Raw genomic sequence first — 576,716 nt, 5'->3', positions numbered from 1 at the left:
CCGGAGCGACCAGAACCATTATACGCCCGACAGTTATAAACAGCCGTAAGAAACTGTTACCAACGAGGTTGCGACTTCGGACCGCTACAGGTGAAAATGCCAACATTCATGGAGAAATCCAGGTACAATTGGGAATTGGAGCAGAAAAGTTTGTCCCTACTGTTATAGTTGCTGACATCGAAGAGGATGTTATATTAGGAATGGACGTAATGAATATGCATGGATTCCAATTGGATTTTAAGAATAAGGTAATCAAAGTTGGCAACGAGGAGGTATTTCTCCATCCACATAATGACAACACTGTGCAAGCAGCCATTAAAGAAGATACAGTCGTGCCTGTGAAAGCGAAACGATCATAGTAGCGCGGCTACAGGGAATTGTGGACGAAGGGAGACCTGTTATGATGGAGCCTTGGAATCACGACGATGAGGTTGGCCGTGGAATCATAATTGGAAAGGAATTGGTGACTTCGGCTAAGGAAATTCCTGTGAGACTTATCAATGTCAACGACTACCCAGTGACCATAAAGAAAGAGACAAAAGTAGGAACTTGTGTACCTGTGACATCCATAATCCGTCAGGCGACAACATCTGATAATTCCAACGACAAATTCGACCAAATGGTTGCAGTTGCAGGACAGTCTCTGAATCAGATTAAAAAAAGGAAATTAAGGGAATTTCTTCTACAGTATTGTGATATTTTCGTACCGAAAGGAGGAAAGACGGGAAGAACTACCGTTGTTAAGCATAAAATTGATACTGGTAATGCTAAGCCAATTCGTCAAACAGCTCGACGATTACCACAGGCGAAAAGAGAGGAAGCTGAAACGATTGTTCAGGAAATGAAGAAAGACGGGGTGATAGAACCTTCTACGAGCCCATGGGTCTCTCCGGTGGTCCTCGTTAAGAAGAAAGACGGAACGACGAGGTTCTGTGTGGATTACCGTTTGCTGAACAACGTTACCAAGAAAGATAGTTATCCTCTGCCTCGGATCGATGACACATTGGACACATTGGCTGGAAGTAAATTGTTTTCTACTTTTGATTTGAAGTCTGGATACTGGCAGGTAGAAATGGACCCAGTAGATAAAGAAAAGACAGCCTTCACCACAGGATCTGGATTGTGGCAATTCAACGTTATGCCATTTGGACTCTGTAATGCTCCTGCGACATTTGAGAGGCTTATGGAAAATGTGTTGAGAGGGTTATCTTGGAAAACATGCCTGGTTTATTTAGATGACATAATCGTCTTGGGGGAGACATTTGAAGATCATTTGAGGAATATAGAAAACGTTTTTAATCGACTTAAAGCTGCCCAATTGATGCTAAACCCCAAGAAGTGCCAGCTATTTCAAGGTAAAGTCAATTATCTGGGTCATATAGTCAGTAAAGAAGGAGTGTCCGTGGATAAGGGAAAAATCGATTCCATTAAGGAATGGCCAAAACCAACTGACAAACTGAGAAGTGAGAAGTTTTCTTGGACTATGTACTTACTACCGAAGGTTTATTAAGAAGTTTGCAGATATCGCTAAGCCATTAACGCGACTTACGGAGGAAGCAAGAGATTACCGCTAGGATACAGACTGCCAAAATGCCTTTGAGACCTTGAAAAAGCATTTAATAACAGCACCAATTTTAGGCTATCCACTGCCAGAAGGAGAGTTCATCTTAGATACGGATGCAAGTAATGTGGGAATTGGAGGAGTGCTGTCTCAGATTCAAGGAGGACAGGAACGAGTCCTCGGATATTTTAGTAAAGTTCTTTCAAAACCTGAGCGGAATTATTGCGTCACGAGAAGAGAACTTCTAGCAGTAGTTAAATCAGTAGAGCACTTCTATCAATACCTCTATGGCAGAAAGTTTCTAATCCGAACCGACCATGCCGCCCTTAAGTGGTTGATGCAGTTTAAGAATCCAGAGGGTCAGATAGCCAGGTGGATCGAACGACTCCAAGAATACGATTTTAAGATTGAGCACCGGGCCGGAGTTAGCCACAGAAACGCTGATTCTCTTTCCAAAAGGCCATGCCCAGCAGAGTGTTCCCACTGCAACAAAACGGAATCCAAGGAAGCAGCAGTGCTAAGAACGAGATTGTCAACGACGACTGGACGCCTACTAAGATAAGGGAAGAACAAGAGAGAGATCCAGTTATACAGAAAATCCGAAAATGGAAAGAGGAAAACCGTCGACCACCTTGGCAGGAAATATCAAACCTATGCTCAGTAGTTAAGACGTATTGGGCCCAGTGGGACTCATTTATCATCGAAGATGGCTTGCTCAAACGAGTCCTGGAAAATGATGACGGTTCAGAGAAGAGAAGACAGTTGGTGATCCCAAAGAGCAGAATAGCCGAAGTACTTCGTCGGTTACACGACAGTCCATCGGGAGGGCATTTTGGTGTAAAGAAAACCCTTCAGCGAATTCGGGAACGGTTTTATTGGATGAACAGTTCCGACGATGTAAAAGACTGGTGTAAGAAATGTACTATTTGTGCCACGAGTAACGGGCCTTACCGAAAAAGGAGAGCTCCTATGAGACAATATAATGTTGGAAGCCCGTTTGAAAGAATAGCTTTGGACATCGCTGGGCTATTTCCAGAAAGTGAAAATGGAGGCAAGTACATGTTGGTAGTAATGGATTACTTTACTAAGTGGGTCGAGATTTACGCACTTCACGACCAGAAGGCCGCCACCGTTGCAGATAAGTTGATCCAAGAATATATCAGCCGATTTGGAGTGCCTTTGGAGATACATAGTGACCAAGGCAGAAACTTCGAAAGCGATATATTCCAAGGAATATGTGATAGACTAGGCATGAAGAAAACAAGAACTACCGCGTATCATCCGCATTCGGATGGTATGGTAGAACGAATGAATAGGACAGTTGGCAAGTATTTGACAAAGATGGTGTCCGATCATCAGCGAGACTGGGACCAATACCTTCCGTTCTTCACAATGGCCTACAGATCTGCTGTTAACGAATCAACAGACCAGACACCAGCCAGAGTCCTATTCGGACGCGAAATGCGACTACCTTGTGATCTAGAGTTTGGGTGTCGACCTGGAGAAGATGTAGCAGGTGAAGATTATGTGATCGAATTACGAAGAAGATTGGACAATGTACATGAGTTGGTCCGTTCCCACCTTCAGATCGCTAGCGACCGAATGAAGAAACGGTACGATACACAAGCCGAAAAGGGTTGCTTTAAGAAGAACCACAAAGTCTGGCTGTATAATCCCAAGAAGCGAAAAGGTTGTTCTCCCAACTTGCAGCAGTTTTGGGAAGGTCCATACCTCATCATGGAGAAGATCAACGATGTCATCTACCGAATAAGCAAGATTCCGAAGGGAAAGCCGATGATAGTACACCATAACCGGCTGGCGTCTTTCGAAGGTGACCACGACGTAGATGAAGAAGTGGAAGTAAACCAAGTCCAAGATGTGTCTGTCCTCACGTTTGAGGAATTCATGGGTGCCTATGGAGGTACCGGTAAAGCAAGACATGGTGTTACCACTGAAGAAAAGCAAGATCTACTCGCGCTCCCCGATAAATACTCGCTGGCCCTTACCATCCCGGCCAGTATCAAAGACGCACCAGGGTTGGCATCAGTCTTTCGAAGGAAGTTTGGTCGAGTTGCAGAACTTCAATGCCAAGTGCCAGCTCCCGGTAAAACCTTGAAACTCCAAGATGCATCACGTTACCTTTTCTACCTGGTAACAAAAGACACTGCCCGTGACCAACCTACCTACCGAGATGTATGGGAAGCCTTACTTCAATTGAAAGAGCACGTACTAGTGTCCGACGTGCAAAAGTTAGCCATGCCAAAGTTTAAGTGCCGCCAATTAGATTGGAGGGTTATCCGAAATATGGTGGAGGAGATCTTTAAAGACACCGAAGTCCAGGTGTTAGTCTGTTGCAATCCGCATAGTTACTGGTGCGGAGAGAAAACCGTCCCTTGTCATTTTTATACAACTGGAAGTTGTAAAAGAGGGTCCAGTTGCCGATACCAGCATACCGTTCCAGTTCTAGTCCCGACAAGGTTCCAGGAGGAACCATCTTTTGAGAGGGGGGCAATGTTACGTAAAAATATGAGTCATATTAAAACCTGTAAACATGTTTTTATTCACTAATATGTTGTAGATTGTACGAGATTTTTCTAGCAGTTGGCAGAAATTTACCTGAAAGAAAACCGGTCAGACGATGACCCGGATTTACCTTCTAGTATAAATCAGAGGGATTCTCCTGAATTCTATGCCAGTTGTGTTTTCATATATAATAACGGATTTTTCATTGAAGGAGTCAGTTGATTTTGAAGACGCGCTCGCGGTTTTAATTGTTACGTTCGCCTATATAAATTATGTATTATTCGTTAAATAAATTGATATATGTTATCGTGCTTTTTAATAAATTAAAATAAGAACCTTTTAATTAAGACATTATAAATTAAATAAAGACATATCAGTTAAATAAGATTCATTTCATTAGGATTGATCTAACCTTAGGTTACTACAGGCAAGCAAACGTGCCAACCTCCTCTCTGAGCACTACTCTCATTCTCTTGAGCTAAGCCTATTCTATTGTAGTATTTCAAGTAAATTTTATATTTTCTTTTGTATTGGTTACATTCCCTGTTATTTAACCTTATTAAAATAATAATTAATAAAGTTTAAATTTTATTTAACCATAAATCTTACATAATTTCTAATATTGGCTTCACCATCTCAGCCTTTTTTCTTTTAATTTGCAACAATTAGCTTTTCCCTTTTTGATTCGTAACAAGCTGCCATTTAAATCCATTTCGCCCAAATTTGATTATTTTAGAACATTGTTCAAATGCTAAAAAGACAACAGGTCAAATAAAACCAATAAGTTTGGCATCGTTGAATTTCCCCTTTTTTATTATTTCCACTCATGCAAGTTCGGCGATTTAAAGGGCGGACCTAATATACCTCTCTCTTATTAAACAGGTGTTTCTCACTCCATCTCACATAAGGTCCATACCGACCATAAACTTTTACCTATACTGTATATATATATATTGATACGATTAGGGTTTATAGAAAATAATTTATAAGTTATATACTACATAATATTAGATATTTGGTTGTTTTAAATAAGTTATATACTAGAGAATTTTATAAAAATATATTTATGTGAGGGCATTTTTAATAAATTAGCATATAATAATTGTAAAAAGTTGTATTTTAATATTGTAAATATATATAAGTGAGCCATGTGCCTAGGCAACCAACTATACATACTCCAAGTGTCAAATTAAGAATCATAATTACGAATATAAGTGGGTTATAATAATATATTGTTTGAAATGTGTATTTTATTAAATTAGAATGTTAAGTTACTAATTTAATTATATATTCTGATCTGAAAAGCCTAAATGTAAACAAAATTATTAATAGAAAAGAATGGAATTCTCTGGATCTCCGGAGATGGCCATGTTTGCGAAATGGTTTGTTCCAGAAAATTCAGACAAGTAGTTAATAGAACAAAATAGAACATGATATCTTACGAGATGGTTCTAGAAATCCAAAAACATATAAATACCCGTGATTTGGATTCAAGATGGCAGTTTTTGGCAGTTTTTAAGTTTTTAGTCAGAAGTCAAGCAGTTTATTATGAAAGTTAGTTAGAGTCAGTGAATCAAGTACAAATAGTCCAATAGTTTAATATAGTGAGTTAAATGAAGATTAAAAATTATGCATATAATTAATGCACATTTATAATTATACACAAATAATTATTGAAGATTATAAAAGTATATTGGAAGAAATTAAATTATATTATGGTTGGAGATTAGTATAAATCAACTTATAATAATTGGATATTGCTATATTGAAAAGAAGAATAAATATAAATGCTGTTTGCTGGTTTGGTTGGTGGTGTAGAAATGCTGGTGAAGAAAACTATATCTTAAATTGGTAGAAGCTGATAATTGAAAAAAGTAATTTCACAAAAACAAGGATAACCGAAGTACGAAGACTTTCAGTGGTGATTAGAATATATATAGTGGAAAACAGTTAATTTAGGCATTCAGTGAAAGAAAGGTACAAAATTTTGTTAATATAATTTAGTTAATGTCATAACAATTTCAATTTTGAAGATAGTTTGTTTAAATTTTAGATTGTCTATAGAATTTAATTAGTTTTATAAGAATATCAGTTTAAAGATAGTTTATTTTAAATTTACATTGACTAGGTTAGATATATATGTGTGTTTCATAATAGTTATAATAAAGATAATTTAAAAAAGTACTTACAAGCTAATTCTTTGAGAACCGCGATAAAAACCCTATATATTATATTATTAAAAATACTCATTGCTCATCATTCAAACAAAAAACACATCATAACAATTTGGCGCCCAACGTGGGGCTCTCTATTTAAAAGAATTAGTTTGGGAAGATAAGTGCTCTCATATAATTAAATTAATTATCAGTAGAAAGGAAAAATTATAGAATTTATTTTTAATTATATTTGAACAAGTAAAGTCTCAAAATGTCTCAAGGAAAGAAAGGTACAAGAAGCAAAAAGAATGAAGAAGATGTGGAAGTAGAAACACAACCTACACAAGAGGAGAGTTTAGTTCAAGTTCCACAAGATACTGCAGAAATGAATCCAGAAAGAGAGGAAAATGTCAATATGGCAGCTTTGATGTCATTAATGATGCAGATGAACAAGACAATAGAAGAGAATTCAAAAGAAATCAAAGAAGACATAAAAAAATTGGAAGAGAATTCAAAAGAAGTCAAAGAAGACATGAAAAAAATGGAACAGAAATTGGAAGAGAATTATAGAAAATTAGAAAAGAAAATAGAAGATAATAATAATAAAATTGTAAAACAAATGGAAAAACAAATGGATAAAAAACTTGAAGCTGCAGAAAAAAAAGTTGCAAATGAAATAAAAAGTATACGGAATGACTACAAGAAAAGGATAGACAATGAGAGGACAGAAGTAAAGAGGATTATCCAAGATAATAAAATAGATATAGAACAGAAAATAGAGTTACAGAAATGTAACTTAGAAGTAAAAATTAACGAAGACAGGAGAAACACAGAAGAAAAATTAGACAATATACAACAAAATATCCAAATAAATAGTAATCAAATAAGAAATGTGGAACAGAGAATAGATGATATTTCACAAATGAGAGACATAGGGAGACCTTACTTAAATTTAACAAATGAGACTGGGATTAAATTCTCTGGTAATATAAAAAATTTGCATCCTAGAGTATACATAAATAGTTTAAAACATAAATTAAGATTTGTGAATAATATTAATGATATTAAAGATTATATTAGAATGACATTAAATGACAATGCAGCAACTTGGTTTGCTAGTATTGAAAATGATTTAGATAACTTTCAAATATTTGAAAATAAATTTTTAAATTATTATTGGGGTGAATTAGAGCAAGCAAAGTTTAGAGAAATTCTATATTTTGGAAAGTATAATCAAAATTTAAAATCAAATATGGTAGATTATGCATTGAAATTGATAACAGTTGCAAAATATTTAGAACCACCACTTAGAGAGGATGAAACAGTCTTAAATGTATCTAGACATTTTGATGCTGATGTTGTGCAAACCGTAACTGTACAAAATATTCAAACAATAGATAGTTTTATTAATTTTATTCAAAGAATACAAAGAGGCAATATGACAAGTAATAATAACAACAAGAAAAACAATAATAATAGATATGGTGATAGTTTACAAAATTTTAATAATACTAACAGTAATCCAAATAGACAGAACTTTAATAATAATACTAGTTATAATAGACAAAATTTTAATAATAATACTAATTATAATAGACAACATTTTAATAACAGTACTAATAATAATAGACAAGATTTTAACAATAGAAGAAATACAGAACGACCTAACTATAACAGACAGGTAAATTGTGTTCGAAGGAATAGAAGCTGCGAAGGCAGGGAACGATGTAGTACAAGGCAGGAGAATGTGAGTAGAAGTCATAGTAGGGAAAGACATAGGACATCAGATCCAAGTGGTCAGATACAATCTGACAATTCTAATAATCAAAATTTTGTGCAGTAAACTTTCTGAATTACAAGTTAGGCCATTGCTATTATGAAAAACCTTCTGAATTTATTTCTTTAGATGAAGAGAAAATTATTGAATCTATTAATTTAATTTATATAAATGCTTTGGCCAAAAATAAAATGATTAAAATTATGATAGATACTGGTTCAGAAAGTACATTAGTCTCGGAGAATTTTATTTTTAATACATTAAAACTATCAGATATAATAAAGATTCCAAAAATTAAAATTATTGGTGCAAATAATAAGAAGTTGGGTGAAATTGATAAACTAGCCAATTTTAAAATTAATATTCTTAATAAAGAAATTAATATGCAAGGATTTATTGTCAAGGATTTATGTGTTGATATATTAATGGGAAATGATGAATTGGAAAGGAAGAAAGTAAAGATAGATTTTGAAGAAAAAATGGTAACTTTGGAAGGGCAAATAATTAAATTTATGCAGAAAGATGAGGTAGAAGAAGGAATAAGAGTTGATAGGATATTATTAAAAGAAAATAATGATGTTTATGAAGAAGAAATGTATTTTGATGATAGGGAAATGTCCCAAAAGAATGTAAAAAATAATTATTGTAGTGAATATTTAAGGAATGGAAATTTTAAGCAGATGGATGCCTACGAGGCGGAGTGCGGAAAATTGGAAGCAAGGAATAATGAGTACATAATGAAGAATAATTTTATTTGTAAAGAAGAAGATATGATAAAAGTTTTAAATTGCCCTGAAGAATATAAATCAATAGTCATTTCCATATTGCAGCAACACAAGGGACTTGTCAATAAAGAAAATAGAATTGCACAAAATTATATCCATAGTATAAAAGTTAAAGAAGAAAAAGATTTTAAAACAAAATCATACCCAATACCATATAAATACAGAGAAGAAGTAAACAAAACAATTAATAATATGTTAGAAGATGGGATCATTGAGAAGGCAGACACACATTTTATTAACCCCATAGTAGTAGTACGAAAAAGATCAGGTGAAATCAGGTTATGTTTGGATGCAAGGAATATTAACAAGATTACTGAAAAGCAATTTGAAGCACCAATGAATATAGATGGAATATTAGGAAGAATTACAGGAATGTCATTTTTCACTAAAATCGATTTACAGCATAGTTTCTGGTTAATACCTTTAGAAAGAAAAAGTAGACAGTATACAGGATTTCAGATAGATGGAGTAGTATATCAATTCAAAGTAGTACCATTTGGACTTCATTCATCTTGCAGTGCTCTATGTAGATGTCTTCATGATATTTTGGATCAATATGAACATTTTGTAATTCACTACATTGATGATATATTAATTTTTTCTAAAACGGCTGAAGATCATGAGAAACACCTAAAAATTATAATAAATAGATTAGACAAAGTTGGACTAAAAATAAATCAAGAAAAATGTACATTTTTTCAAAAAGAAGTAATATATCTAGGTTATAAACTTAACACTAAGGGAATCGAAATGGATCCAGAACGGACACAAGTCATTCAGGAATATAAAACACCACACAATTTAAGAACTTTAAGAGGATTTATTGGAATAATTAATTATTATAAAAGGATGATACCAGATCTAAGTATAAAAGAAATTCCATTACTTGAACTACTGAGAAAAGGTGTAAAATGGAGATGGGATCAGAGAAGAGAACTAGCATTCCAAGAAATTAAAAACATTTTTCTGTCAAATTTGAAAATATACTATCCTGACTACACACAGCCATTCATATTAAGAACAGATGCATCAATAGAGAGATTATCAGGGGTATTATTACAAATACATGATGGGGTCGAATACCCAATACAATTCATTTCAAGAATCACAAAGCCACATGAAAAGGGTTACTCAGTTTCAGAATTAGAACTAGCAAGTATAATACACTGTGTCACAAAATTAAGATTTTATTTGTTGGGTAATGAATTTACAATAGAAACAGATCACCAAGCTTTAACGTCTATATTAAATAACAAATATGGAAACAGTAGAATACATCGGTGGAGTCTAATACTTAGTGAATACTGCTTTGAAATCAAATACATTTCTGGAAAATCCAATATAGTGGCAGATGCTTTATCAAGGTTAGAAAATACATCACAAAAAGGGCAGCGAACAATAAAAATTGGATTAAATCAATTAGTAGAAAGTACTGGATTATATTCTAAAGAAGAAATCATGAAGAGATTGAATAATGATTTCTATACCTTTAACACAAATATAATAACACTAATAACTTACTGATGTGTCCATTTTGTTCAATAGACTTGATTTGTTAAATGGTAGATGGTAGATTTCATTATTTTGAATCAATTTGACATCGTACTTGTTGAATTTTGTATATATGGAAATTAATTTGTACCCTAAAAATCATAATTTGGGGTTAGACACAAAATTGATACTATAATTGCTATAAAAATGTCTTTCTAATATAATAAAGTGGAAAAACTTACCAATTTATATTGATGAAGTTATTTTGAATGGAAATAATTCCTAGATTTTGTCTATAAATAAACAGAACACCATATCTATTATATTTTTAATTAAGGTTATATTTTATTCTCTGATATCGCATCCATTGCTCCATTTGACATGACAGTTTGACCATAGAATAGCCGAACTGTGCTCCGTTGTTCTCTGTTTTGACATAGACAGCGAACAGGGATGTATTTAACACATTTTAAATAAAAAAAAATTGATTTATTAAATTTAATAAGGTATGAGAAAATTAATATTTAAAAAAATAATAAGTAAATTATTTATTTTAAATATTATTTTGGGGTATTGATACGATTAGGGTTTATAGAAAATAATTTATAAGTTATATACTACATAATATTAGATATTTGGTTGTTTTAAATAAGTTATATACTAGAGAATTTTATAAAAATATATTTATGTGAGGGCATTTTTAATAAATTAGCATATAATAATTGTAAAAAGTTGTATTTTAATATTGTAAATATATATAAGTGAGCCATGTGCCTAGGCAACCAACTATACATACTCCAAGTGTCAAATTAAGAATCATAATTACGAATATAAGTGGGTTATAATAATATATTGTTTGAAATGTGTATTTTATTAAATTAGAATGTTAAGTTACTAATTTAATTATATATTCTGATCTGAAAAGCCTAAATGTAAACAAAATTATTAATAGAAAAGAATGGAATTCTCTGGATCTCCGGAGATGGCCATGTTTGCGAAATGGTTTGTTCCAGAAAATTCAGACAAGTAGTTAATAGAACAAAATAGAACATGATATCTTACGAGATGGTTCTAGAAATCCAAAAACATATAAATACCCGTGATTTGGATTCAAGATGGCAGTTTTTGGCAGTTTTTAAGTTTTTAGTCAGAAGTCAAGCAGTTTATTATGAAAGTTAGTTAGAGTCAGTGAATCAAGTACAAATAGTCCAATAGTTTAATATAGTGAGTTAAATGAAGATTAAAAATTATGCATATAATTAATGCACATTTATAATTATACACAAATAATTATTGAAGATTATAAAAGTATATTGGAAGAAATTAAATTATATTATGGTTGGAGATTAGTATAAATCAACTTATAATAATTGGATATTGCTATATTGAAAAGAAGAATAAATATAAATGCTGTTTGCTGGTTTGGTTGGTGGTGTAGAAATGCTGGTGAAGAAAACTATATCTTAAATTGGTAGAAGCTGATAATTGAAAAAAGTAATTTCACAAAAACAAGGATAACCGAAGTACGAAGACTTTCAGTGGTGATTAGAATATATATAGTGGAAAACAGTTCATTTAGGCATTCAGTGAAAGAAAGGTACAAAATTTTGTTAATATAATTTAGTTAATGTCATAACAATTTCAATTTTGAAGATAGTTTGTTTAAATTTTAGATTGTCTATAGAATTTAATTAGTTTTATAAGAATATCAGTTTAAAGATAGTTTATTTTAAATTTACATTGACTAGGTTAGATATATATGTGTGTTTCATAATAGTTATAATAAAGATAATTTAAAAAAGTACTTACAAGCTAATTCTTTGAGAACCGCGATAAAAACCCTATATATTATATTATTAAAAATACTCATTGCTCATCATTCAAACAAAAAACACATCATAACAATATATATATATATATATATATATATATATATATATATATATATATATATATATATATATATATATATATATATATATATTAATGTGATATTAAAAGTCAGAGGTGCGCCAAGCAATTAATTAGCTAATTAATTAATTAATTAAACTTATTTAAATGGTGCAATTATAATTTTATCACACTAATTCTCTTATCTCAGGGTTATATTCGTGCTTCAACATCTATGCTTTACATATGATAGGGAAGGTCTAAAGAATACCGGAATAATAAAAAAAACATATATGATACAACATTATATATTGAAATAAAATTCACACTCAAATATCTTCAACAAAAAATATCTCATATAATGATTATCAAAATTTTGTTCTACGTACGTGAACCATCAAAAATTAATGTTATATACAATATAAATTAAAATTCCAAATCAAAATTGTTGTTCTAAATCTCCTGATCAAAATATTTCTATCTTTTCTAAAGCAATACAAAAAAACTTTGTTAATAAAGAAAAACTCACGAATGGTAAAAAAAAACTATCTCTCTGATGATGAGTTGTCCAAATCCTTGTTCCTTGTAGCCTACACTATCTATTCTTAGCAGTTCCCTAGGTAATCAGCAATCTTACAACAAATTATTGCGAGCTTCTCGTCTTTAATGATCTCCTTCAAATGCACGTATCGTTCTAAAGATGCTAGCCTCTTCTCCTCTCGATAAACTGAATCTCTCGTTCCGGCCTGAACAGTGACTCTTGGAATATATAAGTAGAAAAGTATAACTTACAATATTTTACTGGATCAGCTTCCGTCAGATACACTTCCTCCAAGAAAACTCACAAACATTCACTTCTAATGCTTACTATCACTTGGGAACCACCAGAGAACAACGACTGTTCGCCTTGCACCCTCGGAAAAAATTTGATTATCTTTTCTCCCTCAAAAATCTAGCTAAACTCTCATTCCTACATACCTATCCCACTTTTTTCAATCTCCTCCAATCAGAGTTCGTCACACTTATTCCCATCTACCATTTAGATAACAAACAACAATTTTACCTGCAATTATAAATTTCCTAAAAACTATTAACATGCTAATCGGTTTCTACAAATTCTTAAGAACTAACGGAGAAATATAATTTCTAAATATTCTATTCTATTGTCTTATTCACTGTCCAAGTCCATTTGGAAAATCCGCTCGCATTGTTCATTTCACTTAAGCTCATTCACGTCTCACAGCGAAAACTGGCCAGAAGATTTCATGTTGGAAAGACTACAGTATATAGGACCCTATCGAGTAACAATATTATCTACCGGAAAGGAAGGAAAGCTCCAAAATAAACAGAGGATCAATTAGAGAGAATTCCGAGATGTTGCCGCACGTTAAGGCGAGTGCATTTCGTCAACAAGTTGATCGTGATGGACGATGAAAAATATTTTACTTTGTCCAACTCTGAGATGAAGAGTAACGATGGGTTTTACACGAACGATTACGAAAATGTACCTGATGAAATAAAATTCAAAAGTAAAAAAAAAAATTGAGGACAAAATTTTGGTATGGTGTGCAATTTCTGAGGCTGGCTTTATCTCACAGCCCTACATTGGTGTTGTTCGAGGCGAAGCCTTAAACGCAAATATTTATATTCAAAGATGTCTCTCTAAATTGCTTCAGTTTGTGAACACACATCATGCAAATGATCAAATAGTCTTTTGGCCAGATCTTGCTTCATGTCATTACGCGAGGATCACAAGGGACTGGTACGAAACTAACAACATTACCTTTGTACCGAAAGCAGACAATCCCTCCAACCTACCTCAGGCTCGTCTAGTTGAAGAGTTCTGGGCAATATTAAGTCGGAAAGTCTATAATAACGGATGGGAAGCACAAAATCAGGAACAGTTCGCCGCATATATATACAAAAATTAGAGAAATTGACGCCGAGGTCGTCCAAACGACCGCAACGTGTCAGGGGAATTATTAAGCAAATCGAAAATAGTGGTCCCTTGTCTGTCATTTGAATTTTGATTTATAATAAGGATAATTAAGTTAAATTGTTGAATAATTTAATAAAAATATAAGATTATTGTGGTCAGAGTTATATGCTTTTGAAATTTTTCCCAAAACTTTAGGACCATACGTTATTAAGAGCAAACCAATATTATTTTCAATTTTACATATCTTAACAACTTTCCAGGATATCTTGAAAATTTATTTAAAGGGTCTATTTAGTAATTTATAATTTTATCTTTGGCTGATAAAATGAATCATAACAATATATATATATATATATATATATATATATATATATATATATATATATATATATATATATATATATATATATATATATATATATATATATATATATCTATATATATATATATATATATATATATATATATATATATATATATATATCTATATATATATATATATATATATATATATATATATATATATATATATATATATATATATATATATATAGCTGAAAAGTCGTATAGAGATAACTTTGTTAATTTAGAATATTATGTAATTATTAGCAGCGCTTAATTAAAAGTTTTTTACACATGAGCACATGTTAATTAATAACGTGCCCATGTGAATGAGATATTCAAACCTATTCTATAACTTTCGCTAAATCGAATAGAAATGGCTTAGTCGAATCGGAATCTTTGAAAATCGTAATGTTCGACATCTACTGCTACTTAAATCGGTATTGTGTAAATCAAATAGAAGTACAGACCGATCATCGAGTTAGAATCTACTAACTCGATGAGACAGATCGGAAACAACAATTCCGATCTCACTCGGTTTAGTATCGATGGCAACCTCGCAATTCGCTCGTGACGAGCAACAATTTGACAGTCTAACGTGGTCTAACTAACCTGAAATATTTGTTTACGTTTTTTCGGTTTGGTTAATTTCATATTTACCAATTTGTTAGTGGTTTTTCACGTGCCCATAGTTATTTACCGTTAGATTTTTCAGTCGAGTACTATTGAAATGGCTACTCCAAGTAAAAAAAGACATCTCCGGAACAATTAAACCACATGGTGGAGTTTGTTACCCAAAATAAAATTTTAGTTCATGGGAAAACAAAACCCTCAGAGGCATCCAACAAAATAGTTGAGAAGTTGTGGGACGAACTCACATTAAATTTAAATAGTATGGGTTGTGGTCCCAGTAAAAATAAACAGCAGTGGAAAAAGGTAATTAGTTAGGTCTGTTTTTATAAATCCCATATTTTAATTTTTTTTTGTTTTTAGACATTTATTGACTGGAAAAGCCACACAAAAAAAAAGGCCCGGGAGGCCATCCGATGACAAAACAAAACAGGTGGGGGTGATGCAGTGCCAAAAAAGTTGACACCTGCCGAAGAAAAATTAATGGCAGCAATTTCTTTCATATCAGTAACAGATGTAGTTGAATTAGGCCTAAGTGAGGATATAATAGTGGAGGATCTTAGCCCAGCAACAAACAGACGTATCATTGTTAGGTGCTGAAGAGGATATTTTGGAAACAACTGCTACCAGCTACCATAAAGATGATACCAGCATTGTAGTACCACAAGTGATTCAAACACAAAAACAAGAACCAATGGGGTATGTGGCTTAACATACTCCATTGGTTCCACCATACTCCAACTACAACATGGAAACTTCTGTTCAAAAAAAGACCATTAAAGGTAAGCTGCACAATAACCATACAGTTTAGTTAAGTAGAAAAGTTGTTACAAAATATTTTTTGCTTTTCAGATAAGTCATCTAATTTACAAAGGGCAGCGGAATACTATATGACAGGTCAAAAGCAGACTGCTGAAATTTTAAATAAACTGTTGGATACAGCAGCTAAGTCTGAGGGTGACAATCAGTTTAGAGAGAAGCAGCTGCATTTAAAAGAATTGGAATTGAATATATGCTTACTAGAAGCGAAAAATAAAGCAAAAGAATTGCAGTTAAAGGAAAGAGAGATCATAATTAAGGAACGAGAATTGAATCTTGAAGGTCTAGATATAGAAAATGATTCTTTCAATAAGCATTTTACAATGCAATTATAGATTAATATAATTTTTAATTAGTATCTATTTTTGTATATATTTAATTTTTTTATGTATAACAATAATTTTAAACTTTAAGGATTTCAATACCCTTAGTGTTTGGTTATAGGTTAATTAAAATAAAAACAACTACATATTTAATTTTTAACTCCCCGGTAATTAACATTTTACTGTTTAACTAGTCTGCAACTTTAGTAGTCTTTGTGTTGTGGCTGTATTGGGTCTTGTTTCTTATGAATATATATGTCATTATTGGTTGTAAACTAGCTTTATAAATTCTTGACTTCATCTAAGTGTTAATATGTAGGTTTCGCTATAGTGTTATTAAAACATCCTGCCAGTCTATTTGCTTTTTGTATTTGATTTCTCACTTCTTTGTCCAGGTCTCCATAGCTTGACACTGTAATTCAAAGGTATTTTGTTTCCATTACTTGTTCAATACTAATATCATCAGTTTCTATTTTACATCTGATTGGATCTTGACTGATTACTATTGCTTTAGTTTTCTGAGATGAAATTGTCATATTGAATTATCTTGCTTTTATGTTGAATCTGTGGACTAATCTTTGCAGACTATCTTCATCATGGACTATCAGTATTGTGTCACCTAGGAGCATTTTTTACTCCTTTGTTTCCTGTTCTCTATACTCTTCCTTTGTTGACGATTTTGAATATTTCATCCATGATTAAATTGAAGAGCATAGGACTCCATGAGTGTTCCTGACTTATTCCGCTGCCTATGTCTAGGATCTGTAAGTTGTTCATTAGTCTTTGCTATTATACAGAAGACGGATTACATTTTTGAGTCTTACTCTGTGAAAGTCAATCAGACATAGAACATAGACATAACATCAGACATAGGTTTATTATACTCTAGTGATTTCTCAGTAATTTGTTTTATGACGAATATTGCATCTGTACACTATCTTCCAGTATGAAAACTCTGTTGTTCATCTACTAAACTTATCCTCTGATTCATTAGTTCTTGTAGAATTCTAGTTGTAAGTTTTAGGGTAAAATTAAACAAGTTGATAACTCTGTAGTTTTTTGGCTGTTTTTTGAATAGTAGAATTAGTTTGCTCGTTCTCCATTCTTCTGGTATTTTATTGTTTTATGATTTTGTTAACTATTGTTTTGTCATTGCTGCTCCACACTATTTCAGTAATTACTTTGCTATTCTGTCCTTACCTGTAGCTTTTCAGGTGTTTTTCAAACTTTCTGTGTACTATATTAACAGCTTCATTTGTTGTAATTTCTGGTGTTTCCGGTTCTAGCGTCATTTGTTCTTTCTCTGCATAGAGCTTTTTTAGATAGTCAATCGATGTATCTTTTGCTATGTGTTTTCATTCCATTAGTTCCTTTTACCCTCTGTTCTTTAACCTCTTATAACGTGCCGTATTTCCTTTTGCAGACCATATAAATCATGTTCCATTTCTTTCGAAAAGCTTTCCCAGTGATCATTTTTTATTCTTCTTACAAGTGAATTTGTTTCATTTCTTATTGCCTTATAATTATTGTATACCTCTTGTGCCTTAGTGGACATGTATTTTAGGTGATCTTTTTTCTTTTCTTTCCATATTTCCTTCACTTCTATACAAAACCTTGGAGTTCTTCGCCTTGGGAGCGATTTAGTTTGAGGTGAGTTTTGCCCTATATCTGGCAGCTAAATGTTTGTTTATTGTGATTTGTAATGTATCAAATGGTTTTCTGTAAATAAAAGAATGTTTAATGTTGTGTTGTTTATTCATTTTTCAATAATATCTAGGATTTAACGTTATATATTAATTAAAATAATTTCTTATTAATTGGTTTCGAATTCTGCGGCCAGCATCCAATCTATCATCTAGTGACACTGTAACAAAAATAAAATTTCAATGTTGTCCACAATTTTTCTATCTATACATTTTGGTAGATTATTTTCAGTGTTTCAAATGATTATTGAAAAAGATATGCAAGACTTTATTATGCTAGGTCACTGCTTACTAGTTTAAATAAAATACAAATAGACTTACAATTATTTTCTGGTACATTTTCCTCCATGTCATTTATAATCTGATCTTCTTCTGGTTCAATATTGTGAGCAACAAGAATATTGTGTAATACACAGCAAGCATTTATTATTTCAGCAGCTTTAACAGGACTGTAGTGTAGAACTCTATGTTTTAACAGACAACGAAATCTCATTTTTAATACTCCATTGCACCGTTCAATACAGTTTCTTACTGAACTATGTGCAACAGTATATCGTCCTTCTGGAGTATTTTGTTCGGCACCTTCTATTGGTGTTACTAACCATGGCTGTAAAGGATAGCCAGAATCACCTAGAAATTTAATGTGTAATATATTTAAGGCAACTGAACCAACCAACCAACCTAATAACCAGAATCCTCATTCTCCATCATCATATGTTTGTTCTATATGATGAAAAATATTAGACATGGTCCATATAGCGGAGTCATGCGTGGATCCAGGATATCTTGAATTACAATTTAAAATTTTTAAATTTGAATCACATATCTAAAAAATAAGTTGCTAGTGAAAGTTTAAAACATACCAGTTGGCAATTTATACTGTGATATCCCTTTCTGTTGAGGTATGCAATACCTGGATGTACAGGGTGATCTAGAGGAGGTGCAACAATTGCAATGTGTGTGCAATCAATGCACCCTACTACTCCTGGGAAGTTAAATTTATTCATAAATCTAAAATTTTAAGCACATTTTAAAAAAGCCATATTAATAGGTTCAAAATTATTTACCCTTGTGTTAAGAAACGTTTTTCTTCTATCGTACTGGGAAACTTTATGTATCGCCGACTAATGTGATTTGACAGTATTTCACTTATACTGTTTATGCACCGACTAACCATTGGCTGGCTCATACCCAACAAAAAGTCTTGGCCAACAGCTTTTTGATAATCTCCTTGGGCATAAAAATGTAAAGCGCATAAAACCTGAAAATACCTTATTTAAAATTATGAAACTATGTATTTTAGTGTGTTTTTAAATTTATTTGAGATTGATTTACCTTCAAATAATTTGGCACAGCTGTTATTCTGATCTGTCCAGCCAAAAAAGGTTCTATTTCATTAATAAGGTCCATGGCTATTTCCTTTGGTAGACGGTACAGACCTTTAAATATTTGTTCAGGGATTTCAAAGGGATTACTTGCATCCCTAAGGGTGCGCCTCTGAAGGTTGAATATTTGACTAAAAAGACAGAAAACAGTTACCTACATAAGAAACTAAGTATAAAAAGAATTTGAACAAAACGATTATATATATCACATTTTGTAGCGCTTTAAATGTGCTACTTACCTTTGCAATTCTTCCCCAATTTCAATTCCAAGATCGATGCCGAAATTTAATTGTAAATCCATAATGAAACTTAGGAACACAATTTTAATTCAAATATAAAAATAAAATTTGAAGTTTTAGCAAATCAAATTTCGATATCGAAAAGTCATTTCGACAGAATAAACGCTGTCGAAATCAATTTCGATTTCGATTGTAGAAATGAAAAAAGTTATGGAATATCATTTAGGATCATTTCTATTTGACAATTTCGATTCGATTTTACTCATTTCTATCATCGAAATGAGTTACGGAATAGGTCTAAAATCTAAACTGATTGTCTAAAATAATACTTTAAGGTCGTGATTAATATTTTAATGTCCAGAAATAAATTACAAATAATTGCAAATACGAAAAAACAACAAAATATATGTGAAATTAAGCAAAAAAACGTTTTTACACATGAGCACATGTTAATTAATAACATGCCCATGTGAATGAGATAACATGTCCATGTGAATGAGATCTTGTCTAGAATATAATAATATTTTAAGGTCGTGATTAATCTTTTAATTTCCAGAAATAAATTACAAATAAATTGAAAATTGTAAATCCGAAAAAACAACAAAATATATCAGATTAAACAAACAAAAACTAAAATTATTTACAAAATGTTGTTTTTTAGAAACTTTTAAGGGAATGGTTAGGTTGGGATGTGATTCTCGAGAAATAAGGGTTCATTTCGTAATAACTTCACTGCAAATAGGTAGCAACGCACAGGTTGATGTAAATGATAGTAAAACACATTGCTTGATGTGGTGTATTCAGATGAAAAATAAAACAATAGACATTATTAAAACTACATTATACAGATACACACATGTTGATTGCTATGTAGACAATATGACAATGCCATTGAATATGGCAGACAACCGTTGACAGCATCCTACGTCACAATGGTTGACAGGGTTGCCAAGTATAATCTTGTTACATCCTCCCCATTTGGATCAGACATACAGTCTGTCCCAAACCCTTCTTTCAGTGCGTCACTAATTTTGACGTCATATAAGATTTTAAGAATGTCGAGAATTATTGCATGACATTTTAGTTAAATCTGACAGTTGCAGGATTGTAATCGGCTAAATGTGAAAAGATTATTTTTTTAAAATGTGAAGTAAAAACTTTAAGAATTCAAATTTTTTTTTACTTTACATATTAGAGGTCCCGTCCTGTATAAAAAATTTTATTGCGCCTTATATTGGAACTTCATTTTGTTATAATTGCTATTCTATACATTCCAAAGAAAGTGCTTAATTAGCTAAGATTTATTTATAAACTATATAACACTATGGAATTGGAATGTTTGTTTATTTAAAATAACGCTTCTTCCTATAGAATCTTTTAAGAGTTAACTGCGAGATAAAAAAATTTACTGGCAATTGCAAGGCATCAAAGCAAACATTCCTGTGATAAAATAGCATCGATTGAAATCAGTCATATTCGGATAAGTAATTTTCGGAAAGTTTCTGTGGCAGCCATTAGTTTAATTTTGTGAAGATTTATCATAAAATCGTGAAAATAGTTTAAATAGTGAGTGATTCTACTAGATTGGGTGTGCAAATGAAAGAGTGTTATGAAGTTTAGGTAAAAAAACAATGGACAGTTTAAATAGTAAAACAGTTGATTTTTGAGTTAATCTATCAGTTTCGGTATGCAGATGAAATAGTGTTAATGGAGTTTAGTTAAAAAATAAGATACCGAATGTAAGTTTATGTAAATAAGTTAAATAGTGAAGCAGTCGATTTTTGAGTTAATCTACCAGTTTCGGTATGCAGATGAAATAGTGTTAATGGAGTTTAGTTAAAAAACAAGATACCGAATGTAAGTTTACCTTCTTTTTTTATGAATAACAAAAATGAATATTATATTTCAAACAATCCACAATCCGATTCAGAACCTGATTCATTAAAATCAATGATTACAGGGGATATGTGGCTGGCATCAATTATATCTTATATTTTAATAAAATGTGGTTCTAAAAAGAACCGTTTTAATACATATGAATATCTTCTAATTGAAAATAATTTAATAATTTTAATATTACTCTTTGTTCTTTCTCGGTATATCTCGGCATATTTAAAATATTATTATGACAATAAATACAAAATTAAATTTTCACTGTAAAATGTCTGAAAATACTAACCTGGAATGATAATTATCATTTTATCAGTTGACATTGTCATAGTACTGTCACTATTGAGACCATCTGCGTCAAATCATATTTATGCGCATCATTGATTGGATATCTATTTAGCGCATTCTAAACTTCAACCAATTATATATCCGTAAGTAGAATTCGCTTTAATATGCAAATACCCGTGAACGATACATACTTTTCTAAGTTCTATGTATAATAATCACAGACTTACGTTTTTTTCTGTCACTTCTAGCTTAATGCGTTAGAGAGAATTCGATCAACTATGACGCACTGAAAGAAGGGTTTGGGATGAACTGTAGAAGATGACTGATACAAAACATGTATGGTTGTTAATTGTTGGCGAGGGCTAGGGACAAACCTCGGGCATCATTCATGGGCGTCTTGGTAACGCTTAGGACGGTGCTTGGAACGCCTGGGTCTCTGCATAGAATCATTACTCTTTGCAGGCAAAGAGGTACTTGGGTCACGGGTTGTGGTTTCAGGTACACCAAAACTTGCGGATTGCTGCGTTGGCTTTAGGCGTCGTTTTGGGATAGCCCCTTTGGCTTCATCTGGAACACCTTTCTGCAACGTGTTTGAAGGTCGTCCTCTACTATGTAACTCATGTAGAGGTGTTATAGGCGAATTGGAATCATCCTCCACAAAAGGATGGAGAGCAGATACATGGTACTTTCCAATTGCTATATCCGGGTGCGTTACAGTTGCTAACTCGTACGAAGTAGGAGAAAGTTGGTTGAGGATAAGGTATAGGCCATCGCGACGCGGCGCAAATTTGGAAGACAGTCCTGCATCACTCTTACTAAGGATGTGAGTCTTTACGAGAACTTTCTGTCCTTTGTTAAACACAACGGTTTCGCGAAAGTGTTTATCTGCGTACAGTTTCGAAGCGTCTTGGCTTAACTCATTATTCTTATGCGCACTTAGTAAAATGTCTGTATGTCTGCGCAAGTACGGCGTTATCTCAGGAATAACCGTTTCACTCGCGATAATAGCTCGTAAGTCTTTATGCACATCTGTGGGCGTACGTAGGTCACGTGCAAAGTTCAAATACGCCGGGGAATAACCGGTAGCAAAATTTGGTACCGTATTCATGGAAAAACGAATACTGGGTAGCACTTCATCCCATTTAGTATGGTCCCTTTGCACTAATATAGAAATCTGAATCTTTAGATCGCAATTTTTACGTTCCTCCGGATTTGCGGATACATGCCGTTTTACTGTCGCATACATTCCACACACACACACACACATATATATATATATATATATATATATATATATATATATATATATATATATATATATATATATATATATATATATATATATATATATATATATATATCGATGTAAGAAAACTACAAATTGCTCTTATTTACCGGCTAGCTTTATGAAGATAAAAATATATTTTTTTTTTTTTTAAGTTGATTAATTTGTAATATTGATAAATTTAGAAATGCTTTTAATAAAATTTATTGAACGCCTGAAAATATAAAAAAAATTAGACAAACATTTATTCTACTCACCTTGTATTCTCTAAATCTCACAGGATACTGCTTTTTTTTATGCAAAGTGAATCTTTTCTATTATTGATAAAAGAAAATTTCGTTTGTTTATCTAAAGTATAGAAAGAAACGTGCTGTATTTTGAATTTGAATTTTTACTTATTTTTCTTAGAACATGCAGACTCTTAACTCAAGCGAGTTCTGTGACCTGTAGTGCTTGATAAAGAAATACAAAATTATATAAAGCAAAAATCACCACACAAGAAGTTTTATTTTTAATGTACTGTGCAATTATTCACAAGTGATCAATTAAATATTACACAACGATATCTTGTATAATATATAAAGAAAATTATTTAAGATTCTTCCAATAAATAAGCCAATACTTAACCGTTTAATACTAATATGAATGGATTTAGATTTATGACGTAAAACAATATTGAAGTAAGTATATGAAATTAGTGTTTTGTGAAGTTGCAACAAGAAATCCTTGATCTAATACGTGTTTGTTTGTCAAAGTATTTATAACCTCACTTACTATCTTTTTAGAGCGAAAACAAAGGTTTATAATCCTTCAATTTTTAGTTTAATATCGATTAACTGTTTTGTTTAATGATTTTAGTAAGCAAAAGAAACGGCGAATTATATTTGGTTAATATTACAAAAGCGATAATAAAATTTTTGTGAACTTGACTTCAAATTAAATTTTTTTTAACACAAAGATGATTTAGAATGATATAGGCTGTTTAAAAAGGTAAGATTATTTCTAAAGAAATTTCAAAACTTGCGTTTAACTTTATTAAAGTTCACTTTCGTCTTTCAGATAATCCCTTCTCTAAAATTTTATGGAAATCTTCAATAACAAAGATTGCATCTTTCAGTGACGTCTTCTAATGGATTAGGGCCGCAAAACTATCAGAATTATTTCTCCAATGGTTGAGAAATATTTATAAGTACCCAAAATGAATTTTAAATGATCTTCAGTCAAAAATAAACACCAAACGGTCTCTTTATTCAGCGAGAATTCAAATGAGTGGAAAAACTCACCTTTCTGGTAGCTGTTGACCTCTTTATGATGACTGCTAACAATTCCCTTATCGGAAAATATACTGTTAATCTGCAGGCTTTGCTAAAATTTAATCAGAAACGATGGTTTCTTATCGGCAAGGTAATTTGAATATACTTTGTTATAATTCAGGACTTTTTTAAGGTTTTAAAATACTTTTGAAAAATTGTGCTTGCTGAAAAATCAAAAAATTTTCTGGACTTCTTCGTAACTATTGATTTTCTATCTTTTATTTTTCATTGCTTACCAGATCTCCAAGCATTTTGACAGTGTTTTTAAAGATCTGACAGGATTTTTGTATATTTTTGACATTTATGATTAAAATAAAAAATATTTTAAATTTTAATAAATTGTTAAATCTTGAGAACTATATTGACTTTTGAAATGAATTGAAACAAATACTAGAGAATTTAAGCTTTCTTTTGACATATAATTTCTACAACAAATGATAATTTAAATATTAAAATTTTTACTAACAAATTTGACATACACCAATTTTAACATGAATTAGTTGCTTTTATTTAATTTTAAAGATATCTGAAAGCACTTTTGATATTGAATCACTGAGAATGGTCTTCAGATTACCTGTCCATTAAAGATTATATCATTCTGAACTCTTATTTATGAGCTATATCCTATTTCACCTCCTAACACGTTTTATTTTCCGAGCTCTATCCATGTTAACTGTATGTTTACTAACAAATTGAAACTTCTTACTTTGTGAATAAATGACTTAAATATTTTATCTGTTTTAGGACTGTTGAAGATTCTATTGACTTGTATATATTAGAATTTGGATTATAATAAAAAAATGAAATTAATTAATAAATACAAATTTATGGTTTTTATTTCCACTCGATCCGAAGTGGTTTGATATTTGCTTTTTGTATCTTTATGTTGTGGCTATATTGGCTTATTCTGTAAGTCTCTCTTACATAAATAATATAATATATATAACGAACAATAACTTAAGTTTAAATCATAATCAATTTCATGATCAACAATTGTTTTTGGTTTAATTTTTTTTTATATATATATTTTTTTTTATAATTGAAAAGTGTTTATCAACCAACTATAACTCAGTGGCTATAATAACTCACGTATTAAAAGAATCTTATTTCTATTATGCTAAATTTGTTTATAATAAACCAACTGGTTTTAATTATAATAATAATAAAATTATTTTGAAAACATTAATTAAATCTGGTGATACAATATAGTCGTTATTGGTTTGTTACATGTCTGTGAATTCTGCTTATTTTTGCTTTTAGTTTCTTTCTTATTGTTGAATCTAGTTTCAACTATTAAATTAACAACAATAATACAATTGTTTGAGTTAAATATATATGTGGTATATTCAATATTGTCATTTTGTTTTATGTTCATACTATTCATATAAAAAAAAAACTGTTTAGGAGCTTTAATTTCATAACAATTCTCCAAAAATTAATATTTCATATTTGACAGATTTCTTGGCAAATATCAAATATTCATTTTTCTTTGACTGGTTTTTTGCAAGTTGTGTGATTGTTTCTCTGAACGTCGACACAAGTGTATGTTTCAGTGATTTTATGAATGTGTGATGGTTGAAAACAATTAAATTTTTGATTCAGTTGCATATATATGGTATACAATTATGCTGCAGATAGTTTGAATGCTCTCTTTAAAAAAAATAATAATTAGTTTTGTTCTTTTAATTTTGCATGTGTAAGCTTAGGTCGCTTTAGTTTGTTTTATTAATGCATGTTTTATTTTGAATATATACAAAAAATATAGAGTTTAAGTTTTATTTAAGCACGTGTGAGCTGAATTTGGTGGTTAGAGTGTAAGCTAGTTTGAATGTGACTTTATTATCATTCGGTTATTTTTAATAAGTTTTCGTTGAGGGTTGAGTTTATATTCTACTTTGGAATCCATTTTATAGTTGTTTTTCTTCCTTGGTTTCTTAGAGTTCTGCCATCTTCGTTTCAAATTTTTCCTCTCCAATCCTTCTTCTGTAATTCCATTCCAAGTTTTATTATTATACTGCATAATTATATCATTATAATCTTTCATAATTCATCATAATTCATATTATATTATATATCATATTCATAATCATAATATCCGCAATAATTCATATTTCATCATATTTCATATTTCATAAATAGCCGCATTATTATTATTATTATTCCATCTTCTGTATCCCATTCATGTCCTTTACTTAATAAAAAAAAATTGTTTCATTTTATAAATATAACTTAAAATTAATAATGTCTTCTTATTTCTTCACTTATTGTTCATATTTGTAAATGTCTTTTATGTTAAAAACTCCTCTAAGATACCCACTCTCAGGATATTTCAATAAATAACTATTTTCTCCATCTTCTGTTTCAACTTCATAAGGTCCCTCCAATGGTGGTAAAAGTTTGTTACAAATGTTATCTCTATAATTGCTTACCCTATGTGCTCTAATTAATACTAGTTCTCCTTTTTGAAATTTTCGGTTTGTTCTCATCTTCCTTTTGTTTTGTCTTTTCAAATATTTCTCTCCATTCTTGATGATTCTTAGTTTTACATCTTGACAAATTTGGTCATATTCAGGTTCTATTTCTATAATCCAAGGTCTTTCTGGTCTTATCCTTTTCATTAGTAATAGTGGTATTTCATTAGTCACAGTGTTTGGTAACTGATTTATGTATTGTTCTATCCTTAATAAATGTTGATCCCATACAGTGTGTTTGTTTTCTATTGATATTCTTAAAAATTTTATCACTTCTTGAATATATCTTTCCGAAGGATTTGATTGAGGATGTCTGATGCTTGTAAAACTTAATTTGGTTCCATTTCTTGTCATAAAATTTTTGAATCGGTCGTTTTGGAAATATGTGGCATTATCCAGTATGCATTGTTTAGGTTTTCCTATCTCTTCAAAATAATTGTTTAAATTATTTATGATAGTGTTGACTTTTGTATTTTTACTGGAATAAAGTTTGATGAATTTTGAAAATAAATCTACGATTACCATGATATGTTTATGTCCATTTCCTTCCGTTTGTATCAAGTCACTCAAAAAATCTATAGCTATTATATCTAAGGGCTCTTGTGCTATTATATTTTTGGGAGTATTCCAATTTGAAAAATTCTTCGATTTTTGTCTTTGACAAGTATGACATCTTCTAGTCAAGTTTTTGATTATGCTTGTATCCTTCTTGGTGATATAGTTTTCTCGAAACATTAGCCATATTTTCTTACTACCCGCGTGTCCATTCTTTTCATGTAAATCTTTCAGTATTTCTTCAGCTAAATTTTTGCTGATGTAATATAACTCTTGCTCTCCAATTCTTTTAATGTAAATTTGATCTTTCAGTATACATCTTTCCTTTTCTTTCTGTGTTAAATTTTGCTGATCTTCTCTAATGGCTTGTTTTGAGTACATTCCCTCCTGTTCTTTTAATATATTTAATCCGATTTGAATTTTTCTCTCTTCTCTTGTTCCTTCCTCTTCGTTCCTTGTCAAGGCATCTGCAATGACATTATCTCTTCCTTTTATATGTCTAATTTCGAAGTTATATTCTTGAAGTAGTAAAGTCCCACGATGTATTCTATTATTAAGCAATTTGTTATTCATGATATTTATTAACGATAAATGGTCAGTTTCAATATAAAATTTTGATCCTAATAAATAATACCGAAGTTTTGTTACACAAAAGAGTATGCTAGCAAATTCCAATTCGGTGACACTATACCTCTTCTCGTAATTTCTGGTTACACGTGACACAAATGAAATAGGAACTTCTTCATTGTCCTGGACTTGTAACAACACTCCTGCAAATTTGTGCATGGAAGCATCTGTCTGTAGAATGAATGGCAAATCGTACCTGGGGTGATAAATTCATAGATTAGTCCGAAATATGTCCTTTAAATTTTGAAAAGCCTGGTTTTGTTCTTCTTTCCATTTCCATTTTTGATCCTTCTTCAATAGTTGAATTAATGGTAATTCTTTCTCACTCAAGTCTGGAATTAATCGTTTAAAGTAGTTGATTAGGCCTATAAATCCTCGTAAATTTTTCAATTTTTTCGGTGCTGGATAGTTCATTATTTTCTCAATTCTTTCTTCGTCCATAGAAATACCACTTCTGTCTAATTTATATCCTAAATACGTGACCTCTTGTTGATAAAACTGGCATTTGTTTAAGTTAATTTTTAATCCTGCTTCATTCACAACAAAATATTTATGTGTGTTAAATGTTCGTGTGATGTGTGAGAATAAATGAGAATATCGTCAATGTAGTGTATAATAAAGTCTTCGTATTGATCCAAAATTTGATGTAAAGCACGTACAAGAGCTGAACATGCACTTTGCAAACCGTATGGAACTACTTTAAATCTATATATTACCCCATCTATCGAAAAGGCTGTAAAATCCCTACTATCTTTATGCAATGGTATCAACCAAAAGCTATGCTTCAGGTCAATTTTTGTAAAATAATTTGATTTAGTTATTTTTCCAAATATTGCATCTACACTTTGTGGTGCTTCATATTGTGGTGTTGAATATTTGTTAATGTTCCTGGCATCGAGGCATAATCTTAACTCACCATTGCTCTTCTTCACTACCACTATCGGGTTTATGTACTTTGAATTGCTGTTTTCAATTATTCCGTTTTGTAACATCTTCTCTATCTCCTTTGAAACTTCTTTCCGGTATTTATAAGGAATTGGATATGTCTTCGATTTAAAATTTTCTATTCCTTTTACCTCAATTTTATGCATGTACTTTTCAGCTACTCGGTTTTCGGATTTTATCAAACCATCATATTTTTGCAACAATCTTCCTACATCTTCTTTCCATTCTTCTGCACATACTAAATTTTCTTCCAATTCCATTTTACTTTCTTCTGGTTCATTATTTATAAAATTGTAGTTTGTATGATTTTGAATATTGTTAATTTCCTTTATCTTTATTTCCTCTTGTTTTGATTCCTCGTCTTCTGTATTTCCAAATTTCAGTACTTCTTCTTGAATTTGTAAAGTTTTGTTTACATAATCGATGACCATTCCATTTCTGTCCATTTCGTCTGTCCCAATCAAAATATCATGTCTCATGTTTTCTACTATTATGAATTGCATACTATATTCGGTTGTATCAAATAATACTTTTCCCATTATTCCCTTCTTTGCTTCATATAGTTTTTTGTTGTTTGCACGCACTAGATTAACCTTTTGGAATTGAATAACAATATTTTTGAAAATTTAATTCATTAATAACTTTATTGTCAATTAGTGAAACTTCAGAACCCGTGTCTATTAAAATTTTAACTTGTTTTTGAAAGAATTTACCCTGAATTAAAATTAACCCTTGCAAATTTTGATTTTTCTTTTCTTCCCCAAATTTTATGAACTCCCTTGGATGCTCATAGTGACATACGGCCGCATTTAGCAGGTGCTTTATTGAAAATTTGGTGATTGTGAATCTGTTGTGTATTGTGTGTCAAAGGGTTGTGATGGTGATGATGTGTTGAGTGTTTCAATTGGTGACTCTTGTTGACTGACGTCGGTATATGATTGATGGTGACTTAGAAAATTCACTTGTCTTTTTTGGTTATTTCTATTTATATCTTCTAGACTTCTAGTGTTATGGTTTCGATTATTTGTGTAGTTTTGATTTGACTGTTGTTGTGAATTGTTTGTCTGATTCTGTTGAATGGCACTGTTTGAAAATGTGTGATTCATATTGCCATTGGAGTTAAAGTTTCTGTTGTTATTATTGTAATTATTTCTGTTAAAATTTCCGTTGTTTTGATTATTGTAATTACCGTTTTGATACCGTCCATTATTTCCATAGTTATTGTTGTTAGTTTGATTGTTACGATTATAGTTTTGGCGATTAAAGTTCTGATTATTTTGGTTGCGGTAGTTATTATTATTATTCCTAAAGTTCGAGTTATTATAGTTGTTGTTACCATTATTTTGTCTATAGTTATTGTTAAAATTACGATGATTATTGAAATTATTGCCGTTCTGATTATTGTTTCTGCTGTAGTTATTGTTCCCATTGAAGTTGTTATTATTATTATTATTTGCTTGGTCATTGTTTTGATACCTGGGGTTTCGTTGCTCATGCATCATCAAAAATTGGCACAGTTTGTCTATTTCTTTAAAGTTGTATAACATCATGATATCTTCCAATGTCCGATCAAAGTGTTGCACGATACAACCCACAATGTATTCTTCGTTAAAACCACAGTCTAAGTATTGAGCTGTGCTGTAAATTTGCATGGCGTACCGGTGGTATGACATGCTACGATTTGGGTTGTATTTGCCACTTAACAGCTCGTTTTTGATTGAACGCTGTTGTGCTTGACCCCAGAAATATTCACTGAATTTGGTCGCAAAGTCTTCCAGATCCACCAACTCATTTTCTTTGTTCGAAAACCATAGTAACGCCTCATCTGTCATCTGGTTTCTGATGAATTCTTTAAAGTCTTCGAAATTTCTGTAAGATGCATATCTGTGCCTAAGGAATTTCATGAAAGGTACTGGATGCTGCTGTTTTATTCTTCCACTAAAATAGATTTTACAATCTCTTTCGACCGTTTGTACAACCGGCCTTGCATCCAATTCCTTCTGTGTCACTTCTTTAAGAGACTCTTGTACTCTCCCAATTTCTTTCTCCATTATCTCTTTGGTCTTATTCATATTTTCATCTATTTCATCTTCTTTTTTCTTCCACTGTTCATTAATGTCTCGTCGAAATATCTCTTCCTTCTGCTCAATGTGATGTTCCAGCTGTACTGCCAACACTCCCATTTGTTCGTCAACATCTTCGAACTTTTTTTGGTTATTTTGTTGTTCTAGCTTTAAATTTTGTTCCATTAATTCAATCTTTTTATTTTGAGTTTCATTATTCTTTTCCAGCTGTGCCGATAACACTTCCATTTGTTCTTTGCACTGCTCTTCCCTCTTGGCCATTTCTAGGGTTAACTCTTCTTTTACATCTTCTATCTTCTTTCCCAACTTATCCTCAACCTGTTGTGCCATCTGTTGTATTTTGTCGTCAAAATTTTGTGTTATTTCCCGTTTTATTTCTTTTTTTGTATCTTCAAGTTCTTTTGTCAACTTCTGAGTCATGTCTTGTTTATTTTCTTCTGCTTTCTGGTTTATATTTTGCTCAGTTTTTTTTTATTTCCTGTAACAAAATTGCCATCATCTTGTGAAAGTCCGATTCATCCTTCTTTACGGGCTGAGCTTGGTCTCCACTTGCCATTTGCCTTTCCATTTGTGCTTCTTCTGGCTGTCTTTTTTCCTCCATCGTCTCCTGTACTTCTTCAGTCTCTTTAATTTGTTCTTCGGTTCTGTCTGTCACTTTCTGTTCTTCTTCTACGTTCTTATGTGATCTAGTCTTTCTTTTGTCCGTGTTTATTTTTATTTAATTTCAATTCACTCAATAAACTTATTATCTTCACAAATTATACTCTTCACACCCTGTATATTATGTTATTAAATGTTGTAAATAATTTTTTTTTTTTTTTTTTAAGGTACACTACTGGTTAATACTTTGTTATAATGCACTACCTAGACACAGCCACACGTTGGGCTCGCCAAATTGCTATGATATGTGAATGCGATGTAAGAAAACTACAAATTGCTCTTATTTACCGGCTAGCTTTATGAAGATAAAAATAATTTTTTTTTTTTTAAGTTGATTAATTTGTAATATTGATAAATTTAGAAATGCTTTTAATAAAATTTATTGAACGCCTGAAAATATAAAAAAAATTAGACAAACATTTATTCTACTCACCTTGTATTCTCTAAATCTCACAGGATACTGCTCTTTTTTTATGCAAAGTGAATCTTTTCTATTATTGATAAAAGAAAATTTCGTTTGTTTATCTAAAGTATAGAAAGAAACGTGCTGTATTTTGAATTTGAATTTTTACTTATTTTTCTTAGAACATGCAGACTCTTAACTCAAGCGAGTTCTGTGACCTGTAGTGCTTGATAAAGAAATACAAAATTATATAAAGCAAAAATCACCACACAAGAAGTTTTATTTTTAATGTACTGTGCAATTATTCACAAGTGATCAATTAAATATTACACAACGATATCTTGTATAATATATAAAGAAAATTATTTAAGATTCTTCCAATAAATAAGCCAATACTTAACCGTTTAATACTAATATGAATGGATTTAGATTTATGACGTAAAACAATATTGAAGTAAGTATATGAAATTAGTGTTTTGTGAAGTTGCAACAAGAAATCCTTGATCTAATACGTGTTTGTTTGTCAAAGTATTTATAACCTCACTTACTATCTTTTTAGAGCGAAAACAAAGGTTTATAATCCTTCAATTTTTAGTTTAATATCGATTAACTGTTTTGTTTAATGATTTTAGTAAGCAAAAGAAACGGCGAATTATATTTGGTTAATATTACAAAAGCGATAATAAAATTTTTGTGAACTTGACTTCAAATTAAATTTTTTTTAACACAAAGATGATTTAGAATGATATAGGCTGTTTAAAAAGGTAAGATTATTTCTAAAGAAATTTCAAAACTTGCGTTTAACTTTATTAAAGTTCACTTTCGTCTTTCAGATAATCCCTTCTCTAAAATTTTATGGAAATCTTCAATAACAAAGATTGCATCTTTCAGTGACGTCTTCTAATGGATTAGGGCCGCAAAACTATCAGAATTATTTCTCCAATGGTTGAGAAATATTTATAAGTACCCAAAATGAATTTTAAATGATCTTCAGTCAAAAATAAACACCAAACGGTCTCTTTATTCAGCGAGAATTCAAATGAGTGGAAAAACTCACCTTTCTGGTAGCTGTTGACCTCTTTATGATGACTGCTAACAATTCCCTTATCGGAAAATATACTGTTAATCTGCAGGCTTTGCTAAAATTTAATCAGAAACGATGGTTTCTTATCGGCAAGGTAATTTGAATATACTTTGTTATAATTCAGGACTTTTTTAAGGTTTTAAAATACTTTTGAAAAATTGTGCTTGCTGAAAAATCAAAAAATTTTCTGGACTTCTTCGTAACTATTGATTTTCTATCTTTTATTTTTCATTGCTTACCAGATCTCCAAGCATTTTGACAGTGTTTTTAAAGATCTGACAGGATTTTTGTATATTTTTGACATTTATGATTAAAATAAAAAATATTTTAAATTTTAATAAATTGTTAAATCTTGAGAACTATATTGACTTTTGAAATGAATTGAAACAAATACTAGAGAATTTAAGCTTTCTTTTGACATATAATTTCTACAACAAATGATAATTTAAATATTAAAATTTTTACTAACAAATTTGACATACACCAATTTTAACATGAATTAGTTGCTTTTATTTAATTTTAAAGATATCTGAATGCACTTTTGATATTGAATCACTGAGAATGGTCTTCAGATTACCTGTCCATTAAAGATTATATCATTCTGAACTCTTATTTATGAGCTATATCCTATTTCACCTCCTAACACGTTTTATTTTCCGAGCTCTATCCATGTTAACTGTATGTTTACTAACAAATTGAAACTTCTTACTTTGTGAATAAATGACTTAAATATTTTATCTGTTTTAGGACTGTTGAAGATTCTATTGACTTGTATATATTAGAATTTGGATTATAATAAAAAAATGAAATTAATTAATAAATACAAATTTATGGTTTTTATTTCCACTCGATCCGAAGTGGTTTGATATTTGCTTTTTGTATCTTTATGTTGTGGCTATATTGGCATATTCTGTAAGTCTCTCTTACATAAATAATATAATATATATAACGAACAATAACTTAAGTTTAAATCATAATCAATTTCATGATCAACAATTGTTTTTGGTTTAATTTTTTTTTATATATATATTTTTTTTTATAATTGAAAAGTGTTTATCAACCAACTATAACTCAGTGGCTATAATAACTCACGTATTAAAAGAATCTTATTTCTATTATGCTAAATTTGTTTATAATAAACCAACTGGTTTTAATTATAATAATAATAAAATTATTTTGAAAACATTAATTAAATCTGGTGATACAATATAGTCGTTATTGGTTTGTTACATGTCTGTGAATTCTGCTTATTTTTGCTTTTAGTTTCTTTCTTATTGTTGAATCTAGTTTCAACTATTAAATTAACAACAATAATACAATTGTTTGAGTTAAATATATATGTGGTATATTCAATATTGTCATTTTGTTTTATGTTCATACTATTCATATAAAAAAAAACTGTTTAGGAGCTTTAATTTCATAACAAAATATATATATATATATATATATATATATATATATATATATATATATATATATATATATATATTGTAACAGCCACACCGCTCCATGGCTGAATACCACCGAAGTTACCATGACAGTGTCCACCGAGAGTGAACGGTGACAAGAGACAGATATATATGTTTTGTTGTTGTAAAATGTAGGTTAAATGGTTTTCCTTTTAATAAAATCGTGTAAATCAATATTCACAGTCATTACCTAACTATTTTAACTAATACCCACATCACAACTGGCACCCAACTTGGGCAAAATAGTTTAAAGTGTAGTTCGTACTGTGAAAATCGTAAAGTTTCATTGTGAACAGAAAAAAGTGTTTTTGCTCCCGCCATTGTAAGGTGATTAGTGGACATTTTCACTTAGTTTAGTGCTTCACAACAATAAATCTACTGTGTATGTGACTGCTGTGGAAACTCCGCACAGACCATCCAAAAACATCGTGTGGGAATATCAATCTTCCACTACAGACCATTCAAAACATCCTGTGGGAATGTCAATCTTCCACTAGGCCATTCAGAAACATCCTGTGGGAATATCAAGCTTCCATTCAAGGGTATTTACAAGAAATAAGCAACAGAAACTGTAAGCCTTTAATTTTTATTACTATTTTTGTGTTAAACTTGCAATCACGGCAACAAACGATAAACACAGTTATTCGCTTAGGTCGACGACGGTTTTTAGTTCAAGCGAATCAACATCAGCAGAAATGTCTTCGGTAAATTTAACAAGCGAACAGTTTCAAGCCCTATTAAATACAATAGCAAGGCCTATTTCGGACTCAGGTAGTTTTGCAAAATGCGCTTCTCGCTTCGATGGATCAAAGGGGGCTGATGTAAAAGCTTTTATAGATGCGGTCGAGATCTATAAAGAGTGCACCCACGTGTCTGACGCGAACGCATTAAAGGGTATACCCATGCTGCTAGACGGTTTCGCCGCCACGTGGTTTCAAGGTGTTAAAAATACGGTAAACACGTGGGCCAGCGCCATTAATTTATTACGATCAACTTTTGGACCTCAAAAACCAGCCTACAGAGTATATCGGGAACTGTTTTCGACGGAACAAGATGCTAAAACTCCGTGTGACATTTTTGTATGCAAAGCGCGCGCGATAATAGCTCAGTTACCGGCAGATACATTAACCGAAGCCACTCAATTAGATATGGTATATGGTTTGTTGCATAGGAGAATACGTGAAAAAGTAGCACGTGATAAGATCAATACATTTAGCGAACTCTTAAAAGAATCGAGGCAAACTGAAGAATCGTATGAAAATCCGGAAATAAACATTAAAAACGAAAACGAATCAAAACGGGTACGGTGTAGCTTTTGCAAAAATCCAGGTCACGTGAAGGATGAATGTCGAAAATTGGCCGCAGCCAGAACCAGGGAAGCAGATTCTCGAAAATCTTCGGTTGAGCCCAAACCTAATCCTCCTTTAGTAACTTCTCGTACTAGCACTAAACCAACCTTTTCCACTTCGAATCAGATTTCGTGTTATGGATGTAAGACTCCTGGATTCATTAAGAGTAATTGTCCAAAATGCAAATCATCCAGTAAATCCTCAGCAGTATCTGAATTTATGCTTGCTGAAACAGTTAATGTCGACCAACAGTTTGCCACAAACCTATCAACTAAACCCATTGTTCAGGTCACTATTGAAGGTCATGTAGGTCATTGTTATCTTGATTCGGGAGCACAGTGCAGTATTGCTGGCTCTCAGCTAAGAGATATCCTCTTGAAGGATGAGGTACCCTTTTCCACAAAAAGTGTAGACATGACCCTAGCGGATGGTAGGACTACTTCTACTACTGTTTTGGTCTTTGATTTAGTTGTTATCTTACAAAACCGCTCTCATAGCATTTCCTTAATTTCTGTGCCCACACACACAAATAGTCGTACCTTACTGGGGGCAGACTTCTTAAGAAAAGCTAACATCATTCTAGACATTCCTAATGACTCATGGTTTTATGGTGATGTCCCTAATATCCCCTACTCATTTGCTCCAGATCCAGCTCAGGTCAGCTCTTCTTGCCAGGTCAATAGCGTTACTCTTGCTCATTTAGAACTACGAGTAGATGAAGGAATTTCTCTATCCTTAGACGAAAGATCCAATCTTAACAACATTGTTAAGGAAAATTCTGATTTATTCGTATATAATATAGACCCTACTCCATATGCTGAACACTCCATTGTATTGGTTGATGATGTACCAATATCTGTTCCACCTTACCGTATGTCAGAGCCCAAAAGGCAATTACTGCGTCAGGAATTAGATAAACTTTTGGCTCAAGGCATAATCGAAGAGTGTGAGTCCCCATATGCTTCACCCGTGGTACTTGTGCCTAAGAGAGATGGAGGTATCAGATTAACAGTAGACTATCGACGCTTAAACGCAATAACACGTGCAGATAAGTACCCTCTGCCACGTATTGAAGATATTTTGCATGCAGCAAAGGAAACCCGATTTATGACTACCCTCGACTTAAAATATGGTTATCATCAAATCTCTGTACGAACAGCTGATCGTGACAAAACAGCCTTCGTGTGTCCATTTGGCACCTTTCGTTACACACGCATGCCCTTTGGTATGTGTAACAGTCCCGCTAGTTTCCAAAGGATGATTGATAAATTTCGTGCTGGTCTTCAAAATCTGAATATCCTAGCTTATTTAGATGATCTGATAATATTATCCCCATCCTTCTCTGATCACATAGACGATTTGAAACAAGTATTCAACCGGATGCGCCTATTTAAATTATGTCTAAATAGAGCAAAATGTTCATTCGCCTGCGAGGAAGTCCTATATCTCGGACACATCCTTTCACCTTTGGGTATCCGGCAAGTGAAAATAAAGTATCTGCCATATTAAACATGACACCACCCCTAAATGTTACTCAACTGCTAAAATTCCTGCAAACATGCGCATGGTTCCGTAGATTCATCGAAAATTTCTCCCATGTTGCTAAACCTTTGTCGAATTTAACCAAGAAAAATGTGAAATGGACCTGGGGAGCAGAACAACAAGAGGCCTTTGAATGTCTGAAACAATTATTGTGTTCCGCCCCAATCCTACGACAAGCTGACTGCATTTTACCTTATATACTTCGTACAGATGCTTGCAATTATGCTTTGGGGGCATGTCTTCTCCAGGGGGAGAAAGAGAATGAACGACCTGTAGAGTATGCTTCGAGACTTCTGACTCCTGCTGAACAAAACTATAGCACTACAGAACGAGAAGCTCTCGCTGTGGTTTGGGCAGTGAAGAAATTTCGAGGATACTTAGAAGGCGCTACTACAATAGTGCAAAGTGATCACCAGGCCTTAAAATGGCTAATGACCTTAAAGTCCCCTACTGGACGGTTAGCTCGATGGGCTTTAGAGCTCATGCCATATGACCTAAAAATAGAATATATCACAGGAAGAAAAAATGTAATCGCAGATACTCTATCAAGGCCTCCCATGACAGAAGTTCCCATCATAGCTGAAGTTCATCTAGTAAGAGTAGATTTTCCAACTCTTAGTGTTGCTGATGTTCGAGAAGAGCAGCTTAATGATCCAGATGTTGCCAAGATTATTAGATGTTTAGAAGATCCCTCTTCTGACACAAGCGTAGATTTCAAGAGGTGGGCAGAAAGAGGATATATCATGAACAATGGGATATTATACCGTTATACTCCTGAAGTAGATGAAGAAGAGCCCCAATTGGTAGCGGCTAGTACACGTATTCCTCACATACTGCATGAGTACCATGATTCCGCTACTGCTGGTCATTATGGAGTGGAGAAGACATATCAAAGAATAATAAAACGCTACTATTGGCCTGGAATGAAGAAAATTATCTCTGACCATGTAAGTAAATGTCTTGAGTGCCAACGCTATAAAGTCTCTAACCTCAAACCCGCTGGTCTCCTACAAACCCCTGTTCAGTCCCAGAGGTTTGAAGTGCTATCTATTGATTTATTTGGGCCTTTGCCCCTCTCTCCTCAAGGTTATACATGGATTCTGGTAGTGGAAGACACTGCTAGTCGTTGGGTAGAATTATTCCCGTTAGAATCTGCTACTGCCGCTGCCTGTGCCAAGTGTTTCATAGACAACATAATCTTAAGATACGGAATCCCTCGTCGAGTCGTCAGTGACAACGGTACTCAGTTCGTGAGTGCGGTAATGCAACAAGTGGCGCATTGTTTTGGGTACCAACAGAACCTTATACCTGTATACCACCCGGAAGCTAACCCCGTCGAACGAAAAAATAGAGACATTAAAACTCAGTTAGCTATTCTAACAAATAATGACCATTCGTCTTGGTCTGAAAAGTTACCCGCTATACGGTTCGCGATGAACACTGTGAAGTGCGACTCAACCGGTTTCACTCCTGCGTACCTCACGTTCGGTCGCGAGTTACGAACTCCTGATGATGCAAATCGTGATTTTCGAAGCATCATAGCTAAGGACAACTTCGTGCCACAAATCACGCCCTATCTAATAACTTTGTGTAAAGCTCTTAGTGAAGCCCGCGAGACACATGAACAATCCCAAGATAGACGTAAGAAGTATAAAGACTGCCACCGCCGCTCGGTTTCGTTCGAAGTAGGTGATATTGTGCTAGTCGATTCGCATACACTAAGTGACGCGTCTAAGTCCATAACTTCGAAGTTCGCGCCGCGTCGTGACGGACCCTACAAGGTGACCAAAATGCTCTCCCCTACAACCTATGAAGTTTCACACATCGACACTCCGGATGTTCCTGCTGGAAAATATCATGTCTCAGCCTTGACGCCTTTCCATGCCGATCCAGAAGATCCGTGCCCTGCTCCAGTTCAACCTCTCCGTAGAAGAGGTCGTCCAGTGAAATCCTCAGAAGCCGACCCTCCTGCTCCACTGGTCTCCTGCCCAGAGTCTTTGACCCTTGGGTTAGACGATGGCGAAATGGGCCCCCCTGTTGGAGATGACCTTGCTCAAATTGAAGCTGAACCTGAACCTGACCCTATTGCCAGACGTAGACAACCCCGACCAAAACGTTGTCATTGCTGTCCTGTAGAGCTCTATTCCTGCTTAGACTCTGTTGCCCCACCCGCGAGTCGCCAGGGTGGTGCAAAGGGGGAGGATGTAACAGCCACACCGCTCCATGGCTGAATACCACCGAAGTTACCATGACAGTGTCCACCGAGAGTGAACGGTGACAAGAGACAGATATATGTTTTGTTGTTGTAAAATGTAGGTTAAATGGTAATACATGGTTTTCCTTTTAATAAAATCGTGTAAATCAATATTCACAGTCATTACCTAACTATTTTAACTAATACCCACATCACAATATATATATATATATATATATATATATATATATATATATATATATATATTGAGATGATATTAAATATAGAAGAAACAAAGATAGTTATATACTAGATAATATTAGTTATAAAAAGCATTTATATGAGGGCATTCTTAAGAAATTAATATAATAATAAGTTTAAAAAGTGTTTAAGTTGCAATGTATTTGGTTATTTAATAATTATAATATTGTAAATATATTTGAGTGAGCCATCTTTGTAGGCAACCAAGTATACACTTAAGTGAATTGGGTAATAGGAACTTTTATATAGAATTATGGATTTAAAATAGTGTCATTTATTAATTTAAAATGTGTAATTTATATATAAATTTGTATTCTGATATGAAAAGCCTAAATTTCCATAAAATTCTAGATAGAATTTTAGTTAGAATAGTAATCTTCTATATAGAATGGGAAGGAACTATCTAAAAATATAGAAACAAGACGTCAATAGACAGAATTTAACCTTTGTTTACGGTAGAACCTTCGCGAACATGGTTATGTCTATGAAATAGAAAACATTCGAACAAATATTTTTTCAAGAACATTCGTGAATAGAAAAAATGATATAAATATGAGGTGATTTGGATTCAAAATGGTCAGTCGGTCAGAATTTCAATATAGTAAAATCAGTCGGTCAGAATTTCAATAAGAGAGTCAGTTGTTCAGTAATTTTAAGATAGTAAGGTCAGAAAGTCAGTCAGTAAGATCAGATTTTCAATGGGGACAGTTGTTCAGTAAGTTCAAGATAGAATACAGTCAGTCAGTGGGTGGGATGTTCAATATAGTAACAAATAGTAAGTTCAATGAAGATTAAGAAACAGAATAAAGATAATATTATTGAAGATTAAAAATTATGTTATAAATTGTATATTGTATATCGATTGGAGATATATTTATTGGAGTTAATGTATATTGGATTGGAGTTAATATATGGTGATTGAAGATTGGAAGAAAAAAAAAAAGATTATTAGAAAAAAGAATAAATAGAAAAGAAGAAGAAAGAACAATATTTTACTGATTTATAAATACTATTAAGAAGAAAAATATTCTAAAATGGTGGAAGCTGATAACATTGTGGTGTATTTGGCAAGGCAAGTTTACAAAAGAAAGATAACTGAGGCTGACAACGAAGACATTGAGTGGTGATTAAAATCTTTATTGTGGAAAACAGTTTCATTTAGGCATTCAGTGACAGAGAAGGTACCAAATTTTGTTAATATAATTTATTTAGTATCATAAGAATTTCAAGTTAAAGAGAGTTTGTTTTAAATTTACATTGTCTATATAATTTAATTAGTGTCATAAGAATTTCAATTTAAAGATAGTTTGTTTTAAATGTACATTGTCTATATTAGATATATATGTGTGTTTCATAATAGAGATAATAAAGATAATTTCAAAAAGTGCTTCCGTCAGGATACACTTAGTCCACAAAAACTCACAAACATTCACTTCTAATGCTTACTATCACTTGGGAACCACCAAAGAACAACTACTGTTCGCCTTGCACCCTTGGAAAACAACTGATTATCTTTTTTCCCTCAAAAATCTAGCTAAACTCTCCTTCTTACATAGCTATCCCACCTTTTTTAAATCTCCTCCAATCAAAGCTCGTCATACGTATCCCCATCTACCATTTAGATAACAAACAATTTTACCTACAATTATAAATTTCCTAAAAACTATTAACATGCTAATCGGTTCTACAAATTCTTAAAAACTAACGGAGAATTATACATTTTAAATATTTCGATTATTTTGTCTCATTCACCGTATCGGCGTACAAGTCTATTTGGAAAATCCACTTTCATTGTTCCATTATTTCACTTAAGCTACCTCACGTCACTCGAATATATATTTTACAAAGAAAATAATTTATGCATATCTTAAATTTTGTTTACTACCGGTAATCCAAAGATAATGGACTTTCATTTCTTCGAAATATCTTTTATAGTTTATCAGTTGAAATATTTTGAATTATTATATTTTATACTTTGAGCATTATTATTATATATTAAGAGCAAACCAATATTATTTTCAATTGTACATAGCATAACAATATATATATATATATATATATATATATATATATATATATATATATATATATATATTATTTAGTTATACCTCTGGTGTTTTGTTTCATGTATCGTTATTACAAGGATTTTGCTGGATACCGAAATAGGGAATCCGGTGGTACGTACATGATGTTTTGATTACAAACATTAGAAAATTTGTCTTACTGTAAAATCGTGATGATTTTACTAGAAAATATAATTTTGTTTAATAATAATAAAGTTGTTTCGCTTTGCATTCTCCATCGAGGTCGCAGTGAGACTGCTACCGTTATACCTTTAATATTTTACCGGTCAAGTAACAATTCCTATAGTTATTAACTTGGTACTGATATCGCTGCTCCCCGATTTCAGCAAGCAGTCACCAAACCATTAAAACTGCTACATTCATGCTTCCTATTATACAACGATTAGCCAATCCAGGACTATATGCATTATTATGGTACTGATATTGCTGCTGCCCCTATAAGTAAATAGAATATGCAAGGAAGGTTTTGTCAATTTAATAGGATTTTTGTGTGTTAGAATATAATTTCTCCGAGAAAGTAAAGAATATCTATCCGCTATCCGGATTTAATCCATAGATTAAATATTAGAATACTATAGAGTATTGCTATTACCAGCAAAAAACGGTATAATAGTCAGTAACGAGAAAAGTAAATAAATGTTCATTAAAAGACAAAAGGGACGATATAGAATAGGGTATATAACGTAACAATAGACCCATATAATTTTGAAAGATTGGAGCGTTTTAGATATCGCAAATAACGTTGTCACATAAGAGATAAAAGGGAAAATTCAGGTAGCAAACTGATATATGTATAACTCTCATAACACTTTTAAATCCAGAAGTGTAATACGAACTACTAATATCAGGATATATAAAACAATGAAAGTAAAACTCAGGTATTAATTAGAAAAGACCCCAGAAGTGTTTACGACCGGGAACTAATGCTAAGGTCAAACAGGTATATAAAGATTGCAACGTCGCGTCGTATAAGAAACTAAATCTCATCTCTAAAGTTATTGTTTTGCACTCTGTATTGATTTGTGATCTTATTCATAACAGATTCATATATCTCTCTAAGAATTCTTCTTTCTGCGACGCTCAATCAGCTCTTATGTTATTTTTTCATTGTCCGTGTTTCACTTACATACGTAGATTCTTATTTTTCTTACTGCGGAATGTATTTTTGGATTTAATTTGTTTTGCTTAAACCTTAGCAATTGCCAGCTTGTATTCTGTTGTTATTCTCTTTTGTAGTGTTTTTGTTAAGAGTGCTCTTAAATCCCAAATATTTAGACCGATGAACCATTTCAAAGTTGTACTGGTCTATTGAAATATTATGTCCTATTCTGTTTCGCAGTGCTCTTCTTATGATAGCCATATATTTTTTATCATCGTTGATTTGGAGGACCCTTTTTTGCGCTTTTCCTATTGAATGGATTAATGTTTTTTTGTTACTAATAATTATACTCGCTACTATATTAAATTCATCGTCGAAAATCCGTATAATGTGAGGACCTTGATTATTAAACTGTGAGATTTTCTGTATTAGCTTTCCGGGCGATGCTCTCCGAAACGATGGTAAACACGATTGGAGACACGACATCTTCCTGTTGGAGGTAACTGTACATTTGAAAGTAAGTTGACAGTTTATTTCCTTAGGTATGCCTAGTTCTTCCATAGCATTTTAGTTACAATCTTATAATTATATCATATGTTTGTTTAAAATCTATAAATAACTAGCTCAATGTTTTTTTTATTCCCAACATTTTTCATTAAGTATATAATAGGGAATATTTGATCAACGATTCATTTGTATCTATATAGGTATAATTTATAATATAATATTATTTGTCTTATATACAAAATCATCCTATTTGCGTTACATTGATATTTATGTGGCAATTAGCTGTAAAGTCATTAGTCTTTCCTGCCGTATCATATTTTCCTAATATTTTTTGTAGAAAAGGTTTAGTTTGGGTAATATATCCCCAATTCGTCTCATAATATTTGGTTTTCAAAACAGCTGTTACGCTAATTCGTTCACCTTTTTTAAAGCACTTTGTCCAGTTTTCCTTGAAATCTTACTTTACTTGTAGATTACTCCTTGCTAAATTAATTAATTTCTTAGGTAAGCCTTGTTCTGCCATAGTATTCTATAGTTTTATTATTATGATTATATCGCGTGTTTGTTTAAAATCTATAAATAACTAGTTTAATGTTTTTTCTGTATTTCCAACATTTCTCATTAACTGCCTAATAGTGAATAATTAATCAACGATTTATTAAGTTGTTCTAATTCCACACTAATAGTTTCCTATTTGATAGTTCACCTATTCACTCAATCGTTCCAGGTTTATTAGAGAAAATACTGTATATCCTAATTATTAATATAGAGCTTGTACCGCTACAGTTTGTGCAGTACATTTTATCATCCCTTTTGTGTATGGGTATGCTTTTCAGCAAGTTGGTACTTGCTCTTACTTCTAAATTGACAGATCAGCTGTTTAACCGCCTGTACTGAACTTTCTTCTCCATTTTGCAAATATATATAAACATTAATGAAAATCACTCTGAAATACCGTTGATTGAAGTATTGGATACCCTATAATATTCAGTCAACGGAAATACTAAGATCACGGGAGAATATCATGGGTTATTTCTTGTTGAAATTATTACATGTTGAAATTGATATATAGTACCAACAGATGCTAGTCATATACCATCAGTACTAATAAAATGAAAACTATTAAATTAATGTCAATTTCATTTAATCAAACGTACTAACCTTAAACAAAGCCATTCAAGGAAACACACCTCAAAAATATTGACAATAAATTAAAAATGGCTTAAGCGTTAAAAAAATTAAAGAATTGTGAATAGAAATAGAGGAGACATCCATAAAAGCAACAGAGTAGCAAAGCTCACAGCATGAGAATATTGCCTCGTACTTTTAGATAGCAATTTGTTGTCACAATTTTATAGTTTTTCGAAAAATGAACTCCGATTCGAAGATTAAAACGATAAACAAAATATAAAAACTTATTGAACCTTATTCCCAGCATTATCCCTTTACAGTGAGATAACGCCACAAGTATATAATTAAAAAGAATTTAAAATTCATACCGGTATCTCAGAAAATAGTAATATTATAGTATAGTATAATAGTATAAAAGTAGATCATATTTTGTATAAGGCACGTAGGGCACAGTCATATTTTGTGATATGAAATCTTAAATTTAGATATTAGACATTCTTATTAAGTGTATAATCTAATATGTAAGTCTGTTTATGTTTTACATACTTGGAAAACACTGAACAGCTAAATATTTATTCTTTTATGTACTAGGTTCTAAAAAAAGTATTTTATTCCAGTTTAACATGAAAGCATCATATATAAGATATGATAAATATTTCATCATAGGTGCAAATTTGAGATAAAAACCAAATGATACGAGAATATAGTGAAATCTAAATATGGTAGAATAGCTGTATCGAGCGAGGATGAGGTTATTGATGAGGATAAAAAGACCTATCGCTGAGGAAGTGAGAAAGCAATTGGCAAAAGCAAAGAGCACTTTAATTATATTAAATGAAATATGCATTACAACCTATCATGATACACATATATTGGTACCGCAGAAACAAGACAATTAATAGGATAAACAACATTAAAATAGCTGCTTAAAGAGAAAATAATGAATCAGTCATATTAATGTAGAGTAATGTAGAACAAAGTGTTTACCATAGCCTTGGACAATTGGACTGCCCAATTGAAAAAAGAACACAGGTCGTTCAAAAAAGACGAAACTCTAGAAAGAAAATAGAATAGATTAAAAAAAATAAAGCTTTGATATCTGTAATAAACCCATCACTTGAACAATGGCGCCGATGTATGTACTTGAAATTTTTTACACTTATTTTAACTGTTTATTTTCTTATTATCTATATATTCTCTTCAGTACCTACAATTATTACTATACAAATCTGATTCGAAATAACGTCAAAAAGTAATACACAGCATGCAAAATTTAAATGTTTAATAAAAAGTAAAAGATTAGGCATTACTTATGGGGTTCAAAGAACGAGCCTTTACGAAGATTGAAGTACTAATAAAACCACCGCAATCGGGCGTACCTCCGGATAATGATTCATTAATTAATCGGCTAATTCTTCAGTCACCCTTTTAATATGATTTTGTCAAATTGGTCCTTTTTAGGACCAACTATTCTTATAACATATGTCTATAACTGTTAAGGGCATATCTAGAGATAAAGAAACTTTACTTTACTTAAACTTATCAAACATAATATGCGTTAGGACAAAACCAGTCAGCTGAGAGAACCTTTCAACGATATTGAGCTTGGATCCACCATCTACATATTAAATGAAAAATAATACAACTACCGACATTGAGGATCTGAGCACAAAGCTAATTATGAAATCTGGAACAAAAACACTACAATGGCTTAACAACTGTATTCAAATTATGCAGATACCCAAAGTCTAGAGACAAGCCAAAGTTGTTATTTTGCTTAAACCTGGCAAAAACTCCAACAACCACAAAAACTATCGGCCAATATACTTATTTTGTCAGCTATTCAAAATACTTTTCCACAAGATCGTTAATATGATTTCGACGATATTATAAAAAAAACTCAAAATAAAAGACGAAAGTGGCTATAGATAGGGAAGATCATGTACATCACAAATACCAAATCTTACCCAACACAGCAAAGATGGGTACGAAAAATATCGGGTATCAGGGGTGGTATTTTTCAATATAAATGCCGCTTACGGCACCTTAAATTACAGGATATTTCTCCAAAAACTATATGATATCCCCTTAGATAACAAACTCATTTGTATTATCTGCGTATGCCTACACAACAGAATATTTTTCTTATCACTCAATGGTAAGAATAGCAGATGAAGAACGGTCTCGTTTGGGGTAGCATTGTAGCATTTGTAAATTTATTGAAATCCCCTCTTATATGTGTTAAATTGAAATCCCCTTATGTATGCATTATAATAACGAAGAATTTTTTTTCAATGTTTCTTAGTTCGTATCTTTCAATTTAAAACCCAAATAATCTTTCGTTCTTTTTACGTCGCCGCCGTCGATAATAAATCATTTTATTGTTTGTTTATGTCACAGGCGCAAATTCTTCATGAAACACTTGGCGCAGGCAGCGGCAGTAGCAGATTCTAACGGGAATAATTCTACCCAACGACTAGCAGTGTCTTCCACTACCAGAATCCATGTATAACCTTGAGGAGAGAGGGGCAAAGGCCCAAATAAATCAATAGATATCACTTCAAACCTCTGGGACTGAACAGGGGTTTGTAGGAGACCAGCGGGTTTGAGGTTAGAGACTTTATAGCGTTGGCACTCAAGACATTTACTTACATGGTCAGAGATAATTTTCTTCATTCCAGGCCACTAGTAGCGTTTTATTATTCTTTGATATGTCTTCTCCACTCCATAATGACCAACAGTAGCGGAATCATGGAATCATGCAGTATGTGAGGAAAACGTGTACTAGCCGCTACCAATTGGGGCTCTTCTTCATCTACTTCAGGAGTATAACGGTATAATATCCCATTGTTCATGATATATCCTCTTTCTGCCCACCTCTTGAAATCTACGCTCGTGTCAGAAGAGGGATCTTCTAAACATCTAATAATCTTGGCAACATCTGGATCATTAAGCTGCTCTTCTCGAACATCAGCAACACTAAGAGTTGGAAAATCTACTCTTACTAGATGAACTTCAGCTATGATGGGAACTTCTGTCATGGGAGGCCTTGATAGAGTATCTGCGATTACATTTTTTCTTCCTGTGATGTATTCTATTTTTAGGTCATATGGCATGAGCTCTAAAGCCATGCCATATGCCATTAGCCATTTTAAGGCTTGGTGATCACTTTGCACTATTGTAGTAGCGCCTTCTAAGTATCCTCGAAATTTCTTCACTGCCCAAACCACAGCGAGAGCTTCTCGTTCTGTAGTGCTATAGTTTTGTTCAGCAGGAGTCAGGAGTCTCGAAGCATACTCTACAGGTCGTTCGTTCTCTTTCTCCCCCTGGAGAAGACATGCCCCCAAAGCATAATTGCTATCATCTGTACGAAGTATATAAGGTAAATTGCAGTCAGCTTGTCGTAGGATTGGGGCGGAACACAATAATTGTTTCAGACATTCAAAGGCCTCTTGTTGTTCTGCTCCCCAGGTCCATTTCACATTTTTCTTGGTTAAATTCGACAAAGGTTTATCAACATGGGAGAAATTTTCGATGAATCTACGGAACCATGAGCATGTTTGCAGGAATTTTAGCAGTTGAGTAAAATTTAGGGGTGGTGTCATGTTGGCAGATACTTTATTTTCACTTGGCCGGATACCCAAAGGTGAAAGAATGTGTCCGAGATATAGGATTCCTCACAGGCGAATGAACATTTTGCTCTATTTAGACATAATTTAAATAGGCGCATCCGGTTGAATACTTGTTTCAAATCGTCTATGGGATCAGAGAAGGATGGGGATAATATCAGATCATCTAAATAAGCTAGGATATTCAGATTTTGAAGACCAGCACGAAATTTATCAATCATCCTTTGGAAACTAGCGGGACTGTTACACATACCAAAGGGCATGCGTGTGTAACGAAAGGTGCCAAATGGACACACGAAGGCTGTTTTGTCACGATCAGCTGTTCGTACAGAGATTTGATGATAACCATATTTTAAGTCGAGGGTAGTCATAAATCGGGTTTCCTTTGCTGCATGCAAAATATCTTCAATACGTGGCAGAGGGTACTTATCTGCACGTGTTATTGCGTTTAAGCGTCGATAGTCTACTGTTAATCTGATACCTCCATCTCTCTTAGGCACAAGTACCACGGGTGAAGCATATGGGGACTCACACTCTTCGATTATGCCTTGAGCCAAAAGTTTATCTAATTCCTGACGCAGTAATTGCCTTTTGGGCTCTGACATACGGTAAGGTGGAACAGATATTGGTACATCATCAACCAATACAATGGAGTGTTCAGCATATGGAGTAGGGTCTATATTATATACGAATAAATCAGAATTTTCCTTAACAATGTTGTTAAGATTGGATCTTTCGTCTAAGGATAGAGAAATTCCTTCATCTACTCGTAGTTCTAAATGAGCAAGAGTAACGCTATTGACCTGGCAAGGAGAGCTGACCTGAGCTGGATCTGGAGCAAATGAGTAGGGGATATTAGGGACATCACCATAAAACCATGAGTCATTAGGAATGTCTAGAATGATGTTAGCTTTTCTTAAGAAGTCTGCCCCCAGTAAGGTACGACTATTTGTGTGTGTGGGCACAGAAATTAAGGAAATGCTATGAGAGCGGTTTTGTAAGATAACAACTAAATCAAAGACCAAAACAGTAGTAGAAGTAGTCCTACCATCCGCTAGGGTCATGTCTACACTTTTTGTGGAAAAGGGTACCTCATCCTTCAAGAGGATATCTCTTAGCTGAGAGCCAGCAATACTGCACTGTGCTCCCGAATCAAGATAACAATGACCTACATGACCTTCAATAGTGACCTGAACAATGGGTTTAGTTGATAGGTTTGTGGCAAACTGTTGGTCGACATTAACTGTTTCAGCAAGCATAAATTCAGATACTGCTGAGGATTTACTGGATGATTTGCATTTTGGACAATTACTCTTAATGAATCAAGGAGTCTTACATCCATAACACGAAATCTGATTCGAAGTGGAAAAGGTTGGTTTAGGGCTAGTACGAGAAGTTACTAGAGGAGGATTAGGTTTGGGCTCAACCGAAGATTTTCGAGAATCTGCTTCCCTGGTTCTGGCTGCGGCCAATTTTCGACATTCATCCTTCACGTGACCTGGTTTTTGGCAAAAGCTACACCGTACCCGTTTTGATTCGTTTTCGTTTTTAATGTTTATTTCCGGATTTTCATACGATTCTTCAGTTTGCCTCGCTTCTTTTAAGAGTTCGCTAAATGTATTGATCTTATCACGTGCTACTTTTTCACGTATTCTCCTATGCAACAAACCGTATACCATATCTAATTGAGTGGCTTCGGTTAATGTATCTGCCGGTAACTCAGCTATTATCGCGCGCGCTTTGCATACAAAAATGTCACACGGAGTTTTAGCATCTTGTTCCGTCGAAAACAGTTCCCGATATACTCTGTAGGCTGGTTTTTGAGGTCCAAAAGTCGATCGTAATAAATTAATGGCGCTGGCCCACATGTTTACCGTATTTTTAACACCTTGAAACCACGTGACGGCGAAACCGTCTAGCAGCATGGGTATACCCTTTAATGCGTTCGCGTCAGACACGTGGGTGCACTCTTTATAGATCTCGACCGCATCTATAAAAGCTTTTACATCAGTCCCCTTTGATCCATCGAAGCGAGAAGCGCATTTTGCTAAACTACCTGAGTCCGAAATAGGCCTTGCTATTGTATTTAATAAGGCTTGAAACTGTTCGCTTGTTAAATTTACCGAAGACATTTCTGTTGATGTTGATTCACTTGAACTAAAAACCGTCGTCGACCTAAGCGAATAACTGTGTTTATCGTTTGTTGCCGTGATTGCAAGTTTAACACAAAAATAGTAATAAAAATTAAAGGCTTACAGTTTCTGTTGCTTATTTCTTGTAAATACCCTTGAATGGAAGCTTGATATTCCCACAGGATGTTTCTGAATGGCCTAGTGGAAGATTGATATTCCCACAGGATGTTTTTGGATGGTCTGTGCGGAGTTTCCACAGCAGTCACATACACAGTAGATTTATTGTTGTGAAGCACTAAACTAAGTGAAAATGTCCACTAATCACCTTACAATGGCAGGAGCAAAAACACTTTTTCCTGTTCACAATGAAACTTTACGATTTTCACAGTACGAAAGTACGAACTACACTTTAAACTATTTTGCCCAAGTTGGGTGCCAGTTGTGATGTGGGTATTAGTTAAAATAGTTAGGTAATGACTGTGAATATTGATGTACACGATTTTATTAAAAGGAAAACCATGTGTTACAATTTAACCTACATCTTACAACAACAAACATATATATATGTCTCTTGTCACCGTTCACTCTCGGTGGACACTGTCATGGTAACTTCGGTGGTATTCAGCCATGGAGCGGTGTGGCTGTTACATTGTCTTATTTTTGTAACTGTTTGTGGTGACACAAAAATAAATGTTAAATTTTGTTTCTTAACATTTGTTTATTTTTTTAACTAATACTTTTTAGTTTTATTTGAAAAATATATGTTTTGCATTTCTGATAATTATTTCCCTAGTTAAAACTTGTTGTAATTTTTATAATTAGGCACCTTGAAGTGGCGCTCTTTATAAATTACTAGAGGTGTTTCCTATTTCTTGTTGTTTTGTTTTGTCCCAAGAGATTTATGACCTTTTGTTTTATATTTCTGTAGTTGCCCCAATCCAAACCACTTATCTTTTACTTATCCACCCCAGCTCTCCTAACGAACCCTGAGTGCCGTTCGCACAAGTAGCGTTTATCTTGCTTACCCTATCTCCACCCCCATAGTTTCTATTCCCCAATCTTCTACCCCCAAAATCTTACCCTATGGTAGGCAAAATATCTTCGTTACAGCAATAAGACACCTACACTGTATAACATTTACACAAACGATCAACCCATACCGGTAGATACTAGGACTTCTATTATATAGATGATACACCTATTATTGCACAATAAAAAATAAACTATGAATCAATTTTCAGCCAAACCCCCTGAAAAACTCATGTGTGCTCCTTCAATTTCCCTAACATAGACGCTTTCACAAAACTGAACATCCAACCATGTCATGAAATCGTTGAACTGTAGACTTCCTATAAATTCCTTGAAAATAGTTTGTATCGCACGTGGTCATTCACAGATCATTGTTTAAAACCAAAAGGTAAATTGAGGACCAGAATTAATATTCTTCGCAAGCTTGTTAGCTAAAAATGAGGCGCACGTCCTTCCGCCCTACAAATTAACCATTCTTTCTTTTTGTGCACACTATTACCCATTTTAACACAAAAATATCTATTGTAGCACTTAACCATATTTATGTTGAGATAACCTTTTATCGAGATATCATATGTACTACACAAATAAGACCAGAATTAAAATAATAAAAAAAACTTTATACAAGATATCGCAGAACATTGGATGAAATAAAAGCAGTTTTTATTAATCGGGTGCTTACATAAAACGTACAATACGTACTTACGTAAACAAAATATATTATGAAATTTCTGCAATTAAAAAAACATCGACTTCGGCATTGAACTAATAAAATTATATTAAATAAAAAAATAACATTTTTAAAAATACAGAGAAAATAAAATTTTCTATGCAAGTGACCATTCCATTAAATAATAAGCCCAAGTTCTTTTGTATTTGTATACCTGTTTTTTAAAGAACCCGGTACCTATTAATACGTAGTAATACCAGGTAATCAGATATCCTCTGTTACACAGTGTAATGCGTAAGGCGACAAAATCTTAATTAAACAAATCAAAACATAAATAAAATATAAATCTCAGGGCTGAATGATCCTGTCGATACTTACTTTTGTGGCTTCAAATATTTCTCAGTGTTTTCCTTATAGGGATAGACAAAAGAGAATCAAAATAATACACATATGGATTTCAATTAGAAATTATAAAAATCGTTTATTTTATCAAAACGGAAATCGATATTCAATATTGCAAATTTTATTTATTCTCCTATCTTTATTTCATATAACAATTATTACAAAAAAAAGGAATCTTATTTCTTTTTGTCTCCAATTTTTTTTAAATCAATAACTGTGAATCTCTCTACTTCTGCTTTACAGAATGTTCTCGATGTTTAATTTTCTTGATATAAAAACAATTTTTATTTATCAATATTATTGTATCATCAAAAAAATCAACTACAATGATTTATAATAAACAAAACTGATTGAAATTTGATGATTTTATAGTAGTGAAATATGTAGTTCCATATACCCTGTGGTATTTAACACGAAAAACAATACATTCATATCATAAGAGAAATCTACTGGCCTTTGCTGATGATTATACACTGTCTTCACCCATACCACGTTTCACACAATACTGGATACTTTAGACTCAAGAATCATCATCTCTCGACTTGGCCTATTACTCGTTTTACGATTTTTTTGATGATGCTTGTAACTTTTCAAACACAAACCGGCCTTTTCCTTTTTTAGTACACTGCACTCAAAACTGGACTTCTCCTTTCAATCGAACAAAACACACTGCCTCACTCTCCCCATTCATTCTCCGACTTCCAAATCGTTCCCCCACAATTAATTTTCCATCCAATCAAAACCAACATTCAATCATGTCTCATCATTTATCCAAAACTACCTCTCTCCTTAATCTAAACAAATTTTCAAATTTACGTATCTTTTTGTCTTTATGGAGTTCCAAGAAAGAAATAAAATTCCGTATCCTTATTCTATTTTCTACAAATAATCAAATTCTTATCTATTTTTGAGAATCTTAATACAAAGGTAGATTTAAACTATCTACCATGTACCGTACGGGCTAATGAGTTTCCTACCCGCATATCTCGAAAACTTAATGGTCTCTCCTTTCTTTAACTAAAACCTATTGTCCGTGGTTTTAATAAACATTTCGACGAACACTTTCTTAAACTATTGTTATATTATTATTAATCTAATTTATTGTTTTTATTTATTATCAAATGTTCTACACTTATAACACTTACAAGTTTATTTAAAGTCTTTATTTGTACAATATAACTAATTTATTTTACACTAATAAATATATAATTTATCTACGTGCGTTACATTTTAAAAACTCGACGCAATGTTCAAAAACTAACTGTTCCTTTAACTAAAATGTCTCATATATATATATATATATATATATATATATATATATATATATATATATATATATATTATATCAATGGTATTCCGGGTTTGACTCCGCGTTAAATGTTGTTGGTTTTGATAAAAACCATTTTGACGACGTTTCGGCAAGATCTCACTTGCCATTTTCAAGCCTCTCTGGATGGTCTGCTTCTTGTCGATGTTCGAGTGGAAGTGACGCTACGGGTGTTAGGCGGTATTAGAAAGTAATCAACAACTACCTTTCCTAGACGTCTTAATAATAAAGAAAGAAAACGGCAACATTGGATATACAGTGTATCGAAAACCAACTCACACTGACAGATACCTACATGCAGATTCACACCACCATCCTGCACAATTGAATTCAGTCATAAAAACTCTGACTGTAAGATCTGAACGACTAACAGACGAAGAACACAAGAAAGAAGAAATGCAGAAAGTTACAAAAGCGTTAAAAAACAACGGCTTTTCCACACACAGAATCGAAAAGGCACGAAGACCACAAAAAACAACAAAAGAAATAAAAGAAGACGAAAAACCGATTGCCAAAACCACTCTACCGTATATTAAAGGCACAACAGAGAAGATAAGCAGGGTCCTGAGAAAACACAAAATAGAGACTGTCTTCAACACCGACAGAAAAATCGCAAACATATTACCATCTGCCAAGACAAAGATTCTCCTAGAAAACCAAGGAGTATACAAAATTCCCTGTGGAGAATGCGATAGAGCCTATATTGGACAGACAAATAGAAGGATCCAAGTAAGACAAGAAGAACATCGCAATGCCATCGAACGAAAAGAAACGACGTCATCCCTAGCCCAGCATTCTTTAGCTACAGGACACAAAATTGACCTCAAACATACGGTAATGTTAGCGAATGTCGAAAACAAGAGAAAACGAATTATCAGAGAAGCCATAGAAATAGAAAAACAAGAAAATAATTTAAATTCTCGAGACGATGCCCAAAGATTGCCAAAAACATGGAAACCAATTATCCCGAAGAATAACGCAAGAACGGAATCGACCAAGACCCTGCCCACTGACCTGCGCACTGGACCAATTACAAGAGCGCGCGCAACGCGCAGTAACTACAAAAACCAGCCGCCTAACACCCGTAGCGTCACTTCCACTCGAACATCGACAAGAAGCAGACCATCCAGAGAGATTTGAAAATGGCAAGTGAGATCTTGCCGAAACGTCGTCAAAATGGTTTTTATCAAAACCAACAACATTTAACGCGGAGTCAAACCCGGAATACCATTGATATAACATACAGCTCCCGCGGAAATATCAAAACTAACATATATATATATATATATATATATATATATATATATATATATATATATATATATATATATATATATATATATATATATATATATATATGCGAAGAATCGATGACCTTCTATCGGGGGAACTCCTACAAAAGCAGGTTTTTTATCGGAGGGGACCCATCGGCCACTACCTGTTGTCTCCGCCGGCCGGTGTATGATCTAGAAAATACTTGAATAGAAAAGATATTAGTAATAAATATGTTTACAGTTCTGAGCCATACGATGCGTCATCATCTATCGTAACATTGCCCCCCTCTTAAAAGATGGTGCCTCCTGGAACCTTGTCGGGACTGGAACTGAAACGGTATGCTGGTATCAGCAACTGGACCCTCTTTTACAACTTCCAGTTGTATAAAAATGACAAGGGACGGTTTTCTCTCCGCACCAGTAACTATGCGGATTGCAACAGACTAACACCTGGACTTCGGTTTCTTTAAAGATCTCCTCCACCATATTTCGGATAACCCTCCAATCTAATTGGCGGCACTCTAACTTTGGCATGGCTAACTTTTGCACGTCGGACTCTAGTACGTGATCTCTCAATTGAAGTCAGGCTTCCCATACATCTCGGTAGGTAGGGTTGGTCACGGGCAGTGTCTTTTGTTACCAGGTAGAAAAGGTAACGTGATGCATCTTGGAGTTTCAAGGCTTTCCCGGTAGCTGGCACTTGGCATTGAAGTTCTGCAACTCGACCGAACTTACTTCGAAATACGGATGCCAACCCTGGTGCATCTTTGATACTGGCCGGGATGGTAAGGGCCAGCGAGTAGTCATCGGGAAGCGCGAGTAGATCTTGATTTTCTTCAGTGGTAACACCATGTCTTGCTTTACCGGTACCTCCATAGGCACCCATGAATTCCTCAAACGTGAGGTCAGACACATCTTGGACTTGGTTTACTTCCACTTCTTCATCTACGTCGTGGTCACCTTCGAAAGACGCCAGCCGGTTATGGTGTACTATCATCGGCTTTCCCCTCGGAATCTTGCTATTCAGTAGATGGCATCGTTGATCTTCTCCATAATGAGTTATGGACCTTCCCAAAACTGCTGCAATTTGGGAGAACAACCTTTTCGCTTCTTGGGATTATACAGCCAGACTTTGTCGTTCTTCTTAAAGCAACCCTTTTCGGCTTGTGTATCGTACCGTTTCTTCATTCGGTCGCTAGCGATCTGAAGGTGGGAACGGACCAACTCATGTACATCGTCCATTCTTCTTCGTAATTCGATCACATAATCTTCACCTGCTACATCTTCTCCAGGTCGACAACCAAACTCTAGATCACAAGGTAGTCGCATTTCGCGTCCGAATAGGACTCTGGCTGGTGTCTGGCCTGTTGATTCGTTAACAGCAGATCTGTAGGCCATTGTGAATGGCATAACGTTGAATTGCCACAATCCAGATCCTATGGTGAAGGCTGTCTTTTGTTTATCTACTGGGTCCATTTCTACCTGCCAGTATCCAGACTTCAGATCCAAAGTAGAAAACAATATACTTCCAGCCAATGTGTCCAACGTGTCGTCGATCCGAGGCAGAGGATAACTATCTTTATTGGTAACGTTGTACAGCAAACGGTAATCCACACAGAACCTCGACGTTCCGTGTTTCTTCTTAACCAGGACCACCGGAAAGACCCATGGGCTCGTCGAACCGAAGGTTCTATCACCCCGTCTTTCTTCATTTTCTGAACAATTGTTTCAGCTTCCTCTCTTTTCGTCTGTGGTAATCGTCGAGCTGTTTGACGAATTGGCTTAGCATTACCAGTATCAATTTTATGCTTAACACCGGTAGTTCTTCCCGTCTTTCCTCCTTTCGGTACGAAAATATCACGATACTGCCGAAGAAATTCCCTTAATTTCCTTTTCTCCATTTGATTTAGAGACTGTCCAGCAACTGCAACCATTTGGTGGAATTTGTCGTTGGAATTATCAGATGTAGTCGCCTGACGGATTAAGGATGTCACAGGTACACAAGTTCCTACTTTTGTCTCTTTCTTGATGGTCACTGGCTAGTCATTGACATTGATAAGTCTCACAAGAATTTCTTTAGTCGAAGTCACCAATTCTTTTCCAATTATGATTCCACGGCCAACCTCGTCGTCATCGTTCCAATGCTCCATCATAACAGGTGTCCCTTCGTCCACAATTCCCTGTAGCCGCGCTACTATGATCGTTTCGCTTCTCGCATGCACGACTGTATCTTCATTAATGACTGCTTGCAGAGTGTTGTCATCATGTGAATGAAGGAATACCTCCTCGTTGCCAATTTTGATTATCTTATTCTTAAAATCCAATTGGAATCCATGCATATTCATTACGTCCATTCCTAATATAACATCCTCTTCGATGTCAGCAACTATAACAGTATGGATGAACTTTTCTGCTCTAATTCCCAATTGTACCTGGATTTCTCCATGAATGTTGGCATTTTCACCTGTAGCGGTCCGAAGTCGCAACCTCGTTGGTAACAGTTTCTTACGGCTGATTATAACTGTCGGGCGTATAATGGTTCTGGTCGGTCCGGTATCCACCAACAACGTATGCCTTTTACCATTTATTTCTCCTTCTACATATACACTATCTTCACGCTATTTCAAAGAAGCTCTTAGTATGAGTGGGTCTTTGGAAAAGTTCCGAGTCGAAGCTGCCCTCCTAAGGCCGACCCGTTCTAGTTTTTCTGATGGTGAGTTTCTTGATTTGCGTCGTACCTAGGGTGCTTACATGAATTTCGTGCGTGTCCTATTTCGCCACAATTCCAGCATCTTATGGTCTTCGTTTTCTTGTATGTCATACTTTTCATCATATTAACAAGCTGGTCAAGTTTATCTTCATCTCCTTCCTCTTTTACAGTTCTAACTTTACTGTACCCGCAAGAGGCCTGAGTAGGTGACTCGTATTCGAGGGCGGCGGAATATATATATATATATATATATATATATATATATATATATATATATATATATATATATATATATATATATATATATATTGTTATGATGTATTTGTTGTTTGAATGATGAGCAATGAGTATTTTTAATAATATAGGGTTTTTATCGCGGTTCTCAAAGAATTAGTTTGTAAGTACTTTTTTAAATTATCTTTATTATAACTATTATGAAACACACATATATATCTAACCTAGCCAATGTAAATTTAAAATAAACTATCTTTAAATTGATATTCTTATAAAACTAATTAAATTCTATAGACAATGTTAAATTTAAACAAACTATCTTCAAAATTGAAATTGTTATTATTACTAAATTATATTAACAAAATTTTGTACCTTTCTTTCACTGAATGCCTAAATGAACTGTTTTCCACTATATGTATTCTAATCACCACTGAATGTCTTCTTACTTCGGTTATCCTTGTTTTTGTGAAATTACTTTTTCCAATTATCAGCTTCTACCAATTTAAGATATATTTTTCTTCACCAGCATTTATACACCACCAAGCAAACCAGCAAAACAGCATTTATATTTATTCTTCTTTTCAATATACCAATATCCAATTATTATAAGTTGATTTATACTAATCTCCAATCATAATATAATTTTAATTTCTTCCAATATACCTTTTTAATCTTCAATAATTATTTGTGTATAATTATAAATGTGCATTAAAATATATGCATAATTTTTAATCTTCATTTAACTCACTATATTAAACAATTGGACTATTTGTAACTGATTCACTGACTCCAACTAACTTTCATATTTCTTACTAAACTTTTCTGACTGACTTCTTGAAAATTCTGAACAATTTACTTCACTAACTAAATGTGTCTACTAACTTTCATAATAAACTGGACTCACAGTAACTGTAACTCATAACTGATCCCTTCTAATCCAAATCATCGGGTATTTATATCTTTTTTTCTGTTCTAGAATCATCTGGCAATAAATCATGTTCCATTTGTTCTATTAAATACATGTCTGAATTTTCTGGAACAAACCATTTCGCAAACATGGCCATCTCCGGTGATCCAGAGAATTCCATTCTTTTCTATTAATAATTTTGTTGACATTTAGGCTTTTCAGATCAGAATAAACATTTAAATCATTAAATATATATAAATTAAACATTTTAAACTAACGTTATTATTATAACCCCACTTTATATTCGTATTATGATTAATTTCTGTCTGTCAATTTACTGTATAGTTGGTTGCCTATGCACATGGCTCACTTAAATATATTTACAACATTAAAATACAACTTTTTACACCTATTATATGCTAATTTATTAAAAATGCCCTCACATAAATATATTTTTATTAAATTCTCTAGTATATAACTTCTTAAAATAACCAAATACTTGTTATATCTAAAATTATCTAGTATATAACTTATAAATTAATTTTTTAAACAATATCTTTCTTTCTCCTATATCATATCAATATATATATATATATATATATATATATATATATATATATATATATATATATATATATATATATACGAAGTAACAAGAAGTCCAGAGACCTCTCTCTGATAGTAAATTAGGTGAACCGCAAATTCAAAGCCTCTTACTAGAGACTTTTAACGACGCTAGAAGTACATTTTTACTTCAACATGCATCTACGATTCACCTTTGAAAATTATTATCTTTTTCGCTCTTTACGTAGAGAAAGACGTTTAAATGAAAGTAAAAGATTGCATTTCATTTCAATCGGAACTCCACCATTGCTCTACACGTGTTTCGAGTTATTCAACTCGTCATCAGGAGCACTTGTGGAAGTTCAACTGAAATGAAATGCAGTCTAGTATTTGGTTATTATAACCAAAAACACGTGTAGAGCAATGGTGGAGTTCCGATTGAAATGAAATGCAATCTTTTACTTTCATTTAAACGTCTTTCTCTACGTAAAGAGCGAAAAAGATAGTAATTTTCAAAGGTGAATCGTAGATGCATGTTGAAGTAAAAATGTACTTCTAGCGTCGTTAAAAGTCTCTAGTAAGAGGCTTTGAATTTGCGGTTCACCTAATTTACTATCAGAGAGAGGTCTCTGGACTTCTTGTTACTTCGTATAGATGTCGCTGCTAGCGTACCTGGCTTATTATTTTGGTTATAATAACCAAATACTAGACTGCATTTCATTTCAGTTGAACTTCCACAAGTGCTCCTGATGACGAGTTGAATAACTCGAAACACGTGTAGAGCAATGGTGGAGTTCCGATTGAAATGAAATGCAATCTTTTACTTTCATTTAAACGTCTTTCTCTACGTAAAGAGCGAAAAAGATAGTAATTTTCAAAGGTGAATCGTAGATGCATGTTGAAGTAAAAATGTACTTCTAGCGTCGTTAAAAGTCTCTAGTAAGAGGCTTTGAATTTGCGGTTCACCTAATTTACTATCAGAGAGAGGTCTCTGGACTTCTTGTTACTTCGTATAGATGTCGCTGCTAGCGTACCTGGCTTATTATTTTGGTTATAATAACCAAATACTAGACTGCATTTCATTTCAGTTGAACTTCCACAAGTGCTCCTGATGACGAGTTGAATAACTCGAAACACGTGTAGAGCAATGGTGGAGTTCCGATTGAAATGAAATGCAATCTTTTACTTTCATTTAAACGTCTTTCTCTACGTAAAGAGCGAAAAAGATAGTAATTTTCAAAGGTGAATCGTAGATGCATGTTGAAGTAAAAATGTACTTCTAGCGTCGTTAAAAGTCTCTAGTAAGAGGCTTTGAATTTGCGGTTCACCTAATTTACTATCAGAGAGAGGTCTCTGGACTTCTTGTTACTTCGTATAGATGTCGCTGCTAGCGTACCTGGCTTATTATTTTGGTTATAATAACCAAATACTAGACTGCATTTCATTTCAGTTGAACTTCCACAAGTGCTCCTGATGACGAGTTGAATAACTCGAAACACGTGTAGAGCAATGGTGGAGTTCCGATTGAAATGAAATGCAATCTTTTACTTTCATTTAAACGTCTTTCTCTACGTAAAGAGCGAAAAAGATAGTAATTTTCAAAGGTGAATCGTAGATGCATGTTGAAGTAAAAATGTACTTCTAGCGTCGTTAAAAGTCTCTAGTAAGAGGCTTTGAATTTGCGGTTCACCTAATTTACTATCAGAGAGAGGTCTCTGGACTTCTTGTTACTTCGTATAGATGTCGCTGCTAGCGTACCTGGCTTATTATTTTGGTTATAATAACCAAATACTAGACTGCATTTCATTTCAGTTGAACTTCCACAAGTGCTCCTGATGACGAGTTGAATAACTCGAAACACGTGTAGAGCAATGGTGGAGTTCCGATTGAAATGAAATGCAATCTTTTACTTTCATTTAAACGTCTTTCTCTACGTAAAGAGCGAAAAAGATAGTAATTTTCAAAGGTGAATCGTAGATGCATGTTGAAGTAAAAATGTACTTCTAGCGTCGTTAAAAGTCTCTAGTAAGAGGCTTTGAATTTGCGGTTCACCTAATTTACTATCAGAGAGAGGTCTCTGGACTTCTTGTTACTTCGTATAGATGTCGCTGCTAGCGTACCTGGCTTATTATTTTGGTTATAATAACCAAATACTAGACTGCATTTCATTTCAGTTGAACTTCCACAAGTGCTCCTGATGACGAGTTGAATAACTCGAAACACGTGTAGAGCAATGGTGGAGTTCCGATTGAAATGAAATGCAATCTTTTACTTTCATTTAAACGTCTTTCTCTACGTAAAGAGCGAAAAAGATAGTAATTTTCAAAGGTGAATCGTAGATGCATGTTGAAGTAAAAATGTACTTCTAGCGTCGTTAAAAGTCTCTAGTAAGAGGCTTTGAATTTGCGGTTCACCTAATTTACTATCAGAGAGAGGTCTCTGGACTTCTTGTTACTTCGTATAGATGTCGCTGCTAGCGTACCTGGCTTATTATTTTGGTTATAATAACCAAATACTAGACTGCATTTCATTTCAGTTGAACTTCCACAAGTGCTCCTGATGACGAGTTGAATAACTCGAAACACGTGTAGAGCAATGGTGGAGTTCCGATTGAAATGAAATGCAATCTTTTACTTTCATTTAAACGTCTTTCTCTACGTAAAGAGCGAAAAAGATAGTAATTTTCAAAGGTGAATCGTAGATGCATGTTGAAGTAAAAATGTACTTCTAGCGTCGTTAAAAGTCTCTAGTAAGAGGCTTTGAATTTGCGGTTCACCTAATTTACTATCAGAGAGAGGTCTCTGGACTTCTTGTTACTTCGTATAGATGTCGCTGCTAGCGTACCTGGCTTATTATTTTGGTTATAATAACCAAATACTAGACTGCATTTCATTTCAGTTGAACTTCCACAAGTGCTCCTGATGACGAGTTGAATAACTCGAAACACGTGTAGAGCAATGGTGGAGTTCCGATTGAAATGAAATGCAATCTTTTACTTTCATATATATATATATATATATATATATATATATATATATATATATATATATATATATATATATATATATATATATATATATATATATAGATCTAGCGGTTAATGTGGGCCCCGTACTAAAACGGTATTATATAACTCCAGGAGAATATACACCGTGTATATTATTATCTGGGTAGCGCTTTATGTAGACTCCGACCAACACGTAGGATTAAATGGACTCCGTAATAGGTTAAAACCATTTTGGGATCCGTATATATTTTTTTGCGTACACAAATAAACTCCTCCGATGTTGCCAATAATTTGATTAGTCATAGATTTTTAAATTTTACAGCAGGTACGTTTTGGAACTTAAAATTTATTTAAATATCAATCATTTTAGTCTTCCCGAAATTTCACAAATACTTGGTTAATGTAGTTAAATATTTTATGGTGGTAATTTATATTACTAGCTTTAATTATTTTTAAACTTAAGTTAGTGTCTGTTATAAGCTTGGAAAAGGCAAGTGTCCATTTTTATTTATTAGTATTTTTTTAATGCATTGACACTGAAAAATTTATTATATAAATGTACGTTCCGATGTTTCGATTGCTACGTTTTAAGATGTACAATATTTGTTCCAGAAAGTAGTAAAATTTAAATTATAATAATTTATAAATCAATCCTAAAAATATAATTTTTTACTGTCCAATTTCAATATTTCGATTTTTAAATTTAGGGAATTCAATATCTTACTATAATACTTTAGATACACATATATTATACATGGATACACTTGTAACAGATACTAAAATAATAAGGAGGCATAACACCTAATTTCGCTTTTAACTATAAATGTATCGTATAACGTAACGTAGCAATCAGTAGTGAGTCATTACTCAGATAAAATATTTCGGTGACTTTATGGTAATTTGATTCTAGCCAACATATCTATTACAATTATTACATAATATAATATGTTCGGTCTTATTGTTTTAAAAAATACTTTGTCGCTTGTATATATAGCTTATACAAGCTATCATTATTTTCAACTTTAAATATTTTGTTTTTGTATCTTTCGTTGTTACGAGTATTTTATTTTTAATTTAGAAGTAAATTATAATATTCTTTTTTCTGTCACTTATTTTAAATATGGTTCACTTATATTCTCCTTGCTTATTTATTTTTATTTGTAATACTTATAACGTACGTAATAACGTACGCGTTGTTGCAAAAAGCAACAACGGGTACGAAAGATATCAGGTATCAGGGGTGGTATTTGTCAATCTAAATGCCGCCTACGACATATTAAATTAGAGGACATTTCTCCAAAAACTGTATGACAAACTGTAAACATCGTTTTATCCGCGTATATCTACAGAACAGAAGATTTTTCGTATCATTCATTCAATGGTAATATGGAGAACGCAGGCAAACGGTCTCGCTTGGGGTAGCGTAATGGTACTTACACTGTATTACATTTACACAAATGATCAACAGGTACCAGTAGATACTAGGATTTTCATGTAGACGATACATTGCACAACCAAAAACTTTTATTGCTGCAGTGGAAAAAAATCTAATAGATGCCTTAAATATAACGATTAATTTTAAGCCAAACCCCGAAAATCTTAGGAGCGCTCCTTCAATTTTCCCAACACAGGCGCTTTCACAAAACTGAACATCCAATAGTGTGATGAAATCCTTGAACTCTGAATTTCCTATAAATACCGTGTAGATAGTTTATATCGCACGTTGTCAATCACAGAATCTTGTTTAAAACTAAAAGGCAAACTAAGGACCAGAAATAGTATGCTCCGCAAGCTTGTCAGCTAAAAATGGGGCGCACATCCTTTCACCATTAAAACGTAAATGCTTGCACTCTTCTTCTTGCTTTACTGTATTTTTCCTTTTATTCCGATATACTCTGTACGAGTACTAAAAACCAATTCGTTAAGGATTTTTGCTTAGTTGAGGAGATATGTTGTGGAATGCAATTTGCAGGATATTTTTGCAAAATACTGAATTTGGTTTCAAAAATGGGTTTACGTTTTTTAACCAAGTTTGACATCTTGGCGTCTATGCACGTGTTCGATCTACCTTAAGCGATTTATTTTCCTAAACAATATATTTATAAGAGCTTTCTTTATTTGCTTTTTACCTTGAGCAATTAATGGATTGCATTTTAAATAGACGTTATTTCTATTTTAGTAAGCTGTTCATTAAATTTTTGAATATTGGAATCGAGAATCTGTATTTTATTCAACTGTTTTATAACACAGAGTTTCTTGGCGCCTATCTTCATCTCCGTTTTTTTTTTGTTTAGCGTATCATTCTTCTTCTTCCTATGCCGTCCCCATTAGCGGAGGTTGGCGACCACATTTCTAAAAGTATCTCTGTCTTTTGCAACGTGGAATAATTCGTCTACAGTCATGTTTGTCCAGTCACGAATATTTCGCAGCAATGACTTCCTCTTTCTACCTATTCCCTTTTTGCCATCGACTCTACCCTGCATGATGGCCTGCAGAAGACTTTATATTCCTTAGTATGTGTCCCAGGTATGCAGTCCTGCGTACTTTTATTGTTCTCAACAATTTTTTGTCTCGACCCATCCTTCTCAGCACTTCCTCATTGGTGACCCTGGCAGTCCATGGAATTCTCAACATTCTCCGGTATCAAAATTCAAAGGCTTGAAGCTTCTTAACTATTTGCGCTTTTACCGTTCATATTTCTACTCCGTACAATAGTTGAGACCAGACGTAACATTCAACAAACCTCAGTCTCAGCGCAGTATTCAGATTTTTGTCACAGAACAATTGCTTGAATTTTAAGAACGCTGTACTTACCATTTCTATTCGTACCCTGATTTCTTAGTCTGAATCTAATTCTTTGTTGATGTAAGCTCCCAGATACTTATATTTTTAGTCCCGTATCATTATTAAAAGGATTTTGCTGAATGTCGATCTAGGGAATCCGGTGGTATGTACATGAAGTTTCCATAACCAACGTTCGAAAATTTGTCTTACTGTAAAGTCATTACGATTTTACTAGGAAATATAGTGCTGTTTAATAATAATAAAGTTCAAGTAATAATTCCTATATGCACTAACTTGGTACCGATATCTCTGCTCCCCGATACCAGGTAGCAGTCCCAAAAATATTAAAACTGCTACACTCATGCTTCCAATTATCCAACGATTAGCCAGTCCAGGACTATACGCCTTATTATGGTACTGATATTGCTGCTGTCCCTCATAAGTAAATATAATATGCAAGAAAGGTTTTGGCAATTTAATAGGATTTTGTATGTTAGAATATTATTTTCCGAGAAAGTGAAAAATATCTATTTGCTATCCGGATTTAATCCATAGATTAAATATTAGAATGCTATAAAAACGGTCTGATAGTAAGTAATGAGAAAACTAAATAAATTTTCTTTAACATACAAGAGAGAGGACGTAGAGTAGGGCATAACGTAACAATAAACCCATATAATTTTGAAAGATTGCAGCGTTTTAGGTATCGTAGATAACGCTGTCACATAAGAAATAAAAAGGAATATTCAGGTAGCTAACTGATGTAAATATAACCCACATAACACTTTTAAATCCAGAAGTCTAATACAAATCCCAAAAATCAGGATGCTGATGGCTGAAAATCACATAATAAATGTGAAAGTGCTATCTATCTCTGCCGGCAAAGAAGCAAAGAAAAACTTAAAATGAGAGAGGACAAAACCAGTCAGCTGAAGGAACCTTTTAACGATGTTGAGCTTGGATCCACTATCTACGTATATAATAAAGAATAGTACGGCACTGACTGAAGATCTGAGCACAAAGCTTATTATAAAATTTGGACCAAAAACACAACAGTTACTGATATCCAAAGTCTGCAGACAAACAAAGCAAAGACAAAGTTGTTGCCTTGCTTAAACCTGACAAAAACTCCAACGACCCCAAAAGCTATCGGTCAATATATTTATTTTGTCAGCTTTACAAAATACTTCTCAAGAGGTAAAAGAGAAGAAAAACTCAAATTAAAAGACAAAAGTTGCTATAGACAGGGAAGATCATGTACGTCACAAATACTAAATCTTGCCCAACACAGCAAAGATGGGTACGAAAGATATCAGGTATGAGGAGTGGTATTTGTCAATCTAAGCAGCAATTTGCAGCTTACGACACCTTAAATAAGACGGCATTTTTTCAAAATCTATATGATATCTCCTTAGGTAATAAACTTACTTGTTTTACTAGCGTATGCCTACACAACAGAAGATTTTTGGTATTTCTCAATGGTAAGAATAGCAGATGGAGAACGCAGAAGAACGGTCTCATTTGGGGTAGCGTAATGGCACCTACACTGTATAACATGTACACAAACCATCAACCCATACCAGTAAATATTTTACTTTTATTATGTATACGACTTTTATTATGTATACGACACATCTATTATTGCACAACCAACAACTTTTGTTGCTGAAGTGGAGAAAAATCTAAGTCATTCCTTAAACACAATAAAAATAGACTATAAATCATTTTTAAGCCAAACCCCGGAAAAACTCAGGTGTGCTATTTTAATGTCCCCAACACAGACGTTTTCACAAATCTGAACATCCAATAGTGTCATGAAATCCTTATACTCTGGACTTGCTATAAATACTTTGAAGATAGTTTGTATTACACTTAGTCATTCACAGAACTTTGCTTGAAACTAAAAGGCACACTGAGGATCAGAAGTAATATTCTCCGCAAACTTGTCAGTTAAAAATGAGAAGCACATCCTTCCACCCTTAAAACGTAAACGCTTGCATTCTATGCTTCTGCTGCCGAATATACCTTGCCAGTATGAATGACACCAACACATACTTAACACGTAGATTTAGCTATAAATTAGTCATCCAAATTTCCGAATATCCAAATATCCGAAGATAAGTAGCTAAAGAACGAAACAAACAAAATCTAGATTCGCAACATGTACTCCACGCTAATCCTCGCCATCTGAACCCTCGGGAGGACTCTTGCCTGCAAACACTGGTTAACTTATGTGAATGTGGGGTGATAAAAGATTCTTCACACCTTCTTAGTTGACTTTGCCATTTAAATTGCTCTTTTCTGAAGGGACAAGGTTTAATTATTTAAACTGAACATGTAAAGTACAGTCAGTAAGCTATTGCTTATAAAGATCATTGCAAATTTGACACTAACTCCACTTATATTGATTACATATTACCCCTAAATTACCTTACCATTCAGAAGTATGTAATATTGGTAAAGTGATATATTATGGCTAGATAAATTAAGCATTCTTCCCTTTTTTGCGGACTACTATCCATTTTTACACAAAAATATCTATTTTAGCACTTAAATATTTATTTTAAAATAACCTATCCAGAATTATATGTATTATACAAACAAAACCAAAAATAAAATAATAAAGAAGCTACAAGATATCGTAAAACAATAGATGGATGAAATAAAACAAGTTTATATTAATCGGATTCTTAAATAAAACGTATAAAGACATACTAACGTTAACAAAATGCATTAGGAAATTTCCGCATATGAAAAAAACATCCAACTTGGTAACGAAATCCTTTTGTATCTATAAAGCTATTTTTAGAAAAGCACGTACCTACCAAAAACAGGTATTTGGTAGTATACATATTTATTACATACTGTAATGCGTATGAATGATAACAAAAATAAGAACTAAGGAGTCCGTATGAACCGTTTAGAATATACGCTAAAAATATACATAATCTTAATAAGCTTAATCGCATAGTTGCCAAACTATCAGAGCTTACTTATACCGATATACTTATGGTTCCAATATAGAGTGAAAAAGATCTGAACGACCCCTATAATATATACACGTGAACTAAGCGATATACATTTATGATACAGGGGTATTTATGGACTCTACAAAATTTTTAAAAATTATGAAACTATACATGTTAACGAATCGACAGAGCCAATATTATGGAATGGTCAAGTGAGCTCCGTATATCGGTGTCCACTTCACCACGGAGCTCACTTGAACCTTAATTTTAACATGGGCGGAGTTTACTTTATGCCGTAGATATATATACATATATATATATATATATATATATATATATATATATATATATATATATATATATATATATATATATATATATATATATATATATATATATCAATAAATAGATAAAGTAGCACAACTCTTGTCTTTTTTATCTCCAAATTAACCAAAAACATCCCATTCACTTACGAGTGCACTTTTTAGATATATATATATATATATATATATATATATATATATATATATATATATATATATATATATATATACATCCCGCTATCGTTTTAAGCTCTTTTCACGTTGCAGTAATTTAGCATCACCAAGAAATGCTATTTTACTTTTCTATTTATAAGTCGTGTATGTTCGTTTAGTGCACCTTTGTAGGCTTGGCACCGTTGTCGATTTTTCAATAATCCGATTTTTTTATAAATTAAATTTTTTACATCAAACCATCATTTTAACATTGGGAGGTAAAATTACTGTATTTGGTATCATTTTAAAGCCAATAGATGTTGCCAGTGTTAATACTTAAATAATATTTGAAAACATAAAAATATCGATCGGATTTGGGCCAAGTTCAAATGAAGACATTGAAACTACCTGCCGGCCGGCTGGGGTCAACCAACAAGTTTTTTTATATCAATGTTCAGTTGTTATTCAATTTAGATATTTTTTTCCCAGAGAGTTGTGTAGGGGAATATTTTACATATTTGAATTTCCAAGCTGTTTAATCGAAGCTATCAGTGAATAGTTTAAGATAAATATTAGGTTTTTATGGGATTAGGTCAAAAATATTGGTTGTGATTGGGATTAGAATCACATTTTTAATTATTTAATGTTTAACATTCTGATTTCCATTCAGGAAATCGTTCTCAAAAAACGTTTTTTGTACAAAATGTGTATACACATTTTTACATAATTTGTACAATAAACAAGGTTAAATATTGGAAATCGTATCGTTAAATATTAGTTAATTAAAAATGTAATTTTCATCTCAATATCGACCAATAATTGTGGCTTAGACACATAAAAAAATAATATTTGACTTTGACCATGCCATAAGAAAGTAGTTCACGAACCTCGCTAAATAGTTTAAAAAAATCTTATACAGAAATTTTAATTCTAAATAGTATGAGGGGTAGCCGACGAAAAATTTGTAAAGACGTACAGTTGATTTTGCTTTGTTTTTTTTTAAACAATCATAAATGGCAAAAAAATTTTTGCTTATAAAACGTTTTGTATACATTCTAAAGAAAAATAATTTAAATAAAAGTTGTAGACAATAAAAAGTTTTCTATGTAGAGAAATACCAAATTTAAATACATAAATAATTGAGATAATTCCAAAAAACCATATAGTCTAAGATATTATGTTTGTAGTAATTTATAAATGTTAATAACTTTGTTTTTTGACTAACGACAGGTAATATAGCTACTTGAAATCATGGCAATTGATGAGTTATTAAAGTGTGCTAAATATCAAGCAGATCAAAAAATATTTTACAATTTATTCAATTTGTTTATCACAGAAAGCGATTATTTAAACAACTGTACTTGTCCAAACTCGTATGACTCTACAAGTATTTTGTAACTTGCAATCGATTCTTTGCGCTTTCAGTTTTAGGGTATATTAAAAAAACTTTTAACATATTATTAAATTTTTTTACTTTTTAGTTTTTAGACCACTTAAGGTTTTTTTAGTTTCTTTGACAAGTGAGGATTCGGTTATTAATTCATATGGGCTATGAACAATTGTGTAGTCAAGTCAACACTATTATAGAAGTTACCCATACTTTTTCAGTAGTCATGCAGACGGTTCATCTTAATTGTTCCCATATGGAACATAAGCCCGAGAAAAGTCTTAAATTCTGTTTGTGTTGTCTCTTTCCAAAACGCAATCCTCGATTTTTCTGAACGACTTTGTGCAAGTATTTCGTCACAGTCACTTCCACAATTCATTTAATCTACATCGTCCTCGCCAGATGCTTCTAACAATGATTGTAATTCAGCAGTGGTCAATCTACGTTTATCTTCACATCTAGCTTTTTTAGATGCCGAAGGCATATTATTTACATCCATTTCTTTATAAATACTATAACTCACTTTTACGGAGGTAATTAACAATAAAAACGTTCTACTGGAAACTATCAACTTACGACTTCCAATACTATAAGGCCACTTGAGGCACAATACGTTTTTACTCAATAATAGTTCCTGTATAAGTAAAATTGTTTTTTAATGTGCTTCATTGAATCACACTAGATATATTTCAGTTTTGTAATCAGATTCTTCAGAGTATGTTTTAACTTTTTAACTTTTCTATCGGCCTTTCTACTAGTCAGGTTTCTTCTTTAAACTTTGTAACATCTTGTACACTTTCTTCTCTTTGTATTATCTACATCGCTTTGCCTTAAATGGTATTTTTGGGTGTAACTGGTCGTGAGGGTTACAACATTTCTTTATTTGTAAATGCCTTCGCGAACTCCAGTCTGAACTCAAGGATAGGTTGTCGCTTTTTTTACGTTTTCTATTATTTACCAACTCAGCATTGACTACTGCGGTATTAAATATTAATTCCATTGCCACTTTCCGGTACTACTTCAGCATTTTGCAGGCTTTGGTAAGAAGCCACTTGATCACTAAAATCAACACTCTTTTTCACCAAGTTATAATCGAGAATAGTTTGTGGTTTTAGTACTTGTGTATAATTTTTCTCTTCATTTGATTAAACCAAGATACAACTATTATCTTTAAATGTTGCAAGGATTAAAACTGGTCTTTTGTCGACCCATTTTATCACTCGTAAAATCAATAATGGGGTTAAGTTTCATCGAGAGTAACTGGTTGCAAATTTTTTAATCGAGATTTTGGTTTTACATGTTTTTATAGTAAAACATCTGCACATGAATAATTCGTTTCTTGAACAATGATTTCAATTCATCGACCAATATTCTAAAATAAGGTGGTATTACGTCGTCCGGAATATTATAAACTGGTTCTATTTCATAAAGCATTGGAAATATGGTTTACACTCTATATTATTATCTCCGTTAAATCCTATCATTTTAGGCTCCATATGTGATGATTAGACCTATAGCACCGGAGATACGCAACTAAGGCTCTTTTGACATAACATATATAGGAGCAAAGATATATACCTAAGGTTCTTTTGACGTGTTGATGTATTTGACTTCTACGTCGTAGTATTCTATTGGTTAAATGTTGCCATTTGAGGTACTGTACGTCACAATTGGACTAATAGGATCGAAGATACATAACTAAGTAATTCATTGATTGTAATCTCAAATGGTCAGAGCAAGTGAATTCAGTGAACATGAAATTGAATAAAGCTTTTTATGCTATATCTAGAATTAAAAACACACTACCCATCTCGGCATTAATGAACGTTTATTATAGCCTTGCTTACAGCCACATGTGCTCCAATGTAATTTTGTGGGGGAACTCAGTAGATTTTTAATTTGGATTATCAACAGTCCTGTAAACCAGTTTTTATTAAACATCAAATTTTAACTTTCTACTGCCTATATATCTATAAATCTTTACTTTATGTCAAAGAGGAAATCAATACATTTCCAGTAAATTCAGACAATCACTACTACAATACAAGAGGTGCTGAATCTTTACGAGTTCCTAAACACAGAACATCCAAATTTCAAAATTGCTTCAGATATATGGGACTGACCTTATACAATCATTTGCCAAAAACTGTGAAAGAAATACCACTTATCTCTAAATTTAAAAAAAATGTTAAAGATTTACTCTTAAGAAAAGCATATTATTCTATAAATGAATATCTTGAGGACAAACTGCAATAGCTTCATATTTTACTTGTAAAAATGTTATTTTATATATTTTATGTTTTGTCAATTTTTTTTTACTGTGAATATTGTATTATACACATTAATGTTTTTTATACCAAATTCTGTAGTGACGTATCCTATACATTTACTTTGAATGTCTTAAAGGATCAATAAAGATGACTATGACTATGACTATGACTAAGGTCCTTTTGCCAGGCTACTCTATTTAATTTTTGTATCTCATTGTATTCTATTAGTTTAATTCTATCATTTGAGGTACGAAACGTCACGATTGGACTAATGGGACCGCAGATACATAACTAAGGCTCTTTTGACAAGCTGATGTATTTTATTTTTCTATCTTATTGTATTCGATTGGTTAAATCCTATCATTTGAGGTACTGTACGTCACGATTGGGCTACTAAAAACGAAGATACGTAACTAAGGCCCTTTTAACATTTTGCTGTATTTGATTTCTATCTCATTGTATTCTATTAGTTAAATTCTATCATTTGAGGTATCGTACGTCACGATTGGACTAATAGGACCGAAGATACATAACTAAGGCCATTTTGACATGCTACTCCATTTAATTTTTATACCTCATTGTATTTTATTTGTTAAATCCTTTCATTAGAGGTACTGCACGTCATGATTGGACTAATAGAACTAAAGATACACAACTAAGGCCCTTTTGACATTGTTCTGCATTTGATTTTTCTATCCCATTGTATTCTTTATATTAAATCCTATCATTAGAGGTACTATACGTCCCGATTGGACTAATAGGACCGAAGATACGTGACTACGGCCCTTTTGACATGGCTGTATTTAATTGTTTTATTTCATTGTTTTCAATTCGTTAAATCCTGTCATTTGAGATACTGTACGTCACGATTGGACTTATAGAAACGAAGATATATAATTAAGGCCTTTTTGACATGCTGCTATATTTGATTTTTCTGTCTTATTGTATTTTATTGGTTAAATCCTATCATTTGAGGGGCTGTACGTCGCGACTGGACCAATTGGAGCGAAGATACAATAGGTAGTTGCAATATATCATAACCCGTTACTTTTAACCAAACATGATGCCAGAATGATTTGTGGATGAAAAAAATATATATGTATTCTTAAATTTACTATTTCGTTGTGGGTAATATTATATTCAACAGCGATGCCAAATTTCTGATGCTAAAATGATTGATAATGAAAGTGGGATATACATTTTCATGTATATAATGGCAGCGAGTAAACGGTAAAACCCTGAACTAAATATATATAATATTTTCACTGTACCATCATTTTAGACTCAAACATTTTCTGGAATAAACTTGTATAACTCAGTAAGGGATAAAAAGAGAAAGCGGATATTTTAAAATATCAACACGGTATCAACACTCTAATCAATGAGATGGTTAAAATTTTTGTAACAAGTACAGGAAAAAAGTTATTATGGTCTTGTAAAGTAGCGTCGATATACAGATGCTACTTTGCAAGACGATGCTAAAGTGATGGTAAAAGCATAATGTATCGATGCGAAAATGATAGTAGGATGTATATATATATATATATATATATATATATATATATATATATATATATATATATATATATATATATGTATATATATGGGCCTGCGTAGCGCAAGCGGTAGGATGCTTGACTCGCAAGCCGGTGGTCCGGGGTTCGAATCCCACCGCCGGCAAGAACATCTAGACATTTTAAAAATGTCTATAGGCCCCAGGTCGACTCAGCCTGAATAAAAATGAGTACCTTGGGTAAAACCAGGGGTAATAATAGACGGTTGAAGCGTAGCACTGGCCATGTTACCTTCCTTGTATACCGTAGGCCCTAGATATAGCAGACTACCCTGCTATACTCCCAAAGCAGCGACAGCGGTATAAAACGGGAGACTATTACTATATATATATATATATATATATATATATATATATATATATATATATATATATATATATATATATATATATATATATATGCTCCAAATGTTCGTGGTCATATCGCATATTTAACCTCTTCTTAAGTTGTTTTGTGACGAGCTAATCGCAGTGTTTTCTGCATTTCATGATCACGAAGACCATCAATAAACGTTTGAACGGCCAATTTTTCCATCATGTCTTTGGGAGCTGTTGGATAAGCATATCGTACTAATCTGACAATATCTACCTCATATTCTTGAACAGCCTCATCTTTCTTTTGTCTTCGATTTTTAAGCTGCGACTGATATACATGCTCCAAATGTTCGTGGCCATATCGCATATTTAACCTCTTCTTAAGTTGTTCGAAATCATCCGTCTCCTCTACGGCTATGGTCTGAAGCACATCTAAGGCATCTCCTCGAAGAGCGATAGTCAGGTTTACAGCCTTTTCTTTTTCAGACCATCCATTCGCTCTTGCAGCTGATTCGAACTGTTTCATGTAGTTGTTCCATGATGATTTTCCGTCGAAAGTTGGGACTTTAACATGAACAGAACCTCCACTTCCTTCAAATTTCGGCCGTGTTTCCAACTTACATTTCGTTCCTGGATCTAAACCATCTTCCTCCAAAGCGTTCTTTAGTCGTTGGACTAAATCAGCCTTTTTTCCGGTAGAAGCAAATTCTCTGTCCTGTGATGTCTTCTTAAATTCGTAACTGCGAGTTCATAAATCGTAGTCATTTTCACAATTTATTTTATATTTCACTTTTGACACCAATGTTATATTATTAATCTAATTTATTGTTTTTATTTATTATCAAAGGTTCTACACTTATAACACTTGACAAGTTTATTTAAAGTCTTTATTTGTACAATATAACTAATTTATTTTACACTAATAATTATATAATTTATCTACGTGCGATACATTTTAAAAACTCGACGCGATGTTCAAAAACTAACTAACTGTTCCTTTAACTGAAATGTCTCATATATATATATATATATATATATATATATATATATATATATATATATATATATATATATATATATATATATATATATATATATATATATATAAATATAATAATAATAATAATATAATAATATAATATATATATATATATATATATAAATAACCGTTAGTTCTGGAATCACGGCGAAGAATCAATGACCTTCTATCGAGGGAATTCCATCAAAAGCAGGTTTTTTATCGGAGGGGACCCTCTGCCACTACCTGGGGTCTCTACCGGCCGGTGTATGATCTAGAAAATACTTGAATAGAAAAGATATTAGTAATAAATATGTTTACAGTTCTGAGCCATACGATGCGTCATCATCTATCGTAACATCATCAACCCTAATCGTCTCTAATTGTTTGCTTGAAATACATTGTTCATGGGGCTAGTAAACAATTCTGCGAAACACTCTCTTAAAAGTAGCTGTAATTCTTTTTACAAATTTGTCATATACAGGGCGTTAAAAATTTATATGCTCGTGGTTGAGAAACATGAAATTTTTTATTTTAATTTAAATTTTAAATAGGAATATAGTTTTTTATTTCTCGTGTCAAATAGGAATATAACAAATCCCCGCCTTTGCGTTCGATAAAAATTATCCGCATCTGCAACTCATTTTTCTCGAGGCAAACCAATCTCCCTCTACATTCATCATCATCATCATCAGTGGTGCTACAGCTCTAGTTGAGCCTTGACCTTCCCCAGTCTATTTCGCCAGTCGTTTCTGTTCATCGCCAACCGTTGCCAATTTGCCGCGCCGATTTTCCTTGCGTCCTCGTCCACACCGTCCCTCCATCTCAGTCGTGGTCTGCCTCTACTCCTATTTCCCACTGGGACCGATAATAGAGTTCGTCTGGGTGGGTAATTTTCATTTGCTCTTGACACATGTCCAGCCCATCTAAGCCTACCTATTTTTATGAAGGATATTACATCTCTACCATTTACTATTTTTTTCTCGTACAATTCGAAATTATATCGCCTTCTCCAAATACCATTTTCACAGAATGCGCCCATTATTCTTCTTAGTATCTTCCTTTCGAAGACGAGCAGAAGATTTGCGTCTGTTTTGGAGATGGTCCATGTTTCTGACCCATATGTCAGCACTGGTAGGATGAGTGTTCTATATATTATTAGTTTGGTTTTCTGGCTTAAATTTCTGTTTTTTAGCTGCTTGCTTAGTCCAAAATAACATTTGTTTGCTAGCAGTACCCTCCGTTTTACTTCTTCAGATGTGTCATTATCGTTTGTTATGAGAGAACCCAAATATGTATACCTATTTACTACCTCAAAATTATATTGGTCTATACTGAAGTTTTCTTCGGCGTTTCTAGCTCTATCTCTGTTATTTGGAATAGATGCTAACATTTTGGTTTTTTCCTCGTTTATTTTAAGGTCCATATTTTGTGCGGCTGTCAAGAAGTTGGAAGTCATCTCTTTAAGTCCTCGTGTAGTACGTGCGATTAAATCCAGATCGTCAGCGTAAGCCATAATCTGCGTTGATTTATTAAAGATTGTTCCCCTATTGTGTAACTCGGCATCTCCCTCTATATTGCCTTCTCTTAATCTATGTCTTATACCCTAGCTTATTATCTACTTTATGCAGTTATGTATGTATACGTCTTTTATTCGTGATATTTGTACACATCGTAAATATTGTAAATTTATCGGATCTTTTCCGAGTCCATATACCTCAATGCATAACTGTTTATCCCATCTTCATTATTCACGATGTATGGGCCTTCAAAAACAGGCATTAACTTTGCGCAAATGTCACAAGGCAGATTTGGTACTTTTTCACCCCTTTGGAAAGTCACTGGTCTTCGTTTTCTATTACGATCCTGTCTTTGGATATACTTCTCATTGCTTCGCCGCAAGCTTCTCTGCTCTGTTTTAATTACCTATATATTCTTTTGGCTCTGGGTCTTCCCATGGACTTATCGGCATTACACCCTTCATGATGTGTTCCGGGGTCTCTTTTGTTACTGTACTCGGAATGGTATTTAGATACATCTATTTCCACCATTTAACTGTCCCATCGTCGATGTTGACCATCCGGTGCAATGCGAAGAAATTTCGTGACTTCCTGTATAAATCGCTCCGAAGGATTACTTTGGTGATGCCTGATGCTGACAAAATTTGTCTCTATTCCCCGTTCTCCAAGTTGTCCCTTGAACCGATCATTCCGGAAATACGTTGCATTGTCTAGTAGAATCTTTCTTGGTATTCCTACTGTGGCTATAAAATTGTCGATTTTTTTTAATATTTCTTCCCCCTTTGTGGTGCGGCAACTGTATAATTTTACGTATTTTGAAAACACATCAACCATCACCAGAATATGTTTGTTTCTTTGAGTGGTCATAATTAGATCGGTTAACATATCTATTGCTACAATGTCCAATTTGTTCGGGATACAATATTTTTTGCAATATTTTCATTTTTGAAATTCCGACTCTTATATTTTTGACATACTTCGCACTTCTGGGTAATTTCCTTTGCAATGCGGTAATCTTGTCAGCTGATGTAATTTTCTCTAAAAACGAGCCACACCTTTCTGCTACCGATATGTCCATTGTCCTCATGTAATTTCTTTATGATCCTTTCTGCCAATGTCTGTGTCACTAAATATAGTTCCTTTCCGTCTATTATCTTAAAAATTTGTCATTTTCTATCTCCGCTCTTTTTTTTACTCTTTCCTCTAGGTCTTCTTGGTTTATCCTTATCTCATTTAACGACAATACACCTTCTTCTTGTGTTAATATATTTAATCCCACGTGTAAAGTAATTGCTTCCTTTTTTCCGGTGTCTTCATCTCGTGTTAGACGTCGGCTATGATGTTGTCTTTTCCTTTGATATACCGGAATTCAAAATCATACTCCTGTAATAATAGAATGCCTCTATATATTCCATTATTCACCAATCGATTCTTCATGATATGTACCAAAGCTGCATGATCCGTCTCGATTGTGAATTTAGCTCCCAATAGGTAAAACCTCAATTTATTTACGCAAAATAGTACACTGGCAAACTCCAATTCTGTTATAGTATTTATAAAGTCAGTTGAAACACCCAAAAAACTGGTTGCCGACAAACATTAAAAGAATAATATCATATTACCAGACATGGGCGCATCATTTATTTTTATATTCAAATATAGATTAATGAAGAGAATAAGGACAATTTTAATTTTCTTAAAACGGTCATAAAGTACATAAGTGTATAAAAAAGATTTTAACATGTCATATTTAGCAACAAAAATAATTTATATATAATGGCAATAGGCCATATTGGCAGTATAATCATTTAAAACAGTTATTATACTTTGTAAAATAATGAACATTTTAGCTGTACAGCACTGGCAAGAATCAACAGCGTTCTTATCTGTACACCATCGCCGCCGGCTGGAAGCGAAACTCCAAGTAGCCTGTTAAATATTGGTGATTCTGAATAACATATCAATGTCCAATATTTATTTGATGGGATGTATCTTTCATTCTCTCTTTCTTCTATCTCTTTCCTACGAAGTACGGGGATTGTTCAAATGCGTTTGAAACATTGACGCGTGTTATTTATACTTTAACTTGATTACCGGTAAATGTAATATTGAACTGCCCTTATAAATCTCGTCGGAGTGAAATGTTTCAACTGACTTTATAAATACTATACACTATATTTTCTCTCTGTGTTTTAGTCACTCGAGATATAAAACACACCGGCACTTCTTGGTCGTTTTGTATTTGTGACAAAATTCCTGCAAATTTTTGTATGAACGCATCAGTTCGGAGTATAAAAGGTAGATTATAAACGGGGTGATATATTTTCGTACCTTTTGTGAATTCTTGTTTTAATATTTTGAAAGCTCCTCCTGTTCTTCTTTCCAATTCCATTTTATCCCTTTCTTCAGCAATTTTATTAAAGGAATTTCCTTTTGGGTTAAATCGGTTATTAGCTTTTTAAATTAATTGATCGTGCCAAGAAAACCTCTTAATGTTTTCAAATTTGTTGGCCTTGGGTATTCATCTATGAGCTTAACTCTGTCTTCGGCTAAGCTTACTGTTTTGGTGTCCAATTTAAAACCCAAATAAATTAATTCTTTTTGAAAAAATTGACATTTTTCAATATTTAATTTTAATCCTGCGGTGTCCAATTCCTCCAGAATTATTTTTAGGTGTTTAGTGTTTAGATGTGTTTAGGTAAATCTTCGTGACGATTTAAAATGGTATGTAGAGCTCGTACGAGTGCTGCACAAGCGCTCTGCAATCCAAATGGCACTACTGTTGTAGACTGATGTGACTGGATTCTATGTAGCAAGGTTGCCACAATAGTGTGAACAGTTGTGTTGTGACATTATTTATGATCAATTTTGGTAATTCATTTGATAATAACTGCCTCAACAGGATGATGTGACTTTATCATTGTTTGTAAAAACCAGACTATTATTACTCATTCTACCTTGACATAGAATGATTTTATTGTTTATTTCAGATTGTGTATTTGGCTTTGACATCGACTTGGTGCTTGCATTCTATTTTTTAAAGATGCATCAGCATAAGCCTATAACCATACTCTGAACTCAAGGGGTGCATTAATGCTTAAACTATCGAGAAAAGACGCAGCTGCTGCCTAGAAATAGTGAAACAGAAAATAGACGAGCCACCACTTTCCCCTTCAAGTAAGTCTGCAAGTAGCTAGTTAATCTACTTAGCCTTTCTTCTAATTGTGAGATTGCTACACGTGAAAATGCTACAGAAATATTTTTTAGACCTAAATGTATAATGTAATCATTAATTATTATTATGTTTTGCTTCTAGGGGTTGAAAGTGATCATCCCGATGAAGCAGGACCTGGATACATCGAGTGTCTAGAAGACGTGGCTGTAACACAGCATGCTGAACCATTATTTCTTCTGCGATCGGAAGGGAGCCTAATTCAAGAGAACGATAAGTACCTAACGAACCGTAACGAGACTGATACCTTAAATAGTTTTTGTGTAAGTTATGCTAATTTGGAGAATGTAGCGCCCTTCCCCTCAGAAAGTGTTATTCTTTCAAAGTGTGTACCCGAGAATTTATAGATGCTGGCAAGAGCTTAGCTGACATTTACCGTGACTATTCTATGAATAAAAAAAAGAAGGGGAAGATGCTGCCTCCTTGGTTACTTTTTCTCGTATATTTCGGAATGAATTTAACATTTCCTTCTTTATCCCAAAAAAATACCAATGTGGTCTGTATGAAGCTCTCAAAAATGATCCAAATGACCAAGAGATTCAAGAAGATTATGAAAACCATCAATACGAAAAAGTGCTGAGCAGGATTGCCAAAGAGTTAGACAAAAACAAAACGAAGGAAAATCCGCTTCACTATGTCTGCTGCTTTGACTACAAAAGGTTATACCATGTCCCATTGGCAATGTTTCTCTTTTTTACTATAAGTCAAAACTTAATTGTTACAATCTCACTGTAACTAATATCATTAATTCAAACACAACTTCTTACTTTTGGCACTAAGGCGAGGGCATGCGAGGGTCTAACGAAATAGCAACTTGTATTTTTAATTATCTCACAAAGTTGTCAAAAGAGGTATATAATGATAGTTTAGAAGTTACTTTGTACTCTGATAATTGTTGTGGCCAAAATAAGAACAGGTACATAATATTGTTACGATAAATTCTGACCCAAAACCGTAAATATATTTATTACTAATATTTTCATTCATTCACGTATTTTTTAGGTAATGCCTACCTGACACACGATGGGTCCCCCTTTGTAATAAAAACAACAATTCGAACCTTCTGGAGACAAGCCGATTTAACCATACCGGTTCTGAGAACAATTCGCCGCTCTGTCTAGAAGGCCGTAGACGTTTCCAGTCTAACAGTAGTGAATATATAACAGGACTTTTTTGGCGAATAAAAAAAAGGGAATTCTGAAGACGCGCTCGCGATAAAATGTTACGTTCGCTTTGTAATAAATTATGTATATTTAGTGATAAATAAATTAATATCAGTTATTGTGCTTTTTAATGAATTAAGATAAGAACAAGACATTATAAATTAAATAGACATTGAAATAAAATCATCACAGTGGTGTAAGAAGTGAGATCGAACATAAATTAGACTTATAATAATAATACAAGTGAATATTTGTAAATTGTGAAAATGACGACGATTTATGAGCTGACAGTGACTAATTTAAGAAGACATCTCGAAGACAGAGAATTAGCTTCTACCGGAAAAAAGGCTGAGTTAGTCCAACGACTAAAGAACGCTTTGCTAGAAGAAGGACTAGATCCAGAGACTTATATATTTGAAGATGCTGTCCTCTCATCGATTTCGAAAGTTTCTGGTGACATCGCATCATTAGAGAACAAAGTTTCCGGCGACATCGCATCATTAGAGAACAAAGTTTCCGGTGACATCGCATCATTGGAGAACAAAGTTTCTGGCGATATTTCGAAAGTTTCCGGCGACATCGACTCACTAGAAAACAAAGTTTCTAACGAGATTTCTTCTCTGGAAAGTAAAGTTTCTGCTAACATCTCTAAAGTAACTTCTGAGATGTCTGCCCTCGACGATAGAATGTCTTCGCTAAAAAACCAAGTTGCTGCCGATATGTCGGCCTTCGAAGAAAAGATTAAAGAGATAGAAAGGAAGATGGAGGAAACCGGGACAGCAGAGAGAGGAAACAATCCAATTACAGTGGAGACAAAAGAAGACGAGACGAAATGTAAGTTGGAAACACGACCGAAATTTGAAGGAAGTGGAGGTTCTGTCCATGTGAAAGTCCCAACTTTCGACGGAAAATCATCATGGAACAATTACATGAAACAGTTCGAATCAGCCGCAAGAGCAAATGGATGGTCTGAAAAAGAAAAGGCTGTAAACCTGACTATCGCTCTTCGAGGAGATGCCTTAGATGTGCTTCAGACCATAGCCGTAGAGGAGACCGATGATTTCGAACAACTGAAGAAGAGGTTAAATATGCGATATGGCCACGAAGTCGCAGCTTAAAAATCGAAGACAAAAGAAAGATGAGGCTCTTCAAGAATATGAGGTAGATATTGCCAGATTAGTACGATATGCTTATCCAACAGCTCCCGAAGACATGATGGAAAAATTGGCCGTTCAAACGTTTATTAATGGTCTTCGTGATCATGAAATGCAGAGAACACTGCGATTAGCTCGTCACAAAACGCTGGTTGATGTCCTATCCGCCGAACTCGAATACGAGTCAGCTACGCAGGCCTCTGGCGGGTACAGTAAAGTTAGGACTGTAAAAGAGGAAGGAGATGAAGATAAACTTGACCAGCTCGTTAATATGATAAAAAGCATGACATACAAGAAAACGAAGACCATCAGATGCTGGAATTGTGGCGAAATAGGACACGTACGAAGCTCCTGTAAGCACCCTAGGTACGACGCAAATCAAGAAACTCACCATCAGGAAAACTAGAACGGGTCAGCCTTAGGGGGGCAGCTTCGACCCAAAACTTTTCCAAAGACCCTCTCATACTAATAGCTTCTTTGAAATGTCGTGAAGATAGTGTATATGTAGATGGAGAAATAAATGGTAAAAGACATACGTTGTTGATGGATACCGGAGCGACCAGAACCATTATACGTCCAACAGTTATAAACAGCCGTAAGAAACTGTTACCAACGAGGTTGCGACTTCGGACCGCTACAGGTGAAAATGCCAACATTCATGGAGAAATCCAGGTACAATTGGGAATTGGAGCAGAAAAGTTCGTCCATACTGTTATAGTTGCTGACATCGAAGAGGATGTTATATTAGGAATGGACGTAATGAATATGCATGGATTCCAATTGGATTTTAAGAATAAGGTAATCAAAGTTGGCAACGAGGAGGTATTTCTTCATCCACATAATGACAACACTGTGCAAGCAGCCATTACAGAAGATACAGTCGTGCCTGCGAGAAGCGAAACGATCATAGTAGCGCGGCTACAGGGATTTGTGGACGAAGGGAGACCTGTTATGATGGAGCCTTGGAACCACGACGATGAGGTTGGCCGTGGAATCATAATTGGAAAGGAATTGGTGACTTCGGCTAAGGAAATTCCTGTGAGACTTATCAATGTCAACGACTACCCAGTGACCATAAAGAAAGAGACAAAAGTAGGAACTTGTGTACCTGTGACATTCATAATCCGTCAGGCGACAACATCTGATAATTCCAACGATAAATTCGACCAAATGGTTGCAGTTGCAGGACAGTCTCTAAATCAGATGGAGAAAAGGAAATTAAGGGAATTTCTTCGGCAGTATCGTGATATTTTCGTACCGAAAGGAGGAAAGACGGGAAGAACTACGGTTGTTAAGCATAAAATTGATACTGGTAATGCTAAGCCAATTCGTCAAACAGCTCGACGATTACCACAGGCGAAAAGAGAGGAAGCTGAAACGATTGTTCAGGAAATGAAGAAAGACGGGGTGATAGAACCTTCTACGAGCCCATGGGTCTCTCCGGTGGTCCTGGTTAAGAAGAAAGACGGAACGACGAGGTTCTGTGTGGATTACCGTTTGCTGAACAACGTTACCAAGAAAGATAGTTATCCTCTGCCTCGGATCGATGACACATTGGACACATTGGCTGGAAGTAAATTGTTTTCTAATTTAGATTTGAAGTCTGGATACTGGCAGGTAGAAATGGACCCAGTCGATAAAGAAAAGACAGCCTTCACCACAGGATCTGGATTGTGGCAATTCAACGTTATGCCATTTGGACTTTGTAATGCTCCTGCGACATTTGAGAGGCTTATGGAAAATGTGTTGAGAGGGTTATCTTGGAAAACATGCCTGGTTTATTTAGATGACATAATCGTCTTGGGGGAGACATTCGAAGATCATTTGAGGAATTTAGAAAACGTTTTTAATCGACTTAAAGCTGCCCAATTGATGCTAAACCCCAAGAAGTGCCAGCTATTTCAAGGTAAAGTCAATTATCTGGGTCATATAGTCAGTAAAGAAGGAGTGGCCGTGGATAAGGGAAAAATCGATTCCATTAAGGAATGGCCAAAACCAACTGACAAACATCAAGTGAGAAGTTTTCTTGGACTATGTACTTACTACCGGAGGTTTATTAAGAAGTTTGCAGATATCGCTAAGCCATTAACGCGACTTACAGAGGAAGCAAGAGAATACCGCTGGGATATAGACTGCCAAAATGCCTTTGAAACGTTGAAAAAGCATTTAATAACAGCACCAATTTTGGGGTATCCACTGCCAGAAGGAGATTTCATCTTAGATACGGATGCAAGTAATGTGGGAATTGGAGGAGTGCTGTCTCAGATTCAAGGAGGACAGGAACGAGTCCTCGGATATTTTAGTAAAGTTCTTTCAAAACCTGAGCGGAATTATTGCGTCACGAGAAGAGAACTTCTAGCAGTAGTTAAATCAGTAGAGCACTTCTATCAATACCTCTATGGCAGAAAGTTTCTAATCCGAACCGACCATGCCGCCCTTAAGTGGTTGATGCAGTTTAAGAATCCAGAGGGTCAGATAGCCAGGTGGATCGAACGACTCCAAGAATACGATTTTAAGATTGAGCACCGGGCCGGAGTTAGCCACAGAAACGCTGATTCTCTTTCCAGAAGGCCATGCCCAGCAGAGTGTTCCCACTGCAACAAAACGGAATCCAAGGAAGCAGCAGTGCTAAGAACGACGATTGTCAACGACGACTGGACGCCTACTAAGATAAGGGCAGAACAAGAGAGAGATCCAGTTATACAGAAAATCCGAAAATGGAAAGAGGAAAACCGTCGACCACCTTGGCAGGAAATATCAAACCTATGCTCAGTAGTTAAGACGTATTGGGCCCAGTGGGACTCATTTATCATCGAAGATGGCTTGCTCAAACGAGTCCTGGAAAATGATGACGGTTCAGAGAAGAGAAGACAGTTGGTGATCCCAAAGAGCAGAATAGCCGAAGTACTTCGTCAGTTACACGACAGTCCATCGGGAGGGCATTTTGGTGTAAGGAAAACCCTTCAGCGAATTCGGGAACGGTTTTATTGGATGAACAGTTCCGACGATGTAAAAGACTGGTGTAAGAAATGTACTATTTGTGCCACGAGTAACGGGCCTTGCCGAAAAAGGAGAGCTCCTATGAGACAATATAATGTTGGAAGCCCGTTTGAAAGAATAGCTTTGGACATCGCTGGGCCATTTCCAGAAAGTGAAAATGGAGGCAAGTACATGCTGGTAGTAATGGATTACCTTACTAAGTGGGTCGAGATTTACGCACTTCCCGACCAGAAGGCCGCCACCGTTGCAGATAAGTTGATCCAAGAATATATCAGCCGATTTGGAGTGCCTTTGGAGATACATAGTGACCAAGGCAGGAACTTCGAAAGCGATCTATTCCAAGGAATATGTGATAGACTAGGCATGAAGAAAACAAGAACTACCGCGTATCATCCGCAATCGGATGGTATGGTAGAACGAATGAATAGGACAGTTGGCAAGTATTTGACAAAGATGGTGTCCGATCATCAGCGAGACTGGGACCAATACCTTCCGTTCTTCACAATGGCCTACAGATCTGCTGTTAACGAATCAACAGGCCAGACACCAGCCAAAGTCCTATTCGGACGCGAAATGCGACTACCTTGTGATCTCGAGTTTGGATGTAAACCTGGAGAAGATGTAGCAGGTGAAGATTATGTGATCGAATTACGAAGAAGAATGGACGATGTACATGAGTTGGTCCGTTCCCACCTTCAGATCGCTAGCGACAGAATGAAGAAACGGTACGATACACAAGCCGAAAAGGGTTGCTTTAAGAAGAACGACTAAGTATGGCTGTATAATCCCAAGAAGCGAAAAGGTTGTTCTCCCAAATTGCAGCAGTTTTGGGAAGGTCCATACCTCATTATGGAGAAAATCAACGATGTCATCTACCGAATAAGCAAGATTCCGAGGGGAAAGCCGATGATAGTACACCATAACCGGTTGGCGTATTTCGAAGGTGACCACGTAGATGAAGAAGTGGAAGTAAACCAAGTCCACGATGTGTCTGACCTCACGTTTGAGGAATTCATGGGTGCCTATGGAGGTACCGGTAAAGCGAGACATGGTGTTACCACTGAAGAAAAGCAAGATCTACTCGCGCTCCCCGATGACTACTCGCTGGCCCTTACCATCCCGGCCAGTATCAAAGACGCACCAGGGTTGGCATCCGTCTTTCGAAGGAAGTTTGGTCGAGTTGCAGAACTTCAATGCCAAGTGCCAGCTCCCGGTAAAACCTTGAAACTCCAAGATGCATCACGTTACTTTTTCTACCTGGTAACAAAAGACACTGCCCGTGACCAACCTACCTACCGAGATGTATGGGAAGCCTTACTTCAATTGAGAGAGCACGTACTGGAGTCGTGCACGTGCAAAAGTTAGCCATGCCAAAGTTGGAGTGCCGCCAATTAGATTGGAGGGTTATCCGAAATATGGTGGAAGAGATCTTTAAAGACACCGAAGTCCAGGTGTTAGTCTGTTGCAATCCGCATAGTTACTGGTGCGGAGAGAAAACCGTCCCTTGTCATTTTTATACAACTGGAAGTTGTAAAAGAGGGTCCAGGTGCCGATACCAGCATACCGTTCCGGTTCCAGTCCCGACAAGGTTCCAGGAGGAACAATCTTTTAAGAGGGGGGCAATGTTACGATAAATTCTGACCCAAAACCGTAAATATATTTATTACTAATATTTTCATTCATTCACGTATTTTTTAGGCAATGCCTACCTGACACACGATGGGTCCCCCTTTGTAATAAAAACAACAATTCGAACCTTCTGGAGACAAGCCGATTTAACCATACCGGTTCTGAGAACAATTCGCCGCTCTGTCTAGAAGGCCGTAGACGTTTCCAGTCTAACAGTAGTGAATATATAGCAGGACTTTTTTGGAGAATAGAAAACAGTGAATTCTGAAGACGCGCTCGCGATAAAATGTTACGTTCGCTTTGTAATAAATTATGTATATTTAGTGATAAATAAATTAATATCAGTTATTGTGCTTTTTAATGAATTAAGATAAGAACAAGACATTATAAATTAAATAGACATTGAAATAAAATCATCACAATATCAATGTATGCTTATGCAGTAAGAACTCTCAAGATTAAGGCAATCAACCATAATTTTTTTATTGTTGGTCACACACAAAATGAAGGGGACGCCGCTCATGCTGTCATTGAAAAGCAAATTAAGAAGACCTTGAGAAGTGGACCCATTTTCATACCACAACAATATGTCACAATTTTAAAGACATCAACAAAACGAGGGAAAGAGTTCACTATTAATGAACTGTCTTACAAAAACAATCTAGATTTCAAAAGTCTTCAGAAGCAGCTGGCATCAAATTTTAAGATTGATCAATCAGGCCAAAATCACAAAATAACTGAAATTAAAATGATGAGGTTTGAGAAGTCCCGACGGAATTCTTTTTTACTTGGACACAAGCTACGAAGACAAAATGCAAGAAGTTACTTTCCGCCAAAGAGCCAATAAGGTCCCCTCGAAAATTCCCAATTTACTGCCAGCCTACAAAAAAAGAATGTCTATTGATGCTAATAAGATAAAAGATATAAAAGATTAAAGGAAATTGTAAAATGGTCGTTTCCTTAAGTCGTTCCTATCTTGTCCTTTGTTCCTTGTAGTTATTAAAAGAATAAATTTCACTATTAAAAGCAAAATATTTTTTATTTGACATTATAAACTTGATATCCTATACCAATTTTTAGGAGAAAATACATTGGACAATAGTGTCATAACCCACAAAAATATATTGTTTAGCAAATTCTTTAATGCCATAGTCCCATTGTCAATATAGCAATGTATAACAGCCTTAAATAAAACCGAAGGCAAAAATTAGCATTGGTAAGTTAGGAGAGCGTGAAATTAACAATTAAAAGAAAATAGCAAACTTTGTTTCGCGTCTCCTGTAAAATTGCGTTTTTCGGGGTTATGACAGTATTTAAGTCGATGAGCGAGATATATATATATATATATATATATATATATATATATATATATATATATATATATATATATATATATATATATATATATATATATATATATATATATATATATATCGAGAAAAGGGGTACGACCGTCAATCCAATATAAACTAAGGAACACTCGAAGAGTGGTGGGTTTTTCGGTCAAAGTGGAGAAATAAAAGACAAAGAAGGTGGCTACTTCATCTATTTATTGAAGACGTTTCGCTTTCTGCTCAGAAAGCATCATCAGTTCATCTAAAAAGAACAATATGAAACCAAACATCCATAGAGAATTTAAAATATGTGTGTTACCAAACAAAGACATGTAGCAGTCAATGATATTAAAAGTGTGAAAAAGCTTACGATACTGGACATTTAGAGATAAAGTTGTATAAACAATTAATTGAAACTAGGTATAGTTTAAAAATTAACAGAATTAGCACAGCAAAAGAACATGTGATAATCATACATGTATATAAAAAAGTTATTATAAAACACTTAAGTAAAAAAAAACATTAAAAATTTGATATGTAGAGAACTAGAAAGATCATGAGATGCACTTCCAACAATTTATTTATAATCAGTTAAATTTTAATTTTGACTTTAGGTAACATTATTGAATTATTTAAGATTAAAATATAGTATTTAAAAGTAAAAAATGAAGTTATACTCGGTTCGCTATCTCCAGTCCGAACTGTCTAGTGAATTTAGTAATTATTTTTTGCGAAGTTAGTTACTTTTTGACAGACTCGAAGTAGCTGGAAATTACTATACAACCAAGCACACGTACTTATAGCCAATATTAATAGTAAACAAACTAAATAGTATATAAAATAGAACTTTACAAATTACCGACAATCAATATTTATTTATTTGCACTATATATAATAAATAGTTATGTTAAATTATAACAACTAAAATATATATTTTAAATATATACTACCCAAAATATTATGGGTTTAGTACCTATACACTTCCACTATTTAGAATAATTCTTCTTTTTTCAAAGAAAGAAGTCTGCAATAGTAGTACACTTGAGCTATTAATACTGAGAAGTAGAAATTGTTGTGTTGTAGGTTTCCGACAATGAATCTTTCAAAATATGCCCGAGCTAAGCGAATGGAGTATAGCATTTTTCATATAAAAATGCTTGCACGTCACAATTTATATAAAGTGCAGTCACTTATATTTAAAATTTCCAGAACGTCAACCTTAGAGTTCAAATTTTCCTAACACAGCTAATAATACGAAACCCATACGGAACTGCTCGATCTTTCATAGGCGTCAATATGGTATAATAATCAGAAAAATGTAATCATTATTATATTGGGAATTTTAGAATTATATTGATTAAATTACCAAAAACATTTGTTATTATTAATAATATAAATTTTATTAAATAACTCTTTAAGTCTAATCTTCCACAAAATAATAATTTTAATTAAATAGATTAGACAATTGTACGCAACTGATACGGGAATAGTTCAAATTTTATTGACAGTTCAGCGTGTGGCAAAATTGTTTGAAGTGTTGCCGCTTTTTTAGAGTAAGAATTTTGTTTATGTTTTGATTTCTTACAGAATTTGATCATAATATAATATATATTAATAAATTGTATTTATAAATACATATTAAATTTAGATTAATAGCTTTAAAAACTAATTATTGTTCTGTATTGTGATTGTGCTATGCCAAAACAAATAAATGTCTGCAGAAAGCTAATAAGCTTTCATATAAGATAGATTATTTTGAACGAGAAATAATGAAGGGACGTTTTTGCTATTAAAGCCCTAAAACTAGTGGTAAGTTTAAAATTTAGAATATATAATTTTGTATTAAAATGTTTTCTTATGTATTTTAGTGTGTTGCAGTAGTCTTAAAACTAAGTGTATTTACTGTTAGTATAATAGTTTGACAAATGTTGACATTTTAAAAATTCCTCACTAACTATTCTTATGTTCTAGCAAAACTGTGGGGTTCTGACGTCGTAAATCTTGAATGACGTGCAAACATTTTTATATGAAAAATGCTATATGTATATTATATTGGTATACCGCAAGGTTGCTACACCCGTCTCGATTTTTACATTTTTACATCCGAACGATAAGAAGTATTCTTTTTAAAAATTTAATTTGAAATAAACAAATTAAATAACTTCTATTTGACTGATCGGTTTGAAACTTTGATCATATTTTAAGCAGTACAAGACCCAATATTACGTCTAATATGAAGGTTATAAGTTAATTTTTAAAAAAGTTATTAAAATTTATAAAAAAAACCAAAATTTACGACTTATTTTGCAACTTTCTAAGCAACAAATAAGGGAACCCCGTAAAGGTTTTTATATGACTTGTAAGATTCTTGCTCTTAAATTTATTTTAAATGCTTGATTTTTGCTTAAGTCAAAGTTACACTGGGCATATGATTTAGCTTATGACAATATCATATGAGATTAGTTATGACTCCTCTTTTCAATGATATGTAAATCATATGACAAATAATGATAAATCATATAGTGTAAAGTCGACTTTAGGTATAGACGAAAAAAGCGAAAATTTGTCGGTTTTTGAACTTAATTTGTTAATAACTAATTAAGTCCAAAATATCGACTGCAGGAAACATATAGGTTTTTTTACAGAGGTCCATACTATTGAAAATAACTCTCGTTTGCCTGGCCGGATCCACAGAATAAATAAAAACCAGAATGCCCACTCTCAGATGCCGCCTTTGAAGTTTGTCAGCACGCGAACGCCATATTTTAAACGGAAACATACTCGAATTGAGAAATTTGTGACAAGCTACGACAGAACTGTAATTTAAATTTTTAGAGATTAATAATTTAGTACATTTGAAATAATTTAATCTATTCTTCAACTAAAGTCTTATGTCTATAGTTGCCGTAAATAAATTAAACCGGGTTAATTTTTCTATGCACACCAGATAAAATGTTTATTTCCCCGGGCTACCTGGGTCTTAGGTAATTCTTTTGCTTATTTTATATTTACGTTACCGGCAGAACGTTTATTTACGCTTTATTTAACCATACAAGAAGCCTTACTATTAAATTTTTGTCGCCTTTGAGATTTTGTTAGAAATTAAATTATTTTAATAATTAAAATAAATTAACGTAACTTTTGTAAAATCTGCATTTTTGCTTAAATAAACACTTATGTTAACATCTATGAAAATATTTAAATCGTTTTTATGTTGTTACATTGCAGTGTAGAATTGCAAGTTTTGAGCTAAAAAACGATAGTCGCTATTTTAGGCATTGACAGAGATTTAAAAATCAGTATATTTGTGTAAATATTCTTGACTGTCGTTGGGTCGTTGTTTATTTATTGACAGTTGAAATTGTTTTTGAACTATTGGTCTTGTGTCGTATCAGTTCTGTTTTCATTTTAACGATTTAAAATGCTTTCTTAAGTATTTTAAAATAAGTAATAATTCATTGAGGTTGGATTTTAACAGCATTTTGGAAACTACATAAGGTAAAAATTTTCGTTATGTTTTAACTAATACTTTCTATAGGGCATTTCAAACATAGTTTAAAATGCACAATGAAACCCCGGAAAACTGGCGTTACGTCATATTTGGCGCTAGTTTCTCATTGGTTGGTTAAGACGCCATTTTATATGGACGATTCGTTTGGTAGTACATAGAGAAATCGTTTTTAGTTTTATAACCTTTTCTGTGTTGGAATATTGAACAAATTCTAATGATTCGTAAAGTAACACTTCTGCTAAAAACCGTAAGTTTAATATTATGATTCATTTTAAGTTGATCATGTTTCTTTATTTATGAGCTACATATTATTGTCCATAGTCACTGGAATATTACTGCAGTATTTTACAGGTAGTTTAGTGTAATCACTTTTACATTATTTTAAATGAGTAAAAAGTACAATTGTCGTATACATACGAAAATATACATCATTAAAGTCAAGTGAGACAGTGAGAGTTTTATGAATTAGAGTTAATTCTTTAATAATAATCTATCCCTTATTTTGCTTTATATTTTAGTTAAAACATAACACTGTACAATAATAATGACATATTTATATTTATTTTACATTCCTGTGTATTAACATAGATTTGAATGAAATTATATGTCTATTTTATTTAATATTAGGACAAAAATAATGAAAGTAGGTCAGTGCCTAGGGGATTTTTAATTGTTATCCTACTAAATATCTAATGTCATTGTGTTTGTCAGGAAAAAATTAGCCTGTTTCTTTGTCAGGAAAAGATTAGCCTAAGTAAGGTACTTCTTCATATTATAATTACAATTAATTTAATGTCTTAGAATGGATATTTAAATTGAAATTTACTTTTATATTTCTTTATTGATAATCCCTAGTAAGGTAATTTACTAGAGTACATATTTTATGAAACTTAAAATACATAAATGGGAAGACTATTTTAAATACAGTTAAATATTGACAAAACAGTAGCCTATACTCCTGTACATTTGCCAGAGATTACTAAAATAAGTTGCTCTGCATAATTTTTTAACAGGGTTCTTAAACTACTTTCTTGTCTAATTGAAATATAATGTTTATTAATCCACAATTATTGATTGTAATGAAAAAATTACATTTTTAATTGTTTTGAGGTTACTTCCACTCTGGAATTTGTTCTCAAAATAGATTATTTTACAGAATTTTGCAAAAAATGTATAACCAAGTTCTTTTCATTACAACCAATAATTGTGGCTAAATCCCATATAAACATATTTTAACATAATTTTTTGTCGATATAGTATGTAGCGACAAATAAAATGTGATACCTGTAGTTGGCTGTATACCATGAATCATAGGATAGGTATATATATATATATATATATATATATATATATATATATATATATATATATATATATACATGTTACGAGCAATGTCCGAAATTGGACAATCCTAGCATTGTACATAAAATCTTGTCCTCTTCTAGCATTGTACCCCTTTACTGTACAATCTCCGAAATATATATAATCGTCGGACTTTGTATAAAAGAATTGCTGTACAATGTTCGAATTTCAATAAGTAGCCATGCGTCACAGTTTGAGATAATATATCAGATATCGATTCATATCGTAGAATTAAATTATTTTAAATTATCATACATATCTCTTGAAAATCTAAGATGTTTTATAAACATCTTCCTTATATTAAGTGATGTATCTAGCTCTTGAAGCTTTGAAATGTTTCACTAACAATATATCTATTGTAGAACAATTTCTTCTTCGATTCGATTTTTCAATTTTTGATTTGGTGTGTCGCTTGTCAATAATAATCGATTCGAACCGATGAGCGTGTCGACAATTATTTTGATTATTTCGGAGATTGTACAGTTTGGGGGTACAATGCTAGAAGTGGACAATAATTTGTGTACAATGTTAGGATTGTCCAATTTCGGGCTTTGCTCGTAATATATATATATATATATATATATATATATATATATATATATATATATATATATATATATATATATATTTTCTCCCAGCATATGAAGTGAACCACATATCAAAAGAAACTGCGGTTGAAGTAAGGTCCAGTGTATGGACCTCACTTAGTCAATCAATGTAAGCAATTTTTCATAGACATTTACTGGTTGCAAAAACTGTTTTTTTACGAAAAAAAAGTAGTACCTCATTTTATATGGTCCACATCAATTTTTAGTTCAGAGATTTTCCGCATAGAGGTGCTGACTTATATTTTCTAACCATGTATATTCTATGCCCTGTTGAATAACTTACGATACACATGACCATACAACTGACAACATCTGTTCAACCCATCTTTAAAACAGTGGATCGTCGCATAAATTCAAAAAGTACAAAAATGTATAATACTTTAATCCTTTTCGAATTCTTTTTAAACACATTTATTTCTTCGAATTCTGAGAGCAGAAAGTCCCTTATAATACACAAAAAGTTTCTTTTGAATGATATATTTAAAATAAAAAAATCAGACTAAATTTTTTTTCACCTCTGTAACTTATTAAAATAAATATAGAAGTTCTCAGGGAGTTTCGACCATAGATAATACAGTAATATTTCATTGTGCATTTAAATTTTTCAAAAATACTTAATAGTTTCCTCAGGATTCGAAAAAAATGGATGCATTTAATAAGCTGTAATATAAGCTGTACATAACAAATTTCCTGAAGTATACTAAATGCTTTTTCGTTACTTTGATCCTGTTGTAATCATCATCATTGGTGCTACAGCCCTATAAAAGAGCCTCGACCTTCCCAAGTCTATTACGCCAGTCAGTTCTATCCATTGTCAACTGTTGCCAGTTTGCTGCGCCTATTTGTCTACCATCCTCATCTACACCATCCCTCCATCTGAGTTTTGGCCTACCCCTACTTCTACTTCCCACAGGTTGCGACATAAGGATTCTTCTAGGAGGGTTGTTCTGTTGTGATCTTGCCAGATGTCCTGCCCATCTTCCTATTTTTATAAAGGATACTACGTTTTTACCACCAAATATATGTTTATATCTGTGATATATCTCGTAGTTGTACCTCCTTCTCCAAACACCATTTTCACAGATGCCACTGAATATTCTTCTCAGGATCCTTCGTTCAAATATAAGCAGGAGATTTTCATCTGCCTTGGAAATGGTCCATGTCTCCGACCCATATGTCAACACTGGTTGTATAAGGGTTTTGTATATGGTTATTTTTGTTTTTTGGCTTAAGTTTCGGCTTCTCATATGTCTACTCAGTCCAAAATAGCATTTTAATAATGTCAGATCTTCAGCTAGAGGAATAAGCGATAGTTTGTTCCATTTTTTTACTGTAGATCTTTATTTGCAAGAGTAGAGATCCCTTCTGCCATTCACTTGAAATTAGTTCTTTCAAAACTTTTAATTTTTTCATATTTTCACTTACTGTGCTACAACTTTTAAGTTGTTTACTATAAGATACATCAACGCATTCTTTTAATTGTGTGCCCATGTTACCAGCTAGTGATGGCGCTCCATAACTTTCATTATCATTATCATATTTAGCTATTATTTTGGTACATTTTACTATAGTATCAATGTTAATGTTAATTATAGTGCACGAAGCAAATTTTTTACATTTATTTTCTTCTTTATTTCGATTAGAAGAGATGCCAGTTGCCTAATTTTCTTGATGCAACTAGTAGGAACTGTTTATCTCGGTGACTTTTCAAATAACGTTCTGTAACAGCACAAATTAAATGATCGGTTTTAGTTGTGAAAGATATCGTATCTGATATCATTTTTGGAAATACTTCTTTCCTCAAAATATCACTTTTGGAATATGTCAAAAATAAAGATTGTCCTTCCGTTTGAGCATTAATGCTTTCTGTGGTGTCTGTTGTATTCTGAGGACATTTCTTAACATGTTTATAAAGAAATTTTCTTCTATAGAAACCTTTACAAAATTTGTAAGGTAAATAGGATGATATTGTTGCTGATTCTAGTTCTCCCAATAAAAATTCACAAAAAACCAAAATTTTGCGATTTTGTTTTTATTTATTTTTGGAGTTAACAGACTAAGAACAAAATTAATAACACTTTTTCATTGTCGCTTTTAATGCTCTATTAACTTAACTTAATCAGTAGACCCATTTGTACCTTTCGGTGTTGGGCCGTTTACAATACAATTAATTAATTTACAATATTTGACAGTCTTCTGAGGTGTCCTAGCTCTTAACGAACTTTCTCCATTCCTTCCTATTGGATGAAATCTGTGTTGCTTCCTGCCAAGTCTTACCCTTACTCTGCAGTATCTGCGAGATGTCATTGTTCCATTCTTTAATGGGTCTTCCTCTTCTGTTCTTCCCTATTGGTTTGGCGTCCCACACTCTTTTTACTTATCTATTATTGTCCATCCGGGTTAGATGTCCGAACCATGCCAATTTTTTCTCTTTGATTGACTCGAGTATCGGTTTGATTTTGAGTCTTTCTCTTATTTCTTCATTTCTGATTCTATCAGTTCTTTTTACTCCTATCGTTCTTCTGAGGTATTTCATCTCTGCTGCCTGAATTCTGCTCTGATGTCTTTTGTCATCTTGGTCTTTGTTGATATTTCTTTGTTATTAAGGAATCCTCTATTTAGTGCTTGGAATAGTTTTCCTGTGTTTTCCATTCTGTTGTTAAGATCATCCTCGATGTCTCCTTTGTTGTTGATTACTGTTCCTAAGTATTTGTATGAATTTGTCTGTATTATTTTTTGTTGGTCTATCATTACTTCTATTTGATCTTTCGACCCTTGTTTCCTTGATATTTTCATTCTTTGAGTCTTCTCTTTGTTTACGTTTAAGTTGTATTTGCTTGCTTCTAGGTTCCATTTCTCTAAGTTGTATTTCAGTTTTTCTGCAGTTTCCGCAATTAATACTATGTCGTCTGCAAATATACACATCTCAGCATTTATCATTTGCATTCTGTTCCAACCGATGCAGTATTTCTTGAATGTTTTCTTACATTCTTTCACTATCTCATCTATTACATTTATGAATAGTACTGGGCTGAGACTTCCCCCTTGTCCAACGCCTTGGGTTGTTTCAAATGGTTCTGACTGTATATTTAACATTCTTACTGTATTTGTTGTTTTCATGTATATACTCTTTGTTGCTTCTATCAGTTCTTCACTTACTTGTTTCTTCTTTAGGCTTTCCCATATATCTTTTGTTTTGACTGAGTCGAATGCTGTTTCCATGTCTATAAAGCTTAGATGTATTTCTTTATTTTTCCTTAAGGCTTTTTCTATTACTTGTTGCATGGTGAATATATGGTCTTGTGTGTTGTGTCCTTTCCTGAATCCACTTTGTACATCCTCTAATTTATGTACTATTTCTTTTCTCTTCCTCTCTTTCTTCTTATTTTAATGCTCTATTAAACCGTTGTAAAAATTGTTATATCCGACGTTTCGTCTTTTTGGAACCATCATCAACTTCATTTTTTCCAATGATACTAAATTCAATTTTCTGCAGATTTCAATTTATCTTTATATTAGAAATTCAACGTTATATAAAACTTTATTATTAGACAACGTTTCGACGCCATAAAATCGTCTTCAGTGAAATTAAATGGAAAAATGAAAATATACACAGTAAGTCAGGTTCTTGTAGTAGGACTTTATAGTAGACCTTATTTAGTGAAAAAAAAGTTTATATAAACATAGGTTGTATTTGCTTTGTTTCTGAGATACAGGGTGATAAAGTATAAATAATTTTTTAGTTTTATGCAAATATCTCAAAAATAGTATTTACAATTGACTTCTAATTTTACAATTATTAAAGCGGCATCCAAACTTATCTAAAACACAAATAAACTCATCGTATTATCAAGCAATGGCGTGCATCGGGGTTACTAGTTGCACAATTTTAAATAGAACTTCTACGCCACTGCATATTTGGCAACATTGGCATTATTACAATTTTATTAAATTTTCAATCAATTTTACAAAAAAATGCCTGTTGTAAAAATGTCGTATCTCTTTTAGTTTTTGAGAAAAACAGCAGTTAATCATTATTTGCAGATATTTTTTTAAATGCACAAATTTATCTTTTTTAATATTTGCTGTTGGTAGAAGTTAATAGTAAAAATAATATTAAAAATATTAAATTTTGTACAAAATGTTTCAAAATTTATTAATAAGAATATTATGATTTTAGTATTAACTTCTATCAACAGCCAATATTAAAAAAGATAAATTTTAGCATTAAAAAAAACACTGCAAATAATGATTAGCTGCTGTTTTTCTCAAAAACTGAAAAGATACGACATTTTTACAACAGGAACTTTTTATGTAAAATTGATGGAGAATTTAAAAAAAAAAAACGGGTGTGGCAGTCCAGTGGGACTGCCGGTAGAAGTTATACTTCTATCCACGCGTTCGCTGTTACAAATTTATATGGGAGTCAATCTGCCATTACATATTTAATGCTATAGGTAAGAGAGAGCAGAAAGAGAAAAAGAATTAGGTATATACATAGGTATATGGTGCATCGTTTGCTGTATATAAACATTTGACCTGTAATAGGAGTATAGTAAATGAAGGATTGTATCAATATTTTAATGAAAATATATATTTTTATTTTCATATATGTATAAAAGGAGTTGATTGCAAAAAAATTTTTTTACACATACTCTGCAGTAAAATTCATTGTTTATTTTGTTATTAATATAAAAATTATAATACAATACACTGTAACATAATTCAATATAATAATACAATACAAATTAAAATGCAATATTCATAAGTATTTAAAACTGCCAATATACATAACTTACTTTACGAAGATAAAAATAAAAAACCAACAACTCGGATTATGTTGTAAATTTTCATTTTATTTTAAAATTTAGCATTTTTGTGTATATTACATATATTTAATAACCTTAACGTGAAGTTTTTAAATATTTCAAAAATAAAAAAGTAAATTCATATTGGGATTCGAACTCACGTACACCAGCGTATGAACCAAACACGTAAAAGATTTGCCAATTAGACATGATACTAACAGATTTTAAAATTGACAGTTGTCTGTCATACAGTGATTATTTTGAAATACAAAAGCCTAAAATAATTATGAACATTTAATAAATAATACAAAACATATCACATAAATAATAATATTAATATATATTATATTATATATATATATAATATTATATATATATATATTATATATAATATAATATATTTATAATATTAAATATATATACAAAAGGAACATTTTTATTCTCGAGAGAGGAAGAGAGAGAAAATATATCTTATTTCTCTCTCTTACTCATTATCTTACATATTTAATGGTTTCACAGATTCACTCCCCTTTAAGTATCATCCTCCCCTTGTTTCTATGTTGTATATATTTGCTATAAGATATTATATATATATATATATATATATATATATATATATATATATATATATATATAATATATATAGTATATATATCTCTCTCTCTATATATATATATATATATATATATATATATATATATATATATATATATATATATATATATATATATATATATATAATATATATAGTATATATATCTCTCTCTCTATATATATATATATATAATATATATAGTATATATATATCTCTCTCTATATATATATATATATAATATATATAGTATATATATCTCTATATATATCTATATATATCTATATATATATATATATATATATATATATCTATATATATATATATATATATATATATATATATATATATATATATATATATATATATATATATATGTTCGGAAAGATTTCCGCGGTTAGTACAATTAAACTTAGAGCTAAGATTAATATTATTATAAAAATTAATATTAAACTCACCAGTCTTCCGGGTTGAACCGCGTCGATATCCATTTTGCCGAGCTTTCGACATCCTCTCTGATGTCTTCTTCAGGGCTTCCGAGGTCTCAGTCTCCCGAGCCCCCAGACACTACTACACTCACTAGTCACTTCTAGTTCACTCACTAGTTCACTACTACGACTGGGACCAGGGGACGGTTCATTTATACCGTCGATGGTGACGTGGCCTAGGTGGGGGTTAGGGTGGGGATTGGCGTGAGAGTTGGCGCGAACATTTCCGACAGTGGGATTTTGATTCGAAGATGGAGGGGACGATATTTTGTTTATGAGAGGTCTCCATGTAGAAGGTAGCCGTATGGCGTCATCTCTTTTATTAAGGCAATTTGGTCTTTTTTCTATTTCTATGGCTTCTCGGATAATTCTTGGTTTATAAAAGCGGATGGGGGCTATGGTTCTGGAGTTTTCGAAATCAATTTTGTGACCTGTATGAAGATGGTGTTGACCGAGAGCTGAAATTGAATCGGAATTGCGAACAGAAATGGAATGTTCATAAATCCTATTTTGAATTCTACGATTTGTTTGGCCTATATAGGATCGGGGACAGTCTGCACAAGGAATTTCATAAACTCCGTGCTGTTCGTTTGGAATATTGTCTTTGATTGATCGAACAAGAGATGAAAGTTTTTGTTGGGGGGTAAATATTGTTTTTATTCCTCTTGGTTTAAGAATTTTGTCGATTTTGTCAGTGACACCTTTGATGTAAGGAAGAAACGCTTTCGTATGATAAGGGTCTGAGTCTTTGGATTGAGATTGAGTGGGAGATTGATGTCTGTGGATGCTCCTATTGATGTGATTTTCGCGGTAGCCATTTTGGATGAGGGCTTGTTTTAAACAAGAAAGCTCAGCGGATCTACTTGCATCATCGGAAAGGCGTATTGATCTGGATACAAGAGTATTAATGACTGAATTAATTTGTGAAGGTGCGTGGTGAGAGTTGGCATGCAAGTAACGATTGGTATGTGTGGGTTTTCGATAGACAGAGTAATGAAAACCTTGGGATTGGTGTTTCTTTATGAAAACATCGAGAAACGGTAGGGATGAATCAGTTTCTACCTCCATCGTGAACTGGATACTAGGATGTATACCATTCAGATGGGTTTGGAAAGACACCAAAGCATCCCTGCCATGGGGCCAAATGACGAATGTATCGTCAACATATCGTAGCCAACATGTGGGTTTGAGCATTGATGTGGATAGTGCTCGGGTCTCGAAGTCTTCCATAAAGATATTGGCAATCACTGGAGATAGAGGGGAGCCCATTGGCCCATTAGAAACTCAAAGCCTCCTGCTCAGAACATTAGCCAATCCGAGAAAAAAGCCCTGAAAGAACTTCGGTCAAATCCAGATCTAGTCATTCTTCCCGCCGATAAAGGAAACGCCACCGTCATCCTAAACACTTCTTCTTACATCAATAAACTTTCAAATCTCGTTAACACTCCAGACTACAAACCAATTCCTAATAATCCAACAACCTATCTGGAGAAAACAACAAAAGCCATTATCAATAAAACCTCTCTTCCTGTTGACATCAAAAAATCTCTAATTCCTCGTGAAAAGTCTTCAAGAACACCTCGAATATATGGCCTCCCCAAAATTCACAAACCCGATATTCCTCTACGTCCCATTGTCAGTGCATACAACTGCCCTACACAACCATTGGCCAAGTATTTGGCCAAAACTCTACAACCTTTCGCCGAAAATGCTTCATCCTTCGTCAAAAACTCTTTTCATTTCATCGAACTTCTTAAACAATACCCTATATCACCGTCAGACATTCTAGTAAGTTTCGATATTGTCTCACTTTTTACAAACATTCCTATAGATGAAACTCTAAACATTCTGAAAACTAAGTACAGTATCCAACAAGACCACTTATCTCTCATTAAACATTGTATGTCCAACACCTATTTCATCTTCCAAAATCAATTCTACAGACAAATAAATGGTGCCCCAATGGGCTCCCCTCTATCTCCAGTGATTGCCAATATCTTTATGGAAGACTTCGAGACCCGAGCACTATCCACATCAATGCTCAAACCCACATGTTGGCTACGATATGTTGACGATACATTCGTCATTTGGCCCCATGGCAGGGATGCTTTGGTGTCTTTCCAAACCCATCTGAATGGTATACATCCTAGTATCCAGTTCACGATGGAGGTAGAAACTGATTCATCCCTACCGTTTCTCGATGTTTTCATAAAGAAACACCAATCCCAAGGTTTTCATTACTCTGTCTATCGAAAACCCACACATACCAATCGTTACTTGCATGCCAACTCTCACCACGCACCTTCACAAATTAATTCAGTCAATAATACTCTTGTATCCAGATCAATACGCCTTTCCGATGATGCAAGTAGATCCGCTGAGCTTTCTTGTTTAAAACAAGCCCTCATCCAAAATGGCTACCGCGAAAATCACATCAATAGGAGCATCCACAGACATCAATCTCCCACTCAATCTCAATCCAAAGACTCAGACCCTTATCATACGAAAGCGTTTCTTCCTTACATCAAAGGTGTCACTGACAAAATCGACAAAATTCTTAAACCAAGAGGAATAAAAACAATATTTACCCCCCAACAAAAACTTTCATCTCTTGTTCGATCAATCAAAGACAATATTCCAAACGAACAGCACGGAGTTTATGAAATTCCTTGTGCAGACTGTCCCCGATCCTATATAGGCCAAACAAATCGTAGAATTCAAAATAGGATTTATGAGCATTCCATTTCTGTTCGCAATTCCGATTCAATTTCAGCTCTCGGTCAACACCATCTTCATACAGGTCACAAAATTGATTTCGAAAACTCCAGAACCATAGCCCCCATCCGCTTTTATAAACCAAGAATTATCCGAGAAGCCATAGAAATAGAAAAAAGACCAAATTGCCTTAATAAAAGAGATGACGCCATACGGCTACCTTCTACATGGAGACCTCTCATAAACAAAATATCGTCCCCTCCATCTTCGAATCAAAATCCCACTGTCGGAAATGTTCGCGCCAACTCTCACGCCAATCCCCACCCTAACCCCCACCTAGGCCACGTCACCATCGACGGTATAAATGAACCGTCCCCTGGTCCCAGTCGTAGTATTGAACTAGTGAGTGAACTAGAAGTGACTAGTGAGTGTAGTAGTGTCTGGGGGCTCGGGAGACTGAGACCTCGGAAGCCCTGAAGAAGACATCAGAGAGGATGTCGAAAGCTCGGCAAAATGGATATCGACGCGGTTCAACCCGGAAGACTGGTGAGTTTAATATTAATTTTTATAATAATATTAATCTTAGCTCTAAGTTTAATATATATATATATATATATATATATATATATATATATATATATATATATATATATATATAAATATATATCATCATCATATAACGGGGGTCCTACGGCGATTGCCGCTTCCCGCATTTCAGCCTCCATCTTTTCCTATCTCTCCAATCTCCCTCTTCTAAGCCTCTAGATTGCATTGTTTTTGTAATTTCTCTTCTCCAGGAATTTGGTGGTCTTCCCCTTTTCCTTCTTTCTGGCGGAACATACATTAAGGCTTTCTTTGGCCACCGCTCCTCCTCCATTCTCATCACGTGACCATACCATTGTAATTGCCTTCCTTGTATTCTATCTAAAAGAGTATCTCTAATTCCTGTACGGTTTCGTATTTCCTCATTCCTGATTCTTTCCATTCTCGATACTCGACATGACCTTCTAAGATAATCCATTTCCACAACGTCTACTTTATCTCGTTCATTCTTTGTCATCGTCCAACATTCAGCACCATATGTGGTAATTGGTTCTACAATTGCTCTGTATACGCGAAGTTTGGTATGCATCTTTATTTTATTAGACCACAGTAATGAATTCAGTATTCGGATGCATTTTTTCCCTTGGGTTATTCGGTTTTGTACATCTATCTTAACTCTGCCATCTGCTGATATGATGCTTCCTAGATATTTATACTGGTTGCAGCCTTTTATAACTGCGTTTTCAAGCCTCAGATCTGTGGTATTTCCTCCAATTTTTAAATATTCTGTTTTGCTTATGTTTACAGTAAGCCCCCATTTGGCATATTCCTCAAATAATTTTCGATTCATATAATTTATATCTTCCTCATCGGTTGCAACCACCACCTGATCATCTGCAAATAACAATGTATACAGAGTTTCTTGTCCCACTTCGATGCCCATAAATCTACATTTATTTCTCCAATTCCTCAATGCTTCTTGGACGTATATTTTAAAGAGTGTCGGTGACAAACAGCATCCTTGCTTTAGGCCTTTAGTGACTTTAAATTCATTTGAGGTTCTGGTTCCAATTTTTACACAACTAACTGCATTTTCGTACAATTTATATATCGCTCGGATATACGTCGAATCCAATCCGGACCTTTCGAGGACCTCAAACATTTTCTTTAACGGGACACTATCATATGCTTTCTCAAGGTCTATAAATACCAAATGGGTCTCTCTACTTCTTTCGACACGCTTTTCAATTATTTGTCGTAGGATAAATATATTATCAAGGCAGGATCTCCCGGTACGAAAGCCGCTTTGTTCTTCAATATCTTGTATCTGTCTTTCAACCCTCTTCTTTAATATTCTGCCGTACAACCGGCCCACAGAGCTCGTCACACTAATACCTCTATAATTGGAACAGTCTCTTTTATTCCCTCTCTTATATATGGAGCTTATATATGATTTATTCCAATCTTTAGGAATTTCCTGGTCTCCACACATACATTTATTGAAAAGGTCTACTATTAATTCTATATATATATATATATATATATATATATATATATATATATATATATATATATATATATATATATATATGAAAATTACTTAGTTCTCGGGAAGAACCGCGTTGAGAATTTATTACTCTAAATATCAAAACCATCTTCACTACTCACTCCAAGTTGTCCAATCTCGTCAGATCCGTAAAAGACCAAATCCCTAATGAAGACCATGGTGTCTACGAGATACCCTGTTCCAGTTGCCCACGTACATACATCGGACAGACAAACCGACGAATCCATAACCGTATTTACGAACATTCTATATCTGTCAAACATTCCGATACTACTTCAGCCCTAGCCCAACACCATATTCAAACAGGCCACAAAATAGATTTCGAAAAAGCAAAAACCATCGCCCCCATCCGCTCCTTAAAATCGAGAATCATTCGTGAAGCTATCGAAATCGAAAAACGGCCTAACAACTTGAACACGCGCGATGACGCGAAACGATTGCCGGCAACATGGCGACCCCTGCTTCAGCGACCTCCCGCCCACACCGCTCAGGCCACGTCAGTTCAGACCACGTCAGCGCATACCGTTCCCGCGCATACAGCGAGTATAAAAGCAGCCACACAGGGTAAGACCGGTTGTCACTCGACACTGAGGAGTAGGCAGATTGAGACCTCAGTGCCGAGAGACAGTTCTTGCAATATAGAACTAGATACTGGTACGTTTCAAGTGAGGGGAGTAGGCAGATTGAGACCCCGAACTCTAACCGAACCGTATCACTCTTGATAATGGCTCCAAAATGGGTGCCGAAACGTCGAGTTTTAAATTCTCAACGCGGTTCTTCCCGAGAACTAAGTAATTTTCATTCATCTGATATATATATATATATATATATATATATATATATATATATATATATATATATATATATATATATATATATATTGTTATGATTGTTTATTTTGACTTTAATCTTAGTTTATTGAGCCAATAAAAAAGAATTATAACTTATTTGTTATCAAAAGTAAAATAATCCTTATATTACCGGTGTTCGATGAATTCAAAAGATTTTCTAGTTGTCTTTTATCGGGATAGAGAAGAAAACATAAGAATACAAATATATTATATTACAAAGATTTACGTTTCTTTATTTTATATGAACGAATAAAACAATTATTAAATTCTGTCGTTATCTTATCAATCAGCATACAAGAAAATAAATCATATTTTTATAATAATATTATAAAGCTACATACATTTATATTAAGTGAAAACCAATTTTACTTAAATTTTTCTTTACTTGAAACAAAAAAAAACAAAACTTTAAACTTTTGATTAGCCTAACAAAACCTCAGTTCTTAAATTTGAATGCTAATGACCATGATGTCAAACCGATCCTTCACAGATATAAAATTCAATTGTACAAACACTTACAGCTTATTTTCTTGTTGAGTTGTATGTTGGAACATACCCAGAAAAGTCCAGTCTCCTCAACGATGTGATCTCTCCTCTTTGGCACCACGGCTCCTTCTTAACGTCTCTGCAAACCTCCTGCAGACTACAATAAAAAACACCTGATTCACTTCTCCAAACTCAGCTACTTATTTATGACACCAGGACCTCCTTTTGTCAACTTGATGCCGTAAGAATACTTTCACATATACTTTATAAATTTCCCACGGTAGATACAAGGACCTCTTTTAATCTACTTGTTATCTCCTTCTGCAAACTATTCACTTCTTTTCGTTACGCCGGTATCCAAACTCACGAACCACACCCTATCTTGAGACAAACGACTGTTTCCTTTCGATGACCAAAATATCACTAACCCCTTCGGTCTCATGATCGGCTCCCAAATTCCCATTTAAAAACGACCGTCCAATCAAAAGCTCAAATTGTGTTTACCATGATTTTGGAAAAGCCTAATTCCGGTTTCAGAGAAAAACTAAATAGCTTACTTTAAAATTGGTTTTGTCAATACATCATTTATACATATTTCAAAAGATTAGAATATGGTCATTTAATACTCGACTATACAAACAATGAAAAGATTAACTTACAGGTAAAATGTCTTCTAATTCTAAACAAAGGTTTTTTGATAATTTTGTTTGAAACGGAAAAAGGTCGTTTGCCAAACAAATTTCTATTCTTATCTACACTAAATCTTATCTTAAATTACTATATACATTTTTGTTTATAATGATATCTTAAAATTTTATTCCGATGGATATTTTTATTTATTTTTCTTTGGTTGGGAAAGAAAAAGTATGACAAATCCCCGCCTTTGCATATGATAAAAATTACTGAATTATGCAGGGATTTTTCTCTATGCAAAAACAATACCAGTATTTTATTCATAATATTTGTAAACATCGTTGATATTATAAATTCCCCTAATCTTGTCTGATTCTATGTGCTTCAACTCATAACTATTTATCCCATTCTCATTGTTTACTATGTACGGACCCTCAAAATCAGGCATTAACTTTCCGCATACGTTGCTAGGAATGTTGGACACGCGCAATGCTCTCACCATAACCTTCTCACCTTTTTTGAAAGTAACTGGTCTTCTTTTCCTATTTTGGTCTTGCCTCTGGATATATTTTTCGTTTGCTCTCCGCAATCTCCTCTGCACATTTTCCATTATCTGTGTGTATTCCTTTTGTTCTCTATCTTCCCATGGCCTTAGTGGCATCATACCCATATATATATATATATATATATATATATATATATATATATATATATATATATATATATATACACTCTGTTCGCTGTATTTTTGCACATCATAATTGTACAAATTAAATCAAAGCGTTTAAATCAAACGTAAATCTTTTCTAGATTCATGAAATAATTAGGAAATGTTTAATATCCCGTTAAACGTATTTATATTGATTGTTTTTGTTTGTTTATTGTACTGGATGTTAAAAACTCATTATAGAATTGTTTTGAACGTAATTTAGAGTTTTCTAAATATTCAACGTTATTATGATTATTGGAAGAAATGCTCTATTTGAAATACTGTAGTCGAGAAAGATGGACTCAAGATCAAACAGCTTAAATTCTCATATTTATTTATTTATTTATACACAAAACATCCAACAGCCGAAGCCAGTTACTGGATGAAAAAAAAAAGGTTTCATTCAAAATACAATATTAAACATTTACATCGTATACATATGACATTTAATTTTTAAGCTTAACATAAGAAAATGCCCTAAAAGATAAAAAACTCTTGTGCATGCTTTTCGAACTTACTAACACAAAACAAATTAATTAAACTTTACATAAAAAACAATGTGGAAAAAGAAAAATTTCGATAATACATTAATTTGTAGAAAATTTAAAGGGTGTTACAAATTAGTGCTCAATCTGTTAAGATAAAATAATACGACTTTCCTTATGTCGTATACCTAGAGACTTAGTATTTATTTTTATACTAGCTGGTTTTTATCAATTTTTTTTTACTTGTTTATCGAACTTCTCTGTATGGGGAGCCTTGTAACTGGCTCCCTACACCCGAGGGTTGGAAATCTTTTGATTCCAAGCCTTACTTCAAAGGACTTGTGAGTGGATGTATCTCCATAGGTTTGGTTCTTCAGCGACCGTTGAAGGATAAGGATTTTTAATATGAGCAAATATAGCTCCAGAGAAATAAAATCACTTTAAGTTTATCGACTTATAACTAACTATTTTTAGAGTAGAGAAGCCTCAACACGGCCGTAGCGTACTGTACAATGTCAAAAAATTCTTTCTTTATCACACGTAAAAGAGAAAACCGTATTTATGAGAAAAATGCCCGATTTCGGCGTAGAGAAATATTTTATACATGGATTGAGAGTTTTTTAAAATGCACATGCCTCAAGGGCGATATGTGAGAATGAACTGATAATACTACTTGATGCGTAAAAGTTAAGATTACTCCTATTCTACTTAGGTGTGAAAAAATATTTAAGAGGTTGCGGCGCCAATGAGTCGGGTGTCCCGAGCAAACTTGATGAAATGACTATTTTAGTTATTCTACACTAAGAAAAGTCTAAAGAAATACATTTTTATTTTATATTTTAAAAACAATATGTTCATTTCTGGAACACTAGTTTCCAAAATAAAGTGTGGAAAGTTATGTGTAAAAGGTTTCATTGTTTTAGCCTAAAGAATGGATCAATTACTTTGTTACAACCTATTTCCACAAATATGACTAAATGACTAATTTATTAAAATAAATTGAGAAAAAAAAAACAAAATATCAAAATTATATATTTCCTCCACTTTCAAAATCCGAGCTATCTCCAGGATTTATTATGATGGGCTGAATATCAATATCAACTATATTTTGCTCTCGGACACATCACTTTTGAATAATTTCATGAGTATCCATTACATTGATTAAGCGCATCTTTCCACATATTTATGCTTATTGTAATATGACTTGCAATTTGCCCAAATTAATTCAATAGCGTTAAATTCGCAATGATAAGGAGGTATTCTCAACACTTCATGACCATGCTCTCTTAGTAACTCATCAATAACATACACATTTTCTTTTTTATTCATTTTTGCAACTTGTAATAATTCAGGTTTTGTAAATTTTGGGTCAAATTGGATGTTATTTAATTGATGGATTCGACCGTTACTTGATGGAAATTCATTTTATGTAACAATAAAACACTGAAAACTTTGTTTTCAAAACTTCCACAAAATTTATTTTAAATTCTTATCACTACAGCTGTTTCGGCTGATTGCCTTTCTCAAGTGATCTGTTTTTGGCATGGGTTTACACTTTATAGTCTCTAATGGAATAGGTTGAGGAGAGGAGAACTGTTTGTCTCAAGCTGGTCATTCAGAATTATATCTGTGTTTTTTAATTTGTTGATTTCCATAGATTCTAACAAAGATAGCTTAAGGCCTTTATTTTGAATGTGGAGAATTTTAAATTCGTCATTAAAAGAATGATTATGATCTGGAATGTGAAGTGCGTATGTAGAATCTGTTTTTCTATTATTGAAAGCCCTTTTATGTTCTGCTATTCGTTTATTAAAATTTCTACCTGTTTGACCAATGTAAGTTTTTCAGCCAGGTAACAATTTCATCTTTCTTTGAAGCAGTGGTAGGTTGCTTTTCTAAAAGAACACTATGATATGGAGCATTATCCATTACAATCAACGATGGTTCTTTTAAATTGGGAATTACTTGTGTCCTTATCCACTTAGTGAAAATGTCGTTATTCATTTCTCCATGGTAATCAATATATTTAGACTTAGAACAAAACAATAAATTTGCTTCAGAAACAATCAGAAACAATCCTTTAGAAGAACCAGCGTGAATAATATGAAACGTTTACCATCAAAACCTTCTGGTTTACGCACACTTTTGCTACTACTGTCTTGCCAGAAAGTTGTTTTATTTCCTTTTGAATAAATCCATGTTTCATCCAAAAAAAACAAGTTCTCTTGGATGCACACTTTCCAAGTTTTCAAAGTACTTACGAAAGAATTTTGCTCTTAAAGCAGCAATATTGGTTCATTCGAATAATGATCTTCGATTGTCATCCTTTTTATATTTAAATTCTATATCTGTCAGTACAATGCTCAAGAAGGATGTTTTTTTCCATAGTAACAACTTCTTTTTCCTCTAATTCACATTTCAAACTTTGTAAACTAACATGCTTTTCTAAAAAAAAAACTAGTAATAATAGTGAAACTATATTTTAGAAGCGTTAATTTTGATGTGAAATCTGTGGTCTATTTCTCCAGCCAATAGGGAAATCATCTATTGGCTGGGGTATAAACCAGATCGTTTTTATTTTGTACAATATCAACTTATACTTACTTTGTAGGTACATATTGTACACAGTGTTTCGTATTGCCATTTTAGTTCCTTCAGGCAGATCAGTTGTCTTGCTTTTACGACGACGTCTACTTTTGCCTTGACTTGAAAGGACAGGATTGCTTTCTTTTCGTTTTTTAATTGTACATACTGTACGCCGTGATATTTGTAAGGCAGCAGCTACCCCCTTAAATTAAAAACAATTTTATGATAGGTAAATTATTAAACAACATACAATTCATTACAATACCTCTTGAACACAAGCCAAAGGTGCCAATAAGGGTCCTCCGTTCCTTTTTCCAACTCAAAATATTCATACAAATTCAGCACGAGTTGCTGGAATTGAGAATTTAATGTATTTCCAGGCATATTCTAAAAATAAAATCCTTGAAAAAATATTCTGTTTGATATTTATGACAACAAATAATGTTTTATATCGATCCGTTAGACAGAGTTTTAGCCAGATTTAAAAATGATACGTCAAATTAAAGGTAAAAAAATTTAACTGCAAAATTTATACTTACATCAAGGAATCCAACACTAAGTGAACAGTTAGTCGTTATAATAACTCTTTTTCAGAAAATTTATAAACTCAAGGCACGAAAATGTAATGGAAAATTAAACAATATGTTCAATGATAAGAATTTATCACAGACTGTTGTTATATTACTGTCTTTGTCTGATGTATTATTAAATGTTGGACAAGCGGCCTAATTTGAACATATTATATTCTGTGAGTAGAAATGAGACAAAATTTAAAAAATAGTTTGTGAATAATTTCATACAATTGCAAAGATACAGCGAACGAACTGTATATATATATATATATATATATATATATATATATATATATATATATATATATATATATATATATATATATATAGCCGGGACCGACGGCTTTACGTGCCCTCCGAAGCACGGTGGCAGCTCAGTTAAATTAGAAATTTTAAATTTTTGTCGGTGCCGGGTTTCGAACCCAGGCCCTCTAGCTTGTTAAGCCAGTAACATAGCCACTGAGCTACGGCTGCCACATAAAAAGAGATGAAAGTAGTAGAGGTGGGAAATTATCGATAGAAACCTCTAATTTACATTAAATTACCTTAGGACTATCGATAGTTTCCCACCTTTAGACGTTAGCTTATGAGCTAGTTGACTTCAGTCATAATATTACAAGTATGACGTCGAATATTTACATTTTTTAAATTTCGCATAAAGTAAAAACTGATTGAAGGCAATAAAGCAAATATAAGTAAACAGTTTAATTAGTAGTAATTCGATAATTAATTCTGTGTTGACGAATACAGAATAACAAGCTATGATAATTCTGTATTGAGAAGAGTGTATGCGACGTCTCAAATCATAGTTTATTATTGATCAATATTTTATATATATATTCGGTTTTTTTTATAACGTCTTACGACGTTGTCCGACTCCCAAACGCCACTGTATTCTATCTTGAGTTAGGTCTTCGTCCAGATTTCGAGCGCTAATCGCTTTCCTAACTCCCAGGTTCCAGCTCTGTGGTGGTCTTCCTCATTTCCTCTTCTCTGGGGGTTGCCACATCATCGTTTTTTTAGGCAATCTTTCATCCTCCATTCGGCTCACATACCCATACCATATGAGCTGTTTTCTCTCAATATCCCCAACTATAGTGCCCTCTATACCCATTTGTTGTTTTATCACTTCATTCCGTATTCTGTCGGCTCTTGATATTCTCATCGATCTTCTGATGGCATCCATTTCCGTGGCTTCGACCTTTTTCTTATATTTTTCGGTTATTCTCCATGTCTCAGCTCCATAAAGTAGGCTAGTTTTAATCATTGTCTCATAGATGTTCCATTTTCTTTTCTTTGATATTTCTTTACTCCATAGAACTCCGTTCAAACATGCTATAGCTCTTCGTGCTTGTACAATTCGATGTTCTATTTCTCGTTCGTCTTTTCCACTACGGTCGAAGATGACGCCCAGGTATTTATATTCGTTGCATGGATTTATTTTTTGATTGTCATCGATATCGAGTTGTTCTGCTTCAGCTCCAATTGAGAGGTATTTTGTCTTTTCTAAATTGATATTTAATCCCCATTTCTGGTATTCTTCAATTAGTTTTCTAAGCATGTATTCCATGTCATCTTTGTCATTTGAGATCACCACCTGATTATCTGCAAACTGTAAAGTATATATGTAATCCTGATCGTTCAATTGTATATCCATTCCTTTGACTTTCCTTTTCCATTGTTTCAGAGCTGCAGAGATATAAATCTTAAATAGAGTCGGAGAGATACAACATCCTTGTCTGAGACCCTTAGTAACTGCAAATTTTTCAGCTAAGAGGTTTCCGAATTTCATTTGGGAGTTTGAACCATAATATAGATCTTTGAGAGCACTAACCAATGTTTGATGTATGTTTGATGTGCCCAGGACTTCCCATAGTTTATTTAGCGGGACTGTGTCATATTCCTTCTCAAGATCTACAAAAGTCATATGTAACTGTCTATTTGTCACAATTTTCTTTTCTATAATTTGTTTAAGACAGAAGATGTTATCTGTACATGAACGACCTGCTCTAAATCCTCCTTGTTCTTCGTCTTCAGACGATTGATAATCTTCCTCTATCAGGTCCCGTAGTATTCGACCGTATAGTCGACTCATTGAGCTTGTGACCGATATTGTGATCAATATTTTAATTTTGGATAAAAAAATACTCCTACTTAAACTGTTTTACTTACATTACGTGATACGTATTACTATGACTGAAGTCAACCAGCTCATAAGCTAACGTCTAAAGGTGGGAAATTTTCGATTATTATAATGTAATGTAAAGTAAATTATAGGTTAATATCGATAATTTCTCACCTCTACTACTTTCATCTCTTTTTATTTCACAACGTATTATCTTTTCTATCTTTTGCGTTATTTTGCCGGTTCTTAAGGCACTCATCCCTGTATATATTATCTGAGTTAAAAGTTCCTCTTTTGACATTGCAATGGCATCTAAGAGATTCATCAGTTTCTCAGCTATTAAGAATATTTTGTTCGTATTTGTCCCTTTCTCTCGTCTTATTGTTTTGTTATGTTCTGCGAACAGAGGTAAATTTTAAGACATTAGAGCAACAATGGTATAAACTCATTTTTTCAAAAAATTAGTTATAGACTCCATTCCACGAATATACGACTTTTAAATTCGGTTTAAGGTATCGATTTAACTGGTCCAATGTGTTGAATTGTACAATAGTAAATTCTCTCCATTTTTAAAATACTGTTATGACAGATATAAACCTTAGATTTCAATATGAAATCATGATATAAATATACAGTTGATAGGTTATAGTAGTTGTAATTCAGATTTTGAAGTATATACTTACTATCATTAAGTTTAGTATTGTATACAAGTTGGTTTTTAAATTATTAAGTGATTTAAACGAAGTGTAACAATACTTAAGTGATTAAATAGTGTAATTTATTTAGTCGAATATTCAATTAGTATTAAAAACACCAAAAAACTTACTTATTCTCTTAATTCTCTCATTTTCGTTCTTTTCGCGCATTTTACATAGTGTCTCACGGATTTCAAATTTGCAACCTTCGGGAAGATCTATAGTCTTTGGTTGTCGGCGAGATTTATATTGTGCGACATTTTGTTCACTTTGTCCACTTTTTTTGCTTTTTGCAAAACCGTTTTTAGTTTTGTTTCACTAATACAGAGTGCATCATACACATTTATGTACGGACTGAACTGGTCGCAAAGAGCCCCCGTTGGTTTTCTCAGCAGTAAAATAAGAAAGTACATTAAATATAAAGTTGTCTACATCTAAAACACGTCTTGGCATTGTTGGCTTCAATAAAAAAATACACTACACTAAACTCTTTCTTAACGGACACCTCTCTTCACCGGACACCTCTATACGGACGGTTTTTAAAACTAAAATCAGTCGGCGATATATGAAACTGTATGTAAATTTTCGTTACATTTTAATATCTGTAACGACTCGGTACTTTAACTATCAATAGCCGGTATGTTATACCCGTTACTTTCGGAAATTTTAAGAGTACATCTACTCAAAGCAAACAAATATTTAAAACTAACAAAGTGAAATATTAGATTCTTTTTCTGGTTTCTGAACCATCGTTCTGCCAATTTCTTTTCATTTATATTAAAAATAGTATATTTATTTTTATTACAGTTGTAGTACCTAATAAAGTAATAAAATAGTGTATGTATAGTGTTATTTTCGGATTAAATTTCAATCTGAACATCTATTAACTGAAATAATTTTAGTTTATATGTCATACTAACAGTAGATCCTTTTTATTGGAATAATAATTAGACCAATTTACTTTCATACTTCTACTTGCACAGTAAAATATTCGTTGTCGCAATAATCCAAAACAATCGTATATTCGTGGAATAACCTTTACACATTTTTCATAAGAATAGCCACCTGCTAAATTACCCTATGAAAACTATTGCTATTGATCTATAAATGATGCCACAAAATAGAATAAACCTTGTTCATTTAAAAATAAAATCTAAGTATTTTAACTGTAAGAATTTGTCACATAATGTACCATTAAAAATGGGATCATCAACCAGTACAACAGTGTCTCAAAATGCAATGTCTTTATAAGCAATTCTGCTTGTTCATTGGCAGATTAATACCTCTATAGAAGGTTGTCACTCCATCTTTGCGGTCATCCGATACTTCTTCTGCCGATTGGTGACTTATCTCTTGCTATTTTGATATCTTTGATATCATGGGTCTCCCTCATTCTGCTTATGTGGTTATTCCATTCTTTCGCTAAAATTGGGGTTATTTGGGGAGATGAGGGTGGCCTGTAGTGTGTTTTTGAAAGCTTCGGCCTTATCTTGTGGATTGTTGAGAATGACGTTGTTTACTATGAGGTGAGATCGTGGCTGACTTTTTTGTTTAGTTAGGACTTTGAGTTTGTTCCAGAATGCAGCACCATCTCGGTAGTCAAGGTCAGAGGTGACACGCATCCACTGTTGTTGTTTCAGCCTGTTCACCTCCAACCTTATAACCGCCCAGAGCCTGTTGTACTCTGTTTTAATGAGTGGGTCTCTGAATCTTTTATACTCTCTGAGCATTTTTGGTTTGGATTTGATTTGTGCGATAATGTGCGGTGGAAGAGTTGGAGTATATGGATTATATTTGGTCCTTGGAATAGCCAGGGCTGAGGCTTCTCGGAGAAGCTCCTCAACTTTGGAAATCCCTGTGTCAACTAAGTTATGTGTTGACATGTTGCCTAACTCTGGGAGGTTCTGATTGATGTGTTGTTGAAATAGTTCCCAATTTGCTTTACGATAATTTATCCTATAGGTTGTAGGTCTTGTTTGTGGGAGGAAATTGAAGTCGGTTTTGACTAGAAGAGGAAGATGATCGGACGTTATCGAATCACCAATGAAACATTCATCATCGATCCTATCAAGCAGGCTATCCGTGCATAAGATATGATCCACGATGGACATTCCGTTGTGATTGAAAAACGTTGCATCATTGTTGGTGATTCTAGAAATGGGCAGCTCTAGAAGAAGGTCTGAGAGCTGTCTGCCTGGGATATTTGTGTGAATATCACCGAATTGAGTATGCCTGCTGTTTAGGTCGCCCATTAATACCGCCTTGTCGAGTGTGGAAAAATACTCGACAAGAGGTAAGGAGAGGGGTATGTTTGGATGCTTGTAGTGGGATATTATCGTAACTTTGGTGTTATTTGGTAGGTGTAGGTCAACTGCCAGGTAATCGACGTCACGGAGCTGGTCTAGGATATGGGGTGGAGGTGTATGTGGTGAGGAGGGTATGGTGTGGTGAATCAAAAGACCATTGTCATGGCTGACCTGGCTTTTGTTAAAGTGGAAGGAGGTATAACCTGTAAAATTAGGTGGTGCCTTCAGGCGGGTATCGGTAAGGGATAGGACTTAAATTTGGTGGGTAAAAAGGAAGTGTTTGATAAGTGCTCTTTTACGACTGACTCCCGCACAGTTGACTGTACCTATTACACAGTTGAACGTGACGGCTTACTGGAGGGGGACAAAGGTCATTTCGACCTTGTTGTTTCTGGCAGTGGGCACTATGGAGTGCCCGAACATTTTGCCCGACAGGTCGGAGGAGTACTTAGCGATGGTCTCTCTCCTGTCTGGCAATACGTTCATCAGCAGCGTGGTCGTGAATTGAATCCACAACCTGACGTCTGCTGTGAGGGACGCAGGAGGAATCCTACGCTCAGCGATAAGAGGTGTTTGGTGTTCCTGCCGTTTGGGGCATCGTGGGACCAAGCCGGATATGTGCCCTTGCAATTTGGGCACTTAGTATTTTTTATTTGTGGGCAGTCGGAGCTTTTATGCTCACCACTACCGCAGTTTGGGCAAGTCGCCTGCCTTTTTTGGCATTCAGAAATCTCGTGGCCGCTCTGACAGCATCTGCTGCAGTATTTGGGGGCCGGGCGGATAATGCTGGGGTTGTGGGGAGCCTCACAGGGCCTGATCAACCCATCTATGCAGATGCCATTGATCAAGGCATCTGTGTAGTACTAGAATCGAGGAATAGTCGGACTAGCCTGGTTGGTTTGTTAAATCGTTTGGATATAATCCTATGGAGTGATTTGAAGGGGAAATCCATTTCACTCAGGCTGATAGCTAAGTCCTCTATGGAAATGGTCGGGTGGACATCAGTGACGACAAGGTGGAAAGGTGACTGCTTCTCAGAGGTGTTTTTGTTAGAACATTGTCGTGAGTTTTTAGGCTCGATGGTTATGGCTGGGTCTCCAGTTCGGTTTTGTAATGTCTTGGACATATCTTGAGTGTTTAACGTCTTTGACGTCTCGAGATATGCCAGATGGTCTTTTGGGACGAACTTCAAGTTGATCATTACACCCTTGAAAAGTTCTTGGGTGTTGACCAACTGGAAGAGTTTACGCTGTGTGTCGTATGCTGTGGGAATATTGAGGACCTTGTAGGTGAAACGCTGAGGCTGTTTCACCTGGTCTTCCGAACTGGAGGTTTTGGCTGGGGCAGCTGGTGCCTCAACAGTTTTTGGAAGTTGTTTGGCGCGTGAGGTCGAAGGAACCTCATTGTTGGCGACGACTGTGACCTTTTTTGCTGAAGTAGCGGTGGCTGGAGCGGCTGTTTGGGCGGATGGCTTGATGGCGGAGGTTTTGGTAGCCTTGGTGGCTACATTGGAGGTTGTTGGTTTTGATGCTGGCTTGGAGGCTTTAGATCTCCTGGTTCACTTCGACCTGGAGCGAGTCCTGGGTCTTGGAGTAGGAGGAGTGGCTGGTGTATCGGTGTTTTCGGAGTCTGAGTTTTCCTCGACGATAGTAGGTAGAGAAGCGATGTCCTCATAGCTACCATCGGAGTCCTCGTCTTCCGTAGTAAGAGAATTAGGGTTCAATAGAGGTTTGATGATGTTTAAATCTTTGATGATTTTAGTAGATGCATCCGGGTACCTTAAGAAGGCTTCCCCGAGAACGAAGCTAATCTAGCGAGGAAGTCACCAGATGTTTCAGGGGTGGGTTCCAAGGAAGGCATGCTTGGCTTAGGAGGGGGAGGCATCTCTCAGGTGCCAAGAATTCTCCGTGGGCCAGGCCCGTTTGTGGGGACAAAGTTTGTAGACGAGCGGATTTTTTGTCCGCGATTGTTACTGGTCGACGGCGGACTCACCGTCAACAACAAGAGAACCTTGTTGGAGTAAGAAGTCCTGCTCCTCGAAGGAATCGCTGCAGTGCTCGCTAAGCACTTACGTTACCTTCGCGAGCTAACTAGGTACGCCTCCGAGGGACGTCCAAATAAGCGGTATCACCGCTTTAAAAGGACCACTACCCACGAAGACGCACCGTGACGTACTCCCGTAAACGTACCTTTCTGTATTCGAAACCCTCCTGGTGTAGAGTGGTTCTTGTTTTACTATTATATTCGTTCACCCTATTATTGGTTGGATATTCGTTGCACTTTTCTGGTTTTATTCCTATATTACTGTTAGGAATCGGTTTCCAACCCACGTTCACACTGCGCGAACTGGTATGTTGCCAGTGACCTGTTCGCTATGAACGTCTCGAGTGGAATGGAGTCTAGAGAAACTATATACATATTTGGCTGAAAGAGCCACTATTGGTTAAAGGGTAACCTAGCTTTCTTTATTAATCTAAGGTATTCGCCATTAGGTGTGGATACACCTGTTTGAGCAAGAGAATCCTTGCCTGGGAGCAATTCGATTACCTTTGTCAGAGGCCAGAGGAGTGGGGAAGTCTCTTTATCTTTGATTACTACCACATCAACTATCTTTAAAAGATCAGTAGCGATGTTCCACTTAATCCTACTTTGTCGTAGTAGCATATCCGATACAAAGCAGTGGAAGCGTCAGGCACCTGGGAAATGGAATTTTAGATATTGATTGGAATGTATCCAATAATGATTTCCAATCCGAGATCAATAGGTCATCCAGTATATCACTGTCCCAGTCTAAGGGCAACGACCAGATACGTTGTAAGAAAGATTTAGAGTGTACTCTAAAAGATAAGAGTTTTCCTAAGGAGTTATACATTCGAGAAACATAGGTACATAATTTACTTTTTGTTAAGGGAGGCGCCTCTTCACAAATAGGCAACTTAAAAGAGAAATCGTCTTGATAAGGTGACCTGTTAATACCTAGGACCTTAGAGAAGCTACTAAGTCAAGATTGACTTCTGAAGTGAAGATCATATTACACTCATTTGAAAAGGAACGAGAATTTGAATATATATTATACAGTTGGAAACCGTGAATGTTCAGAAGCAATCGTAGTTGAGGATAAGGTATGTGTATCCTTTCCAAGTTATTGGCGCTGGTTAAGATATTGTCGATATTTGCAAACCTTTTTAAAGTATGAGAAGCCACTGAGTGCGTGGTTTGGTTAGCAACAGTTTGAACCTGAGAGACAGTAAACAACGGAGTAGGGCACGTTACATTAACGTTCACCATATCAGGAGACGGCAATGCAGACTGGGCCTCCAGTAACAGAATATTGTTGGGCACTGCAGGAACTGTTGTTACTTGGCCCTCTACGAATTGTAGGGCCACGGTGACAGAAGAAAAGGCAGGTTCGACTGAATCTAATAAATTAGATTGTGAGGTGGTATGAGTAAGAACAGTTTGTATTGAGGAACTTTGATGACAGCCGTGTCAATACGAGGCTGTGAGAGGAGTATTTGATTTTCGTGTATTAGTGGAGGAACTATGGATTTATTCCGAGGAGGGATAATTTTCAAAAAATCGACATGTACATCACCTTCTTCACAAGTTGTTGCAATTGATAATAAATCAATAGATTTTTGTGTTGGAATTTTATTGAAATGTAAGAAAGTGGGAGTGAATATATTCTGAGCTTGAATAGAGAGTTTATTAACCTGTCGTATATTTAGAGCATTTAAAGTTTCAGGTTGAGAGATATCTTGAATTTGTATACGAGTTTGGGGATGTATATTTGCCAATTCCGCTTGCACACCGCAAGAAGGCGGTACTTAAGTTAAGTTTTCAATAACCAATGGAGATAAATTGAAAGTTGTAAGAATTGGAGGAGAGACTACAACATTTTGTGTATGTAGATCTTGACTTGAAACCAAAGTATTGGATTCTTGTAATATTTGTGGGGGAGAAATTTTAAGAAGCACGGGAGATGCAGATATTACAGTTTCAGTAATCATATTTTGTTCTGGAGTAGTTTGAAAAGTGACTGTTTGTGCTGGTAACACATTTTTTAAGAGAGTCTGGCCTATTCTCTATGAAGAAAATTCAATGGATCTGAGAGTGGCATGGTCGAGTTTTGAGGAAGTAATATGAATTAAAATCAAATTAAGAAGTTCTTTGGATGACAAGTCGAGATTGTTTAAAGCTCTATAAGCATTTTTTATAGCGAGAGTGAAGTCTTTTAGTTGTGAATATGAGGCGTTATTTTGTAGACTTTTAGTATCTACAATATTAGTTATCAATTGCTTTACTATAAGATTATTGTCTGTATATCTTTTTTCCAAAGTCTCACGTACTAAACTTTAATTTTCACCAGTGAGGGGAATATTATCAACAACCTTTAATGCATCATGTGTCAAAAGGCTTTTGAGATATATAAATTTTTCAATGTCGGTGAGAGAGTCATCAGCGTCTATAATGTTATTAAAAGTTTGAAAAAATGACGGAAACTCATGTAAATTTCCGCTAAATTTATTTATTTTTAGTTCTGGAAGCCTGATTGCTCTTTGTCGAGAGTTAGCGGCAGTGCTAGTGCTATGACTTGATCCTTGCCCCGACAGTGAGTTAGAAGAGAGTGAATCTTCTATACGCTCCAGTTTTTCTTCCAATAACATAAGGCATCCATATATTTTTCATATGTAACATCTTCGTTTTCTAGAGCATTATCGTCGTCAGCTAGATTTTCCATAGCTTCTTAATACGATTGAAAAGCAGCCTTAAGTTGAGTAATATTTTCTCTGATTCTAAATTTAGTGAGATCTCGTTCATTAGAGCTCATAATGTTCGCAATCATTATAATGTTTGTTTTCGCTGAACGCTTTGCGCGTAAATATTTTGCAGTTTCTTCCATTTCTAATCAGACTATGGTATAGTTAAATAAAGTATAATAAGAGTGTACCAGACAGAGATGAATGATAAAGAGAATAAAATCTAGCGACCCTTGGAAAGGGTACAAAGAGAAGAGAAAAAATATGTATATATAAGAGTGTAATGAGATTATCAGTTTCTTGTTTTTTTTTGTGTGAAAATTATATTTGGTATCTTGAATTGAATTTAAATTAACACTGCTAGAGATAATTTTCATTGATTTAATAAAGCAATTAATACGCAAATACTTTCTAATAGCAGAGATTATTGTAAAAATTTTGTTTGTGTCATCAAGCGATTTGAATAAAGCAATTATTATGCTAGGGATTAATGACAATAACAGTGGAGAATTCTTGTAAAAATTTAATATTCAGAACAATAGGACAAAATCCCAAATTATTTACCTAGAAGTTACCTCGAGAAAACGTGCCAGAGAACAATACAATTAGTTGGGATTATAATGGGTATTTTTGGAATGGGTAATTTTACCTGACTTTCTAACGTTGTTGAACAATAGAATCATAAAATTGGAATTTACACAGGTAATAATTATTAAACAATGATCTATCAATATATCGATTTATCAATACATACGTATATACATATATATCAAGGAACATATACACATATATAGAAATACATAACTTCGAAGGACCTAATCTAATGAGATTTACAGCATAGATAAAATTTATCTGAACCGAATTGGATCAAAATATGTTCACTCGAGCATGAGATAAAACAGAGAGAATAAGGATTTACATATGACTCAAAAGTATGCCAAACTATGTAGAATCGATGTGAGACAGAGAGATAGAGAGAGATTATGATTTACATCCGGCTCGAATAGACCACAATATGTACAAAAAGGGTGTGTACATATGTGAAATTATGAATATAATTTCAGTTAATGAGGACTGTATTACATAGGGCTGGTTCAAATAAATTAGGATATGTGGTAAAAGGTTATACAGATTATAGCGAAATAAGTTTATACAAAGTCTTACCAATTCTTCTGCTGCACACACACTCTCATGGTATTTAGAGGCTCTCAGTCGCGGTTGTTTTTTATACGGGGGATCTGTCCGGGTACCGGTTTCTGAACACGTGTTTCGCGGTACTAACACAGATCACGAGATATAGCACATTTGCGTCTGTGCACGATTTAAAATAGTATTTGCGGTATTTTTCGCGTAATTATAAGCGAGAGAGATAATTAGAGTAGAGAAAAAGCGTGGTAAGTCTGTACCAAGCGATAGGTAACAGGCCAAAGAAATTATACGGCTGCCTAGCGAGACTCTGCAGACGAAGAGAGCCAACGACTGTCCCTAGCGACAGTCAACAATCAAGATAGAGTCTTTCTTCTTTGCTATCTTACAACTGTCTGTATTTCTAATGGAGTGGGGTAAAATGTGAGTAGGAAGGGTTAGAGAACGGGAAATAATTGTAAAATTGTGGTAGAATGGTAGTTAGTAATACAGCGAAAAAATGACATGATTTTTCGCATGTGAAAAAAATGAATATACCATTTTAAAAATCCTCCAAATTTACACATTATATAAGACAACAAAAACATATTTATCATTAAAACAAAAATGAAAAATAATTAAAAAAGGCTGCTGCATTTTGCTTGTTTACGCTCTGGAATTACCAAATGGTCTAGTCTGTCGTAACGAACATTAACAGCTAATATCGTTTGGCCATTTTATATAATTTAAATTTTATATAATATATTAAATTTTATTTAAATAATATTAACGGATGATCCTTTGTATGGTTCAAACTAATAAATATAGCCAACGATTTTCCATGTACAAATTATTTGCATGAGTGCCTCCTGAAGTATGGAACCATTGTCTTATATGGTAGAATGCATTTCCGTTAAAACTTATTGCTTCATAAAGTTCTTATTTAAGTTTACAAAGGCCTTACTTTTGCATACTTATCTCCTTGTTCTAAGGTACATATTTAGTTATTAGTAGTTATTTTGTTAGATGGGATTTGGACATGATAAATTTAAATTTATCTCTTTTAAGAGTCACAAGTTGATTGTTAGCATATCTTTCACTATGCCAAAACAAGAGAAAGAATTTGTACACATGTACAGGTCAAAACATGTTTATGTCATACAATTTATTGTATGTCAGGCACATCTGGGTTAATAACGAATACTTGGATTTTGTTTTCTGGACAGATCAGGATGCAGTTGTTGATTTTGACTAATAATTGAAAACTTTACATCATTTATCATATAGTATAATGTTATCACTATTAAACGATTCAGGTATATTTTACAAAGCAAGCAAATCTTAATCTAGCTTATAGGCTGTTAATTATGTTCAAAAAAGTAGGGCTAAAAGGAACTACAACTTTAAAGGGGTTTTATTTTTTTATATGGTCAATGGACCTCCAAATATGAAAAAAAAAAAAAACGCGGAGAAAGGTGTGAATTTGTCTCTATGCACTAGAGTGGATTTGGGTGAATTCTATGCAGTTTTAATACATTAACATCTACAGAGAAGTTAAGTCAAAATTAAATTTCCTATCGATCAAATTAAATTTCTAATCGGTAAAGTCAAAAATAATTTTTTTTGACAAAAATGTATTAAAAAAAACCAAGCAAAAAAACAGGAACACACGCGACTTTTTTTGCTCCATTACTTCTTTCTACGGGGTATAGGTATAGGTATTGTCTTACAAAAGTAATAAGTTTAAAAGATTAAAAGTAATAAGTAATGTTTGGTAAAAGTATTTGGGGTTCGAAGTATCCCAGATACGATTTGTTAAAGTTCGCCACTCACACCATTTTTTGGCCATTTTCTCTATTTTTTCGCAAACATTGTTCTATAATTTTTTTCTATCCAGCTTTAGGTATATGAAGTTTCATTTATTTGAAAGAAAAAATAATTAACTTTAAAATGTTATACAGTAAAAGGTTCTAGGGCAAATTTTAAGCAAGATATGGTACTTAAAAGTTTTTTACTTTTAACGATTTTTGCTTAAGTTTTAAGTTATTATATATATTATATAAACATCTCATAACTTTTTTTGTATATTTAGGTATATGTATTACTAAGTAGAAAAGAAAGTTTATTTTCTGTACTTTAAAATAGTCTGTTGCAAAATATTCTAGGACTAACGGTAACCAAGATATGGTTCGTCAAATTGTGGTGCTTGCAACAATTTATATATATTTAATCAGAGACGAAAATGCCATTGAACCTCTAACAATCATAAGAATAAGTAAGCTAAATTTTACTGAAAATGTCAATTTAGAGACCCCAAAAGAGATGCAAAAAAGTTTTCCACTTCGTTCGCTCCCCCTGGACTTATCCATAAAACCTCCCCTCGAAGAAGATGGGGCAACAGAAATCATCGATTTAAGTACCACAGATCTATACGCCGTAGAAAAAAATATTTCAAACAAAAAATGTAGCTGAGATAATTTTGAACAAAAATGGATATTAGCACTTTTTCTGTAGAATAAACCGTTCACTCAGAATCAACACAAGCGACCAGCTATTTTAAATGTGTTATGCGTGCGAAATCAATTTTTTAAATAAAATTTGTATCAACCCGACGGTAAAAATTCGAAAGCTTTTGATCGAACCGTTCTAGCGACAAACAATTAAAATATGTTTTAAAGATAGAGTGCAGCTTTCGTACGTAATTTTTGCATTTTGCCGTATATAGCAAAAATCGTTTTAAAAGTAGAAAACTTTAAAGAACCATGTCTTACTTAAAATTAGTCCTATAAAGCTAAAAATAAATTTAAAATGGGAGTCTTCTACAGTAGAACCTTTTATAGATCATTATGGTTTTTTCAATTAAATGTACTATTGCATATACCTAAAACTGCGTAGAAAAGAGTTATAAAACAATTTGTGAAAAAATAGGGAAAATTGCCCAAAAATGGTTTGGGTGGCAAACTTTAAAAAATCTTATCGTCGATACTGTGAATCCTAAGGACTAAATCTCATGTTGAAGAAAAAGGATAAAAGTTCTTTTTCTTTAAAGCAATGCCTAACCTATACCATCGAGCAAAAAGACAAAAGAGAGATCATCAACAGATGATCAGATTCTAATCGTTGTGAAAGGGAGAATTTCTATAAAAATTCATAAAAGTGGCCTCTTAATATGGCGGACATATCCGGAAACCCAAAGGCACCAAATTTAAATTTTACACCTCACAATAACCATACAGTGGTGTAGAGGTTCTAATTTATCTAATGGAATTAGTACAAAGTTTGAAAATTTTAATATAATGATTGTTTTAATTAGGAAAATATTTCATGTTTTTTTATAAGATCATAAAACAGTAGCTATAAAATATTTTTCAGAATGTGTCTTAGACGAGAAAGTTTTAATTAAACAATAACGATAATAGTCTAAAATGTGACACAATTGTTAAAAAAACTTCAATATAAATAAGCTTTCATGTGACAGTTGGGATAAACAATAACATAACCCAACTAAATTTGATTTCTTAAACAAGGAAAGAGACCACGGTTCGTAGACTTACTACGATTGCCTACTCCGACTGAGGTGGGGAGAGTTATACGCTTGACTTACGTCACCAGAGTACACACGAATACAAACATACAAACCCATTTATTATCACAGTTTGTTCGTGGTAATGATTTTTGAGTTTATTATTTGCTTTATTATTATCGTTTCTTAAATCTCTTAGTTTACTTTATATTTTTGTATTTGAAATTTTGGGAAATGAAAATACATAAGAATATCTTTTTATAAGGTATGTTAAAACTTTAAAATTTTGTGTATTAACGTAATAATAATGTTGATGAAATTTTAGAATGCCAGGCACAGGTTGTAGTGTGGCCACTTGTAAAAATAATTTTTATAAAAACAAGAAGTCTGCTGATTCTGAACAACAAATAACATTTTTCACGTTTCCCAAAAATATAAAATTAGAAAAAATATGGATTATGCGCTGTTGCAGAAAAGATAAAATAAATATAAAAACTGCAAGAGTATGTAGTAATCATTTCAAGAAGGTTGATTTTGTGGATGAATTGTATGCTCAAATAATGGGAACTAGGCCATTTGAAATCGTTGAAATTAAAGGATGGAGGAAGTTGTTGTTGACTTAATGAAATTCTGTTTATTATCATTACTACTCTGTAGCAATTCCAAATAAAAACGATTCCAAGTTAAAATCTCAAGATGTTTAAAAGCAAACAGAATGTGAACCTACAGCAAGAAGAGATAAAAGAGTAGCAATGAAAACACAAACAGCTATCATTCAAGACTTATTAGAGGTGCATTCACATAAAAGGGAAAAAACTAATCTTGTAACCATTGATTTGTCTTACGTATCCGGTACAAGTAAAGAATCGGAGGTAGATATTTTAAAACAAAAATACGAGGACTTGCTTGAAGAAAACAAAAAACTAAAAGAGAAAATAACAAGATTTGTGTACTACCAGAACGAGGATTGTAGAATTAAATAAAATAATTAAAGAAACAGACATTGATAGTGAGCAGAAGATTTTGAAACACTTTGGTCACATGGTTAGTAAAAACGAAATTGAAATTATACAGACAGAAGAAATTTCAAAAGCTTTCACAATAGGATATTTTAGTAAAAGATGTTACCTATATCTAGGAAATACCCTTAATAAATACCCATTATCTGGAACATCAACTTTACAAAATGGGCTGTACACATTAATCTTAGATTTGGTCTACTACAAGATGTACTTCCGGTGATGTATATTGCTGGAAAGTCAAAAACTGAAGTACAAAGAGTAACCGTCTTGTCATATGATGAAATGAAAGTCTGTGCTCAGTATGAATATAACCAAAAAGAGGATGAAGTGGTTTTTCCCTCGTAGATACATGCAAGTAGTGATAAAGAAAAGCAATTAGTCTACATTGGCTTTGATATAAGTATGACTGACAATATTTTGTCTACCATAATTACTGAGTTGCACAATGCAAAATATAATGTAGTTACATGCGTGTCTGACTGCGGGGAAGGCAATCAAGGCCTTTGGAAAAAATTGACAGAGAGAGGGCGAATATCTATTGTACGGGACAGAAAGAGAGAAAAGAAAGACAGAGGAAGAAAAGAAAAACAGAGGGCGCCAACTACTTTTTAAATAAAAAAATAGTAAAAAGAGAAATGAAGTTAAAGTAATTAATAAATTAATAAAGAAATTAAAATGAAATAATTATTTAAATATAAATTAATAGAGATGTGACGTTTATAACGTTCACAATTATCAAAAAATTAAGAATGTAGGTGGGAAGAAGAATGTATGAGTTCCAAGAATAATTCCATTCGAACCAAAATCTGGTGGTATTTTACCTTTAATCTTTTGCAGGTCTATCAGCTCTCGGCAGTTTGGCGGGGGGCGCAAGCGCAATTGCCAAGACTGTAATTGATTCAAAGAATGCTCGAAAGAAACTAGAAGAGGATAAACGTCACAATAAAGCAATGGAACATCTAGGCAAAGGATTATATCTACGAAAAAACGCTAAAGGTGGCTTTGGATTATATTTAAAAAATTAAAAAAAAAACTCCCGCTAAAGCTACCTAATAGACCTTTAACCAAGGTGGACTTGAATAAATTTGCTAAAGAATTAAAAATACCAAATTTTCGTGGCGTGTTTATGCTAGATAATTTACCACATATCCCTCGTAAACATGAATGTGCTATTACTAATCTTGATATTTCCAAGAACCCCGGTACACATTGGGTAGCTTACCGAAAGATAAACAGCGATATAGAATACTTTGATTCATATGGTTGCTTGAAACCACCGTGAGAACTAGTATCATATTTGAGTGGTTGACGAATTTTCTATAATAACGATCAATATCAAAGTTATAACCAAATTAATTGTGGACATCTTTATTTAAAGTTTCTCTAGAATGGAACTATCTAACGACATCTTGAGAAGTGCCATTTGCATTTTTATGGAAAATATAACCAGCGTTGTTTGGTATGAACTACCTCAAGATATTCGTCGCGCACTAGAAGATCATTTACCCTGCAAAAAAGACTATAATAAACATGAATGGAGTGATGTTTGCGGCATGTGTATGGAAAGTAAATGTGTATTTTGTGAGTTACCATATTATGAGAACAATAAATCAAAAACATGTAACAGTATAAGAAAAATAAAGAAATTTTTAACATATTTTGGTATTTAACTTACTACACCTTTTACCACATATCAGTCATGTCTCGATTGTTGACCCTGACGAGTACTACAAACGAGTTTTCGTTTACTCCTCAAGTGCCTCTTGTGCTTGATCCGTTGCGACAGTATTATGTAGCAGTGTTGGGATTTCATACATTTAATTCAATTCCAAACATCGATGGTGAAAAGTTTTATTTTTATGAGCAAAATGATCGTACAAAGCTGCTTAATATTGAAATTCCATCCGGATGCTATGAGAGGAATGAATTACTGCGTAGATACAATTCGGTTCGGGAGTTTACTTTAAGACCGAACAACAATACGCTTAAATGTGAAATTTTCTGTCTAAAAAAATTACTGGGTTTCTCCTCTAATAGAGTGTTGACACCAGGAAAAATGCATTCTTCAGTTCAACCTGTCAACATTATAAAAGTATCGAGTCTACTTTTTGAATGCAGCATTACCGAAGGAGTCTTCTACGAGGACAGACCTGCGCACATCATTCTACATTTTCCGATAAGTGTTGATCCTGGTTTTTCTATAGACGAACGTGTCCATAATCCCATAAACATACCAGTAAGCAACAGCATACGTGAAATTACCAAAATTGTGTAGTCGATCAAGAATTAAGACCCGTCAACTTTAGAGGGAAGAAAAGTACGCTGCATTTGGATTTTAAGGAAACGATATAGATGGGTTTAATTATAAAACAAAAGTCTACACATCAATATCCATTAGTCTCACGCAAATCTTACAAGCGACGTGACGTGTCTGCTTTCAATAAAGCTTTTCTTGTTTCCATTGGATTAAAGTTGAAGGATGTCAAAACGTCAATACATTCGACGACAGGTTCAGGAACCGCAACCACCTCTTTTCGACATTTACCAAAAACTTTGTTCGACGATACTATTAGAAAAGAAACATTTCGGACATATACACCTTACATCAAATCATTTAATAATAGCGACGTTGTCGAGTTTATCATAAATCAATCAGATGCATTTTTTGCGATACACGAAACACTTTTGGAAATTAAAGGAAGTATAAAGAAAGTGGTTAATGGAACTGTTTCTCTTGCACCGAATGTTGGAGCCTTCTTGTTTGATACATGTACATATATCCAAAGTTCATGCGACATGGAAATAGTTCGAGATCCAGGCGTAGTTAGCACTATTCGCAGTTTGTTATACTCCTGAAGATTCCAAGTTTCTCAGTACTGCAGGATGGAACTATCCGAATAATCCACATTTACCTGGGGACAGCTTTAGTTTAGTGATTCCAATAAAACATATTTTCAACGATTACAATAAACTAACCTATGGTCGTCAAGTGTTTCGATTTGTTCGAGCACGTAATGATAGAGACTGTATTTTAGTGGAAGAACCTAATGCCAAAACAACAACAACAGTATCTCTAACTGTTACTAGCATTAAACTCAAGGTCAAGCATGTCTTTTCCAATGATGATGTAAAAATTGAATTAATGAATTGAATGATAACTATACCTTTCCGTAAATGGGAGCTCAATGAACTACCTTTACTTACGGCAGGGTCTCGACGTGAGATATGGAGTGTAAAGACAACTTCAGCTATTGAACGTCCACGCTATGTCATTGTAGCTTTTCAAACTTCTAAACGAGATGACATTCACGCCAATCCAACGTTATTCGATCACATTAGAATGTCAAACATACGAGTGGTTATTAATGGGGAATATTGGCCTAACGAGAGAATGCAATTAAATTTTAATAAAAATGACTATGCTATAGATCACTACAACTATACCGAATTCTTTCCCAGTTATGCTCATTCGTCAACAAAACATCCCATATTGGATTATCAGGCATTCAAAAAATATGCCTTGTTTGTTTTTGACTGTTCCAAGCAGAATGATACATCATTCAGATCGGGAACCGTTGATGTTAAGTTTGAAATCGAAGCAGATGAAGGTTTTCCGGCAGGCACTCGAGCGTACTGTTTAATTGTCCACGACAGTCTACTCGAATACTTTCCTCTAACTGAAGTTGTCAAAAATATCATTTAAAAAGATTAAATAAGTTAAATGAGGTGTTAATAGCAGACAAGCAGTCATCATGAGAGTAGCATTCGTAGACATACAGGGATTCACCGTAGATGGGTGGTTCGTACCCAAAGAACTAAGTATGGAAATTGGTTTTAAACATTGTCATTATATATTTAAACTCCACAACCGCTTGCTACATTGAGTAATCAAGATAAGAAGACTGCTGCGTACTTGAAGAAAAACGTGCATGGTCTTCGGTATTCTAATGGAGATGTTGAATATTCCAAAATAAATGAAATACTGGAATCTAAGTTGATGTATGCTGCCAACTATATCTACGTTCGCGGAGAACAAAAAGCAGATTTTTTAAAACAGAAGTGTCACATGATTGGCGTATTTCCCATAATTATCGATATTTGCAAGTATGATGGTACACCGTGTGCAACAGGACAATGTGTTGCAGATTCAAATGCTTGTCACACAACTGGATTATTTTCCTGCTCTTCGATAAATGTGGATCGCATGAAAATATATTACCTATGTAAATTGGATTTTTTTAAATAAAAGATTAAAAGTTTTGTTTTCGTTTTATTTTAACACTTTTCCTTTTTTACATATTTATTTTAATGCAAGATGATTCGCATTTGCGATTTACAAACAATTTTATAATTATATTAATCGTCAGAAATACATTCATTACTAATATGATTGTTAACAGTATAATCGATGAACCACATTGAGCGATGACACCATTATTAGTTTTACACCATTTTGAATCACTTTCGGTCTTATTTGGGGATATTAGCCTGATCTTGTAGAATGCTCCTCCTGACTTTGGTATTGCTTTGAAAAATACTGGAAGCTGTCCATAATTCACCACTTCATGATCCATTAGAGTCCATTCAGTTCGATTACAATCAGTTTTTACATCATTAAAACATATCGCCATGTTCTTAACATTGTTTGGAACGTTTGTATAAAGGGCATTGTTAACAACAGCTGTGAGAATGATGAATGATATTGTCAGTTAAAGTTAAGACATCTTGTCGGCTGAATTCTTTTTAATGGGTATTGTGATTTTGGTAGTTTTCTATCAGACAAATGAAATTCTGTGACTAACAAGCTGATTCTTGAAAATTTGTTGCACGTGTTTCCGGCGACCGTGTGAGAAATGTTAAAAGGAAATGCACATCCGCTGGTTGGAATTTTTATAAAGATTCCCAAGTTTAATTATATACGAGGTTACTCGCAAATTACTCGTAAAATATAAATTGAAAAATTTACGAATTTTTGCTATTACGCTATTCGTTGTGGATAAAATATATACGATATTGATTAAAAATGACTCGTAAAATATAAATTGAGAAAATTTAAAAGTTCTTACGCTAATCATCGTCTATAAAATATATACGGTGTTGATTAAAAATTACACACTTCTTCTCTTTGTCTCTCAATGTTAATTCGTCTTCTTCTTTTCGGCTGTCAATTCGTCTTCTTTTCGGCTGTCGCCATTGGTGTTCGTCGAGGCGTATCTTCGTTATTATTGGGGGAATGGGGAGGGGGGCGTTTGGGTGTCTTTTCGTTAATATTGTGGAACGTCTCCACCAGTCGTTCTCATTGGTGTACGTTGAGGCGTATCTTCATTATTATTGGGAAATGGGGGGGGGGAGTTTGTGTCTTTTCGTGATACGCCTCCACCATTGGTCGATGTACGTCGTTCTCATTGAACGTCGATGCACACGTTCCCATTGGAGGCTTTCCCATGTCACCATTGGTCTGTGAGACACGAGGATGAACTCAATTCGATGTCATGATCCTATTAGTCCAATCGTGACTTACAGTACCTTACATGGTAGCATTTAACCAATGGAATACTACGACGTAGAAATTAAATACAGCAACACGTCAAAAGGACCTTAGGTCTATATCTTTGCTCCTATAATGTATGCCATGTCAAAAAAGCCTTAGTTGCATATCTTCGGTCCTATAGGTCTAATCATGGCATACGGAGCCTAACGTGATAGGATTTAACGGAGATAATACGATGGTGTAGACAAATTAAATATGGCACATGTAATAACACCGTATGACGTTCACTGTTAGACATATGCCTCTCGTTCACTGCACACGTTCACTGCACACATTTACTGCTCCTTGACGCTGTAGCGTGAATGAGGTAGCATTTAACAAATAGAATGACGGAAAACTAAACAAGACAGTGTATCAAACGTGGAATGCGTCGTATAATGTAAAATATTGGCGAAAAATTATATGATGGCCATAGACGGTTCTTTAATACCCAGCAAACGACTCCCTTTGTAAAGGTACATAGGCGAGATCTGTGCGGGAAAAAGTCGATCATTCGTTTTATAACCCAAAGGGGACGTGCAAAACCTTGATCGTAACGTTGATCGTAATACATAACTGCAACAACAAGTATAGTACAAGACGTGGGTTAGTATATACAGTGCATTCGGTACGTTTTTTAAACGTGATTAAAAAATTATTGACTGGAGGCTACTAAAGAAGTTCTTAAAATTTTTGCTGGACACCGCCTTTTCTGTAAATGGAGTGAATATTGTTATCCATTTAATTTTTTTCCTCAGTTAAATAATTCCTGCTGGTATTTGGTCTAAGCTTACTTCTTTTCCCCATTCAAGCTGTTTTATACCTAATTCTACTTCCTCATTATAGTGCACTGTTCACCTGTTTTGGTAATTTCCGGCTATTTCATCTCTTATAACATAAAACACTTGTTTCAGATATCTTTATCGCTTTTCCTTTTTTTACGGATGAATATGCTGCCGTTTTCATCTTATAGTATTTCATATGGAGCTACACGATCAACAATTCCAAATCAAGAAAACACAAATAACACTCCGAATTATAATATGCAACTAACAGTCGAAAAATGAAGAGTAAGAGGTAGATGACAAAAAAGCCGAAATCTTAATGACAAACACAAATATAATCGACTAATCAGACAATTAAGATCAGCGCTACATGATGCACACAATGCTACATTTTAACACTACATTAGTACATTGTCTTAAGAAGATCATTCAGTATGGATAGCAAGAAAAACACTTAAAGAGACTTGAAGAACACAAACCACCAATTAAGAAAGGTGACGTTAGTTGAGGAAGATCAGACCAGCAAAAAATGTCAACATTTTCAGAATACTTAGCTAGTATTTTTAAAGAATATAAATCAGATATTGACAACGTCCCACATGAGTTATATAAATTAGGTGGCGATCACCTAGTAGGACAAATGCATGTGCTCAAGAACAAGATTTGGAAGGATGAAAAGATCCCTAATGATTGGAAAACCGGGATTATATGCCCAATTTATAAAAAATGGGATAAACTGAAATGCGAAAATTATCGCGGTATAACCCTCTTGTGCACGGCGTACAAAATTTTTACGTACATACTAAACAAACGACTCCAACAACTAACTGAAAATATTCTCGGGGAATATCAAACCGGTTTCCGACAAGGAACATCTACAACTGACCAACTATTCACAGTGAAACAAATCTTAAGCAAATCGTGGGAATACGACATTGACGTCCACAACATATTTATAGATTTCAAACAAGCCTACGACTCAATTAATAGGAACAAGTTATATCAAATAGTGCAGAGCTTTAATATCCCCCAAAAATACATACGACTGGTAAAAACAACAATGGATTCGTCACTAGCAACTGTCAGAGTCCAAAATGAGCTCACTGAAAACTTTACGATAGCCCAAGGATTAAAGCAAGGAGACGGGCTGGCACCGACACTATTCAACCTGACCTTGGAATATGTGATAAGACAGCTGAATATAGGAAGAGGTAATCTCCTAACAAATAAATCAATACAGATTGCCGCCTATGCCGATGATATCAGCATCATGTCTCGCAGAACAGAAGAGGCGGCAGAAATATATTCACAATTAAAATCAAAGGCAAAAGAGACCGGACTAGAAATAAATATTCAAAAGACAAAAAAGTTAACACAGGCAAGAGCTAGGGGAAACAGACGCACAGTTGAATTAGAGGACGATATTGAAACGGTAGAAAGTTTCACATATTTAGGAGTAACATTAAATACGGATGGAACAGAAGAACCAGAAATCCAAAGAAGAATAGTAAAGGGAAACAAAGCTTATTTTTCACTCGATCATGTGTTTCGCTCCAAAAACACACACTGGAGATCGAAAATCAGGGTCTACAAAACTATTATCAGACCAATAGTATGTTATGGATGCGAGACATGGGTGATGACAGAAGAGACAAAAAGAAAACTGGAAGTCTCCGAAAGAAAAGTCCTAAGAAAGATATTTGGACCTATTAACGAAGACGGAATATGGAGATCCAGATATAACCATTAACTCTACCAACTGTTCAAAGAGACACCGATCTCAGAATTCGTTAAACTTCAGAGACTTCGCTGGGCTGGTCATGTAGTAAGAATGGAGACAGAAAGATTGCCGAGAAGAGCCCTTGATAGTAAAATGCAGGGCGCAAGACCAAAAGGAAGGCCACGAAAAAGATGGGAGGATGAAGTGGCAGCGGACGCGCAAAATTTGATATACGTGAGAACCTGGAGAAGATCGGCACGGGACCGACAAGGTTGGAGGCATAGTTTGGAGGAGGCCAAGGCCCGATGTGGGCTGTAGCGCCATTGGAGAGAGAGATAAATCAGATAATAATAATCAAGCAATAGAACACTGAAAACTTTTGTTTTTAACTGTACGCCCCTGAATGACTTGCCATTTTTTAAATAACACTTAATATTGCACTTTTTTATTGTATTTTCTCATCTTACAAGATAATTCTTATAGGGGTATATTTATTTATAACATAAGGTCTTATCGTCTCATTACGACTTTAAGATTATACGTCCTAAATATATCTTGTACCGCACTGCTAATTGAGAATTATGTTTGTAATGCGATAAGAGGTCGCATCTACGAGACACCAGTGCCTCATGCCGCGCTGATAAAAATCCGACAAGAATCTGCATTTCTATAAAAAAAAATAGATTATTTGTTTTGTGTATTAATTTAGTTTAGGTCTAACAAGAGCTGCAGTAAAAGATTTTTCTAAACATAGAATGTAAACCATATTTTCAATGGTTTGTGAGAGAGAACCAGTTTATAATATTCCGAACGACGTGAAAACACCTTTTTTTAGAATATTGGTCGATGAATTGAAATCATGGTATAATACAAGAAATGAATTTATGTGCAGATTTTCTACTACAAAAAATGTTAAACCAAAATCTCGATTGAAAATGTGGCAACCGGACGTGTAATGAAACTTCACCCCAATATTGATTTCACAAGTGATAAAATGGGTCGACAAAAGACAAGTTTTAATCCTTACAACATTTAAACGTAATAGTTGTATCTTGATTTAATCAGGTGAGAAGAAAAATTATACACAAGTGCTAAAACCACAAACTATTCTCGATTATAACTTGGTGAAAAAGAGTGTTGATTTTAGTGATCAAATGGCTTCTTACCAAACCCCAATACGCAAAACTCTGAAGTGGTACCGGAAAGTGGCAGTGGAATTAATATTTAATACCGCAGTAGTCAATGCTTAGTTGCTAAATAATAGAAAACGTGAAAAAAGTGGCAACCTATCCTTGAGTTCAGACTGGAGTTCGCGAAGGTATTTGCAAATAAAGAAATATTGGAACCCTCACGACCAGTTACACCCAAAAATACCATCTCAGGCAAAGTGATGTAGATAATAAAAAGAGAAGAAAGTGTACAAGATGTTAAAAAATTTTAAGAAGCATGACTAGTAGACAGGCCGATAGAAAAGTTAAAAAAGTTAAAACATACTGTGAAGAATGTGATGGCAAAACTGAAATATATTAAAAAAACAATAATTTTACTTATATAGGAACTATTATTGAGTAAAAACGTATTGTGCCTCAAGTGGCCTTATAGCCCAGTCTGGTTAAAAAAAAAAGGTGGAAAAATGTTTCGCAGATATCTGAAGCTTTTAAGACATAGCTGGGGGATACTAGATGATGAATGGATGAAAAGATACTCCTAGTTTTACCTTGCGTTTTTTTAAGCAATAATTTATGGTAACAATTTGATTTTTGGTCTATAAATTTTTCCCTTATATTTTAAATAAACAATATTTATGTCATTTTTTTATGTCAAGAATATCTTTATTTTCCCGTTTTTTTAATTAAAATTGATAAATAGTTTACAGAGATATTTGCAAAAAACAGTTTTTTTGCACTAATTTATAAATTTTATTAATTTTTTATTAACAAAATAAAATGTTATTAATACATTTGGACATCGAGGAATTACCGTCTTTTAAATTTGTGCGAAATTTCCCATAGTTTAAAAGTTATTTAATTTATTTATCCCTGAGGCTAATTATTTAAACTATGGAACCTGCCCTATGAATGATGCTAGACACATTTAACAAATTTCATAGGATTCTTTAAGACTTAGACTATCTCAGAAGTTAAATGCATATTGAGTTTTCATCGAAATTATTTACAAAATAAACGTTTGAAAAAGGGGTATGTTTTTTACTTATAAACAATTGTAATAACTTCTATATTTTTCAAGCTACAGACTTGTACATACAACCAGTGGATAGCTGGTAAAAAAGCTCACATTAAACAATAAAAAAACCTTCTATGACCAATAGGAACGAAGTTAGCGACTATTTTTAAAAAAATCATATCTCCATTGTTTATAAACATTAAGAAGTAAAATTTGCACAAATTTTGAATGAAAATCTAAACTTTATATTGAAACTTATAGCTATAAAATTTATCTAATTTTTCGAAACGACGGTACTTTCGAAAGATCGACATAGGAAAGTGGAGAGGATATCTGTTTCAGCTCCGTTTTTTTTTTCGGCATCGGAACTTCAAATTGCAACACGTAGGAAAAATTTACATTATCTCGGCTTCCGTTGCAGTTGCAAGCCTTTTTTTTTATTCTGGGGTAGCTCGTCGAAATATGAATAACTACATAGTTTTCACTGGCCGGAAAATATGGGAAAACTCGGAAAAATTGAGTCCATTTGAAATTCACCCTAAATACTTACTTTTTTTTAATTTGCTCGAATAGTCTATCGCAGTATTAATAATGATGACATAATTTTCACTCCCCATAAATCTCGGAAAATCCCGGAAAATCAACATGTTTTTTTCATTTTATATCAATGATGTAATAATACTTATATATTTTATAAATTAAATTTCAGGTAATTTTTTACACATTATATTACATATTATATTCCTTATATTAATTATAATTGTTTGTATTTTTATAATTAACAATATTGATTTTTATTCTATTTTTCGTACAAATATGATATACAATTAATTGATTGGTTGACTTACCTGTTAAGGAAGGACAATCATAATTGTCCTATCTTACATTTCGAACATTTGTACTAATGGTAGTGGTATTTTCTGGAGGTTGACCACAGTTTAAAGAAGAAGAAAAAAGAAGATATCCAGCTTCTTGACAGGTGACTAGGCGCAAATCACTGTTTTTTTTGATCGCACAATAAATGGGTGGGTTCTAAAGAATCAATGGGGGGGAGCGTACAAATGTTCGAAATGTAAGATAGGACAATTATGATTGTCCTTCCTTAACAGGTAAGTCAACAATCAATTAATTGTCCATCACATTACATTTCTAACATTTGTACTAATGGTAGGCTGTTGAAAGATTAGACAATATTGTGCGATATAAATAAACAAAATTATATTGCCATCCCCCAAAAATTAATAATTCACCCATTTTATTTATTTATTTTTTATTAGGCACTACAAAAGTGGATAACATATTACAACAATTAAGGGTAATGTTTATATTTTAAGTACATAATATGTGTACCTTTAACCAGGTACGAAAAAATAATAATAATAAGAAAATTAATGTTATGTCATAACCATAACCTACACATATAATTACAAAATTCATAACAGAATTAAACAAAACCAAAATGTATATACAATTACATGGACTAACCAGATAATATAGTTTTTGCAAAGAGCCCGTAATCTTTTGCTAAAGGCTTATTATAAAAAACATTGAATACTTGAGAATTTTCTGTCCATCCTGCCGTCTCCCTAATAGTTTCTATATTTAATCCAGCCCTAGCCCCTGCTGAGGTAGATGCATGCCGAACACTATACCCTTTAAAAATATTGGTGTCTATATTACATAATTTTAAAATATCTTTTAGCCATCTACTCAATGTCTGTGTAGATGCTGCTTTATATGGTTTTTTTATAGTTATAAACATTTTGTCTTCCAATTGAGGACGAATGTTTTTAGAAATCTCTAAATACTGGCATAAAGTCGATGCTACACACAACTGTGGTTTTTCCTTAAAATATGGAAATCTTAAAACAGGTTGATTTTTATTTTTTGACGAAGTTTTTATCCTATCTGGTATCAGAATCTCAATCTTATCTTGATCAATGAGAATATTTTGAATTTTTATTAGGGATATGGTTTGCAACCTGTGTGCTGAAGTAAGAGCAATTAACATCACAAGTTTGTAAGTAAGTTCCTTCATGGAAAGGCCTGTGAGAGGAAATAATGTTTCTAAATAAACTAATACTGGTTGAGGGTCCCAAGTAAATTGATATTTGGGCAATGAAGGTTTGAGGTTATATATACCTTTGTAAAATTTTTTAAAAATGTTTTTATGATTTTCTGGAATATCTATTATCAACACCAATGCAGCCCTGTGAATGTTTATAGAACTATAAGTGTAATCCTGATCTACTATAGATTTAATAAAATTAATATTTGATAATTCATAAGCAAAAGGGTCTATATTTTTTTCTATACTATACCTCCACCATCTCTTGAAAACAGTATTATACAAATTTAGTGTTTTTGTTGTAATAGATGCAGTCATAATTGGAATGGAATCCTCAGGAATGCCTTTTCTTAAAAAAGCTTGCCTGATAAACATGCAGCAGCCAGGGTAAGATGTTGGTGTCCCGGATATGGAAGCCTAAAAGGGTTCAAGATTAAATTTTTATCAGGTCCTAAAATTATCTTTTTGCCTGATACCAGCTTATTAACCCATTTAAGGCCACCGTCCTTTTAAAAGACCTCGCTACAAAGATGCCTGTAACTTAATTATTTTGCTAGTTATTAAGACATGGTGTGCCGTGTCGTTTAAAAAGAAGCCATTTTATTCAAAAAATTAACAATTGCTTTATGAATCTGGTGTTTACTGCAGAATTTTTGAGGTTACCTGAAAGACTGTTTATAGTTTCCAAACATGACTGATAGACGGTGAGTAAAATATATTGTTTAGATCTCTTAATTTCAAACATATTTTATGTATGTATTTAAAATGCCTTTAATATATGTAAGGAGTTATATAATAGAAAAGCCATTATTATTTTTGTATATTGGTCATCAAAGTTTCGTGTTCTTTATAAAGAACGGTGGCGTTTTTCGTTATACTAAGTACGAATATTTTTTTAGGTATTGGACAAAACTTTTGACTCTAAGTGAGTTGATGGATGAGATAGAAAATCTGTCAGATAATGAACTTCCTGATGAAATAATTATTTGTCCACCCAAAGATGGGGAAGAGACTGACGAGGACAGCGGTGATGAAGATGCTGTGGAAATAAGTAACTTGCCAGGAAATCAACTACGAGTAGAGGCAGAGATAGTCATAAATGATCCAAAAACCCATACCAAATCCAATATAAATAAAGATGAAGACAACATCCCTTTGTCGCACTCTAAAAAGAATACGTCAAAGTTTAAAAAACAAGTAGCTCGATGGACCAAGAGAGATATACATAGCAACATTTTAAGATGGAGTATAATATAAGGTCCAAAAAACATCATTTCCCCGGTAGATACTTTTTTCCTATTTTTTGATGATACAATTATACAGATGCTTGTTGAATTTTCAAATATGTACGTCAATTTACATAACCGTGAAGGCGATATTACAACTAATGAAATTAAATGTTTTATTGGGATTTTATTATAGTGGATATATGAGTGTTCCTAGGCGAGATATGTACTGGGAAAAATCCCCTAATTCTACTCACGACCTTGTGACTAATGCAATGTCTCGAAACCCTTTCAGATTTATCGTACAGAATTCATTGCTGTGACAATGCAAAATTAGATACACATGACAAATTTTAAAGGTTCTACCGCTGATTGATGTAATGAATCAAAAATTTCTCGATTTAGCACCACAAGAAGAACACCACAGCTTGGATGAGTCAATGGTTCCGTATTATGGAAAACATGGATCCAAGCAGTTTATTCGTGGTAAACCTATCAGATGGGGATATAAGTTTTGGATGGGGACTACTAGGCTAGGTTATGTGGAGTGGTATCCATATCAGGGATCTTCATCCACTATTCAAGATAAATATAAACTTCTTGGTTTGGGACCTAGTGTTGTCTTACAATTTGTTGATGCCCTAGAAGTAAAGGCTTCCAAATTACCCTATGATATATATTTTGAGAACTATTTTACCACGCTGCTCCTTTTGTAAGAACTTACATTAAGGGGATGTAAAGGAACAGGTACAATAAGAGAAAATCGCCTAGTGAAAGATTGTGACATTGAGGGTTCAGACTCACTGAAAAAGAAAGAAAGGGGTTCGTTTGACTACTGCACTGCAGAGGAAAGTAAAATAGTAGTTTGAAAATGGAATGACAATAATGTTGTTTCCATAATATCCAATCACAACCAAATATATCCAACAAAGCAAGTACAACGGTATTCTCAAAAAGAAAAAAAGAAGGTGCTTGTTGATCAACCTAATATTATAAAACAGTATAATGAAAACATGGGTGGCGTCGATCGGGCAGATGAAAATATCAGCTACTACAGAGTAGCCATTCGTGGCAAGAAATGGTATTTTCCCATAATAAGCCACATAGTGGATCTAGTAGAACAAAATGCCTGGCAACTCCATAGAGTTAGTGGTGGTAAAATGGACCATTTACAGCATCGTCGCACAATTACAGTAGGCATTCTTGAATCTTTTAAAAAGACAACAAAAAGAGGACCCAGCAAACCTTCAGCCAATTTGCAACTTCACTCAAGATACGATCGGATGGACCACCTTATTGGATAATGTCCTATAAGGACACTCAAACTCGTTGTGCTGCTTGTCACAAAAAATGTAATTTTTGCTGCAATAAATGTAATGTAGCACTACATCCAAAACAATGTTTTTATAAATATCATACAAATTAGATATTTAAGATTTTTTTTATCTTAATTTGTTGAAATAATTAAAATAAAAAACTTTGTTATAAAATTTTGGTACTTTTATTTATTTTTTATTCACCATCAGTGATTTTGCCACCGGGCTTTTAAAAGGACACCCTTTTTTGAAAAATATATTGTATTTTTTCCAAAATTTCTTCCATACTTTATTTCTGTCAACCTAAATAAGACTAAAAATTAAATATCACATCAATATAAGACAATAAAAGTTTCGGCCTTAAATTGGTTAAAGGTTGGGTACCAAGGCTGACTTGGCCATTCTGGTACTACCACAATCCCTATGGCTTTGTCACATATTATTTTTTCTAAAACTCGTGGAATAATAGCAAAAGGTGGAAAAGCATAAAATTTTAATCCCTGCCAATTTAGAGTGAATGCATCAACCTTTTCCGATCCGGGGTCAGGTTTCCAAGACACATACCTTGCACATTTTTTGTTAAGATATGTGGCAAACAAATCTATATCTGGAATATGAAGCTGCTCAAAAATTATATTAACACAATTATCACTTAAAGAATACTCTGTTTCTATTTTTAAAGATCTTGACTCTGAATCAGCAATAATATTTTCTTTTGTACTGATATAAGATGCAAATATTCTTAAATTTCTGTTTTCACAATATTGCCAAATTTCTCTAGAAATGCTATTTAGATTAGAGTACTGCACACTCCCCATCTTGTTTATACAAGACACCGCTGTTGTATTATCTATTCTTAGCAAAATGTTACAATTCCTATATCTAATTTCTGTTTTCACAATATTGCCAAATTTCTCTAGAAATGCTATTTAGATTAGAGTACTGCACACTCCCCATCTTGTTTATACAAGACACCGCTGTTGTATTATCTATTCTTAGCAAAATATTACAATTCCTATATCCATTGGAAAAGGATTTCAAGCCATTATATGCTGCCAGTAACTCAAGTGCATTTATATGTAGTTTCCGCTGTTCATAACTCCAAAAACCATGAGTTTTGTTACCATTACAGCATGCCCCCCAGGCTAAAAGAGATGCATCACAAAATATTTCAAGTACATAATTTGATTCTTTTATATCTTGCTTACTAATTGGTATGTTATTTAACCAGCAATTGAAATCGTTTTCCAAGTATTTAGGTATGGTCATTTTAGTGTTATAACTATTAGTTTTAGAAAGAGCAAGCCACTTTTCTCTTTCTAAATTTTTTAAGTATAATTTACCATATTTAACCGAAGGACAAATCGCTATACATGTACTTTTATTTTTGATTGTCTGAATTCTATTAACAATTTTTTCTTTTTTGTCAGCAGGTGCAAAATATATCATTTCTCTGGAATCAAACGTAAAACCAAGAAAAGTAATACTTTGCATGGGTGAAAGTATGCTTTTTTCTTTATGTATAGTGAAGCCTAAGCGGGAAAACATAGAACATGTTTCAGCAATATTTTCTTTACATTCTAAATATGATTTTGAAATTAGTAAAGTGTCATCTAAAAAAATGACAGAAGTAAAACCTCTTGTTGTAAGATTATTTAGAGCTGGTTTCAAAGTCTTTGTAAATATAAAAGGCGAGATATTCAAACCAAATGGTAAGCAGTTAAAATGATACAGAATATTTTTGTACTCAAATTTTAAATATTTTTTAGAATTTTCATGAACAGGTATAGCAAAATAGGCATCTTTTAAATCTACCTTTGCCATAAAACAACCCTTGAAAATGAGCTTAAGAACTGACCTATAGTCTTCCAGCTTAAAATGTGGGGCTTCTATAAAGCAGTTTAATTGTTTTAAATTCAAAACAAATCTGTGACTCCCATCCTTTTTGGGCACTAGAAAAAATGAAGAAAGAAATTGCCCTTGTGTATATGAAGAGGGAGAAATAGCTCCTTTCTCAAGTAATTGTTTTATAGCTAAGTCATATGACTCATTTGGGTCTATCAAAACTTTTGGTGGTCTCTCTTGAGAGGGCGTTGTTTTAAATAAAATATTAAAACCTTGGACCCAACTTAAAACTTTGTTGTCCGCTGTAATCTTTTTCCAGTTTTCAATATATTTAGCAACATTACCTGCTAATTTCTTATTTACCTTTAATATGACCTCTTGGTTATTCTGCTCTGGTCCTGGTACTGCTGCCTGTTCAACCGCTTGTATCTTGATGTTGGTTGCGGGCGATTTGGGTACTGGCTTTGTCGAAATCTCGGTCTGTTCGAGGCTGGATTGTAGTTTAAACGCTGCTGATTGAAGTTGCTAGATTCTGCAAGAACTCTTGTTGGCTGTTGAGCTAAAATAGCAGCTTGGCGTTGAGGAGCAGTCCTAGGGTAAAAATTTGATGTTTGTGGTTTCATAATAGAGCTGACCTGAAAGGCTGCTGATTTTGTGTCCTTGTTCTCTTTCAACCAAATTCTCTCCATATAAATATTTATCTATAGGTTGCTCATCTAATAATTTCTTAAATTTTGAATTTAATGAAGAACTGAGCAAAAACCTTCTGTGCAAGAACATCTTATAAAACACCTCTATATTGAGGTTTATGGAGTTGGCACTTGTTTCGATACTCCTATTTTCATTTAATCCCAATTCGGCCTCTTTATAAAGAGCCATAATACTTGCCGCTAAAATTGTTTGCATGGATTGCAAGTATTTATCTTCACTAATTTTACTTTTATCTTTTATTGCAGATACAATCTCAGGATTTAACTGAGGTGGGCAAAGTCTCTCGCAGTTTGTAGCAGGTGGGAATTTTTCTGTAAGCTTACCCACAATGCTTTTGTCTAAGCCTTTGGAGAGAGAATGATTTAGCCTCTTTGCTATATCTGGTAACATTTCATAAGCATTAAGGTTAGTTTTTGATGGATCCTCCCCAATTAAGTTGATCATATCTAGAGAAAAATTATCTTTTTGGGTAGATATCTCTCCAATGAAACATTCTTCTGCCTGCTGTTGCGGCTCCTCAATAGGCACTGCCTGTTGAATCTCTTCACTTGCCCCCAAATCTTCGATTATGCTCAAATTGTGTCGCATATCATTTTCTGTATTATTTAGCGAGGCTGGAGGGCTATGCACCTCCACAATGGTTTCTATAATATTATTTTGACCTTCAGTTTGCCTCTCCTCATCTAAAATTCAATGAATAAAAAGGACTTTAATATTTTTGACAATACCAAACAAAAAATTTAGTATTGAAGGTAAAAAAGTATGTAAACTTGTTATGGTTGTAAAGTAAAAACCAGGTAAAATGTACAAAAGAAATTAAATAAAATCTATTTCTTTTCTAAACTTTTAGGCTACTGTAAAGTACCTATGAGAAATGGGAGCAGGTCAAATAATCATAAAGATTTACTGGGCTACTAAAAAGTACCCGCTGCTCTAGTTTTTGTTAAGGCGTTAATTATTTATTCTGCCTTACTTTGGGCTACCTAAAGGCACCCTAATTGAGACAACCAATATAATATCTTTTTTCCAAAAAGCGTGTAGAATGTATAACATAACCTATAAATACCTTGGTCACTTTCTTCCAAATCCTCCCTTAACTTTGCCAATTTCTGTTGTAACTTTTCATATTTACGCCTCTTCCGGGATACACTATCCTTCTCTGATAACCTTTTTGTCATTTTGAACACTTTTTATAACAATATTCGGAAAACACTTGTGATCAACACCGCACAGAAAAAAACAGTGATTTGCGCCTAGTCACCTGTCAAGAAGCTGGATATCTTCTTTTTTCTTCTTCTTTAAACTGTGGTCAACCTCCAGAAAATACCATTACCATTAGTACAAATGTTCGAAATGTAATGTGATGGACAATATTAATCTAATCTGCCTTACTGCTTTGATAAAATAAGTCGATTTTTTCATCACTTGCCTTATTAAATTTTGCAATGTTTATTGAACTTTACTTTTTTTATTTTCTTTACATACATTGGGTTAAAATTTGGTTCATTTATTCGACTTCACTGTCAGGTCTGAACCTTTTTGTTGCAGGTTGTTTGTCTTCACTTATTAAGTCAGTCTTTCCATACATTAACATAATAATGGGCGATCTTAATGCCAAGGTGGGTCAAGGTAAGGTAGGAGAACAAGTAGGAAAATATGGGCTTCGAAACAGAAATGACAGAGGAGATCGATTGATTCAATTTTGCCAAAATGAAGACTTCGTAATAACAAATACCTTTTTTAAATTACTTCCTCGACGGTTATATACATGGACATCTCCACAACATACCAAAGAAAAAATAGTGAGAAAATAAATAGACTACATTATGATAGCAAGGAGGTATCATAATGCTGTTAAATGTACTAAGACGTACCCAGGAGCTGATATAGGTTCAGATCATAACCCGGTAGTTACTGTGATAGAGGCGAGACCAAAAAAGATTAGAAGACCACACAGAAAGGCACTAGATTTAAATAAACTAAGAAACAAAAATATACGACAAGAAACAGGAGAAGAAATAAATGAAAACCTCCGTTCAGTGCAGCAACAAATTAACGATACAAATAACGTTAACCAAAAATTAAAGTACATAAATACAGCTATATAAACAGCAGGCAAGAAACATCTTACAAAAACAACAACAAAGAATAAGGGGTGGATGACACAAGATATACTAGACTTGATGGAACAAAGAAGAAAGATGAAGAATTACCCAGACAAATACAAAGAAATAAATAAACACATAAAAAAGAGAATAAAAGAAGCCAAAGAGGAGTGGATTGAAGAACAATATGAAGAAATGGAAACCTATGAGAAAAAGTACGATGCGTTCAATATGCTGGTCTTAAAATCAATCAGACCAAAACAAAATATATGCAGGTAAGTAAAAACGCAGAAATAAGGCAGCCACAAAATATAACAATAGGAGAATACAACATAGACGGGGTAAAAAACTTTATATACTTGGGATCCCTAGTCACGTCTGATAATAACGTTACGGAGGAAGTGAAGAGGCGAATATTTATTGCAAATAAATGTTACCATGGCTTAATTAGACACCTAAGATCAGATAACGTCGCAAGAAAGACAAAGTGCCAAATATATAAAACCCTAATAAGACCGTTACTCACATATGGCTCAGAAACCTGGACACTCACAAAAAGAGAGGAAACGTTGTTAGCCACCTTCGAAAGAAAAATCTTGCGACACATATATAAGGGCACAAAAGAAAACGGAATATGGCGAAGACGATACAACTCTGAACTATACAAAATATACCAGGATCCGGATATTATAACATTCATTAAAATAGGACGGCTGCGTTGGATAGGACATGTAGAAAGAATGGAAGAAGGCGAAATACCAAACAAAATATTCAAACAGATGCCAGTAGGAAAAAGAACAAGAGGAAGACCGAAACTGAGATACTTAGAACAAATAGAAAATGATATAACAACCTTAAAAATAAAAAACTGGAGAAAAAAAGCACGAAACACATCAGAATGGAGAAGAATCCTGGAACAGGCCAAGACCCATATCGGAACCTCTTGGCCGTTTTGTATTTGCGACAACACTCCTGCAAATTTCTGTATCGACGCATCCGTACGGAGTATAAACGGCAAATTGTAAATAGGGTGATATATTTTTGTTCCTTTAGCAAATTCTTGTTTCAATATTTTGAAAGCTTCCTCCTGTTCTTCTTTCCAATTCCATTTTGTCCCTTTCTTTAACAATTTTATTAAAGGAATTTCTTTTTGGCTTAAATCGGGAATTAATTTCTTGAAATAATTTATCGTACCGAGAAACCCTCGCAATGTTTTTAGATTTGTTGGTCTTGGGTATTCGTCGATGAGCTTTACTCTGTCCTCGGCTAGACTTACAGTTTCGGTGTCGAGTTTGAAACCCAAATAAATCACTTCCTTTTGAAAAAATTGACATTTGTCAATGTTTAGTTTTAATCCCGCTGTGTCCAATTCTTTCAAAATTATTTTGATATGTTCCACATGACTGCATATTTTGTGAAAAAATTAATAAATCGTCTATGTAATGGACGATGAACTCTTCATGGTGATTCAAAATGGTATGCAAAGCTCGTACAAGTGCTGCACAGGCGCTTTGTAATCCAAACGGAACTACCTTAAATCGGTATACTATACCATCAATTGAAAAGGCAGTGTAGTTTCTACACTTTTCAGCCAAAGGTATTAACCAAAAACTATGCTTTAGATCAATTTTTGAGAAAATATGTGATCCCGTGATTCTTCCAAAAATGGCCTCGATATTTAACGGTGATTCATATTGTGATACTGTGTGTTGGTTGATATTTCGGGCATCTAAACAGAGTCTTAACTCTCCACTGCTCTTCTTCACTATCACAATTGGGTTAATATAGGGTGAGTCACATCTCTCAATGATTTGATCTTCCAACATTTTTTTGATTTCTTGCTTTACTTCTTGCCGATACTTATAAGGAATTGGATAAGTCTTCGATCGAAAATTTCCCAAGTTTTTCACCTCAAATGAGTGCTCGTATTTTGTGGCCACTCGGTTTTCCTCATTTATCAGCGTTTCATAGTCTCTTAAAATTATACGCAAATCATTTTCTTTGCCTTCTCCACATATCAATTTTTTGTCTCTCCCATCAAATTTTTCGCACATATTCACCGTGTACTCCGTGTCTTCTTCAAACACCACTGTCTCCATTGTGTCCTCTTCATTTTCCTTTGTTTTTTTTTTTGTTGGGCTCGTCTCTTCTTTTGAGGAATCCCAAGTTTTGCTTTCATTTCTTGTCAAAATTTTTCCATCTTCTTCTCCTGAGCTCGTCTCATCTTTTGAGGAATCCCAGGTTTTTTTTTCTTTGATCTTTTTCAGACCTTTTCCCCTCTTTCTTCCTTTTCCTTTCTTCGTCGCCAGGTTCATTTCCACCGTTTGTTCTTTCTCTGATTCGTCCGTAATTTGTTTCTCTTGTTCCTTATCCTGTTCTTCTTCTTTTTCCTTGGTTATTTTCATCGTATTGGTTTTGAAGTCGATCACTACATGTTTTTCCGTTAATTCGTCAACGCCTACAATCATGTCATGTGACATATTCGGCATTATTACACATTGAAGTGCATACATATTTTTTTTCAATCGTACCATTACTCGTATACCTTCATTTATTGTTGCCAATGTCCGTTTATTTGCGCCCACTAAATTCACCCTAGGTATTTTATAAATTAGACTTGTTAAATTTACTTCTTCGATTAATTTTCTGTTGACCAGTGTTATTTCAGAGCCTGTGTCTATCATAATTTTAATTGGTTTCTCATTTATAAATCCATCCACAAATTTTAAATTAACTCCATTTCTCTTTTCATTGTTTCCTGCCAGTTTAATAAATTCCTTGGGGTGACAAAAAATTCCTGTTTGTTTCTTCGTTTTTAGTGAGCGCCTTCTTGAAAACACGCCTGTTGTTCTTCTGTGTTTTCTCTCCCGTCATCTTCTCTCTCATATTCATTTTCTTCTCTTTGCATATTATTTATTTCTCTTCTGTTCTCTTTTGGTCTATCATTCCCGTATCGATTACCGCGAGATTCCTGTTCATTCCGTGGGTTATTGTATCTGTTTCCTTGGTATGGGCGGTTATTTCTACTCTGATTTTCCCGATCCCTGTTTTCATTCCATCTCTGGGTTCTGGGTTCATAATTCTCTCTTCCGTTCGGTCTATTTTCATATCCCCGTCTAGGTATGAATTCTCGTCTTGTATAATCTCTTCTAAAATTTTGACCTCTATCTCTATATTCTTGGTTTTCTCTTTGTCTATAATTTTCTTGCGGTCTTCTTTCTCTTCTTTCATGCCTACGTGATTCTCTCATTTGCAAAAATTGACATAAGCTGTCAATGTCCTTGTAATTTTGGAGATTTATGTGGTCTTCCAAGGTATCTTCAAAATGTCGCGATATCAACTCTACCAATTGTTCTGATGAATAATTATATTGCAAATGTTTTGCATTATTATAGAGTTGTAATGCGTACATCTTTTCTGATACGCCCATCCTCTCATGGTATTTTCCATTTTGTAACTCTTTATTTACTTGTAGTTGCTGGATTTTTCCCCAGAAATAATTTAAGAATCTTCTCTCAAAATCTTGCCAATTGTCCAATTCTTCTTCCTTGCTGACAAACCAAAGATTTGCCTCTTCTTTGAGATGGTTTCTGATGGTTTCCTTTGCTGTTGCAAACGGTCCTATGTTTTTGACTTTTTCCTTTAGGTTATTTATAAAAGGCACTGGGTGTATTTTCCTTATATCCCCTCCAAATCGTACTTTTACGTCTTCTGTGCTATGTACGATGACTTCCTTTCTTTCTACTCCTCTTATCTCCATCTCTGTAATTTGTTTAAATCTCCTTTCCGTTTCTTTCCGGTCTTCTTGTAGCGCATTTTCAAATTTTATTTCTATCTGTTCTAATTCCCTTTTTTGCATACTCTGAATATCCTTCATTTTAGTTTCGATTTCTTCTCTCTGCAATTCTATTTTCCTCTCTGTTTCTTCCCTACTTCTGTCTAAACAGACTTTTATTTCGTTTTCATATTTGTCCATACGCGTTTCCATTTTTTGTTCCATTTTTCTTTGGTTTTCTTCCAAATTGTCCAATTTTTGTTCCGTTCTTTGTTGTGATTCATCCATCTTCTGTGATTGGAGTTGCATCATCTGTATTAATTTTTCTATTCCCGATTCTTGTTTTTCTGTCTCCATTACTGTTGTGTCTAATACGTCTTCCTGGTCTGAATATTCTTCCTGTTCTGATTTATCTTCTTGTTTTTTGTTCTCTTTGCTCTTGTTTCTTGTGTTTGGCATTTATTATGTTTTTATCCCCGCCAAATATAAAATTCTACTGGTCTGTTGCAACAAACGGGACTTTTCCTGTTCAAATGTAATAACTTTTGAGTACGAGTATCAAATTTCAATATCCCACAAATAAATCCAATGGTAAAATATCAAATGTCAAAATCAATCAAATAAATCAAGTATGGTAAAATTATCACATGTAAATATCACACAAATAAATCAATTATGGTATCCTATAAATTGTCAATATCACGAATAAATCAATTATGGTAAATTGTATCTTAAAAAATATATATAAATCTTTATGTCCTCAAATTTTACATAATATTTCACTTTATCCACGGCATATAAACTTTCAAATATCTGCTCGTCTACTCCTATCCTTTCAAATTTGCCAACTAGAAATATTTTTCAAAGCTTTACACGTTGGGGGCCATTTTGTTATGCTATTTCAATTGTATTATATTGCTTACTTAGGAAAAATCCTGTCTATATTTATTAAATGATCTAATCTCCAATTAATCACAATAAATCAGCATTAATTAATTACATTCTCAGGCTATTTAAATTGTACTATTTACCTTTGATCGTGGATTCAAAATATTTTCCAATTGGCTTCCTAATCGGGATAGGTAATATGACCTGAATAAAATACATAGAATTTCAACTGAACTATATGTGAGATGTCCTTTATTTTAATGAAATTTTATATAACAATCAATCCTGTAATATTTGCAATATACTAACTTTAAATATATGAGAAGTTGTTTTCTATCATGGACCCAAATGTTATTTTACATTGATTTTTAATATGTGTTATAACTAAGCTCTTTTTATAATTCTTTTTTTTTTTTAAGTGATCGCAAAATTAACTGTCTCTATTATTTATTCAATTTATTTAATTAATAAATGAAAATCACACTCCGGCTCTAATGAAAATTGACTGACCTTTCCTTCTCTGCCGTTGCAATTCTATGGCCACGCCACAACAAAAACATCCTTTCTCTGCTTCTGCTCCTATTGTGGTCCAGATGACGTACACCTTTCTCCTATCTGTCACTGTATCTGCAACCTAACAACTCGTGTTAGTCTATGCAGCCTCCCTTTGAGCCAATCTCCGCGCCTGTTTACAACTCCAAATGTTTCCGGCTTCGTCTGCTATTAAAATTCTTATACCCTTTGGTTTTCTATCTCTCTGTACCCCGTTCCTCACACTGGTCAGCTTTTACACAGCAAATAAACACACCCGGTAAATTTCGTCTTCGGAACTTCAAACAAACACAAATCACAAAGCTCCTTCCTTCTTGGACGACTAAAACTGACTAACCAACCTTTTTTTCTCTCTCCTATCTCATAGCCAAAACCAACCTCCTTGCATTCAAAAATTGACCAATAAAAATCATCCACCTCTTGTGACGTATATCGTTACCAACCAACTCTCTCTATAAAACGTCATTCGGGTAATTCCAGAAAACAACCTTCTTTAATTATTCTAACTAAATCTATCTGCTTTACAAATATTTCTTACTAATAGCTACAAACGATACCTGTTTCTCAATTCAATGTCTTTTGTTAATAAACTTTTACCGATATAATCTTTCGGGGAGAAAACCACCGCAAATCCCGGTCTATTGTTCAACACTTTCTATATACACTTTTATTCCGGGTAAATCCATTCCACAATAACCGACTTGTTCCAGAAATGAACATATCATTTTAAAATATAAAATAAAAATATAGTTCTTTACACTTTTCTTAGTGTAGAATAAGTAAAATAGTCACAGCCGACTTATTGGCACCACAGCCTCTTAAATAGTTTTCACACCTAAATACAAGAGGGGTAATCTACACTTTTACGCACCAAGTATTATTTTATCAGTTAGTTCTCACAGATCGCCCTTGAGGCATCGGATTTTAAATTCACTCTCAATTCACGTATAAAATATTTCTCTACGCCGAAATCGGGCATTTTTTCTCATAAATACGGTTTTTCTCTTTTACGTGTGATAAAGAAAGAATTATTTGATATTGTATAGTCAGCTACGTCGTTTTGAACCTCTTTAATCTAAAAATAGTTAATTATAAGTCGATAAACTAAAAGTGATTTTATTTCTCTGGAGTTATATTTGCTCCCATTAACAATCCTTATCCTTCAACGGTCACTGAAGAACCAAACCTATGGAGATACATCCATTCACAAGTCCTTTGAAGTAAGGCTTGGAATCAAAAGATTTCCAACCCTCGAATATAGGGAGCCAGTTACAAGGCCCCACTCATTCGTGGTCCTTCGAGCCGGATTATTTGATGAAACAGGACTGAAGAAAGAAAAGGATTACACACGCCGGAGAGCAACAGGAAGAAAGAATAATGGTTTCTCGTTTCTCGCCCCTAGAAGAAAGATTGCACAAGTTGACCTTCGTTCAAGATTAGACACGTGTGTTTTGTGAAAAGTGCCTTATGTGTTGGTAAGCGACAGCGGTAATTAAATTGGATACTTGAAAAACATTTGGTGAGGTTAAAACTCTTTCTATATATTTCTATAGTCACTGCATGCACATGATTTATTAGATATTTGTCTCGACTTTTATTTGTTTATTAATATTTATATTAACTAATGGCTTTGATTTGACAACAGATCTTTCTTCTCAATATCGCTAAAGATAGCTGACAATTATTTATTATACAGATTGTCTCATAGCCCGCTCTCACGAAAAATATTTATTTATCACTCTAGTAAAAATACTCTATTAAAATTAAAATCGCGTCTTAGTTGAAAAAGACATTTACACTAAACAAAATCATTCACTCTTATTTCTCGTTCAGTATATATTTGCAAATAAATTCACTTTAAATAAAAAATGGAAGCTTTAAAGAAAAAGCGCAAATCACTTAAAGCATCAATTACACGTATCTCAGAATGGTTTATAGCCAATAAAGACACAGAAAACGAAATACTTGATTTTGAAAATAGGAAAGAAAAACTTTTTAATTTTTTCACACAATATGAACAAATTCAATTAGAAATCGAACAGACTGATGACAGTGACCAACAATCAGCTGATCGAGCAAATGTTGAAGAAAAATACTTCAACACACTCAAAGGTTTGCAAAGAAAAATAATAGAATTAAATTTAACAGAAAATAAAGTACCTAGCTCAAATAATAATGCTGTTTCCAGTGCGAGGCTGCCTGAAATTAGCATGAAAACCTTTACCGGAAATTTCTCAGAATTCAATGAATTCTTTCAACTATTTGAAACTCTGATCACAAACAATTCAAGTTTAAATAATGTACAAAAGTTTATATATTTAAAATCCTTCCTCAAAGGAGAACCTTTAAACTTAATTAGCAGTATCGAAGTAGTAGATGCAAATTTTGCTATCGCTATAAAAACCCTAAAAGAAAGATATGATGACAAATCACGAGTGATTAGTACTCTTATAAAAAAGCTGTTAAAATCTCAATCTCTAGTTAAATGCACTCCTCAGGTACTAAGAGATTTTCTTGTACACACGAAGCAAACGCTTCAAGCTCTTAGTAATCTCGAAGTTCCAATTGAACATTGGGACCTCCTTTTAATAGAAATATTTTTAGAAAAAATAGATTTTGCTTCTCACAAGGCTTTTGAATATGAAGTAGGTTCTAAGAATGTTCCAACACTCAAACAATTTTTTGAATTTCTAGAAAAAAGATGTAATGTTTTAGAGAAACTTAATTACACTGAAACTCAGTCAAAGTTTAATAATAATAAAGTCACTCAAAAAACTGCTCATATTTCCACTATAAATAATAATAAATCTAGCTATGAAAATTGCATATTTTGTAAACAAACTGGTCATAAATGTTGCGTTCTGCACATACGATGACCTCAATATAACAATTGGGGTCATCCTGAAGGGGGAGAGAAGATATTTTGTTCAATCTAGAACACGCTGGTTGCCCCCTTTCGGATTGGGTATGTATATTAAAATAAAAGAAATGAAAACAAGTGGACTGTATAAAACTCTATTTTAACACGAAGTAAAAGCAATCATAAATATACATAACCCAATATACCTACAATTATAAATAAAGAAGAATATAAACTTAAAAGAAGAAGAATATATGTAGTACAAACTTACACACAAAAAGAGACCATAAACAAAACAAAACTGTCGATTGTATATATACCACGTTATAGACAGAAATAATATACAAAAAATAAAAAATATGAATATATATGTCATATAAAAACAAATTATTAAACTCAATGCAAAAGTATACTCATAATACACATTATGAGTTAATATTAGGTAATAAAATACACAACACTGTGATATATATACAAAAAGAATAGTGAAATTATTATAATATGAAAAATATACAAATCTACATAAAGGTAATGAAATGTTCTCAATCAAGTTCAATCGCGATCGCGGCACAACAGATAAAAGTTCGAAGCAAATATGACATCTATATACCAAGTAAACGTACTTGATATATGCAGCAACAAAATTATGGTGTATTGTAGCTTACCCCATAAATCACAGCACCAACCGCTGTCCAACGACGTCTTCATCGACGTACACCAGGAACCACAAAATTTCTAATTTCAACTTTTCTGCATCAAACCCGACTTCCTCGGTCAAAGGACCGCTGGCAAGTGTCTTAGGTACCTTTTACCCAAACGCCCATACACATGTGTCGTTTGAGAGATAAAACTCGACTCTTCCTATTCTTATCTCAAATATGTGTCATTTTGCAGATGGCCCGTCTCGTAATATGTAGTTTTTAACACAAATGCACCCTTGTACATGGAATTTTGATATACGGGGAGAATCAAAACTACCACAAAAAGTCTTAATATTTAATAAATGTTAATACACAGTTGCGAAACTGCAACATTCTCCCCGCGTTGGCATACGTGCCAATAAAACATAACTGTACTTTGTACTCGCGACGCACTGTACAAATTCCGAAACTGTAAACACTTCTTCGGTTACGAAACGAACGCCACACTTACAATGCTACAAAGCTATACATTTACAAAAGAGCACAAAGAACAATAACTTATACATACAACAATAAACTTATACAACAAACGATAATAGAATAGAAATACATAACTACATACTAAATATACATCACTACAATTATACAATTATCAGTACTATACATAAAACAATTTCCTCTCTAATAGGAAGTGCATTCCTCTATTATCCTAGCATACAATACATGAACTTGAAGCCATCGAGATGTAGCTATACAAGCGAATCCTTAGGATATCATGGACGGACCAGTTAACCAACGGGACCGTATGAAAAAGAACGAGGAAAGAAAGAAAAGTGATGTATATGATTAGAAGGCAATAATCAGAAAGTCTCGGACACATGATGAGAGACGGCACTCAATACAAATAACCTTCTAATAGTTCTCGAAAAGCGAAGAATTGGGAGAAGACGAATATCCTGATTAACAAACCTAAGAATATGGTTCTCCGCAACTACATCCAAGTTAAGGACAAACAAACAGAATATTTGTAGCCCGAATGGCCACTAAAATATTCGAAACGAATAAGCAGCAAAGGTAAAAGAAATATCGTATGAATTATAACACTGTCCCTAGATATTAGCAATCTACCTGGGCATATATAATTACGACGAAAATGTAAATTGAAAAACGAAGAAACTATATTCTTCCATAAGCTTTATCCATAAAAGATAATTATGATAACTTGAAAAGCAATTAGCAAATTATATCTCAGGTTGAGTAGAGTAGAGTAGTAGACTTAGTCAATTAGAATAAATCAAAATTGCGATAAAGAAATAAAGAGAATAGATAAAATACAAACATTTATACTATTCAATAAGGCTTTCTATACATAATAAGGCAATTTTGAAACGAACGAAAAACAAAAGTGGTGCGACTTCTAAGAATTCTTTGTACTTTAAAGAATTCGTACAATGTCAAAAGAAAATGTCTTAACTCTCCAAACGTTGAAACCGTTATTTTATTATAACGTGGCGCAAATACATAAACAAATAAAGATACGCAAGCTTTAAGCAAAAAGTATATCCCATAATCTATGGCAATAAAAAGAAATCTCGAACAGGTAACACAATGATGGATGGGACTCTCAACATTATAAAATGTGCAACAACTAAGTCCAAAATGATGTCTACAATTGGACATACCTTGGGGTCCTACATGGCCCAACTGTATGTGTGTTTTAAATATCTTTAAAACAACTAGATTGTTCGAAAAAAAGAGAAAATGATGCTTCTTAGCATAAGGAATGGTATCATTCCTCAACGTACCGCTAACTACTGTCGTACGGTGAATAATTTCCTCTGGAAATAAATTCGGAATATCCAACTGATTATCCGGATTGGCAATACCGGATGGCAACGATTCCAATATACGAGGAAACGAAAGACTTTTGAAGTCTTGAACAATAAGCAATTCCGCTTGCTTTTTACGAACGTTTCTGATGAAACAAAATACAAATGCCTTTACTCGGCGTAAACGAGAAAGATAGGAGTACATTTTAAACATATGTACCCCGAATGCTAAATCTAGAGATGGGTGTAATGCCACTCTAGGAACTTTTGACCCAATTATGGTCGCAATATCTAAGTTAATAGATTCTTTAAATTCGTCTCTGTCACGAGACGACAAGAATTTTGGCTCACAATGCCAAGATTTCGATCGAGCAAGTGTATCGGGGTTAGCTCCCCGCGAAGCGGTATCGGCAGCGTCATCGTCAGACACCCCATCATGTAAGTCATGCAAAGAAAAATCCTTGGGCAAGGATGGAATATTAGAATGGACCTGAGGCCCAGAGAGATGAACATCATTAAAGGATAGCCCCGTAGAAGAACTCGCGCTTGTATGAGCGTCACGAGTCTTGTAGGACTCACTATCATTTACCACTGCAACAGGTGGAAGGGAATATGCAATACTGCTAAGGCCAGTAGGTAACGCCTTAGGGACAGTATCTACATGAGCTAAAGTCGAGGATAGCTGACCTGACGAACTAGGCGCCATCACACGAGGTATTTGAGACGTGGATGTCTCGAAAGAAGGTTGAAGTTTTGAAAAAGATGAGTCTTTTGACATATGATTTTGAGAAGATTTAACTACATTGAGTAGATGGCATAAATCTGAAATAAGTGTGGGAGGTCTTTCCCCCACATGTAACCTAGAAGAACAATGGGATGCACTACCTACTTTATAATACGTAAAGGATGAGAGGACGGGCTCCCATATTATAAGTCCCATTGCCTTACAAAACAAATCGTCTACAATGTTTCGATCCTCGCTATCTTCAGCGGAATCTACCAATAAGTTCTCGATTGCATCCTGTGCGCATTCATATTTATCATACTCAACCTGTAAATACTCACGACGAACTTTCAAAAGATAATCAATATCGACCAATGAAACATTTTCTGCAATCCAATTACAGTGACGAATAATTGCATTCTTTGCAGACCGTCTCTTGAATTTGAGGGTTTCCATTATTTAGACAAAAATGGAGCAGCTAATATTTAAAACTGACAAGACAAAAAGAAAAAGATTGTGAATGAGTAAGAGTAATTGTAAATCCCTGGATTTTTTACAGAAACAAACCAAAGAGATACTTATAATAGTCGAAAGCAGGTCTCTATAATAAGACAACTACAAACAAAATAAAAAAAAAGAACAGTCTCCACAGACCAGGTATCTTATCAAGGAAAAGATATATCCCAACATAAAACGATTACAATCTGTTACTAATGTCCCTACAATCAGGAAAAATTAAACAAAAAAATGGTTGTAATAACTGAAAATACTTTTTCCACCCTCACAAACACTAACAAATACAAAAGAAGAAATGTCTCTACAGACTGGGTATCTTTTTTTATAAAATAAATACCCCAATGTAAATGGTTATACTAACCGTAATAAGGTCTCTAGCATAAGAAAACCCTAAACAAGTAAAAGTAAGAATGTCTTTCGGCAGACTGAGTATATGCTTAGACAAAAGAAATACTCCACTAAAAGCACTATCAAAAAATCAGCAAGAAATGGGTATAAAAACCTGAAAAAGGTCTCTGTCATAAGAGCACCTTGAATAATGTATATAAAAAAGAAATAGTCTTTCGGCAGACTGAGTATATGCTTAGACAAACGAAATACTTCACTGTAATAAGTACGAAAAAATCAGCAAAAAATGGGTATAAAAACACCGGAAAAGGTCTCTGTCATAAGAGCACCTTGAATAAAGGATATTAAAAAGAAACAGTCTTTCGGCAGACTAGTTATCTTTCAGTATAAGAGAAGTCTCAATGTAAGATGGTTATAAAAACCTTAAAAAGGTCTCTGTAAAAAGAGCACCTTGACAATTAATGTAAAGTACAAAATCGTCTTTCTGCAGACAACTGGATATCTTTTAGTATAAAAGATATACCCTAATGTAAATGGGTATAACAACCGCAAAAAAGGCCTCTGTCAGAAGAGAACCTCGAGAAAGCAATGTAAAAAAGATATAGTCTTTCGGCAGACTAGGTATCTTTTAGTAGAAAAGAAATATACCATAAATGGTTATAACAACCGCAAAAAGAAGGTCTCTGTCAGAAGAGCACCTTGAACAAAGAGTGTAAAGAAGAAATAGTCTTTCGGCAGACTAGGGATCGTCTTTCGGCAGACGAGTAGGTATCTTTTTACATAAAAGAAATACCTGACTATATAGTTATGATAACCGCAAAAAGGTATACAGTAAATAAACCTTATACAACGTAAAAATTAAAATGTCTTTCGGCAGACTGGGCAACTTTTCAGATAAAAGAAAACCCGACTATACTATGGTTGTGATAACCGCAATAAGGTCTCTAGCATAAGAGAACCTCGACAAAGAAATAGTCTTTCAGCAGACTAGGTATCGTCTTTCGGCAGACGACTGGGTAACTTTTTAGATAAAAGAAATACCCCAACAAATAGTTATCACAACCAACTAGGCTCCTACCATAAGGAACCCGTAAGCAAGTCAAATAAAATGGTTATCATAATTGATAAGGTCCCTACCATAAGGAAACCGTAAACAACGACATATTAACTAGTTATCATAACCGACAAGGCTCCTACCATAAGGAAACCGCAACTACACATGAAAAAGAACATGGAAAAAAGGTATCTACTATCAGAGAACCCTAAACAAACAAAAAAACAGAAAAAGAAGAAGAAAATCCGGCTCGAAGGACCATTATGTTGCGTTCTGCACATACGATGACCTCAATATAACAATTGGGGTCATCCTGAAGGGGGAGAGAAGATATTTTGTTCAATCTAGAACACGCTGGTTGCCCCCTTTCGGATTGGGTATGTATATTAAAATAAAAGAAATGAAAACAAGTGGACTGTATAAAACTCTATTTTAACACGAAGTAAAAGCAATCATAAATATACATAACCCAATATACCTACAATTATAAATAAAGAAGAATATAAACTTAAAAGAAGAAGAATATATGTAGTACAAACTTACACACAAAAAGAGACCATAAACAAAACAAAACTGTCGATTGTATATATACCACGTTATAGACAGAAATAATATACAAAAAATAAAAAATATGAATATATATGTCATATAAAAACAAATTATTAAACTCAATGCAAAAGTATACTCATAATACACATTATGAGTTAATATTAGGTAATAAAATACACAACACTGTGATATATATACAAAAAGAATAGTGAAATTATTATAATATGAAAAATATACAAATCTACATAAAGGTAATGAAATGTTCTCAATCAAGTTCAATCGCGATCGCGGCACAACAGATAAAAGTTCGAAGCAAATATGACATCTATATACCAAGTAAACGTACTTGATATATGCAGCAACAAAATTATGGTGTATTGTAGCTTACCCCATAAATCACAGCACCAACCGCTGTCCAACGACGTCTTCATCGACGTACACCAGGAACCACAAAATTTCTAATTTCAACTTTTCTGCATCAAACCCGACTTCCTCGGTCAAAGGACCGCTGGCAAGTGTCTTAGGTACCTTTTACCCAAACGCCCATACACATGTGTCGTTTGAGAGATAAAACTCGACTCTTCCTATTCTTATCTCAAATATGTGTCATTTTGCAGATGGCCCGTCTCGTAATATGTAGTTTTTAACACAAATGCACCCTTGTACATGGAATTTTGATATACGGGGAGAATCAAAACTACCACAAAAAGTCTTAATATTTAATAAATGTTAATACACAGTTGCGAAACTGCAACAATAAAATATATCAGTGTAACTTATTTAAAGACACAAATTCTCGAGAAAGGTTTAATTTTGTAAAGCAAGCACAGCTTTGCAGAAACTGTTTTGGCACTAAGCATTTTACTGATAAATGCATCTCTAAATACACATGTAAAATTTGCAATAAAAAGCACAATACACTTCTGCATGAAGAAAATAATTTTTCTCACACTCATGAAAATAATTTATTCTCTCCCACTCGAAGCATTCAAAGTGCTTCAAATTCACATGATGGTAATCAAAGTCACGCCAATAGGCAACAATCACGCTTTAATGCACCACAAACCTCTCAATCGTCCGCAAGTATACAAGGTGATTCACAAACTCGCCATAGTGCACCACATATCTCTCAAAGTCATTTTCATGCTCCTCAAAGGGAGTAATAATTCCCAAGTTACTGAAACAATTAATTCTCCACATTCATATAATGAATCACCAAACACTTCTACTCACTTAAGCACTCAGACAAATGAAAATTGTCTACTCACAGACACGCAAAGTCAAAATTCATCTTGCATCTCTTCTCTCTCCACTTTCAATCCAAAAAACGAAGTTTTGCTAGCCACAGCGCTGGTAACAATTTACTCTAAAGTGGACAACCTGTACACGCAAGATGTCTTCTCGATAATGGATCTCAATCGAGCTTTGCAACAAAAGATTTAGTAAATAAACTAAATTACTCTACCACTAATAAAAGATTACAAATTTCCACAATCTCTCAAAATTGTTCCATCTCAAATGAAATGGTAAACATTGAATTTTTCCCATATAAAAACAATGATATGAAATTTGAAGTATCATGTGCAGTTTTGGATAATATTACGTGTAAAATACCTCAGGTACCTCTAGATCGTAGCAAAATAAAAATACCAGCTGGCATAAAGCTCAGTGATCCCTCTTACTCCTCCCCAGGGAGAATCGATCTCTTATTAGGTGCAGAAATTTACTGTGATCTATTAAAGGATGGTTTAATTCATATTGGAGCAGGTCTTCCAGTGCTTCAAAACACTCATTTAGGATATGTCATGTTCGGTAACTTATCTCCACAAGTTTCATCTAAGAAAAAGATGCACTCCCGCTCAAACTGTAACTATTCACACTCGAATCATATTTCTTTATTTGTTCAATCTCACACTGAAGAAGAAAATATAAATAATCTTCTCCAAAGGTTTTGGGACATTGAAGAAGTTCCCGAAATAAAGCGTTTAAGTCCTGATGATGAAAAGGCTGAGAAAATATTTAAAGCCACAACACAAATCCTACCGAATGGACAGTTCCAAGTAGATTTACCCCTATGCACGCCTAATGAAAATAATAAATTGGGCAACTCTTTCCAAATGGCGCGAAGGCGATTTCTAAATTTGGAGAACAAATTCTCAAAACATGATTCTCTTTACAAACAATATAAATCTTTTATAGATGAGTATGTTGAATTAGGACATGCAAAATATGTTCCGTTGTCTCTGCAGAATGTACACTCAGAAAACAAATATTTCTTGCCTCACCACAGTGTAGAAAAAGACACTTCTCTCACAACTCGTTTGCGCGTAGTTTTTGACGCATCCATGAAAACCACTTCTGGTTTTAGCCTTAATGATATTATGTTAAAGGGTTATACCACACAACCAGAACTATTTGACACTTTAGTCAACTTTAGACTCTTCAAGTATGTATTCACATCTGATATAAAAAAGATGTTGAGACAAATCAGAATAAACCCCAACCAAACTTTCTTATTAAATATTTTGTGGCGCAACTCTCCCTCGGAGCCGTTAAAATGTATACAATTGGAAACGGTTACCTATGGAACGAAACCAGCTACCTTCCTTAGCACACGATGTTTAATTGAACTCGCAAACATGCATAAGGAAGAATATCCTCTCGCTCATGATATGCTCATTAATTTTTGCTATATTGATGACATATTATATGGTACAAATAGTATTGAAACACTCACACTTGCGCATGAGCAAATCACTGCACTGCTACAAAAGGCAGGCATATCTCTTCACAAATGGTGTTCAAATTCACCACAATTTTTAGAAAATATTTCACAATTTTCAACTGACTCTACGTATGTTATATCTTCAGAAAATCATTCCAATAAAATATTAGGTCTTTGTTGGGACTCTAAATTAGATAGTTTCTCTATTTCAGTGCCAGAAATCGAAATAAAAGATTCCTACACTAAGAGACAAGTGCTCTCGATAATCGCAAGTTTTTTCGACCCCAAGGGATTAATTAATACTGTAATAGTAACTGCAAAAATAATAATGCAAAAAATTTGGCTTTCAAAAATTCAGTGGAATGAAAGTTTAGACTCTACACTCTTAAATGAATGGTTAAATTTTCTCAAACATATCTCAGCACTAAAACATTTAAAAATTCACAGACCTTTTTTTATTGAAAATTATATATGTAGTATACAAATACACGCATTTTACTTAAGCTCAAGAAGCTACTTTAATATAGCTCAAGAAATGTCTCTTCCACACTCATCACCTCTAAAAGTAGGGTAGCTCCAATAAAAACATTAACTTTACCTAAGTTAGAACTTATGGGTGCTGTTTTATGCAGCAAACTCACTAAAAGAATAGTTGAAATTCTAAATAATAAATTAACTCAAATAGACTCAATAAACTGCTGGACGGACTCAGAAATCGTACTTGCTTGGTTAGGCTCACATAGCTCGAGATGGTCACAGTTTGTTGCAAATAGAGTTTCTGAAATACAAGGAAACCCACAATTTAAGTGGCGATATATAAAGTCAAAACAAAACCCCGCAGATATTGCGTCAAGAGGCATGTCTGCTCCTGAACTTCTAAACTCAAAATTTTGGTTTTAAGGTCCCTCATTTCTACTTAATTATGAATTAGATTTAACTTCTTATGATTCAAAACCAAATGTAAGTAAAATACCCGAGGAAAAGAAAATAGTTCATCTAGCACAAGAAAGCCCAATAAGTTTCATTGAAAATTTATCCCTCAAATTTTCAAACTTCTCAAAACTACAACGCAGTATCACACTTATTCTCAGGTACATTCACAATTTCAAGTTTCCAAATGAAAAATATGTTGGACCCTTCTCTGTTTCAGAATTAAAAAATGCTGAAAATTTAATAATAAAACTTTTGCAAAGGGCACACTTTTTTCGAGAATTTTCTTGTCTTGAAAATAAGGAGATAATTTCAAATAGAACAATTTTAAAACTCAACCCATTCATAGATAATCAGCAAATGATTCGTGTAGGTGGTCGTCTAAGGTACTCAGACGTCCCATATGAACAGAAGTACCCATTACTTCTACCCTCTCATAATCACATAGTAAAATTAATGCTGCATAGAGAACATATAAGATTATGTCATGCAGGCCCTCAAAATACTCTTTCCAATTTTCGTTTAAGATATTGGTGTCTAAATGGTCTCAAAGAAACTAAAAGAATAATTAATAAATATCACGATTGTTTTAAATTTAAAGCAAAGACAGCCACACAGTTAATGGCTGATTTACCACGGGAACGTTCATGTTTCTCCCCTCCATTTACCAATGTTGGTCTAGACTTTGGTGGTCCATTTCTTATAAAAAGCTCCAATTTAAGAAAGGCTCCAAAAATAAAATCCTACATAGCGTTGTTCGTATGTATGGTTACTCGTGCAGTGCACATCGAATTAGTCACAGGTCTCTCCACCGAAAGTTTCTTACTTGCTTTAAAAAGATTCATCAGTAGGAGAGGCTGTCCACAAATTATCTACTCAGATAACGCCACTAATTTTCTAGGAGCTAGAAATCAGTTGAGGGAAGTTGCACTATTTCTTAAACAAAAGGAAACCTCTGAGTCCATATTCTCTCCTCTTCTGAAATCCAATGGAAATTTATTGTAGCCCATTCTCCGCATCATGGTGGAATTTGGGAGGCAGCCATAAAAAGTGCCAAATATCACATTTTAAGGCTTTTAGGCAATACCACTTTAACTTTTGAAGCCTTTAGCACAGTTCTCGCACAGATAGAAGCAGTACTAAACTCACGCCCTCTTTGTGCTATGTCAAATGATCCAAATGACTTTAACACATTGTCTCCAGGACATTTCCTAATAGGAAAACCAATTACGTCATTTCCTGAAGAGATAGTGACGGAAATACCTGACAATAAATTAACAATTTGGCAAAACTACATGAAGATTCAGCAATCATTTGCCAAACGCTGGAAAATTGATTACCTTAATCAACTTCAGAATCGCCCCAAGTGGTTAACACCACAGAAGAATCTTGAAGTCAACGACTTAGTTCTATTAAAGGAAGATAAAGTTCCACCCCTACACTGGCCATTGGCAAGAATTGTTGAATTGTTTACTGGTAAGGACGATAAGGTCCGTAGTGTTAAAATAAAGACTAGAGATGGATATTTTAACAGACCCATTACAAAACTCTGTCCTCTTCCTGTGGACAAAGTAGAAAATTAAAATTTTAAATTTTGTCACATTTATATGTATTACTCTAGTTTAGGAATAGTTATTTCTTAAATTACATTTAAGTTAAGTTTGCTTACTTTCTCAAATCACTCTTTCTTTCGTTTTGAAGTAAATACTTCAACGCGGGCAGTCTATGTTCCAGAAATGAACATATCATTTTAAAATATAAAATAAAAATATAGTTCTTTACACTTTTCTTAGTGTAGAATAAGTAAAATAGTCACAGCCGACTTATTGGCACCACAGCCTCTTAAATAGTTTTCACACCTAAATACAAGAGGGGTAATCTACACTTTTACGCACCAAGTATTATTTTATCAGTTAGTTCTCACAGATCGCCCTTGAGGCATCGGATTTTAAATTCACTCTCAATTCACGTATAAAATATTTCTCTACGCCGAAATCGGGCATTTTTTCTCATAAATACGGTTTTTCTCTTTTACGTGTGATAAAGAAAGAATTATTTGATATTGTATAGTCAGCTACGTCGTTTTGAACCTCTTTAATCTAAAAATAGTTAATTATAAGTCGATAAACTAAAAGTGATTTTATTTCTCTGGAGTTATATTTGCTCCCATTAACAATCCTTATCCTTCAACGGTCACTGAAGAACCAAACCTATGGAGATACATCCATTCACAAGTCCTTTGAAGTAAGGCTTGGAATCAAAAGATTTCCAACCCTCGAATATAGGGAGCCAGTTACAAGGCCCCACTCACGACTTATTTAAATTTCTTATCGATAATATTTGAAAGTCTTGTCTCTGAGGCCTAATGAACAATTCTTCGAACAACTTAAAATACATATTTTGTCTTATACAGGATGTTTGAAAATTTATATGCCCGTGTCTTTATGAAATATCAATAATTTTAATTTTTATTTAAGTAATAAAATTTGTATATCGGTTTTTTATTGCTTATGGACATTCAAAAGTACAACAATATATATATATATATATATATATATATATATATATATATATATATATATATATATTTTGTTATGATGTATTGTTTGTGAATGATGAGCAATGAGTGTTTTTTAATAATATAGGGTTTTTATCGCGATTCTCAAAGAATTAGTTTGTAAGTACTTTTTTAAATTATCTTTATTATATCTATTATGAAACACACATATGTATCTAACCTAGCCAATGTAAATTTAAAATAAACTATCTTTAAATTGAAATTCTTATGAAACTAATTAAATTCTATAGACAATGTAAAATTTAAACAAACTATCTTCAAAATTGAAATTGTTATGACACTAACTAAATTATATTAACAAAATTTTGTACCTTTCTGTCACTGAATGCCTAAATGAACTGTTTTCCACTGTATAGATTCTAATCACCACTCAATGTCTTCGTGCTTCGGTTATCCTTGTTTTTGTGAAATTACTTTTTCCAATTATCAGCTTCCACCAATTTAAAATATATTTCTTCTTAATCATTAATAAACCACCAAGCAAACCAGCAAACAGCATTTATATTTATTCTTCTTTTCAGTATACCAATATCCAATCACCAAATATATTATATAATTTTAATTTTCAATTAATACTTCTTGCATTATCCAATCACCATTTATACATTACATAATTTTTAATCTTCAATAATATTTTCTTTATACTGTTTCTTAATCTTCATTTAACTCACTATATTGAACAATTGGACCTTCTGTCTGACTATAATTGATCTGACTTCTATTTCATGCTAACTCTAATTAACTTTCATACTAAACTGGACATCTTGAATCCAAATCACCGAGTATTTATACCTTTTCAATGTTCCAGAACCATCTGGCAATAAATCATATTCGATTTTGTTCTATATATGAATGTTTGAATTTTCTGGAACAATCCATTTCGCAACAAGGCCATCTTTGGTGATCTAGAGAATTCCTTACTTTTTTATCGAGAATTTTGTCGACATTTAGGCTTTTCAGATCAGAATATACATTTAAATCAGTAACTTAACACTCTAATTTAATAAACTACACATTTTAAACAACACATTATTATAACCCCACTTTATATTCGTAATCATTACTTAAACGTCACTTCAGAGTATGTATATCTGGTTGCCTACGCACATGGCTCACTTAAATATATCTACAACATCATAATTACTAAAACAAAACTTCTTACACTTATTACATGCTAATTTCTTAAAAATGCCCTCACATAAATAATTTTTATTAAATTCTCTAGTATATAACTTCTTAAAATAACCAAATACTTTTTATATCTAATATTATCTAGTATATAATTTATAAATTATTTTCTTTAAACACCAATCATCTCAATACCCCAAAATTAAATTTAAAATAAATAATTTACTTATTTCTTTTAAATATTAATTTTCTTATCCACATACCTTAGTAAATATAATAATTCAATTTTTTTTTTATTTAAAATGTGTTCTATTAAGTACGCCTATGTTTCCATGTCTACGTCAAACTGTCATGTCAAATGGAAGTTTGTATAGACAAAATCTAGAAATTATTTCCATTCAAAAGCTTTCATCCATATGAATTGGTAAGTTTTACACTTTATCATATTATTTTTAGAAAGACAATTATAGAATCCATTTTGTATCTAACCCCAAATTATGATTTTTAGGGTACAAAATAATTTCCATATGTACAAGACAACAAGTATGATGTCAAATTGATTCACAATAATGAAATCTACCATCTATCTATGAAATGGATCTATCAATAAGCTGTTGGTGTTGTTATTATTAGTGTTAAGTTTATAACCTAAATATATTACTTCTTTTTGAAAAAATATACATTTTTCTTGCTTTATTTTTAGTCCAACTTTGTCTAATCTGCTGATTATACTTTTTAGGTGTTTCTCATGATCTTCAGCAGTTTTAAAAAAAATTAATATATCATCAATGTAGTGAATTACAAAATGTTCATATTTGTCTAAATTATCATGAAGACATCTACATAGAGCACTGCAAGATGATTGAAGTCCAAATGGTACTACTTTGAATTGATATACTACTCCATCTATCTGAAATCCTGTATACTGTCTACTTTTTCTTTCTAGAGGTATTAACCAGAAACTATGCTGTAAATCGATTTTAGTGAAAAATGACATTCCTGTAATTCTTCCTAGTATTCCATCTATACTCATTGGTGCTTCAAATTGCTTTTCAGTGATCTTGTTAATATTCCTTGCATCCAAACATAACCTGATTTCACCTGATCTTTTACGTACTACTACTATAGGGTTTATGAAACGTGTATCTGCCTTCTCAACGATTCCATCTTCTAACATATTATTAATCGTTCTGTTTATTTCTTCTCTGTATTTATATGGTATTGGGTATGATTTTGTTTTAAAATCTTTTTCTTCTTTAACTTTTATACTATGGATATAATTTTGTGCAATTCTATTTTCTTTATTGACAAGTCCCTTGTGTTGCTGCAATATGGAAACGACTATTGATTTATATTCTTCAGGGCAATTAACTTTTATCACATCTTCTTTGCAAATAAAATTATTCTTCATTATGTACTCATTATTCCTTGCTTCCAATTTTACGCACTCCACCTCGTAGGCATTATTGTTATTATTATTGATTATTGTTATTATTATTAAAATTTTGTAAACTATCACCATACCTAGTATTATTGTTATATGATTGTCTATATTGTTGATTATCATTCTTATTATATTGAAAGTTATTATTGCCTTTTCTATTGTTGTTATTATTACTTGTCATATTACCTCTTTGTATTCTTTGAATAAAATTAATAAAACTCTCTATTGTTTGAATATTTTGTACAGTTACTGTTACTGTACAGAGTGGAAGACTAAAATTCACCTTCAAATACCTGGTGAAACCAATATCGAAACTGAAGATATCCCAATAAACCGGGGTCTTTTCCAGGGGGACTCGTTGAGTCCACTTTGGTTCTGTTTAGCGATGAACCCACTATCTCAGCTACTGAACTCCACTGACTCAGGATTTAGCATCAAAAATAATAATACTGTTGTGGCGAAGCTTAATCATCTGTTGTACATGCATGATTTGAAATTAATAGCTTCCACTCGAAACCACCTAGATCAGATGCTAAAAACTGTAGAAACTTTCTCAAATGATATCAGTATGAATTTTGGACTAGACAAGTGCCGTATACTAAATATAGTCAGAAGAAAGGTTTCAGCCCGGAGGTTTGGCCAAAACCTCCGGGCAGAACAACCAGTGGCGCATAATAGACAGGATCTCATACTAGTTAATAAACTTACTAGGCAAACAACACTTATTGATGTGGCGATACTCAACACCAATAATTTACGTGTTAAATACAACGAAAAGATCGCCAAGTACAGAGATCTAGAAATACAAATCAGGAGACAATGGAGAAGTACCCAGACAGTACCTATTATTTTATCTACTACTGGCGTTATTCCCAAAAACCTCCTAGCGAACATAAAACAGCTGGGTCTAAATGAACATCTTTATAAGGCCATGCAGAAAGCTGTACTCCTCGCGACGTCCAGATGTGTGCGAAAATTTTTGGGAGATACTCCAGCAAACCAAGTCACCTAGTGCTCGATTACACGGAAAGAGTCCCACCAGAGCTGAATCCTTTTGATACCGGAGGTATCTGGGATGAGTGAATTTTCCCCTTAGAGGGAGTGTGAGCCGTATGGCTAAATCTGGATAATAATAATATAATATGGGATAATGAACATAGGGTTCATAAGTTGATTTCATGTAATCGAATGAACTATCTTAAGTAAAGTCGTCCCAGGAACGCAACTCAACAATATAGGCAATATTATTTTAAAGTCGTCTACTTTAAAATGTATAATGTATGTCTGAATTGTCAATACGGATGAGTCAGATAAAATTAAATTAGAAGAATTTTTCACTAAGTAACAAAAAAACAAAATTTGTTTAATTTACTGTTTGTATTTTGAGAACGATTTCCGAAGTGGAAATTGAAACGTCAATCATCATCATCAATTAGCCTATATTTGTCCACTGCTGAACGTAGGCCTCCCGTAAAATTTTCTACCTATTCCTATCTTGTGCTTCTTGCATCCAGTTCGTGGTGATGCGTTTGATATCATCCGTCCATCTAGTCGGTGGTCGTCCTCTGCTTCGATATGCCTCTTGCCTTGGTCGCCATTCCAGAATATTTCTGGTCCATCTATCATCCGTTAATCTGGCAACATGTCCGGCCCAAGCCCATTTAGCCATGGCTATTTTTTCCACTGCATCTGTGACTCCTGTTCTTCTTATTTCTAGGTTTGGTACTTTATCTCTGATGGTAATACCTAATATTGATCTTTCCAAAGCGCGTTGTGTAACTCTTATTTTTTCTATTGTTCTTTTTGTCAGAGTCAGTGTTTCTGCACCATATGTAAGAACTTTTAAAACGCACTGGTTAAAAACTTTTCTTTTTAAACAAACTAGGATAACAGACTTGAAAATGTTATTCAATCTACCAAAGGCAGCCCATGTGAGACCTATCCTTCTTTGTATTTCAGTTGTCTGATTTTCTCGGCCTAAGCGAATCTCATGCCCTAGATACTTGTAAGCTATTACTTGATCGATGCTATGGCTCTCAATCAGAATTTTACCGCTGACTACAAGGTTGGTCATAAATTTTGTCTTTGAGGTGTTAATTTTCAGACCAATTGTTTTTGACACTTTATAGAGCGTGTGCAGCATTTTTGTAGCTTTATCAACTCTATCAGATATTAAAACGATGTCATCGGCAAATCTTAGGTGGTTTAGATCTTCCCCATTTATATTAATTCCCATGTTATCCTCTCGTTTCATTTGCTTGAACATATATTCAAGAACAGCTGTAAACAATTTAGGGGAGATAGTATCACCCTGTCTAATTCCACGTTCTATTCGAAATTTCTTGGTATCTTCATGAAGGCGGACACAAGCTGTACCAGTTTCGTAAATACTTTTAATCAATGCGATATATCGGTAGTCAATGCGGCAGTCAGACAATGCTCGAAGCATTTTATGATGATCTATAGTATCAAACGCCTTTTCATAATCTACGAATATAAGAAAGATAGGCTTGTTATACTCTGTACACTTTTCTATTAGCGTTTTTATAACTTGTAGATGATCATTTGTTCCGTATCTGGAGCGGAACCCAGCCTGTTCACAAGGTTGCTAACTATCCAGTTTGTTCACAAGCCGTTTTGTTATTATCTTCATGAACAGTTTGTATGTATGGGAGAGCAAACTAATAGGTCTGTAGTTCTTTAGGTCTGAAATGTCACCTTTTTTGTGCATTATGGTTATTATTGCATTATGCCACTGGGAGGGGGTTACGCCTCTCGTCAGTCAAACAAGTATTGAACATCTTTTTCAACATATTTACTAACGTTTCTCCTCCTTCTTTGATTTGTTCAATGACTATCCCATCTTCTCCAGGTGATTTATTGTTTTTCATCTCCGAGAGAGCTGATTTTAATTCCTCTGTTGTGATATCGCGGATGTCTTCTGAGCCTACATTTTGAACTTTTGGTATTTGATTTTGATCAGGATCTGGAAGTTCTTCTTGCTTATAAAATTCTGAGTAAAAATCTTGAGCAATTTTTAAAATATCTTCTTTATTTGTTGTAGTTTCTCCTTTTTTATTTACAAGTTTACAAATATTTTTCGATCCTTCAGTCATTTGTCGGCGCAGAACTTTTAAACTTTTATTTTATCAATGGCTTGATCCCCGGTCACATTCGCCGTAAATTGCAAGAAAATAATACAACAGTCAGAAAGCTAGAACAGATCGAACACTGGACTGGAAAAAGTAATTCAAATGCTGATGCTCAGTCAAGACTGCCATACGTATCACTATCTTAAATTAGAAGAACGACTTTGCCCCGTGAAACGAACCACCGTCATTAATTATCAATGGCAGCCACAACAGCTACAAGACGCTCAAGCAGATGATCCATGTATAAAAAGAGTATTGAATTGGATGCGTCGAAGTGAACGACCTTCTTGGCAAGACATTAGTAGACAGTAGTCCAGAAGTCAAGTGTTACTGGAACCAATGGAATTGCCTAGTGCTAAAAGATGATCTTCTGTATAGAACCTTTGAGAACTATGATGGTACAGAATCTAAGCTTCAGTTGATTGTACCTAAAAGTAAAGTGTCAGAAGTATTGCGTCAGTTGCATGACGGTGCATCAGGTGGACACTTTGGTATTACGAAGACTTTGCAAAAGGTTCGAGAACGGTTCTATTGGGTGAACTGTAAAGATGATGTAAGAAGATTGTGCCGGAAATGTGAACTGTGTGCAACCAGTAATCCAGTTGGTAAAAAGAGGGCACCCGTGAAACAGTACAATGTTGGTAGTCGTATGGAAAGAGTAGCAATCGACATTGCAGGTCTACTTCCAGAGACGAATGATGGAAATAAATATACCCTGGTAGCCATGGATTATTTTACGAAATGGACTGAGGCCTACGCTATACCAAATCAAGAAGCTGCTACCGTTGCAGAGTTACTTGTTAAAGAATTATTTAGCCGATTTGGTGTTCCCTTGGAGATTCACTCTGACCAAGGGCGAAACTTCGAGTCAATTCTTTCCGATACGTTTGTAAATTGATTGGTGTCAATAAGACCAGAACGACACCCCTGCATCCTCAATCAGATGGAATGGTCGAGAGGATGAACCGAACGATGGGTAAACATCTGTCCAAAGTTGTATCAGAACATCAAAGAGATTGGGACCAGCACATTCATTTATCCCTAATGGCCTATCGCTCGGCCGTGAATGAAACTACAGGCCAGACTCCAACCTGCCTGATGTTAGGTCGTGAAATTCGTTTGCCCTGCGACCTAGAGTTTGGCTGCAGACCTTCCGAAGAACATATTGCAAGCGAAGATTATGTCGACCGCTTGAAGTTAAGAATCAACAACATTCATGAACTTGCCCGACAACTCATCCAGTTAGCCAGTGACAAGAATGAAAGATCAATATGATTCTCGATGTAAGAATAAAAGCTATAAAGTAGGTGATCTTGTTTGGCTTTATAATCCACAACGTCGTCGTGGCTTGTCTCCTAAACTGCAAAGACAATGGGAGGGTCCGTATGCAATTAAAAAGAGAATAAATGACGTAATATACCGAATTATGAAGTTGCCGAAAGGTAAACCAAAAGTAGTTCACATAAATCGTCTTGCACCTTATGCTGGCTCAAATGAAACGGAAGCCCGAACCCTTCAACATGAGATCAAAGATGGCTGGCGACCAAGCTTTAATGAATTTATGTCAAATTACGCAGAGAGAAAGAGTGCTAGATTCGGCGTAACCACAGAAGTTCAGCAGGATCTTTTTAGTGTTTCGCATAACGTCTCTCTGGCCCACTGTGTTGCCCAAGATCTTGAGACGACTAAAGGAATCTCATCCGTATTGCATAAGTTTGGTCGTTTGAACGAGTTAAAAAATCAGCAGCCTAAAGTTGGGAAAGTACTGAGATTAGAAGATAATCATCGATCTTTGCTGTATATGGTGACCAGGAAGTCGTATACAGACAGGACAACCTAGGAGGATATATGGCGTGCTCTAACTAATTTGAAGAAAATCGTCTGCAATTATGACATCAAGAATTGGGCCTTACCCAAGATAGGCCATGCACTAGATAATCTGGATTGGAAGATTATTAGAAGCATCCTTGAAGTGATCTTCTGAGAAACCGGCGTAAAAATTACTGTGTGTTGCATTAATCCGAAGAGATGGTGTCCTTCAAAAACAGTAGACTGTTATTTCTTTCTGAGCGGTTCATGCAGAGCTGGAGAGTCCTGTAGATTCCGCCATCCTGGGCCTACATATAGAGTTGCTGATCGGGACGCTCAGATCTAAGAGGGGAGCCGTGTTACGAACATGCATTCAGCGTGGCCCGTGTAACGGCTGCATCTCGCAAGCGACTAGAACTTTCCAGCGATATCGAGTGCGAGAGAGAACAACCCGTCACGTGGGCGAATTAGAGGTGGGAATGTTCTAGAACATAGTAACTTTGGTATATATATATATATATATATATATATATATATATGTAGCGATGTTATGAGTTGAGTTTAGTTGTTAAGATATTACCGAACTGTAAACTTATAAATAAATATATTTATATAACTTCGAACCGCTCGTTTTATTTAAAAACTCTACAATATATATATATATATATATATATATATATATAGGTAACGCTTTTATGAATGGAGTTTAGTTGATAAGATAAACTTATAAATAACTATATTTATATAAATTAGAACCACTCGTTTTATTTAAAAACGGTACAATATAATATATATATATATATATATATATATATATATACAGATTGAACGAATTTAAAACGGAACATACAATTTAATATATGTCTGTTTGAACTGCATTTGAAATAGTGGACCAATATAAAACTTGGACAAAAATAAATCTATACCCGGTAGACATTTTATAAAATATCGTTCAACTATCTGTCTCCTTTTAGGACGCACCATAGCGTCGCCCAAAGTTAATGTTGCCAATCGCCGTGTAATAATCCGATTTGCGGATCTTTTTGAGAGTTATATCTCCTTCGTATCTTTAAATAAATCGGATATTTGCCTATATTTTTCATTGTATTTACCAATCTACTACAACAGACTAATAACAAAAATAAACTTAATGGTTTGTAGTTATTTCCTTTCTTTCCTGTAATTACACTCGCGATCATAAAATCCGGGTCACCTTGAAAATCACCGATATTTCATTTTTAACGAGCTTTATCGTAAATAATAATAACACAAATACAAACACTAATGCATGTTTCTGAGAATTGTAGTCTTAGCGGTTTCCTTTGCAACAAAGAATTTCAATTGTGCCGATTTCGCGGGAAAGCGCACACTTCCCAAAAGGAACGGTACCTGTAACTGCCGCTTGTTTTAAATGTCTCATTTGTGCTTCGAGTTTCTGTTCAAACGCAACGAACAAACGTTTATTATTGCCACCATTAGTGTTTATTAGTGCCATTATTAGTGTTTATTATTGTTTATTTTTTGCCAAAAATACCCTTGACTGCTGTTGAAACGGCACAAACTGTTGCTCTTGTGAAAGACGGTCACACTCAACGGCAAGTCGCAAGAACTGTTGGCGCAAGCCTTTCTACGGTTCAACGAGTGCTTCAACGCTTTCAGGAGAAGGGTTTGCTATCAAGACGACCTGGCTCTGGACGAAGAAGAATGACCACGGTACGAGATGACCGTTTTCTTGTGTTTCAGGCTTTACGAAACCGGACCTCAACTGCGATTATGCATCGAAATCGTCTACAGGAAGTACGAAATGGCAATGTTAGCGTTGCAACAGTCAGGAGAAGACTTTGTTCTTTTGGACTATCTTCTTGGGTAATGGCTACAGGACCGCCACTTCGCCTGGCGCATCGAGTTGCACGACTAGCTTTTGCTCGACAATACGCGCATTGGAGAATTAACGATTGGAGCAAAGAGTTATTCTTAGATGAATTCCGTTTCTGCCTAACTGGATCCGATGGACGTGTAAGAGTTTGGAGGAGAACCGGTGAATGATTTTCACAAGCTTGCATTGCTCCAAGAATGCCATTTGGTGGAGGCTCAGTCATGGCTTGGGGAGGTGTATCTTCCGACTTCCGCACAGAATTACCCTTCATCGAAAATGGGTTCTTAACTGCACGAAGGGATATTACGAAGATTCTGGAAGAACATGTTATGCATACCATGGTAAGGCTTGGAGAAAACGTCGTTTTTATGCAGAACAACGCGCGAAAGCACGTTGCCACGATCAGTATGCAATACTTGGACGAGGTTGGAATTACGAGGTTACCCTATCCAGCTAGGTCTCCGGACCTGAATCCCATCGAACATATTTGGGACGATTTGAAAAAACGTATTCAACCCCTAACATCTCCTCCTAACAACGGACAGGAGCTTAAGGATCTGTTAGTGAGAGAGTAGAATAACATACCACAACATGTAATCCGGAGAAAAATTGAGAGTATGCCCCGTCATCTGCAAGAGGTCATTAGAGCAAGTGGAGGCAATACACGATATTAGTCATTGAAATTTCACTGACATTTTACCACGTTCTGCATTTTCCATTTTTTTCGTATGCCTGTTTTATCAACAATTTGGTTTGTTTTCAGCTTTTTCAATAAAAACAATAAAAAACCGTTTTTTTTTTCTTTCAAAACAAACATTGATGACAAATAAAAAATACGTTAACCTAAAAAAAAGGTTATTACTCCACCAGAGGCAAAAATATTCCAGAAACTTGAAATTTTCCAGGTGACCCGGATTTTATGATCGCGAGTGTATTTTATGGTTAACACCTTATTTGAAAAACATCTAGAGGAATGAGATTGGCAACACCGCTCAAAATATCCATCTAACTGCTTACATAAAGGAAAGAGGAGCTTGCCTAATAGTCGGAGAGATAGAGCAGAAATTTTGAACTGATCAGTAATATGACATTTCTCTATTGGAATATATTCATTGTAACTGGGTTAAGACTTTGCCTTACAGGCGGACGCCCCTCGTGGTACTCTTTTCTCGTGGCTTCTCTTATCGGAAAAATCGTTTGAAAATTTTTGGAAAAAAATTATGGTATAACTTACAAAAAATCGAAAGCATTCTACAAATTAGATTTTACCTCAAAAAATTACGAAAATTTTCATTTACGGAAAATTTTAAGGAAAACTACTTGACGCTTTTCAGAATAGTAACAGAAGTGAGCATACAAATTTTCAAATTAATCGGTATAAAAATATCATAATAAAATCAGTTTGAAAATTGTTACCGAGACCTAAAATGCGCAGGCAAGTGGTACATTTGACCCCGTTTTATGGCTCTCTGTACCAACCCAGCTGTCCGCCCTTTTGGATTTAGAGTTTTTAGGGGCTAAATAATGAGCCATGAAAATGGAGGACATGTTACTTATCGTTAATTTTTCCTCAACAAATTGCAACTTCACCCCTGTCCGCCACCCCTTATGTATCCACTCTCGCGTCCGCCCTTTGAGATTTCGTCTAGTTATACCAAGATCTTACTCTGGGCAAATGTTCAGCCATATTATCGATCGTTAATTTTTCCGAAAAAAATGACAACTTCATCCCTGTATAGCCACCCCCTGTACCACGAGGGCCGTCCGCCTGAAAGGCAAAGTCTTAACCCAGTTACAATGAATATATTCCAATAGAGAAATGTCATATTACTGATCAGTTCAAAATTTCGGCTCTATCTCTTGGACTATAAGGAAGCGATAAGTGGTTTGACAGCATAATAACTGCTTGTTTAGTCTAGTTTTCACAGTGATTCTAGGCAACCTATTTGGGTGGAGTTTTGACTTGTTCTTGAATGAGTTCAGAATCCAGCAGCCCGCTGAAGTATTGGATTTTTATAATATAATTATTTGACAACCTTTTGTTGGCCAACCACCTTGAGCGGAGTTGAGCCGAAATACATTGATTTCGTATGTTCCGTTTTAAATTCGTTCAATCTGTATATATGTATATATATATATATATATATATATATATATATATATATATATATATATATATATATATATTCGGTAGGTCTGGGAATAGATCGTAATATATTTTTCATACCCCTGTGGGGTAAGAGTGCTTTACCCCAAACATTTACTTTTATTTTTTAAACAAAGTTTTTATGATGTGGCATTACACAATATATACTATCCCCTAATTTTCACCCTTCTATCAGCAACCCCTATTGTTTAATAGACATTAGTGTCAAAGAGAAATAGCGTGACTGATTTTTATGAAATTTTCCATGTAAATTAGGTAGGTCTGATAATTGGTCGTAATATATTTTTCATGTCGAAAGTGGTAAGGAAGGTGGTCAACTAGGTAGTTGACATACTGCTTCGAAACGGCTTGACCGGTTTTTGTGAAATTTTCTATGTATATTCAGTAGGTTTGTCTAGATCGGTCGTAATCTATTTTTCATGTCCGTAATGGCTAAGAGTGGTGCACAATAAACATTTTTTTTATTTTGTTTAAAAATTTTTTATTTTTATTTTTTTATGATGTGGCATTAAGAAATACAATAGCCCTTAATTTTCACCCTTCTGTTACTAATCCCTATTTTTTAATATCCATATTAGTGTCACAGAGTTAGTTGCTACACTCCTCTGAAATCGCTTCACCGATTTTGAAATTTTACGTTTTTATTCGGTGGGTATGAGAATCGGTCGTGATCTATTTTTCATACCCCTAAGGCTATCCCAAGCATTTTTTTTTTATCTTTTGGACAAAATTTTTTTTTTTTTATGATGTGGCACTAAACAATACATATGTTCCCTTAATTTTTTCCTTCTATCACCAACTCCTATTTTGTAATAGGGAAATTAGTGTGACAGAATTATTGGTGTTACAGAGTTACTTGTCACACTCCTTCCAAACGGCTTGCCATTCCATCTGCCATTTGACCATGCCAAATATCTTTGCCAGAAGAATATTAGTTTCATACTTTTAAGAATGATGTTTAAACATGCCAACCTGACTATACTCTGTAGAAATTAAAAACAGTGTAGTATTTTTTATTATATTGTTCTTTCTTGAATCTTAATTATTTTATATTTTGCAATTATCAGTATAAGTTCTTTTTCATTAACATTTTATTAATTTGAAAATGTTTTATTTGCAGAAAACTGATAGTTTTTTTCAAAAAAAGTACAATTTTTCTGGGCTTGCTACTGAAATAATGTGCCATACTCTAATTGTGGAAAAAATTGTAGGTATATGTTGAAAGTTAACAAATAACTAATGCTTACAATAATGTCGACATCAAGTCAAAATAATGGTAAAAAGAGTTCAGCCAGCTCTATTGTTAACACCCCTTCCAGCACTCCCATTACTAATCTTGCAAATGGTAGTAGTACCCAAGGAACAGCACATAGTTCACCTCCACCTAATAGCAATGCTCCAAAGTATGGTACGTATGTTTTTATAGCAATTTAAAAGGATATAATTTTTTGGCATTTTATTATCAGGTACCCTAGTGCCTAACAGAATATTCGTGGGAGGAATATCAGCTAACACAACGGAAGGAGAATTAATGCAACTTTTTAGCAACTATGGTACTGTTAAAGCTGCTAAAATTATTCAGGACAGGGCTGGTGTATCGAAAGGATATGGTTTCATTACCTTTGAGAGTGAGGATGATGCTAAAAGACCTCTTAGAGAAGCTGAAAACATAGTGCTAAGAGAAAGAAAACTTAATATAGCACCTGCTATTAAAAAACAGGTAGAAATGTTTATAGATTACAATATACTAGAAATTATGGGTTTGTTTTTAGCCTTTTAGTCGAGCATTTGATGCATCCAGTCCACCTGCTGTTGCTGCAAATAATGCCAGTCAATTCTTTTTTCCTCCGGGTGCTGCCGTGCCATATTTTCAGAGTGGAGTTACATATTATACTCAGCCAGCCCCTGCTGCACCTGGAGATCCCACTCCTCAACAACCTGTTTATCAACGTAAGTTTATTTTCCTTTTTGGTATTTAAGGTCAATAGAAGTATGTTTTCTTACTATTAGTGCTATTCTAAATCGTATGAAATTGTTTAGCTCCTCCAATGTATCCCACACAAACTGGTCCTCCACAGCCAGCTACATACCCTTCTATGATGTTTCCCGCTCAAACTATATATATGCCACAACAGTATCCCATGCCTATTCCGGTAAGTTATTAACAACTAAACCTAAACTTAATATTTACCATTCAACATATTTAAAATTTGCTTTATTATATTTATATTTTAAGATTATTCATCGTCTTTAGGAAAAAGCCTTGCTATTTAACAATATCTTGCTTATTCTAATTTTTCTAACAAGATACAAATGTAAGTGTTTGAATTATTTTTATATATAAAATATTTTACCCTAATTTTATGGAGCGCACACGATAGGGATGTTTATCTTGGAGCTACAATAAACAATAAGGGCGGTGATATCAGCAAATAAAAAATAATAATATTCCTTAATATGCAGATGTTTATATTGGAACGGCGAGTTGAGAAAAGCTTGACAGTCAAGCAATGATAAGATCGGCGATAATTGATGTATCTATTTTCTTTCCTTTTATTTTTAATTAAAAGTCTTTAGTTCATCATGGATATCTAAATCTTAATAATCTGAAATATTTGATCGATTATGGAATCGGAAAATAAAAACCAAAAACCATCATAACACATCAGTACTTGACAATTATGAGACGAAATAACTGTAAAATTAAATACAACTCATACAAGGTTCTGAAACTACTTTCGTGTGGCATGTGTAATTTAAATATATATATATATATATATATATATATATATATATATATATATATATATATATATATATATATATATATATATATATATATATATATATATATATCGGGTATGCGGTCTATTAAATAAAAATAAATAAAAAATCTTTGTTTTTTCTAAAGCTCAATATTTCGCCATTTATTTGATGGCTTCATCGGGAGTAACTGTAAAAACAAACATTTCAAAACACTGATGTCGAGACCAAAGAGGATGTTCAAACATCCCGGTTAAACCCGGAAGACTGTTGGGTTTAATATTAATTCTTGTAATGTATATGTGGTTTCAGTTGTTTTCCGGGTTTGACTCCGCGTTAAATAGTTTTAGTTTTTAGAAAAACCATTGTTTTGCGACGTTTCGGCAAGATCACACTTGACATTGTCAAGTCAGATTAGTTCTGCTTCTTCTTGATGTTCCAGGCGAACTGATCTCTCGGTCGCTGCACGCTGAGTTTAAATATCTTGTAGCGCTTCTTGAGATTGGTCCTGTGCGCAGAGTGGGCGTGGTCTTCTTCGCTATTTTAATTACTACGTTTTTCTCCAGAATTGGTTTCCACGTATTTGGGAGTCTTTGGGCATCATCTCTGGTGTTTAAATTTTTCGGATGTTTTTCGATCTCTATGGCTTCTCTGATTACACGTTTTGCCTTATTTTCTATGTTGGCTAGCATTGTTGTTCCATTTAAGTTTATTTTGTGTCCTGTGTTTATAACATGTGCTAGGGATGAAGTTTTCTCTTGTCTTTCGATGGCGTTTCGATGTTCTTCGCGTCTAACGTGTATCCTTCGATTTGTTTGTCCGATGTACGATTTATCGCAGTCTTCACACGGGATTCTGTATACGCCTTGATTTTCCAATACACTTTTTTTTTTACTGATGGTAATATGGTTGCGATTTTTCTGTCGGTGTTAAAAATAGTTTCTATTTTGTTTTTTCTTAGAACTCTGCTGATTTTGTCTGTCGTACCCTTTATTTAGGGCAGGATAGTTTTTCCGACTGGTTTTTCTTCTTTTTCTGGATCTTCACTGTTGTTTCGGGATTTCAGTGCTTTTTCAATCGTGGACATGGAGAAACATTTTTTCTTAGAGCTGTTTTGACTTTGTGCATTTCTTCGTTCTTATGGTCCTCATCTGCCAGGTTCTCAGATCTTGTTATTAACGTTTTTTATTACCGAATTTAATCGTGCAGGATGATGGTGTGAGTCTGCGTGTAAATACCTGTCAGTATAGGTTGGTTTTCGGTATATTGTATGTCCTATGCTTCCGTCTTCTTTCTTAATAACTAACACATCTAGGAATGGAAGTTGTGGTAAACTGTATTTTTGGATGGATATTGTTAATGTGTTGTAGAAATTCATTAAGTTTCTCTTCTCCATGCGTCCCGATAATAAATGTGTCGTCAACATACCTAAGCCGCAGTTTGGGTTTATGCTCTGCTGTTTCTATTGCTTTTGATTCCATATCTTGCATAAAAAGGTTGGGCTATTACGGGTGACAGTGGTGAACCCATCGGTGCTCCTTCGACTTGTTTGTACCTCTGGTCCCTGTAGATAAAGTAGGTGTTGTTTAAGCAATGCCTCGTCAAGTTTAGTGTATCCTGTGGTATTGGATATTTTCTACGTATACTTTCTAATGATTCTTCTACTGGGACATTGGTCATCTCTCATAAGATGCTATGTATTTTCTACGTTATTATACGGAAGAGGCCTGGACACTTTCCAAAGCTTCTTTAAGAAAACTCGAGGCATGTGAGATGTGGTGTTACAGACGTATTTTAAGAATTTCATGGGTGGATCGTGTGACTAATGTTGAGGTCCTACGTAGAATAGGCAAGGAATGCGAGATTATTAACCCCATCAAAGAGCGCAAACTAGAATATCTTGGCCATGTTATGAGGAATGAACAGAGATACGGCTTGTTGCAACTCATTCTTCAGGGCAAGGTATTTGGAAAGAGAGGACCAGGGAGAAGAAGAACATCTTAGCTTCAAAACCTGAGAAAGTGGTTTAATACATCGACAACCGGACTATTCAGAATAGCAGCAAGCAAAGTTAGGATAGCCATGTTGATCGCCAACATACGGAACGGATAGGCATCGTAAGAAGAAGAAGGACATTGGTGAATAATGAGATTACATCAAAGCTCACTAATAAGTGTTCAGATTCCAGAATAACGTCCTTGATAAAGTGGCTTGCGTTCTTGACGTAAGAATCCGCTTCCTCCGCATATGGTTGTAGCTGGTCAGCCAGAAATTTTGCCAGTGATTGTAACGGTGATCCGATAGAGCTAACTATTGGTCGTAATGGTAGCTCTGCCTTATGTACTTTAGGTAAACCGTACAGTTTTGGACATGAAGACTTTTCTCGTGGAATGAGCTGGAACTGTTGTTCTTTCTTGATGTTTGGCGCTTGTATTTTGGCTTTCGTTGTTTTCTCCAGATACGTTGTTGGGTCTGTAGTGATTTTTTGATATGCACTATCGTTTAGAATGTTTTTTATTTTTGTGTCGTAGTCTTCAATGTTCATTATGACAGTAGCGTTGCCCTTGTCAGCTGGAAGAACGATGTCTTTGTTTTGTTGTATATTCTTCACGGCTTTCTTTTCTTCGTAAGTTAGATTCTTTTTCGGAGGCTTGGCTGTTCTTAATATTTGTGATACGTCTTGTCTAATAATCTCGGCTGTTTCTAATGGTAATTTAGTGATAGTCGTTTCCACTTCGCTAATGATGTTTTCGATGGGAATCCGTGTCGGTGCAATAGCAAAATTAAACCCTTTGGAAAGGACACTATTTGTAGCTTTATCCAAAGTAATTTGGATATATATTGTCTATATATATATTGTCTATATATATATTGTCTATATATATATATTGTCTATATATATATATATATATATATATATATATACAGATTGAACGAATTTAAAACGGAACATACGAAATCAATGTATTTCGGCTCAACTCCGCTCTAGGTGGTTGGCCAACAAAAGGTTGTCAAATAATTATATTATAAAAATCCAATACTTCAGCGGGGGCTGCTGGATTCTGAACTCATTCAAGAATAAGTCAAAACTCCACCCAAATAGGTTGCCTAGAATCACTGAAAACTATTAGACTAAACAAGCAGTTATTATGCTGTCAAACCACCTATGGCTTCCTTATAGTCCAAGAGATAGAGCCGAAATTTTGAACTGATCAGTAATATGACATTTCTCTATTGGAATATATTCATTGTAACTGGGTTAAGACTTTGCCTTACAGGCGGACGGCCCTCGTGGTACAGGGGGTGGCTATACAGGGATGAAGTTGTCATTTTTTTCGGAAAAATTAACGATCGATAATATGGCTGAACATTTGCCCAGAGTAAGATCTTGGTATAACTAGACGAAATCTCAAAGGGCGGACGCGAGAGTGGATACATAAGGGGTGGCGGACAGGGGTGAAGTTGCAATTTTTTGGGGAAAAATTAACGATAAGTAATATGTCCGCCATTTTCATGGCTCATTATTTAGCCCCTAAAAACTCTAAATCCAAAAGGGCGGACAGCTGGGTTGGTACAGAAAGCCATCAAACGGGGTCAAATGTACCACTTGCCTGCGCATTTTCAAAACTCTACGTCATCGTCTGAATCTTTTATAGAATATTTTGTAGTTTTAAAATGATATTATGATAATGTTTTTTTTTTCAAACTAAAGTCATATTTACTTTACAAATCACATTTTTTTCTTAAATATAAATATTTTACGAATTAATTTTTAATTGAATAAATGTTTGATATTAGAATAAAAAAAAAAATATTTTCAATATAATAATCAATTGAAATTATCTGATGATTGATAAAAATTAATTATGAAACCGGTTAAGTAATTTTATTAAATTAAAGTAATTTTATAATGTTAACTATTGAATATTTTCGGTATAACAAATAGTAATTTTACTTATTTTTTATTACAATAAAAAGGTTTTTAAATTTATATTGCATAAATAATGGTTGTTCAGATATAAGAAAAATGTGATTTATTATTACATTAATAATCAAATACAAAATATATTATTTCTATTTATCAATCGGTAAAATTCAATTTGTAGAATTCCTTTAACATTTTACAAATAATTATTAATAAAAATCAATTTAATAGTGGAATTATCAATTTTTTAAGTTTTGAAATTTACTTTGTAGATATTTTCAATATTTTTTTTTAATTTTCAAATTGATTGAATTTTTTTTTCATTAGTTAATTATAATTTTACAAATTCTGATTGGACATTAATTTTGCATCATTATTATTTTAAAATATTAAATTAATAATGATGCGCGTTCCATTTAGATCAGTAATTCTAGACGCATGCGCTAAATGTAATAAGTATCAAGATGCTTTTATCCAACTTGGTGAAACTGACTTCGATTGTAATGAAGTTTTTGAAACCTTAGAAACTTTCATATGTCACTTATATGGAACAGGATTGACGAGAACAATTCCAAAAAGAAAAGTAAACGATGTCAGATTTTCACTATTTAACCGGCAGTATAAGTTGCATAATGTGAGAGAGCCTTTAAAAAAAAACTAAAAAATTTCGATGCTTCAAGCTTACCACCATGTCAAGATGAATTACACCAACATCTACTGCGAGCTCATTATATTTCAAATATTTGGACAAATGCTCATAAAAAGTACCAACAGAATTGATTGTTGAAGAACATGGTTGGGAGCTTGAAGATGAAACATATAAATTCAAATGGTTTAGTAGACCTCAGATGCCAGAATCAGTTCGAGAAGTAGTGATTGAAGTGAAAGTGACGAAGATGATGAATGTGATAACATCAATGAGAGTGAGAAAAATGACGAAATTTTTAAAGTTTTTCTAAATTTTTTTTTCTTATCGGAAAAATCGTTTGAAAATTTTTGAAAAAAAATCATGGTATAACTGACAGAAAATCGATAGGATTCTACAAATTAGATTTTACCTCAAAAAATTACGAAAATTTTCATTTACGGAAATTTTTTGGAAAATTTTGAGGAAAACTCTACTTGACGCTTTTCAGAATAGTAACAGAAGTGAGCATACAAATTTTCAAATCAATCGGTATAAAAATATCATAATAAAATCAGTTTGAAAATTGTTACCGAGACCTAAAATGCGCAGGCAAGTGGTACATTTGACCCCGTTTGATGGCTTTCTGTACCAACCCAGCTGTCCGCCCTTTTGGATTTAGAGTTCTTAGGGGCTAAATAATGAGCCATGAAAATCGCTGACATATTACTTATCGTTAATTTTTCCCCAAAAAATTGCAACTTCACCCCTGTCCGCCACCCCTTATGTATCCACTCTCGCGTCCGCCCTTTGGGATTTCGTCTAGTTATACCAAGATCTTACTCTGGGCAAATTTTCAGCCATATTATCGATCGTTAATTTTTCCGAAAAAAATGACAACTTCATCCCTGTATAGCCACCTACTGTACTACGAGGGGCGTCCGCCTGTAAGGCAAAGTCTTAACCCAGTTACAATGAATATATTCCAATAGAGAAATATCATATTACTGATCAGTTCAAAATTTCGGCTCTATCTCTCCGACTATTAGGCAAACTCCTCTTTCCTTTATCTAAGCAGTCAGATGGATATTTTGAGCGGTGTTGCCAATCTCATTCCTCTAGATGTTTTTCAAATAAGGTGTTAACCATAAAATATTTACAGGAAAGAAAGGCAATAACTACAAACCGTTAAGTTTATTTTTGTTATTAGTCTGTTGTAGTAGATTGGTAAATACAATGAAAAATATAGGCAAATATCCGATTTATTTAAAGATACGAAGACGATATAACTCTCAAAAAGATCCGCAAATCGGATTATTACACGGCCATTGGCAACATTGACTTTGGGCGGCGCTATAGGTGCGTCCTAAAAGGAGACAGATAGTTGAACGATATTTTATACAATGTCTATCACCGGGTATGGATTTATTTTTGTTTAAGTTTTATATTGGTCTACTATTTCAAATGCAGTTCAAACAGACATATATTAAATTGTATGTTCCGTTTTAAATTCGTTCAATCTGTATATATATATATATATATATATATATATATATATATATATATATATACACAGTAGACTCCCTCTATAACGAGAACTGAAATGACAGACTAATCACCTCGTTATAAGCCGATCTGGTTATATCAGACAACAATAATACTGTGCATACATATGAATATGTAGTTTTCTAAAACATTAACTTCCTATAGTGAAGCTATTCGGAGCAATATAAGATGCTAATAAATATTGTTTGAAAGACGTTTTTGAAAAAAAGTTGTTTACTTTTATTGTCAACGAAATACATTAAAACAAAAAAGAGTTTTTTTTATTGTCAATGATATAGGTTAAAACAAAAAATCTGTACTTGCATTTTTCCCAACTACATAATCTACATAAGTATAAAGCCCATTTTCAAGGATATCATAAACTATTGCTTCTGCAATTGGAAGAATTCTCTCATTTTTGACTGCTTTAAATTGTTCAGTATTATTCTATCTATCATATTTTCTAAATATGTGAAACAGTTGTATTTATTGTAAAGAAGTCTATTGCGGGCGGCAGTTATATTTATTGCGGGGCCGTTTAAAAAGGTATTTATTTATAGCCACGTCCGGGCCAAAAACGTAAAAAAACACGTTTTTCAATTTTATTTTCTCTCGTTATAACCAAATTTGCCTCGCTATAGAGGGTTATAGTTCAATAGAAATTTTACGGGACATCTAATGTACCTCGTTATAAGCGAAACCTCGTAATAACCGTGTTCGTTATAGAGGAAGTATACTATATATATATATATATATATATATATATATATATATATATATATATATATATATGATCCTCTAAAATAACAGCTGATCTGGTAGATGAAAAAGGGGTTTAAGGTTAATTGGATATACAGCTGATTGAAAGCCAAGTGTACTCTGTTCAACATCACACTGCCGTTACCTCAATCAAGTAAGTATATAAACAACAAACAATTACTAAATTGTAATTTACCATGTTTTAAATAATTGTCGCTCTCATCTGATGATGCCAATGAAAATTGGCACGATTGGCACGAATTGGCAAAAAAACGGAACATACAATTTAATATATGTCTGTTTGAACTGCATTTGAAATAGTAGACCAATATAAAACTTAAACAAAAATAAATCCATACCCGGTGATAGACATTGTATAAAATATCGTTCAACTATCTGTCTCCTTTTAGGACGCACCTATAGCGCCGCCCAAAGTCAATGTTGCCAATGGCCGTGTAATAATCCGATTTGCGGATCTTTTTGAGAGTTATATCGTCTTCGTATCTTTAAATAAATCGGATATTTGCCTATATTTTTCATTGTATTTACCAATCTACAACAGACTAATAACAAAAATAAACTTAACGGTTTGTAGTTATTGCCTTTCTTTCCTGTAAATATTTTATGGTTAACACCTTATTTGAAAAACATCTAGAGGAATGAGATTGGCAACACCGCTCAAAATATCCATCTGACTGCTTAGATAAAGGAAAGAGGAGTTTGCCTAATAGTCGGAGAGATAGAGCCGAAATTTTGAACTGATCAGTAATATGATATTTCCCTATTGGAATATATTCATTGTAACTGGGTTAAGACTTTGCCTTACAGGCGGACGCCCCTCGTAGTACAGTAGGTGGCTATACAGGGATGAAGTTGTCATTTTTTTCGGAAAAATTAACGATCGATAATATGGCTGAAAATTTGCCCAGAGTAAGATCTTGGTATAACTAGACGAAATCCCAAAGGGCGGACGCGAGAGTGGATACATAAGGGGTGGCGGACAGGGGTGAAGTTGCAATTTTTTGGGGAAAAATTAACGATAAGTAATATGTCAACCATTTTCATGGCTCATTATTTAGCCCCTAAGAACTCTAAATCCAAAAGGGCGGACAGCTGGGTTGGTACAGAAAGCCATCAAACGGGGTCAAATGTACCACTTGCCTGCGCATTTTCAAAACTCTACGTCATCGTCTGAATCTTTTATAGAATATTTTGTAGTTTTAAAATGATATTATGATAATGTTTTTTTTTTTTCAAACTAAAGTCATATTTACTTTACAAATCACATTTTTTTCTTAAATATAAATATTTTACGAATTAATTTTTAATTGAATAAATGTTTGATATTAGAATATATATATATATATATATATATATATATATATATATATATATATAATATAGATATATATATATATATATATATATATATATATATATATATATAATATATATATATATATATATATATATAATATAGATATATATATATATATATATATATATATATATAATATATATATATATATATATATATATATATATTTATATATAATATATATATATATATAATATATATATATATATATATAATATATATATATATATATAATATATATATATATATATATATATATATATAATATATATATATATATAATATAGATGTAGATATATATATATATATATATATATATATATATATATATATATACAGATTGAACGAATTTAAAACGGAACATACGAAATCAATGTATTTCGGCTCAACTCCGCTCTAGGTGGTTGGCCAACAAAAGGTTGTCAAATAATTATATTATAAAAATCCAATACTTCAGCGGGCTGCTGGATTCTGAATTCATTCAAGAACAAGTCAAAACTCCACCCAACTAGGTTGCCTAGAATCACTGAAAAAACTAGACTACACAAGCAGTTATTATGCTGTCAAACCACTTATCGCTTCCTTATAGTCCAAGAGATAGAGCCGAAATTTTGTACTGATCAGTAATATGACATTTCTCTATTGGAATATATTCATTGTAACTGGGTTAAAACTTTGCCTTACAGGCGGACGCCCCTCGTGGTACAGGGGGTGGCTATACAGGGATGAAGTTAAAAATTAGAAAAACTTTAAAAATTTCGTCATTTTTCTTACTCTCATTAATGTCATCACATTCATCATCTTTGTCACTTTCACTTTCAATAATATCACGTTCATTATCTGCTTCATTTTCAATCACTACTTCTCGAACTGATTCTGGCATCTGAGGTATCTGAACAACCATTATTTATGCAATATAAATGTAAAAACCTTTTTATTGTAATAAAAAATAAGTAAAATTACTATTTGTTATACCAAAAATATTTAATAGGTATCATTATAAAATTACTTTAATTTAATAAAATATCAAATATCAAACATTTATTCAATTAAAAATTAATTCGTAAAATATTTATATTTTAGAAAAAAATGTGATTTGTAAAGTAAATATGACTTTAGTTTGAAAAAAAAAACATTATCATAATATCATTTTAAAACTACAAAATATTTTATAAAAGATTCAGACGATGACGTAGAGTTTTATCAAATGTTTTAGAAAAGTTTTTCTAATTTTTTTTTTCTTATCGGAAAAATCGTTTGAAAATTTTTGGAAAAAAATCATGGTATAACTGACAGAAAATCGAAAGGATTCTACAAATTAGATTTTACCTCAAAAAATTACGAAAATTTTTATTTACGGAAATTTTTTGGAAAATTTTGAAGAAAACTCTACTTGACGCTTTTCAGAATAGTAACAGAAGTGAGCATACAAATTTTATATATATATATATATATATATATATATATATATATATATATATATATATATATATATATATATATATATATATATATATATATATATATATATATATATATATATATTGAATTGATGATAAAAACCTACAAGAGTTGGGATTGGACGACAATGATATAAGAATTATCGCCAATATGTATTGGAACCAGACAGCAACAGTACGTCTTCAAAATTTCAACGAAACAGAAGATTTCTCCATTAATAAAGGAGTAAGGCAAGCTTGTATACTGTCTCCAATGCTGTTCAATTTATACGTAGAAAAAGCCTTCGCAGAAGCAGTGGCAGACTCTAGTAAGGGTATTAAAGTTAACGGCATATTTATTAATAACATCAGGTATGCCGATGATACAGCCATAGTGACAGATAACATCGAAGATCTTCAATGTCTTTTAAATGATCTAACTCTTGCAAGTGAAGCTCGGAGTTTGAAAATAAATATCAAGAAGACAAAAACAATGATTAGAGTAGAAATGAACAAGTAGAAATGATTACCCCAACGCAAAGATATATGTCTCTGGAGAAGAAATCGAACAGGTCAGGCAATTTAAATATTTGGGTTGTTTGCTGAACGAGGGTTGGGACCCCGAGAATGAAATAAAGAGCTGAGTTGAACAAGCCAGAAATGCTTTTTTGAGGCTTCGTAAGTTTCTGACTGATCGCAAATTGGACTTCAACCTCCGATACAAGATGCTTAAGTGTTACGTGTGCCTGTTCTCTTGTACGGAATGGAAGCATGGACGTTAAAGGCCAGTTCCATTAACAAACTTGAAGTGTTTGAAATGTGGTGCCTGCGTCGAATGCTTAGAATATCATGGACGGACAGGGTCAGAAATGAGGAAGTACTCAGAAGAGCGGGCTTACAGGATAGGGAACTTTTTAGTTATGTAAAAAGTAAGAAGACTGCATACTTGGGACACATATTACGAGAAGAAAGATATACTTTTCAGCAACTGATACTCGAGTGGAAGATAGAGGGTAAGAGGTCTGGGACTCTATTCGGAAAACTACTTAATATCCACAAATTTATTCTTCATAGAAATACAGGGCCATTAACACTACAATTTAAAAATATTCTGAATTATACAGGGTGCTCAAAAAAGTGATATATCAAAGTTATATTTTTTCTTATGGCACACCCTATATTTGATGACATTTTTGAATTTTCCGTAAACAACAAGTTATACTTTTATAAGGGTTCCCTATACCTAAATACAGGGTGTTTTGATTTATTTAGATTGTTCTAAAATTCTAAGATTTTTAGAAAAAATTAGAATCGGAGACAATTTTTTTCGTGAGAATTAATAGACTATTATTTGTCATATTTAAATAGATGTTTGTTATAACAAACTTTGTTCAGGGTGGTCAAAATATTAAATTGTTCTATTATCAAATTTATGCTGTAATAACGTACTTGTTTTAAATGAAAGAACTATATTTTATTATCTGTCGTGTGGAAAATTTACTTAGCTTTCAATCTATAATACCTACCTTCCTTCATTTTTGAAATATTTAAAGATTTCCTAATTTGTAAGCTTTTACAATTCAATATTTTATTATTTTAGTTGAATTACATGTGACATAAAAATAAATAGTAATAAAAATAAATTTAAATCTTATTATGCTAAAAGGCTAAAAAAGGCAAACCCTATATTTTATTCTGAAAGACATTTAAATTATCTTCATTCCCTATGAGTATATTATATACCTAAATTTAATGATTGACAAGCAAATTTAAAAACACCCATTTTTTGTTTGAATCTTTGTGGCTTTTGGTCAAGAGGCAAACTAGGCTGAAACTTACAAAAATGAATAATATCCCAATCAAAATACTTAGTTTACCAAAATACTTTATTCACATTCACAATTTTTTTAATCGTAAGTAAATTTTTAATTTCAAAATAAGGCTATTTTTTTTTTAAATATTTAATAAAAAAGTAGACAAATGAAAAAAGCAATCAAGAAATAAAATTCATTAATAAAGAAATAAAGTACAGAATATTGTTTAAAATCATCTAAGTGAGTTAGTTGAATTTGACCTACATGTGACATTGAATAATACTCTTATTTTAAATAGCACATCCGGTATTCTATACTTTATAATAAAAGACATTTAAATTATCTTTCATGTATATGTTCCCTATACCTAAATTCATCGGTTATTCGGTAAATATCTATTTTTTACATTAAAAATAGTTTTGTACAAAACAGTCGTTCCCATCATAGCCATTGAATTTAATTATTGTATTCATAATTGTAACTGACATTCAGTTTGACATTTCTATCTAGTAAGTTACAGTAAATGCAAAAATAAAACGATTTTTAAATATGAAAACTTGTTCTAAAGAAGAAAGTATTGATATGATTTCTATTCTTAGTCAATGCAATGAAGACTGGTTATTGGCGTCTATAGTTTATGGCCAAAATACCCAAATCGAGAGAAGCTGAATAGACGCTTTTTTGAAAAATTACTACAACAGTTTAGATCTAACGGAAACGTATAATATAAAAAGTTATCTTGTTACAGGCGGTTATAATAATGAATTTAGGGTTATTGGCTCATTAATAAAAAACCCACACACGTAATTGTGCTATTAGCACATAAACTGTAATACATTTTCAACTTCGGGTACGGCAGTACTTAAACCGGTATTTTGGTAATATATCGGAAGAGGTGGTTCACATAAATGGCCTCCAAGATCTACTAGCTTGATGCCGATGGACTTTTTTTCTGGGGACACCTATAAAGTATAGTTTATAACACTCCACCGTCTACTATAGTAGATATGAAAGCTAGAATAAGAGCTGATTGAAAGTTTTTTTTTTCAAAATCGGCTCATTTTAAAAGAAATATTTCCATGTAATTTTGATGAAACATAATAAATTGTCATCACCTAAGCAGCAGAGGCCGTCGCTATTATCAAACCTCCACTATAAACTGCGTATTATAGAAATGAATTTAGCTCTGCTCTCATCACTTCTATTATCATTTATCGCGGCTCAAAAATAAACATACCTTTAGAAATTGTTGGTAGTATTTCCAGATTAGCCATGTGTAATTTTTAATAATATCACAAAGTGTTGTATAACGTCAACAAACCTAAAATACGGTAAATGAGCAATTATGTATTGTATTTCATAAAAAAACAAACAAAATGCCAAAACAACTCAGAACATATGAATTTCTAAACTGTATTCACTGAACAATTTGGTTTAAAAATCAACATAGATAAAACGAAGCTAATGGTGGTTAGCAGAACACCGAATATACATTTGAGTATACATGATCTAGTATAGTAAATGATGTGTGCTACATCTCAATAGCACTTTCAAATACATCATTTATAATTTCACTCCTCAATAATAAAGTTTAAAGAACCCAACTTCCACATATGTCTATTTTTTCATTTTCTAGGTACAAATGTTGCAAAACATAAAGGGCCTTTTGTTAAAATCTTTAGTTTACAACCACTTAATGTATAGTTGGTTGCCTATCAGTACCCACAAAATTTCACCACACTTCAGTCCACCTACATTAATTAATAAAACAATTTTTTTTCAATGTTCTCAATATAAATTTAGGACAAATTCACGTTTCAAATTACAACATTGATGGTTGCTACTGTTGCTATTATTATAATTTTAACTTATTCAATTTTTAAATATTGCTGGTTTCTGTCATATTTAGACGTATACCTTAAGTTACACTGACTGCTTTGTTCCGACTTCCGTCCTAACATGTCAATATTGTCATTTCAATCAATCGCTATCAACAAATCCTCGTAGACACTTTGTCTCAGGACCAGCAACCTCATGTAGAGTCGTACTTTGCCATGTTATTAATTCCACTGGTAACTTTAACATCTTAACATTAAAGATCAAATAATGTAATCTAAATTTAAACTAATAACATTTAACAGGTTTTTACTAAAATATTTAGTGGCTCAAAACATGTACACCTAGTAAGTAATAACCACATTTTGTATTAACCTTGGTCAAAATTTCAATTTCACGTTCTCTTTAATTAAAGTGGTTATATACTTTTAGGAAACACTGATGATGGAATGCAGATTCCGAAAACGTTTTGTGATATAGCCCGATTGGGTATTTTAATTATATACCTTTTATAAAGGATTTTAGATAAAAAAATTTTGTGATACATGGTATACAGCCAGCTACAGTAACTTAGTTTAATTGTGGACAATATGCATCTATTGTAGAAAAAAGAATTGCGCTACTGATAAAAAAATTGTTCAGAATTTAGTAGACAAAAGAGTATAAAAAAACTATGGTATATATATATATATATATATATATATATATATATATATATATATATATATATATGTCGAAAAAAGGAGTACGACCGTTAATCCAATATATAAATTAAGGATCACTCGAGGAGTGGTGGGTTTTTCGGTCAAAAGGTGGAGAAAAAAGACAAAGAAGTTGGCTACTTCATCTATTTATTTGAAGACGTTTCGCTCTCTAATCAGAAAGCATCATCAGTTCATCTAAAAAGCACAGTATGAAAAATCATTTCTATGGATTTTGGTTTTTCATATTGTGCTTTTTAGCTTTTTTGATGAACTGATGATGCTTTCTGATTAGAGGGCGATACGTCTTCAAATAAATAGATGAAGTAGCCAACTTCTTTGTCTTTTTTCTCCACCTTTTGACCGAAAAACTCACCACTCTTCGAGTGGTCCTTAATTTATATATATATATATATATATATATATATATATATATATATATATATATATATATATATATATATATATATATATATATATATATATATATATATCTGCGGCATAAAGTGGACTCCGCCCATGTTAAAATTCAGGTTCAAGTGAGCTCCATGGTCAAGTGGCCACCGATATACGGAGCTCACTTGACCATTCCATAATATTGGCTCTGTCGATTCGTCAACATGTATAGTTTCATAATTTTTAAAAATTTTATGGAGCCCCTAATTACCCCTGTATCATGAATGTATATCGCTTAGTTCACGTGTATATATTATAGGGGTCGTTCAGATCTTTTTCCGTGTATATTGGAACCATAAGTATATCGGTTTAAGTAAGCTCTGATAGTTTGGCAACTATGGGATTAAGCCGTTTATTTCCAGCGGATATTCTAAACGGTTCATATGGACTCCTTACTTTTGTTATCATTCATACGCATTACAGTATGTAACAGATATGTGTACTACCAAATACCTGTTTTTAGTAGGTACGTGCTTTTCTAAAAATAGATTTATAGATACAAAAGGATTTCATTACCAAGTTGGATGTGTTTTTTCATATGCGAAAATTATCTAATGTATTTTGTTAACGTGAGTATGTCTTTATACGTTTTATTTAAGAATCCGGTTAATAAGAACTTCTTTTATTTCATCCATTGTTTCATGATATCTTATATACAACTTTTTATTATTTTATTTCTTTTATTTTATTATTTTATTTTTTTATCTGTGTACTACATATAATTCTGGATAGAAGGTTATCTCAAAATAAATATTTAAGTGCTAAAATAGATATTTTTTGTTAAAATGGGTAGTAGTGCACAAAAAAGGGAAGACTGATTAATTTATCTAACACGAATTATACAACTTCACCAATAGTACATATTTCTGAATATTTTATCTCCTATTTAGGGGTAATATGTAATCAATATAAGTGGAGTTAGTGTCAAATTTGCAATGATCTTTATAAGTAATAGCTTACTGACTGTACTTTACATGTTCAGTTCACATAAATAAACCTTGTCCCTTCAGAAAAGAGCGATTCGAATGGTAAAGTTTACTAAGAAAGTGTAATAAGTCTTGTACCACCCCACATGCACACAAGTTAACCGGTGTTTGCAGGCCAGAGTCCTCCTGGCAGATTTAAGAAAGATAACTACCATAAGGAAGTTCCTTTCGAGGGATCAGATGGCGAGGAGCAGTTTATTTTTGTTTGTATATCTTGCAGATTTGTTGATATAGCCATTTTTTTCTTGATTTTAGTCATAAAATGGGCTGATATTCGTGGAGTGGATGTTACGAATCTGGACTTTGTTTCTTTTGCTCTCTAGCTAATTATCTTCGGATATTAGGTGGATTGATAGCTACGATATTATAGAGCTTATGTATGGATGTGAGTCTTAATATTTGCTGAATTTGGCTGACTAATTTATAACTAAATCTACGTGTTAAGTATGTGTTGGTGTCACTTATACTATCAAGGTATATTCGGCAGCAGAAGCATAGACTTCAAGCGTCTACGTTTTAAGGGTGAAAGGATGTGCTTCACATTTTTAGCTGACAAGTTTGCAGAGAATATTATTTTCTGGTTCTAGTTTGGCATTTGATTTTAAAAAAAGTACTGTGAATGACAAAGTGTGATAGAAACTATCTTCAAGCTATTTATAGCAAGTCCAGAGTTTAAGGATTTCATGACACTATTGGTTCAGGTATATATTCAGATTTGTGAAAGTGTCTCTGTTAGGGACATTGAAGGAGCACACCTGACTTTTTTCGGGGTTTGGCTTAAAATTGAGTTATAATCTATTTTTAGGTATGATTTAGATTTTTCTCCACTTCACCAACAAAAGTTTTTGGCTGTGCAACAATAGATAATGTATCGTCTACATAATAAAAGTCCTAGTATTTACTGGTATAAGTTGTGTAAATGTTATACAGAGTAGGTGCCATTACAGGACCCCAAAGAGACAGTTATTCTACGTTCTCCATCTGCTATTCTTACCATTGAGTGATACGAAAAATTTTCTGTTGTGTAGGCATACGCGGATAATACAAGTGAGTTTATTACCTCAGGGGATATTACATAGATTTTGGAGAAATACCCTATGATTTAAGGTGTCGTAAGCGGCATTAAGATTAACAAATACCATTCATCATACCTGATATTTTTCGTACTTCTCTTTGCTGTGTTGGGCAAGATTTAGTATTTGTGACGTATATGATTTAACCTGTCATATATAGCCATCTTTTTTTTAATTTGAGTTTTTCTTCTATTATCGATTTATATTAAGGATCATGTGCAGAAGTATTTTGTATAGCTGACAAAATAAATAGATATATTGGCCGATAGCTTTTGTGGTCGTTGGAGTTTTTGCCAGGTTTAAGCAAGGCAACAACTTTGTCTTTGCTTTGCTTGTCTAAAGACTTTGTTGTATTTTTGGTTCAAATTTTAGAGTTAGTTTTGTGCTCAGATCCTCAGCCAGGAGCCGTAATATTGTTCATTATATACGTGGATAGCGGATCCAAGCTCAACATCGTTGAAAGGTTCTCTCAGCTGACTGGTTTTGTTTTCTTTCATTATAAGTTTTTCTTTGCTTCTTTGCCTGCATTTAATATGTAATTTTCAGCGATCAGCTTAATACCAAATACCATAGGATTGGCCATCTATGTGCTTCCTGCATTTTGTTAAGTGCGTATGTAAAGTGGAGTGTCTTTATCTCTAGATATACTCTTAATATTTATACACATAATTAGAATAGTTATAGACCAAAAATATCCTGGCTTAAAAACCTAAGGGAATGGTTTGAAAGCAGTAGTGCAGAACTTTTTAGAGCGGCAGTCAACAGAGTCCGTATAGCCATGGTGATTTCCAACCTTCGATAGAAGATGGAACTTAAAGAAAAAGGTGGAAAATAGCATAAACTATCTACGTAATAAATCCCATTAACCTGTTAGTAATGGATAACCAGATATATTTAAAAAGATTAAGTGCCTTTCTTTTTATTTTGGATTTTGAATTTTGCATAACTAGAGCAAGTGACTAATTTTTGTGTATTAGTTTTGCATCAGTAGACCAAGCGCCTCTTGCGAGCGTTTTAATGATTGTAAATCGAATATTTGGCAACATATTATGTACATAAACGTTGTTAACAATGGTGACGTTGGCAACTTGTTGAGGCGTTTAGATTAAGAAGTAGTGGCAGTTATTGCTTAAATTTTTCTATAATAGTCACATTACAGAAGAGCTAACACAGAAAGAGAATACCTAACAAAAGACATAACACTAAGTAAATTGTATGAATTGTATATTAAAGAAGCAGATAATGACCTTGTTAAATTTTCGTTTTACAAAAAAATGTTTTTAACACGATTTAATCTTCAAAGAAAAAAGTTGAAAAAAGTTACTTGTAGTAGATGTGATTGTTTCGAATTAGAAATTAAAAATTTGTGCAGATAACGAACAATTAAACAAGTTAAAAAAAGAAAAAATGTGCAATTAGAAGCTGAAAATGCACAATCTAGAAGAAAACTAGACATGAAGATAAGCAACTATCAACCAGAAGTGGAAACCTTTTGATTTGATTTAAAGAAAAACTCTTCCCCTTCCGAGAATTCTAATAAATATTGTATATTATAAGCGTCAATTATGTATTTACAATCTTGGTATCCATAGCGCCAAGGATAACAAAGGTCATTGTTATATTTTGATAGAAGGTGAAGCTGGTCGGGGAGCCCAGGACGTAGGCATTTGTCTTAAGAAACATATTGAAGAAAATGTTACTTCTGCAAGACATGTAATTTTTTGGTCAGACTCTTGTGGCGGCCAAAACCGCAACATCAAAATTGTTTTGATTATGAAAACGATTTTGGAAACTCATCCTACCATTGAAAAAATTACATTACGCTATTTCCTTCCTAGTCATAGCTTTTACCCAATGGTAGTGATTTTGGAGATTTTGAAAATGCCCTAAAATTTCAACAACGTTTATATATCGTTGATGATTAAATAAACGTGATGAAAAAATCCCGTAAAAAGAAACCACTAGTAGTTCACAGAATAAAAAAAAAAAGAATTCGTTGGAACAAAGAAGTTAGAAACGATGATTACAAACCGTAAGTCAGACATAGAAAAGAGTAAGGCTGGTTTAAAACAAGAGAAATTTAAATAAGAAAGGATATACCGAGTTGATTTCGAATCTTTCAACAGTGAACACGTTATCGCTTTAAATCAATTATATTGTTAATTGATATTTAATGTTGGTGTTTAATACAGTTGATAAAATGTGAAATAATATTTGTATGTTTGCATATGAAGTGATTAACAGTCAGTAAGTTTTTTATTCTACATATTGAATAAATAATTATAAATTTTGGACTATCTATCGTCTATAAAAAATTTCAACTAGTAGTGTTTTAAAAAAACTATCAACAACTACAAAATAGTTTATTAGTTTTTCGTTTTAAATCCAGTTTCACCGGCCAGCTGTAAAGCTGGCCACAGACGTATTAAATCCTTCAATAATTTTAATACGTTGGAGGAAAATTAAATATGGCTACTAACAGCAGCATCTCACCTACCTCACTACTAATGTCTGAAACAAACTCTAATAGCTCAACGTACTCATCAGCAGTAGCAAATATGCAGTTCCCATCGAAAGAACAAGCGATTGTCTTCAGTGCCTTGGATAACACTAAGTTGCAGGACTATTTAATTCCATTGGGCAAGATAATTCAACCTAAGAATATAATATTTTCATCCAGATTATCAAATAACCGTATTTGTATGTATCTAGCAAATAAAAAAGTTGTTGATGACTTCATGACAAACCACGGTCATATAAAAATTCAAAATGTAACTGTACAGGCTAGAAGATTAATCACCCCTGCGGAACGTATTGTTCTTTCAAATGTGTGTCACACCATACCGCATAGTTTCTTAATCAACTACCTACAAAATATCGGACTTAACATGGTATCTCCAATAACATTTTTAAAAATCAGCGCTACATCACCTGAGTATAGTCATATTCTCAGCTTCAGAAGACAGGTCTATGTAAGTCCTCATAGTATAGAACTGATTCGTTTACTATAAATCATGACGAAACAACATATCGAATCTTTCTGTCTCAAGATAGTATGGTATGTTACAACTGCAAAAAGACCGGACATACTGCCCATCGCTGCAATGAAAACTCACAAGTTCATGTTGAAGAATGTTCTATGGATTCCTTTGCCAGTGAAATAAGCCAACCTTCAACGTCGCCGTCTAACCAAACTCTACCTCTATTATCACACCAAAGTACCATTTTACAACATACCGAGTCAGAATTACCCAATGTAAATACAGAAGAAACAGGAAATAAAGAAACGCATTCAAAATGATCTATAAATGAAGTCATCTCTCCAGAAACTGACACTGCACCTCAAGAAAGCCCATTTGTTACACCAAAATCTACAGGAACTCGAAAAAAGCCAAAGAAAACTAAACTTGTAGAAACGCATTCGGATTTATCCTTTTCATCCAAGATAGAACCAGCCAAAACCTTCATCAATAATCACGAACCACCATTTCCACTGAACAGTGAACAATTAGCCCTCCTACTAGACAACACTGCCGGCTTATCTAATCCTATAATCTCGATCAAGGAGTTCACTCCTGATTTGCTAGGTGTCTCTCACATGTTAAAACAAATCCGTCCCTATTTAAAAGAAAGGTCAATAAAATCGAGACTAACTAACTTAAACAAAAAAATATTTGCTTATCTTGGAGAGGTGGGCTCTGAAGTAGAAAGTGATGCATCACAAACCAGCACTTATTAGCAGCTACCGTTTAGTTTTTATTTTTTTTTTATTTAATTTTTTTTATTTCTTACATTCAACTCGATCATACAATGGAATATCGATGGATTCTTCCATCGCTTGGCTATGCTACAGATTATCGTTGCTGAAAACTGTCCAGACATAATCTGTCTCCAAGAGACCAATTTAAAACCTCAACAGAAATACAGTCCTAAACAATACATATGCTTTTGTAAAGACAGGATGCTTGTTAGCCATGCTAGTGGTGGTGTTATGACATTAGTAAAAAAATCTTTCGATGCAAATTTATTTCCCGTAGTAAGCAATTTAGAAGCTATAGCCATCAAAATTGATTCCTTGATGTCATTTTATCTATGTAATATCTACATTCCTCCCAACTCACAGGTAAATTATGCAGATATACTGCACCTTATACACCAAATTCCAACACCACGTATAGTCGTCGGTGACTTTAATGGACACAATATAATATGGGGATCTTCTAACACAAATAAGATGGGAAGAATAATAGAAAACCTAATACATAACGTTAATTTAAATTTTCTTAATGATGGAACCCCCACGAGGTTCAACTCAGCATCAGGAGAATCCTCGGCAATTGACTTAAGTCTCTGTGATCCAATTTTAACTCCTTGCTTATCGTGGGAAGTTTTGTCGTTCAACTACGGCAGCGACCATCACCCTATAAAAATCTGCAATACTAACGCCCTACCGGAACCAAAAGACACCTTTGTCTTAAAATGGAAAACAGAAAAGGCTGATTGGGTGAGTTTTTCAACATATATTGATAATTCCGTAGAAAGCTGTGAAATAAATTACTGTGATATCCATAGAACAATCACCAATTTTAATGACTTAATACTAAAAAGTGCAGAACTCTATATTCAAAAAACAAAAAAAATTCACAATCATCATCCAGTACCATGGTGGAATAAGGATTGCAAAGAAGCAATACAGCAAAGTAAAAAAGCTTTCAATAGGTTTAAACGGCACAAAACCCAAGAAAGTAAAATAGAATTCAAACGATTAAAAGCTAGAGCCCAATTAATCATAAAAAATTCAAAAAAAGCCTCATGGTCAAAATACGTCTCAGAAATAAATAGTTTTATTATTATCAGAAATAAATAGTTTTATTTAGTACTTAGTCCTACCCTATTCCTAGTTGCCATAAACAACATATTAAACAAATTACAGAAACCTCTCAAAGCTCGCCTCTATGCCGACGATTTAGTGGTATACATTAAAGGAGCACAAAAAGAATCTATGTGCAGAATAGTACAGACATTTTTAACCCAACTAGATGAATGGACAGCTAGTACAGGCTTCGAATTCTCCGTTACAAAGACAACTGGTATGGTGTTTACGAAAAAATCATGCATTACACCAGTCCTTTATCTTCACAACAGCATAATTCCCTTCCAAAACTCCGTAAAATTCCTTGGTATGTGGCTGGATCAAAAACTTTCCTGGAAAAAGCACATACAACATTTGGCGCTAACATGCAACAAAAGACTCAATTTGCTTAAAACCGTATCAAATCGTTTCTGGGGTTAGGACTTCTCTACACTACTCCTTCTGTATAAAACACTAATTAGATCCAAGCTCGATTACGGTTCAATCGTTTATGCCTCCGCAACCAAGAGTACCCTAAAACCATTAGATACAATCCACAATGCCGCACTTCGGATCGTTCTCGGAGCTTTTCACACTTCTCCCATAGAAAGCTTACATTCCGAAACTGGAGAACCATCATTGCAGTATAGGCGGGCACTTTTAACACTTTCACATGCTTCTTCTGTAGCTGCTAATAAGGATCATCCACTCTTCGAAAATACTTTTTCTAAAAACAATCTTGACTTTCTCTTTAATAAACCTCGTACTGGAAAACCTTATTACACACGAGTAAGATCAATTCTAAATAATTTTGACACAACAATCCCAGATGTATTTCACTGTAACATCCAACATCCGACTCCATGGCTGATAAGCATCCCAAATTGCAACACCTCTTTAATAGAGTTGTCCAAAAAATGCAATAACAACATAATAATCAAAAACAAACTAAATGAGATTCTTGAACGAGACTACCTTAACTGCACAAACATCTTTACCGATTCATCTAAATCTACTGATGGCATTGGTTGTGCTTTTGTTACTCCAACGTCTACTTTCAAATTTAAGCTACCGCCTAGCTCAAGTGTTTTCACCGCTGAACTGTTTGCTTTGTACCGTGCCCTAAAACATGCAAACCTCTCAAGAATTCCAAAACCTCTGTTTCTCACTGACTCGCTCAGCTCTCTTCTTGCAATACAGCATCTGTATCCTAAACAGCCATTGGAGCAACTAATAAAAACTGAACTACAAATCGCCCAAGAGAACCACATAACTCCTAAATTTATATGGATCCCATCGCATATAGGAATTATCGGCAATGAAGAGGCAGACAGTAGTGCTCGTGATGCAGCAACCAGTGCGGAATCTGAATTAGTGCGTGAGAGTGTGTGTAAAGATCTCAAATCGTTTTTTAAACAAAAAGTGATGGGTCAGTGGCAGCGCGAATGGTTTCTATCGCAATCTAAATTAAGATCGCTAAAACCAGATACACGACAGTGGAAAACTAGTGCTAGCACACGGTTTATTCAAACGGTTCTAACGCGCCTACGTATAGGACACACTAAGATAACACACTCGTATTTACTTTCGGCCAGTGAACGCCCGCTGTGCGACCTATGTGTTACGCCTCTTACCGTCGTCCATTTGTTAATCGAGTGTCCAAAATACCATAGAGAACGTTCCATAAACAATATACCAAATACTCTACCAGATTTATTAGGAGAAAACTGCCACGTAAAAAACTTATTAAATTACCTAAGGTCAATTAATATCTTGTATCAGATTTAAAGTTTTGTTTACTGTGTAATGCCGCTAATAACCTTTTGGTGGATGCGGCAAAGGATATACCACTCATTATTTTTATGAAAACTTAACACTAGTGAAGTTGAAGTAAATCTTTACAAGGATTTTTAAAAAAAAGGACGGCCTGTTGCAATGCAATCCGTAAGTAACCACTTGATTCCTCTTTGGCCCACAGGCAAGCCACTTTTTGTGCCTAAGCTTAACGACAATCTTTAACGCACCTAATACCAAATGATGCAAAACCTTTGTATTGCTCTCTTTTCAGAAACAATACAATAGAAGACGACATTAAAAGATTTTATATTTTTGATTAATTTCTTAAGTAATATAAAATATTCAAAAACAACGACTATTTTTGTCATACCCAAAAAGAAATAATAGCTTGTGGCCTACCAATAATTCACTAAAAGTGATATTTTAGTTACTCATCACTAGACCAAACGACCTCCATGTCGCTTGGTCTACTGATGTATAACACAATTACACAATGTGGCGAAAATCGTAAGTCGACCAAAAGACTTTTTTTTTTGTTTTTCTTTAATATTGGACAAGTTACTATTTCGCACTTATAAGAAACATAAAAAACTGTATTCGAAAACAAAAAATTACGACAATTGTAACATATAGTGAATTTTAATAGAGTGAAAACTTTAAAGTCAAATATCTCAAAATCATATTTTGGCGCTTGGTCAAGTAATGAATTACGCCGTCCACATAAAATTACGAGACAATATTCATATGCTGTGGACAAATCGTCATATTTGCGTTATATTGATATGTATACGCCAATCAGCTGTAAAAGTCATTGCCTTTTTTTGCCGTATCATATTTTAGCATAGTCTTCTGATTTATTTTGTAGTATGTTAACTAAACCGGTTCAGTTTGCGTGAAATGAATCCACAATTCGTCTAATAATATTATGTTTTTAAAACAGTTGTGTTTTTATGCTCATCCGTTCACTTTTTGTAAAGCAGTCTGTGTAAATATTAGGGATTTACTTATATAATCTTTTTGTATATATAATTTATTTATTGATTTTACTTTTTAGATAAAGTTTCATAATTATAGTCCTCTTGCTTTTATTATCTATGGTAATACATATACATACCCAATTCGAAAGGGAGAAAACCAGCGGTTTCTAGATTAAACATAGACATTCTTCTCTCTATCTCCCTCTATGTTATATAAAGATCATCGTCATCGCATAGTCAAAACACAGCAAGATTCTATTGCCTTTTCTTCTTTTTGTCTCCTCATTTCTATTGTAAACTAAGCCACGTAAATGACGTTTTAAAAATTTATGTCAATATTTCTGAAGTGCCTTTCCTGGGATAATTTTTTTAAGCCTAGTTCGTTTGATTACAAGTAATTGATTTGATAGCTTCCAACAGAGAAGTATTGATTGTAGGTAGAATAGCAAGTGTTGATAAATATGATGGGTCGGTAGGTAGTCTCATTATTCCTAAATCTGATCATATGTTACCTCCACCCTTCATTTGTAGACATCGTCTCGTGGCATTCTCCCAATTTAACTTGGTAATGCAGTTATTGATAGAGCCTTTGGATATAGCTAGCTGAACGTTGGAGTTGAGATTGAGTTTCTTGTATGACATTGGTATCCTTATATATGTGTTTGACATTGGCATTAGTTCCGTTCGTATTGGTTAGTACTCGGACCTTTGTAAGTCGGAAAATACCTCTGATGGCTTTTCTAGCAATCCTGATCCCTGATCTAATTAATACGTTCTTGTCACATATCCACACATTAGCACTGGTTTAATCACTGTTTTATATATCCTGCTTTTAGAGATTCGTATTAGACTTCTGGATTTAAAAGTGTTATAAGGGTTATATATACATCAATTAGCTACCTGGATATTCCCTTTTATTTCTTATGTGACAACGTTTTTTACGATATCTAAAACGCTGCAATGTTTCAAAATGATATGGCTTTATCGTATGGCGTTACGTTATGTCCCACTCTACATCCTCTCTTTTGTATGTTAAAGAACATTTATTTGATTTTTTTATTAGTGACTATTAGACCGTTTTTTTGCTGCTAATAGCATTATTTTATAGCATTCTAATATTTAATTTATGGATTAAATCCAGATAGCAAATAGATATTCTTCACTTTCTCGAAGAAATATTATTCTAACACACAAAATTAATAAATTGCCAAAACCTTCCTTGCATATTCTGTTCACTTATGAGGGGCAGCAATATCAGTACCAAAATAAGGCGTATAGTCCTGGACTGGCTAATTGTTGGATAATAGGAAGCATGAGTCTAGCAGTTTTATTGCTTTCGGGACTGCACCAGGTATCGGGGAGCAGAAATATCATTACCAAGTTAATGCATATAGGAATTTTTGCTCGAACTTTATTAATATTAACATCATTTAATCTTCGCTTATCCACTGCTGGGCATAGATCTCCCTCATAATTTTCCATCTATTTCGATCTTGTGCCTCTTGCATCCAATTCCTATGACAACGTTTTAGATCGTCAGTCCAACGTGTTGGTGGACGACCTCTGCTTCGGTAGGCATCATCTCTTGGTCTCCATTCCAGTATCCGCTTGTCCATCTATTATCTGTCATTCGAGCCACGTGACCTGCCCAGTTCCATTTCAGTGTTGCTGCTCTCTCTACTGCATCAGCCACTCCGGTTCTTTGTCGTAGCTGGCGATTTGGGATCTTGTCTCGTAGTGAAATGCCCAACATAGCACGCTCCATCGCCCTTTGACACACACGGATCTTTTGAACTGTTCTCCTTGTCATGGTCAACGTTTCCGCACCGTAAGTTAACACTGGCAAAACACACTGATTAAACGTTTTTCTTTTAAGGCATATTGGTATATCAGACGATTTGAAAATATGGTTCAGCTTGCCGAAGGCTGCCCAAGTCAGTCTTATATGACGGAGAAGCTCAACGGTTTGGTTATCTTTTCCTATGCGAATCTCATGACCTAGGTATTTATAGGCCATTACCTGGTCTATGGATCTTGTTCCTACGCATATATCTTCGCTGACTACAAGATTTGTCATCATCTGGGTTTTAGATATATTTATTTTCAATCCCCCTTCTAGCGAGGAAAGGTAGAGCTGATTTAAAAGTTCTTTGGCCTCATCTATCCTATCAGCTATTAGTACAATATCATCTGCAAACCTTAGATGGCTAAGCTTTTCTCCGTTTATATTTATGCCCTTGTCGGTCAGTTTTGCCCTTTTACATATATATTCCAAAAGCGTAGTGAACAGTTTCGGTGATATGGTGTCCCTCTGGCGTACTCCACGTTGTATCGGGAATTTCTGGGTTTGACGATCACCCACTCTAACACTGGCTATTGCGTTTTGGTATATGTGTTTAATTAAACACATTATTAAATAACACTATATTTCCTAGTAAAATCATCATGACTTTACAATAAGACAAATTTTCGATTGTTGGTTATGGAAATATCATCTACATACCACCGGGTTCCCTATGTGGATATCCAGCAAAATCCTTATACTCATGATACGGGAAACAAAAAACCAAAGATGAAAATATGCACCAAGAAACACTGAGTTATAAAACAGTCGAATAAAATATAAATTCTCGATTCAAATATTCAAAAAATTAATGAACATCTTACTAAAATAGAAATGAGGCCTATTTAAGATGTAATCCATTAACGGGCCAACGTACAAAGCACTCCTAGCATGTGCTAATGATATAGATCTCATAAGAAACTCTCCCGTCCGCAAAAATCTTCAATAAAGTGAAGAGAGCACGAAAAACGTTTTACTTAAAATCAACGAAATGAAAACCAAATACAAGCGAATCAACAGAAGAGACCAATTTAATAAATCTTGATAAAATATTAAAGTTTTTTTTTTTTTTTTTTTTTTTTTTTTTTTTATGGCTTCGGCAGTTTGCCATACAGCCAGTTACATGATCTTTTAATCTCATTAGGTACAGTAAAAAGTTTTTGAGTTATTTGCAATCGAATAGACTAAAATAGATAAATTTACAACATTTAACAAAAAGAAGAGAAAAAATATAAATAATACATACACATATATATCCATAAACATATACAATTAACATGGGTCACTCGTTTCACGTCCAGGGGACCATCAGGACATTATAATATATAACATACACAGAACTAGGCCACGGTAAATAGGATTAAACATATAAATTAGAGAAAACAAAGGTAAAAAGTAAAAACCAATTTTTTTTTTTTTAACTAAAGAAAAATATTACATTTGGTCAAAAAATCGATTATGCAATCGTAAATTAATCTATTTTGAGTCGCTAGGGCAGATAAAACGTTAAACGGAGATTTACCGGTAATACGAACTATATTATTATATAATAAGGTGGATTCCAAATTATATTTGGCACAACCAAAAATTACATGATCTAGGTCACCTTCTACTCCACATTCCACACAGTTTTTACTCTCGATCACATGAATCCTTGCAAGATGAGCAGGAAAACAAGCATGTCCAAATTTAAGCCTAGATATGGTTGTTATATAACGCCTAGGGACATTATAAGTTCTGTGCCAATGTGCAACAGGGACAGTTGTGTGTAAAGAAGTGTATCTATTTGGGTTGGTAAAACAAAACTCAGACCATAGGTCACTCCATTTATATTTTAAAACTGCCTTGCGTGAAGCAACCAAATCAGAAATACTGGGTAGAAATTCTGTGGTATCCACTGAATAAATACTTAATTTGGCTAGTTGGTCCACATGTTCATTATGTTTAATTCCACTGTGTGCTTTGGCCCATATAAATATCACATTTTTTTTATTTTCCTTAAAGTGTTTAACTAATTTTTTAATTAATATTATGTAGGGATTGGAGTATGTGGTTGGAACAAAAGGTTGGTTAATGGCTGTGAGAACTGACATGGAATCTGAAACAATAATAACGGAGGAATCTCTGTTAGAAACAAAAAGTAGGGCTTGATATATGGCAATTGCTTCCGCACTAAATATGGAAATATTTGCTTTTAATTTGAACATTTTTTCTACCTTCTCCATGGGGATGTAAAAGGCACATCCTGTACCGTCTTCTGATTTGGAGGCATCCGTGTAGATAGTACTGTAGTAATCCCAATTGGATAAGATGCTTGTTATAATGTTGTTATTTGCTCTTCCAGTGTTAACATAATTTGGTTTAATAAATTTAACGCTATAAAAAAGAGCTTCAAAATCATTTATATCTGTGTGTGATTTTAAATTAATAGCTTCATCAGCACAAACTGTGTTTTCTCTAAGAGCTTCACATAGGGTTGGAGAATTTTTCTTAATCCAATATTTATTCGTTAAATCATAATTGTTTAAATTTGTTAATTCGGTATAAAGGAAAGTGTTCTGGTGTTTAATTTTCAGTAAAAATTTTTCGGCCAAGAAATGTCTTCTAAGAGAAATTGGAGGCTCACGTGCTTCAACATAAAGGGGCTCAATAGGAGTTGTCTTCATGGCACCAATACAGATACGCAAACACTGGTTTATAAATATGTTTAATTTGTTTAGTAAGTTCTTGCTGGCAGATCCATATAACCAACATCCATAATCTATGATAGAGCGAATGTAAGTTCTATAAAAAAGTAAGGAAGTCTGAACATCTGTTCCCCACCAAGTTTTAGTTGTCATTTTCAGAAAGTTTAGGCCTTTTTCACATCTATTTAACATATATTCTATGTGAAATTTCCATGTGAGCTTGTGATCCAGTATAATGCCCAAATATTTAATTACCTTTTTAAAAGGAATTTCTCGCTGTTTTACTATAAATGTTTCGATATTGGGAATATTATGTCTACTGAAAATGGTCACTGCTGATTTTGTGGCCGACAGCTGAAGGTGATTTTCTTCCAACCATATTTCTACAACGTTGTAGGTATCCATTAAAAATCCAAAAGCTTCATCTCTCTTCTTTGTTTCACAGTAAATGCAGAAGTCATCTGCATATTGGATGATCTTAAAAGGATATTTTTCCAACTTTAATTTATGTAGGTCAGCTGTGTATAAATTGAAAAGAAAAGGACTTAAGACAGCTCCTTGTGGAATTCCTGTGAAAACATATCTTGGGCCTAATAAATGGTTGTTAAAATCCCTGACATAAACATGTCTTTCTGAATATAATCCGATAATAGCATACACTATTGCCTTAGGAATGTTAAAATCAATAATCATTTTTTTACTCAAAATATTTAAGTTTAAGGTGTCATATGCTTTCTCAATATCAATAAAAATTGTTGGAAGAAAGTTATTTCTAGAGAAATTATTTTGAATATTTGTTACTAAGGTTGTAAGTGCATCTAGCGTACCCACTCCTCTTTTGTATGCAAATTGACAGGGCGTAAGCAGGTCTTTTTTATGTAGCCACCATTCCAGCCTATGTTTTATCATACGTTCGAAAGTTTTTTGCACACATGATAGCAGAGAAATTGGTCTATAAGAATGGGCCAAGTTAGGGTCTTTACCTTGTTTAGGAATCGGTGTGATTATAATTTTCCTAAAATCTTCAATGCACTCACCTGCAAGCATCTCATCAAAAATTTGTAGAAGAAAACTTTTTGCTATAATTGGTAGGTTCTCTAACATCGGATACTTTATTTGATCAAAACCCGGGGCAGTACTTTTTTTATTTCTTAAAGCATAATTTAGTTCATTAATGTGAAAATTATTTGCCAAAAAATGTTTTTTATCTAAGATCGTATGTTCGATATTTACAGTGAAAGGAACAGTCTGGGGAGCTACATGATTAAAAAACTCATCTATTAAATCATCATTATGTGGCTTACCAATGTTTATTGTTTTACGATTCATTTTTTTTGCTTGTTTCCATATCATGCTAGTTGGAGTATTTTTGTTCAGATTGGAACACCATTCAATCCAACTTTTTTTAGCTTTTTCTTTTAATGTTCGTTTAGTAAGTGCCATGCATTTTTGGTATGCAAGAAAATTATCTTTTGTGGGGTTTTCTTTGTATACTTGCAGTACATGTTTCCTTTCAGAAATTATGTTGTCACATTCTGCATCCCACCAAGGTGAAGGTGTTCGATTTTTGCACTTAAACGGTCTGTATTCTTTTAAAGTTCTTTGTGCCGCATTATTTATACAATTGATTAAGAATGCATATTTTTCTTTGGTGGTTGGATATTCTGCATCAGTAAAGTTATAAAAGTAGTCTTCCACAAACTCTTTATATTGTTCCCAATTGGCTCCTTTTAGGTTCCATCTATATCGCGGAATTGTGATGTCCTGCAGAATTTGCTGCATTGCAAGAGTTATTTTTATCATAAAATGATTCGATCCAAGTGTGTCAGAGTAAACTGCCCAATCTATATCACTAGCTACGTCCGAGGAGCAAAAGGTAACATCTATCATAGAATCATTGCATCCTGGCCGGGTAATACACGTGGGTTCGCCAGTATTCATAACTACAAAATCACAATTATTGCTTGCTTCAATGAGTTGTTTACCAATAGAATCGTTTTTATGGGATCCCCAAGTAGCATGATGCGCGTTAAAATCCCCACCAATAATACATGGAGTTGAAAACTGCGAAAAAATATTTACCCAATCAGTTGTGTTGGTTTTAATATCCGGTGACCTATAAACGGAAATTATACTTAAAGTTTTATTGTTGAATTTGATATTAATACCACAAACAAGAAGATCGACATTAAAATTGGAAACTATGCTTAATTCTAGGTGTGAAATCGACTTTTTGACCAAAATGCAAATTCCTGAAAAACCATCTTGTCTATCTTTACGAATTACATTATAACCTACGAAACTATATACTTTTTTGGGTTTAAACCATGTTTCACTTATTATTGCTACATCAATATTATTATTTACAAGATAATGCATTAGACTATTTTTATTCGAAACAGCAGAACGTGCATTCCACTGACAAATATTTAATGTCTTTGGTAATGGAGTGAAGGTTACTTTTTACATGTGTCCTCCAACACTTTATTTATCCCTGTTTGAATTAAATCATTATTCAAATTTTTGATATCTTCAATGGTATGAATACCTTTTAAAAATTCAACTATAAAATCTGCAATTGACTTTACAATGTTTTTGTTATTTAAATTTTGATAATTTGGTGGATTATTATTTCGAGGCAGTGGTTGATTAGGGCCAAACTGAAACGGAAACATCGGTTGTGGAGGAGGAGTGTCATTAGAAATTCGACGTTTTTTATTGCTATGGCCGGTAGGACTTCGTGTAGGATGGGTGGGCAAAACGTAATTGCTATTATTCTTAAAATTTGAGTGTAAAAGGGAGTTAGAATTTCCAGACTTAGATTCAATCGCTGGTAAAGGCGGAAAATTGGAGTTGGATAAAATAGAAAAACTATTGTTTACAGATATACCAGAATAAGACATTTCACAATATTCTTTTGCCTCAATAAAGGAAATATTTTGTTCAACCATAACATTCTTAATTTTACGTTGTTTTTCATAATGAGGACATTTTCTTGAAATAGAAACGTGGTCATTTGTTTTACAATATAAACAGCGAATTTCTGAATCGTGACAAACATGATTTTCAGCTTTTACATTACTACACTTAATACATAACTCTTCAATATTTTTACATTGCCTAGAAATGTGACCATAGCGTAGACATCTGAAGCACTGTGTAACTCTGCTAAAAAACCGCTCCACCGAAAAATATACACTATTTATTGAAATATAACTAGGTAAAGTGTTCCCTTCAAAAGTTACAATAATGGTTTTTTTGGGGACATACTGTATATCACCATCCTTTTCTATTCTACGATGTGTACGTTTAACATCAACTACTGTTGAAGGAGATTTTATGTTATCTAAAATATATTTCGTATCGAATTGAGTATCAATATCTTTTATCAAACCCTTAATTTCTAATAAATGATTTGGTATAAACGCTACAAGATCATTTTCTGATAAAAGAGGATTGTTTACTAAAGCATTGGCATCAGAACATGTTTTTAGACTAACTTTTATTCTATTTTTTCCAACAGATCTAATTTGGTTAATATTGTTAACATTTAGTTTTTTGTGTAAGATATCTCCCACAAATAAGGGATGAAGACGGCCGGCATTTTCAATATTTTTTCGTTCGATAAAAACACAAATATTACTCAAATTATACTTATCTCCATTTCTTAGATTAAAAACTTTAGGTGTTTTATTTTGTTTATAAATATCCTTTTCTTTATCACTAATGACCTGACGACTGGTTTCAGCTGTTGTCTCAGAACTTAAAGTGGTATCCATGTCTTGTACGGGGACCGATAAATAATTTTCTGATTCCGCATCACTTTTAGAGTTATTTGCACTCATTGTCTGGTTAATAGTTACACCTAACGGCGTCTTTCTTTTTAAAGCTTCCCCCATTTAGGGGGGAGCTATTTACACTCCGTACACGTTAACCACCGTACCACTCCGTTGGCTACCTGAATGGGAATCTTGAATACTTATTAATTGTAATATAACTATTAAATACTGTTTAATATACACACAATTATTAAAAACTAATAGGAGAACTTTTAATTATCAAGTTTAACTTTGACAGTTATTTGACGTATGCGAATATTAAAGTTAACAACTACAATTTCATTAATATGGAACACTTTAAATATTTTAGATAAATAATCACGGTTAATAATAATGCCACTAAAGAAATACAGATCATAATTTAAACTTTTTACCTATTTTAATACATAGATGCGAATCATGGACAATGACTAAAACAGATAAAGAATTGTAAAACTGGTATGGAAGGAAGTTAGCACAGAAGAATGCCACTTGGGCGTCTCAGTATGCAATGAAGAGAAAACATCCAATCATATCTCAAAAAATTAACATCGTGAAGGTTCTTCTTTGAACCCCATAACAAATGGCTAATCTTTTACTTTTCATTAAAAATTTAAATTATAATAAGCCACGTAAATAACGTTTTAAAAATTTATGTCAATATTTCTGAAGTGCCTTTCCTGGGATAACTTTTTTTATTCTGGTTTGTTTAATTACATGTAATTGATTTGATAGTCCCCAACAGATGAGTATTGACTATAGGTAGGATAGCAGGTAGTTGAACAGGCATGTGTTGATAAATATGATGGGTCGGTAGATAGTCTCATGATTCCTAAATGTGACCTCATGTTACCTTCCCCCTTCATTTGTGGAAGTCCTAAGGACATTTTTTCTCTTGGGGCATCCTCCCAATTTAACTTGGCAATGCAGTTATTATAAAGCCTTTGGATATAGCCAGCGCAACTTTAGCATTGAGATTTAGCTTCTTGTACGACGTTGCTGTCTTTATATACGTGTTTGACCTTGGCATTATTTCCGTTCGTTAATGATTAGTACGCGGACCTTTGTCAGTCGGAAAATACTTCTGATAGCTTTTCTAGCAATCCTGATCTAATTAATACCTGAGTTTCACGTACATTGTTTTGTCAGCGTTCTCGTCACATATCCACACATTAGCACTGGTTTAATCACTGTTTTATATATCCTGATTTAAGAGAGTCGTATTAGACTTCTGAATTTAAAAGTATTATAAGAGTTATGTATACATCAGTTAGCTACCTGAATATTCCCTTTTATTTCTTATGTTACAAAGTTATCTACGATATCTAAAACGTTTCAATTCTTTAAAATTATATGGGTTTATTGTTACGTTATGCCCTTCTCTACGTCATCTCTTTTGTATGTTAAAGAACATTTATATGCTTTATTACTGACTATTAGACCGTTTTTTTTTTAGCTAATATCATTATTTTATAGCATCCCATTATTTAATTTATGGATTAAATCCGGATAGCAAATTGATATTCTTCACTTATGACATTCTGCAATTATTGTTGGATAGCCCAAAATTGACGAAGTAAGTCTAAAACGTTAATCACAAAAAACTTTTATTATCCAATAACTTCGAGTCTTTATCGCGGTTAATCAATTTCTTCCTTTAAAAAAACGTTTTTTGGCTTATTTCAGATACCCCTGAAGATGCTCTAGGGAGCGAAAGTACTTGGGCAAGATTTAATTAATAAAACTGTGCTCGATATCTGCCTTTATTTTATCAAAGTTCATTTATTCGAGCATTCAACCTTGTATCTATTTTTTTTTATTGTGTTTAAGATATGATTTAGATTTTTTTCCACTTCAGCAACAAAAGTTTTTGGTTGTGCAACAGGAGATGTATTGCCTACGTAATAAAAGTCCTAGTATTTACTGGTACGGGGTGTGTTAATGTTCTATTATCGGTAAAATTATATTAAGGATTATGTGCAGAAGTATTTTATATAGCTGACAAAATAAATATATTGACCGATAGCCTTTGTGGTCGTTGGAGTTTTTGAAGGTTTAAGCAAGGTAACAACTTTGTCTTTGCTTTGCTTGTCTGCAGACTTTGGATATCAGTAATTGTTGTGTTTTTGGTACAAATTTTATAAGCTTTGTGCTCAGATCTTCAGTCAGTAACCGTAATATTGTTCATTATATAGGTAGATAGTGGATCCAAGCTCAACATAGTTGAAAGGTTCCCTCAGCTGACTGGTTTTGTCCTCTCTCATTTAAGTTTTTCTTTACTTATTTGCCAGCAGAGATAGCACTTTTACATTTATTATGTGTTTTTCAGGAATCATATTAATACCAAATACCCTAGGTTTGGCCCTCTATATGTTTCCTGCACTAGAAATACGTCACATTTGTGCTAAGCACCCTTAATATTTATATACCTAATTAGAATAGTTGGTCCTAAAAAGGCCGATTTGACAAAAATCATATTGAACGGGTGATTAGCCGATTAATTAATTGTTCATTACCCAGGGTACGTCCGATTGCGGTGGTCTTATTAGTACTTAAATTTTCGTAAAGGCTTCTCTTTTGAACTCCATAATAAATGGCTAATATTTAACTTTTCATTAAAAATTTAAATTTTACATACTGTTGATGTATGTTTTACATACATACAAGAGGTATCTTGTGGACAACATGTGCTTAATTAGGAACGAATTGAGATACATAATCAGAAGATGACAAAGGAAAATCTATATAATATATAATAATCTATATAAATGTATACCATTTTTAACAATGCATATTTATAGCGCATTTCCAGAGCCAACGTGCTAATTGTATGTAAAATGAAACTTTTTAAGGTTTTTAATTTTTGTACGAAAGATGAAACCGTATGACACATAACCGTGAAATTTATATACCAACCTATAAATCTCTTTTAAAAGAATACTGACACCTACACATTATCAGAATACTACATATCATAATACTAAGAAATTTGTTATTTAATCTAAGAATAGGCTTTATAATTTACGAGAGATTTAATTTAATGTATTTAAAATTTTACAGGATCCGGTATAGATATATTAGATATTCTTTTAGATTTTTTAGATATATTATTTCTTCAACACTGAAGTTAGTCCAATCTCTGATATTTCTCTGCCAGATTTTGTCTTTCTTCCCAAGACTTTTCTTCCCTCTACTCTTCCTTGCATGATGACGCATAGAATAGAGTATTTATCGTTTCGAACTGTAGCCCAGATACGATGTCCAGATAGACAATTCGTCTTAACGCTTCTTCGTTTGAGACTTTTACAGTCCAAGGAATTTTAAGAATACGCCTATATAGCCACATTTCGAATGCCTTTAATTTTTTTACAGATTTGGCTGTCAGGGTCCAAGCTTCTACCCCATATAGCAGTTGCCACCATACATAACATTCGACGATCTCAGTCTAATAACCACACTCAATTTCTTATTTGTAAACATTGACTTTTATCTGTTTAGTTTAGTCCTATCATTTTGCTTTATCTGTTAATGATTTCTATAAGAATTTGTAAATCCTCTATATTTTCTGTCATAATTGGGGTTTAGTCTGCAAATTTTATGTTATTAATGATGCTCACTCCATTCCTTACTTCTTTCCCATAGTGTCTCCTAAAATATTAGTTGACAACACACATCTCTGGCTGACTCCTTTTTGAATTTCTGCTTGATTCTCCCAAGCAGAAGCAGGCTGTCTCTCTATCTTTCACCCGCATGACCGCTGTTTGATTTTAGTAGATTTTTTAGTAAATTAATATCTTGGTATCTAGGTGTATGTATTTTAATGCATGTATGGGCTTACCAGGTTGAACTATGTCAAATACTTTTGAAAATCTATATTAGATATGAATACGTTTTCATTATAATCTCTGCATTTTTGTAATAGTACCACCATTGCGCACAATTCCTCTTTTGTTCCCAATCCACTTCTAAATCCAAACTATGTGTTGTCCAATTGTTCGTCACATGTTTTATTGACAGACGATTTAATGTTGTTACTAATCGGATGACATTTGTGACTTGTATTAAATTTTGATAATCGTCGACAAATCAAGTCTTTTAGTGACATAATATTATTCTTTTAATTTTTACTTCTCATTTAATGTCTATCTTTTGTTAGTTATTTTTAAAGTAAATATATGATGACTGACATTATTCCCACTTGATTCTTTTATTTCAGTTATTGCTCTAGCCTAATTTGACATTTTCTTTCTTCAAATCATCAAATTTTCATGGTTTGTTTATATTTCGTTATAGTAAAATTCATATTTTCCACTAAGCCTGCTGCCATAAGAAGCAGCAGTGTCATCAAACCAAAATAATCCAGTTGTGCATTACGTTTTTGCTGATCGATTTACAAGTAAATTTTAACAAACACATCAAATTGATCATCCTTTTTACTTTCGTATACGATCATACTTATCCAAATTAAATTTTCAATTTTCAAAAACTTATGATACCTCCTCAATCCACAACCCTGCGCCATGGACAATATCTGTTCCGGCTATCGACATCAAAAAAACCTAAGAAATCAGAGATATCGTCAACCGTCATTAAACAAAAGTTTCGTACACTATTAAACAGATATGGCAATACCTACAGCGTATACACCGATGCATCAAAAAATGAAGACAGAGTTGGAGCAGCAATTTATTCGGAAGACATCTCAGTTAGTTTACAATTAACGTCAATTACAACCATCTTTTCGGCTGAATTATTTGCAATTCTAAAAGCACTATCGTTAATACAAAACAAAAACCAAGAAATATGTATAATAATCACAGATTCTCTAAATTCATTTTCCTCACTGACTCAATTATACTGTGACAACCCCCTTCTACTTCTTAGTAAAAAAGAACATAAAAACATTTCAAATAAGAAAATCCAAGTTCATTTTTTATGGGTACCTTCTCATGTCAGAATTGAAGGTAACGAAGTTGTAGATAAACTAGCTAAAAACGCACCAAATAACCTAATGTCCGAAGAAAGTAACATATTGGTACAAAACGATTTAAACTATAAACTTATACTACAAAAAATAATTCAAAATGGCAACAAACTTGGAACAACACTCCATCAAGGCTATATGAAGTCAACAAACATCCGCATCTTTGGAAACCAAAAATAAAAGACAGAAGACTGCCCTAGAAGAAAATACAGATACTAAAAGAATAATTTCTTATCTTAAAGACTGTCAACTTCTTCATATAATTTAAAACATACATTGTAATACACATACATATTATTATTATTAATTATGAACCAATGTATATACACTATTTGTATCAACTGTAACATTAATCTAAATACGCTAATGCCTCTGCGCGGTAGATGCGTTTAAAAAAAAGGTATTTATATTAGACTATAGATTATATTAGATTTATATTAGATTAGATATTCAGTTTTGTGAAAGCGCCTGTCTTAGATAAATTGAAGGAGCGCTCCTAAGATTTTTCGGGGTTTGGCTTAAAATTAATTCGTAGTTTATTTTATTATACTTAAGGCAATCATGTATCGTCTACATGAAAGTCCTAGTATCTACTGTTATCGGTTAATCATTTGTGTAAATGTAATACAGTGTAGGTGCCATTACGCTACCCCAAGCGAGACCATTCATCTGCGTTCTTCATCTTACCATTGAATGATACGAAAAATCTTCTATTCTGTAGATATACGCGGATAAAACAAGTAATGTTTTTATCCAAGGCGATGTCATGCAGCTTTGGAGAAATGTTCTCTTATTTAATAAATATGTCGTAAGTGGCATTTAGATTGACAAATACCACCCCTGATACCCGATATCTTTTGTACTCGTTGTTGCTTTTTGCAAAAACAGGTACGTTATTACGTACGTTAATCAGTATTACGAATAAAAATAAATAAGCAAGAAGAATATAAGTGATCTATATTTAAACTAAGTGACAGAAAAAAGAATATTATATATACATTTACTTCTAAATTAGAAATTAAATTTTGATATGCCTGACAACGAAAGATACAAAAACACAATTATATAAAGTTGAAAATAATAATAGCTTGTACAAGCGACAAAGCATTTAAAACAATAAGACCGAACATATTATATGTAATTGTAGTAGATATGTTTCCGAGAATCAAGATACCCTAAGGAACCCAAATATTTCTTCTTTTAGTATCTGCTATAAGTGTATCCATGTGTTTATGTGTATCTAAAATATAGTATATAGGATATTGAATTCCCTACATTTAAAAATCGAAATATTGAAATAAGACTCTAAAAATTGGAATTTTAAGAATGATTTATAAATTGTTATAATTTAGATTTTACTACTCCATGAAACATATATTTTATACGTCATAAACTGTAGCAATCGAAACATCGGAACGTTCATTTATATAATAAATATTTCAGTGCCAACGCATTTAAAAAAAATACTAATAAATAAAAATGAACTCTTGCCTTTTCCAAGTTTATAATAGACACTACTTAAGTTTAAAAATAATTAAAGCAAGTAATATAAATTACCACTCTAAAATATTTAACTGCATTAACCAAGTATTTGTGAAATTTCTCGATGACTAAATTGATTGATATTTAAATAAATTTGAAGTACCAAAATGTACCTGCTGTAAAATTTGAAAGTCTACGACTAATCAAATTATTGGCAGCATCGCAAGAGTTTAGTTGTGTACGCGAAGGTATACATACGGATCCCAAAAGTGTTTTAACCTATTACAGAGTTCACTTAATCCTACGTGTTGCTCGGAGTCTACATAAAGCGCTACGCAGATAATAATATACACGGTGTATATTCTACTGGAGTTAGTATAATACCGTTTTAGAACGGAGCTTACATTAACCGCTAGATGTATATATATATATATATATATATATATATATATACATATATATATATATATATATATATATATATATATATATATATATACATATACATATATAGTCAGAGGAGTGTTACACCCAGAAAGAATAATTTCTTGAACTTAATTTTTTGCCAACATGGTAGATTTACATCAAGAATGAAACGATAACGTTGTCAAGAATTTTTATTAACAAGTAATAAAAAAAAAATTATAATTTGTTTGGCGACCCCGTAGCTGAATACACTCCTGTATACGTCTAGGCATTGACAAAATAAGATGTTCGATGTCTGCTTGTGGCACCTCGTTCCAAGCAACTTAAACTTCATGTATTAACTGTGCCAGAGTCTGTGGAGGATGGTGCAAAGTGGACAGTCTTCTTCCCATCATATCCCATATAACCAGATAATTGAAGATACTATAATTACTTAGTAGTAGATCTTGATGACTGCTACACTACACTGAAGCTATTACTATACTTGTATCAAGCACTGAAGTTATTTAAATTAAAAGGTTTACTATATCAATATTTAATCTGATATTAGATTAAAAGAACTCAAATATAGAAGTGTATACACACTTAGAAAGAAAATGCACAGAGAACAGAGACGATTAGATATCGAGAACGTCCTTACGCAAAGACTGTCCCGCCAGAAGTAATGTTCCACTCAAAATTTCACAAGCTTCCCCCAAAAATAAGGTGTGATATCCCCCACTTAAAAATGACAGGCCAGTCTGGATGGATTTCTAAGAATGTAAAAAGATTCTAACGATATCGAAAATAACGATACCCTTCAAGCTAGGAACATGATGAAAAATAGGTCCTTTCGGATTTAGTTCTCTCAGAAAATTCTTATAACGTGCCTTCGACGATATTTACCAAATCTATCAAAAAGAAATCGCCTGAAACCGGAAAGAATTAACCGAGGATTAACGAGGATAATAAGTACTTTATCTGTCTTTTGAGATGGTCGGTAAATTTCCATAAAATTTCCTAATGATCAACACGAGCAACCGCGTATATATTATTTGCAAATACGACCATCGGCGTCTCAGCAACGTACGTTAATCAGTATTACGAATAAAAATAAATAAGCAAGAAGAATATAAGTGATCTATATTTAAACTAAGTGACAGAAAAAAGAATATTATATATACATTTACTTCTAAATTAGAAATTAAATTTTGATATGCCTGACAACGAAAGATACAAAAACACAATTATATAAAGTTGAAAATAATAATAGCTTGTACAAGCGACAAAGCATTTAAAACAATAAGACCGAACATATTATATGTAATTGTAGTAGATATGTTTCCGAGAATCAAGATACCCTAAGGAACCCAAATATTTCTTCTTTTAGTATCTGCTATAAGTGTATCCATGTGTTTATGTGTATCTAAAATATAGTATATAGGATATTGAATTCCCTACATTTAAAAATCGAAATATTGAAATAAGACTCTAAAAATTGGAATTTTAAGAATGATTTATAAATTGTTATAATTTAGATTTTACTACTCCATGAAACATATATTTTATACGTCATAAACTGTAGCAATCGAAACATCGGAACGTTCATTTATATAATAAATATTTCAGTGCCAACGCATTTAAAAAAAAATACTAATAAATAAAAATGAACTCTTGCCTTTTCCAAGTTTATAATAGACACTACTTAAGTTTAAAAATAATTAAAGCAAGTAATATAAATTACCACTCTAAAATATTTAACTGCATTAACCAAGTATTTGTGAAATTTCTCGATGACTAAATTGATTGATATTTAAATAAATTTGAAGTACCAAAATGTACCTGCTGTAAAATTTGAAAGTCTACGACTAATCAAATTATTGGCAGCATCGCAAGAGTTTAGTTGTGTACGCGAAGGTATACATACGGATCCCAAAAGTGTTTTAACCTATTACAGAGTTCACTTAATCCTACGTGTTGCTCGGAGTCTACATAAAGCGCTACGCAGATAATAATATACACGGTGTATATTCTACTGGAGTTAGTATAATACCGTTTTAGAACGGAGCTTACATTAACCGCTAGATGTATATATATATATATATATATATATATATATATATATATATATATATATATATACATATACATATATAGTCAGAGGAGTGTTACACCCAGAAAGAATAATTTCTTGAACTTAATTTTTTGCCAACATGGTAGATTTACATCAAGAATGAAACGATAACGTTGTCAAGAATTTTTATTAACAAGTAATAAAAAAAAAATTATAATTTGTTTGGCGACCCCGTAGCTGAATACACTCCTGTATACGTCTAGGCATTGACAAAATAAGATGTTCGATGTCTGCTTGTGGCACCTCGTTCCAAGCAACTTAAACTTCATGTATTAACTGTGCCAGAGTCTGTGGAGGATGGTGCAAAGTGGACAGTCTTCTTCCCATCATATCCCATATAACCAGATAATTGAAGATACTATAATTACTTAGTAGTAGATCTTGATGACTGCTACACTACACTGAAGCTATTACTATACTTGTATCAAGCACTGAAGTTATTTAAATTAAAAGGTTTACTATATCAATATTTAATCTGATATTAGATTAAAAGAACTCAAATATAGAAGTGTATACACACTTAGAAAGAAAATGCACAGAGAACAGAGACGATTAGATATCGAGAACGTCCTTACGCAAAGACTGTCCCGCTAGAAGTAATGTTCCACTCAAAATTTCACAAGCTTCCCCCAAAAATAAGGTGTGATATCCCCCACTTAAAAATGACAGGCCAGTCTGGATGGATTTCTAAGAATGTAAAAAGATTCTAACGATATCGAAAATAACGATACCCTTCAAGCTAGGAACATGATGAAAAATAGGTCCTTTCGGATTTAGTTCTCTCAGAAAATTCTTATAACGTGCCTTCGACGATATTTACCAAATCTATCAAAAAGAAATCGCCTGAAACCGGAAAGAATTAACCGAGGATTAACGAGGATAATAAGTACTTTATCTGTCTTTTGAGATGGTCGGTAAATTTCCATAAAATTTCCTAATGATCAACACGAGCAACCGCGTATATATTATTTGCAAATACGACCATCGGCGTCTCAGCAACAGGGGTAATTTTAATTATAAAAAAAATGTTACACAGCCCCCTCCCAGCAGAGGAAACTAGTGAAGAAGAAGAAAAAAAAAAGGTTTCCGATCAAAACCTAAGGATACATTTTTTTATATACCCTTCAAACGATTCGAGGAACGTGCCTCGAAAAGAAGTACAAGATATAAAAGATGTTAACATCATTAAGAAATGATGTAACCCAACGTCAAGATAATAAAATTATTTAAGGTAAACCTCGATACAAAAGAAATGCCTATCGAAGAGATAGCATCGAGATCGGTACTCATGAGTAATTCGTTAAGATAAATTAGAGAACGGGATATTTTTAGGAAATCTCTAATTAAAAACACGGTATCGAAATGGCTTGAATAACAACACTGGATAAAATCTTAATCACAATGAAAAGCATATGCCAAAATGGAAGTCAAAAAGAATTAAATAAAACTCAACTAGCATTATTAAGAGTAGAAAAAGAAGAAAACAAATTAAGTACCTGGTTGTCAGTTGATAGCTTCGCGTATCATACTCCTAAATTTAATTTAGGGTCACAATCGGTAAAGTCACAATCGTGTTGAAGTTGACATAACCGAAACTTCTAAGTCATATCAGGGAAAGGGGTCTGTAGACAACATCAGTACCAGAAGAATGAAAGGGTAAGAAGAATTAAGAGGAATGTGTCTGTCTTCCTTAAAAGCTCAACAGGTCCCTAGCGGACGAATCCCAGATCATCATCCTAGCCGTTCCTCTCGTGACAACTAGTAAGGTCAAAACAGATTCCGAAATATAGAAGAAAAAGAAGAAAAAAAAAAAAAGATTTGCGTCGAGAATTTCATTCTCATGATTCACACATGGTAGCTCGATTCATCACTGGCTATATGACAGAGCAAAAATAATTTATCGCCATTCGGGGTTGATAAATCCATAAAGGACTGAGTATCAGTTTTTTGTACAAATGAAAAAAAACTTATACTAGATAATATAGGATACTACTATAACTACTATATCGATAATAAAAGTATAATAACGTAATTTAAGTTATTACAACTTTAACGGTGCAGTAAGCAAATGATTTTTCGCTTACTGACCAGGTAATGAGCTTTCGCACAGATATTTTAAGTGGTTTTCCACCTAAATAAGATAGATAAGAAAATAAGATAAGATAGCGAGCAAAGCTAAATTAAACTTTACTCAAAGGTAATTTAAGTGATTTTTCACTTATCGGTAAGATACTAGAGATTGGCGAGTAATTAGTTCACTAGCCGATCTAATAGGTAACGGTATGGTGATGTTTTTCACCTAACCGTACTGAAAGATATGTGACTTCTGGTGGACAATCAAAGAGGTAGACGAGAGAAAATAGAACAGAATAATATTGATATATGAATATATAGATAGGACTGTAGATAATATTATGCGATAAACAAAACAAACTAATCCTGATCGGATTCATCATCTCTTGAAGAATTATCAGGATCGTCGAGATATGGTTTCAAATCTTTAATATGCCAGTTCCCAGCATTTGAACCATCGGGATTTCTCAGTGTATATACGAGGAAAGATAGCTTTTTGACTACCGTACATAAGATATATTTGGGTGCTAATTTAGCCATAAACTTATCGACGGCTTTTGATAGCACCTTATTTCTTCGCCAAACTGTGTCTCCGACGTGAAATTGTACATCGCGTCGCCGTAAGTTATACGTCTTAGCATTCCGTTGATACGCATTATTCAGGTTAAGTTGTATTTCATCAAATACTTCACTTAACCCTCGTATTTCAGAAATATATTGGTCATGTTGCTCTGAAGTAACGGTAGATAGCGAATTATCGGGAGATGAAGAATAATAGTTACCGGCAATAGGGGCATACCTAGCAAAATTAAGGAAAGATGGGGTATATTTAGTGACTTCATGTCTAGCGGTATTTATAGCTTGACGGATTTTTGGAATTTCTTTATCTCAATCGGAATAATCTTTAATATAACACCTGATAGCAGTGTCTATGGTTTTATTGCTACGTTCAACAAAGTTGTACTGAGGCGAATAGACAGCATTAAACTATATTTTTTGGACTTTATACTTACTACATAAATTCTTTAACGAAGAATTATTAAGATTTCGGGCGTATCACATATAAGAAATTGAGGGACTCCGAACATAAGAAAAACGTCATTTTCAAGATAATTAATGATATTTTGCGTTGTAGCTTTCCGCAAAGGATGAATCAAAGTCAATTTCGAAAACTAGTCAGTAACGACAAGAAGAATAGTGTATCCTCTTTTTGAGCGAGGAAGCTGACCAATAAGATCTACGGCAATTATTTGCCAAGGAAACCTAGCGGATTTTTCTCGTCCCATTAAACCCATGGGAGCCAAAGTCGACATCTTTTGAGCTCCACAGATTTTACAAGACCTAACATAACGAAGTACATCTTTCCGCATTTTAGGCCAATAATATAACTCTTGAATCCGATTTAGTTTTGAAATGGCCGAAATGGGCACAGGTAGGGGAATCGTGACAAGAAGTGATATCATTTCTTTGGGGTTTCGGTACTAAAATTTTCCACTCTTTATTGTTAGTGGAAACAGGTAATTCGGAAGGAATTAATTTAAAAACAAAATCATCCTCTACTTTCCACTGAGGATATTTATTGGGCTCCGATAAAATTTTAGAACGAAAATCATCAAACCAAGGATCAATTCGGTCCTTGTCGACTTCCAGATAGAAAATTTGTGTTTTTTCAGAGATAGACTCATTCGTAAACATGCGACTTGGTGCATCCGGGACGATATGAGAAGTTCCTTTCCGATGGATACAGGTAATTTATAGGAGAGACAAGGGTCGAGAAATTATTTATAAATCGTCTATACCAAGATCACATTCCAACAAACCTTTTAACTTCCGTAAAAGTTTTTGGACGGGGATAATTAATTATGGCGGAGACTTTTTCCGGATCAGTCCTTAAAAGATTATCACCTACTATATAACCCAGAAATTTTAATTCAGACTTGAAAAATTCACACTTATCGAGATTGATAGTTAAATTGGCCTCTTTTAACTTATCTTTAACCTCAGATAATAATTTAATATGTTCTTCGAAATTATCGGAACAAATGATGATGTCAAGATAACAAAATATGTTCGATTCATATTTATGACCGAAAATTGCATCGACTAATCTCTGTTGAGTTTGAGCCGAATTGCATAAACCAAAAGGCATGACAGTAAATTGAAAGGAACCTCTACGGATGACACTGAAAGCAGTTTTTTCTCTCCAGGAGGGATCTAAAGGTATTTGCCAGAAAGCTTTTCTCAAGTCAACGGAACTTATAAATTTGGTACCTTTCAGTAATGAAAGGATCCTATCAATATTAGGCAAAGGGTACGAGTCTCGTTTAGTTGCCTCATTGAGAGCTCTACCATGGAAACAAAAGCGATACTCGCCGTTATTTTTCTTGACTAATAGCACCATGGACTATTAGAAGGTTCAATAACACCTAAGCTAAGCATTTCATCCAATTCTTCGTTGAGAATTTTGGACATATAGGGAGACATGGGAAACGGGCGTTTTTTGAAAGGTTTCGCGTTTCCAGTATCAATATTCATTTGGATTTTATCCGTGTGGCCTAATCCATTTGGGAGAAAGATTAGATAGTACTAGTCGCAACATATCTTTGAGTGGGGTTTAAATGATCGATAGTACATAAAGATATTTCATCGAGCTCATTATCGATATCTGTAAAAGTTTGTGGATCATTATCGTCGGTACGCTAAGTATTTTTAGAAAAATCTATTATAAGAGAGAAAGTCATAAAGAAATTGCTACCTAGGATAAAGGTATAAGGTAACGTAGGTACGATTAGTGATGACAAACATCGTTAGCTAAGATAGGGAGATCGACTACCCCGGCAACAGCGCGATTAGAGCCGTTAGCTAATGAAACATTTTGATGTTGAGATGGATCTACAGATAAGTTGTTGGATTCAAGGAATTTAATGCCTTTTGCGTCAACAATAGTTATAGAACAACCAGTATGTAGAAGGAATGTAAAATTTTTCGAGAAAATTGAATTCTGAATTTTCACATAGGATTTATTAGGATGGAAAGGTAACGAGATTGCACCGACAGAACAAACTCGACGAACTAGTTTTTTGAGGGCAAGGGGCATTTTTTACAGGTATGGACAGTCACATTAGGATGACCACACTTGTAACAGAATTTGTGCTGTTCTTCCTTTTTACAAACGGGATAGGTATGACCTGTTTTTCGACAATTCCATTCGACAACAGGTAGCTACTTTCGAAGTGTGATAGAGTTACAGCCCTATCAAATCTTGGATGTAAGAGCAATAACATCAGCAGAAATAGGAAGCGATCATAAATTGGTATTGTGCAAAAATCGAATGAAAACACATATATGTGATAACAAAACACCAGAATACACCACAAAGTCGAAAGCTTACAGGATGACACCACAACATACCTATTCCAAAAAAGAATATCGGAAAAGAAGCAGAAATACATACCATACCAAAGCTGGGCAAAAATTAAGTCTAATATCTCAGCCTCAGCCAAGGAAGTTCTTGGTGGAAGAAATATAAATAAAAATAAATCGTTCCCAAGGCGAAGAACTCCATGGTTTTGTACAAAAGTGAAGGAAAAATGTAAAGAAAAGAAAAAAAGCTTACCTGAAATACGTGTCAACCAAAATACAAGAGGCATACCATAATTACAAGACAATTAGAAATGAAACACATGCACTTATAAGAGGATGTTCAATCATTGAAAATATAGGTAACCTAATAAGTGATATAAATATCGCTTTTAGTAACAACAAATCACTTTCGACAATTTTTGGAGATATAGAAGCAGCATATGATAATGTAATAGACATTCTCTATGAAAAAAATGGGATTCAAATCTCAAATTTAAAACAAATCTCAAGCTTTGACCTCACGTATCAGATTACAATATTCCGATAGAACAGTGTCAATAAATATAAATGATGAAACATTGGGCCTTAAAACAATCAATATTGGGTTACCACAAGGAAGTATACTAAGCCCTGTACTATTCTTAATATACATAGTAGATCTGGAATGTAAAATTAAATGTAGTGAGACTATTTCTATACCATAATTTGCCGATGATATTTGTATATGTTCACCATGCCAATATATTGAAGAAGGGTGCAAAAATTAAATATAGCTTATAATAACCTTAGTAAATGGTGTAATGAAAATTGTCTAAAAGTTTTCAGGAAAAAACAGAACTCTGCATTTTCCTTTCTGCATCCGTAAAATACCTACGAATGTGTCTGTATAAAAAAATGATCTGGAAAAATCACATAGATTACATAATAAACAGAAAAATGGATTATCATCTTACGGTCAGTATGTGGGACAAAATGTGGATCAGAGATCCGAATGTAGCAATCTACAAAAGTCAACTAGAAAAAATAGATCACGTAGTAAATAAGTGCCTAAGACTATGCCTAGGGGCTTTAAAAAATACACCAATTGATTATTTATTTGCAGAAGTAGCGGAAACTCCACTAAAATATCGCCGAATGATTTTAGCTTCCAATTTTATAGCTAAATTAAGTTCCAAAAAAGCGACTTGGTCCAAAAAATCAATATTCTGTTGACATCGGCTCTTAGCCATAGTTATTGGAAGTCGAAAAAAAGTTCAACTATTACTGAGTCATACTATTTAATACATAACGTAATAGAAGTAATACACTCTTCAGATATAGATCCATTATATAGTGTAAATATTTACAACATCCATCCATTTAACTGTATTTTTCTCCAAGACTATTCAAAGTTTTACCCAAGGATTAGACAATACATATTTAAGGAAGTTATAGAAAAGTATCTTCCTAGATGTCGATATAAATATATTCACAGATGCACAAAGAGCAACAAGAAAGTAGGTTGCGCTATATTTGATTCACATAATAAAAAATCTTTTAAATTAAATGAAAAACTTACAATATATTCTGCAGAATTAATCTCATACTAGCAGCCCTTCTATATATAATTAATATGAAAGTTACAGCCGAATAATTTTAATTGTGACGTTTCGCCCAAAAAATGGTTTTTTCGTATAAATTATGTAGAAATGTGTATAACCAAAGATTATGTTATTGGTTATGTTATGTTAAAGTTGACATGCCATCTTGTAGGCCAATAACCCCTAGTAGCTTTTTTTTGAGGGTGGTGTCATTACCCTAGGACTATCAAATTCTGACTGTTTTGTTATACATTTGTATAAAAATTATCATAGCTGTGGTTGTGTAACGTAAATTGAGCAAAAATTTATTTATGTGTGTAATGTGTGTTAGATTGTAGATGGTGTGCTTAACCTCCTATTACTCAGCTATTGTTGGTATAATCTTGTTGTTTAGTTCTTCTTTTAGTATTGGCAACCAAAAACGGCTACATTATGCTGATGTTCTGTCTGTGCTCGTTGTCATAGGCATGTTTGCATATCTGGGATTTCTCGAAGTCTCTGTTCTTTATGTATGTTTCATGCTCGTTGATCCTGACGTTAAGTGGTCTTGCTGTTGCTCCCACGTAGAAATTGTTGCATTCACATGTTTTTTTACCTTTCTTGTGTGTTGTTAGGTTTGGTTTTGGACAGGATGGTCCTCAGTGTGTTGGTTGTTTTGAATATTGTTGTGATGTACTTGTTTCCTATCCTCTTCAGTTTTTCTGATAAGCCCTTTACATATATTTTTGTCATCTAGTCCCTCCTTGTGAGTGTTGTTTCTGTATTGTTTGGTCCCACGGACCAGAAGCATTGGATAAATTTCTGATAGTTATCAACAATAAAGAAGAATTAATCAAATGCACCATGGAACAAGAAGACAATAACACACTTCCTTTTTTGGACGTTCTAATCACAAAAGAAGATACAGGGTATCACACCAAAGTCGACAGAAATCCAATCCACACCAACATATATTTAAATTACCACTCCAACCACAACGTAAACATCAAAAAAAGAATTATCAAATACCTATATGATAGGGCCCGAAGCACCTGCTCTAATAAAAATGCATTTCAGGAAGGGAAAAACCGGCCAACGAAAGGTTCTGACTAAAAATTACTACCCACGGTCATTTATAAACAAGGAATTCATGATCGAAGATAAAAAAACAACACCACAAATAATCCAGAAACACTCACAAGAAGGGAGTCAAAGATGACAACAATACAATATATGTAACGGGCTTATCATAAAAACTGAAGAGGATAGGAAACAAGTACAACATCAAAACAACCAACATACTGAGGTCCATCCTGTCCAAAACCAAACCTAACAACACATAAGAAAGGTCAAAAAACTGCATCTATAAAATACCCTGTGAATGCAACAATTTTTACGTGGGAGAAACAACAAGACCACTTCAAGAAATTCCAGATATGCAAACGTGCCTGGGACAACAAGCACAGATAGAACATCAGCAGAATGTAGCCCGTCTTTGGTTGCCAATACTAAAAAAAGTCAACAACACGAATATTCCAATAATAGCTGAGTGATAGGTCAGACACACCATCTAGAATTTAACACACCACACATATGCAACACACAATACACGCATAAATAAATCAATTTTTGCTCAATTTATGTTACATAACCACAACTATGATAATTTTTACACAAACGTATAACATTAAACACACAAAAGCAGTCAGAATTTGAAATTTCTAGGGTAATAACACCACCCTCAAAATGTGTTGTAGCCACTAGGGGCTATTGGCCTACAAGATCTAGATCAGGCATGTCAACTTTGAAATGACATAACCGATAAAAAAATCTTTGGTTATACACATTTGTACATAATTTGTAAAAAAAAACCTTTTTTTGAGAACGATTTCATAAAAATGTGATTTTCATCAGAATCACAACCAATAATAATCCCATAAAAAACATAATATTTAACTGAACCATGCCACAAGAAAGTAGTTTCAGAACCTTAGTAAAAGTACTGTTATGAAAATAAAAAATATTCACCAGGTCAATAGTAATTATATTTTAACCAATATAATTACTAAACTTCATGAACTGCAAGCTCAAAAATCAATGCATCATTATTTTGGATTAAAGGGCATTGTGGAATAAAAGAAAATGAAGAAGTGGACGAAGAAGCTAAAAAAGGAAGTAGAACAGGAGAATATTTAAAGTATAAATGTCCTCACAATAAAATTGCTTGGCATGTAAAGCGCATACTCCTAACAGAATGGAGAGAAATGTATAGAACCAGTCCAAAAGTAAAATTTTATAAAAACATATTTACCCAGCCTCCTCGCCAATCTTGGTTCTCAAGACTGTCGGAATATAAACTGTTTTTCTCTATATTATGCAGATTAAGATTAAACCATGTTTTAACTCCTCTGTATAAATATAAAATTAAATTAAGTGATTCTCCTAATTATCCAATGTATCCAAAGTACATAATTTTAGTTAGCCCGATAGAAATAAATATCCGAATACATTGTTGCAAAGGCGATTAGTCGACTACGTCATTACGCCAAGAAATTTTTTTAAAGTCATCTGTTTATAATAACATAAATATAACGACATACTTTGCACACAAATGACTCTTTAGCTGCAGTTATTATTTACTTGTATACAGAATTTATCACATTTTTTTTAATAAAATTGATTTAATAAGCTTTTCTTCAAGATTTTTTGAGTTACATTTAGTCCATAATTTACTTAAAAATAATTCTAAATAGATTTATTATTTTTTAAAGTTGTAATGAACAATAAAATAACTTCACTGCCCATGATTCAAAGAACTTATATGTATCTAATACGTAAGTTACGATCCTGTATTCTACCAGATCTGCACTTTTGATGACGATGCAGTAGGAACTTGTAAATCTCTGTTTTGTTAATAGGAAAGACACTTCTCTTTTTATTCTCAAATAGTTTGTATAATTATTATTGTTACTTTTCCGTATATTTTATATTTTCAAAATAGTTGTTTTTTAAAAACTGTTTTTCGTGAACGAAAGGTATAATTGGCGCAGTCAGTAGGATACGTGCGGATCGAAAAGACATTTTCACATCGAGTGTTAAAGACTTTTTCGGTTTTGGTGTTTCTACATCGAAGTGCGTATCTACAAGGAATCGACACCCTTCAGTGGCACTCTATACGAGAAACATCAGCGTTCCTGAGACAACAGAAGTCAGAAAAAAGAACGAGGTGCTCCAGATTAAACTGTATGTGTCAAAACTTCCTTTTTGCCTTTCCTTCCTTTTATTTAGTGAGGAGAGATAGATTTTTTTTATTTTTCAATTATATTATTGCGAATCTATTAATTTATTTCACTATTTTTTTATGTATTGCTATTTAATTATTTTATGAGTGATTTTGAAGATTTATTAAATCAATTTGATAAACTTACTCTAAATAGTGTTGACAGTGAAAATATAAATTTTTCTGAAAATATGGCTACCTCAAACTCAAGTATTAACTGGGATTTCCTTAAATCTAAAATTACAAATATTAGACCCTATGATGGTGATTCTAATATATTAAATAAATTTATTACAAGTTGTATTACGCTTAATACTTTTATTGCAGGTTGTACAGGTACTCTTAAAAACGATATGCATTTGAAAAAACCAAGTCCTCTTGAAGATGCTATAGCATATGTAAATGAATTTTATAATTTTGAACGTTTATATGGACAATCCAGTAATAGCTTTCCAAGAAATAACTATAATTTTAAATCGCAAAATTGTTTTTATCGATCAAACAATTAAATCCCGGCCGCATAATCAATATGTAAATACGAATCCTAACTTCAATCGTCAGTATCAAACAAATCCGTCCTACATGAATCAAAATCAAAATGGCCTCAATTTTAACCAAAATACAGGTTATCAAAAACCCAATTTATTTAACTCTAGACTCACATTTCCTAGTCAACCAATCAACGTAAGATCACAACCCCAACCATCTCAAAATCTTCCCATAAATTCTCAAGCTGTTAGAGCACAAAGCAATGTGTTCAGACCTAATCGAATTCCTAGTAATAGATTACTTAGGCCCCAACCAATGTCAGTAATAACCAGAAATACAGTTAATCCAAATGCCCGACCCAATTCAAATAGATTTAATAACAATATAAGAAATTTGACGATCGCATAAAACGCGTGAAAACTTTTAAATACCTTGTCACCACAATCAATGACCAATCGGGTCCACAACAAGAGATAAAAACCCGAATACAAATGGCAAGACAAGCTTTCGTGAAATTCAGACCGCTCCTATGTAATCAAAACCTAAATTTCGAAATACGCTATAGAATGGTAAAGTGCTACATATGGTCCATCTTGCTTTATGGCATGGAAACGTGGACTTTGAAAAAAAACATCTATCAACAAACTTGAAGCATTTGAAATGTGGTTATTGAGAAGAATGATGCGCATACCTTGGGTGGATAGAGTTCGAAACGATGACGTCCTTAAGAGAGCCGGCGTGGAAAGAGAACTCTTTGAATTAATTAAAAAACGCAAGATTGGTTACCTTGGGCACATATTGGGAGGAACAAAATATGAAATACCACAGTTAATCCTACAAGGGAAGATCGAAGGTAGGAGAGGAGCCGGCCGCAAACAATTATATCCTGGTTAAGGAATATTAAAGAATGGACAGGAATACACAATACAGGCGAGCTGTGTCACGCCGCCAAGAACAGAATTCTAGTAATGAGATAGTCGCCTACGCACTTTGGTGTATGGCATGTTAAGAAGATAAGAAATTTCTTTACTAATAACGGTCAAAACTCAGAGTTGATAGTTGAAGAATTATACTCAAATAATTATCAAAATGGAAATCATGAACTAAAAGAAAGGGATAAAGAATATTTTGAAAATTTCTCTCATGAATTACAACAAAATGAAGCTAAGGTAGACCAAAGTTTTCGGATACTTGTCTCGGAAGAGAAACAGTTAACATAGAAATAAATTTTAATAATCCTTTACCGTATATAGAAATAGAAAATCCAAAATTAAAGTTGTTGGTCGATACCGGTAGCGCTAGGTACTACGACCAACGATTGTAGAAAAATATTTTCCAAACTGCATCTACCAGTCAACTATTGACATAACTACTGCACTTGTAACCAAAACTATTAATTACCAAGCCGAAATACCGGCATTTCCAGAATTTAAAAGTGGTTATTACATTAATTATATCTTGTATGATTTCCACGATTATTTTGATGGAATCTTAGGATTACACGACATGATGAGAATGAACTTGATATATAGATTTTACTAATAAGATATTAATTAATAACATTGTAATAATACCAATTAAATTTAGAGGACCTATTACCGAAATATATTACCGAAATTGTTGATAAATTAGGAAGAGCACAATATTTTAGTACTTTGGATTTAGCCAGTGGATTCCACCAAATTGAGATGGATCCAAACTCAAAAGACAGCATTTAGCGTGGACAATGGACATTACGAGTTTCTAAGAATGCCATTTGGTCTCAAAAACTGACCATCTACATTTCAGCGAGCAATGGATGAAATTTTAAAAGACCTACAACACAAGATATGTATGGTTTATATGGAAGACATTATAATATTTAGCACTAGTTTACAGGATCATATTCAAAATTTAAAATTAGTATTCTTTAAATTAAGGGAAGTATGTTTAAAGATTCAACTTGACAATTGTGAATTTCTGCAAAAAGAAGTTGAATTTGTTGGTGATGTTGTTACACCTGAAGGCATTAAACCCAACAAAAACAAAATACTAGCTATAAAAAATGTTCCAATTCCTCGAACACAAAAACATATTAAATCCTTCCTTGGATTTCTTGGCTATTATCGCAAATTTATAAAAACAATTTCCTAAACTAACTTAGCCCTTAACCGTTTGTCTTAAGAAAGGTAATAAAGTTGAACACACAAAGGAATTCGTTGATTGTTTTAATATATGCAAAACATTGAAATAATGACGGATGCATCCCAATATGCTATTGGAGCTGTTTTATCACAGGATGGACATCTCATTTCATATGCCTCACGAACTTTAAACTCCTCAGAAATAAATTATTCTACCATTGAAAAAGAATTATTAGTGATTGTATTGCGTTGCAAATACTTCAGACCCTACCTATTTGGAAGGGAGTTTACAATTTTAACGAACCATAAACCATTACAATGGCTTTTTTCACTGAAAGAACCAAATTCACGACTAGTGAGATGGCGATTACAACTCGAAGAATTCGACTATAAAGTTAAGTATCACAAAGGAACTCTTAACAAAGTAGCCGATTGTCTTTCACGAATAAATACAGATAATGAACTAAATGCTTTAGAATCAGAATCTTTATGTGTAAATCTTGACGATCTAGACGATACAATTCAAAGAGAAATGGAAACCCAATCAAACATTCCAAATCAAGAGATAATTGATCAAATATTTGATCCCAATGATTTTCTTTTACTAGAGTTAGGCAAACTTCCGATACATTACCAAATAATGAAAAGATAAATATTATATCTGACATTCAAATCGCACCTGCAGCAGACATGAATCAATAAGAAAATGAAGATGATGCAGATACAGTACATACGTCTGCCAAAGATCCTATCCTTAATATACCTATCGACCACTGAACTTGTACAAAAACCGAATTTTACTAACTACCGAAGAAATAAACGAAATAAGGACAAAGAAAGAAAAGATATTTAAAAATTCGAGACTGCAGTTCTGCCTCAAAGAAATCTGCAACAAGGAATTGTAGATTTCGTTAAAAACTATAAAGACCCGAAGAAACTGTATGGTTTATATTTTAGACCACCACTTATACCTGAAACATCTGTTGTTTCACTCCAAAATGACTTTAAAAACTCCGCCTTTAAATTTGTACACTGTACAAAGATTTTGGGCGACGTCCTGATTAGCGACGAACAAAGAGAAAAACTGAATTAGTATCATATTTATAAAAAGAGACATCGTGGTATAAATGAATTAAATATGTCATTAAGTAGTGGAAAAAGGAAAAGATGGCCCATTATGCCAACGGACCCTAGCGATGAACAGGAAAATGAGTTTGAACATAAATAGCAAAATAAAAAATAAGAATATGTACCTAAATATTGCGACATGGAATGTTCGAGGAGTATACGAGGAGGGAGCATTAATTAACCTAATAGAAGAACTAAAAAAATATAAAATACACATCTTAGCAATACAGGAAACACATTTAACTGGAAACAACGTCGAAAAGATTGGCCCATACACGTTTTATACAAGTGGAGGCAATAATAGAAATTTTGGAGTGGGTTTTCTGGTGCATGAAGACGTGGAGCAGGTAAAACGATTCGTAGTAAAATCTGACAGAATGTGTGCAATTAGAATTAAAGGAAAACAGAACATGATATCGTTGATAAATATACATGCTCCAACAGAAGAAAAAGAAGAAGTGAAAGATGAATTCTATGAAGAATTAGAGTCATTGTGTGAAGAAATGCCCAGACAAGACACTAAAATTATTATAGGCGACGCCAATGCAAAGGTCGGAAGAGAAGATATATATAAAAACATAACAGGGGGTGAAAGTAAACATTTGAATACAAATGATAATGGACAGATTAATCACATTCGTAATTGAAAACAGGATGAAGATAATAAGTACCCATTTTAGGAGAAAAAATATATATAAAGGAACGTGGAAAATTCCGGGGTCAAATGGAACTAATCAAATAGACCACATCTTAATACAAAAGAAGTTTGCGAATTTAATAACAAATGTGAAAACGTGCAGAGGGGCTGACGTAGACTCAGATCATTTTTTGATTAGAATTAATATGAGAGAAGCAATAATTAAAAAGCATAAACGGAAAAAGAAAGTGCAACGTAAATTTAACTTTGAAAACTGCGAAAATTTGAGGTAAAGCAGGACTATCAAAAGGATATACAAGAAACCTACGCCAAACAAGATAGTACTACTGTGAGTAACATACAACAAAAGTTCTTGAAAATGACAAACACTATAAAGGAAGCTACGTCGAAGAACATACCAAGAGCAAAAAGATTTAGAAAAAACCACTGGTTCAATGACGAATGCAGAACAGAGTTAAAAAAAAGATCAGATTTGAGATTAAAAAGTTTACGTTCGCAAAAACAAGACGACCTAGAAAGGTATGCCGTACAACGAAAAAAAGTAAAGAGAATCCTAAGGGAGCGGAAACGAAAGTATATGGAGAGTAAAATTAAGCGCATTGAAGAAAATTACAAGAAAAATGAAATAAAATTTTTTTATAAAGAAGTAAAATACATTAAAACTGGGTACCAGGGAAGAACGATGAATGTAAAAGATAAGCAAGGAAACCTGATAGTGGATGAAGACCAAATATGTGAAAGGTGGAAAGAATATTTCGAAGAGATACTAAATGACGAAGTGAAAATTCTTGTTTTTAAAATCTTTATTTTACGACTATTAAAAATACAATTATAAAGTTAGGTTGTTTCTTGTCGAGTGTATTGATGTCACTTGTCATAAAAAAATGGGTCGGCGCACGCCTCCTCGGTCATGGCACCAGCAGCACACGCGCATAGGATTAACACAGCGTCGTTCAAGGTTGAAAAAGAAAGTTTGAATATATGGCGGGACGCAACATAGCCGCCTCCATTGAAAGTCTAGTGGACTTTAAATAATTGGTAGAACACAAAGTTTTGTCACTGGGCGTTGATAACTTCCATTCAAAGTCTTTACGGTAGCAGTTCGAATAACACCATCAACACCAGGGAACACTTCGGAAATACGACCGGTTAACCATTTTTGTGGGGGCAAGTTATCTTCTTTAACGATTACCAATGTTCCAGGTTGAAGTAGGTTAGGTGAATTATTTTTCCATTTTTCTCGAGCCTGAAGTTGACTAATATAGTTGGCTAGTATAGACCATCGAGACCAAAAATCTTGAGTGATTACTTGAGTAAGCTGGAATTGCTTCAATCTGTTAGTCGGTGTATTTAAATAATTTGGTTCTGGAATGCTTGTGATAGCTTCTCCAATGAGAAAATGCGATGGAGAGAGTGGTGTGGTATCATTGGGATCGGACGACAACGGATGCAAAGGTCTGGAATTTAAGATTCCCTCTATTTGAACCAAGACTGTTAGAAACTGTTCATAGGATAAAACATTGGTTCCGACTACTCTTTTCAAATGAAACTTGACAGATCTTATTCCCCGTTCCCACAATCCCCCAAAATGAGGCGCTTTCGCAGGTATGAATTTCCAAGATATACCTTCAAGTGATAAATTAATATGTATTGTTTTACTTGCTTGTTTAAGAAATAAACCAAGCTCCTTATAGGCACCTACAAAATTAGTGCCATTATCCGAAAAAATTACAGAAGGTTTGCCTCGTCTAGAAGAAAATCTTCTCAATGCTGATAAAAATGAGTGTGTAGTAAGGTCTCCAACAAGTTCGAGATGAACTGCCTTCGTGGCCATGCAGATAAAAAGACAGATATACGCCTTTATCGTTTTATAGGGTTTGGTAAATCGATCTCTTATCATAAAAGGACCAGCATAATCTACTCCTGTATTATAGAATGGTCTACTTGGGGTTACTCTTTCTGGTGGGAGTTCACCCATTAAGGGTTGCAGTGGAACACAACTGTATTTAAAACAAACAATACAATTATGTATGACTTTTCTAACTAAATTTCGAGCATCGAGTATCCAATACCTTTCTCTTAGCGTGTACAAAGTTAATTGAGGCCCTGCATGCATCGATTGATTATGTTGATCTAAAATAATTAGCTTAGACAGAATGGGATCTTTGGGTAAAAGTATAGGATGTTTTTTAGGAAAATCATATCCTGATCTTTTAAGTCTACCTCCAACTCTTAAAATGCCAGATTCATCAAGAAAAGGGGTTAATTTTAGCAACTTACTATTAGAAGGAATATTCTTATGTATTTTGATAGCTTAAATCTCTAATGTAAATTTATCAGACTGAACCAGTTTCACGAGTTGTATCATAGAACTATTTATCTCTTCTACAGTTAAGTGATCTGTACACTTAAAGGGTGTATGTCTAGTGTTATTCACAAATCTCAGTACATAAGCAAAAACCCTAGTGAGTCTAGTGAGGTTAAAAAATTTGTTTAAATAGGGTATTCCTTTAAAGTCTTGAATTTGATTTGTATTTAACACAATAGTTTTAATGGACTTTAATTCAGGAAGTTCTGAACAAGGAACAAGTGGAGTGCCATTGATAGGCCATAATGAAGAAGGTAATAAAAGCTCTTCTGGACCATGCCACCACAAATCAGAATTACATAACTCTAGAGCTGGAATACCGCGAGACAATAGGTCTGCAGGATTTTTCTTAGTAGGAATATGAAACCACTGTTGAGAATTAGAAAGTGATTGAATGCTTTGTATACGATTAGCAATAAAAACCTTATAAAGATGTGGTGAGGATTTGATCCATGAAAGAACAATAGTAGAATCAGAATAATAATAAATTTTTGACACATGCAGTTGTAGAGAATCTTTTATTTTATTCATGAGCTCGGCCAATAATAATGCTGCGCATAGCTCTAATCTAGGAATAATTAAAATTTTCAAAGGTGCTACTCTGTTTTTAGCGCAAAGTAGGTGAACCGAAATAGTTCCTGAGTTATCTATGGACTTCACATAAATGACTGCCCCATAAGCTGATTCTGAAGAGTCAGCAAATCCATGAAGTTCTATAACTTCAGCCGAGATGCATAATGCATGCCTTGGTATTTGTAACTTCTGAAGCAAGTGGATTTGATCTTTGAATTGTTGCCATTGATATGTTAAGTTCAAATGAATTGATTCATCCCATGTGATACACAGCTGCCACAATCTTTGTACTATTAACTTGGCTGTTACTGTATACGGAAGTAACAGTCCAAGAGGGTCAAATATCTGAGAAATAATGCTTAAAATAGACCTTTTTGTGACAGGATCGGAAAATTGATCTCTGATTGTATACATTAAAACATCATTTTTTGGATGCCATAAAAGTCCAAGGGTTTTTGTAGGTTCGTCTATGCCTAAATTGACAAATGATTCAGGGTCAGTGGATGAGTTTGCAATTTCGATAGAATTAGAAACGAATTTTCTAAGTGGAAATCCAAAAGTATTTAAAATGGTTGACAAAATGGACCTTATATGTTGAACCTCTTCAATTGTTGATCCACCAGTGAGCAGGTCGTCAACATAGAAATCCTTTAGTATGATTTTACTAATGAAAGGATGTTTCTCGGAAATATTGTAAGCTACTTCATGGAGGCAACGGATGGCAAGGAACGAAGCAGACGCTGTCCCATATGTGACAGTGTTTAGTTCGTACACAGATATAGGATTAGAAGGATCACTTCGCCAAAGAATGCGTTGCAGTGAACGCAATTTAGGATCAACTAGTACCTGCCGGTACATTTTCTCAATATCAGCTCCCAATACAAAGTTGTGCTTTCTAAAATGAATCAGTATTGAAAATAAATCATCCTGCACCACAGGGCCGACCATCATAAGATCATTTAAGGAAGGACCAGAAGAAGTCTTTGCAGACCAATCAAATACAACTCTGAGTTTGGTAGTGGTGCTATCAGATTTAAAGACGCAATAATGAGGTAAAAAATAACCTAAAGATAGACTTGAATCAGAAACCAATGTCATATGTTCCATAGCTATATATTCATCAATAAATTTCGAATATTGAATCTTTAAATCAAGATTTTTAGCAAATTTTCTCTCTAACGAATAAAGACGGTTTTCAGCAATATCTCGAGACTCTCCCAACTTATTGATAGGTTCCTTCAAAGGAAATTTAACAACAAAACGACCAGTTGGGTGAAAAATAGTATTTTCTACTAAATGCTTTTCACAATAGGATTCCTCTAGAGAAAAATGTTTTCTTGAAGGATACTCATTAATATCCCAAAATTTTTCCAATTGATAGTTTAATGAAGACTCTATAGAAGTTTTATTATTCATACTAAAATTGCAATGAGTTGTGGTGAATTTTGATTCATCCAATCGAATCGGACCAGAAATTATCCACCCGAATAAAGTTTTTTGCAATATAGGTGAATTCGTTCCAAGTTTTATCTGCCCAGAGCAAAGTAGTTCCCAAAAAGATCCTGCTCCTATTAGAAGATCAATAGGTGTGCTTTCATTAAAATCAGGATCAGCTAGCAATATATTAGACGGTAAGTCAAGTAAATCTTTATCAAAGGATATACACGGAATGTAAGATGTAATCTTGTCAACTACCAAACACGATAAAGATGCATTGTATGCAGTAGTACGAGAATAAACTGTAACTAATGTTTTCGAATTGACCTTGGAAGTACTTTGATTTATTCCTGCAACGGACATATTTATTTTGTCTACACACAGATTAAGTTTTTTGCAACAAGCATTTGTAATAAAATTACTTTGCGAGCCACTATCTAGCAAGATTCTACAATTATGAGAATTGCCTTGATGAGAACAGTCACTTGAGCTGTAGAAAGTAAAATACAATCCTTGTTTTCCACTGAACATAAAGTATTTGAAAACGATGCGACAGTGTTGGAAGTGCTAGGCTGCTCTTGCGAGCCAAAATGATCAGACTGAGATTCAGAAGTTTGAGATTTAGAAGGTACTGATTGTTTATCGAAATGAAGAAGAGTGTTATGTAAGTTACTGCATTTTCTACATTTACTAGAGGTGCAATTTTTAGTAAAATGATTATTACATAAACAATTAATGCATAGTTTAAGTTGCTTAACACGCTCGTATCTTAATTTAGGACTGAGTTGTAAAAACTTTGGAGCAATTCTGAATGATGTGATTTTGTTTACAAAATGTGCATGTTGCAGCATTAGTGGAAATCAAAGCCTTTGGCTTATGACTGAAAGTATTAGATTTGCCAATGAATTTTGAATCAGGATGTTGAGCTTTAAGGAGGTTACATCTATCTTTTAAAAATTCAATAAAATCATTAAGATTGGGTTCAAAATATCAAAAATCACAAAGCTTAAAAAAGCTTTGTGATTTTTGATACCTTAGAATCCCATTTTTGCTTAGTTTTATTATCTAACTTAAGATAAATTGTGTTTATTAATAAGGTATCCCAATAATCGGTAGGCTCACCACGAGTTTTTAGCACCCGAAGATTTTGAATTAGTTTATCTTGAATATGCTTAAGATCATAATGTGATTCTTTAGAGATTGGTTCTAGTTTTAATATTTGTCTAACATGAAAATTTATGAGGGCATTGGTGTCTTCATATTGCTCCAATAAACTTTGCCAGGCTACATCATAACTGTCTTCCGAAATTTGTAAATTCCGTACAGTTTCAGCTGCTTCACCTTTCAAGGCAAGTCTTAAGTAATGAAACTTTTGAACCTTTGACAAATTAGGTTTATTGTGAATGACAGAGATAAAAGTATCCCTAAAAAATAGCCAGTCTCCAAAAGAACCATCAAAACAAGGCAAATTGATATCAGGCAGTTTAAGACCAATATCATAAACAGGAAATGGTGTGTGAACCGAAGGCAATGGAAGTGTTTTAGAGTCAACAAAATCATTAGATACCATGTTTATGCCATTATTATTTGGCAAAGAGAAGTTAATGTTCGATGCTGTATTTACATTGGTAGCTTGTAATGTGTTGGCAATGTTGCACTCAATACTACTAGGTACAACTGGAATATTTTCTTCAGCATTTACAACTTTGAGAGGCTTTTGACTATTGTCAGAAATAACTGATTTAGAGGAGCTTGACTTACTTCTTATTTCTTCAAGTTCTTTTTTAGCAAGAGAAATTAATTTAAAATAAGTTTCTTCAAACTGTTCCCGTTCAAAATCATCAGTTAAAAAATCTCCGTCAACAAGTGGTGAAGCCACCTCTATACTATATTGAATGTTATTGAAGTCATCTAAAATTCCTAGAATATTGTTATAGCGCAAATCGAGTTGATTAAAATCTTTATTAGAAGACGAGATATATTTATTTAAAAATGAATGAAAACGAGTGAGAGTTGATTTAATAATTTTACGTTTACCTTTTAAAAGATCTAAATCATCGGCCATTTTGTGAGAGAAAGCAAATAAAAGCTTGACTAAATGTTTATTTTATGAAAGAAAACACAGCGATAATTATTACGAGGCATACTCTTAGTTCTATAGAATGAACTTTATGTTTATTTATTGCAAATTTAAATCGATTAGATAATTCTAATGATTTATAACTAAGTGTGTCGACTTACTATATAACAACCACATATAATATTACCAAAAACAACGCACATAATGTGGGTTGGAGGTTATAATAACAATATTACGACAAGTGTTAGGAATTAATTACTGTAACCAAAGAAGTATAGTAACAAAATTATGCAAGGTTATGTTGTTATTGACTAAAATATGGTCAAGTATCATTTAATTTTGACCAATCGAAACCAACATTTCATCCAACGACAACTTATACTGATTCAGATTCAAATAAAGAAAAGCGAAAAACTCATACCTTGCAAAATGTCCAAGTCTCCATTTTAAAACCAACTCCTTCAAGGTTATGACGAAAACGATGTTTTAATTATTGGCACTATTAATTCCAATCCGGCTCGAAGGACCATGAAAAAAGGTTTTCGTAATTTTGATTATAACAAATATACGTTCTTCTGCGATAATCAGAAGGAAAATTCTTGTTTTTAAAATCTTTATTTTACGACTATTAAAAATACAATTATAAAGTAAGGTTGTTTCTTGTCGAGTGTATTGATGTCACTTGTCATAAAAAAAATGGGTCGGCGCACGCCTCCTCGGTCATGGCACCAGCAGCACACGCGCATAGTATTAACACAGCGTTGTTCAAGGTTCAAAAAGAAAGTTTGAATATATGGCGGGACGCAACAGACATTGATATTCAGATAACGCCAATCGAGAATCCCTTACTCCCCATTAAATTAGGTACATGTAGATTAATTTATACTAAACACACATTTATTCATTATATAAATTTAAATGAAATAGACAAGTAGAAACTCTTAAAAGTAATTTCCTAATAATAAAAAATAATGTAATAACAATAAACGCTTCGAATCCAATTTCATATCACGGTTTAGCAGAAAGTGTGTTAGAAAGAATATCTGTTCTAATTAATACCCTAGAGAAAAAGTTGGAAAATATCTATCCTCATATCTGTTCAAAAAGAGATCTTTAAATGGAATCGGTAAAGCTAATAAATGGCTATTTGGAAATTTAGACTCCGATGACGGAGAAAGATACCATAATGCAATAGCAATCTTAAAAAATACGCAGAAGAAAATTATTCAGGAGACAAATTTGCAAATATCATTGTACAAAAAAATTAATAAATCACTTCAATAAATCTCTAGACACACTTTGGCAAAACCAGAAAAAGTTACGAAATAATTTACAAAAGTTTCAACTAGAAATTCAAAATACCATTAATAGTTTAGGGAATTATATAACCTTTCAGGGTACCATAAGTTAGATAAATTTAGATTGTATTAAACTCATTACATAGTTCAATAATTTCAAGTCAGGAAATTCAAGAAATGATTAAGTAATTGCATAATATTTATAAATTTTCTGAAATTCCAAAATTCACAAATATCTTAACATACTATATGCTATTAGGAACACAAGTAACTTTTTCAAATTCAAAATTAATTTTCGCTACTCACGTCCCAATCCTAAAACCAAATCCTCTCGCCTTTTATCACATTTGTTCTATAATTCAAAATAGAAAAATATATACACCCACTTGCAAAAGAACCCTACTTGCAAAAACAAGAATGTCCTACTTTAGAAGAAGTATACTACTGCAAAGAAGAATTTATCCAAGAATACAACTGTACCTTGCGTCTCCTCGATGTTCATAGTTCACCCCAATGTTTCACCACTGAAGCCACCCTACAATAATCCATTATTGAACAAGTCACCAATAATGAAATATTGATAATGCCATCTACAATTGAACGAGTCCAATCGAAATGTAAGAAAGACAACATTTTTGAACTAAACACACCCTCATCACAATACCCGAAGACTGTGAAGTAATAATTAATCAATTAACATTCAGTAACAATATAGAAATTCATCAAGGAAAAGCTCTCATTCTACCAAAATTGTAATATTTGTCTACAGAAAATCAAAGACAATTTCAAAATCAAAATATTACCAAAATTAACTAAAAATCTTTAGAACTCAATAACATTGCCAAACAACTGGTACCAATCCAAGAACCGAAGAGCACATCATACACAACTCCACTTGTGACAACCTTTACCATATCAGCTATAGCAGTCATTCTGATGTTGATCATTATAATATATGGTCTCATAAAACGAAGATGATCAAAACGAAAATATAGCAGAAGAAATTGAATTAGTTGAAGAAGACCCCAGAAACCAATGTCCCAAAAATAATTTCATTATTTTTCTGACTCGATGAGGGAGTTTTGCTAAGTTTTTACGAATTTATTACCAACTTAGTAATTTTTTATCCCTCGACTAACCCTTAGTGGAAGTCAATAGTTCTGCTTCGTTTAAATTAAAGGTGAAAAAGTTTTGTTTTATAATTTTACCAAATACTATTTATAAATAAAATAAGAAACTGCACTGGTTAGTTTTTACTAAATGTTAACAAACTTCACCAATTCCACCATCTATACATTTACGCTAGTTGAATGCAAAGCAAATCTTTTCGGAAATATGAGATACTACAGTATTATGCTAGATTTGTACTAATACATTACCATCCTACTAATTTTTCACCCTTCAACTACCCTCTATGAGTAGTCAATAATTCTACTACGTTAAAATTTAAGGTGATAAAAAATCTATTTTTATAATTTTACTGTATTCTACTTGTGACTGAAAATATAAATTGCTTGCCAGGTTTTTACTGAATTTGATCCACCATTATAATTTTTGACCCCCTAAGCCTCAGTTAATGGGAAACATTCAACAAGATACACATTGACGCTAGGTGAATAAAAAATCTTTTTGGAAACACAAGAGTGCTTTGCTAGATTTTTACTATATTTTTACCAGCCTAGTCATGTTTTTCTCAACTACCCTAATTGAAAAACATTTTCAAATGCTATTCTATACTAACTAATATTTATTTTTTTAATGTTTAAATATTAAAAATATGAAAACACGTTATTCCAAAAACTATAAATTTTACCTGTTTTAGAAAATTGACTCTGATTCGAGTCGTATTACATGGCTAAGCGAAATCGAATCGTTAGTCCCTTTTATGAATATAAAATAACTGAAATCAAGTTGAGTTTTAGTAAATACAATGGAATTTTTATATTTCACAAAATAAATTACCAGGTAAGAAATATTCAAATTGAAATAATTTTATTACGTCTATTACATTATTTAACTAATTGTAAAGGAGGGTCGGGACCGTGCGCACCTATTGTTAAAAGATTAAAATATTCATTAGGTACATAAAAATTTGAAAAATAATTTAGGTATTTAATATTTTAATATTATTTAAATAAGAAGAGTATTAACGATTGGTCAAAGCATAATTTTAAGATTAGGTGTATAGCATAAAGAATTTATATTGGAAAACATTTTAGGATATAAATATTTTAAGTAGATATATTCAAATGAGACGGAAATTACCGGTTGGTCAGTAGGGTGTATCATAATAAATACTCAAATAATGAATTTTCGAAATTCAAACTTTCAAGTTAATAAAAGGTTGCCTCTTACATTACTCTTTCAAGAAAAAAACGTTTTGTTTTAATTAAACATATTTAGGTCTCCCGGAATCGACTTAAACCTCAGAATTTTTTCTCAAAAACACGATTTTTCATCTTTTTTTTTTATTGAAAATTAAATTTTATATTTTTATTGTCAACTTAAAAAATATTAAGTACGTGATAACAGTGAACAATAAAAATTAGGATAATATCTGTAACTAAGCATAAAGTCACACTGAATCTTTATGAAAATCTCAATTGTAACAACGAAAAATCAATATCTTCTCTTTATTATGATTAGGTATTAAACCTGTTTGTTGCTTCTACTTAGGTTAGTAGGATTATTAGTATTCTATAACATAATTAATGAACAATAAATTACATATTTACTTATTTAAACTTTAGGATATTTTATGTTAAAACAATAAAATACTGTTTTTGAGGTACGAAATTTATTAAAGAAATACAAAAGTTTACTTAAAGATTACAGATAAAAAGTTGACAAAGAAAAATCTTTAAAATTGTTCTTTATTTCATCTTGAAGGATGTTGGCTAAACAAATCCAGTTAGCCTTCAAAGCCACAGGTATTGTAATGCTTCTTCGATCTGGAACCAAGGGAATTTGTTAGGGCGAGTGTCAGATTGTAATTATAGTACTAATACTAAGTTAATATTCAAACTAGAATGCTGTGATGTAATCCTAAATAAGTATGAAATTAATCTTACCTGTAATTTATTTTTGCAATACAGCTGTAGCAGATGTGTACTGTCGCTTAGTTTCAAACTTAGGAAGATACTTTCTGTCCAATAATCTTGATCTTATAAAGCCTTCTCGTTCTTGAACGCCACAAACGTGCTAAGAAGCTGCAGTAACTTCCTTTACAACTCGTTCTACCGCTTAAGTGTGAAGTGGTATTTTAAACTCTTTTCTATCACTGCTTCCTGAATTAACAATCATGTCAATCTCTTCTTTGCTGAAGTCAGCTATAAGTAGTGGTTCTGTAACTATGGTGGATTGCCAGTCAATAAGATCGATGTAGTCTTCTGCCTCAAAATTAACTTGTGGTGGTTTAAAGACTCGATGTGCCCTTGTTTCTGTCTGTCGAGCTTTTTCTACTCGTCGAACCTGCCAAAGCTCTTACGAGAGCTTTGGGAGAAGTTTTCGAGAGTCAAACAACATCCCTAAAAGGATGTGTTCAGGATGAGCCATAAAGGCGTTTCTTTGCAAGAAAGACTGAGCCACAGCCTTCAGTTCACTGTCTAAAAACTTGGTGCACTGTACGATGAAGAAAAAGTGTTGTGATGCGTGGATAATTTTAGGACGACATTTTATGGTAAACCATAAGGTAGCATAGCCTGACATATATCCCAAAGGTATTTCTGGTCGGTACTTAAGTCTTTACTATCGACTTCTGGGAAGGTGCTATCTATTTTGTCATAATTAACAACCGGGAAGTCTTGGCAGTTGGTCAAACCTTTGCCTATTGGCCCACTGAATGATGTTGGTCCTGTGGTTGGACCGTCAAGAGCAACAAAAACTTTCCTCAGAAGCAATTCGTTTAAGTGCAACATACATATTACTACTTGGACCGGATGTTTCAATGCGCGTTCAAACAACAAAACTGCTCCTTGCGATGTTCCAGTATTCGTTGCCGTACCATCACATCCAAGCGCTTTGATATTTGAGTTATCAATGAAGTTATCACTAATGTAACTTAATATTGATGATACTATATCTTTCCCAGATCCACTGTTTGGAGTTACATGACCAAAATATGCTGAACCTGGTTCCTCGACCAAAGATATGTGTTCTTCTTGTATGGTTTTACGGACAGATTTCCCACGTACAATTTCTTTGATTATGGTTTCATCCTTTCTACCATCGAAGTAAAGAGCAATTATTTCGTTTGTGCGAGTTGAATTAATACTTCGGCGGTACTTTAACCTTTCACGAAAAATCTTGGACTTTCAATAACTGCGGCTTGGTTTTCTGGTGATATGACATTCAAATCTTGTAGAAGAGCACTTACTAGTTAAGAACCTGCTCTGTTTGAAATGCCTCTGCGATCACATGCCCTAGAAAACAATGACAGATTCACTGGCAGGCCTTGTTTTACTTTCACGCTTGGACTTTCAATTTTGTTTCTTAGAGGAGTTATTTTAGAACCTTGAACTTTTTCATCAGGCCTACTTGATTCTTCTTCCATGGATTCATCATCAGAGTCACTACTAAGAATATCCACATTTATTAAATCAGGTGGAGTAGTTATTTCCACATTCCTACTTAATTTAGATTTAGAAGGGACTTTTCCTTCCATTGGTTTCGTTTTTCAATTTTTTTAGTCTCTGCTTGGTCAATACCTCCGATAATCATCACCCTCAAGTTCCGTTGGTGTGTCAAGAATGCATGTTCTAATTTTAGTACTTTTCTTGGAGCTGGGCACAAACATTTGTCTAGTTCACTACATTTGCATGAACAAATGAAACTTTTCAACTGCAAGTTTAAAACTCTTGGCATTTTTTTGTATTACAACCTGAAGTTTTTTAATCTTTTCACACCTCTCATGCAATTGTAGAATCATAAAAACAATATTGTTAGTAGATGAAACAGGTATTGATGATTTTTTCCAAATTTGCTCCAACTTATGTGTCACTCGCAATGAAATTAACTTTTTCTGTGGTTGGTAGCATCCTTCAGATTTCAACTGATTTCTGACCCATTCAAAATACCTCAGCACGTCACTTTTAGTAGGTAAAACATTAATATCACTAATGTCAAGAGGCTGTCGGACTATAGGAGCTTTAGTGCATTTCCTCGTTGTTATAGTGTTTGTCTTTTTACTCATGATAGAAAAACAACAAAACCACACGGAATTCACAAGTCATAAACCACACACACTAAACAAAACACACTGAAATACATGTAATAACGCGCAAACCACGTGCTGTCAGATTGAACGGTGGAGTCAGACTAACAGAAACAAAGGGTGTGAGTGAGTGGTGGAGGGGAGCCAGACGCCAGAAATCCGGTGACTCACAAGTCAGTGCCAGCTGCCCGTCTCCAAGATCAACTTTTGCTTAGCTGACGGACTTAAGTTTTGACCCATTGCATTAAAATACAGCACTGTAATGATTGTATTTTTTTAGAATTTTTTTTTACTGTTTCTGATTCATGTCAAACTTGAATTAAATATGAAAATTGTGATATATTTAGGGTAATTCCGGGTTACCTAAATAATTTAACTCAGAACCAAAATGTTTACTATGGATAAATTAAATGTAAAAATACACATTTTTTAACTTGATTACATCATTTGTAATTTATAAACTGTGTAAATAATTTTTTCAAAAACGTATTTTTTCACAAAGAAATTATAAACTTTTTGTACATTCCGGGAGACTTGAATATTGTTGGAATTTAAAAAGATTTTTTTTGGTAGATCTACGATGGTAGAAACAACTTTTTATCAACTTGAAAAATTAAATAATAAAAAAAAAATTTGTGATACACCCTATTGGTCAGAGCAGCTGATATAGATTATTTGCGTAGTAAAATAAATTTATATTAGCAGCATTTTAAACATTTAAACATATTGTAACGAAGTATTTTGCCTACCATAGGATATTACTAATAGGGGTAGAAGATTGGGGATAGGAAGATAGGGCAAGCAAAACAATCGTTACTTGTGCAAACGGCACTCAGGGGGTTGTTGGAGAGCTGGGGTCGTGGATAAGTAAATGACAAGGGGGTTGGATAGGGGCAGCTACAAAATAAAATGAAATAAAGGGGTACTTACATAAATCTCCTGGACAAAATGAAACAAGATATGGCAGACAAGGTTACCTCTAGCTATTTTAATTTGGACGCCGCTTCTAAGAAAACTTCCTGCTGGAAAAAGAAAGAAAATTTCTTCTTCCCTAAAATCAAAAATACATGCAAGGGTTAGGAGATTTTCTAAAATAAAATAAACAAAATGGTTGGAGCAATAAATTAAACATTTATTTGTGTCTCTAACAAACAGTTATCAAAAATACAGATTGCACCAAAAATATACTATATAAATAGTTGCAAAATACAGAATAAAAAAACTTACATGTGCCCGTTTACAAACTCCAAGGGTCGGAGATACTACAAAAACTTACAAATGTTATCGCACAGAGATTAACCTTTTTTTAAACAAACAAAACAAATAAATATCGAAAAAAAAATAAAGCTAGCTGTCATATGTTAACATTAAATTAAAAAAAAAAACAATTAAAATGACAGCTAAGTTAAACCATAAAATTTACAATTTATTAATTATTACAAATCCTTTTAAATTTTAATGAAAGCAATTATTACTTTTAGCAAAAAAATGTCTGTCTACTTTAAAATTAATATGTTTAATGTTACCTTTATTCACTAACTTTGACACTTAACTTTGGAAAACTTGCTATCTCTGGGATTGGAGCTGCAAAGGACAAAACTCTCAACTTGAACAAAAGGAAACCATTTCCATACGCAGGAACGAAGATCTAAGACGTAAATGGGGTTGGATCAAGCAGGCAAACGACAACATCTGGTGGGACATCCTATACAATAATTTTCCATAATTTCTTCAGTTCCGATGTACTGCACAAATCTTATGGTGATTACTCTGTTCTAAACTGCCATTATGCAAAGAGTATTATCACCTTAACCGGTCTTAAAACATTACACAAAAAAAAATGAATCGACTCCCGATTCAAAATTGCCCAAACATCTTTCTACTCTCAGATCTCTTGCTTGACCCCTCAATGCCTTATATTTTACCAATTCAATCAAAATAAATTTCCCTTTACGTCTCCTGAACCAATCGTGCCTACAAACTTAAAACAAACATAATACCCTCGACACTCGTTTGTCGACAACCTTGAAATATTCCCAGTTTTACTACGTCTTAGAAAAACCGTATACCTGACTTTCAATATTACATTAGGGGACTTGAATGTAAACAAATCGTTGTTCAGCGACAAAAAAATCTTGAAATATTATAGTTAGAAATAACATGTACGAAATGGGGAATTTTGAATGTAAATAAAAACAAAAAAAATATGAAAACTGGATACAAAACTTGTTATATTATCGATCGTTTTTACATTCCCTTTTAAAAGACAAACGCAGATTTCCTGGTAATTTTTAATGCGTACTAACGAGATAAACAAAATAGGGGCGGACTACAAAACTTTATACAGAATTTATATTATTATACAAATATTAAATATTATATATAGACACAAATTTAAAAACGCTACAATATTTGTATTTTAATTCTTTGTCGAATTTTCATTCATTGTCAGTTGAATATAGGTAAAAATTAAAGGTTATTACAAAAAAATATTAACTTATTATTATTAAAAATTTTATTATTAAAAAGTCTATAACTGTTCTTATTCTATAAAACCGATCTTCAGGAATAACATTAGGTCTTATTTGATTATGGATGAAGTGTAAACACCTTAAAATTATAAGAAAAGATCTCTGCCGATTTTCCGCAAAAAAGATTTTAAGTTGAATAGTTGATCTGTTTTCCAATAACCCTCCAATCTTGAAATCCGTATGTGTCAGTGTGAAAGATAATTCCCATAAATACTAGAAATTCAAATGAGGAAAGTAGTTTACATCTTTAAATGCTAGAATTTCCACAAATACCAACTTCACCAACTTTTTTATATGCTAAACATTGCAATATTGTTGTTTTGTACATTGCCTATTTTTTAACAAAATTTTACAACTTAAAAAGGGATAATTCCCGTGAGTTGGCTGTATATCATATAGTTAAAAAACTCGAACATTGAAGTAAAACACTGTTGTAATTGGTATATTTAATTAAATTGTAAAAATCCAAAAGGATTAAGTTCAAAACGTTTTCGGCCTTATCAGTCCATCTTCAGTGAAATTTGTAGTACTTTTAGTAAGTAATTAATAAGTAATAGGTTAGTAGTAATTTTTAATTAAATATACCAATTATTACAACAGAAGTGTTTTACACGCACACACACACACACCGTGTAAATGTATTGAAGTATTTTTGAAATAAAACAAATTTATTTAATTTTTGTTAAAGGGGTAGTAAGGGGTGAAAAATTACTAAAGTTGTAATAAATTCGTAAAAACCTAGCAGAACACTGTAGTATATCATAAATATTTTTTTAAATTCTGCTAGCTTGAACCGTAAGCCAGCAGAATCGCTTCCCTTAAGGGTGGTTTGAGGGTGAAAAAATATTAGGGTGGTAATAAATTAGTGAAAAATTAGTGAAAAAATATGCCATCAACAAAAAGTTTTTTTTTTGAATTCTGCTAGCTTGAACCTTAAGCCAGCAGAATCGTTCCCATTAAGGGTGGTTTGGTGGTGAAAAATTATTAGGGTGGTAATAAATTAGTAAAAAATGGGTGAAAAAATATGCCATCAACAAAAATTTTTTTTTTAATTCTGCTAGCTTAAACCTTAAGCCAGCAGAATCGCTCCCATTAAGGGTGGTTTGGTGGTGAAAAATTATTAGGGTGGTAATAAATTAGTGAAAAATTGGTGAAAAAATATGCCATCAACAAAAAGTTTTTTTTTGAATTCTGCTAGCTTGAACCTTAAGCCAGCAGAATCGCTCCCCTTAAGGTTGGTTTGGTGATGAAAACTTATTAGGGTGGTAATAAATTAGTGAAAAATGGGTGAAAAAATATTACGTAGGTTACATTGGATTCCGCTCATGTTTCCCCGCTAGCTTAAGGGTCCTTGTATTCTACTAGATCTGCACTTTTGATGGCGACGCGGTGTGAACTTATAAATATCTGTTTTGTTAATAGGAAAGACACTTCTGTTTTTATTCTCAAATAGTTTGTATAATTATTATTGTTAGTTTTCCGTATATTTTATATTTTTAAAATAAAGTTGTTTTTTAAAAACTGTTTTTCGTGAACAAAAGTTATAGTTCGTACTACGCCCATTAATCAAATGTGAGTCAAGGTTAGACGAGATTTTAATAATAAAATCGTTGTAGAATCATCCTATCAATCGTTCTACGTCGTAGACTTCAGATATATTATGTTATCATTTAGACAAGGCAAAAAGCTCGGGTTCGTTCGAAAAAATATTCTCATGAGATATTGTTGCATAATAACTTACCTGAGACACCCCAGAATAACATTCAAGAAGTTGCCCATGCGAAACATTGTCCTAATTTATTTTAACAATTCGTAAAAATCAACTTATATATCAACAAATGTACTGGCGTTGTATTAAATTTTTCTCTATAGTAAAATGCTGAAGCGAGCGTCACGGAACTAGCATCACGAAACAGCCGGTTTTTCACATCGATTCACCACTGTTGATCAATTCTAGTCATCATGTATTTATTCCAAGCAGGTTTAAATTAAAAAATGTATGAAAAATAACATGAGAAGTAAAAAATTAAAAGAATATCGTGTCAATAAAAGATTCGATTCGTACCATTGTCATTATTTAAAAGTCATAAATGTCATCCAATTAATAATAACATTGAATCATCTATTTAAATTTTTATGACACTTCTCGTTTTAAAATAGTTTCATATAAATACAATTAATATTTTGAAACATCTTATTTAGTTTACATAATAATTACATTTACTATCAAATGATATTTATTTATATTTTATTATTATTTAATATTTCGTCTGAATTTGACAGGTCTGTCAGAAGTAATCAACACATGCTTTGTTAATACGTTAGCAGGTGGCGTTAGGAGGAAACATAATAATTTATTCAGTTATTTTAATTTAATTTGTTTAAAATATAAATAATAAGTAAAGAATAAAATTACTTTATTCGGTTTTAAAAATATTTAAATTGTAAGAATACAGAAAACATAGTATGCAACTTCACGCTAGTCTACTGTACTGCCTACTGTACAATCTTTTTTTTTTATTAATGTGAACAAAAAAGGTCTTTTTCAATTTTTTTATTAATAAAGTTAATTGTTTTCGAGTTATAAAAAATTTAATTCAGAAAAAAACAATAGCAAAATGGCGATTTTTAAAATACAAAAACAATTAAAAAATATTATTTTAAAATCACCAAATGCCTAAACTGAAGTTCAAATTTTCGATCAGTTCATGATGAGTATTTTTTTCCAAGATACCATTTGGTATATAACCCAATTGGCTTATTGTACATCTTCCATTCCTTCATGATACCCACTCCAGGATTTTGGAACCCTGAAGGATACATATCGTCGTCAACCAAGCAATACCACATAACTATTTTCTTTAACTTTACAGGAGAACAATAACAAAACAACTTACTTTTGTTTTGACGACGATATGTGGAGTCGCTTTGTTGTCTCCAAAAAGTGTTTGCCGCTTGCAATGCAATGCTTCACAGTCCTGCAAGATATAGTTGCCTGTTTCAGTTTCTCTGCTACTGAGTCTGCAGCTTAAGTCTTCATAAAGCAGCCCCACTGTATGCAGGTGTCCCTTAACTGGTGCATGTCTAGTAAGGTAGCCTGTTAGGACTTGTGAGCTGATTCCTGTTTGTTTTCAGCAGTACTTTAGCCCTATCCGCACATTTCCGTACAATATACATCTTGCTATGTTTGGCCAGGTAAATTTTTCCAGTGCGAGTTGTGTTGTCTTCAGATCCAGGTTTTTTTCCGGTCTGGACCGAAGTATTTTGTAACTGATGCTCCTCTGGCAAATGCATCAGCTCTTTCATTGCCGTATAGTCCCCGATGATCGGGAACCCATAAAGTTTCCTTGATAGGCTCATTGCTTGTAATTTCAAAACATATGTGTCCATGATTTGAACAGGACACATCATCTGACATATGCCCTTTTTCAAAGGTTCTATCAATGTGAGCCGTGATCACTTTTATATCAATTATCTCCTTTCGTTCCACAATAAAGTGAGTAATTACTTACCTCTTGCATTGGTGTTTGTACTGCCCCAGGTCAGATTGTGCGCATTCGCATCACAGCCAGGGATTAATTCCAGTCCGTTTTTTCGGCTATCTCTCAGTAACTGTTCCAACTCCCTATGATTTTAATTTTTAGTATCTTCAAGACCCTGGAACAGATTCATCAACAGCAGTATTTTGATATGCCGTTGGATTATTAATTATGCAGGTCCTCGGGCTTTCGGTAGATCGGCTATATATAAGCTTTCCACCAATATCTGATAGACCTTTTATTTTGACCTTGTAAACCCAGGCCGCTTATATCAGAGCTACATCGAACCTTCTCATATCAACAGTATGTTCTGCCGAAACAGCCTCTGATGGTTTTGAAGGATATCTTTCCAAGTCTGTAATATGCATTCAATGCTTTATAGGAGACCTAGTCGATCGTGTATACCAGGATTTGCGTGTCCTCTCTGATCATCCGATTCTTCAACAGCCAGTCTTCCATCTTAAACATTAGTCTCCCGACGGTACTTTTAAGTACCACCAAATTCTGGTACCCTTATGTTCCAAGCATTGAAATAGATCGAATTTGAGAATTTTCTGTTAAATATATGTTTTAATACATGTATATATATTCTATAAAAAATAATTGCAAAATGAATGACACAAATACTTTATTTTTTACTGGTACTATAAGTACCGTCGGTTTATTCTACGACTAAATTACAAATTAATGTTATGGTATTCCACAAAACAATAATTTTTCTCGAGTTGATTTCGAACCTTTCAACAGTGAACACGTTATCGCTTTAAATCAATTATATTGTTAATTGATATTTAATGTTGGTGTTTAATACAGTTGATAAAATGTGAAATAATATTTGTATGTTTGCATATGAAGTGATTAACAGTCAGTAAGTTTTTTATTCTACATATTGAATAAATAATTATAAATTTTGGACTATCTATCGTCTATAAAAAATTTCAACTAGTAGTGTTTTAAAAAAACTGTCAACAACTACAAAATAGTTTATTAGTTTTTCGTTTTAAATCCAGTTTCACCGGCCAGCTGTAAAGCTGGCCACAGACGTATTAAATCCTTCAATAATTTTAATACGTTGGAGGAAAATTAAATATGGCTACTAACAGCAACATCTCACCTACCTCACTACTAATGTCTGAAACAAACTCTAATAGCTCAACGTACTCATCAGCAGTAGCAAATAGGCAGTTCCCATCGAAAGAACAAGCGATTGTCTTCAGTGCCTTGGATAATACTAAATTGCAGGACTATTTAATTCCATTGGGCAAGATAATTCAACCTAAGAATATAATATTTTCATCCAGATTATCAAATAACCGTATTTGTATGTATCTAGCAAATAAAAAAGTTGTTGATGACTTCATGACAAACCACGGTCATATAAAAATTCAAAATGTAACTGTACAGGCTAGAAGATTAATCACCCCTGCGGAACGTATTGTTCTTTCAAATGTGTGTCCCACCATACCGCATAGTTTCTTAATCAACTACCTACAAAATATCGGACTTAACATGGTATCTCCAATAACATTTTTAAAAATCAGCGCTACATCACCTGAGTATAGTCATATTCTCAGCTTCAGAAGACAGGTCTATGTAAGTCCTCAGTATAGAACTACCTGATTCGTTTACTATAAATCATGACGAAACAACATATCGAATCTTTCTGTCTCAAGATAGTATGGTATGTTACAACTGCAAAAAGACCGGACATACTGCCCATCGCTGCAATGAAAACTCACAAGTTCATGTTGAAGAATGTTCTATGGATTCCTTTGCCAGTGAAATTAGCCAACCTTCAATGTCGCCGTCTAACCAAACTCTACCTCTATTATCACACCAAAGCACCATTTTACAACATACCGAGTCAGAATTACCCAATGTAAATACAGAAGAAACAGGAAATAAAGAAACGCATTCAAAACGATCTATAAATGAAGTCATCTCTCCAGAAACTGACACTGCACCTCAAGAAAGCCCATTTGTAACACCAAAATCTACAGGAACTCGAAAAAAGCCAAAGAAAACTAAACTTGTAGAAACGCATTCGGATTTATCCTTTTCATCCAAGATAGAACCAGCCAAAACCTTCATCAATAATCACGAACCACCATTTCCACTGAACAGCGAACAATTAGCCCTCCTACTAGACAACACTGCCGGCTTATCTAATCCTATAATCTCGATCAAAGATTTCACTCCTGATTTGCTAGGTGTCTCTCACATGTTAAAACAAATCCGTCCCTATTTAAAAGAAAGGTCAATAAAATCGAGACTAACTAACTTAAACAAAAAAATATTTGCTTATCTTGGAGAGGTGGGCTCTGAAGTAGAAAGTGATGCATCACAAACCAGCACTTATTAGCAGCTACCGTTTAGTTTTTATTTTTTTTTTATTTAATTTTTTTTATTTCTTACATTCAACTCGATCATACAATGGAATATCGATGGATTCTTCCATCGCTTGGCTATGCTACAGATTATCATTGCCGAAAACTGTCCAGACATAATCTGTCTCCAAGAGACCAATTTAAAACCTCAACAGAAATACAGTCCTAAACAATACATATGCTTTCGTAAAGACAGGATGCTTGTTAGCCATGCTAGTGGTGGTGTTATGACATTAGTAAAAAAATCTTTCGATGCAAATTTATTTCCCGTAGTAAGCAATTTAGAAGCTATAGTCATCAAAATTGATTCCTTGATCTCATTTTATCTATGTAATATCTACATTCCTCCCAACTCTCAGGTAAATTATGCAGATATACTGCACCTTATACATCAAATTCCAACACCACGTATAGTCGTCGGTGACTTTAATGGACATAATATAATATGGGGATCTTCTAACACAAATAAGATGGGAAGAATAATAGAAAACCTAATACATAACGTTAATTTAAATTTTCTCAATAATGGAACCCCCACGAGGTTCAACTCAGCATCAGGAGAATCCTCGGCAATTGACTTAAGTCTCTGTGATCCAATTTTAACTCCTTGTTTATCGTGGGAAGTTTTGTCGTTCAACTACGGCAGCGACCATCACCCCATAAAAATCTGTAATACTAATGCCCTACCGGAACCAAAAGACACCGTTGTCTTAAAATGGAAAACAGAAAAGGCTGATTGGGTGAGTTTTTCAACATATATTGATAATTCCGTAGAAAGCTGTGAAATAAATTACTGTGATATCGATAGAACAATCACCAATTTTAATGACTTAATACTAAAAAGTGCAGAACTCTATATTCAAAAAACAAAAAAAATTCACAATCATCATCCAGTACCATGGTGGAATAAGGATTGCAAAGAAGCAATACAGCAAAGTAAAAAAGCTTTCAATAGGTTTAAACGGCACAAAACCCAAGAAAGTAAAATAGAATTCAAACGATTAAAAGCTAGAGCCCAATTAATCATAAAAAATTCAAAAAAAGCCTCATGGTCAAAATACGTCTCAGAAATAAATAGTTCTACTCCAATGAGCGAAGTTTGGAAAAGGGTAAAGAAAATTTCCGGTTTAAAGTATTCTTCATCAATTAACACTCTTAAAATAAACAATACCACAGTCTCTTCTTCACAAGACATTGCTAACACTCTTGCTTTCACATTTGAACAACATTCCTCTAGCGAAAACTGCGACATTAATTTTAGGGACTACAAGCTAAAGACAGAACGCACCATCTTGTCTCTAGAAGAATCCCACGAAAACCCCCTATCTCAACCTCTTACTATTATAGAACTAAATAACTCCTTACAAGATATGAAAAACTCAAGTCCAGGACCCGACAATATTCCTGTCGTATTCCTGAAGCATTTATCAATCTTAGCAAAACAACATCTACTGCAAATTTTCAATCAAATTTGGCAACAACGACAATATCCGTCTATATGGGCAAAAGCCACAATTTTGCCTTTTTTAAAATCCAGAAACCTTACCTTAACTGCACAAACATCTTTACCGATGCATCTAAATCTACTGATGGCATTGGTTGTGCTTTTGTTACTCCAACGTCTACTTTCAAATTTAAGCTACCGCCTAGCTCAAGTGTTTTCACCGCTGAACTGTTTGCTTTGTACCGTGCCCTAAAACATGCAAACCTCTCAAGAATTCCAAAACCTCTGTTTCTCACTGACTCGCTCAGCTCTCTTCTTGCAATACAGCATCTGTATCCTAAACAGCCATTGGAGCAACTAATAAAAACTGAACTACAAATCGCCCAAGAGAACCACATAACTCCTAAATTTATATGGATCCCATCGCATATAGGAATTATCGGCAATGAAGAGGCAGACAGTAGTGCTCGTGATGCAGTAACAAGTGCGGAATCTGAATTAGTGCGTGAGAGTGTGTGTAAAGATCTCAAATCGTTTTTTAAACAAAAAGTGATGGGTCAGTGGCAGCGCGAATGGTTTCTATCGCAATCTAAATTAAGATCGCTAAAACCAGATACACGACAGTGGAAAACTAGTGCTAGCACACGGTTTATTCAAACGGTTCTAACGCGCCTACGTATAGGACACACTAAGATAACACACTCGTATTTACTTTCGGCCAGTGAACGCCCGCTGTGCGACCTATGTGTTACGCCTCTTACCGTCGTCCATTTGTTAATCGAGTGTCCAAAATACCATAGAGAACGTTCCATAAACAATATACCAAATACTCTACCAGATTTATTAGGAGAAAACTGCCACGTAAAAAACTTATTAAATTACCTAAGGTCAATTAATATCTTGTATCAGATTTAAAGTTTTGTTTACTGTGTAATGCCGCTAATAACCTTTTGGTGGATGTGGCAATATTTCTTCTTAATAAAAAAAAAAAAAAAAATAATAATTTTTCTCATTACTATGTAAATGAACAAAATGAATAAGGTTTTTACTGTATTCCTTTAGAACTCCATATTTCACACCTTGCACGATGGTCACCATATTGCACCCAGTGACGACCAAGATTTTCAAGCCTTATGCTATCTCTTCTTTTCATTGCAATTTGGGAATCAGACATTGAGGGCTATGATGTATCGTTTATGTGAAATAATTACATGCTGTAAACTCCGATTTTAACACATTTATGTAAAAATTTTCAAATCGGTATGATGTAAGAACTACGTATAACGGGTTGCCTACCTTGATATGTAATTTATCTATATGTAAATGTAATTTTTAAGCTGTCTAAAATTAGGTGCCGTTTTCGCTCTTAGTTAGGTTATGTTATTGTATGTAATTTGTGGAAACAAGTTACTATTTTTTTATAATTATAATAAAATAAACTAATGGATTCAATTAAAAAGAAAACAACCAGGAAACAATTGTAAGTGATGTTAGACTTCATAAAAATAAATAGTGCTTACTGGCAAAATAGAAGGAAGGCTAAGAAAGTAGCCCAATTGTGAGAGGAATTTGCTATCATGGTAAATACAGTAGATGGTGGCCCTAAAAAACAGGAGAACAATGAAGACATGTAAGAAGATTAATTTCTGTTACTATCAAATTTAATAAATGCTAAATTTTTAGGTGTTCCATGAGTGGAAGATTTTGCAACTCATTTCAAAGATTCATCTAGGGGAGCCCCAGATTATAAATACATTGGAGTTTAAAAGTAAAGATTAATTCTTGATGTATTATGTTTATTATGGTGTATAATATTTTTCAGAAGGAAAAGGAAGTCAACCTGTAAAAATTAAAAATGCAATAGTTGTATTTAAAATTCTATAAACATATCCTTTATAAAATTATATCTCAATTATGGAATAAACTGAATATAAACATTTTTATTTAACAATTTTATAACTCAAAATTTTTTAGCCACTTTGTAATATGTTTCAGATTTTTTGTTTTGTCTTGATCTTTGTGTTATTCTTTTTGATTTTGTAACTAATTGTAGCATAAATACCTACATATCATTATGAAATATACTAATTATAAACACTTTTATTTAACAACTTGTTTTTTTTTATTTTACAACACCGAAGTTTGTAGCAATAATACTTCTTCATATTCTCTAAGGGTTATGAGCACATTTGGACCATTTTGTAATATATTTTAGTTTGTTTTACCATTATCATTAGTCAACATCAATGCAACACAGGAATATATGTTTCCAGCTTTAACAAGGCTATAATGTAAAACTCTGTGCTTGTGCAAATAATTCTTTAGGACAATCCTCCATTCACCCCTGTGTCTACCAACTCTTCTGTACATTCTAACTCCAATAGATTTTAAATCATCGTCTAAATTAAATTGTCTTGATACCTAAGTCTTGGTTTTCTTCTGGTTTATTGTCCCATCAGCCCTCTTCTGTTAAAAACCTTTCCGACTGTTGCACCTACCTCTTGCCTGATAAAATGCTCTGCTCTATCCATGTAAGGTATGCTACCTTAATGAATTTTATGTCAGGTTCTATACAACCCAAAGTTGTAATGCTTGTGCTACAAACCTTGTTCTTTGTAGTAGTATATTTTAGGTGTATTTGTAGGTTTACTTTGTGGTATATTTTAGGTTTGCGTTAATTTTTGAAATTGTATTCTTTACTTGTATGTTAATTTTCCAAGGGTTTCTACAAATTTTGGACTACTTTTTAATATATTTTAAATTTGTTTATTTTGAACTTTTTGCAATTAATTGTAACATACGGGTTTTATGTTTTTAAACATTTTTATTTAACAATTTTATAACACAAAGTTTTTATAAATATAAATCATATAATTATAAAATAAACTGAGGATAAACATTTTTATTTAAATATTTTATAACATAACATTTGCAGCGATAACACTTCTTTATATTCTCTAAGGGTTTTCAAAACTTTTGAGCCAGGTTGTAATATATTTTTATTTTGTTAGTGTTGTGTCATTTTTGTAATTAATTGTAACATACATGATTTATGTTTTTGTTTTTAACAATATATAAACATTTTTAATTTAATATGTTATAATACAGTGTGCAGCAATATAATATCTTCGTATTATCTAAACAGTTTAAAAAATTTTTGAGCCACTTAGTAATATGTTTTAGATTGTTTGTTTTGAGCTTTTTGTAATTAATTGAAATATTAACATTTATATCACTAAACTATACTAGATTATAAAACTCTATCATATATATTATAAAATGATGAAATATCACTAAATTGTAAAATTATATTACTAAACTATATTTGATTATAAAACTATATCACTATTTATCATTGTGAAATAAATAAATTATGAAAATATTAATAAGTTTTTGTTTCACTACACAAAGTTTGCAGCAATAACACTTCTTATTCTCTGTGCTTCCAACACCCAACCATTGTTTTGATTTGCCTCCTTTGGAATCATTTCTATGAGAACTACAGGCTGTACTTCATCTTTTTCACCATTTTGGCACAAAGTGTTCCACTATCCCTGCAGCTATTTCTGTTAATACTTTACTAAATGTACTTTGTTCCATTGAAAATAACAGGTTGTTACCAGTACATTTTTGGTAACTTTCATTTCCTACAAAATTAAGTAGGGAGAGAACCTTTAATTCTGTTGCAATTTAGTTAGAGCTGGTTATCTATTTCAAATGGGTTACTGGTGTCCCGTAATTGAAGTTGCTCTACATTTACATAATTTCTTTCTGCCACATCATTCAATTCATTGAGTAATAACAAATTTACAAAATCCATTTTTTCAAAAACAAACAAGAAGCCAAAAGTTAGGTTAATTTGAATTATCTGACAGATCTTCAGGATATGACAGATCCGAAAATAACGTTTTATGTAATTTTCTGCTGTGACTTGGTCATTTTACGCATAGCAACGCAGGGCATGATACATCATACCGTTTTTACACATTATGTTTTGAGAACTGTAATCTGATGTACGTTTTCTGAATTTTACACTAGTATGTAATTATTTACGTAAATGATACATCATAGCCCCCATTCTCTTTTGCATTTTACGTAATGGAGAAGTCCCATGGTCACCTCTCGTCGAAATGTTATATCATTGGTACACTTTTCCATGTCTAAAAAGTGTTTTGACACTACATAGATTTGAGCCTCTATCTATAGTGTAGCAGAATCCATTTATTTTTTGCCATGACTGCGACAACTGTAAATAAAATAAGATCGTTAGTTTTCCCGGCGGTACTTCGGATAACTCCAAAATACAGTTATAAACGGATAAACAAAATAAAAACAAACGGATTTCAGTAAAATTTTTAATATTTATTTGTTCTAAAAACAAATGTTAAATACACAATAAGATTTGTAAGTACTCGAAAGGATCGTCCGCAATAAACAACGCTTTTAGCTTGCTGTAAGAATTTATGACCAATTAAATAAGGCGGACTTAAAAGTACCGTTGGGAAGTCTTCTTCTTTTTTTTGTAGCCATGACTGTCTGTTTTTCAATGTGCCTCCACTAAGTTGTCGTTCCATCGTTTTCGTGGTTTTCCTACTGATCGTCTTCCTATTGTGGGACCGTCTCTTGCCGTTTTTACTACTCTGTTTGTTGTCATTCGTCTTATATGATCGTTCCATCTATTTCTTACCCAGTTTTTGATGTTCTCCACCTTGCATCTTCGTCGTATATCTGCACTTCTAGCTCTGTCCCATAGTGTCTTACCATCAATTTTTCAACTGCTGTTTCTAACATCCTTTTTGTCCTCTCTGTTCAGGTCTTGTTTCTGCCGCGTATGTCATTGGTCTGATGACTGTTTTGTTTTGTAAATTCTGCCTTTCGTTTCATTCCCGATATTTTTACTTCTCCATATTATCTCATTCAGGCAGCCTGCGGCTCTGTTTGCTCTATTCACTTGATCTTCCACTTAGTTTCGGGCTTTCCGTAGCTAGATAATGTGATACCTAGATATTTAAACTCTATCACTTGTTCTATTATCTGCCCTTCGAGCTCCATGCCAGCTTCAATAGGGTCGGTTAGTTCTCCTTCTACTTTTACGTTTATTGTGTTGTTTTGGTAGATATTTGCGATCGTTTTGATTATTCCTAGAAGGTACAGTACATACAGAAGTACTCTTGCGTACAGTAAGTGGATAACGTCTTTTAATTTGACCCGGCCAAATGCCTTCTTAAGGTCCACGAAACATAGATATGCCGGTTTGTTGTATTCTAATAATTTCTATTGCACTTGCCTCAATATAAATTATGGGAATACGTTGGGAAGTAACTTTAAAAAAAATCTAAACGTTATGGGAGACTAAGGGTTAAGGTCTTTATTTTGCCTTTTTAGACGGGTCCCGAACAAACAGTTTAACAAGTTAGACGATGGCCGTGAAAGCCTAACGCATTTAACCAGATAAGTATCGTTGATTCTGTTAAATTTCTTAGTATTTTTATAGACAGCAACCTTAAATATGGTTCTTTCATATCGATTTGTTAAGTAAGAAACTAGCCTCAGCTTGGTATGCAATAATATCTGTTTCGAAGGAAATAAATTTAGCATCTTCCAAAATAACATATTTTTCTTTGTTTGAGTCTCAGCTTCGATATGGTCTTCCTTTTCGGGTTTCTAGTACAGCTGCCCATTCTGATGTTATTTTTAAATTACAAAAAAGAGCAAATCGATATATGTTCGCTCAGAACAACATATTGCAGAAGTTACTTCAAAAATCACGGAATTTTAACGCTTCCCGCTTTATATATTTTAGAGACTGTTTGCTTAATTCGTAAATACCTACATGTTTTTCCAGCAAGACCTGATTATGTGACTACTCAACCAGAAATTTCAACCTTTGATGTTTATTTACCGATCACGACTACTGAGTTACTAAAAGCCTATCTCTCTGAAAGACTCTATTATTCAGAAAAAGAGTTTTTAATGAATTACTAAGAAATTACAGTACCTTTATGTACAAGTAACTAAAGTATTTTTGTCTATATTTGGGTATCATTATGCAGCAACTTTAACTTAATAGTTCGTAAGGTTTTAAATTTTGCAATGGATTGTTTATTTTATTATCTTTTATTTTGTGATATTGAGGATTTATGTAATTTCAGTAAATTGTAATTGTTGTTATTTTCTGACTTTTTAAAGTTTTGTCCATAAAATTGAACAATGTTTAGTGACATAAAGGATATTACTTAACTTTGACATATTTGATGATTGTATTTTAGATTTTAGGACATGCAGAATTTTTTATAAAGAATAATTTTATGTTATATGGTTTTTATACTTAATTTTAAAATTGCAATAAATATACATTAAAATTAAGGATCCTTTAACAATAAGTGAAAGTTGTATGTCAAATACCATGCTTGAATAATTGTGATAGGAGAAACTTCTAGAACCCTTCATAGTAAAATAATATCATATAGAGCTGACATAAACACCAATAAATCAAAAGTTTATGTACTAGCAGGTCAATCTGCAATAAATCTAAAACATGGTTTTGATTTTTCTCAGGCAATCGTTTTCATCATCATCTTTGGCCCGACAATCCTTTGTGGATCCTGGCCTGCTAGGATCAGTCTTCTTCTTCGTTTCTCTCCCGGAAAAGGATTGGGAGAAAAAGCCGAGCTCGCGTGGGCAGGGGCGCATCCCTGAAGCAGACCTGTCTTTACCGGGATCGTAAAGAGTGTCTACCTGCTATCACAAGGATCAGTCGGTTTCAACTAAATCTAACCACCTAATTCGGCCTCTGCTTTTTCTTCGTACAGGTGTGCATGTGGTTAGATTTTTAGTAATCGTGTTGTCTGACATTCATGTTATGTGTCGTCAAATATTTGACCCTTAAAAATTATAGGAACAAGCTGAATTTTACCTGGAATATTAATTTTGGGCCCTCAAAAAGATGCAAAAAAGTTTACCACTTTAACCCCCAGGCTTCCTCCTAACCCACCTCCTCCCGAAGGGGAGTAAAAACGCAAAAAAATCGATTTACCAAGAATCTGTACGCCGTAGAAAAAAATATTACAAATAAAAAATGTAGCTGAGATAATTTGGAACAAAAATGTTTATTAGCACTTTTTGCGTATGAATGCATCATTCTTTCAGAAACAACGTTTGAAGCAACCGGTGATTTTGAATGTTAGTTCCTCGCGCGAAATCAATGTTAAATAAAATTTGTATCAACTTGACGGTAAAAAATCGATCTTTTAATCAGAGTGTCCTATCGATAAAAATCAAAATGCGTTTTAAAGACGAAGAGTGCAGCTTTCGTATGCTATATTCAATATAAATCAATAAAATTTATTACTTTCATTGACTGGTCGTAGTCAAAATTCAATTGTTGGAGACAATGTCAAAACCTATAACATGAAAATTCGATTTTGGTTTTTGGCAACAAATATGATGCATTTGAAATATGGCTAAAAACGCATAATTTAAACTTTTATATTACAAACGATCGCACGTCATATGAAATGCATTCATGAAGATGGTTTTGGGTGTAATTTATATAAGAAGTTAATTACATTTGAAAAACTTACTAGTGTAATTAAAAAAGAGCAGTTTTTTAATGTGAAAGTATAAATTCAGCCTTTTTAAGCATATTTCAAATGCCTCACATTTGTTGCCATAACTCAAAACTAAAATTTCATGCTATAGGTTTTGAAGATTAGGTTCTAGTTATGGAAACTTCATAGTGGCCGGTCAATAAAAGGGATCTCATAAGAATCATAATAAATGGCAAAAATCGCGCCACGTTTATTTATTTAACACCTTTTTAAAAACAAATATACAAAGATTTACAAATACTGATAAATAAAACTTAGTCTCTTACAATCATTAAGGTGGTTAAAAGAGTCTGAAACTGTTTTTGTGGAATGTTTAAGTTATATACGTTATATAGAATTAAGCCAAAATTGATTCTAATGAAAATTACATTTTATAATTGGTGTTTGACGTTTCGATTTTCACTCCGGAAATGGTTTTCAAAAAAAAAATATTTAAATTAGAGAGGTGTTACTATTTATCATCAAACTTGTTTGGCAGTTAGGTTTTTAAATTGACGGGTGACTTACTTCTCGATAATTTACATTTTTGCATGATTTTTATAAACAAAATTTCGAATTAGCCATAGGCTTATTGTGCATAAGCATAACATTCTGCATAAACAAGACCAACAACCCTCAGTATGCTGGCGAGATGTAGATTATGTGTTCTCTATTTAGCGTTGCAGACCAGAAGTTTTACTAAAACAGTTCTGATTTTTTATGTAGGTGCCTTGAAAAAGAATTAAATAATTTGGAAAGCTCCACAGCGATGTCAAAGAGTGTTTCATTCACCTCTTAGGCCAAATATGTTGACTGGTACTTCACGATTTACCTTCTCTGTGTTTAAATCATCTGTCACGGATGCCGCTGCTTTATATATATATATATATATATATATATATATATATATATATATATATATATATATATATATATTTATATATATATATATATATATATATATATATATATATATATATATATATATTTATATATATATATATATATATATATATATATATATATATATATATATATTTATATATATATATATAACTTAACAAATATACAAACCTAAAAAGAGAATCAAGAACAATGCTATTTCTTACGCCATTAAGTAATTTGACAATTGTACCATACAATTTACAATATGTCAATGTCAATAAAACTTAAACAGTCATACAACCTAAAACTTTAAATAACTAAAAATAACTAAGCCCTGCTGTTTCACTTAAAATAAACATAGGTTTACTTTTACATCCCCCTACCAAAAAGGTATGATAAACCATCTAAGTATATGGTTTATCACAAGGCATCAATTTTGAAATATGGAAATAATTCATATCATTCTTTTTGTATCCAATATCTACTTCATATAATGTATTTGAAATTTGTTTTTTTATTTGAAATGGACCTACTCTTACTTCAAGTTTTTTTCTATTTAGTTTTGATTTATTTTCTACATATGCCCAATCTCCCTCTTTGAATTCATAGGATTTTCTATTTTTGTCATTCAGTTTTTTATTATATTCATGATGTACCGAATTTTTATAGGCTATTTCTTTATCTTTTGATACATTTGTTGTCTCACACAGTTCTTCGGGAACAATCGGATCTGCTTTTCCAAAATGCAAATATTCTGGGCTATATCCGGTTACAGAATGATCTGTTTTATTGTATTCCTCTATACATTCTTCAGCTATTTTTGTCCATGCTCGAATTCTAGTTTCATTTTGTTTGCATCTTATTCTGTTAACTAATGTCTGATTAAGTCTTTCATTTAATCCATTCGAGAATGGACAGTCTACTGCTGTAAAAATTAATTGAATATTTAAATGTTTCATATGATTTCTAAATATTTTGGAATTAATTCCTGGATGCTGATCTGTTAATAATGTTTTTATGGGGTGTTTATCTTGAATTTTGGCGATTAATTTTATGAAATCATCTGTGGTCTGATTTTTAGAAGTAACTGCAAACGCATATCTGGTGAAGTGATCTACAAGTAAGTGGAGGTATTTTTTTGTCGAACGATTGCCACCAAATCCTCCTATTGTATCTAAGGACATTATCTGAAAAGGTTCTTTTGCTGGACCCAATTGTGACAGAAGACCATATTTTGGACCGATTCTTGTTTTATTTTTACAGCAGATCTCGCATTTTTGACAGATATCCTTTGCTAGTGAATCTATATTCTTAATGTAGTAAAAATTTCTAATTTTGTTTGTTACTTTACCAGCACAAATATGACCATAAAATTTGTGAACTTTTGTTATTAACTCTTTTCCAAAATCTTTGGATAAAATTATTCTTTTTTCATTCTTCCTTAATTTATAAAATATATCTTGGTTCAAAATTGTTCCTCTCATTGTATCTATAACTTGTCGATTATTATTTTGGTCTTGTTTTATCTCAGTTAATGTGACTAGGTTTACTGTTCTTATGAATGTTTCTGCATTTTTCATATTTTCCAACACTGGGTTTCTAGAAAGGCAGTCTGCTTCTACATTTTCTTTTCCAGGTTCATATTTAATGTCGAAGTCAAATTGTGAAAGAAAATGTGTCATATCTCCTAATTCTTCATCTGGTCTTGTACGAAGTTCTCTTCCCTCAAGGGGTTTATGATCAGTAATAACGAGAAATTTTCTTCCCATTTGCCAGTATTGCCAAAATTTTATTGCTTCTTTAATTGCCAGGCATTCTAAAAAAATAGCCTTTTTATTTTTTTGATATTTGTTCAATTTTTTTGAAAAGTATGCTACGGGTTTCATTTCTCCATCTCTTTGTTTTTGTTTCAGAACCGCACCAATTCCTAGAACACTAGCATCTGTATATATAGTTGTAGGAGCATTTGGGTTAAAAATGGCTAGTATAGGTTCAGAACAGAGGATATTCTTTGCCCTATCAAAAGCTGTTTGGCAGCTTAAAGACCAGTGGAATTTGATATCTTTTCTAAGTAAATTATGTAGTGGCTCTAATAACCTAGCTGAATCTTTTATATATTTGTGGTAAAAATTTACTTTTCCCAAAAACTGTCGTACTTTTTTTCTCGTGTCTGGTGCTGGAAAATCTCTGATCGATATTAAATTATCATGTAACGGACGAACTGAATTGTGTCCCACAATGTGTCCCAAATATTTAACCTCTTCTCTTGCAAAATTACATTTTAGAAGTTTGAGCCTAAATCCCTCTTCAATAATTGCTTTCATAAGTCTTTCTATATGGTCTAAGTGTTCTTCAAATGATAATGAGAATATTAAAATGTCATCTATGTAGTTTATACAAAATGAATTTAAATTATGCTTCCTGATAATATTACTTAAAATTCTTTGAAATATTGCGGGAGATGTTTTAAGCCCAAAAGGTAAGCATTTCCATTGCCAATGACCACTTTGGGTAACGAAGGCTGTCTTGTATTTATCTTTTATCCGAACTGGAATACACCAAAAAGCAGAATTTATATCTAAAGTAGTAAAGAACCTAGCATTCCTTGTTTTGGTCAAAATCTCGTCAATTAAAGGAAAAGGTTGGGGTTCAGGAATAATTAATTTGTTTAACTCACGAAAGTCAATGCACAATCTTGTTTTAGATCCTTCATCTTTTTTAAAAGCCAATGTAACAGGTGCTGCAAAAGGTGAAGATGATTCTTCTATTAAATTTGCTTTTAATAATTGTCCTATTTGAAATTCTATCTCTTTTTGGTCTTCTATCGAGCATCTATAGGGTCTTTTTGCAACAAATTTATGTTCTAAAAGTTTAATTTGAGCTTCATTATTTTGAACCTGCCCAATGTCAAATTTATATTTTGCAAAAATATTGTCATATTTATTTAGTAATATTTCTATTTTATTTTTCTGATATGGCAATAAATGTTGTAATTTTGCTTCAAAAAGTTCTGTGGGAATTCCCTCATTAAAGTTTATGGAGTGTTCTGTAATATTAATATTATAATTAAATTTTTCGATTTTTTCTTCAATTTTTCCGTATAATCTTTGATAAATCTCTAAATCAAAATCTTGTTTCATTTGAAAATTTAAAATAGAATCTAATCCGAGTAGAATATCGTACTCAAAATATTCATCATTAATTACAAAAAGATTAATATTTTTCTCAATTTTATTAATTTTCAGTTTTGCAATTAGTTTTCCTGTAAAATTTGTTCTGCCATTTATCGTTTTAAACATATTCCTATCTTCTTGAATATCTAATCCTAACTTTCTTGCCACCTTCGGATTCAGAAGAGTAACATTTGAGCCTGGGTCATAAACTCCACATAATTCTTTATTATTAAGGAATACTTTTAATTTGATCAATGGCAGCAAATCTAGTTTTTTTTGTTCAGTTACTGTTTCATTTAATGTCTCCTGTATAGCAATATTATTAATATATTTAATATCATTTGATTTGTTTTCTTTTGTTACCTTTTTATCTTTTTGCTTTAAACGGCATATTGCCTCTGGATGAAACCTCCCAGGGAATCCTTTTTTATCACAATATTGACAAGTAGTTTTTTGTTCTTCTGGTATTATAGTAGATTTTTGATAAAAATTTGGTTTTGTCTCCAATTTATTCTTCTTTTTTATAACTAAACTTTCCAATTTTCGTAATTCACCTACCAATTTTTCCATTGTTGTAACGTCAGCTCTATTAATATTATCTTGTATATAAATTGGCAAATTTGTTACAATTAAATCAATTAGTATATCAATGGGAAAATCATTCTTTATATTTAGCAATAAATTTTCTTTACGAAACGCATAATCAACAATACTACCACCTATATACCTAAAAGAATAAGCTTGCCTATGATTATGCCAACCTGTTTCACAAAAACTATCTAAAAAATTAATTTTCCATACCTCAAAACTGTTATCTAAGCCTAATGTTATTATTTTTGATTCAAACCATTCTTTTGCTATTCCATCAAGAAACAAACGTAGAATCAAAATCTTGTCTTCATCAGCAACCACCTCACATCGCAAACATTCTGATTCGAAGGTCTTGAGCCATGAATTCATTGGAACATTATTTCCATCAAAATTTCGAAGTACAAAATCATCTTTTATTTTTTTTAAATTTTTCTTTTCAACTTTAGGTAAATTTGTGTCATTAAATTTCTGGAGCAAATCAGCAAATGATGGAAATTGTTCAGCTGTTTCTATCTTCTCATACACTGGTAATAAGGTCTGTTGTAAGTACTCACTTTGATAAACCACATCACCATCTGAATCAAAATAAATCTCCTTCAAATTGTCTTCTAATGCTATAGTACATGTTCTAAAGGATCCTCTTGTTTTCATAGATGCTAACATATTCTTCACTTTTTTCAGATGAAATAGTTCAGAATGATCAATTTGAAGTTGTTTTTCAAAGGGGATTTCATAATAAAAACGGGACCCTGTTGGCTGCAGCCACTTAAATTTATATACATTTTTCTTACTATCACTACTGTTTGCTTCTATAGCCATGCAAATTCTCATTGATGTAAAATTCATTCTTAAATATCGTTTTATCCAAATAACGGCTTGGAAATTTATAGTTATCACTATATTTTTTTTTATCAGCTTAAGTTCTTGATTTATAAGTGTAATATCATACCCTTATTCATGTGAAGAGATAGCAGTTTGAATTCGTCTAAAAAGAGTTTATTATCGTTAAAATTCTACAATATAAATTATTAACAATAATAACAACTAAAATAACTTAACAAATATACAAACCTAAAAAGAGAATCAAGAACAATGCTATTTCTTACGCCATTAAGTAATTTGACAATTGTACCATACAATTTACAATATGTCAATGTCAATAAAACTTAAACAGTCATACAACCTAAAACTTTAAATAACTAAAAATAACTAAGCCCTGCTGTTTCACTTAAAATAAACATAGGTTTACTTTTACATATATATATATATATATATATATATATATATATATATATATATATATATACGATCTTATCAACTAAACTAACTAATATCAGCGCTGCATATATATACAAGTTATTATGTACTAGAATAATCTTAAATAGTCCACCTCTATTCTGCTTGCATTAGCGCCTCGGATCTGTCACCCGGTCGATACATCCGGAACATTCGAGAACGTAGATCATCTCATCTCGAGATACAACCGTTACATGGGGGAGTTATTTCGTTACTGCTCCTCTCTTAGATCTGAACGTCCTGATCAGCAACTGTACATGAAGACCCAGTATGGCGGAATACAGAGCTCCAGCTCTGTATAAACCCCTTAAAAAGAAATAACAGTCTACGGACTGTGAAGGACACGATCTCTTCGGGTTAATGCAACACACAGTAATTCGTACGCCGGTTTCTCGGAAGATCACTTCCAGCATGCTTCTGATAATCTTTCAATTCAGATTTTCTAGTGCATGGCCTATCTTGGTAAGGCCAAATTCTTGATGTCATAATTGCACACGATTTTCTTCAAATTAGTTAGGGCACGCCATATATCCTAGTAGCTTGCCTTGTCTGTATACGACTTCCTTGTCACCATATACAGCAAAGATCGAGGACCATCTTCTAATCTGAGTCCTCTTCCAACCTTAGGCTGCTGATTTTTTAACTCGTCCAAACGACCGAATTTCTTATAGAATACGGATGAGATTTTTGGCAACATAATGGGCTAGAGAGACGTTATGTGGAACACTAAAAAGATCCTACTGAACTTCTGTGGTCACGCCGAATCTAGCACTCCTCTCTGCGTAATTTGACATAAATTCATTAAAGCTTGGTCGCCGGTCATCTTTGATCTCATGTTAAAGGGTTCGTGCTCCTTATGTTTCATTTGAGCCAGCATAAGGTGCAAGAAGATTTATTAGAACTACTTTTGGTTTCCCTTTCGGCAACTTCTTAATTCGGTGTATTACGTCATTTATTCTCTTTTTAATTTCATACGGACCGTCCCATTGTCTTTGCAGTTTAGGAGACAAGCCTCGACGACGTTGTGGATTATAAAGTCAAACAAGATTACCTACTTCAAAGCTTTCATTTCTGCGTCGAGAATCATATTGATATTTCATTATGTTATTGGCTAACTGGATGTTTCGTCGGGCAAGTTCATGAATGTTGTTCATTCTTAACTTCAGGCGGTCGACATATTCTTCGCAGGGCAAACGAACTTCACGACGTAACATCAGGCAGGTTGGAGTCTGGCCTGTATTATTAATCACGGCCGAGCGGTAAGCCATTAGAAATAAATGAATATGCTGGTCCCAATCTCTTTGAACAGGTGTTTACCCATCGTTCGGTTCATCCTCTCGACCATTCCATCTGATTGAGGATGCAGGGGTGTCGTTCTGGTCTTATTGACACCAAACAATTTACAAACGTTTTGGAAAAGGGTCGACTCGAAGTTTCGCCCATGGTCGGAGTGAATCTCCAATGGAACACCAAATCGGCTAAAGAATTCTTTAACAAATACCTCTGCAACGGTAGCAGCTTCTTGATTTGGTATCGCATAAGCCTCAGTCCATTTCGTAAAATAATTCATGGCTACCAGGATGTATTTATTTCCATCATTCGTCTCTGGGAATGAACCTGCAATGTCGATTGCTACTCTTTCCATAGGACTACTAACATTATACTGTTTCATGGGTGCCCTATTTTACGAACTGGCCCATTACTGGTTGCACACAGTTCACATTTCCGGCACCATGTTCTTACATCATCTTTACACTCCACCCAATAGAACCGTTCTCGAACCATTTGCAAAGTCTTCGTAATACCAAAGTGTCCACCTGATGCACTGTCATGCAACTGACGCAATACAATGTCATGTAACTGACACTTTACTTTTAGGTACAATCAACTGAAGCTTAGTTTCTGTACCATCAACGTTCTCAAAGGTTCTATACAGAAGATCATCTTTTAGCACTAGGCAATTCCATTGGCTTCAGTAACACTTGACTTCTGGACTACATGCACTAATGTCTTGCCAAGAGGGTCTTTCACTTCGACGCACCCAATCCAATACTCTTTTTATACATGGATCATCTGTTTGAGCGTCTTGTATCTGTTGCGGCTGCCATTGATCATTAATGACGATGGTTCGTCTAAAAGGGGAAAAGTCGTTCTTCTAACTAAGACAGTGATTACAATTTGCACTGTATCGCCGTCTTGGCCGAGCCTCTGCATTTGAATGACTTTTTGAGCTCAGTGTTCGATCTGTTCTAGCTTTCTATCTGTTATATTATTTTATTGTAATTAACGACGAATGTGACCTACGTCGCCACCATTCCAACATCTGGTTTCGCGTCTCTTCCGCATCATGTTACGAACTACTTTCCGTACGATTTCCTCAGTACGTTTCTCTGAAGAGAGCAACGAACGTTTGTTCGTTCGTTGCTCTCTTCAGAGGTTCATACTCGATAGCTCCGTGAAGCTTGACTAGCTGTTTCGTGCTCCAAGGCAATGGCGAGCGCTTCATCTAAAACTTTCGGTCTTGCTAGTCGTGTAGTTATGTTGTCTGGTACTTATGGATAAGCCAACAGCTCTATACGAGCAACATCTGCTTCAAATTCTTGCAAACTCTCACTTGCTCGTTTAATTCTACTTATTTGTACTTTGTAGACTTGTTGTAGAGGAGCATCCCCGTAACGTTTGTCTTGTCAAGTGAACAAGGTCTGGTAACATTTTTCTTGCCCCTTAGGAATCGATCTTAGGATATCCGCAGCATCACCTCGTAAAGCAGCAGTCAAGGAAACAGCCTTTTCTTGTTCTGTCCAATGATTAGCTGTCTCAATAGCTTTATATTGTCTAAGATATATGGACCAAGAGGACTTTTCATCAAATTGTGGCAATTAGAATCTCATATGATGTGTCGTTTCGTCTCTAGGTGATTCTTCTTTCACTATTGGATCTAAGGCTACTGTATTAACTGGTGGTAGCACTTTTGTATTGGTTATCATGCTCTAACTGTTTGATCTTCCCTTCTACGTCGTTTACATTTTCTGTATCTTATCGAATGTTCTTGAAAATTCTTCAAATTTCTCATTGTTCTGAATACATACTTCTTTAATTATTTGAGAAGTCTCGTCGAATCTTCTAGATACATTTTCGAATTTCTCGTCGTTTTTTCTAGCCGCTTCTTTAATAATTTGAGAAGTTTCTTCAATCATTTGAGACGTTTCATCGAATCTTTTGGAAACATTCTCGAATTTATCATCATTTTTTCTAGAAGATTCTTCGATCATTTGCGAGACGTTTTCAGAAATTATTATCCATTTTTTTTAAAACTGTTTCTTCTGCTGATTGAAACTGGAATGTCTCTGGATTATCTCCGTTCTTGTTGAGAACATTCTTCAGTCGTTCTTGGAGGATCGTCTTGGACTCGCTGCAGTCTTCATCGCGTTCTTCTAGTTGCTCACGCAACTGTTTACTGAAAGTTGTACTAGCAGCATCTTTGGTCGGGCACACACGTATTTTACAAATGTTCTCTTTAGATCACTACCGAACTACACGGATGTTCCCGACAAACAATACTTTTCAAAAGTCTTTTTCAAAAATCACTGCTGAATTTATTTTGATATCTCACACCGGACACCAACTGTACCGTTTTTAAATGAGACGAGCGGTTCGAATTTATATAAATATATTTATTTATAAGTTTACAGTTCGATAGTATCTTACATCTAAACCCTATTCATAACATCGTTACATATATATACCAAAAGTATTGTTCTAGAATCATCTTGAGTAGTCCCACCTCTAATTCGTTGTTTGACGAGTCAACCTTTCCCGTGCTCGATACATCTGTCGAAAGTTCTCGGCGCTTTCGAGATGCAACCGTTACATGGGCCACGCCGGTTGAATGTTCTTAACAATATTATACATAACATTTAACATATGTGTTTATTGTACTTACGTAAATCTAAATATGTACATACATATATGTATAATATGTATTGAAATAAGTAAAAGTAGGCAATAAAGTATACTCATAATATAACGAAAGTATGCTCATAATATAACGGCTTCTCAAAATCTTTGTATTATAAAAATGTAGGCATACATATACTATTTATTTTTAAAAAGAAAAAGAAAAATACATACATTTATGTATTACAAAATATGTAAATACAACATTTTACTTGAATATTTAATGAAAAAAGTCTGTAATTTTTGTTTGTCACCTTCATTGAACTTCTGAAAAAAAAACATTTTTTCAATTGATGTGGAAACAATCGATAATGATTCTTTCACACTTTAGGAAGTTTCAGTAGTCTGAATAAATGCTCTTATGATGGAACAAGCAGCGTACGCTTCAGCAACAGTAGGGATTTTGCCGAAATCTTCCAATTCTTCATCAGCCTCATCAGTACTTTGTTTGTCACTAGTTTGGTGACTCAGTACGATGTCAATATCTGACAGTCCTTCGCTCGTACTTATTTCGTCATCCACTCGTATATAGTCATCTGCAGAGCAGTCAGAACTGAGAAGGGAAACTGCATCCTGCAAATGCGTTTGTGCAATATCATTGTATGCGATTCCTGATGGTTGTAAGTCGTTAGTTAGGCCGGAAAAACGAAAACAGTTGATAATCGTTTCCTTCCGCACAGATTCCCATGCCTTTGATATCATTAGTATAGCGTCAAGAATACTGACTTTCGTATCGTCGTTATTCTCTCTCTTTTCGATGATTTTGTACACCAATTCTTTCCGAAAGCATGCTTTAAGACTTCTTATACCTCCTTGGTCCATGGGCTGCAGTACGGACGTACAATTTTAAAAACAGAAAAACGAGTTTAATTTGTTTTAACCTGCCAACTGGGGGGGGGGGCAGTTGTCGACAATTAAAATTATGTCTTTCTTTTGTTGTAAAAGTTCACTGTCCCATTTTATTAAAGTCTTTTCAAAAATAGCCGACGTCATCCAGGCTTTTTTATTGAAATCGTAATCAACGGAGATTTTTTACGCTTTTAAAACAGCGCGGCATTTTACTTTTTCCTATCACCAAAAGCTTTCTTTTTATGGAACCGGATATGTTGGTTGCAAGAAGAACTGGAACTCGCTCTTTTGAGAGTTTACCACGGGAACATTTCTCCCCTTTAAACTTTAACGTGTGATCAGGTGTCAGTCTAAAAAATAACCCCATCTCGTCAGCATTAAAAATTTCATCATCGCTATAGCCGGACCTGACTGCAGGCCACACATTTTCAACACAGTCATTTGTAGTTGATGTCAACAACTGCTGACTCACCTGAAATTTTTCCATGGACAATGTTGTGGCGAGCTCGGAAACGTTGAACCCAGGAAGCATTACACTTAAAATCCTTCTTCAAAATCACAGCGAAAGCGTCAGCCTTTACCTGAAGCATCGGCCCACTCACGGGTACATTGTTTGCGCGTTGTTGTTTGAACCAATCGAGCAAAGCACTTTCAATGTCACTGTAATTTGATGACCGAACGCGTTTTCCTTTTCCACACTTATTAAATTGCATAATAATTTTCTCTCGCCGCGCGCCGTTTCATCATTCCAGCAATTGTTAAGCGTGACGTTTTAAATTCCCGGGCAATCGAACTCGCGGAATCACCGGAATCGACTCGGAAAATTATTCCAAACTGTTCCTTAATAGTAAATTGTTTCCGTGACATGTTTTCTACGAAGGCTAGACACAACTGAATTCAAATTCAGAAACTCTTGGCTTAGGCCAAATGGAGTAATATAAACAGAATTTTGTAATACAATGGACCCGTCTCGGGAGGTCTAAATGTCTAAAGGACAAGTAATCAAGTGTAGATGCCTGCCTATATACATACTATAACCATAAATTAATAAATCCTTACTTCTCATATCGTGGTACTAAATATCGGTAATGCCTGTAAGAAATACACCACTACAATGTCCATTTTCATAACTTTACAGGATAGTACCTTATTTATTAAGAAGTGGAAACAATATTATATTGAACATTGTATCTACTGTCATTTACATCATGCGTTGGTTATAATTATTTATTATACAGTGTGTAAAAATGTCATAATTGAAAAAAATGGATGTTGTATCATCTGAGGTACAGATATGTACTTGAAATTGTACGCTGTAACGCCTATAACCAATATTTTAACTGCTAGTGTTCCAAGAAATGCGTTTGCTATAACCGATTTGTTTATTGTAAGCAATATAAATGCGTTTTTTGTATGTCATTTTATTTGACCTACTATTTTGTTCGTTATATCCGATTGTACTTTATATCCGGTGTCGTTGTAAACGATTTTGACTGTATTTTCTAAAGCTTTGTGATCTGAATATACTAAAAACTCTTTTCCAAGAAGTAGATGGGGCCAATCTTACAGCTTCTTTTATAGCTAAACATTATATATAGGTTATAGGTATGTTGTATTTTTTTGTTTTTCTGTTAATTTTTTTTGAAAAATATGCCACTGGCTTACTATCCATTTACTTACTGTATCCATTTGCATTATTTTGTTTCAATACAGCTCCTACTCCTTTGATGCTTGCATATGATGCGGGAGACACGCTGCAACTTCGACCAGTCCAGCTATTATTGTAGTCATTTTAAATTAATTTAATTTTATACTATTGTTTAATATTTAATGTGTAACAAAAGTTCTTTTTTAAAAAGTCAAATACGTGATTAGTGATCTAACAATTGGCGCAAAGTCAGTAGGATCCGGTTAACGTTGCTAGAACACGTGTATATTCACTGGCAGCGGCGGATTCTCATCTCTTAACGCAACAAAGAATCTACGGAAGTCCTCACTCCTGTGATCTACGGAAGGAACACCTAGTGAAGCCCCTGGTAGCCGAGCAGAGAGAACAATACGACCCTTAAAGAAAAAAGCATCTCCGAACCTTACTCCTGTAATTTACGGAAGGAACACCTAGTGAAGTCCCTGGTAGCTGAGCAGAGAGAACAAGGCGTCCCGATGTTCTTTTTTTATGTAACTGGTTTTTGAATCATCTCGTTAATAATTTTGTTATAATAATTTACGAAATTGACTATACTGCAAGTCAATTAATCAAGATACATAAAAAAAATAAAAGTTGATGATTTGGTAGATTTGATACATTTTTATTGATATATTATTTGATATTTTTATATTGATACATTTTTACCCTTTATATACCACCACATTTTTTTCTTCCTTATATACTGATACATTTTATACTTCTCCGTACTACTATTTTTCATTTTCGTTTTAAAAATATCTCAAAAAATGCCCGAGACACGTTCCCAAACTCAACAAGAAATCGAACCATATATGCTTTCGGAAATATTTTCCCTTATCCCAGAATTTAAAGGAGAGCCGATTTCTCTTTTACATTTTTAGATGCGTGCGACTGTGCTTTTAAGATGGCCACAGGCGATCAGCGCGTTCTATTAACGATTCACGTAAAAAATAAACTCAAAGGTAAAGCTGCACAGCTTATTAATTCTAGAAAACCACTTTATTATACAGAAATAAAACAATTACTAAATCTACATTTCGGAGACAGTAGAGACCTGACCTCGGCCAAATGCATGCCTCGATCCAAATAGCAAATTTATCCCCAGATAAAAAAACCGCCCAATCTGACTTAATCGATACCATGGCCCTAAACACACTTTTAACCGGTTTAGAACCCCGTCTAGGACAAATTATTAGGGCTAAAAATCCAAAAGATCTCATTGAAGCAAGCAATCGTATTCGACGTGAACTTCAAATGTCATATTTTGAAGAACAAAAATCTAATTCTATATCAACTATTCCTAAACCCTCTCAATCAATGAGAAGACCCTCATCTCAGTTTACAAAATGTACAAATTGTGGCCGCAATGGTCATCTAAATACTGAATGCCGCTCTTCACGTTTCGTACAGCCAAACCAAACTTTTTCTAGGCCACACGGTTACCAAAACCAATATAATAATGGAACTATCAAAACAATCAGAACCCTAATAGGAATCAATATTTCTCGAACAATCCAAATTTCAACCAACAGAGACCTTCCTTTTCATCTCAAAATCAAAATCGTCCATCTGTTATTCAAAGAAACCCAAACCTCCAACGGGCACATGTTTTAAACGAATACTCTGATGAAATGACGACGAACTATTATACAGACGATTACTATACAGATAATTATTATAATACCGATAACTATGAAAACTATGAAACAGATTATTATACAGAAAATAATCTACAAACTGATAACTTTTACGAAACCAATAACACACAAAATGATTAGGATTTTCTTTCACTTCACAATCAAATCATCCTCCTAATCATACAGACCACTCAACGGATATTACGAATATCTCACAACTTTCATCCGGACCTCAATTTTCGCGAACAGACATTCATGTAACCCCATTTCATACAATGAGTTCCAAAAATTTATATTACATTAACGATGCTACCAACATTTTTAAGCTTTTAATCGACACCCTACAGAAACAAGACAAAACGAACCTAAAATAAAAATTAAATTAGATTCTAAACAGGAATCAAAATTTAAAATACCAAAACCATATGAATGAAAAATATACTATCGTAAAAAAACCGAGATCAAGACAAAAATCTTGAAAGACCGGAGAGAAAACGAATAAAAGAAAAAACAGAATTACCATTGACAGCCGGACCGAACAAATATGCAGACTAAAATGCAACTTATCAAATACAGATGCCATATTATCAGCTCAAGAAATAGAAAAAGTTAGATTACCTCATGCATTAGTCCATGTAGACGAAAATGGAGAATTCTTAGCTTCCATCCTAAATGCTAATGCTACGACGGAAATGATTTTGAAGAACCCGTAGTAGATAGAACACGAATAATTAAAGAACAACTAAGAATTGATCATATAAATTGCGAAGAACAAGAACTAATTCTAGATGTATATACTGAATATGCAGATATATTTTATGTCACTATTTTATGTTTATGCGACAAACTGACCTTCACAAACGAAATTAAGCACAAAATCGAAACAAACAACGCTAAACCTATCTTCACTAAATCCTATAGATATCCTCAAATACATAAGGAAGAGGCAAAGACGCAAATTAATAAAATGTTAGAAGAAGGAATAATCCAGAAAAGCGTCTCACCCTGGTCGAGTCCAGTTTGGGTCGTACCGAAGAAATTAGATGCGAAGAATTAGATTAGAAGAGATTAGATTAGATCAGGAAAACAAAAATGGCGAGTTGTTATTGATTATCGAAAAATTAACGAACTCACAGTAGAAGACCGTTATCATCTACCACAAATATCAGAACTATTGGACCAACTAGGAAGATGCCAATACTTCACAACACTAGATTTAGCGTCTGGATTTCACCAGATTGAAATCGAGCCACAAGACATCCAGAAAACGGCCTTTTCCGTTGAAAATGGACACTACGAATTTGTCCGCATGCCATTTGGACTAATGAATCCTCCATCTACTTTCCAAAGAGTAATGGACAACATCCTCTTAGGAATACAAAACAAAAGATGCTTAGTGTATATGGATGACATAATTATCTACTCACCCACTATTCATGATCACATGTCACGACTAACAGAAGTTTTTAAAAGGTTACGAAAAGCAAATTTAAAAATACAGCCAGACAAGTGCAAATTTTTAAGAAAAGAAGTGGCATATTTGGGCCACCTTGTAACAGAAAATGGTGTAAAAACAAATCCAGCTAAAATATCTTGCATCAAAAACTTCCCGGAACCAAACAACACCAAAGAAATAAAATCATTCTTAGGCTTAGCCGGTTACTACAGAAGATTTATTCCAAATTTTGCCAAAATTTCTAAACCATTTACGAAACTACTTCAGAAAGACGTACCTTTTATTTTTAATTCTGAATGCAAAGAAGCCTTTAACAAACTCAAAAATATGTTAACATCAGATCCAATACTTATATATTTGAATTTTGAGGAACCATTTTTACTAACAACTGACGCTAGTGCTTTCGCGATTGGAGCCGTTCTATCGCAAGGCCCTATTGGAAAAGATTTACCCATAGCTTATGCCTCCAGAACATTATGCGGTGCGGAATCAAAAAATTCGACTATGGAGAGAGAATTATTAGCTATCGTATGGGCAGTCAAATATTTTAGACCATATCTTTTTGGCCGAAAATTCACCCTTATTACCGATCATCGACCTCTTACATGGCTTTTCTCGATAAAAGACCCCCGAAGCCGATTAGCGCGTTGGCGCCTAAAACTCGAAAAATACAATTATAAAATAGAACATCGTGCAGGAAAAATAAACAGAAATGCAGATGCCCTCTCAAGTATAAAGATTAACCATTTCAAAGATTGTGCAAACTTTCAATCAAAAATCTCATTACATGCATCGAATGAAGATGACACGGAAACTCAAGAAAACGAAGACGACGATGAAGAAAATATAGAAAAAATGTCCGAAGAACTTGAGAAGTTTATCGAACTGTATAGAACTAAGTCAATAATCGATTATTCTAAAATTGAAACATCGAATAAGGATTTATTAGACAAATCCAAAAAAAATATTGTTACATTTTTTTGGCAAAATAAACTTGAAGAACTATTCGTGACGAATTGACAAAATTCACGCAAGCCTATCCTTTGGAAGACAAACAGGCAGTAACAGTAGTCAAGACACTCCTACTCTTCTTTCAACACTATGGAACACCACTTAGAATTCATTGTGACTGCGGCCGAGAATTCGAGAATGCTATAATCAAAGATCTATGCGAATTATACGAAATCAAACTAACATTTTCTAGTGTTAACCATCCACAATCTAATGGATCTGTAGAAAGATTTCATGCCACACTCTCAGAAATGATTAGAGCAAATCAAGCCGAGAATCCAAACGATCATCCCTTCACTATACTTCCTTATGCAATAATATGCTATAACAACACAAAAAATAAGACCCACGGTTTTACACCATATGAACTTATATTTGGGCACAATGCAGGTCGACCACTTGAAACTCTGTACAATCAAAAAACACTAATCAGTAAATATATTCGAGACCTGAATAATCGCATGGAATATGTTTACAAAGTAGCTAGAGCAAAAACAGAAAGACAGAAAGAAAAGGCGAAAGTATGATTTGACGAGAATAAAGACCTGATTTTAAAATTGTTGACAAAGTTTACGTAAAAGAATCCCAAATTAAATCAAAATCGGAAAATCTTTTTAATGGACCTTTCGAAATTTAAGAGGTTTTTACAAATTCCGCAATTATCCTTAACCACAAAACTAACTAAACCTCTAAAGTAAATTATGACGGACTAAAACCTTATTTTGAATAATTTTCCGTTACAGATTCTATGGACTCCTTTATATCGTCCAATCCCAAATTCTCCTCACTCCCATTAATAACACAGTTGGAATATTTTTTTATGAAAAAGGAACTATACGACTATCTAACGACAATTGGACTTGTTTACAAAGAATTATTCTCTATCAAAACTACAATATTAAACAATGACAGAATTTTGGAAAACCTATTAAAAAAATGTATTAACGTGGATACACCGAGAAAACTTGCCTTTCAAGCCGAAGTACAGACACATGTTAGTCTGCTAAAACAAATCTCAAACTCCGTTAACCTAAAATATAAAGAAATAACCTCTGACACAGTACCTTATAATAATCGCCTAAAACGCGTTTTAGTAAATGGTATTGGAACAATCTGGAAATCTATTACTGGAAATTTAGATGCCTCTGACGGGGAATACTTTAATAAATGTATAAATAGGATAAATTCCGATGAAACTCAAATTGAAAATCTCTTAAAAAATCAAATATTTGTTACCACTTCAGTTATAACAACTTTCAGCACTACAATTCAAAAATTGCAAATAGATGAAGAAACTTTTAATAAAGACTTAAAAACTATCGAGACTACACTTCTGGACATTAATAATGACATCTCTTTTTACCAAGCACAATTACAAATACTAGATTTATGTGAGTCCTTAATGGAAAGCTACGTATTTTTAGAAAATTATTTAAATGATATACTAAATTCTATCACATTCTCTCGCCTGCAAATTCTACATAGTTCTATTATTTCGCCCATAGACTTAATGGACGCATTAAAGGAAATCTCACAGTCATTACAAAATAACGTATTGCCTCTACCCACTTATATGTCAAATATAGCTCAGTATATTGACATAATAAAACTACAAGCTTGATTCAAAAATTGTTTTCGTTCTCGAAATTCCATTAGTTGATCCCGAAATATTCACCTTGTATCAATTATATTCAATACCAATATTAGATAATCAAACTGGTTTTCATCATATACTTTCAACTGTTCATAAATACATAGCGCGAGATGATGATTCAATTTCATATGGCTTACCCATGGACACCAAAAAATGCAAACAAATCAGTCAAAACCAAAGAATGTGTAGAGATATTCTTCCGTATCCTATAGACACCGATGCTATATGTGAAGCCCAGCTTTTGAAACCTCGCAGCAACTTACCCAAAAACTTGCCAGATGTCCATGCTTTTGGCACAAGGTTACAATTTACAAGAAATCGACCGAAATTTATGGTTACTAACCATTTCCGATCCATTACCAATAACAATCAAATGTGCAAGAAAAGACGTCACTACACAAATAATCAAAACAAATTCAATCTTAAGAATAATTCCCGAATGTATTGCATTCATCGGCAGTACCAGAATTCATGCCAGAGACCAAATTGAGAAATATACAAATATTACGTATAGAAGTCACCCAGTTAACGTACCCTACAGATGCTGTGACCATTTTGAGACAAAGAATCACCTATCAAAATTGAAAAGAATTAAAACTCATTAAGATCAACGTAGACGATTTAAATATTGCACAACACAAATTGGACCAATATTCAGAAGAACTGGACCATATTATGAGCAAATCATTCATTGAGGAACATCTATCCTTATTCACTATATCAACCTTATCCCTGATTATTATCCTAGTTATCTTATACCTTTTCTGCAAATATCGAACCAAAGTATTCCCAAAAATTGCAATCTCCTTGTCCCAGGATCAGCCTCCAACTTCACTACCACGCAGAAATTCCATTAGACAGAAACTTCAAAGCTTAACCTCCTTCAGAAGAAAGCCTAATGTCCAACAAAAAAGCGAAGAATAAGCAGAAACACCAATTACTCGGTAAAAGTCAAAGCAATGGCATTGACTTTTCACTAATAAGGGGAGCATCTGTATATTGACGCTACTTTACAAGACCTTAATAACTTTTTTCCTGTACCTGTTACAAGAATTTTAACCATCTCATTGATTAGAGTTTTGATACCGTGTTGGTATTTTAACATATCCGCTTTCTCCTTTATCCCTTACTGAGTTATATAAGTTTATTCCAGAAAATGTCTAAAATGATGGTACAGTGAAAATATTATATATATTTAGTTCAGGGTTTTACCGTTTACTCGCTGCCATTATATACATGAAAATGTATATCCCACTTTCATTATCAATCATTTTAGCATCAGAAATTTGGCATCGCTGTTGAATATAATATTACCCACAACGAAATAGTAAATTTAAGAATATATATATATATATATATATATATATATATATATATATATATATATATATATGTATATATATATATATATATATATATATATATATATATATATATACACTGTAGGTAAAAGTTTATGATCGGTATTGACCTTACGTGAGATGCAGTGAGAAACACCTGTTTAAAAAGAGAGGTATATTAGGTCCGCCCTTTAAATTCGCCGAAAATACATGAGTGGAAATAATAAAAAAGGGGAAATTCAACGTTGCCAAGCGTATTGGTTTTATTTGACCTGTTGTCTTTTTAGCATTTGAACAATGTTCTAAGATAACAAAATTTGGGCGAAATGGATTTAAATGGCAGCTTACTGTTTTTTATTGGAAATATGCCGCAATTTTACTTTACAATAAATGTAATATAACATTTTGATTTCCACTTCCGAAATCGTTTTATATAAATAAAATTTATTAATGATTCGTATTTTAAGTACGATTTCCGAATTAAAAATCTAAACATCAAAATAAGCTTATTTTAAAGTCAGATTGTGCCTTATTTCCAATAAAAATAATTAACTGCAAATAACACCACAAACTTCATACAAAATTATTTGGGAACATCTCGTGTCGCGTGGTCAAAGCTCCGAATCAAAGTAGGGACACAGGTAACGAGAACGAGTAGAGATGGGTCAATGCTTTTTAAATGCATTCTGTTTTTTCGAATCCTGAGAAAACTAATAAATATTTTTGAAAAATTTAAACGCAGAATGAAAGAATACATTATTACCGAGGGCCGAAAGTTCCTGAAAACTTCTATAATGTTTATTTTAATAAGTTACAGGGGTGAAAAATAGAGAAAATTTAGTGTGATTTTGAATTTCAAATATTGAACAAATCCCCTTCGTTGGCTCAGTGAAGATGTTCGTTCAGTTGTAATGGAAACACCAAATAATAGTAGCAGAGTTTATTGTAGAGACGTACACTATGGGTGTAGACCCGGGATTACTTTGAGTAGAGACTGATGAAGTTGATCGTTGAAGACTATCAAGTTCATTGAGTGAATATTGATTGAATGCCTCTCTAGGCAAGAGATCTTAGTTTTATATAAACTTTAATTGGGTCAATATTTTCGCGGACCTCGCGTGACATGTGTATTTAATTTATGTAAATAGTTTAACTTTGTCAGCACTTTTGACTGATGTCCAAATTATATTATTGATAATTGACCAAATGTGTATGTAACCTAATTAACTACGTGTGTGTATTTAATAACAAATAGATTCATTCGGTCTACTGGGTGATAAAATTATACTGTCCAATTTCGGATATGAATTCTAAAGATTTGATATTGGACAAATATCTCATTCAAAAAAACTTCTTGTTTATTCTAAGGGACTTTCGGCCCTCGATAATAATGTAATCTTTCATTCTGCGTTTAAATTTTTCAAAAATATTTGTTAGTTTTCTCAGGATTCGAAAAAATGAATGCATTTAAAAAGCATTGGCCTAAAATTTTGCGCCTACAGCTCTTAAAACCGATTTTCGTAAACAAGTAACTATGATTGTTTAACAGTAGTTTCAAGTAAGAGAGTACCTACATAAACAAACATAATGACTATTATCGTTTATGTGTATATTTATTGAAGTGAAAGAAACTACTGAAGGATATATTTATTATAACTTGAAAAATAAACTCTTCTTCTCTTCTTCTACTTCTTGGAGATCTTTCGATCTATTTAATTCTGAAGCTGCCTCTGGTTAGTTTCCTGGGAGGTAGATTGCCAACTATCCCTCCATCTTTTAAGTGGTCTTCCTGGAGGTCTTGAACCGGGCGGGTTATTTTCTAGGGCAATTTTTGGGAGTCTATTCTCATCCATTCGTCTTACATCACTGTATCACATCCTTTTATGCTGCCTTCCCCATCTTACAATATCTTGAATTTTGCACTGCTCTCTAACGTTTGATTTTGATTTGATTTTGAACATGTGTTCACATTTACAATACTTTATGAATATAGTGGTTAAGTTAGGATATACATGGCGATGGTTTTTCCACCATTGTAATGGACTCTCGATACAGGTGTACGTTTAGATGAGTCATGTTCAATTAATTACACCATGGAAAAGTCATCTTTATCGGTTTCTTTTTCTTGTACTGGTTGATTTTCAATAGTACAATCTTCTTTTTCTTTTTTTATAGAAATAACCAGCTTCTTAACTCTTTCTTTTGTTTTTTTTTATCTGTATTTTGATCAGAAAATCCCTGCACTTTAAATCGTGAATCCATAAATGTACATAATGACAATGTGCCACTCTGTTCTATCCCTCTAAATATTTTTGCTAAACCCGATATTAGTAATTGTACTACGTCGGATACTATGGATGTAAGGTTACCGTTTGCTAAAATTTTATTGTAAAATTCTTGCTGGCAGCGTACCATAACAATCACTGAACTACCCTTCAAGTATTCTTGGCCACTCATTGTACTTGTTATTTCTTTAAAAGGCCGTAAAATTTGGGAAAGTTGAGAACAAATAATCCAGTCTTCATTATTTAGATTTGGTCTAAATTTGGTTTAATTTTGTCTTAATTTGGTTTAAAGTCTGTATTAACTAATACCAATGTGGAACGGATTGCCTCTTTTAATTCGGTCATTCTTTTTAACATGTAATAGGTGAAGTTCTACCTAGTTTCCACGTCTTGGATTGGCCGTTTGGAAACTTTGTTATGTTGTAATTGATACCTTATAAGCCTTTCTGAAGATAAGGTACTTTTTTTGAAATGTGTTTTTGCCAAATTGTCGAAAAAAGACTTTTTATTTTATCTATTTGTACACGACAGCATTCAAGTGCGTCCTCCACCAATAAATTTAACGTATGAGCAAAACAATTTAAATGTTTTCATTCCAAAACATCTTTAATAGCTTTGACCATATTTGAGGCATTATCAGTTACTGCAAAATTTACTTTTCGTTTTAGACCCCACTGATAATAATTTCACTAATTTCAAAAGCGATGTTTTCTGAATTATGGTTTCCAGAAAAATGGCAGCAGCCTAATAAAACCGTTTTAAATTCTAAATTTTCGGTTAAATATTGTCCTATTAATGCGATATAACTCTGTTACTCCATATGTCCAGAGGCCAGTAGTAATACAGATATTTTCTACTTCTTTAACAACTTGTGATCTAATAATTTGCTCAGTTTTGATATAACATTCCTGAAGTAATGAACCTGACGTAATGAACAAGTTTTTCTTGTTGGCGGTTTATATCCAGGAATCCACCCTGCAAACTTTTTAAAAGCTCGTTCTTCAACTATGAAAAACGGATGAAACGAGTCTTTAGGTCTCTTAGTCTCTTAGTCTCTTAAACCTCTTTAACGAGGTTTAGTAAATCCATATCTATTTGTTTCTTTTGTTCTAAACTAAACGCTTGGGTGGAGGTGGCAGTATGTCAGTACTTGTAGAAGTATTCGAAACGGACATAAATGCGTCAGGAGAAGTTTCAATCATTGCAATATTCAGAAAGTGGACCAAAAAAGCTGCATCTTCTACAAATGTGCATTTTTTGAAAATAAAATTATTATTCTTATACTAGGTCAATAATTTTGACTAAGAAAAATAATTCTTAATTGAATATTTACAATAAATAAATGCTTTAACGAACTATCAATAAAGATTTGAAATCGAAAATGCAGATCAATCGTAAATCGAAACTCATTCATTAATAAGAATACCTAGTTATAAAAAACAAAGGAAAGAGTTAAAAAGCTGATTATTTCTATAAAAAAAGAAAAAGAAGATGGTACTAGTGAAAATCAACCAGTACAAGAAAAAGAAACTGATAAAGATGACTTAAGTCCATGGTGTATTTTTGATGAATTAATTGGACATGACTCATCTAAACATACACTTGTATCGAGAGATATAAAAGAAGTCGACATGTATTTGTCTGATGATATTACCCACAAAAAATTTCGAACGGAGATTGGAACTGTCCATTACAGTGGCGGAAAAACCATCGCCGTGTATATCCTAACTTAACCACTAAATTCATAAAATATTGTAATATTGTAACAAAATCTGTTCCTTGTGAACACATATTCAAAACTAGTTTAATTTTAAATAAAAGAAGAACACGGTTAATAAGAAAAGTGGAAAAACTTATGTTTTTAAAATGTCAATTTAGACGATTCGCGATTTAATAATGTGTAATGTAAATGATAGTACTATTTGTATTGTTTAATTTATTTTTCAAGTTATAATAAATATATCCTTCATTAGTTTCTTTCAATAGCCAATGTGTTTGTTTGTGTACTCGCTTATTTGAGACTACTGCTAAACAATCAACTAGTTACAGTTTACGAAAAACGGTTCCGATAAAAATGTCAACGACCCACCTCTAGTTTCATGGGTATATTAGGATCGGAAGCAGAGATATGTAAAATATCTCTGATCGGAACTAATCGTCTCACTAATGGCCAATGGGTGTCAATAAGAAATATGGAGGGGAGACCAAGGGGAAATATGATTGTTATCTTTGTCTATTCGCTGAAAATATGATTATATATATATATATATATATATATATATATATATATATATATATATATATATATATTTCATCCACAAATCATTCTGGCATCATGTTTAGTTAAAAGTAACGGGTTATGATATATTGCAACTATCTATTGTATCTTCGCTCCAATTGGTCCAGTCGCGACGTACAGCCCCTCAATTGATAGGATTTAACCAATAAAATACAATAAGACAGAAAAATCAAATATAGCAGCATGTCAAAAAGGCCTTAATTATATATCTTCGTTTCTATAAGTCCAATCGTGACGTACAGTATCTCAAATGACAGGATTTAACCAATTGAAAAAAATGAAATAAAAAAATTAAATACAGCAACATGTCAAAAGGGCCGTAGTCACGTATCTTCGGTTCTATTAGTCCAATCGTAGTAGTAGTATCGTACCCAATGGTAACGTACGATACCTCAAATGATAGCATTTAACCAATAGAATACAATGACATAGAAATCAAATACAGCATCACGTCAAAAGGGCCTTAGTTACGTATCTTCGTTTTTAGTTGCCCAATCGTAACGTACAGTACCGCAAATGACAGGATTTAACCAATCGAAGACAATAAGATAGAAAATAAATACATCAGCTTGTCAAAAGGACCTTAGTTATGTATCTGCGGTCCTAGTCCAATCCTGACGTTTCGTACCTCAAATGATAGAATTTAACTAATAGAATACAATGAGATATAAAAATTAAATAGAGTAGCCTGGTAAAAGGCTTTTGACAAAGTCCGACATAACAAAATGCTAGAAATATTGGAAACAGCGGGATTGGACGATAAAGATCTACGAATAATTACAAATCTATACTGGCATCAAGTGGCAAGAATAAAGGTTGAACAAGAACTGTGGGATGAAATAAATATAAAAAGAAGAGTGAGACAAGGCTGTATATTGTCGCCTTTACTTTTTAACTTATATTCGGAGGAAATATTTAAGAAAGCCTTAATGGAGACAACCGAAGGTATTATTGTGAATGGAGTAACCGTCAACAATATTAGATATGCCGACGATACCTTAGTGCTTGCTTGCTAATTGCGGAGAAGATCTTCAAAATCTAATGAACAAAGTAAAACAGACTTGTGATCAGTATGGATTAAAACTCAACGTTAAGAAAACTAAATATATGATAGTTAGCAAACATAATTATATACAGGATGACGGTATAAAAGTCGGAGATGCCACACTGGACAGAGTAGAGAAACTCGTGTATCTCGGCAGTAATATCAATGAGAGCTGGGATCCAACCGCAGAAATTAAAAGCCGAATAGAACAAGCCCGAGCTGCCTTTGTAAAAATGACAAACGTACTTTGCAGTCACGATCTTAGCATTGACCTTAGAGTTCGAATGACATCTTGCTACATCTTTCCTGCCCTGCTGTATGGAGTGGAAGCGTGGACTCTAACTGAGGCTATCCTTAGACGCTTGACAGCCTTTGAGATGTGGGTACACAGACGACTACTGAAAATAAGCTGGGTCGACAGAGTTAAAAATAAGGAGGTCCTTAGACGGCTGAACCAAACAACACAACTGGTCAATATAATAAAGAAACCAAGCTGGAATACTTCGGTCAGATTATGAGACACTCTGAAAAATATGATCTTTTACATCTGATCATTCAGGGAAAGATCCAAGGTAATCGTGGTCCTGGTAGAAGAAGAACATCATGGCTGAAAAATCTAAGGCAATGGTATGGAAAATCAACTACATCGTTATTTAGAGCTGCTGTCAATAAAGTCACGATAACGAATATGGTAGCCAACATGATATCCAACGATCGATAACGGTCATGGAACTAGAAGAAGAAGAAGCCTGGCAAAAGGGCTTTAGTTATGTATCTTCGATCCTATTAGTCCAATCGTGACGTACAGTACCTCAAATGGTACCATTTAACCAATAGAATACTAAGACGTAGAAATCAAATACATCAACACGTCAAAAGGACCATAGGTATATATCTTTGCTCCTATATATGTTATGTCAAAAGAGCCTTAGTTGCGTATCTCCGGTCCTATATGCCTAATCATGGCATATGGAGCCTAAAATCATAGGATTTAACGGAGATAATACGATGGTGGAGAGAAATTAAACATGGCGGCATCTAATAACACCTTAAACTGGCAGCAATAAAACGAATTAACGCACAGAGGTGTGTGGCATTTTACGTGACAGGATTTAGCGAATTCCATACGATTACGTCATACATCTCTTTGCATACGTTCACTTTTAGTTAACTACTTAGTATGTATTCAGTACTTTGCTTTACGGTGTTGAGGCATGGACTCTTAAACAGAAGAATGTTAAAAATCTTGAAAGCTTTGAGATGTGGTGCTACCGACGTATACTAAAAATAAGTTGGGTGGATAAAATTACAAATGAAGAGGTAATACGTAGAACAAATAACGATCCAGAATTTATATATATATATATATATATATATATATATATATATATATATATATATATATATATATATATATATATATATATATATATATCGAACACCTCTCTACCCTAAGGTGTGAGGTAATCCAGAATTTATACTGAATATAAAAAAGAGAAAACTTGAATACTTTGGCCACCTGATGAGAGGACAAAAGTACACATTCCTACAAAATATAATGCAAGGAAAAATCCAAGGACGCAGAAATCCAGGCCGTAGAAGAATGTCCTGGATGAGAAAGGAGTGGTTTGGCTGTACCAATAACGAATTATTCAAAACAGTAGTAAATAAAATTAGAATCGCCCTAATGATATCCAATCTCCGATAGGAGAGGCACTCAAAGAAGAAGATATGATAAACTCGAAAAAGCTAAACAAGACAGTGTGTCAAACGTGGAATGCGTCGTAGAACGTGAAATATTAGCATAAAATTATATGATGGCCATAGACGGTTCTTTAATACCCAGCAAACGACTCGCTTTGTAAAGTTACATAGGCGGGATCTGTGCGAGAATAAGTCGATCATTCGTTTTATAACCCAAAAGGGACCATAAAATATTCAACGTTAAAATGTGACATAATGTAACGGTATGACAAATCTTTTTTCTCCCGCACGGGTGCATGCCTGTGTACCTATACAAGGGGAGTAGTGCATAACCTTTAGGTTGATCGTAATTGCAACAACAAGTATGTTGACGACTTGGGTAAGTATATACAGTGCATTCCATACGTTTTTTAAACATGATTAGGAAATTGTTGACAGGAGGCTATTAAAGAAGTTCTTAAAATTTTTGCGGGTCACCGCCTTGTCTGTAAATGGAGTGAATATTGTTATCCATTTAATTTTTTTCCTCAGTTGAATAATTCCTGCTGGTATTTGGTCTAAGCTTACTTCTTTTCCCCATTCAAGCTGTTTCATAGCTAATTCTACTTCCTCTTTATAGTGCCCTGTTCACCTGTTTTGGTAATTTCGGACTATTTCATCTCTTATAACATAAAACAGTTGTTTCGGATATCTTTATCGCGTTTCCTTTTTTTATGGATGAATATGCTGTCGTTTTCCTCTTCTACTATTTCATATGGAGCTACACGATTAACAATTCTAAATAAAAAAAAAACACAAATAACACTCCGAATTATATTATACAACTAATAGTCGAAAAATTAAGAGCAAGAGGTAGATGACCAAGAAGCCGAAATCTTAATGACGAACACAAATATAATCGACTAATCAGACAATTAAGATCAGCGCTACATGATGCACGCAATGCCATATTTGAACACTACATTAGTACATTGTCTAAAGAAGATCATTCAGTATGGATAGCAACAAAAACACTTAAAGAGACCTGAACAACACAACCCACCAAGTAAGAAAGATGACGTTAGTTGAGGAAGATCAGACCAGAAACAAATGTCAACATTTTCAGAATACCAGATAATAATAATCAAGCAATAGAACACTTTTGTTTTTAACTGTACGCCCGTGAATGACTTACCATTTTTTAAATAACACTTAATATTGCACTTTTTTATTGTATTTTTTTCATCTTTCAAGATAATTCTTATAGAGATATATTTATTTATAACATACGGTCTTATGGTCTTATTACTGCTCTAAGGTTATACGACCTAAATGTACCTTGTACCGCACTGCTAATTGAGAATTATGTTTGTAATGCGATAAGAGGTCCAGATATACGAGACACCAGTGACACCAGTCACTGACCAGTGACTGATAAAAATCCGACAGGAATCTGCATTTCTATAAAAAAAATAGATTCCTTTGTTTTGTGTATTAATTTAGTTTAGGTCGAACAAGAGTTGCAGTAAAAGATTTTTCTAAATATAGATTGTAAACCATATTTCCAATGCTTTGTGAAAGAGAACCAGTTTATAATATTCCGGACGACGTAAAAACACCTTATTTTAGAATATTGGTCGATGAATAGAAATCATTGTTCAAGAAACGAATTATTCATGTGTAGATGTTTTACTATAAGAACATGTAAAACCAAAATCTCGATTAAAAAAGTTGCAACCAGTTACTCACGATGAAACTTCCATTATTGATTTTACAAGTATAATAAAATGGGACGACAAAAGACCAGTTTTAATCCTTACAACATTTAAACATAATAGTTGTATCTTGGTTTAATCAAATAAAAAGAAAAATTATACAAAAGTACTAAAACCACAAACTATTCTCGATTATAACTTGGTGAAAAAGAGTGTTGATTTTAGTGATCAAATGGCTTCTTACCAAACCCCAATACGCAAAACTCTGAAGTGGTACCGGAAAGTGGCAGTGGAATTAATATTTAATACCGCAGTAGTCAATGCTTAGTTGCTAAATAATAGAAAACGTGAAAAAAGTGGCAACCTATCCTTGAGTTCAGACTGGAGTTCGCGAAGGTATTTGCAAATAAAGAAATGTTGAAACCCTCACGACCAGTTACACCCAAAAATACCATCTCAGGCAAAGTGATGTAGATAATAAAAAGAGAAGAAAGTGTACAAGATGTTACAAAATTTAAAGAATCATAACTAGTAGACAGGCCGATAGAAAAGTTAAAACATACTCTGAAGAATGTGATGGCAAAACTGCAATATGCCTAGTGTGCTTCAATGAAGCACATTAAAAAACAATTTTACTTATACAGGAACTATTATTGAGTAAAAACGTATTGTGCCTCAAGTGGTCTTATAGTATTGGAAGTCGTAAGTTGATAGTTTCTAGTAGAACGTTTTTATTGTTAATTACATCCGTAAAAGTGAGTTTTAGTATTTATAAAAAAATGGATGTAAATAATATGCCTTTGACATCTAAAAAAGCTAGATGTGAACATAAACATAGATTGACCACTGCTGAATTACAATCATTGTTAGAAGCATCTGGCGAGGACGATGTAGATTAAATGAATGGTGGAAGTGACTCTGATTGACTCTGACGAAATATTTGCACAAAGTCGTTCAGAAAAATCGAGGATTGCGTTTTGGAAAGAGACAACACAAACAGAATTTAAGACGTTTCTCGGGCTTATGTTCCATATGGGGACAATTAAGATGAACCGTCTGAATGACTACTGGAAAAGTATGGGTAACTTCTATAATAGTGTTGACTTAACTAGACAATTGCTCATAACTCATATTAAGAAATAACCGAATAGACAATCCTCACTTGTCAAAAAAACGTGAAGTGTTCAGTATTTACAGTCCTGAAGGAATTTGTGTGACCAAGTGCAGAGATAAAAGAGACATTATACATGATATATTCAGAATTTGGTTATCAGTTGGTTAGAACTAGGTCAAGCAGAGGATTGGTATCTGAGGAACCTAAGTTAATTGCTCAATATAATAAATATAAATGTGGTATAGACTTAAGTGAACAAATGCTGAGCTACTATTCATGCACAACGGTCAGGGTGAAGTCGAGACAATTAATAATCTTTATTCTAAGATAAAAGATAAGACTCCCATAGATAGGCTTAGTAATATTGTCTACAACATTCCATGTCTCTCTTGCAACAATTCCTACATCGGTCAAACATCTCAATTATTGAGACCGTTGTGCATTAGCCAAACATGTCCATTCCACTGGTCATCTCATGGACTATACTAACACCACAATTCTCCACCGTGAGAACAATAAATCTAAAAGAGAGTTCATTGAAATGTCATATTTTCCTTAACGATTTCTCCATTAATGTTAAGAGTGACATCAAGAATCTAAGCGATATATACCACCTGTTACTTAAATCAGATACCAAGAACAATACTATATCACAGATACTATATCACACTTGACTGATATATCCATTAACAACTAACATACCTTTATAATTAATTTTCATTAACAAAAAAAAAATATATAACATTCCCTTGCTTTTCTTAGATACATCTCAATAAGATGCAATAATACATGAACAATATAATATAATTAAATAAAGAAAATCAAAATAATATTCCCTTTACTGGGATTTAAATTCATTCGTTTTTTACCAATGAACCTTAACGACATAAAGATTCATACGAACTAATGAAGTTGTCAGCGCTTGCGTTCTGGCTAAAACAGAACCTCACTTTTAAACTATCTAAAAATCAAAAATTTAGTTATTGCCGACAATTCAAAGAATTACCTCCTTTTAAATGTAGTTACATTGGGTTTTTCGATTAACCTTGGGTAAGCCTTTACGTGTCAAGTTCAAAGCTACCATACATTTCAAACCTTAAAAAAAAATTTTTTTGCACATAGTAACAAAAAACACCACTATGTTACTAGCAAAGTTTTTTAATATTCTAACTCTACAATTCTAAGTTACGGTAAGATCAATAATGTTTTAATAGATAATATATGGTAGCTAATTATAATTTATTCTCTTTCAGCCCTGAAGAAGCCAAATTAATTCTCTTTGGCGAAAACGTTCGGCGAAACAATTGATACACATTAGAGTCTTTCTTGCAGATTTCCCCAATATTTAAGAGTTTACTATATATATATATATATATATATATATATATATATATATATATATATATATATATATATATATATATATATATATATATATATATATATATATATATATATATATATATATATATATATATATATATATACAAACAACACAGTTTATTAGGGTTGCAGTCAGAAAATTGGCAGGGATGTTAATGAAACACTATTATGACTTTTTGTCTAGCTTTCGGAATGGTTTTATTCCTTTTTCAAGGCACTAATAAGAAAAAAATGTAAATATTTATAAAATATCACAAATCTTCAGTGCAACTTACTAGTCGTTGAGATTATTTGTAAAAGCATAGACACTCAACATTAATAACACACATATAAAATAATGGACAAAATACATTCTAAAATTCTTTCAAATTTAGGTACAGATAGTAAAAATTTTGTTTGTCATCTTTTACTGGTGTGTTTTAACTCTGACACATAGAGAACAAAAAGAAAAAACCCTATGATCCAAATGTAATTAAGTGTACTTAATATTATATTTCTTTTTAAGATATACTAGAGGCCCATCTTAGGTGATTTAAATTTTTAAACCTGTCTTAATGGTATGCAACATGTTATGTTATGCATATTAGTGTAATTTGTGTGGGTACAGGTAGATATTAATTTTATTTTGGATGTTTTTCCAGTAACAATAAATGTTGCTCAGTTTATCTATGTCTGACTTTTTATTGATGCAAGATGTACTTGATTTTATGGAACACATTTCCAAGAAAACACGTTTTGAATCGTTCTTTTCCTTTGCCAAAATACAGGAATCCTCGAAATTAAATTCATGTTTCAACGTTAATGCATATTCTGTCAATGCACATACATTTATTTTTTTTTGTTTTTATATCGCTACGATGTGAGATCACCCTACTGTGAAAATTACGAGATGATTCGCCTATATATATATTTTGTTACAATTATTACACGGTATATAATAAACAACATTCGATGACTCCTGTATTGTGAACATTTATTGTTACTTACTGGAAAAAAACATCGAATATCTCAAAATATGGATTTTGTCAGTTACTTCTATTCTTAACAGGGCAGAATATTAATTTGTAACCAGAATATAATCAATTAAAAGTATTCGTTTTTATATTTTCTACATTTTTTATCTTATACGATTTTATAAAATGCATTGATGATTTAAAACTAATGCAAACAGTAGCACAATAAATTATTAGTACTTATGACCACGCTGCTTTGAATTTATTGTTACCAGCAAGTTAAAATGTTGATTTACATATCTTATCCTTCGTACTGCTATATAGACCGGAGTGAACGTAGTTGAAGGGGTTTTGAAGAGTGAACTATTTAATGAAAATATTTTCATCTATTTTCTACTTCCGGTAATACCGGAAGTTGCTTATACCTTCGTTTTTTTAATAAACCACCCTGTATATTCTTTAATTTTAGAAATATTCACGTTATTCTGAATTTTTTTGAAAATGACACTTTTCTACCATGTATATAAAGATCAATATCATCTAATATAATTTGAATAAAAAATTAACGTCTTTAGGAATTTTACAGGATACAGCTTTATCGTTTAAAGTATAAAGTTGCTTTTTTTCATTATACAGGGTGTTGTCAAAATTGGCATAAAACCGTCATCCTAAATTTTTGCGTAATTCTTTTTTCTCAAATGGAACACCCTGTATGTGATTCATAATTTTGGAAGCATACATTTCTCACTATCGATCTGTATTAGTATTCCATAATTCTATAATTTATATACTTTTGTCACAAAAAAATTATTTTTTTTATAGACTATGTTGTGTTACTCTACAACCTTCATATTGTAAGTTAAACATGGAACACCCTGTATGTGATCCGTAATTTTAGAAGCATACATTTCTCACTATCGATCTGTATTAGTATTCCATAATTATATAATTTATATACTTTTGTCACAAAAAAAATTATTTTTTTATAGACTATGTTGTGTTACTTTACAACCTTCATATTGTAAGTTAAACATTCAACAATTAAAAGATGCTAAATTAAATAAGCACTAGCTTATTAATATAATAAATGTTCAAAATGTTGCCAATCAACTTCCAAATATTTATGAACTCTTTTAATCAGATTTTCGTTTGTAGCTCTTGATATTTATTCTCCATATATTTCGTTAAAAACTTTATCATATCTTCCTTATTAGTGATAGGTTCAGAGAACACCTTATTTTTAACATATTCCAAATATAGTAATCTAACGGTGACAATTGTGGGGATCTTGGTGGCTAGAGAAACGGACATTTATTAGCTATCCATCTATCGCTAATTATTTCATCAAGAAATGTGCCGACTTTTCGATTATTGTGAGCCGCTCCATCTTGCTGAAACCAAGCCTCGTTAGCCTCATTATTATGTAAAGTGCTGGTACAATTACTTGCCGTAAAACGCTCGCAAATTTTCGTCATAAACCATGAGAGCGAATATCTTATTATTTTTCACAGCACACAAAACATTAAACGAAAAGGGCGCTTAAAATTTACTATCCTACTTGAGCTGAGGGTTTTCGTCACTCCAGAAGTGACTGTTATGGCGGTTTAACATACCAGTTTTTGTAAACTTCGATTCATCACACCAAATAATTTTTTTTTGTAAAATCTTGATCTTGGCAGTTCATTAAAACCCATTCACAAAATTCTAAACGTCTTACATAATCTTCAGGATGTAAATGTTGAGCTAGTGTATAAGAATAAAGGGTCCAATGATGTTTTTTTAAAATTATGTGAATTGTTCTAGTCGATACGTGTAACAATGGCTGACATTCCCGTAAGGATGAATTTGGATTAGCTGGAAAATATCCCGGGATATCTATTTGTAAGTCTTCATTATCGACGTGGGTTTTGGACTTGCTCCTTTTATTTATACACTGACCAAACTGAAAACAGTTGTTCAACAAACGTTTTATAGTTTTATGATTTGGTCGAGGCTTCTCAGGATATCTCTCAGCACAAACATGGCAAGTTCTGGATAGTATTCTGTATCAGCGTAAATTATAATTAAATTTTAAAAAAATCATCATTTGTATATCCTAAATGAAACTTTGTATTATTTCATCAAGAAAATTAGGCAAATTAGTATTATAACTGCCCAATGGCATACAACAAGGTTACTATTAATCATTAGCAATAACTGATACTTTTGTCAGAATATTCCATAGGCTAGTTGATAATTAAAATTTTGTGACAAAAAAGTATAAAGTTAATTTATTTGAAAACTACAAGAGGTAGGTATAGGGAATACTAATACAATCGATAGTGAGAAACGTATTCTTCTAAAATAATGAATCACATACATTATATTATATACAGCATCCTGCTGAAGTTGTTTATATCTTTGTTTTTTTTTTTAATGGGACACCCTATATATTTCTTAATTTTAGAAATATTTACGTTATTCTGAACATTTTTTGTTAATCCTTGCCTATACCTATTGTGAACCGTTTTTGAGTTATAATGGTTTTTATATGAAAATTACACTTTTCTACCATATTATATATCAAGTTCAATATCCTTTAAAGTAATTTAAATAAACGTTTAAATGCCATAGAAACTTATTCAACACATACAGCTTTATTGTAAATAGTGTAAATATGCCTTTTTCATTATACAGGATGCTGTATATAATGCAATTCTTTTTTTTTCAACTGGGACACCCTGTATGTGATTCATTATTTTAGAAGAATACGTTTCTCACTATCGATTGTATTAGTATTCCCTACACCTACCTCTTGCAGTTTTCAAATAAATTGACTTTATACTTTTTTGTCACAAAAATTTTAATTATCAACTAGCCTATGGAATGTTCTGAAAAAAGTATCAGTTATTGCTAATGATTAATAGTAACCTTGTTGTATGTCATTGGGCAGTTATAATACTAATTTGCCTAATTTTCTTGATAAAATAATACAAAGTTTCATTTAGGATATACAAATGATGATTTCTTTAAAATTTAATTATAATTTACGGTGATACAGAATACTATCCAGAACTTGCCATGTTTTTGCTGAGAGATATCCTGAGAAGCCTCGACCAAATCATAAAACTATAAAACGTTTGTTGAACAACTGTTTTCAGTTTGTTCAGTGTATAAGTAAAAGGAGCAAGTCCAAAACCCACGTCGATAATGAAGACTTACAAATAGATATCCCGGGATATTTTCCAGCTAATCCAAATTCATCCTTACGGGAATGTCAGCAATTTTATTTATTTAGCGTATGGACTTTCACAGTACGATAAATATACAAATACAATAATATATACATATATATTAAGTATATTATTTAAACACTAAAGATAGAATGAATGACACTAAATATTAATGTCCAATTTACATAGCCATTCAATTGCTTCTGGGGAACATTCCGCAAAGTCCTGGAGGTTTCCACGGTAGGCACGATTCAAGCAGTCTGAAACACAATGGCTTATGGTCTGTCTAGATTGTCCGCAATCGCACTGTGGACTTTCTGCACGACCCCACCTGAACAGCGAATCAGCACATTTACCATATCCGGTACGTATACGATTAAGCCTTGCCCAAGTGGACCGGGGCAGATTTGATCCGATGAAACCCTGAGTTGGGGTGGATATCTTAATATAGTCCGATTCTACTGTTGGCATCCATCTTGTTGTCCATTGCCTATAATAGGGTATATCATAGGAATTACCAATTTTTCGGGCAGATCGTATTGGAGGATTTCTAGATCTCAGTCGCTGGTGCTCTTTTGAGATGTCTGGGATATCTTGATGTATTGGTAATTGTACGTTGGCTACAATTTCCTGGTACTCTCTCACTAATGCTGCTGTACGGCGTAGATCTGGTGGAGCAATATTGCTCAGAGTAGGCAGCCATCTCACTGGCGTTGGTTTTATTGTTCCAGTGATTATTCTCATGGTTTGGTTAAGTTGGACATCGATTTTGCTTGTATGATGATGTTTGTAAGATGACTTTTGAAGGTGAGTGTTCTATCAAGTGTGACGCCTAGATATTTGGGGTTGTTGTTATGTTTGATAGCTGTATCATCTAGAGTTACATTGAGAGTTTCGTCCGCAAGTTGATTCGACAGGTGAAAGAGACAGGTTTCAGTTTTGCTTGTGTTAGGACGTAAGCGCCAGTTCTTAAAATAGTTACTTAGTGTAGTTAAGTCCTCGTTTAGAGCTCGTTCTCCTGCTTCTTTACTATTATCTTGGAAGCCAATGGCCAGGTCGTCAGCATAAGCAAATTTTCTCGATTTTGTTTCAGGTATATCTGCTGTATAAAGGTTAAATAATAAAGGAGCTAGCACTGAGCCTTGAGGTAAGCCGTTGTTAAGTTTTCTAACGTTACTCTGTGCATCATTCATATATACCTGAAACAGTGTGTTAGTCAGTAGATTGTTTATCAGCTGACAAGTTTTGAGGCAAGGTATGATTTTCATCAGCTTATAAATAAGGCCATCTCTCCACACAGTGTCATAGGCAGCCGTGAGATCTATAAATGTTATGGCAGATTTTTCGCGTCTTTCAAAGCCAGCTTCAATAAATGTAATTAAGGACAGCACTTGGTCACAGAAACTTCGTCCTCTTCTAAATCCAGCTTGTTCAATTGGTACATTTGCTTGTTCATTGTCAGCAATTGTTACACGTATCGACTAGAATAATTCACATAATTTTAAAAAAACATCATTGGACCCTTTGTTCTTATACACTAGCTCAACATTTACATCCTGAGGATTATGTAAGATGTTTAGAATTTTGTGAATGGGTTTTAATGAACTGCCAAGAAGATCAAGATTTTACAAAAAAAAATTATTTGGTGTGATGAATCGAAGTTTAGAAAAACTGGTATGTTAAACCGCCATAACAGTCACTTCTGGAGTGACGAAAACCCTCAGCTCAAGTGGGATAGTAAATTTTAAGCGCCCTTTTCGTTTAATGTTTTGTGTGCTGTGAAAAATAATAAGATATTCGCTCTCATGGTTTATGACGAAAATTTGCGAGCGTTACTGCAACGTTTTACGGCAAGTAATTGTACCAGCACTTTACATAATAATGAGGCTAACGAGGCTTGGTTTCAGCAAGATGGAGCGGCTCACAATAATCGAAAAGTTGGCACATTTCTTGATGAAATAATTAGCGATAGATGGATAGCTAATAAATGTCCGTTTCTCTAGCCACCAAGATCCCCACAATTGTCACCGTTAGATTACTATATTTGGGATATGTTAAAAATAAGGTGTTCTCTGAACCTATCACTAATAAGGAAGATATGATAAAGTTTTTAACGAAATATATGGAGAATAAATATCAAGAGCTACAAACGAAAATCTGATTAAAAGAGTTCATAAATATTTGGAAGTTGATGGGCAACATTTTGAACATTTATTATATTAATAAGCTAGTGCTTATTTAATTTAGCATCTTTTTAATTGTTGAATGTTTAACTTACAATATGAAGGTTGTGAAGTAACACAACATAGTCTATAAAAAAATAATTTTTTTTGTGACAAAAGTATATAAATTATAGAATTATGGAATACTAATACAGATCGATAGTGAGAAATGTATGCTTCTAAAATTATGGATCACATACAGGGTGTTCCATGTTTAACTTACAATATGAAGGTTGTAGAGTAACACAACATAGTCTATAAAAAAAATAATTTTTTTGTGACAAAAGTATACAAATTATAGAATTATGGAATACTAATACAGATCGATAGTGAGAAATGTATGCTTCCAAAATTATGAATCACATACAGGGTGTTCCATTTGAGAAAAAAGAATTACGCAAAAATTTAGGATGCCGGTTTTATGCCAATTTTGACAACACCCTGTATAATGAAAAAAAAAAGCAACTTTATACTTTAAACGATAAAGCTGTATCCTGTAAAATTCCTAAAGACGTTAATTTTTTATTCAAATTATATTAGATGATATTGATCTAATTAACCTAACCTAACCTAACCTAACCTAACCTAACCTAACCTAACCCAACCTAACTATATACATGGTAGAAAAGTGTCATTTTCGTAAAAAACCATTATAACTCAAAAACGGTCCGCAATAGGTAGGAGGGAAGTATTAACAAAAAAAAATTCAGAATAACGTGAATATTTCTAAAATTAAAGAATATACAGGGTGGTTTATTAAAAAAACGAAGGTATAAGCAACTTCCGGTATTACCGGAAGTAGAAAATAGATGAAAATATTTTCATTAAATAGTTCACTCTTCAAAACCCCTTCAACTACGTTCACTCCGGTCTATATAGCAGTACGAAGGATAAGATATGTAAATCAACATTTTAACTTGCTGGTAACAATAAATTCAAAGGAGCGTGGTCATAAGTACTAATAATTTATTGTGCTACTGTTTGCATTAGTTTTAAATCAACAATGCATTTTATAAAATCGTATTCGCTCCGTGCGTGACCATGGTAGGGGTAGTTTGAAACGATGCCAGCGTGCGTAGCGGTGAAATATGACACAATTGGACCTACCTTTTTACGTAAATTTTATCAAAAATCTGTGCAAATACATATTGCTTATTTAATTGTGCTAATAATAGCAAAAATAGTAAGTGTAGTTTTTATAGGTTCCCAAAGATTACATATAAATTAGAGAAAAGAAAAAGATGGATCCGTGCTATTAATATGAAAAAGTAAATATCACATAACTTCATTTTTATTCAATTGAAATAGGAAAAATTTAAATAATTTACCTTAAATGATATTTTATAAGGCTTTTATAAGCCAACTGCAGAGTGCCTAATGACTTTAGCTTTTATATCATAACTTTTACTATTACTGTTTTTAAATATATGTGAAAAACGTGAAATAAACGTGAAAAACTTGATTTGCCAGTACTAGATTTTTCCCTTTATTTTCCGTTTATGGTTGAAAAGAAATATTATTATGAATTTTGAGAAACCCAGTGTGTAATACTACATTTATTTTGTACATAAACTGAAAAAATATAATTAAAAAGTTAATTATTAATAATTGTCAATTTCTCATGTATTTAACCATGTTAAACATATGTCATATGTTTTTTATATATTACTAACAAAACAAATGAATACATCATGCTCAGGTCTGATACTATGAAACATTTTACACAAATTAATGATTCAATCTAACATAGTCTGGCTAATTGGTTCTCGCCAAAGCCATAAATTCCACGGAAAAAAAATATATGTTTAACCTGAAAATTGGTAGGTCCACAACTGTCAGATGAAGGCGGTAGGTGTCGCGTCAGTCACGCACGGAGCGAATAAGATAAAAAATGTAGAAAATATAAAAACGAATACTTTTATTTGATTATATTCTGGTTACAAATTAATATTCTGCCCTGTTAAGAATAGAAGTCGTAACTGACAAAATCCATATTTTGAGATATTCCATGTTTTAGATTTGATTAATTGCCATCAAATGTAATGACTCATTAAAAATCTTGTTACAACATAGCAATATATTTTTTGAGTACAAATTTAATGAGTGCGTGCAAGTTTCTTTCAGATTATTTGAAATTAGATTTTTTATAAATACGACATTTAATCCTAACAAATCATAAAAATAAGGTAAAGTAAAAAGTCTTATCTTATCAAAGTTATAGTTTATTAAGATAAACAAAATAACATAAAGTCTTAATCAGTTTTTTAATCATCTAAAGCTCTAGGTTCCATTGAAGTTGGTAAATTATTCCAAAACGTTTGTCTGCTTTTAGGCATGTGTCCACACAGTTTGGATATAATTAATTGTTTTCTTTCAGTCGTTATGCCTCTAGGAATGGACTTGGGTGAAGGTTTTGTCATTCCCTGTTTTGCAATTTTTGCATTTAGAATGTTTACTTCACTTCCTGTCTCTGAGGTGAAGCTGGTTTTGTACGAAAAAGTATATTTACCTCTAGAAAAATTTACTTGAAACATTTGATTTAGGTATGGCCTGGGATTAGTTTTATTCAGTTTATATGCAGAAGTACCATCTTGCCATTCAAAAATGGCCTGGGATTAGTTTTATTCAGTTTATATGCAGAAGTACCATCTTGCCATTCAAAAAAGTCAGCTAATTCCATAACAATTACTTTAGCATTACTGCATTTGCTAATGCATCCGAAAAGTCTTTAAAATCCTATATTTTACCCATTTTCTTCATGGAGCGTTCCACTTGGTGGTGGAATGAGTCCGCAGGCATGAAGGTATGGCCAGGCTCAAAATACTTAATTTTTCAAGTGCGATATCCTCAGAGTTTACAATAAACGTAAAGAAAGTAAACAAAGCCCAGTTTTTATTTTTAGCAGAGCCACATTATAACATTTTTAGCGTCTCGATGAGACAAAAAAAATTTATAGAATGTGCTGGTATTATCCGTCCAGCTATTCCTTCGTGCCATAAAATTGCAGTTGGTACTATTGGCTTTCTAGCAGTGACGACAAAACTTTCATTAAAAGCAATTATTCTGGGTGTAAAAATAATCTCCTTAAACATATCCATTCTCTGAAGCATTATGACCTAGAATATCACAACAAAATAAAACATGAATTGATAAATATCACAACATGAATTGATGATTGATGTATTGTCCCAGTTACTTTTTGTAGATGAATCAGTTTGATATTCTGATCTGGCAGCAGTTTATTTATTTTGATGTACACCAAAGTTGGTGTATTCCTCACAATTATCCACTAATGCATCCTTTTTGTGAGACGTGGATTTTGAATGCAAGTCAAATGATTCACACAACCAGCACTCTTCGTGTCTTAATTTTACAAATGAAATATTTAAAGTTGCGTCAACTTCTCGATATAAATAATACGAAAACTTGATATTTGGATACTTTTCAATAAAATTCTGGTACATCATTTTTATTGCGATGTCACTGGGAAGATAACGTCTTTCTGGTGCGTGTTCCCAACGGTAGTGTGGTTCTGTGGGTTTGAAAGATTCTATATGTTCTTTAATACTTCGATCTATTCTAATTTTTCCTGTCTTTCCTTGTTTATTCCTGTTGACCGTCACTTTTAAATTTGTTTTAGTAAGGGCATCTCTAATAACTCATGTCATTTTTCTTTTCATATCCCAGCGTTCTCATAAAAAATATTTTGCAGACACTTTGTTTGCATCCGTCATTGTCTTTAAGAAAATATAAAAAACTTTTCAACCTTCTAGACACAACACTAGCTGTGGTTTTCCGTTTGGTTACTTGTTCAGATGCGTTATTAAAAATAAAATTTTTCTGTTCGTCTTTTTGCAATTCCCAAAATTCTCCATTTATTTCTGTTCGTCTCGCTTGTGTAATTTTTTTGGAACATCTTCTCTTGCAAGAGATACGAGTACAAGATGGTTTTACATCATGCTTAGCAATTGTGGCTGTTAATTTTATTTTTTTTTCTCATTGCTAGGCTCTCTTTAAATTTCTTTCGTTTAAGGATTTCGCCTGTTTTAGTTAAATTGTCTTTTTCCACCCTTTCAACAGATACATATATTATATCTACCAAGATTTCTTGAACAAAAGGGAGACAGTCTTCCTTACCTTCTTCTTCACCTTTGGAATCAGATTATTCAGGAACAACATTTGCAGCTCTCAAAGTTATATCACTAATAATCTTCCCTTTATTTAAACCTTTTCTTTTTAATTTCGGTGCCTAAATTTCTTCCGTCTCTGAATCTGACAAAATAAAATCGGCGTCATTATCATGCTGAAGTTTAGGTTTCTTCACGACACGTCGTCGTAAACTATGTATTTTCTCCCTTTGTTGGTTATTTAAAATATGCAGCATTTTAAATGCTCTGCTATTTCTGTCCATTGTTACTGGTTCAGTTAATAAACTTTAATGTAAACACACTTAAAAACACTATAACAATAAGATTAATACTAGTAAATAACTGAAAATCAAATACGCCGAATAACGCTTACAACCTTTTAATTTTTAGGTTAAGAAACTAAAAAGGCGGGAACACTATGAATGATTAGATCTTCCTGTTAGAATATTTTGTCGAAACTACACAATTGTTAAGCAAATTTGTCGTAACTACAAATCGTGTTGTGAAGATACGACTAAAAATGTTAACAAATGGAGATTCGACAAATTGGCTTAACATAAACTGTAAAAATGCAGATCCGACAAAATTTTAAAGTGGAATAACTTATTTTTAAACAGCAGATATGACTTTCATTCTTAACATATAGGTAGATTATTTGGCTATCAATGTGTTGGCGTTATAACCTAAAAAAACTCAAAATTGCAGATGCGACTTCTATTCTTAACAGGGCAGTATTATTCTAAAACATTTTTAAGTGTACATAAGAAAATATTCACTTTTTGCAATAAAAATTCAATCTAATGAAAGTATTATTTTTGATAGAATCAAAAGCTTTTTGTATAGTGAAATAAGAGTAAAACATTGCTATCGATAACGCACTGACATGGAAAAGTAGAAAAACTAAAAGTAATGAATCTGTCAAATCTTATAATAAATAACTATATTGTTATGAACGTGTTTATTATTTTGTTACTTGAGATATCTTTAGTTTTCAATTCATATCAGTAAATAACTGTCAGTTACTTCACCAACGCTAAAATTTATCATGTATGGAAACAATAAACGATAAAATATGTTTCAGACTTTAAATGCCATTAAAAAGCAAAAAAAAAACTGATAAAACATTTTTAAATCTCAAACTTTTAAATCAACATAATCCTGGATCTAAGAGTCGAGAATAGTTTATCTGGGGGTAAAATTATAAGTATTGATCTCAGCTATTGACTCAAATAACTTTCAAAAGAGTGGCGCATCTCTAACTGAAAATGTTGGCTAAAATTATTTTACGTGAATAATTTTGTAATTATACTATATATATAAAGTAACATTGCATGCGCAATCATTTTCTCCCAACTATTTCGTTCTTTGAGTTATAGACATGTAATAAGTAAAAACAGTTTAAACAAAATTATCAATCAAAAAACCGAACGGCATGTAGGTAATAAGTAAAAACAGACTTTTATTTGGTAATAAAATTATACACTTAAAAAAAATTTATCAATCAAAAAATCTAACTAGACATGTAATAAGTAAAACAGTTAAAACACTTAAACAAAAATTATCATTGAAAAAACCTAGAAAATCTAAACCTAGAAAACCTATCAATGAAAGAACTCTCGAAAAAACTAGACATGTAATAAGCAAAAACAAACTCGTATTTTATAATAAAGTTAAACATGTAAACATAATGTATCAATCAGAAATCCCAACTAAAAATAGATATGTAATAAGTAAAAACAAACTTGTATCAAGTTACCAGACTATACTTATTTGTTTTTGCACAAAGGCTCTTGTGGCACTAGGAATTATAAAGAACACTTGATTTTTTACATTTGCAGCGTTGTGAATGGCATTGGCCACTACAATTGCAGTGACGGAATTCTTGACCGCCTAAATTGGAATCTTTACGGACGCATTCCCTGAGACTTATCTCAGTATCAGGCACTTCATTGACTGAAATAAGTGTTTCCTTGCAGGTGGTAAATTCGTTTCTTGCATAAAATTGATTTAAAATACCATGCTTGGTGCCTATCTTATAAGCCTTTTATATAATAACAATAATATTTCGGCTATCGGCCTTAGCTCTATCAACTTCTGGAATTCGCAACTCTAATACTTTGACCCACTTTTGCAACAAGGAATCTATCGTTAGAATATTTTAACATTCTGTCATTTTGTTTTACTGTTTGTGTTTGTACTGTTTAGCAAGATCTCGAATCTCTTGAATTTTCTTTACTTTAGTTTACTCCAGTTCAACTCCATACTGGCATTGTCTTCCTCATTCACAGCAACTATCGCACACGGATTATGTTCAATTGGGCTGTTAGTATTACCTAGATCTTCAATATTTGTTATTTTTTCTGCAATTTAAACCTGCTTAGAGTAAATATATTAAGATGACTAGAAACGAATTGAGCGAGATCATGAATCGATGTCAAGAACTTCTATTCTATGACGCTACCCGTAACAACGCACTAGTGTCGTGATGCGAGAAAAAAAGTAAAAAAACGCCAGTATAGAAGCTTCGCTTCAAAAACATAGGTATCAAAACATATATTCAAAAAGCACAAAAGCACCAAGAACGCTCAAGCTGCATAATATATAATAGTACAGACTCGCGGTAGCCCTGTCTTAACCGTTTCATTGACAAAAAAAAAAAACAAAGTTTTGAAGTAAAACATGCCCAAAATACTTATTGGGAACTGATAGGTTTTTTTTAGGTTATAGTTTATAACGCGAAAACAATCAACTTTACCTAAAAAATGCAAGAGACTTTTTATGTTGTAAATGATCCAAAAAACATAAAAAAAAGGAATGTGGCTCTCCGGGAGTGACAGACAAATGGAAGCATAGCTTTCTTATTTTCTACGCACTGAGCGATGGTTTTTATTTTTATTTTATTTTATTTATTTTAATTTTATTTTTATTCTATTTTATTTTATTTTATTGTCTATTATTAATATTGTATTTTATTTTATTTTATTAAGAAAAACGCATGGGACTGCGCGCGATCTACCGTTTCATTGCGTTTCGGGCTTTGGTTTTTCATACCTCTGCGCGATCCACCGCACCGATCAATGCATTCAGTCCGCAGCCCGCCATAAGAAAGCTATGTATCCAAAAAAATTGTCTGAGAATAAAAGTTGATCTTTACAATTTGTTTAAATAAATAAATTAGGATCACTTATCGCCTGGGCGACTTTTTGAATCTTGTTCTGGGGTATCTCACGAAACTGATTATGCAAAAATATTTCATGGAATTATGTTTTCGAACGAACCCGAGCTTTTCTTCCTGTCTAATTTACTGGTCTATCTATAACTATTTAAATAAATTATGTATGAAATTTAACTTAAATTTAAATTTAAGTTTTAAATGAGCTTTTTACATAAATTATATTTAAAAAATGTGAAAGTTCTACAGAAACGCCAATTTGAACTGTAGCTGAAGAAATAATTATTTTTTGTGTACAAACTATGAGACTTTTTCGAAGTTTAAACAATGATCGGATTATTTTAAATTTAGTTTTATGACAATATAGTTTCGATTCACTTTGATTAAAACTTTGATTAAAAAAATATACCTTGAAACGAATTTTATTTTACTTTTTGTATTTGATCGGGCTGTATGTTTTCGAACGAACCCGAGCTTTTAGCTTTGTCTAATTGGCGGGTCTATCTATAACTATTTAAATAAATTATGTATGAAATTTAACATTAATTTAAATTTTTTTAAATGAGCTTTTTACATAAATTATGTTTAAAACATGTGAAAGTTTTACAGAAACTCAAATTTGAACTGTAGCTGAAGAAATAATTATAAGTTTTTAGCCGGTGAAAATAAGAAATGACTATCTTTTAATACATTTCTAACGAAATAATTGTAAATGTATTGTATAGTACCGTTTCTTAAAATTACCTTCAATTTTAATGTATGCCTAATAGTTTTAATTTTGAGATTTTGTCTAAAATAACTGTTTAAAAATGTGTATTATTTACGTGTATTGGGGTGATAATAACTTCCTTTGTAAATATACTGGGTGATTTTGTTCAGTCCAGCAATTACATATCGGACGCGGGACTGTACCCTGTTGCCCAGCAACCGACCTACGTATTGCTGGACGGTCTGCAGTACTGAGGGCTACCGTCGCCCCCTGCCATCCTTGTCTTAAGGTTCTGATATCAAACATTAAAATTAGTTATTTATTACTATCTGCCGAAAGCTCATTCTGCATTCGTTTCTTTATTTTTAATATTTTGTTGTTTTTTGCGCTTTTTATGTGTAGATGCGCATGTTTAAATTATAATAATTACAGTGAAAGAATTCCCGTATACCATTATTTTTATGCATGAAATCAGATAATTGAAGTATTTGTATGAATACTCTTATACCCGTGATGCTTGGGTGATCGTTCAGCGGTTGGGCTATATGTTTGTTTGGCATACAATCAAAAAGATGATGTGATGCTGATATGCGTCTGATGATGTGATGCCAATTATGTGTAATGTCCTAATACTGTCCTTGAATGATGGGAGGCTTTTAATGTTCTTTACAATCCAACACAAAAATCGAGACACTTTATATCTAAAGTTTTAACAAATATGACAGATTTGATTTATTCATATATAAAAAATATATATATAAAATATATATATAAAATATATATATATATATATATATATATATATATATATATATATATAGCTTCTAGTGTCGTTCAACAGCCTCTGGTGAGAGGCTTTGAATTTGCGGTTCGTTCACCTAATTTGCTATCAAAAAGAGGTAAAGACAGATGGTAGCAAGAAGTCGAAACACTCTCTTTGATAGCAAATTAGGTGAACGAACCGCAAATTCAAAGCCTCTCACTAGAGGCTGTTGAACGAAGCTAGAAGTAACCTTTTACTCCGACATGCATCTACGGTTCACCCTTAAAAACACTATCTTTTTCTCCTTTACGTAGAGAAAAGACGTTTAAATGAAAGTAAAAGATTGCATTCCATTTCAATTGGAATTCCACCATTGTTCTACACGTGTTTCGAGTTATTCAACTCCTCCAATTTTAATAATTATAATGGCCAAATACTAGACTGCATTTTTCATTTCCATTTGAACTTCCACTAGCCTTCCTTATGAGAAGTTGAGTAACTCGAAACACGTGTAGAACAATGATAGAATTCGAATTGAAATGGAATGCTATCTTTTACTTTCATATATACATATATATATATATATATATATATATATATATATATATATATATATATATATATATATATATATATATATACAAGAAATACAGGATATTCGTGACTGTCGATATAAACAAAACCACCAGTTTATTAGGTCTGCAGTTTTTTTTGTATATATAAGAGTAAGAAAAAAGAAGTACTTGTGACTCGTTTGGAAAAAATGTATAAATATGTTTTGGATAGGTTGGAGTCAATAAAAGGGTCTATTAGGTAACTATTTTTTATCTCGAGCTTTCAATTGTGTTTACAATCATTTTCAAGAGCTGCTAAAAAATACAAAATGTCTTACAAAGTGGAACTAGAAAAAAAATTATATTAACTCATCAAATAAAATTAGTTTTTATATTAACTCATCAAATAAAATTAGTTTTGTTAATAAATTTATGCTGCTAAATGCTAAACGTATTTCAAAAAACTATTCTAAAAATTTGACTATCTAATAAATTTTTCTCTTAATTTGTAATATAATTGTAAATCTGTAAATATAATTGTAAATCTGTAATATAATTTTGAAAAACTTTTTTAACACAAAAACAATTGTATTTATAAATAAGTTAGAAGAGCGACCAATTACAAATAAGTCTCAATGTTATGAATGCCAACTTAAAATTTTCATTTTTTGACAATTATATTGCTAAAAACTAAAATTTTGTTTAAAAATTCTTTTTTATTTAGTAATAAAAAAAAAAGATTTATTCATTATTGATAGATGCCTCAAAAAATGTAACAAGCATATGGAAAATTAAATTAAAATGTGATATTTTACTGGTTTTATAAATAAACTATGGAGAAATAATATAATTATATATTTTGCTTAGATTTTGAATTTCTGATCTTTTGTGTAAGTTATTATCACTTCTGCTAATACAAACCATTTCTAAAAAAGTCCTTTTGAATTTATTACTTTCATTACAGAAAATTTTAAAGTTATCAAAATCCATAATATGGTCTTTGTCGATTACATGCTCTGCTAAAGCACAAGATGGTTTTTTAATTCTACGATCACTTTTGTGGGAAATAATGCTATTTGACAGATTTCTTCCGGTCTCACCAACATACTCAGCTTCACACTGAGTACAACTAATGCTGTATACTACATTTATTTTATCTAATTTGTCTATAGGATACTTAGTTTTGGAATATAAAGATGAAATGGTTTTGATGTCCTTTGTTGCTATTTTTATATTGTCAATAACCTTTAGCGTTTTTCTTAATTTAGGTGGTAATGATGGTATAAAAGGTAGTGAATGATAATAGATGTTCCAATTGTTGAATACTTATTGTGAGATTTAGCAAAAATGGTGTTAAGTTATTTATATTAACAATATTAGAAAAAAGCATCCTATGTAGCATATCTGGAGGATAAGAGTTCCCAATTAAAATATTTTTTAACAATTGAACATCTTCTTGTAGATAATCTGAATGAGAAAGCCTTAAAACACTTTTTTTAATCCTGTTATAAGGTTCATTTTCATCTTGTTTGGATAATGTGAGTAATAGCTTATAAATCTATTACTACACATGGGTTTTCTGAACCATCTGGTTTTCAACACATTGTCTGTAGTTCTTACAATTCTCATGTCAAGGAATGGTAGAGAATTATCTACCTCTTCCTCAACTGTAAACTGTATACGTTGATTATGATTGTTGAAACTGTTTCATGAATTTTGTGTTTAGGAAGTGCCAAAACTAAATCATCTACTATTGCCAAAACTAACCATACCTATTTAATAAAAGGAATGAAAAAAGTGCAATTGTTGATACAATCACTGATAACATCATCCAAGACATAGCTACTTAGAATGGGTGAAAGAGTAGATCCCATAGGACTACCAAAAATTTGTTTATAAAACACACCATTAAATATAAAAATATTAGAATCAAAAACAAAGTTAATGAAGTGTTTTGAAATGTAATAAGTCAATATTAGTATGTTGCGAAATCTCATTCCGATGTTTTTCAACACTACTTATGATTAAATCTAAAGGTAAATTGGTAAAAAGAGATGCTACATCAAAACTAACTAAAACATAATTTTGTGGTAATTGGAAATTATTAATGAAAGAACTAAAATGAAATGAATCTTTAATGTAAAAATTGTTGTTTAAATTATAAGCATTAGTTAATATGTCAGTGAGGAGCTGTGCTATTGGTCCATTAGGAGGAAATAAAGATGAAACTATTGGTTTCATAGATAAAATTGGTTTATGTATTGTAGGTAGAGCATAAAACCGCGGAGCAATAGAATAATATATTTTTAGCTCTTTTGCCTTTTTATTATCAATAATCTTTTTGTTTAATTTAGATACTAACAGTTTGCTTTTTGTTGCAAAGTACAAACAGGACTCATTCCAAGTGTAGTGTAATACTTAGTATTGTTACACTTCTTGAAAATTAAGTTTATTCAACACCAACAATATTACAATACCTACAATATAACTTAACTGACAACTATATAATTATATATTTTCTGACGTTTTAAACTTCACTAGACATTTTTAAGAATTTTCGATGTCATCTTGAATGTTCTCCTCTTTTTCGTCAATGGACTTTTCCTATGTGGGATAAATCTTTCGTAACACTGCTTCCTCCTTTATAGTTATTCGCCTCGAATAACTGGACTATCGGGAATCGATTGAAGCCAACGAGGTGGATCAGTTCCATGGTATGGAGCTAGTCTCTCGATATGAACTACCTTGGGTTTACTTCTAGCTGAAAACTGGATGCTATAGATTAGATCATTTATTTTCTGCAGGACGGTATACGGGCCTTCCCAGTTTCGTTGAAGTTTCGGACAAAGTCCTTTCTTACGTGTGGGATTGTATAACCATACTGGGTCACCTCTTGCGAAAGTTGTACCAGTAGCATGCATGTCGAGCCTTGCCTTGGCTTTATCACTTTGAAGCTTCAAATTTTTACGAGCAAATTCGTAGACTTTTTCTAATTTTTCTTTCAAATTTTCAATGGATGTCGGGGATGAACGTTCTTCTTCACAGGGAGGCAATCTTCCGAAAATAAGATTTTGAGGAAGCTTCATTTCTCTTCCGGTGATCATCATTGATGGAGAATAACCAGTTGCTTCATGTTCGGAACTTCTATAGGCTAACAGGAATAGAGGAATTAAACTATCCCAATCTTTTTGATTATCAGAGACAAACATTGAAAGGTATTGACAAACAGTTCTATTATGTCTTTCGACCATTCCGTCTGATTGAGGATGGAGTGGCGTAGTGCGAGTTTTCTTAATACCCAAGATTTTCATTAATTCTTGCCATAATTCTGATTCAAAATTTCGTCTTTGATCAGAATGTAACTCTAAAGGAACTCCATGTCTTGATACGACGTGTGTTATAAATGCTTCTGCTACTGTAGTCACTTCTTGATTAGGAAGGGGTACAATTTCAGGCCATTTTGAAAAATAATCCATTGCTACCATTAAGTACTTGTTCCCTCTCTCTGTCATCGAAAGTGGACCAAGAATATCCACTGCAAGTCATTCAAAAGGCTCTCCGGAAAGATATTGTGCCATTTTACCACGACTTCTTGTTCTAGGGCCTTTACATAAATCGCATTTCCTACACCAATCTTCTACATCTCGGCGACAATTGATCCAGTAAAATCTGTCTCGAACTCTCGCCAGTGTTCTTTTGACTCCAAAATGTCCTCCAGAAAGGCTGCTATGAAGTTCTTGCAACATACTTTTAATGTGTGATTTCGGCAGTACCACTTGTTGAACTATACGTACTCCATCGGGACTTTCCCACTTCCGATATAATAGACCATTGGAAAGATACAGAGATTCCCATTGAGGCCCATTGAGACGCTTTTGTAGTTTCATTGTATTTGGTTATTTCCTGCCAAATAGATCTTACTCCATTTTTAAGCCATTCTCGTATGATTTTTAACTCATTATCTTTCTTTTGACTCTTTTTAAGGTTTTCCAGGAAAATCTGATCATTATCTTCTTCCTGTATAACTGTGGTTACCTGGAGACTTACTTCTTCGGTTATGTTCTCTTTATCTTCAAGTCTTTTACAGTACTGGCATTGTCGTTCCAAACAGGGTCGCCTAGAAAGAATATCGGCATTGTTATGGAGACGCCTTTTTCTATGTACTACGTCGAAGTTATACTGCTGGAGTCTCTCTATCCACCGAGCCACTTGTCCTTCTGGCTTCTTAAAATTCATTAGCCACTGTAAAGCGCTATGGTCAGTTCTAACTATAAAATTTCTGTTATAAAGAAAAGTATGAAAATGTTCTAGGGCTTTTATAATAGCTAGGAGCTCTTTTCGGGCAACACAATAATTCTTTTCAGCCTTTCCCATTGTTTTACTAAAATATGCAATAACTTTTTCTTCGCCTTCCTGTTCTTGTGATAATACTGCGCCAATACCATGCTGAGATGCGTCACAATCCAACAGCAATTTGCCATCTTCTCGTGGATATGCTAGAATTGGTGCTGTTGTAAGTCGTTTTTTTAAATATATGAAAGCATTTTGACAATCCGGTGTCCAGTCAAATTCAATGTTATTTTCGGTTAGTCGATAAAGGGGCTTAGCTATGCGGCCAAAATCTTTAATAAATTTTCGGTAATATGAACAGAGTCCAAGAAAACTTCTAATTTCCTTTTTATTTCCTGGTTTAGGCCAATCTTTAATAACTGAAATCTTCTCTGGATCAGTTTTAATTCTTTCTACTGAAACGATATGTCCTAAATAGTATGCTTCTCTTTGAAATAGTGAACATTTCTTATAATTTAACTTTAAATTGGCATTTCTCAATCTGTCAAATACCTCGCTTAAGTTTTTCAGATGTTCGTCAAACGTTTTGGACATAATCATTATATCATCAATATATATCAGACACGTTTTCCAGGTAAGTCCTCTTAAAACCATCTCCATTAGCCGTTCAAACGTAGCTGGAGCATTACACAGACCAAATGGTAGAACCTGAAACCTATAGAAACCACGGCCAGTTGAAAAAGCAGTTTTGTCTCGATCATCAGGATGTACTTCTACTTGCCAGTAGCCACTTTTTAAATCTAGGGTAGAAAACCATTTAGCACCTGATAGAGTGTTTAGTGTATCATCTATTCGTGGCAACGGATAACTGTCTTTTTGTGTAACCTGGTTTAATCTTCTGTAGTCTACACAAAAGCGAGTAGATCCGTCTTTCTTAGTTACTAAGACTACTGGTGAACACCAGGGGCCCGAAGCTTCTTCGATAATATCAGCATTTATCATGTCTTGTATTATGTTTTCAACTTCTTTTTGTCTAGCAAATGGCAATCTCCGTGGCGCTTGACGAATTGGTCTTGCATCTCCAGTATAAATTCTATGTTAAACTAAACTAGTACGCCCTGTAGATTTCTCGGATTCAAAAATGCCGTAGTTTTCATTAATAAATTCGTTAATTTTGTTTAATTCTTTAGTTGTTAAGTAGTCAACATTTTTGATTAGTTGTTTCACTACGCTAGCGTCAACTGGGTTACTGGAAGCTGTATTCTTTTTTAAATATTTTTCGCACTTGCTTATTTTTTCTATTGGTGTACAGAATGCTATTTGTTGTTCTTTCTTCAATTTAAAAGGCTTTTTAGACAAATCAGCAACCCTTACTGGAATCATCTCATCTACATTAAAAAGGCATCTGGCTATCAAAATTCCATCACTAACTAGTTCATCGCTTTCCACAACGCCGAAATGTAGACCTTCAGGTTTTTAACTCAGTCTCGCCAGGGTGATACTTTCAGAATTTTGAGGAATTTCGGTATCCTCGCTCACTATAACTCTTACTTGAGGTACCGATTCTTCCAAATTTAGGACAATTTCTTCATTTTCAATTAACAAAATTTTATTTTGAAGATCTATGATAAATTTGTTCTGCATAATATCCATCCCAAGAACGCATTCGTCTTTAATATCGGCTACAAGGAAAATGTGTTTTATCAAGATGTTACCAATCTGTATGGTTGCCGTTATCTCTCCATGAATTGGAATAGTGTGGCCTGAAGCTGTTTCAAGAACTAAGTTTATTTTAGTGGGTTGTAGTTTCTCATTCAGAAATCCGGTTCGAATAAAGGATCTGGTTGCACCGGTATCAATAATAAAGGTGCATTTTTGATTCTCAACGTAGCCCTTAAGTAATAAATTCTGTTCATTTTTATGTAAAGTGTAAGTGCGAATTTGGGGGCTTTTATTAGATACAGCCGACACCCGCCCCTTAGTGTCGACTTTTATTCGTTTCCCTCGCTATTGTTTGCGTATCTGTGGTCAGTTGTGGGAGATCGATTTCTAAGAGACCTATCTCTACTAGTATTTCTAATTGGACTATGTGATGGGCTTCTGGATGTCAATCTGGACGACCTTCTAGCCTCATTCTTTGGATGTTCTCTCCTTGTTTGGGATCGGCTTCTGCAATTGTTTTGAAAATGTCCTATTCTCCCGCAATTAAAACATCTTCTGTTTTCATTTCGAGGTTTTTGTTGAAGATTTTGCAGTATGTTTAAAATTTGGGATAAAATAGGTTGTTGGTTATCTGCGGTTGTGATTTCTTCATTTACTTGAAATCTTATTTCTCTTAATTTTGGGCGAGATCTGGAAATGCTTTTTGCCGCTTCATACTCCTGGGCTGAGACTAGTGCTCCATTTAGCGATTTGTGATGTTGTAATCGGAGAGCTTGTTGCATTTCAACATCCTGTAGTCCATCTATGAATGCCTGTATTCTAATTTGTTCCAGAAAATCTTTAGGTGCCTGAGGGTATGACAAGTGCAATAGTCTTTTAATGTCGGCTTCTAATTCTTGCAGGCTTTCGTTATGTTTTTGATATCGAATTTTTAGCTGACTTTGGAAAACCTGCTTTAGATGCTGCTGGCCATATCTTGTCTCTAAAGCTTCAACGAGAGAGGTATAACTGGGTGCATCTTGGGGAAGGAATTTCAAAACGGTTGCTGCTTGTCCTCGAAGCGACACCACCAAAGAAGCTACCGTTTCTTTTTCATTCCAGCCATTTGCTCTAGCTGCAGCTTCAAATTGAAAACGATAAGTTTCCCATGCTGTCTGACCATCGAATGAGGGTGGTTTTAAAAATTTACTAGTTCTAATTGTACCTGGTTCAATTATGGAAGGCGATGAAGCTGTTTGTTTAGATTCGACGTTAGTTACTGAAACATTAGATAAAGAAGCTTGGGTATTAATTTTTTTTTTCTAACTCAACTATTTGTATTTGTAAATTAGATTTCAAATCATTTTGTTGTTGTTCTATTTTATTTTCAAAATTGTTTTGTTTTTCTTCTAATTTATCTATTTTACTAATGATTTGACTTATCTCTAACTGAAAACTTTTGTGAATTTGGGATAAACCATCTATGATTTCTACCTCTATTTTTTTACGCCTCTCCTTTTCCTCTTCCTCTTCTTGCCTACGCTTCTCATTTTCCGCTTTCTCTTCTTGTCTACGCTTCTCTTCATCTTCTTTCATTTTTAAAAACCATGCAGGGGGTCCGGACGTATCCATTTCTTTGTCAAACTCAGTGGATCTTGTATTTTCCATTAACAACTGCTAAATATTTCTTTATCCCACCGCTGTCACCAATGTTACACTTCTTGAAAATTAAGTTTATTCAACACCAACAATATTACAATACAATATAACTAACTGAAAACTATATAATTATATATTTTCTGACGTTTTAAACTTCACTAGACATTTTTAAGAATTTTCGATGTCATCTTGAATGTTCTCCTCTTTTTCGTCAATGGACTTTTCCTATGTGGGTTAAATCTTTCGTAACAGTATCATTTAAGAGTTCCCCAGTTTTTTTGCAGATAATCCTCTTTATACTGTAACAGGTAATAGTTACGTTACCTTTATCGCTTTTGACAATGTAAATTTCAGGATTGTTTTTAACGAAAAGTTTAGTTTGTACATAGTATTTATTTAAAAAATGATATTGACTTCTTTATATAAAAAGTTTGTAATAACGTTTGTACATTTAGATCTAACAAAATCCTTTTGACTATCATTAAGTGGTCTGATTATTGATTCAATATCAGAAAGTAAATTTGGAATTCTAATATCTGACTTAAAAGGACATAAAGAAAATTTAGGTCCTAATGCTATGGAAAGGGTAAACTTTGTTGCCAAACTATCCACATTTAAGAGAGGCGTATTTGAACACCTAATTGCTTCAAAATATTTATAAAGGACCACTGAAGCAATAAAACAATTAAGAGGTATTTTCCTTCGATTTATTTACAGTGAACTTAAGGGCTGATTCAAACATTGACAATTATCGCAATTCTGACAGTTACATAAAGAGTTATACAAATATTAGCTTTACAGTGCTGAGAGGCAGTAACAGAGATACATAGAATTGAGAGAAACAAACTGATATACGACGTTTAACACAAAACACCGGGTTTACAAGCGCATTTATTACTTACGCACCACGCACTTTTTGGGATCGACAACACACGCCCGGCCTTCACTTGCCGAGAGGCAAACTGTCACTGTCTAGTCCTAGTCCTAAGTTATATAAAGCGGGGAGTAGAGTGTTTATGATGTAGGGAGTCAGTCGCACACACGTCAACACGACAGCTGACGACATAAGCGCACAATTCGATAAAATAACTATATTATACAGGTTGCTTTTTACAACATACTGCCCCCCGTTGAAGCACTAGCTTTAACATTATAAAAGACATTAAAAAGAAAAGAGTACATAAAAAAACCAATATGAGTAATAGTATACAAATTCATACAAACAACATATTATGAGTAAAAGTACTAAACCTAATAACATTAACATAATCCTTCACTAGGAAGAGGACACAATTTTGTTATCGAGCGTTTGAAAATCCCATCCTTAGTTTTAACAGATGCAATTCTCACTCGGCCATCTTTACCCGGAAAGACTTCCATCACTCGTGCCAATGACCAGTAGAGAGGAGGGAGATTGTCTTCTTTAACTAGCACAAGGTCATTGGGTTGTAAATTTTTAAATGGGAGAAACCATTTTGGACGATTTTGAAGTCGATTCAGATAATCAGTCGACCACCTTTTCCAAAAAAGTTGCTGGAGCTTAGAGAGATTTTGCCAGATGCTAAGTCGATTTTCCGGGATAGATGTATACTCCTGGTCGGGTAGCGAGGTGAGAGACCTTCCAATCAGGAAGTGACCAGGGGTAAGATATGTGAAATCGGAGGGATCATTAGAGAGGGCACAAATGGGCCGAGAATTAAGTACGGCTTCAATTTGGGTAAGCACGGTACTGAATTCCTCGAATGTAATTTTGAGATTGCCCAACAATCTATAGATATGATGTTTAGCGCTCTTTATAGCGCTCTCCCAGAGTCCTCCATGATGAGGAGATCGAGGTGGTATTGTTTTCCACCGAATTTGAGAGGAGGCTAAAAATTCCTGAATAGAAGAGTTAGTTTCCTTATTTTTCAAGAAATTGTAGAGTTCGAATAACTGATTTTTAGCCCCAAGAAAGTTTGTCGCATTATCAGAGAAAATAGTCTGAGGGAGACCTCTGCGACTGATAAAGCGCTTGAGAGTGAGAAGAAACGCTTCTGTTGTAAGCCCACTGACTAATTCTATATGAACCGCACGTGTGGACATACAGACAAACAGAGCTATGTATGACTTTATCAAGGGACTTTTACGAAGTTTAGAGGCCTTTATTAGAAAGGGACCACCAAAATCCAAACCTACATGAGCAAAAACTTGAGCAGAGCATAAGCGTTCCTTAGGTAAATCAGACATGATTTGAGCTAAGGGTTTGGCATTAAACTTGAAACAAACATGACATTCGTGGACTATCCTCTTAATCTCCCGTAGACCATTCAAGGGCCAATATCTAAGGCGAACTTGAGAGAGAGTATTCTGAGGACCTTCATGATGGAGCCTGAGATGTTCTTTTTTGAGAATTAGACGAACAACATGATTTTTTGAGGGGAGGAGGAGAGGATATTTTTGATCAAAGGTAACTTCGGAATACCTAAGACGTCCACCTACACGGAGCATTTCATTTTTGTCAAGAAAAGGAGCAAATTGTAAGAGAGACTTATTAGAAATAATCTTATTGCCTTTGAGATCAGCAATTTCTGAGGAAAAACATGAGTTTTGCAATAATTTTATAATTTTCATTTCGGCATTTTGAAGTTCAGATACTTCAAGTGCACCGGATAATTTTTGAGTGCCAGACTTTGCGTTATTACCAAATCTGAGTACATAAGCTATAGTCCTTACATATTTCGTGAAACTGGAGAACCTTTCAGAAAGCATGACAAAGAACTCAAATTGAGCACTTCGAGTGTGAAGAACAACTTTTCTTTCTTCAGGTAATTTATTAGAATTAAACTTCGGACTATATTCAGACAAATTTAGGTCAAATGTTTGCAAAAACTGAGGACCGTGAAACCAAAGAGTGGAGTTGAGTATGTTAGAGGGCATCATTCCTCTGGAGAGGATGTCAGCAGGGTTGTCTTTAGACTTTACGTGTCTCCAATGAGAGTGAGAAGAATTTTCTTGAATTTGAGCTACCCTGTTGGCGACAAATTGATTCCATCTGGAGTGATGTGATCTGAGCCACGCCAAAACTATCTCAGAATCGCTCCACATGTTTATAGAGGTAATAGAGGGCAATTTATCCTTTATGATATCAACCACCTTTGTGGTGAGCTTGCTAGCCAATAAAGCACCCATAAGTTCCAGCCTTGGAAGCGTTATGGTCTTTAAAGGAGCAATACGACTTTTCGAAACAATAAGAGAGCACGAGATATTTTTTGATTTGTAGATGACCCGTATATAACAACAAGCAGCATATGCTTTCAAACTTGCGTCAGAAAAAGAGTGAATTTCAATAGAAGAAATTTCATGACATGAGAAAAGACATCTGGGTATGCTTATGTCTTTGAGAGCAGCGAGATCAGTTATAAACTTCAACCATTCATTTAAAATATTTAAATCCACGGAGTCATTCCAATTAATTTTAGAAATCCAAATTTTTTGCATAATAATTTTAGCAAGAACAGTTACGGGATTAATGAGCCCTTGTGGATCAAAAATTTGAGCGATAATAGAGAGTACTTCCCTTTTTGTGTAATTATCCTTTATTGATAATTGAGGTACAGAAATTGAAAATGTATCAGTACTGGGGTTCCAACAGAGACCTAAAACCTTATTAGAAGCATTCTCTGGTGAAATAATATACGCAGAGTTTGTAGAGAGAGTAGAAACATTTTCCAAAAACATTTTTGAGTTAGAGCACCATTTATGAAGAGAAATGCATGCCTTGTTGAGTAGGTCAGTTATCTCATTATGAGCCTTAAGAAGAGTTTGCGTGTCATTGGCCCCATATAGAATGTCATCTACATAGCATCCTGTTAAGAGAGCATCGGAGGCCAATGGGTATTTGTTTTGATGAGTTTTAGCTAATTCCATCAAACAACGAGTACTTTGAAAGCTTGCGCTTTTTGTTCCATAAGTTACGGTTTGAAGCTCAAGACATTCGATGTCCTGTTCTGGAGAATCCCGCCAGAGGATATTCTGCAGGAATGTGTGATCAGGATGAATTCGTACCTGCCTGTACATTTTTTGTATGTCGGAAGTGAAGACATAGGTATACAATCTAAACCGAAGGAGAATGTCGAAAAGTTCAGGCTAAAGAGTTTTTCCTTTCAACAGGATGTCATTAAGAGAATAGCCACTGGAACTTTTCATGGAGCCATCAAAAACCACCCGTAATTTGGTAGTTAATGATTCTTCTTTTATGACAGAGTGATGAGGTAAAAAGTATTTATTTTCTAAGTGCACATTTGTGAGAGAAAGAGGAACCTTTTTGCCATGTCCAAGAGAAACATATTCATTGATGAATGCTTTATATTGAGTGTATACATTTTCGTGCTTTAAGAGTTTATTTTCTAAACTAATAAACCTTTTCCTAGCCATATTGTAAGAATTGCCCAGCATTTTATGTGCTGTTTCAGAAATGAGAGGAAGCTTTACCTGAAACCGACCAGAAGGTAGAATTTGAGTTGTTTCAGTGAATATTTGTTCAGCCAGATCCTCAGAGGAGGAGATTTTAACAGAGGGGGTCACTTCTTCGACTTCGAAGAATTGTCGAATTATATTATCGAGCTTATCTTCCTCAGATGTGGACTGGACAAATAAAGAGACATTTGACTGTGTAGGGGACAACTGTGAGCTATAAATTCCTTTGTGAAGTGCGTAAGGAGGTAAAGAACCAAACATAATGTACCCTAAGTGTGTGTTCTGGAGAACAGGGAGTCCTTTACCTAAACGTATTAAACCATCCGATAACAACTCGCTATATATGTCACTGGCAAGAAGAAGATCTATATTTCCAGGGACAGAGTAGGTGGGATCTGCGAGAGTGACTGTAGAGGGGATATTAAATTTACTTCTGTTTATGGATACCTGAGGGAGTCTACAAGTTATGTTGTCTAAAATACCACAGGAGATTTTGAAACCATTACCATTTCTTTTGTATGGAAAAATTTCTAGATCGACCATTTTGTTCGAGAATGAACTATGTTCAGAGATAGTAGAGATTTGTAACCTTTTGCTGTAAGGAGAGAGATTTAATTTTTGAACCAAATCTTTAGAGACAAATGACGACTGAGATCCACTATCTAAAATACATCTAGCGTGTATGGGTACGCCATGCTTTGAATAAATAGTGACTAGAGCGGTTGCCAGCAGAACATCCTGCTTTATTGACAGAGCAGAGAGAGAAGTCATCACATTTGAGACCTGAGAGGTTTGAGATTCAGAGAGAGAGACAGAATTACTTGGACCGGCTTCACCATCAGACCAAGTGTTTTGTACATTGCGAGAGGTTGCGTGATTTTGTCTTTGAAAAGATCTACTAGAAGAAGAGCTATTTTCATGGTCATTGTGCAAGAGTGTGTGATGCCTTTTCTTGCATATACTACATGAACGTTGAGACGAACAATTTTGAGAAAAGTGTTTAGTTCCTAAACAGTTGCGACATAGTTTGTTTTCATTAACAAATTTATACTTATCCTGTAAGAAAAGATTAGCAAATTTTGTGCATGCATAAATAGTGTGTGTAGCATTATTACAAAATACGCATGTTTTGGAGTATGAGTTATTTTTATTACTTGCCGAAGAGAAGAGAACCGTTTTAGAGTTTGTTTTAATAACTTTTTTATCGTTATTATCTGAGGAGTTTAACTTTTCCATAATGTCACACTTTTTTTCTAAAAAATCAAAGAATTGATTTAGCGTGGGAATATCTTTTGACCCTAACTCGTATTCGAAAGACCGGTGAGTAGTAAAGTCCACTTTTTGCAAAAATATTTCTATTAATAAGAGATCCCAATGCTCGATGGGTACATTCATATTTTTTAGCGCGAGTAAGGTCTGTTTTGCGGTGACCAACAATTCACGTAAGGCCTTTGCATTAGTTTTGACTAAGGATGGAACTTTCAAAAGACGCTGTATAAGCAAACTAATTACGCGCGATTTGTTTTCGTAGCGATTTCGAAGAGTCTCTAACGCGATTTGGAAGTTTTCTTCTAAAACTTGGATGTTTTCTACCAACTGGAGAGGTTCGTTGCGTAGAAAGGATTTGAGATAAACAAAACGCTGGACGTTGTTGAGTTCCGGGTTATTAATAATTAACGTCTCGAAGAGCTGATAGAATGCACTCCATTCTGAGAAGCATCCTGAGAAAGTTTGAATTTTAATTTCGGGAAGAGTCACTTTAGCACTAGCTAAACGTGGAGAAGTGGAACTGAACTGGTGTGAAGGAGGTTGGAGCATCTCCATTCTATGTTGAAGACCTGCCAGAGTTGAGAAGTACTTTTCTTCAATTTCTTCCCTATCGCGTTCTTCAGTGTTTTCTTCGTCCAGTTCCTCAATCTGATCCATGAGGTCATCATATTTGGCGTAACAATTCGTTAGTTCAGTATGACGGAGTTGGAACTGCAAGGGATCCGTTTCTTGAGTAGAGTTATCCCTTAACCAATTAGAGATACGAGAGATTTTTGATTTCAACGGTTTGCGTTGTTTCTTTAATTGATCCATTGCGGTTAGAGATGTATCGAATGAGGTCATCATATTTGGCGTAACAATTCGTTAGTTCAGTATGACGGAGTTGGAACTGCAAGGGATCCGTTTCTTGAGTAGAGTTATCCCTTAACCAATTAGAGATACGAGAGATTTTTGATTTCAACGGTTTGCGTTGTTTCTTTAATTGATCCATTGCGGTTAGAGATGTATCGAAAGCTTTGCGAGATATTTATCTATGAGAGATACACGAGAAATAAAAAATTTTAGAGTCTAAAACACAGCTTAGTCCACCCCGTATAATAAACAAGAGTCTCAGAAAATAATGTCTTTACGAATCCTGCGAAATATAAACTCGTCCTGTATACTAATAATACGCGTTCGAACTTTTGAATGTCCCTATACGCGTGATTATAAAAATATATCATGGAACGAACTCACCAAATTAATAGAAACGAATCGTAAAAAATCCATAAATCCAGTCACATCACATGTTTCTTGTCAGCAATTTCACTTGAGATTTTGAGATGCACCTCGAAGAGCGATAAATCTGCGATAAGAATGTTGAGGATGAACACTTCAAACACTTGCGTGGTGACGTAATGTTCCATGTGCCGTGAGATTGTTTATCTTATGTTTTTACGCAAAGTTCTATTTTGTGAAGAGCACTTAGTAATGAGTATTATTTTAATTTTTATGGGAAAAGAATTAAAATAAGAGAAAATTAATTTGATTTATGAAAAGGAATTGCGATAAACAATATATTCGGTTCGAAGAGACCACAAGATGATGGAAAGGGTAAACTTTGTTGCCAAACTATCCACATTTAAGAGAGGCGTATTTGAACACCTAATTGCTTCAAAATATTTATAAAGGACCACTGAAGCAATAAAACAATTAAGAGGTATTTTCCTTCGATTTATTTACAGTGAACTTAAGGGCTGATTCAAACATTGACAATTATCGCAATTCTGACAGTTACATAAAGAGTTATACAAATATTAGCTTTACAGTGCTGAGAGGCAGTAACAGAGATACATAGAATTGAGAGAAACAAACTGATATACGACGTTTAACACAAAACACCGGGTTTACAAGCGCATTTATTACTTACGCACCACGCACTTTTTGGGATCGACAACACACGCCCGGCCTTCACTTGCCGAGAGGCAAACTGTCACTGTCTAGTCCTAGTCCTAAGTTATATAAAGCGGGGAGTAGAGTGTTTATGATGTAGGGAGTCAGTCGCACACACGTCAACACGACAGCTGACGACATAAGCGCACAATTCGATAAAATAACTATATTATACAGGTTGCTTTTTACAACATGCTAGACATTTTTTTCAAAAGGAAAATGAATTAGATTTTTAAACTATAAAAAATTTTATCTTATCAAAAGCTTCTATTTTTAATTTATTAAACATATTAATTTGTATTTTTTTAATTTTATGAAATTCTGTATTGTATTTAATTCTTTGTCTACGATTAAATTCATTAAATGTGTGGAAATTTAAGACATTATAAGCCTTGGTACGTAACTCATGTAGGTAATTGTTTTTCAAAAAAGTTAATATCAGCAAAAGTGATCTTAATCTCTAAATTAATAATATTTCTTCCAAACCTGTCACATAATTTCCGAGCATCATGATGAATATTCTCAGTGCGATGATGTAAAAGACAATTAACATTAACTAGGCCATTTGTAACATGTCCAGGGAAACATCCATTAGATCTACATTTCAACAAAAAAGTCTTCTGCTTGTGTAAAGCAGCAAGTTTGATGGTAATTCTAGTCCACTCCTTCAGAATTCTGACTGTGGATTGCCCATTATCGTTTCGGATGTCATCGAAAAAACCCATATTTTTCTACAAGAGTAAGAAAAAAAAAGAAGTACTTGTGACTCGTTTGGAAAAAATATGTAAATATGTTTTGGATGGATGTCAATAAAAGGGGCTATTAGGTAACTATTTTTTATCTCGAGCTTTCAATTGTGTTTACAATCATTTTCAAAAGCTGCTAAAAAATACAAAATATCTTACAAAGTGGAACTAGAAAAAAAAATTATATTTACTCACCAAATAAAATTAGTTTTGTTAATAAATTTATGCTGCTAAACATATTTCAAAAAACTATTCTAAAAATTTGCCTATCTAATAAATGTTTCTCTTAAATTTTGTAATATAATTTTGAAAAACTTTTTTAACACAAAAACAATTAATTTTTAAATAAGTTAAAATAGCGACCAATTACAAAAATGTCTCAATGTCACGAATGCTAACTTAAAATTTTCACTTTTGACTATATATATATATATATATATATATATATATATATATATATATATATATATATATATATATATATATATATATATATATATATATATATATATACCTATTATGTTTCCCTGGACATGTTACAAATGGTCTAGTTAATGTTAATTCCCCCTTTTACATCATCGCACTGGGAATATTCATCATGATGCTCGGAAATTATGTGACAGGTTTGGAAGAAATATTATTAATTTAGAGATTAAGATCACTTTTGCTGATAGTAACTTTTTTGAAAAACAATTATATGAGTTACGTGCCAAGGCTTATAATGTCTTAAAATTTCCACACATTTAATGAATTTAATCGTAGACAAAGAAATAAATACAATAGAGAATTTCATAAAATCAAAAAAATACAGAATAATAAGTTATATAAATTAAAAATAGAAACTTTTGATAAGATAAAATTTCAAGAAAAATGGTTTAAAAGTCTAACATCTATTCATTTTCCTTTTGAAATTAAAACATTTTTAGCATTATTAGCTAAATTTTCTTTGTGTCCTTCTAAATCAGATATTAGAGTTCCAAATTTACTTTCTGATATTGAATCATAGATAATAATCAGACCACTTAATGATAGTCAAAAGGATTTTGTTAGATCTAAATATACATTTACAATTACAAACTTTTGACATATAGAAGTCAAAGATCATCTTTTAAATAAATACTATGTACAAACTAAACTTTTCCTTAAAAACCATCCTGAAATTTACATTGTCAAAAGCGATAAAGGTAACGTAACCGTTGCATTGTATAAAGAGGATTACCTACAAAAAACTGGAGAACTCTTAAATGATACTGTAGCGAGATTAAATAAAACGAGCGGTTCGAATTTATATCTTCTTCTTCAAGTGCCATCTCCGCGGCGGAGGTCGGCAATCATCATAGCTATTCGAACTTTTGAGACGGCTGCTCTGAAAAGTTCATTTGATGTACATCCGTACCACTCTCTCAGGTTGCGCAGCCATGACATTCTACGCCTCCCTATGCTTCTCTTTCCTTGGATCTTTCCCTGCATGATCAGTTGGAGCAAGGTGTATTTCTCTCCACGTGTAATATGTCCGAGATATTCCAATTTTTTTGTTTTTATTGAATTTAAAATTTCCATTTCTTTGTTCATCCTTCTCAGAACCTCTTTGTTTGTGACGTGTTCTGTCCATGATATTTTCAGAATTCTTCTGTACACCCACAGCTCAAATGATTCCAGTTTTTTCATTGATGTAGCATTCAAGGTCCAAGATTCCATTCCATAAAATAAGGTCGAAAAAACATAGCACCTCGCCAACCTAACTCTTAGTTCCAGTTTTAAATCCCTGGTACATAGAACTCTTCTCATTTTGTTGAAATTTGCTCTAGCCTTTTCTATTCTTATTTTTATCTCCTGATTGTAATCATTTGTGGAGTTAATCATTGTTCCCAGGTATGCATATTTGTCCACTTGTTCGACGTTGGTTTCGTTTATTAGAAGACTCTCGTTATTTCTTTGAGTTTTCGATATTCTCATAAATTTCGTCTTCTTGACATTCATTGTTAGACCATACTCTTTTCCATACTCTGCTATTCTGGTCACCAGTCTCTGAAGATCTTCAATGTTTTCGGCTAAAATCACAGTGTCGTCCGCATATCTAATGTTGTTAATGGGAACTCCATTTACCTTTATTCCAGCTGTTTCACCCTCAAGAGCTTTTTTCAGGACCTGTTCGGAGTAGGCGTTGAAAAGAATTGGCGACAATACGCATCCCTGTCTTACTCCACATCTAATTTCAATTTCTTCTGACAGCTGTTCGTTAACACGTACTTTTGCTCGCTGTTTATAGTATAAATTTGATATGATCCTGAGGTCGTTGTAGTCAATCTTCTTTGATTTCAGGACATTCATTAAATGTTCATGTCGTACTTTATCGAATGCTTTATTATAGTCAATAAAACATGCGTATATATCTTGATTGACGTCCAGGCATCTTTGTATTAGTATATTAAGTGAAAAAAGAGCTTCACGTGTTCCTAGGCCTTTGCGGAAACCAAATTGTGTATTATTAACGTCTATGTCCAGTTTGTGATATATTCGGTTATGGATGACTTTAAGTAGTAACTTTAGCGTATGAGACATTAAGCTAATGGTGCGGTAATCGCTGCATTCTCTTGCGTTTTTCTTTTTAGGAAGACAAATAAAAATAGATGTCAACCACTCTTTGGGTAATACGCCTGAACTATAAATTTGGTTCAAAAGTGTCACTAAAACATCAATGTGCTTCTCATCTAGAATTTTTAGGATTTCTATAGGAAGCATATCAGGTCCAGGGCTTTTCCCGCTCTTCATTGTTTTTAATGCGTGCAATATTTCTTCTTTTGTAATATATGGACCTATTTCTTCTGACGTAAGTTCTATGTGCTCCAGATCTCCTCTTTCATCATCGAACAATTCATCGATATATTCTGCCCATCTTTGTATTTTCTCGTCTGTATGTGTTATAGCAGTACCGTGTCTATCCAGAATTGCACAGGTGGGATTTTGTTTTCTTAGTCCTGCCAGTTCTTTGACTTTCTTGTGTAGGTTAAACAGATCATATTTATTTTGAAGGTCTTCGATCTCTTTGCATTGCTCTTCAAAGTATTTTTCTTTTGCCTGCTTTATCGTCTTTCTAATCTCGTGGTTTATCTCTCTGTATTTATTGTTATCCTTGTTTTTAAATTGTCTCCGTTGTTCCATCATATTGAGTATCTCGTCATTCATCCATTCCTCTTTTCTCCTTGAGGAAGTCTTTAATATTTCTTTACAGGGTTCCAGTAGACAATCTTTTAGTCGATTCCAGTACTCGTCAATATCGTTGGTGTCTGTGTTCAATTTGTTGCAGTTCACATGCAGTTCATGTTGGAGGCATTCTTTTACTTTAGGTTCTTTAAGTTTTCTTGTGTCTATTGTATGGATTCTTTGATGTCTTTTAATATTTTTAAGGGTGAGTGTAATTTTGGCTATAAGTGGATTGTGATCTGAGGCCACGTCTGATCCAGGATATGCTTTCACGGCTTTAACAGCATTACGGTATCTTTCATTGATCATAATGTAGTCTATCTGGTTCCTGACTACTTTCTCCGATGTATCTGCGGGCGATCGCCATGTATACAGTCGTCTGTTTGGTAACATAAAAAATGTGTTTGTAATAATAAAGTTCTGCTCTTGACAGAATTGTAACAGACGGTCTCCTCTCTCGTTTCGATTTCCCAGACCATAGTTTCCTATACACTTTCCGCTTTGTCCCTTTCCAATCTTTGCATTGAGATCACCTAGGACTATCGTGATTTCTCTTGTTTTCGTTGTTCTCTGTGCCTCTTCGATATCTCGATAAAATAATTCTACTTCTTCTTCGTCGGCATTCGCCGTAGGAGCATAAACTTGTATCAAATTCAGTTTGGCATGAGATGTCACTAACTTCAGTACCATTACTCTTTCTGAGATAGGGAAATAGCATTCCACCGCTCTATTAGATTTTTTATTAACTATTACTGCCACGCCGTGTCTGTGTTGGTTATTCTCGCTACCGGAATAATATATTGTGGCTTCGTCTGTTGAAAAACAACCTGAGTTGGGCCACCTAGCTTCACTGATACCCAGTACATCGATATTCAACCTGTTCATTTCTTGAATAACATTGTGCATTTTACCTGGCTGAAACATGCTCTGAACATTCCATGTTCCTATTCTAGTGTTGGACAGTCTTATTTTTTCATCTGCGTTCTTTTGACAAGGAATTCGCTGATTAACGACCTGAGAGTCCTTGTCTTCTTCTCCCCTGCCGGATCTTGGCTTCCGAGGGCCATGATCAGTAACGCCGTTATTAGTTTCTAAAACCATGATGATTTTACTAGGGATATCCATGGGGATCTTTAATGTAGTGGTTTCCCCTTGCCTTCTACATCCTTATGCTGTTGACCAGTATATTGGTTCCTCCATCTTCGAGATCGATTTCTCAACCCCAGGACAAAAGGGTGCCCTACCACCTACCAATTCTTCCGCCCAGAGCCGTTGATTAGTAAGTGTGAGATTGCTTTATATATTTTATTTTTTATATTATAAAATTATATAAATTTATATAAATATATTTATTTATAAGTTTACAGTTCGGTACTCTCTTATCAACTCAAACCCTACTTCTAACATCGTTACATATATATATACCAAAAGTATTATTCTCGAATCTTCTGGGGTAGTCCCACCTCTAATTCGTCTCATCGAAACCGCATCGAAAGACGGGCGCTATTCAAATGCCAATTCTTGCGTTTTCTAGATTTATCCTTCTAAGAATTATGACGTATCGGAGATGGGCTATTTCGTTACAATACTAAGTATTATACTACACTTAAAAGGAGTCCTATTTGTACTTTGCAACAAAAAGCAAATTGCCTAGTATCTAAATTAAACAGAAAGAAATTTATTGATAATACAAAGGCAAAAGAGCTCAAAATATATAATTCTATTGCTCCACGGTTTTATGCTCTACCTAAAATACATAAACCAACTTTATCTATGAGACCAATAGTTTCATCTTTATGCCCTCCTAATGGACCAACAGCACAGCTCCTTACTGACATCTTAACTAATGCTTATAATTTAAACAACAATTTTTACATTAAAGATTCATTTGATTTTAGGTCTTTCATTAATAATTTTTAATTACTACAAAATTTACCTTTAGATCTAATCATTAATATTGACTTAATACATTTCAAAACACTTATCAACTTTGTTTTTGATGCTAATATTTTTATATTTAATAGTGTCTTTTATAAACAAATTTTTGGTAGTCCTATGGGATCTAGTCTTTCACCCATTCTAAGTAGCTATGTCATGGATGATGTTATCAGTGATTGTATCAACAATTGCACTTTTTTCATTCCTTTTATGAAAAGATACGTAGATGATTTAGTTTTGGCACTTCCTAAACACAAAATTCATGAAACAGTTAATATTTTCAACAATCATAATCAACATAATATACAGTTTACAGTTGAGGAAGAGGTAGATAATTCTCTACCATTCCTTGACATGAGAATTATAAGAACCACAGACAATGTGTTGAAAACAAGATGGTTCAGAAAACCCATGTGTAGTAATAGATTTATAAGCCATTACTCACATCATCCAAATAAGATGAAAATGAACCTTATAAAAGAATTAAAAAAGAACGTGTTTTAAGGCTTTCTCATCCAGATTATCTACAAGAAGATCTTCAATTGTTAAAAAATATTTTAATTGAGAACTCTTATCCTTCAGATATGCTACATAGGATGCTAAATTAATACAAACAATAAAGGTTATTGACAATATAAAAATAGCAACAAAGAACATCAAAACCATTTCATCTTTATATTCCAAAACTAATTATCGGCAATATCATTTTAAAGTCGTCTTTAAAATGTATAATGTATGTCTGAATTGTCAATATAAATGAGTCAGATAAAATTAAATTATTAGAAGAATTTTTCACCAAGTAACAAAAAAACAAAATTTGTTTAATTTACTAATGTTTGTATTTTGATAACGATTTCCGAAGGGGAAATTGAAACGTCAATAAACGTACTTTACGTTTAATTGTGGCTTGTTCCCATTTAAATAGTAATTACAATATATATCATTCAAAATTATATTTTTTGCTAGTGCACCAAGCCTTTAAAATCTTATTCGGCATGAAAATTTTTAGTTCAATTTAGTCTTAACGTAGTTATAGAATGGTATTGAGTTTCTCAGACTATATACAATGTAACTAAAGCAACCAACCTAATATTAATTTTTACAAATTACTTAAAGCTGATTATTTTTCTAATATTATTCATAAATGTTTATCCTATACATGAATGAGTGATAAAAACATAGCCTGTTTTTTCAAGAATGTTGGTATGTACCTTGATTTACTATTCAAGACAAACTGCAAACAAAATGTGGTTGCAATATGTTTTACGGCAATAATCTGAGGAACTTTATATATATATATATATATATATATATATATATATATATATATATATATATATATATATATATATATCTTCTAGCAAAAGCTTGCTATTGCTTCGATGTATTAAAAGCCAATATATGCCGTAGGAGAATAATTCGGTAACGTCTCGTGTTTGAATTGATAATCAACAGATTGTTGCGAACAGCGAATGCCTCTAATTGTTTCCCACTTAAGTGGTTAGCGTAGCAAAGTGCCATCTACTGTGATGGCAATGAACGAAAACGACCTAATATAGGCTTTTAATACATATATATATATATATATATATATATATATATATATATATATATATATATATATATATGTATATATATATTAATATATATATATATATATATATATATACATATATATATATATATATATATATATATATATACATTTATATTTATATATATATATATATATATATATATATATATATATATATATATATATATATATATTCTCCCTGGTGGGGTTTACAAGACAGCTTTCAATTACAATTTCGATCAAAATGTTTTCGGATAAATCAAATCTGTATAGGTTAACAAGAAATCGAGAAATATACCCGCTGTACCACTCAATATTTTTTTCAATTTTCCATAATTTCTCTTTAATCTTTTCAAAGATGAGACTTAAAATGAGTACTTTTTCCAATATATTTTAAGTCATAAGTTGCAGTACTAACATATTAATACCTTTAATCTAGTAGTAATCACTAGTAATAAATTAAATTTCACCATTTACTATATAGTAAACAATAAAGTTCCAATAAGGTGGATAACAAAGAAATTATGATAAGGTGGGTCAGTTTAACGATAGTTGTTCATGATGAAGTTTGTTCATCTAAAAATATCCGACCACAGACGCAAACTAGTAAAGAAAAAATATCCCACATGTTAATGTGGGATGCACTTCATAATATTCTTAAAAAATAAATTTCGCCTGTTTTAGAAAGTATTCTGATAAAAGAATTATCTAATGATAACTTCGATCCCGCAATAATATCAATAATGTCGCGATACTATCAAATGAATAATGGAGAGCCTTTATTAATAAGCGATTCTATGACTAATTATTTTGTTAATAGAAACGGTCCTATCCTAAACCTGTTTTAGCAATCGTAGAACCTAGAAGTTTAGGATCGTCCTAGTAAATATTTCGTTTTAAATTCAGTAGATTATGCAAATTAAAAAATATACTAGATGTAATAGTTGCATCCTCTATATTTCCTATTTACTTCTATAAATAATTTGAAAGTTGAAAAAAAAACTGTTAAAAAGGAACTTTTTTTGTAAACCTATCAGGAATCGCAATATTAGCAAGTTATAGTATGTTCTGTAGACACTGTATACATTTATATGATCTATGTAATGACGTTGTATTGCATTTTAGTACGAGTACAACTTCTACCAGGGTAACGGCCCATCGCTGCCAACTCAGTATCTGGCCGGAGGCCAAAGTGGTTCGGGAAGCTCTCATTGCACCTCATTACCATCATCAAACAGTCCACCCAGACCCAATGGTTATGGTCAACAGGTAAATAATTCTACAAAAGTTATTTAAATTCAGATAATAACTACTAAGAAACTTGTGTTAATATGTCAATATTCGTTTATACTTTTTTATCCCATGCAGCTGTCTGCTACCAGACTACTTTGTTATACTGACGAGATTCTTTTGAATATATTGAGGTCTTGAACTACACAATGACTACATGGTCCAGAACGGTAAAAAGAACTCGTTGAAACTCGGTCGGCAATTATCTACGATTTGATATGTTTGAAGGGTTATTTCTTCGTCAATATTGTTTGAGCCAGCAATGTATGTATGTAACACTTATTTCATCTTCCAAAATCAATTCTACAGACAGATAAGTGGTGTCCCAATGGGCTCCCCACTATCTCCAGTAATTACCAATATCTTTATGGAAGACTTCGAGACCCGAGCACTATCTATATCAATGCTCAAACCCACATGTTGGCTACGATATGTTGAAGATACATTCGTCATTTGGCCCAACTCCAAGTATGCTTTAGTGTTTTTTAAAACCCATCTGAATAGTATACATCCTAGTATCCAGTTCACGATGGAGGTGGAAACTGATTCATCCCTACCGTTTTTAGACTTTATGATAAAGAAAAACCAATCCCAAGGTTTGCATCACTCTGTTTATCGAAAACCTACCCATACCAATCGTTACTTGCATGTCAACTCTCATCATCCATCTTCACAAATTAATTCAGTCATTAATACCCTTGTCTCCAGATCAATACACCTTTGCGATTATGCAAACAGACCCGCTAAGCTCTCTAGTTTAAAACAAGCCCCCGTCCAAAACGGTTACCGCGAAAATCACATCAATAGGAGCATCCACAGACATGAATCTCCCACTCAATCTCAACCCAAAGACTCAGACCTTCATCATACGATAACTTTTCTTTCCTATATCAAAGGTGTCCTTGTAAAAATCACCAAATTTCTTAAATCAAGAGGAATAAAGTCAATATTTACCCCCCAACAAAAACTTTCATATCTTGTCCGATCAACCAAAGACAACATTCAATATGAACAACACGGTGTTTATGAAATTTCTTGTGCAGACTGCTCCCGATCGCCAAACAAATCGTAGAATCGAAAATAGGATTTATGAACATTCCATTTCTGTTCGCAATTCCGATTCAATTTTAACTTTAGGTCAACACCAACTTCATACATGTCTCAAAATTGATTTTGAAAACTCCAGAATCATAGCCCTCATCCCCTTCTATAAACCAAAAATTATCCGAGAAGCCAAAGAAATTGAAAAAAGGTCAAATTTTCTCAATAAAAGAGATGACGACATCCGGTTACCTTCTACATGGAGACCTCTTATAAAAAAAAATATCGTCCGCTCCACCCTACTATCAAAATCCTGCCGCTAGAAATGTTAGCTCCAATCCATACGCCATATATAAATATTTATATATATATATATATATATATATATATATATATATATATATATATATATATATATATATATATATATATTATTCTCTTCTATTTTATTAAATTTTATTTATTATTTCTTTTATTGACTCCAACCCATCCATAATTTTCCCAAAGAAGTCTCAAGTACTTCTTTTTTCTTACTCTATATATATATATATATATATATATATATATATATATATATATATAGTAGACTTCCTATATAACGAGAACTGAAATGGCAGACTAATTACCTCGTTATAAGCCGATCTCGTTATATCAGACAACAATAATATTGTGCATATATGTGAATATGTAGTTTTCTAAAACATTAACTTCCTATAGTGAAGCCATTCGGAGCAATATAAGATGCCAATAAATATTGTTTGAATGGTGTTTTTGAAAAAAAGTTGTTTACTTTTATTGTCAGTCAAATACATTAAAACAAAAAAGAGTTATTTACTTTTATTGTCAATGATATACGTTAAAACAAAACATCTGTACTTTCATTTTTTTTCCAACTACATAATGTATAAAGCGTATTTTCAAGGATAACATAAATTATTGCTTCTGCAATTGGAAGAAGTCTGTCACTTTTGACTGCTTTAAATTGTCCAGTATTATTCTATCTATTATATTTTCTAAAAATGTGAAACAGTTATATTTATAGTAAAGAAGTTTGTTGCGGGCGGCATGCAGTTAAGTTTATTGCGGGGCCGTTTAAAAAGGTATTTATTTATAGCCACGGCCGGGCCAAAAACGTAAGAAAAACACGTTTTTCGATCTTATTTTCTCTCGTTATAACCAAATTTGCCTCGCTATAGAGGGTTATAGTTCAATAGAAATTTCACGGGACATCTAATATACCTCGTTATAAGCGAAACCTCGTAATAACCGTGTTCGTTATAGAGGGAGTAATGAAATTTCCGCGGGAGTTATATATGCTTTCTGTGATTTTCCAGGTTTGACTGCGCGTTAAATAATTTTGGTTTTGATTATTTTGACGACGTTTCGGCCTGACTTGACAATGGCAAGTACGACCTTGCCAAAAAATCGTGGACTAACCATTTTACGTGACAAATCAGCCATAATGATATTCACTAGACATAGGATTCGTACGTCAAAACAGAATTGTCTGAATATTATATACAAATACCTGGCATATCCTTGATTCTAAACTTTTATGGTTAAACATGTTGAATATATAAAAAGCAGGTGTAAAAAGGTATTAATATCCTTAAATGTGTCACTAATCGTAGATGGGGTGCTGACCTTAAAATTGCACTGATGTTTTACAGAGCCTGCGTGCGACCTATTGTAGACTATGGTTGCATTCTGTACGGTGCCGTCAGTAAAACACATTTAATAACTGTAGACCACATTCAGTTCAAATAAATGTCTAAGAATATGCTTAGGCACCATGAAGTCTACTCCTTGCCCTCTTCTACTTGCTGAAAGTAACGAAATCTCTATTCAAAATCTTCGAGAAATTATAGCAATTAAACATATTCTAAAGCTAAGATTAAACAATAATTATCTCCTTAGCCAACTCTGTGAGTTATCTATTGAAAACCTCTCAGATAAATATTGGCGCATAAAAAATTCTCCTCCACTTGCTGATGCTTTCTTAGAAACTAATGAGTATTCTAATATCTACGGCAGAGAAAAAATATTACCAAAGCTGATTTTCAGGTAATAATAAATAAACCAAAAGTCATTATTCCAAAGTTCACTGATTCTTCACAAAAAAACTCTTACTTAAATTCATATTGAGCGACTATAATGATCACGTAATAATACCGATGGTTCCAAAAAAGACGATGGTGCCACAGGTTGTGCAGTTTACATTTCACATAAAAGCGAATCTTAAAAAATTAAACTTCCATCACATTGTTCAATATATACTGCTGAAGCGGTAGCAATTCAAAAAGCATTAGATTGGCTAGATTTACACAAATTAGCAGTTATATTAACAGATTCATTATCGACCATTAAAGGATTAAACTCAAATATGACTCAACATAAAAGAAATAGTATTCTTTGTGCTATGTTGGACTATATGTAAAATTTGTTTAGCAGTAAATGGTTGACTTCAATTAGTACCGACTATGAACATCCTACGGGTTTGCTAATCACCTTCTGAGTGGTTTTCAGGTATTTATATAATAAGTTTATGAAACTGAACACCAACCAGTATTTAAATAGGAGTTCTTGATAAAATTTATTTGTCTTTATGTATCACGGGAAGTGTTAGTAGTATTACTCATTTTATTCATTACATTTTCTATCATTATGGGGCGTCCGTGGAATAATAATGAAGCTTCTTGTAGTGTTCCGTTAAAGAAGAAACATTTATCTGTAGATGCAAATTGTAGAAACTATATACAGTACCTTACTTAAAAGATGACTTGACACAACTTTCGCTACGAGTGAAATATGCGATTTGACGAAAATACCTCTGACCACAGTAAAAAGAAATACATCAAATCCCATAGAAACAAGAAAAAAACGTAGATTCCAGTTCCACCAAATGTATGGACGAAGCCGATAAAGACTTGATGAAGCCGATAAGGACGTCGAAAAGTCTATACCATCTACGAAGAGCAACGCATACCTACATTAACAGCTCTTAAGCAATGGCTCAATATTGACGAAACCGAAATAAGCTGTAGCCTCACCAGCTTATGGAAAATATTGAAAAGTATGGGCTTTCGATATCGTATTATTGACAAAAGACAAGTAATTATAGAATCTCATAGATTAGAAAAATGGCGTTATGAGTATATAACTTCGATAAGAAAATTCCGTTCTGCAAATCGTCCGAGAATTTACCTCGACGAGACATGGTTTGACACACATTCAACGCGACGTAAAGGATTTGCCGATTCCTCCGGTTAATGTAAGACAAAAGCTCCGTCAAATAAAGGAAAAAGAATAACGATTTTACATGCTGGATGAGAAAATGATTGGTTTCCAAATGCCCTGTGGCTTTCTGCAAAGAATATTAAAGACTCCTGCGTCGACTACCATGAAGATAAAACGGCAGAACTTTTTGAAGAATGGTTCAAAAATAATCTTATGTCAAACATTCCTCAGAATAGCGTGATAGTAATGGATAATGCCAGCTATCACAGTTGCCAACTAAGTAAGGCTCCAAACTCGAATAATAATTAATTGGAAATTCAAAATTACATGGAGATGAATGATATGTATTTTGAAGAATGTTACACCAAACAAGAGCTTTTAGAAGTTTTAAGCTTCTATAGAAAAAGTATATGTTTATGATACATTGTCAGAGGAAATGGGACATACAGTGCTGTATGTTCCACCCTATTATTGTATGTTTAATCCCATAGAACATATGTGGCACGAATTGTCTAACGTGAGGCCACAAAATATTTCTCCAACGTTAAGTAGTACTGTTATAGAGTTAATAAGAAAATGTGTCAATGGTATTCTTTCAAGCAATTGGAGAAATTCAGTCCGACACGTAATTAGGTAAAAAAATTCATATGTTCATGTAGATCATAATATAATTGAACCATCATAATTAATTTAGATGAGGATAGTGATAGCGAAACAGAATTATATGTGGAGTGATACTGTCATCAAATCTACAAAGGTTACGATTAAAAAAAAACGGTTCTTTTTAGATCCACATTATTATTGTTTGTTTTTCTATAATCTTAGCGATTAAAATATATTTAATTTATTTTAAAACTCATTTGAAAACAATAATTTCGGGTATATAAGGCAAAGCAATATATTTTACGTTTTTTTGATTTTTGTCGTCGTAATTATTGTACATTTTGTGGATCCTTTGCTTTATTATAGGAGTACCGTCTAGTCAGTGTTAATTGTCAAAAGACCAACTCTGTCTGCCTCGTTTGCTTATCGCTCCGGACCGGTCTTAACAATGGGCCAAGTCAGATAAATTTAATAATATTTAGGACCGCACTAATTAAAGTCAACCATTTTCTGCTAAACAAACTTTACCTATATTCACATTGGATGATTTACAGCAACATTATAATAACGGAATTTTAATAAAATGGAAAAACATAGCAACGAAGTCAAATAATCCATCAAATATCCACCATTCATTGGATAGTTTTCAAAACTCCATTATACTTGATATCAAAAAATTATTACATGATCTAAAATTCACAAAAAAAAACAGTTACTTTACTCTGGGTTAAAGGGCACAATGGAGTAATTGGAAACGAATTAGTGGATGGTATGGCAAAAAATACATCTGAGATATCCGAAATTACAAATTTGTACTACTTTAAAGATCTTTTTTTCTATTATCAGGAGTATTGGCAGGGAAAGATGGATGTCAAAATATAAAGAGGTTCAGAAGACTTCAAGAAACCATTACTTTTCTATTCATCCATGCTTACCAAAAAATATTCCACATTTTAATTTTAACTATAATAAAGTACATTCTTCGTTAATAACCCGGTAAAACTTAACCATGGCCTCTTTCCAGAGCATCTGCATAGGATTGGAATCTATGAAACTCCTTTCTGTCCTTGTGATGGTAAATCTGTCGGAGATTTGAACCACTTATTTTTCGATTGTCCTAATCATAGGGAACAGACTCAAAGCCTATATTTAGGTTTAATTGATCTCAATATTAGCCTACCAGTTAACATCAGCAATCTGTTATCTTATTTAATATTCTAATCAAGTTTATAAGCGATTCTAAAATAAAAATTTAAACATCCTAAACAATTTTCTGTGGCAAAAAGATTTTTTGTCTTCTCTCTCTCTCTCTCTCTCTCTCTCTCTCTCTCTCTCTCTCTCTCTCTCTCTCTCTCTCTCTCTCTCTCTCTCTCTCTCTCTCTCTCTCTCTCTCTCTCTCTCTCTCTCTCTCATGGAAATGTTTTCCTTTTTGTTCCAGTTGAGCTTTGTCAAGTTAAGGTAGGCAATATATTTCCGTAACATCAACCATAGTCTTTTGTAGCTGCTGGTCTTATTTGTCCAAATATTGTTGCAAATGTTTACTAGTGAAATTTTATATTCTATCGGTAAGATGTACAACAGTGAATATGACACATTGTCTAATATTATCTATACCTGGAAAAGTGTTATTTCTTTGTTCTAGGGCAAATCGCATAGATGAAAATTTTCGTCAAAATTGTAGTTTTGTCTGGGTACTGTTTGAATATGTTCTTGAACGGTGTCGTCATTTGGAGTCCATGCCGGGGAAATTTTTCTGTGGAATTAATGCAACCATGTATCTTCTGGATCAATAGGTACTTTGTTGGCTTGTTTGCGGTTTTTAAAACAATTAGCTTTTCGCCAGACATCATTTAATGGTGTTCTTGAGTTTAGGCTTTCGCAAAAATCATACAAATTCTTCTTTTCTTCTGTTTGAAGATTTTCTTTGAATTGAGTCGAGTCATTATACTCTCATTAGGTTTTGGTTTTCTATTTTCAGCTGCTAACTGACAATAATTGTTCCACCATGGTTTCGGAATATGACTTCTGTTTTTTTCTTAATGGAAATTGTTTTGGGATAGCGAGGTTGACTGCTTGATTTATATTTATCAACAATTCCTTGTAGAATAATGGTATTTCTATCTGGTTGTTACTAGTTTTTACTCTCTGTTTTTATTTGTACTAAATCATTAATTATTTCCTAACTTAAAACAAATAATAACAAAAAAACAATATGATGAAACAAAAACTATTTATTCTTAGTTAGAAAATAAATTAAACATAATCTATTTATTCTGTCTAAAAAAACACAAAAAAAATATATGTCTGCAAGAACATTCTTTTCAGCGCACACCAGGTTATTTATAAAAAAAAGAATAATATAACAGATTATTATAATACTAGAACTAACACTGATTTCTTTGTGAGTATTTTTGACCTATTTTTTTTAGATATTTCGTCTTTATTCTTCCACATCAGGAGGTTTCGACTTAATATCCTTAATCTCGTCCTGAGTAACCGTTTTCAAATCTTTAGCATTCCAGGTTTCTGCATGAGAACCATTTTCATCAGCAAGTTCATAACTCCATGGGGAGACCACTTTCTGAATATTAAATTGTCCTACAAACTTTTGGGCCAATTTTGCGCTGAAATATCTTGTAGCATCAGACTGAACAAAATTTCTTCTCCAAACCATTTCCCCAACTTTATATGTTTCTAGTCTTTTTCGCAGGTTATATGGAACTTTACTTTTCTCATACGCTGACTTCAGTCTCTTCCTAACATCACAAAGCAGTTTATCCAGCAATTCCTTCCTTGTTCCGACATTATACTGACCTTGTTCCGAATTGTGTCCATTTTTATTGCCATGCACATTGATTTCCCTACCAAAATTAATAAGGTTTGGTGAGACTGCGGTGACTTCAGGAACTGAAGATCGCAATGCACATGCAATCTTTGGTAAAAGAAGATCCCAGTGTCTTTGATGTTGAGAGACATAGGCCGTAAATATGGTTTTTATTACTCTATGAACTCTTTCCACGGAATTAGCTTGTGAATGGTACAGTGCCGTAAATTTTAATTCAATACCATAGTTTGAGACAAATTGTTGAAATATATAGCCACGAAATTGTGGTCCATTATCTAACAAAATTCTCTCTGGTATACCATAGACTAGAAACACCTATTTTTTAGTATTTTTATAATATTGGCTGATGTCTCGGCTCTAATAGGAAAGCTAAAATAAATTTAGTAAAGCAATCTAACACGGTGAATATGTACGAAAATCCCGGAGTGGTCTTAGGTAAAGGTCCAACTAACTCTAGTTAGTCCTAATAAGAGTCCATGGATGATTGGCAGTAGGTTGTTGAGATAACAATTGACCTCTAGGACGTTGCCGTTCTCGTTTTATTCATTGACATGTTGTACATTTCTTTATATAGCGTTCTATATCTGATAGCCAATAATATTTTTTATTAAGTCTTCCAAATGTTTTTGAAACGCCAAGGTGTCCATTAGTTGGAGGACCTCTTATGCCCATTACTTGGAATGATCTCATTTAGTATTTTGTCTCTTGGAACTACCGCTACCCACTCTGATGAAGCTAGTTCGGGGTATCGCGGTTTTATATTCTTGAAAAGTTTTTCTCCCTCTACCCTCCAAAGTGGAAAGTTGCTAGGAAATTTGTTGACCTTGGAAATCATATCCAAGTACCATCGGTCTGAACTAACCTGTATAGAAGTAGAACAGTCTACATTCTAAGCATTCACGCAAGAAACTGCACGAGTAGTGCGTCAGGCACTAGATGATCTTTTCCTTTGTGGTGTATTGCTTCAAAGTCATATGCCTGCAAACGTAGAGCCCAACGAACAATTCTGCCTATAGGGTCTTTAATGGAAAACAACCATTTTAGACTAAAATGGTCTGTAATAACCACAAATTTCGAAGCTTCTAGGTAAGGCCTTAGTTTCTCTACGGCAAATAGAACGGCGAGACATTCTTTTTCTGTGGTGGAATATTTTGCGTCTGTCTCTACAATAAATGGTAAAAAAACATCTGGACACGCCAAAATGGGTGCTGAAACTAAATATTCTCTAACTTTTTATTCAAGGCGTTATCGCATGTCTTATTCCAAACGAATTGTACATTTTTCTGAGTAAGCTCAGTGAGCGGTGAGACGGCAGTACTAAATGATGAAATAAATCTCTGATACCATGATGCCATACCTACAATCCGACGAACATCGTGAACAGTTCTCTGTGTCGGTATTCTACCTTTCGTGGATCGACATGCAATCCAGATTTATTCACTACGTATCCTAAATACTTTAACTCTGAACGACATATTAAACACTTCTCCCTATTAAGGGAACACCAGCGTCTGTTTAGCGCTGAAATATTGCCTCTAATACTTTTAAATGCTGCTCAATTGTTGATGTACAAATAATTATATCATCAATATATACAAAAAGATAACTATCTAATTTTAATATTTTAACCTAAAATATTATCAATTGCACGCTGCCAGGTAGCAGGAGTCGAATGTAACAGAAAGGCATACGACGGAACTGAATTAAACCTCTATTAGGCACTGTGGAAGCCGTTAAAGGTCTAGATTCCAAAGCTACTTTTATTTGCCAATATGATGATTTGAAATCCAGAGTAGTTAAATATCGTGCATCTCGAAGTTTATCTAGAATAGATGACACATAAGGAATTAGATACGCATCCGGTAGGCTTAACGCATTTAACTTTCTACAGTTAACACAAGACCTCCATTTATCATTTTTTTGTATCATAATAATAACTATAGGTGAAGACCACGTAGAAGTTAAATGTTCTACGATCCCTTTTTCCAACATTTGGTCAAGTTCGGTAATAACTACCTTTTGTAGAGCAGGTGACAATGTGTAGTACCTTTGTTTAATGTAGTAGTGTAGTACCTTTTTCTTGTAAAAATAATGTATCTTTAATATTTTTTAACACAAATAGAGCTAACTTAAAGAGCAAAAAAGTTAAGCGCAGATTTATGCCACACATTTGGCATATGTGGCACCCTTTATCAGTTACAGTAAAGTATATATAAAATTATAATTTATCTTACTCAAAAGCATCCAATTATAAATTTTTGTCTAAAAATATTAACAAACGTAAAAGTTATAGCGAAAAATAAAATTTTTAATTTTCACTTTAACACCCTGTATCTTTCTTAATATCAACATTTTATTAAAGCAAGTTGACTTAAATCGTAATATTTTAAAGTGCAGAATCTACGGTTTATGTTTGTACAATTACTTAAGGACCACCCTGTATATATATATAAATACATATAAATTAAGAGTGGTGGGTTTTTCGGTCAAAGTGGAGAGAAAAAAAGACAAAGAAGGTGGCTACTTCATCTATTTATTGAAGACGTTTCGCTTTCTAATCAGAAAGCATCATCAGTTCATCTAAAAAGAACAATATGAAAAACCAAACATCCATAGAAAAGTGATTATAAGTGTGTTACCTCAAAAAGATATGTAGCAGTCAAGGATATTAAATATGTAAAGAAACTTACGACAATGGACAATATAAGATTATGTTGTATAAATTACTTACAGAAATTAAAATATTATACACATAAATAAAATTGAATATTAAAATAACATTATTGCTGATGTAACTGTACATTTAATAAAATGCATGTTAAAATTTAAAATATCTTTGAGCACGTTCGTTAACAATAAATAAGATGGAAACAAGTAAACATTATTTCAAAATGCAAAAAATAACAATGTAAGAAAACATTAGAGGAATAGTATTTCTTTAATTAATCATTAAGGCTAGTTAGTATGATTAATCATTAAGGTGAGTGTAGTTTTAAATTTTGTTTAATATATTGCAATATATGATTTTTATGTAATTTTCCGTCTGTGCCAAAATACGAGCATTGTTGTAGTCTAACAGATGACCGGTGTTTTTGTAGTGCTCGACAACTGCACAAGAATTTTTTCCTAAGCGGCAATCACTTTTATGCTGTGTGATACGTTGTTTTAGCCACTGCGATGTATGGCCAATGTAGCTTTTTTCACATTCTAGACACGGTATTTCATATAGGTACCACATTACTCTTATATAAGGTTGGTACTGGGTCTTTAATTTTAGAAAAAAGTTGTTTGCTATTTATGGTATTGTATTTAGCTATATTAATATTGGAAACATCTTTAAATATGGATACGACAGACTGAGTTAGACCGTTAATAAAGGGGAGTTTTTTGTATTTGATTGACTCATTGTTAGAGTCAAGGACAGGACCATCATAGAAATTACTGCTGTAAATGAGTTTTTTTAAAATATGTTTAGGATAGCCGTTGTTTCGAAAAATTTTGTATATGTCCAGATTTTTTTGTAACAAATTATCATCAACAATGGACATTACCCTGTTTTCATACCCAATACTGTATTATATTTTTGACGAGTGGTGTGGTTTGAAAAGTAATTCATATACCTGCCCTATGCTGTTGGCTTTTGGTACCAATCCAATGTCAGAATATTGTCATTTGTTCTTATTACCTTTATGTCTAAAAATGGTATACTAAGATCTGTCTCGGTTTCAATTGTGAACTGAAGATGTTCATTAAATGAATTTAAAATGTTTAATGTGGTATTGATGTGATAAGGTGGAACTGCACATATGATGTCATCGACATATTTATATAAAAATGGTAATTCAAAAGGTAATTGTGTGATCACATTGTCTAAGAGATGATCAGTTACAATAGTAGCAAGGATGGGACTAATCGGGGAACCCATAGGTGTTCCAAAAATTTGGGAGTAAAATTTTTCATTGAAACTGAAATAAGTATTATTAAAAATGAACCTGAGAATAAATAAAAAATTACCTTTAGATAATGTCGTGTAGTCTTTTATAAGGTTCCAATTTGATTCTATATGAATGTTTGTAAATAAAGAAACCACATCCAAAGAAATCAAAACATAATCTTTTGGTAACCGCATTCCCCTAACAGCATTGACAAAGGTAAATGTGTCCTTAGAATTATAATTATTGCGATATTCAAAGGAAGAAGAAGATAATTCAGTCGGAAAATTGAAAGATTACCCATGCGTCATCGATGATATGCATATGCATATTAATCAAATCAAAACTTTCTAGTCAAAACAACGTCTAATATATCTACCTAAAGTTAATACTGAAAATAAATGAATGTGACTACTATCCCAGCTTACAAGTTTTCGCTATGTAAATTTACAAACAATATTTGTGAGGGTATTCTTCTGATAATATATATTTATTGGTAGTATTACTACCGATATTAATTATTTGAATTTTGAATTTGTCTACAAACTGAGTTAACCAGGCATCAATATGATTATTTCCTCAATATAATCTCAAATAAAATTCCCTCATGAGTGAAGAAACAAAATCTATGATTATTTTGCTAACCGTCTACATCTGTCTCATTGTGTACGATTGGTGGTACACAATGAGTCAAGTGGTGGTACACAATGAGTCAAGTGGTATTATTTCAATAATTTGTTAAATTAAATACATAGAGTGTAGTTTTTATTATTAAAAATAGCAATTTTACATTTACAGTAGAAAAACTGAAACGAAAAAGAATTTTAACGGATCTTAATACTGTCAAACTTAACATATCAAATTTGAAATAAGATGCAAGGCGCTTGTTTTTTTGATCTACATTTTTTTGTTTTGGTAGAATTGATACAATGTCTGACCTTGCTACTGCAGCAATGTCTTCAACTAAAGGAAAAATAAAGCAGCCTTCAAGCTTACCACTTTTTCTTAAAAATGACACTTTAAATTCATTATCCTCTAATGTCTTGAGAACTTTAGCAACATAAAATATATTGTTTTCAAATTTCACTAATACAAAATTATCAATGGAAATTTCTGTACTAGCATTAATGTCATAATCGTCTTCCAACTGTAAATTTTCACATTCATCGCCAGAAGAATCATCGTAATTTATTAGTTCTTCACCCTCCTCGGATGAAGTGCTATCACTTCGTTTATATTTTTTCTGCTTTGGTTTTGAGCTAATAAAATTTAAATTTAAATTGACCCTAATTCGTTTATTATTCTGAGGAGTCATTTTTTTGGTTATTGCTTGTAGTTTTAACTGATCCAAGTCAGATGTGTTAGTTAAAATTGCACTCTTTTTAGTTTTCCTTGTCTTTACACCTTTTCTCTTTTCTGCTTTTGGAAATCCTTTAAACTCATCAGGGGAGATGAAAGAACTTGAATTCGCAGATGATACTATTGACTTAGAGTTTTCAGACATTATCGGTGTTTCAGGTGTCCTTGGTGGGGATACTTCTTGATTTTCAGGTGTCTTCGATGAGGATAATATAACTTGATTGGAAAGCACACCAAACCTTTCTGTCGACTCTGGTTGTGGATTTGGCTGTTCAGTTTTATTTGATCTATCAGTCACAGAACTGCCAATGAAGTCAGCTTCAGAAAAAATGTCTCTATTAAGGGGAAAAAATCCCGTTTTATTAAAACCTGACAGAATATTAGTAGGTGTTAATGCTTTCATATATGCCTCTCCTACACATTGTGCTATCTGGTATATTAAAATAGGTTTACCAGGATGGTTCAGCAACCATGAGTCTATAGCAGCATTGTAATACGCTTTAAAGGGAGAGAAAATTGAAACATCAAGGGGTTGCACTTTGTTACTACAATGTGGAGGCAGAGTCAGTATGATTACGCCATTATCCTTTGCCAGTTGAACAACTTGATATGTTACGTGACTCTCATGATTATCGTAGATCTGTATGGAAGGGTTTTCAATTAAATTGTTGCTAAACTTAATGAAATGTTTCATAACGTCAACAAACAGCTCGTTATTCATCCATCCACTTGGATTTGCCAAACCCAGTGTGCCAGGTGGAGCTCCTTGTGTCATATGCTCCTTATAATATTTCCTTGGAAAAACCATAACAGGAGGCAGAAACGTACCATTCGCACATACAATTACACATGTAGTAATAAGAAACCCCTTTCACCGCTAGTACAACTATTCAGCTGTTTTACACCTTTCTCCGCCACGACTTTCTTAGGTTTCTGCACTGTTGTTGTACTAGTCTCATCAAAGTTATATATCCTGATATTAGACACAGCTGATGGATATCTAGAATAAACGGCATGTAAATTGTCGAAGAACTTGTTGACATTGTGTGGATTCTTCTTCTTCAGTGCCTTATCCGGTCCGGATGTTGGCGATCATCAAGGCTATCATGGTTTTGTTGACTGCTCTGCGAAACAGCTCCGCTGAGGTTATCCCAAACCATTGTCGGAGATTTTTCAACCACGAGATACGACGGCGTCCCGGTCCTCTTCTGCCAAATACTTTACCCTGCATAACAAGTTGAAGAATTCGATATTTTTCTTCGTTCCGCATCACGTGGCCAAGGTACTCAAGCTTGCGTTGTTTAATTAAATTAAGCACTTCTTTTTCTTTTGTCATGCGCTGTAGGACCTCAACGTTGGTGACATGGTCCACATAAGATATTTTTAGTATCCTTCTGTATATCCACATCTCGAAGGCTTCGATTCGTTTTTCAGTGGCTTGCGTCAGTGTCCAGGCTTCAACTCCATACAGTAACACTGGAAGAACGTAGCACCTCACTATTTGCATCTTGGTTCCCAAACTGAGATCACTGCAGCACAGCAAGGATCTCAACTTAATAAATGTAGACCGTGCCATTTCAATTCTGGATCTAATCTCTTGAGCGTAGTCCCATTGTACGTTGAGGGTAGTTCCGAGGTAAGTGAATCTGTCGACTCTCTGGATCTCTTTGCTACCTGCCATTAGTGCCCCGGGATCTAAATTTGTACGGCTGACAACCATGAATTTAGTTTTCTTAATATTAAGGTTCAGTCCGTATGTTACGCTCACAGTTCGCACTCGGTCTAGTAAGGCCTGCAGATCGTTTAGGCTGGTTGCTAGTAACACAGTCTCATCGGCGTAGCGGATATTATTGATGTATTCACCGTTCACTCGGATTCCCATGTCTAGGTTTGTGAGGGCTTCATTAAAAATCTCTTGTGTGGATTAAATGATGTTAATCTTGATAAACTGCAACCCTCTGGTTGACGTATACTGAAGTTCTCACGCCTATTTAAAAATGAACGGAACCATTGGAGTCCAGCTATTTTACCTTTGATCCAATTCGCTGGAACTAGAATATTGTTTTTAATTGCCATGTCATATGCTACCTTTCGTGCTTGAATGGTTGTTAATCCGTAGCTCATGTTGCTACAAGTTTTGATATAGTCACACAGAGAAATTTCCTGTTCCTCTGTAAACACACGTCATACAGCATAATTGATTAGTACGTTCTTTTGCGACATATCTTTGTAATGTATGAAATTTTACTCCTTGTTCAACGGCAGCAATTCTTAATGATTTTCCGTCCAAAACATCTTGTACGGCACTTTTCATATCATCGGAGCTGAATGTGGCTCGACTCCTTGGTTTTTCTTTGCGCACCATGTCTGTAACAAAGATAATAAACTTTCATTCTACTTATACACATATCATTATAGCATAAACACTTGGTACAATTTTAGTAGTACACAATGGGACAGTCTCATTGTGTACTATCACCCGGTGTCTCATTGTGTACCAAGTAGCATTGTTGTAAACAAATGCAAATAATCATAGGGGAGAGTGGTACACAATGACACATTTTTTAGGAAATGTGTTCTAACATCGGCATGAAATCTTCGAAAAAATCTCCATTTAGAGTTTTGTTATCTGGGTACATTTGTCTATCAAATTTTATAGTTATTATAAGTAAAATATAAATAGTAACTTAGAAATTTTCATAAATATGAAATACTGAATTTGTTTCAATGTGTACCACCGGTGGTACAGTTTGAAACATAAGGTAGTACACAATGAAACGTATTAAAAACAACTATTAAATACAAAAAAATGTTTAATATTTCTTCAAGTTACCGTACGATAAAATTGTTAAACTCCAAACCAAATCTATAATAGCAAGATAGTCGTTTGTTTTTTGTATATATGGGTGCTGGCAATAACATAACAAAATCAGATTTCAAACCCATATGAATGTCAGGAACATCTGGAAAGTAAAATGAATTGGAAAATTTCGTGCTTCTTCTCAAATATGAAATTTTAAATTCATAAGAGTTCACAATTTCCAAAATTTTGGCGACATAATGGATGTTCTTCTCAAATTTCACTAACACGAAAGAGTCTTTTAAAATTTCAGTATTTTCAGCAATTGCGTAAGATTCTAAGTCATCATTTTGTTCCTGCATCATAGGAGAACCTAATTCATCATCTGAAGAGTCGGCCAACTCTAAACTTCCGGAGTCTATTTCTGAATCACTTTCACCTGACTTGATCTTTTTTCTGGGAGAGTCCTTTTTACAGGCTTTTGTGCTTAAAGCTTTACTGATATTTCGTTCCACTTTATTAACTGCTGCTGTTGTCGGAGTTTTCTTACCTTCCGTTTTATAAGAAAGGTCTTTCATTTCTGGTGTACTAGTTAAAATTACACTTTTTCTTGATTTCCGTCTACGATTTGAATTTTTTCTGGGTGCGGCCTTAGGAAAACCCCGTATGTCGAATGGGGTAATAAAATAACTTTTTGATGTCGAAGGTATTTCAAGAGTTGAGTTCGGTTCAGTTTCTTGGGTTGTATTAGATGAAGTAGAAGCTGTATTAACTGAAGATGAAGATACAAATGCATTTTCTTCGTGATTGGTAGAATCTCTTAGTACAACCATAGCTTTTTGTCCGTCATACTTTTCAAAATCATGAATCGGTCTGTCAGTAACTGACGATAATAGAAAATCAGTTTCACTAAAAATATGTCTATTAAAAGGGTAGATACCTGTAGATTTGAAGCCGTTCAGAATATTTTCAGGTGTCATTGATTTTGAGTGGGCAATACCAGCACATTCTGCTATTTGGTACAGTGTCATAGGAACGCCGGGGTGGTTAAGAAGCCATGAATCAATCGCACTATTGTAATAGTTTTTGAAGGAAAAATAAACTGATTTGTCCAAAGGCTGTATCTTATTGCTTGTATGTGGGGGCAAGGTTAAAACTATTATGCCATTAGCTTTTGCTTTTTCTGCTATTTCCAGAGACATATTGGATTCGTGATTGACATATATTAATAAACACGGGTTTTCTTTTCTAGCACCAGTATGCTTAATAAAATGATCTAGTACTTGTGTGAATAGTTCGGCGGTCATCCATCCACTTGGATTAGCTAGTCCTAATGTTCCTGGTGGAGCACCATTTAGCATAATGGTATTAAACTTTTTACGAGGAAAAACAATGACCGGAGGTAGAAATGTTCCATTTGCTCGAATTATTGCACAAGTAGTAGCGAGTAATCCTCTTTCGGCGCTTGTGCACTGGTTCAGCTGTTTAACACCTTTTTGTGCCACAACTTTATGTGGTCGTTGGACAGTCGTAGTAGCAGTTTCGTCTAAATTGTAGATGCGAATATCTTCAACAATTGATGGATATTTTACGTATATTTGCTCCAAATTTACGAAAAACCGGTCAACATTGGGTTTTGTAAATGAAGTAAGCCTTAACAGTGAACATCCTTCTGGCTTTCTGAGGCTTAATGATTTTCTAAATAAATTTCTTTTTATAAATGCCCTTAACCAATCTTTGCTTGCACATTTGTTGGCCTTCCAAGAGTCTGGCATAGTGATATTGTTTTTAGCAGCCATGTCATACGCCAATTCTCTAACTTTTAGAGTATTCAACCCAAAAGCCATTTTGCTACAGTTCTTAATATAATCACACATCGACGTCTCATGCTCTGTGTTAAATACTAATCTAACAGCATAATTTGGCTCCATTTTTGCATTTGGATCATTTTTTTCTTTTAGAACGTATCGCCTTAATGTGCTAAAATTTACGCCAAACATATCTGCCGCAACGCGAACTGCAGTTCCATTTTTTTAACCTCTGTGACTGCTGCCGCCATTTGTTCACTTGTAAATTTGGCTCTGGATCTTTCTTTCTTCCTCCTTACCATGGTACACCTGCAATAAAATGCCATTGTTATAGAATGATTTAGTATGGTACACAATGAAACATGTGTCATTGTGTATCACCACTATATGTTTCAATGTGTACTACCACAGGTTTAAAGTTTCAGTTGGATGTAAACAGAAAACCCGGCAATTATTGGCAACGATATTTATAGGTTAAAAGGCATTCATCACAAGTATTGTAACGACATATATACGAAAATGAAAACTATTTATTTATAGGCAACATACCTTGTTATAAACGCTTCAGTTTTTAAATCTCAGGCACACAAAACAATAAAACACGTCGTATGTTTACTACTCCGAATATCAAAGCGAACTACTGTCGGCAGACGCAATGCATTATGGAGTATCCGTTGAAGCGCTAGTGGCAATGTGGCGGCAAATTTGATTTAGTTAATAACAGTGTTTCATTGTGTACTATGTGTCAATGTGTACTACTCTCCCCTATTTAATTTTTAGTTTTGAGGCATGACTATTTGAGGTTAGACTAACTTAACTGTGGTATTTCATTCATACACTTGCAAGTTGATACAAATCAACAATTAGTTCTAATAATAAGTCAACAAAACTATATAAAAAGTAACTTCTTACCTTAATTAAACAGTTTATCACTGTAACTTTTACGAGGTCACAAATGAAATGGTGGTGTTTTGACTGGCGCTGTAAAATGACATTTCTGAGATAATGTTGGTTGCAGAATTGAAACTTGGCGGTAAATTAAAAAAAAATTAGAATCTCTTATTGTGTACCATGTCTCATTGTGTACTACTCTCCCCTAGTATTATGAATTTTTCTATGTTAAAGTTGCCAGTGGCGTCAATAGTAACAGAAATTTAAAAAATGTCATTTATGTCAGCTGCATTAAGCGATTTAAAATGAAAGTTAACTCAATGAATTCAAATATATTCAGATATTTGTTTGATACTTTACTATGCTGCCGATTTTTTAGTTTCTAAAAATAGTGCAAACATTTGGACTTCTTATTAGAATTTATCGTCACCATTTTAGCTTTTTTATTAAGGTAGGAGGAGAGACTGATAAGTGATAAGTTTCATGTAAAGGTAGGATTACATCAGGGCTCAGTGCTAAGTCCATATCCATTTTCATTAGTATTAGATGAGATAAAAAAGTACCAAGGAGGCATTCCTTGGTGTTTAATGTATGCAGACGATGTGGTGTTAGTAGTGAATACTGAAAGGGAATTAGAAATAAGACTAAAGTGGAGACAGTGTCTGCAAGGAAAAGTTTTAAAATTGAGTAGGTCAAAACGGAGTATTTAGAATGTCCATTTATTTAAAGATGGAGTTATAAATCCAAATAGGGTGGTAACTCTGGACAATGGGTTTATTGTAAAAAATGATACGACTAAGTATTTAGGATCTGTACTGCAGAGCAACGGGGAGATAGATGGAAATGCCCGCAGTAGAGTAAGAGCTGGCTGGATGAAATGGATGGAGGCGCGTGGTGTATTGTGCGACAGAAAAAAAAAAGGTAAATTTTAGAGGACGGCAGTGAGACCATCTATATGACCAGCTAGGAATAAGAGCAAAGATTATGATTTGGATTTCTTATTTGAAATAGTTTTAGTGAAAAAATAAAATATCAAAATCTTGTAGAAAAATCGTTTATTTTAACAACAATAAAATATTTTAAATTTTTATTGGTTATAAGCTAAATTCATATTCATTTCATCCCTACCATTTACAATTATTGTCAATTTATTTACATTTAGCGAAAATTAATTCAATAGTATTAAAGTTACAATGATGGGGTAATAGCCGTAATACTTCATGACCATGCTCTCGTAAAAGTTCATCAATAACATAAACATGTTCTTTTCTATTCATTTTGGCAAGTTGTAACAATTCACGTCTTGTAAGTGTTTCACTTTTTCTTCTTCTTCTTCGTGCGACTAAGATTACTCCTGTTTGTCTGCCTCTTACTATGTTTCAGTCGTTGTTGACTGTATACACTAGTGGCCAAAATTCTGGAATCTTTTCAAAAATTTTAGTTTTGTTATCAGCATTCCTCTTTTTCACAAGACTTATGTTATTTATAAGTTTATCTATAATTTTATTACATCGTTTTATGCTTCTACTTAATATTTAAAATCTATTTTAAGGGGGAAAATCCTCTACAAATTTAAAAATAAATAAAACAACAGCCGTTAGCAATTAGTAGACATATTTAAAAAAAATGGTACAATGATTATTATCAACAAAATTAGAATTGGTAGGATAACCTTTGTTTTTTAGGACAGACTCAATTCTGCGAGGCATGGAGTTGACGAGACGAGCCAAATCTTCTGGTGTAATAACTCTAAATCAGTTTTGAATAATGGCTGCTATCAGTTCTCTCTCGTTGCTTGGGTTTCGGCGTGGTACTAAGACTTTCAGCCTTGACCATAAATTTTCTATTGGATTTAGATCGGGACTATTTCCAGGCCAAGGCAGAACAGTAATATCATGGTTTATCTGCCATTCCATGGAAGTCTTAGCCGTATGACAAGGCGCTCCATCCTGCTGGAAGATACATTGTTGAGCATCCCCTTCGAACAAATCTCTGATAGTCGGCAGCAGTTTGGCTTGCAGTGTCTCTTCCTGATATTTTTTTGCATTAATATTGCCCTCTATTACTGCTAAACGTCCAACTCCATTAGTGGTCATGCAAGTCCATACCATGACACTCACAGGATGCTTCATAGTGACCGTAGTACACTGGGGCAAAAGGTCTTCTCCCGGTCGGCGGCGAACAAACTTCACTCCGTCACTCCCAAAGATCGAGATTTTGGTTTCATCACTCCAAATTACTTTACTCCATTGTTCTTCTGTCCACCCTCTGTGTGCCAAAGCCCAACCAATGCGTTTTTGCCTGCCTTTGTTCAGGAACGACTTCTTTCTAGGAATTCGTGCTCGCAATCCATTTTCACACAACTTTCTTCTGATAGTGCGGTCCGATATTTCTAATCCAGTTGATTTGACAATACCGTTAATATCTTTTGCGAATCTGCGACGATCTTCTAAAGAAAGTCGGCATATTCTACGTACATCGTAGTGACTAACTTTGGGTTTTCTGCCAGATCTTTTTGCTGATTTTGTCGTTCCACGTTTGCAAACTTTCATTACACCTGATTTTGTGGCGCCACCACCTAATTTGTTTGCTATTTCTTGATAAGTGTCACCTTCTTCTCGAAGGATAATTGCTTTGGCTCTCTTTCCTGGCAACCAGTCAACACGTTTTGGGTTTCTGGTTGCCATTTTCGTTGAATCGACGCTGATGAATTCCTCTCCGACAATTAAACAATATCACCTTAGTAACAACTACCTGATGTCACTAATAAACACTGGAAGCCGCACGAAACTGTACTAAAGGCCACCTAACCGCTTCCAGTTGGGTTGTTGTCTGACTAGCAAAACCCTAACGCAATACAGTATTGCCAATGTTGCCATTCACAAATCTCGGATTTTCGGCGTTTCGCTTGACTCTGGTTTCATATTTTATTAAATAATGATGTTAATAAAAAAAGAGTGAGAAATACATAAAATATTATGTAGGAATATAAAACAATAAAATAAAAATGTAATTGTAATGGTAAACTATATAAATCATGACCATGAGACGAGTCTTGCTAAAAAAAAAGATAATTTTTGTAAAGTTTCCAGAATTTTGGACACTAGTGTATTATCTTCCCACCTTTTTGGCGGCCTTTCAACAGGTCTTCTGCTATACGGCTTGTTGTTTTTACAGATCTTCTCTAATCTATCTGGTCCCATTCGGTTTACATGTTCGTTCCAGTTTTTTTTCTTGTTTTTATCCACCTATTAATATTTTGAATTTTGCATTGTTCGCGTATACTTCTGTTGGTTTGTCTGTCTCTTAATGATATGCCCGCTATTGATCTTAATACTTTCATTTCGATATTGTTGATTTGTTGTTTTGTCTTTCTTGTATCGGTCCTTGTCTCCGCTGCATATGTTAGGATTGGTCTTACTGTTGTCTCGTATACTTTCATTTTGCTTTCCGTGGTCAGATATTTGTTTCTCCATATGGTTTTTACTCTTGCCGCTTTTGATGCTTGCCTTGTGGTCTCTGTTCTTTTATCCCTCTCACTAGTGATCTCTACTCCTAGGTAATTGAATTTCATTACTTGTTCTACAATTTTGCCGTCTATTTCTAGTTTGCATCTATGCGGCTCTTTACTGATCACTATACATTTAGTTTTTTCTACTGATATTCTCATATTAAGTTTGTTTGCTGTGATATTGAAGGTGTGGAGCTGCCTTTGTAGGTTATCTTCGTTATCAGCAATTAGTACTGTATCATCGGGATAGCATAGTATCGTGATTTTATGCGCTCCCATGTGGTATCCGTGTCTTTTTTTACTTCGTGAATTATTTGATTCATCACCATATTGAATAACAATGGGCTGAGCGAGTCTCCTTGGCGGATTCCTCCTTTTAGTTCTATGCATTCTGTTTCCCCTGTTGGCATTATAACTCTGGTCTTGTTATTCTTGTTAATTTCATTAATTGTCCTTATTATCTGATGGTCTATTTGTTCAGCTTGTAATAAATTTAAGATGTCATTTCGCTTCACCCTGTCAAAGGCACTTTTTAAATCTACAAAGCACATGTATGCCGGTTTTCCATATTCAATAGACTTCTCTATTATTTGTCTGATAATAAAAATTGCGTCTATTGTGCTGCGGTTCTTCCGGAAGCCTGGTTGTTCATCTGCCATGTTCGCTTTTTTCCTCGATTTTATCTTTTATGACTGCCCAATTTTAATGTGCTATTCATCAGACTATTGCCTCTATCATTTTCAGGATTTCTCAAGTCTCCCTTTTGAAGTATCGGTAGCAGGAGACTTTCCTTCCATTCCGCTGGTACTACTCCGGTATTTGTTATATCGACGAATAATTTTAGGAGCCATTTGCGTAGTGTTGTTCCTCCATATTTTAGCAGTTTATCTTATCAGGACCAGGTGCTTTTCTGTTTTTTAATTTTTTTGTTCGTTCTTGTAGCTCTTCTTCTGATATTAGTACTCTATCGTGAGTTTCGTTAATGATTCTTTCTCTGTTCTCCTCTCCTTCTCCATATAATTTTGTGAAATGCTTAGTCCATTTTTCCTCCGTAATTTTATCTATGCGTACAAATTCATTAATTTGTTTTTTGTCTCCTTATCATCTTCCACACCTTTTTCTGGGATCCATAGAGGTCGTATTCCATATCTTTGGTAAATTTCTCCCAGTGTTCTTTTTTGATGTTATCTATTTCTTGGTTTACTCTATTCCTGATTCTCACGTAGTCTTCTCGTGGTTCCGGTTTCTTCACTCCTTTCTATGTTAAGAAAGCTAGTTTCTTTTCATTTGCTAGTGCTTTCATCCTTTCGTCGTACCATGGAGCTTTGTATTCCCGTTTATTTCTGTTAACTTTTCTTTTACCTAAAGCTTCTTCCGCTGCTTGTAGGATACATTTTTTAATAAAATTTGTTTAAAGTAATCTTCTTAATCTTAATAAAGTTTCTTCTATATTCTTTTTAGTCTCTAGGTTATGGCTGTTTAGCTTTTCTGTTAGTCTGTTTCTATACAAGTTTTGTGTCCTTTCTTGTTCTAAGCTTTCTATGTTTAACTTTTTTCTACTTTTGTATTTCGCTTGCCTTGTGTGGTGATTGCTATATTTATTTTTCCTAGTACCAGGCCATGGTCGGATCCTACATTGGCGGAAGATAGAGTGCGCACATCTATTATATTCTTGGGGTGTATTTGTCTGTTTGTTATAATGTAGTCAATCACAGAATTACGTCCTCTTGTATCTGACCAGGTGATCTTATGTGTTGTATTGGGTGGTCAAAGAATGTGTTGTTAAGTCGGAAGTTATTCATTAAACAAAGTTCTAGAATGCGTATGTTGCCTACTCTGGCGTTTAGGTCGCCGAGAATAATTGTTTTACTACCGGCCATTGTGGTGTCCAGTGTCCAGTAGATCTTGGAGCTGTCCATAAAAAGCATCTTTGTCTTCCTTGTTTTTGCTGTTATTCGGTGCATATACGGGGATAATATTAAGTGTCGTCTGGTGAAGTTTAAGGCAAACCAGCATCATGTGTTCTTTGATGTATCTTATTTCTTGAATATTGTTACTATATTTATTGTGCATTAAGAGGCCTACTCCTGCCTGAGCTCGTTTGCTTTTATCTACTCCGCTGTACAGGAATATAAATTTGTTTCTATTGGTACTTCTTTTCCCTTTCTTTTTTGTTTCGTTCAGGGCACATATATCAATTTTATCGAGCTCCAATTCATGCACAACTTCCTGTTCCCGTTTGTTCCACGATGCGATGTTACAAGTGCCAATTCGTAGATTATTTGGTCTCTTTGTCCTTTTTCTTGCGTAGTTCGTCATCTGTATCCGTCCAATTCCGAGGCTTCTGTTCGGTTCTCTGAGCATTGATTCTTTTGACAGTAGCTAGGCTGCTAACGTTGCTCACCAACCCCCTTTTCGGAGGACCATTTCTCCCTTCCTCGTCAGCCCTGACCCTGCCTTCCATTGGGGTTGGTTAATCAATCACCAGTAAGGTTGCTCAGATCTTACAGGGTTCACCCGTGCAGCCCAAGCCGCACTTCGTGGAGGTGAGGATAGGGATTGAGTAGGTGAGGCTAGAGAATGCTAACTGGAAACAGCATCTTATATTGCGCTTCACTACCCCTTTGAACCCCCCGTGTTTCACTTAAATTAATATTATTTTCTTTGTGCCAAATGATTATGTTATCTTTTCTGGAACAATAGAAAAGTTGCTTTTCAACTAGCATACTGTGGTAAGGAGCATTATTCATTACTATTAGTGATGGTTCCTCTAAATTAGAGATTAACTGTGTAGTAAACCACTGTGTTAAGATATGACCATTCATTTCTCCATGATTGTCCGTCGACAACGATTTTGAAGAAAACGGCAAACTTGCTTCTTGAACGAACTGTTTAGAAGAACCTGCATGCACAGTAATGAAACATTTGCCATCGTAACCTTGTGGTTTGTGAACTCTTTTTATATTAATATCCTGCCAAGAATTTATTTGGGATTTTTTGGCATATATCCATGTCTCATTTAAAAAAAAACTTCCCTTGAGGAAGCACTATGACGATTTTTCATATACTTAGTGTTGTATTATTATAATTCTAATTTATTGTTTTTATTTATTATTCAAAGTTCTACACTTATAACACTTAAAAGTTTATTTAAAGTCTTTATTTGTACTAATTTATTTTACACTTAATAATTATATAATTTATCTATATTTATTATAATACGTGCGTTACATTTTAAAACGCGGCGCGATCTTAAAAAAATAAATGTTTTCTTCCCAACAAAATTCCTCTTTAAATATAAAATACTGTTATTCGAGAATGCGGCGATCCCCCATCGAAGACCCGAGAAAATCGCTCATACTGGTTTTTATTCGGCCTGCCTGGAAATTTCGAATCATGGGTGGTTCATCATAATTCAGGTGAACAGGTCTTTTAGCGAAGGGACTAGAAATTTCTGCCGGCAGGTAAACAGGTCTTTCAACTGAACGCCGAAATAACTAGAACAGAAAAGATATTAGTAATAAATATGTTTACAGTTTTGAGTCATATGACACGTCATTATTTATCGTAACATTAGGAAGAAACCATGTCCTTTGACTAGTAATAATTGGTACGTTCCATTAATCATCTTCGGTTGCCATCCTTTTTATATTTAAATCCCAATTCTTTCAATACCTTATTCAATGATGGATTGCTAATACAATTTCTTTATTTTTTAATTCATCATTTAAACTTGTGACGGTAACATGCTTTTCTAAAAAAATAAACATCAAGTTAGTACTTGAAACGAAATTCAAGTCAAATATTCCACACAACATTTATAAATTGTTTTGTATTTCGCAATTATAAATATTATTTGGCTACAAAAAGAAGTATTAATGTTTTAAAGTTTCATTATGTATTTGGTTTCATTATGTATTTGGTTTCATTATGCGTTTGGTTCCATTAGCAGTAAATTATTTATTTAATAAGAAGCAATTTTACAGGAACTATTGAAAGTAATGTATATCATTCTTAAAACAGTACAGGTTTAAAACCAATTTTTGCGATTGCGAGTTTAGCGGTTTTCCAGCCATTATCTGTAAATAAACGTACATTCGTAACAATATACTAATCTGTAATTTCATACCTTGTGATTGAAAAGTCAGAGTAATACGTACACGTTTGGCGAACTCATAGACAGAAGTTAACCATATTGACAGGTGATTGCTTACAAATTTTATTGACGTATTTTAATTAAATAAATACTTACCAGACTATAAATGCAACATAATATCAAAATAGCTCTTAAAAGAACTTATTCAAGTAAATACGACTGATTATTAAAATTTATAAACTTCGAACCTAACTTAACACAAACGTAAAGTAAACAATTAACTTTGACAGTTATAATACAAATCGAATCCGTCAGATTATAGTTGACCCGTACGATTACTCGAATAGTAGTTTATAAAACCATTATCTCTACTCATGTTAATTATAACTTTGTGTTTTGAAACGGAGTTTTTAAAAATTATTTTATTTACAAATTTACAAAAGTTAACAAACAAAAGTTATGAAACAAAAACTATGAAGCAAAAGTTAAGTAGCAAAAAGTTTACTAGCAAAATATATGAAGCAAAAGTTATCTTAATTGAAAAGTCCCTCTATTTATAATATTCTATTGCGTCGTTTCTATTCTCCTATAATGTGCAGATTCTGTAACTCCTCCCTCACTGAGTCCGAAAAATAACGGAGTTATTTTTGGGATGCTGGTTTGTGGAATCTTCTTCAATGCCGGAATCTTCTTGTAATTCTATATCATGCTCGTTCCGTTGCTTCGATCTTCGTTGTTTAATAATATACAGAATTATCAAGATTAGAATAACTGCTATGACTGAGGTGGTCACCAATGGAGTCGTATGCGAAGGAATATTTGTTCCTCTAATTGGTACTAATTGTTTGGCCATATTATTTATTGCGTAAAGATTTTCAAAGTCAATTTTGGTAATATTATGGCTCTGGAATTTTTGTATATTTTCTGTAGAAAAATATTTTATTTTTGGTAAAATTAGAGCTTTCCCTCTATGAATTTTGATATTATTATTAAATTTCAGTTGGTTGATTATCACTTCACAATCTTCTGGTATACTGATGAGAGATGGACTGTGTACTTCGAAAATTTGGTCTCTCTTGCACTTTGATTGGACTCGTTCTGATGACGATGGCATTATCAATACTTCATTATTAGTTACTTGTTCGATAATGGATTCTTGGAGAGTGACTTCTGTGGTAAAGCATTGGGTTGAACTTTGACCATTGAGGAAACGCAAGGTGCAATTGTCTTGTAGTATGGTATCTTCTTTGCAATAGTATGTTTCTTCTAAAATGGGACATTCTTCTTTCTATAGGTGCGTCTCGTCAGAGGTTCGTGCCAAATAAGGGTATGTGGGAGTGAACATCTTGTTCTTTTGAATTATTGGGTAAATATGGTAAAAATCAAGGACAGTTGGTTTTAGGATAGGAATGTGAGTAGCAAAGATCAATTTTGAACTTGAAAAAGTTACTTGTGTCCCTAATAGCATGTAATACTTTAAAATATTTATAAATTTTGGAATTTGAGAAGGTTGGTAAATACTGTGCAAATATTTAATCATATCCTGAATTTCCTGACTCGAAATAATTGAACTATGTAATGTGTTTAATTTTGAAAACATAATTCCATTTGCTATATTTTCAATAAAATCTATCATATTCTGACAATCTAAATTTATCTGACTTATGGTACCTTGAAAAGTAATATAATTTCCCAAACTGTTTATAGTACTTTGAATTTCTAATTGGAACTTCTGTAAGTTATGTTGCAGTTTTTCTTGGTTTTGCCAAAGTATTTCTAAAGATTTGTTGTAATGATCAATTAGTTTTTTGTATAAAGATATTTGTAAGTTCGTTTCATGAATAATTTGTTTCTGATTATTTTCCAGTACTTCTATTGCTTTATCATATCTATCTCCGTCTTCTGAATCTAAATTTCCAAATAAGTATTTATTAACTTTACCTAGGCCATCAATTAGGCCTCTTTTTGATCGAATATGGGGATAGATGTTTTCTAATTTTTTCTCTAATGTATTAATTAAAACTTCTGTTCTTTCTAACATGTTTTCTGCCAATCCATGATATGAAATAGGATTTGAGGCATTAACTTTCACTACATTAGTTTTTATTATTTTAAAATTAACTTTAAGAGATTCTACTTGTCTAACTATTTCTTTTAAGTTTATATAATGGATAAATGTATGTTTACTATAAATTAATCTACATGTACCTAATTTAATTGGGAGTAAAAGGTTTTCAAGAGGTGTTATATTAATGTCGATGTCAACTTTAACCTGGTGGGACATCTGGTATATCATCTGTATCAGAATCAAGACGATTATTTTCTTCATTTTGTTGAACCTGCAAAAAGTTTCTTTTATTAGATCTAGGTTTGCGAACTGTGCTTTTATGATACAATCCTTTATCTGTTTCCAACAACAAGCCACGATTGTTGACAATAGTTGTTTCTTTAAACTTAGGAAGTGCTTTGTTGCGACTTCCACTTTTAATGAATGCTTTGTTTTCATTTGTGTAATCGTGTGGGTCTGACCTCGTTAAATTGCGTTTTTCTATCTGTTGGTATTTTACGTTTGCATTTCGTTCATGTATTTTATCGTATAATATTTTGCAAGATTCTTTATGATTCTGCACATATTGTGATAAAATTAAATGATCATTATTGTCGAATGGGTCTGGATTATTTATATGCCCTTTAATAATTTCAAATGGCGTAAATTTAGTAACAGAATGAATTGAATTATTATATGATAATATGCAATGTTTCATTAATTGTTCTACTGACATATCTTTATTCGTTTCTCTAAGGCATCTAAAATGTTCTATTAAAGAAGAATGAAAACGTTCTAACGTTCTACTGGAGAATTCGAATTGCTGTTCTTAGGAGTGGTAAAATGTAATTCTATTTTATGTAATTTACAAAAATCTTCTAAGTCATAGTTTTTGAATTCAGTACCGGAGTCAGTTGTTATTTTATAGGGTAATCCATGATGTGTGATATAGTTTAACAAACCATCGACTATTGAAATTCCACTAATACTAGGAATTTGATATGCTTGTCCGTATCGAGAAAATGCATCAATTATTGTAAGAAATGGTGTATTGGATATTCTAAATACATCCATATGAATATGATCAAATGGCTTAGAAGCCGTTGGTGTAAGATTAAATTTAATGACTGGTGGGTCTCTATCATATTTATTTTTTAAACAAACTTGACAATTGTTGACATACTGTTCTATATCTTCTGACATATTGGGCCCGTAGTATCGTGAACTCATTGACATTTTTAGCTCATTTATACCACGATGTCCTTTTTTGTAAACATGATAATAGTTAAGTTTTCCTTTTTGTTCATCGGTAGTCTCAATATCATCTAATATTTTTGTACAGTGCACAAATTTGAATGCAGAATTTTTGAAGTAATTTTGCAATGCAACTACAAATGTTTCAGGTGATAGTGGTGGTCTAAAATACAAGGCATATAATTTTCTTGGGTCTATATAATCTTTAACAAAATTTATGATTCCTTTTTGCATATCTCTTTGAGGTAAAATAACAAATAGTCTTGTGTTCTCAAATATCTTTTGTGTTTTAGTTTGTATTTCATTGATTTCTCCACAAGTTAATAATATTTGATTTTTGTATAAATTCAAGGCTCGGTCTGTGATTGGTATACTAAGAATTGGATTTTCAGCTGAAGTATGTACTGTATTTCCATCAGTATCTTCATTTCCACTTGGGTTAACATTTGGGGGTCTAATTTGTATATCTGATATTATGTTTATTCTTTTTTCTTGTTCATTCTTGTCATCTAACGTTTCAGAAATTTCTTCATTGCTTAACTCAGGAAGATAAAAGTCATTTGGATCAAACAATTGATCTGTAATTTCTTGATTTGGAACTGATAAATTTTCTATTTCTTTTTGTATTACATCATCTATATCATCAAGATTTACACACAAAGATTCAGATTCTAGTACATTTATTTCATTATCGGTGTCTATTCGTGAAAGACAATCCGCAACTTTATTAAGGGTTCCTAAGTGTATTTTGTTTCTTTTACTACATTTCTCATTAGGTTTTTTGTTAAAATAATCGAAATTGTATAATTCATACTCAGAATTTCTAAAATAGCTATTTACTCGTTCATGTTGTGGTTCTCTTGGATTATTATTTTCGTTTTGATAATTATTTGTGTATAGCTCCTCAGCTATACAGGAATTCGTCTAGGGAAATAATTTCTCCGATAATTATTGTATTTATTGGGATTTGATCTAGCGTTTGAATTTAATGTATTTCTGGATGCTATTGACATAGGTTGTGGCTTAGGTAACCGATCATTAGGAATTCGGTTGGGCCTGAATACATTACTTTCTGGTCGGAAGTTTGTGGAACGATTCTGAGATGTGAAATGATTCTGAGAATGTTGGGGTGCTAAAGAATTTTGGTTTTGATAACCTTGATTTCGATATAAAAAGTTAGAATTGAAAGGGTTTTGATTTTGATAAGTAAAATTTGGATTTGTTTGATATTGATGTGTGGGATTAGAATTTTGGGGACGATAATGGTTGCTAGGCTGATTTGGCCTGTAAGATGGATTAAAGGAATTGTGTGACTTAAAATTATGATTATTTTTTGGAAAATTATTACTAGAATGTCCATATAAATTTTCAAAATTATGAAACTCGTCGACATATGCAATGGCATCTTCAAGAGAACTCGGTTTCTTAAGGTGCATATTATTTTTAAGAACACCTGTACATCCTGCAATAAAAGTGTTCAGTGCGATTTTATCACAATGGTTAATTTGGCATAGTTTATCTGCATGCTCTATACTAGTATCGTTACTTATTCTTTGGGCTACATTGCTTTTTAATAATTGTATTCTTGTTCCAAAATTATGGAGTGTTTCATTTTTAAATGGTTTAGTTCGTGTTAGTTCTTGCATTAAGCAGTCTAAATCACGTCTATCTGCGAAGCATTGTTCTAATGCTCTCTTTATACTACTCCATGTCGTTAGTTCCATACGATTTCCTACTAGTGCTTCTGCTTTTCCAACTAATTTATCTTGTATGCATTCCAAAATGTGTTTATTTAAATCTGGATCATTATATGTAGAATATGTTTGTATTAGTTCGTTGCATCTAAAGATAAATTTGTTGAGAGTATTGGAATCTCCATCGTAGGGTTTAATATTTTTTAATTTTGATTTGAGAAAGTCCCAGTTAAGGGGAGTTTGTGTTTGAGTTGCAGTAGCCATATTTTCAAATAAAATTATTTGTCAAAATATTTCACAAAATTGTATAGAATTATGTATTATAACAAAATATATACGCAATATAAATATTTTCAAATATTATTCAATAAAAATAAATATTTTCAATAACATAAATATGGATTAAAATGTATAAAAAATATTAGTATTCTTATTAAAAAAAAAAAAAAAAAAAAAAAAAAAAAAAAAAAAAAAATCTAATTCGTATTCAAAAATTAATCTATCTATCCTCACAAATGTATGAAAGGAAAGGCACTTACAGTTATCTGGAGCACCTGCTTCTCTTCTCCGAACTTTTGCTTCCTCTGGAACTCTGCTTCTTCTCGTTGATACCACTGTAGGGTAGAGGTTCGATTTGGATACGCACTACGATGTTGAAACACCAAAACCGAAAAAGTTCTATCACTTGATGTGTAAAATGTTCTTTTCCGATCCGCACGTATCCTACTGACTGCGCCAATTATAACTTTGTGTTTTGAAACGGAGTTTTTAAAAATTATTTTATTTACAAATTTACAAAAGTTAACAAACAAAAGTTATGAAACAAAAACTATGAAGCAAAAGTTTAATAGCAAAATATATGAAGCAAAAGTTATCTTAATTGAAAAGTCCCTCTATTTATAATATTCTATTGCGTCGTTTCTATTCTCCTATAATGTGCAGATTCTGTGGAATCCAGTGGCATAACTTGTTGAATGTTTTTCTAAGAATTACGTTAAAAGGACAGAAATAGTCAAGTGGAAGTTTAAATGTTCTACTAAATTAATTTAACTACGTTTAACAACTGTATTGCCGTCTCACTCTGTCAATTAGAAATAATGTAACTGCTTATGTCTTGGATAACGTTTTTATTTAGTAGACAACACTTAATCATCTGCTTGATATGATCGTTAATGGGTAATCTTTCATTTTTTCGACTGTAATATATATATATATATATATATATATATATATATATATATATATTTATATATATATATATATATATATATATATATATTTATATATATATATATATATATATATATAGTTTGAGTTTAGTTCTTGAACCTAATATATATTTTTTTAGTGGATTTTAAAGGTTCAAGAACTAAACTCAAACAATATATGCAGGCATGGGTGAAAATGTGCCTTTCTACCTTGGTATTGAAACCAACTTCGAAAAAACAATCGTCCAACAGATGAAACTCTACAAAAAAATTATTGACTAAGAGGACAAATCAAAGAAATCGAAGAATTTTTTTACTTAGATGTAAAACAGAAAATTTAATACCAAACTTTTTAAATTTAAATATAGAACACATTACTCTTAATTCTGTAAACATTGGACGTAAATTTGGTAATGTTTTTATTGTATTCACAAAACAAACCTTGAATTTACTCATAGCAGATACCACTATCTCATTAAAAACTTTAGACTCGGAACTAGAAAAACTAGAAACAAAATTAATCGAATCACTACCAGTTGCTACTTTTAATACATTTAAAGAAACATCCATACAATACAATGAACGTATTTTTTGTAAAATTCGCGATAGAAATATCAAAAAAATTAATATGCTATCGTCAAAATCAGATAATAAAAATCACAATAATAAATTGCAGGATACTTGGATAGAAAAAAACAAATGTAGAAATTTCCAGTGACGTACAAGATGTTTTAAGTTTAGGAGATAATTTTGCAGTTCCCATCCGTAATAAAAATAATATCCCAACATCAGAAATTATTTGTTCAATTGAGAGTTCAATTTCTAACTTAAGTACAATGTACAGGATGATATCAGAACTAAATGTTGTAACATTTTGACAAACTTTAAAAACAAAAACAAATAACCTTTTGAAAACAAAACAATACAAAAGAAAATTAAAAAGACAAAAGCTTTTTTAAACGAGAACCCCAATTTAGTTGTTCTGAAACCTGACAAAACTAACAAGACTGTTATTATGGAGTCCGAAGACTATGACAGTAAAATGGATTCTCTATTGAATGACAATACAACATACCGTGAAATGAAAAATGATCCTACGAATATTTTCCAAAAAAGAAATAACGAATTAGTCGACAGATGGGAAAAAATGTGCTACATCTCACCAAACACTGCTAATTCCCTGAAGATATATAATGCTGTAATTCCAAAAATATACGGTCTACTCAAAACACATAAAGAGGGTGTGCCGCTGCGACCTATTGTTTCATGCATTCAGTCTCCTTTTGAAAACCTTTCAAAATATTTGAAGAACATTATTTCCAACGTAATAAATAAAAATCCACACTATTTAATAGGCGCTGATCACCTGAAATTAAAACTCAAAAATATACATTTACCTCCAAATTATAAATTAGTTTCTCTCGATGTGGTATCTTTATACACCAATATTCCAATAGCTTTAGCGAAAGACATTATTAAAAAAAAGTGGAATGAAATCAAAGCGTTCACAGACATCCCTCTAGAAGAATTTCTGCTAGCAGTCGAAACAACATTAAAGTCAACCTATTTCCTATATAAAAACAAAATCTTCCAACAAACAGATGGATGTGCTATGGGTGCTAGCATATCCAGTGCCATCGCTCAATTAGTTTTAGAGCATCTAGAGGAAATTGTTTTAAATAAAATAGATTTTGATATACCTTTTTTCTATCGCTATATAGATGACTGCTTGAGCGCAGCACCAGAGGATAAAATGGATATTTTACTAAATGAATTCAATAACTTTCACCAAAAACTAAAATTCACATTAGAAATTAAAAAAAAATTATCAAATTAATTTTCTGGACCTGACCTTACATAGAGAAAACAGCACTATAACTACTTCATGGTACACCAAAAAAAACCTGGTCGTCGAGATATCTGAATTTCAACTCTCATCATCCCCTGTCTCAAAAGAAATCAGTAGTTATCGGACTCGCCGATAGAGCTATTAGATTATCCGATCCTATCAATAGACCTCAGGCCATTAAAAAAGCAAAAACAGCACTAACACTTAATTCATACCCACACCACCTTATCGACAACACTTTCAAATCGCGACTGCATAAATTTTACAATAACAATAATAACAATGAAACCAACAAGGTAAAGAAAAACTATATGTCTCTTCCCTATATAAAAGGATTATCAGAATAAATTGCAAATCTTCTGCCCAAACATAATATTACGATTGCTCATAAAGGGCACAATCTTTTGAAAAAGAATTTTACAAGATTAAAAACAAACCCCTCTATTAAAAAGATCGCATGTTGTATATGAAATTCCCTGTTCGAATTGTGATGGAGTTTATATTGGACAAACCAGTCAGCTACTTAACTCAAGAATACGTTCCCACAAATATGACAAAAAAAAACTCAACCGCCCTCACAAAACATGAAAACGAAAAAAAAAACATAAATTTGATTTTGAGAAAACCAAGATCCTAAAAAGTGAACCCAACAGGAAGAAGAGAGAGCTTCTAGAGTCTATACAAATAAAAAAAATAATAATGCAATAAATGATAAAAAATATGTCAAAAATTTGAACAAAATATACATATTTTAACTTAATTTAAAAACACATAAAGAGACAATCTCAGAACGCCTATGATGTTAAAATAACTGGTTGTTTAAACGATAAACTAACTTCAATAAACAACACATTAGATTTAAAATACATTTTACATGTAGTGACTTAGTGGGTATGTCCTATGTTTTTAATATTATTTTAATTGTGACGTCTACTTGTTAGTACCGAATTTTTACATGCTTGGTAAGTCAAAAGTTTAACTTTTAAACCGTATTATGTCTGTCATAAAATGTTTTTTTAGTCAATATTACTTCTTGAAAAAGGCATGGATTTCCTGCCGAAACGTCGAAAAAATATATGAAAATGTCTTAGTATCAAATCAAATTTTTTTATGAACCTAAGCCCAAGAAAATCCACTAAAAAAAAATATATATATATATATATATATATATATATATATATATATATATATATATATATATATATATATATATATATATATATATATAATATCATATAACAACAATAAATTAAACACTGAGATTGCAAAATATTGAGGATTGTGCATTTTTAAATAATACCAGATCATTTAATTTTTAACCGTCAACATAAATGTAATATTGTTCTGAAGCTATTTTCTTGTGGCATTTTAAATTAATTTATATTTAAATGGGAATAAGCCACAATTAAAGGTTAAAATACGTTTATTGACGTTTTAATTTCCACTTCGGAAATCGTTCTCAAAATACAAACATTAGTGATTTCCGAAGTGGAAATTGAAACGTCAATAAACGTATTTTAACCTTTAATTGTGGCTTATTCCCATTTAAATATAAATTAAATGTAATATATGATGACAAATATTAATTTGATAGTAATACGATATTCACAGATATCGCGACTGTATTTCATTGTCCATAACAGTAATTTAGATAACATAAATCATTTTTCAATGTTATATGTGGATGGAACCTAATTTTTCTAGTAACAATATGTTCTTGCAAATGTTTAACTTTGTTTAGTTGGTAAACCTACATTATACGTCACAAAAATTAAACAAAAATCATTAAAATAAAAATAAATAAAAATGGAAATAAATAATAAATTCACTGTATGAATACGATATATTATATTCCGTAGGTCCTATTTCAATAAAATAAATCTATAACTTGTTAAGCAGGGCCGATTGACATAACATAGCAGTAAAATGTTATACATAAAGATGTTGTAAAAGGTATCTTCGCTTACTTGGTCGACTAGTAATAAAGTTATCAGCATTAAATGGCAAAGCGGTCTTTGTACGTCGCTTTAACTTTATCTTATAATTTTCTAACAAAATAAAGTAAAATTTTATTGTTATTATATTGTGCCTAATACAATACTTCAAAAAACCGAAAACTTTGCAAAATAATTATTATATTCCATTTGTATAAAAGGATAACTACAAAGCAAAGAAATAATTACCTAAGCTATGCTTATGAAGTTTCGGAATCCAGCGACTCGTCCGATGAGGAATCTCCAATCACACTTAAGTTTATTATTATTTTGTCGGAAACAGTGTCTACCATCCCGTCCAATTTCCACATTTTCTCTTCTTCCTTGATCACATGAGCTACGGCATTAGCCTAATCTTCTTTCCGTATCCGTTCCATTGCTAGTTCTAACAAACGTTGGATATCAGAAATTTTATGTCACGTTTTCACGAGCTATGTAACTCTTTATTTGAGACCAGATTAATTCTATCGGGTTTAACTCGCCATGGTAAGGAGGAAGTCTCAAAATAGTGATGCCTTTAGCACGAGCCATTCTATCTACAACATGCTGGCGATATCTGTCACGATGCTGTCTAATTACACTTATAAGCTCAGCTTTAACCATGTTCTCGGAAAATGGAATTCCTCTTTGTCCTAACCAACTCTGCATATCTGCTTTTCTGGTGGCCATAGTTGTCAGATGTTGTACTAATCCACTATGATAAGAAGCGTTATCCTTCACTATTATCGAATTTGGCTCGACTCGTGAAAGAAGGGATTCAAACCATTTTTCAAAACGTTGGGCGTCCATGTCTTCACGATAATCCCCCGTTTTCTTAGATAAAAAATTAGTGCACTATCATCTAAAAAGCCACTCTCACTACCTATATGGACGACAATCAGTCGTTGCCCTTTACCCATTGGTCCTCGTAGCCCTGTTGATAAACCATCCACAAATGCTTGACGATAACTTGTTATAGTAGTATCTTGCCAGATCTTAGATACTGTGTGACCAGCATTTGTCCACGTTTCGTCCAGATAATAAATCTTTTTGTGGGCAGAACGAACCTCTCTAATAGAGCGAAGATATCTTCGTCGTCATGAGACTATATCTTCTCTTTCTATTAATACAGATTTACGGGATCGTTTGGCATATATAAATTTTAAATCTTCTTTTATTATTATCCTTAAAGTCTTTTTGCTCATTCTTGGAATCAAACCATTCTCCATTACATTTGTCCTAATGGATTCGAGGGTTGGCGCTTTATTCTCAAAAAAGAAAGAATGAATAGTAGAACGTACAAATTTTTTCTGGTACTCGTCCAATTCAATTTTTTTTTCTACCACGACAATGTACTTTTGGAGCTTGCACAATCCCAGTCACCTTTTTTTTTCACGTACAATGCATTCCATTGTCGACATGGATACTCCCGTTAAAAATGAACACTGAGCTACAACTTCTACTGTACGAAGTGTATTTTTTAAATCTTCATACACTCTACAGATCAGTTCACATCGATACTCTAAACCGAGCGGACGTTAGGTGGTTCTCCGTTATCAACGTGCGACCGGTTTTATCGAATTGAACAGATAAGTAAATGTTAAGTGATTAAAAAGCAATCAATTAGTAATAGACTTAAAAACAATAAACTCATCAAATTAAATTTAAAAACAATTCAGTAATTTATTTATAATGTTTCCAACGGGGAATGGACCAGGATTCGACAACTACATAGTTAGCCAACAAATGCAAAATGTAAACAGCCAGCCAGTACCAATCCAGTATCCATCAAACCAAATGAATTGTTACCCACAATTGCAGATTCCAAACAACACACAGGGTCAATCACAAATCAACAATATACAGGGTTATCCACAAATCTCATCACAAACACCAGGTATGTACAATATGCAAATAAATCAACCAACCACCAATTCTTCAACGAATATGATATTTCCGCCCAATCAAGAACAATATATAAATCAACAAAACGCGCCACACAACAGCAATATAAATAACAGAAATAGCCAGCAATACTACAGAATGTCATCAACAAGCGATGACGAACCAGAAAGTGCAAATATGTCAACAAAAAACTCATGGCAAGTAGTTAAAACTACAAAACGCAGAAAAATCAGATCAAATGTAGAAACAGACAAAGAAGATGATACCATTACACTATCGAACAAATATAATACACTAACGGATACCCAAGAAAATGAAACCAATCAAAATGAAACAGCGCCAAGAAAACCTAAACCACCACCAATATTTGTTTACGGTGTAAGCGACTTCCCAGAAATGAGGAAAAAAATTTACAGAAATAGCTGAAGCTGAACAATACGAAACCAGGACTATGGCAAATAATACAGTCAAAATAATTTGTAGCGATCCAGAAATATACAGAAAATTATCAAGATATATGAGAGAGAACAACATTATTCATCACACATATCAACCAAAGGAAGAAAGGGCCTATAGAGTCGTAATTAAATACCTTCACTATTCACATGCAACAGAAGACATCAAAGAAGAACTGACAAAACTGGGTCACAAGGTAAGAAACATCATTAATGCTAAACATAGGATTACAAAAGAGCCGGTAAATATGTTCTTTGTTGACCTTGAACCATCAGACAATAACCAAGATATTTATAAAATTCAGAAATTACAACACTGCAATATACAAATTGAACCACCCATAAAAAACAAAAATATCATCCAATGTATGAGATGTCAATTATATGGCCATTCAAAAACATATTGCAATAGACCATATGTCTGTGTGAAATGTGGAGGGCAGCACAGTACAAACAGTTGTAAAAAGAACAAGAACACACCAGCTACGTGTGCTTTATGTGGAGGAGATCACCCAGCTAACTATAAAGGATGCGAATATTATCGTAATTTAAATAGAAATAAAAATATAGCACAAACTACATATAATCATCACCAAAATATGTCGCAAGCACGTAACAGAAACTTTATACCCAATATAGTAAGACCAAATGTAAGCTATGCTAATGCAGCGAGTAATAGACAACCTCCTGCTGCTCCTTCAGATAACCAAGATTCAAACACTATTCTTATGAAGTTTTTAGAAGAATTCAAAGCCATGTTTAATCAAATCTTGCAACAAAACAGCATGGTAATAAACATGCTAAGTAAACTCGTATGCAAATAAAATTCTTTTTACGAATAGCTGAATGGAACGCCAATGGCCTGCTGAATCATAAGGACGAGGTGATAATATTTCTACAACAAAATTTTATAGATATATTATTAATAAGTGAGACACATTTTACAGACAAATCGTATTTTAAAATACCTCATTATCTAACGTACCATACTAACCACCCAGACAAGACAGCCCATGGAGGTACAGCAATCTTGATCAAACAATCAATTAAACATTTCATGATGGAAAGTTATATAACAGACTGTATCCAAGCTACAGTAATTAAAGTGTGCTCATTACCTTACGAAATAACAATAGCAGCAGTATATTGCCCTCCAAAGCACAATATTAAAAAAAACGATTTCGGATCCTTCTTCAATACTCTAGGTCCAAAATTTATCGCAGCTGGTGACTTTAATAGTAAACACACTTACTGGGGATCAAGATTAATAACAACAAAGGGAAGAGAGCTCTATAGCTTAATGCAAGAAAATAAATACTCATATTTATCAACAGGAACACCAACGTACTGGCCAACGGACCCCAAAAAAAGACCAGACCTCTTAGATTTTTGCATCATAAAAGGAATATCTAACACCTTTATGGACATAGTTCCAAGTTATGATCTATCTTCAGATCATTCACCAATTATTGCAACAATTAGCACATGCGTTATTAACAAACAACCTACTCCAAAACTGCATGGACCTAGAACAGATTGGAACCTTTACAGAAATTATCTGGATGAAAACATTAAACTAAATGTAAGACTAAAAAGCCCTTCAGAAATAGAAGCAGCTACAAACAACCTTATAACTTTATTGCAAAACGCTGCAAAAGAAGCGACACCGAACGATGCAGATAAAAATAAAATCGAGAAAAGAATAAATATTCCATTAGAAATTAAAAAGCTCATTGCTGAAAAAAGAAGAGCAAGAGCCAAATGGCAACAAAGTCGGAATCCAGCGGATAAAACGTTTTACAATCGCTTAACCAATAAATTAAAAACACAACTAAAAATTGCAAGAGAAGAGTCAGTCAAAAAATATGTAACACAACTTAATAGATACGACCATTCAATATGGAAACCAATCAAATCATCCTTAAAACCTCAAGCAATATCCCCACCAGTAAGAAAAACCACAGACACACAGAACCAATGGGCAAGAAGCGATAAAGAAAAATCAGAATTATTTGCTGAACATTTAGCAACAGTATTCCAACCACACAACAATGAAGAAGATCAAGAAATTATTAATTATTTAAACTCAGAACAACCATCAGTAAATCCAATAAAATTAACAACACCCAAAGAACTTAAAGAAGAAATCTTAAGACTAAATATCAAAAATTCACCAGGAATTGACCTAATAACACCAAAAATGCTAAAAGAATTACCAAAAAAGGGTATAGTAATCCTTACATATATATTTAACGCAATATTAAGATGTAATTATTGGCCTAACAATCTAAAAATTGCAGAAATACTATTATTCCCAAAACCAGGAAAAGATCCAAGTGAAGTCTCATCCTATCGACCTATCAGTCTGTTGTCAACATTTTCCAAATTACTAGAAAAACTTTTAATAAAAAGAATAGATCCAGACTTTACAGGCGCAGATTGGATACCAAATTATCAGTTTGGATTTCGACGAGAACACTCAACTATCCAGCAATGCCACCGAATAACCCATAAAATCAATTCCGCATTAGAAGAAAAGGAATATTGCCCAATGGTATCACTAGGTGTACGTCAAGCTTTTGATAAGGTTTGGCATAAAGGACTTCTTTATAAAATTAAACAAATATTACCAATATTCTTTCGAATACTTACATCATACTTGGAAAACCGACAGTTTAGAACAAAAGTAAATGGAGAAATATCCAAAACGCATCCCATTAAGGCGGGAATTCCACAGGGAAGCGTCCTGGGACCTTTATTATATATATTATATACGTCTGATCTACCAACATCACATAACGTAACAATTGGCACATTTGCAGATGACACAGTAGTACTTACAAGCCACAAACACATTAACATAGCTACACAACAACTCCAAGACTATTTGTATGAGCTTGAAAACTGGCTAAAACAATGGAAAATAAAAATAAATGAAAACAAGTCAACCCACGTAACTTTTACTTTACGACGAGAAACACCACCACCAATATATATCAACAATGAGGAAATACCCAGGACTAAAACAACCAAATACCTAGGGCTACACCTGGACCAAACCCTGTGTTGGAAAGAACACATCACCAAAAAAAAAAGAAAACAAATACAACTAAGACAAAAAGAAATCAATTGGTTAATTGGAAAAAACTCCAAGCTGTCAATAAATAATAAAATTCTAATTTATAAAACAGTTATCAAACCAATATGGACATATGGCATAGAGCTATGGGGCTGTAGTAGTAAATCTAATATTGCTATTATGGAAAGATGCCAATCAAAAATCTTAAGAGCAATTGTTGATGCACCCTGGTACGTAACCAACCAAAGAATCTATGAGGATCTCAATATCTCAACAGTGGAAGAAGTATACCAGCAAAAGAAATTACAATACATTCAAAAAGTGAACACACACTCCAATCCATTAATTTCCGCAATACCTCAACATCGAATTATCAGAAGACTAAAGCGACGTTGGCCAATAGACCAGTAACATGGACCCGTGATTCTCTCACTGGAGGGGACCACATCACGCCAGGACCAAGGGACAGGACCTAAACTCATCACATTAACTTATAGAATACATTGTTTTATTCTGATTGTTAATTTATTAGTTATAATAATAAAAAAAAAAACTCTACAGATAATCTGCTTTTCTTCTACCGACATAAACTTCCGCTTTCTTTGTACATTACTTGGAGCCGCTGCGGCATCCATCTTAATGCTATAAAAAGAATAAACACCAATCATAATATTCTGCTATTTATTCGTTGTTTACTTACCTCAAAAACTATTTTAAAATTAATAAATAAATAATAATAAAGTCTATTTAATAAAAATATAAAACAAAGTCACATGCACAAGAAACAGAACACACCCCACCCCGCCTATGCACATATAAGGATGTAAAACGAATAAAATATGTCTCTCATTCCTATTTTTTCCAAGGACGTAAATATATAGCCCAACGAAATGTTGATAAGGTTACCGATGTTTCAAAGTATTTAACTGAACTGGTCCAACTATACTCTCGAAAAACACACCGGTATGCAAAATTTATATTGTTACGGGTGCAAATTTTATAAAATTATTCTTACATTTCACTTATTTACATTGGCGAAGCATACACAATAAAAACGACCCCAGTAAAATTTTACTCCTGATATTTAGAATTATTGCCGTTATCTCTCAGTTAAATTTGTAGATAAGTCACCTTTAATTGAAAATTGTCCAACTATAACTTCGACTGTTAACTCTTAATTCTTAATGATCTACTCCCGTTATTTTCCGGGTATTTAACTCACGTGCGTTTGTTTATACATTCATGTTTTTCTAATATAATTTGTACACATTATTAAATAAGCTTTTGATTACATTGCAAATTTCACTATGTTAGCGCGTGTTGTAGTTACACCGATATTTTCAATGCCATAAACAAAAAATCGCATTGAGCAATAAGCAATGAATAATATTATTAAAAGGATTTTAAATTTTTAAACTGAATTGGGTTACTTAGATCTGATTTCTGGATGCCTAATTAAACCCCGTTACACTTGTGAATTGGGGAGATGAGTGCTGGGTTCCATTACTCTGGTATTTTTTCGTTTCCCCATATTTTTATAATAGGGCACAAGAAGCAGAGGACGACCACGAATGAGATGGATTGATGATGTGGAAGAAGACCTACAGATTCTAGGGGTTAGAAGATGGAGGGAAGTTGCCAGGAATCGACAGGAGTGGCGACTTCTTTGTGAGCAGGCCAAGATCCACAACGGATTGTCGAGCCACTTATGACGATGATATTTTTATAATAAGTCGAGCTATCATTTACTGCAGTATATCTCCTCCTACGTTTAATATTTCTGCTAGCACTCCTCTTTTTCCTGCACTGCTGTTAAATTTTCAGGGCGCTTATTACTTCTATTGCCTCCTTCTCTGTCGGTTTTCCAAAGCCGTGTCCCAAAGTTTTAAAACCACAGCAGATTTGCTTCGAGTTCGATGAATATCCAGTAGCCATCGTGGTGTACAATAGAACTGGTAGATATAACATAACTTTTTAATAAACATTTTAAAATAGTTTTACATCCATAGACTCTGAATTTATCTAATAATCAATAGACTTTTAATTTGTCCAAATTAGTAATATTCCTAAATTTAGTAGCTGGGTTCTCTTTTTTAGTTTAATATTTTTAATTTTGTATGCTGTTTTGGGATAATTAAACCTGTACTTAATTAACTCATCTATTATTTTAATCTTACTTAAAGGATTAGATAAACATTTTACCACCTCTTTATGGTGTGTGATATTGAACAAAAGCGTTGGTGAATAATTACAGTCCACAAAGGTCATTGGGACCAATCTATTTATCAACAAATTGGGCATTTAACCCCAATTTGTCCACTGGGTACATCAATTCAGACGAATTATTGGCCATGGTCTACACAAAGCTTCACTAGTGCACAAAACAAAGTGGGATGGAGAATATGAATCCGATCGATTGTAACGAAATATTTTGCCTACCACATAGGGTATAATTATAGGGGGTTAAAAATTGGGACAGAAGTTACTGGGGTGGAGATAGGGCAAGCAAAATAAACGATTGTGCGAACGGCACTCAGGGCTTATTTGGAGAGCTGGGATCGTGCATAAGTTGAATGGCAAGGGGTCGGATTGGGGCAAATACTTACATGAATCTTCTAGACAAATGGGTTAAAAAAACAACAAGAAAGGCCTCTAGCTATTTAAAATAAGGACGCCGCTTCGAAGAATCCTAGTCTTGCTGGATAAAGGAAAAAAGGCTCTTCCTTCCTAAAAAAAGAAACACAACAGGGGTTAGGAGACTTTTCTAAAATAAAAAGACAAAATGGTTCAGAGAAATAAATTAAACATTTATTATTATCTCAACACAAACAGTTACAAAATACAGATGGCACAAAAAATACTATATTAATAGTTACAGAGATTTATACCAAAATTATAAAGAAGAAAAAACTTACATATGTCCTATTTGTTTACAAAATCCGTTGCTACAAAACTTACAAATGTTACTGGACTATAAACTGTGGCAGAAATAAATCATTACCAGGAAAAATTATCTTTTTTAAATAAATTGTGTACCGAGATTAACCCTTTTCAAAAACAAAACAAACTAATGTAAAAAAAATCAAACTAAGCTATCATATGTCAACGCCAAATTTAAAAACAGATTAAATAAAATGACAGCTAAGACCACGCCCTACAGCTTACAATTTTAATTATTACAATATTTTTAAATTTTAATGAAAGCAATTATTATTTATATTAAAAAAATGTCTATTTTTACTTGTTTAAAACAGTTTAAAACAAAAAAAAATACCTTGATTTTACTTAAAACGCACTGAAACTTCTGGGGATGAAAACTGGATTTATCAAAATTTCTGAGGGTAGAACTGGATGGGAAATCTCTGAACACCAACAAAAAAACTGCTTCAATGGTTTGGAAAAACGACCAGGGACAAATAAGTGAGGTTGACACGGACGGCACTGTATACAGCCTGGAAACGGCTTCTTCAAAAAACTGGAACCATCTTATTTACCTTTTAAATTTGTTGTATTTGACACAAAACTCTTAGAACATAGTGGTTACTCTTCCAAATTTGATATATTACACAGAGTAAAATTCCACTATTTTCAACAAATTTTGCCGGCTTCTAATCACTACATAACATCGATCGTTCCGTTTGACCAAATCTTCCAAGCTGACTTCAATTCCCCTCGACCTCAATCTAATACCGGTCGGGGCTACCGTCTCTCTTCTCCGCTAACCCAAAATTCCCGTCAGACTCTACAAACAATATCGCAAAATAACCTTGAAACATTTCCAGTTTAAAACTAACGCGTACAAATCAATAAAATAATTATATTTAACTTCATCGCCGAATTCTTTCTTGGGTAGTGGGGCATGTGTACACAAAGACACCAAAATTTATATACAGCCCAGGAGCGTACTAGAATAATTTTTACACTTAAATATTAAATAGTTTAAGGAATTTCAACATGCTACACGATTGAGATGATGTCTCTTTTGTATACACACAAAAGAAAAAGAATATTCTCCATTACTTTTTTATACGTCCTTTGTCAATCCATTTTTTAAGTTTTGTGTAACCTTGAATTATTCGAAAAACTGTACGAACTGATATTTTTGTCAAATCTCCACACAATGCTGCGACATCCTATATTAACATATCTGAATTTCTTTTACATAATCCCTCATATACCGGTTTTACCATTTATTTTTTACTCTGTACTCATGATATAGTGGCTACTGCACGATGCTTGGCTACTGCACGATGCTCCAAATGTTTAGGACTTTAAAAATGATTCACTGACAATCATATTTAATTTCGCGTTTAGCTTTTAAAAGATCTTAAATGCAATAAAAAAGACCTTTTGAAAAGATTAACTACCCAATTAATTTTGGAAAAAATGTTTAGTTTCATAACATTAGTTTGGGACTTCTTTTCATGTTATAACATCATTACAAGAATTAAAATGATATTGGAAAACAATATTATATAAACTAATACTAGCTCGATGATACTACATATGATGCTGTTTAAATAACTTCAAATTGACGATGTATTGTAATTTTGTGTTTACAGGTACCTACCTATAATTCAGGAGATCCCGTCTACTACAACTTACCAATCTACGGAGCTACTTTGGAAGGTCCGCCATTATACGCTGATGCCTTCGATCTAAGCGCTAGTGGAACTTATGCGGAGGTAAACAAAATTCTGATATTACATAATATACACGTATATACAATACATCAAATTTAAAGAAACGGAGTTAAATTATATGAAAATAAAAGATACATTGGGTATGTAAATAATGTGTGATATTGAAAGTGCAGCACTTAGTAAAACGGGAATCTTAACGAAACTTTTGCAAATATTGTATTATGATAAAAGTAAATACTGAAAAAAATTGGTTCCAATCCGTGGTAGGAATCCCACTTTTAGTAAGATTTTTTACCAACAACTGGTGTTGCATTATATTATATGATAACATCAATTTTTAAATTGATTTTAAACTGCGCGCCAAAATTAACACATAATTTTAAAATTATAATTTCAGTCATAATGAAAAAAATTTTGTTTAATTTTTTGTTCTTTAAGGTTGCTTTTAGAGAGTATCTGAAATAAAAAACTTTTTTTTGCGAAAAATGAATTGCAATAATACTACCTAACATCATAAATAAATGACAAAATTTAAAAAAATTAAAAAGTTCAAGAAAATTAAACTAGTAACGAGTATTGTATCCTCTGACATTTATTATTGCTTGACAACGATCACTCATAGTGAGAATTATCGTTCTTATTTCATCTTGATAAATTTAATCCCAAATTTCGACTAATCGCAAAAACTGTTAATCTAATGCGTTTGGTGCGTTAGGTAGTTGTCGTAGTCGTCTCCCTATAATGTTCTTGTTCTATTGGGTTGAGGTCGGGACTTCAATCCAAACCATGGCAGGAATCCCAACCTCCTGACGATATTGCTGCACAATTCTTGCAATGTGTGGCCTGGCATTATCTTGCATAAGCATAAAATTGTCCCCAATAAATGGTGCAAATGGCACGACATGCTCTTCTAAAATGTCTGTAATTTACCTGTGATGTAAGCCGCCCGTGATGTATTCTAACTCCGTACGAGCCTCCAAATTAATACCACCTCACACCATTACCGAGCCGCCACCATATTGTACAGTTCCTACAGTGTTAAACTGTGCGTAGCGTTCCCCAGGCCTTCTGTACACTCTGTTCCGCCAGCCACCTGCCAGGAAAAAAGACAGTTCCTGGATCCATCGGCGAACAATATTTTCCCCAATCGTCATTATTCCAAACAACATGTTCACGATCAAAATGCAATCTTTGCCCTCTATCATCTCTGGAAAATAATTTTCCAGTGGGTCCCAGGTCGTTTGCGTCAAGTCTTCTTTTTATCGTATTTTGATTGATTCTAAAGGTATAACGATCCAAAAATTCATTTTGTAGATAAGAACTGGTAACAAACTTTTGTCTCTAATAAACGAAGTGTCAAAAACCGGTCTTGTCTAGGAGTTGTAACCCTTCTACCATTTTGACCGGGTTTTCTCTAGTTACTTCCAGTAACTTCCAGTAACAGTAACGTGTTAAGACTCTTGAAGTGGTTAACTGAGTGACATTAAACCGTTCAACGAGTTCAACTTGTCGGTATCCTTCGCGAAGAGTAACGATTCTAATACAGTCAATATCTGACAAATTTCGAATTTCTTGCTGCTGCTGGTTCATTTTAAAGGAAAAACACTTAATAAACTTATTATAAAACGCATTTGAACATTCAGCACAACGTATTACAACCCAACTAAATTCGAATTAAAATGAAGCACAACTAGCATGTTCTTAATTATATTGTAAAGAATACTAAAAACATCAATGTTTTTTACCGTTAATATATATATATATATATATATATATATATATATATATATATATATATATATATATATATATATATATATTTATACAATGCTATTTAATTCTAATTTCATTGTATTTACTGATACCATATTTTAGCATATCCTGAAGAAGCAAATAAATTTTGCGAAAGCTTGATAAAGAACAAAGAGTTTCACTTTCCTGCCCTATTAATGACTGCAACCTCAAAATAAAACTTTATTTTATAATATATATATATATATATATATATATATATATATATATATATATATATATATATATATATATATATATATATATATATATATATACTGTGCGTCATTAAAAAGAATCCACCTAAAATTTTTGTTTTTTTTTTGTTTCTGTGTTTTTAATATTCCGTATTACCACATCTATTTTAAATTACACTCCTCATTCGACTTGGAATTAAATTGATCAAATTATGGATGTTGTCTTGAGGAAAAGCTTCCCATTCTTCCATGAGCGTCAACCGAAACAGCTTACGTTTTGTTGGAGCAGGTATTCTGTTTCTTACTCTTCGTTTGAGTTGGCCCCAAACAATCTCAATCGGGTTCAAATCTAGGCTTTGAGCCGGTAAATTCATTTTTGGCACAACGATGGTTTCCAGATGTTGCGTTACCATCCTGGTTAATGGTAATGTATCGGTCAGCATTAAACGCTATGCTACCAATAAACACGAGATCAGTACGGCCTTCGAATGGAAAGCTTGTCCAAAACATTACTGAGCCTCCTCCAAAAGCAACACGTGCTCGTCGAACACAAGAAGCATATCGTTCCCCACGTCTTCTGTACGTTTTGATAATACCGTCTGAGCCAACCATCCTGGACTCAACACTAAAGAAAACATTTTTCCAATCTTCTATAATCCAATGTTCGTGGTCTCTAGCAAACCCAAGTCGGTTTTTCCAATGTGTTGCTGTTAACAAAGTTAACTGTGGAAGTGCTTAATGTCCACCCGTGAGCTTATTGAAAACAGTTTTGGATTGCTCTGGCCGTAAAGAAGCGATTTTGTAAATAAATGCGTTGTAAAGAACGGTCTCCTCTGGCCGTCGTGATTCTTCTTGCGCCTACCCTGGTCGTCGTTATATATATATATATATATATATATATATATATATATATATATATATATATATATATATATATATATATATATATATAAGAAAAAGGTTAATGCGAGTATAAAAGGTATCGACATAGCCCGCAACAAAGAAAAAAATATAATAAAATATGTGTATAAGATGGAAGACAACCGTATATACGTATTTCTGACTATTGGTCGTCTTTAGTACGGTGCAGCTAAGTTAGAAAAGGGGCATATTAACTTGGGAAAGGATCACTACAGGAGCAATGCGACCAATTTGTGGAAATAATCTTAGAAGACTCTGAGGTTTCCAGAGCAACAGTTAGTTGTTGCTCTGGAAACTTAGCTCTCAGGTAGGTTGCTCTCAGGTAGCTTAGCTTCCTCCGTGGACGTGTTAGTTGTTGCTCTGTATTACGGTGTACACCTGCATACAAAACATGTTGCATACTATCAAGACAGGTTTAATATACTACTTTCATTAATATAATAGCAAGAACTCCTAATTACTTTTTAATCACACTATTTTTGTTTTTTTTTCTGTTCTCTATGGATCAGTCAAAACACACCATGAAAAGATGTCACTAACAAAATTTTAACTTTCCAACCAAATTTTAAAATGTATATTGTCCATTATTTTAAATGTTATATTTTATGTGTGGTTTTAATGTTGAGTGTCGTCGCTTTACAAAAATAATCTCAACAGCTAGTAAGTTGTAATGGCAATTTGAGATCTGTTGTAAATATTTACACTTTCTTCTAATTACAGTGTCTTGAAGAAGGAATAAAAGAATTCCGAAAGCTCGACTAAAAGTCAAAAGAGTATTTCTATAACATCCCGGCCAAACCTACTGAGTGCAGCCCTAATAAACTGTGTTGTTTGTTTATAACGACAGTCAATAATATCCAGTATTTCTTATATATATATATATATATATATATATATATATATATATATATATATATATATATATATATATATATATATATAAATATATAACTGTTTTGGATGGGTTGGAGTCAATAATAGGGCTATTGGTAAACTATTTTTTTATTCTCGAGCTTTCAATTGTGTTTACAATTATTATCAAGAGCTAAAAAAGACAAAATACTTACAAGGTTGAACTAAAAAGAAAAAACAATTTTTGTTAACTTACCAAATAAAAATTAGTTTGGTAAGTAAAAATCACTGCTTACATGTTCAAAATATTTTATATAAAAATGTTTTGATCTAACAAATGTTTCTCTGAAAATTTCTATAATTTTGAAAACATTTTTTTATTAATATAAAAATAATTGAATTTATAAATAAGTTCAAATAGCAACCAATTACAAATAGCCTCAATGTCATAAATGCCAACATAAAATTTTTATTTTTGACAATTATATTGCCAAAAGTAAAACTTCGTTTAAACATTCTTTTTTGTTTAGTAACAAAAAGAAGAAGATTTATTCACCCTTGACAGATGTCTGAAAGAATGTGATAGATATATGGAGAATTAAATATGACATTTTACAAGTTTTATATATAAATCATAAAGAAAGAATATAATTATAAATTTTACTTAAATTTTGAATTTCAGATCTTTTGTTTAAACTCTTATCATTTTTGCTAATACAAACCATTTCCAAAAAAGTCCTTTTAAATTTATTACTTTCACTACATAAAATTTTAATGTTATCAAAATCCATAATATGGTCTTTATCGATTACATGTTCTGCCAAAGCACAAGATGGTTTTTTAATTCTGCATATTTTTTTTGATTTTATGAAATTCTGTGTTGTATTTAATTCTTTGTCTACGATTAAATTCATTAAATGTATATATATATACTAAAGTTACTATGTTCGAGAACATTCTGGCGTAGTCCCACCTCTAATTCGTTGTTTGAACGGTCGATCCTTTCTTGCGCTCGAGACATCTGTCGAAAGTTCTCGATGCCCCGAGACGCAACCGGTACATGGCCACGCTGAATGCATGTTCGTAACACTGCTCCCCTCTTAGATCTGAGTGTCTCAATCAGCAACTCTATATGTAGGCCCAGAATGGCGGAACCTGCAGTACTCTCCAGCTCTGCATGAACCCCTTAGAAAGAAATAACAGTCTACTGACTTTGAAGGATACGATCTCATCGGGTTAATGCAACACACAGTAATTCCTACGCCGGTTTCGCGGAAGATCACTTCAAGCATGCTTCTGACAATCTTCCAGTACATATTATCTAGTGCATGGCCTATCTTGGGTAAGGCCAAATTCTTAATGTCGTAATTGCAGACGATTTTCTTCAAATTAGTTAGAGCAAGCCATATATCCTCGTAGGTTGCCCTGTCTGTATACGACTTCCTGGTCACCATATACAAAGATCGAGAACCATCTTCTAATCTCAGTACTCTTCCAACTGTAGGCTGCTGGTTTTTTAACTCGTCCAAATGACCGAATTTCTTATAAAATACGGATGAGATTCCTCTGTCATCTCAAGATCTTGGGCAACACAGTGGGCTAGAGAGACGTTATGCGGAACACTAAAAAGATCCTGCTGAACTTCTGTCGCCACGCCGAATCTAGCACTCGTTCTGTTTGCGTAATTTGACATAAATTCATTAAAGCTTGGTCGCCGGTCATCTTTGATCTCATGCTGAAGGGTTCGTGCTTCTTCTGTTTCATTTGAGCCAGCATATGGTGCAAGACGATTTATGTGAACTACTTTTGGTTTACCTTTCGGCAACTTCTTAATTCCGTATATTACGTCATTTATTCTCTTTTTAATTTCATACGGACCCTCCCATTGTCCTTGCAGTTTAGGAGACAAGCCACGACGACGTTGTGGATTATAAAGCCAAACAAGATCACCTACTTCATAGCTTTCATTCTTGCATCGAGAATCGTATTGATCTTTCATTCTGTCACTGGCTAACTGGATGTGTTGTCGGGCAAGTTCATGAATGTTGTTGATTCTTAACTTCAGACGGTCGATATAATCTTAGCTTGCAACATGTTCTTCGGAAGGTCTGAAGCCAAACTCTAGGTCGCAGGGCAAACGAACTTCACAACCTAACATCAGGCAGGTTGGAGTCTGGCCTGTAGTTTCATTTATGGCCGAGCGGTAGGTCATTAGGAATAAATGAATGTGGTGGTCCAAACTCTTTCTGATACAACTTTGGACAGGTGTTTACCCATCGTTCGGTTCATCCTCTTGACCATTCCATTTGATTGAGGATGCAGGGATGTCGTTCTGGTCTTATTGACACCAATCAATTTACAAACGTTTTGGAAAAGGGTTGACTCGAAGTTTCGCCCTTGGTCGGAGTGGATCTCCAAAGGAACACCAAATCGGCTGAAGAATTCTTTAACAAGTACCTCTGCAACGGTAGCAGCTTCTTGATTTGGTATCGCGTAGGCCTCAGTCCATTTCGTAAAATAATCCATAGCTACCAGGATATATTTATTTCCATCATTCGTCTCTGGAAGTGGACCTGCAATGTCGATTGCTACTCTTTCCATAGGACTACCAACATTGTACTGTTTCATGGGTGCCCTCTTTTTACCAACTGGACCATTACTGGTTGCACACAGTTCACATTTCCGGCACCATCTTCTTACATCATCTTTACAGTTCACCCAATAGAACCGTTCTCGAACCTTTTGCAGAGTCTTCGTAATACCAAAGTGTCCACTTGATGCACCGTCATGCAACTGACGCAATACTTCTGACACTTTACTTTTAGGTACAATCAACTGAAGCTTAGTTTCTGTACCATCATCGTTTTCAAAGGTTCTATACAGAAGATCATCTTTCAGCACTAGGCAATTCCATTGGCTCCAGTAACACTTGACTTCGGGACTACATGCACTAATGTCTTGCCAAGAAGGTCTTTCACTTCGACGCATCCAATCCAATACTCTTTTTATACATGTATCATCTGCTTGAAAGTCTTGTAGCTGTTGAGGCTGCCATTGATCATTAATGACGGTGGTTCGTCACACGACACAAAGTCATTTTTCTAATTTAAGACAGTGATTACAATTTGCACTGCACGGCTGTCTTGAAAGGGCATCAGCATTTGAATGAACTCTTCCAGCCCTGTGTTCGATCTCGTAATCATATTCTTGTAATCCGTGCGAAGAAGAAACTTTCTGCCATACAAGTATTTATGGAAATGCTCGCAAGCCTTCACTACGCCTAGCAATTCTCTCCTGGTAACGCAATAGTTTCTTTCTGGTTTCGACAAGACTTTGCTGAAGTAAGCGATGACTTTCTCCTGCTCATCTTGGATTTGGGAAAGAACAGCTCCTATTGCACTGTTGCTTGCATCGGTGTCCAACACAAATTTTCCTGCCTGTCTAGGGTAGCTTAAAATTTTTGCGCTGATCCGAGCCATTTGTAAGTATTCGAAAGCTCTTTGACACTCTTCGCTCCATGTATATTCTTTGCCTTCTTCTGTCAACTTTGTTAATGGCTTGGAGGTGTAGGAAAATCCTTTGACAAAACGTCGGTAATATGTACATAGGCCAAGAAAACTTCTAATTTCGTGTTTATCTCTTGGTACTGACCAATCCTTAATTGCTGCAAGTTTTTCAGGATCAGCTGTTACACCATTACTTGCTACAATATGTCCCAAGTACTTCACTTCTCGTCGAAACAAGTGACATTTCTTCGGACTCAACTTCAAATTCGCTGCCCGCAATCGTTGAAAGACTTATGTCAGATTATTGGCATGTTCATCGAAGGATCTTCCAACTACAATTACATAATCCAAATAAACCAGGCATGTTTTCCATGTTAGAGCTCTTAAAACTGCCTCCATTAATCTTTCAAATGTGGCCGGGGCATTACATAAACCAAAGGGCATAACTGTAAACTGCCAAAGCCCTGATCCTATCGAGAATGCGGTTTTTTCACGATCAGCTCGCTCCATGTCTACTTGCCAATATCCACTTTTCAGATCGAGTGTGGAGAACCAACGAGAACCAGAAAGTGTATCCAAAGTATCGTCTATTCTGGGCAAAGGATAACTATCTTTTTTAGTTACCGCATTGAGCTGTCGGTAGTCAATACAAAAACGTGTTGAACCATCTTTCTTCTTTACTAACACTACTGGTGATGTCCATGGACTGTTTGATGGTTCAATTACCCCTTGTTTGTTCATATCTTTGATGATGTCTTGGGCTTCGTCTCTTTTCGCAAATGGAAGTCGTCTAGGTTGTTGTCTGATTGGCTGAGCGTCTCCGGTATTAATTTTATGCTTTACTATGCTTGTTTTATCATTATCCTTCTTATCAATGGCAAAAACATCTTGAAATTCTATCAGCATAGACTTCACTTTTTTAGTTCGTTCATCATCAAGATTTTGGCACGTTTTAATCATCGTCTCAACAAGCTCCTTTGGATACTTAGATTTCGACGGTTTCTCATTAGTATTCATGGAACAAATCGAAGCCACGGGAACACACTGTCCGATGAAAGTTCTTTTACTTAACTTAATAGCAGTTCCCTTTAAATTCATAACTCTTACAGGAACGACATCTCGAATTCTCACCAAAGCTTTTGCCGTTAGGAACTCGGCATTATTCACATCTTCGACCATCCTTAAACTTCCCTCTCGGCAGTAACCATCAGGTCTGGCCATCAAAATTTTCTCACTATTACCGGGTATCGTTACGTCACAAGTACTTATTAAGCTGATAACATCTTCTTTGTCTTCATGGAACGGCAACTCTTCACCACTGATCTTGAGAACTCCATCTTTGACATTCAATACAGCCCCAACTTTCCTTAGTAAATCCATCCCCAATATGAACTCGTCGGAGATCTCTGCAATTAATACTCTATGTTTCACTGTGGTCTGGCCAATGGATACTGACATATTAGCCTCGCCATATGTATTAATTATCTCACCAGTTGCTGTTCTAAGCTTTACTGTTGCAGGCGATAATTTAAGATGGCCTCGTACTACTTCTGGCCGTGGAATAGTTCTTGTTGTACCTGTATCTACCAAAATCGATCTACATTTATTATTGATACGACCCTCGATGTACAAGCTATGAATTCCACCGGAGGACGTAATGTTCACAGTTACTATGGGGGCTGTATTTCTTGAGGTCGGCTGTTACCCATTGGTGTCGACCCGTTCTAGTTTTCCGACTGTTGTATAATTTTCTTGCAATTACGGCGAATGTGACCTACGTCACCACAATTCCAACATCTGGGCTCGCATTTCTTTGGCATCGTGTTACGTACTACTTTTCGTACCATTTCTTCCAGACGTTCATCGTTTGGTTCGTCGCTTTCTTCGATGGTTCTTACTCGATGGCTCCGTGAAGTTTGACTAGCTGTCCAATTATTGGCTGTCGCAATAGCTTCAAATTGTCTAAGGTATATGGACCAAGAAGACTTTCCATCAAATGGTGATCTCATATTATCTGTCGTTTCGTCTCTAGGTGATTCTTCTTTCACTACCGGATCTAAGGCTATTGTATTAACTGGTGGTAGCACTTTTGTATTAGTTATCATGCTCTCTAGGAGGGACAAAGAGCTTTGAAGCCTGGAGAGCTATAAAAACGATGAGAACAACGACAAAAAACCAAGTCATAATAAATAGAATACCAGAGAACACATGGGTAGAGCATTTTGAGAACTTATTAACAGAGAGAAGAGAAAGGTTTAAACAGACAAATGAACAAGTGGAAGTAGAAGGAAGAATCGAAATATCAATAGAACAAGTGAAAGAAGCAGTTAAGGGAATGAAATTAAAAAAATCTCCAGGCCCAGGCGGAATACATCCAGAGTTGATTAGGTATGGATCATCAAAACTGTTTGAAATGACCCGAAAATTATTCGAAAGATGCTTAAACGGAGAAGAAGTTCCAGAAGAATGGAGACAACCGTATATCTCTCCAATATACAAGAAAGGCACAAAAATTGATCCTAAATTTTTAGTATAGGCCGACTATACTCAAAAGTACTACGAAACCTGATAGGAAATGATGTTAAAGACAAACAACCCGAAGAACAAGCGGGATTTAGGGCCGGACGCTCCACTATGGATAATATTTTCACATTAAAAATTGCAATGGAAAAACGAGTGCAGAGAAATAGAGAAAACCATATAGCTTTAATAGATTTGGAAAAAGCATATGACAGTGTACCGATGATCTCCCAACTATGGATAGAAATGGGTAACTTGAAAATAAACCCAATTCTTATTAACGCCACTCAAAAATATTACGAACAAAACTTTGCAAGAATTAAAATGGGACAAGAAATCACCTCTCCTTCTCAAACAACAAAGGGACTAAGACAAGGCTGCTGTCTGTCACCCACCTTATTTAAAATCTATTTGGACAGATCCTTAGTGAAATGGGTAAAACAATTTAGAAACATGGGAATAACGGTGGAAGAAAACAAGCTATATACACTTTTCTTTGCGGATGACAGGTAGTAATTGCCGAAGACAGCTACGATCTTAGCTATATGGTAAGAAAACTGCAAGAAGAATATGAGGTGACAGGTCTAAACATGAATATGACAAAATGTGAATATCCCTCAGTGGGAACAGATGAAATATGTGATCTAGTCTTGGAAGACGACAAAATCAAAGGCGTGCAATCCTGCAAATATTTGGGAGTCATTTTCAACAAGAAGGGAAATAGCGCAGATGAAATCAGGGAAAGAATAGACAAGGGCAGAGCAGCGACCCGTGCCTTAAACTTTCTTCTCTGGCAAAAAACAATTCGACGAGAAACCAAAAAACATATTTACGGTAGTATAGTCCAAAGTATTACACTTTACGGTTCGGAAGTATGGGACGTCACCAAAGCTAATAGAAACAAACTTATGACGACAGAAATGGATTATCTGAGACGAAGCTGCGGTAGATCGAAGCTGGAGAGAGTTAGAAACGAACAAATAAGAAACGAAATGAAAATGGAGCGAAATATCAATGATGACATAGAAAGAAAATTAATCTGGTTCGGCCATGTTAAAAGAATGCCAGAGTACAGATGGCCTAGAAGAGTACACTGGAATGGATCCCTCCTGAAAGAAGAAAGATAGGACGACCACGGAGAAGTTGGCGCAACGATATTGATGAAGCAATGGCGGCAAGAGACTTAGAAGAGGCAACTGCATATGACAGAAAAAGGTGGAAATCGGGGGCGGAGAAACGGCGACAGCCGTAATAAATCCGTTATTATATATATATATTTATATATATATATATATATATATATATATATATATATATATATATATATATATATATATATATATATATATATATATATATATATATATATATATATATATATAAGAAATACTGGATATTATTGACCGTCGATATAAACAAACAACACAGTTTATTAGGGCTGCAGTCAGTAGACCTACTGACTGGAGCCCTAATAAACTGTGTTGTTTGTATATATATATATATATATATATATATATATATATATATATATATATATATAAAGTTTCTTCCATCATTTGAGAAACATTTTCAAATTTCTCGTCGATCCTTCTAGACATATTTTCGAATATTTCGTCGTTTTGTCTAGCTGTTTCTTTAATAATTTGAAAAGTTTCTTCTATCATTTGGGACGTTTCATCGAATCTTTTGGAAACATTCTCGAATTTATTATCAATTATTTTAGTTAAAACGGCTTCTTCTGCTGATTGAAACTGGAATGTCTCTGGGTCGTCTCCATTCTTGCTAAGCACAGTCTTCGGTCGTTCTTGGAGTATCTTTTTGGACCCACTGCAGTTTTTATCACGTTCTTCTATTTGCTCACGCAACTGTTTTACTGAAAGTTCTACTAGCAGCATCTTTGGTCTGGCACACACGTATTTTTTAAATGTTCTTTCGTACAAAGATCACTACCGAACTACACGGATATTCCCGACGAATAATACTTTTTTTTTTAAGTTCAAAAGTTTTTTTCAAAAGTCACTGGTGAATTTATTTTCAAATCTCACACCGGACACCAACTGTAGCGAGATTAAATAAAACGAGCGGTTCGAATTTATATAAATATATTTATTTATAAGTTTACAGTTCGGTACTCTCTTATCGACTAACTAAACTCATAACATAGTTACATATATATACTAAAGTTACTATGTTCGAGAACATTCTGGCGTAGTCCCACCTCTAATTCGTTGTTTGAACGGTCGATCCTTTCATGCGCTCGAGACATCTGTCGAAAGTTCTCGATGCCCCGAGACTCAACCGGTACATGGCCACGCTGAATGCATGTTCGTAACAATATATAAGAATAGAGGTCATATAGTCTTATTAAAAATGAGTGACCTAATCGTATTAAAAAATATATGTATTATATTATTCATTCCTAAAAATGTGCAATAAATCGTGCAAGGAAGTATCATAAAAACAGATAATACAGATTTACCACTTTAAACGTCTAGATTTGCCGTTGATCTTTCTACTATGTCTCGATGGATGTCCCTTTTCAAATTCCTCCTGTGCGCCTTCCATACTGACCATACCAACTTCTATATTAGAACTGTCGTGATTATGTATAGCAGTACTTTCAGTACCATATCTGGTTTGACATATTTGTTCTTTATTCTTTATTATTACTATTTTCTTTGTTCTGCTCCATTTCCGTCTGGTCTAGGATCGCCATATAATAATGTTGGATAATCATATAATATTTATTAGATTGCCTCCATCAAGAGTTCCATGTAGTGGAACTCTAGGGGTAGTTTACCCCCTGCATGGGGTTGATTAACTCGAACTCACTGGATACTCATAATTACTTTATTGGTTCTCAAGTACAATAAGAGAGAGAAGAAGACACTAGCTTCGACTGTTAACTCTTAATTCTTAATATTTTACTCCCGTTGTTTTTCTGGTATTTAACTCACGTGCGTTTGTTAATGCATTCATGTTTTTCTGATATAATTTGTACATATTATTAAATAAGCTTTTGATTACATTGCAAATTTCACTAGGTCAGCGCGTGTTCTAGTTACACCGATATTTTCAATGTCATAAACAAACAATCGCATTGAGCAATAAGCAATGAATAATATTATTCAATGGATTTTTTTATATCAATTTATATTTTTATATACAAATAAATCTTTAAATTGAATGGGTTACTTAGGTCTGATTTCTGGGTGCTTAATTAAATCCCGTTACAACCTGCCGGCTCCATTGGAGGTGCCTATCAGTGTTTTAGCATAGTGGGAGTTGTTTTATATTTTATGGATTTATAAGTTAAACAATATTGTACTAATTAAACTTATATTTTTTACAATCTTATCAATATCAAAAACATGTCAATCTGTCATGTAGGTTGATTGTTGACTGCCTGAAGTAAGCCATGTCATGTGTATGTAACGTAGCCCCCTGCTACACTGTTACACAGCTATATATTATATTAAACACCTTCCCCCTAAGATCGATATCTATAAGGGGTTTTTATATTACGACCAACTCTGGTCTTATAACTGTTAGAAGTCGTCTCAATATTTGGGTGGACATTATGACTCAACATAGGAACTGATTTTACATTTGGGCTTGGGCACCCAATTATTTTATTAACACTATCATTTACGTGGCTGCTAGCAGTATCTTTATGAACACTCTGTGACTGAATATCAGGGTACAACTCGGGTTCTAAAATGAATTCTTTATCAAGTGTTCTGGTATATGAGTGTTTCATTTGGTGTGAGTTCCGTCTAATAATTCTATTGTTACCTTCTTTTCTCACCCAATATGATCTAGGTTAGGTTAGGTTAGGTTCTCTAGTTAGGTTAGGTAATCTAGGTTCATTGGCCTTTTCTAATACAATTGCTTTATGCCAATAATTATCTTTTGAACCTCTTATTACTACACTATCTCCCTTTCTAAACTCTACTGGTTTTCTTCGTGATGTCTTATCATAATGTAATTGTAATTTTTCTTTTTCTCTGCACAAATTCTCATATACTTGTTTCTGGATTGTAGGTTCTAATTTATTAGCTGTAGTTGGTAATTGTCCTCTCAGGATCCTGCTCTGTAAAATTTGAGCTGGAGATGGATCGAGATTTATTATGCAGGTATTATTATATTCCATTACAAGATCTCTAAAATCATTATTTTCCTCATGGCTTTTTTTTTAAATTTGCTTGCTTATATTGACTGCTTTTTCTGCAAGTCCATTACTCTGGTGGTAATGTGGGGTGCATGTCATAATTGTAATGTCTTTTTCTCTATAATAATTTTTACATTTCGCTGAGGTAAATGGTAGATTATCTGCAATTAAAATTTCTGGATATCCAAATCTACTAAAGGTATCTTGAAATGAGTTGATTACTGAACTGGAGGTTTTATCTTTTAATACTGAAATGTCCAACCAATGCGAAAAATAATCTACAATTACTAAATATGCCTTTGAACCATACTCTAAAATGTCTGTACCAACTTTATTGAATCTTAGTCTAGGAATGTCATGAGGCATCATTGGTTCTTTAAAATTATTTGGTCTATATTTCTCACTTATCCTGCACTTTTTTATATAGTTTGTTATATCATCATTAACTCCTGGACAATTATATGATGCTGTAAGGTGTACTTCTTAACAAATTTCTTCCATTCTTTGCGGTTTCTTGTCAACCATGCTTCTGTCCATGTCACTCCTGTTCTCTCCAATATTTTCCCGATTACTGAATCCCATGTTTATCTTGGTCTTCCCATTGTTTTTTTTTTAAATATTTTTGCTTCCCACACTCTTCTCACTGGTACGGTATCCTTTATACAGCGTAAATAACACCACCAACTCAGCTGTCACTCTTCTATAAACTCCAATGTGGACTGGATTTTCAGATCGTTCGTTATATATGTGTTCCTTATTCTATCCATTTTGGTAATGATTTTAACTCTTCTTAAAAACTGCATCTCTATAGCCTGTACCTTGCTTTTTTGCCCTTCCGTTAGTATCTATGTTCGCTGCCAAAAGTCAGAACAGGTATAAACTGCTAATTTTTGTATTGCGTGATATTTCTTTTCTGCACATAAATTTTTTGTTCACTGTATGATACAGTTGTATCGTTTTCTCTACTCTGCTATTGATTTCTACTTCTAGAGATCCTGTTTCTTCTATTATTACTCCTAAATATGTAAAAGTTTTAACTTGTTCTATTTTTGTTCCTTCAGTTGCTATATTAAGTTCTTTTCTTGTTTCTCCTATCTGTATAACTTTTGTTTTTTTTTTAATATTGTATCTTCATTCCGTTTTCAGTGAGTACTTGTTTCCATATTTCCAAATTATTCTGAAGTTCTTTTTCATTTTTGTAATTAGCACCAAATCGTCAGCAGATTCCTTCCCAGATTTCTACTCTGCAGATTTCTAAACCCTACATTCAGTTTTTTACATCTTATTGTGCATGTCCTAATAATTTCGTCAATACATATTATAAATAGTGTTGGGCTAGTCTGATGTTGTATTACTAATTACGGCATTGTTGTTCTCATTGTATATTTTTTTCGTATCATTCTTAGTAATTTATCCATTCCTTTTTCTTTTAATATTTTTCATAGTTGGTTCTATGTCAAGGAATGCTACGTGTATTTTCTTTTTCTCTTGCAACGCTTTTTATGTTATCTGCATTAAAGTAAACATATGATCATGTATACTCCTACCACATAAATCCACTTTGTGTTTCGTCTAATGTGTGTTCTGTCATTGTTCTAAATTGTTTGTTTATGATTTTTTTAAGAGTTTCATACATGTACACACAGCAACATCAATCCTCTGTAGTTATTACATTCTCTCCTATCTCCTTTTTTGTATATGGGTACTATTAGTGACACTTTCCAATGATCCGGTATATCTTCGTTTTTACATATTTTATTCATTATTTTTAATAATCTAGTTTTCTCCATGTTTTTTATAATTTCTTATTGTATCACTTCTTCTTCTTCTTCCTTCTTGTATATAGGCTTTAAAGCCTGTTTCTTCTTCAATATTAGCCTCCTTAATTGTTTAAATTATCGCACTATCTTTTTCTTGGTCTGCCAATACTTGGTGACTTATCTCGTGCTATTCGTACACTCCAATTTTCTGCCATTCTACTAATGTGTTCGTTCCACTCCTGTTTCCGTTTTGTCACCCATCCATTTATTTATGTCTTCTATATTGCATGCTCTTTTTATGTTTTTCCTATCCAACAGACTTTTCCCTGATATTCATCAGAGTATTTTCATCTCTGTTGTTTTTAGTAGTCGTCTCGTTTTAGATGTGTCATGTCTTATCTCCGCCGTAAGTATGTATGTTTGTATGTATGTATGTTAATATAGGTCTAATTGCTGCTTTATAGATTCTTGTTTTTGTGTATTTATTGTCTTGGGTGTTTGTTCTTCCAGATTGCGTCATTAAGAGATCCCGCTGCTTAACTTGCTTTCAAGCATTGTTGTTGTACTTCTTCTTCAACAACTCCGTAACTAGTTATATTTATTCCCAGATATCTAAATCGTGCTTCCTGCTTTATTACTTTTCCATCAATTTCGATTTTACATCGTAGTGAGTATTTAGATGTTGTCATACATTTGGTTGTTTTCTGCTGATATTATCATATTGTATTTCTTGGCTGTTGTATTGAAGAGGTGTGTTAATCTTTGGAGCTCGTCTTCTGTCTCGGCGATTAATGCGGTGTCGTCTGCATAACATAATATTTGTATTTCTTTGTCCCCCCTTTTGTAGCCATGACCTTGACGTACTGCTTGTATTATTTCGTCCATTATTATATTAAAAGAGAAGTGGGCTTAACGTGTCACCATATCTGACTCCGCTTTGTACTGGTATACACTCTGTTAGTTTTCCATTTATTTTTGCCTATATTCGATTATGAGATTGATAATGAGATTTGATAAAAACTTCGAAAACAAAAAGGTTAGACTAGGCGAATACATTTTTGAAGAAGTCGAAAAATTTAAGTACTTGGGAATATTAATAACAAACAATGGAGAAAGAGAAACAGAAATCAAAGAAAGGATTATTACAGCAAATAAGACCTTCCATGCAAATAAGAAATTACTAAAAAATAAACTATTGAGTAAGAAATCGAAAATGAAGGTATACAAAACAATAATTCGACCGACGATGATGTATGCAGCCGAAACCCTCAGCATGACAAAAAAACAAGAGGAAAACCTTAGAATACAAGAAAGAAAAATACTAAGAGCAATACTGGGACCAATAAAAATAAATGAAAATGAATTTAGACAAAGAACGAACCTTGAGCTACTGGAAGAAATTAAGGAAGATATAGTGTGTAAAATAAAACAACAAAGAGCAAAATGGCTAGGACACGTATGGAGATCAGGATCAACTACGACGATATTCTCAATATTGGAATGGACACCAGCTGGCAAAAGAAGACGTGGAAGACCAAGATCTACATGGTTACAAGAAGTTGTAAATGATCTCAACAAGGCGGGCATACGACAGTGGAAAGGAAAAACCAGAGATAGGACACAATGGAGAAAAATAACTGAGAAAATTAAATAAGGAACATGAGGACTGATCTACCTCAAAACATAGATCTAGAGAGCGTAAGCGGCGTAACCCCTAAAGGGGTGTTTAGCCACATATATATATATATATATATATATATATATATATATATATATATATATATATATATATATATTCGATTATGGAAGTAGATGTTTTCGATGGTTTGTATAGTATTGATTGGTATGTTTCTTTTATACAGTAGGTGTAAGACGTCTTCGACTTCGATGCGATCGAAAGCCTTTGTCAGGCCCATAAAACATAGAAATGCTGGTTTATTGTAGTCGATGGCCTTTTCTGCGATAAAGTTGTTAGTTTATTGATTTTGTTGGTTAGGACTTTTGTGGTAAGCTTAAGTGCGGTGTTCAGTAGATTTATACCTCTATAATTGTTGGGGTCTTCTTTATCTCTTTTCTTGGACATTGGTATCATTATGCTGTTTCTCCACGCGTCTGGTATCTTGCAATGCAATATTAGTTTTTGTATAAGTTTTGTCATCTCTAGGGTTATACTTTCTCCTTCGTATTATAGAAGCTCGTTGGTTATTCCGTCCGGTCCTGATGCCTTTCTATTTTTAAGTGAATTTATGGCTATTTCTACTTCCTGAAAACTGATTTCTATTTCGTGTCTTAATTTAGGTACGTTATTGTGTGACTTATTATTTTCCTTTCCTTTAAACAGTTCCGTCAGGCAGGTATCTTTCCCATTCGTTTACTGGTATGTTATTGTATTCCTTCAACTCTGCCATTTCTTTCCGTTGGTTTTGTATGAATCTCCATATATGGTTTTGTGTACCGTAGAAGTCGGTTTCCATCCTTTTTGTTAACTGTTCCCAGTGTTCATTTTTTGTTCTTCTTGCCAACTGTTTTGTTTTATTTCGTATTCTTCTATAGGTGTCTCGGGATTCTGGAGTATTTGATGTTTTGTACTTCATGTAGGCCTTTCGTTTCTCTTTACATTTATCTTTTATTTCTTTTCTGAACCATGGTGTATTGTTGTAGTTTCTTTTGTTCAGTATGACTTTGCGATTTCCTAGAGCTTCTGTTGCTGCTTCTTTAATGTTGTTTTTAATCTTCTCCCAGCTCGCGTTTATATCTTCGATGTCGTCTATTTTTTTCAGCTGTATCTTCTATGCTAGCCTCCTTTGATGTATTTCTCTTTTATAGTCGTTACACAGTGATCTTACATTGAATATTTCCTCGGTGATTTCCTGTAGCAAATGTTTTGGTGTTATTTTCATTCTTATCTTTGCTAGTACTAGTTTGTATTCACTCCCTGCGTCTGCTTTGGGTAGATTTTTCAATTAGTGACTATAAAATCAATCATAGAGTTCTACCCCCTGGAGTTTTCAAATGTATATTTATACTGGAGCTTATAGTCAAAAAATGTATTATTGATTCTTAGTTCGTTAAAAGCACAGAGATTAGCCATGAGTTCTCCATTTGCGTTGACATGGTTTTCACTAAATTCACTAAATCTTTGTTTTACTCCTGGAACTATTTCATTTCCGATTCGTGTATTAAAGTCACACATAAGAATTAAGGATTCTTCATGAGGTCATAGTCTATTTGAACTTTACCGTTCTTTTTGGTTTCTTGGTTTGCACAAATGTCTATGATTTTATTTATCAGTTCTTCTCTTATCTCTTGGTCTTTGTTGTTGAAAGTTCCATGTTGTTAATCTGATTGTGGGCTTATTTTTCCTTCTCGTTTTTCTTTTCTTTGCGTGGTTCGTCATCTTAGGTTCCGTCTGGTTCCGAGGCTTTATATCTGTTCTTTGAGCCTTATTTTCTTTTACCATGGGTAGGATGTTAACCTGGCCCATCAACCCTCCTCTTTTATCCGGACTTGGGACCGACTGTGGGCATGAACGCGGCTTCTGAGCTACTCAATCCACCCAGTCCTCACTCTCATAACCCCCAGGCGAGTTGTTATTGTATTCTAATAATTTAGAATTGAAACTGTAATAAATCTAATAAACTACTCTAATAAATTGTCACCACTCTAATAAATGCTGTCACCATTGTAGAAGGCGTCTGTCTCAATATCCTTATCAATGCATCTACAATTCTTAGGGGATACTTATCCCTGCGAGCGGGGCAAGGCTTACTGGTTCCACTAGCCTGGACTGACTGGTTCCGCCCTCGCGGATTTACAAGAGGGTAGGGAGATTTTGGGAGGAAGGGGATTAAGGACTTCTCGGTCTCAGGTCCTGCAAAGAGTGAGAGGCTATGGGCTTACGTTAGAAGCCGGAGCACTGCATAAGCGAAAATGTGTATCTCTTCTAGTCTCTACCTGTAACGGCCGGGAATAACAAAAAAACAAATTTCGAGTTTACAATGTATTAATTAGACTGTACTACAAAATATCAGTTATGACCAATAATGTTTCGATCAGGCGCGAAGGGAGACGAGAAGAGACAAAGCAAGGAATTAAAGGGCGGACAATTCCGTATATTAGATATACTTTGGGTTAGTATATAGATCTTAGTTACCTTTGCGTATTTAGGCTCTAGCTAATGAATACGCCTCCAGTCCTACAGGGATTCGAGATCCGTCAGTTTTAAGAAGTCAAAACGGCGCGCTATCGCGAACTTTCGAATCTCCAGATACCGGCACTTCTACGTCACACTATCCCGGCGAGTTAAAAGAGCGCGCTCACTGGCTGCGTATCGTCCGATCTCCCGTACTTCTTGCGTGGGGCGCTCTAGAGTGCCAACATCCCACTAGTCCCCGCTGGCCCGCTTGTTCCGACATTTTATGAGCCCGTATTCTCAATTTTAAGTCGTGGTACCAAGGTCGCGTTATTGTTTTTTTGCTGACTGAGTCCCCGTGTTATTTTTCAGCGGAGGTCTATGTTTTTTAAACGTGATTTAAACAACCGTGGTGGCCTGATATTTGAGACTCGTGTAATACATTTAAACTGGGTCGAGGTTTCAATCTTTGTTTAATGTAAAATGTTTACATTAAATAATTTATTTGTTCTTTAATCAATTTGGAATATGTAATAATTACTTAAATAATTATTACTCTTTACTAGGCTAATTACCCCTTAATTTTTTCTTCTTTATTTCCTTGCTATGTTTACATTACAGTATCACTCCAGGAGCTTTTCCATACTTCAACATTGTTATTGCTTCTTCTAGTTCTTCCTCGTTTATTGAGTTTTTTGTGTTATCTTCGAATATATTACATTGTTCTTCATTAGTCATCTTGATTTATATCCATTAGCAATTCTTCGGAGTGGTGTTTCCATCTCTTAAGTATTTTTTTGTTTCTGTTATTAATTCTCCATTTTTATTTTTATTGCTGTATATTTCATGATTTTTTTGTGTTCTTATCATCTCCAGGGTTCAGCTTTTGGTTACTTTTGCTATCTTCTTCCATTTTCTCTCCCAAGTTTTCTCAATTGTCTCTCTTTGCTGCTGTTAATATTTTTACCTTTTTTCTTTTATTTTTATATTTAGTGTTATTCTCATTTGTTTCAGATATTGTTTTTATGCATTTTCCTTCACTTTTACTTGCTTTTTTATTTCTTCGGACCACCACGCTGTCTGTTTCTTTGTTGAGTCGTTTTACTTGTTCTGCAAACTTTCTTAGCTGCATCCAGTAGCAGGTCCTTGTAGTTGTTCTATAGGTTATTTATTCATTGTGGTCGTCTGTTTCTTTTATTGCTCTAAGTTTTTCGTTTACTTTTTCTCGAATATTTTTGCCATTTCTTTATTTTTAGGTTATACGTTTTTATCATCTCTTTTTTAATTGCTTTTTAGTTTTCTGTACTAGTCTTTTTCTTCTTTTTTATTTCTTCTCATATTTTTGTTACTACCATGTAATGGTCGCTGCCTACTTCGGGTCCTCTGTGTACTTTTGTATCCATTACTTTTCTTCTACCATTTCTTCAACTAGTATACAGTGATATGTGTATTAAGACCCGGCAAAATAACTTAAAATATGGAAATTATAATACGTTGTGAAATATTGTATAGCCCGAAATAAACAGTACTGAAACTGAAACATATGTGTCTCTTTGTGAGCGCTGTCATACCCAAATTAACTAGTATAAACCTGTCAAGTAATGCTTAAACAATTAATTAGTAAGGACTAATTGATCAAAATGCTGTTAAGTACAGAGGAGAAAGTGTTTCTGGTGGAGCATTATTTTCGCTCATACGGAATCGGCCGATGTTATGGTGCAAGTTTGCGATACGTGTGTGATCAATTCACACAAAGTATTATCAAAAAGTTCAGAAATACGGATAATGTATTGTGCGAACGAAAAGAAAACTCGGAGCGTCCCATAATAGTCAACAACAACAATAAACATGAACGTGTTTTTGAGCGAATCTTGGAAAATCCGAAATCCAGCCTAACAATGACAGCGTTGCATCTTGGCTTAAAAAGAAGTTCCTTGTAAAGAATCCTGAAAGAGCTGGGTGCATTTTCGTATGTGATCAGATACATTAACAATTACATTCTCGGGATTATCGCGGTAGAGTGAAATATTGCGTCAGAATTCTTTCGTTACAGTATGAAAATCCTCCTAGGCTATGCCAGACTAGATGAAGTTCAAGAAGTCCCTTTACATAGTGCAAAAATAAGTGTCTGGTGTGCAGTTTCGTGACAAGGAATCATTGGTCCTTACTTTATCGAAGAAAATGGTAGGTAAGTCACACTTAATCAACAGAGTACTTACAAATTTTAACATGCTTCATTCCTTCATGCTTCATTCATTACATCTACGTCAATTCTGTCGTGGAAGTAATTTGGCATTTAGAGACCAATTTTTACAGCAAGACATTGCAACTTGTCATACTGCTGTAGCAATTCGTCAATTTCTTCAGGGACATTTTTCAAGCAGATTCATTTCACGATTTACTGACTTTCCTTATCCTTCACATTCTCCAGATCTTACACCACCACACGCATACATTTGGGGCATGGCTAAAACTGCCTTTTTAAACGGGTACCACAAACCATCTTTAAATTAAAGGATGCGGTTATAGTGTTCTTCGCGGACCTGAGACAACCCTTATTCCATAACATGACGAGAAACCCGAAACATTGGCATGAAGTCTGTCTTGAACGAGGAGGAGCACATCTAGAACATGTAATAAAGTGTCAATAATAACCGAACACGTAATAAAGTGTCAATTCCTAAAACAATAAAATAATTACAAATTCAGTACTGTTTATTTTGGGCTATACTGTAAAAAAGAGATGAAACTAGTAGAGGTATGAAATTATTGATAGAAACCTATAATGTGCATTACATTACATTACCACTATCTATCTATAGTTTTCCACCTTTAGACGTTAGCTTATGAGCTAGTTGACTTCGGTCGTAATTATACGTATGACGTCGATTAACATTTTTTAATTTCGCATAAAGGAAAAATTGATTGAAGACAAAGCAAATGTAAATAAAAACAGTTTAATTAGTAGTAATTTTTTAATCCAAAATTAAATTATTGATCAAGATTAATTTTTACTATGATTTGAGACGTCGAATACACTCTTGTTACTAAATTAATAATGATCGAAACTAGATGGTTTAGTGGTAAGAGTACCATACTTTCACGCAGACGCTGAGGGTTCGAATCCTACTTGTGTTTTTTTTATTTTTTTTTTGTTAAAATCATTACTAAATTGTAAATCAAATTACGTAGTTTGATTTCTAATTAAGTAATGATTTTGACATAACTCTTCACCAGATTATTTTGCTTTTAAAACTGATGACTAGAACCGGAAATAAAATAAATCTGTACATTTAAAATTTTTAATTTAATTTGAGTTTCCGTTTTATTACAATGGAATGAGAATAATTCAATTGCAAATAATGAGTTTTCCGAAAATATGTATCATAATGACTTAATATGTATCATAATTTCCATTGTTTTTAATTGTGTCAAAAAATAGAGGGAATGCCTGAAAAGAATACAAATTCTGGTATATGTTCTACCTTTTGATTTTTCTTCAGGCAGTTTTTAAGTGGTTTGGTTAGTTTTGAAAAGTTTTTTATAAACTTCTGGTAATAGCCAACTAAGCCAAGAAAGGATTTTATTTCTTTTGGATTTGTTGGGATGGGATAGTTTTCAATTGCTACTATTTTGTTTGGATTCGGTAATGATACCATCTGGGTAATGACGTATCCTAGGAACTCGACAAGTCCTTACGGAATTCAGATTTATATAATGGAATTTTTAGATGTGCTTTTTTCAATCTGTCAAATACTTTTAAATTATTAAAATGTTCTTGAAGGAAAGTCGAAAATAGTATATCGTCGTCCATGTAGACTAGACATTCTTTACCGTTTAGACATTTTAAAATATTGTTCATAGCCCTTGAAAAGGTGGCAGGAGCAGTTTTTAATCCAAACGGCATTCTAAGGGTGTAGAGCATAGCACTGACAGTGAACGCTCGCATTTAAAATAATGCATTTATTTGATGATAATATAATACCATCCTATGGTCCTATCGAGGGTCGGCGCCTCGTTATGAACGCACACTAAGATTAATGTCCGTTTTCTTCGTTAAATGCTGTTTTAGCGATGGAGTCTGAATGCATTTCAATTTGGTGAAAACCTGAATCTAAGTCGAGAGTTGTAAAATACTGACATCTTCCAAGCTTATCCAGGATATCCGTAATATTTTGCAAGGGGTATCTGTCATCTATGGTTTGTTCAATAATTTTTCTATAGTCCACTACTATTCGCCATTTCTTTTTTTCGCTGTCGTTCGCTTTCTTTGGTACGATCCAGATAGGGGAACTCCAGGGCCGATTCTGATGATCGAATAATACCATCTTCCAACATTTTAGTGATTTGCTTCTGGACCTTCTTTATGCACAAAAGGGTATCTATACGATTTTGTGTGTACGGGTATTTCGTCTGTGGTTTTAATTTCATGTTTAATCTTATTAATAAATGTTAATTTCTGATCAGGTTTATGCAGTCAGTCAATGTTCATTTTGTGGGATAGGGTTAGGATAGCTTTATTTCGAAAAGGAATGAACAGTTTGTACCCGTTTAGGATCGTTTGATCCTCTTCAGGCTTGCGTTGAATGTGTTGACGAGACAAAAGCAAAAACAGTCCGGAACCCGCTGGGGCGTTAGCGTTCTTCTTCTTCTGGTGGAACATCTTGGAAGCTGTTGAGATGGAGTCACTATTCGAATCAGAGGCGAAAGGCTTGTATGGATTGTGATTTGCTTTCCAGAGAGAGAGTGTGTGTGTTTTGAGCTAGATACGACAGAGTCGGTTTTCTAGTTACTATTGTCCCTGTGTCATTTTCGAGCTTGTACTCGATCGTAAAACCAGTGTCTTGCACTGTAATTTTGCTGTCGAGCGTGCTCCCCAATGGAGGCCCTTAGCTTTCGAGAGTCGACTTGTCGCATTTTGCCCATTGTGAATGTGTGTGTGTCTTTAACCCAACAGTGATGGATGCTACCATTTCGATGTTACTTGGCTCCGTCAAATCACCTAGATTTCCCCGTCCGACCACAGACCCCGTTAAGTAACGGCGGCTGCAGTCGGCCGGGGGTTCCGGTGATGAGGATGCTTCGGTAGCAGTCCTTTCACTGTTGGATTAGTGTGAGTGTGATTTGTGTGAATATGTTTAAGTGTTGAATGTGTGCGAGTCTGAGTCGGCAGAGGCTGAAACCGTGTTCTCTAGTTACCATTGTTCCTCTAAGCCGTTTTTGTGATTGCGACCAACTTCAGAACTAGTGTATTGCGCTATAATTCTGTTACTGGTCGCTTTTGCTCACGACCAGGCCTCGTCGGAGTTCGATAGACGGTTCCAGTAACTACCGGCTCAGGTGAGAAAATAGTTGTGGCTATTTTCTCAGGGACGGATAGGTATCGTTGAGTAGTGAGATTGGGAAACCGCAAAAAACCAATCTCTCCCTGTCCGGGGTATGGAAAAGGAATTGGAAGTTAAAGGTGGGTTCTATAAGCTATTGGAGTAGCTTCGAGGATCTCAGCGTATTCCTTCGGAAGTTCGTCAATGTATGCCTGCATTAGAATGGATGGAACGTGAAGTTTTTTGTTTTTGGGCGTCCGGAATTTTACGTGACCACGGAAAGAGCAGGAGTTTTTAGGTTGTCTTGGGTGTTGGATGGGGGGCCGTTCATGGTTCTAAGAGCAAGTTCCTGTTGAGAGATTTTATTCTCTCGATTATTGGAGTAACATTTATTGTATCATGGATTTCACGGGATGGAAAATACCAACGTTTTCTGCAAGCACTATGCAGAATACTGCGCTCCGCAGCGATCAGTTTTTTCTTTTGATAGTCTTTAAGAAGGCAATACAAGTTAGACTTATACTCTATAACGGGTCGAATGAATGTTTTATAAGTGTGAATGAGAGTTTTTGTATGTGTTTTTCCAAAAGTTCCTGTAAGTGGTGCTAGGAGCTAGCTCGATTTATGTGATGATTAGTGAATAGGGCGCCCAGATAGGAAGCTGTTAGACTGGTAGCGAGCCTTTGTCCCATCAGATACAGGGGAAATTGATCATCGCTGTTGCGAATGAGTCCGGAAGTTGTTTTAGGGCTGCGGAACACAATTGTTTGTGTTTTTGCAGCGTTTAGAGTAACTCTCCACTTATTGCACCATTCCTTGATACTGTTTAAAAGAGTTTGTGCTCTTCTAAACGTTCTCTCTGGAAAATAGCCATTCGCTGTGGTAAGGAGGGCAGTGTCATCTACATAGAGGTACAGCTGGGTGTTTGGTATGTTTTGATTGGAAATGTTACTGTTGTATATAATATACAATAAGGGTGCTAGCACTGAACTTTGGGGAACTCCAGCACGTGGAGTGAATGGGGTTGATAATTGATCGCTTATTCTCATTCTGACAGTCCTATTCACAAGGTAAGAATGTATGATTTTTATAAATTGTAGGGGTAGCCTGATGTCAATTAGTCTCCAAACCAGTCCGTCATGCCAGACTTGGTGGAAGGCTTTTTGTACATCCAGAAAAGTGGCGATGGTGATGGAGTTATTATTTAGTGATTGTGTGAGTTTTGAGTGAAAGTGAAATCTATTAATGCATTTTGTGTTGATGTTTTTGCTTGGAATCCATACTGAAATTTGGGGGATGATATTATGGGTTTCGAGAAAGTCGTTGAGCCTCTCCATGAGGATAAGCTCGAGGACTTCCCCTAGAGTGTTGATTAAAGATATTGGTCTGTATGATTCCACATTTGTGCGAGGTTTACTCGGTTTGGGTATCATGATTGTGTTATCTACCTTCCAAGGAGTAGGAAAGTAGCTATTTTTGAGGCATGCATTAATAGTTTTTGTCAGAAGTGGGGTGATACTCTCTGGAAGTTGTTTTAGGCACCTTCTACCAATATTGTTAGGTCCGGGAGAGTTATTTTTGCCGATTCGGCAATAACTCCATTTCTCTGTCAGTAATAGGGTTCATGATCGGATCATGTTCTGGAATTTGGTGCATTAGAGTAGTTCTTACTATGAATTCGGTGTTGAGTTTGAATAAGCGATCAAAGTTTGGATGGAGGCTGGAGTTCTGGGTGACATTATGTCTGTGTTAACTAGAATTGGTAGATGGTCGGACGTTATTGAATCGCCTATCTGGCATCGATCATCGAATCTATGCATCACGCTACCGGTAACGCTCACGCAACGTGTAATCAGTATTGGAGATTTTGATGAATAGAAGTATTTCCGTAAAACGGATGCCTTCAGGGTTACTTAAGTGATCTCCGAATTGGGTGTGTCTACAGTTCAGGTCGCCCATAAGAATTGCTTTATTTAGAGTGGAGAAGTACTCTAAAAGTTCTAAAGAAAGCGGGCTCCCTGGATGCCTGTAGTAAGAGATTATCGTGAGGCTTTGGTTGTTGGGAAGGTGCAGATCTATTGTCAGGAAGTTCACGTTGGGAGGGGGTATGTTTTGGGGAAATTTGTGGGGTGTGTATGGTAGTCCGTGTTTGATAAGTATACCATTCCCTCGGGAAACCTGACATCGGTTTCGATAGATGGTTGTATATCCTGCAAAGATCGGAGTGTTTCGACAAAGAATGTCTGTGATTGCGAGAATTTGGATATTGTGATTTTGCAGGATATGTTTGATTTGGGGTCTCTTTTTGGAGATCCCCTGGCAATTTACTGCTCCGATTGTGAAATCTATATACAGGCTTTTAGTAGTTGGGGTGGAAGGTCATTTCGACCTTATTGTTTTGGCCAGACAGGACGATTGTATGGCCAAAGATTTTTTCGATCACAGAGCTGGTGATAGATGTGATCAGGTCTCGTCGTTCTGGTAGGATATTTAGTAATACAATTGTGTTAAGTTTGATGATATTTTTGAGGTCTTTTGATAGGTCGTAGGGTGGAGTTGATCTTTCGATCGATAGGGGTTGAACTTGATTGGAATTTTGTGGTTGTTCGTGCCGTTTTGGGCATCGATTTGAAAATGCGGGATGTTCGCCTCCGCAATTTGGGCATTTAGGTGAAGTTTGATTGGGACACTCGCTTGATTTATGATTTTGCCCGCAGTTTGGGCAGATGAAGGAACGTTGTCTGCATTCCTGGATACTGTGGCCGTTTGTGCAGCCTTTGCTGCAATTTGACGATAGGGATGTCTTGGTCTACTAGGATTTGTTTGAGCTCATCCTCAGAGTATTCGTGTGCTACGTTAACTATGAGGAAGAGGTAGGCGACGGGCCTTAAGGTTTGATTTGTTGGAGCGTGGTTTCGATTTGTGACATTTATTTGTGTTTGTCCTGTGACTTCGTGAATTTTCTTCAGAATTCATTGAGTGAAGAGTTTGTAGATGGGCGATGCCGTGACTTAATACCTTTACTAAATGGATTTTTTGGTATAGCATTGGAATGCAGTTAATGATGCGAGAGAAGATGCTTTGGTTTGCGAGATCTTGAGGAATATCTTTGATTAGATACTCGAAGGTTTTTGGATTATTTATGGCATTTATGATATTTGGGTTTGTACGGGGTCTAGAAGATGGGGGGCTGCTATGGCTTTGGCGAACGTTTGGGTGTTGGTTTGGGGTTGGATGGGAGTGGGTATTGCTTTGGATGTTGATGGTTGGGGCTGGGTTTGAGAGTTTTTAGGGGCTGATGTTGAGGGGGTTTGGGTATTTTTTGGGCCTGATTGAGATCAGTTTAGAGATGTAGATCTGGATGTTGGTTGCGAGCGTGGTTTTTTGAATATCGATAGTTTTCTATGCGAAGATGGCAATGGAGGAAAATCGGCGTCGATGTCTGACAGTATTTGGTGATTTGGGTCATTTCTCTCGATTTCACGGCGTTTCATATTGAAACGAGTTTGCAATTTGAAGAATTTCATGTTGAAGATTGATGAGTTTTTTGGCAGATGAGTAGGGGTTATATGAGTTGTCTGGGAAGTCAGAGATATCAATGATGCTGTTGTCTTCTTGAAGGAGGGCATAAGGTTTTGTGGCAAGTGCCGCGGCCTGTGACCTAGTCACTGACCGGGTGGATACGGCGGACCTGGTAGAGCCAGGCATATCGAAGGGGCAAAGATTTTATATGCAGACAGACCACTAGGTGCTTAGCAGTCTCACTAAGCCAGGGGGCGGTATGACACCCCGAAAAAAGGCTTGTTCCACTAGCGTGCCTCGTACAGTTTTGGATAGTGACTATAATTACCTACGCGTTTACCAACGCTGCTATAAGATTCCTCGGTGAACGTCCGTTGAAGCGGTAGCACACTGCCTACTGACGCTTGTTCCTGAAAGTGGTTTTGCCTAACAAAAGGAAAATTCCGGGGCCAGTAAACCCCGTACTAATTAAACTTGTGCACTATTTCTCCTTTGGACAATCTGTGTACTGTAACATCAGCACAAGCGCTCTCAAACTTCTCGCCGTCGTTATTCAGGAGAGGATATGCGGAGCAGTGACCTTCTCACTTAACGACTCGTACGAGAATGCAGGTTTATGCAATTCTAATAAGGAGATTTTGTATGGCAGTTTTTTCTTCAGGGTTCATATGAACTGTTCTAAATAGAGAACAGTAAAAGTCTTCATTTCTTTCATATATTTGTTTGAGTAGTACTTCTTCATTAGTAAAATATTCAAATTCATTATTTTCATATTTATTGGCGAATGGATTTAAGAAGTTTTCGTCTATTTGTAATAGTATTATTTTAGAAGTGGGGTTAGAAAATTCTATAACTGTTGAATGATCTTTAATTTGTAAAATTGAACTAGGTATTATAATTATATTGTTGGACATATCAGGAATGATAATCTCACCATCAGATAAATTGGTCTTATTTTTTTAGGGTTGATGTATATGGGGGAATTTATATTTTTTGGGTATTAAATTGTTTCCTATTCATTAGAGGTATTTTTATATGGGCATTGTAAAGAATTTTATTTTCCAAATCTATATTTAGTCTAAGTTTACGAAGATATCGTACACCTATTATTCCATCAAAGTAATCAAGGAAATTATATATAACGAATTTTAAGTTTCCTATAAGAGATCTAAATTAATTGAAAAGGGGAATATCGGCTTTGAATTCTGCTTTGCTATTGCTGCTGCAGGTGACAATAGGAGTATTATAGTTATGACTGTAAATATTACCAAATTATGTTATTTTAAAATCCGTAAACTAATTTTCGAAACCAAATTCAGATTTTTGCTTTAATCTGTGCCTTCTAAGAATTACAAGGCAAAACAGACGTTGATAAAGATGTTGATGTAAAGAGACATGGGGAATCTAAAAATGGCATTCCACAACATATCTCCTCAACTAAGCAAAAATCCTTAGCAAATTGGTTTCTAGTAAGCTAAGGATTTTCGCTTAGTTGAGGAGATATGTTGTGGAATGCAATTTTTAGATTCCCCATGTCTCTAATAACATCTTTATCAACGTCTGTTTTGCCTTGCAATTCTTAGAAGGCACAGATTAAAGCAAAAATCTGAATTGGGTTTCGAAAATTAGTTTACGGATTTTAATATCAGAGGTCCTATGTGCGTCCATACGAAACCATGTTAGAGTTGCTTACTAAGACAGAAGAGATTTATTTTCACGTTCAGAGCGACTGTGAATAGCCGTTCTGAAGAGCCCTTTTAGGGTGAAATACGTATAAGCGGATACACAGACGCACTATACGTGAAATCAAATCTTAACTGTCTTTTTCCTTTTATTCCTATATACTCTGTACGAGTACTAGAAACCAATTCGCTAAGGATTTTTGCTTAGTTAAGGAGGTATGTTGTTGAATGCACATGTTAGATTCCACATGTCTCTAATAAAATCTTTATCAACGTCTATTTTGCCTTGCAATTCTTAGAAGGCACAGATTAAAGCAAAAATGTGAATTTGGTTTCGAAAATTAGTTAAGGATTTTAATATTAGATGTCGCTATTTGCATCCATACGAAGCCATGTTAGAGTTGCTTCGTAAGACAGAAGAGATTTATTTTCACGTTCAGAGCGACTGTGAATAGCCGTTCTGAAGAGCTCTTTTAGGGCGAAATACGTATAAGCTGATTCACAGACGCACTACGTGAAATTAAATCTTAATTGTCTTTTTCCTCCTTTTTTTAATAGATTTCTATTGGCTATAATGATATAAAAGCACTGTAAAACTAAATCAGAGTCATTGCTAAAGTCTCTTTGGCATTGTAATCAATTTTATTTAGAAAATATTTTTCTGCCACAAAGGGGCGAAGTAAACATGGATGACACCCACTTTCAATAAGTAATTTGAGGGGTGGATTTTAAATTTGGATGTATGGCAATGAATTGGGCAAAAAATTATTAAGGTCTATGTTTCGTTTATTTGGATGGAACACCTGAAAATTTTCTTCTTGGGTTAATTCGTCTTCTATCACGACAGAGTTTTGTTCAAATTGATTTTTACTATACTCACTAGTATTACATGTGTAATGGTCATTATACTGATGATCAAAATAATTTTGTTGGTCGTCGGAAAAGTTTTCAAAGTCGTTATTATGTTTAGTTTCTACGTTTGTTAATTCTTCAAAAATAAATGGTAGCTTTGTGTTGTTAAGATATCGACTTTAAAAATGATTTTATGGTCTTCATGAATGATAGTTCATTGAAAAATTCCTATTTGAGGGTAATCTGTTAGAAGTGAAGTATCCATTGACTCTGGTCTTCTTATAGGTTGATAGTTCAGTGAACAATTCTTATTTAGGGTAATCTACTAGAAGTAGAAGTAGCCATTGGTTCTGGTCTTCCTGTAGGTTTATGAGAATTTCTGGGTGCAAAGACATTAGTCATTGATTCATTTCTATTTTTGTTTAAATATATAAATTAACTTTAATCAAATGAAAGGCAGATATCGAGCATATAAATCGCATTTCGCGTATATCGAGGCGAAATATATAAATTGTTGTCGTAATACATGGAGAACAGTTTTTATTTGGGGCCAAGTATTTAAATCTGGGCGGCATAACAAAAAGTTTACAGCCTCGTCAACAATTTTAAAACATATAGCCACGAAAACAAATTCACTTAGGCTATTGTCTGTTATGTTTCTATATCTGTTAACAAATTTGTCCGTTGCATTTAGGAACGATTGTAAGTGTTCGTTTCTCCCAGAGAAGGGACGAAGGGTATTTGTAATTTTTTTAGCAGCAGTGATTGTTGTCATGTCGGAATTTATATTTAAATTATTTAAAGATTCAGTTAAATGATTAATGTTCATAAAATTTTATAAAGGATATAAAATAGTCTTTTTACGGAGGTAATAAAATAATGAAAAACATATGGATTTAGGAAATTCGTTTTCTATTATAGAAAAAATTTACATTTTGACAAAAATAAAACCTTAAATAAACAGTTTCTTAACTATGATTTTCTTTAAAGTTCACTTGAAAAAGTTAAAACAAAGAAAAACGAAGAAAATATTTGCTCAACACTTACTTGTTTTTGTTCAGAGGTTCTATTTTTCGGTTCTCGGCGTATAGGTGAATTGGGCAAGACCAAAGGCGAAAACAGTTCTTCTACTCAGCTTCCATTCCTGGATCCTACTGACTGCGCCAATTTTGTTTTCGATCGAGTAAAACTTGTTTTTTTTAAACTTTTTATTCACAAAACAATACTAACGAGTACAATGTCAAAGAGACTTCAGCAATGCCTCCGATTTAGTATTACAGTGCTTTTATATCATTATAGACATCTCATTAAGCTAAATATGGGAAAGTAAAATAGCATAAGTTGGAAATATATTTACAGTCAATATGAATATCATTATAAACAAATAACGTAAAGTACAAATTATACGGAAAACACTTATCGGGAATTTTGGACATCGTAACACATGATATCCAGTCCAGTCTGCTAAAATGTATGTAGTACAATTAATTTTGTTTGAGACTCAGGACAGTGCATACTGAAAAGTTCTTTCAGAGTGTCTTTTGGGATATGGGAATACTTATCTGGGAGCCCTCTGAGAGAACTTTTTTGTGGATTGCTCATATTCTGCATTGAACCAACCAGTGCTTATATGGAAATTTTTCCTTCCTATGATCTGATTTGATGCATGTTTACTAATTCTTTACGTTCATCCCATTCCTGTTTTTTTTTATTGGCTTCGCGTTCTGTGTTATATATATATATATATATATATATATATATATATATATATATATATATATATATATATATATATATATATATATGTTCGGAAAGATTTCCGCGGTTAGTACAATTAAACTTAGAGCTAAGATTAATATTATTATAATATTAATTATTATTATTATTATAATATATATATATATATATATATATATATATATATATATATATATATATATATATATATATATATATATCATTGATTTGATGTTGATATCTTTCTATCGTATGGTATATCTTACATCTCTCATATTCTTTGCACGTGATATTGTGTGTGGTTTTATTCGTACGAGAAGGTCTGAATCCGCGTCGGCACCTCTATAATTGTGGATATCCAGGAGATTACATAGAAAGACCTAATACTTTAAATAAGAACGATTTTAAACGAGGGCGACGGCCGATTACCAAGCGCAATGTACATTGACTATACTCAGATAGAAGAATTTTTCCGTCATTTTTAGAAGACTTATTCTGTAGCTGATTGGTTTGGATTCAATGACTATTTGCTGAGCTCTTACTTTGAACTATGAAAGTTCTGAATTCGTGTATGTGGTATTTTTAACAGGTGTAGTATAATATATTATATTAGTGGCTGCTGTGATGGATTATGTCCTATCCACCGCACTTTCTGAATGGCTGTAATATCTGCTTTGCGTTTGATTAACTCTTCACAAACTATACGCTTAACTTCCGCTTTGATACAGTGTTCGTACATTCCAGCTTGAGATTTTTAGGTCATTTTCTTTGTTTTAGAACTTTGGTTGTTTCCATAAGTTCCGTCCTCCATATTTAGCTTTAACCTTCGTAACAATATATTTTTTACGGAACGAGGGTGTTAGCCTCATGGCCAATCCCCAATTAGGGTTCTTTTGTTAGTATTTCCATACCTTTTATTTACAACTTAACCGACGGCGATGGTCCTAAGTATTTATAAAAAACATAAAGAAGTCTGAGAGATAGGTGGCCGCAGACATTAAGAACTTGTGGAATCCTTTATTGAAAAATAATTCTTCTGATTGTTGTTTGTTTTATTCATAAAATAATTTAAAATATACTTTTGTTGTTTTCACAAGAAGATTATTTATGCCTTTTATTGTTATAAACAGCATTAAAACAACATAGGTCGTATCAAAACAGAAGCAATGTTCAATTGTCAAACTTAGTTTCTTTAAATATACATATATATATATATATATATATATATATATATATATATATATATATATATATATATATATATATATATATATTTCAAATTATTTTCGACCGTACTGTTTTAAATATTGATTTATAGTATAAGCAATCGGTCTGTAGGAAATGAAACTCTATTTGTTCTGTCTCAATATTTTGTCACGATTTTGTGACTTCTTAACATAACTCATAAATAAAAATCAAACTATAATGTCATGTATTTAGATATGTTAAAAAAATTTAAATTTTTACTCTTATAGTTGTAAGTATAAGATATACTTTATATATTATAATAATTAATTATTCTAATAAATTTAGTTTTCTCCTGAAAAAGTCACAAAATCGTGACGAAATATTGAGACAGAACAAATAGAGTTTCATTTCCTACAGACCGATTGCTGATACTATAAATCAATATAGATTTACAATACTTACAGAAATTAAAATATTATACACATAAATAAAATTGAATATTAAAATAACATTATTGTTGATGAAACTGTACATTTAATAAAATGCATGTTTGCAGTAACATGCATTCTATTAAATGTAGTTTCATCAACAATGTTATTTTAATATTCAATTTTATTTATGTGTATAATCTTTTAATTTCTGTAAGTATTGTAAATCTAAGTGTACGTCCGTGTTTTGAAATGTTTGTTTTTTACAGTTACTCCCGATGAAGCTATTAAATAAATGGCGAAATATTGAGCTTTAGAAAAAACAAAGATTTTTTATTTAATATAGACCACATACCCGATATTTCCAACATATTTATAAATTGTTTTTTGGTCGAAATAATCACGTTAAATATATGGATATATATATATATATATATATATATATATATATATATATATATATATATATATATATATATATTATAATCTTTTGCATATATAAAAATATATAGATGTCAGTATAATCCAATTTATTTATTCGCACATTAGGAAACCTACAGCAGCATGATTACAACTCTTACTCAAGAAAATGTAGAAGCTTCTCTTGGATCATCGATAAATTCAACTCATGCAGCTTCCGACAATTTCACACAACATCTGGATCAATCTCTCGTTGAGTCTGATTCAAGTATTGTGAATGTTGGAGGTAAACCACCACTACATAAATCCTCAGAGACAATTGTTTCTGCTCTTTCCCAACCTCAGGAGGATAGAAACTCACATACGCCTATTGTTTCACTACTTTCCATAGATCATCAACAAGAAAAAGACTATTCATCAATGCAGAGCGGTCGTAGACGTAAAATTCTGGTTCAAAGCAATCAAAATAACGTGCCCATGTATCCTACAAATGGATACGTCAACCAGTTCGTCGGATATAATCCTCAACAACCACCCCCACATTCATTCGGTCAACCTCTCTTTAACAACGGTTACGGTTTTTCGGAATATCGTCGATTTAACGGATACCCAGATATCAGGTCAATTAATAATAGTAATAAACCGAGGAGACGAATATACGAAAATAGGCGGTCGAACGATCATTCTAGCCGTTCTAGTCTTCGCACAGACTCAAACTCATCGGCAAGTTGTGTCGACGAAAATAAAAATGAAGAAAAAACTTTTCGAACTACTGTTAACACTCCTCCACCTGCCCCATACTCACCTATGACTAATCAACAATTCAAATTTATTAATTACAGTAACACGAAAAACATTTATAATCATAAGTACGCTAATAACAATAATTATTATAATAGAACTGCTACACACCATGACCGATTTAAACATACCGAACCTCTAGCGAATAAAAACAATTACAGTTCCATTTATCCCTTAACAAATAATTTCCTAACTAATAGCCATACCCAAAGTAATTCTGATTCCCTTCCCTCCCAAAATTCCCAGGTACATGTGACGACTACGGGTCAGAGCTTCGTCCCGGTGACTATCCAAGCTCAGACGAAACGCAACAAGCGTTCTTTGAGACGGAGCGGTGCCAGTGCTGGAGGCATCAACGAAATCGGCGCCGGTGACGCCCCTTTACCAGGCGAAGAATGCGAAGACGTCTACAAGAAGCTGGAGACGCTTAAGTTGTAACGAAAAAGTGGTATATTTTCTTGTATATTTTTTTCTATTTATTTAAGACTGTACAATAATGTAAAATACTAGAAATTTAATGTAAACTAAAGAGGAAAAATATATAATACATATTTATTAAAGATGATGGAGATGTAACAAGTTTTTATTTATTAAAAACTTATTTTTATTCGTTGTTAACAAATGGGAGCTGATTTCTTCAATTATAACGTGTTGGTATCTTGTAATTGAAAAACGTCAATTATAGTACATATTATCGTACAATTATTAGAATAGTATCATCTATTGCTGTTTGATATAACTTTCGAAAATCTAATATTTATGCCAGTTATAATTTTTTGTTTTTGATCTGAAGACTTTAGTCTTTCTTATAATAGATAGGTATTATCATAATCATCATCATCATCAGTGGTGCTACAGCTCTAGTTGAGCCTTGACCTTCCCCAGTCTATTTCGCCAGTCGTTTCTGTTCAGGTATTATCATAATACCATATAGTAATTTGGTTTTGTGTAATCTAATACAACCGTATTTGAAACAGTTCTTTATGGTAATAATAGATTTGTGTAGTATTTTAGCAGATATTCTTTTTAAAATTATTTTCCTTTTCATTTTTGTTACGTCAACATACCATATTTTGGTATTTTGATTTAGTTAGCAAATAAACCAAAAATGTTCAAAATATTATTAGCTTAAAAAATTAATTGCAATAAATAACGGTAGTTTATGGTTAATAATTTGTTTGATTAAATAATAGAAAATATGTCAATTTTTTCCCTTCTTGCATATATTAAGGTGTCAATTGCACTGTTTTAAAGCGGGACATAGATTCATATTTAGAAGAAATCTGTTCCCAAAAGTCTTTTGTATTCGAACTAATTTAATTGTATAATATGATAAGATCTTAAAAGACAATATTATGTTGAAAAAATAAGAAAACAGTGAGATGCCATCATTAGAAAGAAAACTCTCTTAGCTTAGTTACGACTTAGATTTGTTTTAGAAGAAACATTGTACTCTAAGGTGAGTTACTTAGATCAAACCGAGAAGAAAAATTTAAAACTGTTATTTAATATTTAAGTCATTACATCGTAACATGTATGCGATATTTTTGTTAGTTTTAGTTTTGTTGGTTATATTTAGTAATAATACGTGTTGAATTGACTAATCTTTTCATATTGAAATTTGATTATATTGTATATTTATAAATATGCAGTGATAGCCAAGCATCGACCTGCTAAGATCAAACATTTGGTATGCTGGATTGCCAAATACTAATTATTTAAATAGTATACCATTTTTGTCTTCGGCCAAGTGTATATGTAGCGTTGAATGATTTTCATCATGTTTTAATGTAAATCAAATTCACCATAAGCGACTCTTTTTAATTCGTATACGTCACAAGGAAATAAGTAGTTTAATGTGAAATCGAAAATTGAGATAATCTTCTATTTCTTTAGTTGATAAATATTGATAGTTTATCCACATTATTTTCAAAATTGTTTACTTATTAGAGGTATAATGTTACTTCTGGATTATTTTCTAAGGTGGCGACCTCCGCTAAAGTCATAAGCTCACGGCCTTATAATGGTGACTGAGAAACTCCACAATAGGTAATAGGCCTAGTGAATGTTTGCTTCATAGCAACGACCTTGCAAAAAATTTGTGAGTGAGGTGCGGTTATGATCACATATGTCGACTCAGCTTTCTTTTCTATTGATCAATCATTCCCAGTGACTGTAGTGGCCACCATCTTTGTTATTCTCAGAGCTATATCCCCATTGTTAAGAGGGCTCTAGTAAGATGTCATTGCAGCGTGTTACCTTTGCTAATATAATACTAAAATAACTTAATATTATTCTGAAGATATTTTCTTGACATCATAATACAATTTACTATTTTTAATGGGAATAAACCACAATTTTACTTTAAAATAAGTTCATTTTTACGTTTCGATTTCAAAATCGTTCTCAAAATACAAAACATTTGCAAAAAATTCTTCTAATAATTTAGTTTTGTCTCACTCATTGATATTGTCAATAGTTTTGAGTGGCGTCCCTAGGACGACTTTATTGGAAGATAGTTCATTCGATTACATGAAATCAATTTTAACTTTAACAATGGTGAGTATTTGCTCTTAAATTTAGTTTACTCTCAATATTATCATCAAGCTTTGATTTTATAAGTACTTTATTTTATAACAATATAAAATATGTATGTTATTATTATCCAGATTTACTTCTCTCACTCGTACGAGATCTGGTCTATTGTGTGCTCTTGTTTGGTCTGTGAGCACAGTGCGGTCCCAATATAGCTTGAAATTGTCATTTTCAAGCATACTCTCTGGGATGTATTGATAATATGTGAGATGGTTTGCTTAGAGAAGTCCCAGTTTGATAGTTACTTCTTGATGAAGGATTTTCTCTACTGAATCATACCGTTCCTTGTATTCAGTTGCAGCGAATGCCTGGCAGTCCCCAGTAAGATATTAAATGGTTTCTTGTTTTTGACACCCACATCGGTTTGTTTCTTGTTTTTGACACCCACATTTGTCGTTTTGGACTTAAGTTAAGGTAATTTTTTGTTGGTATAACCTGTACTTGAATGACTAGTAATAAACCTTCTCTTTCTGGGAACATCTTTCCTGATGTCCGACGTTATACCGTCGACATAATCTTGACTGACCTCATTGGCATGTCGCCCGTGCAGATGTTTACCCATCCAGGTGCGCATTTTTTCTTCCTTAGTAGGATGGTTTATGCGCATTTCTGGTTCCCTCAGTTTGATTGATGTTGTGTCATCTACTGCACAAATCGCGCGATGTTGAGTAGATGTCTCAGCCTGCACCTGAAAATAAGTTCTTAAATTAGTAATCTGTTTTTCTAATTGACAAAAGTAGTAATCTGTTTTCTAAGACAAAGTTGCTCACTTATATCCATAGGTCCTCGACCTCCTAAATACCGCGGTAGTGTCTTTCTCTCGATTGCACTTCGAGGATGATGTTTTTGTGCATTTGTGAGGTGTGTTCGTACTTTTCGCTGAAGATTTTCTATATCCGTTTTTGTTCACTTAACAATACCAAATGAGTATCTAAGCGCGGAACATGCGTAGTAACAGTAGTTATCTCAGTTTTCATTTGCTTATGGTCAATCTTCCGCGCTTGCTTTATTCCGAGGTATTTATACATATCATTTCTGTTCTGGCCATTTTGCATATCGAATCCGCCGGGCTGAACATTTTTTTTTATTATATTTAAGACACGGCATTTGTCAAGTCCGAAGTGCATACTAATATCATTAGAGAAATGTTCTGTTTTCAGCATCTGATCTAGGAGGCTTCGAGTGGAAGCCAATAGTTTTAAATCATCCATATACAATAGAAGTTTGGCACAACAGTAGTGTTATTTTGACGAAATGCCCCTGAAGATGCTCTGAGAGCGAAAGTACTTGGACAAGATTTAATAAAAAACTGTGCTCGATATCTGCCTTTTGTTTGATTAAAGTTTATTAATGTTTTATATTTTGAAAACGATTTCCGAAGTGGAAATATGCTATGATTTTGTCTAACGGATATACTTAAGTTAAAATTGATTTCATCTAATCGAATGAACTATTTTCCAATAAAATAGTCACAGGAACGCCACTCAAAAATATTGACAATATCAACGAATGAGACAAAACTAAATTATTAGAAGATTTTTTTGCAAATTAAACAACAAAATTTGTTTAATGTATTATTTTAATGTAAAGAACGATTTCCGAAGTGGAAATCGAAACATCAAAATAAACGTTAAAGTAAAAGTGGCTTATTCCCAATAAAAATATTAAATTATAATTATTTTTAAAATAGTTTTTGTTTTTCCAGCGCGCTTCATTATTTTGAGCCTACAGCTCAACTTTTTGAAGTCAAAAACATAACTTATACACATCATAAGTCAAATTTTTAAATTACACGATTTCGAAAGAAACTATCCCCCTAAAAGTAGTTTAACATAAAGGTAAATCGGCGTTTATCTGCATCCAAGATTAAACATGCCATAATATATACCTACTTTATAAATCCAAAATTTGATACTGTCGTTAAGAGATCCATATTAAAGATATCCTAGCACAAAAAATGGGCAGTATATAATTAATTGAGCAATAATATGAAGATATTTTCATTATTAGATTTTTATGAACCAGAACTTTTGTTTCTAGATTCATGTAGTTCAAGAATCTGTTTCACAATTTGGGGTTTATTTCGAAAAACATAATAAAAAACTGAGATGCTTCAAACAGCCTTTATCTTTCTTATCTTATCTTTCGTTTCTTTCTTGTAGCTTGAATGATATGGAACATATTGTGCTAGGATACCAAAAACGAAATTAGTAGCAATAGAGCTAATAATATATATTGAGGTTGCTGCTTTAAATCGATATATTCAACGTTTACATCGTACGCTATCTTAGAAATATGTTGCAAATTTTCTTTTCGACGGTGCATCGAAGAAATAACATTTTTGAGACAACATTTTATAGGTATCATATACATACCAGGTTTTTTGAGACACAGACAACTCATTATTATAAAAATCTTTTTGTGACTGGTAAATTCTTTTCAAAAATAGAGAAATGTCCTTTATCTTATTTGTGGACAAATTTCTTTCATGTTTTCTTGAATAGTATGTGTTAATGCTTTGTTATTTCTAAAAACAATTTAATAAGTAAAAACCACATTTTTAAAAAATATTTAAAATGTTTAACAAGAATAATACACGTGGATAAGTTTTTTGTTAAGAACGTCTTGAATCTGTGATATTAAGAATTTAAAAAATGCAAACTCCAATATTCTTTGCACATTAACTACTAATAATTATAAAAAAAAACTTATTCACAATAAATATTATTTTTATGTGCAGGGTTGATTAATATTATCTGTGTAGGTACATTTACAAACACAAATAGTGGAGTTTAGTTTAACTAAAAACTTTGTAGTACTTTAATGTTACAATGCATGAATAATTCTGGTGTTTTTTGGATTTGCTTATCTTAATGTAACAAAAAGATTAGAATATATATATATATATATATATATATATATATATATATATATATATATATATATATATCTTCTTCTTCAAGTGCCATCTCCGCGGCGGAGGTCGGCAATCATCATAGCTATTCGAACTTTTGAGACGGCTGCTCTGAAAAGTTCATTTGATGTACATCCGTACCACTCTCTCAGGTTGCGCAGCCATGACATTCTACGCCTCCCTATGCTTCTCTTTCCTTGGATCTTTCCCTGCATGATCAGTTGGAGCAAGGTGTATTTCTCTCCACGTGTAATATGTCCGAGATATTCCAATTTTTTTGTTTTTATTGAATTTAAAATTTCCATATATATATATATATATATATATATATATATATATATATATATATATATATATATATATATATATATATATGGTTGAATAGCAGAGGTTTTATCGGTCAATAATTGGCAAATGAAAGTCGTCAACTACTTTGTTGATTTCTTCGAATACATTTCGCTTTTATTTTTAAAAGCATCATCAGTTCACTACAAATAAAAAAGATTCTAGAATATAAGTAAACAACCAACAGGGTTCATACTTACAAAATCAATTTGTAGGGTTTTTTTTATAGATGTTATAAAAACTCTACGATAACTTAACATTAAAGATTAACAACTAAACGAGAGAAACGAAACAGAAAAATACAAGAAAAACTGTAAGAACACTTGTTCATTTAATTTTAACCGATGGCTTCATTTGAATGTTGGTTTAAACTCTTTCGAGGGTCAAACCACACTGATCTTTTCGATTGTTTTCTATCAGCTCTAGGATGTCATAATTTTCACATGTGGCTTATTGACGTACATGTGTTTCTTTGGAATGCAGGTAGCAGGTACGATTCTTGAGGGAAATTAGCGAGCGGAACGGGGACAGACCTTTTTTAAAAAAGAATTCATTTTTTCTTTTTCTTTAAAAAACAAACAAAAAAAAATGGAAAGAAGAATGGGAATGAAGTTACTGTCTTGTAAGGGGTTTTTTTATTTGTTTTGTATGATGAGAGAGTGATATATTTAGCTCAAGTTGTCGATGTCGGTTCTAAGTTTTTGGTCGGAAATAAGAGAACCGACATCGACAACTTGAGCCAGCTATATCACTCTCTCATCATACAAAACAAATAAAAAAAACCCCTTACAAGACAGTAACTTCATTCCCATTCTTCTTTCCATTTTTTTTGTTTGTTTGTGTTTTAAAGAAAAAGAAAAAATGAATCCTTTTTTAAAAAAGGTCTGTCCCCGTTCCGTTCGCTAATTTCCCTCAAGAATCGTACCTGCTCCCTGCATTCCAAAGAAACACATATACGTCAATAAGCCACATGTGAAAATTATGACATCCTAGAGCTGATAGAAAACAATCGAAAAGATCAGTGTGGTTTGACCCTCCAAAGAGCTTAAACCAACATTCAAATGAAGCCATCGGTTAAAATTAAATAAACTAGTGTTCTTACAATTTTTCTTGTATTTTTTGTTTCGTTTCTCTCGTTTAGTTGTTAATCTTTAATGTTAAGTTATCGTAGAGTTTTTATAACATCTATAAAAAAACCCTACAAATTGATTTTGTAAGTATGAACCCTGTTGGTTGTTTTCTTATATTCTAGAATCTGTTTTATTTGTAGTGAACTGATGAGGCTTTTAAAAATAAAAGCGAAACTTATTCGAATAAATCAATAAAGTCGTTGACGACTTTCATTTGCCAATTATTGACCGATAAAACCTCTGCTATTCAACCATTGAATATATTTTAAATTTAATCAACGGTCGTATTTTTTGCTATATATATATATATATATATATATATATATATATATATATATATATATATATATATATATATATATATAGTTTAATCTTTCTTGTGTTTTATGGGATAAGATTATTTAAATTCCTTTCCAATAATGATCTTGCAATTTTAGTCAAATATATTTTCTCCCTTTTGTAAAAGATTTGATATCCTTTCCTTGAATTATTATTGTTTATAGTATTTTTCACATTATTTTCAAAACCTTTCTTTAGTTATTAGTAGCTGGAAAAGGTTACTTTGGCTCATTTTTCAAGATAGCGCCCCAAAAAAAAAACATCTTAGCAACGTCCTTAGCTACGTTCAGTGAACTTAGTACCAATTAGTACGCTCACTGAATAATGGCGGAATAGTGATGTCTTCCGATAAACACGAAGATTTGGCAGCGACGACTGTTGGACGCGGCTCAGCTGCCATTGATCGGCTCAGCCTTTCTTTTGGTCTATTATTATCATTGATTAGTGGCGACAGTGTGGTATAGCTGTATTGTTCGCCATATATGTTTTCCAGGATCATTGTTATGTTGTAAGTTTGTAGGCGTAGTTTGTGATAGTGGAGGAATCTTGAAAATAGGCCAGAAATAACCTTATCTCCTCTGTTCTTATTCACCTACTCTAATTCGATCAAAAACACATTTATTTTTTAAATAATAGATCAAACATTTTTTTGGCAATTAACAATATATAATTTACTTTCAAGAAAAATACAAAAATTATTTTGTTTTCGTTAAATATTGCAATTTGCAAAGGTAATTGCATATTTTTATCTGCACTGAAACGTGCTGCTTGAACCAATAATAGAGTTCTAAAAATAAAAGGCGTCCATAGCTTTTTACAAAGTATTTAAAATTTCATTTCAATCTGAACCTTATGTATGGTACAAAGCAAATAATATCCATTTTCTTATTTCACATATATTTTATCGTTTCTGTTCTGTAATTTGTGTATTACTATATTAATTTATAATAATTGTTTATTATTTGATGTATTTTTTTTTTCAAATTATAAAGATATTTGAAAATATTGAATTTGCTCAAAAGGGTATTAGAACATTACCTCTTTGTAGTTTCTAAGGCGATGATATAGTTTTTTACTTATTATTTACAGCATTTAAAGCAAATAACCTGTGGATCTGAAACATTTGTTCTTTACAACGTTCAACAAAAAAATAATTTAATACATATATTATTAAATAATGTCAATATCATTATCTGAAATTACTCCACTAAATCTTATGTAGTAGACGTACAAACGACTACCATAATGATAATTACCCTGTATTACTAAATATTTATTTCTGTAAATACATATATTTTGTTGTTGTACTTAAAGGTTTATTTTTTGATCTCGGAACGATGAATGCATTCTTGTTCGAGTCCATTTTGTTTTGAAACACGAAACAAATTATATTTATTGTTTTATTGGTTTGTTTCGTTTTGGATATTGTAAATTTTGTGTTCCATTTGTTTCAAAAGAAAAGTCTGCGGACTATAAAACTATTGCTCAAAAAAGATGTTATTATTTTTTATTGGACTATCATTGGGAAATCATTCGTTGATATAGTATTACTGTCTTCAATGGAAAAGCTGTTATATCTGCATATTATTTGGAGATTAAAAAAAAAGCAGCTTAAACATTTGTTGAAGATTATGTACACTGTTAATGTACATATACTTTTTCTTCGTGGCAGCACAATAGGTTTTTCTACAGCTAAAATTAAGAAAACTTTAGTTTTGGATTATTTTAAATACAAATTTCTCATTTTATCAGCAATCAGTATTCTAATCTTCTTTTAGTTAGTAAAATCTTTTTTTACGAATAGGGTTAAATATAGTATAAGTAATATATAGATCCTTTGTATACAAAAGTTTCTTTTAATTAAATGAATTTTTGAATGTGAAACAGCTTTTTGAATTTTTCAGTCACCATCGTGAGTTTTTGAAAGCGTTATTGTTCATTCATTAAGATGTGTATTAAATATGTTTATGTATTTTGTAAATTACTCAAAAAAGATACGAGGTTTGTTAATAAAGGTGACATGATTTTCCTAAAAAAAATATTTATTAATCATAATCTTTTTGTTGGTGACTGCTGCTATTGAACAGAAATTCGCGAACAAAGCAATATCAGTTGAGCTGACATCTTTTTGTGGTGCATACCCATGACTTGTTCTATAAATCCGGGCGATACTTGCATATTGCTTCACAAAATCGATGAATAACTCCATAAGTATTCCATATTGTAATACCAAGCTATTATAATGCAAACTTTTGTATTTTATTCACTTTTGGCCTAACTTGGTCAAACTATTTTTAGGTCTTGGCTTTTCTGGCAGCTTCCACTGGAATGATTTGACTTTGATTTCGATATCATAACTGTGTATCCATTTTTGTCACGAGTTACGAACTTAAGGATTAAATCCGGATCGTCGTGTACGTTAGTAAACAGCTCCTGAATGCTTTTCATCCGCTCATTCTTTTGTTAGCAGTTTCAGAACAAAAATCGCCTTTAAACATTTCATACTCAAAGCATTCGACAAAATTGCATAGCATAAACCAAATTCTTCATACGAATGTGCTTCTTTTTGTCAACGTTTTTATCTGTTCTTGACGTGCTGGAGCTTATACGGGAATCGTCGTTAACATATCGGTCTTCTGTGAAGAATTTTTACCACTTAGATAGATATTTAAAATCAAAGTAGACACTCCAAATGTCACAGTCAACATTTTAAGTTCTTAAAACTTAATTTTATTGTTGAAACAAAATTTAATATATATTCTTTCATAATTTTTTTTATAGCCAAATCGACAAGATCAACAAAACCTTTATACCTGTCAAAAACTAACTAAAAATTGTAGTTGATTGTAATGAAATTTATATTTTAATTAAATTTTGATTTAATTTGATTAAAAAGTTGCAGTTTTTAACAAACATTGTATCGTTAAGAGCGTAGGCGCAAAATTTCGGGCCAATGCTTTTTAAATGCATTCATTTTTTTCGAATCCTGAAAAAACTAATATTTTTGAAAAATTTAAACTCAGAATAAAAAATTTCATTATTACCGAGGGCCGAAAGTCCCCGAAAACTTCTGTAATGTTTATTTTAATAAGTTACAGGGGTGAAAAAAAAAAGAGAAAATTTAGTGTGATTTTTAATTTCAAATATTTCATTCAAAAAAACTTTTTGTTTATTCTAAGGGACTTTCGGCCCTCGGTAATAATGTAATCTTTCATTCTGCGTTTAAATTTTTCAAAAATATTTGTTAGTTTTCTCAGGATTCGAAAAAAATGAATGCATTTAAAAAGCATTGGCCCGAAATTTTGCGCCTACGCTCTTAAGTGCAGTTCTGATAATTAATAAATCAATAAAAACGTATTGATTAGATTTTTGAGTATTTAAAAGGTTTTATTATCTTATTTATTGGACGATAGCATTATTTAAAAATGACAAATTCTTGTTAGCAATATCATTGATAAAATCCAGAACCTCGTGCAATGGCTACTTGTTTCAGATAAAAACATAAATTTGTATCAATGAGCACGAATTATATTTAAATAGAGTTTCAAAAACATTGAACCGTTATTATGTTTGTGTATGACAGACAACGTAATATATATTTAGTTAATTAAATTTAAATCTGGTACAAATTAAATTAAAATATATATGTACATATTTTTAGGATTGTTTTAGTTAATGACTTAAAACCAACTGTCGTTGGAAGTTAGTCATTTACTACACTACTACATTCCCTTTAACAATTTATATCTTCCAAACTCTAAAGTAAATAGTGTTTTGCATGTAAAAGTTCAATAATAAAATCATAAAGTGGTTGACTACTAAAGTTATCAAATGGAATTATATAGATAATTTGAGGCATAGATTCTGCAACAGAAAATGTGGGACATTCGAGTTTGTAAATAATTTTATCGATCTAAATTTAAGAGAAATAAAACTGACATTTGTAGTAGATGGGATAACGTTGCTTACTAACAAATATTTGAAAGAGGAAAAAGCTAATGATCGAAAAATTGGTTTACGAGATTTTAAATCAATGAATCGATCAATATCCTATTCAGTATATATAGATATATATATATATATATATATATATATATAATATATATAATATATATATAATATATATATATATATATATATATATATATATATATAATATATATATATATATATATATATATATATATATATATATATATATATATATATATATATCTAAAGTATTCAACTAGTGAATTCAGAGGTTTAATCGGTCATTCAGGTTGACAAATAAAAAAAGAAGTCAACTACTTCATAAGTTTATCGAAGACGTTTCGCTTTATATTTCTAAAGCTTCATCAGTTCTCTAAAATACAACAGATGACAACCTGATTTTATTTGCCAACCTAACTTTACTTACTTACTTAATCAGTAGACCCATTTGTACCTTAAGGTGTTGGGCCGTTTAAAATACAATTCATTACATTTCAATATTTGACAGTCTTCTGAGGTGTCCTAGCTCTTAACGAACTTTCTCCATTCCTTCCTATTGGATGCCATCTGTGTTGCTTCCTGCCAAGTCTTACCCTTACTCTGCAGTATCTGCGAGATGTCACTATTCCATTCTTTAATGGGTCTTCCTCTTCTGTTCTTCCCTATTGGTTTGGCGTCCCACACTCTTTTAACTTGTCTATTATTGTCCATCCGGGTTAGATGTCCGAACCATGCCAATTTTTCTCTTTGATTGACTCGAGTATTGGTTTGATTTTGAGTCTTTCTCTTATTTCTTCATTTCTGATTCTATCAGTTCTTTTTACTCCTATCGTTCTTCTGAGGTATTTCATCTCTGCTGCCTGAATTCTGCTCTGATGTCTTTTGTTTAATATCCAATTTTCTGCTCCATATGTCACTGTAGGTCTATATATTGTTTTGTATATTGTCATCTTGGTCTTTGTTGATATTTCTTTGTTATTAAGGAATCCTCTATTTAGTGCTTGGAATAGTTTTCCTGTGTTTTCCATTCTGTTGTTAAGATCATCCTCGATGTCTCCTTTGTTGTTGATTACTGTTGCTAAGTATTTGTATGAATTTGTCTGTATTATTTTTTGTTGGTCTATCATTACTTCTATTTGATCTTCCGTCCCTTGTTTCCTTGATATTTTCATTATTTGAGTCTTCTCTTTGTTTACGTTTAAGTTGTATTTGCTTGCTTCTAGGTTCCATTTCTCTAAGTTGTATTTCAGTTTTTCTGCAGTTTCCGCAATTAATACTATGTCGTCTGCAAATATACACATCTCAGCATTTATCATTTGCATTCTGTTCCAACCGAAGCAGTATTTCTTGAATGTTTTCTTACATTCTTTCACTATCTCATCTATTACATTTATGAATAGTACTGGGCTGAGGCTTCCCCCTTGTCTAACTCCTTGGGTTGTTTCGAATGGTTCTGACTGTATATTTAACATTCTTACTGTATTTGTTGTTTTCATGTATATACTCTTTGTTGCTTCTATCAGTTCTTCACTTACTTGTTTCTTCTTTAGGCTTTCCCATATATCTTTTCTTTTGACCGAGTCGAATGCTTTTTCCATGTTTATAAAGCTCAGATGTATTTCTTTATTTTTCTTTAAGGCTTTTTCTATTACTTGTTGCATGGTGAATATATGGTGTTGTGTGTTGTGTCCTTTCCTGAATCCACTTTGTACATCCTCTAATTTATGTTCTATTTCTTTTCTAATTTTCCTTTCTATTATGGTTTCGTATACTTTTGCTGCTACACATAGTAGTGATATACCTCTATAGTTCCTACAGTCTCTTGTGTTTCCTTTCTTGTATATAGGTATAATTACTGCATTTGTCCATTCTCTGGGTATTACTTTTCTCTTCCATATTAGGTTATATATGTATAACAATTTTTCTTTTGCTTTTACATTTACATCATTTCTGGTGCTACTTCATCGCTTCCTGCTGCTTTTCCAATCTTTATCTTTCTTATTGCTTCTTCCAGTTCTTCTTTTTCTATAGTTTCTGGATTTTCCGTGTTTCTCATGGATACTCTCCTGTTGTGGCTTTCCTTCTCCATTGTATTCGCTTGATTTCCATTCAGTATCAGCTGAAAATGTTCCCTCCATCTTTCCATTATTGTCTTATCGTCGTTTATTATTGTTCCTTCCTTGTTCATTATTTGTTTCAGTTTCGTTTCTTTGTTGCTTCTTAGGTTTTTCAGTGTTCTGTAAAATAATTTTACGTTTTCTGTGCTGTTTTCTTCCATTTTTTCCCCGAATTTTTCCCAACTTTTCTTTTTCTCTTTCTTAACTATCTCTTTAACTTTTGTTCTTTGTCTCTTGTAATTTTCATATTTTTGTTGTGTTTTGTCTTGGATGTATCCTTTCCATAATTTCTTCTTTTCTTTTATTTCTCTTTTCATTTCATCGTTCCACCAAGATGTTCGTTTCCCTCTATTGTTATTTCTTGTGGTTCCACATATTGATTTAGCTGTGTTTATCATCGCATTTTTAAATTTTCCCCATTCTTCTTCTATTGTTTCTGTTATTTCATGTTCATTATCCATCTCTTTCTCTAGTCCTTCTGAGTATCTTATTCTCGTTGTTTCTTCACTTAGTTTATAAATTTTTATTATTTCTTTGTGTTTTCTGTTTATGTTCTCATTTCTTTTTATTTCTTTTCTTTTGCTTTTGAATGTGGTTTCTAGTAGATAGTGGTCACTACCAATTTCATAACTCCTTTTTACCCTTACGTCTCTTATCCAGTTCTTCTCTGTTTTTTGCACTATAGTATAGTCTATAATTGATTGTTCGTCTCTTGATTTGACTTCTCTTGTGATCTTGTGTATCTTTTTATGTTGGAAGTGTGTGTTCATAATCACCAGGTTATTGTCTAGACAGAATTCGAGTAGTAATTTTCCATTTTTGTTTAGTTTGTCCTCCCCATAAGGTCCGATGACATTGTTCCATTTTTCTGTTTCTTTCCCCACTCTACTGTTCATGTCTCCTGTGATCACAATTTTCTCTGTACAATCATTTATCACTTCTTGTAATTTGTCCCAGAATTCATTCTTTTCGTTTTTTGTTGCGTCTTCATCTGGTCCATAACATATGATTAGGTTTGTATTGGTTTCCTCTGTATCCATATCTACGTCTACTCTTAGTATACGTTCGTTGTAATATATCCAATTTTTTATTTTGTTGATACTCTTCTTCTTTATCATGCACGCTACTCCTGCCTGAGCTCTCTTCGTTTCTTCCACTCCACTGTATATTAGTAACATTCCGTTTTCTAATATTATTGATCCTTTTCCTTTTTTCTTTGTCTCTGTTATAGCTACTATTTCAATGTTCTTATCTCTAATTTCTTCCCCCAGTTCTATTTCCTTCCCATTTATACCTCTCACATTCCATGATGCCATTTTCCAAATTGTTTTGTTCTTTTCTGTGTTTAAGTTGTACTTCAATTTGTTTTTACTCCCGTTTGTGTTATTATCTTTAGATCTGCTCATGTCCCTGTTCTGTGCCTGTTTTGTTTCTCGGTCCGTTATTGTGTTTTCTTCAGCTAGTTTTTTGAACTAGTTGGTTCTGTATTGTATGTTATTTTTTCTATCTGGCTTGTTTTTTGATTCCATTTCCACTTAATGCCTTCAATAACTATGAAACCATATCCAATTTTTGTCCTTTTCCCATTAGTCTTTTCATCTGCTGCTATCTTCCTAAGATTTCTTTGTATCTCTATCTCTTTTAATGTTAGATCACATTCTATATATACTCTATGTTGCTTATAGTTTTTTAGTTTACCCTTGGCTTTCAGTATTTTCATTTTATCTTCGAATTTTTTACATTCGATGACACACATTGTTTCATTTATCTTTTGTACCCTATTTATTTCTGATTTTACTCCCATTTTTGTTTCTATGAAGTTCTCCAGTTGCTCTGCTTCTATTGTGTCTATTGGTAAGCCTCTCATAATTAGGTTATTTTTCTTCTTTTCTTTCTGACATGCTTCCAATGCTATTTCTATTTTATCTATTTTTTGTTTCATCGTTGTCATTTCTTTCTTTAGATTTTCATTTTCTCTTATTATTTCTTTCATTTGCAATTTGTATTCACTATTTTCCTTCCTAATTTCTTTTAGTTCCTCAATCATATTACCCATTGTATTTTTTATCTCTTCCAGGTCATTGTTTTTCTTTTTATTATCGCTTGCTATTTGTCTCATTAGTTCCATCATTTCGTTCTGGCTGCTGGTTTCATTCGTTGTTGGTTTCGACCTGTCTGGCGTTCGGCTCACTTTTCTGCTCCTGCTAAATATATCTATCTCCTCTTTGCTTTTTCTTTTACCATCTTCATCAACCTTACCATCCGCCATTTTTCTTCTTATTCAAATAATTAAAGTATTTATAAATATCAATATTATAAGTAACGGTTACAAATCTCGACAAGCGCCGCGCCTACCTCTACAGTTAAATCTTAGCTATTATTCTCGATCCTAATCAGTTTCGACTTCTACCACTTGTAAATACAAAAATACAATTAATATCAAAACAGCAAATAAATTCAGCCTTTATAATTCTGTATAGTTTTACCGAAACCTGAATAACAGACTTATTATTTTTGTTGATAATTATTATTGTTTATCGTTCTTAATCACCCGTCCAGCGTAAAAAGCTCAACTCGTTTCGACCACTCAGAAGTTTCACTTTTATCCGTAGGGCAATTAAAACTAACTATTAATTTAATACAGTTCAAAATCCGATAACTGATTATTTACTTACATAAAGGTCCTTTTTAACTACACTTTACACTAATTTGCATGCAGATTACACTCGAAACCAACCTAAATGACTGATTAAACCTCTGAATTCACTAGTTGAATACTTTAGAAATATAAAATGACGGTCGTAGTCTTTACAATATATATATATATATATATATATATATATATATATATATATATATATATATATATATATATATATATATATATATATATATACTAAATGTAGTTCACTAAGATAGTGGAGGGTTCTCGACCAACAGTTCGAGAATAAAAGAAAGGATATTAACTACTTCATCCTTTTATTGAAGACGTTTCCTGTATTAAATCTATGCACGTCATCAGTTCATTTACAAAATTAATTAAATAAACAAAAAACATCCATAGATACAAAAAAAAAATCGCACATCGTTTAGCTTACAAAAGATATGCAGCAACGTTAGACAATAGCTTAATTTATGAACCATACAGATTAAAAAAGTATATATATATATATATATATATATATATATATATATATATATATATATATATATATATATATATATATATATAAATGGAAAATGATAATGCGAGAGAATAATAAAAGTAAAAAAGCAATGGCATGTCTCGCAAAACAGAAAACCAAAAATGGTATATCGATGGAAGGCAACCGTATATACGTATTTCTGACTATTGGTCGTCTTCAGTACGGTGCAGCCAAGTTAGAAAAGGAGCTTATTAACTTCCTAACTAGGAGGAACTAGCTTTAATATAACATAGGAAATGGCTGCAAGAGGCACAGGATCGAAATAGATGGAAAATTATGAGGGAGATCTATGTCCAGCAGTGGATAAGCGAAGATTGAATGATGATGATGATGATGATGATGATATATATATATATATATATATATATATAAGTAAAAAGTAATGGCATGTCTCGTTAGAAAAGGAGCATATTAACTTGGGAAAGGATCACTACAGGAGCAATGCAACTAATTTGTGGCATTAGAGTTAGAAGACCCTGATGGTTTCCAGGGCAACAACTAACACCTTCCTCGGAGGAAGCTAGAGCTACCTGGGGAAAGGAATGCCAAACGTTAAAACGTTTAAAACAAATGTAAAAGGATAATTCGAGAGAATAATAAAAGTAAAAAGTAATGGCATGTCTCGCAAAACAGAAAACCAAAAATGGTATATCTATGGAAGGCAACCGTATATACGTATTTCTGACTAATGCCAACTCTCAATGCCACAAATTAGTTGCATTTCTCATGTAGTGATCCTTTCCCAAGTTAATATGCTCCTTTTCTAACTTAGCTGCACCGGACTGAAGACGACCAATAGTCAGAAATACGTATATACGGTTGCCTTCCATCGATATACCATTTTTGGTTTTCTGTTTTGCGAGACATGCCATTACTTTTTACTTTTATTATTCTCTCGAATTATCCTTTTCCATTTGTTTTAAACGTTTTAACGTTTGGCATTCCTTTCCTCAGGTAGCTGTAGCTTCCTCCGTGGTTGGTGCTAGTTGTTGCCCTGGAAACCATCAGGGTCTTCTAACTCTAATGCCACAAATTAGTTGCATTGCTCCTGTAGTGATCCTTTCCCAAGTTAATATGCTCCTTTTCTAACGAGACATGCCATTACTTTTTACTTATATATATATATATATATATATATATATATATATATATATATATATATATATATATATATATATATATATATCATCATCATCATCATTCAATCTTCGCTTATCCACTGCTGGACATAGATCTCCCTCAAAATTTTCCATCTATTTCGATCCTGTGCCTCTTGCATCCATTTCCTATGACAACGTTTTAGATCGTCAGTCCAACGGGTTGGTGGACGACCTCTGCTTCGGTAGGCATCATGTCTTGGACTCCATTCCAGTATCCGCTTTGCCTAGTATATATATATATATATATATATATATATATATATATATATATATATATATATATATAGATATAGCTTTATCCAGTAGCGAGACATGCCATTACTTACTTTTATTATTCTCTCGCATTATCCTTTTCCATTTCTATATATATATATATATATATATATATATATATATATATATATATATATATATATATATATATATATACAGTATACTCCCTCTATAACAAACACGGTTATTACGAGGTTTCGCTTATATCGAGGTACATTAGATGTCCCGTAAAATTTCTATTGAACTATAACCCTCCATAGCGAGGCAAATTTGGTTATAACGAGAGAAAATAAAATTGAAAAACGTGTTTTTTTACGTTTTTGGCCCGAACGTGGCTATAAATAAATACAAGAGAGGTTAGTCTTTGTATGTGGGTATATTTTATTTTATAAAAACCCTTAAAAGGGCAACATTACAAGCACGAACGTTTTCGGAACAACTGTTCCATCATCAGGTTAAAATACAGGTTACCATGCCTGAGCCACCAAAATATTTGGGTAAAAACCCTTTAAAGATTGTACATGATGTTGATAATATTATATGATGTTTAATATTTTAATTAGATTTTACTTCAGGTAACATACACCCATGCTTAAGTGAGTTCCAGTGTCCGGAGAGTAAACCTCTTCAAACGGACTACGGCTGGCAACTGATAAATAAATACCTTTTTAAACGGCCCCGCAATAAATATAACTACCGCCCGCAATAAACTTCTTTACAATAAATACAACTGTTTCACATATTTAGAAAATATGATAGATAGAGTAATACTGAACAATTTAAAGCAGGCAAAAATGACAGAATTCTTCCAATTGCAGAAGCAATAGTTTATGTTATCCTTGAGAATGGGCTTTTTATACATTATGTTGTTGGGAAACATGCAAGTACAGATTTTTTGTTTTAACCTATATCATTGACAATAAAAAAAACTCTTTTTTGTTTTAATGTATTTCATTGACAATAAAAGTAAACAACTTTTTTTCAAAAATGCCTTTCAAACAATATTTATTAGCATCTTATATTGCTCCGAATGGTTTCACTATAGGAAGTTAATGTTTTAGAAAACTACATATTCATATGCACGCACAGTATTATTGTTGTCTGATATAACGAGATCGGCTTATAACGAGGTAATTAGTCTGCCATTTCAGTTCTCGTTATAGAGGGAGTCTACTGTATATATATATATATATATATATATATATATATATATATATATATATATATATATATATATATATATATATATATATGTATATGTATATTTAACTTTTTAAAAAAGAACTTTATTTGTTACAAATCTTATATACTAAAACGCTAAGCCCTTTTCTTGTCCACCACTTTACTCAAAAACCATATTAGATAATTAAAATATTTTTCGGAATATTATTAGTATTACGTATGAGATTGTCAAGATATACTTTTGGTACAAAAATTCACTTCCGGTTTTGAGATGACCGGAAGTTAAAATTTACTTTAAGTTTTAGACCCCACAATGTATATATGGATCGAAAGGTCTCGTCGAGACGAATCTAAATATGTACTTCCGGTTGCGATCCGACACCGGAAGTGACCCGAAACGCGCATAAAACGTCAAGATAGAGCAAATCTGACACCGGATTCGTGATCAGCATGCAAAATTAACTGCTAAATGATAACATTGTAACAAAAAACATTGTTTTCGACGAAATATTTCGTGAATACACTTTTTACTTGCATTATTATTGATGAATGTTATGTATATTCTTGCTTATATTGTTTGTATTGATCTCTTAATTTTACTCGCAAAATAAAAATTTCATTTAAAAAACTCGATGTCGAGTTGGTCCGCTAGTTAAATATTAAATAATAGTACAAAATTAAATTAATTTAAAATGACTACAATAACTGGACTGGTCGAAGTTGCAGCTAAGAGTGGTTCCGGCATCTGAAAATGGTAATTTATAGTTTGGTATGAAGTGCTGAATCGCTGTTCCCATGAATAGTGGCCAACGGTTCGTAAAAAGTTCTACTGCGTGCTCAGCGGTTTCTATGGGAATGGGATGATGAAATCTGAAGTCGGCGAACTTAAGCTAGTTCAAGGTTAATATTTTCTCATATAACAGCTCCCCTTATTAGTGAAAAGTCAATGCCATTGCTTTGACTTTTACAGAGTAAGTGGTGTTTCTGCTTCGCTTTCTTGTTGGACATTGGGTCTTCTTCTGAAGGAGGCTAACCCTGAAGTTTCTGTCTAATGGAATTTCTGCGTGGTAATGAAGTTGGAGGCTGATCCTGGGACAAGGAGATTGCAATTTTTGGGAATATTTTGGTTCGGTATTTGCAGAAAAGGTATAAGATAACTAGGATAATAATCAGGAATAAGGTTGATATAGTGAATAAGGGTAGATGTTCCTCAATGAATGATTGGCTCATAATATGGTCCAGTTCTTCTGAATATTGGTCCAATTTGTGTTGTGCAATATTTAAGTCATATACGTTGATCTTACTGAGTTTTAGTGGTTTCAATTTTGATAGGTGACTCTTTGTCTCAAAATGGTCACTGCATCTGTAGGGTACGTTAACTGGGTGACTTCTATACGTGATATTTGTATATTTCTCAATTTGGTCTCTAGCATGAATTCTGGTACTGCCGATGAATGCAATACATTCGGGAATTAATCTTAAGATTGAATTTGTTTTGATTATTTGTGTAGTGACGTCTTTTCTTGCACATTTGATTGTTACTGGTAATGGATCGGAAATGGTTAGTAACCATAAATTTCGGTCAATTTCTTGTACATTGTAACCTTGTGCCAAGAGCATGGACATCTGGCAAGTTTTTGGTAAGTTGCTGAGAGGTTTCAAAAGCTGGGCTTCACATATAGCATCTGTGTCTATGGGATACGGAAGAATGTCTGTACAAATTCTTTGGTTTTGACTGATTTGTTTGCATTTTTCGGTGTCCATGGGTAAGACATGAAATTGAATCATCATCTCGCGCTATGTATTTATGAACAGTTGAAAGTATATGATGAAAACCAGTTTGATTATCTAATATTGGTATTGAATATAATTGATACAAGGTGAATATTTCGGGATCAACTAACGGAATTTCGAGAACGAAAACAATTTTTGAATCAAGCTGATAAGCTTGCAGTTTTATTATGTCAATATACTGAGCTATATTTGACATATAAGTGGGTAGAGGCAAGACGTTATTTTGTAATGACTGTGAGATTTCTTTTAATGCGTCCATTAAGTCTATGGGCGAAATAATAGAACTATGTAGAATTTGCAGGCGAGAGAATGTGATAGAATTTAGTAGGTATATCATTTAAATAATTTTCTAAAAATACGTAGCTTTCCATTAAGGACTCACATAAATCTAGTATTTGTAATTGTGCTTGGTAAAAGGAGATGTCATTATTAATGTCCAGAAGTGTAGTCTCGATAGTTTTTAAGTCTTTGTTAAAAGTTTCTTCGTCTATTTGCAATTTTTGAATTGTAGTGTTGAAAGTTCTTATAACTGAAGTGGTAACAGATATTTGATTTTTTAGGAGATTTTCAATTTAAGTTTCATCGGAATTTATCTTATTTATACATTTATTAAAGTATTCGCCATCAGAGGCGTCTAAATTTCCAGTAATAGATTTCCAGATTGTTCCAATACCATTTACTAAACCGCGTTTTAGGCGTTTATTATAAGGTACTGTGTCAGAGGTTATTTCTTTATATTTTAAATTAACGGAGTTTGAGATTTGTTTTAGCAGACTAACATGTGTCTGTACTTCGGCTTGAAAGGCAAGTTTTCTCGGTGTATCCACGTTAATAAATTTTTCTAATAGGTTTTCCAAAATTCTGTCATTGTTGGATATTGTAGTTTTGATAGGGAATAATTCTTTGTAAACAAGTAAAGTCCATTTGTCGTTAGATATTCGTATAGTTCCTTTTTCATGAAAAAATATTCCAATTGTGTTATTAATTGGAGTGAGGAGAATTTGGGATTTGACGATAGAAAGGAGTCCATAGAATCTGTAAAGGAAAATTATTCAAAATAAGGTTTCAATCTGTCAAAATTTACTTTAGAGGTTTGGTTAGTTTTGGGGTTAAGGATAATTGCGGAATTTGTAAAAACTTGGAATTCTTGGAATTCTTTTACGTAAACTTTGTCACCAATTTTAAAATCGGGTCTTCGTTCTGAAATATTCTCGTCAAATCTTACTTTCGCCTTTTCTTTCTGTCTTCCTGTTCTTGCTCTGGCTACTTTGTAAAAATATTCCATGCGATTATTCAGGTCTCGAATATATTTACTTGCCCAAATATAAGTTCATATGGTGTGAAACCGTGGGTTTTTTTTTTTTTTTTTATTTACAAACTCGCATCAGCCTGTAAGGCTATTAGCGAAAAAAAAAGAAAAAGTAATAACAATAATTGAACAGTGTAACAATTAAATTTTGTATAAATAGTTTATTGCTTTAAGATATTGGATAATCACTTTGGCACCGCACTTTAAGAATAGTTCTCTCAAATTCTCCGGGATTCCGAATTTACACCTTTCCGCACTGTGTAACGGGCACTCCACTAGAAGGTGTTTTATTGTTAGCGGGGTCTCGCAAGCATAACACTCCGGTTGTGGATCCCTTGTCATCAGATGTCCATGTGTGAGGCGACTATAACCAAGCCGCAGTCGTGTGATGATAACCTGAGAAAAACGATTGGTGGAACTATCAGACCATGGTTGAAATATTGGTTTTATCTCAAGTAGTTTTGCCTGTTTTTTACACCATCTGCTATTCCATATGTTGACTATTTTGCTGTGGAAATATGATTTGAGATCTGTCGCTGGAGTTTTTGGATAGAATTCAATAGTTGTTTCCTCTAAGGCTTCTCGTGCATATTTATCCGCCAAATCGTTTCCCGTGATTCCAACATGAGATGGCACCCACAGGAAAGCAATGTTTCTGTGGTTTAGATTATGCAATTCTTGTCTAATGAGTTTGGCCACAGGATGAGAAGAATAGATTTTTGAGATGATTTCTAGAGAACTTAATGAGTCAGTAATTATTAAGAAATTAGTTTCAGGACATTTTGTAACATGACATATGGCTTTATATATTGCAAAGAGTTCTCCTGTTAAAATAGTATTCGTCTCCGCTAGTTTATATTTCTTTATTTCATCATTTGTTACAAAGGCAGATGCTACACAACGCTCTGTTTTAGATCCATCTGTGAATAACTTTTTGAAGGAAGAAAATTGAGAAATTAACGTTTGATATTTAGAATTAATTAGATGACAATTGCTTTCTTTTTTATTTTCTGATAATAGATCCAAATTTATGTAAGGAGAAGACATTAGCCAAGGAGGGGAAGTTGGCATCTTGCTAGGATAGATTTCGGGGACTTTAATGTTTAATTCATTTATGATTCGTCTGCATCTTTCGTAAAAGGGAATGTGGGTTTTTGCGCGCTGGATATTCGAGCAGCGATTGGTTTGGTGATATTGTAAAGAGTACCGCTTCGATGCATAAGAGAGCATTAATTCCTGTCTTCGTAAATCTAATGGTAGTTCACCCAGTTCGGCCTGAAGACTTAAGATAGGGGTTGTTCTAAATGCGCCGCTTATTATTCTAAGAGCGTTATTTTGAATGGTGTCTAAAACTGTTAGAGTTGTTGTTGAAGCACACGAGTAAGCGTGGCAACCATAATCGATCTTTGAGCGGATCAAATTTTTATATAGTATGAGTAGAGTTCTACCGTCTGCTCCCCAGTTCGTACCAGAAAGACATTTCAAGAGGTTTAGTCTTTTTTGACATATAGCTGATATATATTTGATGTGGTCCTTCCAGGTTAGAGCTTGATCAAATATTAGACCTAGATATTTAATTGTGTTTACATATTCAAGTGTTTGACCACCAAGTTTTAAAGTAGGTATTTCTTTTATCTGTTTTGGTCTCTTAGAGAATATGATGCAGCGAGTTTTAGATGAAGCAAATTGAAAACCACTCCTTTTAGACCATGCTATAAATTTATCGAGTTGATCTTGTAATAATTTGGCCATACTCTGTATATTGTTTCCATTTAAGAATATTATAAGATCATCCGCGTACAATCTCGCTTGAATGGGTTTGTTCATTGATTTGATTATATCATTGATAGCTATAAGGAAAAGCGTCGGGCTGATTACCGAGCCTTGGGGTGTACCATTTGTTTGATATTTCACATTAGATAGAAGTCCGTTTACTTTTACCTTGAAATTTCTATTTAGGAGAAAATTTTTAATAAAAGCAAGTATATTTCCTTGATAGCCCCATGATTCCAGTGTTGAAATTATTTTGTGATGCCAAGCCATATCAAATGCTTTGTGCAAATCAAAATAAATTGCAATACATTTTTGGTTGTTGTAGAATGCGTTATTAATATGTGATTCTATATCTACTAAATTGTCGGTAGTCGATCTTAAAGGACGAAATCCAGATTGTTCATTAATCAGTTTCCAGACACCACAATAAACGTTTATTTATAATTTTTTCTAAAAGCTTACACATGACACAAGTTAGAGACACTGGACGATAAGAATCTGCTTTGTTTTGTGGCTTATTAGATTTTAAGATGGGAATAGTTATGGCTGTTTTCCATAAATTGGGAAATTCATGTTTGGTCCATATACGATTATATATTTTTAATAATATTTCTACTGCTTCGTCAGGAAGGTGTTTCAAAAAAGAAGCTGGGATGTCATCGGGGCCAGGGGATGTGTCTTTTAAAGAAACTACCATCTCTCTTAGTTCTCTGATTGAGATAAGTGCATTTATAGGTTCATTGTTGTTTACTACGTTAATAGGGATGGTTTCTTTTTGTTCTTTGTATGTTATGAAATCTTTATCATAGTTAGAATTTGTGGATGTTAACTTGAATGTTTCCGCTATTTTTTCTACGATTTCTGCATGGTTTGTTATTAATGATTTATTTTCTACTTCTAATGAATCGATTCCTTGATATGAGCTAGTGCCTGTTATATTTTTTATTTTCCTCCATATGTTTGTTAAGGATGTGTAATTATTGATCGTTTCTACATATTTTATCCAGGATTGTCTTTTAGATCTCGTGGTAATCAGTTTGGCTTTAGCCCTACATTCTTTAAGATTAATTAAGTTTTCTAGGCTTTTGTACCTTTTGTACTTTTGAAGAGCTTTCTTACTTTCCTTAATAGCTTCTTTACAATCTTCATTCCACCAGGGAGTTATTTTATCTCTTTTTATAAACTTTGTTTTACCTATCGCTTCTAGAGCTGCTTCCGTTATGAGTTTATTGAACTGTAGAATTATTTCGTCTATTGAATTTTCTAAACAAATTTTTGATGATCCGTTACGGATAATTTCTTGATAACTGCGCCAATCAGCTTTATCTAGCCTCCATTTCGGTTCAGGTGTAACTGGCGTAGGTTTCATCGAGTGTTTTTCTATTAAAATTGGGAAGTGATCACTCCCATGTAAATCTTTTTCTACATACCAATTGTGATTTAATTGAAGACTTGGCGTACAGAGTGAGATATCTATAGAAGAAAATGTCCCTGTCGATAAATTTAAGTGTGTGCTGCTACCATCATTTATTATTGCAAGGTTTAATGTGTTTATGATCTTTTCAATCTTTTTTCCAGTGTGTGTAGTTTTAAAGGAACCCCAGTTAGTATTGTGTCCATTTAGATCTCCCAAAATGAATTTCGGATTAGGAACCTGATTTATTAAGTTTACAAGATCTTGTTCTTCTAGGTTATAATTTGGAGGTATATATATATTACATATGTTGATCTTTTGTGTAGTGCCAATTTCTACAGCTACGGCTTCGAGATTTGTGATTAATGGAATTTCTTTGGATATTATTTGTTCCTTTACATATATTGCAACTCCACCTGATGCGTGTTTTGCATTATCTCTGTTTTTAAAATATGAATTGAAGGACTTTAGATTCATGCACGTGGAATGTTTAAAATTAGTTTCTTGAAGACAAATAATTTGTGGTGTGTATTGATTGATTAATAGTTGCAACATAGGTAAACGAGTTTGAAAGCTATTTATATTCCACTGTAAAATTTTATTATACATAAATTATTATATATCGATTAAGTGAAAGAAAAAAAAAACTACAGTATTAACAAGTGGATGTATCACTTTCAGTATCCAAAATGGCTAAATCAAGTTGTACCTCCAATTTTTTCCTCAATTTTGTGCAGCGATATTTTGTTGTTCTGTCTTCTAAATGGGGACGTATTTCTTCCAACATATTAATAAGAGCTACGGTGTCTGAAGTATATTCATTCGCAATCGTTAGTACATCAGAGCATCCATAGCAATTTTCAAGTAGACTTTCAATTTGCTGACTGTTAAGACAAAGGGAAGGAGAGTGTTTGTCTATAAATGTTTTAATATTGTCTGAAAACTTTGTTTTGTTCCGGTTTTTTTTCTGTTTTGCTCTTTTTTTTCTGTTTTAAAGTTGGAATTGCAAATTGGGCATCCTCAGAAGTAGGTGATGAAACAGCAGAAGCAGTACGTTTATGTGAAATATTTTGTGTAAAAGAAAGATCAGACTTTGTATTGTCAACCAAGGCGTTTTCCATTATCTCAGAATTCACAGGGGTATTGATAGGTTGAGATAGGGGTGGATTTGACAGTTCTGGATTTTGGGTCGAAGATGACTGTGAGCTGTTGGAAGAAGTTGTAGTGATTCCAGCAATAGGAGTTTGTGAAGTTTGGGCAAGAGATATGCTACCTGATTGAGTATTGCTTACTGTAGGTATTGTATTCAAAGTTGGTGAAACAGAAACAGTACATTGTGAAGCATTATGTCCTGCTTGCTTGCATTTGAAACAATTATGGCTGTCTAATGTTAAAAATAACCTGCTTACTACTCCATCTTGTTCAATTTCAATAAATTCAGGAATGTTAGTATTTATAGGAGGAGAAATGTAGATTTGTCTTCTAAAACTTAATATGTGGCTGTAAGCTGGATCAGTAGCTCCAATTCTCAGTGGAGTCATTGGCGATAACAGTGTTAAACCTAAGTTTTGTAAATGTCGTGTAATATCTTCATTAGGAATTGTCGGGCTTACATTAGATACTAGCAATCTTTCTGATGGAGTAATTAGTCGCCGAGCAACTAGACGAGTGTTGTTAATTGTGATGGCTTCATTATTTTTAAGAAGATCGTCGACAATTTTTTTATCTCTCAAATATATGCAAACTCGATTGTTAGATATACGTGAACAATATATTATATTTTGTGGGTTAACTATTGGTCCAATCTGTAAGAGATAGTCTTGAATTTTGCCACCTTCTATCGATGGGAAAACTATCGCTTGATCTCTATTTGGTAATGGAGTGGAATTTTTAACTAACGCTGCTGAGTATGATTTAACCGTGCTGTGGAAATTATTTGAAGTAGTATTGACATTTGAAGACTTTTGAGTAAGATTATCCATTTTTTGCTTTCTTTCGGAGTTTCTTCCAAAGCATTTAAGCTAAGTCCGCCTCTGGCGATGAAAAACCACAGACAATAATTTGAGAAAAAAAAAACAACCAGTTGGTAGATAAGCACTCACAACAGGTGAATGGAAAGATATTGATTTTTTGTGGATGTTGATAATATTATGAAGTAAATTAAATACTCACAAATGATGTGTGATGTACTATTTTAACACTTCACCACTTTTTTCTCAAAAATTTGTTTTAATATGATAGTTAAAAACTCATTAATATTAAAAATCAATTACTACGAAATGATAACGACGTGTTTACTCTTCGAATGTTCGAGTGAGACTCTGACCGTGGGTTTTATTTTTTGTGTTATAGCATATTATTGCATAAGGAAGTATAGTGAAGGGATGATCGTTTGGGTTCTCGGCTTGATTTGCTCTAATCATTTCTGAGAGTGTGGCATGAAACCTTTCTATAGATCCATTAGATTGTGGATGGTTAACGCTAGAAAATGTTAGTTTAATGTCGTATAATTCGCATAGATCTTTGATTATAGCATTCTCGAATTCTCGACCGCAGTCACAATGAATTCTTAGTGGTGTTCCATAGTGTTGAAAAAAGAATAGGAGTGTCTTGACTACTGTTACTGCCTTTTTGTCTTCCAAAGGATAGGCTTGCGTGAATTTTGTCAATTCGTCACGAATAGTTAAAGCGTAGTTCCTAGTAGGGTATTCGAATATATCCATATTTATTCTTTCGAATGGTGTTTTTGGAGTTTCTGTTATGACTAGTGGCCCACTTAAGTTTTTCCTGCAAATCTTAACTTTTTGGCAAATTTCACATGCTTTTACAAATTTCTCTACATCTTTTGTTAAATTCTTCCAATTGTATTTCTGCTTTATTCTTCTGACAGTTTCGTTTATTCCTCGATGTAAATTGTTTTTACCACAACGGTAATGATCTAAAATTTGAGGGATTTCGTCTTCGCTGGCTGTTTTAATTATATTTTGACAGATTCTTAATTTTAATTCTTTGTCAGCAAAAATATAAGAAAATATTTCTAGCATAGGTAGTTCGAGATTATTTTCGACACAATATATTTTTGTTTCATCGAATTGATCTTTATTTGCAAAAAGTACAAGAAACAAATGTGATATTACTCGTTCGGGATCAAACGGTAATGGTATAATAAAATATTTTCGATCTTTTACAGTTTTGCTGTGTACAATATTAATTCTTCGGTTACTATATTCCATGTTTTCTTCGAATATGTCATTCATTATTTTCTCGTGGAGTTTTTCAAGTTTATTTTGCCAAAAAAATGTAACAATATTTTTGTTGGATTTGTCTAATAAGTCCGTATTCGATGTTTCAATTTTAGAATAATCGATTATTGACTTAGTTCTATACAGTTCGATAAACTTGTCAAGTTCTTCGGACATTTTTTCTATATTTTCTTCATCGTCATCTTCGTTTACTTGAGTTTCCGTGTCATCTTTATTCGATGCATGTAATGAGATTTTTGATTGAAAGTTTGCACAATCCTTGAAATGGTTAATCTTTATCCTTGAGAGGGCATCTGCATTTCTGTTTATTTTTCCTGCGCGATGTTCTATTTTATAATAAATTGTATTCTTCGAGTTTTAGGCGCCAACGCGCTAATCGGCTTCCGGGATCTTTTATCGAGAAAAGCCATGTAAGGGGTCGATGATCGGTAATCAGGGTGAATTTTCGGCCAAAAAGATATGGTCTAAAATGTTTGACTGCCCATACGATAGCTAATAGTTCTCTCTCTATAGTCGAATATTTTGTTTCGGCACCGCATAATGTTCTGGAGGCATAAGCTATGGGTAAATCTTTTCCAATAGGGCCTTGCGATAGAACCGCTCCAATCGCGAATGCACTAGCGTCAGTTGTTAGTAAAAATGGTTCCTCAAAATTGGAATATAAAAGTATTGGATCTGAAGTTAAAATATTTTTGAGTTCGTTAAAGGCTTCTTTGCAATCAGAATTAAAAATAAAAGGTACGTCTTTCTGAAGTAGTTTCGTAAGTGGTTTAGAAATTTTGGCAAAATTTGGAATAAATCTTCTAAAGTAACCGGCTAAACCTAAGAATGATTTTATTTCTTTGGCGTTCTTTGGTGTTCTTTGGTTCCGGGAAGTTTTTGATGCAAGATATTTTAACTGGATTTGTTTTTACACCATTTTCTGTTACAAAATGGTCCAAATATGCTACTTCTTTTCTTAAAAATTCGCACTTGTCTGGCTGTATTTTTAAATTTGCTTTTCGTAACCTTTTAAAAACTTCTGTTAGTCGTGACATGTGTTCATGAATAGTGGGTGAGTAGATAATTATGTCAACCATATACACTAAGCATCTTTCGTTTTGTATTCCTAAGAGGATGTTTTCCATTACTCTTTGGAAAGTAGATGGAGTATTCATTAGTCCGAATGGCATGCGGACAAATTCGTAATGTCCATTTTCGACGGAGAAGGCCGTTTTCTGGATGTCTTGTGGCTCGATTTCAATCTGGTGAAATCCAGACGCTAAATCTAGTGTTGTGAAGTATTGGCATCTTCCTAGTTGGTCCAATAGTTCTGATATTTGTGGTAGAGGGTAACGGTCTTGTACTGTGAGTTCGTTAAGTTTTCGATAATCAATAACAACTCGCCATTTTTGTTTTCCTGACGCATCTAATTTCTTCGGTACGACCCAGACTGGACTCGACCAGGGCGAGACGCTTTTCTGGATTATTCCTTCTTCTAACATTTTATTAATTTGCGGCTTTACCTCTTCCTTATGTATTTGAGGATATCTATAGGATTCAGTGAAGATAGGTTTAGCGTTGTTTGTTTGTTTGTTTGACTGCCCATACGATAGCTAATAGTTCTCTCTCTATAGTCGAATATTTTGTTTCGGCACCGCATAATGTTCTGGAGGCATAAGCTATGGGTAAATCTTTTCCAATAGGGCCTTGCGATAGAACCGCTCCAATCGCGAATGCACTAGCGTCAGTTGTTAGTAAAAATGGTTCCTCAAAATTGGAATATAAAAGTATTGGATCTGAAGTTAAAATATTTTTGAGTTCGTTAAAGGCTTCTTTGTAATCAGAATTAAAAATAAAAGGTACGTCTTTCTGAAGTAGTTTCGTAAGTGGTTTAGAAATTTTGGCAAAATTTGGAATAAATCTTCTATAGTAACCGGCTAAACCTAAGAATGATTTTATTTCTTTGGCGTTCTTTGGTGTTCTTTGGTTCCGGGAAGTTTTTGATGCAAGATATTTTAACTGGATTTGTTTTTACACCATTTTCTGTTACAAAATGGTCCAAATATGCTACTTCTTTTCTTAAAAATTCGCACTTGTCTGGCTGTATTTTTAAATTTGCTTTTCGTAACCTTTTAAAAACTTCTGTTAGTCGTGACATGTGTTCATGAATAGTGGGTGAGTAGATAATTATGTCAACCATATACACTAAGCATCTTTCGTTTTGTATTCCTAAGAGGATGTTTTCCATTACTCTTTGGAAAGGAGATGGAGCATTCATTAGTCCGAATGGCATGCGGACAAATTCGTAATGTCCATTTTCGACGGAGAAGGCCGTTTTCTGGATGTCTTGTGGCTCGATTTCAATCTGGTGAAATCCAGACGCTAAATCTAGTGTTGTGAAGTATTGGCATCTTCCTAGTTGGTCCAATAGTTCTGATATTTGTGGTAGAGGGTAACGGTCTTGTACTGTGAGTTCGTTAAGTTTTCGATAATCAATAACAACTCGCCATTTTTGTTTTCCTGACGCATCTAATTTCTTCGGTACGACCCAGACTGGACTCGACCAGGGCGAGACGCTTTTCTGGATTATTCCTTCTTCTAACATTTTATTAATTTGCGGCTTTACCTCTTCCTTATGTATTTGAGGATATCTATAGGATTTAGTGAAGATAGGTTTAGCGTTGTTTGTTTCGATTTTGTGCTTGATTTCGTTTGTGAAAGTCAGTTTGTCGCCTTCGACATAAAATATATCTGCGTATTCAGTACATATATCTAGAATTAGTTCTTGTTCTTCGCAATTTCGATGATCAATTCTTAGTTGTTCTTTAATTATTCGTGTTCTATCTACTACGGGTTCTTCAAAATCATTTCCGTTGTAGGATAGGATTGTCTCCGAATTTTTGAAAGGTTCGATTGAAATGTCTGAGAATTCGATTGTCTTTGGCATAGCATTAGCATTTAGTACTGAAGTTAAGAATTCTCCATTTTCGTCTACATGGACTAATGTATGAGGTAATCTAACTTTTTCTATTTCTTGAGCTGATAATATGGCATCTGTATTTGATAAGTTGCATTTTAGTCTGCATATTTGTTCAGTCCGGCTGTCAATGGTAATTCTGTTTTTTTCTTTTATTCGTTTTCTCTCTGGTCTTTCAAGATTTTTGTCTTGATCTCGGTTTTTACGATAGTATATTTTTCATTTATAGGGTTTTGATATTTTAAATTTGATTCCTGTTTAGGTTCTGATTTAATTTTTATTTTAGGTTCGTTTTGTCTTGTTTCTGTAGGGTGTGTCGGTGTTTTGTCTTTAGGAGGTGTGTTTGTCTTGTGTCCTACTTTGTGAAGGGTGACAGTTTTAAAATTTGTATGCAACTGTCGGGATTTGAGATCTATTACGCATTCATAATGATCTAGAAAGTCTAGGCCTATTATGTCATCGAAATCAATGTCTAAATTGAAAATAAAGACTTTGTGTGGATTATTGTCAGTGAAGGGAATCAGGACAGATTCTGTTAACAATTTTTGATCGGTTATACCTTGAATAGTAACGTTTTCAGGAAATCTATTATGATAATTGCGTGCTGTGTTTTCTTTGAAAACAGTGATTCCAGCACCTGTGTCGATTAAAAGTTTAAAAGTGTTGGTAGCATCGTTAATGTAATATAAATTTTTGGAACTCATTGTATGAAATGGGGTTACATGAATGTCTGTTCGGGAAAATTGGATTTGTTCTTGGATATTCGTAATATCCGTTGAGGGGTTCGTATGATTGGGAGGATGATTTTGATTCTGAAGTGAAAGAAAATCCTGATAATTTTGTGTGTTATTGGTTTCGTAAAATCAGTTTGTGGATTATTTTCTGTATAATAATCCGTTTCATAGTTATCGGTATTATAATAATTATCTGTATGGTAATCGTCTGTATAATAGTTAGTCGTCATTTCATCAGGGTATTCGTTTAAAACATGTGCTCTTTGGAAGTTTGGGTTTCTTTGAATAACAGATGGTCGATTTTGATTTTGAGATGAGAAGGAAGGTCTCTGTTGGTTGAAATTTGGATTGTTGGAGGAATATTGATTCCTATTAGGGTTCTGATTGTTTTGATAGTTGTTAGGTCCATTATTATATTGGTTTTGGTAACCGTGTGACCTAGAAAAAGTTTGGTTTGGCTGTACGAAACGTGAAGAGCGGCATTCACTATTTAGATGACCAATGCGGCCACAATTTGTACATTTTGTAAACTGAGATGAGGGTCTTCTCATTGGTTGAGAGGGTTTAGGAATAGTTGATCTAGAATTAGATTTTTGTTCTTCAAAATATGACATTTGAAGTTCGCGTCTAATACGATTGCGTGCTTCAAGAGAGAGAGATCTTTTGGATTACTAGCCCTAATAATTTGTCCTAGACGAGGTTCTAAACCGGTTAAAAGTGTGTTTAGGGCCATGGTATCGATTAAGTCACATTGGGCAGTTTTTTGATCTCGGGATAAATTTGCTATTTGGATCGAGGCGTGCATTTTTGCATTCAGAACTTGTAAGCGGTTAAAGAAAGTTAGAGGAGATTCGTTAGATAGTTGTCTTAGTCTTTGTAAGTCTTGTATTAAGGAGGTCAGGTCTCTACTGTCTCCGAAATGTAGATTTAGTAATTGTTTTATTTCTGTATAAGAAAGTGGTTTTGTAGAGTTAATAAGCTGTGCAGCTTTACCTTTGAGTTTTTTTTTACGTGAATCGTTAATAGAACGCGCTGATCGCCTGTGGTCATTTTAAAAGCACAGTCGCACGCATCTAAAAATGTAGACAGAGAAATCGGATCGCCTTCAAATTCTGGGGTAATAGAAAATATTTCCGAAAGCTTGTATGGTTCGATTTCTTGTTGAGTCTGGGAACGTGTCTCGGGCATTTTTCGAGATATTTTTAAACGAAAATGAAAAAAAGAAGTATGGAGAAATATAAAATGTATCAGTATATATAAGGGAGAAAAAAAAATGTGGTGGTATATAAAGGGCAAAAATGTATCAATATAAAAATATCAAATAATATATCAATAAAAATGTATCAAATATACCAAATACAAATATATCAAGAGAAAATATACCAAAAATATAGCAATGTCAATAAAATATTAGTATAAAATAGTATGAAAGAAATATGTCAATATCAATAATTTCAAATATTAGATAATCAACTTGTATTTTTTTATGTATCTTGATTAATTGACTTGCAGTATAGTCAGTTTCGTAAATTATTATAACAAATTATTAACGAGATGATTCAAAATCCACTTACATAAAGAAGAACATCCGGGCGCCTTGTTCTCTCTGCTCAGCTACCAGGGGCTTCACTAGGTGTTCCTTCCGTAGATCACAGGAGTGAGGTTGTTCGGAGATGCTTTCTTCTTTAAGGGTCGTCTTGTTCTCTCTGCTCGGCTACCAGGGGCTTCACTAGGACTGGTATTCATAGTGCGTCGCCAGGAAGAGTCGCCGGCGGTTCTTCAGTTAGCGAACACTCCATGGAGATTTCATCCCCTGTTTCATAGTCAATCTTCGGAGAACCGCTAGTGGGCAATCGGTTACTTACTACTCGATATGAAAACATAGACGTATTTGATGACAAGGATCTACAGCAATCGTACTTGTGAACTAATCGACTTCAGTTACAATTTGCCAAATTTAAATGTAATCGTTTCTACTCATTCATATTAATATTATAATGTATAATATATTAAAGTTTTTAATATTGGTAATAGTATTAAAGCTTTTAATATTGTTTTTTAATATTAATAATAATATTAAGTAATTAAATATTGCGCCTTGCATAAAAAAAGTACGAGATAAATAACTCGTTTTTTTATATGAAAGTGCAATTTTCTTGCAAATGCTTGGTTTTTTTTACAAGATAATACAAATTGTATGAAGAGTAGCTAAGCGTTGGGTAGTCAGTGGCGAATCTACGAGGAGGGAAAAAGGATCTTCTGAATTTGCCAATACTTTGACTGAACACACAACCAAGAGAGGATGGAATGTTGTCAGACCATTATCAATATTGAAATATAACCAGTACGTGACAAAAAACGATGTAGAATATGTTGTATGGATAAAATTTGAAAAAACACAATTTACGAGTGTGCTGATTGTGACAAAAAAACCTGGACTATGCATAGGATATTGTTTTCGCAAATACCATTCAACCAACAGATAGATTGCATTCAGTATATTAGTTTAAATAAAAATTTTATTTTCTAAAGAGCTTTTAATTGTTAGCTGATGTCCCACTAACAATTTCTAATTTGATTTTGTATTTTATACACTATACACATTGATATGTTATAATTACTCGTACATACATTTGTTTTTCTTGATTTGTTTTTTATTTATTGATATTATAATGGAAAAAGTGATAGGTTTGTATGGAATTTTGAGAAGTATTGAGCAGGAAAATTTGGAATTTTAGAAAGGGAGAATTGTATTTATTTATTAATTGCTTCAACACAGCTAAGTGAAAGAGCGCCAAACGGTGTAACATAAAATTGAAATCAATTAAAATGTTGTTCAATAAGTCTTCTTCGTACAATCTGTCCAATATTTTGAGCTTGATTCGGTATGTGAGGTTCATTATCATCTAGTTCTTCTTCCACATTATCTTGTTCATCATTTACATCATTCACTTTGATCCCAATATTGTGAAGAACTGCACATGCCACAATTATTTCTGGAACTCTTTCCAATTTATTATTTAAACCCCGACTCGAAACAACAAAATCTTTTTTTCCACAATCCAAACAATCTCTCAACGGTATTTCTCGTTCTAATATGAGATCTGTTATACCTTACTTCTTGTTCAATTCCAGGATTTAAAAGAGGCGTCATTAAATACGGTAAACAAGCATAGCCACTATCTTCAAGAAGAAATCCTGTTAAACTGCCATTCTCGAAACGGTGTTTCACTGAACTATTATTGAAGATCATCGAATCATGTTCTTTTCCAGGCCAACGAGCTACAACATCGAAAATTTCTAAATTGGGTCCACCCACTACTTGGACGTTTATTGAAAAATATCTTTTCCTGTTTCTATATACCTCGACCATATTCCCTCCAGGACTTTTTATTGGTATGTGGATACAGTCTATGCACCCTGTTACTTTGGGAAAATTGGCAATATCGTAAAACAGCCTTTGGTTCTTTCTCTGGTTTTCGAGACCTTCAGGAAATTTTATATATGTGGGTAATAGCTGAGCAAGTAGGCGGGAAATTTTAAAAATGCATCTCGAAACCGTGGGTTGTGAAAATCCTCTAAGATCTCCAGTTACAACCGTATACTACGTATACTACGATCTACCATTATATATATATATATATATATATATATATATATATATATATATATATATATATATATATATATCATGTTCTAAAAATATATTCTTTAATTTATCCTACCTGAAAATTTCCAGTAGCATAAAATCTCAAGGCAACTAAAAGACATAAAATGGGTGGAAACGTCGATTAATTTTCACCATTTCATCATTTATTACTGGCAACATTATTTCAATAACTGTTTGTTTTCGAAATCTATACCTTTTTCGAAATTCATTATCATTATAAAAGTGTAATGGATTTTGCATGTCCCATATATATCTTCTTGGTACTTGTAATATATCGTTTTGTTCATTTATTTCTCGGTTAACTACATAATATTGATGTAAATCGTCCATCGCAAACGTATTTCAAATTGACGGGCGAATCGGCGAATCGCCAGAGCATGCATATACCTTCTCTGGCGAAGCTTCGAAAATCTCTAAACAGGGCATGCGTCATTCGAGTGAGATGACTGTGAATGTTAAAGCGACTGGCGCGTACCCAGCGACATGCCAGCGACTGTTCGGAGAAAGATGCTTTACGCTTGCGTCAACCAGGCTGTAGGTCGACTATGAAACATAGATATGGTGGTGAACAGCCAGCGACGCGCTGGAGTCGGACTATGAATACGAACGTAGGTGTTCCTTCCGTAGGTCACAGGAGTGAGGACTTCCGTAGATTCTTTGTTCCATTAAGGGATAAGAATCCGCCGCTGCCAGTGAGTATACACGTGTTCTAGCAACGTTAACCGGATCCTACTGACTGCGCCAATTGTTAGATCACTAATCACGTATTTAACTTTTTAAAAAAGAACTTTATTTGTTACAAATTAAATATTAAATAATAGTACAAAATTAAATTAATTTAAACTACAATAACTGGACTGGTCGAAGTTGCAGCTAAGAGTGGTTCCGGCATCTGAAAATGGTAATTTATAGGTTTGGTATGAAGTGCTGAATCGCTGTTCCCATGAATATTGGCCAACGGTTCGTACAAAGTTCTACTGCGTGCTTAGCGGTTTCTATGGGAATGGGATGATGAAATCTGAAGTCGGCGAACTTAAGCTAGTTCAAGGTTAATATTTTCTCATATAACATATATATATATATATATATATATATATATATATATACATACATACTTTTTTAATCTGTATGGTTCATAAATTAAGCTATTGTCTTCACTTCCATCATAACATTGCTGCATATCTTTTGTAAGGTAAATGATGTGCGATATATATATATATATATATATATATATATATATATATATATATATATATACATATACAAATAGAAACTTTTTTAATTCCTGGTTTTGTCGATCTATTATAAATAATTAACACTTAATTATTGCTTAAACGTTTCGGCTATTTGGAATTTTCAATAACGACTTCAATTATTTAAACATTACATAATACACAATTATATTTTATGTCAGCACTTTTTGATGGTTTAAGATGAAATAAAAAAATGATATCTAACCCTAAATACATATCTGGCAGTTACTTATACGAATGCATTTAAAATGTGTGCAATGTGCATTTAAAAAACAACCTTATTAAAAATTTATTAAATTATGAAACGTATTTGATATCAGTCTTATTATTGATAGAATTTTGATCAGTTAGATGTACAGATTTTGGAAAAAGAACAAAAGATGCATATTGGAGATGATTCGAAGATCAAAATCTATCAATAATAAGACTGATATCGAACGTGTATCATAATTTAATAAATCGGTTGTGTTTTAAATGCACCATTAGCAGATATTTAAAATACGACCCGAACCAGTCGTATTTTGAAGTACCTGCCAGATGTATTTAGGGTCAAATACCACTTTTTCATTCCATGTTAAACTATGGAATTGTGCAGACATAAAATATAATTGTGTGTTACGTAATATTTAAATAATTAAAGTGCTTATTAAAAAAATGACAAATAGCCGAAACGTTTAAGCAATAATAAATTGTTTTAATTATAAGCGAACGACAAACCCAATTTCCATTTAAAAACTCACGATCTGTAAATATATATATATATATATATATATATATATATATATATATATATATATATATATATATATATATATATATATATATATATATATATAAACTAAGGTACACTCGAAGAGTGGTGGGTTTTTCGGTCAAAGTGGAGAAATAAAAGACAAAGAAGGTGGCTACTTCATCTATTTATTGAAGACGTTTCGCTTTCTGCTCAGAAAGCATCATCAGTTCATCTAAAAAAAGAACAATATGAAACCAAACATCCATAGAGAAGTTACAACAAAAGTGTGTTACCTTACAAAGACATGTAGCAGTCAATGATGTTAAAAATATGAAAAAACTTACGAAACTGGACATTCAGAGTTAACGTTGTATAAAATAATTAATTGAAACTAGGTATAGTTTGCAATTTAACAAAATTAGCACAGCAAAAGAACATGTGATAAAAATACATGTATTAAAAAGTTATTATAAAAACTTAAGTAAAAAACATTAAGGTTTATTTTTAAAGTGTAAAGAACTAAAAAGATCATACGAATGCACTTCCAACAAATTTATTTAATAAATTAGATTTTAATTTTAACTTTAGGTAACATTATAAGTTATATAGAATAATAGCAATAAGATAAAATGAAGTTACCAGTCTTTAGCTTACTGAGACTCGCCGATAAATGAATTTACAAGTTTAACACCCACGAAAACACGTGAAAATAGGTGGCCTTGAGGTCAGAGTGACATAAACAGCAAGGCAACCTACCAACTTCTATATATAAGGCGGTATATTCAAAATTTGTGATAAATTTGGTTGACAGCTTGTCGTTAAAAAACCAAACAATGAAAGGAAAAGGTGGTTAAAATCACCACTCACCCCAACAGTGATTGATCTGTCAACAAAGAACAAAGCATGCGAAGTCAATCCAAAAATCACATATTATAATATTATGACGTCACTAGTTAGCAAGCTAACAGGTGAAGATTAATACAACTTCCACAGTCCAAAGGTTCAAACATTTAGGACCGTAATGAGAAAGATTCTATGAATCAATTTCAGTTTAATTTTAACAAACAAGTTTATCAAAAAGAACAATTACTTAATTATGTAAAAGTGATATTGACAAATATTAATAAAATATAAGTTGATAAAACTAAGTTAAGGAAGGAATAATTTATTTTATTTTATTTTTATTTAAATTTATTATATGAAAATGTAATAACAAAACCCCAATGTGGGACAAAATTTAAGTAAACAACATATCAAGCCTAATTCTGTAAAATTAATGCATGATAAATTTGACTCAAATTACTAATGTCGGTTCTCTTATTAAGGGTATTAGGATGTTTTAATATTGAACACATTTCTAAAAACTGTCTTTTTACGAGATTGCGTTCAGTGCCAAGAATTTTAACTTCATTAAAGTTTACTTCGTGCTTAGTGTTGATAGCATGTTGGGCAAGAGCACAAGTATGCTTAGATAAATTAATATCACTGCGGTGAGTCGTGAGACGCCCTCTCAGTGATCTCCCTGTCTGACCGATGTAACATGAGTCACACTCAGCACAAGGTATATGATATATTACATTAACTTGTTCCAGAAGGGACAGAGGTGTTTTAGTTTTAGAAAACAAATTCCTGACAGTCTTAGCATTCTTAATAGCAATTTTAACCGGTACGTTGTTATGTTTGTACAGTTTAACGAGTTTCTCAGTAACTTGAGGAAAATAAGGTAAAGATGAGTAATGGGTAGTTTGATTCCCAAGTACAGTATTAGGCAGAACAGTGTTATTAATTGAATTATTTGATATTGTTCTGAGTTGGTCACCATTGGGTATGTCATTTAAAGAAGAACCATAACTTTGAGTATAAAGGTATTTATTAATAAGGGAGGATGGATAGGAATTCTCAATCAGAATATTTTTAAGTAATTGAAAGGATTCCCTTCGATTAATCGGATGTATCAGTCTATTTAGCCTGCAGCTTAAAGCTTTAATAAGGTTTAATTTATATTTAAAGGGATGACAAGAGTGGTAGTTGAGAAACCTATTAGAGGCCATTGGTTTCCTGTACCAACTTGTAGTAAGGGTGTTATCTCCCATTCTAATGACACGCATGTCTAAGAAGGGAATACTATTTGTGTTGGAGTCCTCAAGTTCAACAGTGAACTGTAAATGAGGATCAAACTCATTGAATAAAGACAAGGTGGCCTGAATCTTGTCTGGAGGTAAGGCTAGTAATAAGTCATCAACATACCGTTTAATAAAAGGGATTTGGAAATCTAAACGACCAAGCCGGTCAGATACTAAATCATCCAGTACATAATTAACCAGGATGGGAGAGATTGAGGAACCCATAGGTGTCCCAAAAATTTGAAGGTAATATTTGTCATTAAAGACCAAAAAATTAGTGTCAAATACTAATTGTAAAAGTTCTGCAAATACATCCCAGGATACAGGACAGTTAGGTTGGATGGAGTTCCAGTGATTTCTTAAGGAGGTAATAACGCTGGAAAGAGGTAAATTAGTGAAAAGAGATACCACATCAAAACTCACTAAAATGTAACCTTGTGGAAGTTCAAAATTATTAATAAATTCACTAAAATGAAAAGAATCAACAATATTAAAGTTGTTATTATAATTATAAGATTTAGATAAGATGTCAGTTAAAAATTTAGCAATATTAATGTTAGGTGAATTAATAGAGGAAACAATTGGCCTCATGCTCAATGTGGGCTTATGTATTTTAGGTAGACAATAAAATCTGGGAGCATATCCATCATAATTATGTAAAAATTTTGCAAGTGGTTGATCTATGATCTTAATATTTTTTAAGTGTGTAATGAATTTATTTATTTTATTTGTAAATTTAGAGCAAGGGTTGGTAGAAAGAGGTTGATAGTATCTATCATCATCTAACAACGATTGGCTGAGGTTAAGATATTGATCTCTATCCATGAGGACAGTGGCATTCCCTTTATCACTTGTAAGAACGAGAAGATTAGGGTGAGTTTTTAAAAACGATACCGTCTCCCTGTAAATCTTATCTAACTCCGATATGGGTTGTCTAGGGCGATATTTTGTCACATGCTGACAATTCTGACCTTTTATCTCTTAGGTCTTCTTCCAATAATATTCTGTTGAACTATTCTAATCGCCCTAGACAACCCATATCGGAGTTAGATAAGATTTACAGGGAGACGGTATCGTTTTTAAAAACTCACCCTAATCTTCTCGTTCTTACATAATTATGATGGATATGCTCCCAGATTTTATTGCCTACCTAAAATACATAAGCCCACATTGAGCATGAGGCCAATTGTTTCCTCTATTAATTCACCTAACATTAATATTGCTAAATTTTTAACTGACATCTTATCTAAATCTTATAATTATAATAACAACTTTAATATTGTTGATTCTTTTCATTTTAGTGAATTTATTAATAATTTTGAACTTCCACAAGGTTACATTTTAGTGAGTTTTGATGTGGTATCTCTTTTCACTAATTTACCTCTTTCCAGCGTTATTACCTCCTTAAGAAATCACTGGAACTCCATCCAACCTAACTGTCCTGTATCCTGGGATGTATTTGCAGAACTTTTACAATTAGTATTTGACACTAATTTTTTGGTCTTTAATGACAAATATTACCTTCAAATTTTTGGGACACCTATGGGTTCCTCAATCTCTCCCATCCTGGTTAATTATGTACTGGATGATTTAGTATCTGACCGGCTTGGTCGTTTAGATTTCCAAATCCCTTTTATTAAACGGTATGTTGATGACTTATTACTAGCCTTACCTCCAGACAAGATTCAGGCCACCTTGTCTTTATTCAATGAGTTTGATCCTCATTTACAGTTCACTGTTGAACTTGAGGACTCCAACACAAATAGTATTCCCTTCTTAGACATGCGTGTCATTAGAATGGGAGATAACACCCTTACTACAAGTTGGTACAGGAAACCAATGGCCTCTAATAGGTTTCTCAACTACCACTCTTGTCATCCCTTTAAATATAAATTAAACCTTATTAAAGCTTTAAGCTGCAGGCTAAATAGACTGATACATCCGATTAATCGAAGGGAATCCTTTCAATTACTTAAAAATATTCTGATTGAGAATTCCTATCCATCCTCCCTTATTAATAAATACCTTTATACTCAAAGTTATGGTTCTTCTTTAAATGACATACCCAATGGTGACCAACTCAGAACAATATCAAATAATTCAATTAATAAGACTGTTCTGCCTAATACTGTACTTGGGAATCAAACTACCCATTACTCATCTTTACCTTATTTTCCTCAAGTTACTGAGAAACTCGTTAAACTGTACAAACATAACAACGTACCGGTTAAAATTGCTATTAAGAATGCTAAGACTGTCAGGAATTTGTTTTCTAAAACTAAAACACCTCTGTCCCTTCTGGAACAAGTTAATGTAATATATCATATACCTTGTGCTGAGTGTGACTCATGTTACATCGGTCAGACAGGGAGATCACTGAGAGGGCGTCTCACGACTCACCGCAGTGATATTAATTTATCTAAGCATACTTGTGCTCTTGCCCAACATGCTATCAACACTAAGCACGAAGTAAACTTTAATGAAGTTAAAATTCTTGGCACTGAACGCAATCTCGTAAAAAGACAGTTTTTAGAAATGTGTTCAATATTAAAACATCCTAATACCCTTAATAAGAGAACCGACATTAGTAATTTGAGTCAAATTTATCATGCATTAATTTTACAGAATTAGGCTTGATATGTTGTTTACTTAAATTTTGTCCCACATTGGGGTTTTGTTATTACATTTTCATATAATAAATTTAAATAAAAATAAAATAAAATAAATTATTCCTTCCTTAACTTAGTTTTATCAACTTATATTTTATTAATATTTGTCAATATCACTTTTACATAATTAAGTAATTGTTCTTTTTGATAAACTTGTTTGTTAAAATTAAACTGAAATTGATTCATAGAATCTTTCTCATTACGGTCCTAAATGTTTGAACCTTTGGACTGTGGAAGTTGTATTAATCTTCACCTGTTAGCTTGCTAACTAGTGACGTCATAATATTATAATATGTGATTTTTGGATTGACTTCGCATGCTTTGTTCTTTGTTGACAGATCAATCACTGTTGGGGTGAGTGGTGATTTTAACCACCTTTTCCTTTCATTGTTTGGTTTTTTAACGACAAGCTGTCAACCAAATTTATCACAAATTTTGAATATACCGCCTTATATATAGAAGTTGGTAGGTTGCCTTGCTGTTTATGTCACTCTGACCTCAAGGCCACCTATTTTCACGTGTTTTCGTGGGTGTTAAACTTGTAAATTCATTTATCGGCGAGTCTCAGTAAGCTAAAGACTGGTAACTTCATTTTATCTTATTACTATTATTCTAAATAACTTATAATGTTACCTAAAGTTAAAATTAAAATCTAATTTATTAAATAAATTTGTTGGAAGTGCATTCGTATGATCTTTTTAGTTCTTTACACTTTAAAAATAAACCTTAATGTTTTTTACTTAAGTTTTTATAATAACTTTTTAATACATGTATTTTTATCACATGTTCTTTTGCTGTGCTAATTTTGTTAAATTGCAAACTATACCTAGTTTCAATTAATTATTTTATACAACGTTAACTCTGAATGTCCAGTTTCGTAAGTTTTTTCATATTTTTAACATCATTGACTGCTACATGTCTTTGTAAGGTAACACACTTTTGTTGTAACTTCTCTATGGATGTTTGGTTTCATATTGTTCTTTTTAGATGAACTGATGATGCTTTCTGAGCAGAAAGCGAAACGTCTTCAATAAATAGATGAAGTATATATATATATATATATATATATATATATATATATATATATATATATATATATATATATATATATATATATATATATATATATATATATATATATATATATATATATATATATATATATATATATATATATATATATATATATATATAAAATTGAAAAGAGTACAACCGTTAATTAAATTTAAAATATATTCAATAGGTGAATTGCAGAGGTTTGATCGATCAATTATTGGCAAATGAAAGACTTCCTTCATTGATTTATACATACGTTTCGTTTTTATTATTTGTTTAAAAGCATCCTCAGTTCTAAAACAATTTGTAGATTTTATGATGTTATGAAAACACTACGATAACTTAACATTAAACTTAATAAACCAAACGAGAAAAAAAAAACATCAAACACAAGAAAAACTGTATGCGAGCACTATTGTTCATTTATTTAATTTTTGATGATTTTTTAATTTTGACCAATGGCTACATTTGAATGTTTTGTTAAAGCTCGTTCAAGGGTCAAACCACACTTTTTGTTTTTTTTTTCTCGTTTAGTCTATTAAGTTTTAATGTTAAGTTATTGTAGAGTTTTCATATCATCATAAAATCTACAAATTGTTTTAGAACTAAGAATGCTTTTAAAAAAATAATAAAAGCGAAACGTATTCTATAATTTGACCAATTTGACATTTGCCAATAATTGACCGATCAAATCTCTGCAATTCACCTATTGAATATATTTTAAATATTATATATATATATATATATATATATATATATATATATATATATATATATATATATATATATATATATATATATATATATATATATATATATATAATACATTTTAAATATATATATATATATATATATATATATATATATATATATATATATATATATATATATATATATATATATATATATATATATATATATATATATATTTAAAATGTATTCAATGGTTGAATAGCAGAGGTTTTTCGGTCAATAATTGGCAAATGAAAGTCATCAACTACTTTATTGATTTATTCGAATACGTTTCGCTTTTATTTTTAAAAGCATCATCAGTTCAAAAAACAATTTGTAGGTTTTTTTTAGATGTTATGAAAACTCTACGATAACTTAACATTAAAAATTAACAACTAAACGAGAGAAACGAAACAAAAAAATACAAGAAAAACTGTAAGAACACTATTGTTCATTTAATTTTAACCACACAGTGTGGTTTGACCCTCGAAAGAGCTTAAAGCAACATTCAAATGAAGCCATCGGTTAAAATTAAATGAACAATAGTGTTCTTACAGTTTTTCTTCTATTTTTTGTTTCGTTTCTCTCTAGTTGTTAATCTTTAATGTTAAGTTATCGTAGAGTTTTCTTAACATCATAAAATCTACAAATTGTTTTAGAACTGAGGATGCTTTTAAAAATAAAAGCAAAATGTATTCGAATAAATCAATAAAGTAGTTGACGACTTTCATTTGACAATTATTGGCCGATAAAACCTCTGCTATTCAACCATTGAATATATTTTAAATTTAATCAACGGTCGTATTTTTTGCTCTATATATATATATATATATATATATATATATATATATATATATATATATATATATATATATATATATATATATATATATATATATATGTAACGCGTATCGACGATAATATATATATATATATATATATATATATATATATATATATATATATATATATATATATATATATATATATATATATATATATATATATATATATATATATATATATATATATATATCGTCGATACGCGTTACAAAATGTTTTCTTTTTTATAAACGAAAAGGCATTTATGCTTTTCAATGGGTCTTTTTTCTTTTTTATGCTTACTTATAAGTTACTATAACTTTTTGCTTATGTATCGTATTTTTCTGAATGATATTCACGATTCTATTGAATATTCTACTTATCGACTACTCCGTAACTTTCAGTGTTTATATGATATTACAGTGAGCTGTAGATTAATCTATTAATACCAAAAAGTTTGTTAAACGGTATTGTAAATTTAGACAAGCCTTGAGTAGCAGTGAGTTTTTTCAATTTTAGGCTGTGACAGTTTAAAATGTTTGTTAAAAATATTTATTGATGTTTTGTAGTTTTTTATATACCGTTTAGAAAAATTACTTTGAAAATATTTTCTTATATTGCCAGAATCGTATAAGTTTGTGTCTTCTAAAAAGAAAAAGAAAATTTTTAATGAAGTTTCAAATATGACAGTTATGTGGAGCAGTGTCAAAGGTGATGCAACATAAATTAATATTTTGGTAAATATGCCAATAGTTGCTCTAACTGACATATGTATTTTAAAAAGTTAATGGATGATATCATGTCTCCTTAAATTTTTTCCTTATTACATATCATATAAAAATCAAATTATTATCAATTTATAATGTTTAATGACTTAACTTCTTATGGTGTCCATTTCTTCACAGCAGGTTCGCTACAATTTCTACAAATCGTTTCCGGTTTTGAGCGATCTAAAAGTGATTGCGAATTTAAATCCGCCCAGATTCTGACATTTTGAGTCATGAACATTGTCTTCTGTCCTGAAGCTTCTTCATTTATTGAAGATAATTGTTGTTGAAGACGATGTCTACGAAATTGTATGTAATTTTCAAGTATAGAATTTATGTATTTGTTAGTAAAAAATTAAAATCTTTCGTTATCCAACATCGTAGACAATCGACCTTTTCTACTTGTATTTTTTTTCCAAATTTTGATGATAGTATTCACATTTCTGTTCTTGAAAATAACCATGGTTTGGTTTTTTTCTGTATTTATTTTTAACACAAAAGCATCCCCCTCTCTTGTTTCTCCTTCAATGAGATTTTTGAGCCTTTTGACTGCTTACTAAATATAACATAGCAGTGTTATCTGAGTATCTAATATTATTCACGAACCATCCGTTCATCTTATGCCTTCGTGAATTGTCTAAAACTGCTAGTCAATGAAACATAATAGTACATCTCGAGATTCATAGATAGAGGGTAATGAGACCTCAGAAACTATTTCCGGGTGAAAAGTGCATAAGTTAATGCTGTGTAAGTTAGACAAGATTCAACAGCGAGCTCGTATCATTATTATTTTTGTGATAAGGAGAAGATTTAAAGGCAGCATGTTGTATCATCAATTAAACTTATAAAATCGTATTTAAATTCCCATATTTGGAACTTCAATGCAGTGAATTATTTTTCTATGGAAAGTTTTCATATTTGCGCAAGTTAGAATAATTAATATTCAAGATGATAATACTAGATGACACTAGAAAATGGGAAATAATCTCAGAATGACATTAAATTTGCAAAAAAAAGTATAATTATTATTAAGTACATAATTTACGATTGGAATCTGACTCAACTAAATGAATCTGGTATAAATTATTTTCGAAGTAAATTTTTGCAAAATATGTCAATCAAAATGTCTAATAACCGAAATTGTTGAAAAATGTTCCAAAGAGCCTAAACAGTTCTCGAATGTAGAAAGTTTTTCTATTTAACGCAAGCCGCCACTGCACAATTATTTATCGAAAAACTCAGTAAAATATGGACATTAGTCTGAAGCATTGGTAACTGATAATTTATATTTGCTAGTATTTTCTTAATTATTTTTATTGCTGTCTCGTCCATTATCCATTGCATTGTTCTAATTACCTAACTTAAATGGATAATTAAAAGACAAATTAAAACAAATATGCACGTTAGTAGGTAAAAATTGCATTTGTACAATATTGCGTGACGATTGCAGAAATAGGTATGTCCTTCGTGAGATAAACGTAAATATTCTGCAGTGGCCGCTGTTATTAGTTTTCTTTAAAATATAATATTTTCCAAAGATATATAAATTTATAAGATATAAGATAGGTTCTATATATATATATATATATATATATATATATATATATATATATATATATATATATATATATATGTATATATATATATATATATATATATATATATATATATATATATATAACTGTTTTGGATGGGTTGGAGTCAATAAAAGGTTATTGGTTAACTATGTTTTTATATCTCGAGCTTTCAATTGTGTTTACAATTATTATCAAGAGCTAAAAAAGACAAAATATCTTAAAAGGTTAAACTAGAAAGGAAAAACAATTTTTGTTAACTTACCAATAAAAATTAGTTTAGTAAATAAAAATTGCTGCTAATAAATCTTAAAAATAATTAATATAAAAATGTCCTAATCTAATAAATGCTTCTCTGAAAATTTTTAGTATAATTTTGAAAACATTTTTTTAATACAAAAACAATTGAATTTATAAATAAGTTATAAAGTTAAAATAGCAACCAATTACAAATAAGCCTCAATGTCATAAATGCCAACTTAAAATTTTTATTTTTGACAATTATATTGCCAAAAATAAAATTTCGTTTAAACATTCTTTTTTGTTTAGTAACAAAAAAGAAGAAGATTTATTCACCGTTGACAGATGTCTGAAAAAATGTAACAGATATATGGAGAATTAAATATGACATTTTACAAGTTTTATATATAAATCATAAAGAGAGAATATAATTATAAATTTTGCTTAGATTTTGAATTTCTGATCTTTTGTTTAAATTATTATCACTTTTGCTAATACAAACCATTTCCAAAAAAGTCCTTTTAAATTTATTACTTTCACTACATAAAATTTTAATGTTATCAAAATCCATAATATGGTCTTTATCGATTACATGCTCTGCCAAAGCACAAGATGGTTTTTTAATTCTGCAATCACTTTTGTGAGAAATAATGCGATTTGAAAGATTTCTTCCGGTCTCTCCAACATATTCAGCCTCACACTGAGTACAACTAATGCTGTATACTAAATAATATTGGTAATATAAATAACTTAACACCATTTTTTGCTAAATCTCAAAACATTGTATCTAACAATCAGAACATCTATTATCATTCACTACCTTTTATACCATCATTAACACCTAAATTAATACAAACACTAAAGGTTATTGACAATATAAACATAGCAACAAAGAACATCAAAACTATTTCATCTTTATATTCCAAAACTAAATATCCTATAGACAAATTTGAAAAAACGAATTTAGTATACAGCATTAGTTGTACTCAGTGTGAGGCTGAATATGTTGGAGAGACCGGAAGAAATCTTTCAAATCGCATTATTTCTCACAAAAGTGATTGCAGAATTAAAAAACCATCTTGTGCTTTGGCAGAGCATGTAATCGATAAAGACCATATTATGGATTTTGATAACATTAAAATTTTATGTAGTGAAAGTAATAAATTTAAAAGGACTTTTATGGGAATGGTTTGTATTAGCAAAAGTGATAATAATTTAAACAAAAGATCAGAAATTCAAAATCTAAGCAAAATTTATAATTATATTCTCTCTTTATGATTTATATATAAAACTTGTAAAATGTCATATTTAATTCTCCATATATCTGTTACATTTTTTCAGACATCTGTCAACGGTGAATAAATCTTCTTCTTTTTTGTTACTGAACATAAAAGAATGTTTAAACGAAATTTTATTTTTGGCAATATAATGGTCAAAAATAAAAATTTTAAGTTGGCATTTATGACATTGAGGCTTATTTGTAATTGGTTGCTATTTTAACTTTATAACTTATTTATAAATTCAATTGTTTTTGTATTAAAAAAATGTTTTCAAAATTATACTAAAAATTTTCAGAGAAGCATTTATTAGATTAGGACATTTTTATATTAATTATTTTTAAGATTTATTAGCAGCAATTTTTATTTACTAAACTAATTTTTATTGGTAAGTTAACAAAAATTGTTTTTTCTTTCTAGTTCAACCTTTTAAGATATTTTGTCTTTTTTAGCTCTTGATAATAATTGTAAACACAATTGAAAGCTCGAGATATAAAAAAATAGTTAACCAATAGCCCTTTTATTGACTCCAACCCATCCAAAACAGTTATATATTTTTTATAAACGAGTCACAAGTACTTCTTTTTTCTTTTATAAAAAGTTTATAACTTTAACAGTTATATATTTTTTATAAACGAGTCACAAGTACTTCTTTTTTCTTATATATATATATATATATATATATATATATATATATATATATATATATATATATATATATATATATATATATATATATAAAGTAGTTTATAGGAAAATGATAAATTATTACATAGTTTTAATGAAAGTTGGGTCTCATAGATTACTATGTCAACTATATATCCAAACATTTGTTAGGAGAGGAATAAACTTAATATTTTATCGTTTTAGCATTTCTGGAGCGTGGTAAATATGCTAAATGATAATACGAATTTAAGTTCATTTTTTTCTTGTCGTTATTTGACTCACAATTTTCTTATCCTTCAATACTTCGTTGTCAGTTGTTAGTTTATTACAGAAAATACAAAAATAAAGAACTTATATTTCATATTTTATTTGCTTAAGAGTTTTAATTGTTGCATAATCATTTTTGGAAATATGTAGACTCGCACAATTTAAAGTAAAAATTCATAAAAGTAAAAAACCAATCACCTGAAAAGATGAAGCTTCGTTTATTAGTGCTAATAAGAGATGGATACATTTTATAGCTCAACCTTCAACAGATACTTTTTTCTACTTGTACTTTGTACTTTAAAAAAAAAATTGCTTAAATTGACCATATCTAGTCGGCTTCTTTCTGATAATTAATTTTTGTGAATAGACGTGTGTGCGAAAACAAAAAATTAGATTTAGTTTATAAATTAGATAAATTAGAAAAATTAGATATTTAATTAGAAGGCTACAAAAGAAAATAGTGTAATATTGAAACGAATTACAAACACTAAAAATTACGAGTGAACCTGTATATCCCAGTGTTGTTGTCGAGCAAATTAATCGATTCCTACAATATCTGGATTGTAATTCGCGAACAGTAGCCGGCCTTCTTGCCATTAACCCTCTTTCATTGAGGCGTCTTCTAACCGTTCTCTCACTTAAATTCACATTTTGAACCTCCTGTAGACAGTAGATAATAAAGATCTGCCAATAATTCTCAATCTATATTGGAATCAGAAAGCTAACATCAAAATAGAAAATGAGATATCACAAGCAATAGACATACGTAGAGGAGTACGACAGGGATGCATTTTGTCACCGCTGCTATTTAATGTTTATAGTGAAAGCATCTGCCAGGAAACCCTTTTGGAAGCAAAAGAAGGAATCGTAATCAATGGAGAGGTTATAAATAATATTCGATACGCAGACGACACTGTACTAGTTGCAAGAACAGTAGAAGAATTACAACGATTACTTACAAATATAAATATTGCCTGCGACAATTATGGCATAAGTATCAATATCAAAAAAACTAAGTATATGGTCTTCAGTAAGAACATGACACAACCAACACATATTAGTATAAACGGCATTCAAATTGAAAAAGTATCAAGTTACAAATATTTGGGTACTTCAATAAACGAAACTGGAGACCAAAACAATGAAATAAAAAGACGTATCGAAATTGCCAGGGCCACTTTCATAAAGATGAGGAAATTCTTCTGCAACAGAGATATAAGCATTCCTCTCCCATTAAGAATGCTAAGGGGCTACGTATTTAACACGCTATTATGCGGTGTAGAGGCCTGGACTCTCAAGCAGAACAATATAAAAAATATTGAAAGTTTCGAGATGTGGTGCTACCGTCGAATGCTGAAGATAAGTTGGGTTGAAAGAGTTACAAATTTTGAAGTAATGCGAAGGATAGGAAAAGACCCAGAAATTTTGTCAACGATCAAACTAAGAAAACTCGAATATTTGGGTCACGTGATGAGAGGACATAAATACGCATTACTTCAAAATATAATGCAAGGAAAAATAGAAGGAAAACGGAATCCAGACCGTAGAAAAATGTCATGGCTGCGTAATTTGAGAGAGTGGTTTGGTTGTACCACTAATGAACTCTTTAGGTCAGCTATAAACAAGGTCAGGATAGCCTTGATGATTTCCAATCTCCGATAGGAGTGGCACAAGAAGAAAAAGTAGACAGTTTCTTGCAGCAATGCAGTGGAATGGCGTTGTCTTAAAAGTTCCATCACAACACAACGATCATCTCTTTGCGAGGTAACTCTTTTACGACCGGAACCGTCCACGTGAGTATGTACCAGTCTCTATAAAGCGATGGAAAGCTCTCTGTACTGTAGTTCTCGGAATATACAAAATCTCAGATAAATAAACTTGACTTTTTCCGCCTTGTAGCAATGCAATAATTCGAGCAACATCTTCTGTAGATAACACCATATCTTAATTATTCACTTAGTCCAAATCTACGTTCGAAAAGCTAAATTACTGTTTAACCCGGTATCTGGTTTTGTTGCTCTCAGGCAACATCATCTTTATAAACACCTAAGTCAGTTTTTACTATATATAGCTGCTATGTGACAATGATAAATGTAAGCAACCATTCGTGTTAGTTATATAAAACTGGTGGCGACATCTAACATTCAATAGACATATTTGAAAATAATAATTTGAGTGCATAGGATACCAGTAGAGCTCTACGTGTAAGTGGGTGTGTCATAATTTTTATTGCCAAACGTTGTTAGGAGAATTCTGAGGTTAGCTTTTTATTTGGTATATAAACAAAGGTTGTTTTAGTGTAATTCTGTGCTATTTTTTGCTGTATACGGTAAGTAATCATATTATTTTGTTGAATAAAAATCATGTAGCTCTCAGGCAACATAGTTGAGTAATTTAGTTTTTTTTTTTTCAGTATAAGATATATAAAATTTGAATGAAATATCAACTACCTCCTTTTATAGAAGAAGAGTATGAAGATAAAAATGTCTTGTATTTTCCTGTCGACCGTAATCTTTCCAATTTGGCTGATACGGAGGAGTATGATGAAGAAATTGAAAACATCAATATAAATAAAATTGTCGCAGAATCAGTGTGAGTGTGTGTGTGTGTTTGTGTGTGTGTGTTTGTGTGTGTGTGTGTGTGTTTGTGTGTGTGTGTTTGTGTGTGTGTGTGTGTGTGTTTGTGTGTGTGTGTGTGTGTGTGTGTGTGTGTGTGTGTGTGTGTGTGTGTGTGTGTGTGTGTGTGTGCAGCGATATTTGTGGTAACTTGTGTGAACATATTCCTGTATTATGGTAACTTCATAAATTGTGGTAACTTACACACGTTACCACAATTTTATACTTTAATATCTTCTTTCTTCTAATAGTCTCTACTATCTAATAAAAGTATAAATACTTTTTAACATCACTTGCTTTGAATAGCTACCTTTTTTGCTACATAGGACCGAATAGAGCTTAAATAAAAAGTGTATCATGTTAATTCTGTGTATGTTGCCAGAATTCAGGATGAGGCAGAATGCAAGAATGCATTTACACACGTAATTGTTGCACCATGGGCGTGGTCGTAGAGTAGCGCTCTCTGAGATGACTTTGCGCTGTTGCCTAATTTTAGTTAAAATAAAAACAGTTTTAGTTCTCATTTGAAAATAAAGTGTATAAGTGTGTGGGAGGTGCCACAATTTAGTGCAACAATTTTCTTATACACGATGGCGATGTCGACAAGAAGTAAAAGGATATTATCATTAGTGAATATTTCTAATGAAACAAATCTATTATTTCTTCCGAAATATGAGACTACTCATGGTACTTCTGTAACAGAACAGCAAATCGCAATAGCAGGTAAGTTCTACAATATCTTGTAAAAATAAATATTACAAAAATAAATTTTTATTTGAAAATCAAATCGATACTTGTTAATTTTTTTTAATTATGCTTAATAATTGTACAATTACATTATCTTAATTAACATATTATAAGTTACATACTTAAATTTACTATTTTTATTTATAATAATACAAAGCCTATAACAACTAATTTGTTTAAAATATATTTATAATCTTTTTTAGCCAAGAAAAGTAATTATTGTAAAATAATAAGCATAATTCAAGACAAACACGGAATTTAATGGACAAACATTGATTTGATTTTCAAATAAAAAATATTGTAAAGGTTATTTTTCAGAGATATTATTTATCTTTGTTTATTTATTTATAATACATAACTATTTAAGTTACCTATCTTTTCATAACCTTTTATATTACTAATAATAAGAAGAAAGTAAAATTTTGCAAATTTAATATTTATTTTAAATTGTTTAAACAAATTCCTCGAATAAATAGTTAAATTCATAAGTTAACTTGAACTGAAACAACAATTTTTGTTGAGTAGTTCAGTTTTTGAAATAATAAAATCGAGAAATAAATAAAATGCTAACTCGGATTCTAAGCGTCGCGCGTCGAAAGACATTGAATTGTTTTAAATTCGTGTAAAAATTCCGACATTTCGAGTAAAAAATAACTTCCTATATGTTGTTGCGTCTGAGTTATTTTAAATGTTTATAAGCTTAAAATCACAGTACTTTTATAAACCAATATTACAATATTTACCAATAATTTTTTATTTAATAAATAATTTAATTTGAAAAAGTAAACCTTTTTCTTCAATTTGTGCTTTCAAAATTTATGTACACCTAATACTTTACGCACAATAACGTTGTAGATAAAAGCTTTCTCGGATAAATAATTTTAATTTTTGCAATAAGTATTGAGTAAAACTTCTTGATATTTTAAAGTTTTGGGTGAATTTTTGGAAAAGATTATTGTTTTCAAAAAAACGTCTTTTGAAGCTATTTTTGCAATAATTAAGCAACAAATTAACAAAAATGACTTTACAAACTTTAATTTTAAAGGATTTTTTGTGCTTTTTTAGTAAAATTCCACACACTTTAGTATTTAAAATCAAATAGTGATCTTACATTGTTTATAAGTAAAAAATTACGTTTAATATTTTGCATATTTTGTTTATTACATATTGTTATCAACAAATTTATCAAAAGCAATTGTTAGAGCTGCATTTTTTAAGTTGTTATTAATAGTTAATTTTTTAAATAGAATATAATAGAATAAAATAAATTATCTTCAATAATTCAATACTAGGTACACACCCAGTATCGTGCCCTGAATGTTAATAAAACTCCTAGCTATTAAATCAAGTCAGATATATGTAGAAATTACTCTTTAAATGATATTTCCGGTGGCCTTTCTTAAAGTACAAATCCAACTGGGCAATTAATTTCATATTTTATTTGTATCTGTGACAGTTCGTCTGTTTTTAATTATACTATGAAATTTGCACTCAACTGAGGTCAATGGTAGCGTTTATCCAACGTAAAAATGGTGCAGCGATTTTATGCTAACTAAATCATTAATCAACATGTTATCGAATTTGACAGCCAAAACTGCTGCCAAATTAATAAAGAAACTCCATAACTACTGTTATTTAGTAGGTTTGCTGAATACTCCCAATGATTCTTCCATCTCATCTTTATTTTAAACTTTTCACACTGGTCTGTTGATATTAGTATCAGATATGTTGCGCTTTTCATTCTCGTGTATAGTGTAGGAACCTCACTTGACAATCCATTATAATTTATAGTTTCAGAAAGGTGAATATTTATAGATTGCAAAGCACTCACTCACTATATCTATTGATATACATTTTTGTAAAATTAACTAAGTTTTGACTTTAAACTATGACCTTGATATTAGGTCATCATTTGTAGTCATGATATTCTCCTTTCTTGCCCGAATGATAACGTCAAATCTCTCACGAACTCTTTCTATAAATATCCATTTTTCAATATCAAGTAAATACTTTTTGCTACTTCACAGATTTGGTATGAAATAAAGCTTGATTGATAAAAATCTTTCGTAAATACGAAACCATGACTATCTGTATCAGGGCATTACTTTCGATATATCGTGGTTCGGTTGAGAATATTTTTCGGTTTTTCTTTGCAAACATATTTGATATGGTTTCATAGTTGTTGCTTTTTATACTAAAGTCTAAACAATTAGGGCACGGCCTACAATCAGAATTTTTAAAATGTTGCTGCATTTTGAGTTGGTGGTCACCCAAGCAGATAAGCCTAAAAATTCAGTACGATCCTCTTTTGTGTTCTCTAGCATTTTGCTACTTCAGTCTCAGTCGTCTCTTGATGTAATTTAAAAAGGTTTTAGACAACTAATTTATCAAACTGGTTCTGATGAAATGTTCCTATGTGTTAACCAATATATATTTTTTAAATCTTTAAATATTGGTGCTTAAATCAAATATAAAATATATCTTACATCTTATATCTTACAAAATTTATAAATTTTAACTGTTTTCAAAAATTGATTCGTCAACACATCGCTAAGTAATTTCGAATCGTGAGTCCATTTTATATACCAGGGAAGTAACGATTTTTCCAAGACACTCTTTGACACAGGTATTTAACAACTGCTTTTGATAAAATTGGTGATAACAATATGTAATAAACAAAATATGCAAAAGATTAAACGTAATTTTTTACTTATAAACAATATATAAACAATGTAAGATCGCTATTTGATTTTAATTACTAAGTAAAACCGATAAATTATATGGAAAAATGACACATTTTTTCTTAAAAAGCATGAGAGCATCCTTTAAAATGAGAGTTTATTTTTTGCTAAATTATTGCAAAAATAGCTTCAAAATTGGTTTTCTTAAAATTATTATTACCTTTTCTAAAAACGGATAAAAAACTTGAGTTGTTCATGAGATTAGGGACAATAACACAAGTATGTAGATATAAAAATTTCAAGATTTACTTAATAGTTATTACAAAATATTACAATGTTATATATTGTTTATAAGTAAAAAAACGTTTATTCTTTTGCATATTTTGTTTATTACATCACCAAATTTATCAAAAGCAGTTGTTGGAGACCTGTATACCTCAGTGTCACGAAAAATGCTTTTTATTTGCTAATATCCCTGGAAGGTCTATTATGAATTCAAAATAACTGAAATCAAGTTGAGTTTTAGTAAATACAATAGAATTATACAATAATAAAATTTCACAGAATGGTTTCCAGGTAAGAAGTATTCAAATTGAAATAATGTTAGTAGTACTTATTGCATTAATTACCTAATAGTAAAGAAGGATCGAGATAGCTTGCGGTACCCTATTGTCAAAAAGATTTATATTTAGTACCTGAAAATTTGGAAAACAATTTAGGTATACATTATTATTCAAATTAGACAGGAATTACTAAAATGAATTTATATTAACAGGGTCTTTCAAAAATGTAAAGATATTTAAAGATGCTAAAGATTATATAAAGATATACAGAAAATTTAAATATTACTTTTTATTTTAATTTTATGTTAACATTACAAGTTAACTATATGCTATTAGTAAACATTAAAGGATATTACAAAGAAATATTAACCTATTTATTTTGTTTATGGAAATGTTTGAAACAATCACTTAAGCAGATAAGTAGCTGTTTTTTTGGGACAATCCACACACTCATGCATTATTTTTATGACATGAATAAGCATGAATTTTTATGAATAAGCTCTGAATCGTTTTCTTTTCATTTCGCCTTTCTCTGATTTACTAACAATTTTTGTACATAAATGTTCGTGTGCAGTATTCCGTCGTTCTTTGCTGTTATTGTTATGAATTGATTCACAAATTACTTCTAACCGGAAAGAGACGGTTTGGTCCCAGAATATGTCTGTAACTAGATGACACAAGCTGATAAGTCACATTTTTGGCCAAATTGAGTTATGCATATGGACATGTTCAAAAACAGGAGATTTAAAAGATGGTAAAATATGATAAGTTGAATCTTTGTAAATAACATAAATATAGCCCTGGTCCAAACGTGATATGTGATTTTCCTCCAATCCCAAAGATGTCAAAAGCAGTTAAGAGGTACATAACAACATTTTTACATTGGTTTTAACTTAGCCCCGTATTTATAGTCGGTACTCAAGCTCGTGCTTGAGCACGTGCTCCGCCAAGTCGAACTTACGTCAAAGTCATCCTTAAGGCTGTTTTATCGGTGCATCAAAACCTAGGGACAGTGTTTTCTCTGTTATTTACTGACAAAATGTCTTGAAATTTGGACACGTTATTCTAAATTATGTTGCCTTTAAACTGATGGTTTTACTTTTTTTATTTTTTTGAAACTTCTGTTGAAAAATTGGAATATACTGTTTAACGTTCTATTATAACCAAACTTTTTACGCCCATCACTCGAAAGAGTTTTTTTTTCTGTAATCGTTGATTTTTGTTTCACCTTTCTGTGTCCAGTAATAATCGAGAAAAGCGTGTTCCAACTTTAAAGAAAATTGCTAAAAAATACTGAAATCTAATAGTGAAACGTGTTACTCATCATTGGGCTTAGTTTCATCGTTATCGCCTTCGTGACGTCAAATCTCATGAACGTACGGTCAGTTAGTTCGTGTTAAAACTAATTTGAATGGAGAATAATGTATTTGTTGTCATTAAACTACCCGTCGGCCGGCGGCACTGAGTAAAGATGGTCTCGCGTAAGCAGTGTAGAAAAGTAAGTGATACGCCCATTTCAAATCGCAGTTGGCTTGAACTGCTAAAACAGCCTTAAGTATTTGTTGTGTTCTATAAACGATACTTCGGGTATTCTCGTACAAGATTGATCTCAAGCACGAAAATTAGGGATTTTAAGTAAATTTGATAGATGGCATCCAATAAAAAGAAGATTCTGTCAATTATTATCATTTTCACCAAACTTTATTTAAATATTGTTAGCGCCAAATTTAGCTTTATTGAAGAAGTTGTGTTGTGTTGTGTATTAAAAAAATTAATTTTTAATAAATCATTTAAAGGTATGTAATATATTATAAAAAAATATGCATTCGAGGGAATAAATTTCAATTATGTCGATTTTTAGATGAGCGGACATTGTACTAAATATGCAGTGTATTCAACAAACGGAAAGGTGTTTTTAATCCAGCTGGTAAAGGAAAATAATACTGTAGAGAATAAAAGCACAAACGGTGCTTCCTTAATGAAAAAAGAAAGGTTGGGAGTACAATACAGCGTATTATATAACTGCCAGCCTGAGGTAGATATATTAAGGACTTCAGAACAGCTACGAAAATTGTAAAACAAATTGAAACAGAGGTAAAATACTTTTATTTATTCAAGCCAAATTTTTATAGTAGAAAATGCAGATAAACAACAGCATGCTGGCTACAGGTGATGGCCCTTTAAAAAAGCCAAAGCCTGATGTAGGGTAGGTATGGAGTTTGTGAAAGTTACTGTTCCCGACATATATGTAAGCATCGTCTGTCCTTGGGACAACACAGAAGTATTTGGAAGAGGTAAATTTACTATATTTTCATACTTAGATAATAGTAGAACAAAAGGAGGCCCACCAGATAGGAGGACATATAAGTTTAATTACTGTAACATCAGAATTATCTGACTCCATCCATTGCTTTTCCAGTTCAAAATAAAGAGTTGTTATGTATGATAATTTTTTAGAAATCTTACCTGTACATATAATAAGAATTTCAAGTAATACTTGTAATATGACAACTGTTTTTCCTATAGAATATGTCAATGTGCTTCAAATGGTAAGTAATCTTAAATATACTTATGGCAATATGTAACAGTAATAACAAACACTACTACTAATGGAGTAGTAGCTATTATAATTGCAAATAAAAAACATTCGCCAAAAAAGGTTTGAATTATTCCAAAGTTTAATAGTAATCTATAGTTATGGATTTTTAAAACAATCATTTATATAATAACTATTCTTATTTTGTACTTAATGTATTATATTGAAAACTGTTAAAAATTCTAAATGTAAATACTAGTACTATACGGTTCACAATTTGTTGATAGCTCACTACAAGTTTAACCCTAATTAGAAAACTGAAATACAGAGAGGATAGGTAATACGATATAATAGTAAAAACCAACCTAAAACTGACGGTTTAAGACGTTTTCGACTAACCCACCTTATATCTGAAGGAATACAATACCTTATAATCCTATTACGGGGGTATTTTGAATGGTTAGATATGAACGACCAGTGTCGTAGAGTATATGATTGAAACATTTATTTGAACTAAATAAATATATTTTTTTAAATTGTACTTATGTAAATTGTATTTTTTAATAAAACTTATTTATTTTATTCAAAAATAAAAAGTTTCTTGCCATTTGTAAAAGATACATTTATTTAATTAAGGAAAAAGGCACCAAATGTCGCCTGGCAAAATTTCCAATGTGTTTTAAATGTATCCATTATTTTCGAATCCGGAGAAAACTAATAAATATTTTTGAAAAATTTAAACGCAGAATGAAAGATTACATTATTACTCAGGGCAGAAAGTCCCTGAAAACTTTTACAGTGTTTATTTTAATATGTTATGTAACAGGGGTGAAAATAAAAGAGAAAATGTAGTATAGTTTTTAATTGAAAATATTGCATGCAAAAGAAACTTTTTATTTATTCTAAAAAATATTTCATTCTGCTTTTAAATTTTTCAAAAATGCTTTTTAGTTTTCTCAGGATTTGAAAAAAAATGGATACATTTAAAACACATTGAACATTTTGACAGGCGACATTTTGCGCCTTTCCCCTTTAATACCCCCTTTCCAGTTTTGTTTTGTAATATGTTATAAAGACTCGTATAACAATTCACGTACAACTTGTATTTTATATGACGTATTTTTTCTAGCCACATAACTTTTCATTTGTGCCCAAATGAGTTCAATTGGATTTATTTCGCAGTGGTAGGGTGGAAGTCTAAAGACTGTGATGTTTCGCCTTTCCGCCATTTTGTCAACTACGTATTTCTTGAACTTAGATTTGTGTTGCCGGGCAATTTTTAAAAGTTCTGCTTTTACTATTCCATCTTCGTAAGGCAGATACTTATTCCGCAGCCAGTCAAGAATATCCTGTTTCTTCCACGCATTCGTTAGAAGTCTTTGTACTAGTCGTGAATGATAAGGTGCATTATCTAATACTATAATTGAATTTGGTGGTATGTGTTCAATCATTTGCTCAAAATACTCTTAGAAAACATCAGCTGTCATCTCCTCGTGATAGTCTTTTGTGCTTTTGGAATGAAATTCCAACAAATCATGCTTAACAAATCCTTTTTCACTGCCAATGTGAGAAATTATGAACTGCCTTTACCAGAAGGTGGAGAGATACCAGTAGACCAACCTTCTATAAAGGCTTGCCTGGAGCTTAATATATTTTTATCTGACCAATTTTTTTTTTAAAGTATGACCTGAGTTTACCCACGTTTCATCCTGGTAGAAGATGGGCCTTTCTTCAGTCCGTAATTTTCGTATGAATCTTAGATAATTTCTTCTCCAACATCATCTTCTCCTCCCGGTCAATCAAAAGTGATTTTCGGTCTGATTTCTCCCACCGGAAATTTAATTCTTTTAAAACTTGCCACAATTTAGTTCGTCCGATATGAGGCAAATCCGGGTCGTCTCTAACTTCTTGTAAAATTTTGTTTAGGTTTGGTATTTCTTTTTTGAAAAAAAATCCATGAATTTTCCTTCGAATACCATTTTTGGCAAATGCATCAATTTCAATAGGCTTTTTCCCTCTCTTTAAGTGTTCGTTTGTGTTTGGGTTAGCTATACCGTGTTTTTTTCTTTCTGATAGTGTAACCGTTTCAAAAGATTTAAAAGAAACTCATTATATATTTCGATTATTTTTTTTAATAAAACTTCTAGCCCCATCTATCTGTCAAGTACCTACCTGTAGCCGACTTAAGGATTCTTCTGTAATTCCCAAATATATCCGGTAGATGAGCATATTTTTCAACTTGTCGCTCACGCCCAATTTCCAGATTCAGGCGCCATGACAGCGCTTCGCTCTTTTCTGTTAAGACCGTCCAACCGTTAAGACGTGTTTCCAAAGTGGGTCTCAATTCAGAGGTGAGCTAATAAATCCTTTTCTTGTCCATATTTCAGATAGATATTTATTTTTTTAGACCCTTATTGGAGAGGCTATAATGCTGATATTATATTTCTAATACTCGTCGCAAGATAGTATTGCTATGGAGTTATTCCAGATCATGGCCCAGTAGCAGTATCTTTTTATGGAATCCCTAACCCCTCTTATCTAGGATGGTGGTGATTTGATATAGTACGTAGCTGAATCAATTTGGTGACTGATTAAATAAGAAGAGAAACAGAGCAGATTAAGGTTGTACCAATTTTTATTATACCTACTTTCAAGACAACAGAAATGATTACGAACTCAAAAAAAATGAAAATATAGTGAAGTGTTCTAATTTAATTTAAAGGTTTATTTTCTTCATTGTTCCTAGTTGATAAATAACTATATTATTTTCAATGTAAACAAATTTCGAAATTTGGGGTTAATATATATATATATATATATATATATATATATATATATATATATATATATATATATACCTTCATTTTCTTTATAACCAATTCTTAATTTAATACGATACAAAGATTTTTTGTTTATTATAATGTTAACATAAAATAATATTTTGGAATCCCTTTGGGATGACGTAACTTTTAATGTTTTCTTTTTGTTCATTACTAAGAAATAATAAAGAATAGTTTTCTTGTAAACTTTCAATAAATCTTAATTTTTTTTGCTCTTCCCCTTCGAGGATAAACCAGGGGTGGCGTCCAATAATAAATAATAATTTCATATTATCTAATTGTGCTTGAATTTAAAATACGATATAGTTTCTATAACCCCGCCCTATTCTCTTCGACAACGAGCGATTCTGGCCTTGTAATATTCTTGTAGCACGGCAAGCGTTACATAAATGGCGCGCCAATCGTGGAGCGTGTATCTTCATTATAAAAACAACGTAATATGTTTATGATTTCTGTTTACATTTCGTATTTTAGACTCAAGTTGTTTGTGTATTTGCTTTTACCCAATTTTTGTTTAATCAGTTTAACTGGTACGATTTTCGTTTTCCTTTAATTTAATCTTCGTAAAATTACGTAGAAATATTCTCGTCGTATTTTTAATTTTGTGAAATACTTAAAACGTATTTGGAATGATGTAATAATTTACTGCTTACATTCGAATTTCTTTTTGTCGGTATTCTTAATGTGAACGATTATGTTTATTCCCCGTCCGCGTAAGGTAAACATTCCATGTTAGAGAAATTTTGTTTATGTCCATAAATTAATTCGTATCTAAACGATGGCTTTCTTTGCAGTTCAGTCTTATTTGTTGATAGAACCATAATAAATATATTCCTCAATGTGTTTATTTTAAATAAACGAAATGGCTCTAAGCGTTTGTTATTTGAAAAATCAATTAAGTGAATTTTATTTCTTAACCTTGATTCATGGTTTTTATTCGCAGCTGGGAATTATATCTATATACAGGCTGTCCCTACCTAATTTTAAAATGTGTTATCTGGTTTCGTGCAGAATAATTACGCGAAATATTTTTTTGCGAGGATTTGAAGTTGAGTTCTTTGATCTTGGATGTTTTTAATATGTTTAATCTGTTACCTGATAAATTTTCTTTTTAATTTGTTTTTCGTTTATTTTAAAAATGTATTTTTTCATAGTTTAACTTTTTCGTACTTTGAAAAGAAAATTTTATTTCCTGAAAAGGAAAATGCTTTCTATATTTTACAGTCCATGGTTCTTTTGTTTTGAATGTATAAGGAAGTAATGATATGACTTCGTTTTTCTCTGCCTAAGGCGTCTTTGTTGAGAATATAGAGCGGAAATATTGTTACTCTCCTTCTGTTATGTTAATTTTATGTCTTTGTGTGGTCAGATGTAGTAGAAGTATGTTTTTGGTACTGGAATTTATTGTTATTTGTGGTTTTACCTTTTTCTTTTCTCGAGATGTCCTGTAGGACGTACAGGCACGTGACCTGTATTATTGTATCTTGAGTTATTTGTGTGAATGTCAGACTGTTGTATACGCAGCAGCTTTCTTTTTTTTTGTCGTTGACATTTTTGCTGTCTTCTAATAGTTTATTAGACCACACATATCTTTTGCTTTGAGACTTTTGGCTGAGGCTCAAAAGCTTTCATTTACTATCTTGTGTTCATGATATGGTACATGTGAAGGTTGGAGTAGTTTGCTGTTGTCTATTGTGACTCTTTGTATATACAGAGGTGAAACAACCCGCTGCCGCCTATTGTGAATTTATCTTTTATCTTTATGTCGACGTTAAGACCACGTTTGTTTAACAATTGAAATAGTTCTGGTGCTACCGTAAATGACCCACTGAGAATTAAAAGTTTATATTATTTTGACTCTATTGGAGTTCTGCTAAAGAATGGTAAACATTTCTTTGTGATTTGTATGACGACCATATTGGATTCAATTAGGTGTCAAAAATGTTTTACTGTTCAACTTTTTTTATTGTTGTGGTGTGTTACATCCAACATCATGATTTTTTCATTATTGACGACGGACTGTAATATTTTTCTATTTCTTTGGAAGATTGTAATGATTCTTCCATTCCTTTTAAGTCTTATCGTAAGTTTTTGTTTCGTGGAAGACTCTTACGATTTTTTTTTTTGTTTCTTTTGGAAACATTAGTTTGAAACTAAACTATTTGTGCAGCGATTGTGGCTTGTATGCCATATACCCATTTTCTTTCTTCTTCTCCAAGATTGTGTATTAACGGTTTGGATTTATTTTCTTCTTTTATCCTTCTGGAAGTTTCCTTGCTTGGAAATTTTCCACTGTGATCAATCCCAGAGGATATTCTTATGGAACTATTGGCCATCCTACCTTTCTTCTAAAATGTTCAGTCCATTCTTAATTTTTAATTTTTTAGTTGATTCCCTTTACGTCTTTGCGTACTTAATCTTTGCTACCTTCTCCAGCGACTATTCAATCCCTCCGTGGCCCGTGTACAGGAAGAGTTGCGCTAACGCGAACTTTATCCTGGAGAGGATTCGTTTCCTTTCCAAATTTTTTGTGGCGTGGGGTCAGTACAGCACTGATACCCTAGTACTTAGTACATTGAATACCACTTTGCTTCGGCAAATCTGTCCCCTAGTGCTTCTTTCCCTTCAGGAAGTTGACACGTTTCAATTTTTTTGAGCTGTCTCGACAACCCTTGTTTTATGTCGGTGGTGTTGACTATTAGTCAGGGAGCATCCTGCTATAGTCAAGTGGATTAGTGGACCTATCCCTATTCCAATTAATAATTTTGTGTATCTCAGATGTTGTCGCAAAGAGACGAGCCTCTGGAAGTAGTGTAGGAGACTCCGCACGTCGATCTAAGTTTTACTCTTAGTGTGAAGACCTTCGAATTTCGACTCTCTATTCGAAACCCCCCAAAATAATGTTTGAAAAGATTATTGCTGTCTAACATCCTATATTCTGAATAGCCAGACACTGAGGAAGGCTAGGGATGAAGTAAGCGGATTCCCGCTAGTTGACTCGTCGGAATGATAAGCCATTCATAATTGTATTTCAGTAATAAATCTAGAATAACAGCCTCCCGCGTCAGGAAACTTTTTTTAGTTCTCCAATACCTGTTTAGTTATGTAATCTAGAATTATTTAGACCCTACCCGAAGTTGACCCTACCCGAAGTTGACCCTACCCGAAGTTGACCTACCAATGTTGTCCCTATTATAGGCTGATGATACACGTTAGTTATCACAAATTCTAGTTGTCATACTAATAACTAAACTTCAGCCTTTTTTTTGTTTCTAAATATAGATGTGTCTTACAGAAATTCTGATGTCTACCTCTCCCAGTAAACTTATTAAGGCTTGTCTTTGTAGAACTTTAATGTACCCAATTTTGAACTATTAGTAACTCTTTCCTTTTATTTGTGTATTTCTAAATGTGTCTATAATGACGCGCTGCGTTATTACCTTATGTTATTCGTGGATTAAGTCATAGATGAAAGACTCTATGCTTCCGAACAAACGATGACACATTTGTATTTTGTATCTTATGGCGTTAATGATACGATTGTATTATTATTCTTATGTTATTCGTGGATTAAGTCATAGATGAAAGACTTCCGAACAAACGATAACATTATTTTTTTTGTGTTTTATTGTGTTAGGTCTCATAACGACTACGCAGTAAATTATCTGTTTTGTATCTTGGTGACAACACTAGTATGTTTTGCTTTATATTACTTATGAAATTTCAAATAATAATATCTTAATTATATTATTTCGATTAAATGCGAGCATTTGGTCTCAAATAATGATTTGTAGATATGTTTTGTTTTATTCCGCTTTGTTCATGATATTGGTTATAGGTGAAATACCCTATGAATTTTGAGAGTGAGAATGCAATTTTTTTTTGTTTACATTTTTATAGTTGAGTCATAAATATTCTATGCGTTCTGTTTCGCTTTGTTCTGAAATCTTTGAATTGTTCCCACGTGAGTTGTGAAAGAAGGATTCTGTGAGTCCAGATTGTAGCTACATTTGTCCATTCTGTTTGTCTTACCTCTCCGTATATCTATTTCCACTTTTGAAAAGGTTAGTATGGTGTGCCACCATGCCTAGTCCGATTCCACGCTGGTACCCAGTTGAAATCGTGGGGAGGGCTGTGTAACCGTTTCAAAAGATTTAAAAGAAACTCATTATATATTTCGATTATTTTTTTAATAAAACTTCTAGCCCCATCTATCTGTCAAGTACCTACCTGTAGCCGACTCAAGGATTCTTCTGTAATTCCCAAATATATCCGGTAGATGAGCATATTTTTCAACTTGTCGCTCACGCCCAATTTCCAGATTCAGGCGCCATGACAGCGCTTCGCTCTTTTCTGTTAAGACCGTCCAACCGTTAAGACGTGTTTCCAAAGTGGGTCTCAATTCAGAGGTGAGCTAATAAATCCTTTTCTTGTCCATATTTCAGATAGATATTTATTTTTTTAGACCCTTATTGGAGAGGCTATAATGCTGATATTATATTTCTAATACTCGTCGCAAGATAGTATTGCTATGGAGTTATTCCAGATCATGGCCCAGTAGCAGTATCTTTTTATGGAATCCCTAACCCCTCTTATCTAGGATGGTGGTGATTTGATATAGTACGTAGCTGAATCAATTTGGTGACTGATTAAATAAGAAGAGAAACAGAGCAGATTAAGGTTGTACCAATTTTTATTATACCTACTTTCAAGACAACAGAAATGATTATGAACTCAAAAAAAATGAAAATATAGTGAAGTGTTCTAATTTAATTTAAAGGTTTATTTTCTTCATTGTTCCTAGTTGATAAATAACTATATTATTTTCAATGTAAACAAATTTCGAAATTTGGGGTTAATATATATATATACCTTCATTTTCTTTATAACCAATTCTTAATTTAATACGATACAAAGATTTTTTGTTTATTATAATGTTAACATAAAATAATATTTTGGAATCCCTTTGGGATGACGTAACTTTTAATGTTTTCTTTTTGTTCATTACTAAGAAATAATAAAGAATAGTTTTCTTGTAAACTTTCAATAAATCTTAATTTTTTTTTGCTCTTCCCCTTCGAGGATAAACCAGGGGTGGCGTCCAATAATAAATAATAATTTCATATTATCTAATTGTGCTTGAATTTAAAATACGATATAGTTTCTATAACCCCGCCCTATTCTCTTCGACAACGAGCGATTCTGGCCTTGTAATATTATTGTAGCACGGCAAGCGTTACAATAGGAACCTATATAAAGTTGACTCTCCTACGCCAGTCATGTTGGCACAACTTTCGACTATGTTGCGAACAGTGTTTGTGGGATTCTGAGAAACCAGAGCATCGTGAACATTCAGGACAATAATCTTCTCTTTTGGTGAATAGACAGACTTACTGACTGTACGCAACAGTGCCGGTGTAAAACTTGATGATGAAGCCATCACAAACAATCCAACAAAACGAGCACGAGCGAAAGGTACGTATATGTTCGTTGGAATAAAAAATCACTCACGCACTGCATATAATTCGCAAAAGAAATATTCGAGACGCTAATTACTGCCGTAGACGCGGAAACACCGACGAGCCGTAAATTACATGCGATCAAAAACGTACTAAACAAAAAAATTGTTTTCGTTCGTAATAACTTCACTCTTTCAAGTTAAGTTTCGAATATAATTATATTATTAAAAATCTGGGGAATTCCATCTTAATTATCTTGCAACGAATAGTACCTTCGGATATGAATTCCAGGTTTTCTAGTAAAGTGATTAAACGCGAAGATTAGTATTGAAATATCCAAAGAGATAAGGTATTCTTATTTACAAAATTGTTGGTAATAACCAACATTAGTCATGAAAGTTTTAATTGTTTTTTTGCTAAATATATTAGTATTAAAATATTATCAATATTATATATAACAGTATTAAAACATTATATTATTATTTAATGAATAAACACCTTAGGAACGCCTATGGCGAAAAAATAGGTTATTTGATAGATATATCTTTTTAGGTAATGATCAACAAAATAGATATAAAAGTGCACATGTAAGAAATGTTGCCAAAAGGCTATTTAGAACCTGGAAAATATGGTTTCCCTGTCTGCAATGAAGCCTACAAATCAAATTAAATACATATCTTGCAATAATAAGTGCTACAGCAGTACTCTGCAATATGTGTTTACAGGAAAATAATTATAAATAGTGATGATGATTTTCTAGAAAATACTGATGTGCCAGAAAATAGAAATGTTAATGATGTGGAACAAGGTTTAAATTTTAGGAGACATTTTATTCAACAATGTTATGCATGAGAATGTGAATATATTATTGAATACCTATGTTAAATATATTCTTTTTTATTTTATATGTCGAAATATATTTTTTTATATTTTAATTTAAAATAAATAAGAGTTATACTATACTCAGACAACTTAAAGAAGTATATCTTTATTGAGTTCGAATTGTCTCTCTCCTTTTAAATAAGTGTTTATTCCTTTCACAAAACCTTTCCTTATCAAATATAAAATTAATAACACGTTTAAAATATTAGTATTCTTTATTTAAAAATATATTTATAAACCTTCACGATAAGTAAATTTGAAAGTAACAATTTATAAAACTAAAAAATGGAATAATATCAGGCTTGTTAAATATAAAATAATATAATAATCGCTTTACAACCACCATAGTATACATTAAAAACAAAATCACCAAAAAAAAAATAACCAAAACTAGTATTTACATTTAGAATTTTTAACAGTTTTCAATATAATACATTAAGTACAAAATAAGAATAGTTATTATATAAATGATTGTTTTAAAAATCAAAAAAAAGTATATTTAAGATTACTTACCATTTGAAGCACATTGACATATTCTATAGGAAAAACAGTTGTCATATTACAAGTATTACTTGAAATTCTTATTATATGTACAGGTAAGATTTCTCAAAATTATCATACATAACCACTCTTTATTTTGAACTGGAAAAGCAATGGATGGAGTCAGATAATTCTGATGTTACAGTAATTAAACTTATATGTCCTCCTATCTGGTGGGCCTCCTTTTGTTCTACAATTATCTAAGTATGAAAATATAGTAAATTTACCTCTTCCAAATACTTCTGTGTTGTCCCAAGGACAGACGATGCTTACATATATGTCGGGAACAGCAACTTTCACAAACTCCATACCTACATCAGGCTTTGGCTTTTTTAAAGGGCCATCACCTGTAGCCAGCATGCTGTTGTTTCTCTGCATTTTCTACTATAAAAATTTGGCTTGAATAAATAAAAGTATTTTACCTCTGTTTGAATTTGTTTTACAATTTTCGTAGCTGTTCTGAAGTCCTTAATATATCTACCTCAGGCTGGCAGTTATATAATACGCTGTATTGTACTCCCAACCTTTCTTTTTTCATTAAGGAAGCACCGTTTGTGCTTTTATTCTCTACAGTATTATTTTCCTTTACCAGCTGGATTAAAAACACCTTTCCTTTTGTTGAATACACTGCATATTTAGTACAATGTCCGCTCATCTAAAAATCGACATAATTGAAATTTATTCCCTCGAATGCATATTTTTTTATAATATATTACATACCTTAAAATGATTTATTAAAAATTAATTTTTTTAATACACAACATGCCTCTTCTTTAATAAAGCTAAATTTGGCGCTAAAAATATTTAAATAAAGTTTGGTGACAATGATAATAATTGACAGAATCTTCTTTTTATTGGATGCCATCTATCAAATTTACTTAAAATCCCTAATTTTCGTGCTTGAGATCAATCTTGTACGAGAATACCCGAAGTATCGTTTATAGAACACAACAAATACTTGAGCATGACTTTGACGTAAGTTCGACTTGGCGGAGCACGTGCTCAAGCACGAGCTTGAGTACCGACTATAAATACGGGGCTTAATCCAGTCATGGTAAGATGGCAAAATTGGATAACTACTTTTACCGGTTTTTGTTTACTTTTGCAAGTTTAATTTGTAAGTCAACAGAAGATGGCAGTAACTGTTACGTGCTCGTGTCTAGAATTTCGGCTTTGTCTGTGTTATATATTTACTTATAGTATTATAATATCGATCGGATAGCCAAGCGGGCTGGGCGGCTGGCTTCTCCTTCGCTTCACTGCGAGAGATGTCAGTTCAATCCCCAGCTCGGTGTACAGAAAACAAAAAGGCTAACGCAGCAATTTAAAATTCTAAATGAATCTGCGGCTTAGTCTAGAATATGCTGATATCTGATCGGCCTATGGTGGAGCAGTACGGCAAGAGATAAGGGCTTGCGGCTTGGTGATACTCCTCCATAGATCCCTACCGGAAGGGCGTGTGCCGCCTAAATACCGGGTATATATATAGTATTATAATAAATGAGACTCAACTAATTTCAACTAACTTATTTATTGACACCCTCACAATTGACATGACACAGATAACCTAACATAACATACAACATAGTGGCCTCTTTTCTAAAGCTACTTTCATAACAATCTTCCCCGCTTAAAAAGTAAAGAAAATAATAAACAAATCTTACAAATTTAATTTGGTAGGAGCTTTAATTACTCTACCTGAACGAGTAGCAGTAACTTTTGGAGTAGTAGAAAGTCTGACCTCAGTTTTATCAAAGATCCTTTCAGTATTTTCATTAAAATCATTGAATTCATTCTTATCATTACTAATAGGACTCTCTACTGCTTCATTTGTTACTGATACTTCTCTCGACATTACATTATTAGGGTTTACATTTGTAACTGATTCTTGCCCAGAATCATTTACAACTTTTCAGTAGTGGAAACTATCGGTTTTTGTCCAGTAGGTATAGGTCTATAGGTATATATATATATATATATATATATATATATATATATATATATATCTTCCTCAAATTTACATTTACGAAGATCCCTAGCATGTACAAAACTTATATTTTCCCCTATTTGTACAAAATATGTTGACGCACTTACAACTCGTACTATCTTACCCCTGGACTATAACTTGGTTAATTTATTCTTTACATATACAGCTTCGTTAACATTATATAGTTTTAAACCATTAGACGAACTTGATTCTGCAATACGAGTTTTATTATTGGGTTTAATTAAATCAAATCGCGTTCTAGGCCTGACTTTAAATAAGTTCTCTGATGGACTAATGCCTGTAACCGTTGATGGTGTATTTCTATATGTAAACAAAAAATTTAACAACTGGCTTACAATCCTCTGTCTTGTTATTAGAACGCTTCTTCCAAAATTTAATGTTTTGTCCAATCCCTTTTTTACAGTTTGCACTGCTCTCTCCGCAATGCCATTACTTTGTGGGTGATAGGGTGGTGCCTTTATTGGTATGATCCCATTGGCTTGACAAAACTGTACAAATTCACTAGAACTAAAGGGTGATCCATTATCTGAAACCAATTCAACCGGTAACCCAAACACAGCAAATACTGCTTTTAATTAAATAATTGTTTCAGAAGCATTTGTACCCCTGTCCATCATTTTAACATCGATCCATTTAGATTTATTGTCTACTACTATTAAAAAAGTGTGATTATGCTTATGAAAGAAATCTATACTGACTCTAAAAATTATTGGGAGCATTTGGCCAAGGTAAAAATGTACTAGAGAAAAGTTTTGTGTTTCTTGACAAGTACTACAAGAACTAATAAAATTTTCAATATCATCTGTTAACTTGGGCCACCAACAGTAAGATCTAACTAGCATTTTTGTTCGTACTACTCCTAAATGCTGTTCATGAAATAGGGATAAGATAGTATTACGCAAAGAACTAGGGATCACTACTTTGTTTCCTGCTAGTAAGCAATGATTTTCAACTGATAATTCATGTTTCCTTTTAAAAAAAGGTTTCAATGAAACATCTGATATTGATTCAGGCCACCCAGATATCGTAAAATCTATTACTTTCAATATTAGCAAATCTTTCTTAGTAGAATTCATAACGTCTTCAAAATTTAACGAATACTATTAATTAAACTGAAAGAATAAAGAGACCTTGAGATTTCTGTTTCTGATGTCATCGGAAGCCTCGATAGACCATCAGCATTTGCAATCATCTTTCCCTTTTTATACTGTATTTCATAATCATAGGCAGATAGAATAATAGCCCAACGAGTGATTCTAGATGCTGCAGCTACTGGCATACTTTTATTTTTTCCGAAAATAAATTGTAAAGGTTGATGATCAGTCAACAATACAAACTTTCGACCATATATATATTTATGGAAACGTTTTAAGGCAAATATTATAGCTAAACTCTCCCTTTCCAAATTAAAATACCGTTGTTCAGCTGTTGATATTGTACTAGATGCAAACATTATAGGTTTTAGATCACCATCTATTTTGTGGCTCAGTACTGCTTCAACTCCATACCCACTAGCATCACAAGTAATAACAATTGGAAGGCGAGAGTCATAATGAGTTAATACATCATTTGACATTAGTAACTTTTTACTCTGCTGAAAAGTTTGCTCAGCTTCCTCAGTCCATTCAAATTTCGTGTTTGCTTTGCATAGGTCATATAATGGTTTAAGCTTTGTGGACAACATACTAATAAATTTCCCATAGAAATTAAGAAGACCTAAATATGATTTTAACTGTGTTAGATTTTCTGGTGCTGCGGCATTTTTAATACATATGACTTTTTCTTCCGTTGGATGTAGACCACCTGCATCTATAATATGACCCAAAAACTCTACACTTGATTTATAAAATTTACATTTACTACCATTTATTTGTATGTTGTATTTCTCTAATTTTTTTAAAACATTAATTACATTTAAATGACATTCATCTAAAGTTGTACCATGAATTAAAATATTGTCTAAATAACATTTAGTCTTTGGGAGATTGGCCAGCACTGTGTCCATTATGGTTTGAAAAATACCTGGGGCTGAGCTTACACCATAAGTAAGTCTGTTATATCTAAACAACCCCAAGTGGGTGTTAATAGTAAAATATTCTTTTGATTCTTCCCCTATTTGAAGTTGCTGGTATGCTCCTTTTAAGTCTAACACTGTAAAATATTTACTACCTGCTAAACTAGCATATATATCATTAGGCAAAGGTAATACACAGTGATCTCCATCTATGGCTGTATTTAACGTCTTTTTAAAATCAACACAAATTCTAATTTCATTTACATTCCTTTTGGGTACAATAACTATAGGACTAGCCTACTTACTACTCTTTACCTTTGATAAAATACCCATACTGACCATTCTACCTAACTCTTCCTCTACTTTTGGTTTCAATGCATATGGCATTTCATAAGCTCTGTGAAATATTGGTTTCACACCATCCCTCAACTTTATATGTACTTTAAAATCTTTAATAGAAGACATGGCTTCTTCTCTAAAATTGTTGGTAAATTTTGTTTTAATTTGGTTTACTAAAACCTCTATTTTATTGCTATCATTTTTAACTTGATGTTCACTGCTTATTAAATCTAACCTTTCATTATTGATGCCATTTATATTAAAACTTTTTTCCAAATTTGGTAAAATAACACATAACCAGTTACGTCCAAGTAGAAGTAAGAATGTACTATTGCAATTTATAACTACCAAAGGTAAGCAAAATGTCCTATTATTAACCCTAACAATTACCTCAATTACCAAAATTTATAAATCAATTGTAAATACCAATCATTTTCCCCGTTAAATTATCCAAAAATATTAAATATTGTAAAATGTCCAAAATTCATTTATTTGGAAAAACAAGTCAAGCGCGTTTGCGCACAATATACAATATTCTGCGCAGGTTCAATGTTGCCACATATATATTTGTTTTTTTCGGAGTAAATATATTGAATTTAAATTTTAATAAGACACTCCATATGACTTAATATTGTTTTTTTTTTGTAGAGTAAATATATTGAATTCAAGTTTTAATAAGAGTATACTACATATGAATTAATATTGTTTTTTTGCGGAGTAAATATATTAAATTTTTAAGTTTTAATAAAAGTGTACCACATATGACTTAATATTGCTTTTTGTGGAGTAAATATATTGAAATTAAGTTTTAAACACTGTTGTCAGGTTGCAGAATTAGTGTTTTGTAAAAATCATTATTGACTATTAAATAACAAAATAAAACCTAATCTAAACTAATCCAATCACATCTAAAACTTTAAATTAAAAAAGAAGTTAATAACTAATGCATCCAACAAAATACAACATAAAACGAAATACTCACCAGTTTAATGGCAACGGCATGGGAAAACGGAAATTGGACTAGTATTTTTGCAAAACTCATTATCAGTATAGTATATTAAGTAAGTATAAGATTAAAAGATTGGGACAATTAAGATTTCCAAATATTTAAATAAAGCTTTTGAAATATTTGTTACTAATATTTTATTCCTATATTATTTGTTTGACATTACAAGTTATGTACTCCTGTCAGGTCAGCTAAATATTTAAAACTGTTGATGTTGCCAGGGTAACTTTAAAACACACGCGTTTTGGAAAGTTGAATTTAAACACGCTACGGCGTATTTTAAATAAGCAAAATGGGGTACCAATAAAAAAAAAACAAATTAAAACCTAATCTTAGTTAATATAATCACATCTAACTATGTAAATTAATAAAGAAGTTAATAACTAATGCACCCAACTAAATACAACATAAAACGAAATAAACTATAATCTATATGTAATAACATAAGTGAATAACAGATGAAATACAGTTATACGAATCCCTTAGAAACAGAAAACGGAAATAATACTCATTATCATTATTCCTTTATTATTGTACTTGAGAAGCTTGAGAAATAATATTTTCACAATGAACAATATATTTAAAAAGTGTGGCAACATTGGATCAAGAAGTATGTACTACGCACACGCACATCATTGACAGCAGCTGTAATGGCGGCGGCATCTTGAAATTTATGTCAAAATATTAGTTTTTTAAATACGAAATACAGAAAAACTATAGCTCAGCGTAAAAAAATGTATAGATTGAAAAGTGAATAAAAAATAAAACATAATCCACTGTCCAAATTTCAGACTAATCCGACTATCCTCACTAATGTAAGTAATTACCACACTCCCAGTTCTTCGCAGGACAACTTTCTGGGTTATGATTCCTTTTACACCGATAACATGATTTCACTGGCACTTGTTCAGATGATGATTGTTTTGGTAAATTTTTGCTGTTTGCTGCACCCAACTTTGATAACACTGTATCTGACTCCAAAGCCCTTGATTGATCTTCTACCGCCTCCATACTTTGGGCTTCTTGAAGACCTCTTTCGAATGTTAAATTACTTTCAGTCAGTAATTTTCTTCTTATTGTATCTGATTTCAATCCACAAACGAACTTATCTCGTAAGGCATCATTTAAGAAGTTACGAAATTGACAGTGCTTGGAAATGTTTTTCAACTTTTGAGCATAATCTTTTAATGGTTCATTTGGCTCCTGTTTGCTTAAATAAACGTTATACCTCTCTGCAATGATTAATCGTTTTGGACTATAGTGCAGAACAAAAACATCTTTCAATTGCTGATATGTTTTCATCCGTGGTAACTCTGGTGCCAACAAATCCTTTAATACCTCATACGCTTCCCCTCTTACGAAAGTGAGGAACATTGAAACTTTTTTATTTTCTTCCACGAGGTTACACTCAAAAAGCTCTTCCATGCGCTCAATATATGAGGTTATGTCAGAACTTTTAGGGTTAAACTGCTCAATATTACCAATTAAAGCCATAACTTCCACGGCCCGTAGATCCGACTATCCCCGTCGCCAAATATGTTATATATTTATAGTATTATAATAAATGAGACTCAACTAATTTCAACTAACTTCTTCTTATTCTTTTTTTGGGCTATGTTCTAGACAATTTACCCAGTTTACTTCGAGGGTAGACACTTTTTGTCTTGTTTCAGCAATCAGTGTCTACCTACACTTATATTCTTCCTTTGTTTGTTTTAGGTTATTCTACATGTATACTTGTGCTGTTTTTTTTTCTTCACAGGCTAAAACATTAGTAATACAACACAACAAAGGTATAAACTTTTCTCGCTGGGGGGTAGCGTCCAAGCTTTGCACACACCAGAAATGGGTAGAAGCACCCAGGACTGAAAGAAGGAATATCATAGTTTATAATTTAATATTAAAGGTAGAAATAAAGTTGCATAAGGTGTTTATTGTATTTTCATTAATATTTGTGAGGATTGTACAAATATTTATGGGGGTGGGAAGTTTAGTTTTAGCTAATTCGGCATACAAGTCAAAGTGTGGGTTTTGATTTAAGTGACATTCTAATAAAATATGGTTTAAGCCTCCCACTTGGCCACATTCGCAATAAGGATCAACTTTGACTCCAATTCTAAATAGATGAAGAGGGGATGAGCAATGGCCCGTTCTCATACGGATGATTGTAGTTAAATGTCTCCTACTGATATATGCGAATTTATTGAACCATGGTAGTGTGTGGATTCATTTATTAATTTTGGCATAGAATGAATTACTTGTGCTATATCCTTCGTACCATACAGCTGCCCAATTAGACCAAATCTCTCTTTTCAAGTAGGGTGTAAAATTTGAAAACTCTAGCTTGATATTCATGGGAATATTCAGGGAACGACCTATATTGGCAAGTTGGTCGGCCTTGTAGTTTCCAGTGATACCAGTGTGTCCTGGGATCCATGCTAGTAAGATTTTGATATTATTGTTCCTTGCTAGGATAATTCCTCTTTTCGTTAAATACGATATATGTGCTGTGTCTTTAGAAAACCCTGTTTTTTTAATTTTTTGTAGTGCACTTTTGGAGTCAGAAAAGATAATGGCTTCTGTGATATTTTGTTCCCGTATAATTTGGACTGCATGATTGATCGCGGTTACCTCTGCTGTACATATTTGGGTATGATTGGGTAGTTTAGATGAAAATGAATAGTTTATATCTGGGGAAAAAACACCAAATCCCGCATTTCCCATTGTGTCCGTTGAGCCATCTGTAAAGAATTTTTTGTATGAATGGAATTTTTTAACTAAGTTCACAAAATTCATAAGATTGAATTCATTTTTTGTAATATTTTCATTCAGAATTCCTAATGGTTGAAGTTGTAGTTCCAAGTCATATTCATGGCAAGGAAGAAGTTTACTGGAATATAGGTTCTGCAAATAAGGTTGGATTTTTCTGATAGTTGCTATCAATATGGGTTTTTCCTTATTTCTCCAGTATTTATTGTTCATATTACAAAGTGCTTCTAATTCAATGATTGATTCAATGACAGGGTTGTTTTTAATGCTTAGGTTTTTTAGCAAAAATTTTGTGGTGAGCCATTCTCTTCTGTATTTTAATGGCAGTTCTCCAGACTCTGATAACAAGGCTTGGATTGGAGTTGACTTCATGCATCCTGTGATAATCCGAATACTTTGGTAGTGCATCTGATCTAGTTTCTTCAATATATATTTAGGGCACGTAGATAGGAATTGACCCCCATAGTTTAAATGACTTAGGATAAGTGCTTCATGGATCAGTTTTAATATTTTTGGGTCACTGCCCCCCATGTTCCACACAAGGCACGCATTACATTCAGTGCTTTACCTATTTTGACTTCCAGCTGGTTAATGTGTGCCTTCCATTTAAGGTTCTTCTGTAAAACCATTCCTAGGTATTTAATTTTATCTACCCACTCTATATGTTGACTCTTATAACTGATATTTCCAGGCATTATTTTGGTATTACCCTTTGTAAGCAAGATAGCTTTAGATTTGCCCACAGAGATGTTCAAATTATGATTGTCCAGGCAGGCCTCAAGATTGGCTAAATATTTGTTTAATTTTGATATCATATTTTTAACATTCACTCCCTTGACTAGAATTACAAAATCGTCAGCATACTGTATGATTTTAGCATTTTTGGGGAACACATCGTGTATTGAGTAGGTATATATGTATGTTGAATAGCATTGGACTTAATGGTGATCCTTGTGTGAGTCCAGTGCTAGTGGTATTTGGGCCATGTACTAACCCAGAGTTATCTTTGACAAACAGTTCTCTGCATTTTAAAAAGTCATATATGAGGTTAGCTAAATCATGTGGTATATCCAAATGTATTAATGTAGAGTACAGTTTGTCAATATTAACATTATCATATGCTGAATGGATATCCAAGAATATTCCTATTGTACATTCATTATTACTAAATGATTTTTGGATTTCAGATGTCAAAAAGGATAGACATTCTAAACATCCTTTACCCCTTCTAAAACCTAGCTGCAATGGTCTGAGGATTCCCTTATTTTCTATATGCCATTCCAACCTATTTTTGATCATTGATTCTAAAACTTTACCTACACAAGAGGTGAGGGCAATAGGCCTATAGTTAGTTCTAGTGAGTTTATCTTTCATAGCTTTTAGGATTGGAATTATTAATGACTGTTTCCATTCAATCGGGATGGTCCCTGTACTTAAGCATTTGTTAAAAATTTGTAATAATAGTAATAATCCTGAATGAGGTAGATTTCTAATCATAGAGTATGAAATTATTATTTATAAATATATAAATAGATTATGAATTTGTATTCCTTAAAGGTAAAAGGGGAACTTGTATTGCTAGTTTGTACACTTTGTTGATGTAAATGTATACTGGGAGGAGCCAAGGATGGCCAATTGTGCCATATTAGGATCAGGAAGGGAGTTAATTGGGCTATTACCATATCCAGCTATTTTCCTAACTTTATCCCATATCGAGGGGTTCGAGCGAAAACCCGATAACTAGCAAAATCAGTATTCGGAGATAATCGCGATTAAAGATTTTCGTAACATTGAAGAGGCTTTAAAATCGTCGTAGGAAGTTATTTCAAATATTTGTTGAAGCCAAACAGTAGAGAATTTAATGTTTAGTTAGAATAATTTATTTTTAGTTTAATTTATTAAAAGGTATTTACAAAAAAATAAAACATGATATTTATCGGGTTTTTCCTCGCTGAATGAGTACAACATTTGATTTTATTGGTTTTTATTTTTAATTTTGTTAATTATATAATAAAAATGAACTGCATTTTATTCAAATAAAACAAATGATAATCTACATTCTTTTTAGGAAATTAAAAGGTAATATCTTCTTTTTCCGATTCTTCTCCCATCATTATGTCTGGAATTCGATCTACGACATTATTCCCTGTTTTTAAACTTGATATCCAAGCATGCAGCTCTTCCGGAAAAATGTTTTCTTGGCAAATCTTCATTAAATCCTTTTTTTGCTTATTGGAAGAGTACTTTTGTATAACTTTGGTAAATTACCCAGGGTTTGGTAAGTCTAGGGTTGCTTTTTGGGATAAAATTTGTTTTTGCCTTTTAGACCGTAGAGTAGGAGTTTTTTTGAATTCAAACCAATATCGTCTGATATGTTTAAACACTTTAATTCTTCTAAGAGATCGTGGTTGAAAAATTTTCCTTCTTTCACCTTTAATATATTTTAGTCTCTTGATTTTTAACCACTGCACAGTATTACCGTCAGAATCTACTGTTCTGTTTTGCAATATATTTGCTGCAAGTAACTTTAAATCTAAAAATTCATATTTTATTTATTTTACCTTGTATGGGCCTATATTATGTTTCACATTGTCTACTGTCTTCATTTTCTGTTTTCTTGCTGTTTAAAATATATTTTTCCAGTCATTCATGCAAGTTACATTTACATGTTTACTTGCAGATTCTATTGCCGAGTGCATAGAATCCACTTCCATAGTAAGTATGTCCTGCTTTTAAGAACTTTTGTTCTATAATTTCCAATTGGTCGATATTTTGTACGATCCACAACAGCAGTACGGCTGTAAATTGATTACGGTTTTGACCGCCACAAGTATCTGAAAAAATTGTTACATGATTAACCTCAGGTCTTAAGCATTTACTTATGTAGTAATACATACAAGTTCCGATTTCAGAACTACCCTTTTTGCCATTGATTTCATTCCAGCACAAGCAATATGCGTTATTGGGTAGCGGTGATTCCCAAATAGTAAGATTGTATACTACCAATTTTCTACGATAGTATAATTGACTAATAGATCCTTTAGGTATTTGTAACATTGCTTGTAAATCCAATGTTACAGACATAAATGTCTTGTCTTTATTTGCTTTGTCTTTATCTATTCTTTTAGCGGCCTGAAAAATTTCGTTTCTTTTTCTATGTTCTTCGTAGATTATTTCAAGGTTTTTTCTCTACTCTAGATCAAACTTAGCATATTTGGCACAGATAAGACACTGGTCCTTTTTGGGCGTGAAAAAACTTATGTAAAATAGATCGATATTTACGTAAAGCAACAGGGTCTCGATTATTTTAGATGCAGTTATCTAAGTAAAGCTGGTACATTTTTTGATATCTAGAGTGGGATCTAAGTATTTTCTAATGGTATCCTTTCGGGTATAATGAGATTCCATAACCTGAAAGGATTCAATATGACTTTTAACAAATTGAACATCTTCAGCCTTTGTTTTGTTAACTGGTTCCTGTTTTCCACGATTGTCTTCTTTAGAATAGCAACCAGTAGAATCACTGTTAACTACAGCATTTATTATAACATCTGGGGATATACAAAGCGTTTTTGTAAAAAACTTTTGGCACACTGGAATCCGTTCGTTTTTAGCTAGTGGAAAGAAACATTTCTTGCTAAATTTTCGTTCCTTTCTTTTGGAAGTTTTAAGGACAAGTCTAGTCCTAATTTGTTTTACAGTTATATTGTGCAAAATAAAATGTTTTCTAGATTTAAAATCTAGACTCCAGTAATTTCTACAGAGATTGTTTCTATAATCTTCAGAAAACTTTTCAGTACACTTAAATTTACATTTATCACAATTGACTTGCTGGGGTACCTTGGCAGCTATGATTTTGTTTTTCGTTATATATTTGCTCCCTTCTGACCGCCTTTTTTTCGCAATATTCAATTTCCATTCAGCAGGATTACTTTTACGTTACCTTTTCGGCTTTGTTACCTTACGCAGTACTTTTTCTAAAATGCCTTCAATTATTAATGTCACCAAAGATGTAGACGTCTTAGAGTATAAAATTTTCTTACGTTAAACTTTTTTTTTTTTGGTTTACGAGATCATTTTCAGATACACCAATATCTTCAGAATCCAAAGATGACTCTGTGCAGTAGTTTGGATCCACTAAGAATAATCACCTCCAAATCAATTTTGTCGATGGACTCCTCAGCTTCTGAAATAAAAACCAAAATAGAATACTAATACATTAACTAAAATGAAGTCACCTGTGTTAAAATCATCATCTTCCATTATATTTTCCATATACTCTGATATCCGACATTGATTTTCGTCTAGCTTAGAAGAAGTTTCAGAAATGAATCTATTGAGATAAAGTGGATTTAAAAACATCTCAATTTCACCCAATTACTCTTAAATTTAATGGATGACAATTCAAATAACTAGGAAATGTAAAATTATACACATAACAAAAAATATTACTTACCAGTCTTTAATAATGGTTTTTTGGTGACCATTTCCACTAACATCTTACTTCGATTACTCGTTTTAATAATTTATAAAAATCAATCACGAATCACAATCACAATTCAACATCAAACTATACTTGTTATAGAACGCAACGTCCGTAATCAAGTTCAGACATGAGTGAACTAATCAGAACTACCGACCCAAAAAGGTAAATCGTTGTACTTCGTGTAACCTAAAATTGATTTACTGGGTTTTCGCAGGACAAAAGTGTACTAAAATTTAATAAAGTATCATAGTATAAAATTCTTTATTGGATTTTCGCATGAATATATTTTGTTAAAATTAACAGCTTTGTAATCTTCATATACGATAAATGTATTTATATATTTTTAAAATCCTAACTTGTGAATTTCTTTTAAAAAGAAAGCAGTTAAGTTGTTCTAGCTTATTTTTCCTTGAACTGATTTTATATTTCAGACATTTATTATGAATTTCAATTTCTGATAAAATTAATTATCTGTTCTTAACTCAGAAATATTTCTAATAAAATTAGTAACTTTACACAGGAAAAGAAGATAAATGATTATACCGAATTCTCATATTATAAATATGTTTACTTCAAAGTATTTATATCAGTAAAGTTATATATCGGGTTGGTGTTATGTAAAAATATGAGTTAACGGTTTTTACCATGTTTGGTTTTTATCAATTATTGTGCTTAAAAATGTAAATATCAAGTTAAAAAAGTTTTCAGTGATAGAAGACGTGTTTTTAATACACAAGAAATAAAAATACCGGATTTCATAATTTTGTCATTTATCGGGTTTTCGCTCGAAACCCTCGATATTGTCTTGATTGACGAGTTTCTATTAAGGCCTTCTGCAAATTTCCTAAAATTATTCTTTCTTTTTTCTTTAAGGAATCTTCTAGCTATAGCACATTTGTTTTTTACTATTAAATAATTTTGTAAGTTGGGTGTTGATTGGAATTGCTTTGTTGCCTTAATTCTGTCTTTAATGACTTCAGCGCAAGATTCGTCCCACCATGGGATATGATACTGTTTATTAACATTTGATTTGTACAATGGGATGGACAACTGTGCAGCTTCATTTATTAGATCTGCAAATGATCGGTAGTTCTCCCCTGGAACTGATGTAAAGGATGACTCTAATACTGAGGTATATTGGTTCCAATTAGCTTTTTTGAAGTTTCTGTTATTCCTTGGTGGCATGTGGATGGTAATGTTTTGGACACCAATTTTGCACATTGTGGGTAGGTGATCACTAAATCCTAGCCATTCTTTATGGCTTCTATTCTTTCTGTGATATCTATTATATTATTAGGCTTGGATTCTGTATGCAAGACAGGAAAATTCTCTTCGTTCAAAGAGTATTCCCTGTTTTCATTTTTTGGTATTTGCATATTTGCTTCATAATATGAGATGTTAGAGAAAGATATTTAGGCTTTTATTTCTTTTTGTCGTTGGAATTCTTTACATTTTGTATCTTTAGAGATATGATCATGATTTTTACAGTGTATGCAGTATGTTTCACAATTCGAGGCCTCCCCGTGTTGGTTTTTCCCACAGTTCTGGCACTTTGGGTTCCCTCTGTATTGATTATTACTGTGACCATATAACAGGCAGTTTCCACACATTAGGACTGGGCTAACATATGGAATTACCCTCATGGGTAATCCATACACAAGCACCTCCCTGGGCAGTGCTTTTCCTGTAAATGTTACGCATATGGTGGTTGTTGGTACATAGTTTTGTTCTTTTCCCTCTTCGATAATTCTCCTATTTAGTCTTTTTATGTCAATTACTTTACAGGAGACTAATTTTGTTTCAATTGCATTTTTCATTTCTACTTCAGATATTTCTTTACATATGTTCCTTATTATACCCTTACATGTGACATTGTGATTTGGGATAAAGACATCATATTGTAAACTTTCCCATCTCTTATCATTCACAAATAGATTTGCCGATTTAAAATCTTTAAAAACATCACCTAACCGGTTTTTCCCTTTACGGTTAAATTTAATAATTTGCTGTAGGTTTAGGTTAAATATTGTTTTAGCAATACTTAAGATGTGAAAATTCCCTATATTTTTCTCTTTTCCCTGTACATATACTTCGAACGGACCGGAATCATATATATTATATTGGTTATTAATTTTTTTCCCACTTAAATCAGGTGGTCAGGAGATTTATCAGGATCGAGGTTAGTGTTAGTGGTCTCCATTTTCGGCTGGAGGAACCGTGTTTTAAATTTTATTACTATTAAGTATGTATGCGATAGGATCGGGTTACAAACAAAGGATTATTAGTTATAGCCTTATTATCTATAAATACCTTGAGTTTTTCTGCAATAGATGTTATCACAACAACGTTTGAGCACAGAATCGGTTATGAATACCAAAACAAAACTCAACTCAATGTCAATTCTTTCAACTAACTTATTTATTGACACCCTCACAATTGACATGACACAGATAACCTAACATAACATAAAACCAAATAAAACAGTGGCCTCTTTTCTAAAGGTACTTTCATAACAGTCTGATGATATATTCCTAGTTTTAACAGATGGCAAAACTTGATAAGGTGATTTATCATATTTTGTCATCTTCAGTTAATGTTAGAAATTGCCATTTTATCAGCTGATCAATAAACATACCTTATTTTGGTACTATAAGCCGGAAGTGTAATAAGCCGGAACCATGTCTACGGAGATTGTAGACAATCGTCATAAAGAAGTTAAAGAAAAAGATTTCTATTTTGAATGTGAAAATAGGTATAAATTTGAAGACAATCAGGTTCTTAACATAGAGAATCTCCCAATCACAATAGATGACGGAGATATTGAAATTCCTATTTTAGAATCATTCCCCCCATTGAAACATCAGAAAATGTGGAAATATTTAGTATTACAAAAAATAATGAATATGTTATTAAAAACAGTTTCTAGAATAAAGTTAAGAATTTCTAAGTTACTAAAATTTAGGGTAACAACATAATTTATAATAGCTACACTTTCACTAATGTTCATTGGTGTTGTTGGTTTAAGTAGAGGCAAGGCAGATGTCATTATTCAAAAAGTGAAAGCTTCTTCATCTAGAATTATCCAAGGAGATATGTGAGGTAAGCACCCACAACAGTTTAAAACTACTACCGAAGAAATTGAGGATATTAATGCATTCATAGACATATATCCTAGGCATGAGAGCCACTATGCTAGGCAATCTAGCTCCTCTAAAAAAGTATTTCTACCAAGTAATTTAAATGTTAAGATTATGTGTTTTTATTTGTTATTTGTTTAAATATTAAGATTATGTGTTTCATTTGATTTTTGTGTTTACCCTTAATGGTCCACTCGAATAAAATATCTATTGGAATTAAGCTTGTCATGCAGGGGAGCTATACTATACTATATGTATGTAGAACGGCATTTGGGTGCAGAGTATGAAATAAAAGTTGGCAAATTGAATAAACCTAAAATTAAAATCATTGATGTTAATCCTGATGACTTGAATGATAATGGTGAATTTATTAATAAATTTCTAACTCAAAATTTATCGGATGATTCGATTCAACTGATATTAAAATTATTCACAAATTTAATTCTAACAGAAGTAGAGGAAATAATGTAAATGTAATAATTGAACTTTCTCCTAAGCAATTTAATTATTTAATTTCTAACACTCAAAAAGTTCATATTGGATGGAACAGTTATCATTTTTTCGAATTTATAAGTGTAATTAGGTGTTTTCGATGTTGGAGATTTGGCCACTTTTCGGACAAATGTGAATAAAAAAATTACGTTTGTCCTCTCTGTGGGGGTAAACATAAAAAGGATGAATGTAATAATACAACTAATTTTAAATGTTCTAACTGTACGTACGCTAAGGATATTATGAAAATAAATGATATTGATGTTAATCATCACATTTTTGATATAAACTGTTCTTGCTATTTAAAACAGTTAACTAAAAGTAAAGAAACAGTTAACTATCAATTCTAGCAATCAGAATCTTTCAAAAAGAATCCTGAAAAAACATTATTGAACATTTATGTTCAGAATATAGGAGGCTTACGTACCAAGCTTAACGACTTACAACAAGTGGTTGCTTGTTCTGATTATAATATAATTATACTAGTTGAAACCTGGTTTAATTCTGACTTTAATAATGCTGAGTTGGGACTTTCCAATTACAGCATTTTTAGAGCCGATAGAAATCATCTAACAAGTCATAAGCAACGCGGAGGAGGTGTTCTGATAGCTACATCTAAATATTTATAAGTGTGTGAAGTTGTTATACCACAAAATAATATTGAACAAGTTTTTGTGTCACTTAAGTGTCACAATCAAATGCTTATTTTGGGTTCTGTGTACATCCCTCCTGCGTCTAAACAGCAGTGTTACATTGATCATTGTAGCAGTGTTGAATTTATTTTTGAAAACTTTCCAGATAGTGATATGATTATATGCGGTGATTATAACTTACCCAATGTTAAATGGATAAATGATGAATTTGGAATAAGAGTTCAATGTATTCCCAATTCTCCTGCTAATGATTTATGTAATACTGCCAGTTATTGTAATTTATCTCAAATTAATGTGATACCTAATAGCAGAATTACTTTTCTTGACTTGGTTTTTTCTAGTTTATCTAATATAATTGTGTCGGAACCATCAGATCCCTTATTTGACAAAAGTGCCCATCATACTCCAGTTTCTTTCGGATTGTTTGTTAATGTTAACTCATCAACTTTAAATTATGAAGAATACTTTGTAGATTTCAGAAATGGTGATTACTTTAGCATAAATTATCTTTTGGCTGAGATTGATTGGAAATTAGTTTTCATCAACAAAAATGTCAACGAGGCTATTGAAACCTTCTATGAAATTCTATATAATTTAATACATAGTTTTGTACCCATTAAAAAATATAAAACATCCACATATCCTAATTGGTATAACTGTGATCTAAAATCGCTAATATTAAAAAAGAAAACTGCTCATAAAACATTCAAACAGACAGGTAGGGAAGAAGATTATAATATATTTTCAAGTATTAGAACTCAGTGTAAAGAACTTACGAATTCACTATATAAACGACATGTTCAGGAAACTGAAAACAATATATCTGAAAACCCTAGGTCATTCTGAAAATTTATAAATAGTAAAAGAAACACACATACGTTACCATCAGTTATTAAGTATGGTGATTATACTGGGGAAAATAGTCAAGAAATCGTTGATATTTTTGCGAAATTTTTTTCAACTGTTTACAATGATGTTGTAGTTAATCAAATTCCTATTTTTAAATTTGAGAAATCTGCGAATTTAAGCAATTATGTTGTTGACATTAAGGAAATAATTGATGAAATTCTGAGTAGCCCGTGGAAACTTACCAAGGGACCTGACGAAGTTCCATTGTATTTTTTAAAAAAATGTGTACACACTTTGGCAAATCCAATACACCATTTATTTAACCTATCACTAACATCAGAGATATTTCCTGATTTCTGGAAATCTAGTTTTTTAACACCAATTTTCAAGTCTGGTCAGAAAGATAATGCTGAAAATTACCGTGTAGTTTGTATACAGTCACAGTTGCCAAAACTATTAGATTTGTTTGTAAATAGAATGTTTTGATTGTAAAAACATAATTATTGGTGAACAACATGGTTTTAGCCAAGGTAAATCCACAGTTACAAATCTCGTGTATTATACAAATTTTATCATTAACTCATTGGAGTCTGGTTCTCAGGTCGATTCAATCTATGCTGATTTCTCAAAAGCTTTCGATAAAGTCAATCATGAAATCTTGATTGCCAAACTTTGTGGCTATGGCATTAGCGATAATATCCCAAATTGGATTAAACATTATTTGTCTAATCGTTCTCAAATGGTTAAATATGGAAGTTTTTTATCAAAACCAATTCATATAACATCAGGTATTCCACAAAGTTCTCATTTGGGTCAACTGCTTTTTTATATATTTGTTAACGATTTACAAACAGTAATTAACTCCGACCAATTTCTATTATTCGCTGATGACATAAAAATCTTCAGATCTATTGCTTGCCTCTTTGATTGTAAATGTTTGCAGTTGTCCTTAAATAATTTTTCACGTTGGTGTGAAGTAAATGTTTTAAACTTAAATCTAAAAAAATGTTTTAAAATCACGTTTAGTAAAACGCAGGCTTCTTTTAATAATAATTACACAGTTAATGGTACTGTTTTTTGTAGTTTTTTACGTACGGCGAACAATTACCAAACAGATTTAGAAATATTTAATACTTCAACTGCATCATTTAAAAAACATGTTAAAAAACTGTTGTAGCTAGCTTATGTATCTTATAGTAGAGTAAATAGACTGGCAAAAGGCTTCTAGAATTTCGTGGGCACTTTGTTGCTAAAATGTAAAACCCATTTTTTTTTGGTTTCTAATATTTTTGTAATGCAAAATCACTTGGTCGTCCAAAAATCGTATGGGGGGGTTGGGGGAGGAGTGGTGAGGAGCCTTACAAAAAAAATATGCATTTTTTTTTTCATTGTTTTTCGAATGAACAATATCCGATAATTCATTACTCAAATTTGCATACCTATCCGGACATTAGAAATATTCTTTTTTTATTTATAAAAATACGTTAAACCGTTATTGTATACGGAGCACCTTCATACAAAATCACTTGCCCTGAAAACCCATATTTTTACAATCGTTTACCTCGCTCTACCTCGAAAAATATTGGGTTTAGCAAAAAATGGCTTCCTATAAACGTTATAGACCAAACATCAGAGAACATGTGGGTTTTTTTAGAATTTTGATTGGATAATTAGTTTAAAAAAAAATTAAATAAATCGAATGTCATGTCACGACGGACAGTGGCGAACGCAGAGATTCGAGGGAGGGCGAGATTCCTATGCCATAGTCAACCGCAAATCGACTCTACTGATGGTGATGTTGTTACGGTCGTTTTTACCTCGAGACGCTGTTGTGTTATATTCTAGCGCAACAAGCGTATCGTTTTGCATTCTTTTTCATAAGCTTTGTTTTTAGCGCGAAGTCCACTGAGATTATTATAAGTGAGACATAATAAAGTTCTTATGTGTTAATATATTATTAACAGTGATTAATTAAACTTATTGGTCGTTTTTATTCAAAATGTATGTCTTATTTGTTTGGAAGGAGGAAGGCTGTTTAACTCTCAAGAAAGATCAAAAAAAAACTTTTATTAAATGCACGAGCGAACGTATGAAAAATTGTTATGAGAATAAATACATGCGGCATATATTCTCAAAGTTTGATGATCTAAAAAATGAAGATTTTTTAAAATGGCACAAAAACTGTTATAAATCTTATACGAGCTCAAAGAACATTGCCTCGTACAAGTCAAAAAATACTAAACTGCCATTTGATTTTCGTAGAGATGATATTTTTCAAAAACAGCCCTTGAGATCACCTTTAAATTTACAAAAGTGCATCTTTTATCAAAAGCGCTCACCGAATCAAAAACTATGCCAAGTTATGACTAATAATATGCAAGCAAAAATAAGAGCGATATCACAAAGCAACCCTGTGTTCTTGGCGAGAACTGGAGAAAATGACTTAATTGCCTCGGAAATAAAATATCATGCCGCTTGTGTTTCGACTGAATTACGCAATTTAAATAAAAAATTTGTTGGAAATAGTAATGTTAACAAAACAGGCAATGAAGAATTTGGAAAACTTTTGGAGGAAATGGAGAAGGGTTTTGAAAAAGGTAAAGGATACAGCACAAAATCAATTGGCAAAAGGTATCGTGAAATTAGTGGCATTGACGACATGAGTGATAAACAAATAATTAAAAAAATGAAAAACCATTTTGGGGATGGTGTTGAATCAGTAAGGTCTCCTAGACAAAATGAGCCTACAACTACAATTAAGACAATCGTGCACAACCACGACGAATCTGACACTTTTAGTTTCGGGGCATCGGAGCAACACATTCTAGTCAAAATGTGCCAAACTATCCGAAGCGAGATAAACAAGATGTCAACTGAGTCCGATTTAAAAAAAAATGAATGTTAGAGACTACAAAAAGTCTATTCCTGAAAGCTTGTATTCTCTTGTTAATCTTATTGTCCGCAATGAAAGCGATAATGAAAAGAAAATTGAAACTGTAAGCATTTTCCAAGACATTATTTTTGCCTGTTCGAATGGAAAAATAAAAACTCCAAAGCATATTGGGCTAGGACTTTCAGTTCACCAAGAAACAAGGTCGAAAAAACTCATTGAAGCAATACACGTTTGCGGTCATTCAATGGCATACATCGATACTCTTAGAGTGCGTAACAGCATCGCCCAAGAAGAAATTCAACTTTACTTGGAGAATAATCATGTGACCATACCGAGACAATTGGTACCCAATCGATTCGTTCAATTTGCTGCTGACAACATTGACATTTTGGAAGAGACTTTGGACAAAATACCTACTTTTCACGGAACCCAAATTGCTGCCTTCCAGAGAGGACCATTTAATGAAAATATACCTGGACAATTTAAATTTTTGCCGTATAATCAGAAGCTGGTAATACCAAATGATTTTCATTCCCTTCACAAAATTTATTTTGACAAATCAAAAAGAAAAGTACAATCTGAGGAAAATAAACTAGCATCATAGAAAAGGGTCAGAATCTTAATAATAACATAAGATATCGTAACATGGCATGGTGCATTTACAAAATGAGGGACTCTGTTAGGGATGAAACCGTTATCCCACAGTGGTCAGGATTTCATAAACCGACTGTGGAGGATAAATCACGTGTAACGACCTATGGCTACTTACCTGTACTACCCCATGTCTCGTCAGAATATGATACCGTTTGGACTGTTATCATAAAGTGCAATGAAATTGCTAAGAAGCTAAATAACAGATACACCGTACTGACGTTTGATCAAGCGATCTATTATAAAGCTAAAGAACTCCAATGGTCCCAGCCAGCAGACACAAAAAACGTAGTCATTCGTCTACATGGTTATGAACTTCCTCAAAATAATTGGTCAGTTCATGACAGATTCTGGACTTGCTGATGTATGGTTGGACAGTGGTCTCTATGTTCAGTCCACAATTGATGGTATTTTATCTGGCAAAAAATACAATACAGCTATATGAGCCCATAAGTTGACGTACGAAGCTCTGTCAAGATTATTAATAAATCTTTATAAGAAGTGGCTTTTAGAGTGTGGTAGTCCTTCTGTACATTATATTAACTTAATTGATCTTTGTACATCGGAAATCATCGATAACTTCAGGAGAAAAAAAGACGTTATGCAATTCTCCGATAAAATCTCAACTTTAACTCGTGAACTTTTGACAGAGTTTCCAGAATTCATTGCAGCTCAAACTGCCACAGGCAAATACTGGAATACATACTTGGAAATGGTAGATATTCTATTAGAATTTGCCATTTTAGATATGTATATCCCAAGCTTTTGAAATTTAACCACTTTACTACGTCCTTAGTAAGCTTTATAATAATAACAATAATCTGTAAGAACATTTTTGGGGATACGGGATAACCCTCATACCAAGTCACCTAGGGCTCGATAACACGGAAAGAGTCCCACCAGAGCTCAATCCTTTTGATATTGTAAGTATCTGAGATGAGTGAATTTTCCCCTTTGAGGGAGTGCGAGCCGTATGGCTAAATCTGGATAATATTAATAATTTAATAATAATAATAATAATTACCACAAGGGAGCCAAACAACAACAAGAGCTCCACTCGCTGAAGGTGCTGCGCTGGAACACCAGCCGGCGCTCACTCAACCAGGACGACCGAGGCAGCGCATGAAATGGACTGTGTCTATAAATGAAAACATTTTGCGTTTCTATTACAAGGTGACGAACCTCGGTCGAGAAACGATCGGCTATCGACAACATTTGTATGTCGAATTTTGCAGGGAGTACCCAGAGATTCAAGTCACTGAACAGCGAATAGCAGATCAATACCGGGTAATTATAAGAAATAATCTTATCCCAGAGACTAGACGCGATACCATCAAAAGCGAAGTCGAACGGGAGATACATAACCAAGAGCTAGTTGTGGATCAAGTCCATAATGAAATCCCCAATGAGCAGATTCCTAAGCCTCTCATGCAAGAAACTCAACCTGTAAATACGCAGCAGGACAACAGCGAGCTGCACGATAGCCTGGTAAGATAAATGGCACGTGCCTTACAAGAGTTTAATGGAACAAATCCACTTAGCAGACCACAGCTACCAAAAATAAACTCTTGTAAGAAACTAGGTGCGCTGTTACAATTTATGAACACTGAAGTCCTACCCAATTATATCGTGGAAGCTCATACATTAGAATATTTGCATATGCTGATTTACTGTGCAGCAACAGCAATTGCTAATGTAATGGGAATTAAGATCAGAACACGACGGGGTACTAATATCGAAAGGACATATAACAGAGTTGCACCTTGGGAAAAACGGCTGCTTATTAAAATTGAAGCATTACGTAGGGACATTGGTCAAATCACTGAATATGTTCGAGGGACAATAAGTAGAAGAGTAATCAGAAGAGCTGAAGAAATAATGATAACCACCGCAAGACACTCACAATATAATCCAGCAAACAACACAGCACAACAGTGCCTGGATACATTAAAACAAAAACTTTCCGTTTACTCAGGCCGACTAAGGAGATACAAAATTAGTAACAAACGAAAATCCGACAATATGCTTTTTGAGAATGCCGAGAAGGCTTTCTATAGAAAACTAAATTCCACCGTAGAAAATGTAAATAAATCCTACCCAAGCCAAGAAGAAATTCATGAGTTTTGGGGAAACCAACTTTCCACACCAGCTGCTCTTAACACCAATGCTGGATGGATTGAAGATACGGCGCACAACTGCCAACACTACGTTACTGCTCCCTACGAACCCTTTACTACTGAAGAAGTTTCAAATATTATCAAAGAGCTTCATAACTGGAAATCTCCTGGACCAGACGGCATTCAAAACTTCTTACTTAAGAAGTTTTGGAGTATTCATGAGTGCTTATCAGCATTAATTAATCACAGTATTTCTAATCCGCAGGAAATACCATCTTTCCTAACCCAGGGAACAACTTATTTAATACCAAAAGATCAAAATAACACCCAAGATCCAACCAAATATCGCCCAATTACTTGTCTTTCAACTCTGTATAAATTGCTCACATCCTGTGTAGCCCGGCGTATCTACCAACACTGTGCTCTAAACAATATCATAGAGCCCCAACAGAAAGGGTGCGCTAAGGGTTCCATGGGCTGCAAAGAACAACTTATCATCGACTCTGTCATTTCTAACCAAGCATATAGCAAAAAAAGGAATCTCTTTACTGCTTTCATCGACTACAAGAAAGCGTTTGATTCAGTGCCGCATGAATGGCTTGTAGATATATTAAAAATATATAAAGTCGATGATAACATAGTGACCTTTTTAAAACATATAATGTCAGATTGGAAGACAAAAATTCACCTCCAAATACCTGGTGAAAACAATATCGAAACTGAAAATATTGCAATCAACCGGGGCCTATTTCAAGGAGACTCGTTCATATACGTCAAATAACTGTCAAAGTGAAAATTTGAATTTAAAAGTTCTCCGATAAAAATTATAGTTTTTAATAATTTTAAACAGTATTGATTTAAAATTTAAGTGCAAAAACCATAATAAACGAGCCGGTTTTCTAATTAGTATTGTGATTTACTTTTTATGTATAATTAGGATTTTAATTTTGACCATATAGTTAAACGACAAGTGTTTTACGGTTGTAAACTTATATTTTGTTCCCCCAATGGGGGACACTAGTGCAGGGACGTCCTCGTTGACGCAAATGTTAGTAGATAATAGTGAGGACCATTTAAAAATAACTAATAATCAAAGCATGACCATAAAAAATGTCAACAGTGTAGGTGCTGTCATGGAACCGGAAAAGAAAACCTTTAATTTACGCTCAGATAAGTATAATATTAAAAATATTTGGGTTTATATTGAAAAAGTAAATGCTGAAAATTTAGGTAGATTACATCCGATGACTGTTGGTCACATATTATTCAAAAAGTTAAAGCTTACAAATATTTTAGAAATTAAAAGCATAGGTAGAAATCGCATCAAGGTTTTGTTAAAGTCTTTACTGGAAGCAAATAATTTAGTAAATAATCAAGCATTAAAATTGGAAAATCTTAAGGCGTACATACCTAATCATTTGTTGGAAATCAAGGGTTTAGTACGGGACGTAGATACTCAGTATGACGTAGATTATTTAATAAATACTATAGAGTCATCTTCTAAAGTTATTAATATATATAGAACTAAACGTAAAGTTGTTAATGATAATAAAGTTGAATTCGTAGATAAAAAGACAATAATTATCACATTTGAAGGCAACGTTCTGCCAAATTATGTTTCTTTTAATAAGGTATTTTGTCCTGTTGAACAGTATATTGGAAAAGTCGTTCAGTGTTATAAATGTCTTAGATTTGGACATGTATCCAAACAGTGTAAAAGTACACAAGAACGGTGTATTCAATGTAGTGAAATTAAAGAAAAAGATCATAATTGTAATAGAGAAGTTGTATTTTGTATTCATTGTAAAAGTAGGAACCATCTGTCGATATCTAATAAATGTCCACAATATGAAAAACAGAAAAAAATAAAAAATATAATGGCTGAACATAACATATCTTTTGTAGAAGCACGTAATTACTGTGAAAAGTCCTTTTCAAATTTTGTAAGTAACAATTCCTTTGAATGTTTAGCAGAATATGAAAGGGATTTTCCTAGTTTGCCTACAACTAGTAAAATTATTCCGGTATCTAAACAAGTTTCACACAAGCCAAATTCTGTTTTTACTCACACTGATTTAAATATTACGAAATCTCAAACAAATAAAAAAAGAAAAGTCAATTCACCAACTACACAGTCGTCTACTGAGAAACCAATGTTTCCTTTTGTTTTTGGACCTGATAAACCTTTACCTGTTAATCGAATTGTACCAAATTATGAAAACGTTGAAATTAAAAGAAATGTAACTGAAAGTCTTTCTACTTTTATATATCAGCTTTTACAAAGTATACAAACTTTTGATGATATACGATCTATAGATAAACAATTAATAGTCAATAATATTGAACAGGTATTGGAGGGTACTCTGATTAATACTAAATAAAAAAATGTCTTGTCAACCTAAGTTAAAAATAATGCAGTGGAATGCTCGTTCTGCTGTCTCAAATAAAAATAGTATGATGCATTATTTAGTAACTAACAAAATAGACATAGCTCTTATTAGTGAAACATGGTTTAAAAAAAATGTATTATATGATTTTAATGGGTATAATCTTGTTCGTAATGATAGGTTGGATGGTTATGGTGGAGTTGCTATACTGATAAATAAATCAATTTGTTTTACTGAACTAAAAATTGAAAATAATAATTACAATAACGAAATACAGTTATGTGCTATAAAAATTAAATATGGAAATAGTCAAATTAGTTTTATGTCACTATATAGAGCCCCGAAAATAAGATGCACGATAAATGATTGGATTAATATATTTTCCCAGTTACAAAAACCAATTATAATAGGAGGTGATTTTAATGCCCATCATACTATTTGGGGTTCAAGTACAAATGATGGAATCGGAATACAGCTGATTAAAATGGCAGATGATCTTGAATTTACAGTTTTAAATAATGGACAACCAACAATACTAACTCAACCTAACCAGAATTACTCAATGATTGATGTAACTTTCTGCAGTCCGGATCTTGTTAGTAAGACTGAATGGTCTATCTCTTCAGACACGCTAGGATCAAATCATTTTGTTATACAGATGGAAATTTGCATTAAAGCCGAAACAGAAAAAATATTACCAAAAAATAAATGGAACATCAAAAAAGCTAATTGGCCTTTATATACTTCTTTAGTACAAAACTTTTTTAACCAAAATACTGAAATTTCAAATAACACATCAAGCAAATATGAACATTTAATTAATAGTATAAATTATGCTGCTCACATTGCAATACCACAATATAAACCTTTTAAGCCAAAAACTCGAAACCCGCCACCTTGGTGGAATTCTGAATGTGACACTATTATTAAAAACCGGCAATATTCACTCATGAATTATAAAAAAGAACGTAATTTTGAGAACTATATAAAATGCCAATCAAACATGGCAAGTACAAAAAAACAACTAAAAAGTATTGCGAAACAAAGCTGGGTCAATTGGGTTTCTTCTCTTAATAAATCAATACCATCATCAGTACTTTGGACTCAAGCTAGAAAGTTATACAGAAAATCACCAACAAAAAAAAAATCTTTTGAAAATATTTGGATAGAAGAGTTTTTTGATATAATTGCTCCTCCAACAGTGATATCTATGCCTAATAAACCTGAGAAAATAGTAACCGACAAAAACCACTTTTTACTTCAACCGATTAGACAGACAGAACTAAGCTATGTTTTAAATAATCGTTCTAGCACAAGTCCTGGTTATGACCACATTAAGTATCCTATGCTTGATCTGCTTCCTCCAATCGCTAAAGATCTTTTATTGGAAATATTTAACGAATTTATGTCTGCAGGTACGGATGAATTTAAAGAAGTTATTGTAATCCCAATTTTAAAGCCAATGAAGGATCCGAATCTGGCAAAATCATACAGACCAATTTCACTTATGTCTTGTGTTCTCAAAGTATTAGAAAGGATACTAAAAGTAAGGCTTGAATGGTGGTTAAGTGAGAAAAAACTACTTCCAAATTCTCAGTTCGGTTACAGACAAGGATGTGGTACTTTGGATGCACTCGCTACCGTAGTAACTCACATTCAAAATGCATATTCTCGCAATACGTATGTTCCACTATTATGTTTGGATATTGAAGGTGCATATGACAGTGTTAATTTAGATATGCTAAAAGAAAAAATGATTCAACAATTCCAAATACCTTTCCTGCTTGCCCAAAATATTGTCAATTTCTACTTAAACAGGAAAATATATATTAGGATGGAAAACAATCAACTCATTGGACCACGTTTTAATAGTTCGGGTCTTCCACAGGGCTCAGTTTTAAGTCCACTTCTATTTAATCTTTACACAGCCGATTTTCATAATATTAGTATCGAAAAAATTTCATTTAATACAATACAATATGCAGATGACTTCTGTATCTATACTGAATCTAAAAAATACAATGACGGCTTAAACACATTGGAATGTGTTCATGAACATTGCTGTAGGTGGTTTAGAAAAAATGGTTTTGAGTTGGCAAACAACAAGTCTAACATTTGTATATTCACTAGACATAACTTGCCTCAAAGAGAACAAATAATATTAAATGATAATTATTTTCCCCTCTGTAAGTCGATAAAATATTTGGGTATGATTTTGGATACAAAACTGACCTGGAAACTGCATGTTGATTTTATGCTTGATAGGTGTAATAAAGCACTAAACTTTCTCAAATCAATTACAAAAACTTGGTGGGGTGCTGATGTTGAAACATGTCTTCTATTTTATCGTTCTTATATCAGGTCCATTATAGATTATGGCTCTGTACTTTACGGATCCGCTAGTAACAATATTTTAGGCCGTATAGATGTTTTTATAAACACAGTTTTGCGGTGTTGCATGGGTGCTATGAGATCTACCCCTATTGAACCACTTTATGTTGAGACAATGGAACCGCCCAGTAAATTTAGAAGAGAATATCTCAGTCAAAAATTTCTCCTTAAAGTTCGTGCTTACAACACTTGTTTATATAAAGATATTAGTAGTTTAAACTATTTCGACTTAACAAATAAATATTGGACTCACAAGAATTCTCCACCCTTATGCGAAGCATTTCGAAATACTGCAAATAAAGATACTGAACTTACAGTTGCAAATAAAGTGGTACATTTTAAAGATTTCTTTGAGTTACTGGATCAAGTACATATAATACAACCTATTTATCATGAGAACCCTTTAATAAGTCGTATTGTTTTAAACAACTATCTAACAAATTGGCCAAAATCGGTTTGTATTTATACAGACGCATCTAAAAGTTCAAAGGGTACTGGTTGTGCCTTTTATATTCCAGATAAATTTATAGAAAAAATGTTTAAGCTGCCCACAAATTTCTCCATTTTTAGTGCTGAGGCTGCGGCCATATATGAAGCTTTAATTTATTTTAAATTTGCATCCTATAGTTCAGCAGTAATTTTATCTGATTCATTATCTGTACTTACAGCTATTCAAAAACCGCAACTACCATGTAGTACTTCTAATCCATACATTTTTTTAATTAAAAAATGCTTATTTGAAATTAATAAATACACCAAAAAAATACAATTGATGTGGATCAAAGCACATTCAGGACTTACATATAATGAACACGTAGACCAGTTAGCTAAAAATTCCATCATTCATGGAACACTAACCAACTATCATCCTTGCATTATAGATGCTTTTGCTTGTTCAAGAACTGAACAAATGAACAACTGGAAAGCACACTGGGAAAAGTACTGTAGTATTTCAACAACACAATATAGTTTGATACAACCAAATATTCCAAAAAAACCTTGGTATAACAATTTCATCCTCCCTCGCAAATATATAACTACCATCAGTAGACTTAGATTTGGTCATGCATGTTATCCTGCACATTTATTTAAAATAAATATATTAGATTCCGATATTTGTCAAGAATGTCAGATTAAAAGTGACTTAAACCACATATTTTTTGAATGTCAAAAGTATAAACAACACACCAACAACCTTATTAAAAGAATGATGGACAAGAACATCCCACTTCCTGTTAATATTCTCTTTCTACTATCACTTAATGAAAAGAAAATGTTTGACTGCTTGATAAACTTTTTGTCTGATAGTAAAGTATGCCTGTAATTAGATTTGTAACCTATGTTTGGAAAAAATAAAAAAAAAAGATTAAAAAAAAGGAATATAAAAAAATACTTAAAAAAATAGATTAAAAAAAATAAATTAAAAAAAAAATTAATCAAAAAAAAAAATAAATAAAAAAAAAGGATTATAAAAAAAATAAAAAAAAAAGAAAAAAAATAAAAAAAATAAAAAAATAAAAATATAGTAAAACAATCACTAAGAGGATCTAAACCTCCGAGGTGTTGAATCGGGTTTATGTCCTAACGTAGTGATTAAAAAAAAATATATATATATTACCATAGTTGTATTTATTAATATAGTAGGTAGATATTTTTATTTGTAAGATGTATACACTATGTATTTCACGTCTGTCAATAACTGAATTATAATAAAGGTATAATATAGTATTTATTAACATAGTATGTACATTAGCTAAGTACGGAATAATTATATTATTATTAGTATATTAATCATGTTTCACTAATTCTTTAAATATTTATTATTTTAAATATTTATCGAAAATAAAGCTCATGCTGATTGTGACTGGCTGAATGACAATTGTCCAAGCCAAGAGGAAAAAAAAAAAAAAAAAAAAAAAAAAAAAAAAAAAAAAAAAAAAAAAAAAAGGAGACTCGTTGAGCCCACTGTGGTTTTGTCTAGCGATAAACCCCCTATCCCAGCTACTGAACTCAACTGACACAGGTTTTAGCATCAAAAATAACACTACTGTTGTGGCAAAGCTTAATTATCTATTGTATATGGATGATTTAAAACTATTGGCTTCTACTCGATGCCACCTGGATCAGATGCTAAAAACAGTGGAAAATTTCTCTAATGACATTAGTATGCACTTCGGCCTTGATAAGTGCCGTGTCTTAAATATAATTAAAGGAAAGGTTCAGCCCGGTGGATTCGATATGCAAAACGGCCAGAACATCGAGGTCATGGGTGAAAATGATATGTATAAATACCTCGGAATAAAGCAAGCGAGGAAGATTGACCATAAGCAAATGAAAACTGAGATAACAACTGAGTTTATACCAAGGGTAAAACAGCTGCTTCGTTCACACCTTAATAGTAAAAATTTGTTTAAGGCACTAAACACCTATGCATGTTCCGCGCTTAGCTACTCGTTTGGTATTGTTAAGTGGACAAAAACGGATATGGAAAATCTTAATTACTATTTAAATGGGAATAAGCCACAATTAAAGGTTAAAATACGTTTATTGACGTTTCAATTTCCACTTCGGAAATCGTTCTGTTGTCTCTACATCATCGTAAAAATTTGATTGAATTTTGACAATGTGCCAGTTTCTTGTATAGAATTTCCAATCTCCGAAAATTTTGAATAACGCTGGGCCCATAACGGTTTTTTAATATTGTTCTGAAGCTATTTTCTTGTGGCATTTTAAATTAATTACTATTTAAATGGGAATAAGCCACAATTAAAGGTTAAAATACGTTTATTGACGTTTCAATTTCCACTTCGGAAATCGTTCTGATTTCGATTTTCCGAAGTGGAAATTGAAACGTCAATAAACGTATTTTAACCTTTAATTGTGGCTTATTCCCATTTAAATAGTAATTAATTTAAAATGCCACAAGAAAATAGCTTCAGAACAATATGTAAAATCTTCAGCGAAAAGTACGAACACACCTCACAAAGGCACAAAAACACCATCCTCAAAGTGCAATAGAAAGAACGACATTACCGCGGTATTTAGGAGGACGAGGACTTATGGATATAAGTGAGCAACTAGAAAAACACATTACTAATTTATGAATTTATTTTCAGGTGCAGGCTGAGACATCTACTCTATATCGCGCGATTTGTGCAGTAGATGATACAACACCGATCAAACTGAGGGAACCAGAAATCCGCATAAACCATCTTACTAAGGACGAAAAAATGCGCACCTGGATGGGTAAACCTCTTCACGGGCGACATCCTAATGAGGTCAGTCAAGACCACGTCGACAATAAAGCGTCGAACTATTGGCTGACATCAGGAAAGTTGTTCCCTGAAACAGAAGGTTCATTACTCGCCATTCAGGATCAGGTTATACCAACAAAAAATTACCTGAAATATATCGTCAAAGACCCTCAGGTCCAAAATGACAAATGCCGATATGGATGTCAAGCTCAAGAAACCATCCAACACATTACCGGGGGTTGCCAGGCATTTGCTGCAACTGAATATAAGGAACGGCACGACTCAGTAGGAAAGATTCTTCATCAAGAGATAGCCATCAAACTGGGACTTCTCCAAACAAACCATCTCCCATATTATCAATACGTTCCTGAAAGTATACTTGAGAATGATAACTACAAGCTATACTGGGACCGCACTGTGCTCACAGACCAAACAGTGGCACATAATAGACCAGATCTCATACTAGTTAATAAACTAAAGAGACAAACAACACTAATTGATGTGGCGATACCCAACAACAATAATCTTCGGATTAAACAAATCGAAAAGATCGCCAAATACAGGGATCTGGAAATTCAAATACGAAGACAGTGGAGAATGGAAAGTACCCAGACAATACCTATTATTCTCTCTACTACTGGAGTTATTCCGAAGAACCTCCTAGAAAACATAAGAAAGCTAGGTCTGAATGAACATCCCTACAAGACCATGCAGAAAGCTGTACTTCTCTCAACATCCAGATGTGTACGAAAATTTTTGGGAGATACTCCAGCATACCAAGTCACCTAGGGCTCGATAACACGGAAAGAGTCCCACCAGAGCTCAATCCTTTTGATACCGTAGGTATCTGGGATGAGTGAATTTTCCCCTTAGAGGGAGTGAGCCGTATGGCTAAATCTGGGATAATAATAATAATAATAACCTTTGGGAGTTTTTTGTCAGTTCTTCTATCAGGCGCGGCCCCCTGCGAATGGGGGATACTCTCTGGGTATTCTTAGAACCGATACCCAGAGAGTAGCAGGCATACCTGCCGTGGAACAAAAACTGACACCTGGCAGTAGGTATAAAATGCACACCCATGAAAATGGAGTTTAATAATTTATGTTTAGGGTCGCTGCCTGGGGATCGCCAGGGCACGTCTGGAGCCGGCGCTGGACGTGACAGCATGCGGGACGTCGGTGGCAGGGTGTTGAGGAGGCGGGCCCCTGTCATACAATCAGCTACAGCCCAACAACAAGAAGAACCACAAATGAGCCAAACAACAACACCCGCTGAAGGTGCTGCGCTGGAACATCAGCCGGCGCTCACTCAAGCGGGACGACCGAGGCAGCGCATGAAATGGACTGTGTCTATTAATGAAAACATTTTGCGTTTCTATTACAAGGTGACGAACCTCGGTCGAGAAACGATCGGCTATCGATAACAACTGTATGCCGAATTTTGCAGGGAGTACCCAGAGATTCAAGTATCTGAACAGCGAATAGCAGATCAATACTGGGTAATTATAAGAAATAATCTTATCCCAGAGGCTAGACGCGATACTATCAGAAGCGAAGTCGAACGGGAGATTCATAACCAAGAGCTAGTTGTGGATCAAGTCCATAATCAAATCCCTAATGAGCAGATTCCTGAGCCCATCATACAAGAAACTCAACCTGTTAATACGCAGCAGGACAACAACGAGTTGCGCGATAGCCTGGTAAGAGAAATGGCACGTGCCGTACAAGAGTTTAATGGTACAAACCCACTTAGCAGACCACCGCTACCAAAAATAAACTCTTGTAAGAAACTAGGTGCGCTGTTACAAATTATGAACACTGAAGTCCTACCCAATTATATCGTGGAAGCCCATACATTAGAATATTTGCATATGCAGATTTATTGTGCAGCAACAGCAATTGCTAATGTTATGGGCATTAAGATCAGAACACGACGGGGAACTAATATCGGAAGGACTGAAAACAGAATTGCACCCTGGGAAAAAAGACTGCTGAGTAAAATTGAATTATTGCGCAGGGATATTGGACAAATTACAGAATACATCCGAGGAGTAAGAAGTCGAAAAGTAATTAAATGAACTGAAGAAATAATTCTGAACACTCCAAGACACTCACATGATCCAGAAAACAACACAGCTCAACACTGCCTGGACACATTAAAACAAAAACTCTCCGTTTATTCAGGTCGCCTAAGGAGATACAAAGTTAGTAACAACCGTAAATGCGACAATATACTTTTTGAGAATGCAGAGAAGTTTCTATAGAAAACTAAATTCCACCGTAGAAAATGTAAATAAATCCTACCCAAGCCAAGAAGAAATTCATGAGTTTTGGGGAAACCAACTTTCGACGCCAGATACTCATAACAACAATGCTGGATGGATTGAACAAACGACGAACAACTGTCAACACTACAGTAATATTCCTTATGAACCTTTCACCACTGAAGAAGTCTCGAACATTATCAAAGAGCTTCATAACTGGAAATCTCCTGGACCAGACGGAGTTCAAAACTTCTGGCTAAAGAAGTTTTGGAGTGTTCATGAGCTTTTAACAGCATTTATTAATAATATTATTTCTAATTCACAGGAAATACCATCATTTCTTACTCAGGGAACTACTTATCTAATACCGAAGGATCAAAGTAACACCCAAGATCCAGCAAAGTACCGCCCAATTACTTGTCTTCCAACTTTGTACAAATTGGTCACATCCTGTGTGGCCCGGCGTATCTACCAACATTGTGCTCTGAACAATATCATAGAGCCTCAACAGAAAGGATGCGCTAAGGGGTCCATGGGCTGCAAGGAACAACTTATTATCGACTCAGTCATTTCTAACCAGACATACAACAAAAAAAGAAACCTTTTTACTGCCTTCATTGACTACAAGAAGGCTTTTGATTCAGTGCCGCATGAATGGCTTATAGATATATTGAGAATATATAAAGTCGATGATAATCTCGTGACCTTTTTGAAGCATATAATGGCAGAGTGGAAGACTAAAATTCACCTTCAAATACCGGGTGAAATTAATATCGAAACTGAAGATATCCCTATTAACCGGTTGTTTTTCCAGGGGGACTCGTTGAGTCCACTTTGGTTTTGCCTAGCAATGAACCCACTATCTCAGCTGCTGAACTCTACTGACTCAGGTTTTAGCATCAAAAATAACAACACTGTTGTAGCGAAGCTTAATCATCTGTTGTATATGGATGATTTAAAATTAATGGCTTCCACTCGAAACCGCCTAGATGAGATGCTAAAAACTATAGAAAATTTCTCAAATGATATCAGTATGAATTTTGGACTAGACAAGTGCCGTATACTAAACATAGTCAGAGGAAAGGTTCAGCCCGGAGGTTTCGATATGCAAGATGGCCAAAACATCGAGGCAATGGATGAAAATGATATGTACAAATATCTCGGAGTAAAACAAGCGCGGAAAATTGACCATAAACAAATGAAAACTGAACTAACTTCGGAGTTCGTGCGAAGAGTAAGACAACTAAATCGGTCATATCTTAACAGTAAAAATTTGTTTAAGGCATTAAATACGTACGCCTGTTCCGCGCTGAGCTACTCATTTGGTATTATAAAGTGGTCAAAAACGGATATAGAGGGTCTTCAGCGGAAAGTAAGAACACTTCTCACAAAGGAGCAAAAACATCATCCAGGTTCAGGCTGAGACATCTAATTTACATCAAGCAATCTGCGCAGTAGATGATACAACGCCGCTTAAACTGAGGGAACAAGAAATGCGCTTAAACCATCTGACTAAGCAAGAAAAAATGTGCACCTGAATGAGTAAACCTCTCCATGGGCGACATCTTAATGAGATCAGCCAAGAATATGTCGACAATACAGCGTCGAACTATTGGTTGACATCAGGAAAGATGTTTCCCGAGACTGAGGGTTTCCTACTTGCCATTCAGGATCAGGTTATTCCAACAAAAAATTACCTGAAATATATATTATTAAAGATCCTCAGGTCCAAAATGACAAATGCCGATATGGATGTCAAGCCCAAGAAACCATCCAACATCTTACCGGTGGCTGCCAGGCATTTGTCGGTACTGATTATAAAGAACGTCATGACTCGGTAGGGAAGATTATCCACCAAGAACTAGCTGAAAAACTGGGACTTCTCCAAACCGATCACCTTCCTTATTATCAATACGTCCCTGACAGAATGCTTGAAAATGACAACTACAAGCTATACTGGGACCGCACTGTGCTCACAGACCAACCAGTGGCGCATAATAGACCGGATCTCATACTATAGTTCATCCCAAACCCTTCTTTCAGTGCGTCACAGTTTATCGAATTCTCTCTAACGCATTAAGCTAGAAGTGACAGAAAAAAACGTGAGTCTGTGATTATTATACATAGAACTTAGAAAATTATATTTCGTTCACGGGTATTTGTATATTAAAGCGAATTCTACTTACGGATATATAATTGGTCGGAGTTTAGAATACGCCAAATAGATATCCAATCAATGATGCGCATAAATATAATTTGACGCAGATGGTCTCGATAGTGACAGTACTTTGACAATGTCAACTGATAAAATGATAATTGTCATTCCAGGATAGTATTTTTAGACATTTTACAGTGAAAATTTAATTTTGTATTTATTGTCATAAAAATATTTTAAATATGCCGAGATATACCGAGAATGACAAAGACTAATATTAAAATTATTAAATTATTTTCAATTAGGAAAAGAGGCTGGGACAACTTTATTACCAGTTTCTGCCGTTCGTGAAGTAAGTTTTAAATTATTCTAAAAAATATTCACATTAGTAGTTTAAATACTATACATTTTAGCCATAGTGTTTGTAGTAAATAATAATAAATACATAAATAAATCTTAGCTAATTAAGCACTTTCCTTGGAGTGTATAGAATAGGACAAACTGCCGTTCCAATATAATGCACAATAAAAATTTTTATACAGGACAGGTCCTCTAATATGTAAATTAAAAAAAAATTAAATTCTTAAAGTTTTTACGCCACATTTTCAAAAAATAACATTTTCACATTTAGCCGATTACGATCCTTCAACTGTCAGATTTAACTAAAATGCCATGCAATAATTCTCGACATTCTTAAAATCCTATATGACGTCAAAATTAGTGACGCACTGAAAGAAGGGTTTGGGACAGACTGTAGTTAATAAACTTACTAGGAAAACAACACTAATTGATGTGGCGATACCCAACACCAATAATTTACGTGTTAAATACAACGAAAAGATCGCCAAGTACAGAGATCTAGAAATACAAATCAGGAGACAATGGAGAATGGAAAGTACCCAGACAGTACCTATTATTCTGTCTACTACTGGTGTTATTCCCAAGAACCTGCTAGAGAACATAAAACAGCTGGGTCTAAATGAACATCTCTATAAGGCCATACAGAAAGCTGTACTCCTCGCGACGTCCAGATGTGTACGAAAATTTTTGGGAGATACTCCAACATACCAAGTCACCTAGGGCTCGATAACACGGAAAGAGTCCCACCAGAGATCAATCCTTTTGATACTGTAGGTATCTGGGATGAGTGAATTTTCCCCTTAGAGGGAGTGTGAGCCATATGGCTAAATCTGGATAATAATAATAATAATAATAAGTATACAACCTTAAAGATATACAACAATACCTATTATGATAATATAAATACTACTATCACTTAACAAATACAGTATTTTAAAACTGTTAATAATCTGACAACAAAACGAGCCAAAGAAGTCACTATTTACGCTAATAGAGTATTCATCCTCCTTAAAATCAGCATCACAATGAAAAAACGACCATAACAACATCGCCATCAGTAGAGTCGATTTGCGGTTGACTATGGCATAGGAATCTCGCCCTTCCTCGCATCTCTGCGTTCAGCAGTGTCCGTCGTGGCATGCCGTTCGATTTATTTAATTTTTTCTTAAACTAATTATCCAATCAAAATTCTAAAAAAACCAGCATCTTCTCTGATTTTTGGCCTATAACGTTTATAAAAAGCAATTTTTTGCTAAACCCAATATTTTTCGAGGTAGAGCGAGGTAAACGGTTTTAAAAATATGGGTTTTCAGGGCAAGTGATTTTGTATGAAGGCGCTCCGTATACAATAATGGTATGACGTATTTTTAAAAATTAAAAAAATATATTTCTAATATCCTGATGGGTATGCAAATTTGACGAATGAATTTTCGGATATTGTACATCCGAAAAACGATGAAAAAAAAATTGCATTTTTTTTTTGTAAGGCTCCCCACCGCTCCCCTCCCACTACGATTTTTGGACGACCAAGTGATTTTGTCTTACAAAGATATTAGAAACCAAAAAAAATGGGTTTTACATTTTAGCAACAAAGTTCCCACGGGATAGCACAATAGGATCCTGTTTAAACTCTACTATTACTGTATTTTATACATATTGTACACAAACTGAAAAAGGGTTTAGCCCGTCAATAAATAAATATATTATATCATCCGCTCTCTATAGTAATGAGTGAGCCTGCATACACGGAACCACTAGTCCCGTCTATGCAGGCTCATTCGTACTATAGAGAGCGGATATGATATAATATTATAGCATAGCTCCCCATGCTTGACAAGCTCTATGGTAAGTCTTTAAAATTTACCGCTCACTGACCTTGAGCATACTATCCAATCAACATCAAGAACGTTTAAAATTTCACACATATGTAAGGGCTACTATCCAATCAACAACAAGAACGTTTAAAATTTTACACCTATCAAGTGGAAGCCACAGACCAATTATGTGAAGGCCAAATTATGGTAAACTTCCAGGCCAAGAGGTGGCGCTGAAATACGTGACATATTTTATGAAGAGTAAGATCGCATTCTACTTAACCTTCTTATACTCTATTCGGGTTCAGTTTACCAAAAGTACAAGCTGAATATAGCCGCAAATGTCAAAAATATTTCGGTTTGGCAGTGTTGGCATGTTTTTATAACGCATGTGTTTTATGCTTCAAATATAAAGTGATAAAGCTTTTAAAAAGTACATTTTGACTATACTGTTTTATGAATTCTGCAATTTTTAATTTATATGAAGCAATAACGAGTAAATATTTGTCTCTTTCGAGATTAATTGCAAACATCTGTTGTAATCTGGCAACTGCTGATTTGACGATTGCCAAATCTATCCCCTAATCTATCAAATGGTGATTGCTAAAAAAATTTCTAATAACTAACTGCAATTAATTTGAAAAGAAACAAATAGTTACTCATTGTTGTTTTGTATAAGTCAATAATTGCAGAATTCATAACATAATATAAACAAAATGTACTTTTCTAAAGCTTTATCTTTTTATATTTGAAGCATACAGCATCTACAGTATAAAAACATGCCAACACTGCTGCACCGAAATTTTTTGTTCCATATTTGACATTTGCGGCTATCATCGGCTTGTACTTTCAGTTAACTGAACCCACGGTTCGTAGACTTACTACGGTTGCCTCTTCCGCCTAACCAATGAACATTAAGCCGGAAACTGTACTCTAGTGACGTAATTCTTCCCCTTCAACCAATCAACACTGCAATCGACCTGCCCTCTACATTCAGTTTCAATCCCGAATAAATGGGTTTTGTATTCTTGTGTACTCTGGTGACGTAACTCAAGCATCCCCACCCCAGTCGGAAGAGGCAACCGTAGTAAGTCTACGAACCGTGAACTCAACCCTCCATTCGCTTAGCTCGGGCATATTTTGACAGGTTCATTGTCGGAAACCTACAACACAACAATCCCCACTTCTCAGTATTAATAGCTCAAGTATACTACTATTGCGGACTTCTTTCTTTGAAAAAAGAAGAATTATTCTAAATAGTGGAAGTGTATACTAAACCCATACAATTTTGGGTAGTATAGACAGTTCTTTTATGATAAGAATGAAATTATGACATTCTAGTAACTTTTAAATGTCCAACCATTCAGCAAACTCCCCATGCCACTCCCCCTATAGATTTGTGGCAGATTGACAGTTAACCTCCAGCCACACATGGGTTGACTGTGCTACCGAAGTGAGGGAACGTCGACAGAGAAAAGAAGGAGAGATCAGAGCAGCTGATGGCTGTCAGAACACGATCACACGACGAGGTGACAACGAAAAGAACTCTTACAGGTTTCTTACTTGTTTTTAGTATGTAGTTCATTGCTAATAAATCAATAAAACAGTTTAAAGTGTGCCCCGACTACTTTGCTTCCCGCAAACAGGCCACATTGGTGACCCCGAGAAAAAAAACTGTAAGTACAAAGTTTTATACACAACTATGACAAACACCGACCAAACAATGCCAAACAATATGAATATTACACCGTGCGAAGGCGATGATCACTCATTCATGGCACGGGTAGGCATTAAAGTGCCAGAGTTTTGGCGCACTGAACCAGAACTATGGTTTCTCCGGCTAGAAGCACAGTTTCGACAAGCCAAAATCACAACTGACAACTGTAAATTCGACCATACTGTTGCTAGTTTAAACAGTGAAGTACTTATAGAAGTAGCAGACATAGTAAAGAATCCCACTGCTGGCAATGCCTATATACAACTAAAAACTCGACTTCTCGACAGGTATGGCACCAGCTCAGATGAAAAGATCCACAAGTTGATGGAACTCACTCTGGGTGACCTAAAACCCCCTCAACTACTCCATCGAATGCAAGCTTTGGCCATGGATAGCATTAGTACGCAAGTTCTCAAAAATTTTTGGTTGGACCGCCTACCACCTTCAGTTCGAAGCGTTATATCTATTCTTGATGGAGACCTAGAAGAACTTGCTAAGAAAGCCGATACGTACCTCCGGTGCTCCAGTTTTCCAGTCATGGTTGTTACCGAAAGCTCTACCTTAGACAAAACAGTGGCTGCATTGAGTGACCAAGTGAATGCTTTATCCAACAGATTAACTGTAGCTGAAGAAGGGCAACAGATTCAAATGATCAAGAGTACCAAGTCATCATCTGACGAACAGTGTTACTACCATCGAAGATTTGGTGCACAAGCAAAGAAATGTAGACCACCCTGCAATTTTACAAAAAACGATCAAAGGGCGCAGTAATGGCGGCAACCGCAGCCCCTCACATACCACGCCGCCTCTTCATTGCCGATAGTGCTCTCCAACTTCAATTTCTTATTGATACAGGGGCAGACCTAAGTGTGCTTCCACGTAAAATCTGCACTGCGACTCAGCCCAGCACTGTATGCCTGTATTCTGCCACCGGATCGTGCATCCAAACATATGGTCAGAAACAGCTCACACTAAACCTTGGTCTAGGCCAACCTGTAACATGGACATTTGTAGTCGCAGATGTCACCACACCCATACTAGGAGCCGATTTTCTGACGTACCATGTCATTCGTGTAGACATGAGAAACAAACGACTAGTAAGTCCAAGTATGTCAAGCAGTATTACCTGTGTGTCCCGTCGTGTTAGGGTGCCAGAAGTAGGCTTATCCACTGCCCATCCCTATGATCGTCCAACTGTTGCTATACCAGAGGATACTGAAAGAGTCCAGCACTATATTGAGACTCGAGGTACACCAGTTTTCTCTAAACCACGAAGACTTCCACCAGACCGTCTTCAAGCTGCACGAGCAGAATTCAACGAGCTGATGCAGGCAGGCATTATCCGACCATCAAAGTCATCTTGGGCCAGTCCGCTTCACTTAGTTCAGAAGTCCAATGGACGATGGCGTGCCTGTGGAGACTTCCGCCGTTTAAATACCATGACGAAACCAGATCGCTACCCTATACCGCACATCCAGGATTTTGCTAACCAGCTACATGGTAAGAAAATTTTCTCGTGCATCGACTTGGTACGTGCTTTTTACCAAATTCCAGTCCACCCGAAGGATGTCCAAAAGACGGCTGTAATAACCCCCTTTGGGCTGTACGAGTTCCTCCGAATGCCGTTCAGTTTGCGAAATGCTGCCCAGACGTTCCAGAGATACCTCGATCATCTTTTTCGAGAATGTATCATATTGCTCATATGTGTATGTATACATTGACGATATCTTGGTTGCCTCGGAGACTGAGACTGAGCATGAGCAACACCTGGCATCCGTACTTCGGATTCTGGAAGCAAATGGACTCCAAATCAACAAGGATAAATCAAAATTCCGTAAACGTGAAGTAAACTTCCTTGGTGCCACGGTATCCCCAACTGGCGTTCGTCCATTACCGGCTAAAGTTAGCGCGATTCGTAAGTTTCCACAACCTACGACCTATCGACAGCTACGACGATTTATGGGTATGTTCAATTTCTACAGACGTTGGTTACCTAATGCTGCCAATCAGCTAATGCCACTAACGGAGTTATTGTCTCAGCAAAAGAAAAAGCAGCAAGAACTAACATTAACACCAGAATCCGCAGCAGCTTTCACCAAGGTAAAAGAACTCTTGGCCGCGTCGACTGAATTGGTCTTTCCAGCACCAAATTCCCAATTGAACATGTCAGTTGATGCCTCAGATGCTGCCATCGGCGGTGTTTTGCAACAGCTTATAGGTGAACACCTACAGCCCATCGCTTTCTTCTCTCGAAAGCTTTCTAGGACGGAGCGAAACTACAGCACTTATGAGAGTTGCTTGCCATATTCAGTGGCATACATCACTTCCGTCATTTTCTTGAGAGTATGCCGTTTAAGATTTATACTGATCACAAGCCTTTAACGTTTGCCTTCCAACAGCGACATTAGCGGCAGTCTCCACGACAGATACGTCAACTAGAATTTATTGGCTAATTCTCGACCGATATTCGACATATACAGGGCGCAGCCAATATCGTTGCCGATTGTCTCTCACGACCTGAAGTAGACGCTATCACAACACCCATTACTATTGACTATGACCGGCTATCCTAAGCTCAGACTACAGATGAGGGTCTTCAACAGACCCTGAACGATCCTGCCAGTTCCTTACAACTTCAACGCATAGTTCTACCAGATAGCCAGCGGCCTATTTATTGTTCAGTCCAAGATGGTCGTATACGAGTTTATGTGCCAGCTGTGTTCCAAAGAGATGTTTTCCTGAAGTTCCACACGCAGTCCCACCCAGGGCATGCTGCTACATTACGAATGATTTCTGAACGTTTTGTGTGGCATAACATGAATCGCCAAGTCAAGCAGTGGTCACGAGAGTGCATCCAATGTCAACGTGCCAAAATCGGACGTCACACTGTTACACCTGTGACACCTCTAGGAATGCCAGACGATCGATTCGCACACATACATGTCGACATCGTGGGCCCACTTCCAGCAAATCAGAACTTTCGATACCTGCTCACAATCATCTACCGTTTCACAAGATGGCCAGAGGCCATACCTATCTCGGAGATTACAACCGAAGTTGTCGCGCAGAAGCTCCTTGAGGGATGGATATCCCAGTTTGGCGTGCCAGCAACCATAACAACGGACCGGGGTAGGCAATTTGAGAGCCAGTTGTTTCGCCAGCTCAATGGATTGCTAGGTGTACAACATATTAAAACACTGCCTACCACCCCCAATCAAACGGATCTATTGAACGTTTCCACCGAACGCTCAAAGCTGCTCTCATCGCCGCGGACACAGTATCGTGGGTTGAAGCCCTCCCTCTGGTCATGCTAAGCCTTCGAAACACTTTCAAACAGGACATTGCATGTACAGCCTCCGAGTTAGTGTATGGTACCCCAGTGAGTTTCCCTGGACAGCTGCTTGTCCCTAGTGCTGTTACACCCGACGAGCATAGTTTTGTCCAACGACTACGTGAGACCATGGGAGCATTGCGTCCTGTACCGACGAGCAACCACTCAGCCCGCACTGCCTTTGTCCATCCGGATCTACAGACTACGAGTCATGTGTTTGTGCGGACCGATAAAGTGAAGCCTCCTCTTACACCTCCCTATACCGGCCCGTTTAGAGTGTTAGAACGAAGTGATAAGTTTTTAACTGTGGATGTCCAAAATGTTCCTCAGCGAATTTCCATGGACAAGAACATGCATATGCCAACCGTTTGATGAGCAACACAAGTCAACATAGCCGTTCGAAACCGGCAGGTTCCTCACTGGAGGGGAGCCCTGCGGCAGATTGACAGTTAACCTCCAGCCACACATGGGTTGACTGTGCTACCGAAGTGAGGGAACGTCGACGGAGAAAAGAAGGAGAGATCAGAGCAGCTGATGGCTGTCAGAACACGATCACACGACGAGGTGACAACGAAAAGAACTCTTACAGTTTTCTTACTTGTTTTTAGTATGTAGTTCATTGCTAATAAATCAATAAAACAGTTTAAAGTGTGCTTCGACTACTTTGCTTCCCGCAAACAGGCCACAGATTCTAATAAATCTAGTGACTTTTAGTGAAATATCGGTTGACAAAATATTGCCAGTGCATTTCTCACGGCTTTTTGTTATTGTATTTGTGAACTGGAGCACTGGAGGCACAGAACAGAAAATAATTGTGATCTGAAGTGGAGTGGAGGTTAGGTCTCAAAATAGAAAACAATATTCTGTGGTTAGGTGGTGTTGGTTATTTATTTTTTTCGCTTCAATTTTTGCTATAGATTAAACTAAAAAAGTTCGGTAATTATTTAGTAAGCCGGAACGCCTTTAAAATGAAAAATTTTTTGTGGACTTAGCCGAAAAAGTGAAAAAAACCTCAAATTTTAATGTTTTCTTTGCTTTAAACTAGTAAAAGTGCCCAAATAATCTAAAATACAGAAAAATTAACAAAAAAGGTACTATGAATAAAAAAAAATTACATAAACAGCAAAGAAAAGTATATATACATGTCTTAATAAAAAAAACGTAACTAAAACATATTAAATATCACTGTTTTTTACTGTTAAATTATGAAAAAATGGGTAAAATTGTTTAAAATAATCAAGATTTTTAATATATCATAACAATATGGCAGCCATGCGCAAGAAGTTAAATTTTATGTACTTTTGACATTGTTGCCAGTTGTAACCTTTAAAAGATCTAAAAATTTCATGAAAATTACCTTAATTAAAACAGGTAGATGCAATCTTAATAACCACGTGCAAAACGAGTACCCGTTAACCATCGTCTTATTTTATTATTAAAAATGTAAACCAATAAACCAAATCTAACCTAACACTGGTAAAAAAAGGCAGTAATAAGAATAAAATGTTATAATATAATTAAAAATAAAAATTTTTATATTTCATAAGAAAACATGAAATTAAAACTAAACCAAGGTAGCCAAATCTAACCTAACACTGGTAAAAAAAAGCAGTAATATAAATAAATAAAATGTTATAATTAAAAATCAAAATTTTTATATTTCATAAGAAAACATGAAATTAAAACTACACCAACGTAACCAAATCTAACCTAACGCTGGTAAAAAAGCAGTAATAAGAATAAAATTTTGTATAATTAAAAATCAAAATTTTTATTTTTCATAAGAAAACGTGATAATAAACGTAAAGTAACGTAACCAAATCTAACCTGACCCTTGTAAAAAAGCTATAATTTTACGTTTTAGGTAAATTTTTATTTTTCACTAGAAAACATAATTTTGAATATCTATGGCAACACTATGGTCTGTTTTTTAACCAGGAGGAGTAATTCAAATTTTCCGCGCCGTAATGCTTGTTTGTAATTGGTCCAACCGCAGGCAAGTTTACTCCACTAAATTATAACATTTTGACACTAATGACATTTGTGAAATTTTAAAATTCAAAATTAATATCGACGATTTTTTGTGTTCTCTGCGTTATTCCTTACATTTTTAGATATTTCGTTTGTATTTATATAAAAAGAACTATTTAGCGATATATTAGTGTTATTAAGATAACAATATGGATTCGATGCCAAGTACTAGTGGTAATTATTCCTCTCCACTTAAAAAACGCCGTGTAGATTTGGGTCATTTATCTTCAAATGAGAAACAATGGATTATAACCATGTATAAACAAATCAAAATTGATAATTCTGGAATGAAAATAACAGCCACGGTAGCAAAAATAAAACAGGCAACAGGTTAGTTTTGCAGAATAGTTATTGTTAAAATCAAGACTTACTAAAGTAATGTGCTAATTTTATTAGCACATTACTTTAGCTTGTATTAGAATATAAGCAGACTGGAACAGTAATATTGTAAAATTCCATTGGATTTTAGATATCATTTTATCACGAATATATCGCTTTCGTATACGTTCCGGACGATTTTCTTCTACAATGTGATAAATAAACTCTAAAAATTCTTCCAACTTCTTCATAACAGTCCAACATTTTTTTATTGTAATTAGAAATACTAAATAATATATATTGGAAGTTAATTCGAAAAATTATTATTCAAACAAAGTTATGACAAAGAAATGACAAAAACAAAGAATCAACGTGTGAAGGTGTCCGATACTGATTACTGGATACTACCGCAAGGCCGAGATAATCAACAAAAAAAGAAGATGTATTTGGTAACTTTTCTAGTAACTTTCTTGGGTGTGAATCTGTCTTTTTAGTTTACTCCTCCTGGTTAAAAAACAGAGTATAGTTAAAATTACCCTTCTTGGCCATAAGAAACAGTTGTCATTCCTGTCATTTCTTGTTGTTTCATGATAAATAATGGCGGTGGCTTTTAAAAATCGGGCATATTTTAAATGGAAATTACATAAAAAAGAACGTTTTGCACCGAATAAAAATCATTGCACAATCATTAGTAAGTGAAGCATAATTCATTGATATAAATTTAATCTCTGTAGACATGGTTCCGGCTTATTACACTAGTACCAAAAGTCTTTTCAGAACTAATAAAAATATTTATAAATTTGAAAATTTTATAAATTTTCAAAAATGCCTTAAGCTTTAGAAAGTTGTGCCCAGAAAATGGTCATTTCTTTAATTTCATACTTTGAGTCTATATTCTTTGCTTTGAGGCAGAACGTGATCATCAATCTATATTACTTCCGTTTGAAGCAGTTAGGGATGTAAGTAATTATTTGTTCTATTTCTTTTTAAATAGTGATATAAAATGTGAGCAATATTTAATTTTACATTTTTAGACAATCCTGTTTCATTTTGATTAAAAAGTGAGGTTATATGAAAGTTTTTATTTTTAGAGAGTAGCAGCGGCGTTAAATATTAGCCTGTCCTTTGTAAATAAAATTGCAGTAAAAGCCAATAGGGGTGAACCATTAAGAAGCCCGAAGCAAAAAAGACAACATACAAAACCAGTTGTTGATGTAGACGAATTCAATCAAATGACTATTCGAAATATTATTTATGACATGTACAAAAAAAGTAAGTTTTTGGCCAAATTTAATAGGTATTTTCGGGTTTCTGCATTGACTGTTTGACAACCGTCAGGAGTTTGCGCAGAAGAAATATAAGTGTTCGGGTTTATTTCGGATCATCTTAAAACTGTTCAGAATCGAAGTTTGGTGTTCGAGTTAAAATTTGATGCTGTTTGTGGACAGTTTTGAAACTATCAATTCGGTTTTTGTTAATAGGTCTTGATTATTTCCGGATTTTTTTAGGCGTGCGCGGTTCGTTTTAAAATTGACAGTTATGACACAGTATAAAGAATGATTTTGTGGTTGTCTGTTTGTTGTTAATTGATAGGTAGTAGCAAAGAATATAGACGCTTAAGCGTCTATATTCTTTGGTAGTAGTCTTTTGCACTAATTAATAGTAATTTCAGTCATTTTCGAGTGCTTTTTATTGAAAATGGATCCAATAATAAATGTACTGTTGGAATCAGACTCAGAATCATCATCTTCAGATAGTGAAGATGGACTGGACGTAGTAGCTAACGTGTTTTTGCCTGAACTGCTTCAAGATAGCACAAAAAATGAAAATTTAATAAACTGTTCCTCAGTATACGGACAGACAGTTTCTTCAGCATTTCAGGTAAGTGATAGGTTTGTTCCAACACAACGAAAAACCGTCACGTAACGGTTACGCTCCTGCGCACTAAACAAAATACGTTCCAACAAAAATATGATCGTTCATCTCATCGTCCTTCCGACCGTTCCAACAAAAATTATGATCGCCCAGTGACGGTTTCGTGACGATAATTTCAGTAATCTGGCAAATGCATGTACTGGTTGGGATGACTTGCACACTAGGATTTTATTCTACTTCTTTAAATTTGTTCAGAAAAAAGAAGTTAGGTTAATGATTTTATCACATGCTTATGATAGACTTATTATTTATTTATATATAATTTGTTTCTCGTTATTTATAACTTTATAAATAAGACTGACGATGAAGGAATTAGTGATTTTTCTGATTATTATAGTAGTGAGGATGATTTGGAGCTATTAGCCGAACCTAGGGTGAAAAACCAGAATTATTTAGGTAGATTGGTCTTTATTTTAAATTTGTGCAAACTACTGATTAATAATTAAATAAATAAAATAAAAAAATAAATTGTCACCAAATTATTTCAGTTGTCAGAAAATCGTTCCAACATCAGTTTACAAATTACCGTCATCAGACGATACAAATGATGAACAGGCGCATTAAAAACGGTACAAGTAGTTTCGTGACGGTTTTCGGACCGTACAAAAATTGCGTGTTGGAACAAACCTGATGTTACATGTGTTATAACTAAAGTATGAATATCAGTAAAAGTATTGCGACTGCAAGAGTTTGTTTGCGTATTTATTATCTAAAATATTGATATTAAACTAATTAGTCTACATTTTTTAGAGTTTCAAGACAAGTAGTCCAAACGTTGAAAGTGGACTTTGAACAGTCAGAATTTTATCCGAAGAAAGACACTGGTTTTAAAAGGATAAACAGTGAAAAATGTCTATTGGCTTTTTATGGTTTACAAGTAACCAAGGTGCAACATTTAGAGATGTTGCAGATAGATTTAATTTATCAATTAGCACACTACACACATATGTCAATTCTGTTGTCTATTTTCTTTCGCAATTATCCGAAAAAGTAATTGTGTGGCCATCCACCCAAGAAGCAAGAATTATTGCAAGAAGCTTTGAGGAAATGGGTTTCCCTGACTGCATCGATGGAACACATATTAAAATTGATACACCACAAGAGGATCCTGATTCGTATTTGAATCGGAAGAAATTTCATTCCATTCAGGTAAGGTACTCACTCATTAATTCATATTACTTATGGTATATTTACATATTTGACTCTTATTGTATAATATGGATGATAGTGTACATAAATTTTAAATAAATTCTGGATTATAATAGAGAATGGTAATTATGTGCATTGACTACTTGTCAACTGTAATGGAAATAATAACATGTATTCTCTTCTTCAAACTTGCTATACCTCTGCAATGTCTCATTACGTTTTATTTTATAAATTTGTTGATGATTACAGTATAACTAAAAATTCGAGCTTTCTGTCAAAAACTCCTAGAAATTTTTGGGGTTATATATGTATACACCACTAAATTTATCAAGTACAACATAATAAAACTGTAATAAGAAGTTTTTGTTAAGAAGTTTTGTATTTTTAACAGTATTTTAGAAAAATCATTTTGTAATATCATTTAAAATTCAGTTTTAAAAAATCATATTAGCCACCTTTGTTACAAATTTAGTAACTTAGTTAATTTGTTTTAGTAATCAAGAAAGTTTACAATTAAATTAATTAAATATTTATTTTTTTAAAGATCAATTTTCTAGAAACATATTCATTTTTTATTTTAAACATAAATTGACATTCAATTGAGGATATTCCAAAATAAAGGATCTTTTATTAAAAGACTTGACACAAAAAACAGCTTCAATAACTTTCTAATGTCTATATTTTTATTTATTTATTTATGTTCGATTTATTTATGTTATTATATTCACACTCGTTTTTCTAGATGCAAGTTGTATGTGACAACAATAGAAAAATCAGGGATGTATTTATTGGATTTCCTGGTAGTGTGCACGATGCTAGAGTTTTTCGCAATAGTGATTTGGGTCAGAACTTAGCAGAGCGGTGTAAGGACTGGGTAATATTAGGAGATAGTGCGTATCCATGTCTGAGAAACCTTCTAACACCTTATAAGGATACAGGCAATTTAAGACAAGTTGAAAGGAACTACAATAAAAAACTTGGCCATTGTAGAGTCCTTATTGAGCACACTATAGGTCTCTTAAAGCATAGATTTCGACAACTGTACCACATCAAATCAAGGAATATTACTTTTATTTGTCATTTTATTAGGGCCTGTTGTGTGCTACATAATATTTGTATTGACAGTGAAGTATTATTAGGTGAACAGGATGATGTAGGACATAACTACAGAAATTATGTTGCTTCACTGTTAAATGTTTAGTATGTAATAATGTAATTTAAATGTAAATTTGACAATATATTAGGTGTTAAATATTTCAAATTGTATTTTTATTAATAGTTTATTATCATATTGATGAATTCCTAGTCTAGTATTATTTAATTTTTACTTATTTGTCACTTTAACTGAGGTAGGTATAAATCTCATGTGAAAAATGTATTTTGAGCTGTTGTTGAAAGTATAAATGATAACTGCAAATTTAGTTTTTTTGTGCTAAGTATACTTTAGTGTTTGAATGTGGATTACATTGGGAGGTATGAAAAAGAAACCATTATACGGTTCTTATAACCAATAAAACCATTTTAATAAACAAAAAGCACAATTCTTCAGTACAAATCACAAACAGATTATTTACTAAAAATATTTTCTACTTATATTCTAGGAATACAAAACTTTACTTATAAAAATTCAAAATTAGCAACTACTCTACTGACCAAATGAATGGCACCAAATTAATAAAATTTTAGGTGCCATTCATTTTTCAAACTTCATATTCGCCACTATTTAGTTAATTTGGTTTTTGCAGTAAATCCAGCAAGTAACCAAGACATTTTTATAATATTACCATTACAGTATGAAATAAATAAAAGCTAGTATTTCATCTCTTGAGTATAGAACTATAATTGTTTACTTCCTCATACTGCAAGTAAAGAAGTATATAGATTGTGAAAAAAATTGATGTCGAGATTTTGATAAATCTCCACGTTTTGGGTCCCCCTAAGTCTGAAAACACGATTCTTGAATGATGTTGGCATATATTGTGGCAAATATGTTAATTATATTAATAAATTATATTTTATGTGCATTGGAAACAAATTTAACTTATACATACCTAATTAAATTTCATATACACGCTGCATAATAGAATAATATAAATAAATAATTTCAGAGAATGAACTTTTTCTGTACTAAAGAAAATTTTGTATAAATCTTTTAAATTGAAAACTGTGATAAAAAATGTTTATTTTACAATTACGAGAAAATTAAAGAATTGATAGAATATTGGCTACTTTTATAATATATTACCTGTTTAATTTTACTAATTTATTCACTTATAATTTTTTTTACAAAGATATAAAATATGGGACACTATCTAAATATTCATTATATTTTAATAGCATTTTAACTTTATCAAGAGGAGTCATATAAAAGGTGATATTAGAATCATATTTAAAATTTACTAATAATTTTCCATAAATCTACAACAGGTTAGGTTTAGTAAAAAAATATATGCGGAAGTAATCAGTAATGGCATAGAATTTATATATTGAGTTACAACATAAAACTGTTCAAAGCAGAGTATGTTGAATTGAGAAAACAAGTTACTGATAAAATAATGCTTTAACCACAAATAAGTTCCCAAATAATTGACTGGAACTATAAAAACTATAGCCTGTATTAAAATGAATATGAGAAGGGTCATTTTTAACCACACCTGCTATAATTAATCTTTTTTTTTTTATTAACACACTATGAGTAATAATACATGGTCTCTTCTTTTAACGATCTATAACACTCCACAAAAACTGCCCATAATGCTTTTTGTTTGCTCTATGCTTTATATCGATACATTTATTGGTAGAGTACAAAAACTGCAGTTTTGTCAGTTTTCCATGTTCATTATTTCAGTACAGTCAAAATAAGGGAATTCATAAATAATCAAAAAATTTATTAAATTAAAACATAATGAAAGCATTGCGAGTGGTTTGGTTGAGTGTTGCAGCAAGTTAAAAGAAGGGGCTAAGTTTGTGTTATTACACATAGTGTGTTGAAAAAGAAAGATTAATTTTACCAAACGCTGATGAAAATGATCTTTCACATATAACTTAAAAAGGCTCGGAAATTTAGTGTTTCCACAGAAAATGACATCCAGATTCATGATCAACAACCCCAAAAAATGTAAGTATACCAAATTTTATCAAATAGGCGGAGCAGAACTTCCGTAAAAAAACCCTAATTTCCAACTGTAAGTAACTTAGATATGAAGAACATAGAAATATTTAACAAAACAAAATGTAATATTATTCATTTTCTAAATTATCAACATTACGTTTTTTCATTAAATCAACATACTCTCTAAGAATTGCAGTTCTATTCTCCCTGTCAATTAACTTTTTCTTTTCAATTTCTAATTTTTCAATTTCTCGTGCATCCCTCCTTTGATAAAAAGATTTTAAATCATTTTTAATTTCCAACAAAATGTCGTTTCTTTTTACATACGCTGGACTCTGCACCCTTTTTCGTTTTAGTGACGTCTTTGGTGTAGCGTTACTTTCTTTATATTTCTTTGCTGGATGATCTTCACTCATACGACTATGGGAAGGTTGTATATCCTCAACTTCAGGAATTGATATTTGGTTATCAGGAAAAGGAACAGAAAGTTGTTGATCTTCACGGCTCTCAACTCTGCATTCTACCCTTGAACTAGAAGAAAGCAAAATGGTAGGGTATACATTTTTCTTTTTTTCAAAAATATCGTCCATTACTTCTTGATACTCAAATACCTTTCGGCCCCTACCCGTTTGACTGTTATTCGTTACTATTTTTTTGTAACTCCTTTCTAGTACTCTGAATTTATTTTCACATTTATTAGGAGCAATTGTTATTTTAAATTCATTGGAGAGATCTCGAGCAATGACCTCCCAAAGTTTTTTAATATTTCTTATTTCGTAAGAACCTACTCTGTCTCTATATTTTTTGTAAAATTCCAGCAGCTTTAGGATCTTCCCTCGAGTAAAAAAATTATCTGTCTTGACTTCGCTGCCTTTATCAAGAAAACAGACAAATTCGCTAATATCTAACTCTAAAAAAAAAATCGGTTGCCTGTAAAGTTGGTTTTACGGGCAAAGATTTTACGTGACAACGTCTTTTTCTCGGTAGAATATTTATTGATATAAATATTATTAAATTGCACAATAGGAACAAGGAATTGAATGAAAATAAGAATTGCACAAATTTTAACTATAGAAATATATTTTGTTTACTAAAGCATTGTACATGTAAACTTAAACTTAACTAATTTCTATTTGTGTGATTTTGTTGAGGATAGGACGATGATAGGAGAAATATGAAATGAAAGGAAGTGTTTCTGCTGTAATGTGTCTTGAACGCCAAGAACGCTCGAGAAAGACAGAGACACAAGCACGCACCGATTCAACGCGCCTAATTCTCTAGTGCTGCGCGCGCAGCGGACCGATCATGTTTGAGTGGGAGAGAGACGCAAGGCATTCGCCGGTCCGGCGGGCCTCTCTCTCGTTCGGTGACTCATCGTAACAGACGTGAGCGGGCGTTACACTTTTTCATGAATGACTCCGAGCCACAACCTAATTTAAGACGTTGTCACGTCAAAAACATTTAACATTATTCCTTTGCCATCGTAAAACTATATATATTCTTACCTTGATTTTCCATGTTTAACTTCCTAAATTATTTAATTGAAATAATTTTTATAATAATTATTAATTTGCAATTTGCTGAACTTTTAGCAAAGAATATAGACGCTTACTTTTAGGAGGTTGTCATACAACACAACACTACCACAGAAAATAAAATATTTCGAACATGTCATTTGTCAGTCACAAACTGCAGTTTTATGTCATTTAATTGTCGCTATACATGTTCGCGTTTTGGCAAAATGCTAACAGTTCTAGGATCATTTTAAAATGATTTATAAATCTATACTACTACGCAAGTCGTCGGCGCAGTTTCAAACCTGTTTGGTGACGGTACAGATTTTAAAACCCGAAAATACCTAATATCAATCATCTTTAAAACAAATAATCATTTTAGAAGAGGAACAAGTTAAATTACAAACACTACAAGCGAAATTAGCAGAAAGAGGTGTTTTTACTGGTAGTCTTACTTCTTTATGGAAAATTGTACGCAATATTGGTTTTCGTTATAAAAAAGATGATCCACAACGTGGTTTAATGGAGTTACCCAATATTGTTTTTAAAAGACGTATGTTTCTGCAGCAGTACCTATGTAAAACTAAAAAATGAAGGTCTATACACATTTGTTTTCTTGGACGAGACATGGATTTTTCAAGATGGTACTATTAGTCGTTCTTGGCAAGATTCAAGTGACAAAAGTGTTAAGAAAACTAAAGTTGGTGGTGCAAGGTAAATATATATTTTTTTATTTAACATCCATTTTATTGTGATCTATTTTACACAAAACAATAAACAATAACATGTCAGTGTTAAGAAAGTGACACAGTCAGTATTCACCCCGTGGTTAATACCTTAAAAAGTACAATAATAATTGAGTTAATCTAGTTATTAATTAATTGACCATGTACAAATTTAAATACATATATGTTTAAAAAATGCATTTAAACTCGACCATCTTTTATCATTTAACAATGTGCTTTAAAATAAAACTGAAATGGTTATGGGAAGTTATTATGAAACGTTATAGAAATTATAATGAATGTACAAAAAATCAAACTCATCAATATTATACTGCTGCACTACACAAGAACATTGTTTGTAGCTTTTACCATTACCTTCAATAATGGCCAAGACAACTAATTGCATAATATTTATATTATATGTGGTAATTTAAATTATTTTTTAGATATATCTTTTATTTAGTAATTTAAACTATTTTTTAGATACATTGTTCTCCATGCAGGAAATTGTAATGGACTTATTCAGGGAGCTGAATTGGTTTTTTCATCCAAAACAAAGGACTGCGACTACCATGGAGAAATGAATCGTCATAACTTTTTGCAATGGTTTGAACATCAGCTGTTGAATAATTTAGAGGAACCATCAATTATTATAATGGATAATGGCTCCATATTACAGCACAATAATTAATAAAGCTCCTACATCTGTTTCAAAAAAAGCTGAAATAAAAGAATGGTTGGAAAATAACAATATTGCACATGAACAAACAATGTTAAAACCTCAATTGCTTGAACTGGTCCAGAGGTGTTTTTAATTAAATTTGTGCAATTGGATATGCTTTTAATAATTCATTGCTTATAGGAATAAACCAGAACCAATATATGAAATAGATAGAATGGCTGAACAATATGGGCATAGAGTTCTTCTGACTTCCTCCATACCATTGTATTTTTAATGCAATTGAGCATATATGGGGAATAAGTAAACGGTATTACTCTGATCATGTTGGCACTAATGGCAGTTCTACTGCGAAGTCTTTAGCAGTGTGGAAGGAGTCCCTGGCCCAAATTACACCAGAAGTATGGTCAAAAACAATAAAGAGTACAGAATCTGAGATACAGCGCTGGTGGGATAGAGAAATTGTTTTTGATCGTGAAAACATTAGTCCTGTAGTTATTGATTTAGCAGAAGATGATGATCATGATGATTTTTGTATTGATAGTGGTGATGAAGTCTTTTAATTTTATTGAAAAACGAATTATATAGGCATTGCTATTTTGTTCTAATAAAAGTACATTTCTGTAATATATATTTATTTAAAAGTTATTTTTGTATTTGATTCAGATAATCAGGTGAGTTAGAAAATCTAAATAATTTTGTATACTGGTATAGAACAGCTATAACTAACAAAATTCTTACATTGTTAAGAATTTTTGAATAATGAAACTTCTATATTAATTTTTTTATTTTTATTTGTGGTTACAGAAAGTAAGCTTCTCATCAAAAATAACATTCAAATCCTGAATAGAAGAAACATAATTCAGTGGTTGATTATTAATAGTATAGCTTGTTCGAATTCTATTGACTTTATGAGAAAAACTGATAACACAACATTTTTTTTACATTTAAGTGGAGTTTGTTCTGATTGCACCAATTTTGTAGTCTGTCTAAGACATCTTGTAGCAAGGCTTGATCTTTTAAACTGTCTATAACTTTCCAAAATTTCAAGTCATCTGCCAACATTAGACAATTGCTATTTAGGAAACAGTAAGTGATGTCATTAACAAAGATATTAAAAAGAAGTGGAGAAGTGTGGTCCTTAAGGAACTCCAGATGTCACTGTGATACTGTCAGATAGATGACAACCTATCTTGACTCTTTGATTTCTCCCAGATGTAGAGTTTTTAATCCATTCCACAAACCTGCCATGAAAGTCTACATTAATTAATTTGTACAAAAAAGTTTTTGGTGATCTACACGATCAAATGCTTTGGAAAAATCTGTGTATATTGCATCTACCTGTTTATGGCCTTCCATGAGATAATATATCAGATTAATAGCAAATTAAATTCGTTGCAGTGGATTTTTTGCTATGAAAACCATGTTGTGATTGAGATATTATGCCTTTACATAACTAAGAAAGTTGCTTTGCTATAAGACTGTCGAAGAGCTTGGGGATTGCAGATTGTATACAAATGCTACGATAATTTTCAACATTGTCTTTCTGACCATTTTTAAATATAGGAACAACATAACTTTCTTTCCATGAGGATTCCAGAGATCTAATAAACAATATAACAAAGGGTATTACAAGGGTACAGATACACTTTTTAATAAAAAATTAGGCACACCATCTGGACCAGCAGTAAGCTTGTAAGCGTGTGCTATGTAAAGGTTGTTGTTATTTGGTGAATACACATTTGGAAGAAGTTCATAAATAAATTAGCTATGTCTTGACCATTTGTTGCAGATTGGACTAAATAAACTAATAAAATAATGAGTTAGGTAGGTTATGACTAGACCGCTTATCATTGATACACTTCCAAAATGATTTTGGATCATTTCTTAGGCCAGCATCTATACCTTTAATATAGTTGCTGAACCAAATTTCAGACAGTTGTTGACATTCAGCTCTTAGGTGGGAAACTTCAACATTATCAATTAAATAAGTATACATTATACTTTGGTGTGGTGTGCATAATACTGTAGTTTTCTAAGAAGTAAATTAATATGAATGGCTTCCAACGATATTCAAATATCCAAACATAATATGTTTCTTCATCTACAAATAATTTCCAATTAATTATTGAATGCTGCAGTAGTACTAGTGATGTGTAACACTGTGTGGTATGACATTTTTGTGCTGATACTTTGCACTGCGTCATGTGTATTAACACCGGGACAATAAAGTATCAAATTGTCGTTACACCCCGAGTGTTGCCGAGCAATTTAATTCACTGCAATAGTGTGATTTGATACAAGATACAACAAAAAGAGACAGAACACGAATAGTGTCAATTAAAGTTTTCGAATCTCACCGAAACATTTCAACCTGTCTGATCTATTATCGCTTTGTGTCCTTTATTCTCAAAAAGGTTTTATTTTTGAAAAGATCAACTCTCGGTCAAAGTCTCACACAGCTATTAAGTAAATGGAAAACAGAAAAAAATGTTACTGCTTCTTTATCTGTTTTTACAATATCTGCCCTTATTTCGATGGTTTAGCAAAATATTGTTGTTTTGTAAGGATAGAACCAGTATCTTTATTTAGATTATTTTGTATGGGCCACTCACTTGAATTGATCCCAAAAAAAGTTTATACTCAGATATAGATTATTAATGTTTTGACCCAAATCAATTTTAAAAAGATTGAAGCTTGAGTTATTACAAAAGTTTGTAAAAATAAATTTAAATATAAGTAATTTCTAAATATTTTAAAGTGTTTAATAATCACAGATCAGACATAGAATATCTTTGTAACACATTTATTAAATTTAATATATTTGAAATTTTCATTACAGATGTATAAGGTGTATCTAATTTCAATAAATTTTTAGGCACAAATATGCTTACGGCCGGTTTCACAAAGTAAAGTTACCTTACGGTTAGGAGATAACCAGCGGTTACCCTGAAATAAAGGTTTCACACCAATGACGTATAATATATAGACTCAGTGAATGCTTTAAAAAGTGTCCGCAACATGAATACCTTTGTTATTGTTTATTATTTTGATATGAAGTTGTGTGTTTACATATTTTTTGTGACAAGCAAATTTTATTTAAAATTTTTGAGATTCATTTACCTACTATTTTAGTAAAATGCCATTTAGGTATCTTGTTTGTGGTCGCCGAAGTTCGAAGAGCGAAACGTTATCACTTTTCAAGTAAGTTATTTTTTATATGTATGTTTAGGTTATGTTTTGATAGCCAGTGGAGGCGTTTAGTTGTTATTTATTTAATAAATAAATAAATTATTATGCATTATAATGAATAATAACAATTTCCATTAAATTTTTTGTCTTTTTTTTTATTAAAATCATTTAAATATAATTTTTCTTACTAATTTTTTTTCATAGATTTCCTTTTGACGAAGAAAAACAGGAAATTTGGATATACATTTTGCAATTAAATAAGAACAAGCTTTCCAGATGGTCACGTATTTGTTGTGATCATTTTGATCCAAATGATGTTATCATGAAATCTAGCTTTGTTCGTCTAAAAGAAAATGCAAAACCATTAGCTATACCAAGGTGGGTAATGTTTTTATTAAATTTTTACATTGATATTTAATATTTGTATAAATTTTCTGTGTATTGTTTCTTCTATATTGTTTTTTCTTTGCATACAGGTCTTCTAAAGACGTTAAAGAGGTGGTAGGAACTAAAGCTCTCCCTAGTCCATCAGACACCCACAATTTAAATTTCGAACTGCTAGCAGTGAACTAACTTTGTCTGCCTCAGAAACTGAGGAACTCTTAGGCAAGAAAAATATTGAAGGGCATGCTGCAGACAGAGAATTAATAGCTAAAAAAAAATAACAAGAGGCAATATTCATTTAATTTTTCATTTGCATTATTATATCCTTGAATAAGCAATTTTTCTTTCATTAAATCTTTTTATTTTTAGGAAGCATTATGTGGGGGATTTTTCCATGTCGGACTTAGACTGCCTAAGAAAAAGAAAAAGATACATGGAATCAGTGAACATGTATATAGCAAAAAAAAAGAAACAAATTGACACCCTAAGAAAATCTACTAAAAGATGAAAACGACAAGCAACAACATTAAACGCATTGGTACAATCATTAAAAGAAAAACTGTATGTTACAGAAAATGCTGAATCTGTGTTGTTGGTAAGTTTTCTTTCACATATTCTATAAGGAACAAAATTAAATTATTATTATATTCTTTTATTTTTGTATTTTTTTATTGTTTTAGGCCTCTTTACCAGAATCAGCCAAAGCTTTGTTTCAACGATTTTTAAAGGGTGCCAAATGTGCCAAATATTCTCCAGAATTAAGGTCATTTTCACTGGCTTTAAATTGTATTCAGCAAAAGCCTATGATTTTATAAGAAGAGCTTTTAATAATGCATTACCACACCCATCAACCATAACAAAATGGTACCAAACTGTTGATGGCGCACCCGGATTTTCCAAAGAAGCTTTAAATGCTTTGAAAAACAAAGTTGAAGAAGCAGGGAAGCAAAATAAAACACTTGTGTGTAATTTAATTCTGAATGAAATGTCTATTCGTAAGGTAGTAAAATGGGATGGGAAAAAATTTATTGGCTCTAGATTTTGGTAGAGATATAGAATCTGATAATATACCAGAAGCATGAGAGGCACTGGTGTTTATGTTAGTAGCCTTAAATGACAATTTTAAAGTGCCAGTTGCATATTTTTTATTTTGAGAGTTTTTGTGGATAAGAAAAAGCATCCTTAGTAAATCTTTGCTTAAATTTTATTTATGATTCAGGCATAAAAGTCTATTCATTAACTTTTGATGGCGCTGCCAACAATTTATCAATGGCCAATGCATTGATTTTATTTAACTCCCTATTTGTACCTTCCTATAAAGATGATGGTAAACGACTTTTCAAAATTATATTTAGGTTGCATTGCATCTGGTACTATTTCCAAATCTAGGTAATTTATAATTATCTCTCCAGATTTGATCCAGGTATCCTTTTACCTTGCTTCCTGACATCTTATCCACCTTCTGTATGCTCCTATCCTTCACATCCTTCTCCATCCATATATGCAATGAAGAGAGATCAAGCATGACCTCCATGAGGCAGTTAGGGTAGTCAACATTGCTCATGTTATGATTAAGCATGCTTGTCTTTGAAGCTTATTCAGCTTCCATTAAGTGGTCTTTTGTTGTTATTTAAACTACCATATAAGTGCGCCATATGTAATCATAGATCTGACTAGTCATATATAGCCAGTACATCGCATCGGTTTGGGTTTCAAACCCCAAATTTTCCCACATACTCTTTGACATGTAGAAAGGGAAACCTTTGCTTTGTAGATTATTCTTTCCAACTGGGCGTTACATGTAAGCTGCTTATCTAATATTACTCCTACATGTTTTACTAAGATTGCTAGAGAATTTTTCTATGTCATACTACCTACTAAGGATATTTAATGTTCTTTGGAGTGTGCTGGAATGAAAATTACCATATTTTCCTCTTACCATAATTACTAGATCATCCCTATAGGCATGTACTTCTTCCCCCGTGTGCGTCAAGAAGTGACATCAAGTGATCCACCAGGAGTGACCAGAGGAGGGGAGAAAACACTCCCCCCTGTGGACACCCTTAGCAGTTTTGGCCAAAATCTCTCCTTGCACCTTTGTGACAATCTTCTATTCACTCAACAATATATTTTCCAGCATTGCTTTGATCCAGTTACACATAGTAACACACATTGATAGTGGATCTATTTGATAGGGCAATATTAAATGTGCCTTCTAAATATTCTCTCCATTATTAATTGAGTGACTGATTTTCTGAACTACTTTGTCCACTGCTGTTTCTGTTGATTTCCTTCTTGATATGCATGCTGGTTGCCATTGAGAGAATGATCCCTCAAAAGTCTTCCCTTAATATGTCTATCAAGAATTTTTTCTGTTGCCTTCAATAAAAATGATGTAAGACTGATCGGCCTGTGCGATCTAGGCAGGGCATTATCTTGTCCTATTTTGTATATTCACACCACCATTACAATTATAGAAGTCTTTGGTATACAACTTATTTATTATTATAACATATTGTATCTTTATATACAACATATTGTATGTCTTAGAAAATAATTGAAACTGTATTTATTAAGTTGTGTGCATTAATGCGTTAATTAAATTACTAATTATGTTGCAAAATGTTTTATGATTTATTTCTTTTGTATGTTTTTTGTTAAAAATGTATAATTGATTTGATGTTTTTTTTGTTTGTTTTTAATTCATTACAACAAAACACGAAATTAGAATTCAAAAGTTTGTTGTTTGTTTGCACTCAAGTAACCTATTAATTTTCTTCCTAATTCCTTAATATAAACTTCAAAAGTTGCTTTATACAAGAAAATTATTGCAACAGTGAAAACCACCAGGAAATGATAAAAAATGAATTAATCAAAAATTAAGAAGACAATTTGATGCACTGGATTCTTAAACTAATAAAAAATACAGGGAACTCGGAAAGTATACTGATGTAGTGGAGAAAGGGTTATCTAATAACGATATTAAAAAAGGAGATCGAAGGATATCAGTAACTACAGAGGAATCATGTTACTGAACACCACATACAAAATATTGTTAAGCATATTGGGAAATAGATAAATTACCGAAAATACACTAGGGTAATATCCGCCAGGCTTCAGAAAATGAAAATCAACCATAGATGCCAACACAGCTGATTGAAAAGTGATATGAACGTGATATAAATTTTCACTTACTATTTATAGACTTCTAGCAACTCTCTAAATAGACTCGCAACACTTAATAAAAATGAAAACCTGATTAGATTTATTTATCAAAATTTCCTTCACACTAAATAATAATCAATAGTCCTTAATACAATTTAAAAAATGAGAATTTTTAATCTTTAGGCGAAACTTCAATATTTTATATTGGTAAAATGATTAAAATTCAGGTAATGTACTTACAAACATTATAAAAATAATTTTTTCTTTTATAGACGAGAACACAAAAAAAAATCACAAATATTTAATTTTAATTAAAAAAATAATTATTGTCATTAAAATTGAAATGAGCACGCCGCTGTTCTAGTAAACATACCTTCAGCGGAGATCTTTAGGACACCCGATTATATAGGGAGAATACGGGACCGCTTAGTCTATATATTATACGTCATTGGTCAACACCTCGGGTTATGGTTAGGTTAACCTACAAAATTTTTAACCCGAAGTAAAAGCCGTGGTTTAGACACAGTATAGATAACAACCAGTATTCTCACTCTACCGCGGTACCTTTGATCTTTTTAGACAAAATTCGGTGACCTTGACGCCATATTTTCTGGACGAAAACCGAGGACTGGCCCTGCACATATGGACGCGACAGAGCCGACTTTGATTTATTTAACAAAATTGATTTTAATTTCAACCAATTTCAAAACTCTTCTTGCTACTCTTTCATTCTTCGAGAAATTAAAAAAAAAAAAACCTAAAATTGTTTTGCGTTGTATTTATGATTTTGTTTTCTAAAGTTTCACAACTATTTGTTACAGAACTGTCTTATACACTATCAAAAAAAAATCAAATGGAGAGTTATGCAACAGTTTTTAATAAATATGCTAGTTTTAAAGCTGTATGGTTATAAAGTAGAATAAAATGCAAAGTTTCATTTCAAAATTCAAATACAGAGTTTGAAATCAGTTAATATATTTTAATTATATCTCACTAGAAACACAAGAGGATGTGAACAAAACTCCTAAATATGTATATTGATTAGTGATTGATCTTACCTGTTCATTGTAATAGACTATTTTCACTTGTTATTTCGATATAAACGATTAAATAATGTGTTATTGATGTTTCCAAATAATCATTTTATTATTTTTTCTTTTAGTTTTGTTTTCATATTTTTGAGTAGGGAAATTTCTGTTATTGAATTTTAATAAATAGTACAAACGTACACGGCTAAATAAAGTTGTACAATATTTGAGTGGACTTTGTTTAAAAGGTGACTAAAAGTTATGGTACTAAGTCGAGAAACATGTTTTAATAATATTCGGCTTTACAGCTAATATGTCAAAATTCTTTTGAAAGAGAATGTCAAGTATACCTACTTATAAAGTCAGCAGAATCACCAGTAGGGATTTTTAGATTACCAAATGTGTCACCGGTTCTATTTTTATATACATTAACATATTGATATACAGTTTTAGCCGACAAATTAGTTACACTTTTTGAGTAGCTGTCTGGTATATTATTTTTAAATAATATATTAGGGCTGGGTAAACAAAATTTGCTACACAAAACATTTTTGTAAAACTTTTGGCCCCTTGAAGTACATTAAGAGACATCCTGTTTAAACTGATTACTGAATCTTCTACCTCTTGCCTTTTTTCTAGACTGTAAAATTTGAACATTTATGAAATTAGCTAAATTTAACGAAGGACAAAATTTAGATGTAAGTGCCATGTAGTCTTACATGGTAGTAGTCTTACATGTAGTCTCTGTTAATGGTAAGAATGTATTTGTGGAAATAAAAAATAAATTTTTAAATGAACTTCATTTATTATTACATGTTGCATTAGATATTACATTTATTTGTTTATTTAATAATAACAAAGGTGACAGACCCACTGTCAAAATTAGACAAAAATACATTGTAGATAAATACAATTACAGATAAAAATCAAATATACATGTATAAAACAAGTACACATTAAGTTTACAAAGTATCATTTTGTAGTTTAAAATTTCAGAAGTTAAACAAATTATATCTCATGAGCACTGGTTTGCATGTATGAGAAGTCAGATCATACCTATATTTGAACCATAATTAGTTCTGCGATGAGATATATGGAAATGTAAATTCTGAAGAAGTGAACGGGAAGGAATATGAAAAGAAATTAGCTAAAGCAATTTAGGAGTATGGATTATTCTATAATTAATTGCTTTTGTTCAAATGTGATTTTGAATGATATTTTACATTTTTGTTTACTTGATCTTGATTAATGTCAATATAATTAATTATTAATTAATTAGAAGAAACACTCTAATACATTTTTATGGAATATGATCAGATATTTTAGTTATATCTCACTAAAAACATAAGATAATGTGAAGAAAACCCCTAAATGGGTATATTAATAATTATTGATTGATATTATCTGTTCATTGTAATAAAAAAGAGTATTTTGACTTATTATATTGTTATAAACAAGTAAATAATGTTTTATTGATGTTTCCAAATAATCAATTTATTATTTTTTCTTTTGGTTATATTTTCATGTTTTTCAGTCTTGAAATTTCTCTTCATGAATTGTAATGAATATTATAAACATACACAGCTAAATAAAGTTATACAATATTTTATTTTAATAATATTCGGCTTTGCAATTAATATGCCAAAGGAATATGAAAAGAAATTAGCTAAAGGAATTTAGGAGTATGGATTATTCTATAAACAATTGCTTTTGTTCAAATGTGATTTTGAATGATATTTTACATTGTTGTTTACTTGATCTTGATTAATGTCAATATAATTAATTAGAAGTAATACTCAATACATTTTTATGGAATATGATCAGATATTTTAGTTACATCTCACTAAAAACATAAGATAATGTGAAGAAAACCCCTAAATAGGTATATTAATTATTAATCGATATTATCTGATCACTGTAATAAAAAAAGAGTATTTTGACTTTTTATATTGTTATAAATAAGTAAATAATGCTTTATTGATGTTTCCAAATAATCAATTTATTATTTTTTCTTTTGGTTATATTTTCATGTTTTTCAGTTTCAAATTTCTCTTCATGAATTTTAATGAATAGTACAAACATACACAGCTAAATAAAGTTCTACAATATTTTAGTGGAAATTGTTCACAAGGGTGGCTAAAATTTATTGTACTAAATAGAGAAACATATGTTTTAATAATATTCGGCTGTACAGCTAATATGTCAAAATTCTTGTGAAAGAGACAGTCAAGTATACTAATAAAGTTAATAAAATCACCAGTAGGCATTTTTAGATTACCATATGTCTCACCAGTTCTATTTTCATATCCGTTAAATATGAATATACAATAGTATCTCACAAATTGGTTACACTTTTTGAGTATATGCCAAATATTTCACAACTATGGAATTCTTAAACATTTTTTTATTAAATATCCACACAAATAGGTTATAAAATTTCAATTTTTCAATTGTCAATATACTTCTTTTCTGTAGACTGTAACTTCTGAAGTTTATTTTTTAAATAATGGTTTTTCTTCCTTAATTGTATAACTGTACTTCATAATACATTTTTTCGGGGAGTATTTATTGATAATTGTTGTGACACTTGAGTTGAACTTGGTGTTACTGGACGTGTAGTTACATGTTCAGGTTCTCCATGGAATATGTTGTTACCAGGAGTAATAGTAATATCCTGAAGTACAGTTATAGTGGATGGTTTATGTTTAATACTAACATTTTTCTCTATATCCATAGCTGAACTTTTCACTACTTCTAAAAGAAAAAGAGAAAGCTTACATATGTGTTACATCTTAGTTATTTATTTTATTTACCTTCATTAATAGGACATCTTGGAAGACATATGTTTTGGACTACTGCAGAATAAGTATGATCAAAAGTTGATGAGCCCTCTGTTAAAGGAAAGTTTGTGAGAACTGCAGAAGGTTGTAATCGATTTCTCATATCATTCAGAAACATCTTATTGTCGAAATGAGTACCATAAAGACGATGACTTCTATGTAAACGTTCTGCCTTATTTAATAAATCTTCTCGTCCGGGCATTTCGCATTTTAAGGCACTCTAACCTAAAAAAATATATATCCTCAAGGCACCGCGTCACAGTGTTGCCGTATTTATTTTAGTAAAATATGTATATGAATGTTACAAATATAAAGTTACTTTTACGAAATAATAATTTGTGTTATGAGAAGCTACAAATTTTAAATAAGTATAAAACTTGCCATATTTTTTTTGTAAAATGTATACGAAGGTTTAAAATATAAGTTACTTTTACGAAATTATAATTTGTGTTATGAGAAGCTACAAGTTTTAAATAAGTATAAAACAAATATTATATACGGTAATTTAATTAATACTATTAATTTTTTATATCATTGTAATCAATTTTATTGTATATGCATTTGATTATCTTTAATTTAAATAAAATCTATGAATTTTTATATAATTTCAATGCATTTCTATTATATACGGTAATTTAATTAATACTATTAATTTTTTATATCATTGTAATCAATTTTATTGTATATGCATTTGATTATCTTTAATTTAACTAAAATCTATGAATTTTTATATAATTTCAATGCATTTCCTATTAATTTTTATATGCATTTCTTTAATATTATGTGAGAGTATGAAAAAACTGGAGACTTGGCAACTCTGACACCATTTAAGAGTATGTTAACTGTCATATAAAAGCTTGGCTAGGTTAGAGTGCCTTAAAATACGAAATGCCCACATCTTAACATCTGTAATACACAATTTTAATCCTAATTTAACACTCACCTATTAACATCTTTTGGAAAGAAAACAATACTTTTCCTAGAATTATTACAACACTTTGTAGCTGCACAAGTGTGGCAAGGCTTTTTGTTTTTATTTTTGTACATATCGACGTACTTATACAACGTAATTGCGAAATAAAAAATGTATAAAGTTTATTTGTATCCATGTTTGTATCTATAAATACACAAAAAGTAAACAAATACAATGGCCTCTATATTATTTATCTATGACAAATGACAATGGCCAATGACCAATGAGAGCCGTCAAATTTTTCTGAGTCCAGAGAAAATGGCGTCGCTGTCTGCGCGAGTAAAATGCGCGAACTTTCGCGCCAAAGCGGAGTGGGAATACTGGTTGTTGGTTGTTGTCTATACTGTGGTTTAGAGCTTAACCGGGATATTCTAACCTAATTTCGAATTTCGTTTTGTTGACATTGGCAGAGTGTAGGTAGACAGACAGACACCTAAATTATTAATTAATCCAAATTAATCAGATATGGATTTATATGATGTAAATGCTTTTAGCAGTGATGAGGAAGCTGGCAGACCAAGAATTATTAGGCACAGAACAAATCATTTTGAAGAACTAGACCATGAAGATTTTTTCTGTGGGTTTAGATTCTCAAAGAACACTGTTGAAAATATTTTGGAGCAAATTGAAGATACAATTTCTTACCCTACAGACAGGTAAGTCGATTAAATGGTTTCAGAAATATTTTCAATTAAAATATATGTTATTTTAGGAATGATGCTCTTACACATATGCAGTAGTTACTGCTCACTTTAAATTTTTATGCAAATGGTTCATTCTTGCGCACTACTGGTGATTTCTGTGGAGTCAGTAAAGCAACAAGTAGCAGAGTTGTAAAAAGAGTCAGTGTAGCCTTGGCAAATTTGTTACCAATTTACATAAAAATGCCTGAAGGTGATGAATTAAATGAAGTAAGGCAACAGTTTTACAATATTGCACGTTTTCCTAGATGCATAGGTGCTATTGATTGCACACATATAAGAATTCAGTCTCCAGGTGGGGCTAATCCAGAAATTTATAGGAATCGGAAGAATTTTTTTTCATTAAATGTTCAAACTATTTCAGATCCAAACCTAAAAATAAGAAATATTGTTGCTAGATGGCCTGGTTCTACTCATGATGCACATATATTTCGAAATTCAAATATCTGCGCATCTTTTGAACAAGGTAATTATGGTGAACATGTCCTACTAGGAGATAGTGGCTATCCAATTAAAAATTACCTAATAAAACCTTTAGCACATGTCACAAATGCAGCTGAACAACTTTTTAATGAGTCTCAGATAAGAACCAGAAATGTTGTAGAGAGACAGTATGGTGTATGGAAGCGAAGATTTCCTTCTTTAGCAATGGGACTCAGAGTAAAATTGGAAAGTGTTCAGCCAATTATAGTGGCCACTGCTGTTCTCCACAATATTGCTTGTGATGTAAATGAAAATGATCCACCAGTGCACCATGAGCAAGAAAGAGCAATTCGTTTTGCAAATAATATTCATGCACCAAATATAGATGAAATGTTAGATAACAGATTAAATCCTGATAATAGAAGAAGATATAATCTTATTAACAATTATTTTGCTCAACTGTAGTTACAAAAAAGGTACAATTTTTTCTCCTGTAATAATTTGTTCCTTATATGTAATCTTTGTTTAACAGGCATTTGTTTATTTATTTTGAGAATACATTACTGGATACTTGTATTATGTTAAATATGTTCTTTTTTATTTTATTTCTCAAAGTGTATTTTTTTTCTATTTTAATGTAAAATAAATGAGGGTTTTTCACTCACTGTACTAGTATAACAACTTAAGCAAGTATGTCTTTACTAAGTATAAGGAGTTTCCCTCCTTTTAAATAAGTGTTTATTCCTTTCATAAAACCCTTCCTTAACGAATATAAAATTAATTACACATTTAAAAATATAAAATTTATATATATATATATATATATATATATATATATATATACATATGTACAAACAAGTAAAAGAATATGTATATTTGGAACAACTAGTTAAAATAAATAAAGAAAATTAGACCGGAGAAATAAGAAGCAGGATACGGTTGGCTTGACTATAGTTCAGAAAACACTAAAAAATAGAAAATACCCTCAATATTTAAAAACAAGAGTCTTCAACCAATGTACACTTCCTGTTCTCACCCATGGTTCTCAAAATTGGACGTTTACAAAGAAAAACATGGAAAACATAGCAAAGGCAAATGCTGAACATCAGGCTATCAGACAAGAAAAGGAATACTTGGATCCGCAACAAAACAAAAGTGGCTGATGTATCATCGCAGATAGCAAAGCTAAGTGGCAGTTCGCTGGACATACCATAAGACACAAAGACGACAGATGGAATAAGATGATAGACTGGACACCATATAGTTATAAACGAAAAAGAGGAAGGCCACAAATGAGATGGTCAGATGAATATATATATATATATATATATATATATATATATATATATATATATATATATATATATATATATATATATATATATATATATTATAAACCTTCACAGTATATATATACCTATAAGCATTCACCAACTGATGAGAAACTGTGCAGCTATTGAAATTTGAAAAATAAAAAGTTAGAAGAACAAATCATGAAATAAATCTGAATGGAGAAGTATTCTTGAACAGGCCATAATCCAAAAAAAAGTGTCAAGCCAATGATGGTAACCACAATAATAGCAAGTCAAATAGCAAAAGATATAGGTTGCTTCAATTAATTCTACAGGGAAAATTAGAAGAAAAACCAGGACCAGGAAGGCAAAGGATTTCATGTACATCACCATTATCTTTTTGCTGTATGAATCTACATCAAATTTAATTATGTTAATAAAACTGCAGGTTTCGAAATCAATATACCAACCACACACACATTTATTTTTCCTTAATCTACAAAATAAACTACAACTAAATATAAAATGTCTAAAAAATATATACAACAAATAGTCCTAAAGAAACAAAAAAAAATTATTCTAATAATATTCTAAAAATTAAACTTATTTACTAGTAATTAAACAATTATTACAGTTAGAAAATTAGGCACTAATAGTGCCTACTTTTCTAACAGTAATAATTGTTTTTCTTTAATTTTCTTATCTAATTTTAGTAGCTCTAATTTCATTTGTTTTATTTCATTATCTGTTTTCAAATTTTTGATTCTTAGTTGATGCTCTTCATCAAATTTCACTCTTTGATAATTTACAAACTCCAGCTTTTTTGAGATTAACTCACTGGATTTTGAATCAATCCTTTTGGAAATTTGACTCTTTTTTAAACATTCTCCTTCCGTGCTAAAATAAAACATTATTTTATTGTAAATAATCAAAACATATTAGCTGATACCTTACCTCCTCTTGGAGTTGTCAACTTCTCTGCTACAGGTTGCTGTAAGTCTTTTGGTGAATATGATTCCCAGCTCCTGTCTACAGTTGTTGATGTAGAGGGTACATTCTCTGGAATTACTTCCTCTACAAAAACTTCCTCCAAGTATGGTACATCCTCTGATTCAGCTATCATATTTTCTGGATTTAAGTCCATGTCTAAAAAGAGCTTAAGTTATAACTAAAATAATATATATATATATATATATATACTTAGATATATAATATAATATATATATATATATATATATATATACTTAGATATATAATATAATATATATATATATATATATATATATATATATATATATATATATATATATATATATATATATATATATATATATATATATATATATATATATTGTTATGTATTGTTATGATGTATTGTTTGTTTGAATGATGAGCAATGAGTATTTTTAATAATATAATATATAGGGTTTTTATCGCGGTTCTCAAAGAATTAGCTTGTAAGTACTTTTTTAAATTATCTTTATTATAACTATTATGAAACACACATATATATCTAACCTAGCCAATGTAAATTTAAAATAAACTATCTTTAAATTGATATTCTTATAAAACTAATTAAATTCTATAGACAATGTAAAATTTAAACAAACTATCTTCAAAATTGAAATTGTTATGACATTAACTAAATTATATTAACAAAATTTTGTACCTTTCTTTCACTGAATGCCTAAATGAACTGTTTTCCACTATATAGATTCTAATCATCACTAAATGTCTTCGTACTTCGGTTATCCTTGTTTTTGTGAAATTACTTTTTCCAATTATCAGCTTCTACCAATTTAAGATATAGTTTTCTTCACCAGCATTTATACACCACCAAGCAAACCAGCAAACACCATTTATATTTATTCTTCTTTTCAATATACCAATATCCAATTATTATAAGTTGATTTATACTAATCTCCAATCATAATATAATTTTAATTCCTTCCAATGTCCATCCAATATTCTTCTAATATACTTTTATAATCTTCAATAATTATTTGTGTATAATTATAAATGTGCATTAAATATAGGCATAATTTTTAATCTTCCTTTAACTCACTATATTAAACAATTTGACTATTTGTAACTGATTCACTGACTCCAACTAACTTTCATATTTCTTACTAAACTTTTCTGACTGACTTCTTAAAAATTCTGAACAATTTACTTCACTAACTAAATGTGTCTACTAACTTTCATAATAAACTGGCCTGACTTCTGACTAAAAACTGCCATCTTGAATCCAAATCACGGGTATTTATATCTTTTTGGATATTCTAGAATCATCTGGTAAGAGATCATGTTCCAATTTGTTCTATTACTTCTATATAGATGTTCTCGAAAAAAATATCTGTTCGATCCACCGCCATAATCATTATTTCGAGAATGTTCGACCGTAAACAATGGTCAAATTCTGCATTCTGGAGAATTCGTTCATTTTTTATTGATAATTTTGTTTACATTTAGGCTTTTCAGATCAGAATATATAATTAAATTAGTAACTTAACATTCTAATTTAATAAACTACACATTTTAAACAACTATAACCCCACTTATATTCGTAAATTCTTAAAATGACACTTGGAATGGAGGGTATAGTGTGTTGCCTAGTCACATGGCTCACTTAAATATATCTACAAAATCATAACTACTAAAATGCAACTTTTTACAATTATTATATGAAAATTTCTTAAAATGCCCTCACATAAATATATTTTTATAAAATTCTCTAGTATATAACTTATTTAAAACAACCAAATATCTAATATTATGTAGTATATAACTTATAAATTATTTTCTATAAACCCTAATCGTATCAATATATATATATATATATATATATATATATATATATATATATATATATATATATATATATATATATATATATATATATATATATATATAATATACATAATATAATACATAACATAATATGAATGTATACATACCTCTGTCACTATCATAAATATTTGGTAGGCCAGACATTTTTTCGGTTCCAATTAATTCTGAAACCGCCAATTCCATTTCGGATAGTGGTTTTTCTAAGAATGGACCACCTTCAGTCATCTTAGATTGGAGTTTATTTTCGGATACCCTTTTTTTTAAATTCATATATTTTTCTTTTAACGTCTTAAAATTTCTATATCCATTGCCCCCACATGCTGCATTGAACTCTTTCTCCAATTGCATCCATGCAGAATTTTTTTGGCGCCATGTGAGAGCATTGGTTTCTCGACATTCAATAACATTTTTATATTTAATACACAATGAAATTAGTAATTGTTCCTCTTCTGCCGAAAAGTTTGCCGATCTCTTAAATATTTTTGCGGGTTCCATTTTTCAATTTTAATTTGGAAGAACAAACAACCTCTACTTACAACAAAACTACCACACATAGAACAGAACAGAACTTGAAAATGAGAATATTTGTTTATATTGTTTTTGTTTTCGATCTAACCTAACGTGACAAATGTGTCATAACTGATCTATACTGGTCAATGCCCATAATATTTACTGACAATATTCCATAAAATTCTGATTATTGCCCATAATTTTCTACCAACATAAAAAAAAATAAATCGAAACCTAAGGTTAAGTGACCGTAACTGAATCTGTGAATGTGAAACGGCATCTGTCAGTTAGACTTGGGGTAAGGTTACTTAACTCCTAGAGTTAACCACTGATTGTGAAACCGGCCGTTAAGATATTGTGGAATAGAGTACTTACGGCCGGTTTCACAATCAGTGGTTAACTCTAGGAGTTAGTAACCTTTACCCCAAGTTTAACTGACAGATGCCGTTTCACAGATTCAGATACGGTCACTTAACCTTAGGTTTCGATTTATTTTTCTTATGTTGGTAGAAAATTATGGGCAATAATCAGAATTTTATGGAATATTGTCAGTAAATATTATGGGCATTGACCAGTATAGATGAGTTATGACACATTTGACACGTTAGGTTAGATCGAAAACAAAAACCAATGACGTATAATAGACTAAGCGGTCCCGTGTTCGCGATTGAAAACAAAGTATCTGACCTCTGGCGGAATAAATTTAAACTACTATAAGTGGTATAAACAAACCAGATAGCTGTTGATTTGAATAGAATTATTAAATTTTTTTAGTAAATTTCAGCATTATGACTATGTCACAGTATATTGCCAAAGAATATTCTTTATAAAGCAATATACTGTGACTACGTTAATAAAGTATTTTAAATCAAATCGATATTGTTCTGTTCCTCAATGCAATTCAAGATCGACAAAAAATATTTCTCTATTTCTCTTTCCTAAACTGGAAAACTTGAGGAAAAAGAGGAAATCAATAAAAAGAAAATACCACTATCACTAAGTCAATAACATACTGAGAATACATAATTTATTTTCTTGAATAACAGAAATACAAATACTTACCATGTTGGGATAGTATCGTGAAGTTTTTTCCTCATGATTTATTACGGAATCTTTTAAAGACAAATCTTTTTTGACAGGTGACTCTCCAAGTTAAGGTTGATTTCATGTAATCAAATGAACTATCTTACAATAAACTCAAAAAGTTATTTATTTATGTTAATATACAATAAAGTACTTGCATGTCAAAAAATAGTATAAAATAAAAATTAACATATTAAAAACATAATCGTCCTAAAATAATGCATATATTAGGTAGTAAGACAAACATTACACAAAACATTATACTCTGGGTTCCCAGGTATACACAAAATAGAATTCTGGATTCATCAATACACAAGCCAGTTCCAAACATTAAAGTTAAAATTTAAGAATTCATCACTTGAAAACTGCTTCCCCTTCAACCAATGGACTCTTTGCTTCACCACAATACTCAAAGATATCATTAAGGCTAATTTTCATTTATAAATGATAAAATAACTCGTCTTAAACCAAACTAAACATGCAAAAGCAATGGTAAACATTAGTTGTTTATACCATTTATATCGGCCATGACACTGCAATCGACCTGCCCTCTACATTCAGTTTCAATCGCGAATTCTCGCTATATAATCGGGTGTCCGAAAGATCTCCGCTCAAGGTTGAAGGTATGTTTACCAGAACAGCGGCGTGCTCATTTATATTTTAATGACAATATGTAATTATTTTTTTAATTAAAATTAAATATTTATAATTTTTTTTGTTCTCGTCTATAAGAGAAAAAATTATTTTTATAATGTTTGTAAAGTACATTACCTGAATTTTAATCATTTTACCAATATGAAATATTGAAGTTTTGCCTAAAGATTAAAAATTCTAATTTTTTAAATTGTATTAAGGACTATTAATTATTATTTAGTGTAAAGAAAATTGTGATATATAAATCTAATCAGTTTTGCATTTCCATTAAGAGTTTGAGTCTATTTAGAGAGTCGAAAGATGACTGGAAGTCTATAAATAGTAAGGAAAAATTATATCACTTTTAAATCAGCTGTATTAGGAAGTGAATGGCATCTATGGGCGATTTTCTTTTTCTAAAGCCGGGTTGATATTGCTCTAGTGTATTTTCGGTAATTTATCTATTTCCCAATATGCTTGACAACATATTGTATATGGTCTATGTGGTGTTCAGTAACATGATTCCTCTGTAGTTACTTATATCTTTCTGTCTCCTGTTTTTAATATCCTTATTAGATGACCCTTTCTCCACTCCATCGGTATAGTTTTTGAGTTCCCTATATTTTTACTAGTTTAAGAATCCGGTGCATCAGTTCGTCTCCTCCATTTTTTATTAATTCATATCTCAATTAATTCATGTTTCATCCGTTCCTGGTGTTTTTCACTGTTGCAATAATTTCTTTGTATGTAGCAAATTTTGAAGTTTATATTAGGGAATTAGGAAGGAAATTAATAGGTTACTTGAGTGCAAACAAACAACAAACTTTTGAATTCTAATTTTGTAGTAATGAATTAAATACAAACAAAAAAACATCAAATCGATTATAAATTTTTAACAAAAACCATACAAAAGAAATAATCATAAAACATTTTGCAAAATAATTAGTAATTTAATTAAGGCATTAATGCACACAACTTAATAAATACCGTTTCATTTATTTTCTAAGACACACAATATGTTGTATATAAAGATACAATATGTTATAAATAAGTTATATACCAAAGGCATGGATAACTGTAATGGTGGAGTGCATATACAAAATAGGACAAGATAATGTCCTGCCTAAATCGCACAGGCCGATCAGTCTTACATCATTTTTGTTGAAGGCAATAGAAAAAATTCTTGATAGGCATATTAAGGAAAGACACTTGGGGAATCATTTTCTCAATGGCAACCAGCATGCATATATAGAAGGAAACCAACAGAAACATCAGTGGACAAAGTAGTTCAGAAAATCGGTCACTCAATTAATAATGGAGAGAAGATACAGAAGGCACATTTAATAATGCCCTGTGTAATCACACTATCACTGTGTGTAACTGGATCAAAGCAATGCTGGAAAATATATTGTTGAATGAGTAGAAGATTCTCACAGAGGTGCAAGGAGAGATTTTGTTCAAAACAGCTAAGGGGTGCCCACAGGGGGAGTGTTTTCTCCCCTCTTCTGGTCACTCCTGGTGGATCACTTGATGTCGCTTCTTGACGCACACGGAGGAAGAAGTACATGACTAGAGGGATGATCTAGTAATTATGGTAAGAGGAAAATATGGTAATTTTCTATCCAGCACACTCCAAAGAACATTAAATATCCTTAGTAGGTAGCATGACATGGAAAAATTCTCTATCAATCTTAGTAAAACATCTAGGAGTAATATTAGATGTGCAGCTTACATGTAACGCCCAGTTAGAAAGAATAACCAACAAAGCAAAGGTTTCACTTTCCACATGTCGAAGAATATGTGGGAAAATATGGGGTTTGAAACCCAAACCGATGTACTGGCTATATATGACTACAGCCAGACTTATGATTACGTATGACGCACTTATATGGTAGTTTAAATAAAAACAAAAGACCACCAAATAGAAGCTGAATAAGCTTCAACGACAAGCATGCTTAATCATAACACGAGCCATGTTGACTACCCCAACTGCCTCATGGAGGTCATGCTTGATCTCTCTTCATTACATAGGTATATGGATGGAGAAGGATGCGAAGATAAGGTGGATAAGATGTCAGGAAGCAGGGCAAAATGATACCTGGATCAAATCTGGAGAGATAATTAAAAATTACCTAGATTTGGAAATAGTACCAGATACAATGCAACCTAAATATAATTTCTAAAAGTCGTTTACCATCTTCTTTATAGGGAGGTACAAAAGGGATTTAAATAAAACAAATCTCATAATGGCAGATCAATGCTGGTATACAGACAGCTTTATCCTGACAGTGGTCTTGCGATTTCTCCCACATAGAAATTGTTGCATTCACAGGGTATTTTATAAATGCAGTTCTTTGATCTCCCTTGTACCTTGTTAGGTTTGGTTTTGACAGGATAGATTTCAGTGTATTGGTTGTTTTGATATACTTATTAACTATCTATACTAACTAACTATATTACTAAATCTTGTTCATGAAGAAACATTAGACATCCTTGAAAAAATGGGTGGACCAACTGAACTTTTTATAAGGCGGTATAATAACAAAAAGAAGGCTTAACAATAAAATATTTTGTAGAATTCAAGGCATTTGCTCTTACACTCCATTTTTATTCGCCTTCTGCATATAATTATGTTAGAAGGACATTTTAATAAATGCTTTCCTCATACTAGAACACTCAGTAGGTGGTTTCAGAGTGTTGAGGTTCCGGCACATTTATCAGCCACCCAATTCCGTGAAAAATTTTTGTAAATCTTGAAAATATACATTATTTTAAGCTATTTACAAAAAAAAAATTTGCGGAATTTCCATTTGTTTAAATAAAAAATGACTTTGAAAATTGAAAATTTCACACTTTTTGGGCGGCCATATTGAGAGTTGACTGCGACGTTTCCAAACCTATAAAAATGTATAGTATCACAAATATTCTCTATAATTTAAATTTTATGATATATTTTTTGAAGGGAATACTTCTTTTTACGTAATATACGTGCATAAACACTTATTACTCTGCTCATCGACTTATATAAATACTATTTTAGAATATAATGATAATCTAAATGCAGCAATTGAACATAAATACTAGATAATAATGAAAAATAAAAATGATCAATAAATTCTGTATTATATTTAACAAATTTTAGAAATTACTAAAATTATTAAACAAAATTTTTAAAGAAAAAAATTAGTTTCTTATATTTTAAAGAACTGAAATTCTTCTTATTCCTCTTTATAAGCAATTCTGCATGTTCATTGGCGGATTAATACCTCTATGGAAGGCTGTCATTCCACTTATCTCTTGCTATTTTGATGACACTGGTCTCCTCCATTCTGCTTATGTTGTTATTCCATGTTTTTTTTTCAATTTTGTGTTCATTTATTTATACACTGTACGTTACGTTTTCTTTTAATTTCAACACTTATCTTTTGATCTCCGAGTTCCTGTAATTTTTCTCATTACTAAAGAACTTAAATGTGCGGTGTTATTATAAAAAAATTAACAATTAAGTAATATATTAACGATTCATTTTTAAATGAGGAACACTTTACGTTTTTATACTAGCTTCAGTGGTAAATATACAACAATTGGAACTATATGCAATAGACTAATAGTTTACCTGTGCAAGGTCGATATGGAAAATCGTGGAAAATGTTAAAAAATATATATTGAACGTCTTGTTATGTTTAGCAGACCGATGGTGATCTACAAACGTCGGTAGGTCATCTCATAGCCCCAAAAAGGAACTCAATCTATCCTAAACTAAACGAAACTAATTAAGATAAAATATATTAATCGGTGTGTATTATTAAGATAAAAATATACGAGTTCCCTTCCTGGGGTGTGAGATGACCTACCGACGTCCTACGGGTCATCTCACACCCCAGGAAGGGAACTCAACCTATCCTCACCTAAATAAATATAATTAAGATAAAATATATTAATCGGTGTTTATTATTAAGATAAAAATATACGAGTTCCCTTCCTGGGGTGTGAGATGACCTACCGACGTCCTACGGACGTCGGTAGGTCATCTCACACCCCAGGAAGGGAACTCAACCTATCCTCACCTAAATATAAATAATTAGGGTAAAATATATTAATCGGTGTATATTATTAAGATAAAAATATACGAGATAAAAATATAGAAACCAAAACTAATTTAAGATAAATATATATATATATATATATATATATATATATATATATATATATATATATATATATATATATATATATATATATATTATATATATATAAATTATATATATATATATATATATATATATATATATATATATATATATATATATATATATATATATATATATATATATATATATAAATTATATATAGTTTTTTTTTTTTTTTTTGTCATTGCTAAATTCCAGTAATAGCCTAAAAAGGTATGCGTATTGGACGTATAGCTGACAGACGATGGGGGAAATCTTTTTCTGGTTGCTTGAAGAGCAGCCACGGAACAAGACACCCAGACGCCCTACGGGCGTCTGTGTAGTGCCGGATTAACCGCATTCCGGCTAAAACCTACCACCGTTACTTAGATAGAAATCTAATTTTTTGTGCCCATCCTAACCTAACCCAACCACACCACATTTAACTTAACCTAAATAATACTATTTAAAAAGAAAATATATTAGTGGGTGTCTTTCTCCTACGGAGAAAGAGAAACCGACGCCCTACGGGCGTAGATAGGTCATCTCATGGTCCAGGAAGGGAACCAAACCAAAGCTAACTTAACGCAACCTAAACCTAACCTAACTCATATCAACCTAAACTAACCCAACCCAACCTAAATAAAAAAAACTAATTAACATAAAATATATTAGTGGGTATACTGCTCCTACGGAGCATGGCTAATCGAGGATCTATGGGAGTCACTAGGATATATAGTGGCTCATGAAGGAACATTTACAAAACTAAAGAACTAACTAAATCAATCTAACCTAAGCTAATCTAATTCAACCTAATCTAAAAAAACATACCATACTATACTTTAATATATATATATATATATATATATATATATATATATATATATATATATATATATATATATATATATATATATATATATATATATATATATATATAAATTAGTTATATCTCTGTCTAATGCAATTTACTATGTTCTTAAACCTATCATGAGCATTGCGTCCATATAATGCATCCCACATCACTCCAAGTCGTCTTAGGTATTGTTTAAGACGAGACCAATACCCTTCTACCTGATTTGTACAGACCCCTAAAAATTTAGAGTGATTCACAGTTTTGTGAATATACCCTAAATTTTTTAAGTTGGAATATCCCTTCCACTGGTCTGTCCAAATTTCACTACCTTCCCGGACGTGTTTTTTAATAATCTCCACCAATACCTCTCCTTTCCTACTTTCTACATATGTTATGTACCCCCTTTTTAAAACTATATCGTACATTCCCAAAACCCATTGTTCTTTAATTATTCTACCACGGTTATATTTTCGTTTTGTTACAACACTTTCATCAATTTGAACTGTGTGTCCTTCTCCACCTGCAATAATAAGAATGTGAAAAGTAACTAAATGTTAATATTTTGTATTGTTATTTTACCCAATAAAAATGGTTCTTCCTCTTGTAAAAGTTTCCAAGAAACCACATCTCTCAAATACCGATATATCTGTATAACTGATCGTTTTTCCAAATTAATTATTTCTGCGGCACTTTTAACTGGCGTCTGACTTGCCCAAAGCCACATTACATAAAATAGAGTCCTGACTGGTACTCTCAATCCTTCAAAAAATGTACCTGTACATACGGAATACATTTTTTTGCATTTGCCGCACCAAAAACCATGGTTTAATTTATACCCATTTTTCTGTCTCACTACACATGGACGTCGACATTGTCTAACTTTACATTTAAATTGTTCTTTAAGTAATCCAATATTTTGTAAATATTGAATTAATTCAGTATCGCTTTCTTGTGTTATATTATTTATGTCAACAATAGAATTCACTTCCATTTTTCAGGAATAAAACCAAAACATAAATTAAACTTGTTTTGACAATTTATAAATTTCATCCAGAGATATTTTGATTTGTTTAAATAAATATCATTTAAAATATTTAAAAACTGAAACAAACCTATCACAAAAATTGGCAACCTCGCACAGTCGCTGTCAAACTTCAATGCAAAAAGCCATAATAAATCAAACAGGTTATACGAGCAAAATTTATTATTTTGTAGATATCAACAAATATTTCATTATAATCCAATGTTCTAATAAAAATTACTAAATATTACACACTAATATGATATAATTAAAAGGTTAGTAGTAATATATAAGTTTGTTTTATAAAAATATGTCTCAAATTAGGGTGGCTAATAAATGTGCTGGCACCGTGTGTCTGCCTAACTTGGAACCATCTGGGAAACTTTTTTATTATCGAATTTACGAAAAAAAAAAAATTTCAATTAGAAGAATGTAGTTAGATATTATCACATAATTTTTAATTCCAAACAATTTTTCCGAATAACAATTTTCGATATTGTGAAATATAAAGATACTTTACTCTTGAGTGAAATTCATATTTTTTGACGTATGTCGTATACTGTTAATGTATATATATATACAGTATACTCCCTCTATAACGAACACGGTTATTACGAGGTTTCGCTTATAACGAGATACATTAGATGTCCCGTGAAATTTCTATTGAACTGTAACCGTCTGTAGCGAGGCAAATTTGGTTATAACGAAAGATATATTATAAATAAGATCCAAAAACATGTTTTTTGGTAAGTGTTTTTTACGTTTTTAGTCGGGTCGTGGCTATAAATAAATACCTTTTCAAACAGCCCCTCAGTAAACTTAACTGCAGCCCGCAATAAACTTCTTTACAATGAATAAATACAACTGTTTCACATCTTTAGAAAATATATGATAGAATGATACTGGACCATTTAAAGCAGTTAAAAATAACAGAGTTCTTAAAATTGCAGAAGCAATAGTTTATGTTATCCTTGAAAATACGATTTATACATTATGTAGTTGTAAAAAAATTTAAGTACAGCTTTTTTGTTCTAACGTATATCATTGATAATCAAGGTAAACAACTCTTTTATGTTTTAATATATTTCATTGACAATAAAAGTAAATAACTTTTTTTCAAAAACGCCATTCAAACAATATTTATTAGCATCTTATATTGCTCCGAATGGCTTCACTATAGGAAGTTAATGGTTTAGAAAACTACAGATTCATATGTATGCACAGTATTATGATTGTGTGATATAACGAGATCGGCTTATAATGAGGTAATTAGTCTGTCATTTTAGTTCTCGTTATAGAGGGAGTCTACTGTATATATATATATATATATATATATATATATATATATATATATATATATATATATATATATATATATATATATATATATATATATATATATATTGTTATGACATGTAAAATCGAGAAAAATATTGGGTTGATTAAAATATTTCAAAGTTCAAAAAACATTAAAATAATTCAGATAAGTAGGATAATAACCAACAAACATTTCGAAGAAGGAAAGTTATTAAATTCTTGGTTTACCTGTACTAAACAAAATGTAAGCTATGCATAAATTATTTCTTTGTTATACTTGAGTGACCCGCATAATTTTAAGTGAAATCCAAAGACAATTGAACCGGGTTTTACAAATACATTAATGCAGTGATTAGAGACAATAGAAGAGATTTTAGAAAGAGGTTTTTGTTAGTTTTTAAGAATTATAGAAAAATATTATTTGTAAATAAGTTTTAGGAAATTTTATAATTATAGGTAAAAATTTGTTTGTTATCGAAATGAAAAAATTGGGGAATTGTGACGAGTTTTGATTGGCGGAGATTGAAAAAGGTGGGATAGGTATGTAGGAATGAAAGTTTAGCTAGATTTAGGAGAGAGAAAAGATAATCAGTTGGTTTTCCAAGTCTGTAAGACGAACAGTGATTGTTCTCTGGCGGTTCCCGAGATGTAGCAAGCAGTAGTGTTGAATGTTAGTGAGTTTTTGTGGAGTTAGTGTATCTGACAGAAGCTGAAGCAGCAAAATATTGTAAGTCATATTTTTCTACTTATATTCCAAGAGTCACTGTTCAGGCCAGCGAGAGATTCAGTTTATCGTAAAGAGAAGATATTCCAAGAGTCATTTTTCACTCGGGCCAACGAGGGATTCAGTTTATCGAGAGGAGAAAGGCTATCATAATTTGAATGATTTGTGCTTTTGAAGAAGATCATTAAGGACGATATACTTGCAACAATCTGTTGTACGATTGCTGATTACATAGGGAGCGGTTGAGAGGAGATAATATAGTCTACAAGGAACAAGGATTTGGACCACTCATCATCAGAGAGAGATATTTTTGTTTTCTGCAGTTTTTTCTTTTATTGATAACACAATTTTTACACTTAATTTAGAAAGGATATAAATATTTTGATTAGGAGAGTTAGAATAGTTTGGGATTTTGAGATTTCAATTAATATTGTTTGTACCATTAATTTTGATTGTTCACGTACGTAGAACAAAATTTTGAGAATCATTATATGAGATTTGTTTATTGAAAACTTTTGAGTGTGAATTATTTCATTATTTTTATTTCAATATATAGTGTTAGATCACATGTGTTTTTTATTATTCCGGTATTCTTTGGACCTTACCTTTCACATGTAATAGCATAGATATTGAAGCACGAATTTAACCCTGAGATAAAAGAATTAAAAATTGTGATAGAGTCATAATCATATCATTTAAATAATTTTAATTAATCAAAAAAATTAATTAGCTAATTATTGCTTGGCGCACCAAGACTTTAAATATCACAATAACTGGCTTCAAAAACGTGGGGCTTGAAAATATCGCAGCTTTACATTTGAAGGAAGGGAAAGAGATCTGGAATAAGTACAGGTGATCCAGAGATAAAAACATATAACATTGAGGGAATTTGAATTTGAAAGTATTTTGACAATTTTTCCAGGGAATATAAATTTGATTTATTGATTGATCGTAGTTAGTGGATATTTACTGCTATTGAATTATTTGATTTTATTTTCTTTACCAATCGTACATTTGATATTTATTTTGAATTATTTGAATTTTACTGATTGCATATTTGATATTTGTCGTGAAAATTTAATACATTTGGGGAGAAATATTGTCGTGTTCTGAAACATATAGAGTGTTGTAAAATTTCACATTTGGCGGGGACAAAAACATTAACGAAAAGAAACAACATGTCGACCACAAGGAGTCAAAGCAAAATGCAAGAAAGGAAGGAGGATAACAGAGAAGAGGAAACAATTGTTGAAGAAGGATCGGATAATGAAGGAAATGTTACAATAGTTGAGGAGAAAAAAGAATTATCAGGAATAGAGAAAATATTACAACTAATGCAAATACAGACACAAACAATAGAGAAAAACCAAAATGAAACATCAAAGAAAATGGATAAAATGGATAGAAATCAACAAGAAACATCACTGAAAATGGAAGAAAACCAACGGGAAACAAAACAAACAATGAGCAATATAGAGCAGCGTCTGGAAAACTATGAACAGGAAATTAGAGGATGTGTTGAGGGGATAAAGAAAGAACTGATACAACAAATAGAAGAGATTAATGAAATTAAAAATGATATGAAAGAACAAGAAATGAGAATTAAAGATAATTTGGAGGAATTAGAAAGCCAACTTGAAAATGTAATGAAAGAAGACAAGAAAGAAATAGAAAAACAAATTGAGGATATCAGAAAACAACGAGAGACGGGAGACAGGAGAGAAGTTATCATCCATGGAACAAGCGAGGCGAAAATACAATTTGGCGGGGATATTCGGAAAACACACCCAGTACCGTTTGTTAAAAATTTGAAAACCAAATTACAACATATTAGATATTTTGACGATTGCAAAGAAACAATTAGAAACCATTTGAAAGAAGGAGCAGCGTTATGGTATGAAAGCAAGGAAGATGAGTTTGAAAATTGGACAGATTTTGAAAATAAATTTCTCAACTATTTCTGGGGGAAAAATAAACAGAGAGAAATCAACCAAGAGCTACAGAATGGAAAATATCACGAAAAAATGGGAATATCTGAAGAAAGATATGCTTTGCAGATATATAACAATTCAAAATATCTAGAATACAAATATTCTACCGAACAGCTGGTAGAAATGATCAGCAGACATTTTGAGGAAACGTTGGAAGATCACGTGATTTTGAGAAACTATCAAGATATTGATAGTTTGTGCCAATTCCTTCAATTAAAAGAAGCGAAAAGAAAAGAAATGAGAAATAAAAGACAACATGACCAATATAATGGACCGGAAAGAAGGTATTCATCAAATTATGACCAGAGAAACCGACATCTCAGATCAACAAACGAATATAGGCCGAGAAATTACAATAATTACAATAGACAACAAAATTACGATAACCGGAATGATACACAAAATAGAACAAATGAAAATCACAACAGGAATAGAGATGCACAAAATCCTCCGAATAGGAATACTAACGAACAAAAGGACGATAGAAATAACCAGAGCTTCCAACAACAAAATAGAAGGGAGATGAATCATGTAGCAATAGGAAACGAAAGACAAATTTCTAATTCTAATCTAATATTTTTAGATGCATTTATAAAACATAAAGCGATTAAAATTGTGATTGATTCTGGCTCGGAGATATCGCTAATCAATAAAAAACTAGTAAAAGAATTAAATTTGGACAGATTTGTGTATAAGATTCCTAGGGTTGATTTAGTGGGTGCAAACAATAAAAATTTGACGACAGTAAACGAAGGTTTGGGAGTACAGATAAGAGTGGGAAACAAATTCCATATTATGAAATGTGTGGTGATTGAAGATTTAAATCATGATATGATAGCGGGAATTGATGAATTGAGGAAAAAAGATATCACCATAAATTTTTCGGAAAATAAACTGGAAATCAGATCAGAACCAGACAACACAGGAGAAGAAAAGCAAACAGATAGGAAAACAAATTCTGGAAGGATCAATGCACAGGAAAAACGCAAAGAAATCGATATGACTGTAGAGGATAAACCGAAAGTACAAGAACAAGATCTAACAGAAGAGAAAAAGAGAAGGAAGAAGAAGAGTTCGAAAAGAAAGCAGGAAAATAAGATGGAGACCAGAGAAAAACAGGAAATAGAAGGTACAGAAGAATTGTTGGCAACCGACGATAAAACAGAATGGAAGCAGGAAGAAAAAGAAGGTATCATCAGAGAAATGAAAGGAATAGAAACATGGTGCTCGGAATACCAAAGGGAATTAGAGGATAAAAAGAAAACAGAAGAAAAAATGGCACTGATGGACGAGAATCCAGAATTTTGTGAAGAAGTATTATGGACAGTGAACACATGTGAACAAAAGGAGGATGAAAGAAAAATAAATTGTGGAGAAAACATGGGAAAAAAAATAGAGAAGATTTTAGGAAACCATGGAGATCTTGTTAATGAAGTAAACCGAGTGGCTAAAAATTATGAACTTTCTTTTAAGGGAAAATACTTGGAAAAATTTAAAACGAAAATATATCCAATCCCGTATAAAGACAGGCAATATACGGGGTATTTTAACATTCACGACATTTATCAGTATCATAAGTAGATTTTAATAACATAGTGAAATAATTTGATCTTAGAAAACTTTTGTCATTTTTAAAATTTAACAAAGAGTTTTCGGCAGATCAAATGGCGGGGATTTGTTATGATATGTAAAATCGAGAAAAATATTGGGTCGATTAAAATATTTCAAAGTTCAAAAAACATTAAAATAATTCAGATAAGTAGGATAATAACCAACAAACATTTCGAAGAAGGAAAGTTATTAAATTCTTGGATTACCTGTACTAAACAAAATGTAAGCTATGCATAAATTATTTCTTTGTTATACTTGAGTGACCCGCATAATTTTAAGTGAAATCCAAAGACAATTGAACCGGGTTTTCCAAATACATTAATGCAGTGATTAGAGACAATAGAAGAGATTTTAGAAAGAGGTTTTTGTTAGTTTTTAAGAATTATAGAAAAATATTATTTGTAAATAAGTTTTAGGAAATTTTATAATTATAGGTAAAAATTTGTTTGTTATCGAAATGAAAAAATTGGGGAATTGTGACGAGTTTTGATTGGCGGAGATTGAAAAAGGTGGGATAGGTATGTAGGAATGAAAGTTTAGCTAGATTTAGGAGAGAGAAAAGATAATCAGTTGGTTTTCCAAGTCTGTAAGACGAACAGTGATTGTTCTCTGGCGGTTCCCGAGATGTAGCAAGCAGTAGTGTTGAATGTTAGTGAGTTTTTGTGGAGTTAGTGTATCTGACAGAAGCTGAAGCAGCAAAATATTGTAAGTCATATTTTTCTACTTATATTCCAAGAGTCCCTGTTCAGGCCAACGAGAGATTCAGTTTATCGTAAAGAGAAGATATTCCAAGAGTCATTTTTCACTCGGGCCAACGAGGGATTCAGTTTATCGAGAGGAGAAAGGCTATCATAATTTAAATGATTTGTGCTTTTGAAGGAGATCATTAAGGACGATATACTTGCAACAATCTGTTGTACGATTGCTGATTACATAGGGAGCGGTTGAGAGGAGATAATATAGTCTACAAGGAACAAGGATTTGGACCACTCATCATCAGAGAGAGATATTTTTGTTTTCTGCAGTTTTTTCTTTTATTGATAACACAATTTTTACACTTAATTTAGAAAGGATATAAATATTTTGATTAGGAGAGTTAGAATAGTTTGGGATTTTGAGATTTCAATTAATATTGTTTGTACCATTAATTTTGATTGTTCACGTACGTAGAACAAAATTTTGAGAATCATTATATGAGATTTGTTTATTGAAAACTTTTGAGTGTGAATTATTTCATTATTTTTATTTCAATATATAGTGTTAGATCATATGTGTTTTTTATTATTCCGGTATTCTTTGGACCTTACCTTTCACATGTAATAGCATAGATATTGAAGCACGAATTTAACCCTGAGATAAAAGAATTAAAAATTGTGATAGAGTCATATCATTTAAATAATTTTAATTAATCAAAAAAATTAATTAGCTAATTATTGCTTGGCGCACCAAGACTTTAAATATCACAATAACATATATATATATATATATATATATATATATATATTTATATATATATATATATATATAATATATATATATATATATATATATATATATATATATATATATATGTATATGTATATATATATATATATATAATATATATATATATATATATATATATATATATATATATATATATATATATATATATATATATATATATATATATATATATATACAGGGTGTACAAAAAGAAACCATAGATTCTACACTTTAAAATATTGCGATTTAAGTCAAATTGCTTTAATAAAATGTTGATATTAAGAAAGATACAGGGTGTTAAAGTGGAAATTTAAATTTTATTTTTCGCTATAACTTTTATGTTTGTGAACATTTATGTATAAAAATTCATAATTGGGTACTATTGATCATCAGAAATAATAATCTGATGCATACTTTAATATAGCTGATAGAGGGCGCCACATATGTCACATATGTGGCATACATTTGCACTTAACTTTTTTGCTTTTTAACTTACCGTTGTTTGTGATAAAAAATATTAAAGATACGTTACTTTACCAAAAAAAAGGTATACTTCGTTAATAACTTAAAAACTCAACAGTTTTCGAGATAATCGCATTTTACAAATCAACTACATAATTCAGATTTAACGCAATTGCTCCAGGCAACGAAATAAAATTAGTCAAAAACATCAATACTTCTGATTTTGGTATAAAATGTCTTTAATGAAGTTAATAGTTACCGAAATATTAAATAAAATAGATATATTAGCAGGATAGAATAGTAGAATTTGACAAAATAACAGAATAATTGGATTTTACATCAAACATTTTACGTTTTGTATTAAATTAAAGTCATAATCAAAATATTTTATTAATAAACCAAATTAAGA

The 576,716-nt window shown here is 32.9% G+C and overlaps 7 protein-coding genes across 11 annotated transcripts; 3 read left to right on the top strand and 4 right to left on the bottom strand.

The window, feature by feature from the left end:
* Positions 1–15,523: 15,523 nt before the first annotated feature.
* On the top strand, positions 15,524–17,982 carry LOC140441395 (uncharacterized). The gene is made up of 2 exons (XM_072532109.1): positions 15,524–15,876; positions 15,947–17,982. Exons 1-2 carry the CDS (start codon positions 15,843–15,845, stop codon positions 16,246–16,248), a joined length of 336 nt encoding a protein of 111 aa, XP_072388210.1. The 5' UTR covers positions 15,524–15,842; the 3' UTR covers positions 16,249–17,982.
* A 31,773-nt stretch (positions 17,983–49,755) lies between these two features.
* On the bottom strand, positions 49,756–50,565 carry LOC140442294 (activity-regulated cytoskeleton associated protein 2-like). Its single transcript, XM_072533369.1, has one exon. The coding sequence runs from the start codon at positions 50,563–50,565 to the stop codon at positions 49,756–49,758; it is 810 nt and encodes a 269-aa protein (XP_072389470.1).
* Positions 50,566–91,852: 41,287 nt separating this feature from the next.
* Positions 91,853–420,436, top strand: LOC140441394 (uncharacterized). Of its 4 annotated transcripts, none has more exons than XM_072532106.1 (8): positions 91,853–92,011; positions 178,741–179,028; positions 179,087–179,340; positions 179,393–179,570; positions 179,661–179,773; positions 337,659–337,802; positions 383,973–384,095; positions 419,186–420,436. In XM_072532106.1, the coding sequence occupies exons 2-8, from the start codon at positions 178,860–178,862 to the stop codon at positions 420,293–420,295; spliced, it is 2,091 nt and encodes a 696-aa protein (XP_072388207.1). In that variant the 5' UTR covers positions 91,853–92,011; positions 178,741–178,859; the 3' UTR covers positions 420,296–420,436. The 4 variants fall into 4 exon arrangements, with proteins under 4 accessions (XP_072388207.1, XP_072388208.1, XP_072388206.1 ...); XM_072532107.1 differs by having other exon boundaries at positions 91,856–92,011; positions 178,832–179,028; XM_072532105.1 differs by lacking the exon at positions 91,853–92,011 and adding an exon at positions 92,134–92,271.
* A 120,371-nt stretch (positions 420,437–540,807) lies between these two features.
* On the bottom strand, positions 540,808–542,516 carry LOC140441393 (uncharacterized). Its single transcript, XM_072532104.1, has 2 exons — positions 542,185–542,516; positions 540,808–541,589 (listed from the first exon to the last, which is right to left on the bottom strand). The coding sequence occupies exons 1-2, from the start codon at positions 542,195–542,197 to the stop codon at positions 540,808–540,810; spliced, it is 795 nt and encodes a 264-aa protein (XP_072388205.1). The 5' UTR covers positions 542,198–542,516.
* Positions 542,517–545,641: 3,125 nt separating this feature from the next.
* LOC140441392 (uncharacterized) lies at positions 545,642–550,372 on the top strand. Of its 2 annotated transcripts, XM_072532102.1 has the most exons (4): positions 545,642–546,801; positions 546,994–547,167; positions 547,266–547,768; positions 547,854–550,372. In XM_072532102.1, the coding sequence occupies exons 1-3, from the start codon at positions 546,737–546,739 to the stop codon at positions 547,360–547,362; spliced, it is 336 nt and encodes a 111-aa protein (XP_072388203.1). In that variant the 5' UTR covers positions 545,642–546,736; the 3' UTR covers positions 547,363–547,768; positions 547,854–550,372. The 2 variants fall into 2 exon arrangements, 1 of the variants encoding a protein (XP_072388203.1); XR_011950989.1 differs by having other exon boundaries at positions 545,647–547,167; positions 547,543–547,768; positions 547,854–550,370.
* A 1,769-nt stretch (positions 550,373–552,141) lies between these two features.
* LOC140441391 (uncharacterized) lies at positions 552,142–555,380 on the bottom strand. The gene is made up of 2 exons (XM_072532101.1): positions 554,180–555,380; positions 552,142–554,120 (listed from the first exon to the last, which is right to left on the bottom strand). Exons 1-2 carry the CDS (start codon positions 554,406–554,408, stop codon positions 553,906–553,908), a joined length of 444 nt encoding a protein of 147 aa, XP_072388202.1. The 5' UTR covers positions 554,409–555,380; the 3' UTR covers positions 552,142–553,905.
* Positions 555,381–558,472: 3,092 nt separating this feature from the next.
* Positions 558,473–560,965, bottom strand: LOC140440901 (myb/SANT-like DNA-binding domain-containing protein 3). The gene is made up of 3 exons (XM_072531265.1): positions 560,553–560,965; positions 558,550–558,741; positions 558,473–558,492 (listed from the first exon to the last, which is right to left on the bottom strand). The coding sequence occupies exons 1-3, from the start codon at positions 560,938–560,940 to the stop codon at positions 558,473–558,475; spliced, it is 600 nt and encodes a 199-aa protein (XP_072387366.1). The 5' UTR covers positions 560,941–560,965.
* Positions 560,966–576,716: the final 15,751 nt, after the last annotated feature.

Source organism: Diabrotica undecimpunctata, chromosome 5 (assembly GCF_040954645.1).
Source record: "Diabrotica undecimpunctata isolate CICGRU chromosome 5, icDiaUnde3, whole genome shotgun sequence".
Classification (NCBI taxonomy): Eukaryota; Metazoa; Arthropoda; class Insecta; order Coleoptera; family Chrysomelidae; genus Diabrotica; species Diabrotica undecimpunctata.
The sequence above is the reverse complement of the archived record's forward strand: the minus strand, read 5'-3'. Positions and strand labels throughout refer to the sequence as shown.

Excerpts from the sequence above, each read along its gene's own strand:
- LOC140441395 (XM_072532109.1), top strand. The coding sequence starts at position 15,843 with ATGGAAACTTCTGTTCAAAAAAAGACCATTAAAG. Across the intron at positions 15,877-15,946 it reads TCAAAAAAAGACCATTAAAG|ATAAGTCATCTAATTTACAA; the intron begins GTAAGCTGCACA and ends TTTGCTTTTCAG.
- LOC140442294 (XM_072533369.1), bottom strand. The coding sequence starts at position 50,565 with ATGTCTTCGGTAAATTTAACAAGCGAACAGTTTCAAGCCTTATTAAAT.
- LOC140441394 (XM_072532106.1), top strand. The coding sequence starts at position 178,860 with ATGCTTACAATAATGTCGACATCAAGTCAAAATAATGGTAAAAAGAGT. Across the intron at positions 179,341-179,392 it reads CACCTGCTATTAAAAAACAG|CCTTTTAGTCGAGCATTTGA; the intron begins GTAGAAATGTTT and ends GTTTGTTTTTAG. Across the intron at positions 179,774-337,658 it reads AGTATCCCATGCCTATTCCG|TACGAGTACAACTTCTACCA; the intron begins GTAAGTTATTAA and ends ATTGCATTTTAG.
- LOC140441392 (XM_072532102.1), top strand. The coding sequence starts at position 546,737 with ATGCCATTTAGGTATCTTGTTTGTGGTCGCCGAAGTTCGAAGAGCGAA. Across the intron at positions 546,802-546,993 it reads GAAACGTTATCACTTTTCAA|ATTTCCTTTTGACGAAGAAA; the intron begins GTAAGTTATTTT and ends TTTTTTTCATAG. Across the intron at positions 547,168-547,265 it reads AAACCATTAGCTATACCAAG|GTCTTCTAAAGACGTTAAAG; the intron begins GTGGGTAATGTT and ends CTTTGCATACAG.
- LOC140441391 (XM_072532101.1), bottom strand. The coding sequence starts at position 554,408 with ATGCCCGGACGAGAAGATTTATTAAATAAGGCAGAACGTTTACATAGA. Across the intron at positions 554,121-554,179 it reads AAGATGTCCTATTAATGAAG|AAGTAGTGAAAAGTTCAGCT; the intron begins GTAAATAAAATA and ends TTTTTCTTTTAG.
- LOC140440901 (XM_072531265.1), bottom strand. The coding sequence starts at position 560,940 with ATGGAACCCGCAAAAATATTTAAGAGATCGGCAAACTTTTCGGCAGAA. Across the intron at positions 558,742-560,552 it reads TATTTATGATAGTGACAGAG|ACATGGACTTAAATCCAGAA; the intron begins GTATGTATACAT and ends AGCTCTTTTTAG. Across the intron at positions 558,493-558,549 it reads GTTGACAACTCCAAGAGGAG|CACGGAAGGAGAATGTTTAA; the intron begins GTAAGGTATCAG and ends GTTTTATTTTAG.